General features: G+C 44.4%; 6 protein-coding genes and 4 long non-coding RNA genes across 19 annotated transcripts; 5 read left to right on the top strand and 5 right to left on the bottom strand.

Annotated features, from left to right (window-relative positions):
* The first annotated feature begins 3,083 nt into the window (after positions 1–3,083).
* On the top strand, positions 3,084–24,767 carry MKRN1 (makorin ring finger protein 1). Its single transcript, XM_072777432.1, has 8 exons — positions 3,084–3,420; positions 11,166–11,294; positions 16,893–17,122; positions 17,572–17,798; positions 20,875–21,089; positions 21,882–21,992; positions 22,546–22,684; positions 23,050–24,767. The coding sequence occupies exons 1-8, from the start codon at positions 3,233–3,235 to the stop codon at positions 23,260–23,262; spliced, it is 1,452 nt and encodes a 483-aa protein (XP_072633533.1). The 5' UTR covers positions 3,084–3,232; the 3' UTR covers positions 23,263–24,767.
* Positions 24,768–39,273: 14,506 nt separating this feature from the next.
* Positions 39,274–57,582, bottom strand: RAB19 (RAB19, member RAS oncogene family). 4 transcript variants are annotated; one of them, XM_072777430.1, is made up of 5 exons: positions 57,421–57,582; positions 56,771–57,232; positions 54,475–54,698; positions 51,343–51,526; positions 39,274–40,387 (listed from the first exon to the last, which is right to left on the bottom strand). In XM_072777430.1, the coding sequence occupies exons 3-5, from the start codon at positions 54,673–54,675 to the stop codon at positions 40,119–40,121; spliced, it is 654 nt and encodes a 217-aa protein (XP_072633531.1). In that variant the 5' UTR covers positions 54,676–54,698; positions 56,771–57,232; positions 57,421–57,582; the 3' UTR covers positions 39,274–40,118. The 4 variants fall into 4 exon arrangements, with proteins under 4 accessions (XP_072633531.1, XP_072633529.1, XP_072633530.1 ...); XM_072777428.1 differs by having other exon boundaries at positions 56,754–57,232; positions 57,421–57,579; XM_072777429.1 differs by lacking the exon at positions 57,421–57,582 and having other exon boundaries at positions 56,754–57,265.
* A 3,675-nt stretch (positions 57,583–61,257) lies between these two features.
* Positions 61,258–112,424, top strand: SLC37A3 (solute carrier family 37 member 3). 4 transcript variants are annotated; one of them, XM_072777424.1, is made up of 15 exons: positions 61,258–61,406; positions 71,408–71,569; positions 73,173–73,281; positions 80,475–80,567; positions 84,412–84,495; positions 87,233–87,378; positions 93,760–93,856; positions 96,295–96,379; positions 97,313–97,491; positions 99,762–99,903; positions 101,932–102,033; positions 102,639–102,686; positions 103,679–103,830; positions 109,419–109,484; positions 111,010–112,424. In XM_072777424.1, exons 2-15 carry the CDS (start codon positions 71,481–71,483, stop codon positions 111,100–111,102), a joined length of 1,485 nt encoding a protein of 494 aa, XP_072633525.1. In that variant the 5' UTR covers positions 61,258–61,406; positions 71,408–71,480; the 3' UTR covers positions 111,103–112,424. The 4 variants fall into 4 exon arrangements, with proteins under 4 accessions (XP_072633525.1, XP_072633527.1, XP_072633526.1 ...); XM_072777426.1 differs by lacking the exon at positions 111,010–112,424 and adding an exon at positions 109,711–110,977; XM_072777425.1 differs by having other exon boundaries at positions 61,280–61,371.
* Positions 112,425–163,922: 51,498 nt separating this feature from the next.
* Positions 163,923–186,632, top strand: LOC140605222 (uncharacterized). Its single transcript, XR_012007928.1, has 4 exons — positions 163,923–164,064; positions 165,310–165,416; positions 166,758–166,843; positions 186,346–186,632. It is a non-coding gene; the product is annotated as an uncharacterized lncRNA (long non-coding RNA).
* Positions 185,682–188,271, bottom strand: LOC140605221 (uncharacterized). Its single transcript, XR_012007927.1, has 3 exons — positions 188,155–188,271; positions 186,874–186,949; positions 185,682–186,420 (listed from the first exon to the last, which is right to left on the bottom strand). It is a non-coding gene; the product is annotated as an uncharacterized lncRNA (long non-coding RNA).
* Positions 188,272–234,768: 46,497 nt separating this feature from the next.
* KDM7A (lysine demethylase 7A) lies at positions 234,769–312,050 on the top strand. 2 transcript variants are annotated; one of them, XM_072777421.1, is made up of 20 exons: positions 234,769–234,977; positions 268,060–268,145; positions 273,923–274,040; positions 276,816–276,976; positions 279,211–279,352; positions 279,663–279,849; positions 281,034–281,196; positions 284,790–284,877; positions 286,346–286,452; positions 289,995–290,086; positions 292,257–292,346; positions 299,763–299,972; positions 301,436–301,560; positions 301,773–301,927; positions 303,356–303,453; positions 303,974–304,122; positions 304,254–304,462; positions 305,789–305,874; positions 308,664–308,937; positions 309,520–312,050. In XM_072777421.1, exons 1-20 carry the CDS (start codon positions 234,784–234,786, stop codon positions 309,612–309,614), a joined length of 2,829 nt encoding a protein of 942 aa, XP_072633522.1. In that variant the 5' UTR covers positions 234,769–234,783; the 3' UTR covers positions 309,615–312,050. The 2 variants fall into 2 exon arrangements, with proteins under 2 accessions (XP_072633522.1, XP_072633524.1); XM_072777423.1 differs by lacking the exon at positions 234,769–234,977 and adding an exon at positions 249,109–249,259.
* LOC140605220 (uncharacterized) lies at positions 308,618–322,921 on the bottom strand. Its single transcript, XR_012007926.1, has 4 exons — positions 322,683–322,921; positions 320,764–321,026; positions 317,304–317,394; positions 308,618–309,806 (listed from the first exon to the last, which is right to left on the bottom strand). It is a non-coding gene; the product is annotated as an uncharacterized lncRNA (long non-coding RNA).
* Positions 322,922–323,594: 673 nt separating this feature from the next.
* PARP12 (poly(ADP-ribose) polymerase family member 12) lies at positions 323,595–362,441 on the top strand. The gene is made up of 12 exons (XM_072777417.1): positions 323,595–323,938; positions 327,573–327,708; positions 330,898–331,198; positions 332,811–332,912; positions 340,387–340,510; positions 344,176–344,371; positions 348,145–348,286; positions 351,225–351,321; positions 357,059–357,134; positions 358,961–359,091; positions 359,974–360,125; positions 361,320–362,441. Exons 1-12 carry the CDS (start codon positions 323,610–323,612, stop codon positions 361,643–361,645), a joined length of 2,112 nt encoding a protein of 703 aa, XP_072633518.1. The 5' UTR covers positions 323,595–323,609; the 3' UTR covers positions 361,646–362,441.
* A 2,677-nt stretch (positions 362,442–365,118) lies between these two features.
* On the bottom strand, positions 365,119–526,973 carry TBXAS1 (thromboxane A synthase 1). Of its 3 annotated transcripts, XM_072777419.1 has the most exons (14): positions 526,841–526,973; positions 518,110–518,278; positions 482,996–483,089; positions 480,142–480,194; positions 450,816–450,912; positions 438,216–438,332; positions 421,637–421,725; positions 419,786–419,934; positions 417,925–418,055; positions 413,391–413,705; positions 374,005–374,096; positions 369,546–369,683; positions 367,774–367,936; positions 365,119–365,294 (listed from the first exon to the last, which is right to left on the bottom strand). In XM_072777419.1, exons 2-14 carry the CDS (start codon positions 518,196–518,198, stop codon positions 365,220–365,222), a joined length of 1,602 nt encoding a protein of 533 aa, XP_072633520.1. In that variant the 5' UTR covers positions 518,199–518,278; positions 526,841–526,973; the 3' UTR covers positions 365,119–365,219. The 3 variants fall into 3 exon arrangements, with proteins under 3 accessions (XP_072633520.1, XP_072633521.1, XP_072633519.1); XM_072777420.1 differs by lacking the exon at positions 518,110–518,278 and having other exon boundaries at positions 526,841–526,967; XM_072777418.1 differs by lacking the exon at positions 526,841–526,973 and having other exon boundaries at positions 518,110–518,358.
* LOC140605217 (uncharacterized) lies at positions 390,947–408,857 on the bottom strand. Its single transcript, XR_012007925.1, has 2 exons — positions 391,331–408,857; positions 390,947–391,234 (listed from the first exon to the last, which is right to left on the bottom strand). It is a non-coding gene; the product is annotated as an uncharacterized lncRNA (long non-coding RNA).
* Positions 526,974–538,690: the final 11,717 nt, after the last annotated feature.

Raw genomic sequence — 538,690 nt, 5'->3', positions numbered from 1 at the left:
CCTACCTAGGATGAATAGATTGCTTTTGTTTAGGGTTAGGATGAATAATTTAGAAGGGGAAGGCTGCCCTCCCAGGCACAGGCGGGCTTTTGAGTGTCCCTTACCGGCCCCTTAAGGGAACAGGCCCATACATACTTCAAACCTACTTCAAGTGAGGTTGAGGCTCCCTGGGCAGATAGTTTAGTATTTTTTTATTTTTTATTTTTTATTTTATTTTTTATTTTTTTATTTTTTTATTTTTTAAAGATTTTATTGGACAGCCTGGTGGCTCAGCGGTATAGCGCCGCCTTCAGCCCAGGGCCTGAACCCGGGATCGAGTCCCACATCGGGCTCCCTGCGTGGAGCCGGTTTCTCTCTGCCTGTGTTTCTGCCTCTGTCTCTCATGAATGAGTTAATAAAATCTTAAAAAAAAAAGATAAAGATTTTATTTATTCATGAAGAGTCCGAGAGAGGGAGAAGCAGGCTCCATGCAGGGAGCCCAACGTGGGACTCCTTTGTTCTGTCCCTGATGTCAGTATATATACTCCCTAAACCCTGCTGGCTTACCTCTGATTTCCATGGGGCATGAAGCCAAGGACCCTCATTGGCTATTTCTGGGGGTGGGGAGGTAGGGATGGGGTGGGGTCCCTTCTGGGTCCTCCACACCTGGCCTGCTAGGATCACTTTTGAAAACCATGTGGTTCTAACTTAGGGTTGTCCGGTGAAGTGTAGGAGGCCTCTTTATGCTTAAGTTCAGACAAAGAGTGAACCATTTTTTTAAAGATTTAAAAAACGTATTCATGAGAGACCCAGAGAGGCAGAGACCCAGGCAGAGGGAGAAGCAGGCTCCATGCAGGGAGCACGAGGTGGGACTCCATCCCAGGACTCAAGGATCACGCCCTGGGCCAAAGGCAGGCGCTAAACCGCTGAGCCACCCAGGGATTCCCATAAAGTTCTCATGATTCCTATGTCACCTGGGTTTTCTGCTCAACCCTGACTTAAAGCTTCTGTTTTCCTTTTTTCTTTTAAGATTTTATTTACTCATGAGAGACAGACAGGCAGAGAAGACCGGCTCCATGCAGGGAGTCTGTCGTGGGATTCCATCCCAGGAGCATGGGATCATTCCCTGGGCTGAAGGCAGATGTTCAACCACTGAGCCCACCCAGGTTTCCCTGAGCTTGTTTTCTTGACCAGTTCACTGCATGTCCTTGTCAAGCCACACAAACATTTTTGTTTTAATAAATATGATCAGTATATCAGGAAGTGACGATAGCTTTACACAGAATTGTGAAGATGTCCACCATTCCCTTTCCTGCGTATTCTTACCTTCCTTTGTCAGCCAAGCATTTTTTTTTTTTTCAGCCAAGCATTCTTAAACAGGCCATGATGCCCAGTGGAGGTGGATAGAGTGAGTGCTCCCATGCAAGTCCTTCCCAGGGATCCCTGGCTCCCCAGCCCAGGATCATCCCCATCTGGACGTTGGCATCTAAGACAGCACTTGTAATATGAGCAGGTTCTAGGGACCCTCACCTCAGGGCACACAGGAGGCCTTTGAGCCTTTATTTTTTATTTTTAAAAGATTTTTATTATTCATGAGAGACCCAGAGAGGAGCAGAGACATAGGCAGAGAAAGAAGCAGGCTCCATGCAGGAAGCCTGATGTGGGACACTATCCCAGGACTTTGGGACCGAAGGCAGGCACTAAACCTCTGAGCCACCAGGGATCCCCGCCTTTGAGCCTTTAATGAAGGAATGAGACGCATAACCCACCTGGGATGGGGGTGAATAGATCAAGCAGGGCAGGCTCTAGTGCACCAGCCAGGTGCCCCTCCACCTCCCTTTTTTTTTTCCACCTCCCTTTTTAAAGAATTATTACATGACTGGACACCAGGTGGCTCAGCAATTGATCATCTGCCTTCGGCCCAGGATGCAAATCCTGGAGTCCCAGGATCCAGTCCTACATCGGACTCCCTACATGGAGCCTGCTTCCCTCTGCCTGTGTCTCTGCCTCTGTGTCCCATGAATAGGTAAATAATATCTTTAAAAAAATTATTACATGTAAGACTTGGACAATATACCTGTGGTCCAACTATTAAAATTTATGAACTTGGTGCAGCAGGGGAGGCTGTGCGGCTAAGAAATGGCTGGCAACATGGAAGGATAGTGGGGGGGGGTTGAAGCTGGCTTGGGGTGATTCTGAGGGAGACCAGCACTAGAGGAACCAGCTCTGCATGGGGATCTGTCATGAGTTGGAGTAGGTTAGGGACTGGATATCCCCTGATCTTTTTTGGGAGGTTGGAGGGAGCAATGAAGTGGGACCCGGAAGGCCCTTTTTAAAAAACCTATTCCTAAAAAAAGGGATTGCTTTGCAGCTGTGGCAGCTGTGGCGTGGCCTTGATAGAAACCTTGTTCTCTGTTGTCTTTGTCCCTGTCTTTGTGTTGGTTAGGTGCATCACGGTCTGATTGCCAGTGGGGAGGACTGTATTATTATCACTTTATTTACAGAGAGCAGGAGCACTAAGGTAAATTCACTTGCTCAAAGGCACAGAGCCAGGAATGGGAGAGACAGGAGGACCCCGGAGCCTGTGCTTGGCCACCGTGCTAGTCTCTTGGGCTCACAGATGACACCCTGATGGGAGCAGTAGGGCGAGAGTTGTTTACGGTGTAGCAGGCACGAAGCTCAGTGATGGCTAGGCTTGTCCTATAAGCCTCCTCTTGCCCCGTCAGGGTGGGGAGGACCTAGTCCTCCCATTTGAGAGCTGAAGAACCGGGCTGAGAACGGGTATGCATCCCCGGTTCGTTCAGCTCCCATCTGGTGGAGCCAGGCAATGGCAAAGCCTGCATTCCACCCCAGGTCCCCCATTCCGGCCCTGCGCTGCAGCAGCCTCTGCTAGCAGGTATCCCTCTGGGTTAGCACGCTCGCTCGCGGTGTGGACTGAGATCCCACTGACATCCCGAGACGTGCCTCCGGGGGGAGCGGGCCAGGGGGCGGAGCCCGCCCCTCGCCCCGCCCTCACGGGGCGGAGCTTCCGCGTCGGCCAATCAGAGGGCGCTGGGGGCGGGCCGCGGGCGCTGCGGCTGCAGCCGGCTGTTGCGAGCGCCGAGAGCGCTCGGGAGACGACGCGGAGCCGCGGGGAGCGAGCGGGCGCCCCAGTCTCCCTCCCTCCCCTCGCCTCGCCGCCTTCTCCCGCAGCCGGACCGGAACTATGTGATCCCGGAAGTTCCGGTGCCATTGCTGTGTGGGATAAACAGTAATGGCGGAGGCTGCAGCTCCCGGAACAACAGCCACAACATCAGGAGCAGGAGCGGCAGCGGCGGCGGCGGCGGCCTCCCCCACCCCTATCCCCACAGTCACCTCCCCGTCCTCGGGGGCGGGGGGCGGGGGAGGCGGCGGCGGCGGCGGCGGCGGCGGCGGCGGCTGGACTAAACAGGTCACCTGCAGGTGAGACGCTGCGCAGCCGGGCGCCGGCGCGGGGAGGGGGCCGGGGCCGCGGAGGAAGGGGCGGGCGGGCGGGCGGAGGAGGAGGAGGAGGAGGAGCGCGGCGCCGGCCGCCGCGGCCTCCCCCCGCGCTGCGTCAACCCCCGCCGCCGCCGCCGCCGCCGCCGCCGCCGCCGCCGCCGCGGCCCCGAGCGCGCGCCTCCGCTGCGGAACCCCCTACCCCCCCGCAGGCCCGGCGCCGCGCAGAGCGCAAGGTGGGCTGGCTCCTGGCTCCTCCCCCCTGTTCATTGTCGCGGGTCCCGCATCCCTCGCCTGCGGCGCCGCAGCCTCCCCGCAGCCCTGCGGAGCCCTGCGGAGCCCTGCGGAGCCCTGCGGAGCCCGGGAGCGCGGCCTGGCTGGCGGCCCCGTGGCACCCGTTGGTAACGTCTGCTCCCCCCGCCCCCCCCCCCCCCCCAGAGGAGTAGCTTTTGTTACTACTTCTTTGTATGGTCCCGAGCTTTGTCTTAGAACCGAGTACCGGGCTGGGGGGCGCCTGACCTTGATGGTACTCCCTCCTGCGGCGAAAATGTCCCCTCTTGGAAATAACACGCATCCTCCTCCTGAAGGAGCAGGAAACCCAGCAGCTCGTCTCTCTCCCAGGACAGCGGGTTGGGTTGGATTTGGTAGGTCAGGTGCAAGTTTGAAGAAAAATAGTGGGATGGTGGTTATACTTAGGTGTGGATGTGTGTAAAAAAACAAAAACACAAAAACCAAAACAATGGACCTGTACACACAGGAGTGCATTTTATTGGATGTTCTACTTGGATTTTTTTTTAGAAGTGAGCAATAGCGACTGGCAGCTTTTTCCCCCAAAAAGAAATCCACCGCCAACACCAGTCTTCCCCCCCCCCACCCCGCCACCCCCCTGTGGGATAATTTCCACGCAATAGGAACAACAATAGTCTTGGTATACAGAAGTCCTGGTGTTGACAGCGATATTGAAGGGCATTCTCTGCCTTTAATAAGCACGTAAGGGGTGAATAATAAGCTTAAGTAAGTTATTTTTCAGTAGCTGGGTGGAGAAGCAAAAAAAGCTGTTTTAGGTAGTCTCCCGTTGTTTGGAGATCAGAAGAATGGAATCAAGTGCGGTATCTTAATGAGTATTTAAAAAATGAAACCAGTTAGTTGGCTTCTCTGAAATGGTGCTGTTGATTTATACATGCTAGTTGGGTCTTAAAAAAGTGACCTTCCTATTTCTGAACTTTTAGCCCTTCACACTGCAGTACCTACCAATCTACCTCTGAAAATAGTGTTTCTTGAATATGTGAGTTCCTTTAAGAACTCCATACAAAGACTTTCTTTTTTCCTGAAGCCTACCATCTCCAATCTCCATATAGTATAGCCTTGAATACCCAATCACCAACCTGGCATTACCGCATATATCTCATTTTTATCTTGCAGCTGTAACTTGAACCCAACTTTATATGGCATTGCACAGAGCTCATTGTCACTTTCACACTTTCCTGTTAGCCACTTTTCCCTGTTCTTATTTCCCCTTTTCTAGTTCCTCATCAGTATATAATCGGAATTCAAAATAGTTTACCAGACTAATAATTTCATTGCTTTTTAGGATTTTTGAGTTTGAGTAAATGCAGTATTCTAGACTGTTCTTGGATTGATGGGAATATTTTGCCAATGAGCCAATAGATTTATTTATTTAAAAATTTGCATAGCTCGGTAACCTAATATTTTTAGAAAGGCATTATGTGAAAGATCCAAGCTTAGATGCACTAATTTTTTGGTATAAACCTATCTAGCTTTTGAGGAAGTTACTTTAAAAAGTACAGGTTAGTATGTCTTTCTGACATTTTTAGTTCTGGGTACCAACATGACCTTATTCTTTATAAAAAATTTAATTTGGATAGTGAGTCAAATATCAAATGATCATTTATTGTAGACCTTGAGCTTTCTGAGAGCAGGGACCCTTAGGTATTTCATTGTCTGTACTTAGTAAAACCTTGAGTTGATGTTGGTAAATCCACACTTAAAATTGCCCATTTTAATATCTGCTTTGAAGATTCCTCTGCTATTTAAAAAAAGAACAAATTTCTAAATTAGCAAAGACCAAGGACTGAATAGAGCAAAGACCTAGGACTTAATAGAGCAAAGACAAAGGACTTAATAGAACATGTGTATCTTTTGAGGACTAATGAATTAGTAGTGCTTATGATGAGACTGCACTAGATGTTCAAGGGAATGAAAAAATCCATTGTATTATAAATACTTTCATCGTGTTTGATAGCTAAATCTCCCTGGAGAATTCAAGATAATGCTTACATCTACTTAACTAGTTTGATAAGGCCATTTTCTTTACTTAGGGCATAATCCTCATAGAAGTTAGAAGTTTGGATATTTTTTAGTTGTTGAATCCTTTTCTCATTTACTATTTTATTTCTAAATCCTATCTCATTTTGTTCTGCAGATTAAGAAAAACATAATACATAGGCCTTTCACAAGGAACTGTATTCTGCTGCCCCCACCAGGCCATTTTTCATATATTTTATTGGAGGAATATTATGAAAAATGTTTCTGCAAAATAATACTTAGAACTTGGAAGCTGTATTTTGGATTTAGACTTTTTTTTGAATTTATTTATTCATTCATGAGACAGAGACTGAGGCAGAGACCCAGGCAGAGGGAGAAGCAGGCTCCCCGGCAGGAGCCTGATACGGGACTGGATTCTGGGACTCTCTGCCCTGAGTCCAAGGCAGATTCAGCTGCTGAGCCACCCAGGTGTCCCATAGAGGTTTTTGTTGTTGAAGGGGTAACATTAAAAAAGTGACCAGCCTATTAAATAAGAAACTAATTTGCCGTTGGCATTAGGATTTGCCATGACACCTAGGTGTCTTCTACAGTTTTCATTAAACATATAATTAATTTTAGCTAACCTTAGGTATTGTAGGAGATAAAAACCAGAGTGAACCATGGTCTTCAGCCACCAAGAATTTACAGTTTAGTCTGGGAAATGGTACATGCACTCAGGAGAAATTAAATACTTAAGTAATAAATGTCCTAGCTAACTAAGTGGTAAATGCCAAGTTCTGTAATTTCTGTAAGTCCATAGGCAGGTTACTATGCCTAGAGGTACTTTGAGGGTATTGTTTGGTTCTTTTGTAGTCTTCAAAGCTAAGTGGAATTTTGTAATATTTTGGCAAACATGCTTGGGTTTTCAGGAGGTAGAGCAGTATGAAGATTCTGGTGGTTCTATTTGCCTTATTTATTTATTTATTTATTTATTTATTTATTTTTGCCTTATTTATTTTAAAGATTTTTATTTATTTATTCACGAGAGACCCAGAGAGGCGCAGAGGCAGACGGGAGAAGCAGGCTTCGTGTAGGGAGCCCGACGTGGGACTCCGTCTGGGTTGAAGGCGGCGCTAAACCGTTGAGCCACCTGGGCTGCCCCCTGTATTTGTCTTTATTACTGGATAATGTCTGCTTGGAGTCCTAAGATTTTTCAGTTGAGCTCTCAGTGAGAGCATGAATAGGAAGGAAGGATCAGAGGGAGAGGGAGAGCAGGCTCCAGGCTTGATCTGATGCCCTCAAGATGATGAAGCAAAGGCAGATGCAAAGGCAGATGCTTAACTTGACTGAGCCAACAGGTGAACTGGAGTCCTACCTAGAATCTAGGAGGAAGGAACCTTAGAAATCATATTGCCCAGAGCCACCTGGGGTGGACCACTGATTGTTTTTTTTTTTTTTAAAGATTTTATTTATTTATTCATAGAGACAGAGAGAGAGGCAGAGACACAGGCAGAGGGAGAAGCAGGCTCCATGCAGAGAGCCTGATGTGGGACTCCATCCAGGGTTTCCAGGATCATGCCCTGGGCTGCAGGTGGCGCTAAACCGCTGCGCCACCAGGGCTGCCCTGGACCACTGATTCTTGATTGAGCTCAGGTCATGATCTCAGTGGAGGTGTGGAGTCCCACGTTCAGCTCAAAGCTCAACGAGGAGTCTGCTTGAGATTTGCTGTCCCGCCCCTGTACTTACCTCTAAAATTATTTTGGGCAGCTCAGGTGGCTCAGCAGTTTAGCACCACTTTTGGCCTAGGGTGAGATCCTGGAGACCTGGGATGGGCTTCTTGCAGGGACCCTGCTTCTCCCTCTGCCTATGTCTCTGCCTCTCTGTCTCTGTCTCTCTCATGAAGAAATAAATAAAATCTTAAAAAAATTAAAAAAATCTCATGGCCCAGCCTTTTACCAAAGGAAGCTTTATTTAGGCAGTGGCATCAGGATTTGGATGTGGCTTTTTGGTGGTGGCATTTAAAAACAACATAAAAGCACTTGATTTTTGTTTGGGGAAGAAGTTCTAGGAGAGGTTTGTCTTTTTCCACTTTCTGTTTTATAGCCTTCCCCTATCATGTTATCTCAGAGATGGGTTGACCAGGAGGGATTTTACTGTGAGGATTGTACAGAATTCTGAATATACTAATAGTGTTCTTGTCACTGAGAGATAAAAGGCAAGAAAAACAAACGAAAATCCCAGAACATACATACTAAACACCCTTGTAAAATAATGCTTAGTATTTGGCAGTAACTAGGGCTTGTATTCTAGTGTTTCTGTTGACTCGGCAGTATCAGGTGATTTTGTGTCTGCTTGAATTCCTTCAGTGTTAGTACTGGACCTCAAACTTTAATGGCTGCGTAGTTTTTATTCTGAGTCATCAAGTTGAACCAGATATATGATGTATCTTTCTGCAATATTCACTTTGTCAAGAAGAGTGCCCCAAAAGACCATCCTTTTAGTCTACTAGTAGCGTAGCCTGACTGTGTTGACTGTTCTAGTAGTTGCACTCCCTACTGGCTCATGAAACTTGGGATCAGCCTAAAGTGCCTAGATGCAAATATATCAGTTGGTCAGTACCAGTCACTTGGAAGGCAGTTTAATGTAGTAACTTTGTTTATTTTTTATTTTCTTAGATTTTTAAAATTTATTTATTCATGAGAATACACAGAGAGGAGAGAGTGGCAACGACACAGACAGAGGGAGAAGCAGGCTCCATGCAGGGAGCCCAATGTGGGACTTGAACCTAGGACCCCTGGGATCACGCCCTGAGCGGAAGGCAGATGCCCAACTGCAGAGCCACACAGGGATCCCGATAAATGAAATCTTAAAAGATAACTCTGCTTAGAAGGCCCTGCAGAGTCTGTTCATAACTATTCAGCTCTGTCTCTTTCCCCCTCCCCCCTTTGTCTTTTTTATCATCCCTCTTGGTTATATGCTGTATTGTGCTCTTGACCAGAAAGTGCTAATAGTCCATACATCACGCTCTGAGGAGGGCCAATCAGTGTTCACTTAAATTTTCACTATCCTTTTGGATTCTGAAGAACAGTATTTACCCATCATGCATATCAACAAGTAAGTACTAGAGAAGGTATTGGAGAGGTGCTGAGGAAGTGAATTAAGATGCAGGTATTATGGAGTGGAGATTCTTGAAGCAACTGGTTAAGGTTCTGCAGTTTAAGATCAACTGTCAGGTAGTGATTGGTGGGAGACCTAATCTGACTTTGTGAAGAGCACCATAAACCCAAGTGCAGCCAATAATTGAATGAAGTTTGACAGTGGGATTTAAGCACAAATGTAAAATTACATAACATTTAAAAAAATTACCTAAAATTTTGAGTTGTATTGGAGGTTTAGGTGCTGTCTTCCCAGCTTGGTATTTCTAGGTAGAGATTTTATCAATATATATCTCAGACTTCAAGTTGATCCCAAAGTGAAAGTTCCCACTGGGGAGGACCTGCAACTACTGTATTCAAACATTGACACTGTTTCAAAAGGATGACCTGTTACCAGCTGGATACTTTTATATGTACTTTTTTTTTTATATGTACTTTGAAGCATGGTTTTACTGTAGTGATTACAATGTAATTATTGGCTTGTTATGGGGATGTCTGGGATTTCTTTTATGCAGCCAAGTTAGTTTTTGACCAATTTTGAGAGAGCACAAGCAGGAGGAAGAGCTGAGGAAGAGGGAGAGGGAGAAGCCCACTCCCCATTGAGTGGGTAGCCGGGTTCAGAGCTGGATTCCAGCACTGTGAGATCCAGACTTGAGGCAGTGGCGGGCTCTTAAGTGACAGGGCGACCCAGGCGCATCCCCCTACCCCCAATTACTATTGAAAAACAAGTGGTTTGACTCAGAGTTGTCCTGTAGTTGAGCAAATGTTCAGACCTGAGTTAGATTATGAAACCTAGTAACAGATGAAGTTAGGTTAATTGCAATTATACCTTGATTCTCTATAGTATATTACATTTTGTTATGGGGCCAGTGAATTTAAAAAATAAGCCCTGGGGTACCTGGCTGGCTCAGTGGGTAGAGCATGTGACTCTCAGGCTTTTGGGTTCAAACCCCACATTTGGTATACATTAATCTTCAAGAACCCTGGGGGAAGTCTGTGCTGGGAAGATTGAACATGGAGGTTGGAAATCACTTTACACGATCAGACCCGTATTACTTGGATATGTTGTTAACTTAGAGATTGCTTTCTTGCTCTACTCCTTCTTCCCCCATCCTTAGGTTCTTTAATAGGTATGAGGTAAGTTCTCCACCTTAGCATTTCTAGAAAAATTCCCTGAAGCTGCTGCAAGTCCAGGTCCCCTTAGGAACTAAGTCACACTCTGGTATTTGGTGTTTTGGAAACTGCTAGTTTGGTACACATATAATCCTTTAAGGCACAGGAACAATAGTCTGCTAACCAAAAGGACAAAGTGATTTCCCTTTGCCTCTAAGCTTGAAATTAATTTTGCTTATATTTTAACATGTGGCTTTTTAAAAAATCATGTAAAAAAAGACTGTGTATTCATGAGACACCAAGAGGTAGAGACACCAAGGCAGAGTGAGAAGCAGGCTTCCCACACAGGGAGCCTGATGGTGGGACTCCATCCTAGGAATCTTGGATCAAAACCTGAGCCAGAGGCAGATGCTGAACCGCTGAGCCACCCAGGTGCCCCTGATTTTTTGAAGTAGGCTCCATACCCAGCGTGAAGTCCAGTGTGGGTCTTGAACTCAACCCTGAGGTGGACTCCTGAGCCAAGGAAAGAGTTGCTTAGCCAACTAAGTCATTCACGAGTGACATTTGAGGAATTAAAATGGCTTCTCACAGTAGTGAAACCTATAGTAGTCTGACCCATTCTGGTCTACATTAGTTCTTGCTGCTTTATCTATGATTTTTTTTTTTAAACAGCTATTTCATTATGGCTGAAGTGAGTAAAAAACAAGCTACCTCCCTAGGACTGTAAAAAAGGTGCCTGGGTAGTTCAGTCAGTTAAGTGTCTGCCTTCAGCTCAGGTCATGGTTCCAGGGTCCTGGGATGGAGCCCTGCCTCAGACTCCTCTGTGGAGAGCCTGCTTCCCCCTCTCCTCCCTATTTGTGCTCTTTCCCTATCTGTGTCTCTCTCCCAAATAAAATCTTTAAAAACCTTAACCTGCAGAGATAAATTTATGATGACCTCAGAGTTGAAATCTAATTTGGTGCACATATATGTAGGCAGCCTGCCGATGGTACCATAACAGATAAACTGGTCATAATCTCCTTGCTTTGTGTTCATTTTTCACATTTGCGTAGAATAAGACCTACGCTATATAGTACTAGGTTAAATTACACTGTACAGTATTTATAAGTATGCTACTGTAGAATACATTGACCATGAATTATTTTAGGAATGGCTTTAGTGTTTTTAAATATAACATTGTGGATCTTTTCCTCACAGGTATTTCATGCACGGGGTTTGTAAAGAAGGAGATAACTGTCGCTATTCGCATGACCTCTCTGACAGTCCTTATGGTGTAGTGTGCAAGTATTTTCAGCGAGGATACTGTATTTACGGAGACCGCTGCAGGTAAGGATTGGTTTGCAGATCGGTTTTTAGAGGGGGAGAGGGAGATAGTGACAGGAAAATACAGAATTCCAAGAACTTTATAAATAATCTAAGATAAACGCTTTGAAAAGTACTCCTTAGCAGTATTAATATGCTGCTAAATCTCTAGCTTGGAAGAAATGTGTGTTTCCTGAGGAGCCCCATCTGTAAGCCTAGGGATAAGGTGTGGAGAACGTATGTTTATATCTGGCTTTATTTATTCATGAGAGCCCCCAAGAGAGGCCGAGGCAGGGGCAGGAGGAGATGGTGGCTCCTCAGGGATCCTGATGGGGGACTCAGTCTCTGAACCCTGGGATCGTGGCCTGAGCCAAAGGCAGATGGTCAACCACTGAGCCACCCAGGCATCCCTGGCTTTTCTTTCTTTTTTTATTTTTTAATATTTTATTTATTCATGAGAAACCTAGAGGCAGAGATCCAAGCAGAGGGAAAAGCAGGCTCCATGCGGGGGGCCTGATGTTGGACTTGATTCCAGGACCTCAGGACGTCCTGAGCCAATTCAATGGTAGATGCTCAACCGCTGAGCCACCCAGGTGCTCCAACTGGCATTTCTAAGACCAAGAATGATGTGCATATTTGACCACAAGTCTATTTTTCAGATCTCTATTAATCAGGGAGAGAAAATGGGATCATAGGCATTTGGAATAGTGTATTAGGTTATTAGTTATGAGAACTTCTTATTCCAGGTCTCTACTAAAGCCCTTCAGCTTGTAAGACTAACTACCAGTTTAGATTTAGGGGAAATGTTTCAGGAATGTCTCTAGTAACCATCTCAGAACGTTAAAGAACCAATAGAGATTCATTATCTAAGTAATGTACATTATCTCCTAATTTCTGGGCATGGTTGACCCTGGATAGTTCTAGCTTTGAGATTCCAAGACATTTTGGTTAGAATTTGGGGCTGGGCTGCCACTATCTGACCCCTCCCCATGGACTGGAGAAGGTGGTTCATACACTAAGGTAAGACCTTAGTTCTTACTTCATGGACCTCTCCCCAGGGCTGCTTCAGAGTCCTCATACTTGGTAGTTGTCTTTCCCTGGAGTGATTCAACTGAGCCAGCAAGGACACACAATGCCTTTTTTATTTTTTTAAGTTTTTATTTGTTTATTCATTTGAGACTGAGAGGCAGAGGGAGAAGCAGGCTCCATGCAAGGAGCTGGACCTGGGACTTGATCCCAGGTCTCCAGGTTCACACCCTGGGCTGAAGGCGGTGCTAAACCACTAATCAGCCCAGGCTGCTTCACAATACCTTTTATGACCTAGTACCAGAAGCCCCACATATATGTGCTTCTCCTGTACAATATTAAAAGCAAGTCACTACGTCTAGCCCATGTTCAAGAGGAGAGAGATTGTGCCCCACCTTTCTAAATGAGGACTATCAAAGAATTGATTTAGGGTAAGACATTTGGGGGATGTCAGCCAATTTTAGCATTCTATCAAAGGAATGCTGTCACCTTGTGTTCACATGCTTAGTTCAAAAGACTAAGGAATGATTGGTTGGTGGGATATTAATATTCAGTCATCCATATGCATTTTACTAGGAAATCTAGTAAAGGATAGAGAAAAATGGATTATTTTCATGTGACTGTAAGCTCAGAAATGGAACCACTGATGGCTGAGTTTGTCACTCCTTTTACTCTACTAATTTTTATAAAGATTTTATTTATTTATTCATGAGAGAGAGAGATAAAGAGGCAGAGACCTAGGCAGAGGGAGAAGCAGGCTCCATGCAGAGAGCCTGATGTGGGACTCCTAGGACTCCAGGATCTTGCCCTGAGACAAAGGCAGATACTCAACCACTGAGCCACCCAGGCATCCCCACCCTCTGCTAATTTTTGGTAGTATTACTGGAAAGGGGAGAGATAACACAATAACTCCTTCCCCAAACCCAATGTTAATGTTTTCAGTCTCAGTATGTAGGGGGGGAGGGTTGGAACTAATAATATATTTATATGTATATATATAGAGAGAGAGAGCGCGGGCGAGTGAGCAGTTCTTTTCTAGTAGGATAATGTCTGTGGGTTTTCTAGGCCAACTTAATTGTAGGGGAGCTGGGTTCTTTGCATAGGTAGTCAGTTGAGAATCTTTGTAAACCTGTTCAGGGAGAGGAAATGAATGGTTAAGAGCAGAGATGAGACTCTGGTGTGTCCAGTGGAGGGAAGTGGAGAGTATGCTCTGATAGGAGGAAGGAAAGTATGGCTGGTGAACAGATCAGCCTCTTATTTCTGAAGAGGTTACTCATCTGATTGACCATAAAGGTGGAAAGAAAGAAATAAGGTTAAATTGAAGAAATCCAAGCTAAGACCTAGGCGATACTTGTTAATCAGCTTATTTTTCAGGTAGCTTTGCCAGAACCGAGTGGCATTTCCTGTTCTCCTTGGGAGTAAACATGGAAGCTGCCCGTCTTCAGCACAACCCTATATGTAATAAGTGGGCTTCCTTGTGGGAGACCGAGGTTAAAGACCCAGCAGTGAGGAAAGTGTCCTCTTCTGATGAGGCTCTTGATACACAGGCAGATGGCAAGGTGAACAGCTTTTTTCTTTATAGTTTACAGTGAATATGCAACTCCTTTGGAGATCATCCTGGTTTGAACTGGGTTTAGAGCTCTGGTTGAAGTGAAAGGATTTAGGGAAACCTATGTATTAAAAGTCTGCCTGAAAGGAAGCTACTGTGGTAATTGAGACAGGCTGTTAATAGGTAATCATTCAAAGCTTGATTCTAGATTAGCCAGAGATTTTACGGGGATCTCTGGGTGGCTTAGGGGTTGAGCATCTGCCTTTAGCTGGGGCACGTGACCCCAGTTGAGTCCTGCATCAAGCTTCCTGCAAGGAGCCTGCTTCTCCTCTGCTTGTGTCTCTGCCTCTCTTTCATGAATAAGTTCTTAAAAAAAAAAACATTCATGGTTCATCGAAACCTATTTTTCAAAATGAGTCTTTTTCTTTTGCTTTAGTCCTTTACCTTTTTGTACATTTATGTTTCATAGTGCTTACTTGGAAATCTTCACTTCAGAGACCTTTTATTTATTTATTTTTATTTATTATTTTATTTTTATTTATTATAGTCACACGGCGGGGGGGGGGCGGCAGAGACCCAGGCAGAGGGAGAAGCAGGCTCCATGCACCGGGAGCCCGACATGGGACTCGATCTCAGGTCTCCAGGATCGCGCCCTGGGCCAAAGGCAGGCGCTATACCGCTGCGCCACGCAGGGATCCCTTCAGAGACCTTTTATATAGATTTCTATTTATTTATTTACTTACTTTTTAAAAAAGATTTTATTTATTCATGAGAGACATGGAAAGAGAGAGGCACAGACAAGGCAGAGGGAGAAGCAGGCTCCCTGCAAGGAGACTGACGTGGGACTCGATCCTGGGTCTCCAGGATCCCACCCTGGGCTGAAAGCAGCACTAAACCGCTGAGCCACCCGGGCTGCCCTATTTATTTACTTTCTATACAGATTTCTTAAAATTTTTTTTTAAATTTTTATTTATGATAGTCACGAGAGAGAGCGAGAGAGAGGCAGAGACATAGGCAGAGGGAGAAGCAGGCTCCATGCACCGGGAGCCCGATGTGGGATTCGATCCCGGGTCTCCAGGATCGCGCCCTGGGCCAAAGGCAGGCGCCAAACCGCTGCGCCATCCAGGGATCCCTTATTAATTTTTTAAGATTTATTCATGAAAGAGAGGCAGAGACACAAGCAGGGAGAGAAGCAGGCTCTCCCGCAGGAAGCCAAATGCAGGACCCCAGGATCCCGCCCCAAGCCAAAGGCAGACTCAGCTGCTCAGCCACCCAGGCATCTACGCAGATTATATTTTAAAAGTAAGTTTTCCAGGGGCACCCCGGGTGGCTCTAAGGTTTAGCGCCACCTTTGGCCTAGGGCCTGATCCTGGAGACCAGGATTGAGTCTCATATCCCGCTTCCTGCATGGAGCCTGCTTCTCTCTGCCTGTGTCTCTACCTCTCTCTCTCTGTGTCTCTCATGAATAAATCAATAAAATCTTTAGAAAACAACATAAAGGCTGTGAAAATAATTAAAATGTTTTTCTGAAATTTCTAAACAGAATTAGTCAAAGTGAGAGTTTGGGGCTAGATGTGTAAGGTTCCCCAGGGCTCTAAAATAAACTTGAGAAAAGTGCTATCCAGTAAAACTTTGTACTATGACAGAAGCCCTGTCTGTGTAATACGGTAATTACTAGCTACATGTGCCTGTTAAACACTTGAAAATGGCAAGGAACTTGGTTTCACATTTTATAGAAGTGTGAATAGCTAGATGTGGCCATTGGCTGCCATCATACAGAGCAGTTTAGAGTCCTGTTAGACCTAGAACACCACTTACTTGACAAATTTATATCATCTGGTCCTCTCTAAAATGATGAAGGAGTACTTAGGATAGTTTGACAATGAAGTGAGGTGGTGCAAGCAAATATGGATTGAATTCTCAGTGGTTTCTACTCTAAACTTGCATGATCCAGGATGGCAGTCTGGGTTTTGTAGCTGATAACAAGATACTCCAGTTACTTGTAATACAAAGTTAATTTAAGTAGGTTCCCCAATGCTGTAAGAGTAGGAGTATGAAGGTTTGAGTTGATAGAATTCAATGATAAATATCAGCAAATGTTTGCAGTAAGGAGGATGGTCTCTGTTTAGCCATTATCTTTTAGATGTAAACACAGACCCCAGTAAAACAGCTGGCCCATGGTCAGGATGGCCCAGTTAATTGCAAGAACTAGAAGTAAAAACAGCTAAAGTCCATTCGTGAGGCATAATAGTATCTGAATGTCTGCTTTGGGGATTTTGTTGGACAGAATGTTAGTTCTTTATCTTTTTATTCATGTCCTGAGAGAGAGAGAGAGGAGAAGCTTGGGGGGCTCAATCCTGGAACTCCAGGATCATGCCCTGTGGCAAAGGCAGGCTCCAAACCCCTGAACCACCCAGGGATCCCTGGAAAGTTGATTCTTTTTTTTTTTTTTGAAAGTTGGTTCTTGAAGGGAATAGCGTTTTATAAAAGTAGGTCAAGAGAATGGATATAGGGAAAGAATATATACTGTATGTTTTGTGAATGTTGTGTCTTCCATTTACTATTGTAGATATTCTACTATAGGTGATAAAATGTTTTTCTGGTGTTGAATTTATGGTCAGCTTTGCTTTTATTCAATTTTGGATACACAAATTCTGTATCAGTTGCCATGCAACTATGAGACTGCAGAGTAGAGTGGAATTTAAGGGGTGGTAGATGGTCTGTTGCAGGGGTGGACAAACAGACTCCCAGACCAAACATGACTGAAGGCTCTGAGGTTTCCTGACCACCTTCCCTGGTCTATGACCTTGGTACTCAGTGTAGTCCTTGGGCCAGCAGGATTATCCTGTGGTGGCTTGGTACACATGCAGAATCATGGGCTGTGTCCCAGTCGTAGAAATTACAGAGCTACCTTTAAACAATTGCCCAGGTGATTCATAGGTGTAATTGTTTGAAAAGCACCCAAGGACAGGATCAGGGGATAAATAAATACCCTTTGGGTCTGCTGGCTCTACAGTGACTGCTGACTTTTTATATATATATTTTAGATATGAACATAGCAAGCCATTGAAACAGGAAGAAGTGACTGCTGCAGATCTAACTGCAAAATCATCTCTTGCTGCTTCCTCAAGTCTCTCATCGGGAGTTGGACCAGTTGTTGAAATGAATATGGGTGAAGCAGAGTCCAGAAATTCAAACTTTGCTACTGTCGGTGCAGGTTCAGAAGACTGGGTGAATGCCATTGAGTTTGTTCCCGGGCAGCCCTACTGTGGCCGTAGTGAGTATTCTGAAGACTTAAAAAACATTTAGGGCCGTAGGCCATAGTCCAACTGGTAGCCGGTTTTCACATCTGTCCTGCTTTCACTCTGCATAGCCTGATCTTAATACTCTAAATCAGGTTACCTAATGGGTTACCTAAGAGTTACCGATGGAGTTAAAGAAACTTTTTGAATCCCAATAGTAATTTTAGAATGTTTTGAAAACCCCGAAGCCTCTTTAAGCAGTGCAATTGCACAGAAATACATGAAGAAAAATTTTAGATAAGCCTAATCTTGGAAAGAAAAAGATGATTTCTTTCAAGACTAAAGGGATTAGTTCAGTAGACTGTTTTGGAGTTTTAATTGAAGTTCTCCTTTTTTCTTGTTGAGTTAGGTTCTCCGTTATCTTATGGTTCACATATCTGCCTTACCCATTTTGGACCTTTACTACCCTCTTAAACATTTTCAGCTGCCCCTTCCTGCACTGAAGCACCCCCACAGGGCTCTGTGACCAAGGAAGAATCTGAGAAAGAACAGACAGCAGTGGAAACCAAGAAGCAGCTTTGCCCCTATGCTGCAGTGGGAGAGTGCCGGTATGGGGAGAACTGTGTATATCTCCACGGAGACTCGTGTGACATGTGTGGGCTGCAGGTCCTCCATCCAATGGATGCCGCCCAGAGATCACAACATATAAAAGTAAGTCTTCAGGGAGGTATTATGTTAATTGTGCGAGACCATGTTTTTCCCTCTTGGAGCATTGTCTGTTCATTTCAGAAAAATACTTGGTAGATTGATTGGTTTTCTTTCCTGGGCTTCTTGTATGCTTTATCAAGAAATCATACTTTCAAAACCTCAGACCATGGGCTTTTTTCTTTTTTAAATAACAGGTGTTTAAATATATTAAGACTGCAACCATGCCACGATTTTGTGATTTTAGGACCTTTACATCATTCCTGGAAGAAACCTTATGCCCCTTAGCTGGATTACTCTATTTTGCTCTTTCAACTTCTGGCAACACCTCACCTACATTCCCTCCTGGATTTGCCTGTTCTGGAGATTGGGTATGAATGGAATCCTATGGTCACTGGCTCAAACATTAGCGTAATGTTTTTTAAAGATTTTATTTATTTATTTATTCATGAGAGACACAGAGACCAAGGCAGAGAGAGAAGCAGGGTCCATGCAGGGACCCTGAAGTGGGACTCTATCCCGGGACTCCAGGATCATGCCCTGGGCCAAAGGCAGGCACTCAACCACTGAGCCACAGGTCATCCTAGGATAATGTTTTCAAGGTTTATTTACGTTGCAGTGTGTATCATCAGTGCTTTATTCCTTTTTCTGGGTGAATAATAATTAAATGTAGAGGTATATACCACATTTTGTTTTTTCCACCCATCAGTTGATGGACATTTGGATTGTTTTACCCACTGGCTATTGTGAATAGTGCCATGAGCATTCATGTGTAAGTCTTTTCGGTATGTTTTAATTTATCTTGTAGTGTTGGTCATCTGGTAACTCTGACTAACATTTTGAGCAACTGCTATACTTTACAAGGACTACCATTTTACATTCCAAGTCCCAATGGATGAGGATTTCAGGATTATTTATTTATAATATATATATATATATAATATAAATGAGACCCCTGCAGAGGGAGAAGCAGGCTCCCTGTGGGGAGCCTGACACGGGAGTCCCTGGTCTCCAGGATCACACCCCCGGCTGAAGGCTGAAGTCACCTGGGCTGCCCTTAAAATGATTTTTTAAAAAGATTTTATTTGAAAGAGAGTGAACAGAGGGAGGGTCACAGGAAGAGGAAGAAGCACTGAGCAGGATTTCCAATGCAGGGCTCCATCCCAGGATCATGACCTGAGTGGAAGGCAGGTACCAGCTGAGACACTCAGGTGCTCGCAGATAATAGTTTAAGATTTTGTATATGAGAGAGAGAGAAAGTAGGCAGACACAGAGGGAAAAACCGGATCCTCAGAAGGAGCCAAATTCTGGACTCCTCCCAGGATACGGGATCATGCCCTGAGCCAAAGGCAGACTCTCAACTGGTAGCCACTCAGGTGTCCCAAGATGGACATTTTTCAGTCCTCCCTTCACAATTTATTGGTTGTGTGAATTTAAGCAAGTTAAATCCTTGCAAGTCTTCAGGTATTACGCTGGGTATTGGGAATAGTAGCATCCATTTATCTTTTTAAGTGTCTTTCTGAGGATTTAAAGTGTTGATGTTATGTGGAATTCAGGGATGTTTTTGGTTTTTCCATTCCCTAGAATTAGTATGTTGTGTTGCTATAATGTGTCAGTTACATCTCAATTAAAAAGTATATGGCGGGCAGCCCGGGTGGCTCAGCATTTGGTGCCGCCTTTGGCCCAGGGTGTGATCATGGAGACCCGGGATCGAGTCCCATGTCGGGCTCCCTGCAGGGAGCCTGCTTCTACCTCTGCCTGTGTCTCTGCCCTTCTCTGTGTTTCTCATGAATAAATAAAATCTTAAAAAAAAATCCTTAAAAAAAAGTATATGGCATCCACAATTTGTACATGAATGAATGTTCAGTGGGCCTGCAGTAGCATCCTTTAGGTAGATTCATGCCTAGCAGGGACCCACAACTCCCAGATATCAAGAGCTGCACGCTTCACTAACTGAGCCAGTCAGATAACATTTTTTTTGTTGAGAGGAAGGGATAAGGGGAGAGAAAATCCTACGCAGAATTGAGCCAGACATGGAGCTTAATCCTTTAACCCTGAGAGCTTGAACCTGACCTGAATTCAAGAGTTGGCTGCTCCACTAATTGAGCCACCCAGATGCCCTCCTTTTTAAAATTTAAGTAATCTATACACTCAGCATGGGACTCCTGACTCACAACCCTTAGATCAAGAGTTGATCTCTGTTTCAACTGATCTGGCCAGGTGGCTACATAATTCTTTACCTCCAAAGTGGAAACAACCAAAATATCCATCACCTGATGAATGGATAAATTGTGGTCTGTCCATGTGATGGAATATTACTTAGCAATCAAAAGAATACTGATACCCTTTACATTAGACAACTGTGGAAACGTGGTAAGTGAACAAAACCAGTCCCAAAAGGCACATTAATACGAAATGTCCTGAATAAGCGACAGACCGAGTTTAGTAGTTGCCTAGGACTGGGGTGGCTTCCCGGGAAATAAATGATTGACTGCTGTGGGTTTATCTTGGTAGTGAACACATTCTAGTAATTGTGGTGTGAAGGTTGCACGACTCTGGATCTATCAAAACCATTTAGTTGTAGTCTTTAAATGAAATTGTGTGAAGTATATCTCAAAGCTGTTTTTTATGTGAAAATTAGGTTCCTGGCACATAATTGTCACCTAATGTTGGTTTCCTTCATCCTTAATTGATAGGTATAAATGAGACCTTAATCTCTTTTAAAAATAAGACCTTAATCTTAATTACTTTTCCATCTGGAAACCGGAAGACCAAACAGTATGAAAAACTGTCTTAACATGGAGAGTGAAAAAATAATTGAGAGATTTTTTAAAAAATCTAACCCCATCTCCTCCCCCCACCCCCCCAGTTTCTAGAGTTCCTACAGTTTGACTCTCGTGATGTAAAGACCCAGAGTGTCTGTCCACCTGTATTCACTTTATGATGAAAAGAGCTGCTTTTCATGTCACATTGGGAACTTTTCAGTTGACTATTGATTCTTTGAACACAAGTCATTAACTGTCAAATTGAAGTCTTTCTTTATTCGTGACTTGATAACCCTTAATCTCTCCACTTTTTCTAGTCTTGCATTGAGGCCCATGAGAAGGACATGGAGCTCTCATTTGCTGTCCAACGCAGTAAGGACATGGTGTGTGGGATCTGCATGGAGGTGGTCTATGAGAAAGCCAACCCCAGTGAGCGTCGCTTTGGGATTCTCTCCAACTGCAACCACACTTACTGTCTCAAGTGTATTCGCAAGTGGAGGAGTGCTAAGCAATTTGAGAGCAAGATCATAAAGTGAGACTCCTCCCCAATCTTCGTTTGTGCTTTCTATTTTGGGGAAGAATTTAGTATCTTGTGCCAACTTTCAACCAGATGGACCGCATTTAAATGCATGCATTTTCTCTTGAAACTGGGGTACTTTAATTGGGATTTCTTTGTATTTCAGCTAGCTTCTAGGTTAGTTGGTATATCTACTTTTATTTGAATGAGGAAACCCTATGTATCAGTTAGTAGAATCTTCGTGTTTTTTCTGAGGAGATTGTATTTAATGGATTAGCCAGTTTAGGCTCAGTGAACAAACTTACCTAGCTCTGAATGTATGTTTCCTTGACATTTTACATTTCCACTTTCCTATTCCATCCATTAAGCTAGCCAATAATCCACCATCCTTTAAAGATTGTTCTCATAACTGAACAAAAACTACATAATCTAAACAGAGTAAAGTTACAAGAAATAAATTTATTTAAACGAAAGAAAAAGGAGTCCGTGTGAAATGTCTTCTTTTGTTTTTGTTTTTTTTTTGTTTTTTGTTTTTGTTTTGTTATTTTTTCTTGTTGTTGTTGTTTTTACTGAAGTTAATTTTTTGAGTGAACTGGCTAGCCATTGATTTGAATTTATAAAGGAGTTTGTTTTGCCTCAAAAGAAATGGTCAGTTGTGTGACAGTGTGTGGAGCACTTTCAGGAAATGCCTATTTGGCTTTCAGTTAAAGTCTTTTAAGTATGGAGTTGACACACCAGGGTGTGTCCTTGAAGAAGAGTGGGCCTGTAAAGGGGGATATGCATTGCAGCCTGTTCATTGTTTCCCAGGTCCTGCCCCGAATGCCGGATCACATCTAACTTTGTCATTCCAAGTGAGTACTGGGTGGAGGAGAAAGAAGAGAAGCAGAAACTCATTCAGAAATACAAGGAGGCAATGAGGTATGAGCACTGCAGCCTTTTCTCAAGCTAAGATCCCAACATAGCTTGGGTTCACTTTGAAAAGAACAGTGCTGCATTATATACTCCTACCTCCTTCCTACCCTTTCTGTGAACTTCCAGTACGGTTTATTTTTGTCCCCCCTGATAACACTGAACCCATATGTACCTTGCTATAATGCAGTCCTTGGGGTGCATGCCGAGGGACTGTGTTATAACGAAGTCTGTACTGCTAGCTAATGCCCCATGAGCAGGGTCCTATCTCTTTGAGTCCATGTTCTAGTTGTCCTATGTGCTTGTGTGTGGGCTTCCTAGAAGATTCTCTCTCTGCTGGATCTGCAGTCTGGAGCTGTTAAGCAGCACACCCTTGAACAGAGTCTGTTTCTGTAGTGAATGTTTCATGCAGTAGCACACAACGTTTAAGAACACACCTTGGGGAGGGCTGGAAACAGACATGGTTGTTCTATCCCTACATGTTTTAAAGAAATACCGGATGATAGTCAAATACAGACCTGAAATCCACCGTGAATAAGGGTTGCGATATTTTCCTTTCCAGCAACAAGGCGTGCAGGTATTTTGATGAAGGACGTGGGAGCTGCCCATTTGGAGGGAACTGTTTTTACAAGCATGCGTACCCTGATGGCCGTAGAGAGGAGCCACAGAGACAGAAAGTGGGAACATCAAGCAGATACCGGGTAACTCTCGCTGTTTTTTTAAAGGAGGGGAAATGCCACGTGATGAGTGAAGGCCTTCACAGATTTGGGGTAGGGGAAGGAGCTTAACACTCAGGTCTGGGAGTGAGACTGGCGGATGAAAGGAGGACGGCAACCTCAGGAAACTGGGAGGGATAGGAGAGGAACAGCTAGAGCCCTTACAGCTCTAGCCTAAACGTTTTCCTCAAGTAACCAGACAGAGGGGAGGAGTTGGTAAAGTCGAAACCCTAAATACGAAGTCTTGGTTCGTCATGCCCTCTGGTGTGCTGGACGTTTTGCCTTAGAAACTACAGAATACAAGATCCTACTGGACAGTGCCATCCCTATCATGGCCTTGTTTTTTACAGGCCCAACGAAGGAACCACTTCTGGGAGCTCATTGAGGAAAGAGAGAACAGCAACCCCTTTGACAACGAAGAAGAGGAGGTTGTCACCTTTGAGCTGGGCGAGATGTTGCTTATGCTTTTGGCTGCAGGTGGGGACGACGACCTGACAGACTCTGAAGACGAGTGGGACTTGTTTCATGATGAGCTGGAAGATTTTTATGACTTGGATCTATAGCAGCTTTGCTTGGCGTGTGAACTGGTCTGCTGAGCCTCAGACAGTAGCTGTCCCCTGTGCTGGTGTGGCAGTGCCCGTGTCTCTCCTAGGCAGGCCTATCAACTCCAGGTGCTGTCGTGATTATTTTTACCCAGGGCCTGTCTTCTCAATCCCTCACCTTCCCCCAAGGAGTGTGTCGTTTTTCTGTTTAAAAAAAAGTTACAAAAATAAACCTTAAAGCTAGTTGTTTTTGTAACATGAATTTAACTGTCAGACAGTTAGCATAGTTTTGTTGCGTCATCTGTTTTCAACCAGATTCACACAGTTAGTTCTAGGGTAGTTTATGGACTCTCCACACTCAACTTTGAGGAGTTCAAAATAAATAACAGCAGTGGCCCTACGTTGGGGTCCAAGAATAGAGGTGACCAGTGACGGATCAGAACTGTGGCAAGTAGCATGCTACAGACTCACAAGGTGGATACTCGAGGTTTCTGTTGAAATCTGCACATCTGTGTTTTATCTCTTCCTTCCCCTGTAACCCCCACCTGTGCACTTGTTCTGTGGTTTTGGTCTCTTGTTTAATTGCACAGAAGTAATACTACTGGGTAACCAGAACCAGGTGCGAATGTGTTGAGTTTTACTGTGTTTAGCACGATAGGAAAATTGGTGAAAGAACACATAAAAATAAGACACAGTGGCATAAATGAAATGCTGAGCTGGAAGTGGACTTCTAAGGGCTGATAGACTTGGCGTGTATGAGTGTGAATGTGTGATAAGCTTCTTGTCCCTGCATAGATGCTGTGTTCTTAGCCTTAGTGGAAAAACTCGAGTTAGTGGTTTCAGCCTAGTGTGGCTAATAGATTGTAAAGGACAAAACAGTATATTGGTAGCTGTAAATAGAGCAGTGCTAGCTCTGTCTATATATAGAGAGAAATGGGCTTAGCCACAGAGGTTTAAAACTGTCTGGTTGTCCCATATATTAACAAAAAGCAGGGCTTGGATACACAGTTGTATTTAATGTTTAATGGTCTCCCAGCCTTTCCAGCCCAGGCACTTTTGGACAAATGTTTGTCCTTGTTTGAGGTTTTGTTGTCGGGTTTTTGTGTTTGTTTTTGTGGGTATTTGCCTCATTCCATCCCTGAGCTTCGCAGGTAGACAGATGTGATTCCTAACTTAAGTTTAAGGTGTTTCTTGTAGTGGAGTCATTGGTTGGCAGGAGTTAAGTCATGCTTTTCCAGTAAAGGGGCGGGGGGGCGGGGGTGGTTATCCACGAGATGAGCTAAAGTTAAGTTAGAAGAATTTGATTGGAAATTCTTGATTGGAAATTTTAGCTTTGAGTTTTGTCTCTCTAGTCCTAAAATAAACTTGGAAGATGCTCCTCATTTGTCCATCTTCTGCTTTGATCCTTGGATCCCACCCATTCTTCCACTTTAAGAAAAAACGAGTAATTGTTGCAGAGGTCTCTGTATTTTGCAGCTGCCCTTTTGTAAGAAGCACTTTTCCCAAATAAAAGAATAAAAAAACCATATTGGCTTTCTGTTTTGTGTAATGAGCTGTTGTGAAATGTGCAGATGTCAAGGGATAACCTTTGTTTCTTTTAATTGCTCTGATCAGTACATCAGTTTTGTAGATATGGTTTGATTGAGAAAAGTGGTAGCTTTTCTAAGATACCTGGCCTGCTGAGAAATGTTGGAGCAATAAAAAGGGAAATCTTAACAGCTGGGATCATCCAACTATTTTGTATTTTAGGATTTGTAAGACTTTTTTTTAGGCCGCCTTTAGTGGCCAAAGGCACTGCTGGTTTTCTGCTGACATGTCCCTGTAGTTGAACTTGATTCCTGCTTGCAAGTAACAGGTAGGTTATAACATAGGAATACTATTTTCATTAATATCTGTTCTGTGGTGACATTTTTGCGTTGCATATTTGTAAAAATACTACGTCGTAGTTTAAATATCTGTATTTGGGAATTAGGCTGATGAGAAGGTTTCCATTTCTAGGAATTGTAGGTCTTGTGACTTAACTACAGTCCTAGCAGTAGCCTGAGGTTCAGGAGTAGTCTGTTCCCTAAGTTCAAGTATCTGCTGCTTCCTTCCAGGTTTGTCTTGAGCTGTTACTGATCAGGCCATTCTGGGAAGTAGAAGTATTCTGCACTGAGCGGTGAAGAGACTTAAAAGCCTCTGCCTTTTGGTGTCTGGACTTACGAAGCAGCTCCTCAGTAACTGCCCTGTTCATATCTCAGTGGTTGGTGGGGAGAATGGTGTAGGCAGGTGGTGGCAATCACTTACTTCGGGAAGTTGGGTTTATGTGGGAGCAGTTCTATGAACATCCAGAATTCTATTTTTAAGAAAAGCTTGTGGTGGTGGGGAAAGTGAAGCAAATACTACCCAAGATTTGGGAGAGGGAGGAGGTAGAGGATATGGATCAAGGTCACCTTTTGGTTACCGCATAACGGCCTGTCTCCAGTTGAAAACCATCTGTTTAAAGAACTTAACCATCATTTTAGAAGGAAAACTAAGCCTTCTGATGTTAAAAATAATTGTTAGCTGTATTATTACGGCACCTTTATTCAAGATTATCAAATAAAAGCTGCATTGTAAGATTAGGTAAGCTGTATCCACGAACCAACAAACTATTGTATAAAATTGTATTTGGTATGCAGATACTAGGAAAAACATTACAAACTGCACTTTTTCGAGAAAGATTCTATTATTCATGAGAGACCGACATAGGCAGAGGCAGAAGCAGGCTCCACACAGGGAGCCTGATGTCGGACTCCTGGGACCCCAGAACCTTGCCCTGAGCCAAAGGGAGAAGCTCAACAGCTGAGTCACCCAGGCATCCCAAGAGACCATATTTCAATATGTCAGAAGTATTGAAATTGTTGCAGATTTAATCAACATAACTTGTGACTCTTGATTCAGGCCCCACATGAGCTATAGAGCTCCTTTCAAAATTGTGGGGTGCCTGGGTGGCTCAGGTTGGTTAAGAGTCTGCCTTGGGCTCAGGCCATGATCCCAGGACCCTGGGATCAAGCCCCAGATCTGCTTCCTTACTTAGTGAAGAGGGTGCCTCTCACTCATCTCTTTGCTGCCCCTGCTTGTGCTCTTCAAAAAAACCATAAAAGCAGTTTGAGGGTGTCCATAGCCTTGAGTAGCAAAGGAATCTTGAGATTTTATTTTTATTTGCAGGATGGGGGAGTGAGGCAGAAGCCAACTCCCTGCTGAGCAGGGGACTTCCCACCACGCAACCTTGGGCTCAATCCCAAGGATCCTGACCTGCTGAAGGCTTAACCTACTGAGCCACCCAAGTGCCCCAAACAGGCTTACATTTGTTATTTTTTTATTTTTTTAAAGATTTATTTATTATTTATTCATTCACTCAGAGAGAGAGACAGGCAGAGACCCAGGCAGCGGGAGAAGCAGGCTCCATGCTGGCACCCCGACCCGGGACTTGATCCCAGGGCTCGGATCGCACCCTGGGCCAAAGGCAGGTGAACCACTGAGCCACCCAGGGATCCTCCCAGGTTCTATACTTTAGATAAAAGTGCTTTGTCTTAAGTCACTTAAACAAGGCAGTGCTTATTTCTTTGTATTAAATGACAGGAAGAGCTCCATTGCTGATAATGGAAAATACCAATAATCCTCACAACTAACCAGTTTATTATACCTCTTTACCAGTGCATTGGGGAAGTCTATCATACATTACCTACACAAAGAGCAATTTTCAGATCCATTTTAATCAGAAGCTTAATTTAATCAGAAGCTCCATAAATAAATTCCAGCAGGCTGGTGTGTACTCCAGTCTTTGCCAATCATGAACATAACCAGCATGTAAAACTATTCGTAAAAAATTGTTTAAAACAACTTTCTGGTGATAAATGTACTTGCCTTGGACTTCATCTTTTTTCTCCTCTACTTCCCGGTAGATGCAGGTGGACTCACTTTCTCTCCCAGCACTTTGGATTTGGGTAACATTTTTAGTAAGAGGAAGGGAAGTTTTTCTTTTGTAAATAATGGAGTCCCTGCCAGGTGCTGTGCTAGCCCTGGAATACTGTGAGTACAAGCTGGTTCTCTTGATACCCTCCATATCGCAGGCTCCTTTGTAGTTAAGCTGATGGCATGTAACTCACTCAGACTACTGCTGCATGCCTCCTCCATCCCCCATACCCATCCTGAACCACTGAGGGACATGAGACAGGAGAAACCCACCACTCCAAGTGCAATTTTACAAGTACATAACGGTTTAGGAGACTTTAGGGGTGAGATATTGTTTAAGAGCATGCAAGCAGTGGGAGACAGCAAGCAAGTTTCCTGCCCTGAGCATTGCCCATCACCGCGTTGAGATCATGACCTGAGCAGATATCAAGATGCTTAATCGACAGACCCACTAAGGCATCCCTAAAATGCAAGCTTCTTCAATAGACCTGGCTAACCTGGCCAGGGAAAGCTTCTCCTAGCTGAGATCTGAGGGGAAGAAGGGACTCCCTTCCAAAGGAACACCTGTGCTGAAAGCCAAAGGCCCTGTACACACCGGCTTTTATTGCACACTCCCGTTCATGGCATCTGATGGCCTCTGTGATGTGCCCTGTTTATTGTGGAAGAACTTTATCTTCTGGAAAAGTATGTCCCTGCAGGTGTCAGTCACACACTTGACCTTTAAGTTTTAGTATTCAGTGAATTGTGGCAGGTCCTGACCTGTTGGAACCAGTTTCTTGCAGTGCTTCTCAAACCCCCATGTGCTAACCGAGGAGTGGGAATGGGGGTCTTGTTAAAATGTTAAAATGCAGCTCGGATGCAGTAGTTCCAGAGGGGTGATGCGGATCCAGCTAGTCAAGGGACCATCCGTGGGTGCATAAGGCCCCACGTGCTACTATGAACATGTGCTTATTTTGTTTCCTCACATAAATTTCCTTTTTATTTAATTTTAATTTTGGGATTTTTAAAAAGATTATATTCATGAGAGACAGGGAGAAGCAGGCACCCCATAGGTATCCAGACCCCCAAGATCACACCCCAAGCCAGAAACAGAGGCAGAGGTTGGACCATTTAGCCACCTACGCATCCTGGATTTAACTTTGAAAAAATTTTCCAACTGAAAAGGGAGCATATGGAACCGCAGACACTTAGTAAGGGATATTTTTGAGGATACTATTTAAAGAGCTTCAAATGGCATTTTTACCTTGTAGTAGTCAGTAACCAGTAGTCCAGGAAGTTAGTGATCATGCATGCAACTTGGAAGGCTCAATCCTTTGCTTAGTCTAGTTTAGAGCTTCCAGTATTCTAATATTAGCACCGGTATTTTGGTTCGGTACCTTATTTGAGGGGATGTGTGCAATTAGGAAAGCTCTTGGAACATCATCAGCCCAAATGCTCTTTGTATTAATAGGTTAGAAATTTCTATGCCTCAACCTAGTGTGTGTGTGTGTGTGTGTGTGTGTGTGTGTGTGTGTGTGTGTAGAATACACAACTATGGTTTCCCTAGAGTGCCCCCCACTTTTTTTGGTCAAAAGTTTCAGACTTCGGGGATCCCTGGGTGGCTCAGCGGTTTAGCGCTTGCCTTTGGCCCAAGGCTTGATCCTGTAGTCCCGGGAGTCCCATTTCGGGCTCCTGGCGTGGAGCCTGCTTCTCTCTTCTCCTGTGTCTCTGCCTCTCTCTCTATCAAATAAATAAATCTTTTTTTCAAATAAATAAATCTTTAAAAAAAATTTTCAGACTTCCAGAAAAAACTGTAAGGTAATATACTAATCCTTATTTAATGTTTTTTAAGACTATTTATTCATGAGAGAAGAGAGAGAGAGAGAGACAGGCAGAGGGAGAAGCAGGCTCCATGCAGGGAGCCTGATGCAGGACTCGATCCCAGGACTCCAGGATCATGCCCCGGGCTGAAGGCAGCACTAAACCGCTGAGCCACCCAGGGATCCCCAAAACAAACCTTGAGATTCTTTACATCCTGTCCTCTGCATCAGGTGTCTTTTGTGACTTTAACATCTGTTCTCTTGACCCAATGGAGTGCTAAGCCTCAAGATTTTGGGGCAATGTTATCCCTGTTTTTATTTTATTTTATTTTTTATCTATTTATCTATCTATTTATTTATTTATTAGACCCAGAATGAGAGGCAGAGACACAGGCAGAGGGAGAAGCAGGCTCCCTGCAGGGAGCCCAATGCGGGACTCGATCCTGGGACTCCAGGATCACGCCCTGGGCCAAAGACAGGCAGCTAAACCGCTGAGCCTTCGAGGGATCCCTATCCCTGTTTTTAATTATGAAGTTTATTTCCACCAAAGAGCCTCAAATGTTAGGAAATTTAGTTTCTCCTAGAGTATATTCTTTGTTTAAATCCTGCAGGTTACCGGGCAGCCTGATTGGCTCGCAGTTTGGCGCCTGCCTTCAGCCCGGGGCCTGATCCTGGAGACCCAGGATGCGGTCCCACCTCAGGCTCCCTGTGTGGAGCCTGCTTCTCCCTCTCTGTCTGTGTCTCTCATGAATAAAGTTTAAAAAATCCTGCAGACTACCAAAATAGAACTCTCACCCTCTATTTTAAGTCTGAGACCACCAATGCATTGAAGTGGCTTGTTTGCTAATCATACTGCTAGTATAAGCCAAGGAGTGGTTAGAGACCTGGAACCTCCCTTCTGGAGCAGTGATATTCACTGCAGGTTGTGATTCATTCAGGTATTGGGAAAACATTTTACTTGGCCACAAGCAGCATTTAAGAATGGGTTTCTTATGAATGATAGTCAAATTGTGGGAAAACACTGCTTTAGTGGAGACCTGAAGTCTCCGGACTGCAGCTTGAAAAAGTACATTACAAGTTTTGGTACTGACACAATTATGGAATGCAAGGCAAGCATGGGCACTGAAATTAAGGGCAGTACTCATTTGCATGGTAACCATTCACACTTTTTTTATTCACACATTTTTAATGACATACATTCACAAGAGACCCAGAGAGGCAGAGACACAGAGGGAGAAGCTGGCTCCTCTCGGAGAGCCTGATGGGGGACTTGATCCCAGACCCCGGGGATCACATCCTGAGCCAAAGGCAGGTACTCAACCGCTGAGCCATCCAGGCGTCCCTATCCACATATTTTTCTTAGCACTTTATATTGTATAAATGTAACAATCTTTCTAAGAAAACATAGCCTAAAGAATCCAGTGTGGTAGGCAGAACTCTGGGCGGATCCTCATCCCCGTCATCTGGATACAATATCTTCCCCTTTAGGTATGGGTGGAGCTTGTGAATATGATGCAAGATCTCCTGTGGGCAGCCCTGGCGGCCCAGCGGTTTAGCGCCGCCTTCAGCCCAGGCCGTGATCCTGTGGTCCTGGGATTGAGTCCCACGTCGGGCTCCCTGCATGGAGCCTGTTTCTCCCTGTGCCTGTGTCTCTGCCTCTCTCTGTGTGTGTCTCTCCTGAATAAATAAATAAAATCTTAAAAAAAAAAAAATCTCACTCCTGTGATTGTTTCATTATAACAAAAGTTTTCCCTGGGTGGGCCTGGTCTAATCAGGTGAGCCCTTTCAAAAGCAGGGAGTTTCACTGGCTGGTTGCAGGCCTGCCAGGAGACCTGCTTCCGTTGGCCTGGCTGAAAGCAAAGCTGCATATTGCCTCTGGGAGCCGTGAGGCAAGAGACTGCGGGCAGCCTTTCAGAGCTGACAGGAAAACAAGGACCTCAGCCTTAAAACCACAGGGAAATGAATTCTGCCAAAACCAGTGAGTGTGAAAGAAGAACTGAGCCCCAAGTGAAAACCACAGCCCTGGACGGCACCTTGCTTTCAGCGCAGTGAGACTGGGAATCCACCTAACCTGTGCCAGCTCTTCGGACCTCAGGACACCAAGATAGTAAATGTGTGTTTTAAGCCACTAAGTTTGTAGCAATTTGTTACATGGTGATAGAAAACTAACATAGAAGATCCCTGGGTGGCTCAGCGGTTTAGCGCCTGCCTAATTCTCCCTCTGCCTGTCTCTGCCTCTCTCTCTCTGTCTCTCATGAATAAGTAAATAAAATCTTAAAAAACAAAACAAAACAAAACCCTAACGTACCCAGGAATAACCTTTCGGTTTGTGTTGTAGTGCTAACCTCTATGGGTTTTCCTCCAAGTATGTACGTACTTTGTGTGTGTACAAAGGAACCACACTTTCCCTGTAATCTTTATAGTGAACGTTTTTCACCCCCATTGAACAATTTTATTACACCTTTAAAAGATGTGTAGAATTTGGGGCTCCTGGCTCGTTCATTGGGCAGAGCATGCAGTTCTTGATTTATGGGTCATGAGTTCCAGCCCCACGTTGGGTATAAAAAGATAAGTAGTATAGAGGGCAGCCCGGGTGGCTCAGCGGTTTAGTGCCACCTTCAGCCCAGGATGTGGTCCTGGAGACCCGGGATCGAGTCCCACATCGGGCTCCCTGCGTGGAGCCTGCTTCTTCCTCTGCCTGTATCTCTGCCTCTCTTTCTGTGTCTCTCATGAATAAATAAATAAAATCTCTTAAAAAATAAAAGTTGTATAGAATTTATTTAACAACCCCCTATTGTTCAGGATGATTTTCAGGTTTTCATTATTAGCAATACCATCTTACACATCCCTGAGGGATTCCAGAGCCTAAATACTTAGAAGTAGTATTTCTGGTATTATTTTTAAAGAAATTATTTATTCAGGAGAGACCCAGAGAGAAAGACAGAGTCACAGGCTGAGGGACTCCCTGTGCAGGGATCACAGCTGAGCCAAAGGCAGACACTCCACCACTGGGCCACCCAGATGCCCCTATTCCTGGTATTAAAAAAAGCCTTTGCTTATTGCTAGATACCAACTTTTTCACTGATAAAGTTCTTGTATAAGCAATCTCTACTTGTGATTTTTTTTAAAGATTTTATTTATTCATGAGAGACATAGGCAGAGACCTTTTGTGATATAATAGAAATGGATTTCAGGGACACCTGGGTGGCTCAGCGGTTGAGTGCCTGCCTTTGGCTCAGGATGTGATCCTGGAGTCCCTGGAGTCCTACATCGAGCTTCCTGCATGGGACCTGCTTCTCCCTCTGCCTGTGTCTCTGCCTCTCAAAGAGAAAGAAAAAGAAAGAAAGAAAGAAAGAAAGAAAGAAAGAAAGAAAGAAAGAAAGAAAGAAAGAAAGAAGAAAGAAAAAGAGAAAGAAATGGATTTCAAATATGAAATGGGGGCTCTAGGGTGGCTCATTCGGTTGACCATCTGACTCTTGGTTTCAGCTCAGGTCACGATCTCAGGGTTGTGAGATCGAGTCCCGCCCCCCTCCATTGCTGGGCTCCATGCTTCATGCTCAATGGGAAGTCATTTGACATTCCCTCCCTCTGCTTTCCCTCCCACATGCATGCATGCTCTTGCTCACTTGCTCTCTCAAATAGATCTTTTTTTGAAGATCTTAATTTGAGAGAGAGAGAGAGAGAGCAAGCATGAGTGGGGTGGGGCTGAAGGGGCAGAGTGAGAGGGAGAAGCAGGCTCCCTGCTCAGCAGGGAGCCATATGTGGGCCTCCCATCCCAGGACCCTAGGATCATATCAGACACTTAACTGACTGAGCCACCGGGTGCCCCTAGAATAAATAAATCCTATAAAGAGCCACCAAGGGACACCTGGGTGGTTCAGCGGTTGAGTGTCTGCCTTTGGCTCAGGGCATGATCCTGGTCCCCGGATCGAGTCCCACGTCGGGCTCCCTGCATGGAGCCTGCTTCTCCCTCTGCCTGTGTCTCTTTCTCTCTGTGTGTGTCTCTTATGAATAAATAAATAAAATCTTAAAAAAAAAAAGCCACCAAAAATGAAATGAAAAACATCCTTCCATGTATCATCCCAAAGTTGATACTGGATTGGACAGAGTTGGATGTTGTGGCAATGCCAGATTGATGTAAAGTTCCTAAATGCTCTCAATTTCTGTACTTGCTTGGCCAGGGAGCAGGAACAGTGTGCAGGCCACTCGTGAGCAGCATTCGTTGACACCATCTTGGCTGGGATTTCTTCTTCTTCTTTTTTTAATTATAAGTTTCTACTTTTTTATTTTTATTTTTTATTTTTTTAGATTTTATTTATTTACTCATGAGAGACACAGAAAGAGAGAGAGAGGCAGAGACAGGCAGAGGGAGAAGCAGGCTCCATGCAGGGAGCTCGATGTGGGACTCGATCCCCGGTCTCCAGGATCACACCCCGGGCTGAAAGCAGCGCTAAACTGCTATGCTAGGAGCTGCCCTGGCTGGGATTTCTTCTGAAGTGGTGGCTCCTCCCCCTAGTTATGGGCGTTTCTTAAGGCCCCATCCTGGGCCTTCTCCATCCTCCTTCACTCCTACTCAAAATTCATGCCACCAACAAACCTCCGAAGCACCTTTCCTGGGTAAGTCACAGTGCAGGGGATGCAGTAAAGCCAAGTAGGGCAGCAGTCTTCTGGACCAGCTCGAGGGACAGAACACAGCAGCTGTGGGCAAGGGCATCAGCACCGAAACGGTAGGAAGAATACCCAGTGGCGTCACCTTTTCCCTCCTTCCTGGCCTGTCACCAGGTGCCAGTCAGCATCCAGCCGCTTGCTCGCTATCTTCTCTCACTTCACCCTCCGCTCCTAAAACTGAACACCATCCTTTCCTTGGATCTGACTCAGTCCCCTGGCTTCCTGTATTCCTATCAATGGAATCCTACGATTCCCTTTTCCAGAATCCTTAAGAACTTCTGCTGTCTCTAGGAGCAGGATCAAATCCATCAGCTTTTTCATTCTGGTCTCTCAAAATTGCTTCACATGCACCAGGACATTCCAACACAAACCCCCGTCCTCATCCCCGAAACACTGGGCCTCCTCCCACTTTTATTCTCACAAGGTCCCCTTGTCATCCTATCCTTTCCCTTCTGTCACAGAGCCTGTTGAGGTCCTGAATCCTCCAAGACATTTTCCCACATCACTTTAGCCAGCCCAGGTATTACTGATACCCCCCTCCCTTTCAACTGATACATTACTCTCTGTCACACATTATGTGTGGATAATTTTTAATCCCAGTAAATGAAAACACTAGTTGAATATAATCACCACTCTATGGTCCCTTTTAAACATTGGTCTTTTTTTTTTTTTTTTTTTTAACAATGGTCTGTTAAGTTCTAGGGACATCTTTATACACTATATTAGAGTAAGTAAATTTAAGGGCACCTGTCTGGCTTAGTCGGTAGGGTATGTGACTCTTTTTTTTTTTTTTTTTTTTTTAAAGGAAATGCTCTTTATTTTTTTTTTTTAATTTTTATTTATTTATGATAGTCACACAGAGAGAGAGAGAGAGAGGCAGAGACATAGGCAGAGGGAGAAGCAGGCTCCATGCACCGGGAGCCCGACGTGGGATTCGATCCCGGGTCTCCAGGATCGCGCCCTGGGCCAAAGGCAGGCGCTAAACCACTGCGCCACCCAGGGATCCCGGGTATGTGACTCTTGATCTTGGGGTTGTTTGAGACCCGCATTGGGTTCCATACTGGGTGCAGAGCCTACTTTAAAAATTACTTACTTAATTAATTAAAATAAAAATAAAATCTTTTTTTTTTTATTTTTTATTTTATTTTTTTTTTTATTTATTTATGATAGTCACAGAGAGAGAGAGAGAGAGAGAGAGGCAGAGACACAGGCAGAGGGAGAAGCAGGCTCCATGCACCGGGAGCCTGATGTGGGATTCGATCCCGGGTCTCCAGGATCGCGCCCTGGGCCAAAGGCAGGCACCAAACCGCTGCGCCACCCAGGGATCCCAAATAAAAATAAAATCTTAAAAAAAAAAGAAAAATCTAGGGACACCTGGGTGGCTCAGCAGTTGAGTGTCTGCCATTGGCTCAGGGCGTGATCCTGGAGACCCGGGATCGAGTCCCACATCGAGTTCCCTGCATGGAGCCTCCTTCTCCCTCTGCCTGTGTCTCTGTCTCTCTTTCTTTGTGTGTGTGTCTCTCATGAGTAAATCAATAAAAATCTTTAAGAAAAAGAAAAATCTAAAACAAAGGATAAGTAAAATTAAGTAATAATGATACATAAATACAATTTATATGTCAGATGATGAGCAATCTTTGGGTGATTTTGCAGAATTATCACTCTGTGCTCTCTTATTTTTTATTTTTAGATTTTTAAAAATTTATTTGTTCATGAGAGAGAGAGAGAATGAGGCTGAGACACAGGCAGAGGGAGAAGCAGGCTCCCCACAGGGAGCCCGATGCAGGTCTCAATCCCGGGACTCCAGGATCATGCCCTGGGCCAAAGGCAGGCGCTAAACCGCTGAGCCACACAGGGATCCCCAATCACAGGCTCCTGAACAGATACTGTTATTTTTCAAAATGAAAAATTGAAGCAGGTACTATTCTTGCCTTTGATATGAATCCCAGAACCTCTTCTGCATTACCTGGAGGTTTGCAAGCAACCTGCTGGGAGCATTGATGTGTGGCTTGCTTCTCCATCCTCCCAATCTAACCTTTGTGCTGGGGTAGAACTCAGCCTAGTTGGCCCTGGGTCGCCCAGATAACCTTGCTTATGAGCAAAGTGGAGTTTCTACCTCATCCCTGTTCAAGAGGAGGTGGGCTCAGGCTGGGCCTGTCATAATTCTGTCCCAGCTCCTCCCTAATTCCCCTCTGGTTAGATAGAACTAGCTTAATTCACCTTCCTCCACTCTTGGCCCCTCCCACACTGCCTCCTTCCCCCTCTCTTGCTTCTCTTGCAGAGCTGTATGACTTGACTTTGAAGGATACTGAAATGTATGGTTGAGAGCATATCTTAGGATGAGTGTATTTCTTTTCCTCCTTGTGTGTGTGTGTGTGTGTGTGTGTCTACACAGTGTGATGAGAACCCATGGAGATCCCTGGGTGGCTCGGCGGTTTGATGCTTGACTTTGGCCCGGGATGTGATCCTGGGGTCCTGGAATTGAGTCCCACATCCGGCTCCCTGCATGGAGCCTGCTTCTTCCTCTGCCTGTGTCTCTGTCTCTCTGTGTCTCATGAATAAATAAATAAAATCTTTTAAAAAAATAATAAAAATAAATAAAAAATAAAGATTCTATTGAATAAATAGAATAGATTCACGAATAAATAGAATCTTTTTTTATTTATTTATTTTAAAATATTTTATTTATTTATTCATGAGAGACACAGAGAAAGGGAGACAGAGACATAGGCAGAGGCAGAGGAGAAGCAGGCTTCATGCAGGAGGCCCGATGTAGGACTCGATCCTGGGACTCTGGGATCATGCCCTGAGCCAAAGGCAGATGCTCAACCACTGAGCCATCCAGGCATCCCTAAATAGAATCTTTAAAAAAAAAAAAAAAAAAAAGCCTCTCCCTTAAGAGAAAAAATAGGACGGAACCCAAATCTGATACTGGTCATTATCTGGTGAGGGAGCAGAGTCTTCTTGCTACTAGTGGGCTCTGGAACCAGATAGTTTGGGTTTGAATCCTGCCTTTGCCACTTACTACCAGTCTCTCTGTGTTTTATATCGTCATTGTAAAATAGGAATTATAAATAGTACCTGCTTCAAAAGATAGTAGGCAGGATTCATTGAGTTAGTATCAATAAAGTGGAACTATGTGCTGGGCACATAGTAATTGCTATATGTGTTTGCCTGTTTTTTTTTTTTTAAGATTAAATTTTTTTTTAATTCAACATTTTAAAAAAAGATTTTAATTATTTATTTATGAGAGACACAGAGACACAGAGGGAGAAGCAGGCCCCATGCAGGGAGCCCAACACCGCCTCGATCTGGGTCTCCAGGGTCACGCCCTCGGCTGAAGGCAGGGCTAAACCGCTGGGCCACCGGGGCTGCCCTGTGTTTGCCATTATAATACTATTGTAGTAATATTCCTATTATTACTAATAGGTCTTTTCAGTAACAGAATGGGGAAGAGATTCAGAAATAGTCTACAAACAATGAAATATTAACTGAAAGATTTCCTCACACGTGGAAACGTACTTGACATTGGCAGACAAAATAGAGATGTGTGCAATCTTATTATTCTTCCGAAATGTCCCTTTTGGAGCTTTTTTTTTTTTTTCCTTTTGGAGCTTAATCTCATATAACTCACTTGCTACCAGCTATATAATTTGGGAAAAGTGAGAAAAATGCCAGAATTCAATATAACTCACGGCCTTCCCGGAGTGGGGCTCTAGTGGGGAGCTTCCTGAGCTGGCTTCGGTGCTGGGCATGAGACAGCCCTGAGCCCCAGGAAAGCCTGTGCTTCTCTTTATTTGTTTTATTTTAATTTTTTTTTTAAAGATTTCATTTATTCACTCATGAGAGACACACACACACACACACACACACAGAGAGGCAGAGACACAGGAGGAGGGAGAAGCAGGCTCCACGCAGGAAAGCCTGTGCTTCTCTTTATTTGTTTTATTTTAATTTTTTTTTAAAGATTTCATTTATTCACTCATGAGAGACACACACACACACACACACAGAGAGAGGCAGAGACACAGGAGGAGGGAGAAGCAGGCTCCACGCAGGGAGCCCGACGACGTGGGACTGGATCCTGGGTCTCCAGGATCACGCCCGGGGCTGAAGGCGGCGCTAATGACACCACCCCACACTGGAGAGACTTTCAAGGCCTGTTCAGGGAACTTGAGGGTTTCTGTCCAAGGACTATAATTTCAACAGAATCCCCGGCTGGCTAATGACAGGTTGCTGCTGTTCAGTGGCCTTGTTCTCACACGTGCACCCTGTTGACAGGAATATGTTAAATCCCGCTGCACCTGGGTGGCTCGGTGGTTGAGCGTCTGCCTTCAGCTCAGGACGTGGTCCTGGAGACCTGGGATCGAGTCCCACGTCAGGCTCCCTGCATGGAGCCTGTTTCTCCCTCTGCCTGTGTCTCTGCCTCTCTCTCTCTCTGTGTCTCTCATGAATAAGTAAATAAAATCTTTTTTTTTTTTTAAAAAGGAATATATTAAATCCAACTAATCCCCCAAATGCACAACCCCAGAAGCTGATGAGGTCTTCAGAGTATTGTGATCCATGTACGCAGAAAAGAAGGGAAATTTGTGAGACATTTCAGCCTCTTTCTTCTTTGCTGACTCTCTCCCCTGACCTACTCAATCTTCCTTACCCTTCTTAAGGACTGTCTGCAGCTTGCCTCCTCTGAAAATCTTTTTTTTTTTAAGATTTTATTTATTTATTCATGAGAGACACAGAGGCAGATTAATTAATTCTCTATGATCTCCCTCCTAAGCCCCCAGCCTCTGCACATTAGGCATCTGAAAGTTTCAGTGTGGGGAAGAAGCACCGGGCAGGCTTGGGTGGATGTGGATTTGTGAAAAGATTCTGATTCTGTCCGTCACTGAGGGGCCTCAAGAATCTGTAACAAGTGTCCCCTGGCCACTCTTATATGTCTGGTTGGTGAACTACACTTTGAGGAGCATTGCTTTACTGTACTGTCTGATAGATCTATGGTGTGAGCTGCATATGTATATTTGCAGAATATTTCTAGTAGCCACATTTAAAAAGTACAAAAGAAAACCAAGCAGGTGAAATGTTAATAATATGTTTTTTAACCTAATTTATCCAAAATATCATTTCAGGGACTCCTGGGTGGCTCAGTTGGTTAAGCGCCTGCCTTTAGCTCAGGTCGTGATCCCAGGGTCCTGGGATTGAGCTCCTGGTCAGGCTCCCTGCTCAGCAGAGTCTGCTTCTCCCTCTTCCTCTTTGCTCTCTCTCCTGTCTCTCTCTCTCAAATAAATAAATAAATAAATAGAATCTTTAATAAAATAAGATAACATTATAAAATATAATCAATATAAAATTATTGTAAGACTCCTTAAACTTTTTTTTTTGTACTAAGTGTTCAAAATCTGGTGTGTATTTTACACTAAGAGCTCATCTCCAACTTGAATTAGCCGCATTTCAAGTATTCAAGAGCCACACACATGGTTAGTGGCTACCCGTTTTGTGCTGGTCTCAGCCTATCCATAGTACTGAGAGGTGAGTCCACACAGACCTCTCCTGATTCAGAGCCTTTGCTGCGGTTGGACCTGCCCTTGTGGTTCTTATGATTACAAGATGTGCATTAGCAACAACCATCAGGGAACTTTGAAAAAACAATGTTTATTACTCACAGGTTCTGGAGGATACACAGCACACACACAGGCCACACAGTGAGGTCAATACTGGCTTGATATTCATCTCTGAGCCAACTGAATTTCAATTCAGAAGTGAGTTTTTATCCAGCAGATAATCTGGTATTTTTTTATTATTTTTTTAATCTGGTATTTTAGAAAGAAATCGTAGGCATCTCCCACATTCTAGGAGGGTGGTCACATCAGCCCAACTAGGATAAAGAGAGATCCACCTCTGTCTCCATCACATGGCTCTTGACCATTTGGCAAGACGGTATTTATGGTCTTTATGTGAAACGCTTTGCTCCCCAAACAAAAGACCTGAGGTGTGACCATCAGGAAGCAAAAGGTAACAACAGTTAACAGTTTATCACTGCAGGCTTTTTTCCCATCCCTCCTGCCTGAGCTGGAATGTTCTAAACATCCTCTCCCCTCTCTTGATATTCCTCCTTTATTCTTTCCTTCACTACCCTCTTCTTCCAGTGAGAAGCAAAATTCAGTAGAAAATGGTTGAAGGGTTGGGGAGAACAAATGGAAGGATAACGTGGAGCAGACCTGTCTTCCTACCCCTGCTCCCCGAGTCCTAAGCAGAATCAGCAGAATGGAGAGAAACAGTGGTGTTGCTTCACTGAGTCCGCAGGTCTGGCCTCTGGTGTGAATCGAGGCAAACTGCTCCCTATGGGGCGGGAAGGGTTAAGGACCAGCGCCAAGTCTGGGCTTTGGTCTGAGATGCAAGGTGGTGGACAGCAGGATACCCGGCTGCCTTGGGTGTCAGAGGCGGCACCGGTGGGTGCAACCGGCCTCGTGAACATATTCAGCACATGCAGTGGGTCTTCTCCTTCGGGTCCTGGGCCAGGACGACGGGCCTGGAATCCGGGGCCGGGCTGTCCAGGGTGCGCTCCCCAAGTAAGTGCAGGCTGTTGCGGGCGATCAGCTCCCTGGCCATCAGCGTGAAGACCTCGTCTACATTCTTAGACTCCTTGGCAGATGTCTCTAACACAGCAAGGAGGCCGTATTTCTCAGCCAGGGTGCAGGCATCCTCAAACAGGACGTGCCGCTTTTCCCACAGGTCACATTTGTTCCCTGGGAGGGAGAGAGAAGCAAATATTCCACTGAGAAACTGAATCTGGTCTTTGTTTTGTTTTGCTTGTTATATATTTTTTAAGATTTTATTTATTTATTCATGAGAGACACAGAGAGAGAGGGAGAGAGAGAGAGAGAGAGATTGAGACAGGCAGAGGGAGAAGCAGGCCCCACGCAAGGAGCCCAACGCGGGACTCGATCCCCAGACTCTAGGATCACACCCTGGGCCCAAGGGAGGCGCCAAACCGCTGAGCCACTCAGGGATCCCCTGTTTGTTTTTTTTTTTAATGAACTTTTAAAAGAAATATTTTCAGGTGCCTCGGTGGCTCAGTGGGTTGAGCACCTGCCTTCGGCTCAGGGCGTGATCCTGGGGTCCTCCAGAATCAAGTTCTGTATCGGGCTCCCTGCAGGGAGCCTGCTTCTCCCTCTGCCTGTGTCTCTGCCTCTCTCTCTGTGTTTCTCATGAATAAATAAAATATTTTAAAAAATTTTTAAAAAGAAACATTTTCGTTGGGCAATATTCACATATGATTCCATCATAAACAGCAATTGTGGGCAGATTTACTGAAAATGAAACCGCTGGTGGATGGAAACAGAGCTGCTGTCTTAAATCACTATCAAATGATCAAATGTAAAAAAAAAAAAATCAAATGTGATCTTTAGGAGGCGTGAGAAGGGGGTGGGAGGTGTGTGCTTTACTGGCAGAGACAGGTGGAGCCTCCGTGTTGGAAGGAGGGGCCATCATTCCTTCTAGGTCTAACAAGGTAAAGACTGACCCAGAGGGAGTCTCTTGATCTTCTCTCTTCTTCCTTCCAATCTTGTTTCTCTTTCCGCTCTTTTCCTTTTTTTTTTTTTTTCTTAAATTTTTTTTTTATTTATTTATGATAGTCTCACAGAGAGAGAGAGAGGCAGAGACACAGGCAGAGGGAGAAGCAGGCTCCATGCACCGGGAGCCCGATGTGGGACTCGATCCCGGGTCTCCAGGATCGTGCCCTGGGCCAAAGGCAGGCGCCAAACCGCTGCGCCACCCAGGGATCCCTCCGCTCTTTTCCAAACCACAAAGTGTTGGAAACTGTGGTGGGAGGGGGTCTAGCTGAGGAGATGGTGATAAGGACTTGCTGGATTAAAGACATAGAATGGAAAATGCAGGACTTAGCTAACCCTTACATACAATAGGATGCGGACTGTGAGTGTGCAGTTCATGCTGTAACTATTGCTATTCCCCTCAGAGTTATAGAACATTCCAAGTTACCCCAGAGTTCAGGGAGGGGGGCACCTGGGTGGCTCAGCGGTTGAGCATCTGCCTTTAGCCCAGGGCGTGATCCTGGAGTCCCGGGATCGAGTCCCACCTTGGCTCCCTGCATGGAGCCTGCTTCTCCCTCTGCCTGTGTGTCTCCCTCTCTCTGTGTCTCTCATGAATAAATAAATTAAATATTTAAAAAAGAAAGGAAGAGAAAGAAAAGAAAGCTCAGTGAGGGGTTTTGTGAGCCTGGCCCAGGACTGGTTACAGAAGGAAAAGTGACCCATCTCTCTTGCTTTTCCACTTCAACCCCACATTCATCCAGTCATCGGACTTTGATTCCTCTGAGGCAGGAATCTTTTTTTTTTTTTTTTTATTTACTTATGATAGTCACAGAGAGAGAGAGAGGCAGAGACACAGGCAGAGGGAGAAGCAGGCTCCATGCATCGGGAGCCTGATATGGGATTCGATCCCGGGTCTCCAGGATCGCGCCCTGGGCCAAAGGCAGGCGCCAAACCGCTGCGCCACCCAGGGATCCCGAGGCAGGAATCTCAAGGTAAAATTGTTCTCCTACGGGGTCTGTTCCACTAGACATCAGGATTGATTACAAAGCTACAGTAATTAAGACAGGCCAGACTGGTGTTTCTCAACTTGTTTTTTTCCCCTAAAGGAGCCTTTTTAGATCCCTTTTCCCCATAATTAACCCTCCCCACCATGAAAGCCTTTAAAACGTTTAATTTTGAAACAATTACAGACTCACAGGTGTTTGAAGGAGGTGCTTCAGGGAGATCTCAAGTACCGCTCCCCCTACTTCCCCATGGGTAACCTCTTGGGTAACTATAGTCCGACTTCAAAATCAGGAAATGAACATTGGCACATCCCACAAAGCCTCTGCAGATTTCAGCAGTTACACAGTGCACTCCTGCAAAGGAGTGTGTGTGCACATGTGTGTGCACGTGTAAAATCGTGTGTGATTTTATCACATGTGTACATCCCTCCATCCACCACTGCAGCCAAGATACAGAACAGTTCCATCACACAGAGTGCTCCTTCATGCCATTGCTTTGCAACCTCCCATCACTTCTAACCCCCAACCATGAATCCATTCTCCATCACCACAATTTTGTTATTTCAGGAATGTCACAGAGATGGAGTCATACAGGGTGTCACCTTTTGAGATTGTCTTTTTTCACTCAGGGTAATTCCGCTGAGATCCATCCAAGTATGTGTTGGTAATTTATTCCTCTTACTGCAGGGTGATAGTTCGTGGTATGAGTGGACCAGAGTTTAAGTGTCCATCCATTTGAAGAAATGGAGTTGATTCTAGTTTTCAGCAATTATGATAGAGTGGCTATGAACATTTGTATATAGATCTCATGAAAATTTAGTACCAAAAAAAAAAAAAAAGAAAATTTAGTACCGTAGATACACTATATATCTGGTCCTTTGGAGGACACAAGCCGTGGTGGTGTCCAAAGCACTTTTGCCCCACAGGAGAACAAATGAAATAGATCAGCAGAGTAGACTAAAAGTTCAAAAACAAGTTCACAGATACATGCACCTTTTACAGAAAGATGGTATCACAGAGCAGTGGGAAAGGTTGACTTTTTAGTAAATAGCACTGGTGCAATTAGCTCTTTTTTTTTTTTTAAGATTTTATTTATTTATTCATGAAAGACACAGGGAGAAAGAGAGGGGCAGAGGAAGAAGCAGGCTCCACGCAGGGAGCCCGACGTGGGACTTGATCCTGGGTCTCCAGGATTAGGCCCTGGGCTGAAGGCAGTGCTAAACCGCTGAGCCACCAGGGCTGCCCGCAATTAGCTCTTAATATGAAAAATTACAAGGATGTGGTCCATACACCCCACCGCACATCAAAATCAGTTCTGAGTAGATTGCAGATCTGAAGGTAAAAGTCACAGTAAATTAAAAGAGAGGGAGGAGGAGGAGGGGGAGAAGGAAGAGGAGAAGGAAGAGAGAGAGGGAAGAAAGGAGAAGAAAGAAGAAAGAAGAAGAAAGAAAGAAAGAAAGAAAGAAAGAAAGAAAGAAAGAAAGAAAGAAAGAAAAGAGAAGAAAAAAGAAAAGAAAAGAAAAAAGAAAAGAAAAGAAAAAAAAGAAAAGGAAAGAAAAGAAAAGAAAAGAAAAGAAAAGAAAAGAAAAGAAAAGAAAGAAAAGAAAAGAAAGAGGGGCACCTGGGTGGCTCAGTGGTTGAGCACCTGCCTTTGGTTCAGGGCATGATTCCAGGGTCCTGGGATCAAGTCCCGCATCAGCCTCCCTGCATGGAGCCCGCTTCTCCTTCTGCCTGTGTCTCTGCCTCTCTCTCTGTGTTTCTTATGAATAAATAAATAAAATCTTGAAAGAAAGAAGAAGAAAGAAAGAAAGAAAGAAAGGAAGAAAGAAAGAAAGAAAAAGAAAGAAGGAAAATTTGCTCCAAAATGCAATATTTAAGAGTATCTTGATGACTTTGATTAGGGGAGAACTTCCTTTTTTTAAAAAAATATTTTATTTATTTATTCATAGAGACACAGAGAGAGAGAGATGCAGAGACACAGGCAGAGGGAGAAGCAGGCTCCATGCAGGGAGCTCGATGTGGGACTCGATCCCAGGTCTCCAGGATCACACCCTGGACTGAAGGCGGCGCTAAACCCGCTGAGCCACCAGGGCTGCCCAGGGGAGAACTTCCTAAATAGGATACAGGAAATAATAATCATTAAGGAAAAGATGGATGTATTGAAATACATTGAAATTGAAAATGTCTATTTAGGGGCACCTGGGTGGCTCAGTTGGTTAAGTGGGCAACTCTTGATTTCAGCTCGAGTCATGGTCTTGGGGTTGTGAGATCAAGCCCCATGTCGGGCTCCATGCTCTGTGTGGAGTGCCTTGTCCTTCTGCTCCTCCTTCTGCTCATGCTCTCTCTCTCAAATAAATAGATAAATAAATAAGTAAAGCTCTCTCTCTCAAATAAACAAACAAACAAATAAATAAAATATTTAAAAATATATATTTATGTAGGGGTGCCTGGCTGGCTTAGTCGGTAAAGTATGTGACTCTTGGTCTCCGGATTGTAAATTTGAGCCCCACGGGATCCCTGGGTGGCTCAGCGGTTGGTTGAGCATCTGCCTTTGGCCCAGGGCATGATCCTGGAGTCCCGGGATCGAGTCCCACATCAGGCTTCCTGCATGGAGCCTGCTTCTCCCTCTGCCTCTCTCTCTGTGTCTTTCTGAATAAATAAATAAAATCTTAAAAAAAAATTTTTGAGCCCCATATTGGGTGAAGAGATTACTTAAAAATTAAAAAAAATTTTTTTAAAGATTTTATTTATTTATTCATGAGAGACACAGAGAGAGAGAGAGAGGCAGAGACACAGGCAGAAGGAGAAGCAGGCTCCATGCAAGGAGCCTGATGTAGGACTTGATCCCGGGTCCCCAGGATCACACCCTGGGCTGCAGGTGGCGCTAAACCGCTTCACCACCGGGGCTGCCCCCCCAAAAAAAATTTTTTTTAAGTAGGCTCTGCGCTCAGTGTGGAGTCCAATGAGAACTTGAACTCACGACCCTGAGATCCAGACCTGAGCTGAGATCAAGAGTTAGACACTTAACTGACTGAGCCAACCATATGCCCTAAAACTAAAATCTCAGAAAACAAATACACCATCAGGAGAGTGACACAGCCACCCACAGGATAAAAAACGTGTTTGTAACACACATTGCTGACAAAGGGCTCAGGCCTTGTTGGTGAGAGTGACCGCAGGGAGCACAGCTAACGGCAGTCTGGCTGCTGCCCTCTGTCCCCGCTGGCCAGTGTGGAGGCCCCAGGCCAGAGGGTGGCTCATGCAGACCCAGGCCACAGGCTGCAGGACTCCGTCCCTCTGTCAGGCCACGTTGGCTCAGGGCCAAAGGAATCTTCCTTCCAACTGTGTTCAGTCTGAGACGCTGCCTGCCTGCTTTTACGGTGGTGGGCTGAAAACTGACTCCCAAAGACTAGGTTCTAATCTCTGGTCTTTGCAGATGTTATGAAGAATCTCAAGATGGGGAGAGAAACCCGGATTAACCAGATGGGCCCCAAATACAGCCACATGGATCCTGATGAGCAGGGTGGGGGGAGACTTTACACACACAGAGGAAGTGAGGTGAAGAAGGACGTGCACGCTGGATGTTGCGGCCACAACAAAGAATGGTGGCAGCCGCCAGAAGCTGGAAGAGGCCAAGAGCAGTCTCCCCTAGTGCCCCCAGAGCCTTGATTTGGGCCTAGAGATTCTGAGTTGATTTCTGGCCTCCAGGATTGAGAGAGAACACCTGCCCACGATTTTAAGCTGCTCTGTTTATGGTATTTATGACAGCAGCCACTGCAAACTGACCCAGGTACACATCTTCAAGACGGCTGCATGCATAGTTACAGCCAGGGAGGCTTAAGCTCTGCTTCTGGAAGGAAGATGTGAGAGCCCCTTGGTGGGGGGAGGGATGTAGGAGTGGGAGTCCCTGAGCTGGGAGTCGGGTCTACCCTGGGCATCCCTCACTTTGAGCTGTGGGTTCTGGGCTTGATTGCCCTCGGTCTGCCTTTTATGACCTGCTCCCCTAACCTGCCCCATCACCACAGCAGGTTAGAGCACTGACTGTCCACTGCCCAGCCTCTCCACAGCTGGGGGCCGCACACCTCAGGACGAGCTGGTCACACGGTGGAAGGGAGAGAAACTGTGTGTTTGCCACTTGCAATCTGAGTCCTCGCTTGCTAAGTGCTGCATGTTGGGTGCCCAGTGAGATGGCCCTGCCCTGAACGCAGGAGTTCTTCATCTTGTCAAGGAGACAAGACACACACACAGTTCGGTAACTACCAGGGGACCCCTGGGTGGCTCAGCGGTTGGGCATCTGCCTTCAACTCAGGGTGTGATCCTGGAGTCCTGGGATCAAGTCCCCCATCGAGTCCCCCATCGGGCTCCCTGCAGGGAGCCTGCTTCTCCCTCTGCCTGTGTCTCTAACTCTCTCTGTGTCTCTCATGAATAAAGAAATAAAATCTTAAAAAAAATTACTGTACCAGAATTTTCTTTTTTTTTTTTTTAAGATTTATTTATTTATTTATTTATTCAGAGAGAGCAAAAGAGAGGCAGAGACACAGGCAGAGAGAGAAGCAGTCTCCATGCAGGGAGCCCGACGTGGGGCTCAATCCCGGGTCTCCAGGATCACACCCCAGGCTGCAGGCGGCACTAAACCGCTGCACCACCGGGGCTGCCCTGTACCAGAATTTTCTGATCCAAGATAGGCCATGAAATAATATACGTCAAGGACCAGGTGAATAGTAACAGTTGGTAGAAGTACAGGCATATAATCTCTGGTCCACATTTCCTAAATCCTAAAAGCTCAGAAACTCTGGTTTTCTGGTAATTCCTTTGACAGTAAAGTCTGCCTTAAACTGGCATCTGAAGTTTTCATTCACCCTGCTTTGTATGTCCATTCACACGCTTCAGTGCACTGTATAAACACTCATGCATTTGACCTGGGGGGGGGGGGGTTGGCCCAGACATGCTGAGGGTGTTGTGTAACATAGAACGCCTATATCTTAGGCATAGAGAGCTTTTGCTGAGAGACTGTGGACCTGGAAATACAAGAGCAGTTTAAGGGGAAGGTCTGCCTGAAGTCCTAAGGGGTCACACAGCAGGTGCCCAGGGAAGTTAGGAGAACACCCTGTATAGCCTATAACAGGAAGCTGGCTCCTGAACACCTCACTCTGATGGAGAGTACCAAGAGCCAGGAGGTCACAAACAGCAGAAGGGATGAGAAAAGGGTAAGAGCCAGCCTCCTCTGGGAGGAAAGCAGGGAGGGCACTTGTCTGTTGTGCGCAGGAATTTGTATGCTCTCTTGAGGGCAATGGGGGCCACCGCGGATTTGAAACAGAGGGACCCTAAGTGGGGGGGGAGGGGGCTGATCTTCCTGTAAATGGCCGGAGAGGAGGAGCAGTAGAAATCAGTGCCCAAGCCTCTCTCTGACATTTGTGTAAATGTCTGTGAGGGGCTGCAGTAAACTTGTGAGAGAGAGAGTACCCTTGTGTAAAGAAATAGAGTAAGGGGGCGAGGACACTTCTGTGAGGGAGCAGCACAGCTGACTTTTCTAGACTAAGGGGAGGAGGCCACGGAGAGAAAACAGGAGGACCCAATATGTCAGCCCTTGGGATTGGGCACATCATAAACTGACACATCCTGATCATCTTTGGGGGGATTTCTAGGACCAGTGACAAAGTGAGGCAGAGGTGGTTGTGAGGAGCCACAGACCTGGCTATGAAACCACCATAGCTGTGAGCTTCCGGGAAATCCTGCAACATCCCTCCTGTCCCCATCTGTGTCTGTGGCAGAGGAACTAGTAGTTCAGGAGGGCGCTGGGGGGAGTCAGCAAGGGAGGCCCAGCACCTTGGAGAAAGGGTGTTGTCTTCCAAAGAGAGCTGAGAAGGGAGGGGGCCTGGGGGCCAGCAGCTTCCAGGCCTGGAGGAAGGACTACTTCATTGTGAGAAGCACGGGAATTTAATGGAAAAGAGATCCAGTCCCCCTTCCTGGGAAAACCCCAAGTGTGATTAGTGAGATGCACATTTTTCACCCTTGGGTGCCTCTTCTCTGGGAGCTACGCCTCGTGGGCTGTGGGCCTCGGAGCCCCTCTGGCCAGCACAGAGGAGCTTCACCTGCTCCGCCAGGAAATAACGGCTTCCCCTCACTGGGATCTTAGCACCGCGCTAAGTGCTTCCTGTAGCCACCAACCCAACAACACACCTGCAGCAGGTATCAGTTTAGTAGAGGAGGAAGTGGAAATTTAGAGAGAGTAATGAGTCCAAGTGCAGAGGAGAAGGGCAGAGAGGGAGAGCGAAACCCAAACCTGACTCCAAAGTCCAGTTACATGCAGTGACTCAGGAGAGGGCTCAGAATTGCACCTGGAGCCGGCTGTTTTGTGTCACTTGTCATCAGCATCTTCCTAGCAACCTTCCTGGTCCTCACACCCCAGGGCTGGGGCCCTGCTCCTCAGGAAGCAGCTATCCTGAAGGATGCAGGACCCCTCGGTGAGCATCCTCCTTCGCGCTTCCCAGAAGTGGTTGATGGGGAAGAAATATGGGTCTTTACAGGGTCAGTGTTTATTTCTCTAACTCTGAACTCTGCTTGTAGAAGCATCCTTTATACCAGAAGTCAAATTATGAAAGTTTCTGATTCCAGGGGCAGCCCGGGTGGCTCAGCGGTTTGGTGCTGCCTTCGGCCCAGGGAGTGATCCTGGAGTCCCAGGATCGAGTCCCATGTCAGGCTCCCTGCATGGAGTCTGCTTCTCTCTCTGCCTGTGTCTCTGCCTCTCTGTGTGTCTCTCGTGAATAAATAAATAAAAAAAAAAAAAAAAAAAAGAAAGTTTCTGATCCCAAAGGGAGTCTTGGGGTGAGAAGCTACAGGAGAGAGGCACCTCACTCCTCCCAGAGAGATAAGGTGCCCTCCATGGGGGAAGCCTCGCTAATCCCTCTTCCCTGGTGTCTGCCACGTGGGACAAGCCCCTCTGAGAAAAGGAGGGGACCCAGAGGGAGGGGCATCTACTTGGGCAACAGACTATGGTATCTGGAGGTTTTGATCTGATGCAGCAGGAAGGAGGCAGCCACTCTAGGCTCTTGGAATGACTTTGTTTCTCAAGCTAGGAGGAGCAGCATGAGTTCCAAGGCAGCATTCCCTTCAAGTCTGTGCATAGGACAGGGGCCGAACTATGAAGCAAAACGTCCTTTCTGGAATCCTGATAGTAATAATGAATGGGCTAGATGTGCCAGTAATAATGAATGGGCTATACACGCCAGTGACTTCTAGGGCCCCACCCGAGTCCAGGCTTCGCATCCCGTGACTGATTCTCCACTGGGGCCCAGCTGCTTGGTCTCAGGTAGGCACCTTGCCCCAGGCCCGCCCATCCTTGGTTAGGCCAGCAGCCTGGGTCATGCTTTGCCATGAAAAGAAGGAACGGGGGCAGTGGGATTCCCTTTCTGAGGAATGTGAGCAAGCGGATACTGAGAGAATGAGGTTTGTGGCCAGAGTGAGGGGGGGATGATGTCAGAAACTCCATGAGTGAGGATTCCAGGGTAAATGGGGGCAGCCCCCACTACTCCTGCAGTGAGAAACAGCTCTGAGGGAGGGAGGGAAAACAGGTACACAATACAGTGCAAGGAGGCTGATTCCCAGGGCTCAGGTCCTGAGAGGAGGATGCTTGTCAGAGGGGGGGCTGGCTCCACTGGCTCCTGCTCTGGCTGGGGCTCAACCTCTGGCTTCTCCTGGGTCCTAGGAAGTCGCCCCCTCACCATAAGCCCTGAATTCTTTGGAACAGAGATGAGTCAGATCCTCAAACAAACTTCCTAGAACAAATCCTATAGTTTAGTAAGAATTTACCTGGTTCCAGGCACTGCTAAGCAATTTATGTACAGTATCTCATTACATATTTACAACCCACTAAGTATTAGTCACATCTTATAGATCAGGAACTAAGGCTCAGAGGGTTGCCGGCCGCAGAGCTAGGCCATGCTCGTCAGAGGATGAATAAGCCATTAAACACCATGCGTTTAGCTCTTTGTCAATCTCACAGCCAGCTGTCTAGGCTGGTGCTATGCAAACTTCCATTTGCCTATGAATCTCTTTTCCTCTTAAAATGAAGCTTCTGATTTACTAAGCCTGGGATGGGGCCTGAGAGCTTGCACTTTTTAACAAACCTCAGCTGGTAACTGCTGGTTCGTGGGCCACACTCTGAGTAGCAAGGGCCTAAACGATCATGTCAAAATTTAGCAGCCACTTGGTTAATAGCCGTGTGGACAGGAGGAAGGAAAAGGCAGCTCCGTTTGCAAAACTGAAACTACAGAGAAGGGATGGAAACCTTACACTGTCTGAATGTTCAATAGGACGGCTCACGTCTTAAGCTGGCAGTTTCCTTGGTGCGGTTGAAGTTGCTGCTAATTTTGATGGTGGTTTGTCGTTAAGATTGGCTTAGGGGTGACGGGCACTGAGGGGGGCAGTTGATGGGATGAGCACTGGGTGTTATTCTGTATGTTGGCAAATTGAACACCAATAAAAAATAAACTTACTACAAAAAAAAAAAAAGATTGGCTTAGGGGGCAGCCCTTGCGGCGCAGCGGTTTAACGCCACCTGCAGCCTAGGGCGTGATCTTGGAGACCCTGAATCGAGTCCCACATTTGTCTCCCCGCAGGGAGCCTGCTTCTCCCTCTGCCTGTGTCTCTGCCTCTCTCTGTGTGTGTCTCTCATGAATAAATAAATAAAATCTTTTAAAAAAATTGGCTTAGGGTCCTAGCAGGTGTAGGGAGTCATTCACGGATAGTCAGTCACCCGCCTCGGAGTGGCTCCCTTGGGGATTTGAAGCCCATCTGATACTGTAAGCCTCAGACTGCAGGGTATTTCCCGTGTGGTCTACACACGTTTGCATCAAATCAGTTGGGGATGTCTTCATAGAGAAGCCCGGACCCCATCCCAGGTGTCCGGGAGGAGACACTCTAGGGTGGGCCTTGGAATCTGTATTATCAACAAGTTCGCATCCCTTCCCACCACCCCCCATTCTCAAGTGGATCTGATGGGAATTCTAAGCCAAACGCTTTCCGAGGTCCCGTCCACCGCCTGCACGTTTAGGATTCCCCGTTCCCTTGCCGTCAGAAGCATATAAAAGCTGAGCATCAGCAGAGGGGGACAGGACAGAAAAGCTAAATGCTTCGAAAAGGCCATACCAATCAGCATAATGACCAAGTTTGCCGCTCCGTATTTTTCTATCTCGTGGATCCAGTGAGGAACAGACTCGAAGGTGGACCGTCGGGTGAGGTCGTAGGCGATGATGGCCGCGTGGGCACTGCGGTAGTAGCTTTGAGTGATGGTCCGGAAGCGCTCCTGACCTGCGGTGTCCCACACTTGCATCTGCAAAAGGGCAGGAAAGGGGGTTCGCATCAGGAGTTCCCAGGCCTGCCTGCCGGGAGCTTGCTCACCTAAGCTGTCTGGAAACAGCAGGTTCCTGGGTCTCACTTCGAGATAACCCCAATTCAGTAGGTCTGGAGTGGGGCCCAGGGATCCGTGTTTCCGTGTGGTCCTCAGGATGATTTGGGTGTGCTTTCAGGTTTGGAGCCACCATCTAAGGGATGCTTTAGTTGGAGAGGTGTATCCAATGTCTTGGGTCTGCTGTTATATATATATGTATTTTTTCTTTTTTTAAGATTTTATTGATTTATTCATGAGAGAAACACAGAGAGAGGCAGAGACACAGGCAGAGAGAGAAGCAGGCTCCCTGCGGGGAGCCTGATGTGGGACTCGATCCCAGGACCTCAGGATCAGGCCCTGAGCCAAAGGTAGACGTTCAACCACTGAGCCACCCAGGCATCCCTTTATTTTTTATTTTCATTTTTTAAAGATTTTATTTATTTATGAGTCTGGTGTTCTTGATCTTGTTTTTTAACCTCCAACATCCCTTTGTCTAGATATTGGGATTTACCTTTGAACCTGCTCAAGGTGCTGGTGCTGGCTGAACTGTTCTGATTTTAAAGGACCACTCAGGGATCCCTAGGTGGCTCAGCGGTTGAGCACCTGCCTTCAGCCCAGGGCATGATCCTGGAGTCCTGGGATCGAGTCCCACGTCAGGCTCCCTGCATGGAGCCTGCTTCTCCCTCTGCCTGTATCTCTGCCTCTCTCTATGTTTATCATGAATGGATAAATAAAATCTTAAAAAAAAAAAAAAAAGAAAAAAAAAAAAAGGACCACTCAGCTGTTTATGTCTAGGAGTGTCTTTTTATTTTTTTTTTTTTAGGAGTGTCTTTAATAGTAATCCCTTCTCTCTCTCTCTCTCTTCTTTTTTTAAAGATTTTATTTATTTATTCACGAGACACACACACACACACACACACACACACACACACACACAGAGAGAGAGGCAGAGACACAGGCAGAGGGAGAAGCAGGCTCCATGCACCGGGAGCCCAACGTGGGATTCGATCCCGGGTCTCCAGGATCATGCCCTGGGCTGAAGGCAGGTGCTCAACCACTGAGCCACCCAGGGATCCCAAGTAATGCCTTTTCAATGGCCATCCCACGGGGGCATCCGTTTGTACACCCTCCCACTATATCTGAGGGTACCTGTTTGTTCACTGTCTCACACTGTTTATAAAATGTACTCATTAATAATTGATTAGTTCATCAAGTAAGTTCTGCACCCATTGTGGGGCTTGAACTCATGATCCTGAAATCATGAGTTGCATGCTCCACTGACTGAGCCAGCCAGGCGCCCCTATACAACGTATTTTTTATTTTTTTATTTATTTTTATTTATTTAAAAAAAATTTTAAAGGTATTTATTTATTTATGATAGTCACAGAGAGAGAGAGGCAGAGACACAGGCAGAGGGAGAAGCAGGCTCCATGCACCGGGAGCCTGATGTGGGATTTGATCCCGGGTCTCCAGGATCGCGCCCTGGGCCAAAGGCAGGCGCCAAAGCGCTGTGCCATCCAGGGATCCCACAACGTATTTTTTAAAGAAAGATTGTAAACGTACCCCAAACTAGAGAGAATAAAACAAGGAACCCTCATATATTCATCACCCAGACTCAGTAATTATCAAGATTCCAGCACTCTTGCTTCATCCAGCCTCTTGTGTTTTCTTTGAGGTGTTATTTTAAAGTGAATCCCAGGCTTTATGTCACTTCCTTTGTGTCAAAAGTGCACATTTTCGTACATAAGCACAATGCCACCATCACTGCTAATCAGCTATTCAATAACTTCCTGGTATCATCTAATATGTTAAAATTGTCCTAATTACCTCCAAAATGTCTTTTTACTGTTGTTTTTACTTAGTCAAGATCTGAAGCAAGATTGTGTTTTACATTTTCACCAACACTTTCTGATCTTTTCTAATCAAATAGGTAAAAGTCTCTCACTGTTATTCAAATTTGCACTTTTAAAATTATGAGTAAGGATGGGCACCTTTACAACTTGACATAAATTTCTGAGCTAGTTCTATCGAACTTACTATGAAATAGCAATTTCGTACAATCTGTAGATTGCCTACTTTTTGTGTTTGGTTGTTATTCTTAGATATCTATTGTGGCTCTTTCACATTAAAGAAATAAGCCTTTTGTCAGTTCCATATTTGCAAATATTTTTCTCCAGTTTGTCATTTTTTAAAATTTTGTTTACAGTATTCTTGTGAATGTAGAAATATGACCTTTATAACATTATATAGAGATATATAAATTTGGCCTTTAGATAGTTGTGATTTTCCTTCATGGCATCTGAGTTCTTGTCTTAAAAGGCTGATTTCCTGGGGCACCTGGGTGACTCAGTTAAGTGTCTGATTTCAGCTTGGGTCATGATCTCAGGGTCCTGGGATCGGCCCTGCATTGGGCACCACTCTCATCAGGGAGTCTGCTTGTCCCTCTCCCTCTCTGCGCCCCCAACCCCTGCTTGTGCTCTCTCTCTCTTTCAAATAAATAAATAAAATCTTTTTTTAAAAAGGGTAATTTCTCCATTCCACAATGATAAAGATAAATATTCCAATGATTATTTTTTCTGGTATTCTTATGCTTTCATCTTTTATATTTAAATCCTTTATTCCCCAGGGATGTGTTTTGATGTTAAGAACTCTAGCTAAGGGGCACCTGGGTGACTCGGTTGGGCATCTGCCTTCGACTCAGGTCATGATCCCGGGGTCCTGGGATGGAGTCCTACATAAGGCTCCTTGCCCAGTGGGGAGTCTACTTCTCCCTCTGGCCCTCCCCCTGCTTATGCTCTCTCTCAAATAAATATATAAAATCTTAAAAAAATAAAACAACAACCCAAGCACTCTAGCCAAGAGAAGAGGAACCAACCCTGTGCTTTTCTGACCTTTACTTTCTTGCCATCAATCTCAAGGGAGCGCACAGTGAAGTCCACCCCAATCGTGTTCTGCTGTGTCTCTGTGTAGACCCCAGATTTGAAATGCTGAACCACACACGTCTTCCCCACGTTGGAGTCCCCAATGAGGATAATCTTGAACAAATAGTCAAAATTCTCATCTGCTGCTCTGGATGAGCTGGAGAATTGCATGGCTCCTGCCACCTAGAACAGACCTAGGAAGAAAAAAAGAAATCCAGCATCTCTTTAGTGAATGAGGCACTGTTCTAGGCACTCGGGATGTAGGACAGGATGAGGGAAAGGGAGGTTATTCCTTCAGAGGACTTGCATTCTTGTGGGAGAAAGACACTAATTACTGGCCAGGTGCGAGGGAACCTCCCCCACAGGCACACACCTGCCTACATGAGTTGGCATTCCTTTGAAATGAAGAGTTTAACTGCCATTCTCTGTTGGGCCCAGGACACAAGCAACACTATTGGATGACAGCATTCACTAAAATCTTAGTCACTGAGGCCAAGAGATCCCCCATGTTCTATCAAGTGCCCAGAACCAGAGGATGGCAGAGGCGAGCCTCCGGGCATTCATCAGCTGGAGGTCATGCCTAGGTGTCATCCTGTCTCCGCTTCACACAGGGAGGAAACCACACCCCCCAACTGTGGAAGACAGAACGTCCAGGCAACCAACAACAAGGACCGACAAGATTTGACAGAGAAGTCAGTTTGGGGAAGAGTGACGTGGCCTTTTTCTTCTGGTTTTCTTGACCAGGAAGTTAGGATTTGGAGAATATTTAAGATGAAAACTATGTGGAGCACCTGGCTGGCTCAGTCCGTAGAGCATGTGACTCTTGATCTCATGGTCGTGAGTTCTTCAAGCCCCGTGTTGGCTGTAGAAATTACTTAAAAATAAATACGCTTAAAAAAACCAACCCAGGGATCCCTGGGTGGCGCAGTGGTTTGGCGCCTGCCTTTGGCCCAGGGCGCGATCCTGGAGACCCGGGATCGAATCCACATCGGGCTCCCGGTGCATGGAGCCTGCTTCTCCCTCTGCCTGTGTCTCTGCCTCTCTCTCTCTCTCTGTGACTATCATAAATAAATAAAAATTAAAAAAAAAAACAACCCAAAATGAAAACTATGGTTTTCAAGTGTTTTTTGACATATTTTACTATAGGCTGGGAAATAACGTGTCTAAAGATAGTGTTTTCCAAACTAACTGGTTATGTCAGAACCAACTAGAGGAGATAATTAGAAAGATACATTCCTAGAGCCTATCCCAGATCTACTAAACATATTTAAAGACACACACAGACACGCACACACGCACTCACGCACCACACACACACAGGCACATGCTCCGTGGGTGATTCTGATGACCCTCTGGGTTTGGGGAACAGTGATCAACACAATCTCTTGAAACTTCATTCCCACCTCAGCATTTCTGCTTAAATATCCACCTGTGCTTTGATATCTTTGATTACAAGGAATTCAGTCTCCTGAAAAAAAAATCCATTTGGCATGTCCAACTCTAACTTACATGGGGTTGAACTCTATCTCCCTGGGGTTTCCATCTGTTGCCCCTCGTGCTGTGCCAGCACTTGGCAGATTCCTATTCCACATGACAGCCCATCAGATATTTGAGGCAGCAAGCATATCCGCTCAAGGCAAATATCCCTGGGCCTTTCAACTGTTCTTCACATGATGTTGTGTTGGGTCTCCTCATCCAATGTTTCATAAAAATACATGGAAACTTATCCCTTTGATGATTAAATTTGACATGCTTCACATTGCTCCTGCCTTATGACACCCTTCCCCATTTCTTCCAGTTTCATTTTTTGGTCTTCTCTAAAGTCAGGAAAGGACAAATCTGCATCATCACACAATTTTAAAAAGCACCCAGATTCATAACCGTGTATGAAAACCCTGAGCTTTAAATGGATGAAGAAGTATCCCATACCTCTCTTGGACGCCTCTGAAGTCACCTATGGCAAATGACCCAGCAGACAAAAGACACAACGAAACCACTCTTTCCCTTCTGGCTTTTCAAATAAAGGCCATTCCACTTCCGGTGTCATATCACTGTAACTTGAGCAAGAATCTTCCTTCCACATTCCCCCTCCCCCAAGTAAGTTCTCAGGCTCAGGGTTTGGACAAAAGCCCCTGCTACCTTGGCCTCTGCCCCCCCCCCCCCCACCAGAGAAATGAGCAGTGCCCACCGCAGGTGCCCTCCATCCCGCATCCCGTAGCTTTCACCTTCCTGGTTCACCTGTTGCTTACCTGGCTCGCTCTCTCACCTCTGCTCGCAGGTAATGTTTACTTTATGCTCCTAGTTTTTTCCCTTTCCGTCCTCCGTGTGCCTTTCCTCCTCCCGCCTCACCGGGGCCGCGGTGGAAGCTGTCGCTGGGTCCCCAGGTGTCGGGGGTTGGCGACCTGAGAAAGTGAAAGGAAAGCGCGAGCCCGGGGCGCAGCACAGGTGAGGCGCTGGCCAGCACTCCCCACGCAGCCAGCCTTCCCGCCCCGCGATCGCCACCCAGCAAAGCCGAAGGAACAGGACTAGCCGCCTAGCTCCCCCTTCCTTCTCTCTACTCCCCTTCTTATTTGCATCCTTTGCCCCCAGTTTTTCCTGGGGTCCCTCGTTTGGCTGGGGGTGGGGGAGGCGGCTAGCTGAGAGGGCGGCAAGGTCAAGGAGGTTACAGATCTGGGTCTTGAGTCATTCCATTGTTTCGTGGACTTGAAAAACTCTCTTTGAAGAGCCACTGAGAGAAGGGAGGAGATCCAAGAGAAGATGAAAAACCAAAAACCAAAAACCAAAAACCAAAAAACAAAACAAAACCCCCAAACAATTCTGAACTTGCACAAAAAGAGAGAGCTGGAAAACATTCCTGTTTCCCTCCCTCAAAAAAGTCTACCGCAGAACAAAGGTTAATTTTTAGGTCTGGAAAACCTTGAGTTTATCAGTCTCCTGTTGGCAGCAGAAGCAGAAGGCTGAGGTGAGTTTTCCTTAAGTTTTGCTCTCGCAGAATCTGGAAGAATCACCACTTGTCAGATCTCAGGTACTAGATTTTCTCCGAAATGTAGGATGTAAGTGTAGGCAGTTACGCTACAATGTGCGAAATGGAAATACCAGACTGATAAAATGTTTAGATGGGTATGATGTTTTCAAAGTGTGAGCTGAGACCTATTAAGGAATCATGAAATCAATTTTTGTGGGTGGCAAATTTTTTTAAGACAGTTCCATGCTTAACGTGGGCCTCTAACTCACAACCCTGAAACTGAGAGTCGGTTGGCAATACCGACTGAGACAACCAGGTGCCCCTGCAACCAGCATTTTTACAGAAGAAAGTGGGACAAAATTCCAGAGTATATCTCATGCAGTTGAGGCTAAGTACTGTTTTGTATAATGGTTGGGTCAGTTGTATCCATGCATGAATGTACGCAGGTGATGTAAAATGTATCTCTTACATTTTGGGTTGAGGTCTAGAAAGATTGAGAAGCACTGAAATCGAGGAGGATTTATTCACTCTCCAAGAGCATTTCTTTCTAGGATTCCTTCAGAAAACCTTTAAATTATAACTTCTCTTACCCATATTCCATTTATGCATCACTCTTTAGTGCAAAAATGCAATTACTCTTTTTGAGTAATAAGCCCAATGCTGGCAGGTAGAGCAAGAAAAGAAAAGGCACTGCCAAATGCTGCTCCTGCACATTGTCATTCAGGAAGCCACAGTCATCTGTCTGTGAATTGAAAATGAAATATGGGGCAAGATCCCCCACCCGGTATGGGCAGGAGGCAGGAAATAAAACCTGGTGGATGTTAATGTCAGTGAGGCTAGGTGTCAAAATGGTTTCTTCTTCTGGTAATGGTTACTGGGGAATTAAAAAAAAAGTCAACTGACTCAGCCCTGGTGCTTAGAGAACATCTAGAAGTAGAAGTCAAATAGTACAATGTCTAGGGACGCCTGGGTGGCTCAGCGGTTGAGTGTCCTGCTTCTGGCTCAGGGTGTGATCCCGGGGTCCAGGGATCAAGTCCCATATCGGGCTCCCCGCATGGAGCCTGTTTCTCCCTCTGCCTGTGTCTGGCCTCTCTCTCTCTCTGTGTCTCTCATGAATAAATGAATCACATCTTTTTTTTTTTTTTATCAATTACATCTTTAAAAAAAATACAATGTCTAGATGGTTATGGAAGTTAGGGAGAGAGAGATTCTCCTTCCCCCGTTCTGACCTTTTCCACCGGACCCTCTCCACCAACGCGACTATGAGTGCAAAGAGCATGGCCTGGGCTTCCTGACCTGGGTGGTAGTGACACAGGTTGTGTACTTATTTTATTCACACCCACTCCACACATCCATACACACATATATGTACATGCACACACATATGTTTTACAATATGGACACTTTACACAGTATGTCCTTTTTTTTAGAGAGAGAGAGAGTGTGAGAGAGCAGTGGGGGGCGGGGAGGGGTGGAGGGAGAGGGAGAGAATCTTAAGCAGAGCCCGTGCTGAGTGCAGAGCCCGACTTGGACTCAATCTCATGATCCTGAGATCATGACCTGAGTCCAAATCAGGAGTTGGATGCTCAACTGACTAAGTCACCCAGGTGTCTTCAGTTTAGCCATTTTTAAGGGTTCTGTTTAAAGGCATTAAATATATCCACATTGTTGTGCAATCATCACTCCTATCCATCTCCAGAACTTTTACAGCATTCCCAACTGAAACTCTACCCAGTAAACAATAACTCCCATTTGTCCTCCCATTTCTCTTCCCTCTCAGCCTCTGGTAACCATGATCCTACTCTCTCTCCCTATGAATTTGATCCAGGTATTTCAGGTACTTCATGTAAATGGAATCATACAATATTTATCCTTTTGCGACTGGCTTATTTCATTTAGCATAATGCCCTTGAGGTTCCTCTATGTTGTAGCATGTGCCAGAATTTCATTCCTTTTGAGACGCCTGGTGGCTCAGTGGTTGAGCGTCTGCCTTCTGTTCAGGGTGTGATCCCGGGTCTGGGGATCGAGTCCTGTATCCGGCTCCCTGCGAGGAGCCTGTTTCTCCCTCTCCCTCTGCCTCTGTCTCTGCCTCTTTCTGTGTGTCTCTCATGAATAAATAAATAAATAAAATCCAAAAAATTTTCATTCTTTTTAAAGGCTGAATAATATTCTACTATATATTATATTATGTAATAATATATTTATTGATGTATCAACACCCAACCTCAAGATCAAGAGTTGCACATTCCAGCAACTGAGCCAGCCAGGGGCCCCCTCCACATATTTATATATATGTATACACACACACACACACACACACACACAGAGGCAGAGACACAGGCAGAGGGAGAAGCAGGTTCCATGCACGGAGCCAGATGTGGGACTTGATCCTGGGACCCCAGGATTACACCCTGAGCCAAAGGCAGACGCTGAAACCTCTGAGCCACCCAGGCATCCCATAAGCATCACATTCTACTTTAATGCCTATCTAATAGTAAAACTCTTCCCTTTCCCTGCTGTCTTTATAGAGAGATTTTCTGGGTTGGGAGATTTTATTTTATTTTATTTTATTTTTTAAATTTTTTTAAATTTATTTATGATAGTTACACACACAGAGAGAGAGAGAGAGGCGCAGAGACACAGGCAGAGGGAGAAGCAGGCTCCATGCACCGGGAGCATGACGTGGGATTCGATCCCGGGTCTCCAGGATCGCGCCCTGGGCCAAAGGCAGGCGCTAAACCGCTGCGCCACCCAGGGATCCCAGTTGGGAGATTTTAAAACAAATTCTGTTTCCCCAACAAGTTGAAAGAGGGCCCAAGAGGGCAGCAGACTCTACTTGCAAGTCCCGTGTCTTAAGGCCTTTAATTTTCCGAGAGGCTGTCAGGATCTTAACATTCATCTATTTGGGTGGGTGGAGTGGAGGGCAGAATGGTGAATGATGGTGGCAGATTACTGGCCCGGCCTGCATGGGCCACGTCATTTAATTAACTTAAACAAAAATGTAAAGCATAACCAGGTGTTATGCTATATGTTGGCAAATTAAACTCCAATAAAAAAAATATCTCGGGATCCCTGGTGGGTGGCGCAGCGGTTTGGCGCCTGCCTTTGGCCCAGGGCGCGATCCTGGAGACCCGGGATCGAATCCCACGTCGGGCTCCCGGTGCATGGAGCCTGCTTCTCCCTCTGCCTATGTCTCTGCCTCTCTCTCTCTCTCTCTGTGTGTGACTATCATAAAAAAAAAAAAAATCTATTACTTTTATGGAGGTATGTAATACAAAACACACAACAAAAAAAGCAGTAGAAATAAATATATTCTTTGGGGAAGCAGCATGTTACTTTTTACAAGAAAGCAGAGGGCAGCCCTGGTGGCTTAGCCGTTTAGCGCTGCCTTCAGCCCAGCGCTGGAGACCCGGAATCGAGTCCCACGTCGGGCTCCCTGCGTGGAGCCTGCTTCTCCCTCTGCCTGTCTCTCTCTCTCTGTGTCTTAAATAAATTAAAAAAAAAATAAAATAAAAGGTGGGTTATCTGTTTAAAAAAAAGAAAGAGCAGAATTAAGCTTTTCTGAAAAAAAGATGACCTGTACAGCACTTCTCAAATTGTATTTTCTCTCTCTCTCACTGCTTTTTTCCAGCTTACACCCCTGGCTATCGCCTCCTCCTCCAGCCCAGCAGCCGGGTTCACCGAGGCCTCGCCCCTCCCTCTCCCTCCCACCTTCGTCTCCCTCCACCGCCCCGTGCCGCCCCCTGCGGCCCGCAGGTGATGCCGCGGTCGGACTACAACTCCCAGCATGCTCCGGGGACGGGCGGGTCACGTGAGCGTCCGGAAACCGCGGCCGCGGAGCCGCGGGTGAGGTGGCGGCGCCGGCGAGGGGCTGCGGGCAGCGGAGCCGAGCGGGCCGGACGGTGGGCTGCAGCGAGGCGATTGCGGCGGGTCCCGGGTGCGCGAGCCGCGGCGCGCGGGGTGCGGCCGACAGGGGGCCGGAGCCGGGCTGGGGGCGACGTGTGGGGGCGCCGCCCGCGAGCGCGGTCGGGGGGGCGGGGGGCTCCCCGGGGACGGGAGGGCGGCGCGGGGACGCGGCGGGGGCGGCGGGCGGGCGGGCGCTCGCTCCCCTCCGGCTGGGCTCCCTCCCGCCGCGCGGGGCCGGGTGTGCGGGGCCGGGTGTGCGGGGCCGGGCGGGGCCGGCGGGGCCGGCGGGGACCGCGGGCCCTGGGGCGGGCGTGGGGGGCGGGGGTCGGGGCCGGGCCGCGAGGGCTCCTGCCCGGGAGTGGGAAGGACGGCCTTTGGGAAAGATGCTCTGAGGCCGGAGAGGGAGAGGCGTCGTGATGGAGTAAGTGGGGTTGTGTTCTGGCAACGTATTCGTCACTCCCTCGGTATTCTTTTTCTTTCTTTCTTTTTTTTTTTTTAAGATTTCATTTATTCATGAAAGACAGAGAGAGAGAGAGAGAGAGAGGGGCAGAGACGCAGGCAGAGGGAGAAGCAGGCTCCCTGCGGGCAGCTCGATGCGGGACTTGATCCCGGGTCTCCAGGATCACGCCCTGGGGCAAAGGCAGGCGCCCACCCGCTGGGCCACCCGGGCATCCCTCCTTCCCTCCCTCGGTATTCTTATTTGCCGAATGTCCTCCCGCTGCTCACTCTCCCTTTTGGCGGGGGGTGGGGTGGGGTGGGGTTGGTGGGGTGGGTGGGCGTAATGGGAATGTGTCCACAGGGGTTTTGGTGTTTCCTGAAACGTAAGATTGTAGGTGATCTCATAGTAATTTATTACCGAGTGTTTTTATAGGGAGAAGAGTATGTTCCTGGAGTGAGCGAAAACTGAATCAGGACTGCCAGCTTTCTTCAGTGTCTCGCTGCTGATTTATTTCTTTGCCATTGTTAGGTGTTTACTGTGTGCCAGGCTCTGTACTCGAACGCTCAAAAATGATCTCATTTAATTCTTTTTTTTTTTTTTTGTAAAGATTTTATTTATTCATTCATGACAGACACACACACAGAGAGAGAGAGAGAGAGAGAGAGAGAGACAGAGACACAGGCAGAAGGAGAAGCAGGCTTCATGCAGGGAGCCGGATGGGGAACTCCATCCCGGGACTCTAGGATCACGACCTGGGCTGAAGGCAGATGCTAAACCGTTAAGCCACCCAGGGATCCCCTCATTTAATTCTTAATTTTTTTTTTTTTAATTTTATTTATTTATGATAGTCACACAGAGAGAGAGAGAGAGAGGCAGAGACACAGGCAGAGGGAGAAGCAGGCTCCATGCACCGGGAGCCTGACGTGGGATTCGATCCTGGGTCTCCAGGATCGCGCCGTGGGCCAAAGGCAGACGCCAAACCGCTGCGCCACCCAGGGATCCCCTCATTTAATTCTTAAATGAGAGAATCGAGGCTCAGAGACTTTAAGCTGAGAGTCTGTGGTTCCAACTCGAACTTTAATGCCTTTTTGTGGCCCACATTTGGTTTCACATAACATCATTTTTCTGTTAATCTTTGTTTTTTTGAATTTTATTTATTGGGGTGCTTGGGTGGCTCAGTTGGTGAAGCATCTGCCTTTGGTTCAGGATGTGATCTCAGAGGCTTGGGAACAAGCCCCACGTCGGGCTCTCTGCTTGGCCAAGAGCATGTTTCTCCTTCTCCTTCTGTCTACTACTCTGAGAGATAATAAAATCTTAAAAAGAAACACAGATTTTATTTATTTATTTGAGAGAGAGAGAGCGTGCACACACAAGCAGAGGGAAGGGTAATGAGAGGGGGAGCAGCAGACTCTGCTGAGCAGGGAACCAGACTGGGAGAGGGGAGAGGGAACTTGATCCCACGACCCCAAAATCATGACCTGAGCCACAGGCAGATGCTTAACTGATTGAGCCACCCAGATGCTCCTCTTCCGTTAATCTTTGATTTCCATGTGAAAATTACCCTGAAACAGTACTTTTGTAAAATTAAAGTCAGTGCAATGTCTTGTTTTTCTCTAGCTGTCAGGATTAAGTGTATCATTGAATGTTCTGTTTTGTTCCTCTTCATCCCTGATAAAATGAAATGTCACGGCAATGACCATTAACTGGAGTATAAGCCTTTTGTTTAGGAGAAGGAAAGTTTTTTTTTTTTTTAGATTTCATTCATTCGTGAAAGACACACACAGAGAGAGGCAGAGACACAAGCAGAGGGAGAAGCAGGCTCCACGCAGGGAGCCTGATGTGGGACCTGATCCTGGGACTCCAGGATCACATCTGGAGCTGAAGGCAGGCACTCAACTACTGAGCCACGCAGGCGTCCCAAGATTTTTTTTTTTTAAATACAATCTACCCCATAATTGTGGGGCTCAAACCTGACCCCAGTTTCAGGAGTCACATGCTACTGAACCAGCCAGGTGCCCTGAGAAGGAAAGATTTGTACTGTGAAAACTCCTTGTCTTTGGAATATGTTTAAAATAGGTAGGAAGAATGTAATTTAAGAGCCCTGGAATAAGATAAGAAAATTTTACAGGTAAGTGCTAGATACAATTTAAAAAGAGAAAAATTATAGAAGACGAGTTTTGAGTAAAAGGGTTTTATGTAGTACAGGTAAATGGCTTCAAATGAGATAATATGGGATGAAAAGGAGATTTGTGTGTCAAGCATTGAAGTGCTAAATTACAACATACACAATACTGTCAAAATAGCTCAACTCAACTATGTATTTAAAAAATTTTTTTAAAAGATTTTATTTATTTATTCATGAGAGACACAGAGAGAGAGGCAGAGACACGGTCAGAGGGAGAAGCAGGCTCGATGCAGGGAGCCTGATGTGGGACTCGATCCCGGGACTCCAGGATCAGGACCTGGGCCGAAGGCAGGCACTAAACCACTGAGCCACTCAGGTGTCCCTATTTTTTTTTTTTTTTTTTATTTATTTATGATAGTCACAGAGAGAGAGAGAGAGAGGCGCAGAGACACAGGCAGAGGGAGAAGCAGGCTCCATGCACCGAGAGCCCGACGTGGGATTCGATCCCGGGTCTCCAGGATCGCGCCCTGGGCCAAAGGCAGGCACCAAACCGCTGCGCCACCCAGGGATCCCTCAGGTGTCCCTATTTTTAAATTTTCTTTTTTTGAAGATTTTATTTATTTATTCATGAGAGACAGAGAGAGAGAGAGGCAGAGACACAGGCAGAGGGGGAAGCAGGCTCCATGCAGGGAGCCTGGTGTGGGACTCAATCCTGGGACTCTGGGATCACGCCCTGGGCCAAAGGCAGGCGCTAAACTGCTGAGCCACCCAGGGATCCCCTATTATTTTTTATTTATTTATTTTTATTTTTTTAATTTTTTAAATTTATTTATGATAGTCACAGAGAGAGAGAGAGGCAGAGACAGGCAGAGGGAGAAGCAGGCTCCATGCACCGGGAGTCTGATGTGGGATTCGATCCCGGGTCTCCAGGATCGCGCCCTGGGCCAAAGGCAGGCGCTAAACCGCTGCGCCACCCAGGGATCTCTATTTTTTATTTTTTTTAAAAAAATTTTATTTATTTGTCAGAGAGAGAGAGAGGGAGAGACAGCACAAGCAAGGGGAGTGGCAGGCAGAGGCAGAGGGAGAAGTAGTCTCCCTGCCATGCAAGGAGCAGGATGTGAGGCTGGTTTATGGACCAGGGTCATGACCTGAGCCAAAGGCAGATGCTTAACCTACTGAACCACGCAGGCATCCCTCAGCTATGCATTTAATACTCTTACAGCCACGTTTTTATGTTTCAGTACACATAATCTTTTTACTTTGCAAATGTAAAAACTGAAATCTGAAGAGTAAACTCATTCATTGCTCATCTAATATCCTACTTTTTGGGTCTTTGCATTTGCTGTTCCACTGCTTGAAATGCTTTTCTCCTGTTCTTTGCAAAAGACTTGCTCTTTCCTTTTCTTGGCTCATCCCCAAGTCATCTCCCTCAGTGCATGCCCTGAGGGCCCTACCTACAATGGTTGGGGAAGTCACTCAGTTACCTCTCTCATCTCTGTTTCTTCCCTTGAGAGCACTGCTCCCAATCAAATTATCTGGTTTAACTGTTTACATGTGTATTGTTCTTCTGTAAGCTCCCCAAAAGCAGTGGACTCCTCTGTCTTAAGCCCAAAACGATCTTTGGCACCTAGCAGAGCATTTATTTATTTTTAAAAGATTTTATTTATTTATGAGAGACACACACAGAGAGAGAGGCAGAGACACAGGCAGAGGGAGAAGCAGGCTCTATGCAGGGAGCCTGACGTGGGACTCGATCCCGGGTCTCCAGGGTCAGGCCCTGGGCTGAAGGCGGCGCTAAACCACTGAGCCACCCGGGCTGCTCCTAGGAGAGTATTTAGAACCATCAATAAAGGGTGGCCCAGCTGGCTCAGCAGTTTAGCGCTGCCTTCAGCCCAGGGCGGGATCCTGGAGACTGAGGATCGAGTCCCGTCAGGCTTCCTGCACGGAGCCTGCTTCTCCCTCTGCCTGTGTCTCTGCCTCTGTGTGTGTGTGTGTCTATCATGAATAAATAAATAAATCTTTAAAAAAAAAAAAACCATCAATAAAGATTTTGCCAATGAATGAATTCTTTGACCATAACCAACACCAAATCCTTCCAAAGTACCAGGCACTGTGTTAGGTAATTGCCCTAAATTATTGCATTTAGTTCTCACATCTCATACATGAGAAAACAGATTTTATAAAATAATATCTCTTAACAGATGAAGCGAGCATTTAGACCCAGACCTGACCCTAGTCACTATGCCATACTCTATAAGAAAAAAGGTTAAAATATCCCAAGTTGGGTAAAACATAGTAATTAGAAAGCTTAAAGGTATAAATCCCCTTAAGCTTAAAGGTATAAATCCAGGGGATTTTTTTTTTTAATCCAGGGGATTTGAGGGGAAAAAAATCATACCTTGTTAATAATACACTATTACCACATTTGGTTTCACATAACATCATTTTTCTGTTAATCTTTTTTTTTTTTTATTTTATTTATTGGGGCGTTTGGGTGGCTCAGTTGGTGAAGCATCTGCCTTTGGCTCAGGATGTGATCTCAGAGGCTTGGGAACAAGCCCCACGTCGGGCTCTCTGCTTGGCCAAGAGCATGCTTCTCCTCCTTCATCCCTAACTTCTTTTTGGTGGCCACAGCTGTCAACTCCACTGCTCTTCACCCCTTATTCTTCTTGTTTTACTACAGAGGGCCAGGGTATTCAGGCTTTGAAGGCCATGGCAAAGAGTTTTGTATTTATATCTGAGTCTTGGGAAGCCATCAGTGTATTATAAGCAGAGGAATGAGAGCTGATTTATGTTTTAAGATACATTTCTGGTTGATGTGTGGAGAAGGAGTTGGGGGCAGGGTAGATGAAGAAATGGTGAAAGCCTTCAAAAGGCCGTTGGGGTAGACGTGGTGGTAGTGGGGATGGAGAGAGGAGGATGGATTTGGGATATATTTTGGGGGGTAACTAGTAATGGGTTGGATGCGGAAGTTGAGAGAGAGAAAAGGAAAAGTGAGTAAGTCCTGGTTACCTTGGACAACTTGGAAGCATGGTGGTATTACTTCTAAGGTGGGGGATTCTGGGGAAGAAATAGATTTGGAGGGAGGAAATGAAGATCTTGCTTCAGATCCATGGAGGCATATCAAGTGGATGGTTGGTTGTACTGTTAGGAACTCTGGAAGGTCCATGTTAGAGCCATAGCTGTGGGGGTCATTGGTGGAAAGCCATCGTACTAGGTGAGGAAGAGAGAGAGAGATGCTGGAACTCTATTTTTTTTTTTTTAAAGATTTATTTATTTATTTATGACAGACATAGAGAGAGAGAGCGAGGCAGAGACACAGGAGGAGGGAGAAGCAGGCTCCATGCTGGGAGCCTGACGCGGGACTCGATCCCGGGACTCCAGAATCGTGCCCTGGGCCAAAGGCAGGCGCTAAACTGCTGAGCCACCCAGGGATTCCCGATGCTGGAACTCTAAATAGAGAAGTGTGAAATTGTCTTAGAGGTTGAGGAAGCAAAATAATTGAGGAAGTGTAGACATGCTGGGCAGTGTTGCATGTCCTTTGAGGTTTGTGGTTTTGAATCTAAAAAGTGAAATCGTCCTGCGTGTGTGATTTTTCTCTGGCAAAACTCAACTGCTTGGGTGCAGGGAAGGAAGACAGAGACAAGCAAGAAAAAAGATCCCTAAGGGATTGGTTTGATTCTAAGTTGGTAAAGAAGGCAGTGAGGACAAGAGGAGGGTAATGGGTAACGGGAACGTGGCGAGGTGACTGAGTTGGGAGGCTTGCTGAGGTAAAAGGACTGTTGAGTGGGAAGTGGGAGAGCAAGTGGTTCTCTGGAGGGAAAGAATGTAGGGTCTTTGAAATTTTAGTCTGGGGTAGTGATGTTGGAGGCAAAGACTGGTGGTGAAGGGGGCAGGGGAAGGAGAGTTGAGCCACCTGGCTGTTGCGCTGGGACGGAAGCAGTGGCAGAAGGGAAGTGAGGCAAGGGGCTGTCTACAGTGAGAGCGGAGTGCTGGGAGGTCAGGACGTGACCCTGCTCTGGGGCAGGAGGCACTCGAACCCCCCCCACTCCCACTGCTTGAGTTCAGAGAAGCTGGGGTCTTGCGAGGAGGAAGAGTTATCATGAGAAGAAAGATGACTCTCTCCTTGAAAGACCTCAGAGGATTCAGGGTCATCTGGGGACAGGCCAGAGTCTGAGGCAAAGAACCCTCCAAGGAGGGTGACCATCTGGAGTTTATTCACTGCATATCTAGATTTCCAGAGAGCAAGATAAGAAGGTTGGAGTGGGGTGGAGATGGAGTCAGATGACGTGGGCATGGGGGAGTGAGATGCTTTCCTCCCGTCCACTTCGTAGACTCTGTCTTCCCACAGCATTCCTAATACGAGGCAACCTGAAATCTTATGTTGTGGGGTTGGAATGGTTTCTGAATATCTATAGAAAGCAACGGTTTTGGAATGGTTGCTACTCCAAGGCATTGCTTTACAAAGGGGAGATTGCCTTCTATTTGGATGTGTTACAAGTGAAGCCAACTTTTTTTTTTTTAATTTAAGATTTTATTTATTTGTTCATGAGAGACACACACAGAGAGGCAGAGACACAGGCCGAGGGAGAAGCAGGCTCCCTGCAAGGAGCCCGACATGGGACTCGATCCCAGGACCCTGGCTGGGATCACGACCTGAGCCGAAGGCAGATGCTCAACCACAGAGCCACCCGGGTGCCCCGTGAAGCCATCTTTTTTGTAACATTGATCACACAATGTGGAATGTTCCATTCTAGAAAAATACGTCCTGTGGGTGATCTTCTAGGACTCAAAAAAGCTTCATTACAAATCAGATGAGCTAATGATTATCAACTTGTTTTCAAAAGTAGAACATGGCTCAGTGGTTCTGTATCCTTTTTGATGGCAAGGATCTTATTTTTAATAAGTTTATTTTAAAAAGCTAATTCTTGTTCTCATATAATAGCTGTATATTCAGTATCCATTGATTGAGAAAAGGCTAAATGGTAAGCTACTGTGAATTTAGAAATACTTAAGTGAATTTTTGTTTTATTAATTGTAATAGCATTTACAAACACTTGAAAAATGTTAGAGATTTGTTGTCTGTATTTAGAGCAGGAAAGAAAATGGCCTTCAGAAAGTAGGATGTGCTTGGTGGATTCAGACTTGGCGAAACTGTCAGTACTTCCCCAGGGTCGCCGAGCTCACAGATGATTAGAAATAGCTTCTGTGATGTAGGGAATATAGGTGCAAGATATTATTATTATTATTATTATTATTTACTGTAATTATGTAGGACCAGATGGTATGATAGTATTCATTTTAAGTGCCATTCTGCCAACAGCAGGTGAATATTTGAAACTATTTTCCTGGTATAGTTATTAAGCCCTTTCTCTCCTGTCATTGTAGCTAAGGAAAAAGTGGTTTATTTAGAAATGAAATCCAGATGGTCTCGAACAGCTCTAGTCATGTAAAGTTATTAATGTAACTGCACGGCCTTGAAAGACACAACCATTATTGCCAAAGCAATGTAATCCCAGTCTGTTGGAGCATACATTTTTGGAATTACTATTTTACCTGATAAATTACTTCACAGGTCGCAACCTTCCCTGAAGTATTCAGTACAGTGTTTGGAGGTGCAAATGTGTTCAATTCATAGAACTACAGTTTACATAAAGCTTTGTTGTTCCACTGGGGTTTCATGTTTAATTTAGAGGATGGAGGTAAATTTAGCAGTGACACTAATAGCTCTCAGGTTTGTAACTTTCTGGAATTACAGACAGAAAGTTTGTTACATTTTTGTAAGTGGAATCTTAAAATCCTACTTGGCTCATTATTTTGTGACCATTTTCCAGGTAGAAAGATGAAATGAAATTAGCTACCTTCTACTGATGTGTGATTGATTAATTCTGGGCAGGTCAGTGGCTAAAATTAGTTTCTCAATACCTTACATACACTGTTTAGTCTCATAAGTCTCAGAAGAGATAGGCCGTTTCATAGATGACTGTCTGTGATTCATAAAGATTGACTTGTCCAAGGACTTACAGCCAGTAAATGAAACAGCTATAATGGTTATATAATTTTAACTACCTCAACTTTGTACCTTTTATCTGCAAGTTTCAGGAATGGTCTTTTGTCTGGTTCTGTCAGCATTTAAGGTTTGGCTACATCTACCAAGCTGTGGCTAGTGAAAACATGTGCATAGGGATGCCTGGGTGGCTCAGCAATTGAGCGTCTGCCTTTGGCTCAGGGTGTGGTCCCGGGATCTGGGATCGAGTTCCGCATCGGGCTCCTTACGGGAAGCCTGTTTCTCCCTCTGTCTGTGTCTCTGCCTCTCTCTCTGTCTCTCATGAATAAATAAATAAATAACATCTTTTAAACAAAACAAAAAACATGAGTATAATAGCAGTTACAGTGAAAAGTCAGCAGTTACTGGCTGAGCGCAGTCTTGAAAGCAAAGCCCTGTGATTTGCTAATTTTAGTACTGGAAGTTCTTAAGTTTGTCTCCTACCTTGACTATTGTAGTGTATTGTAGCATACAGGTCATTTTGACAATTTATTTTTCCCTAATACAAGTTACAGGACTTTTCCAATGCTGTGGATATTTTACTTTTTTTTTTTTTTTAAAGATTTTATTTATTTACTTGGTAGATGTAGCCAACCATCCCACATACAAACGGATAAGAAAATCTAATAGATGGCTTTTTTTTTTTTAAAGATTTTATTTATTTATTCATGAGAGACACAGAGAGGCAGAGACACAGGCAGAGGGAGAAACAGGCTCCATGCAGGGAGCCCGATGTGGGACTCGATTCTGGGTCTCCAGGATCACACCCTGGGCTGAAGGTGGCGCTAAACTGCTGAGCCACCAGGTCGGCCCAAGATGGCTTTCTATTAGGATGTAATCTTTTGTCAAGGATTTTTCTTTTTTTTTTTTCTTTTTATTTATTTTTGATAGTCACAGAGAGAGAGAGAGGCAGAGACATAGGCAGAGGGAGAAGCAGGCTCCATGCACCGGGAGCCTGATGTGGGATTTGATCCCGGGTCTCCAGGATTGCGCCTTGGGCCAAAGGCAGGCGCCAAACCGCTGCGCCACCCAGGGATCCCCAGGATTTTTCTTTTTAAGGACTTATTTATTTATTTATTTACTTTAAAAAAGATTTTATTTATTTATTCTTGAGAGGCAGAGAGAGGCAGAGACACAGGCAGTGGGAGAAGCAGGCTCCATGCAGGGAGCCTCATGCGGGGCTTGATCCCAAGACTCCAGGATCATGACCTGAGCCAAAGGCAGATGCTTAACTGACTGAGCCACCCAGGTGCCCCTAAGGGCTTGTTATAAACATAATTATCAATCTAGTTTTCTGGTGTCTGCTAGCCGAGGTGATTTTTTTCAAGGCCTGATCATATGCTGACTGGTTCTAAGTCTAAAGCAGTTTTTGGATAGACTACTTATTTTAAGTAATGTTGGTAATGCATTTTGTCTTTGCAGAAAGAAGAAATGATGTAAATAATTCACTGTCCAAACTTTAAGGTCGGAGCTGAGAAGGAAGGTCAGGAAGACTATGGCCTGGCCAAATATTTTTCAAAGAGGAACTCTGTTCTCCCGGTTCAGTCATCATCATGTTGTTGTATTCCTGCTTACCTTCTTCAGGTATGTTTGTTGCTCAAACTGTTCTCTTGTGTTTTTTGGTTTTGTCTGTGTGAGGGGGCTAGTCGTTGGCACGGCAAGTATTTAGTGCAGTGATTGGCATGGCTTGTGAAATAGGCTAGTTATTCTTTCTGTTGTGCTCTCTGGTACCTCTCAGTAGTTTTCGGGGCCATTTTGCCCAAGTTTGGCAATGTCTGGAGGCATTTTTGGTTGTCACCCTGGGGGAAGGAGTGCCACTTGCAGTGGGTACAGACTAGGGATGCTGCTGTAGCTCCTACAATGCACAGGCTAGCCTCCCACAATAGAGAATTTGGGAGGCCTAAAATGTCAGCAGGGCCATGATTGAGAAACCCTGGCTTAGTATACAGTGTTTTATTTATTAAAACCAGGAGCTTGAGAACAAAGGGCATACATATTCAGGGAATGCCTTGTGCTTCCTTGAACAGTAAGGTATGAGACACTTGTGAGGATGGGACTCCTGGGTGGCTCAGTGGTTGAGCATCTGCCTTCGGCTCAGGTCATGATCTGGGGGTCTTGGGATCGAGTTCCAAATCGGCCTCCCCACAGGGAGCCTGCTTCTCCCACTGCCTCTGTTTCTGTCTCTCTCTGTGTGTCTCTCATGAATAAATAAATAAAATCTTTTTTTTTTTTTTAAGATTTTATTTATTCATGAGAGACACACAGAGAGAGGCAGAGACAAAGGCAGAGACAAAGGGAGAAGCAGGCTCCACGCGGGGAGCCCGATGTGGGACTCGATCCCAGGAGCACGGGATCATGCCCTGGGCTGAAGGCAGATGCTCAACCTGCTGAGCCACCTAGGCGTCCCAATAAAATCTTTTAAAAAAATAAAAAAAGAGACAGTTGTGAGGAGTTCTAGTGACTCCTGTGAGATCCCAAGTGCTAGCTTGACTGAAGGATTATCCATGTTTATGATTCTATAGCCCTCAGTGGCTCTTACTTTAGAGGCCATAGATGCCACAAACCAGGCTGTTTGGTTTTAGGAGCCGTGTTACTTATAACCCTGTGACGCAACTATTTTGATGATTTCTTCTAGGTAGATTTTATTTACTATTAATCTTTATTGAAGGCACCGCAAGTGATGTGATTTGATTGTTTTAAGGCAGAAACTAGGAAATGGTTGGTTCTCTAAGGATGTAAGAGTTGATAGGTAATTTTGGATGCTGGCTTTAGGGATATCCATTCTTGATGCATGAAAGAAGGCATCAATAGGAAAAGACAGGACTCCAGAGAAAGCTACTTAATGGGTAATGCATTGATGGGCCAACCGTTGCTAAAGACTTAAAATTTTTTATAGAACTGCAACCATGATTTAGAGTAGGTTGGGATCAGTCCTGTATCAGTCCTGTGCCTAAGTGGAGGGGTAAGTTATGAGTGGACACAGGGGCTCATGTTGAAGAAGACTGGTTAATTCTTTCTTTTGCTTGGCAGAGACTGTTTCAATTGATCTCATAAAGCAGTACTTTTTCTTTTTTTTTTAAGAGGAGAATTCAAAAATTGAATAAAACACATGGGACTATACCCAGGATTTTATTGAATGCCATTTTCTTTGCTATTCATTCAGCCGTATTTCTTTTCTCTTTTGCAGTTATTCGTTGCTCCATGCATCAAGAAAAACTTTTAGCAATGTCAAAGTCAGTATCTCTAAGCAGTGGACCCCAAGTGCTTTTAACAAGTCAATTAACCTGCCTGTAGAGGTAAGCAGAGCAAAGTGCCAGGAAGGGAGCTGTGCCCACCCCCTAAATTCCTCTTAAGGTCTTCTATTTTGTTTCATTCATCTGCTTAGGACTCTGAGATGGCTGTTTCCTGTGGCATAAAACCCAAACTGTTCTGCTTGATTTCTTAGCTTGCCCCGACTCAGGCCTGTTTTACACTTCATCCAGCTTCTTTTTCACTGTTTTGAAGTGACACATTTCTGGGAAGGTGGTTTTTTGAGTTTCCCAGGTATCTGTACTCATTTCTGCCTTTGAGATTTTGCTCATTTTCTTTTGTATGCTCTTTTGCTTTCTTCCCACTCACGTAAATCTTGCTTTTCCCTTTGTGGCAAGATAAAATATCACTTTTTCTTATTTTTAAGTAATCTCTATATCCATCCTGGGGCTTAGACTCGCGACCCTGAGACCAAGAGGTGTGTGCTCTACTGACTGAGCCAGCCAGATGCCCCTAAAATACCACTTTTTCTGTCGAGTTTTTTCCCCACCTTCCACTGATTTTTTTTCCCCTTCTGAATGGTGTATACCATGTATTACATAGTTTAATGTCTCAGTGTTTACATAGTTGCCATTTGTTTAATTTGTTTGTATCCTGCTTAAGAGTCTAGAAGTCAGAGTGTGTATCCACTTTCTTGGTTTCATTATGGGTCAGGTGAATTCTTTGATGACAGCTTGGAATGGAGATACTGTTCTTTCCAATATGCTATGTTGGGGGCACCTGGGTAGCTCAGTGGTTGAGCATCTGCCTTTGGCTCAGGTCCTGGGATCAAGTCCACATAGGGCTCCCCACAGGGAGCCTGCTTCTCCCTCTGTCTGTGTCTCTGCCTCTCTCTGTATGTCTCTCGTGAATAAATAAATAAAATCTTAAAAAAAAAAAGTCAATACACAAGTCCAGTCCACTCATTCTTTACCACACTCCTTGAGTTCTACTTATGTGGAATTATTCACACATATTAATATTCTTGGCATGTCTTATTTGTTTTTGTTTTTGTTTTCAAAGATTGTATTCATTTGAGACAGAGAGAGAGGACAAGCTGGGGGAGGGACAGAGGCAGAGGGAGAACAGACTCTCTGCTGAGTTGGCAACCCAACATGGAGCATGATCCCAGGATCCTAGGATCATGACCTGATCCGAAGTCAGACCCTTAACCAACTGAGCCACCCAGGTGTCTCAGCATGTCTTATTTCTTAACATATTTTTCCTGTATTTGGATCAATTAAAAGCTCACAGAGATCTGACGGTTATAGGCATATCCCCTCAAAATGTAATTAAGTTATTCAGTCAAGTGCTTATTGGGGCTCTATCTTGCATCAACAGTATTTGAGGCAGTGAGGATACAAAAAAAAAAAAAAAAAAACCTACAGAGACGATTAAAAGAAAAAAAGAGCCTGTCCTCATAGAACTGATGTTCTGTTGAAGATGCTCTTGTATAATTTTTCTTCCCCTCCCCCTATTTTTAAAGTTTATTTATTTATTTTTTTTTAGTAATCTCTACACCCAACGTAGAGCTCAAACTTACGACCCTGAGATCAAGAGTTGCATGCTCTCCTGACTGAGCCAGTTGGGCAGCTTTCTATACAATTTTTCTTGAATTTAAATTATCAGGAACTTTTAAAAGGAAGGATGTTAAGAATGGAAGGCTAGGTTTCACACTGAGTCTTGACTAGTGTTGTGTGCACAGTGAGACATCTTAAATGATCAAACCTTCAAGATGGAGTGGCCTTAAAAGGGATCAGGTGCTCTAATCTCTCAGCCAGAATGGAATTTTGTCACTATTGAAAGATGATCACTCAACTGGTTTAACACTTGGAGGAAGTTCTTTCTTGTATTGAGGGAAAAGTATTCTGCTGTTTAATTTCTATCTTGGGTTTTCTTCTGAGCCACGCATAGTAATTGATTCCTGCTGCATGACAGCCTGCTGAATATTCAAAGCAAACCTATCTCCCTAAGTTTCTCTCATTGAGGCCAAACATCCCAGGCTCCTTCAATTGTAGTGTAGTGACACTGTGCCCTAAATGTGGTACTGCAGGTACAGTCTGACTAGTATACAGAATAGTCGGATTTCTGTTAGGCACTGAGTTTCTGGTTGTATTACCTAAGGCTGCCTTTGTTTTTTAGGTAATTGAGTTGAGGGTTCCCAGGACCACCCCTAGGTTGAGATGATTCACTAAAAGGACTCACAGGACTCAGCTTATAGTCCTACTCACAGCTATGGTTTATTCCAGTGAAAGGATACAGAGTAAAATCAGCAAAGGGGAAAAAAAGCATACAGGCTGAGGTTTGGAGGAAGCCAGGTGCATTTCCAAGAGTGCTTTTTTGGTGGAGTCACACAGGATGGATGTAATTCTTCCAGCAACAAATTGTAACAACATGGGTGGAATCTTGTCTACCAGGGAAAGTTATTAGAGACTCAGTGCCCAGGGTTTTTATTGGGACTTGTTATGTAGGCACTGTGCCTGGCACATAAAAAAATTCCAGACTCCCAGAAGGAAAGCAGGTTTAGCATAAACCACATTGTTTGTACAAATAGTTTAGGTACAGTGAACCACTCTTAGCAGGGAAGGGTGGGAACCCTCCCTAGATCCCGATTCCCAGATGCCAGCTAGGGGCCAACCTTACAAGTAGGCCTTATTAGGGAGAACAGTCTTGGGCCTGCTGTGTTAACTCTTTCCTGCCAGTAACTATGTCACATTAGTAGCTCTTAGGGGACTTGCATTCACTTTTCTGCTTAGATGTTTATTTACTCACTCTAACTGCTGCTAAAATAGGTTTCACATTTTGGTTTTTCAGAACCATGGATTAAGTAGTTTGGATGGATTGGTTATATAGAGGTCAAGTTGAGACTGATCCTGGAGATCTTTGTATTTCTGTCTCTGCCATCACCGACAGCAGTGCTGACCTTCTGTTCCTTTCCTTAGACTTTAAGGTCTGGGTTTCTTCCTGCCTGAAGCCTGCTGCTGGGAGTGGGGCCTCTAGGGCCATGTGTGCCTTTCAGTCTTCCTATGTTTCTCGGTCTGTAACTGTCAACCCTGGCCTCCCTTTGACACTTGCTTTCTTGTCCAAAGTGGGAAGAGTTCTTAGAACCGGAAGTTTGTGTAAAAGTTTCTGAAAGATACTTTGCTCATGTATTGTTAAACATTTCTTCCTTCCCTTTCCTTTCCTTTTCCTTTCTTTCCTTTCCTTTCTTTTCTTTTCTTTTTTTTCTTTTTTCATTTCATTTCATTTCATTTCATTTCATTTCATTTCATTTCATTTCATTTCATTTCATTTCAAAGTGTCCTGAACAACATCTCAAAAATTACTTACGATAGCTTTCTTTTTTATGCATAGATATCTTAGGTATCTTATGAAAAGAATTAAGCGCACCCAGTCTCTTTACCTTGAGAGTTTATAATAAATCCTGGTGATACGCACAAACATTGAAAGCAGTCAGTGAACATACCATGAAATCTCTGTTTAGGGATCCCTGGGTGGCGCAGCGGTTTGGCGCCTGCCTTTGGCCCAGGGCGCGATCCTGGAGACCCCGGATCGAATCCCACGTCAGGCTCCCGGTGCATGGAGCCTGCTTCTCCCTCTGCCTATGTCTCTGCCTCTCTCTCTCTCTCTCTCTCTATGTGACTATCATAAATAAATGAAAAAAAAAAAAAAGAAAAAAAAGAAAAAAAAATCTCTGTTTAGAGATAATAAGGAAGTAACAGTTATGTTTGACAGGTCAGGCAACTTGATTGAAAACTGTAAACAAAACTTTGTTCACTAAACTAAAAAGTCTTTTCTTTACCAGACAGTGTGATCCTTCCGTGAGGATAGTGTAGGGAGCCTACCCTGTCCAGGAGAGGGAAATGGGATTGAGGGTGTCCTCAACATTCTGCTTCAAGCTCATCCACAGCCTGTCTTCCCCCAACGGGACCTCACGGAAACCGATACCACTCCATTCACTGTAGGCAGAGAACAGAGCCCTGGACCATAGGTCAGCATTAGCTCATCCTCTGCTCACCACTTCAGGAAGCTCTCCCCCAAGGTCTCCACCCCATGCCTCGCCCTCACTCTGTGATAAACATTCTCGCTCAGGAAACCCACAGGGTCACTGATGGTCTGTGCACGCAATTTCATGCTTCCAGGAAGTGCCTCATTATGCAGCTGTTCTAGTGGGTTACTGCAGCCCTGCCTTCCACCCGCCCCCCGACACGAGAAAACCCCACACACGTACAAACCTCTGGGTTCTCACCATCATTGCACATACAAGCAGGCCAGCTTAAACCACTGCAGGGTGTGGGGTTTCAGTGTGTTAAGTCATCTTGTCAGTGACTTTTGTCAAACACTGGATCCTTCACTCTGTATACACAGACCATTTCTCACTGTCTAGTGTTCTCATCTTGATCTGACTTCTATTATTGAAGTAGATTTTCTTTTCTAGGCTTTTTCTGTCATCCTATTTTTTGTATCTTTCTGTTAGTCCTACTTTGTTTTTTAAGTTTTTGGGTTTTGTTTTCTACTTGTTAAGCAAGCCATCAAAAGTATATTTCAGCTGAATTCTGGCAGTGAAGCAGAAGAAAGCTGTTTTAAAATCTGTCAGTTCTTATGAAGGCCACACCTGCAGGGAGTTTTGGTGGCTTCTTGAGAGAGTACAGAAAAACTCTAGAAACTTCTGAGGAGCTGCTTAGGGCCACTGTCTCTAGCTCACATTGCTGTGTGCCCGACAGGGCTTAGTTCTGGAGCCTGATGAGCCTCAGGGCCAAAGATTGTGGTCTGAGGGAAAATGTGGCGAAGTAAGTCTAAGTGGAGAACTTTAGGGTCCTACTTGGTGCACTGAAATACTGATCAATCTTAGGTCTGTATACAGGGTCTTATCATGACAGCAGTATCTGAGATGTTAAAGGAGCAAGACTAGTGCTGTAAGCCACACAGAAATGAGTCCCAATCCTTTAGAATCACACTAATATATATTCTTTTATGATTTGGGGATTTTACTTTCTGTTAAAGTTTTTTTTTTTTAATTGCTGACTGTGATTTTCTTCTTAACATTTTTTTTTTTCTTAACATTCTAAAGTCAGAATTTCTTTTCTGTAACAACTCATCTCAGAAATCATTTATTCCAGTAATTCTCTAAATTTTTGCTCTGAGGAGCCCAAAGAGCTTTTGGTTATGTGGGTTTATATTTTTAGATACTTACTGTTTTAGAAATTAAAACTGAGAAACTGAAAAAAATACATCAGTTTTCAACAGTGAAAAGGGGAGGTGTGCCTGGGTGGCTCAGTCGATTAAGTGTCTGATTCTTTTTTTTTTTTTTAATAATTTTTAAAAAAAGATTTTATTTATTTATTCAGAAGAGACACACAGAGAGAGGCAGAGACACAGGCGGAGGGAGAAGGAGGCTCCCTGTGTGCGACTCAATTCCAGGACACCGGGATCACGACCTGAGCCAAAGGCATACGCTCAACCACTGAGCACCCAGTTGCCCAAGTGTCCGACTCTTGATTTCAGCTCAGGTCATGATCTTAGGGTTGTGGGATGGAGCCCCATATCTGCCACCCCACCCAGTGGGGAGTCTGCTTGAGATTTTCTCTCTCCATCTTCTTCTGCCCCTCCCCCTATGCTGTCTCTCAAATAAATAATAAAATCTTTAAAAAATTCATTGGCTTTGTAAATAAATTAAGTAAACAATAATGTGTTTTTTTTTCTTTTTTCTTTCTTTCTTTTTTTTTTTTTTACCAATAATGTGTTAACATAAATAGCATTTTATGAAAAGTGATATTTCTAGACAAAAAAAAATCACTTCATGAGGAGAATGGCATTAATTTACATTTTTGCAAATCTCAAGTCTGGCTTAATAGATGATAGCAGATTTTCATGTCTGCTTCTGAAGTCAATCTCTTGCAACATGATCCTTTGAACTGTATAAAGAGAATTTGACCTTTGACAGATACATAGTAGGAAGGGGAGAAGTATTTTAATAGCCTTTCCAGTTAATTGTGGGCATTCGTCTTTGATACTACACCAGAATTTGACAAATGGCAATTTTTTAAAGGTTAGTTGCGTGTGGAATCTGAAACTGTATCAATTAACTTTTTATACCCTTATATTAAGATCCATTTGTCTGTCTTTACTTTGAATGGATTTTGAAGTGACAGGCTTATTTCATTCTTTTTTGAGGAAATGTGTGCCAGGTACCCCAAACTGAATAACTATAGCTTGTCTGTCAGTCATTCTTTCAAGTAAAAAACAGCATCCTCGCTTGCACCTCACACAGCTTCACTAGTGCTTTCCCTCAAGACAGCTGTGGCTCTTTGGTATGCTGCGTGCGGATGCACATCAGTGTGCTCAGGGGCCAGATTTAATCAAATTAATATTTTTTTTTACTGCTTGGGGCACCTGGGTGGCTCAGTGTTTTGAGTGTCTGCCTTTGGTTTAGGTTGTGATCCCGGGATCCTGGGATCGCGTCCCGCATTGGGCTCATCACAGGGAGCCTGCTTCTCCTTCTGCCTATGTCTCTGCCTCTCTCTCTGTGTCTCTCATGAATAAATAAATAAAAGCTTTTAAAAAACCAAACATTTTACTGCTTGAGAAAAAAATATTTTAAAAATATTTTTATTTAATTTGAGAGAGAGAGGGTTTGTGAGTCGGGGCTGGTAGTGGGTTAGAGGGAGAGGGATAAGCAGACTCCTCACTGAGCATGGAGCATGGGGCTCAATCTCATGACCCTGAGATCATGACCTGAGCTGAACTGAGCCACCCAGGTGCCTCACTACTCAACAAAGATTTATTCAGCATCTAGCATGTATCAAGGATGTTCTTTAAGTGAAATTGGCTTTTTTTTTTTAAACTGTGAGCGTGGCAATAAATACAGTGCTTATTATTTTTAAATACAGTGATTAATAGTATGATTTTGTGTAACTGCTTTGACTCCTGCTGAGTCATAGTTTTACCCACTACTGCTTTTGTCCCATCAATGGAAAAGTTAAAGGGAAAAAACAACATTTTAGCATTGTGCAAATAGCTTTGAGCTTGCAGACCTTTTTGCACGTGTGTTTCCTTATCTAGAGTGCCAATTTCCTCTGTCCAACCTCCCCTGGATTCTGTGAGGGTGGGCAGAGAGGCTCTAGGTAAAGGGGCTTTGAGAAATGGGAAGGACTGACAGGTAGCAGCGGGGACTAACGTGATTCTTACTGTGTTGCTGTAGATCTGGAGCAGCAACCATTTGTTTCCCAGCGCAGAGGAAGCCACACTTTTCCTTGGGACACTGGATACTATTTTCCTCTTCTCTTATGCTGTGGTAAGTTTCAGAATTTGGGGGTTTTAGGTTGAGGAAAGATATAAATGGAAATGACTCCAAACCTTGTGAAGTTCATAAGAGATTTTAGAATTTGTTGACAGAGGAGAGTTCAACATTGCTGAAGTTTATATTCTGTGTCATTTCCATCTATCCATCCGTCCATCCATCCATCCATCCACCCACTTATCCGTCTATTTGACAGATGTTTACTGAATACCTAGCATGTGCCAGGTACTTTTCTAGTCTGTGAGAGTTCATCAACACAGGAAAAATCCGTAGCTTTATAAAACTTATCTTCTTGAAGTGGGATCTAAGGAAGACAGACAGTAATACAATTTTATACAGAAGCAAACAGTACAGTTGAAGGGGGTCAGTTGAACAGTACAGATGCTGGGGAGAAAAAAAAGCAGGAAAGGGGGTCTAAAGAGCGCTGAGTGGTAGTCGTAATTTAGGACTGGGATGGCTGGGAAAGACCTCAAGTAGGAGGCGATATTTGAGCAAAGACCTGAAGTAGGTAAGTGAGGTCAGGGTGACTAGTACAGAGTGATGGGAAATGAGGCTAGAAAAGGTGTGGGGCTCAGACCTTTAGGGTTTTTGGTCCTTTTGTTGGGGCTTTGGCCCCAACAGTGAGATGGGAGTGAGATGGGAGCCCTGAAAGGTTTTGCACAGAGGAGTGCCAGGATCTGCCCTGTGTTTGGACAGGCCCACTTGCTGTCCCAGGAGACTAGACCAAAGGGTAGAGGCAGAAACAGGGACATAGATTAGGCTGTTCCAATTTTGAGGTGAAGGATGATGGTGGTTTAGATCCAGGAGTAACAGAAATGGGAAGAAGTAGATTTTGTGTTTTATTTTTTTTAATTTTTTTAATTTTAAAATATTTTATTTATTTATTGAGACACACACACACACACACACAGAGAGAGAGAGAGAGAGAGGCAGAGAGAGAAGCAGGCTCCATGCAGGGAACCCGACGTAGGACTAGATCCCGGGTCTCCAGGATCACACCCCAGGCTGCAGGCAGCGCTAAACTGCTGCGCCACCGGGGCTGCCCGGTTTTGTGTTTTGAAGGTAGAACCAATCATTATTTTTCCTGTTGAATGTGGAGTATAAGAGAAAGAGAGGCCTTGAGGACAACTCTAGAGTGTTAGTATCATAACAGAGTGGAAGACAACGGGAAGGGTAGGCTTGTGTTTGCTTCAGGAGCACATATATTAAAATTGGGAAGGGTAGGCTTTGGGGAAAATGGCTTTTGGACATGTTACAGGTGAGATACCTATTCTTGCCTAAAGGATGAAGAACAGACACTTAGTTATGTATGGAGTCTGGAGTTCAAGGTAGAGGTTCAGGCTGGTGGTACAAATTTCAGAGTCCTTGGCATAGAAATACTTTTCAGAGTTACAAGACTGATCATCAAGGGAGCAGGTGGGGATAGTATGACAGGTGTGACAGCTGAGCCGTGGGGCTTCCTGTACTTAGAGGCAGGGGACATGAGAAATAGGCAAGCAGTGGAGGGGGACAACTATGGAATAGTGGTGTCCCAGGAACCATGCCAGCATGGGGGGAAAAGAGGTGCTCATTGTCCGAGGTAGTCACCTTGGATAGGGCAGCTGGGATCTCTGTCTGGTGGTAGGGAGCAAGTTCGGTGGCTGCTGAGTTAAGGCTGTGGGAAGTGGTGGCTGCCACTGGACCCCTGCACTGTGAATGGTCCTCCCTTTCTTCCCACTGTTTGATTTCCTCTCGTGAAGATGTCTACAGTTATTAAAAAGCTTTTTTTAAAAAGGTTTATTGATTAGAGAGAGAGAGAGCATGCACACAAGCAAGCAGGGGGAAGGGCAGAGGGAGAGGGAGAGAATGCAGACTCCCTGGGACATGAGATCTCCCAGCACTGAGACCACGACCTGAGCTGAAATCAAGAGACAGACACTTAAGGGACTGAACCACCCAGGTGCTTTGTAAAGAAACCTTTTAATTAGTGATATCCAGGTGATGGGAAATACCTGGTGGAAGTTCCAAAGTGTTCTCTGAATGTTTATTTGGACAGTATTTGGAATATCTTTTCTTCAAAGAGGAAGCTTGTAGAAACAATTGGAGCAGACCTTAGATCATGTAGCCATGCTCCTCACCCTGGGCGTTGTGTTTTTGTTTTTGTTTTTTTAAGATTTTATATACTCATGAGAGACACCGAGAGAGAGAGAGAGAGAGAGAGAGAGAGAGAGAGAGAGGCAGAGACATAGGCAGAGGGAGAAGCAGGCTCCCTGCAGGGAGTCTGATGCGGGACTTGATCCCAGGACTCCAGGATCACGCCCTGAGCTGAAGGCAGATACTTAACCACTTAGCCACCCAGGCACCTGTATCCTGGGCATTTTCTGTATGACATCCCAGTGTACGGTCATTCGACTTTGGCTGGAGCACTGGCAGTGGTGCCTCGCTGCGAGCCTTTTGTGGAATGTTTTAAGAAGCCATGTATAGTCTAGAGCAAAGACCAGCTCTACCACTGTCAACTAGCTGTAGGAAACTTGGTTTTGAAATGAAATTTAACCTTACTTTTCTATAGAGTTGTGATAATACTTATCCCCAGGATTAAGTAGGTTTAGGAGATAAAAAGTGCCATGGAACATCAGTGATCATATTTCTTTGTATTGAGCCACATGTCCTTTTGGAGCTTTCTAGGCATCACGCAGGCATTTGGAACACCACAGGATGAATTGATTCTCTAATCTGAAACACTGAGATTTTCTTCACCTCCTTTACTCTATATAGCATAAGGCACCTGAGTGGCAGCTGTAGAATGAAGAATTGAAAGCTTATAGGTGCTTCTTTTGAGGTAGTGACAGGTTGACCATAATGAGACCTATCAATCTAAATTTTCTCTAATGTAGAGATCGACAGTTTACCAGAAACACTTGTATCTGGATTTAGGTTTTCCGTGAAGACATTTGTTCATTTTACATACTTATGGAAGAAACCTGGTGTATTGCCATGGGCTCTTTAGTGTGCCTTGCTGCCATGACTCAGGTTTTTATTTCCTGCCACTAAGAGGAGAGCAGAAGGCAGAACATTTGTACCGTTCTTCAACTAATTACTGTCTTTGTGTCCTTACTCTCCCTGCCTTGTGAGGTCATGAAACCCAAGGGTCAGATTAAATAGGCAGTGCCTGTGCCCCAGAAACTTCTGTGGTACAGGACATGTTGTAACACATCTTGACTCAGGATGCAAATGGCTAACTAAGGGCAGCCCCCCTGGGAGTGCAGATAACTGATCTTTTTTTTTTTTTTTTAAGATTTTATTTATTTATTCATGAGAGACACAGAGGGAGAGAGAGATAGAGGCAGAGTCACAGGCAGAGGGAGAAGCAGGGTCCATGCAGGGAGCCCGATGTAGGACTTGATTCCGGATCTTGGGATCACACCCTGACCCAAAGGCAGATGCCCAACCACTGAGCTACCCAGGTGTCCCAGATAACTGATTTTTAAGTTAATCTGTTCTAGAAAATGAAATATATTTGTGGGCTTGTTTTATTAATTAATATTCTTGGTTTTATTTGTTTTGATTTTTGCTTTTCCAGGCTCCTTTTAGACAGTGAGGGGGATTTGCTTTTGGTAGACTCAAAGTTTAGCCTAGATTACAGTATTTTGGTGCGTGAGTTTGTTTACAGTATAATGTGCAGAAGTGCACTGTCATTTTATGAAACATTTTTGAAACTGAGACAGCTAGTCTGGGCATAAGAATGAAGTTTAATTTTGAGTCATGTCAGTGTTTTATTTCCCTCACTTGGTTTGCAACGCATCTTCCCTTTTTCAGGCTGTGTTATTCAGAGCTGTGAAATAAAATGCTTTATTTTTAGGGCCTTTTCATCAGTGGAATTGTTGGAGATCGGCTTAATTTACGATGGGTTCTATCTTTTGGCATGTGCTCTTCTGCACTAGTGGTAAGTTGAAAGGTATTATTTTTATCATCATCATCATCATCATCATCATCATCTTGGTTGGGTATTTTAGAATCCAAGTACTCCTCCTGCCCATTTCTATATGTAGAATAGAAAAGTAAAATCAATATTCAATTTTTTAATACCTCGTGTGCCTTTTCAGTTAGGGGAATCTTTTTATATTTATTTATTTATTTAATTTTAAAAAAATTTATAAAAGATTTTATTGACTTATTCATGAGAGACACAGAGAGAGAGAGAGACAGAGACACAAGCAGAGGGAGAAGCAGGCTCCATGCAGGGAGCCCAACGTGGGACTTGATCCCGGGTTTCTAGGATCACGCCCTGGGCCGAAGGTGGTGCTAAACCGTTGAGCCACCCAGGCTGCTCATAGGGGAATCTTTTTTTTTTTTTTTTTTTTTTTAATTTATTTATTTACGATAGTCACACTCAGAGAGAGAGAGAGAGAGGCAGAGACACAGGCAGAGGGAGAAGCAGGCTCCATGCACCGGGAGCCTGACGTGGGATTCGATCCCGGGTCTCCAGGATCGCGCCCTGGGCCAAAGGCAGGCGCCAAACCGCTGTGCCACCCAGGGATCCCCATAGGGGAATCTTTTTAAAGTGAGATTTGGATCATGTCCCTTTTGTGATTCAGTCACCACCAGAGCCATGCATAAATAGTATACATGCTGCCTGAATTGAACACAGAAGCCAAGCATAAATAGCATGGCATTCGGTGCTCTTGAGAACTGGGTTGTGTCCTGCCTTGACAGTCCCGTCTGTCTCTATGCTTTACCAGTTGGCTCTGGCCAAACTGTTTTCCATGGTCCCAACATACCCTGTGCCTTTCTGCCTCACTCTGTTTGTTTTTGCCTTTCCTGCCTTGAATGGCTCTCTTTTCAGCTCTCCATAGTCTAGCTCAATGTCGCCAGCAAGTTATTGGTCAAATGGCACTTCTTTCACGATGTCTTCCTTTACTGACCTCATTCATTCCTGAAAGTAATCATTTCCTCTTCTGTGCTCCCCCGCCTGTATGTCTTTGAAGGCACTGACATCGTTGACTACTTAGTCCACTGATTTCTGTATCACTCTTGTTTTCCCTAGGAGTCAGTGGCATGGTGGTGGAGGTCACAGGTTTCTTAGACCTGGACTCCCTGCGTGTCAGTTCCTCACTTGCCATTTCCTGGGATGATTGCTGTGTGCTTCATCCTCCTTGTTTGAATGCCTCCCCCCAGGTTGGTAGGGAAGGTTATGTGGGTTTCTGTGTGTGAGGCATGTGGAAAAAATGCCCTGGATAATTAAATACTAGAGAGGGCCAGATCCACATTTGATGCATCTTTTTTTGTTTCCTAGGTCCTAGTGAGGAGTTTTTGTTGGTTGAATGAAAGCATGGCATTCAGCTAGTCCCAGTTTTATTATTGTTTTCCAGTATCTGCCATTTGAGAGATTGAAGCACTTTACTTACATTTACAGCCCTCTTACCTACACATATATACGCATTGCTTTAATCTTTTTTTGTTTGTTTGTTTATTTGTTTTTAAGATTTTATTCATTTGATAGATTCAGCACAAGCAGGGGGAGTGGCAGGCTGAGGGAGAAGGAGAAGCAGGTTTCCCACTGAGCAGGGAGCCCATCCCAGGACCCTGGGATCATGATCTGAGCCGAAGGCAGATGCTTAACTGACTGAGCCACTCAGGTGCCCCTATACATATTGTTTTAAAACCTCTATACGTTTTTGCTTTGCTTTTTTTTTTCACATTTTTTGAAAAATTGAAGTATGTGCATAAACTCACCCTTCTTGGTGTGTAGTTCTGAGTTTTGACAAAGGAGTATAGTTCTGTAACCACTGCTCCTCCTCCCCCCTCCCCCAGCCTCTATCAATCACTGACCATTTTTCTGTCCTCCTAATAGTTGTGCTGATTCCAGAATGGAATCATACAGTATGGTACATACTATATTTTTAAAAAATATTTTATTTATTTATTTATGAGAGAGAGAGAGAGAGGCAGAGACACAGGCAGAGGGAGAAGGAGGCTCCATGCAGGGAGCCCGACATGGGACTCAATCCCGGGACCCCAGGATTGCGCCCTGGGCCAAAGGCAGGTGCTAAACTGTTGAGCCACCCAGGGATCCCTGGTACATACTATTTCTAACCCATGCAAAATATTCCAAAAGTAACTTCGACTACCGATAAAATGTCCACTTGAGCAAAATGCCACCCCCCCACAGTGGTGACTTGATGAATGCTTCTGAATTCTTGAGCAGATCACAGGTTACACCGGTTGTCTCGGTAGCTGCAGGAATGATCATAGCTGGCGCTTCCTGGTCCCCACAGTGTGTGGGGCACTGCCCTGACTGAATTTACATACACGACTTCAATCAGCCCCCATAGTAGTCCTCTACACACACACGGGTCTGAGGACGAGATAACAGCAAGAGTTGTCTAATGAAGTTGAACAATGAGCATTTAACTTCTTAGAGCTAAAAATACAAGTCAAATGGGTGTAATCATTAATGAACTTTGTGTTGATTGACATCCCTGCTCAGTGGTGGCACTTGGGTCTTGTCTTATTCACCTTATGCTCAGAGTAGGAGCATCTGAAAAGTCGGCACATGTCTCTTTGGCCCTACACCTTTGGGCATGTTTCTTCATGCACAGACGTCATTGTGGTTGGCATTTTAGTGTCCTAAAAGTGTCTGTGGATGTCACATGTTCCTTTTTCTTCCCTTCGTATCCTAGGTGTTTGTCTTTGGCACTGTCACAGAATGGCTGCATTTCTACAACAAGGGACTCTACTGCTGCCTGTGGATTGTAAATGGCCTGCTCCAGTCTACTGGTTGGCCCTGTGTGGTTGCTGTTATGGGCAACTGGTTTGGAAAAGCTGGGTATGCCACTCTCTTCCTCTTTGATTTCTCTTTTTAAGTGGTTTTATTATTTATTTATTTATTTATTTATTTATTTATTTATTTATTTATTAAAAAAAAGATTTTATTTATTTTTTCAAGAGAGACACAGAGAGAGGCAGAGAAATAGGCAGAGGGAGGAGAAGCAGGCTCCATGCAGGGAGCCCGATGTGGGACTCGATCCTGGAATTCAGGAGGCAAAGGCCTCAACTGCTGAGCCACCCAGGTGTCCCTTTAAGTGTTTTGGTTTTTTTAAAGATTTTATTTATTGATGAGAGACACACACACAGAGAGGCAGAGACACAGGCAGAGAGAGAAGCAGGCTCCATGCAGGGAGCCCGACGTGGGACTCGATCCCAGGTCTCTAGGATCACGCCCTGGGCTGAAGGCAGCACTAAACCTCTGAGCCACTCGGGCTTCCCCCTTTGAAATGGTTTTAATATCAGATGATTCAGACTTGTCATCAGTTAACTCCATCTTTTCAACACTACCCACCTCTTCTATTTTAGAAAGTTGAGAAAAAGCTTCACTTTGGAGAGTATTGGAAAAGGTGTGGACTTGAAGGGTGTAGGCCGGTGATGCATGTTCTTATTTATTTTTATTTACTTTTTTTTTTTTTAGAGAGAGAGTGCATGTGAGCTGGGGGAGGAGAGAGAGAATCTTTTTTTTTTTTTTTTTTTTAAGATTTTTATTTATTCATGAGAGACAGAGAGAGAGAGAGAGAGGCAGAGACACAGGCAGAGGGAGAAGCAGGCTCTAAACCGCTGAGCCACCCAGAGAGAGAGAATCTTAAGCAGGCTCCACATCCAACATGGAGCCTGATGTGGGGCTCAATCTCACCACCTTGAGATCATGACCTGAGATGAAATCAAGAGTCAAGCTTAACTGACTGGGCCACCCAGGTGCCCCAGTGAGGCACATTCCTTTTTTTTTTTTTTTAAGTTTTTATTTTTTCATGAGAGATACAGGGGGGCGGGGGGGGGGCAGAGACACAGGCAGAGGGAGAAGCAGGCTCCATGCAGAGAGCTCGATGTGGGACTCGATCCCGGGACCCCAAGATCACGCCCTGGGCTGAAGGCAGGCGCTAAACCGGTGAGCCACCTGGGGATCCCTAGGCACATTCTTAATACTCTGCTGGTCATGGTCAGATTTTGAGTGTGGCTAAGGCAGTACATCTCAAAAATCTTCCCTTAACAGAACATAAGTCATGTAGCATCCTGTCATGTGTCTTCCTGTGGGTTTTGCCTTCCCTTCCCTTTGTTTGAGACTCAGTGGTCTAATTTTATCTTCTTACATTAAAGATGAAGAAATTGAGGTCAAAAATTATCTATGGGACTTGCCTAAGATCACATAACAAGGATGCCTGGGTGGCTTAGTGGTTAAGCATTTGCCTTTGGCTCAGGTCATGATCCTGAGGTCCTGGGATTGAGTCCCGCATCAGGCTCCCCACAGGGAGTCTGTTTCTCCCTCTGCCTATGTCTCTGCCTCTCTCTGTATGTTCTCATGAATAAATAAGATCACGTAACAAAGACTCTAATACGTTACAGATGAAGAATGCCAAACTTTGGGGCTTGAAAGCTCAAATTGGACATCTTTTCCCCAAACCTTCAAGTAGTTGTCAGATCATATGTGAGTTTATGTGTGATACAGGCCACGGCATGAGAGTGGAACCCGCTACAGCATCTTCTGGGCTGCCAGGAAGAAGAGCCGTACTTCATTTATAGGATGGAAAATAAGTCGAGATTCTCAAAGATTTGGCTTTGCTATTTGCCATTTTTGGTGACATTCTGATTTCAAGAGTATTATTAATTTGGATTTCTTTAATTTGTCCTGGGTAAATATATATTGTGAGATACACATTTATCTCATCTATGGTTCGGTCTTTTTTATCTGTTTACTCTTTTACCATAGACCAGTGTATGAAACAGACATTATCCACCCACTGAGTGATCAGTGCATGCTCTGCCTGGCTTCCCTCAGGTTTCCAGCCTCCTAGGTTTTCACATTGGGAGTCATGATGCCTGCTGGCTAATGATCTGTAACATCATGAAAGTTCACCCATGAAATGTCGTATGGGTAGAATAAGTACGACTTAATGAGCATACTCTAATTGTACTTCAGTGTGCTGTGGTTTCTATTGAACTCTAACTGTAGTGTTACTGGTTTAACAATTGATTTTAAGAGGTGCTTGTTCCCATGTGATACTTTAGGTTTTTTTTGGAGTAGGTGATGCTATCTGCTCATGTGCTGTTTATATTTATCAAGGTTTTCTTTTTTTTAAGATTTTATTTATTTATTCATGAGAGACAGAGAGAGAGAGGCAGAGACATAGGCAGAGGGAGAAGCAGGCTCCCTGTGTGTGAGCTTATGTGTGAGGAGCCCGATGTGGGACTTGATCCTGGGACTCCAGGATCACGCCCTGAGCCAAAGGCAGACGCTCAACCGCTGAGCCACCCAGGCGTCTGTTCCTTTTTTTTTTTTTTTTTTTTAATTTTTTTTTTTTTTTTATTTATTTATGATAGTCACAGAGAGAGAGAGAGAGACAGAGACACAGGCAGAGGGAGAAGCAGGCTCCATGCACCGGGAGCCCGATGTGGGATTCGATCCCGAGTCTCCAGGATCACGCCCTGGGCCAAAGGCAGGCGCCAAACCGCTGCGCCACCCAGGGATCCCGTCTGTTCCTTTATTAAGATTTTTTTTTTTTTTTTTTTTTTTTTTTATTAAGATTTTTAAAGTAATTTTTTTCATTTGTGATTTTGAAAATTATATAAAGGCTTCTTGTTTTTTTGTGGACAAACCAGATAATATAAATGAACAAAGAGAAATAAAGGTAAAAGCATTTGAAATCGTATCACTCAAGGATAATCACTTTGGCACTTTTTTTTTTTTAAACAGATTTTACTAATTTATATGCCAGAGAGATAGCGTGAGAGTGGGGAGAAGCAGAAGGAGAGGGAGAGGGACAAGCAGACTCGCTGCTGAGCATGGAACCAGACATGGGGCTCAATACCAGGACGTCAAGATCAGGATTTGAGCCAAAATCAAGAGTTGCTCAGCCGACTGAGCCACCAGGTGCCCCTCAACTAGTTTCTTCTAAAATCGTGTCTTTGGGCCCCCCTGGGTGGCTTAGTTGGTTAAGCATCTGCCTTTGATCCCAGGGTCCTGGGATTGAGCTCTGTGTTTGGCTCCACGCCCAGCAGGGAGCCTGCTTCTTCCTCTATCTCTGCTGCTCCCTCTGCTGCTCTGCCTGCATGTGCCCTGCTCTCTCTTTCTCTCAAACAAACAAATAAATAAATAAAACTGAAAAAAGAAAAAAAATCAAATCAAATCATGTTTTTGGTCTGCCAGTGTTATTCAGAGCCTGACCTTCTGACTCTTTCCCCAGCACCCTCTTGCTAGGTTTTATGTATTTTAGAGAAAGAGGGCAGGCATTTGAGCCCTGGGGAAAACACAGATTATCTAGTCCAAATGGTTTTCCAAGTAGACAAAATTGGGGCCCCAGGGAATTAAGGGATAGGTTGAAGACATTGCTTAGAAACCTGTTAATCTTGGATGAATCATGCCCCTTTATCAGGGTCATAGTTTTTATTTTTATTTTTTTAAAGGATTTTATTTGTAAGTCATCTCTATGCCTAGTGTAGGGTTCACACTCACAACCCCAAGATCAGGAGTCTCACACTTCACTGACTGAGCGGGCCAGGCGCACCCAGGGTCATAGTTTTTAAAAGCAGGTGTAGACTAGGTAACATTAACAACATTAACATGTACTCTCGTGTAGCACCAAGCCCTTTCGCATGTAGCACTGCGCTCAGTGCTTTGAGGAGCAGAACATGTTCCAATGAGCCTGAGCTGTGACTGGCTTGAGATTGCACAGCTGGAAGTGGCAGAGCTAGGACTTTTAAACTTTTTTCACTTTACTGGGTTGTCTTCCTGTTGGTTTCTCAGACTCCTGTCTCCATGAGGTTATAAAAATGTTTAAGGAGCTAAAAAATCTAGACCTAACACAGTATGTTATTAATAGAGGGGCGCCTGGCTGGCTCAGTCAGAAAAGCGTGTGACTCTTGATCTCAAGGTTGTGAGTTCAAGCCCCATGTTGGGGCTTGTAAAGATTTAAGTAAAGATTTTACTTAAAATCTTAAAAAAAAAATTAGCTTCTCTTTCTTTCACCAGCCCTACTGCCATTGCCTATGTTCAGAGCTAATCATTTTTCTCCAGGACTATTGTAATAGCTAGTTTTCCTTCTACTAGATTATTTACTCATCCTTTTTTTCCTCTCTCTTTTTTTAATGGCTTTATTAAGGTATGTAATGAACTGCGTGCATTTAAGATGTATCATTTGATGAGTTTCAGCCTGCATACACCCTGAAAACCACCATCACAGTTAAGAAAATGTAGACATCTCCATCACCCCTAAGTTTCCTCATGCCCTTTGGTGATTCCTCTCCTCCACCCCTCCTGCTCCCTTCCCCCTCCCTCCCATTGCCATTTCCAGGCAACTGTTCATCTGTTTTCTGTCAGTTTAGATTAGTTTGAATTTTCTAAAATCTTACATAAATAGAATCATACAGTATACACTGTTTCTTGTCTGCTTTCATTCAGTATGATTATTCTGAGATCTAGTATTCATCCCTTTTTATTTTTTATTTATTTAAAATGTTTTTTATTTATTTATTCATGAGAGATGCAGAGAGAGAGAGGCAGGAACACAGGCAGAGGGAGAAGCAGGCTCCTCCCAGGTAGCCCGATGCAGGACTCGATCCCAGGCCCTGGGATTACACCCTGAGCCGAAGGCAGACGCCTAATCGTCCACCCAGTTGTCCCAATTCGTCCTTTTTATTTTTATTTTTATTTTTATTTTTATTTATTTATGATAGTCACACAGAGAGAGAGAGAGAGAGGCAGAGACACAGGCAGAGGGAGAAGCAGGCTCCATGCACCGGGAGCCCGATGTGGGATTCGATCCTGGGTCTCCAGGATCGCGCCCTGGGCCAAAGGCAGGCGCCAAACCGCTGTGCCACCCAGGGATCCTGCAATTCGTCCTTTTTTATAGTTGAGTAGTAATCTATGGTATCACAATTTATCTTTTCACCTGTTGGTGAACATTTGGGTTGTCATCAGTTTTTGGTCATTACAAATAAAGCTCCTGTGAACAGTTTCTGTACAAATCTTTGTATGAACAAGTGCTTTCATTTTCCTTGGATGAATATGTCAAAGTAGAATGGCTGGATCATATGGTAGATGTGTATTTATCTTTTTAAGAAACCAATGGTCTCTTCCAAAGTGGTTTTACCATTTTACATTCCCATCAGCAGAATGTAAGGGTTCTAGCTGCTATGTATTCTTGCCAACACAACACGTATGTGTGGTCTTTTTCACTTCAAGTTATCCTCATAGGTATGTAGTGATAGTGATACATCATCAGTTTTAATTTGCATTTCTCTAATGTCTGATGATGTTGAATATCTTTTTTTGTTGTTGTTGAATATCTTTTTATGTGCTTATTTGCATCATGTTTTTGTGTGCATGAAGCCTCTTTTTCAAAAACTTTTGAGATGGTTGTAGATTCACACTCTTTAACATTATATCGGATTTTTTTTTTTTTTAAGATTTAAAAATTTCTGTAAAGGAATCTCTACACCCGACATGAGGCTTGAACTTACAACCTAGAGATCAAGTGTTGCATGCTCCACCTACTGAGCCAGCTGGGGCCCCTGGAATGCTTGTTTTTGTATTATTGAGGGCTCTTTTTTTTTTTTTTTAAGATTTTATTCATTTGTTTGAGAGAATGAGACAGAGATAGCAAGAGAGAGCAGAAGCAGGAAGGAAAAGGAGAAGCAGGCCCCCCCGCTGAGCAGGGAGCCCAACGTGGGGCTTGATCCCCAGACCCCGGGAGCATGACCTGAGCTGAAGGCAGTTGCTTAACTGACTGAGACACTCAGGCACCCCATGTATTACTGAATTTTGAGAGTTCTTTATATTCCAAATGTGAGACTTTTATTAGATAAGCAATATGCAAATATTTCTTCCTAGTCTGTGGCTTACTTTTAAAATTCTCTTAACAGTGTCTTGTGATGTGCCCGAAATTGAGGTTTAGTTTAATATCTTAAAGTAACCTGATATTTTGTCATTTGAGTTTACTTTAAAAAAAATTTTAATATAGAATGTTTATTCTTTGGAATGTGAACTTTCACTGTTTTGTATTTGTATTTTGTATTTGAACTGCACCTGAATTCCTTCTGATTCTGTTGTTTTTTGTTTTTCACTGTTCTCTGTCTTAGACGAGGAGTTGTATTTTGTATTTGAACTGCACCTGAATTCCTTCTGATTCTGTTGTTTTTTGTTTTTCACTGTTCTCTGTCTTAGACGAGGAGTTGTATTTGGTCTCTGGAGTGCCTGTGCTTCAGTGGGCAATATTTTGGGAGCATGCCTAGCTTCTTCTGTTCTGCAATACGGTTATGAGGTAGGTATGTCCTTCTAGTTCTTTCTTGAGTATATATAATATGTTTTGTCTTTGGAAGCAATACTGTGGCTATCTAAAACTATGTAGGGCTGTGTTTGGTCGGACAAGGCTTATGTTAAAAAAGGACAAACGTTTGATAAATTCAAACACAGAAGTTATTCATGGGAAAAATGCCCAAGTCTGAAGACAGTATAATCAATCGGGAAAAAAGTATCTGTAACTCATGTTACAGATCAAGAGCTAATCTCCCTCATATATAAAGAGTACACGCAAATTAATAAGAAGACCAACAATATATAGAAAGAAAGGTAAGGGATTTGAATGTGTAGTTCATGAAAAAGGAATAGATATGGCTTTGAAATATATGAAGTATATTCCACTTCATTTGTAACTTACCTATTCATTTAGTAAATATGTATCACAGTTCTCTAAGTGCCCCTAGGCAGTAGAGAATAGAGCACTGGCCAAAAAAGAAAAATCTCTGCTCTTATGGAGCTTAGGTGTTAGTTGGTGGACAAATGTGAGTTAAAACTACACTGTAAAAAAAAAAAAATAAATAAAAAATAAAACTACACTGTAAAAAATAAAGAAAAAGACAAGAAAGAAACTGTGCTGTATACTTACATTGGTAAGAATCTATAAATTTTGATAGCATTTTGTGTTTATAAGGATGTGAACAAACAAGCACTGACCCCTCTTGGAGTCACTCTGAAACTATCAAAATTACACCTGCTCTGTCCCAGCTGTTCCACCCACAGGACTTAATCCCAACAGATGAATATACTTCCACATGTACAAAGTGATGTATCTATGTGGTTATTTCAACATTGTTTGTAAGAGCAAAAAATTGATAACAAATGTGAACCAAAAGGGAGATACAGTATGACACATGTGTGAGGAAGGTGGCACAACTTTGAAGTGGAATTTGGAAGCTCTCAGGGTCCTGATAGGGAAAGTTCTCAATGGTTTTTAGGTGAAGAAAGCCAGGGTGTGGAACAGTGTGTACTGAATGATGCCATTTCTGTAGGGAGTAAGAATCAGAGTATAGATTTGTATTGGCCTGTATGTTTCTAAAACAGTCTCTTGGGGAGTAGAAATCAAATAACAACAATGGTTATATGCTGGTAAAATGGGATGAGAGAAGAAGTAGGACGAGAAAAAGGATGAGACAAGTAGGAGGGAGAGCTTTTACTACCCATCAACTTTTTGTTGCTTGGATCATATGAAAGTGTTATTCTAAAACCTAAATAGGGAAGTCGCTCTTTTAAAACGTAGATAAATCTTTAAATAGTTTACCAAGTGTTTGGTCTCAGAAGAATTTTGGTTGAGTAAGGCTCAATGGGAAGGAAATCCTTTCTCTGTTCTTGGTCACCTTTATTCTAGGCTTCCTGGCTTCTCATCTGAATTGTGCCAATTGGCTCAGATGGAAATTTTGGTTCAGCCCGCATGCTGATTTGATTTCTGGAAACACTCATTTTGTCACTGTCTTTCCCAGAAATGTAGACCACCTGTCCACATCAGGCTCCATTCTCTACTAAAAATAATTCAGCTAATGTTGTCTGGCTTTTGAGGTTCTTTCATCTTGATCTCTCATTTTTCCTAGCAGTTTTATTTCCTGCTGCCCCTTAGCAGAGGCCCTCCACTTTGACCATGCAGGAGGCTTTCTCTCTCATTCCCACCCTGTCCCTTTGCTTAGGTCATGCTGGGATTGACCACCAGTTGCCTTTTCAGCTCTTCCTTAAGACATGGTATTGCTCTGCTGACATCATTGCTATTTCTTTCTATATGTGTTTCTTTTTTTTTTTTTTTTTCTATATGTGTTTCTTAATTAGGACTGGGTCTTCTCCTTTATTCGCCTGCTTGGTGCCTTGTACTATTGTTTGGTGTATTATTTAATCTTCTTCACTGGATAGAATATTTTTGAGGGCAGATAGATACTGTCTCTCTCTCTCTCTCTTTTTAAAGATTTTATTTATTTATTCATGAGAGACAGAGGGAGAGAGAGAGAGGCAGAGACACAGGCAGAGGGGGAAGCAGGCTCCATTCAGGGAGCCCGACGTGGGACTTGATCCCAGGTCTCCAGGATCATGCCCTGGACTGACGGCGGAGCTAAACCGCTGAGCCACCTGGGCTGCCCAGATACTGTCTCTTGTGGGAGGATCTGTGGTGCAGAGAATGAGGCTTTGGGAGCCAGTCGTGATTTCACAACTGTAGTGGTATACCATTCAGTGTCCCTGAGACTTGACCTGTCCTCTCTGAGCCTTGTGGGGAAAATGCGTGGAAAAGACAAGTGAAACTCAAGTTCTGAGCCTGGCATGGACTAAGCACTCATGCTCATTCCTTCTTAGTCCCCTCCCTTCCCCACATGTGCTTCTAGTCAATGTGCTCTAACCAATATCGCGGACGTGTAAGAAGCTCCTCTCTCCTCTCTCCTCCAGTATGCCTTTCTGGTGACAGCGGCTGTGCAGTTTGCTGGTGGGATCATCATCTTCTTTGGGCTCCTGGTGTCACCAGAAGAAATCGGTGAGGAAAAGCTATCCTTTCTATTCAACACGTCTTACTGTTATGGGCGAAGAGAAACCTGAGGCCAGCACAACCAATCTCTTGTTCCTTAGGAGAACTGTGAGCTCCTTTCAGTGAGTTGAAGGAGTGGTATTGCTGCTTATGGCCCATAGACCCTGTGGTTGTCTAACCAGACATGGCTGCAAATGTTTGAGGGCAGTGTTTCACCTTTATAGATTCAGGAAAAACTCTTCATTTGCAAATGAGTTTTGCAATTGAGACACTGACTGGAAATTAGCATGATATTTTTCTCATTTCACTTGTTTGAACAGATTTCTTTCCCTTCATAAAAGTAATTTAGTTTGATACTTATCTGTGGTTACATACAGAATATGTACAAGCAAAGCCACAGAAGCAGATATATGTACAATTCTGTCTTCTGAGTGTTATCAAAAAGATGTGTCAGTTCAATAGTACATCATTAACATTTTTTAAAATGTAAGAGAGATAGTGTAATGTCATTGAAAATGCATTGCTTTGGGGGCGCCTGGGTGGCTCAGTCAGTTAAACGTCTGCCTTTGGCTCAGGTCATGATCTTGGGGTTCTGGGATCGGGCCCCACATCAAATTCTCTGCTTGGTGAGGAGTCTGCTTCTCTCTCTCTCCCCCTGTTCTCTTGCTCTCTCAAAGAAAAGAGTAAAATCTTAAAAACAAACAAACCCCAAAACAATATTGCTTTGAAGCCAGATGAAATAGAATTAGAGTCCTGGCTCTATGGCTTATTAGCTGTGTGACTGTAATCAACCTTGATTGACCTTGGCCTTGAACCTTCAATGCTTCTGTAAAATGAGACAAAAATAATCATGAGCCCATGAGTAATGATACATGCAAAGCACCTTGCACAATGCCAGGCATCTAGATGGCACTTAATAAATTGTGGCTATTACTGTTTTAGGTCTCCCAGGCATTGAGGCAGAAGAAAATTTTGAAGAGGACTCACACAGGCCATTGATTAATGATGCTGAAAATGAAGATGAATATGAGCCTAATTATTCCATCCAGGAAGGCAGTACTATTACCCAAGTCAAGGCAATAAGCTTTTATCAGGCCTGTTGTCTTCCTGGAGTTATACCGGTAAGGACGGTTCAGATCTCCTTACCACCACTAGTGAGAAGTTATAGCCTAGGTATTAGCACTGCCTGTGATAAAGCATCTTGAAGTATTTAGCTTCTCTTTGATACTTTATTTTAGGAATATATTCCCCTCAGCTTGTGTCTAGGGTGGCATGACTTGAAATTTTTTCTGCATTCTGATGTAGGGGTTGGTGTACTTTTTCTGCAAAGAGCCAGAGAGTAAATGTGTTCAGCTTTTTGGGGTGGGGTCGGGTAGGGGGGCGGTGGTACAGTCTCTACTACGACTACTCACGTCTGTAGAACACAAGAAACCCTGGATGATATGGAATAAATGGGTGTGGACAGGTTTGGCTGGCGAGCCCTGGTTTGCTGACCCTGACCCTGCATTCAAGTAAGAAGGCAAAATTGATATTTTTAAATATGTTCTTTTTTGGCCTGTTGAAGTATTGTAGAATTATATGTGACCAAGAGGGGTTTTGAAGGATTCATTTAAGTCTGCCTTATTTGCCTGTATTCTTAGCATTCTAGGAAAAAAAATGATTTGCCCTTTTATTAAAAAAGTATAGAACACAGTACTCCACAGTATTTCTTGGTAATGCATTCCAGTGTTTCCAAAACCTTTACAGTCAGGAGAACTTTCTAACATCTGAACTAAATCCCTTCTGCTGCAGTTTTTCTGTCTTGATGTTTCGGGCGCTCTAGCACGGGAGTGGAAGTTAAGAGGCCTAGGTTATGTGTCCAGCTTACCCACTAACTCTCTGTGAGGCCTGGGGTAAGTCACTCAGCCTATCCTTGTGTCTCAGTCCCCTTTCCCATAGAGCAGAAAGTCAACCATTCTACCTCGGGGTCTGTAACATTGGGTTACTGTATTGTGAACAAGCACCTGGTTTTGTTTTGTCGTCTAATGGTGCCTTACTAGTGTAGCCCCTTAGCAAGATTCAGAGTCTGAAGCTTGCAGTACTGCGTACTCATTAGTTCCCTTCTGCCCATGCCCCCAAGCTGAGAGCACCGATATTTGCAAACACATAGTGAAGCGTGAATTACAACAAATGTGTAAGTCTCCACAGTTCTGTAACCCAAAGATGACGTATTAGACAAGAGATATTCAAGTTCCTTGAGGCCTGTTCTTATCCTAAAGATTGGTATTTTTTAAGTAGTTGTTAAAATACTCTGCTGGTAATAGTTTACTTTCTGGGACAGACCTTACGTCTCTTGTGACTAAATATGAAACTCTTGCTCCTCCTCTGTATTTCACAAGCAATTGTTTCCTGACACGGGCAGGGATGCAGAGGAAATCGAGTTAACTTAATCCCTTTGTCTTTGTAGCAGGCTGTCTGGACAGAATGCCCTCATGATTGGGATTTGGCTCTCTAGGGGGTGGCTGTTGCCCTGCCAGGGAAGCTGTTTTAAAACAAGTGATACCTAGGGAATAACTGGCCGCTCCAGGGAAAAGAATATACTAGCCAGACACCCTTTGAAGTCAGCCTCTCTGTTCCTCCCCCTTTTTCCTTTGATGCTAAATGTCAGGATTTCCTGGTAATAATGTGTTGAATATAAGAGTCTTAGCCCCACTGCCATCCTAAGACAGCTGCAACTTTTATTCCTCAGAGTAGAGCCACAAGGCCCAGGATGGTCATGTTCTTTCATTCCTGACTCACCAAAGATACTTTGTGCTTTTCCACTGGATGTTGGAATACAAGGCTTTTAGAAACCGTAATGTGAAAGCAGTTTTAACGTTGATGCTTTCCTTAGACCTTGAAACTATAGTTTCGTCACATTGCTAACCACTGTTCATAACATTAACTCTGCAGCAAGTAGAAGAACCAAAAGTGTTGGGCTGCTTGGAATAAAAGCTGTGATGTTGTTTACTGGAGTTCTCTGCTTACAGTTAATGATAGTGGTATGGATACCTTTTGTCTTCATCTAAAGAAAGGAACACGAGTATATGCCCTGCCTTTGAGGTTCAAAACACTGGTTTGCTTCTACCAGGGAACTGACAGGAGAAGAAACTGAGGACAATTAAGAAATACTCCTATGTATTTTTATTCTAGAGGCCTGCTGTGCATGCCTTTCTGAAAGCTAATGGGGTTAAAGAGAAGAGGGAGACAAGGTAGAGTCAGGCAAATGGGAATTTAGAGAAATGTGTACTTTTAAAATCAGGTACTGTTCTTCCCAAACTCCTGTGTATGGTTTTGCTTCTTAATTACATTAAGAACTGTGGTCCTGCTGTGCTGTCTGTTCCTTATTGATAGTTGCATGTTTTTCTTGTAGTACTCACTGGCCTATGCCTGCTTGAAGTTAGTAAATTACTCCTTCTTCTTCTGGTTACCCTTTTATCTGAGTAACAACTTTGGATGGAAGGAGGCTGAAGCTGACAAGCTGTCCATTTGGTACGATGTTGGAGGAATTATAGGTAATGCCAGATGCATCTCTTTCTATAATGAGAGTTTGTCACTAGTAATATTTTATTGGGTTATGAAATATGACAGCATGAAAAGTTTTATTACTTAGTCCACAGCCATTTTCCCTAACTGTCCTACCAGTAAACAGCTAAACTCTTAAAAAAGAAAAAAGGATCCATAGAAAAGAAGAGCCAGCCCACGGCAGCCCTGCGATTTATAGGGCTCTTTTTTTCTCGGTTCTTTGTTTATGCATCAGTTCTTTTGTGTTGGGAAGCACAGGGATGTTTCCCTCTGCAATCTCTTTAGATGTAACCCTTCAGCACACTCTCAGTGATATCATAGGTTTAAAGCTAATGTGTGCCAGAGATCCAAGCTAGAATGTGAACTTTATCGACTTCCCACCACCCATAGTCAAAGAAAGGAAAATATTAGCTTAGTGTATAGATTTTATCAGATCATAGGGTAGGAATAATCGTGGGGATTAATTTCTGTATTTTGCAACTGCTTCATTGTGCACAGCTGTGCACAGATTTTACTAGTAACTTTTTGCTGTGGCTGGAAGTATAAACAAGTATGCAAGAAATTTTATTTTATTTATTCATTTATTTTTATAAGGGTTTTTTTTATTCATGAGAGACACAGAAAGAGAGAGAGAAAGAGAGAGAGAGGCAGGCAGAGACGTAGGCAGAGAGAGAAGCTGGCTCCACACAGCCTGATGTGGGACTTGATCCTGGAACTCCAGGATCACGCCCTAGGCCAAAGGCAGGCGCTCAATTGGTGAGCCACCTAGGCATCCCACACAAGAAATTTTAAAATAAGACAGTTGTACAGAATGCATTTTACTGGGTATTACTTATATGGCTGCGGCAAAATTGTAACATCCTTTGTGTAATGTTTGGATTTAGAATTGTGGTAAGGCTAAGCTGTCCCGAGAACAAGAGAGCAGTGCATCCTCAGGTGATATGCTGTTACTGTACTTAACTTGTCTGCCCTTATTCTTAGATACAGAGCCAAAGGTGAGGCTGCCACCTTTAGATCTGATCATGCTTCTGGGACCTGTTGTGCGATGAGGATGTACCAGATGTCCCATAGCCCCTATTGCTTGAAATGGGGCTGCACCTACATGTGACCTTGTTGCTTAAAGGATTCACATTACCTTTTTCTAAAAATCCTGACCTGTTCATTATCACCAAACCATAATTGCTACATTTAATTTCAGTGAACATTTATTGGCTGCCACTAATAGCCCACGAAGCATGGTCTTTAATGAATCATCTTTTAAAATAAAAAGCAGAGGGGCATCTGGGTGGCTCAGTTGGTTAGGCATCTGCCTCTTAATTTTGGCTCAGGTCATGATCTCAGGGTCATGAGATCAAGCTGTGTCAGGCTGTATGCTGAGCGTGCAGCCTGCTTAAGATTCTCTCTCTCCTTCTCCCTCTAGCCACACACATGCACACATTCTCTCTCTCTCTAAGAAAAAACATTTTTTTAAAAAAAGATTTTATTTATTTATTCATGAGAGACACAGAGAGAGAGAGAGTGGCAGAGCCACAGGCAGAGGGAGAAGCAGGCTCCATGCAGGGAGCCTAATGTGGGACTTGATCCCGGAACTCCAGGATCATGCCCTGAGCCAAAGGCAGACGTTCAACCACTGAGCCACCCAGGCGTCCCTAAGAAAAAACAAAACAAAAAAATAATAATAAAAGAAAAAGAAAAATCAGGAAAAGCCTTTACTACTGGCTTGAGAAGGGAGAACAGCCAGGGATAGTTGGTGGTTTTGATGATTTTATTTCCTTTTTCCTTATTTTGCTGTCTGATTCATGGTGTCCTGCTCCTATCAGCCATCTTGGCAATTGATGGGTAATCTCCCTTAAAGGAAGCTGTGGGGGAAGCTTTTTTGGGAGAGTCAGCCCTCATTTTGGGTAGACCAGTGTCAGGATCCTGCTAGCAGGGGGACGGTGCATGGGGAACAACAAGCTTTGGATAACTGAGCTAAATCATAAAAGGTTTTGGTTGTGATGCACTCTTAATGCTTGCAGGTGGGACTTTGCAAGGTTTCATCTCTGACGTATTACAGAAGAGAGCACCCGTTTTAGCCCTCAGTCTACTTCTGGCCATTGGGTCCCTCGTTGGATATAGCCGTGAGTATTCCCTGGCAATTAAATTATTTTTCTGATCTCTCGGGACTAAGGCATTTGCCACGAGTCAGCGATCAACCCTGGGGAGATGCTTGAGACCAGCTACAAAGGCTGATACAAGGCCTTTGTATAGTCCTGTAAACGCCTGGATAAAAAGTACCCTCATGTAGTTTTATTTGTGTTGGGGAGGCAACTGGCATCTCTTGTGCTTTGTTGGTTTGTTTAAAAGCTTGCTTGGGAGTGTATATGCTTTGTTTGCGGGTAGGCTCCAGAGGGCCAGCATTAGAGCCAATAAAACAATAAAAGGGAAACGGTTTCAAAAGAGGAAAGATGGTAATTAGTAGGTTTGCACTATGTCCCCCAAGATGCTGCTGAGATGGGAGTAGAGTTTTTCTTTAGCTTCTAGGAGTCTCATTAGCTCGAGCACCAGCAAGAGGCAGACATTACAAATAAAAGTTGAAGTAGGCGGTGAAAGAGTTGTATCCCTTTGTTGTCTCTGGGAGTGATCCGTGAGGTCACTGAGATCCCGATCTTTGCGTGCCTTTCAGTGGGGGCCCATGTAATCTGCTTTCAAAGTCAGCATGCTGTTTCTGCGTCTTTCCTCATAGGTTCTCCAAACGATAAATCCATTAATGCACTTCTGATGGCAGTTACAGGTATGTCGTGTGGCTCCGTTTCACTGTACTGTTACTGTTCCTCTGTAAATAAAAAGGAAGAAAGGGAGACCGTTTGCTCCCTCAGTTTGAATGATACTAAAACCTTCATTACAGAGAACTCTGCCTGCTTCAGATTCAGATTCTGTTTCTCTGCTATGATGTGACCTCCTAAGTCCTAGTGTTATAGAAGCCGTCCCCTCTGACAGAGATTTTCTAAAATGTTTGATTGCTGCCCCGGCTTCCCTTATTACTTCTGGAAGTGACTTAGGAAGATGCCCCATTGGAAACCAATTCACCAGCTTTCAAAAAGGTGTTCCTCTTATGTTGGAATTGGTCAGTATTTTCCCACTTGAGCACCAGATGAAACAGTTGAGTGTAATTAGGGACCATGGTATAGAAAGATTATTTTTAAACCTTAGATCATACTCCAGAGAGTGAGAGCTGCTCATGATACGTGAGGCACATGGAAGTCATTCCAAGCATGTGAACAGATTCACGTGGGCCAACTCAGTCCTTGGAGCCTCATGGAGAGCAGAGGCTGATAGAACCATCTGCACTGTTTAGGGAGCCTTTTCTCTTTTCTCTTTTTGTTCAATATGTGTGCTTGTTTTTGGACAAATACTCAGTTGATACAACTCTGTCATAGTAAAAGTTGACCAGCGAATATAATTAGTTATTAATGAATATAGACTTTACAGGATGAGAAAGGTTGTCTATTCACTGTATTTTCTGTATCTTTGGTTTTTATAAAGTATACCAAAATATCGTGTAATCCAAGTAGGGCTTTCAGAAAAGTGGATGCTAACTAGTTTGAAGAGGACGTTATCTGGGAGAGTTTTCATTTTTACTGTTTTTTTTTTTCCTCCCCCTTTTACTGTTTCCCTCCAACATACTGATTAAAATGTTGGGATAAGAGTTTGTCTTGTCCAGGGGATTTCTAGTGGGGTGATGAATAGGGTTTTAATGAGAACCTGTTTTGTTTACGACTTCAGGGTTTTTTATCGGTGGACCTTCTAATATGATTAGTTCTGCTATTTCTGCGGACCTGGGTCGCCAAGAGCTAATCCAAGGGAGCAGTGAGGCTTTGGCAACTGTCACAGGAATTGTTGATGGAACTGGAAGCATTGGAGCTGCGGTGGGCCAGGTGAGGGAACAAGAGAGGGGTTGAAAATTGAGCGGTGAGTAGTCTCTCATTGGTGAAGAGTTTGCACCTGCCCACTGAGCCACAGTAGGTGGCACTCTTGTGCCATATAGTGTACTTTTCTGTAAGCCTTGGGTTTCTGATCTTCTCTGAGGTCAGCTAATGTGACCTAATATGGAAGGTCCCTCTACATTTTTTAGTTTCTTCCTCCCACTTTTATTTCCAGATTCTTCCTGTCTGGAGAAAAGCTGACACTCCCTCAGTCACAGTTTGCTACTCCCTTCTTCTCAGCCTGAACTTGGCACTCCGAGGAGCCACGAGACACGTGCTTCTCGTTATTCCCCACCTGGCATGCACACCCTACCTCCTCTCTTGTACCAGACACACACGTTCTTCACATGGATCCCTACAGATACTGCCATGGACTCTGCAGCTGCTCTGAGTCACTTTCTCTGCTTCTAATGAATGTCTCAAAGGGAGGTTCATAAATGTCTGTGTCAGAATCATCTGGGTTATTTATTAAAGTATAGAACACCAAGCTTACTGCAGGCTTGCTGAATTAGACCTGGAGATCTATGTTTCAACAAGCCTTCCTGATTATTCTTATGCACTGTAAGCTAGAGATGGTCTAGGCTGAGATTGGCCTATAATAAGTAGTCAGAACCACTCAAAGACTTAAATTTAGCCTTCTCTTCCTTGGGACAGTCGTGAGTCATGCCTCTCCTAGGATATACCTTTCCAGGTCATTGAGTGCTAATTTTGTAAAAATAAGGATCAGAGAATCATCTACATAGATAAAATAATTGAAATTTTGGAAGTCAATGAAATGTTTAATGGGCAAAGAAAATATAGGCAAAACCTTGGGGGATGCTTAGTGGTCAAAGATGTAGGAAGTCAGGAGAGTGCCGTGGAGGCGAGGAGAGGTGTTAGTGAGATCAGAGGTATAGAGGGGCCAGAGAAGGAGAATGGAAGAAAAAAGTCTCTTAGTTTTGACATTTAGGTTATTACCGGCCTTGACTATCGCTTTTGCTTGCTCTGTGGGGGTAGATCACCAATGTGTGATTGCTGATGGCTAATGAGAGAGCAATTATTGAGGAAAATAAGCCATCTTAATGCTTATCACTACCCAGCCATACATTATATCCTTATTCGTTGGTATCTGACTCTCCCACTATGATATAAGTATGACGAAGACAGCATTTTGTTTTGTGTTCTACGGTAGCCTCAGTATGTAGAATGGTGCCTGGCACACAGTAGGCATTCCCACATCTGTTGAATGGCTGTAGAATGAATGATTGATATGACTGATGTGCTTAGCATATATGATTATGAGACTGAAGATGGAAAAAAAAAACTAGCAAAAGTAGGAGAAATGTGCTTTTACTTGATTGTGTGCTGCAGTAGGAGCCAAAAGTGCTATTGGCTACTAGTTCAGAGGTCTTTAAGTAAGGGGTGAAGGATGATTGTATTGGACATCCTTTTCTGATACCACTGTATTTTTGGTTATTGTTTCTCCCTGATATTTTCTTCATTAATCAAATGGGTGGGTTATAATGAGCATTTCAGGGAGTTTATTTGTATTTAGAATGTCTCACCTGCCAGTATTCAGATCCCTAACTGTGAACATGGGTCAGCATTAGGCTCACTTTGGTGATTGGGGAAACGACATCTGGAGGAAATCATTGTTAGCTTCATTCATTCCTCTTCCATATTGGTTTTTGAATAATTTCCCATTGTGTGGAGGTTCTAAACTCTATGACTTAATATTAGAAACTTAATGAGCCTTGTCCCAGTTCTCCTAACTTAACCTGAACAGCTTCCCCACCTGCCTTGACTTCACAAGAAAAATGTTTGTTTCTCTCTGGGTTTCCATAGCAGTTGATGCCTACCTCTAACAGAGTGAATGTCATGGTACATCACATTTACTAATCTGTCTGTGCCAGAGTCTGCATTTCTTTGAGAACAGAAACTGTTTCCTTCACCTCTGTGGTCCCAATGCTTAGTATGTTTTTGACACATAGTAGGGGCTCAGAAAGATTAAATTGTGGTATCTATCCAAGAAAAATGAGAACAGATATCTACATAAACACTTGAACACATACATGTTCATAGCTGGATTACTCATAACAGCTAAAAAGTAGAAAAACCCCAAATGTCCGTTGACTGAGGAATGGGTAAACAGAATGTGGTGTATTCATATGATGGAGTAGTATTTGGCGGTTGAAGAGGGTATCTGACACTTAAAAGTTATATAAATGCACCTAAAAATTAGGAGGCTAAGTGAAAGAAGCCAGTTACAAAAGACCACATACTAAACAAATAAATAAAAAAACCCCACATACTTAATGATTTCATTCATACGGGATATCCCAAATGGGCAAATCTATAGGGAAAGAAAATAGATTAGTGGTTGCCTGGGGTCAGGTGGGTCTGTGGGGTGACTTCTGAAGGTACAGATTTCCTTTGGGGGAAGGGTGATAGAAATGGTCTACAGTTAGATTATGGTAATAGTTGCACAATTCTGTAGATATACTAAAAACCATTGAGTTGTATACTTTAAATGGGTGAAGCTTATGTTATGAAAATTATGTGTCAATGAAACTTTTTAAAAGAAAGATAAAGTGGCAGAAAGACTTGGGAGCACCACTGTGAGCCCCCCTTTTCTTTTTAAAAGATTTTATTTATTTACTCTTGAGAGACACAGAGAAAGAGAGAGAGAGGCAGAGACACAGGTAGAGGGAGAAGCAGGCTCCATGCAGGGAGTCTGATGTGGGACTGGATCCAGGAACCCCAGGATCATGCCCTGGGCCAAAGGCAGGTGCCAAACTGCTGACCCACCCAGGGATTCCCCTTCTGTGAGCCCTTTAATGGGTGACTAGACCTCTGCTTTTTTGCTTTCCATATGTAATCTAGGCTAAATCACTCGTTTTGCTTTAATTATTTTCCACTTATAAATTTTACTGGTAGTATGTGGTGGAAGAACACAGGTAAAACTTTCACATCTGTGGTCAGTTGATTTTTGACAAGAGTGCCAAGACCATTCAATGAGGAAGGAAATGGTGCCGGGGAAGCTGGATATACACACACGCACAAGGATGAAGGTGGACCTTGCCTTACAGTGTAGACAAAAATTAACACAAAATGGATCAATACCTAACTTTAAGAATTAAAACCGTAAAAACTCTTAGATGAAATCATAGGGACAAATCCTCATGACAAATATGTACAAATGGCCAATAAACACATGTAAAGATTCTCAGCATCCTTAGTTATTAGGGAAATGCAAATCAAAACTCAGTGAGACACCACACCTATTAGGACAGCTAACAGGGCAGCCCTGGTGGCTCAGCGGTTTAGCACCGCCTTCAGCCTGGGGTGTGATCCTGGAGACCCGGGATCGGGTCCCACATCAGGCTCCCTGCATGGAGCCTGTGTCTCTGCCTCTCTCTCTGTATCTCTCATGAATAAATAAATAAAAATCTTAAAAAGAAAAAGTCTGTTTAAAAAAAAAAGAACTGAAATAGGACTCATACATGTGTATACCAATGTTCATGGCAGCATCGTTCATAATAGTCAAAAGGTTGAACCCAACCAAATGTTCATCCACTAATAACCGAACAAATGAAAGGTGGTATGTCCATAGCATGGAATATTATTCAGCCATACAAAGAGAGGACATTCCAACATGTGCTGCAACCTCAAAGACAGTACACTGAGCAAAATATGCCAGACACAAAAGGACAAATAGTGTGTGATTCCACTGAACATGAAATCTCTAGGACAGGCAAATTCTTAGAGATGGAAAGTAGATCAGAGGATACCAGAGGCTGGGAAGAGAGGATGGTGGGGAGTTATTGCTTAATGGGTACAGATTTTGTTTTTAGGGTGATGAAAAATTTTGGGAATAGATAGTGGTGATGGTGGTACAACACTGAATGTACATAATGCCTCTGAATTGTACACTTAAAAATGGCTAAAATGACCAATTTTATGTTACATATATTTTGTCATAATAGGAAAAGAAAATGGGTTAAATGCTATTAGATTCTTTTGGGTGATTGAAGTAAAGAATTTGCCATAAAATGTTAAAGCCATATAGAAATCCTCTGAGTAGGGCAGCCCGGGTGGCTCAGTGGTTTAGCACCGCCTTCAGTCCAAGGTGTGATCCAGGAGACCCGGAGTCGAGTCCCACGTTGGGCTCCCTGCGTGGAGCCTGCTTCTTCCTCTGCCTGTGTCTCTGCCTCTCTCCATCTCTCTCTCTGTGTATCTCATGAATAAATAAATAAAATCTTTATTTTATTTATTTAAAAAAAGAAAAAAAAAGAAATCCTCTGAGTAAATAACACAATTGATAAGTGAGTGACAGGGGCGCATGGGTGACTTAGTCAGGTAAGCAGCTGCCTTCACCTCAGGTCATGATCCTGGGGTCATGAGATCGAGCCCTGTGTTGGGCTCTCTGCTCAGTGGGAAGTCTGCTTCTCCCTCTTCGTCTGTGCCTCCCCCTCTGCTTTGTTTCTTGCTTTCTCTCTCTCAAATAAATGGATGAAATCTTAAAAAAAAAAAAAGAAAAATGAGCAACATACTTAAAAAACCAACTATTTTTAAAAACATCAAAGCCTCAATTATAGTACCTTTCATTGGAAGAAAGAATAATTGAACAGAAGTGGCTTGAGGATGTTCATCTTCCTCTTTTATTAGCAAAGTGAATTAAGATAAACCTTTTAGCCCTGTCATCTGTTCTGCAGTTTTTGTGCTTGGACTCTGCCAGCTTATAAGCCACCCAGGTGCCCCTTACAAGGCCATGGGCGCCTAGGTGGCTCAGTTGGTTAAGTGTCGCCTTCGACTCAGGTCATGATCCCAGGGTTTGAGCCCCATATCGGACTCCTTGCTCAGCCAGGAATCTGCTTCTCCCTCTCCCTCTGCCCCAACCTTCTACTTGTGTTCTCTCTCTCTCTAAGTAAATGAATAACATTTTTTTTTTCTTTTAAAGATGAAGGCCAGGGGATCTCTGGGTGGCTCAACAGTTTAGAGCCTGCCTTTGGCCCAGGGCGTGATCCTGGAGAACCGGGATCGAGTCTCATGTTGGGCTCCCTGCATGGAGCCTGCTTCTCCCTCTGCCTTTGTCTCTGCCTCTCTCTCTCTGTCTCTTGTGAATAAATTTTAAAAAAATCTTGGGGATCCCTGGGTGGCTGAGCGGTTTAGCGCCTGCCTTTGGCCCAGGGCCTGATCCTGGAGTCCTGGGATCGAGTCCCACGTCGGGCTCCTGGCATGGAGCCTGCTTCTCCCTCTGCCTGTGTCTCTGCTTCTCTCTCTCTCTCTCTCTCTCTCTGTCTATCATGAATAAATAAATCTTAAAAAAAAAAATAAAAAAAAATAAAAAAAATCTTTAAAAATAAATAAATAAATAAAGATGAGGGCCAGGTATCTTTAAGTAGGAACATGCACATGAAAGCTTTGTAAACCAAAAGACAATCTACGAATCTTAACTCCCTTCTCATTTTCTGGAAGAGCTGTGTTTAATCTACCTTTCAGCTACTTCATTTGATTAATTTATAAAGGATTATATTGTAATTTCTTTTTCTCCCTTGTAGTACTTAGTGTCTTTGATCCAGGACAATCTGGGATGGATATGGGTGTTCTACTTTTTCATTCTCATGGTAAGTGAATGTGTCCCTTTTAACTAGTGGTTTCTCTTACTAATTTAGTTCAAAGCATTGACTTAAGTCACTTAAAGCAGCAGAATTGCTGATTGCTTTTAGTCACCCTTTTGTGAAAAGTAACATTTTATGAGTCTCAAAGATAACATTCTTTTTTTAAGGTGGGAATGGGTCTTTAGTGTGCCCTTGACCTGAGCCTAATGGGTATTGTCATTTATAATTCCAGAAAAGGTGGTGAGAGACTTATCGAAAGTATCGGTGTACTCTTCCGGGGTACTCTCTACCTGCTAAATATAATTTGGGAATTCTGAAGGAAATTACAGTGTACACCAAGCGACATCACACTCAAAAAGAAGCATTACTATAATTAACACTGGTGTGTAGGTTCTAAAATGATGAGAGTCTCTTGAGAAAATATTTGTCATGCCTTAAACATTCTTGGCTGGAATTGTACTTTCTGGGAAAAAGCCAATTGAGAACAAGGTGTTATACTTTAAAAATGTTCTCTGTTGAATAAGTATGTGACCTACCCTCCTCTTACATTATTGGTGAGATGGTGCTCAAGACAGGTCTCCCTGAGAGAGCCTGGTGACAGCTTCATCCACAAGGGGATCCATTTAGTATCCATCCCATCCCTATTTCATACTCCTCCAGCCTTGTCCAAGGAACCCAAGGATAGTTCAGCTCCCAAATTGCTTGGAGCTGCCTTAAGGTTATCACAAAGGATGCTTCTTCTGCCTAACTGCCCGCTAGCTTCTAAAGACTGGGCCATATTTCTTTGTTCCACATCTGACATCTGTGCTAAACAGAGGGAAATGTCTCCTGAGGAACCTGCTCTGTGATCATACAAGAAGTTGTACCAGAAAGAAAACTGGATCTCTGTTATAAGAAGCACTGTTTTTAAGATGAGCTCCAGAGGTGCCTGGCTGGCTCAGTCAGTAGAGCATGCAACTCTTGATCCTAGGGTCATGAGTTTGAGCCCCACACTGGGTGCAGAGATTACTTAAATAAATAAAAAATACATATAGCAAGCTCCAGTACTATTTTTTTTTATTTCTCTACCTATGGCAAATTATTTAATTTTGCGTACCTTAGTTCTTTTTTTCAGGAGACTGTTAAAAAAATATTAACTTTGATTTTCAAAATCATTTTCCAATTCATTAAAAATCAAGTTATATTGGGGCAGCCTGGGTGGCTCAGCAGTGTAGCGCCGCCTTCAGCCCAGGGTGTGATCCTGGAGACCCGGGATCAAGTCCCACGTCGGGCTCCCTGCATGGAGCCTACTTCTCGCTCTGCCTGTGTCTCTGCCTCTCTCTCTCTCTCTGTGTCTCGAATGAATGAATGAATGAATGAATGAATGAATAAATAAATAAATAAATAAAATCTTTAAAAAAAAGATCAAGTTATCTTTGTACGAAGTCAAAATGAATCCAATTGTCCACATTCATTATTACGTTCAAAACATGGTGCTCTAACAGTTAATTAAATTGTCAATGCATATTTAATGCTTTTTTTCTCTTCACAGACAAGTTGTACAATTTTGTTTATCTCGCCATTAATAGTGAGGGAAACCTGCTATCTTATGCAAAGACGACAAGCTCATGTATTGAGTGAGTGAGTGTTGCCCACAGAAGTAAAGAACAATGGGAGACACATCAGGACCATTATTTTTTTAAATTCACCCTATTTGGGGGTTGTCTTAAGAGCTCCAACAAAACCTCAGATTGTCAAGTCTCTTTCAACAGTGTCAGCCACTTGAGATATTGACCAGTGGTGAAGGCCAGGCTGTTTCTCTGCACTACATGAGTTATTGTGGACGATTTTCACTGTTTCATAAATGTACTGATTGGCCCATGAATCTGCCAGCCTCTTTATTTGGCCTGTTGAAATTTATCCTTTTAACCTGAAATACTGTCTTGGACTTGGACCTTAATTCTCCAGCCTGGAAAGTTGAGTGGCCACGAGACAGTTGCACATGGTTTGCATCAATGACGGGCTCCACGAATAGGAAGGAAGCATTGGATTTTGCTTTGATAATGAGTTTGCAAAGAACAGTCGCTCATCTTTGAAGCATCAAATCCTGGTAGTGTGCTCAAGCTGGATCAAGTGTAAGCCTGCCTTGGACAAAGACTCTCTTTGTTAACTGTGGTGGGAAAATCACACTACATGGTGACTGGCTCAGTCACTCTATCTGATCTAAAGTTATTCGCCTCCAGAAGCAGAAATACCTTCAAATTATTGTCACCTCATTCTCTTCTGTCTTCATTCAAAACTCAACTCCTGGAAGTACGCAGTCTTCGTTTCAAGAGCCATAAGGTACATCAGCAGTTATCATGAACATTCCAAGGTGTAGCTCACGACTGAAGTACTCAACTCCAGATTTGCTCTTTGGGGACATTAGGATCCACTAGGACGCTAATCTGCTTAGCCCTGTTTTCAGAGAGTTGATCTTTCTCACAACCAGGTTCCTTGAGTTACCTCAGCAGAAGACTAGAATTAGAGACAGAGGACAGACCTCTTGTCCTAGTATAAGGCATTAAGTATATGACCTTGAATCACAGGAATGGGTTACTAGGGCCTGGGGACTAGGTATCTATCCGTTAGCAGTTTGTAGCACGTATGTCTTCAAGGCTGTGAATTCTGTACTAATTATCAATATTTTTAGGTCATTCTGTATATGTATTTTAAATTATGGACATGAACTTGGGGGAAAATGTGCAATTTGGAGGGCTGCTTGATTTGTGTTGGGTTAGGGAATATTTTTCTTTTTTTTTGGGAATATTTTTCAACTTCTTGCTTTATACTCTAAAATGTGGTGTGTTTATGAACTTGTTCATGTTATTTAATCAAGGAGATTTCCAATCGTTAATTCCTCATTACTGACAAAAAAGGGAAAATATGAAACACAGGAAGGGAAAATAAACTGACTTTTATAGTAAATACTTGTCCATCTGGTTATTTAAATATATACTCTGACTTCCTCCTTCTAGAATATGATTCATGCCTTATAATTTCCTGCTGTTGACCATTTACTGACCCGCTGGTGCTGCCAGATTGTATAACTAGCTTCTCCCTGATAGCCCCTTCTCTGTTATGTTCTGTGAACACCTTCCCTGCCCCTTTGTGTGAGATTGTGCTAAGTTTGGATGAGCTGCCTGGTTGTAATTTAGGAATCGTCTAGAGAGACAAATGCCATTTTTTATTATTTAACCTCCTTCTGACATTTGGCTGAGAGTTTCCTCTCTATGGTAGCATCTTTGTATCCTGACAGCAACATTGTTTTCTTACCCTGTTTATTCTTTTATTTGTATTTTATTTTATTTTTTGGCCTGTTTGAACTTAGCTGGGCGAGTGTCCCCCTGACCTCTTTGTAGCCCTCAAGCTGTATCTAAAACGAAATTCTAAACAGGTAAGTGCTCAGCCCTGACTGAAAGGATTTATTGCATGGATGGATATATTTCCTTATTGTTCTGGTTCTGCCAATCTACATAGGAATCAGCTTTAAAGAACTTGTGACTTGACTTTCTTATTAATTTCTTATCTCTTGAAGAAGAGGCCATCAAAGAAGCTAATTTGGAGATGACAGCTTCTCTGACAGCTACATCTTACGTGCTCATTAGGGTGAAGAAAATCACCCTGGCCTGCCCTTTCTGGTCATACTGTGTTTTCTTCTCTGTCTTCTGTGTAGTTTCAAAGGAAGAAAATCCCCTCCCTGCGCCTGCCTATTCTGTTCCTTCCTTCTTCCTGGAAGCCCAGAGTCCCATAGTAAATGTTCACCCGAGAAATGCCTGAGGGCCTTCTGTGCACTTTGTGAAGTTGATGGAGGATGCAGAATGCTCTCCTGCATTTCCTCCCTCCCTTCTTTAAAACCTCCAGAAGTCTTCCCTGCCTCCCCCATAAGTAACTGATAAAGCCTTTTCTTACCCTACTAGTTCTGCTGACCCCCCAAGCTATTTTTCTTTTCACAGCCAAGCCCTTTGAGTTAATGGATGGCATCTGCTGCCTTTCTGGCTGTCCTAGCTTCCTCCTCAGTGAGGTAACGAACTGCGTATCTGCTTGCCTGGGACAGGCCTGGTTTATTCCTGTTATTCTGACATAATTATCAGTAGCACGTCCCTTCTGTACAAGTGCCCAGTTTGGACACCTTATCCTTGCCCTCTGACCTCTTATTTCATCACCTTACAGAAACTGTACATCTGAAGACCCTTAAATTTGGAGATTTTTTTTTTTTTTTTTTGTCACTCCTTATCTTTATTTCCTTTCTGGTACTTGACACTGGTAACCACTCCATTTTCCCCAGGACTTTTTCTCCTGGCTTCTATAGCTTTTTATTTTTAAATATTTTTAAAATTCATTTATTCATGAGACAGAGACACAGGCAGAAGGAGCAGCAGGCTCCCCATGGGGAGCTCGATGTGGGACTCAATCCCAGGAGCTGGGATCATGCCCTGAGCCGAAGGCAGACACTTAACCACTGAGCCACCCAGGCGTCCCTTCTATAGCATTTTAATTTATTGACTCTCCTGACCTCCTATCCCCTTTACTGAGTTCTCTTTTCTGTTCACTTTCTGGTAGTTTCTTTTCTATAGTAAGTTGTCAGCAACTTTCCCTGATGAGCTGTTCTCATCTACCAAGAGCTCTGGTAAATAGTGAATAAGAAACCACTAAAGAGAGGTATGGTAGCAGTTTGTTAAATACACGCTGGTGTATAGTTAAGAACAATTCTCAAGGGAAATGGACTCAGGTTCTGTAACCTCAACCCCCTGTCCCATCCCCACACATACCGCTCTGCCAATTGCCTACATGAATGGTTTTCAAGGTTTCTTTTTTTTTTTAATTTTTTATTTATTTATGATAGTCACAGAGAGAGAGAGAGAGAGAGACAGAGACATAGGCAGAGGGAGAAGCAGGCTCCATGCACCGGGAGCCCGACGTGTGATTCGATCCCGGGTCTCCAGGATCGCGCCCTGGGCCAAAGGCAGGCGCTAAACTGCTGCGCCACCCAGAGATCCCGTTTTCAAGGTTTCTAAGTCATAAACCCTTTTGAAAATCTGAAAGTCATTTACTGTCTCCCTAGATCAAAATGCACATATGAACGAACATTGAAAATGTCTTACAGGATGTTCATGGGCCAAAACTTGAAGCCTTCCTCGGACCACAAAGTTAGAAACCTTGGTATAGAGAATCAAGTGTCACCTGGCGTGAGGTTTTCCAGTCTGATTTTGAGCTGTTTATCTACTGATTGCCCCTCTAGGCAAACCTTCTACAAAAATCAATTGGGTTGGCTTATCACTTGCTACAAATGGCAATGTGTTTTCATATCTTCTTTTTTTTTTTGAGGAAGCACCTGTTTTTAAATTTTCTTAAAGTTAAAAAAAAAAGCCCACCATGATTAACATATGCATGACCTGGGATGCCTAGGTGGCTCAGCAGTTGAGTGTCTACCTTCGGCTCAGGGCATGATCATGGGGTCCTGGGATTGAGTTCCACATTGGGCTCCCCATGGGGAGCCTGCTTCTCCTTCTGCCTATGTCTGTGCCTCTCTCTCTGTGTCTTTCATAAATAAATAAAATCTTTTTTAATAAATAAATATTTTAATATAATTTTTTAATATTTAATAAATATTTTAAATAAATATTTTAAAAAAGATTTTATTTATTCATGAGAAATGCAGAGAGTGAGGGAGAGAGAGAGAGGCAGAGACACAGGCAGAAGAAGCAGGCTCCTCGCAGGGAGCCCAGTGTGGGACTCGATCCCAGGATCCCAGGATCACGCCCTGAACAGAAGGCAGAGGCTCAACCGCTGAGCCAGCCAGGCGTCCCAAATAAATAAAATCTTAAAAAAAAATACAAATGACATAACATTTACCATCTTAACCATTTTAAGTGTATAGTTCGGTAGTGTTAGGAGTATTCCCGTTGTTGTACATACCTTCTTATCTGCAATACTTCTTTCTAACTCTCAGCATTGTGAATCTTAAGTTTCCTCCAATGCTTGGCTAGCACTGACTAGTCCAAGAAACCTTTCTCAGCCAGCCTGATGAACATCCACTGTCTCGCCTTCCTTGGTTAGGAATAGCAATTATTACTTGGTGCTTAGCTGTTTCTGTCTTAGCTATTTTTATATCTAACTCCCCAAGGAGACTGTTGCTCTTTTTCTTCAGTTTCCTGTGTAGTTGGTGCTGAGTAAATGTTGATCATATTGGAAAAGGTGGAAGGAGAACGACAGAGTGGAGGGCAGGCAAACTGGGGTGTGGGCCCCCAACCTTGCAAATGGCCCTTTCCCTTGCTTTATATACAGTACCGCCTCCTGCAGTAAGTGGGCATGTTATGAGGCTGGCTGGTGGAAAGCACATTATCCCTTCCTCAGGCTCCTTGGGAGACCCATCAGCTCTCCCAGAGGCTCAGCAGCAGTGAACAGTGAGTTTGCTGCTCCAGCACAGATCCCATGCTGTTCAAGCTGCTGCCTCTGTTCTTGCTGCGTGATTTTACCTGGACTGTCCTCCTTCTGCCACTGTCCCAGTGCTGTTCATCCCTCTTAGCCCCTGGTGTCCTGCCCCTGAGAAACTCTTCCTGATGACCCCACTCCTAATGCTTTTTCTCTTCTTTAAACTTCCAGAGCCGTAATTTGTAGACCACACTGTCTGCTCCAGGCTGATTGATTTTACTGCTCTATTTTGTTCTCTGGTTGTTTCTGGTTGTCATTTCCTCAATTGTGAGCATCAAAGAGTCAGCTCCATGTCCAAGGATGTACCCGCCGATGAATCAAGACAGCCGATTTACCTTCCTGTGTGGCCTCTTGCACTTTTAGATTCAGAGTCATCTTCCTTTTGCTTTTCCTTAGATGCCCTGAACGTTTCTGGTGACCAGATTTGTTTCAGCATCTATCTGAATAAATCAGATTAAATAGGAGGTAATATTTATATATGTGAACATAGATAAGATAGATGATACAGATCACTGAAATGGTTAAATGCATGCATTATAGGTTATTAAAGGTAACAATGTTATATGTGAATATATTTACATATATTATACATATATGTATACATTATATGTAACATACATATACATTATACACATGTAAACATATTTACATATATACATGTATTTACATATATACATATATAAATTAAAGGTAACAATATGTTATATGTAAATATATGTATCACACACATACATATGTACATGTATATTTATGTGTCAAGTCTAATACCTGAAAAGAAATTCTGTACGAGTACCTAGTGGTGTGGTCTTTCATCCTGATGTAATAGTTCACATGCACGTACGTCTTTATTTTATTTATTTATTTTTTTAATTTTTATTTATTTATGATAGGCACACAGTGAGAGAGAGAGAGGCAGAGACACAGGCAGAGGGAGAAGCAGGCTCCATGCACCAGGAGCCTGACGTGGGATTCGATCCCGGGTCTCCAGGATCGCGCCCTGGGCCAAAGGCAGGCGCTAAACCGCTGCACCACCCAGGGATCCCTATGTACGTCTTTATAAAGTGCCCACCCACTCACTACTCTCGTATGCCCACCACATCGTTATGAGGTAGGCAGGACCAAGTTCTGTTCCTTAGATGTGAGGGCCGAGGCTCAGAGATGTTCAGTGGTTTGCCCAGGGTCACAAAGCTAGTAAACGACAGAAGCAGAATGAAATAAAAGCCCAGGCCTTTTGACTTCACTCTACCACCTTTGCCTTTATACCATGAGGCCTCTTATTTAATCTTACCCTAGCCTTCCTTGCAAGGTATGTATATTGTGCAGCTGTCCTCATCTTTCCCCAGGGCCAGAGTCCAGGGGCCTGAGCAGAACTTGCATCAGGCTGCCTCTGGCCCTGCACCTGCTGCTCGGCGGAGTCCCCCCACCTCCCCGGCCCCCCTGAGCCCCTCAGAGCTGCTGTCCTTGTTCCAGCCTACGGCTTCCCTCTGCAGTTACCTTCTGCCCCAAGTTTGCCTTTGTAAAGAACACCTCTCACCCTCTTCTTCTCACTCCCTTCTCCCTGAGGCTCCAGGGGATCTTGCCACCTGACTGGCTCTTGGATTGTAATTTTGACCCTCCTTCAGGGCCCCTGGATAGTCAGTGCAGGTGACTGCAGGTCACATGATGATTTCATGTGCTCCCCTTCTCCAGCTCTGCCTCTTGCCTCTTGACCAAGATCCCTGCTTCTTACCTGTCTTTCTTTTTTTTTTTTAATTTTTTATTTATTATAGCCAGAGAGAGAGAGAGAGAGAGAGAGAGAGAGAGAGAGAGAGAGAGAAGCAGAGACACAGGCAGAGGGAGAAGCAGGCTCCATGCACCGGGAGCCCGACGTGGGATTTGATCCCGGGTCTCCAGGATCGCACCCTGGGCCAAAGGCAGGCGCCAAACCGCTGCGCCACTCAGGGATCCCCTTACCTGTCTTTCTAACGAATGCTTAACTAACTTTGAATGTGAGGCTTGCTCCTGAGATGCCAGTGGCCAGCTTTTTTTTTTTTTTTTTAAAGATTTTATTTATTTTTTCAGGAGACAGAGAGAGAGAGAGAGAGAGAGAGGCAGAGACACAGGCAGAGGGAGAAGCAGGCTCCATGCAGGGAGCCTGACGTGGGACCCGATCCCTGGTCTTCAGGATCATACAGTGGCCAGCATTTTAAAGCCTGCTGTTGCCGCCCCCCCCTCCCCCCCCCGCCCATTGAAATAACTTTTTTTCTTTTTGCCTTTCCCCAAATTCAAGAGGTAGCAAAATCATTTGGAACCATTTTGAATCCTCTTTGTCACAGTGGAGTGTTGATAAAAGTGCTGCCCTGTTTGACCAGAATGTTGCAGATTTTAATGGGATCGTTGTATTTAGCTGAAACCTTTCATCTGAGGACTTCAAAGGCCTTCACTTTGTTTAATAGTTATTATCACACCCTAAAGAAGTACATCCAGGATATCTCGGTCCTGGATCTGTGTGCATGTATGTTCAATTGCTTATTAGCGTTTTGTTTGTTTTCTTAGCCTCACCATAGAAAAGTTTCAGAAACCTAACAGTAATGCAGTTGGTTTTCATTAAAATTGACACCTAATGAGTAGCATACATGAATTGCCTTTGTTTTGTGGGATGAAGATGTTAATGGAATTACAAAGTGACTGGAGGGAGGCAAGCGCAACTGTGGGGTGAAGCAGCAGTGCCTGGGGTAGAGTCCGCCAAGACCCTGCCCTAAATGCCCCCAGAGTCAGGAAATAGGTTTCACCATCATTGACATTACTAGTTGGGTTCATGTAAAAGATGATCCTATGAATGAACTCCTGGAGGGAATGCAAGTGTTGCATCATCACCCAGATTTGTCATTTAGCAGAACTTTTGAGAAGCAAACCTGTGTCATGACCAGAGAAAAGATTCCTAATTAAGTTAAAGTAAGACCCAAACCTTCCTAACCCCCCCTCCTTACTGTCCTCACCCTTGGTCTCTGCAATCACTTAGGCTATTGAAACAGCCTCTGGATAAAGGGATGGGTTAGTTACGACAAGAATCTTTTAGGGGCACCTGGGTGGCTCAGCGGTTGAGTGTCTGCTTTTGGCTCAGGTTGTGATCCCGGGGTCCTGGGATCGAGTCCCACATTGGGCTCCCAGCAGGAAGCCTGCTTCTCCCTCTGCCTGTGTCTCTGCCTCTCTCTCTGTGTCTCTCATGAATAAATAAAATCTTAAAAAAAAAAAAAAAAGACAAAAATCTTTTAGAGAAAAGCCTCGCCAAGGGTGACATACAGAAATACAGAAATGACCCAGAACTGTCCCCCTTCCCACACCCACCTCCTGTTTGGCTCTGGCACAGGTGTGCTGCTTTTGGCCAGCTCATTTAGTGCTGCAGGATTGTGGTGCTTCTCATCTGTAAGGAGATTTCATATCAGCATTTCTGTTTTCCTCCTTCCACCCACCCCGAAAGAAGCCTGTCTTTCACGGTCAAGCTCCCTTCCTGTCCCAGGCCGCTCGGACTTCTTGACTCAGCAGGGGGAGACAGAGTCCCAGACACCCTGCCTGCTGTACTTTTCAGCACCAGAAGGTGCCACATGTTCTTTATTTCATGATTACTGTCTATGTGTTTTGAAACCCTCCTGGCTAGTTATTCTCAGTTCCCCGTTCCACGCGCCTGCCCCCGCCCCCAGCCTCCTGCCTCCGCTGAAGGCCGCCCAGCCTGTTTTACTGAAAGATGGAGAATCTCTGGAGTTTCTCTGCTTGGACGGTTCTGTCTCCCAGGGGAAGTGATGCCTTAGCTTCACTGTAAATCCCACCGCTTTTGAAGAGCTTCCTTTCCCCTTTTGTTTCCAGTCATTACGCTCTGCAAGCCTCTCAGCTGAGATCCTCGACCATCCCCTCCACACCTTCGACCATGAGTAGTGGGTCCAAGTCCAAATCCAAATGGACGGCCTCCCCATGCAAACCTCTCTCTCTTCCCCCCTGCCCACTGACTATTCCTTCTCTATTTTTTATTTTTATTTATTTTTTTAAAGATTTTTAAATTTATTCATTCATAGAGACACACACAGAGGGAGAGGCAGAGACACAGGCAGAGGGAGAAGCAGGCACCATGCAGGGAGCCTGACGTGGGACTCGATCCAGGGTCTCCAGGATCACGCCCGGGGCTGCAGGCGGTGCTAAACTGCTGCACCACTGGGGCTGCCCCCCTTCTCTATTTTTTATTAAAGATTTTATTTATTTATTCATGAGACACACACACACACAGAGAGAGAGAGAGAGAGAGAGAGAGAGGCAGAGACACAGGCAGAGGGAGAAGCAGGCTCCATGCAGGGAGCCCGAGGTGGGACTCGATCCTAGGACCCCGGGATCACGCCCTGAGCCGAAGGCAGATGCCCAACCGCTGGGCCACCCAGGCGTCCCTAACTATTCCTTCTCTAATCTGGACACCAGCTCTGAATTCTTGAGGTGAGAACTATCGTGTACTTTACTTCTAGGTCCTCCCTAGTGTCCCCTCATTGCTATTGGACCCACACATGGGAATGTTCTCTTCCCCTGACCCAGCACACCCTCCCTAGGGAGGCCTTTCCATTGTTGGGTAGCTCGAATTGTTAGAAAATTCTTTCTCGGGACACCTGGGTGGCTCAGTGGTTGAGCGTCTGCCTTTGGCTCAGGTTGTGATCCTGGGGTCCTGGGATTGAGTCCCGCATCGGTCTCCCCGAGGGGGCCTACTTCTCCCTCTGCCTGTGTCTCTGCCTCTCTCTCCCCATGTGTCTCTCATGAATAAATAAATACAATCTTTAAAAAAATTTTTGTTCTCCTTCCTTATTAGTTCTTCCTTCGGAAGCAGCACAGATGTATTTTTTCTCTTGGTGTATTTGAGGACAACTTCTCTCTCTCTTCCAGCTTTTTGGGCTTCCAGTTTTAAGTTTCTTTTTTTAAAGATTTTATTTATTTATTCATGAGGGACACAGAGAGAGAGGGAGAGACATAGGCAGAGGGAGAAGCCGGATCCCTGCAGGGAGCCCGATGCGGGACTCGATCCCAGGACCCAGGGTCATGACCTGAGCTAAAGGCAGAGCTCAACCGCTGAGCCACCCAGGTGCCTCTCTGGTTTTAAATTTGTATTGAAGCTCTCCCCCCAGCTATTGATTTCTGATCAAATCTGTCAGTGCAGTTCTTTACTTTTGAAGTCTTTGACTGGCTGCTGCTTTGAGCTCCTCTTCTCTCTCTGATTTGATTCCCCTCTTTCTCCTAATCCTCAACCTCAGGAAAACTCTCTGGACAAAACTGTTTCATCTTCTGTGGTCCAGAGGCTCTTGTTCATACTCTATTTTCAGCCTTGTCTTCATCATTCTACAGAACTCTGGAAACTCAGGATCACTGTCTAATCATTTAGAAAAATCTCCTAATACGATGCCTGGCATGTGGAAGGTAGAACTTGGTGCATGTTCTAGTTTTCTCTGTTCTAGTTCTTTCCTTTAGAAAGCTTCCTTTTTCATATTTTTCTATAATCCACTGATGGCTATTGAGTATTTATCTCTAGCCCCAATTTGTTACTCATTTTTTTTTAATTTTTTTTTTTTTTAAATTTTTATTTATTTATGATAGTCACAGAGAGAGAGAGAGAGGCAGAGACACAGGCAGAGGGAGAAGCAGGCTCCATGCACCGGGAGCCTGACGTGGGATTCGATCCCGGGTCTCCAGGATCGCGCCCTGGGCCAAAGGCAGGCGCCAAACCACTGCGCCACCCAGGGATCCCTGTTACTCATTTTTTAATCTTAAATTGCCTGGAGCTCACTAGGATGTCCTGTTGGCAGGCCAATTTAATATAGCTCGCTTTCTCCACCCAGTCCCTGCGAATCCACTACTCACATAACCTTCCTATTGGTCTTTGTATAATAAGCTGCTTCGAACATTTTTGAGCAGCCTTGATTCTTCGTCATTAAGTAGCTGTCTCTTTCTAGATCATGGGTCCTCAGCTGTGCCATAATCCTTATATTTTCTGATTTATTTTTAACTGTCAGCGGCAATACCATCTTGCAGTCCCCTAGGTTCATAGCCTTAAGAATCATTTTTTATTTTTATTTTTTTATTTTTAAAAAATATTTTATTTATTTATTCATGAGAGACAAAGAGAGAGAGAGGGGCAGAGACACAGGCAGAGGGAGAAGCAGGCTCCATGCAGGGAGCCTAACGTGGGACTCGATCCCGGGTCTCCAGGATCAGGCCCCTGACTGAAGGCGGCGCTAAGCCACTAAGTCACCGGGGCTGCCCAAGGATCATTTTTTAAAAAAATATTTTTAAAATTTGTTGAGAGAGAGAGAGAGAGACAGAGACAGAGAGAAAGAATGTTGGAGGGAGAGGGGCAAAGGGAGAGGGAGAAGCAGACTCCTTGCTGAGCAGGGAGCCCGAGGCAGGGCTCGATCCCAGGACCCCAGGATCATGACCTGAGCTGAAGGCAGATGCTCACCCAACCAAGCTCCCCGGGCGCTCCTGCAATTTTTTTGTGATTGGCTTCTTAGCATAAAGTTTTCAAGATTGTTCTAACTGGTTTTTCTTAGATTCTATGTCTACATAGCATTAATTCATTAGAGGGCCAACTGTATTAACTGTACTTTCTTATTGTCTGCATTCTTGATGCTCTGACATTTGTGGCCTCTATGACTGGGCAAAGATTGCCCCTCCCAGGGTTAGCCAATTCTTAGGGATAGCAAAAGACTCACCCAGGAGCTTTTCATATGCAAACGAACCAGTCTAGAGCCCACTCCCTGAACCAACCATCTACTTTATCAACTGCTCACACACCATGCCAATATTTTTTTGCCCTAAATCACCCCAGGACCAGGTATCAGACAACTAGAGACAGTCCCTATTTCCCAAAGCCTGTCAGAATTATTGAGACAAGCCTGTTGTAAACTATTTACTGTGTCCTGCCTTTCCTGCAGAACACATAATAAAGGCTCTGGCTCCAGTTTTCTCCTATCCTGCCTGCTTCTAGACCCAAACTGGAGCTTCCCCATGTGGCCCAGTGTGGTGGTGTGCCCTCCTCTCAGAAATCGTAAGTAATAAAGCTCTTCTTTCAATAGCATCGACTTTTCTGTCAATAACCTCCATGAATTAAAATCCAGCAGGTAGGGCAGCCCAGCTGGCTCAGCGGTTTAGCGCCACCTTCAGCCCAGGGTGTGATCCTGGAGACCCTGGATTGAGTCCCACGTTGGGCTCCCTGTGTGGAGCCTGCTTCTCCCTCTGCCTGTGTCTCTCTCTCTCCTCTCTGTGTTTCTCATGAATAAATAAATAAAATCTTAAAAAAAAAATCCAGCAGGTAAAATTGAGACAAAGGCTCCTTTATGTTACATGTGTCAGTTCTTCATTCCATTTTTTAAACTGGATTGTATGCATATACCACATTTTGTTTACTTATTTTTTAGTTGATGAACATTTGGGTCATACCCACTTTTGGCTATTGCGAAAAATGCTGTTATGAAATTTGTTTACAAGTTTTGTGTGGATATATGTTTTCAGGTCTCTTGGGTATATCCTAGGTGTGGAATTGCTGACTCATATGGTGACTATATTTAACATATAGAACTGCCAACCATTTATTTTCCAAAGTGACTGCACCATTTTATTATTCCACCAGTAATCCGTGAAAGTTCCAATTTCTTCACGTCTTCATCTGTACTTGTCATTGTCTGACTTTTTATTATTTTTATTATTTTTAAGACTTTTTTTTAGATTTATTCATGAGAGGCACACACACTGAGAAAGAGAGAGGTGGAGACACAGGCAGAGGGAGAAGCAGGCTCCATGCAGGGAGCCCAACGTGGGACTCGATCCCGGGACTCCAGGATTACACCCTGGGCTGAAGGCATGGCGCTAAACCACTGAGCCACCTGGGCTGTCCTGTCTGACTTTTTAAATAGTCATCTTCATAGATTTGAAGTGATGTCTTATTGTGATTTTGATTTGCAGTTATCTAATAACTAATGATGTTGAACAGCTTTTCATGTGTGTATTGGCAGTTTGTATGTCTTTCTGGAAAAATGTTTCTTGGGATCCCTGGGTGGCGCAGCGGTTTAGCGCCTGCCTTTGGCCCAGGGCGCGATCCTGGAAACCTAGGATCGAATCCCACGTCGGGCTCCCGGTGCATGGAGCCTGCTTCTCCCTCTGCCTATGTCTCTGCCTCTCTCTCTCTCTCTCTCTCCCCCATCCTCTCTCTCTGTGTGACTATCATAAATAAATAAAAATTTAATAAATAAAAATTTAATAAATTAAAAAAAAAAAAAGAAAAATGTTTCTTTTACCCGTTTTAGAATTCAGTTATTTGCCTTTTATTGTTGAGTTGTAGGAGATCTTTATGTATTCTGGATAGAAGTCCCTTATTAGATATATGATCTGAACATATTTTCTCTTTTTTTTTTTTAATATTTTGTTTATTTATTCATGAGAGACACACAGAGAGAGGCAGAGACACAGGCAGAGGGAGAAGCAGGCTCCATGAAGGGAGCCTGACATGGGACTCGATCCCAGGTCTCCAGGATCACACCCTGGGCTGAAGGCGGCGCTAAACCACCAAGCCATCCAGGACTGCTCCTGAACATATTTTCTCTTAATCTGTGGATTGTCTTTTTACTTTCTTGTCAGGGTCCTTTGAAACATATTTTAAAAAAGTTTTTGATAAAGTCAGCTGATTTTTTTCTTTTGTTGTTTTTGGTGTTATATGTAAGATATTTTTGCCTAATCCAAGGTCATGAAGATTTAGTCCGAAGTTTTCTCTTAAAAATTTTATTGTTTTAGCTCTTACCTTTAGGTTTTAACTCCATTTTGAGTTAATTTTTATATATGGTATAAGAATGAAGCAGAAGTTTATTCTTTTGCATGTGGACATCCAGTTGTTCCAGCATTATTTGTTGAAAAAAACTATTCTTTCCTCATTGAATTATCTTGGCACCCTTGTCAAAGATCCATTGACCACTAATGTAAGGATTTATTTTCTGGATTCTCAGAATCCATTGACCTGTGCCATTGACCTGTATGTCTAAATGATCTATGTATCTGTCCTTATGTCTGTACCACATAGTATTGATTATTGAAGCTTTGTAGTAAGTTTTGAAAACAGGAAGTGTAGGTCTTCCTATTTTGTTCTTCTTTGTCAGAGTTGGTTTGGTGATTTTGGGTCCCTCCTTATATTTCCACATGAATTTCATGGTTTGTCAATTTATATAAAAAATAGAAAGGCAGCTGGAATTTGGAAAGGGGTTGTGATGACTCTGTAGATCAATTTGGGGAGTATTTCCATCTTAATAGTATTAAATCTTCCAGTTCTTGAATATGGGATATCTTTCCATTTATTTAGGTCTTCTTTAATTTCATTCAATGATATTTTGTATTTTTCAGTGTACAAGTCTTGTACTCCTTTTGTTATGTTTTTTATTCATTTATAAGTATTTATTTGTAAATAATATTTATATTTTTCCTGAATAAATATATTTATTCCTAAGTATTTTTCTTTTTTTAAAAAGATTTATTCATTCATTCATTCGTGATAGACATAGAGAGAGAGAGAGAGGCAGAGACACAGGCAGAGGGAGAAGCAGGCTCCATGCACCGGGAGCCCGATGTGGGATTCGATCCCGGGTCTCCAGGATCGCGCCCTGGGCCAAAGGCAGGCGCCAAACCGCTGCGCCACCCAGGGATCCCATGTTTGCTTAATTTCATTTCATATTGTTCACTGCTGGTATCTAGAGGTAAAACTGATTTTTGCATATCAATCTTGTGTCCTACCACCTAGCTGAATTTAGTCTATGTCCTAATAAATCTTTTCTGAATTCCTTAGGATTTTTTTTTTTTGTATGTAAGATCATATCATCTGGAAATAGAAATAGTTTTACTTCTTCCTTTCTAATATGGATGACCTGTATTTCTTTTTCTTTTTTGTTTCTGGTTAGAACTTCCAGTACTGTGTTGAATAGAAGTGGCAACAGTGGCCATCTTTGTCCTGCTCCTAATCTTAGAAGGAAAACATTCAGTCTTTTACCATTAGGTATGATGTTAGCTATGGGCTTTTCATAGATGGCCTCTTACCTTTTTGTCATCCTACACTATCTTATTTCTCTGTCTACCCTCTGAATTTATGGTATGGTGGAAGAAATGTAGACCTCAAAATCAGACTTGGATTTGGATTTGAATTGTCTTATTAATTCTACCAGGAGATGTTGTTAGACACCAATGTATACAGGAAAATCCCTGCTCCCAAACTGCTCTTAATACAGTGAGAGAGACTGTTACATGGATAAAATATTGTCGTGTGATGAGTGTTGTGATGGGGTTATAGCCAGAGCAGTGAGGAGTACAGAAAATAGGTCCTTGGGAAGATCATCTTGAGGATACAATGCCTAGATTGCTCTTGAACAACTGGAGATAGTCTTGGAAGAGAGGAAACATGTACAGAGATGGGATGCTAGCTGGATTGTGTAGGCCATAGGTAGGTCTGTGAGGCTGGAGCGTGGGATGCATGCAAGTGAGGGGCTTGAGGTGATCCTAGAGAGATAGGCGGGGCCTTGCAAGCTTCTGAAGGCTTTGTGAGAACTGGATGGTGGTAGGGGAGAAGATGGATTGGTGGTGAGTGGGACCATGAATGGGAAGATCTGGAGATAGGATGTTGTGCCTATGCAGGGAAGAATTGAGGGTCCAAAGTAAAGATGGAAGAAGGGAAGAGAGTCAAGGAAGATTCAGAGGTAAAATTATTAAGGCATGTTGCACTTGACTGTGAGAAGTGAAGAACATGGACTTGAAGAGAATGACTCTCAGGTTTCTGATGTGGGATTCCAGATTGTGTGGTGGACTAACCTGAGATTTAGTTTTCTCATCTGTAAAATGGGACAAGTACTTCACAGATCACAGTATATATGAATCTCAGCACAAGCACATAGTTGGAACTCAGTAAGTACTCATTCTTTTTGCTTTCCCTCATTGTTTCTGTTTCTTCTGTTCTTCAAAAGTAGGTCTTCATTAGGTTTGTTCTGTCTTCAGAATGCTTTTCTTTGTGTCCCGCAGTCCCCACGGGCATCTCTGTGTGGGTGACTCCCATATCTCTCTCCACCCTCATCTCTCTCTTAAGTATTTTTGACTGTGTTCTGGGCATCTGCATGGCTTCTTAACCTTCACAAAGGGGAACCATCCCTCCAGCCTCTTCCTCCTCCTTATGTCCATGAGCCTATGAATGCTGCTATCATTTTCCATCATTCCAGCTTAAAATCTATTTTTTTTCAAATGGGGAGTATTTTTATTATTTTTTTTTATTTTAAAAAAGATTTTATTTATTTATTTGACAGAGAGAGAGAGAGAGAGAGAGAGAAACCACAAGCAGAGGGAGTGGCAGGGAGAGAGAGAGAGAGGGGAGAAGCAGACTCCTTGCTGAGTAGGGAGCCCAGTGTGGGGCTTGATCCCAGGACTGTGGGATCATGACCTGAGCCGAAAGGCAGATACCTAACTGACTAAGCCACCCAGGCGCCCCAGGAGTGAGTATGTATGTATGTATGTATGTATGTATGTATTTATTTTTAAAGATTTTTATTTATTTATTCATGAGAGACACAGAGATGGAGAGGCAGAGACACAGGCAGAGAAAGAAAGCAGGCTCCATGTGAGAAGCTCCACGTGGGACTTAATCCCGGGACCCCAGGATCACACCCTGGGCATGAAGGCAAACACTCAACTGCTGAGCCACCCTGGCATCCCAGGAGTGTTTTTTAAAAAAATTTTATTTAAATTCAATTTGCCAACATATAGTATAACACCCAGTGCTCATCTCATCCTGTAAAATCTATCTTTCTAATTGAAAAACACATTTATCTCTTACGGTTTCTAGTTTCCCAGAGTCATTTTGATGTCTTTCTCTCCTCTCATCTCCTCACATTCAGTGAAGTTCGGGCTCTGTTTGATCCCCTCCACAACACTGTACACACCTGTTTCCTTTTCTTTCCCTATAGTACTGCCTTCCTTCAGGCTTTCACTAGTTCCATGTGGAACTAAAACACTAGTTCTCTATCCCTGGTTTTTCTCCCTTTTGGTCCACCCTGTAGGCAACTGCCAGGCTGAGCTTCTAGGGACTGATTCGATCATGACTCTCACCCTGTTGAGTACCTTCAGGGAGTTCTCCACACCCACTGGATTTTGCTTAAGGCACTGCATGTCCAAACCCTCTGTGCTTCTCCAGTTTTATCTCTGCACATCCATGTAGAAAAATGAGAGAATGTTCTACACCTTGAGTATCATTTCTGCCTCTTCCCTCGTGGAAAATGTACTTGTTCTCCAAATCACAGCTCATGGATCCTGCCTGACTTTCATCAAACCAGATAATTCTTTCTTCATATCCTGTAGGGCTTTGTCCTTATTTAAAATGATCTGTGTACATATCTTATCTCTCCCACTAGATTTAATCTCCTTGAGGGTGCCTCCTTCATCTTTGTAACCCCCAAAATGCCCTTCTCATATTCAATAAATATTTGTTAATGGAATGTACTATATTCTCATCTTCCTGAAGCATGAACTTCGCTTTTCCAAATGCCTATCCCCAAGGGTCTGTGACACAGACAATAAGAGGATGAAGGACAGCAGACTTTCCCCTGTGGATATTCTTGTAATTTAATACAGAGTAGTAGGAGGATATTACAAAGACACATTCTTATTTAAATCCTTGGTAGCTAAGTCCAGCAGTGTTTGGTGTGTTTGATATAGTCCATATAACATTTAACTCTTTCTGTGGCTTGCATGGGTGTAAGTCATCATTGACCGTTGGGGAGCTTGATAGATTGGGAAATTAACCCCAAGCACTGTGCAGTTATGTAGAGCTGTAGGTACTAGTCTGCCTTTTCCTTGTAGAATCTAGAACTTTTTTTTTTTAAGATTTTATTTATTCACAGAGAGAGAGGCAGAGATATAGGCAGAGGGAGAAGCAGGCTCCCTGTGGGAATCTGATGTGGAACTTGGTTCCAGGACTCCGAGATCATGACCAAAGGCAGTTGCTCACCCACTGAGCCACCCAGGGGTCCCTAGAAGCTAGAACTTAAGCTTATATAGTTCCTTGGTACTTTTCAGTCCAAATAAATAGTCAGGTGACTCATTTGGGAAATTACCCGAGGTATGCCTCACCCTCCCCTGCCATTCCCTGAAATGACTTCTCACCAACCTCAGCTGGGTTTGGAAGGAGGTAGCTCTCAATCCCAGTTTCCGATTAGTGATTTCCAGGAACTGAGAAGGGAAGCAGGAATAGAAAGAGTTAGATAGTTTCCGCCTTGGTCTAAAAAAACTCAAATATTCAGTTCCTATAGCACTTGTCTCCTGGCAGCCATACAAGGAAGGAAAGAAACTGTGAAGGGTGCCAGGGTGCCAACAGAGCATCCATGTCCTTGGCAGAGCTCAGAATAGTATTCACGGCTCTCAGTGATTCATCGTGTGCAGACCTGCCCACCCATGATCTGAGTGGCTGAGGACAGAGTGAGTCAGGCCTCCAGCAGCTTCCTTTCCTGACTTAAATTCTGTGCCCTTCCCAGGCTTGCTGGACTGTGGGGCAGAGGGGAGGCTGATGATGTAAGAAGTGGTGCCAGCTAGGAGAGGAACTGCTGTGGCCCGTTCTTTTTTGAAGGGGTTCCTGCTTCTGTCTGCACCAAGCCCTAGGGAAATATGGAGAAGAGGAATCCTGATATTTGGAAGGTAGTGGTTGTTTTAGAGACCTATCTACATTTGGGGCCTCCTTAGCCCCACTCGCTGGACATGCTTTTATGTTGATCTTTATGGAATCCTTCAGGGTTATAGTCTGCCTTCTTTTTAAAAAACATATATATTTTAAAGATTTTATTTATTTATTCATGAGAGACACACAGAGAGAGGCAGAGACATAGGCAGAGGGAGAAGCAGGCTCCCTTCAGGGAGCCTGATGTGGGACTCCATCCCGGGACCCCGGGATCATGCCCTGAGCTGAAGGCAGATGCTCAACAGCTGAGCCACCCAGGCGTCCCTAGTCTGCCCCTCTTAAATCTGATCTGTGTTCTGTTCTCTTTGTTCTGTTAATTTCTCTTAATTATTTTCTCTCTCTCCTTTGCTCAGCAAGAATTAACGTTTATGTATGAAATCACAGCTATTGGATTTTTCCTTTTCAGGATAGCATTTCAACCAGGTGTTTTCACATCTCTTGGTTGGTCCTCCCCTACCTATCACTAGCCCTAACTCAGAAGATATTAACAACACCAAATTACCTCAATGCCACATCCCAGTGTTCTCAGCACTAAACCCTCTAGTGTGGGTCCGGGCCCAGAGTTTACCACATTTGTCCCTATTTGGGCTGCAGCAGAATCCCCGGTATAAAAATCATTCTAATGTCATACCATACTTCAAAATGGATCATTGTTCATCTGGTCAACCCAAGACAGGCCACAGGTCTCATGGCCTCCTTTAGCTAAGCTTCTCATTCTCTCATCACTGCACAGCTCTTGCTGTGTATCCCATCTTATGTTTGTAGCAAGGCATTTTTTCTCTCTTGCCACTTTTCCAGCACCGATTTTCTTGGATCCACTCAAGTTCAAACTGTGACATGTCCATGTTCCTCCTTCATAGCGGGGGCTCCTTGCCTTCTGGCTCTGTGTCACCAGAATTGTTCCAGGATGGTTTAGAGAAATACAGGTACAGCTAGGTTGGGTGACTTGTCTAGAGTGACATAGCACTGTCTGAGTGAGAGTGATAATTTACTGCTTTAGAGATTTTCTATTTTCCCTTCATTGTGGCTGCATGGCACACCTGCTCTGAGGAAAATGCAGCTTTACTAATAAAACATCCAAGTGCATTTATTTCCAAAATGAGCTAGACCATTGGAGCTTGCTCCAAAATGAGCTACCAAACACTGGGGTCTGTGTAGATCACACCATGAGTGAGGAGAGAAAACAGGAGGAAGTTGGGTGTAAGGACTATTTCACTTTTGTACAGGGTCAACACTTGTCATAAACGTGACCTGGTCTCTGGATCAAAGCCCATTCTAAGCCCTACTGGATGACGCACTTATTTCATACATGTTACACCATATTTTAAAGCACAAGGGATAGTTATTTAAAATTCACCACAGTGGGATAACTTGGGGGTGCTTCAATGTGAAATGTTTTGAAGTAGCTTTCATTTTTATCATGAGAGCAACCTCATGAAATAGGTAGGACAGAGATTGAGGCCCATTGTAAAGTGAGGACCCCAAGGCAAAGGGAATGAATGAATGAATGAGTGAATGGGGCCATTCAGCATTTATTCCAAAGAGCACAGGCTTGGTTAGCACAGTTGAGATTAGACCCCTGATCTGTATTTGATTTCTCTCACACTGTTCTTTTTTCATGAAAGTTCTTTCACGTAAGTGATGAGACCTAGTCCATCCCCAGAAGGACCTGTGCTCTGAGTGATTTTATTAAAGCCATAATGCATTTCTCTGAATTATTTACACACTCTTCCCAAGAGTGGTGCATGTGGCATCTGGAGTTTATACTAAGTCCTGGGGGCAGGCTCCCTTCTGAAGTCCCTCAAGACTCAACTCCTTTGGCTCTGTCCATACCTTCCCAGGCCCATTCCTGCTAGCATTTACTTGACTTCCTCCTGACCATGCTTCCCATCTATTGGCTCCTTATCTTGTCAGGGGGCAGGAGAAGGGACCACTATGTGACTTGCTCTTTGGAGATGCTTCCCTTCATTCTGCCAGTCACCCCAGGTGCTTCCTCTTATTGCTTCACAGAGCTCTGAAAACCCCATGGTTGACCATTTCAAAGATGTGCCTTTGGTGATCCAAGAATGCCTCACTCTTGGATTTTTATCACACTCATCCTAAACATCTTAGAAGCCAGCTGTTGGCCTAAGCTTTTCCCCTTCTCCTCCACTTAGAGTGCCAAGCACTGATGTCTGGGCCACAGAAGGGGTTGCTATATGTGTGTGCTCTCCAGCCTCACCTAGGCCCCAGTGACACTACACAGTTCTGGAATTCTACTTCTTTTGGCTCCCTGGGTCATATTCTGCAACAGATGTGCCATCACTGAGCCATCAGAGTCTCACTTCTTATCTTATCAATGAGTAGGAAGCCATCTTCTTTCCTCTCCCCCAAAAAATGTTCTCTTGACTTCCGCTCCATCTGTGCCATCCTGACCCTTCGCCAGGTCTTTCCACTCTGCTCCCGCCATGCATCTTCTGCTCTTTTGGTTCACTCTTCTTTTTCTCTTTAGTCTCTAGTCTCCTCCATGCTCCTGGTTCTTCTACTTCAGTCTCTCGTAACTTAAAGTACAGATAAAATGAATCAAAATGATGCCAACCCCTCCCCCTTCATCTTCATTGTTAAAGGAATTGAAAAATCATCTACACCCTAAATGATATAGCCACTACCCTCTGCCCCATTCTGATTCTCCCTCTCCCCCTTGCAGCCATCAGCTTCTGCTACTCCTCTGTAGAGCCCCCTCCCCTTCATTCCCACCCTCCTCTTCATTCCCATCCCATAGCTACTATTCAAGGCCAGACCTTCCTTACTTCTCACCTAGCTGTTCAAAAGCCTCTGTCATCTCTTTCAATCTATTTTATACGTTGATACCTAGCTAATCAATCTCAGGGACAGTTTTGAGGACTTCATTTTGCTCAAGTTTAAGTGGAGAATCCCCAGTTTGGCACTCATGGGCCCCTGTCCTGGTCTCTTCTTACCTTTGCAGCTACTTCTCTACTTGGATTCTTCTCTAGCCAAACTGGACTCTGTACTGAAATATACCCTTTGTTGTTCTTTCTCTCGACATTGACTCATGTTTTCTCTTCAGGAGCAGCCTTGCTTTCTTATCTGTCCTTCAGTATTTGGCTCAAGTTCTCTCGCCTCCAGAAATCTTTTAGTGATTCCCCACAACTGGGTGTGATTTCCTCTCTGAACCTCTTGAAGTACATTTGGGAACCTCTTGAAAGTACTGTCATGTTACTACTATTCGGCGTGTTTCTGGCCATTGATCTCCTTGAGGATAAAGAATATATATATTTGTAATTTTATCTCCCTTCTCAGCCCAGTGTCTTGTGTAGAGCTTTGCATTATTACTGAATCCTTGCTCAGTGCACATGAGGTGTCCAGTGTTAATCACTCTGAGCCCAAGGTGTCAAACCAGTGGCCCACAGCTCACATAGTAGTCCCTAACACATTTTGTGTTGCTGCTCTAGAGTTGTTGTTGTTGTTGTTGTTGTTTTTGGTGGTGGTGAATTATGTAAATGGTTTTTCTGGTGGTGGTAAATTATGTAAAATATAAAATTTGCCATTTTAGCCATTTTTAAGCGTGCAATTCAGTGGCATTAATTACATTCACAGTGTTGTGCAACCATCACTACATCATATCACACCATCTCTTTCTACACCATTTTCATCACCCCAAATAGAAACTCTATAACCTTAAGCAATAATTCCCCAGCCCCTGGTAACCTCCTATCTACTTTCTATGAATCTGCCTCTTCCAGATATTTCATATGGTGGAATCATATAATATTTGTGCTCTGTATCTGGTTTATTCCATTCAGCATAATGTTTTCAGGGTTCACCCATTATGTAGCATGTAGCAATACTTCATTCCTTTTTATTGCTGAATAACATCCCGTCTGTGGTGTGGACAGACCACATTTTGTTTATCCATTCATCTACTTGTGGGCACTTGGCTTGTTCCCACCTTTTGGCTCTTGTGAATAATGCTGCAACAAGCACTGGCATAACAAATATCCGTTTGAGTCCCATTCTTTTTTAAAGATTTTGTTTATTTATTCATGAGAGAGAGAGAGAGAGAGAGAGGCAGAGACATAGGCAGAGGGAGAAGCAGGCTCCATGCAGGGCGCCCGATGTGGGACTCGCTCCTGGGACTCTGGAATCACGCCCTGTGCCAAAGGCAGACGCTCAACCACTGAGCCACCCAGGTGTCCAAATCCTATGTTAAGCTTTTTGAGGAACCCACTGTAGAGTTTTAAAAATTTAAGTCATTAGCAACTTTAAAAAATGAAGGATTACACATAAAAATTAGACTTTTTTTTCAACTTGAAAAAAAAAAAAAGAAGAAAGTCTAGCCCTCCTGGGTCTACCAGGCTCACCTCTGTGGGGTTATAATCTGCTGGGGATGAGTGGGGACCATTCCCTGTAGATGAAGTATCTGTCCTGATAGCATCAGACATGGGCATGCTATGTCTGGCCCTAGTCTAAGCCTTTGTTCTGGTTCCTTCCTTTTATTATGTCTTCTCAGCTCTCCCATACAGCCACTCTCTCCTTCTTGTGTTCATATTCACTCCATGTTATCTGAGTACATACTGTTGTTTTCTCTTTCTAGGCTGTAATTGTCTAAGGGCAGAGTATCTATATTTTTACCTCAGATTTATTAGGACCAATGGGCATGTTTTTGGACCCAAAGTCTTAGTTATATTACATTTTAAAATTGCATATCTGAGTTTTAGGGCCGACCTAATTTGTACAGTTATGACTAACAAGTCAACCAACTGCCACACTGCATTGTGGAAAGTTATAAGAAAAGGGGGAAACGTGTAAAATTGGGGAAATGAATTACAGATGACAGGCAATGAGGGAAGGGCTAACCACTTCCTCATTTAAAATATTTCTTCATAAGGTTTTCTTTTTTTTTTTTAATCACTGTAGGCGGTAGTCTAGTGAAAATCATCTAAAAGATGATTTTCAGAAAACTGAAGTACAGTATCATAGAACAAGTTAATATGAAATAGAATTAAGAGGATGCTTGGGTGGCTCAGTCAGTTAAGTGTCTGCCTTTGGCTCAAGTCATGATCCCAGGGTCCTGGAATCAGCCTGTGTGGGGTTCCCTGCTCAGCGGGGAGCCTGCTTTTACCTTTCCATGTGCCCTTCCCCCCTCTGCTTATGTTCTCTCTCACTCTCTTTCTCTCCAATAAATAAGTAAAATCTTAAAAAAAGAAATAGAATTAAGATGTCATGTCTATAACCACATACAAGAAAAATTGAATCACTATCTCACATCATATATAAAAGATAACTCAAAATGGGTTACCACCTAAATGTAGGAACTAAAACTATAAAATTCTTAAAAAGAAACAGAGGAGTAAATCTTTGTGATGCTGATTCAAGCAGTGGATTCTTAGATATACACCAAAAGAAAAATAAATTGGACTTCATCAAATTGAAAAAAAAATTTTTTTAAAGATTTTATTTACTTATTCATGAGAGACACACAGAGAGAGGCAAAGACATAGGCAGAGGGAGAAGCAGGGAGCCCGTTGTGGGACTTGATCCTGGGACTCCGGGATCACACCCTGAGCTGAAGGCAGACGCTTAATCACTGAACCACCCAGGCATCCCCAAATTGAAAACTTTTGTGTTTCAAAGACCACCATCTAGAAAGTATAAAAGTTCATGGAATGGGAAAAGTATTTGCAAATCATATATCTGATAAGGAACTTGGGTCTAGGATTTATAAGGAGCTCTTACAAATCAACAAATTAGAAAGACAAACCAATTTAAAAATAGGCAGAATCTGAAGAGCTATTTCTCCAAAGAAGTTACGCCAAGAGCCAACAAGCACATGAAAAAAAGCTCAACATCCTTAGTCATTAGAGAAACCCAAATCAAAATCACAAGGAGATACAACTTCATATCCATTAGGATGTTTGTAATAAAAATAAAGTTACAATTACAAGTGGTAGAAAATTTATGGAGAAGTTGGAAACCTCATACATTGCTGGCAGGATTGTAAATGGTAAAGCCACTGTGGAACGTAGTCTGGTGTTTCCCCAAAATGTTAAACACAGAGAAAAAATGTTAAGCATAGAGTGACCATATAACCGAGCTATTCACCGTTAGGCACCGACACAAGAGGATGAAAATATATGTCCATGTAAGTGTTCATCACAGTGTTATTCAGAATAGTCATAAGAATGGAAGCAACACAAATCTCCATCAACTAATGAATGGATAAACAAAACTGGTATATACATGCAGTGGAATATTTTTCAACCATAAAAAAAGGAGTGATATATTGATACATGCCCTAACATAGATGCGTCTTATAAACATCATGCCAAGTATATGTGCTGCCGAAGCAAGCACAAACATTAGGTCAAGTGAAAGAAGTCAGATACAAGAGATTACAGGTTGTAGGATTCCACATATATGAAATGTTTACAGTGGGCAAGCCTATGGAGAAAGAAAGTAGATGAGTGGTTGTCTGGGGCTGGAAGGAGGAGGGAGAAATGAGGACTAACTGCTGATGGGTACAAGGTTTCTTTTGGGAATGATAAAAATGTTCTAAATTTAGATTGAGTGATAGTTACGCAACTCCGAATATATTACAAACCACTGAACTGTGAAGAAGAAAAAAGAATAAGGAAAAGAAACAGAGGACTCAGACATAAAATGTTCTTCATTCCTTTTGCTTAGCTACTAAAATATACAATACTCGAAGATGACCAAAGAAAGTGTGTCTGAAGCAGTTTGAACGAAAGCACTTACAGGTGACCTGGAATGGTGTGTTGAATTTGCTTGAAAACTCAAGGCTTGCTCCAGGCACCCCTCCGTGCAGGATAAACACGGGAGGAGGACAGATGAAATAAAATGGGCAAAATGTTGATAATGGTTGAAGCTGTGGGGTGGGCACATAGGAGTTCATTATACTGCTCTATTTTTGTGAATGTTAACAAATTTGTTCTTAATAAAAATAAAAATAAAAATAAAAATAAAAATAAAAATAAAAATAAAAATAAAGAAAAGACAGCCAAAAAGTCTGCAGTTCAGCAGATGCCCACGAGATTTTCCCAAGTTTGGGGGGAGCTCTGTGTGGAAGGCTATGACTGTGGACTCCTTGTGCTTATCCCAATGCACCTGTATCTATGTGAATAGGGAGGGATGTGGTTACCCGAAGGAGAGGCCGTAGCACTTTGGGGGATGTGTTCACTTTCTCAGGCTTTTGGTCAAAGGACTACAAGCTGGGTGGGCAGAGGGGGTTTATTTTTATTTATTTTATTTTATTTTTATTATTTTTTAAAGATTTTATTTATTTATTCATGAGAGACACAGAGAGAAAGACAGAGACACAGGCAGAGGGAGAAGCAGGCTCCATGCAGGGAGCCCGATGTGGGACTTGATCCCAGGATCTGGGATCACGCCCTGAGCCAAAGGCAGACGCTCAACCGCTGAGCCACCCAGGCGTCCCCCAGAGGGGGTTTAAAACAACAGAAATTGATTCTCTCATAGTTTGGGAGGCTTAGGTGTCGATTGGTCCAGGGCTCTCTCTTAGGCTTTAGGGGAGGATCCTTCCTTGCCTGGCTTATGAAGGCACGGCTCCAGTCTGCCTCCATTGTCACGTGGGGTTCTCTTTGTGTCTCTTCACATTGTCTCCCCTCCATGTGAGTCTTTCTCTGACTCTTTTCTCTACTAAAAAGGACTCCACTTGGGCTGTCTTAGGACCCATCCTCATTGAGTATAATCACATCTTGACTTGATTACATCTGCAAAGACCTTATTTCCAAATAAGGTCACATTCACAGGTGGTGTGGGGGCAGGTTAGGAGTTCAACATATCTTTGGTGAGAGGTGGTGGAGACACAATTTCTGAGCAGTGCACATTGCTACTGTGACTCCTCAGCTCTCCAGCGGGCAGGCTGTGGCAGACACAGTGCTCACAATGATTAGACTTACCCAAAATGCTTCACTCCCTGGCCAACTTTATCTTTTCCAAACCGAGACAAACCTTTTCTGGGACCCATCTTCCCTTTGGCAGCCTTGACTGATGAGTGATCCACCTAGACTCTTCCTTTCACCAGAATGTTCTTGGGGATAATTCTAACCATTGTTCCCTTGAGATATGTTTCAGGAAAGGTCAGTTTCTTACTCTTTGATAGAGACATGTACATCACTTTTACAGTTTATCTTTTGAGCTGACTGCTGAAGTTATTTTAGACTCTACAGTTAAATTGACCCAGAAATCATTCCTCTTTTGAAACTTCCTCTGAAAATGTTACTCACTGTGACTCTGACTCAGGATTACATTGTGCTGTTTCTTGGTCTGGTCTTTAACCAAAAGCAATAGCGTTGGACCTCTATGTTCAGTGGTACTTAAAATCTATATAATTTTAATATTCATAATTTTATTCTAGTAAATGCAGTGAGTGATAATTGCCACGTACTCTCAGATAGTCATCTCAAGAGTTTCATGGAGGAAGTGTGAGCTCCTCCATACTTTGTGAACTGTGTGGGCCTCGGACTGTTGATTACTTTTTGGAAGAGTTTGGAGAAGGGGCTCGTGCCCTTCCTCCACACCTATCTCTCTCTCTCTCTCTTTAACTTTTATTGTTTTTAAAAAAGATCTAATTAATTAATTTGTTTGAGAGAGAAAGAGCACAAGCAAGAGGAGGAGCAGAGGGAGAGGGACAAGCAGACTCTGTGCTGAGCAGGGAGCCCCATGTGGGGGTCAATCCCAGAAACCCAAGATCATAACCTGAGCTGAAATCAAGAGGTGGATTCTTAACCGACTGAGCCACCCAGGTGCCCCTCCACAGCTATCTTTAACCTGTATTTCAATTTCAGTCAATGGGAATGATTATCAACCCATTTGTTTTCCTCTCACCGCTTCCAGGAGAGTGGAATGGGCCAGAGCAGGGAGGAGCTGATGTTTTGTGGAGGAGGAGAGGCTGGCCTGACCAAAGGGCAAGGAGATGAGAACCAGAGCGAACTTGGGTGCTGGTCTGGGGAGCTTGGATTTGGATCACCGTGGTTCCTGAGCTGAGATAAAGAGACTGGTGGGCACAGGATGCAATATTGATCCTTGCTTCCCCCCCCAGCCCCGTGCACATGTGGAAGTTAAGTGAATAGCAGTATCCAAAGAAAGCTGTTAGTGATATTTTAAGAGCTTCTGGGTATTGCCTGCGTCCTAAGGGCCAGGCACTGTGCTAACAGCTTTATATGCACTGGGTCCCTGCCAACTGCCCTCAATTTCTGTCCTGTGTATGACAGTAGTTCATTCTTTACCTTGGGTGGGCTCTTCCATGTTGCTTTTCAAAATCCAGATTTACAAAAGGCTCTCAGTTTTACAGTAAAGCTCATTTCTCCCTCTTCCTATGGTGCAATTAATATACTGTATGCAATTTGTAGGAAGTCTGTTTACAAAGGGCTCTGTTAGAAGATTCCTTTTCTTGAAAGGACAGAAACACAAATAACACAAAGACTCAGAGTGCATTGATAGCTCACTTATCACGAGCAATATTTAATGCAATAGAATTAATTGTACTACTAGAAAGGATTGAGACTGAGGTCCTAGGAGCTTTTTATAACTGGATTGAAAGGATCCATAGACTCACCCCTGACATCCAGTCAGAACCATACCTAACCCACAATAGAGTCAGGGTGATTTTTTTTTTTAAGCTATCCATTAAAAAAGATCTTCTGAGGCAAGCCCATTCTTTCCTTTGTTAGTTTGGATCAGAGTCTAAAACCCTGACAAGTCAAAGTTCCTCCGCGCTCTTGCTATGATTCGAGCCTGTTCCTTTTATGTCATGTTCTCAGTGGAGATGGAAAAGACACTGTCACCTTCCAATGTATATATACCTGTTAAATTCCCAAGAACTGCTGCTAACTGGCCCATTTAAATAATTGCTACCTTCTCTTCTAGTGTATGTTTCTGACTTCCCATTTATTTTGTTTACTGTTAGAGTATTCGGTTTCTCCAAGTTTCTTTTAAAAAGTTGCACCTCAGTGGGTTCACATTCTTATGTCTTTAGCTTGTTTCATATCTCCTTTCTCTCAAATGACAGGGAAGTAGGGGTTCTATGAATTGTTGAAGACTGTGGAGACAGAGGGAACGGGAGTCATAGAGTTCATGTGTAGGCGATCAGAAATCCCCAGGCTTCTTTAGGCCAAGTGGCATCCAGATGAGGGCTGCTGGCTAATTTCAGGTCCACGTTCTAAGCCCACGTTGTGCAAAGTTAGTAAACATAACATTTGTGAGTTACCCGGGATCTTGAGGGGACATCTGCTTGTTACTTCATGATCTTTATCCCAAGTTCCTGCCAGTACCCTTAAAAATTAAGCAGATGCTAGATAAGTGGCCCTGCGAGTGTTTGACCTGCAGTCAACTGCTGCTTTAGCCTGAATAACAACTATTAGAGCACACCTTGTATCCTGCAATGCAGTTTAGAAACATGAGGAAATAGAACCAGGCTTGCACATTTTGTGCCAGCTGGAAGGGACCTTGCTGCACCGCTTGGATGGTCATTCCTCCAGGGCAGATGTCCCAGGTGTGGCCTACGCCACCAGGGACAGCTCACAAACATTTAACAAAGTGTTAACAGCAGCCATGATTCTGTTTTAACATATATTAGAAAAAAGATAACAAGCACCTTGACCCAAGAGTCAATTTTTGGAAACTATTAAATAGGTAAATAGAGGAAGCTGCAGGTATTTGTTTTGATGTTAATTGAATTAATTGTTGTATAGAAACAAGCCAGTTGTTGATTAGTCGATTGCTGTGGAGAGAAGTGTGAAGGTGGGACCCATGTGTCTCAGCTGGGAGCCCCTGCTGGAGAGGGTGCGGGAGACCCTGGGCCCTCACTCTGCCAGCCATCCCTGGCTTGCCCCTGCTCTGCTGGTCTTCTTGGTCTTTCTTCTTCACTCTCTCTCGTCTGCAAGTTTCCCCTCTTCTGGGTTTGTTCCTTCTCCCCTCCCTTCCTCAAGGCATCTCTGGTGGTCCTCTGGGTTTTAAGAGGGAGAAGGAAGGAAGCTCACATTTATCGATCATTAATTATTTGCTGGAAGATCACAGGCATAGGTTAGGTGGCTGCTAGTGAGGCTTTGGGTGATTTCTCATGAGTGCTTCTCAAATTTTAATGTGCCTGTGATTAGGAATCACCTGGAGATCTGGATAAAGTGCAGATTCTGGACAGTAGGTCTGGGGTGGGGCTGAGATTTTGCATTTCTAATAAGCTCCCAGATGCTGTTGCTGCTGCTGGTCCGTGGCCCACACTTAGGGCAGCAAGGGTGGAAGGTGTGGCTCTACTTCTTTAGATAACTAAGAATAGAAAAGGGTATTTATAGGAAGAGGAGGAGTTCTGAAACCACCTCTTTCATCTGCAGTGAAACCAATATAATTATTAAGAACACTGTTTACAAGTCCAGCATGTCTTGTTCTATGTAAGGAATACGAGACAGTTCCTTATACCAACTGAGGCGGTTTGTAATGAAAACTTTTGGTTCAAGTTGTTGCTAGGGCGCTGCCAGGGGAACCAGCCACACACAGGGAGTGTGTAACCTAATATTATTGTGTGTGAAATAATGAGCTCCAACCTACAAGAGGTAGGAGGGGTTGGTTTCACTCCTTTGCTCAGGTGGCAGGCTAGCATCCTGGTCTGCTTAGGCAAACTGAGGTGCCTTCTCCATGTGGGGCTGTCCTTTCTCTGGGGAAAGAAAATCAGTTTGTTGACTTGTTCAGAATATATTGGTATGTTCACATCTGTTTGGTTGTAAGAACCACAACTGCCAGTTTGTTCTGAAGGTTACAGTAGATACAGGATTACAAAACAAGCCACTAAATAAAATAGGACCCGGATTGAGGGCCTATGATTAAAACTAAGGGACTTGCTCCAGGGCCATGCTATTTTGAATGGAATGACCCTTTATATTATCTTAGCTGCAGGGATCAGAGAAATGCTCGTGTGCCACGCTGCAGTTTTATAGTATCCTTTCTGTGAGGGCAGAAAAATCTATCGAAGGAAAAAGGCAAGGCTATCTTTTCTTTCTTTCTTTTTTAAAAAAAGATTTTATTTATTTATTCATGAGAGACAAAGAGAGAGAGAGAGAGAGAGAGGCAGAGACACAGGCAGAGGGAGAAGCAGGCTCCATGCAGGGAGCCCGATGTGGGACTGGATCCTGGGACTCCAGGATCACGCCCTGGGCCTAAGGCAGGTGCTAAACTAATGAGCCACCTAGGCGTCCCGGCCATCTTTTCTTTTAGAGATTCAACTGCAGCCAGACACTAAGCAAAAATCAAGCCCTCCTGTTGCCACAGGGAGCCATGTGATTGCAGAACACTAAGTGCTAAAAAGGTTCCTGGGGGTCCCCTAACATGATCGTGTTTAATTTTCAGGGGGTTGTGGTACTCTGAATTCTCTTCCACCAGAACACACCCCATTCACAATCTTTGGTGTAATTTCCAGGGATTAATGGGTTCCCTCATAAATCATGGATCCCAGGTTAAAAACCTCTGATGCAGTACACTTACTTCTTTTTATAGATGAGAAAATTGGGGCCCAGCAAGAAGCTGACTGACCATTGGTCGCATGGCGATGCTCACATTGAACTAAATTAGACCAGAGGATTTAGGTCCAGAGGTCCATAGGGAAGCCAGTGGTGAGTATCTGTGCATGCCTTACTTCTCAGAAGGCTCTGAGAAGCACACGTGCCGAGAGCTTTTTGAGAAAGTTAGAACTTTTAGCTGGGAGAAGCTGAATATCTAACCGAGTAACGTTTGAAGAAAAGTAGAAATAATTGAGCCAGAAACTTATTGGGACCTAGATTTTATGATGTGTTCAAAAGATGTAAGTGAGAAGCCCTGCTGCTACTCGCTAGCTGTGGGCTAAACTGCAGCTTGGATGTGTTTTAGGGCAGGTAATAAATTCCTTTCCGAGTTTGAATTCACATACCAATGTGAATCTTCCACATCCCCGGAAAACTACTTAGGCAAGATGCCCCATTGAAAGGGCAATCTTGGGCAGCCCCGGTGGCTCAGTGGTTTAGCACTGCCTTTAGCCCAGGACATGATCCTGGAGACTGGGATCGAGTCCCACATCGGGATCCCCGCATGGAGCCTGCTTCTCCCTCTGCCTGTGTCTCTGCCTCTCTCTCTCTCTGTGTCTCTCATGAATAAATAAATAAAATCTTAAAAAAAAAGGGCGATCTCAATGTGGCAACACACTTTGGGGTTCAGCAGTCCATGGCATAGTCTAGATGCTCACTAAAAACTTCTTTATTTGAACAAATGGCTTTATTTAACATGATCCTAGTTTTCAGGAGAAGGGGGAGATAGAAGAAACAGGAGGGAGACCGGTTCAGAGTGTTTAAGTAAATGGGAAAGTTAGTGTTCCTAGTGAGGGATGTAGTCTTGCAACACGTGACCAAAAGAAGCCAGACATAGAAGAATACATACAATATGATTTTATTCATATTCCACAAATATGGACCAAATTAACCTATGCTATTAGAAGCTGGGGTTTTGGTTACCTTTGGAGAGCAGGGGGTTTAGTAATGGAGGGTGTGTGGGAAAAGGGGATTCTAGGGTGCCACCAGTGTTCTGTGGCAAGAACACCTTCACCAAGAAGGTCTGGGGCCTGGGTACACCTGTGGATTCACTTAATTCATCCATAGGCACTCATATGACTTAGCACTTTTCTGAATGTGCATTATACTGTATTCATTTAAAAAGCATACACAGAGGGGTGCCTGGGTGGCTCAGTTGGTAAAGCATCTGCCTTCGGCTCAGGTCCTGATCTCAGGGTCCTGGGATGGAGCCCTGCCTCAGTGTCCCTGCTCAGCAGGGAGCCTGCTTTTCCCTCTCCCTCTGTCTTTTCCTCCTGTTCATGTTCTCTCTCTCTCAAATAAATAAATAAAATCTTGGGAAAAGAAGAGCATGCGCACAAAATGAAGGATCTAGGCCAGTGCTCCTCAAATGTGAACATGCATATAAGTCACCTGGGAATCTTATTAAAATGCAAAATTCTGATTCATTTGGTCTTGGTGGGGCATAAGATTCTGTGTTACCAGAGATGGGTATCGCCCAGGATCTTTTTTTTTTTAAGATTTTTAAAAAGATTTTATTTATTTATTTATTCAGGAGAGATAGAGAGAGAAAGAGAGAAAGAGAGGCAGAGACACAGGATCCCTATGCTGGACTTGATCCCGGACCCCAGGATCACGCCCTGAGCCAAAGACAGACACTCAACCACTGAACCACCCAGGATCTTTTTCAAGAGAGATCCAGGGTCCAGTGAGAATTTCCTGGGCTTATTCTTTACGTGTGAAGGAGACCCTATATAGGGATGCAAACTTGGAAGATATTAAGCAGCAGTGTGGTCACTTTGGACGGGTCTGGGAAATCTGCCTGCTTGCGGCACCTTCACAAGCAGGTGGATGGTAATCAGAGCCCAGAGTTGTGTCATGCCAGTGGAGTGACCAGCCAGTGATCAGTCCCTGTAGCCCACATTAGGGCATCTCTGCCCCACGGAAGCCACAGGAAGCTTGGAGGGCATGATTCCAAAATGTATGACGAGAGCATCGTGAGCCTTGCTTCCCTTTCCATCCACGTGCATGGGCGAGACTGGATTTTTAGCCACAACTGCTACATAAATGAAGTAGACATCTCACTTCCTCTTTGTAATAAGCCTCAGTAGAATATAGATTTCTACACACCAAACTTGTATCAAGAAACACCATTATTTGGGACGCCTGATGCTCAGTGGTTGAGCGTCTGCCTTCGGCTCAGGGTGTGATCCCGGGGTCCTGGGATCAAGTCCCGCATGGGGTTCCTGCAGGGAGCCTGCTTCTCCCTCTGCCTGTGTCTCTGCCTCTCTCTCTCTGTGTCTCTCATGAATGAATAAATAAAAAATCTTAAAAAAAAACCCACACTATTATTTGGAGTGAAAAAAGGGGAAGTCACATACAATATGGTTCCTCTCATGGAAGTAGTAAAACTAGGCAGAACCAATCAATGCCTCGTTCAGGGACAGAGACAAAGGCAGTAAAATATAAAGACAGGACAGGAAACAGATACCACGTACTATAGGAGGTGGCCTGTGGGGGCAGGAGAGGGCGGTGGGGAGCGGCACAGGGGAGATACCTGCAGCGCTCTGTATTTTATGTGTAGGCTGTGTATTTTGTTATTATTCACTAAACTATAGATCCACAAATTGTATGTACTCTTTTACTTTCATGCTGTGCTCATCTAATCACTAAAATACAATTCATTATCTTAAGGCAACATTTTATGTTGGGATTTCTTTGTGCCTTATTTTTATTTATTTTTAATGATTTTATTTATTTATTTGACACAGAGAGAAAGAGAGAGAGCGCACAAGCAGGAGGAGTGGAAGAGGGAGAAGCAGACTCCTTGTTGAGCAGGGAGCCTGATGTAGGTCTCAATCTCAGGACTCTGGGATCATGACCCAAGCTGAAGGTTAATCGACTGAGCCACCCAGGAGCCGGCTCTATTATCTTTTAAAGACTTAATTATTTATTTGAGAGAGTGCAAGAGAGCCCCAAGTGGGACTCCACGTGGGGCTCGATCTCACAGCCCTGAGATCACAACCTGAGCTGAAACCGAGAGTCAGAAGCTGACTGAGCCACCCAGGTGCCCCTTTGTGCTTGATTTTTAAAAGTATAGTCTTTTTAAAAAAGATTTTATTTATTTATTCATAAGAATAAATAAAGAGAGAGGCAGAGACACAGGCAGAGGGAGAAGCAGGCTCCCTCCAGGGAGTCGGATGGGGGACTCGATCCCAGGACCCCGGAATCACGCCCTGAGCTGAAGGCAGACGCTCAACCCCTGAGCCACTCAGGTGTCCCAAAAATAGTTTGCTATTTAAAATTAAAAAAAAAAAATCAGAGTAAGCTGGCAACTCCGATTTTTTGGAAGGACACATTATTTTGAGATTCTGCACACACACCCCCCCCTTTGCTTTTTTGGTGTTAGACTGCTCTTTCCTTTGATGGCATTTTAATGAAATGTTGGTGATAGTAACATTATATTGGGGATTTAAGAAACAAAAAGCTCCTTTACAGGTTAAGTAACAAATCCCTACCCCCACCATCATCATCTTCTTCTTTCTTCTTCCTTCTTCTTCATCTTTTTTTGTTTCTTGAAGTTAACCAGTCTGTGACATTCAAAAGACTGGGAACCACCAGGTGTAGACAACTTTTCTGTGGGAAATGAAGACATGGCCTTAGTATGCAACTCTGAGGAGTTTGCAAGAAAAAAAAGGAAAAGAAAAAGGAAAGGGGATGGGTGCTATGTGGCAGAGTAATGCCTAGAGATGATGAAAAGGATGGACAGAAGCTTCTAAAGTTTTTTCCCAAGAGCTTTTTACATTTGCAGATACATGGTAGGTTCGTTTAGTAATCCTTCTCATGGTCTCAAAAGAAAGAACTGGAGCAGGGGAAACACAGTCACTCTGTGTTGCATTTAGCAGGATACCAGCCAGTACCACTGTGTTGCAACTTTATTTTCCCCCCACACTGGAGCTGTAAATATGCTGCCACCAAGTAGAGATGCTCATAGAATCTGAGGGTTGGAAGAGGACTTAGAGGTAACATAACAATTATTATAACAATCTGCATTTATTGACCTTTCAGCTATGTGCCCTGTGTGAATTGTTCACTGACACCAGTGTGTGCTCAGAGGAGGGACTCAGCTTTAGGAAAGGTTTGATGCACTCTAAAAAAGAATTTTGCAGTAGTGCATTTTTTGCCTCCAGGTGTCGTTCTTAGAATGTGCCCCTTATTGTATAAGCTGCTTGCAGTTGGATACTCTGTTCCTTGCGGGCAAAATCACCCTGACCGATAACCCTACCCACATTCAGTGGACAGCTGCAGTACTATACTTTTTCTGTGGGGAGAATGTCAAGGACAGTGGATGGAGGAAAATCCTCCCAGTGGGCAGAACTTCTGCAGATCACCTGATTACTTGTTTTGCCGAGAAGGAGAGATGGCTAGAGGTGTGGGTTTACCTCGGTTTGTGGGTTGTGGCTGCATGGTCAGGAACTCAGAAGGACCATGACTAGAGCATCGATGACAAGGAGGTCTGGGGAACAGGTGGATGGGCAGATTTCTCTGAATGGAAATGAAAGGGTGACCTCAGCAGAGGAGGATTTTAACCATCAAGTAGACAGAATGATAGAAGAGATGGCAGTCAGCCTCCTTCCCCAGCCACTCTAGCCACTGCCCAGTGTCCGGGGTAAGGGTTAAGCATGGGCCTGCCCTCCACTCACCAGGGCCAGTTTGCGGTAGCCAGTGTTGAGGGCCTCTCTACCAGCATCCGACATAGGCACTGAGGCCCTGATACAGCACTATTTCCCAGAGTGCTTAGCCCGCAACCTGGTGACACACTCATAACCCTGAGAATTTCCACCAAGGAGCAGTATTTTGTTCTTATTAGAACAGATACTTAACTCTGGTTGTGGTTTTGCCTTCTCTGCCCACAGTGCTTCTGCCAAAACTGCCAAATCTGTGGACTTAACAAGCACCTTATCCACCAAGATATTCCAGAAAGCATCCCTTCTGACTAGAAACTCATTTCATTGCAAACGAAGGGAGACAGTTGGTCTGTGCTCATGGAATTCATTGGTCTTAGCATCTTCCCCGTTATCCAGAGGAGCTAGTTTGACAGAATTGTGGAATGGCCTTTCAATGACTTTCAAAAGCTAGGTTGCAACACCTTTTCTGTTTGAGGCCGTGTCCTCCAGGATGCGCTACATGCTCCAGATCAACATCTCACATAGGGTGCTGTTTCCCCCATCACCAGGATTCACCGCTCCAGGAATGAGGGGTAGGAGAGGGAGTAGTCCCTGTCACGATCCCCCCTGGTGATGAACTAGGCCATGCTAGGTGGGGAGGCTCAGTTCCTAAGAAAGAAAGGCTTCCACCAGGAACGCAACAGTGATTCCATTGAACTGGAAATCACTACGATCATCTGGCTACATCGGGTACCTCGTGCCAGTGGACTGACAGGTGCAGGAGTTCTGGTCCTGCCTAAGGCAGCCAGTCCTGACCATCAGGGGAAATCAGGTCGCTACTACACCATGTGGATAAGAAGTGTGTATGCCTGGAAGACAGACAGTCCCTTGCAGACTGTCTCAGTGCCCCATGTCCTGGGATTAAAGTCGATGGAAAATTATAATGACTCAAATCAGGCAAGACTGCTATTGGCCCAGACCCTTCAAAGATAAAGGTTTGGGTCACCCTGCTAGATGAGAAAACACAACCTGCCAAGGTGCTTGCTGAGGGCAAAGGGGATATGGAACAGATAGCGGAAGGTCATTAAAAATGCTATTTATGGACCCTGGGGGGCTCAGTTGGTTGAGTGTCTGACTCGGTTTTGGCTCAGGTTGTAATCTCAGGATCCTGGAGTTGAGCCCTGCATTCGGCTCCATGTTCAGCAAGGGGTCTGCTTGAGATTCTCTCTCCCTCTCTCTCTGCCCCTCTCCTTGCTTGTGCATGTGCATGCTCTCTCTCTCTCAAATAAATTTAAAAATCTTAAAAAAGAATGCCAGCTATGACCATATGACCAGTAGTAGAAAAGAGGACTGGAATCGTTACAGTTGCATATCAATTAACCAAATATTTTTTGTTTATTCCCCTTTTCTATCATCTTAACATCTAATATAAGACATGTTAGGGATGCCTGGATGGCTCAGTGTTTGAACATCTGCCTTCGGCTCAGGGTGTGATCCCAGGGTCCTGGGATCGAGTCCCCCATCAGGCTCCCTATGAGGAGCCTTCTTCTCCTTATGCCTCTGTGTCTCTCTCTGTGTCTCTCATGAATAAATAAATAAAATCTTAAAAAAATAAGACATGTTAATAGTAATTAACGTTGTAGCTCAGTATTTTAGTTAGAATCGCTTACAAAAGAAATACCACCCAAAGACAAAATGGGAGTCATTATCTTTTCTGGGAATGGCTAGTGTGTTTTTGGTGCTGTGTGGGATAGTTGTCTCAAGTCAGGCAAAGTCATTATTTTGTTATTGTCTTTATCTGGTGGTAAAATATGGTTTAAAGAGGCCCCAAGTTTGTAATGTGTCAGTCTGGTGGGCTAAATTGTATTTCCCAAAGTCCCTTCCCTGCATGTTTCCAGGATGAGCTACGAGAGGGAACTGGAAGGTGGGAGTGAAGTCATAGCCATTTTGTAGCTTACCTGTTTTCACTAACCTGCTGGCTCACCCCATTAGCTTAGGGCAACAGCCAGGCGTGCAACTCCCCCACCTTCCCGGGCCCTTTTCAGCTCCTCCAACTCCTGGGCCAGATGCACCGTTAGCTCCATAACAAAGGGTACTGGCTGCATCTGCAGGACACCCAGACCCTCAAGGTGAAGGCAGTGCGAACTGACACAGGTTCCAGTCCATTCTAGTGGATTCCAGCTTCTACTTTACATTGATTTTTTTGTCCTAACTGCCTGCCTTTCAGACTTCAGGCTCCAGCATCTGACCTCATGTATGTGAAGACAACACACACACATGATTGTTAACCAGCTCCCATGACTACTAAGGTCAAATCTCTGCAATGGATCTGCATCAATGATTAAACCTCTATCATCTAAACACCATCTAAACTAGATGTGCAGGGCAGCCCGGGTAGCTCAGTGGTTTAGTGCCGCCTTCAGCCTAGGGAGTGATCCTGGAGACCCGGGATCAAGTCCCATGTCGAACTCCCTGCAGGGAGCCTGCTTCTCCCTCTGCCTGTGTCTCTGCCTCTCTCTTTCCCTCTCTCTGTATCTCGCTCTCTGTGTCTCTCATGAATAAATAAATAAAATCTTAAAAAAGATAAATTAGATGTGCAGGGTTGCCTGGGTGGCTCAGTGATTGAGCTTCTGCCTTCAGCTCAGTTCGTGATCCTGGGGTCCTGGGAACGAGTCCTGCATCAGGCTCCCTCCCTCTGCCTATGTCTCTGCCTCTTTCTGCCACTCATGAATAAATAAATAAAATCTTAAAAAATACAAAAATAAATTGGGCATGCAAATAAGTTAACTTTATATTTCAGTATCCAAGTTACAGGATATCAAAGAGAGATTGAGCTAGAAGAGGAAGGAATATTACCCAAAGATGGATAAAGAGACTATGTAGCTTCATATTCTCTTTTGGAAAGAAAGTTAGTGTTTTGATTGTATAAGGAATAATTATATCAGGCGAATGTATGATTTTGCTGTGTTTTTTGTTTTGGTTTATTTTTTTCTTTTTTTTTTTTGTGGAAGTTAAATGTGATTCAGAGAAGTATGCATGGATGATAAGGGGTGGACTGTTGTGGTTTGCATTATGTCAAGTAGGCCAAGTCAGAACTATACTTCTCGGAATCCTCTTCTCTGTTGAGCTCACCCAAAGAGGAATTTTTATGCGATTTGAAAGGCAGAGCATAACAGTGGCCACCCCAACATCAGTTTGGTGGAGAAACCTATTCTACTTCTTGTGAGAAGAATTTGGAAGTGACAGGTACAGGGCATGGGTGCCGAGAAGGTTGAAGAATTAGAAAACCAATGCCCTCTACCGCATGTGCTGATTTAATCCTAAAGCCTATTTAATTTTATTTGAATATAACAGAAGAAAGTGAAACTGAAGAAATTGCTGAACTTAAGAAAAATGTTTCTTTACCACAGGAGATGTTAGTTCCTAAAATACTCCAAGTCTAAAATAAAAGGATTATGAATTATGAAAAGCATTAGAGGTTGAATTCATTACAGTTTTTGAAATCACACTTCAGTTATAGACAGAACTGATTGGATCCAAACTGTAAGAGCTGAAGTGGCTGATCCTGCTCCATTGCCTTCCTTCCCCCTCTCCCCACTCCCAATTTTGTTCCTGCTATTTTTCCTGAGGCCCCAGCTCTCATTTTAACTGGATTCAAAGCCTACCATCTCTTCCTCTATGCGGCTCCTCCATTCTAGAGTTCTTCATTTTGATTTGTCATTTGGCGAGACTTCATCATCTTTTTTTTTTCTTCTTTTTTTAAAGGAAGGGCTCATCGTGACTATGGTTTCTGAATTATTGCATGGGTGAGAGTGTTTGCTTGTTGCTTCAATGTTGGCTTGACTGGATGTGACATTCTCAGGTCACAGTTTTCCCCCTTAGACTTTGATGAACTCTGTCCTCTGGCATTGACTATTGTTGCTGGAAGGGGAGTCTGAGACCAGCTTGATTTCCCCTCCCCTCCTTTAAAAGTAATCTGTTGGGGCACCCGGGTGGCTCAGTTGGTTGAGCATCTGACTCTTGGTTTTGGCTCAGGTCATTACCTCAGGGTCCTGGGTTGGAGCCCTCTGTTTGCCTCTGCACTTAGCGTGGAGTCTGCTTGAAATGCTCCCTCTCCCCCTGCTCATGCTTTCTCTCTCTAAAATAAATAAATAAATCTTTAAAAAGAAAATGAAAGTGATCTGTTTTAATTTTTCTTTAACCAGTATGTCTAAATGATTCCTTTTTTTTTTTTTAAACCTCAGAAGCTCGAATCTTAAATAGGTATGTCAGTGTTGGTTTTGCTACAGCAATTTTCCTGCCTGTACACTATCTCTTTAGTCTTCAGATTGAATTTTTCACTCAGGTCAGAGAAACTATCCTGTATTATATCTTTGTGTAATTTTAAGTTCCTTTTGTTGAGCCTTGTATACAAGGGACACTGATTATCCTTAATTGATAGAACATCTCTGACTTATGTACCTGTCACATTCTGACTGCTTCCATCTCTGTCTTTTCCCTCTACATCAAGCCTTATCTTGTCTCTTCTCCATGATAGTGTTAATTTGATTTTTAGCCATGATTATTTTATTATTTTCTCTTCTGATTTATTTATTATATCTGGAATCATGGAATTTTGGGTTTTAATTTATTTCCTTAGCTCTGAAGCCTTCCCTTTTCATTCATTCTCTTGTTTTATTATCTCATTTTTGAGTTTATTATTATTATTATTATTATTATCATTATTATTATTTTAAGTAGGCTTCATGCCCAGCGTGAAGCCCAGTGCAGGGCTTGGACTCACAACCCTGAGGTCAAGCCCTTAGCTGAGATCAAGAGTTGGATGCTTGACTGGTTGAGCCTCCTAGCACTCCAAGTTTTCATTTTATTAAATTAAATCCATATTACACTGTTCTAAAATGTAAAACACTTGCATAGAGTCTGCCTCTCTTATTTGGGTTCCAGCCTTAAGAACTGTGAGACAACACATTTCTATTGTCCAAGCCACCACTTTGTGTTCCTCTGTTATGGCCGCCTGAGCAAACCAATACACCCCACCAGCTTATTTAATATCCCAGCCAAACCCCAGCACTACAGAGTCCTTATTTTCTTCTTTGCAACCCATCTGTCCCCTTCTAATATATCCTATGAATGTTAACTTTACTTTGTGTATTGCCTGTCTCCCCCCGCTAAAATGAAGGTAGGGATCCTTGCTTTTGTCCACTGATTTATCTCCAGGGCCTCGTACATAGTAGCAGCTCAATAACCCATTGTTGAGCAAATGAACACAGCCAAACCTGATGCCTCCCATATGCTCAGGAATGACCCAGTGTTAGGCCTGTCGAGAACTAGCAAAGTCACATTGATGATTGCGTCATGATTTGCTTTTTGAAAATGTTTTTGGATTCATTCATCCTTTCAGAGAGTATTTATTGAGAGCCTAGTCCATGCCAGCTGCTGTTCTCAGTGGTAAGTGTACCACAGTAAACCAAACCAAGAGGGAGAAAGAGATGGTAACAAACAGTTGATGATATGATGTCAGGTAGTGATAGTAACTATGCAGGTTCATAAATCAGGGTGAATGTTCCAGGGGACAACTGCTGTGAAACTGAGGGGCCAACAACAACGATTTTGTGTTATTGCTTGTGATCCTTCAATGGACTGGACCTATCAGGGTGGTTCTTGCTGGGGTCTCGCATGCAGTGCCGTCAGTGGTTGGCCAGCCTGGGGGTCATCTGAAGGACTGGCCAGGTTGGACACTGAGGGGGCTCACTCACTTGGCCGCTCTTGATGTTGACCTCCAGCTCAGCTGCGTTGATGACTAGCTTGCCCCCTTGTAGCCTCTCCATGTGTTCTGGGCTTCTCAGCCTATCAGCTCAGGTCTGGGAGGATCTCTCCAAGAGCAAGTGTTCTGAGCAGCAGGAAGCAGAAGCTACCGCCAGTTAAGATCAGTGTCAGTTCCACCGTGTTCTGTTGGTTAAGTCATTAGCCGCAGGGCCCCCACTTTCAAGGGGCTGGTGATGAAAGAACCCATGGGGTGGGACTGTTGGTGCATACCTTTGGAAAACACAATCAGTGCCATTGGGGTCTTGTTGAGTGGTGGGCAAACAGGAGAGAGGTGTTCTATGTGGGGGAGTCCTCTCTGCTGAGGTGACCTTTGAGCACAGGGTGGAAGGGAGTGAGGAAATGAGCCATGTGGGTATCTGGGGAAGAGTGTTCCAGGTCAAAGATGGCAAGTATAAAGGCCCTGAGATAGGAACATGTTTGGCACGGTGAGGAACGGCCCAGGTGAGGTGGAAAAGCAGCCAGGGAATCCTCACTTAGAATCTGTGTGGGTAGGTAAGTGCAGTGTCTTACCCTGGGGCCGGAACAGTGCACAGACGCATGAAGGATTTTCAGTGGGCAGGGAGCCCTTGATGATGACTCTGTCCATGCCTGCTCCATGCTGCTTGCCTTTTCTTTCCCCACCCTGCACCCCCTGGTGCTCTCACCTGCAGGTTTGCCCTTTGCTTCTTGGTCTCCACCGGCCCATGAGGCCTTGTCATTATGTCGGGTCTTCTCTACCCAGAAGCCTGGTGTCTGCCAGTCAGGTCGCCTACATTGCCCTGTTTGCTGCTGTGTGACTTTGGATCAGGGGGCCCAGAGCCAACTTTGGGCACTTATGTCACAGCTCTGGTGTCACAGCACTCCTACACTTTTACTTTTAGGTTAGTACATCAAGGCCCCAGCCCAGAAGTAAGGCAATGGCTCAGAGCCAAGGGGGTCCAGGTATCCCTTTGCTGGGACTGCAGCCTGCCCTGTCCCTTGCTCAGATCTGACCAGGTCCCTCCTGGGAGTCTGAACTCTTAGCCCACCACACTAGCTACTGACTGGCCGAGCCTTGCCTCATACCATGACAACCCTAGTCTGACTCTAGACTCTCCTGACTTCCTCACTTTGGGGCCTTCTGTTTGCTTGTTTGTTTCTTCACCTAAAGACTGGCCCCAGGGGACTAGTTGCATGGTAAGGGTGCTGATTCGGAAGACTGCCTGCCTGGGTTTGGATCTGGCTCTGCCACACACTCATGGTATTACCTTGGACAGGTTGTTTAATCTCCACATGCTTTTTTTCTTCAATAGAGGGCTTTCACTGCATCTTTAAAATAATTATAAATAGGTCTTAAGAATGAGCTGTCATTTTGTTATTTCCATTGCTGGACAACTCTTAGATCATCTTCTTCAGCCTGCTAAACTGTTCCTTTTTAAAGACTTGGATACCATCCAAAAATATCCTGGCATATTTGTTTTTAACTTTTGGGGCTTGCAGAATCGATGTAGCAACCTGAATTTGATACAAGTTCAATGTCTTTTCCTCTAAGAATTAACTCATCTTCCTGGGCTTGAAACTGTGAACAAGCAATACCTGACTTCATTCAAACATACTGATATATTTCTCACCCAAGAAGTTGCAGATTTCAACAAGAGACCCATCCTCCTGAATGACACTGGTGATGAGGAAGTGAGCACACAGACTTCATCTTGGCCCAATAGCCAGGATGACATCCTCCATTGTGTTCTATACACACCAGCAGACAGTGCAACCTGGAGACAGTTCCTTACCATTCTCCCACCATTTTTCATCCGAGAGCCTCTTCTTTTTCTGTCCAAGGAGACAGCTCTACATTGATGTGATTGAAGTCCCTCAGAGCCCTTCACAACACCTGTGCATCCCTTCCCAGTGATGGCTACATTTTCTGGAATGTCAACTGTTTTCTGAGGAATGGTCTTTACGCTCACAGTAGATGTGACACAGGGAACCCCCCTCACCATGCTTTTGTTTCTGCATCTGTAAAGTGGGGTGTGTAACACTACTGCATCCACAGGTTTGCTGTGAGTATTCACTGAGTTCCTGCATGTCATGGGCCTAGAAAGATGACTGGCACACTGCAGGTGCTAAGCACTAGTCACTTTACCATATCAGAGTCTATGACCCCTACATGATGCTCCAGACCTTTCTGTGCTGCTCTCCAGAGCTAGGCCCTGTAGCTGGACCTCATCTTGAGGTCCCACATCCACTGGGCCTCTCAGGTTATTTTCCCAGCTGGCCTTGCCATTCTGATAACCCATCACAGCCCCTACCTGGACTGGTTACTCAGAGAGCCCAGAAGAGTACAAAATTCGTGTTGTGATTAGCAAGAGCCCATTTGAATTTCCAGAGCCTGGACCATGAGACTGAAAATAAGCATTGGTACTTTTGGAGATAAAGTAGATCTTAGCAATTGGCAGGTTTTAGCCATGGCCATACAGTGGGAGCGCTGGCTGACTAGCTGGGGAGGGTGGCAGGATTTCTTTATAAGAGGTGCTGGGCAGGAAGGGGACAGTGTGGTTGCAGGTTGCTAAGGGACTCAGCTTGAGTTTTTACTTAGATTTCTGTCTACCAGCATGGGTATTTGGGGGTACTTATGGATAGGTGGGGGGTGGGAGGGATGCAAAGTCTCTCATGCCCCCCCCCCCCATCAGATCGCAGCTATGAGCAGACATTGTAGCTTTGCCCCTATTTGGGAATGCTGGTCTTGTGCGTCAACGCTAATCACAAAAGGATAAAGAATCAAGGAACATTTGAAGCCTAGAAATAAGGCTCTGGTTTCTGTGTTACTTTTTCGTTTTTGGTAAATTATTCTTTATTGTGGTAAAAAATGCAAAACATAAAATTTGCCACTTTAACTATTTCTAAGTGTTCAGTAATGTTAAGGATATTCCCATTATTGTGCAACCAATCTCCATCACCTTGTCATCTTGCAAAACTGAAACTATAGTCATTAACAACTTCTGCTTTCCCCTTTCCAGCCCCTGGTAGACACCATTCTTTCTGTTTCTACGAATACAACTACTCTAAATACCTTCTGTAAGTGGAATCATACAGGATTGGTTTCTTACTTTTGAAAGCCTAGACTTCTTGAAACCTTTATAAAAGCTGCCAATGCATCTACTACCCTCCTACTTCTGTGGCCGTTCCTTTTCAGTCTTCCTCTGGGGTCTGCTGCTTGTGCCCAGGTACTGCCTTCCTCTCTACCCAGTCTTTGGCCAGCAGATCCCCCTCCACGCTCCCCACCCCCACCCCCTCATCCACTTTTCCTGGGTGGGCTCCCCCAGCTATGGCTCCAACTGCCCCCTAACAGCTAATGCTTCCAAACTCCCTTAAGGCTTTATCCTTTCTGAGCCTCTGCCCTGAAGCCCCTGCTCCATTGACCCCCTTCCCCTGGTTCACTCCTGCAGACACCATGATTTCAGACTTCTGGCCCCTGGAATTGGGAGAGAATTCCAGTTACCCAGTTGTTTTAAATTACCCAGCTTGCAATAATTGGTTAGAGCAGCCTCAGGAAACAAATACAAGGCCCAAAGCTTTCCTAATGTTATACTGCTTGATCTGGGTTATAAGTACACGGGAGTTTATTACTATTTTTAAACTGTACATATAAGTTATATATACAATATTTCAATAACAAAAATAACACAATAACAAAAAGTGTTATTACAATAACAAAACAAAACATATTTCAATAACAATATTTTAATAACAAAAATATTTCAATATCAAAATTCAATATTCAATATTTCAATAACAAAATATTTCAATAACAAAATATTTCAATTTTCAAAAATATTCAATAACAAAAATAACACAATTTCAATAACAAAAATAAAACACAAAAAGAACATCTAAGAGTACCTGGGCTTTGAAGATGCATTCAGGTTGGGCAGCTTTGGCTATGGGTATGCCCAGATAGAGTAGGTCTGTGGGGCATGTGTGGGAGGGGACATTCTATAGTTGAACTTGAACATCATAGATAATGGGATACAGCAATAGTCGAGGGAGCTGTGGAAGTTTTGTGTATTACAAGAGAGAACTTCATGGGATCATGGACAAGATGCCACCCCCCAGCAGGTGCAGTGTCAACAAGAAGATGAGATGGCCTCCTTCTTGGGTGCAGCAAGCTATGCTGCCTCACAGGGAGGGTTCTAGATCCAGAAGCTTAAGAGGAAGGGCCGTTTATGGGGCTGAGTGTACACATGTCCCTCAGAAAGCTCTGTAGGAGTATGGCTGACCTGCAGCACCCATGTGGTATGCAGCCAGAGTTTCTTTCTTTGATCTGATGGGGGATGCTTTGGAACTAGCTAAGAGAGAGCCCTGTCTGCCTCAGAGTGGCCAAGGTCTAAGTAGCCCCAGCAAGTCCAACGCTGGGCACACCTGGTTCTCTGCTGTTGCCCCTGTGGAGCTTCCAGGAGGAGGGCTCCCCCTGATGCAGACACAGCAGCCAGTGGTAGGAGAGCGCAGCCCCCACCCACCCCTGGTGTCCTGGGACCTCCTCTCACTGTGCCTCCTTCAAAATCTTGTTGGCTTTTATGAAGTTGACCTCTGGGGTAGCTTTCCTCTTCCATTTTCTTTTCTTTTTTTTTTTTTTTAAAGATTTTATTTATTTATTCATGATAGTCACAGAGAGAGAGAGAGAGAGAGGGGCAGAGACACAGGCAGAGAGAGAAGCGGGCTCCATGCATCGGAAGCCCGACGTGGGATTCGATCCCGGGTCTCCAGAATCGCGCCCTGGGCCAAAGGCAGGCGCCAAACCGCTGCGCCACCCAGGGATCCCCCTCTTCCATTTTCTCTGCCAGGGGTATCAGAGCTGTGTGATTTTTCTCTCTGTTTGGATCCCCGCCTTGTAGTTATAGGAGATAATAGCCATCCCTGGAATTCTCAATAAATGGATATTCTTTTAGCTGAAGAAATTTTTTTAAAGGATTCAAAAGCAAATATCGAATACCTTATGGAACTATCCTAAACACATGGATGCTGGTTCTGAGTGTAAGACAAAAATGCACTTTGGAAAGTGGGTAGAGATTGGAGAAAATTACTTTATACCACTTTTAAAGCTATGCTAAGTTCTGTTTAATGGATGTTCTGGGAAGAGCTGGGCTGCCCTGCAGCTGCAGCCACATTGTAAAACTGTTTGGGATGGAGAAAGGTTAGTAAAGAGACCAATTGTACGGTCATTTCTAACGATCTGATGTGAAGGGTATTTGGAATGGCTTAAATGCTGGCTGCTGAGGAAACCAATGATCGGAAAAATAACATCATGGGGCTTTTTATAAGGCCCACTGGTATCATGATGCAATGTGATTATTTTTTCTGTTTTTGCCACAGGAAAAGGAAGAAGGGAGAGAATCAGAGGAGTGCTCAGATGCTTAATTACCAGTGCTTTTCTCAGATAAATTATAAACAGGCAGTTAAAGAATTCTCTTGCTATAGCAAAGAAACAAAGCAGCCTTTAAACACTTTGGATGTCAACATGCCCTAATTTCAAAAGCACTAAAGCTATGTTTAACCCCAAAGATAGTATTTTTTCTCCAAGGAATTATTAAGCAGAGTATTAAAAAAAAAAAAAAGGTAACTCAGACTGTCCATTCCTGTGCCTATAGCAGACATCATTAATCAATCAAGGCAGATTTTGGACCTGAGATGGAACTGAGATGCTGCCCCCAAATTCTTCACAACAATATGTGCCTGACAGCTACTATAAATAGATCAGAATTGGCATATGAGCTGAGTCAAGTAAAGAGGCACCTAGTCTGGTGGTTAAAAGTGTTGTCTTTGGAGCCAAATCTCAGTTCAGCCACTTAAACTTTCAGATACATTTCCTGACCTGCAAAATGCAGATAAGAATAGTACCTATCTCATTGGATTGTTGGAAGGATGAAATTAGTTGCCACACCTAAAGAGCTTAGAACAGGACAAAGAGTAAGTAGTCAGTAAAGATTATTTTTTATTTTTTCAGGATGAAAAATTAAAGACCATTTACTATTTAACCCTGGGGGAAGAACTGGATTAAGATACGTTGTAATCTATAAATTAAAGATTTAGTCAACAAAGGTATGTTGAGCAACTGTTATATGCCAGAACATGTATAAAGTGTTGGGAATTCTGTGGCTAGCAAGACAAGTAAGACACCATTTTTACCTAGATGACATAAATGAATCTTGCTCTAAGTTGAGCATCCTTTGAAATGCAATGATACACTAACAAGTTATTGGTTTATATTCAGTTGTTTTACATTAAAATTCTATTTAATAGAAAAAGAATAATTGAGAAGCTAAGTGGCCAATTAAATATGGAAAGCTACTTAACCTCATTAGTAAACAGGGAAACAAATTAATACAACAGTGAGAATGGGGATCAGGGAGAGGAGGGAAGTAGAAAGTCAAATCTAAGCATTCAGCATCCAAATATAAGGAATTCCAGGAAGAGAGAGGAGAGGAATATAAGAGGAACAAATCACCAAAGAAATAATATAAAAATATGCCCAGGCCTGAAGGGCAGGTGTCTCTCTATGTAAATGGTCTGCTGAAGTGCATGGCAACATGAATGCAAAAGACCCTCACCAAAGTATATTATCATGACATTTCTGAATCTCATAGACAAAGAAAAAAAAAAAAACAGGGTTGGGGGAATGTTGGAAAGTAGTTAAATATGCAAAGAAACAGGAGTCAAAAGGGCACTAGCTTTTAATTTAATTTTATTTTATTGGTACTAGGTTTTTAACCCACAATTTTATACCCAATCTATCAATCAAGTATGAAGGTAGAACAAGGGTATTTTTTTTTTAAACAAGGGTTTTTCAGATGTGACTTGAAAAAATACTTCTGTTAAAGGATAATTTTTCTTTTCTCTCTCTTTTTTTTTTTTAGGATTTTTTAATTTACTTATTTGACAGAATGAGACAGAGAAAAAGCACACAAGCAGGGGGAATAGCAGAGAAGGAGAAGCAGGCTCTCCACTGAGCTGGGAGCCTGACATGGGGCTTGATCCCAGGACCCTGAGATCATGACCAGAGCCGAAGGGAGACAGTCCACTGACTGAGCCACCCAGGCACCCCAAGGATAATTTTTCTTAAAGGTAAAATCATCATGACTCTCAGAAATATAAAGTGAACATGTGTTAAATGTTGTACTTACCTTATTATTAATGAGGGAACTAGTAAGATGTTACAACCAGTTTAAATAAGCCAAAGAAGCACAAATTTATATGGAATAAAGGAATTCTTTTGAATAGAGGAATTTTCAAATGAATTTACAAATGGGTATGAAACTGACCTTTTGTATGGGGTAGAGAGAGGGACATGGATTATTTATTTGCATATTTATAGATATGAATTATTTTTCAATTGCTATTATTTATCTACAATTTACAGACTTGTAAAATAGCTCAAAGGCAGCAAAAGGCACAGGGCCCCCATAGAATCAAAATCATGGGGGGTCCGGGTGGCTCAGTGGTTTAGTGCCACCTTTGGCCAGGGCGTGATCCTGGAGAACCGGGATTGAGTCTCATGTCGGGCTCCCTGTGTAGAGCCTGCTTCTCCCTCTGCCTGTGTCTCTGCCTCTCTCTCTGTCTCTCATTAATGAATAAATAAAATCTTAAAAAAATCACATAACTCCAAAGGACGTGCTCCAAACAATACATAGTTTTTCTCTGAAGCACATTTTCCAAGTATGCTCCCAAGTGATTTTTATTAGGATACTATTAGAGAATATGCGTCATCAAAAGGAGGGAGTAAAATTAAAAAGCAGGATGGAGGGGCATCTGGTTAGTGTGGTTGTAACCCTTGATCTTAGGGTCGTGAGTCTGAGCCCCACAGTGGGTGAAAAGATTACTTTAAAAAATTAAATTTTAAAAAAGAGGGAGGCAGAGAGAGAGAGAGAGAGAAGGAGATGGGATCCCTAAAAGAGGGACTAGGTATTCAACACAGGAAGGTGTGAAGAGATGTCCCCGGATATAGTAGAGCATTAGGTCAGAGCCTAGCCAGCTCCAAGTGCAGGACAAAGGAGCACTCCTGAGGGGCTCCAGGAAGATGATGGGACCCATGTACTTGAACATATGGAAAAGATCACAGAAAGGCTCTTGGCAGAGATGTGAAAGCTTTTAGAGAACACTAATGATAGGTAATGGAAGGCAAAGTGAATAAAAAAGAAGCCATCCTTGACTTTAGGGATACCGGAGGGTTGCACAACAATGGAGCTAATTAATGCTTACTTGGCCCATCATAGTCATTATAACGTAAATACTGACTGTTCACCCAAAAAGTGTCCTAGGGCTATGTTGGGGTGATGGGAGAGGGGAAGTGATGGGTGTACCTGTGGGAGAGTTAGGGACTCTGCACCAGAGTCCATGAATACTATCTAAAAATAACAAATAGCAGTAGAAGCAGAGTGTTCATAAATATGGAGATTAATTGCCAGAGAAAACAGAAGGTTGCCAATAGTTGCCTCTGGGAAGTAGATCCTGATGGTAAGATAGCTGAGGGCAGGGAACTGCTGTTTTTCATTAAAAACATATATTAAAAACATATATATATATATATGTATACACACATGCATAAATATATAACTATATATGTTTATTAAAAATAAATTGGAAAAAACCTATTATATATATGCCATAAAAGGCATATATTATTAAGTGCTGGTGAGGTGTGGATAATCTCAAACACTCCTCAGTGAAGTATAAATTGGCACAGCCCTTTTGGAAAGGTCACTCAGCATAATCTAGTCAAATTTGCCACGTCCATACCCATCAACCCAGCAGTCACACGTCCTGGCCTTTATCCTCGGAGAAACACTTGCACATGTGCTCAAGGATGCATGCCTAAGGATGTTCCTGGAGCATTGTTTGTTAGGTAAAAAAAAAAACGATGATGCTATAAATCTCCAATAAAAGGGAATTGGCAGTACAACACCACAAAACAGAAGTCTGGTTTCATACTGAGCTGCTGACATGTACTATATGTACTGTGTACTAATTAGGCAATAGCTCTCTGACACCTCATTTAGTGAAAAACACAAGTTCTAGAACAGCATGAATGTTAAAATTGCAACCACACCCACACAAAATGAAGATATATATATATGAGCAACATTGTTGTGTATATATATTTGTTTGTGCATATATATACACACATATATATGTGGGGGTTTTTTGCAGAGCTGTATGACTTTATGTTTTTAATTCCAGTGTAATATACAGCGCTATATTAGTTTCAGGTGTGCAATATAGTGATTCAGCACTTCCATACATCACCTGGGGCTCGTCACAAGTGCACGCCTTACTCCCCATCACCTATGTCACCCACAAAGCAGTATATTTTTTATATGTTCACATAAGCATGTCTGTGCACAGGAAAAGTTCTGGAAGCATACATATCTAGCGAATAATGGAATCAAGTGGAGAGTTTACTGTCTTTTTGAAGGAGGGACAAAATGGAAATCTATTTTTAAATTAAAAAATGTGAATCATGGTAAAATACACGTGACATAAAGTCGCCATCTTAACCATTTTTAGGTGTACAGTTCAGTAGTATCAAGCACATTCACCCTGTTGTACAACCATCTCTAGAACTCTTCCCATCTTGAACATCTGAAACTCTAATATTTTTTAAACAGCAACTCCCCATTCCCCCTTCCTGCCACCCCTGGCAACCACCATTCTATTCTGTTCCTGTGAATCTGACCACTCTAAGTACCGCATAGAGGTAAATTGCCCCATTTATGCCTTTTTTTGTGTGTGTGTGACTGGGTTATTTCATTTTGCATAATGTCCTCCAGGTTTATCCATGCTGTTGTAACTTGCATCAGATTTCTTCCCCTTGTAAGGCTGGTTTGTGCTTTTTTTCGTGAGAATATATACCTGTATTTGAGTCAAATTAAATACAATTTTCAAAAGGAAAAGCAAATACACACTTAGAAAAATGAACTGGTGGGAAATAACACAACAATGTTGCTCATATATTTTTGGGTCAAGCTGCTCATATATTTTTGTGTCAAGCAATTATGGTCATTTGCATTTTCTTTTTTTTTAAACTTTACACAAAAAGATTTATTTATTTATTTAAGAGAGAGAAAGAAAGAGAGAGAAAGAAAGAGAGAGAGAGAACACAGGAAGAGCTGAGCAGGGAGCCCGGTGTGGGGCTTGATCTGAAGACTGCGGGATCATGACCCAAGCCAAAGGCTGACGCGTAACTGACTAAGCCACACAGGTGCCCCTTTCTTTCATTTTTAAAGATTTTATTTATTTATTTGAGAGAGTGCACGAGAGTGCACGAATGGGGGGAGGGGCAGAAAGAGGGAGAAGCAGACTTTCCAATGGGCAGGGAGCCTGACTTGGGGGGTGGTGTGGGCAGCTTTATCCCAGGACCTTGAGATCCTGAAGCTGAAGGCAGATGCTTAACTGAGAACCCAGGCGCCCCTACATTTTCTTTCATGTTCTTTTTTGTCCAGGGTTGTATGTTGTTTTAGCACTAGAAAAAAATATTAAAACTAGAAACAAGAAAGCATGCTATTTTGGTTTTGGCGCCTCATCCCCGGCAGCCCTGCCATTTGGAAAGAAGCATCTGACTTGGTGCCTTGAGAAGCAGCTCCTACTTTGGAGGTAGAGATGGGGTATTTGTGCCTGAGGCCTGGCCCGAGGGCATGGCTGTCCCCCAGCCTGGGCTCATGACTCCCCAACAGGTAAAAAGATGCTCGATCTAATTCATCACACACAACTGACAAGTTAGAGTACAGTGGAGTTATTTATTTGTTTGCCTATCCGTCTGGCAGAGTCTGACACTATTTTGTTGGTGTGTTGATGAAGCAATAGCAAAACAGGTGGCCTCAAACACTTGGTGGGAGAGCAGATCTGTCCAATCTCTATGGAGAGTAGTAGCCATCAAAATTACAGATGCACATGCCCTTTGACTCAGAAATCCCACTTCTAGTAATTCATCTAACAGATACACGCATGGACAAAATTATATATACACAGTGATATTTGTTGCAGTGTTGTTTATAACAGCAAAAGTTTGGAAACAGCCAGTAGGGGACCAGTTAAATAAATTTCTGTTGTTAAGCCACCCAGTCTCTGTGTGGAGCTATGGTAACAGGGGTGGTGGCAGGGAGGACCAAAGTGGAAGGAGGATTTGCGTGGATGTCACCATATGGCCTTTTGTCCTGTGTTTTGTTTTAGGACAAAATGCCGCACCACGAGGTAAATGAGCTCTGCGCCTCAGTTTCCTAGTCTCTAAAAAGGAAACGATTCTAACCTCGTAGGGTTACTATAAGGATTACAAGAGCTGATCTACATCAAGGGCTTCTATCAAAGCCTGGTGCAGAGTGAGTGCTGTCTAAGCTTATTACTCAGGCAGCCACACCTGCCTCTGAGGGATGGGCTTAGCAGCTTCCGGATGGGAGCTCTAGTGGTCAAAGTTCACGCTGCCTGGAGACAGATTATATTATAGGTTATGTTGGAAAAATCAAGTCAAATAGGAATACATCAGAGATGGTTCTCTAGAGGAGACAACCAAGGATTGTGGGCAGGGCCGGCAGCCTGTTATACTGGTGGCTCTCCAAAGAGCCACACCTGCTGGTCTTCATGTGTGGATCTGATTTAATCCGTAGCAAGTTGCAGCAGAACTCCCTGTTAAGACCTGTACTGCCCACACCAGGGGCAAAAACCCCAACCAGGCCAGCTCTTCCATTAAACCCTTGGAAAAACAGCTGATGTTAAAGGCAGCAGAAGAAAGAAACAGGAGAGACAAAGGTGCCACTTCCTTGTAAGGCCCTTCCCTGGGGGCCCCTTTAGCTTCCGCCCACAGTTCATTGACTAAACCCAGCCACAAAGCACACCTAGCTGCAGCGGGAGTTGAGAAATGAAGTCTTGAAGCTGGCAGCATTGCTGCCCTGAGTAAGATAAATCCTGTGGGTGATGAAAATGTTCTGGAACTGGATATAGTGGTGAGGGTTGTGCAACCTTGCGAGTGTACTAAATATTGAATGGTACGCTCTAAAGGGGTGAATTTTGTTGTTGTGAATGTTATCACAATTTTTAAAAAATTGGACTTCTGTTACTAAGGAATAAGAAGAGAATGAGTATCAGAGGGAAGCAACCATCAGGCTGCCACACCTGCTTTTAAATTGCAACCACTTAGTTGCATTAGGTCTTTCTTGGCTTCTGGGCACCGGGGCAGGGGGATGGGGCACATGATTGGCAACCCAGGTCATGTGCACACTCTATAGCTGGTGGGTTGGGGTCTGGGGCTAGGAGAAGCTGGCTAGACATACAATTGTCCTGACATTGGCAGGTAGGATTTAGCTAGGAAGCTTCTGTAGAGCAAGGCATACCTGTGTTGGCCCTAGAGGGGGATGGGATTACTTCCTGATACCTGAAGCAGCTGATCACCAGTGGGTTTTGGGACAAACCAGTATTGGTAGGTGGTCAGGATACAATCCTGACTTAATGAAGAGAAAAGTGAACTCCTGGCACCCTCCCCAGTTTTCTCGGGGCAGTCATAGATGGAGCTCCACTATTTACCTTCCCCATTTCATGACCACTTCTGCATTGTTCTCTCCACGGTCCAGGCCAAGCCAGGTGTTTGCTTTCAAACTGGATCTGTCCGCTCTTTGTAAACCACACTCCACACCGAGGACGGCTCTGCTCCTGAGATCGCCAGGCACGTTTTGTCTAGGTGGGCCTGCATTTCCTCTGCACTCCAACTTCCATGAAATATTACCCAGGTAGCCTGGTGCAGAGACTACAAGGGGTGTGGCCAGCATGTGGCTTCCTTCGCTGCCTCCCCTGCCCTGTGGGTCCCCGGAGGCCTGAGTCCTGCCCAGGAGCCCCGAGCTTGGAAAGAGCAGGGCAGGGACCAAGGAAGGATGAGGGAAAAGAGAGGGTTAAAGTCTGTACAGGGTTTTCCACTGGATGAAACCAGGGTGGAGGGTCTGCCAAGAGCAGGTCAGGTTCAAAACAGGAAACCCCAGGGTAGTGATAAATGGACACTTCTCTGTAGACTTTACATGGATCCCTAGGGAAAGTGCTGGAACTGATCTCATTCAAGCCTTTTTTTTTTTTTTTTTTTATAAATCACATTGAAGAGGAAGTGCACAATGAGCTCTCCAGGTTTGCCAGTGACACTAATCTTTTCCAGGGGCTGAAATGCTAAGGTGATGGGGGTGGAGGAAGGAGGCTGTAGGAAGCTCCTGCTACATTTTCTGGGAGGGGCAGGAGGGAAGTGTCATTCTGAGAGGGCAGAGCTGGGCTCTACTGCCCTGGGGTCCCTCAAGCTCCACAAATACATTTCCTGGGGGGTACCTGCAGCAACCAGCATCGGGTGTAGGCCGTCAGGGAGAGGTGGGACAGAAGGACCAGCATCCCTGGCCCACCTGCAGGCCCCTGTGACCACCGATTTCCTCCTGGCCTGTACACAGAGGCTGTGCCTCCTGGCTCCCCTGCCTTCATAGAATTCCTTCGAGAACTGCCACCTTTCTCTGCTTCTGCAGTGCTTGGTTCCGGGGTCACCTCCACCGGGGCTCTCTGATTCCTGCCAGTCCCTCCTGCCTGGGGTACGAATTGTTGATCTTCCCTAACTTCTGCCCTTAATCCTTCTCTGCTCCGATGAAGTGTGGTGTGAGCTCAGCCTGTCCCCGACCTGGGTGCCGCATCCTCTGCCCTCAGAGTCTTCCCACTCTGTTCCATAGACCCCCAGCCTGCCCTAGTACTCCCCCCTCTTGCCCACCCACTCCCCTCCCACAGGGGAGCCCCAATGCAAAGCACATTTCCCTCCAATCCTGGCTGATGCTCAGCATCCTGCCGGTTCTCTGACAGGGGCCCTCTGATCTCACCTTCCCTGAGTCCCTCATTCCCACTGGCATCTTCAGTTTAGCCTGCTCTTAATTCAGATATGCCAGCTTTGCTTCACTTCCTGTTGGCACTGCCCCCACCACCAACCTCCACAAATGGTTCTGATTCTTGTTTTCAGGCACCACAACCAAAGATACAAAATGTTCCCCTAATGTTTACTTTCCAGGCACCAGGAAATCAACCAGCCAGGTCTGGTCTGCACGGACTAAGCAGTTATCAGAGGATTCATAGGAAAGAGAAAGCCCTCTAAGGGTAAGAGATTTGGCCCTGCTACATACCTTAATCACAGGAGATTAAGCTGGAGCCTTTTGAGGGGCAAACTTTCTTTTTCCCTCCCTCTTTCTTCTCTCTCTCTCTCTCTCTCTCTCTCTCACAACACAGGCAGAAACACAGGCAGAGGGAGAAGCAGGCTCCATGCAGGGAGTCCGATGTGGTACTCAGTCCCTGGTCTCCAGGATCACCATCTGGGCCGAAGGCAGCGCTAAACCACTGAGCCATTCAGTCTGACCTCTTTTTCTTTTTTCTTTCCCTCCTTCCTTCCCTCCCTCCCTCCTTCCTTTCTTGATTTTATTTATTCATGAGAAACACAGAGAGAGGCAGGGACATGGGCAGAGGGAGAAGCAGACTCCCTCTGGGGAGCCTGATGTGGGTCTGGATCACACCCTGATCCAAAGACAGACACTCAACTACTGAGCCATCCAGGTGGCCTGAGGCGCAAACTTTTTAAAGTTTAAATTGTTGGGAGGGCAACCAATGAAATAACTGGTTCAGGCAGGGATCCTCAATGAGTACCAAAATCATTCAGTAAAAATTAGTTGAGAACAGGATAATTGCATGGTGCCTAACCCCACAGAATCACTTGCTAATCACAAGGGCGGGGGGGGGGGGGAAGCTTTATAAAGTAAAAATCTGTGATCAACAGATTTGTTGCTAATTTGTGACCAAATTTAGCATCATTATTAGAGGGACATATTATGGGGTTCCTGATGTCACATGATGTGAAATGTTCTTGCCCCAAATGTTTAATCTTAATCTATTCATCTAAATTTTTCAACCATGGTTCTGGGAAAGAAATAAGCCCAGTGACCTAAAGGCATCTGTATTAGAGTTCTCTAGAAAAACAGAACCAATAGGGGAGTGTGTGTGTGTGTGTGTGTGTGTGTGTGTGTGTATCAGATTTGTTAGAAAGAACTGACTCCTGCAATTATGGGGACTGAAGTCTAAGGAATTACAGTTGGCAAGCTGAAGACGCAGGAGAGCCGATGGTATAAGTTCCAGTCTGAAAGTCAATAGATTTGAGCCATAAGAAGAGCCAGTGTTTCCTTTCAAGTCTGAAGGCAGGAAAATAATAATGTCCCATCTCTTCAGCAGTCTGGTAGGAGTTTGTTCTTACTCAGTGGAGGGTCAGGTTTTGTTCTCTTCAGGCCTTCAACTGATTGGATGAGACTCACCCACATTAGGGAGAGCAATCTGCTTTACTCAGTCTACCAATTCAAATGTTAATCTCATCCAGAAACACTCTCATGGCAGCATCTAAAATAATGTTTGACCAAAGGTTATGGGCACAGAGGAGGACACTTGATGGGATGAGCACTTAAACTATATATTGGCAAATTGAATTTAAATAAAATATTCTATAAAATAAGGTTTGACCAAAATTCTGGGCACTTTGTGGTCCAGACAAGTTGACATATACAATTAATGATCTCAGCTTCCTTTGTATATAATGAATTAGTTTCTCCTTATGAATCTAGAATTGTTTTAGTACAGATGAACCCCAGTTGAAAAAGCCCAGTTGAGGAAATAAAGGGATAGAGGGACAAGTTAAATGGCATACAAAGAAACAATCAGAAAAATCCAGAATGTGGGTTTTCAAAAACAACTAACTACAAAACAACTAACCCGGTTTCTTTAAAAAGTCAATGTCAAAAATTAAATGGTGAGAGAGATTTTTCTGGGATAAAAGAGACACAGTAACCAAATACAATTTGTGAACCTTGTTTAGATTCTGGTTCTATAAAAAAAGAGCTATAAAATGTATTTTGAGGGAAATCTAAATATGGACTAGATATTGGATGATATTAAGAAATTACTGGAGGTGACTGGGTGATGGACATTAAGGAGGACACATGATATAATGAGCACTGAGTGTTATATAAGACAGATGAACCACTGATCTCGACCTCTGACATCAGTAATGTGTTATATGTCAATTAGTTGAATTTAAATAGAATTAAAAATATCTAAAAAAATTAATATAGGGGCATCTGGGTGGCTCAGTTGGTTAAGTATCCAACTGTTTTTTTTTTTTCTAGATTTTATTTACTTATTTCAAAGAGAGAGTGTGCATGCATGCATAAGCAGGGGAGGGGGAAGGAGCAGAGGGAAAGTGAGAGAGAGAATCCCACAGTCCTGAGATGACCTGAGCTGCAATCAAGAGTAGGATGCTCGGGTATCCCTGGGTGACTCAGCGGTTTGGCACCTGCCTTTGGCCCAGGACGCAATCCTGGAGTCCCCGGATCGGATCAAGTCCCACGTCGGACTCCTGGTATGGAGCCTGCTTCTCCCTCTGCCTGTGTCTCTGCCTCTCTCTTTCTCTCTATATATCTATCATGAATAAATAAATGAATAAATCTTTAAAAAAAAAAAAAGAGTAGGATGCTCAACTGACTGAGCCACCAAGGCACCCTTAAGTGTCCAACTCTTTTTTTTTTTTTTTAAGTGTCCAACTCTTGATCTCAGCTCAGGTCTTGATCTCAAGCCCTGTGTTGGGCTCCACACTGGGCATGGAGCCTATGAAAAAAGAAAGAAAGAAAGAGAGAGAGAAAGAAAGACAAATTACTATAAAATTTCTTAGATGTGAAAATGGCACTATGTTTATTTTTAGGAGGTACATACTGAAACATGTGGAGTGAAATAGTTCTAAAACTTATTTTCAAGCAATTTAGCAACCCTCCCCCACCACGTGTATACAGGTAAAACAAAAGTGGCAAAATGTCAACAATGGTGAAGTTTAGGTGATAAGCATACAGGTGAGCATTATGGTATTCTTTCAACTTTTCTATGTTTGAACATTTTTGTAATGGGGGTACAACTGGGTGGCTCAGTCAGTTGGACATCTGCCTTCGGCTCAGGTCATGTATCCAGGGTCCTGGGATGGAGCTCTGAATTGGGCTCCCTGCTCAGCAGGGAGCCTGCTTCTTCCTCTCCCGTTGCACCAACCCCCCCCACCCCCCCCCCCATTGCTCTGTCTCTCTCTCTCTCTCTCAAATAAGTAAATAAGATCTGAAAGAAAAAAAGAAAAAGAAAATAATAAGCTGCTGGGAGTGAGGCTGAAAGTAGTGGACACCTGGTGAATCTGATCATTCACAGGCGTGAGAGGGGTCAGGAATGTTAGACTTGGAAAAAATCTCTTCATTCCATGAGGCTCAGAGTAGTATTTTGGGCCAAATTGTGTCCCTCCCACCCCCACTCCAAATTCATATGTGGAATCCTAACTCCCAGTAGCTCGCATGTGACTTTCTTTAGGGATGGGGCCTTTTCAGAGGTAATTAAGGTCAAATGAGGTCACTGCGGGGTAGGGTCCTTATAAGGAGAAGAAATTTGCACACTGGAAGGAGAAAAGACAATGTGCTATGAACTAAATATTTATGTCTCCCAACCCTCAAAGTCATGTGTTGGAGCCCTAACCACCCTCCACAAACACTTCACCCCAATGTAATGCTAGTTAGAGGTAGACTTTTGGGAGATAATTAGCTTTCAATAATTAGGTTTAGATGAGGTCATGAGGGTGAGGCCTTGTTATGGACAGGATGTTTGTGTCCTTCAAAATCATCTGCTGAAACTACAGACCCCTCCATGTGATGGTATTAGGAGGTGGAGCTCTTGTGAGGTAATTAGAATTAGATGAGGCAGTGAGGGGAGAGCCTGCATGAATGGGAATAGTGTTCTTATAAGAGACTTTTTTTTTTAAAGATGTTTTTTATTCATGAGAGACAGAGAGGCAGAGACAAAGGCAGAGGGAGAAGCAGGCTTCCTGAAGGGAGCTGATGCAGGACTCGATCACAAGACCTTGGGATCATGACCTGAACCAAAGGCAGATGCTCAACCACTGAGCCACCCAGGTGCCCCCTATAAGAGTCTTGAGATACCTTGTTTCCTCTTCTCTCTACTCTGCCCCGTGAGGATGCCACAAGTTAGCAGGTGCTCTGTGACTTGGAAGAAGGCCTGGTCAGAATGTGCCCAACACTGGCACCTTGTGCATAGCCTCCCAGCCTCCACGACTGTTGTTCATAAGCCCCCCAGTGTGTGGTGTTTTGTGACAGCAGCCTGAGCTAAGACAGACAGTGGTAATCCTCATGATGGGATTACCACTCTTCTAAGGAGAGGAGGAAGCAACAGTAACCCTCTCTACTGCTCAAAGACATTGTGAGAAGCCACCTCTGAGCCAGGAAGAGGGCTGTCACCAGAAACTGACCATGCTGGCACCCTGAATTTGGACTTGCGGCCTCCAGAGCTGTGGGAAAACAGATATGATGGCAGCCCAAGCACACTAGTGCATGCTATGAAGACCACTGTGTATAAGCCAAGGAGAGAGGCCTGAGGAGAAACTATCCCCACCAACACCTTCACCTCAAATATGTAGTCTCCATAACTGTGAGACATTCCTGTCATTTCAGCTACTTCATTCAGCCCTAGCAAACTAATACAAGTATCATGCACCATTGTTTACACTTCCTTTAAAAAAGACACAGCTCTCACACAGGAAAAAGAGTTCGCATGAGGCAAAGTTCATACTCTTCTGTGCTTTCCTGTGGTTAGGACAAGATAAGTTGGCAACTAGAGGCCAGCCACCTGAGAGAGAGCAGAAAGTGGAGTGGAGACACGCCCATGGGAGCCACTTGGGGCTACCACAGTCTTCCACTTTGGAATCTTGACCATGGTCATAGAATTTGCTTTTTAATAATTGTTTCCTCTTATTCTCCCATGATATTAATAGAGTTATATTTGGGGTTATTTTGTTTTTTAAAAGTTTTATTTTTAAATAATCTGTACACCCAATGTAGAGCTTGAACTTATAACTCTGAAATCAAGAGTCACATGCTCTACTGACTGAGCTAGCCCAGGTGCCCCAATGGCGTTGTACTTTGTAACCAGGCTTCAAGGTGAAAAAGTTGCATGCAATATTTGAAAGTAAGTTTTTCCTGTGGGAGTAAAGCCAGGAATGGCCAACATTTAAGAGACAAGGTCTGGGATCCCTGGGTGGCGCAGCGGTTTGGCGCCTGCCTTTGGCCCAGGGCGCCATCCTGGAGACCAGGGATTGAATCCCACATTGGGCTCCCGGTGCATGGAGCCTGCTTCTCCCTCTGCCTGTGTCTCTGCCTCTCTCTCTCTCTCTCTGTGACTATCATAAATAAATAAAATAAAAAAAAATAAACCTCTAAAAAAAACTCTTAAAAAAAAAAAAAGAGACAAGGTCTGTAGAAGCCAGTCACTCTGAGGGCATGCAAGCAAGTCTTTGAGAATGGCATTGTGGGGGGAGCCGTGGCTCTGGCTTGGACAGACAAGAGCACAAATCCTCCCTCTTCCAAATAAGAGTGCGAGACTCTTTAATCAGTGCAATTTGTAGAGCTTGTTGGGGTCACACTCTTATCATCTGTAAAATGCACAGAATGCCACGTAGCTGGCAGGGACACCAGCAGATCAGAGCCATTGGATTCAGAGCCTGGGAACAATGACTGGACATAGCCGACGGTAGCTGTTACCACTGCTGCTATTTATTGGGAACACCTAATAAAAGGTGGCGGAAATGCAGCGTAAGGCAAGTAGAGGCAAATATAAAAGAAAGCTGCCATATACTTAGGGTAGTTAAAATTGTAGAAACGGAAAGTAGAATGGCTCCCAGAGGCAGGGGGAGGGAAGAGATGGGGAGTTATTGTTTAATGGGTATAGAGTTTCAGTTTTGCAAGATGGAAAGAGTTCTGCAGATGGATGGTTGTGACAGTTGCTCAGCAATGTGAATGTACTTAATGCCACTGAACCGTACACTTAAAAATGGTTAAGATGACAAATTTGTTGCGTATGTTTTTTTACAATAAGGAAAAAAAAAAAGGAAAAAAAAAGCTACCTTATTAGGTAGGATAGCCCATTAGATAAAAATAGGGGAATGTTTAAAAGGCCAACAATGATAAGCCATTAAAAAATGGATAGATTTGGGCAGCCCGGGTGGCTCAGCGGTTTAGCGCCGCCTTCAGCCCAGGGCATGACCCTGGGACCTGGGATCAAGTCCCACATCAGGCTCCCTGCATGGGGCTTGCTTCTCCCTCTGCCTGTGTCTCTGCCTCTCTCTCTCTCTTTCTCTCTCTGTGTGTCTCTCACGAATAAATACATAAAATCTTTTTTTAAAAAATGGATAGATTTGAAAATGTATAAAAATGTAAACTCTACAGGGCAATTATTACTCCAAACAAAGTGAGATGACAGAAAACAAACTGGGAGAAATGTTTTAAATGTCTATCAAACAGAGCTCATTTCCCTGCTGAAGAAAAAGAAGTGCCTGCGTTAGGAGAGTGGCCTGCAAGAAATCTAGAAAAGAGGAGGCCTACAGAATATGAATTGTGTAGACTCTCCAGGGGCCTTCCAGGGGCGCCCATGGCCAGGCAGGTTGGTGGGACAGTCAGTTCCTCAGGCTTCATAATGTCCCAGCTCAAATATCTCTCAGCAGCCTTTGGATTTTATGCTGAGATTTGTTCAAACACATAAGTGTTTACTAAATGATAACATATATTAGAGAGTATTAGTTTGCTTGAGCTTCCATAATAAAGTATGGGTGGCTTAGAGCAGTGGACATTCTACGGTTCTAGAGGCCAGACGTTTGAGATCAAGGTGTCAGCATGGCCAGACTCCCTTTACGTGCTCTTGAGAGGATCCTTCCTTGCCTCTTCCTTACTTCTGGTGGCCCCAGGTGCTCCTTGGCCTTGAGCAGCATAACTCCCCCAGCCCCTGGTTCTCCTCATCTTAAAGGGACACCAGTCATTAGATTTGGGGCACATCATCTATCAAGGATGATATCCTCTCAACATTTTTAACTGATTAAATCTTAAAGGACCCAGTTTTCAAATAAGGTTACATTCCGGAGTTCTGGGTAGGTGTGAATTTTTGGTGGACACTATTCAACCTACTACATAGAACTGTTTTAGTTGCAAATTACAGAAAACCCCATCTAAGTAGCTTAAGTAAATAAAAATGATATTGGGACAATTGACAGAGAAGTCTAGTAATATGCAGAATTTCAAAAATGGCATGACCGAGGAGCTCAGTTTCTCTCATTCAGATCTGTCTTTTGCTGTGTTGGCCTCATTCTTAGGTTTCCATCTTGTGGCTTCTGGCAGTTCTATTCTTGTATCATCCTTACTGGTAGCAACCCTAGTAAAAAGTACCTAGTACCTCTGCCTGAATAGTATCAGCAAACATTTCATGGATATCTTTGGCTTTGAAGGTTTCATGCCCATCTTTAAACCAATCACTGTGGTCAGGCGTGAGTCTATACCTCAGCTCTAGAGCTAGGGGCAGATTCAGTCCCAGTGAAAGCACACAGGATGAGGGGGGCAGTTTCCCCAGAGTGAACTTGGGGTACTGTTTCCAGAAGCAGGAGCAGGTGCTAGGTAGTAAGAAGTATAACCATTCACTACTATGTTGGTCTTCCTCCAATGTCAAAGAACTCCTGAGAGACAACTCTGGTTTTCAGGTCTGTGTTCCTGAGCCCTGGATAGTAGCAGGCCCTCAAATATGTAGTTGCTGAGTTGTTTTGAATTTTTGACATAATGTAGTTTCTGAAGGCTTTATCCACTATAAATCTGAGACTCAGTTCCTGAGCCAAGGTGACTCCACACCATTGAGACACTGCCCTTTGTAAAACCCAATCTAGGTATACCAGTTGGCCATCTGTTGTGAAATGATTCTTAAAAACTTCCATGAAAGAGAACTGAGAAGAAAGGCTCATGTTTGGGTCAACACGGCAGCAGAAAAACACAAGTAGTAGGAGAAACTAAGGAAGAAACACATTTCTATTTTCCGTGTTTGTCCCAATACACACACACAAACCTCCATGTCTGCAGGGGTGGTGGAGTATTGCTATTCTCATATACCCTAGAGCCCTGGTGGAGAAAACAAGATTCTGGGTTTAGGCATATGTCATCCAGTGGTTTAGGCTTGAAGTGTTGTACCTTAAACAGCCGCCAAGGGGCCTAGTATCCCAGGCACCAAAAGAGCCGGTGGCCATAGAGTAAAGTCAGACAGCCCTTTAGCTAGATGGAGCTGGACTCTGTAACCACACCATGGGGTTTAATTTGCTGACCTAGATGGAGTTTGCAGCCCACAAAACCTCATACCACAGCAAAGCTTTTCTTGTGCTGAGACAGCTGGCTGGGTGTGATGTTGCAATGACTCAGTTCTTAGTAAAGGGTCTGAAGAAATTAGGGGCAGAGCTATAGCCCTAAGACCACAGCCCCAAGAGACCTTCCTGTTTATTCCAGGGTGAGAGAAGGGGAACCTTCTGTTTGTGGGCACTGGTGTTTCACCAGAAGGGATGAGGCTGGGGCTTTGGCTTTGAGCTGTATATACATGGTCCACACATGACGGTCAGACAATTATACTTAGATGGATCATTCAGACTAAACCACACAGGCCAGTGCATTTTTGGAAAGTGGTCTACAAACTATGTGAATCAAGTCTTATTTCTCCTTGACTTCCATTTTGAAACTGGGATTAGGTTTACAGGAGGAAGCCCATTTCAATAAAATTAGGGTTGAAAACTTTGGGTTCTGAGGATTTCCCATTAAACATAGCAGATTGAACATGTGCATAAGCCCCAGCCTCCTCCCCAAACCTCACTAAAATGTGAGTAAAGAGATTTAAAAAAAGAAAAGCCTATACCTTTAAGAGAGGTAAGAGCAGAGACAGGGAGGAAAAACAAATCCTAGCTGAAGCCTATTGATGTTCAAGAGAAATAAACTTTGGCTATATCTCCCTACTGTGAAGTATGTATCTAATAATAAATTGTTCAACATTGTTACATGGGTCAATGTTCGCTGAAATATTGGTTGGTACACTTTTACATAAATTTATGCTCTAAAAAAGAACACATTTTAGAGTGTGTGGGTAGAAAGAAGGGGCAGGGGATTTAAATACATCCATGTGAGTTTATAATATTTTAGAATTTATTTTTATAGTATTTATAGTAGATATTTATAGTATTTAGTGTTATAAGTATAAAAATAGTATTTAGTGTTTATAGTAGTTAGTATTCATATTTCCTAAAATATATTTAATGTTTTAGTGTTTGTATATATTTATGTTTAGTATTTAGTATTAGTAGTATTTTTAATAATATGGTGTTAGCATTTAGTATTTTTCAACCCTAGTGTTGTGTTAGGATCACCTTATTAAAAATGGGAATGCTTGAGGGGCACGCCTGGGTGGCTCAGTCTGCCTTCAGCTCAGGTCATGATCTCAGGGTCCTGGGACTGAGTTCTGCACCAGGGTCTCTGTTCAGCGGGGAGTCTGCTTCTCCCTCTCCCTCTGCTACACCCCCTGCTTATGCTCTCTTGCACTCTCTGTCAAATAAATAAATAAAATCTTTAAAAAAAAAACAGTGATGCTCGGGGCACTTGGTTGGTTAAGCGTCCAACTCTTGATTTCCGCTCAGGTTGTGATCTCAGAGTCTTGGGATCAATCCCCAAGTTGGGATCCATGCTTAGCTGGAGCTTAAGGAATCACAGTGATCACATTCACTACATTAATTTTTTTTCCTTTCTTGCTCTTTCTATAGCTATATTTTTTTTTCCTGAAAGAGCTGAAAGTAGATTTCAGACATCCTGACATTTCACCCTTGTTGTGGGTTGAGTTACATTCCCCCGAAAAGACAGGCTGAAGTCCTAAAGCCTGGTGCCAGTAAAGGTGACCTGTTCATAAGCAGCACCTTTGCAGGTGTAATCAAGTTAAGATAAGAGCATCCTAGAGTAGGGTAGGCCCTAAATCCAATAACCAGTGTCCTTATAAAGAAAGATTAGAAGCCACAGACACACTACGGAGGACATGTGACTGTGGAGACAGAGAGAGGAGTTAATGCTGTCCTAAGCCAAGAACAGCAAGGATTGCCAGCAATCCCCCCAAAAAATGTAGGAAGAAGCAAGGCAGGATCTTCCTCAAGAAACCTCAGGCAAAGCACAGCCCTGCCATTATCACCTATACAAAAACTGACAATAATTTTATAATATCCGATCTGTAATCAAAAGGATCCAGTTGTCCTCCAAACATCTTATGTAGATTTTTTTTCTTCTTTGAGCAGAATCTGATCACAGTATCTTATATATTCATTTGATTGTTACATCTTTCTAGCTTCTTTTATTCTAAAGTAATCCACCTTTTTTTTTAAAGGACATTGATTTTTGAACTATTAAAGAAAAAATTATGCTTGAACGATAAGGGAGACTTCAAGATTATTGTAATAAGGGAGAGAGATTGGGCTCAACTCTGAAACAGGGACAGGTGGGGATTTATAGCCAAAGAGCAGGAGGAGGGATCCCTGGGTGGCGCAGCGGGTTAGCGCCTGCCTTTGGCCCAGGGCGCAATCCTGGAGACCTGGGATCGAATCCCACGTCGGGCTCCCTGCACTTCTCCCTTGCCTATGTCTCTGCCTCTCTCTCTCTCTCTGTGTGTGACTATCATGAATGAATAAATAAATAAAATCTTAAAAAAAAAAAAGGAGCAGGAGGAGGGGGTCAGTGGATAGACAAAGGGCAGATGTCAAGAGGAGAGGGTAGGGGGATTCTTACTACACTGACCTGATGTGACTCTTGCTGAAGGCAGGTCAACAGTGTAGACATCAACGCTGGGGGATGAGGACCTTGATCAGAAGTCAAGGATGGTCGGATGTCAAGGGTGGGGGATGATTTAGCAAGATTCTTTGCCAAGATTGGCTGGGCAGGCCCAAGACAGAGTGGGGACCAAGGTCAAGACCTCATTAAAAGATGTTTGGAGGAGCCTGACGCGAGTCTGGCCAAGGAGAGAGCCTTTGTCATGGGTCAGTTGTCTTATAGTGTGTTCCACACTGTGAATTGGTAGTCTCGATTCCTCTTGGTATAATTTAACTTGTTCCCCTATGTCCTTCTTTCCTGTACACTGGAATGTAGACACGAGGCTGGGTTAGACTCATGTTAGCTATGTTGGCAGGAATAATCCACAGGTGGTATTGTGTTGTTCATATTCTATTACATCAGCAGGTGCATAACTGTTGCATTGTTGGTGATGCTCAGTTTGATGGCTCAGCTAAGATGGTGAGCCCCAGATCTCCCTATTGTAAAGGGAAATTTCCCCCTTGGTGACACATAAGTCATCTGTGGCAATGTGAACATCTTACTCTCTACAGATTATCTTGGTGTAAATCACTTATTTGATTGGGGGCTGTAAAATAGTGATTTCCAATTCTATTATTCCTTCCATTTTTATTGGCTCTTTCTCTTCCTGTCCCTTATAGTGATTTTGAGTACTCACTATGAACACATGGATTTTGTTTTATTCGCGATGCTACCAAATGTAGTCATTATTAATTCTGATGCTCAAAACTTCCCAAATGTGGCCATCAAGAACCCCTTTAATGTCTCCTATGTTCTTGAACACTTTCTAGTCTTTTGGCACAATTTGATGCCCCAGTTTCATTTTCCCAGCCCCCAAACAAAATCAGCCATTTTTCCAAGGACAGAAAACATGGTCATCCTTCTCAATTATCCCAAAATAAGGTGTCTGTTTCCTTACCTATTTAAAATAAGCTTCAGGGGCACTTGGGTGGCTCAGTTTGTTGGGCGTCTGCCTTCAGCTCAGGTCATGAACTCGGGGTCTGGGATCGAGCCACACATTGGGCTCCTTGCTCTACAGGGAGGCTGCTTCTCCCTCTGCCTCTGCCCATCGGTCCCCCTGCTTGTGTTCTCTCTCTCTCTCTGTCAAATAAATAAAATCTTAAAAAAGAAAAAAAAAACTTCAGAATAGCTAATGGTTCTTAGGTGCTGTGTGCTCTCCACCAAGTGTTTTCCATGCATTGCCTCATTTAATTCATGGGCCAAGTCTTTACGGTAAATACTTTTACTTATCCCCATTGTACAAATGAGCAAACTGGGCTTTGGAGAAGTAAACTGCATAGGGCCACTCAGCTAGCAAGTGGGGGAGTTAAAATTGGAACTTACATAATTCTGACCCCCAAATCAAGCTTGGAACCACCATGCCGTATTGCTAATTTTGCTACCCCAAAAAGAAAGCTAATTAAAAAGAACAGAACCTCATGATATCTACAGTTAAACAAAAACCAAAACCCTGCTTGAAGATGACAGGCATTAGGCAAAATTTGAAGAAGGGAGTCCTTGAGAAATCTAGTACCTTTTCATGCATTCTAAATTGCCAATAATCACAATTTAGGATAACCCAGGTCAGGGCTGGAATGTGATGAGAAAGCTTTCTTACCACTCCACGAGAAGCCTTATCATGGAATGAAATGGAGCAGGGACTTTGGACCAAGTTAGTGTTAAAAGCCTTTCAAGCTTTTCTCACACCTACCAGCGGGTTTTCTCTGCTGGTAGCTTTTCTCACACCACCAGCAGGGTGGTCTATTCAGAGCTTAAGCTGTCCAGGCTGATGGAAGGGAGAGCAAGGGGAGGGAGGGGGGGAGGGCTGCTAGGACTATGTGTCCTGCCTCTCCTGCCCCGGGGTGCTGGGAAGGGAGAGGGGGAACTGCCTGGATGAAGGGGCCCCTTTTTCAAATCTGCACGAAGGTGCCTTAGGCTCCCAGGGGCCCTATCTGAGCAAAGTTCTTCCTGTATGAAGCTGACTGTTCTGGGTTCAAGGGCGAGTGCCTCCCTATTACCACTTCATGGGAGAAAACTTCCTCCTTCCCACAGGAATTGCCAGTTGTAGTTATTAGCCTAGGTGTAACCTGAAATTTAAACATCATTACAGTTCTCTTAGAGCGAAGAGCTAAGGTTGGCCCTAGCAACCTGCCAGTTAGTTTCCTGCTTTCCTTCTCAGGAAGAGAATCTTTGGCCTTTTTTACTCCTCTTGCCCTTTGCCTCTTTGACCTTAGCATCCAATTGAGCCTGGGGTGGTTTTTAGTGAGGAGGCTGCACCCAGGACACCAAGTCTCCAGCTTGTTCTCCTCCCTGCCACCCTGCCCTAACCCCGAGTCTATGCCGGGGCAGCAAGAGGCACCCGAGTGCCCCAGGGGTGCTGAGGGGTAACAGGGAGTGGTAGGTGGGGACCCATTAAGATAAGGAGGAAGAATAAACAGAAGCAGATGTGCCTTCAGCCCAGATCCCCAGCCCACTGAAAAACAAACGGATGGCAGCTGGTCTCCAGGGCAGAGCCTGGCTTCCTTGGAGCTAGGACCTGGGTTGGGTTCCTCAGCCCTTCTCTCTCCACTGGACCTTGTTTTCCTTCCCTGGGGACAGGCCAGAGGAGCTTTCTCCCCACACAAGACAAACCAAATATATTCACACTCGATCTATTACCAATGCCAATGATGTCCAGTCATTCTCCTGCATGTACCCTTCTAGGCTGAGATTAAAAAGGCTGGAGGTGACTTCAATCCCCTGGAGTGATGGTCCCCTAAAGTTATAGGGCCCCCTTCCAGAAGATGGACTCTCCAGCTCTAAAATCCTCTGGCTCCCTGGGCTGTTTTGGGCTACATCCTCCCCCAACAAGGGATCAAAGCAATAGAAAAGTCTGGACGTTAAGGGTGTGCAGGACTGGGGCGGAGGCTAATGATGCCTTGGGGCCCTCCTCCATCATTCTACAGTGATGATTCCCTTTCAAAAGGGACCCTGGACTGACTTGAAATTTTTAGTTTTTAACATTACCTAAATAAGTGCAAATGTAAATAATCCTAAAATCGAAGGAGGAAGGAAGAGAGGAGCCAGACAGATCTGCTGTGACCCACTGTGGTTCTAGCTTCTGCTGGGCGAACCCTGGGCTCAGAGAACACTGCCCCCACTTCTGTCCCTCCAGCCTGGGGGTGGCAGTGGCTTCCTGCTGTTGTTTATCTCTGGTTTGCCTCACCCTCCCTGCTTGGATTCTGGATTCTTCCATCCTGGCAAGCCTGAGGTGGGAGGCAGTGTTTCATAAAGGTGGGAAGTGCAGGGGTCTTAGGTGGGATGCCCCAAAGCCAATTATAAGAGGGAGATTTGCATGCAGAGAGTTTATTGGGGAGCATGCCCCCCAGCAGTAGCTCTAAGAGTGAGGAGAGCAGGATTGGGCTGAGGGAGATGCAGACAACAGCTGTAACAAAAGCTCTGAAGCCAGGATGGCCATTCAGAATTGTCCCACATTGGAGCAGGGGACTGGATTCTTTGTACTCCTTCCCCCAGCCCAGCAGGGCTGAGTTGGATTGGGGTCACCCCAGGAAGGGGCCCGTGTTGGACGGGGTGGCTCCCTTCAGGCAGGGCTGTTCCTGGGGAGGGACTGACTGTGAGCTCTCATCAGCCTCAAAGGGGAACCTGGGCAGAGGCCACAGCGTCTGCTTCAGGCTGCAACTTCCTAGTTATGTGACCTTGACCTACTCCCTTATCCTTCTTGAATGTGTGTTCAGCATCCTGACCTGTGAAAAGGGAAATGGTGAGGATCAAATAAAACCATGTTCCGTAGGGGAGGGAAAGCCTCCAGCCCGCTCCTCTGCTGTCATCTGTTTGGTTGAGATCCAGGACACCGGTCCAGCCACGTTTATGAGGGATGGGGCTCCGGTGCAATAAAGGGTCATGTGCCCGGATGCAGCCTTTTCCCCCACTTCTTGCACTCAGGGGCTGGGTGGACTGTGCTCTCCTCACTGGGGGGTGGAACGAGGAAGCTGAGCAATATCCACTTGGGGGCTGGCCTCCCTGTCCTCCCTCTTGCTCCTCCCAGGAGCCCTGATCTGTGGGGACTGCTTGGGGCGCAGGGGAGTGACAGCTCTGGATCCTGGGCATCCTGAGCTCCGTCCTATCATTGAGCTCCGTCCTATCATTGAGCTCAGAGCCCTGCCCTGCGGTGGTGCATCAGGCTCTGTGCTGTAGCACAGTGCCCCAAATTTCTTCAGGGCCCACCTGGTACCTATGGAGACTTGATATGAATTAGAAAAGGTCCCCCGTGGGCAGACACAGCCTTGAGGGTGCTCCGTTTAGCAAATAGTGCCTTTGTGCAAACTAGAAAAGGCCCCCTGTCTTCCCTGTGCACGTGAAGTGCAGTGCACAACCCAACCTACGGGGTGACCCTGAATGAAGGCTCCACTTGATGCCACAGGCTCCTCACTCTTGCCTTGCCAATTTGCACATTTTGTGTGATTTGTGTGACTATTATGGACAGTCAAGATATGCCACAGAGCTTCTCTTCCCACATGTCAAACACCTTTCTCTGCCTTAGAGCCTTAGATGCTGCTTCCTGTGACGGCATCCGTGGATTCACTGGGTCCTGGAACTGCAAGGGATCACAGATTACTAGTCATCGCTGAGTGACAGGGACACCACATCTGTTCCATCGGGACAGACTCCCAGTCACAGAAGCACCCCAGCCCCATGTCTGTCCTCCTGGTCTCCCCTGCTTTCCTCAGAGCGCGTCTAGTAACTTGGTCGCCCACAGACGTGGACAACAGCATCCTGTAAAACATGTCGCTGGAGAGGTGGTGTGGGTGGAGCAGGAGTCAGGAGCCAGACGACTTCAGGCTGGATTTAGCCCGATTTATTTGATTCAGAACCCAGTGTTGACTCTCATGACTTCTCTTGAAAAAGTGTGCATGGTCACAGGGATTCCTTATGACGGGAGCCGAGCAGTGTCTTCCTCAGCAGAACTGTAGCAGAACTCCTTAACTCCATATTCATGGGGAAATGATGGGTTCCAGAATCAATCAGCCTAAGGTTGAATCCTGGATCACTTATTGGCTGTGGGGCCTTGACAAGTTATTGCTTTGTGCCTCAGTTTCCCCATCTGTCAAATAGGATGGGGAAATAAGAGTACCGACAGGGTTGTTGTAAGGATTAAATGAGTAAGGACTGACAGCCGCACACGGTACATGATGTACGTTAGCTGTTGTAATGACAACAGATGAGTTCCCAGGGAGTAGACACGTAAAGTTTCCGCAAACATCATTTCACTGTCTCGTGAGCCCCAGATTCCCAGCAATAGATTGTAGCTGGCCTAGGAAACCCCACGTCGGCAAGGTCACTCTTTGAGGGGTGAGGGCCTGTACCCCTGAGCAAGGCTATCTTCCACACTGCTCCTGGGGTACGGGGTGGGGGGGCAGCTTTGCCTCCTGGTCTTGTCCTGCCTCGAACTCGGTCCCTGCGGGGGGTATGGAGGGAGGCCCTGTGAACAGCTAGCTACACTCCCCGTCTGCTGCTTCTAAGAGCACATCCTGACATCCCAAGGCATTCCTCATTTCTCTTGTAAGTCGTTAAAATCTGTCAACAGCAGTCTTCCACAGCATCACTGGGCATTTTTATTTCCTGCCTGACTCCTGCTTGGGGTAATGAGTTCCATGAGCTTACTTACCACCCACAGAGTGAAGATTTTTCTTCTGTTCTTCCTGCAAGTAGTTCTCTCCAGCTTTAAGCAGAGCACCCTAGTCTGGTTCAGGATTTGGGGAATGGATTCATGACCACCCTAACCATAGTTTCGTGATCGGACAGGAGTTATCTCCTCCTCCCCCTCCCCCTCCTCTTTTTTTTTTTTTTTTAAAGATATCTTTCTTTTAGACAGCGTGCACCAGAGGGAGAGCATAAGCAGGGGGAGGGGCAGAGTGGGTTTGGGGCTCAATCCCAGGACCCTGAGATCATGACCTGAGCCGAAGGCAGACACTTAACTGACAGAGCCACCCAGGGGCCCCAGATGTAATTCCTTTTTAGCTTTTATCTTCCCAGATAGAAGAACCCTCAACATTATTACTCTGTATTTTTTGGTAGTTTCTCTATTGGCAATGTTGACTGGCCCTTTTTCTGAGTTCCCATGGTATAGCAAGCGTGCGGGACAGAAATTGCTCCCCAACCACGCATTGACCCTGTGCCACATTCTATTATACTTGGATGCGGCTCCAAGTACCAAATGAGAATTTCACTTCAATATATGCAGACGGCAGTCATTTTGTTGAAAACTGGAACAAGAGGGTATTGGGACTTGGTGAAAGAAAAGAGAGTCAAAGCAGCAAGCAGAGCACACACAGAGGATTTTGGCCTAGAGGTGTGGGAACAGCACAAGAACGTGAGATCTCAGAACTCTGACTCAGAACTCCACCCCAGAGCTGCTGTCCACAATCCAGCCCTTGGCCCCTCACCCCAGTGCTGGGGGCTGGGCTACATCAGCCAGAGGGGTTACCTTTTCCTGGTTCACATAATGACGACCCATGGCCCAGCAGCAGTCCTGCTCAGTGTGGGGCAGCTGTGTCCTCTAGACAGCGAGAGCAGAAAAATACAGGCCAGAGCTAGGCACTGGGTCCTGCTACTCTGCCGTAAAGTTTTCATCGTCATCCAACCAGGGAGTATTTATTGAGCATATCTGTGTGCAGCCCCACTTTAAGTGTTGAGAAGGTAGTGGTGAATAAGACAGACACGGTTCCTGCTCTCACGGAGCTTGCACTGTAGTTAGGCCGGGGAACAAGTCAACAAAGTCAATTTAGACATCTCAGGCGTCACAGTGGTCTAGGTCAGAATTGGCAGACTGTGGCCCTCAAGTCAGGTCTGGCCTTGGCCCAGGCCTATGAGCTAAGAACGAGTTATATATTTTAAAGGATTATAAAACGAAATAAAGAGACCCTTAGGAAGCATGCCAACCCTAATTATCTACTATTTTTCTTTTCATTTTACTTTTTTTTGAATATTTTATTTATTTATTCATGAGAGACACAGAGAGAGAGAGAGAGGCAGAGACACAGGCAGAGGGAGAAACAGTCTTCCCTCAAGGAACCCGATGCAAAACTCGATCCCGGGACCCTGGGATCACGCCCTGAGCCAAAGGCAGACGCTTAACCACTGAACCACCCAGGTGTCCCTATCTACTATTTTTCTTGGCAGAAAAGTTTGCCAGGTGCTGGTCTAGCCAGGGACTCGAGGCTGTAAGGTGGTCTGGGGACACATCCGCTGCCTCCCCAGCACCCATCTGAATCTCTCAAATACATGGTAGCCTTGAGATTTGGGTGGCATGGGGCTTTCACGGCCTAAGCCTAATTAGGGTCCTTTGAGCAGGGACTGGTTCAGGATCACACCAATTAGTGTGTGGGATTCTCCTGGGCTAAGGGCGGGACTTAAGTTAGGTGAGTGCAGGATTTCCCTTTTGAGTGTTGAAGTACAAGAAACTCTCTTTCTGGATGAAGTAGGATATGAATGAGAAGCTAGAGATTGCTGCAGCCAGTCTGCTAACATGAGGATAATGGATAAAGGTGACCTATTGAGGGGAGCCCCCAGAGAATCAAAGAGAAAAGGATCTAGGGCCCTGATTATACCCTGCCTGGTGCCTAATTCGCTTCTGAACTTAATCGCTTCACAGCCTACAAATTCCCGTCAATGTTTAAGCCAACTTGGGTTTCTTGTTTCTTTTTAACCAAAAACTGATAGAGATGGTCAGGGAAGAAGGAGAAGATGTTTGAGCTGAGACACGAATGGGAGCAAAGACGATATGGGAGAAAAACCTTCCAAGCAGAGGAAAATGTAAATACAAATACCCCAAGATAAGTACGAGCCAGGCCCATCTGAAAAGTGGCAAGGTCCATGAGCCATGGGGGAAATGATGTCCTATGAGGGAGATGAGTGGGCCAGGTCTTGGGTGCCCATGGAGAGGAGCTTAGCTTTTGCTCTAAATACAACAGAAAGCCACTGTTAGTTTTTTGTTTTTCTTTTAACTATTTTTAATTTATATACAGTATAGTACACAAGGCCCACAGGCACAGTTTGATGAACTTCAACATGTGCACACATACCCATATATCTCCATCACTCAGGTCAAGAACAGTTCCAGCCCCCACAGGCCATATATGTAACTTAAAATTTTCTGGGAGCCACATGTAAAAACATGTACAAAGAAACAGGTGAAATGAATTTCAATAATGTTTATTTGATTTAACTCAGGGGATCCAAAATACACTTTTTTAAAAAAGATTTTATTTATTTATTGATGAGAGAGAGAGAGAGGCAGAGACACAGGCAGAGGGAGAAGTAGGCTCCGTGCAGGGAGCCTGACACGGGACTCGATCCCGGGTCTCCAGGATCACACCCTGGGCTGAAAGCAGCATTAAACCACTGAGTCACCCGGGCTGCCCCCAAAATACGCTTTTAACACATAATCAGTGTTAGAGGTGTCCCTGAGCTCTTACCGTTCCTGAGTCTTTGAAATCCAGTGTTCAGTGGACGTGGACAGAACCTTGAAATGTAGCCACATTCCAAGGGCTCCACACCCACATATGGCCAGTGGCTACCGGGGTGGGGGGGTGGGGGGGTGCCCATCTAGAGAGGAAGGAACTGAAGCCAACGCGGCCCATTGATCAGAACAGAAGTCATGTAAATATAAGCCGCTGACCTTTCTCTATTTAGAGTACTGACTTTCTCACTTTATTTTAGTCCCCACCCATTCTCAGTTCCCCAACCCTATATTCCTCTAGGGTCTTCTTTCTACTCAACACAGCATTTTCCTACCGTGAGCACTTTTAGTTCCGTTCTGGGCTCCCTTATGAATGGAGTTGTCTTTCTGCCCCTTCTCAGGCAATATGAACATCTCAGTGACAGGTTCCTGACCTGGCCGATGATCCACCAATTCAGATGAAAGTCGTGCTACACCTGTGTGTTCCAAACCCGGCCGATCGTCCAAACCATGTCAGGGTATTCAAAACAAAACAAATAGCGCACATCTAGGACCTCCTGAATCCCAACCCAGAGACGTGCTCAGTGATGTGCGTTTTTAAAAAGCTTGACGTGGGAGAAAGATGGTGAGTGCTCAAGTGACAGTCCTCTAGAAGCAAAACTCATTTTAACAACGTTGCCATGGCCATGGGAGGGGTGGGTGTTTCTGTTTCCTCAGGGGTGGGAGTGGAGGAGGTGGAGGCTTCAGAGGTCCCCCTGGGTGTAGCCCAGCCCAGGACAGGAAAAAACATCTGTAGTGGGCAACCAATAGGAGAGGAGATAGAGGACCCCAGATCTCGAGTGGCTCTAACCATAAGTATGGATCAGGAAGCAAGTCACAGTGACCCATCTTCACACACCCCCCCCGCCCCCCCGGCATTCTGTTCTTACCTCCAGTGCTGGCTTTCCTGGCAGTCACTCAATGGAATCCCTTCTTCACACGCAGGTGTGTAATAGCAGAGCCAACCTGTGTTTCAAGGGGACAATTTGAAAGACCCATGACTAAGAAAAAAAAAATGAACCTTGTCTTTCTGGATTTCATTTTAATTGTCGGGTGTGCCCCGGGCACCAGAAATCATAAAGCAGGCCTGTTTTCCTTCCTTGGATGTATTGAAAGAGCCCTGGATTGGTAGCCAGGACCCGAGTTCTGGTCCCACAGCTATCCCTAACAGCTGCATCACTCTGGGTACACAGTTGAACTAATCTGTCACTTCCTCCACTGGTCACATATGAGTAACCTGTTTTATAGGTTATAGGGATTACTGGATAAATTATGGATGTGAAAGCAGTTTGGAAACTAACGCATCACACAAATAGACGCTAAGCTTTAAGGCGTGGAAGAGGAGGCAGGGAGAACAGTGGGAGAAACCCTTCACCAGCTCCTAAGATGGTCAGGTCAGGAGGCACGTTTCTTCCCCTCTGCCCTCCTCTTCTCCTTTGCCCTCACCGTGTATGATGGCGTTTGTCTGGTTGTACAAGCAGCAGGCACCCTCCTCCAAAAGAATGAGTAATCGAATAGGCTCCTGGTATTTTGGCCCTTGGTACAGCCCTGTCCTGGGCTTCTGGAAAGGCAGCCCGCAAGAGAAGCCTCTTGGCCAGGTGTCCCTACATGCTTTCAGTGGCAATTCCTCCGCAGGCCGGTGGGTTTGCCTCGGCTGGGTTGGGGGGTTCCCTGCCTCTGTCTTCCCTCGGCTTGACTGCATTGGCTTGACTGCAGCTGGGAGGAGGAGCCCAGGCCCTGCGCGGTTCACCTGCTGGCACCTTTGCTGCCTCCCGCCCCCAAGGCGCCCGCGCGCTCCCCTGTCCCTCCCAGGCTGCTCTTCCAGTCCTGCGGGTCCCGGGCACCCACAGCCTCCGCTCAGCTCGCCTCCTCTGGGGAGCCCTCCCGGGCTAAGCCCGGCCATCAGCAGTCCCCGAATGGGCACACCGTGGGTCCCTGCTCCGAGCGGGGAACCAGCCCCCAGCCACGCACACGCGCGGTGCCTTTGTCACTGTCAGGCCCCGCCAGCTCTCTTGAAAGGCTCAGGCTCCTTCTCCACGGTTCTCCCGCGAAATTCGGGTCGGAGGGGGCGGGGAGCCCCCCACCCCCGCTCCGCCGCGGCTCCTTCCCAAAGAGCGCGGGCGCCCCAGCCAGACAACCGAATCAAGGGGGCACTTTTTCTCATCACTTACCGAAAGTATTTGCGCTCGGCAGGAACCGCATCTCCCGCTCCTCCGAGCAGGCTCGCTGGGCCCCGCCGAGCCCACACCGCGCGGCGAGGGGCGCTCCCCAAGGACTGCTCCGGCCCCCCCCCCCCCCTGCCCTCCCCCTCCCCGCCCTACGGACCAGCTGCCCGGTGGCGGCCCGGGGCCCGGGACCTCCCTCAGAGCGGGGCCGGGAGCCTGCACCGCAGCTGGGAGGGGGGGCGCGGGGCGCGGGGGGGGGGGGGGGGGGGGGCGGCGGGGGCGCGGCCGCCAATCCCCGCGCGGCGCACGTGCGGCACGTCTGCGCCTCCGCTCGGCAGGGGTGCGGGGGGTGGGTCCGGCACCGCGGGGTGCGCGGGCGGGGCGCTGGAGGGGGCCGCGCGGGGGCAGGAATGTGCTGGGGGGTCCGGGAGGTGCGAGCGGGCAGGGGCTGAGCAGGGTGTGAGGGGTGGGGGTGGGGCTGAAGGGTCTTGGGGGGCGCGGCCGGGCAGGGGGGCGGGGGGAGGGCGCGCTTGCCGAGCGAGTGCCCCGAGTGCCCGGGTCCAGGAGAGGGTGCGCCCACGCCTGCCCACCTCCCTAACCAGTTGTTGTTTTTTGCGGGGGGGAGGAGCGCTGCGAAATTGCCCATCTCGGCCCATCTCTGTCCGCAGGGAGTGGGGCGCACACCGGTGCGGACGCCGCCAGCGCGCGGGGGTCCCGGGAGGGGCTCCAGATGCTGCGCTCAGAGCACCTGCTCAGGGGAAAGCAGAGCATCCGAGGCACCTTCTTCACCCCCTGCCCCCGCCCTCTGCCCCCCAAATAGGGAGTGTTTTATTTCTGGTTGTGATTTTGAAACCCAGCCGTCGGGTGTGTGATCCACGCGGCGGAAGCCCCGGGGTCAGAGCAGCGCGGGTGGACTTGGCGGGGCGCAGAGAGGAAGGGGGGCGCCGCGTGCAGGGCGCTAGACGTCGGCTCCCCCGCCCCCCCCCCCATGGGGCCTCCCGGCGCCCCGGTAAAGTCCCGGGGAGGGGGGAAGTGCGCACCCGGGAGGGTCCAGACGCGGCGTGGCAGCCGACGGCGGGTCCCCGTCCCCGTCCCGTCCCCGTCCCGTCCCCGTCCCGTCCCCGTCCCGTCCCCGTCCCCGTCCCCGTCCCCGTCCCATCCCCGTCCCCGTCCCCGTCCCCGTCCCCAAGCTGTACTGCTTTTAACCCTCCTTGAAAGGCTGTAACAGCTTCCGGAAGAGGAACTGCCTTTGAAGTGTGGGCAGCGTTTCGGTGCCTCTGACTGCCCCATCTCCTTTGATGTGGAATGACACCCGGCGGCAGAGGCTGGCCCTGGGGACCAGGGCATCAAACACCACTCCCAAGTTCACCTCCAGCAGGACCCACAAACCGAAGGGAAGGGCGGACTAAGATCCTCTAGAATCTTACATTTTCCCATTTCCTGCTGCTTTTTTTTTTTTTTTAAATCAATATAGTACATGTTTTTCAAAGGTATCATTCAGTTCTCCATGCCTCTGAAATGACAGTGAAAAACCTTGGATTCACATGCTCTACCTGCATGATTTCATCTAATCCTCACAACCACTGCCTCTGGCTGGTGGTGTCACCCACTTTATAGGTGAGGAATTGAAAAGTCTAGGTTCACATAGCTGCCCCATGGAGAACCTGCCTTCCTTTTTTTTAAGTTATGTATGTATGTATGTATGTATGTATTTCTATGAGAGAGAGTGAGTGAGCATGAGCAGGGGAAGGAGCAGAGGGAGAGGGACAAGCAGACACCACCCTGAGCAAGTAGCCAGACATGGGGCCTGGTCCTGTGACCCACGAGTTCACCACCTGAGCTGAAACCAAGTCAGCCACTCAACAGACTTAGCCACCCAGGCTCCCTGAGAACGTTTCTTCTTAAGCACGTCCTCCACTAACAGTTAACTGGATGAATCAAATGAATCACATCCCACAAAGCACAACAGTGCCTGGCACACAGTAACTGCACAGTGAAAAGTTACTGATTTTTTTTTGGATCACAGTTATTACAAATAATAACCATAAAAGTTCTGTCTATCATGATGGCAAGTTGTACAGGATCATAGGCAGCAGACCTTGATACATTCTTTCAGAAATGTTCAGGGTTTTGTTTTTCCCTGGTTAGAGCTATCTCTAAATGGTATTGGGAGTTGGACTCCAGAGCAAGTTGCTCCAAGACAAACTGTACTCTAGTTTTCCCACAGAGATTTGCTCCCAGACCTGATCCACTATGCTTCCTTCCCAACTGGAGACCTTTAGCAAAAACATGCTGTTCAGACCTCAGCTGGGTGCTTTGATGCCTATGAGTTTAAAATGGAATGGAATGTGTGTGTGTGTGTGTGTGTGTGTGTGTGTGTTAATGACAAGGATAAGGTAACTTGACTTTGTCCTAAAATTTCACAAAACATATCAACATTATTCACCAGATCATTTACTTTTTTGGAAATGGGTTTTCTTTTTTAAAGAGTTTATTTATTCATGAGAGACACAGGGTGAGAGAGAGGCAGAGACATAGCAGAGGGAGAAGCAGACTCCCTGCAGGGAGCCTAATTCGGGACTCAATCCCAGGACCTGGGATCATGACCTGGGCCAAAGGCAGATGCTCAACCACTGAGCCACCCAGGTGCCTGTTCTTCTTCTTGTTGTTTTTACAAACAAATGTCTTAAAAGTGCTTCTGTGGGGGTGGGGAGGTCCTGAAGGCACTAGGAAATCATCTGAGTAAGGCAGTGCAGTGGAGGATGTCCTGGAGACGGATGTGCCCTGGGAGCCCCGGGGATGACAGGTGAGCTGGCCCCGTTGCTTGGCTGTTAGCAGGACAGGACGGGGAGGAGGCAGGAGCCACAGAAACACTGCTAACGGAGCACTGTAAGGCCTGAATGAGGCCTCACTTTAATCAGAGGCTGGGGGGAGGCCTAGCACAGCCAGGCTTTTGCTCTTAAAATGGAAAGATGGAGGAAGGTATCAAGGGGTTAACACATGGTAATAAGAAAAAAAATAATGACAAATGGTATTTACTGAACACCTATCACGCTGTAGACACTGTGCTAGGGGCTTCACATGCTTCTCATCACTTAGCCCTACGAGGTGGGTTACAGTTATTCCCAGTTCCCAGCCAAGGAAGCAGCTACAGGAAGGTTAATTTGCCCACCGTCACCCAGTTGGTAAGTGGCCAAGCAAGGGCTCCCGCTCATGCCCATGTCACTCAGACACATGGGGAAGGAAGTGTTTTGCCCCCCCCCCCCCCCCCGCTTTTTTTTTTTGCTGAGATTGGATTCACAAGTTCTTGTCCTGGGGAAAGTTCAGGATTTCTTGGTCTGAATCTGAGGGGAAACTTTTGAAAAGGGGTTGGCTGAATCAGAGGGAGGGGAAGAAGAGCTAAGGGTCCACCGGCCTAGCAGGGATCAGTGAGAGGAACCAGGACAGACGACGCAGTGGGATGACGCTGGGACTGGCCCCATTGCTGGGGGAGCAGGAGTGCCTTTTAGTGGTGTGTGTTCAGGGGAGGACAAAGAGAGATGGGGCCTTTGCCGAGGCCGGCGGGAGCCTCTAGAGGAAGGCAAGCATGGGAGTCAGGGTCTCATAGGAAGGTGTCCACAGTAAGAGGTGGGACCTGCAGGGTGGCCAATTTGTTTCAAAGTATCACCCTGCCTGGATAACCCAGCTTTATGGGTTGAATTGTATCCTCCCACCCAATTCATAGGTTGAGGTCCTAACCCCTGAGACCTCAGAATGTGACTTTACTTGGAAATAACTTCATTGCAGGTGTAGTTGGCTAAGTTAGAATGAGGTCCTCCCAGAGTAGGGTGGGTCCCAATATGCCTGGTGTCCTTACCAAAAGGGGAGATTTGGACACAGACACACACACACAGGGAGAACGCTGTGTGAGCATGAAGGCAGAGATCAGGGTGGTGTGTCTGCCAGCCAGGGAAGGCCAAAGATTGTTGGCAAACCACCAGAAGCCAGAAGAGAGGCCTGGAACAGATTCCCCATCACAGCCCTCAGGGAAAGCAACACTGCCGCTGCCTTGAGCTCGGGCTTCTGGCCTCCGGAGCTGTGAGACAATACATTTCTGCTTTTAGGCCACTCGGTGTGCGGTACTCGGTGCACAGTACTCTATGGCAGCGGCTTTAGCAAGGTGATACACATGGCCACACATCGGTCAGGTGCCCTGGGGGCTGTAGAGCCCCTCAATTTTTGAAACCTTGCTTTGTAGCAGCTGAGAAGACCTGTTTTGTTTTTAAAGATTGTGTTTATTTACTTGACACAGAGAGAGAGCGAGCACAAGCAGGGGGAGCAGCAGGCAGAGGGAGAGGGAGAAGCAGGCTCCCCACTGAGCAGAGGCTCCATGTAGGGCTCCCATCCCAGGACCCTGGGATCATGACCTGAGCCAAAGGCAGATGATGCTTAACCAACTGAGCCACCCAGGTGCCCCGAGAGGACCTGTTTTATACAAAAGTATCTCCTCTCTCTCTCTCTCACACACACACACACACACACACAGAATGATACATGTACGCAGTTTAAAAGTTAAGTGGAATAAGTACATATTTATTGTAATAAAAAGTAACAACCACCTTGTCTTTTGTCTTGGCCTCTCTCCCCAGGAGGAAATGACTCAACAGGATAGCCTTTTTTTTTTTTTTAACCTCTATTTTCCTAATATTTCCTATTTGTTTATATTACTAGTTTTCTTTTCTTTTCTTTTTTTTTAAGCCTTCCATCTCTACTTTTTGATGTGAGGTTGACATTATTACTGACCAGTGTTTTTTTTTTTTTTTTTTTTTTTAGATTGTATTTATTTATTAGAGAGAGAAAACAAGGAGGGGGAGTGACAGGCAGAGGGAGAAGAAGCAGGCTCTCTGCAGAGCAAGGAGCCCTACATGGGCTCAGTCCCAGGGCCCAGGGATCACCCCCTGGGCCAAAGGCAGACGTTTAACCAACCAAGCCACCCAGGTGCTCCTATATTTCTTGATTCTTCAGGTTTGGACATTACCTGTTGACTCCCACCATGGTAGCTGAGGAGCTAGCCCCCTGCCATCTCCCCCTATTACAACATTTGATGAAATGGGCAGCTCTCCTGCGATCAGGATTAGATAGATACTGTTGGCCTCTGACCACGCTCCCTTCTCCACAACCCTTTTCTCCTGCTGGAATTAATAAGAGCTTTGTTTTCCTCACTCGCCTGATTTCCTTTGCCCCTCTATGTTCCCACATGCTCTCCTGTCTCTGCCGCACCACGAACAACAGTACTCCCTCTGCCTCGCATTTTTCCCTAGGGTCCTCTGGCTTCCTGCTGCGGTGTGGACAGGTGGCATAGGCTGCAGGTGCTGGGAAGGGGGAGGAGCTGTCTTTCAGATGTGGCAGCAGCTTTCTTGTTTTTTGAGGTGGATGTTTCAATCCACCTTTGGGGCAACATCTCTCTTTGTTCATGAAGGCCGCCAGGACAGACAGGTGCATTCTCGTTGTCCTAGGGGAAGCCTCTGGCAAGCCACTGTTCATCTCACACTGCAGAGGTTCACAGTGCTGGTTTGAGCATGTTAATCCTCTGTCAAGATGAGCCAAGTCTGAATCCAGGGGATTGGACTGGAGAGCCCGCGGAGAGCCTAAACTCGCTCTTGGATTGGACTGGAGAGCCCACAAGAGCCTAAACTCGCTCTTGTGGAAATTGGTATTTTTGTCGGTTGGCTTCTTTTCTTGGGTTGGGGGGAGGAGGTGGGTGGAGATTTGCTGAAAGTTGCTTGTGGGAGATGCGGAGTGTACGAGGGTGGAAGGTACGTTTTCTGCACGTATGCACAGAATCAGCCACGGCTGGGTCATGCGGGGTTGGAGTGGGTGGGGCTCGAGGGCATGGAAGCCCCCCTCTCCCCCACCCCGGCCTGGAGCTTGACAGCCTCACCATGGGCAGTGTGCCATTAGCAGCGGTAGCCCTGAGGCTCCTAGTGGTGGTGAGGGGGCCATGGACATCATCCGCAGAAGCCAGGGCAGAAGGACCCAGTCACAACTGGGACAAATTGGGGGACCCTTTTGCTGACTCTCTGAAAGACCCAGGGGAGACATCCAGGGATGGGGTTGAGCTCCTGCCTTCACCTAGGGCCTCAGAATCACTGTGATTTGGAGTAACAATCTAAAAGGGATCTGATGTCACCCTGGGCTGCTGCAAGCTGGGTGCACATGTGTAATTTCTTCCAAGTGATTCAGGGAGATAGGCAGGGTATTTTTCCCCCTATTTTATGGATGGGGATTCAAAGTCTCAAAGAAGCATATGTCTTTTAGCAATGGAAATGGATTTAGACCCCAGGTCCAGTGCTTTTCTATTTCCACTGAATGCAAAATTCAAGTTGCAGGAAGGTACCAGGGGACATACTGGCCCTATTGTACAATTTACTGGTCCTCAGTATGAAGGATTTATTGCATTCAGTGTGGGTATCACATTTTAAAAGGAGCAAGAGTAAACTTGAGAACTCCCTGGACTTAAATAAGCTTCACGAAAACAGATCAAGTCTGTCCTTTTCAATGTTATATCCTGTTGCTCAACAAGACCTGGCACAAAGGGGGTGCACAATAATCCTTTATTGGGTAAGGGAATGAATCCCAGGGATGATGGAAGACCTGGAAACCAAGTCACGTAGGAAGTAGCAGGAGGAGCGGAAAGCAATTCAGGTAGGAGGAAGGCACAGGAGAGCTGTCTTCAAGTAGGAAAAGGCACAGTATGGAGGAGGGATGAGATTGATTTGTGTAAGCCCACAGCAAAGCGGAGACGAGCCCAGGGCGCAGGACGAGAGCCCATGGGCAAAAGTTACAGTGACACCTGCATGGGCTTAAACTAACAAAAAACTCTGCAGCAACTACAACTGTCAAAACTGAAAATGGGATGCTAGGATTGACCCTAGGTGCTAGCATTTCGTGAAGGCAGGGGCTCTGCTTTAGGAAGGAGGTTTTGCGGTGCGGCCTGCAGCCTTGGTGCTGGTGAGCCCCCGGGGACCCAGGTCTCCACTCGCTCCCATGTGAACAGGCTGCTGTGGTCTCCACTGGCCCTTCTGTCTGCCCCCCAGGAGGAGCCAAGGATCTCTGAGCCCCGTGAGGTGAGCCGGAGAGCACTGCAAGTGGTGTAAGCGTTGCCCCACCCCAGGGCGCAGGGCCGGCTAGTGATGGGGTAACTGGTGAGGCCAGCTGTGTCAGGAACTGCAGTACTGGGGCGGGAGGGGTGGTGGTGGTGGTGGTGGTGGTGAGGAAGTGCCAGAGGCCAGGGCCAGGTTGTGGGGAAAGGAGTGAGGACGATAGTAAGAATGTCTCTAGGGGCGCCTGGGTGGCTCAGTTGGTTAAGTGTCTGCCTTCAGCTCAGGTCATGATCTCAAGGTCCTGGGATCCAGCCCCGTGTGGGATCCCCGCTCAGCAGGGAGCCTGCTTCTCCCTCTCCCTCTCCCTCTGCCCCTTCCCCCCACCCCAATAAATAAATAAATAAATAAATAAACAAACAAACAAACAAACAAACAAATAAATAAATAAATTTTTAAAAGAATGTCTAAAGGAACCACAGGACTTGTTGGTTGATTGGAGGGGGGATGTGGGGGGGGAAGGACAGCAGGTTGAAGATGATCCCGAACCTTCAAGTCTGGTAGTTGTACACCCACAGAAGAAATTGGGAAGAAGAGATGTTTCTCTTACAGACAAGTTATCAGGGAGACTCTGTCCGCAAGGTGCCTTGGAATGAGCCCGGGGTCTGGGTGAAAAATGGAACCAGAACTGATGCAGTGTTTGGAACCCATCAGTGTAGACTGGAGACGTGAAACGTTGTGGGCAGAGGAGCTCTGAGACCAGGAGTTGGAGAGAGAGGATGGAGCCCGAAGAGCATGCATGCAAACCACAGTGTCCCGGAGCTCAGCGTCCCGGCTGCGGGCCCTCGGACACATTTCCAGTGACGAGAGTTATTAGCTTCCCATTGAGTACTCTTGTAAATAGCCCACCTACCCCACCGTCACCTCACAAGGCTGGGATCTGCCCATGGTTGTGCACCTGTCTGTTTCCTGCCCTCCGATTCCCCCTGAAAGTGGAGCCTGAGAAGGAGACTTGCAGGCAGGTCATCTATTCTGGGAAGTGATCCCAAGGAATAGGAGAGAGGACCAGGGAGTGTGAAAGAGGAAAGGGAAAGGTCAATCCGATTGGCTTTGGGTGTCCAGGGCTCAGTCTTGCTGGGGGGCCTTCCGAGGAGCCGTGGAGACCATGCCTAAGACTCGTTTGCCCAAGCGAAGGACCAGGAGAATATCCAATATCCACTGGTTCTTGTCTCCTGGTAGTTAGGGGTGTCCCACGGTGAGTGGGTTCCTGCAGGCTGTGGAGAAAGCCCAGGGCAGAGAGCAAGAGATACACGGGGCGACGAACGGCATAGGTGACACCTCGTGCAGCTGCTGGTCACTGCAGCAACAGCTGGAACAGAAAGAGGGCGTAAGGCATGAGGTCCCATCCAACATCACATGGGGGACCCCCCAACCCCACCCTGTGCTGAAAGTGTCAGGGACCAGAGTTCTCTCTAAATTTTCCCCTGAGGATCCCTGTATGCACCATAGGTGCTGGGCTCCTCTCACCTGCCTCTGGACCACCTCCACTGGGGCTGACCTTCTCCAAGGGCAAGTGCCTTTCTGTTGCAGCCTCTGCAGTCGAGATGGGTGCAAATGTGGTGGTTAGTTCAGCTTTGTTAGGAGGTAGACTTCCTTTTGGTTCAGGCTCATGAATCTGGGGACCAGTACAGCTCTCCCTACAACCCATCAGTCTCCCTGACGGCGAGGCTAAGAAGCTGCTTAATGCATTCTTGCTGACAGGTACCATCTCCCCACACCTTCTTCATCCCCGGCCCAGGGACTGGATCAGGAATGACGTGGCTGGAGTGACCACCAAGGGGCTGCTGACCTCCTGACAGAGGCCACGTGGCCTCAGGTGCTCCTCATCAGTGGGAAGAGGAAGGAAATGTCCTGCATTCTGGTCTCTTCAGGCAAGACTGAGTTTGTTGCCTTCATGGGAAACTCTTTAGTGAAGTCTTGAGGATCCCATTCTAGCTATTTCTATCACTATTGGATTCTAACCCCTTTATATTTACAGATTTGTTTTGGCTCACGCACACCACTAAGTGTATTTTTTGTGAGTTTCTGGGAATAAGGTTAAGTAGTTTTTTCCCCCTGACTTCTCGTGATTTTCAGTGATCCCTGTTTGGAGTTCACGATCATACAACCTCAGGGGTTTTCTGACGTTAAGGGAAAACAGCAGCTTGAAGGCTCAGGAAGTGGTTGGACTTTCGAAGTTCTGGAAATAGAACCTAGACATAGATATACAAATCCTCGATGAGCCTGAATTGGCAGCTTGGATGACGTGATCCTCCAAGGATTGAGTAATGCCGCTAGGCTGGCCTCCTGCCCCTGGAAACACAGCACACAAAGGCTTTGGGAATGAATGGAAGGCTGCTGGTCCTACCTTCTCAGGCCCCAGGTATGCATTCCAGGCCATACCAGTGGGGATTGTGCTCATGGCTTAGAGAAAATGATGGAAACTGTTCCTGATTTATATCATCTAGTTTAGATTCAGCTGCCACAATAGCAGCTTAAACCAGATATATTAAATTGCTTCTTGTGTACACAGTCCAGTTGTATTATGTCAGCTTCACCATCATCAGGGACCCAGGCTCTTTCCAGCATTCTGTCTGCCCTCCCTAGACTGTGTGCCTCATCCTTCGTGGTGCAAAATGACTGCTGGGGCTCCAGCCATCACACCTGACTTCTAAGCAGCAGAAAAGAGGAAAGGGAGAATAGCCTATAGCTTCTTTTAAAGAGACTTTCCTGGAATGAACCATACTATATTTTTGCTTACAACTCACCGGCTAGAACTTAATGGCCAGACCCAGCTGAAGGGAGGTGGGAAAATTAGTCCATTAACAGGTGTAATGCTACTCTGAATAAATTTGGGGTTCTGTTACCAAGAGGAAGAAGCAGTGCTCCTGTTGGATTGGGCAGGCATTTCACAGTTTCTATCAGAGAAAGCTGGACTTAAAAAAAAAAAAGCTGGACTTTGTAGCTGTGAAATAAACGGGTTATCAGGATTTGTAAATCACTTAACTCTCTGTGGGATGGGTCTGAGGCAGATCACTTTACTTCTTTGAGCTTCAGTTGCTTCAGTAAAAAAAGGAAAAAAAATTTGGGATGCCTAGAAGCTCAAGCCAGGACCTGTTCCCTTTTTCTCCGCTTTGTTGTGTTACCACGGATCCAGCAGTTCTGAAGCTCCATGGCCCGGGGAGAAACTCCAGGACCAATGGCGAGAAGTTTCTGGGTTTCTAGAGAAGCAAATAGAACAGGTTGTGTGGGCTCAGATTTCCATGGTTCTGGAGATAGAAACACACGTTTCTGTAATTCAGAAAACCCAGAGAGTGTCTGCTAACCAGCTTGGTAACACTATTGATTTTGTAGGTAGCCGGACACAACGAACTTTGGGATAAGGGCCAGGCTTGTCTTCCTCTTCTGCTATTTGCTGCTTGGTCTTCAGCCTCTCTGAGCCTCAATATGCTCATCTATAAAATGGGGATAATAAAGCCTACTTGGGGGGCTGCTGTGAGAAGTAAATATGATCAAGTACATGAAGCTTGGCCATGAGGAAGTGTCAGTCTACTTTGGTGTCATCTGTTGAGTGGAGGGTCCCACACCACCAAACAGAAAAGGTAAAGTGGAACAGCCTGGTCTTAGTGATTCAGCCAATCAGATCCCAAGGCTCAAGGTAAAAATGATGACACTGGACCCTGGAGCATCACCCTGACGGTTTCTGGGCTGAGCCCCTATCCTGTAGGGGTTTGGTATTCTTTCCAATGAGCAAGGCCTTAGAACCAACCAAATCCTATTTGTTGGTTTGTTGGCTATTTGTTGGCTATTGTTTACTTTCTGCCCTAAGCCTTTAATCTTTCCCTCCTTACTGGACTTCCCCCTCACCATCAACTACATATTCAAAGTCGTTCTCATCTTGAAACAAAATTCTGTGTCTAGGCAGCAGACTTTCGCTCCCAACGTCCTTCCTCCTTTTTACAGCCATAAACCTTGAACGAGTTGTCCGTGGGCTGCCTTTCTCCCCACCCGTGCTTTGCCGGCTCTCTGCGGGTCGGTCTGTGCCAAAGCTCTAGGCCAAGTCTGCTCTCGCCAAGGTCATGAGCATCCCCAGTGACCGGTTTTGGTTCTGTGGCCCAAGTGGCCCTAGTTCCTTTGACTTCCTGAGCTCACTCTTTAACAAAGAAGGTTCAGCATGTAGGTGTAAGTAACATGTATAAGTGGGGTGTGATCCCCAATATTTCGAGGCGATGTGGTTTGCCTATGTCTTTAAACTCTTGCAGGTTTCTCTCCAGAGCAGTCCTGTCCTGTTCCAAGTGGAAAAAGACTATTTTTTTTAAAAGATTTTGTTTATTTATTCATGAGAGACATACAGAGAGAGGCAGAGACACAGGTAGAGGGAGAAGCAGGCTCTATGAGGGGAGCCCGACATGGGACTCTGTCCTGGGTTCCCAGGATCAGGCCCTGGGCTGAAGGCAGGCGCTAAACCAATGAGCCACCCAGGCTGCCAAAAAAGACTATTCTTAAAGCCTGTAGATGCTTCCCAGGAATTACGGCATGAGGAACGTGGAGAGCACCAGCTCTGAGACCAGTGGCCCAGCGGAACCTCTTTCCAGCAGCCTCTCTTCTTGGCCGGCCTCCTGCTTTGTTGCTGGAGACCTTCTTGCTCCCCATGTAGAATTTCCTCCACATTCATTAGCTTTCCATGGTGCCAAGGTCCATCCCAAAGTCGCGTCTCTGGGGTCACCAGGGCACCCGGGCCCATGAAAAAACCCTGACCCAGTTCCACACTGGGTAGCTTCAATTCCCTTTGGAGTCAACCCCCCTAGTCAGGTGATGGGAGGCTGCTGGGGGATGAGCCATGGGCCCACAAGACACTTTCCAAACCAAAACACAGGCTACCCCTGGGTCTCTACCTCCAGCCTCATGGAACACTGTCAGAACTCTGGAGCCATTTGCTCTTTTATGGAGTGTGGTTTCATAGAATATTCTAGGCTTCCCTCCCCACCAGTAGCACCTGTGGATGGAGAATGGAGAGCTTTCCTAGAGCAAAACTTGCAGAGTTGAGGTTTGTTTGTCTTGTCTCCCCCTTACATTTATGTGGCCTTTCCTCAGCGTTAATCCCTCGGACCACAAACTTCCACTTGACACGCTCTCCTCCGCAGGCTGTTCCCACCTCACCATCCACTGTCTCTCCTCTGTCTCCTTCTGTGCCTGTTCTTCCTGTCTCCTCCTTGGGTGCCTCTTCGGCCTTTTCTTTTTTTCTTTTTTTTTTAACTTTTCTTTGAAAATATTTTCAGCCTGAGATGCCTGGCTGGCTCTGTCAGTAGAGCAGGCGACTCTTGATCCCAAGGTTGCCAGGTCTCATGTTGGGTGTAGAGATTACTTAAAAATAAAATCTTTAAAAATTATAATTTTATTTTATTTTTAAAGGTTTTATTTATTTATTCATGAGAGACATAGAGGGAGAGGCAGAGACACAGACAGAGGGAGAAGCAGGTTCCCTGCAGGGAGCCCGATGTGGGACTCAATCCCAGGACCCCGGGGATCATGACCTGAGCCAAAGGTAGATGCTCAACCACTGAGCCACCCAGTTTCCCCTAAAAATATATAATTTTAGACTTACAGAGATCTGTTGCACAGCAGTGTAAATATACTTAACACTACTCAATTGTACCCTTAAAAATGGTTAAGATGACAAATTTCATGTTATATATATATATATTTTTTAAACCACAATTTAAAAAAAGAATACTATTTGAAGGAATAGTTACATTGCAAAAGAGAGAGAAGGTAGAGATTGGAGGTTGAAGTTCTTAGGGAAAGAAATCTGTTTTCAATTTTGTTTAAAGAGTATTTAGCACTTAAGACAACCCCAGAATAGTTTCATATTTACAGAAAAGCTGAAACGAATGCCACAATGAATTCCAGTACACTTATACTCAGCTTCCCGAAATGTTACCATTTTCTCACATTTGCTATATCATTATCCATCTATCTGTCTGTTTTACCTTTCTTCCTGGACCACAGAGAGTGAATTACAGACATCATTCTCCTTTACCCCTAGATACTTCTATTGCTTTTATCTTTATCTTTCTTACACCAGTCAATGGTCAAACTCAGAAAAACACTGATGTAGTGCTATTGTCTAATCTATATTTCAAATTTTGCTAATTGCCACAGAGTAAGTAACGTTAGCTGTAAAATTTTTGAAAGACTTTTTTCTTCTGGTCCAGGATTTAGTTCAGAATTATACATTGAATTCTTTAGTTTTTATGTCTGTTCCTTAATATTCTTTAATCCAGAAAAATTTCTCAGCCTTCTTTTAAAAATTTTTTTTCTCTCTCTCTCTTTTTTTTTGTACTCTCTGCATCCAATGTGGGGCTTGAACTCACGTCCTCAAAATCAGTCAGAAGAGTCACATGCTCTTCTGACTGAGCCAGCTGGGTACCCCTCTCTCTGTCTTTCATAATCTTGGCATCTTTGAAGAGCATGGGCCGGTTATTTTGTAGAATGTCCTTCAGTGAGGGTTTGTCTGATGTTCCCTCACCATTAGATTCAGATTCTGCATTTGGGAGGAATATTACAGAAGTGATGTTGTGTCCTTCTCAGTGCTTCATACTCAGAGGCAGGTGACGGCTATTCGTCCCATTAGTGGTGATGGTAATGTTGATCATTTGGTCACAGTGGTCACTGCCAGGTGTCTCCATTGTAAAGTTACTGTTTTCCCATCAGATTAATAAGTATCACTTATGGGAGTTACTTTGGACTATGTGAATTTCTGTCTCCACATGCTGATCTTTCCTTGTCTCCATCATCAGCCTCTGCTCTTCCCATTCAACCATGTTCATGGCTTTGCTTTCTGCTCTCTTGCTGCTAAATCTCAGACCTCTGTCTCTGGCCAAGACAGCTCTTGGAGCTCTCTCCCAGGAGCAGTCCCTAGTGCTGCCCTTCCTGCCTCCCATTTCCCTGACCCCCTCCTCCTCTGTCCCCTGATGACAGTTCATGGCACCACCATGCTCCCATCCTGGACATTATTCTAGATGCCTCTCTTTCCCTCACACCTCGTGCACAATCCTAAGTCCCATTGATCTTATGCTCCCAGTACATTTTATTACTTCCTTGGTTGAGGCCATTATCATCATAGGCTTGGAATCCTGCCAGAATACCTCTTCCTGCCCTGGACCTTGCCTTCCTCTGATTCATTCTCCATCATGATGGTGGAACAAGCTTCCCAAAGTATGGATCTGAGCATGAAGAATAGAGCAACTGAGGTGGGTGTATCTTAGAATCCCTTAGTACCTTTCCATCACCCTCAGGATACCAACCAATTCCTTCTGGATGGTCAGGCTCTTCCTATGTCTCCAACTGCCCCAGTCATGTTGACAGTTTTCATTTCCCATTTTGAGTTGCTCTCTCTCTTTGAGTTTTCACACATGAGATCTGGAGTGCCACCTCCCACTTGGACTCATTCACCAGCTCTCGCTGCCATTCAGGATTCAGCTTAGACTCACCATGGGAGACATCCCCTGCACCCGTGAGCAGGAGTTATGTCCTTCCCAGGTGCTCCCTGTTACCTTGAACTTGCCCCCAACCCTACTGTGATGCAGTTTACATGGCTGAAACAAATTAGATCTACTTTGATGCTTCCTCTGAACTATGAGCTCCTCTAGTCCAGAAACCATGTCTTGCCCATTCCTTATTGGGAGCCTGAACTAACATATTATCTGGCTCCAAACACATGCTTTATCAACTTGTGAATGGATAAGTGGGTGAATGGGGTGGGGCAGGGCAGGGCAAATGAAAGCAAGACTCTGATATAGCAACAGGGTTTTGTTGATCAAGGGAAAGTAACCAAGATTCTGGTGACTCAGAGACTTGGGTTCTAGGAATGGGGTGGCTTGTTCTTGGAGTCCAGCTCTCATGGGCCTGGGACATCCTGGATGAACACCAGGACCAAGATGAGAGATTTCAGAGTACAAAAGACTGAATTAACACAGGACACTCATTGGATGTCCAAGGTGCCTGTGACCCAGAAGCTGGGTTTCCATGTTGCAAATGACTCCAAAGGAACAGGTTTCTAAGGCCCTGGGTGACTCAGATCGGGTTGGGCTTCAGAGCTCACAAAGGGGAAGTGATAGGTAAGAAAGCAATCAGCAAGGTTTCTGCCCAGGTGGCCAACCACATGGCTGAAACCCTCCATTGATTTGGCAGCCAGTTCAGCCTACAGTTGCCCAGGCAACCAGGGGCCAATCTGTGGTGCGGCTCGGCATGGTGCCAGGGACACTGTGAGGGACAGATGGGTGGACTCGGGCGTCGTCAGTGCTGCGGGGTGGCTGGCTGAGGGTCCTGGGGGTAGGACTCAGCACGAGGCTGGAGAGAGCCTGAAGAAGGCTGGAAACTCCCAGCAAGCACACAGGCGGGGGGCACAGGGAACAAGCGGGGGGCACGGGGAACAGACGAGACCAGAGATGTACATCAGCGCTGGCAGTTAGGGAAGCACAGACCAGAGCCAGGTGAGCCACTTGGAGCCAGGGGCCCCTGGTGCTAAAAGTCAAGAGGGGGAGCTAAGTAGAGACCAGGAGTGAGTGCACGGTGGGAATCGAGGTCAAAACATTAATGTCCTCATAAGAGCAGGGATCTCGTCATGACCTGGAACAGAAGCGTCACACAGGTCAGACTGAAGAGCCAGCAGCAGGAAGGTGATGCAAAGGTCAAGGTGATCGTGATCCCTTCGGCCCCGTTGGAGAGAGAATTCAAAGGAGAGGACTGGCCATGCATTTTTTTAGTTTATGTACCAGGATGAATGCCTACCTGGAGCACGAGTGGTGAAAAACTCACAAGGAATAATAAAGAGGTCAACGGTGATGGTAGCAGGCATCGTTGCTGCAGGCTGGCTCCCCAGCACCTCGGCCACCTGCCCTGGGGACGCAGGCAGCTTGCGCCTGGGATGGCCTGCCCAGCGCAGACCCAGGGCAGTGAGGGGCTTCCGTGGGGGGCCCAGGGGCCAGGAACTAACCTCTACCTGACTCGTGCTGAGAAGGCAGGAAGTGACTAAACCTGCCCCTAATCATCAGATATTTTTCTGTCTTGATTTTACTCACTACATATGTCGATGGAAGGCATTCAGAGCATGCGTGCTGGCAGTCTCAATGAGGCTGAGTTATGTAAGAGGGAGGAGAACCCGTTCGTTATATGTGGTTGGAGATGGGTGCAAAATGTTCCATCTGTTGAGTTTCTTTTCTCCCTGATGGCAGCGAGAACTGGGATGTAGGCACATCTGGGCAGTGCTGGCAGACGAGTGGAGAGGCCTGGACTGCTTACAGTCGGGGGCGGGAGCTGGAGAGGCAGGCGGTGAACCCCTACCACCGGCGACAAGGGACTCTGGACTCTGAGCCAAGGTCTGGGCAGGATGCCTCTGACACGTGCAGGATGGGCTGGTTCAGGGCTTAAGGATCGGGGGCAGGGAGACAAGTTAGAGAGCTGAGCAGGCCAGGCACTAGGTAGGAGGCAGGCGTGAGAAGGGAGGCCGTCGGCTTCTGCTACCATCGCACAGCCTGCCCGTGGCTCCTCGCTTGCTGGGGCATCAACCACGGCTCCTCTGTGTGGGTCTCAAGGCTCCTCAGCACCCACCACCCCCACTACCGCCACCATCGTCAACACCATGGTGGTCATCATCACCCAAGTGCCATTTACCGAGCGCTCCCCGTGGATGTAGTCACCCCCCTGACTTCTCACCAAACACTGCAGGGCAGGCACTGTTAATGAGGAGAAGGGGGCTCAGGGAGGGCAAAGGACTCGCCAAAGGTCACCGTCACTAGGTCATTACTAGTAGGTGGCAGAGGCAGATTTTGAATTCAGGTCTGATGGATTCTTAGCTCTATATGGTAGCCTAGAGGCCGGGAGCACCAGCTGTGGAAACAGACGCGCTAGTTGTGCGGCTGCGGGCAACGTAGTTTTCTCGACTGTAAAATGGGGATGATGGTGAGAACAGAACCACCTCCTAAGGTACGACTGAGGGGCGAGAAGCTATAAAATATAAGTACTTGATGAATAGGATCGCCTGAGGTAGCAAATAAAATGACAGGATGCTCACTTCAATTTGAATTTCAGATAAACAGTAGTTAATATTTTATTTATTTTTATTTTTGATTTTTATATTTTATTAAAATTTTTTTTTAATGTTATCTTCTTTTTTTTTTTTTAAGGTTTTATTTATTCATGAGACACACACAGAGAGAGAGAGAAAGAGAGGCAGAGAGAGAAACAGGCTCCATGCAGGGAGTCTGACGTGCGACTCGATCCCGGGACTCCAGGATCATGCCCTGGGCCGAAGGCAGGCGCTTAAACTGCTGAGCCACCCAGGCATCCCCAATTTTTATATTTTAAAATATTTTATTTGTTTGAGAGAGACAGAGAATACAAGCAAGGGGAGTGGCAGAGGCAGAGGGAAAAGCAGGCTCCTTGCTGAGCAGGGAGTCTGACGCGGGGCTCCATCCCAGGACCCCGGCATCATGATCCGAGCCGAAGGCAGATGCTTAACTGACTAGGCCACCCAGGCAGCCCGTGGATACAATTTTAGAACAAAAAGTCTTGCAATATTTGGGACATGCTTATGCTAAAAGTTATTTTTTTGCTTATCTGAAATTCCAGTTGAACTAGGTGCCCTGTGTTTTATCTGACAACCTGGGCTGGCCTTGACCATCCCTTGGCTTGCTTGGCAGGGCCTCCACCCCATGGGACTCCTTTCTCCCCTGGCCTCCCTGGCCTCCCTGCCTCCCAGCTTCTGGTCCTGCACTTACTGGCCCCGCACCTTCTCTCCGCTTCCCCGGCCTCCCGGGCCTGTCCTTGCTCCTCGGGGTCTCCTCCGTCTCGGGGCCTGCTCCTCCCTGACACATCCCGCGTAGATCCGCACCCGGTCTCCGAGCTCCCGGTTACAGGCTGGGTCCGCGTGGCCCTCTCTCGCTAGGCTGCCGGCCCCTGTCAGAGAGGCCTCTGCGGCCGCCACCGGAGTAGCCCATTCCAGTGAATCCCGGCCACGTGGGCAGTTGCAGAGGCGGACCAGTCTCGGAGGTGGTGGTGCTGCAGGTGAAAGCACAAGGCTCGGCACCCCCAGAAGCCCAGGCCACCCCCCTTCCTCCCCAGCCGGCGGCCCGTTTCACTTCTCCTTCCCACAGCCCAGGAGGCAGCACCCAGGGCACCCCCTCCCACCCGGCCCGGAGCCCCTGCAGACGCCCGATGCCAACACAGGCCCCCCACCTCTGTCGCCCCCATCTCGGGGGGCATCAGGCGTGCACCGGGTGCAGGGCCTGCCCGGCTTCCTCGCCCGGCCCAGGAGCCAGGGAAGACACACTTGTGCTCTTGGCCGGACACGCTGGCCCTCGATACCCCGCTGTCCCCTCTCTTGTCTCTTTTGCCTCCCTGGCCAGGTGCGAGCCCCCGCGGGACCTGATCCACAGGCTCCCTTGATTCACAGGCTCTCCTGCGTCCCACACTCCCGAGCCGCGTCACCAGCGCCTGCTTCTGCCACCGGAGAGCCCGAGGCCCAGCGTCCTTGCTCGGCTGCACATCACAGGACTCCTCCTGGGAGTGTCTGATGCAGTGGCTCAGGGCTCGGCCCGAGAATTTGCATTTCTATCAAGTTCCTAGGTGACACGGAGGCTGCTGGGCCTGCAGCCCACGCTGAGACCTGCTGTAGGAGCTTCTAGTGGGCCTGGGGCGCAGATTTCCAGGGTTCTAGGAAGATGAGGCATCGCCAGCCAGGAGGACGGTCCCCCACATGCCCGTGTATTGCGGCCGGCAGCCCTGGAGCATAAAGGACTTTGGTGTGTGTAGGCCTGGTTGGTAGTCCTGTCCAGGGAGCCTTCAAGAGGTGGGGGGACACTCGTGGGGGACACTCAGAGCTGGAAGGACAAGTCTCTCCCACAACATGTTTATCATCCAACAAAGAAACAAAATGAGAAGTACAGGTAAGGATGGACCTTTTGTTACGTGACCATCCCCCTCAGCTGTGGGGTCTGGCTGCTGGCTCTGGGTTGAGTCCCTTTCCAGAAATTGCCATCCTTGCTCAATGTCACCTCCTTCTCCTGGGGCAGCTCACGTCCACTGACTGGACAGTGCTGGGGTATGGCCTCCCTGCCCCAATGCTAGACACTGAAGGGCCATCCCAGGTCCAGAGCTCCCCGCAGGGGGTGCTGAGGCCTTGTTGTCACCGCACCCCAGCTCAATGACTCCCTAACCCAGTCCTGTTTCTCTCACTTCCCGTCAGCCATGGAACCTGAGGGCCAGTAACCTCCGGTCTGATTGCCCCAGAACCTGATTCCTAAACCTGTGTGTCCCTAAATCTGGGGAAGCCAGGACAGGTGATAAATGCTTCTAGAAGTCAAGCTCAGGGATGCCTGGGTGACTCAGGGGTTGAGTGTCTGCTTTTGGCTTAGGTCCTGGGATCGAGTCCCGTATCAGGCTCCCTGCATGGAGCCTGCTTCTCCCTCTGCCTAGGTCTCTGCCTCTCTCTCTGTGTCTCTCATGAATAAATAAATAAAATCTTAAAAAAAAAATAAGTTAAGCTCAGCACCTGGTGTTCCCCCAGAGGAGGAGGTGGGTGGTCCTGGGGAGTCTGACTGCCTCTCCCCATCTGCTCTGTCCGGGTTCCTTGTTCCTGTAACCTTGGCCGCCCGCTCTGATGTTCCATAGCTTGCTCTCTCCAGGACTTTGACCCAGCCTCTCACTCCTTCCATCTGGACTCCTATTCCCTTCACACACTTCCTCAGACATGACCTTTGGTCATCTCCCTAAAAGCCACTCAAGTAGACGCCATCTTCAGGAAGAAATACAAAGAAAAGAACGGGGGAAAAAACCCAAAACTGAAACCCTGCAGTGAATCTTGGTCAGGGTCCCCTAAGAAGTTCTGTGAATGTTTGTGAAAAGCAAAGGGTGCTTTGAAGTGAACACATGAGGTACTGAAGGACTTAGTGTATATAAGGGGGGATCACTATCCTGGGGACGAGTGACTTGGGTTCACCAGGGGGAGCTCCCTGAAGGAAATTAGGATAACTAGTCGCAGGGGCGCGCAGCAGGGAATCGACAAATACTGATTGGGGGGTCGGGGGGAGGATGGGCTGGGCTGTGCATCTCTGTCTGTCCTCTTCTTGACCAATCATGCTGATGATGTCAGCTAATTTTGAGATTGTAAAAATACTCCCACATTTCTGTGAGGCCTTTGCAAAGCAGTGGTTCCTGATGACCCCAGAGGCCCCCAAGTCCTACAGAAAAGGAAAGAAGGAGGTCTATTTGGAAAGCATGTCTGAAGAGGAGTCATCAAATGTGTCCCTCGAGAATGTTCCTGACCCTCCCACGGATGGGCAGACTTAGCTTCCTCTTCCTCTGGATGGGCACTGTTCCCGAGTGTCCCCCGTCCCCCAAGCACCAGGCACTGCTCCCGTAACTCTCCAGTACACTGACTTCCTCACTAGCCTCTCTCCGGCACAGCCCGTGAGCAGCTCAGGGGCAAGGGCTGTGTATGTCTTTGTGCCCTGCACCGAGCAGCTGCCATACTAGGGGGGACTTTATCGAGTGAAGACACAAATGACTTGTATTTGTTCTAGAAATAATATAACTTGTAAATGTTCTAGTGTGGGAAAGATAGAACGATTAATTTTAGTTTGGACAAAATTTCGTTCTTCCAAAAATCCTTGAAGGTGATAAAAAAGAAACGAAAAGGCAGAAATGTGTGTTAGTGGCAGCACACAAAACAAGACTAATTAGAGCTGTGGGAAAAAAAAAAAAAAGATGTTCTCTGTGAATCTGGGTTCATTTTATTCTCAGCTCCTTTTCTGGAAACCAGGGCTTTCTGTATCTTTTTTGAAACAGTGGAGGACACTGAGTGCAGAGAACATAATGACTTTCTTTGTTTTACTGTAAGGCTGACTTTCTCCCCCGGTTCTTAGATTCTGTTTGATTCTCACAAATAGGCACAAACTGACAACTCTGATTCCTTCCACCTCTTGTAGCCCCATTCACAACAAGAATTCAAGACATATAATAATTAAGTCAACTGATAGATTTATAGTTAATGCTGAGATCAAGCTGTGCTTTTACAGTTACTGTGTAAAGCGTTCTAAGAGCAAGCTATACACACAGGATGTTTTAATGTCCCCAAACATCAAAGTAATTTTCATTTTTTAAAGGGCATTTTTGTATCTTTCCTATTTCATATATTTTTCTTTCCCCTAAGTTTCTCTGTTCCCTTCCCCACACCTCAGAAATGTTTGTGTCATCACATCTTCAATCTTTCATAATAATCTACATCTCTACCCTCATAATTTCTTTAAATGAAACCAGGTTAAAAAAAAAAAAAAGAAAAAGAAACCAGGTAATTAAAGGAACGTACAAAGAGAAGGATCTGGGAAATAAAAGGATAGCAGCTCAGATTTCCTGAGATTTACTGAGTACCAGGGACATTCTAAACACCTTACTTCACTGGATTCATAGCAACCTCATGGGGTAGGTGCTATGAAATTCTGCTCCCCTGTGCTCATGAGGGTCTTGCCCAAGGTCACAATGGTGTTAAGTGGTGGGGCCAGCGTGCAAAATCTGGTGTGTAACTTTCTGGGCCTATGCCCTCAGTTACCCTAATATCCTACCTTCTATGAGCCAGATGAGAAAGAGGGAAATGGGAGCTCTTTCTCAAGCCCTGTCAACAAGAGCAGATTTAAGAAAAAAAAAAAAGATTTTAAAATTTATTTGAGATAGAGATAGAGAGAAAGAGAGCACAAGCAAGGGCTGCCAGGAGGGGTAGAGGCAGAGGGAGAAGCAGACTCTCCAATAAGTAGGGAGCCCACCATGGGGCTCCATCCCAGGACTCTGAGATCATGATCCAAGCTGAAAGCAGGTGCTTAACCAACTGAGCCACCCCGGCGCCCCGAGAAATGAGATATTTTTACCATGTAAGATGTTCTGTGTTTGGCTGAGCTTATTTGATCTGAGGCTGCTTGGCTGTCTCCAGTCTCAGGGTCACCGGTGCTCAGTCCAGAAAAAAAGGATCTGGTTCCTTCTCTACCTCTTTCTCCCTCCCCCCCTTTTACCCTCTTTATTCTCTTGCTGTATATTTTAAAGTTTTTTTTTATTGAATTCTTATCAAAGAGAATCTCATCTACTTCTGCATGGTAGACGCTTGAACTACCTCCCCCCTTATCCTCTCCTGCTACTCCTGGAGAGCCACCAAAAGCAACTGAGAAGTCAGAGGTCAATGGCAGGAGTCAAAGGACACCAGGCTGGTCCCCTAAACAGTGGCCGAGTGTCAGACAACTGAAAACTGAAAGTGTTATAAAAACTTGTGCATCTGTGAGCCCATTAATTTTTGGACCTCTGTCCCTGTGCAATGAGCATAAGACACCTCAGATCCCATGTTGGCAGAGCTACGGAAACACTATGCTGAGGTGAAACCATCAGGAAGAGACAAAGCTTTCCAGAAAAAGATCTGGCTTCTCAGGGACCTTCTGTTATGTTTATTTATATATTCTATTCATTAGTCCAACCAATGTTCGTGGTCGGCCTTCGATGAGCAGGGCACAGGAGGAGGGAGTGAGGGCATTCTATCCATGAGGTCAGAAAACTCAGGGTGTCCCTTTCTCCCTGGGATGTGGGGGGGCATTGCCTCTGCAGGACCCAGAACCTTTGACCTCTCAGATCTATTCTCCCCTCCTTCCAATTAGCCATTTCAGACTAGACTCCCTTAGCACGCAACCAGACGTCCTGTTTTCCTTTTCTGGATGGGGAGTAATTTTTGTTTTGGAAAGAGAGGTTTTGGGGCCTGCCAAGTGACAGCAGCTCACACGTCAGAAGCTGATCAGGTTTGGGCTCTCTGTTCTGACTCCGGTTGTCCAAACTCCTTAAGTAACCTCCCACAGAAGGAGCTTCCTTGTCAAGCAGCTGCGTCCACCTGCTTGGTAGCGATTTGCTTCCCACTTAGTTCTCTGAGAACTCGTGCATGTGTGATCCCTAACTATCTTAGCTCCAATTCATACATGTTCATTCAAAACTATTTATCGAGGTAATAATAATCCCAGTAATAGTATAGTCACAAATGTATTCAGAAAGAGAATAATATATTCATAAAGAGAGAAAGATTATGCAGCCAAAGGGTGGGAGGTTTTGTGTAAACTATTTTTTCCTTAGTATTTTTCTGTAGTTTAGACATTTCTATGATAAACAGATTAATTTATTCTTAAAGATTTTTATTTATTCATTCATAAGAGACACAGAGAAAGAAGCAGAGACACAGGCAGAGGGAGAAGCAGGCTCCATGCAGGGAGTCTGATGTGGGACTGGATCCCAGGACCCTGGGGGTCATGACCTGTGCCAAAGGCAGACTCTCAACCACTGAGCCACCAGGTGCCCCTAAACAGATTAATTTTTAAATTAAAAAATGCCATTTTATGAAAATGAGCTTAGATTAACAAAACACTCTTTTTTTTTTTTTTTTTTTTTTTAAGGGAGAGAAACTCTGAAGCCAACTCCAAGCTGAGCACAGAGCTGGACTTGGGGCTCGATCTCATGGTTGTGAGCCAAAACCAGGCGTTGGACACTATACCGACTGAGCTGCCCAGGTACCCCTGAACAAAGCACTCTTCATAGCATGATGTTGAAATAAACTCCTACCTTTAGCTGCAATGGAGCTTCAGTGAATGGATTCACCCTCCCACCTAAAACAATTTTAAAACCAGACAAAATATATGAATATATGAGAGAACAGTTTTCAGACATTGTATGACAGGCAATGCAAAATCGTGATACCTGAAAGAATTGAAACGAAGGAGAAGCACCATTATATTCTCCTAGATTACGACCTGGAGAGAGTTCCTACCTGCTGTGTAAGGAAGTGGAATCCAAAGGGAGCCTAGTGGTGTCTTGAATTGAAGAAGCCAACATCAGACTTTGAAGAGACTGAGAGTCAATTTTATGTGTCAGCTTGGGTAGGCCACAGTACCCAGATATTTGGCCAAGCACCATTCTAGATATTTCTGTGAAAGCATTTGGTATGGACTGAAAATGTGTGTCCTCCTAAAAGTCATACATTGAAGCCTTAATCCCAGTGTGATGGTATCTGGAGGTGGGGCCTTTGTCAGATAATTAAGTCATGAGGACAGAGCTCTCATGATAGGGTTAGTGCCCTTATAAGAGCAGGAGAGAGATAACTTCTCTCTCTCTGCCATGTGAGGACACAGCAATAAGGCATCCATCTGCAAACTAGAAAGTGGGTTCTCACCAGGAATAGAATTGATTGGAACCTCGATCTTGGACTTCCCACCCTCTAGAACTGTAAGAAGTATTTGTTGTTGAAGCTACCCACCCGGTCATGGTATTTATTATAGCAGCACAAGTTGATTAACTCAGTATTTTTTTGGATGGAATTAACATTTAAATCAGTAGACTTTGAGAAAGCAGATGACCTCCATAATGTGGGTTGCCCCAACCCAATCAATTGAAGGCCTGAAGACAAAGACTAACCTCTCCAGAGGAAGAGGGAGCTCTGTCAAAAGACTGGCCTCAAACTCCAGTTGCCACATCAACTATTCCCTGAGTCTCCAGCTTGCCAGCCTACCCAGATTTTTTTGTCAGCCTCCGTGATCTACAATCACATGAGCCAGTTCCTTAGAATAAATCTCCCTCACCCCGTCTCTCTCTCTCTCTCTATATATATGTATATATATTTACATATTTACATATTCAAGGGATGACAGGGACCCACTGAAGTTTCCAGCAGGGCAGTACAGATCAGTGGGGTGTCTTAGGAAGATGCCTCAGGCCGAGCTGGAGGAATGAGAGGCTAAGACTCGCAGGAATCCAGGCATGTGGTAGGAAGGAAGGAAATGGATGGGAGGGAGGCAGGGGTCAGTGAGAAAGACAATTTTAAGGAAAGAACTTATAGGGCCTGGTAAAGACTTCATATGGCCTATTTCTTATGCATGTGACTGGGATGAGGGCACACGGAAGGTGGGGTGGTGAGGCCTGATGGAAACCGAGGAAGACCTGGGGACAGGGGATGTGCATGAACGAGGAAGTAAAGCAGCCCTTTCTGAGCAGAGTTGGAGATGGAGCTTGGCTCTGGGGCTCCAAGGCCAAGTTCTCTGGAGGGACAGGAGGTCTGAGGTGTGCAGAGAGCGGAAAGAAAGAGGAGTTGGCAAAGAAGGCCAGGGCAAAGAGGAGGTGATGCAGCGAAAGGGCCGAGCAGACATTGGCTGGTTGAATTGGGAGGAAAACCAGGGCTGCTGGCACAGACGGGAAGGACACCTCTTGTGGAGAGTGAGTCATCCTCGCTGCCCGGTGTTGCAGACTGAGCAGGAGGAGGACGGGCCAAGGGCCCTCATTTGGCATCAGTGGGTCCTTGGTGCCATTCGGGGAGCCCTCTTGGTAATTCCCTAGTGGTGCCAACCACAAGGCCAGGGATTGGGGGGTGAAGGGTCAGGAGGGGGATGGCTGGGTGGGTTCCTTTAGGAGCGGCAAGCTCAGGAGCAGCTTATTTGATGTTCCTTCCCCCCCTTCTCCTTCTCCTCCTCCTCCTCCTCCTCCTCCTCCTCCTTCTTCTTCCTCCTCCTGCTCTTCCTCTTCTTTTTAAGATTTTATTTATTTATTCAAGAGAGACACACAGAGAGAGGAAGATGCACAGGCAGAGGGAGAAGCAGGCTGATGTGGGACTCGATCCCAGGACCTGGGACCAGAACCTGAGCCAGAGGCAGACGCTCAACCACTGAGCCACCCAGGTGCCCTTGTGGCATTCCTTCTGTTTGTGTTGCCACTGGCCCAGGTCAGATCTCTGTTGAGCAGCTGGTGCCATCAAACACTCCGCTCGGCAGGGGCAGGGAAAGCTGGCCTGGCAGAGAGAGGGTGTGGCGAAAGGGGAGCAGGGAAGGAAGGATACACAAGCATAGGCAGAGCAGGATGGGCAAGTAGAGGGAGAGCAGGGGGGGAATCACGGGGAGAGGACTAGCCTGCTGCTGCCCAGCCTCAAGAAAGACACACAGTCTGGGAGGTGACAGGAATTCAGACCAGGGGTGGCCTCCTTCTGACCCCATGGGTCGTGAGCATCTCTGGGAAGTCTTTCCCACCCTTGTCCCAGGCGACTTGTCCTGGGACACTGGTCCTGATCGCTGCTCACCGAACACGTGGCTGCACTCTGTTCAAGTGCTGTTTGTGGTTCTCACGCAGCGGCAATGTCTGGCCCGAAGGGATCCCAGGACGTGAGAAAACAGAATGTCTGGTGCTGGAAAGAACTCCTCATTACAAAACTTCCCTTGGGACATGGAATTTAAATGTTTTTCACCAAGGGGACTTTGCTCCTCGTTTTCCTGAATGACTCAAATGTTTGCTTCAGACAATGGCAGAGTGTATCTTGCTTGAATCATTGGATTTCTGTTATTTTTGTAAGATGTGGGTGGGCAATATGACTCAGTATTTTTCCAAGAGATGTGAAAATTATATTGCCTATTTTGGATCATTTCATGCTGAGATCTGGAACATTTTTCTTGAATTTCAAATCTTGGAGCTTGGGGAATTTTTGTTTCTATTTTGCCTTTCAATCATTTCAGATCTTTTCCAGATAGAATTTTAAAGGGAATCAATGTAGCAATAGCTTTAGGTTTTGAAGTATACTTTGAAATGATAAATATTCCACATTTTTAAAAAATAAAAGATTTGCTAAATCTAGTGGTGTGGTTGCCATGTCGGCTGAGAAAAAATTGGAGAACGTGCGGGTGGTAGAGTCTTGAAAGGTCATCTAATTTAAAACCTTATCTAGTGCATGAATCCCCTCAGACTGGTTTTCCAGCATCTGCTTGGGCACCTCTCTCTGATGCACAGGTGACAGAGAGCTCTTCGGGTACCAGGCGGTACCACTTCTGCATGGCACTTTCAGACTTTCATAACCTGTCTTCCTGTAGCTCCCAAACACCAGGTCCTCCTTTTCATTCCTATTCTCTACGAATCTCTTGAATAATTCTGTAACAGAATGATAGTTTTTGAAATACTGCTATGTTTTCCTTTCTTTCTTTCTTTCTTTCTTTTTGTTTTCCTTTCTTTAACAAAAGATTTTATTTATTTATTTGAGAGAAAGAGAGAGCATGAACGGGGAGAGGGGAAGGGTGGGGGTGAGAAGCAGACTCTCCACTGAGCAGGGAGCCCAATATGGGGCTCCATCCCAGGGCCCTGAGATCATGACCTGAGCTGAAGGCAGATGCTTAACCGATGGAGCCACCCAGGAACCCCTGCTGTATTTTCCTTTTTGATAAATGAGGTCATTTTCCGGCAGTCTCATCACTATTAATGCGAGGCCAAGAAGCTGAGCTTAGTGTATCTGGAAAGGATAATATTATGAAGTGAATTTTGTTCCCCCCCAAATTCCTATGTTGAAGTCCCAATCACAGTACCTCAGAATATGAGTGTATTTGGACACAAGGTCTTTAAAAAGATGATTAAGTTGAAATGAGGTCTTTAGAGTAGGTTCTAACCCAATCTGACTGGTGTCCTTCTAAGAAGAAGGAATCTGGACACAAAGAGTCACCAGAGGCATGAGATCCCAGAGGGATAACCATGTGAAAGTGCAGCAAGAGGATGGCTGTCTTCAAACCAACAAAAGAAGCCTCAGAAGAAAATAAACCTATCAACATCTTGATCTTAGACTTCGAACTTCTAGAAGTGTAAGAAAATTCAATTCTATTATTTAAGGCTTCCAGTCTATGGTATTTTGTTGTGGCAGCCCCAGCAAGCTAAAGGCTCTTAGGCAACAAAGAATGAGAAAGACACACCCTCAGGGCAGTTGGTTTCAGACAGGAAGGTTGGAGGGGAAGTGCCTCCAGTGTATGCGTGTGTCACGAACTCACCAGAGTAAGCACAAGAGCCAAGCATGCGGAAACATGTCAGGTGCTAGCGCACTCAATGTCCCCTCCCCCGTGCTTCCCCGTCCAGAGTCAACCATGGTGGGAGTCACTCAGGAGGGATGGAAGCATCCATAAAGTTCTGGAGCAGAGGTGGATTTACCATGAGGCCAATGATGAAGCTTTAGCTTCAGAGCCTCCAACTTGCTGGAGCTTCTTCCAATGTCTCAGGAGGGGCCCTGGCAAGATATTCATTCTTGTTTTGAGCAAAATTTGCAAAAAGATACTTTAACTGCGATCGGTTAAAACTAACATCTCTTTCCACTCCAGTTCCTTCCCCATCACATGTATCCTCCTGTTGAGTTGTATAGGAGTGGCTCCCAGATAGAGAACATTTGAGTTGGGGGTCTCCTTTTGTTTGGGTTTGTGGGACATACTTATATGGGTCGTAGTCAGATCTGTGTAGAGTTATGCTATGGCCAGTGGTGCACTGATAGACTAGTAAATGTTCAGAACCAGATTGGTAGTGTTTGCTGATTTCTGTGGTATAAATTACTCCCACCTATTTCAAGCTGTTGGTGTGTCATCACTGTGTGCAGGGTTGGAAAGAGTATACGCCGTCATATAGTATTGACACCACAGGAATACAAGAGATGTAAATAACTTCAAGAGCATAGGAATAGTGAGATGTTTAATTAGGAAATGATGAGTTTTGAGAATTTATTATCTTTGTTTTTAGTATTGCTTATTTCATTGTAAGTTTATGTCATTTAATTTTTAATAATGGCTATGATTAACAATGGCCTCCCAAAATTCCTGAAAAGCTAACAGTTCTTGTGAGCCACAATGAGCCAGCTCTATCACATCGCTGATGTGAATGCTACCAGGAGCACTCCTACCACTATGTTGATTCACCCTGTTTTATGACATGAAGGTTCAGGGCTAGAGTTAGTGATCTGATCTGAAATATGTGGATAAGGGAGAAGAAACTATTTTTTTTTTTAAGTGTATAGAGCCAGAGGCTAGTCAGTGGGAAATTCTTTCAGTCATCAGGTATGTGAGTTTTACACAGATGATTTGGTTCTCATCAAAGCCTATAAGAAATGGAAGTTCTTGGGATGCCTGGGTGGTGCAGCGGTTGAGCATCTGCCTTTGGCTCAGGTCGTGATCCCAGAGTCCTGGGATCTAGTCCCATATCGGGCTCCTTGCAGGGAGCCTGCTTCTCCCTCTGCCTGTTTCTCTGCCTCTCTGTGTGTGTCTCTCATTAATAAATAAATAAAATCCTTAAAAAAAAAAGAATAAGAAAGAAAAAAGAAATGGAAGTTCTTGCCTATCAAGAACATGCTTGATAATGCAGGCTAGAGCCTTATAAATGCCCCATATACTTAAAAGAAAATTGTAATGGTGTATTAGTTATCTATTGCCGTGTAACAAACTAGTCTGAAATTTAGTGGTTTCAACCACAAGCACTTATTATTTCACAGTGTCTGTGGGTCTGGAATCTGAATGTGGCTTAGCTGGGTCTTCTGGCTCAGGGTCTGTCATGGGCTGCGATTGAGGTATTTGATAGGGCTGTAGTCTTGATGAGGCTTAATTCTGGTTCAAGCTCACTCAAGTGGTAGTTGGTAGGATACGGTTCATTGTAGGTTGTTGGCCTGAGGACCTCAGCTCCTTACTGGCTTTTGACTGAAGTCCAGTGAAAGAACCTGCTCATTCTTTAGGTATTATTTACCTGGGGCACATAAGTCTATCCAGCCATATGAATAAAGTCTCTGGCGCTCAGAGGTCTTAAAAGTAGCATGGCCCCCTCTGATGAAAGCTGGTTAGTGAGGCTTATTTCTGCTTGGGTGAGCTATTCTTGCTACTCACAGGCCAATTTTCAGACCAGCGGTGTATAACCAGGGACCATGTAAGAACTGGAGAATCTCAATGCCCACCTCAAGCCTAATGAATCAGATTCTGTGTTCTCACATGCCCCTCAGGTGATGCAAGTGCTCGTTAAAGTTTGAGAAGTTCTGTGCTCTACTCCATCACAGGGCTCTTGGCATCTTGTTTACAAGAAAAACTGAAGTGCTTCAGAGAGCAGATAAGGCCTGTGTGATCTGCCCCTACTCCCTTACGTCTCTCATTTCATCTCCTACAATGCTCCCTTTTGCTTTCTCCACTCCAGCCACTTGGGTTCCTGGAGCTTACTGGGTATATTCCTGCCCCAGGGCCTTTGCACTGGCTATTCTGTCTGGAATACCTCCCCTCAGGTATCCACTTGACCACTGCCTTATCACTTTCTTGTCTTTAGTCATTTAATCCCTTTATCAGTGAGGCCTTCCCTGGTCACCCAGTCCAGAACCACCAAATACCCAGGCATCTATTGACCTTTCCCTCACTGAAGTTTCTTTAGACCTTATCACGTAGATTGTCAACCTCCTACACTTGGATGTAAGTTCCATGAGGGCAATTTTTTGTTTCATTTTTCTTTTCTTTTTCATTTTTCTTTTAAGTTTCACTTACTGCATCCTTAGCTCCTTGAAGAGGATCTGGAACATGGTAATAATTCTCTTGATGTAGCAGGCAAGTAACTGGGAGGAAAGTCAAAGTCATTGAGCCATCCTGTCTCCTATTGGTTCCTATTGCTCTCATTTCCTTTCTTGCTGAACTGATTTTTAATGAGAGAAATAGTGCATGCACATGGCAAAATTAGAATGATACAGAAAAGTATAGAAAGTATAAAATGAAAAATAAACATTATATTTCTTCCCCAAACTGCTCCCTCAGTCTCACTCCTCAGAAGTCCCCATCGTCAAGATTTCCTGTCTAAAATTTTTATGGTAGTTATGATAGAACCTGAAATGATTTGGTTATAGCTTTGTTTCTTGATTTATCAATGTAGAAAGGATCTACTAATTTCTTGCTATGAAATTGAAGAATCTAATACGTTTTATAATGCCACCTACTTTTCCTAACCAGTTTTTATTAGATATTTTAGTTCTTTAGTTTTTCAATGGGGTATTTTACAACTTCAAATAAAATACTCAAACCTTTATTTCTAGATTTATCAAATTCAAGCAAATCCTGTTGACTCTCTGCTTTTCTTATCTACCTCTTATTTCTCTATAGGAATTCTTATTTTACATTACCAAGATTTATAATATTTACATTCTTTAATCATAATGATTTTTCATCTGTTTTGACTATAGATTGATTCTAAGAATAAAAATAATTGAAAAAACCATTACAATATTATAATTATTTAAATATTATTTACCACCAAACCAACAATGATTGGCTCTGTAGAGAAGGAACGTAATCTAGTGTCACTAAACCTTTGAAGCTTAAAGAAAAATCACTTAAGCCTCAATACCTAATGTATCCCCTGCTTTCTTTTCATCTCCCTTTACTTCTAGGTCATCCCCAGCTACCACTGGGTGTCTGGTATTTTAAGCCACTTTATTTCTTGGAGTCCTGATTTATTTTTCTGGTAGCTCTAAGCTTTTTAAAAAGCCACTGAAATACCTTTTTCATGTAGGGTAGGCATCAAGTAAATTTTCTAGATTCATACAAGTCCAAAAACATCTCTATTTGCCCATCTACTTAGTTGACAGTTTGGCTGAGTAGAGAATGTTAGGTTCAAATCTTTGCTTCTCAGAACTTGGAAACAGGACTGTCTCCATTGGCATGGGACCTGCTCTCTCCAAGAAAGAAAATAGCATGAGGTACTGTAGACCTTGGTAGCTGGGAAGGATCAGGAAGTAAAAGAATACAAAGGAAATAAGAGGCCACATGCTTAAAAGCGCCCCCAGCCCAGACCCGATCTGGTTAAAAATTCTGCCATTGCCAGAATCTTAATAATTCTTTTTTTTAAAAAATATTTTATTTATTTATTCATGAGACACACACACACACACACACACAGAGAGAGAGAGAGAGAGAGAGAGAGAGAGAGGCAGAGACTTGGGCAGAAGGAGGAGTTAGCTCCATGCAGGGAGCCTGATGTGGGACTCGATCCCGGGACTCCACGATCACACCCTGGGCTGAAGGCAGGCGCTCAACTGCTGAGCCACCTGGGCTGCCCAATAATTCTTAATCCTTAATCTGCTCTGGTTTGGCATTCTCTGGGCCTCTTTACTCTGAAATCATTCATTCTTCAACTTAGGGCATTTTTTTCTTGTTGTTTCTCTGGTTTTCTTTTCCCCTTCTCTGTTTGCTTCCTTGAAGAGCTTCCATTAGATGACTACAGGCCTTCCTTCCTCTTCTGTCTCATTTCACCTCACATATCTTGTATTTCTCTGCCTCTTATGGCATGTTCTGGGGGATGTCCTTAGGTTTATCTTCCAGGTCACTAGTTCGGCCTTTAGCTTGGTTCATTTGTTATTCTGCTCATTCACTTTTTTTTTTTTCTTTAAGCTTTGGTCATCCTATTTTTTTTAGGTTCCTCAAACTCTGTGAGGAGCGAGGCTCCTTTTTTATAGAGGTTTGCTCCTGTTGCTTAAACTTTTCTCTCAAGTTTATCTCTGAGGCTACTTACTAGAATTCAGAAAAAAAAATACTTCCCTTATGTTCCTGAATTATGTTTCTTTCAGGGTAAGTTGTTTTTTTTTTAAAGATTTTTATTTATTCATGAGAGACACACAGAGAGAGGCAGAGACACAGGCAGACTCCATGTAGGGAGCCCGACGTGGGGCTCAATCCCGAATCCCAGGATCACGCCCTGAGCCAAAGGCAGATGCTCAACCACTGAGCCACCCAGGCACCCCAAGGGTGAGTTGTTTTTGTATGTGTTTTCCACGTTAATCCTTCTCTTGCATCCTGTTGGTTTTCCTCACATACCTTTCTGTCCCTTCACATTTATAATGCATGCTCCTGTTTGTCAGCGTGTGGCTGCTTTGGGCTCTTTCTGCAGTTTATTGACACGGTTCTTTCCCCACATGGGAGTCTTGATTGTGGCTTTGAGGTCAGTGGGTGAGGGGTGTTTACAGGCCTGGCTCCTGGTTGGGTATGTGGGCAGCAGGCCAGCAGGTTGGGGACCTCTTCAATTATCAGAGCAAGAAGGGCCTTATTCTTTGAAAATAGCACTTTAGTGTGTTTCTATCCTTGTCTTTTACTCCTCCTTCTTCTCTTCCTTCTTTTTCCTAGCAGCTGTTGTAGAGGCCTGGACTTATCTTAAGCTCTGCTACATTTCTGGCCTAGCCCTCCATCCCCTTATTCTGTTTTATTTTTTTAAAAAGATTTTATTTATGTATTAGAGAGAGAGAGAGAGAATAAGCCAGAGGAGCAGTAGAGGGAGGGAGAGCAGCAGGGGGGGGGGGAAACAGACTCCCCACTGAGCAAGGAGCTTGGCGCAGGGCTCCATCCCATGACCCCAGGATCATGACCTGAGCTGAAGGCAGACGCTTAACTGGCTGAGACACTCAGGTGCCCAGCCTATTTTCTTTAGGGAGACTTAATAATTTCCGCTGAGGTCCCTGGTTCTGAGCGTGGTCCCAGACCAGCAGCAGCAGCAGCAGCATCACCTGGAAAGTTGTTCAAAATGCAGATTCTTTGCTGAGCCCCACCCTAGCCCTACTGAAACCTGGGGGCGGGGGTGGGGCTCAGCAATCTAGGTTTTAATAAGCTCCAAAACAAGCCCCATGGTTCAACACCTATTGGCCTGGGGCAATGCCACAGCTTCCGGCAGGAGGGGATGGGAGGGTACAGGTGCTCCAGCTGGTTCCCAAGTTCTTTAGTGAGTTACTCTACTGATCATGCCATGGTGCATTCCTTTTCTTTATTTTTTTATTTTTATTTTTTTAATAATAAATCTATTTTTTATTGGTGTTCAATTTGCCAACATACAGAATAACACCCAGTGCTCATCCCGTCAAGTGCCCCCCTCAGTGCCCGCCACCCAGTCACCCCCACCCCCCGCCCTCCTCCCCTTCCACCACCCCTAGTTCGTTTCCCAGAGTTAGGAGTCTTCCATGTTCTGTCTCCCTTTCTGATATTTCCCACACATTTCTTCTCCCTTCCCTTGTATTCCCCTTCACTATTATTTATATTCCCGAAATGAATGAGACCATATAATGTTTGTCCTTCTCCGACTGACTTACTTCACTCAGCATCATACCCTCCAGTTCCATCCACGTTGAAGCAAATGGTGGGTATTTGTCATTTCTAATGGCTGAGGAATATTCCATAGTATACATAAACCTCATTCCTTTTCTTTCTTTCTTTCTTTCTTTCTTTCTTTCTTTCTTTCTTTCTTTCTTTCTTTCTTTCTTTTATTTATTTATTTTTTTCCTTTTCTTTAAATGTATTGACCAGTGACTCACAATTACTGAGTGGTGTGGTTTCCTTTATCTTTTTCTTTTTTTTAAAAAATATTTTATTTATTTATTCATGAGAGATGCACAGAGAGAGAGGCAGAGACACAAGCAGAGGGAGAAGCAGGCTCCATGCAGGGAGCCCCATGTTGGACTCGATCCCAGGTCTCCAGGATCACACCTTGGGCTGAAGGCAGTGCCAAACCGCTGAGCCACCTGGGCTGCTCCTTTTTTCTTTTTCAATCAAATACCATCTGCTTTTAAAAAATTAACAATTTGGGGTGTCTGGGTGGTGCAGTTGGTTGGGCATCTGACCCTTGGTTTTGGCTCAGGGCATGATCTCAGGCTTGTGGGATCAAGCCCCATGTGGGGCTTCATGCTCCGTGTGGAGTCTGCTTGGGATTCTCTCTCCCTCTCCCTCTGTCCCTCCCACTCATACTTTCTCTATCTCTCTTTCTCAAATAAATAAATACAAATTTTTAAAAAATTAGTAATTCCATCATAATGATATAAGTAATAAATCAAATAGTACTCAATGACTTGCAATGAGGAAAGCGATCTTCTGCTGACATCCCTATACCCTGCTCCCCCGACCCAAGCCACCCAGACCCATTCTCTACTGGCAACTGTTTCATACCCTTTCAGCCACTTTGCTCCGTATTTCTAAATAACACACTTATAGGGCTATTTCTCGACTTCTCAACTTCTGGCATTATGTATTGATTTCCTGTTACTGTTATTGAGCATTTTAACTCTTCCACCCTATCTACCCTCCTCTCTCCACCTCTGTCTTCTAAGGACACTTCTATTACTATTTTTTAAAAAAACCAATAGCCAGAGTTTGAATAGGACTCACTACAGAACCCCATAGTGTACCCTGTTTTTCTCTTACAATGTGAGTTTGTCCTAAAGTTAAAATCAACTTATTTTCAAATTAGCTTGCTTTTCTAAATGCTTATTTATTAATCCCCTCTCCCCCATGCTCCAATGTATTTGTCACACTCTCATCAGTCGTATTTTGTTTGTTTGTTTAAAAGGCCATTTCCAGCAATCTGTCAGTTTCATTGTTTTAATCCCTGGTGACCTTCCTCTTGAAGCTTTCTGCCCGCCTCTCCTGTTGGGCAGGTTTGCTCTGCAGGCTTCTGCTCAGCTGGGGTCCTGGGGTTTCCCTTACCATTCTCCCACGTTGCAGGAATCTTAGTAGGAAGTACTTGAGCAGGTCAGCATCAAGTCATCCTTCCTTGAATTGTACATCAAATTCCTGGCTTTCTGGCCTGGTCCATGTGATTAGGTCACTCTTTTGATCCATTGAAGACAACCTAGGCCTAGTACCACACTTTGTTCTTACCAGTCACCTTGCCCAGGGAAGGCCCCTGTACCTTTAAACTCCAGGCCCAAGAAGGGGGCCCTCGCAGCTGCTCACAGTCCTCTATGATGCCAGTGGGGACCTCTGATTCTCAAGTTTCTTACCCTTTAGATTGCACATTATTTTTTTATTTTTTAAAGATTTATTTATTTATTCATGATAGAGAGAGAGAGAGAGAGAGAGAGGCAGAGACACAGGCAGAGGGAGAAGCAGGCTCCATGCAGGGAGCCCGGCGTGGGACTCGATCCCGGGACTCCAGGATCGTGCCCTGGGCCAAAGGCAGGTGCTAAACCGCTGAGCCACCCAGGGATCCCCTAGATTGCACATTAATAGGCCATACCTGGGTCTGTCTCTGGCACCACCTACCTCTGCCTCTCTCATACTCTGATACTTCCTTTTGGTCCACTCAAGAAGCTAAGTCTAGTTTTAAACAGAGAACCTTTCTAGTCTTCCCAATCCTGCTACAAATAAATGGGTCAAATCAGTACTTAATTCCACGTGCCATCTTTTTTGGCAGAGAGTATTTTCTAGCTCAGAGACCTCTTCTGATAAGGCAGATGAAAACGAAATAGATAGTGAGCAATTTGGTTTTATCATCTGTCAATATCACACCATCAGCCCCAAGCATCATGCCTACACCTATCTTGTTCTTCTTCTCACTCTAAATATAGATTAAAGAGTCCTTTTAGTTGTCCTTAACTTATTTTGGCAAGGCCTAGCTCATCCTATGCTTTAATCTTCCTCACACCTTTTATATAAGTCTGTGCTGCAATTCTGTGTTTGTTCTTGGTTGAATGTCCCTTTGTCCAAGTTCTCTGAAAATCTTGGCTTTTCAGGGCTCCTTGTGTATCACATGATTAGCCCTTTGCTCACTATTTTTACTCCTGTAAATTATAAGTTACTTAAAAGCAGGAACCGTTTGTATATTTCTTTCATTTTTCTCCATGACATTCAGCATAATGCCTTACATGAAACAGACCTCAGTAAAATCTTATTAACCCAACTTATTTTTTGCTATTATATGCTAAGGTAATTCTTACTGCATTTGTTAAGAGCATCTTTAAAGCCATTTTTTCTCAAATATATGGAAATGCAAACTTCTTTCCCATAACTGGCCCTAAATATTAAGGCTGGCTATACATTAATTACTGTTTTTATATACTTGGATAAAAGAGAGCTGGGAATTCTGAACTCTGACTCCTGTATTATGAAGAAAGATATTCAGTGGTATTTTACAGCTTTTAAGCAATTAGAAAACAGAACAAAAACTTCAATTTTGGTTTTAACGTTAATTTCTCAATTGGGACCTAGAGAGGAATAAATTCATGGGGTGATAAACTCAAGAGGCAGAACTCACAATTTAACTAAATTCACAGAGTTAATAGAATGTAAGTTAGTTATGCATAGGCCATAGATCATATATGAGGAATTTGAAGACAAGAAACAATATCTGAAGTTATTACATATATATTTAATGCTGCAGTTTTCAGGTCACAAAAGAATTGTCATTTGGTTTGGGTTTGAAAGTGATTCTTCGGGATCCCTGGGTGGCGCAGCGGTTTGGCGCCTGCCTTTGGCCCAGGGCGTGATCCTGGAGACCCGGGATCGAATCCCACGTCGGGCTCCCAGTGCATGGAGCCTGCTTCTCCCTCTGCCTATGTCTCTGCCTCTCTCTCTTTCTCTCTCTGTGACTATCATAGATAAATAAAAAAAAAAAAAAAAAAAAAAAAAAAAAGAAAGTGATTCTTCACATTTTGGAAATATTTATAGGTTATTAGGAGTGACTACTGATTGTTATCAATCAGAAATGGGGATGAATCACCCCTGAACTGAGAATGGAAACAAAATTTATTAAGACTTTGTCCATAATTTTCTGTTACAATATTTATTCAATTTTTCTTTATATCTGCAGTTTTGCTAAACATGCTGCCTTGAGTGCTGAATAAGTGTCTGTGGCTATTGATAACACTACTGGTTTTGCCATTATCTCACATTCAGTCCCTTTATTTATTTTTTTAATTTTAATTTTTAAAAAGATTTTATTTATTTATTTGGGAGAGAGCATGAGAGAGAGTATGAGCAGAGGATAGGGAGGGACAATGGCAGAGACAGAGGCAGACTCCCTGCTGAGCAGGGAGCCCTGGGGCTCGATCCCAGGACCCCAGGATCATTATCTGAGCTGAAGGCAGACACTTAACCCACTCAGCCACCCAGGTACCCCTCATTCAGTCCCCTTTAAAGAAACACACCCCAATTCATTTACTAGTAAACACTACCTTGATTGGTTGGTTTCTTTTAACCTAAAAATTAAAAAAAAAATATATATATATATATATATACTTCAGATATATATATATAGTTGAGATATATGTGTATATATATACACATTATACATATATATACACACATACTAGTAAAGTAGATACATAAATATATATGGATAATATATATCATATGTATGCATAGTATATATCATATATATGTATGGTATATATCAAGTATATGTGTAAGTATATATGTACCTGATATATATACATTTAAAGAATACCTATGAGACACCTGGGTGGTTCAGTGGTTGAGCATCTGCCTTTGGCTCAGGGTGTGATCCCAGGTCCTGGGATTGAGTCCCATGTCAGGCTCCCTGCAGGGAGCCTGCTTCTCCCTCTGCCTATGTCTCTGCCTTTCTGTGTCTTTCATGAATAAATAAATAAAACCTTTAAAAAAGAGTATATTTATACACTTGATATATATGTATATATATCTCTATACATATGTGTATGTCTACTTGATATATATATCTACTTGAGGTGAGAGTAAAACTTCATTATATTGTGTGGAAAGTAAAATTTTCAATATTTCTGAAATAGGGATGGTGAAGGACATAGAACTTTATATGTTTGCCCTTTAGAATTAAACATGCCCTGACCTACTCCAGTCTGGATTAGCTGTCCCTCCTACTTGCTGCCACAACTCTTTGTGTTTTTCTCCACCACAACACTTGTCATATTTTGTTATGGTTTTATGTTTACTTGTTTATCTCTTTTACAGTGAGATCCCATTGAGGATAGAGGATGTGTCTGTTATCCTTGTAATCTTAGCAACTACCAGATAGACGTATGCAGTAGCCACTCAATAATGATGAATAAATGGACGGATAAATAAATTACTTTACTTTTAAATTTAGCCAATCCCTCAGGCTAATGCTACACATATGGACACGGGCCTCCATAATTTCCCAGACTTAATAATTAATAATATGTTGCTCTGGCAGCCCCACTGGCTCAGTGGTTTAGCGCTGTCTTCAGCCCAGAGCCGGATCCCGGAGACCCAGGATCGAGTCCCATGTCAGGCTCCCTGCATGGACCCTGCTTCTCCCTCTGCCTGTGTCTCTGGCTCTCTCTCTCTGTCTCTCAAGAATAAGTAAATCTTTTAAAAAAATAATAATATGTTGCTCATCTCACCAGGTATACTTTCTTAAACTGCATTAAAGTACCACAGAATTCAGAATGGGAAACCATGATCTAGTGCCCTGTATAACTATTTTTAAGCAATTGGGTTGGTATTAGAAACATGGAGGGGATCCCTGGGTGGCTCAGCAGTTTGGCGCCTTCCTTTGGCTCAGGGTGCAATCCTGGAGTCCTGGGATCAAGTCCCGCGTCAGGCTCCCTGCATGGAGCCTGCTTCTCCCTCTGCCTGTGTCTCTGCCTCTCTCTCTCTCTCTTTCTGTATGTCTATCATGAATGAATAAATAAATAAATCTTAAAAAAAAAGAAACATGGAGACTTTATAGATAATGTACACAACAGTGTTTTCATAGACCAAAATAATATATAGATTCAAAGCATTTGCGATTATGGGTTAGCTCAAAGCTCTAGGCTCCTGAAAAATAAAAATTTTTTGTTTAATTTTGAATAAACCTTATTTTTTATTAAAATTTTTTTCTTATTTTGAAAAGATTTTATTTATTTATGAGAGAGAGAGAGAGAGAGAGAGAGAGAGGCAGAGACACAGGCAGAGGGAGAAGCAGGCTCCATGCAGGGAGCCCGATGTGGGACCCGATCCCAGGTCTCCAGGATCAGGCCCTGGGCCGAAGGCAGGTGCTCAACCACTGAGCCACCGGGCTGCCCTAAACCTTATTTCTTAGAAAAGTTTTAGGTTTACAGAAAAACTGAGTAGTACAGAGTTCTCATATGCAAGTACCAAGTTTCATCTATTATTAACATCCTACATTTGTCTGATACAGTTGTTGTAATTAATGAACAGATATTGATACATTATCTTTAACTAAAGTCTATGGTTTATTGTAATTTCTTTAGTTTTTAAAAAGATTTTATGTATTTATTTATTTGAGAGAGACACTAGAGAGAGCACTATTGGGGGAAGAAGCAGAGGGAGAGGAATAAGCAGACTTTATACTGAGCGCAGAGCCTGATGTGGGGCTCGATCCTGGAATCCTAAGATCATGACCCGAGCTGAAACCAAGAGTCGGATGTCCAACCAACCAAGCCACCCAAGCACCTCCAGATTTCTTTAGTTTTAACCTAATGCATTTCCCCCCCTAGCCAGGATCCAATCTAGGATACTGCATTATATTTAATTGTCATGTTTCCTTGGGATCCTCTTGGCTTTGACAGTTTCTCAGGCTGTCCTTGTTTTCTTTTTCTTTTTCTTTCTTTCTTTCTTTCTTTCTTTCTTTCTTTCTTTCTTTCTTTCTTTCGTCCTTGTTTTCATGATCTTGGCCACTTTGGGTATACTGGTCAGGTACTTTGTAGAATGTCCCTCCATAGGAATTTGTTTGATGTTTTTCTTATGGTTAGACTGGGGCACATGTGGAGTTTTTTGTGAGGAGACACAATCTAATACGGTGGTTATCAACTTTTTTTCTGCTTCTACGTTGGGCACATGTGTGGCACACGCCCATGAGTAACATCTCCCATTAGATGACAGATGGTGGGGTGGAGGCACAGTTAGGAGCACTTAGGAAACTTTCTGGATTGTATATAGATGGTCTAAAAATATGCCCCTCTTTGTTCCTGTTTAGAAAGGCCATATTTGGGTTTTAGAGCTTAACAAAATAATGGTCCCAAGGTACTTTGATCTCTGGAAGACAGGTGTAACTCTAGAAGGCATTGTAATAAGAAAATAAACTGTAGAGATATTCAGAATAGGAACATTGATTACATAAATATCATTTAACTTTTGAACAGACTCAAGAAAGAGGCTTTATTTTTAAACTTATAAAAAATTACAAAAATACAGAAAAGCTGAAAGATGAGTACAATGTATCAATGTATACTTATGTACACACCATTATGTGGATTTGACAATTGTTTTTTTTTTAATTTTTATTTATTTATGATAGTCACAGAGAGAGAGAGAGAGAGGCAGAGACACAGGCAGAGGGAGAAGCAGGCTCCATGCACAGGGAACCCGATGTGGGATTCGATCCCGGGTCTCCGGGATCACGCCCTGGGCCAAAGCCAGGCACCAAACCGCTGCGCCACCCAGGGATCCCTGGATTTGACAATTGTTAATGTTATTGTATTGTCTTCATTCACCTCTATCTTTCTCCCCCCCCCCTTTTTTTAGACCCTGGGTCGGGGGAGTGGGCAGAGAGAGAGGGAGAGAAAGAAAGAATCTCAAGCAGGCTCCATGCCTAGCACTGAGCCTGATGTGGGGCTGGATCCCAGGACCCTGAGATCATGACCTGAGCTGAAACCAAGAGTTGGACAGTCAACGAACTGAGCCACCCAGCCCCCCCTTGGTTATTTTCTTAAGATTTTTTATCTATAACAGTGCTCTTTCCCTCATGCCTTTTTTCTTCTCTTTCTTTCTTTTTTAAAGATTTTATTTATTTATTCATGATAGACACACACACAGAGAGAGGCAGAGACACAGGCAGAGGGAGGAGCAGGCTCCATGCAGGGAGTCTGACGTGGGACTCCATCCTGGGACTCCAGGATCACGCCCTGGGCGGAAGGCAGGTGCTTAAACCGCTGAGCCACCCAGGCTGCCCCTTTTTTCTTTTCTTTAAAAATTTTTTTTTAATAACAACTTTTTAAAGAAACTGAGCCAGTTGTCTTGTAGAGTGTTTCACATTTTGGATAGGTCTGAATTCCCTGTGGCATCATGCAACTAACTTGTTACTCTATCTCTTGAATTTCCTGTAAGCTGGAAGTTAAGTCTAAAGGCTAAATTACATTCAAGTTAATATTTTTAGCAAGAATACTTCATAAGTGATGCTGTGTACTTTATACTATATCTCACAGGGTACATTTTTAAATTCACTTTCTTTACCGATGTCACTTATCTGGTTTGTCTTCATCTATACTCTGTTCTCATCACTGTTTTATTCTCAGACATGCATTTTGATCGACTATGTTCAACATGATGACAGTCCTCCTTTATTATTAATCTTATACCCTAATCTTGGGCTGTCAGTTTAGAATTTTCCCCAGCTTCTAGGACAGAAGCAGAGAAAAATCAGGCTGACTATGATAAAGCTGCTGAATTTCATGTGTTGGGGTTCCTTTTTCTCTCCTGGGACTAGGCTCTTGCTCCTGGCACCAGCAATACACTACCTCTTCAAGATCTGTTCTCCCTGAGTGATGTTTTCTATTTAGACTTTTCCTTTCCCCTTCTGCTCTGTAAAATTAAAATTTCTGTCTTCTCACTACAACTTTAGCAGGTTGTTCCTTTCTTACTGTAGTTAATCTGATAAACAGGCAATTGTGAAAATCAAGTAGTACAAACTGCTATCCAAGAGCAGCAAATCACTATCATTTAACACGTGTAAATGGTTCATGTAGCATTCCCCAAATAGGTTTCTTAGGTGGGACTTTAATGGCTGTTATGAATAACAAAACAAAGAACCACAACAACTTAAGAGGTCAAATGACTTTGGGAGATGCGGAGTCAGTTACCCAGGTGTTAGGTTTGTTTATTTGTTTAACTGTAGAAGATGCAGTAGTTTTTAAAAGATTTTATATATTTATTCATGAGAGATACAGAGACAGGCAGAGACATACAGGGAGAAGCACGTTCCCTGTGGGGAGCCTAATGTGGGACTCGATCGATCCCAGGACCCTGGGATCACGCATGACCTGAGCCAATGGCAGACACTCAAGCACTGAGCCACCCAGGTGCCCCAGAAAACACACACAGGACGCAGCCTTGTTCACACTTACTTGACTATGGAAATCCCACAGTCTCCAGAATACCTCTCAGAATCCCCAGAATGGGATACCTCTCACGTTTTATATCTGTATTTGCTAGGGAGGCTTGAGGATAGAAGACCCCACATACACCTACCTTTAAGGGATGACTCTGTATAAGGGACTTTTGAGCACCCTGGCAGGCTGATGAAGAAAACCACCTGGGATAGGTAATTTCTTTCAGGATCCCCAAATAAATTGCATAGGACAAATGGTTTCTAACCTTCATCACCACTGAAGCATCCATAGCTGCCACTAAATGTCCTACTACTATCCCTTCTTTTGTTAAAATTTTTTTCTAATTATTCACGTTTTTCCTTTAAGTATGTAATGCTTTTTGAAAACAGGCTCTTTCAGTTCCTGAATTTGTAAGAAGGAAATCATCCCCTAGGAAAAAAAAGTATAGGCACTGACCAAAAATCTGAGTAATACACACGTAATATGCAAATTAAATTTTATGTGTTTAAAGGTACACAGTATAGTCAGAGGCCTAGGTGTGGGTTTTGAATAGCGTTTTGAAGAAAAAGGAAGAGAATAGCAGACATGGTCATGGAGAGAGACAAGTATCGGTAACAGTAGGAAGCAGAGTTGTTAGGTTGGAGAATACATTTCTTGCCAGGGAAATGAGGGTTTAAGGGCAAGTGTAGTGTTAAAAACAACCAACAAAGCAGCTTAGGTTTGATATGAAAATTGAAGCTCTACTGCAGGTACTAGAGTACTTCCAAAGGAGATAGAGGGAGCCCCACAGTCATTGCCAACGAATGCTGGCATGGAGCTGGGTGTCTTGCTTTGAGATATTTTCTTTCTGAAATTCTCTCCCCCTGGATTTTGGGATATTATCCTAAGCTTCTCTTCTAATTCTCTAGATGTTCTTCACTCCTATTATTGTTAATAAACAAGTAAAATAATTATTCATAATTATAGCTAACAGCTATGTGGGTTATTAGGTACTAAGAATTATGGCCAGCATTTTGTCATTTCCTTTGGTGAACCCAACCCTGTGAAGTAGTTATTCTTATCATCCCCATTAACATGAGAAAAACTAAAACCCAATAGTAAGTTGTCATAGAGATAGTAGATGGTGGAATCCAAGCATATACTCTTAATTCCTAGGCATGGAGCTTGTCACTAAACTTTTGGCATTATTCAGACTTCTAGCCTTCATCCTTTCCTTCTTAAGGTCAAATCTTTGTGTTTACAATTTAATCTTTCCTTACAGATTAGTATGCCTTATCGGGTTCTCATTCTTGCTAATTTCTTGATGTACCTTTAAAACGCTGCATTTCCAAACTAGAGACTCATCTAAGTACTGGGAAGAAATAGAAGTGATGCTAGTATGCTTCTCATTGGATCCTATCTGCCGGTGCATGATTTTGATTTGTCCCATTACCAATGGCACTTGATTAAGATGATGTCTGCCAGATTCTCTCTGCTGTAACATTACTCTAATTCCCTTTATACCGAATAAGAACTTCATGGGGGCGTTATTTTGAAAGCGTGTAAATATTCCAATCTTTTTCAAATTTTCAGTTTATGCTTATTTACATATGTGGGTTTTCCTACGCTATTCAGTGGGTTACAATAGGTTATCACTGTTTATTTTGAAGCTGAATTTGTCAAAGATTTGGCCAGTGGGACACAAGTTGGCCTGTGTCCGTTTGACATGCTCCATTATTCTTTGAGCATGTCCTTATTTTCTGGCACAGCTAGAGGCTCCAGGCTCATCCCGTACTTCTCCAAGTTCTGAAATCAGCCATTTTGCCAAAGAAGAAAACTGAGGAGAATGGTATGGAGAAGCCAAGATCTGGGCTAGATGTACTCATTGTTCAGTTTTGTGACTACTCCCAGACTCTCTCAGTGTACAGAGTATATATGTACTTATACACCTATATTAATATTGATAACCTCCATTATCAGTCCACTACCGAAAAGGTCATTCTAGTCTTCTTTCTATTGTACCTCTCTTCCTCAACAGTAAGAAATTTGATTCTCATTTCCCTTACATATTGGATCAATACTCTTGAACATAACCTACCTCCCACCACTGATATTGGCCCCTCCTCTGCTTGGCTACCCTTCTCATCTACCCATACTGACTTCCTAAGGCCAGATGGCCCCTCCAGCAAGGTGAGGAGAGCACTCTATACCAGGCCACTTCCCTGTGTGGATGCCCCTTTCACCCCAAGTCCAACATGACGGCTTTGGAGGCTGCCTTCCCTTCCGTTACACACTTGCTGTGCTGTCCCCCAACACACATCGTCTACAATGTACGTTTAAAAATACGTCCTCTCTTTTGCTTGTTATAAAACCTCTGTGAGGTAGTTAAGGAGGTATTATTATCCATAATTTTTCCTTGAACAGATCTCCAACGATCTAGTTCAAGAGAAACGGAGTGATTGCCCACGGCTGCACGGCTTGTATAAAGCAGGGTCTGAACGCAGGGCTTTCCACTCCACCAATTTATGATGCCTCTAAACATGATGCCAACATTAGAGTAACTTTTCCTTTTTCTCCAGTAGAAGTATGTCCAAACATATTCACTTCGTGGTCAACTCTGATTTCCAGGTGTTTCTTCCCGCAAAAGATGTACCAGGTAAGGAGAAGGATTGGGTGCATCATCAAAGTTTAGCTCCAGCTCCTATCTGTGAGACTTCAGGCAAGTTCCTCGCTTTCCTCCAGGATTAAAAAGAGGTTAGATCAGCGATTCTCTGCCTGGGGCTGGGTGAGATGGGAGCTCACCAGGGCTTTTCCCCCGGGAACAGAAATGCTTGTGAAATTCATCCTTCACATGCCTTCCGGTTCGCGTAGTTCTGACTCCAAGGCATCCCCGTTAGCCGTTCTTATTCTGATCAATCTCACCCTTCATTCAAAAATATTTATTAATGGCCTACTATGCCGTATTATCCAGCTTTTGTAGTATTCCTTTTCCGAGGTCTCCCTGCCGTTTAGAATTTTGCCCCTTTCTTCCCAACTTGGGAGTCGAGAGCGTCGGCATCCGAGTCGAGTCGTGCCGTTCACGACGCGCCGGGTCCTCCCTGCACCAACCGCGCGCCGCTCGGGCCCCTCTCGGCTGGCGGGCGTCAGGGAGTCCGTCCCGGGAACCGGCGGCTCCGTCGACACGACCTCCCCGCGGCGAGCCGGTGGGAACCGGGGTGGGACGTCTTCGTCCGTCCGCGGGCCTCCCCGGCACGCTCCGGGCCCTCGGGAGGCGCCCGGCGCGGCTCTAACTTCTCGCCTTCCCCCTCAGGGCACAGGCGCAGCGCGAGCCGCTCTCCACTGCGCAGGAACTTCCCCGGCCTCGGCGGCGGCTCACAAACGCCGGAGCCCGCTCCCCGCACGCTCCCGCCGGGCCCCTCCCGGAGCCGCGCTCCCCGCGCCGCGCTCCCCGCGCCGCCGCGCGTGTCCTCAGGGAGCCTCGGCCCGCCTCCGCCTCCCCCGCCCCGCGTGCCCTTCAGCGGGTCCCCCCGCCCGGCCGACGCGAGGGGAGCGGGGCGCGCGCGCCGGCGGCGGGACGACGTGCGCGAGACGCACGGCCCCGCGCGGAGCGCCGGAAGGAGCCGGGCCGCAGCCTCGCGCGTCGTGCGCGCGCCCCCCCTCCGGCCCCGGCCGCGACCTCGCGCGCGCGCACTGAGGCGCCGCCGCCGCCGCCGCCGCCGCCACCGCCGCCGCCGCCGCCGCCGCCGCCGCCGCGGCTGCTGCTCCGGCTGCTGCAGGAGGCGGCGCTGGCTGGCGGCTGCGCTCGCTCCAGTCGGCGAGCGGAGCAGCGAGCGAGCGTGTGTGTGTTTTTTAAAGATGGCCGGAGCGGCGGCGGCGGTGGCCGCGGGAGCAGCAGCTGGAGCCGCCGCGGCAGCCGTGTCGGTGGCGGCTCCGGGCCGGGCCTCGGCGCCCCCGCCGCCCCCGCCGGTGTACTGTGTGTGCCGGCAGCCGTACGACGTGAACCGCTTCATGATCGAGTGCGATATCTGCAAGGACTGGTTCCACGGCAGGTAAATAAACCCCCTCCAGCCCCGCCGCCGCCGCCGCCGCCGCCGCCGCCGGCCGCCCGCGCCCCCCTCCGCCCGCCCGGCCGCCGCGCCGCGCCAGGCGCCGAGCCCCCGGCCCGGGCAGCGGGGCGCGCGGGGCCCCGGGCGGGCGGAGGGGCGCCGGGGGGCTCGCCCGGCCGGGAGAAGAGTCGCCACAACACACGGGAACAAAGGGGGCCGGCCGAGAAGTTGGCAGGCGGAGACCGGGGCGAGGGGACGCGGCCGGGGCAGGCGCCGGCGGAGGCCCGCCGCCCCTCGCCGCGCCCGCAGCCCGGCCGCCGCCCGCCGCCCGGCCGCCCGGCCGCCCGGGGCTCCGGCCCGGAGTCGCCGCCCGGCGGGTCGCCCTGCCCGGCCGGCCGCAGCGCCTTCCTTCCTTCCTTCCTTCCTTCCGGGCGGCGGGCGGCGGGCGGCGGGCGGCGGGCGGCTCGCCCCGGCTCGGGGGCTCCGGGAATCGCCGTCGCCCCCTCCCCCGCCGCGGTCCCGGTCGCGCCCCCGTCCCCGGTCTTCATCAAACTTCCGCGGCCGCGGGGCGCCGGGACGGGGGCGTCGGCAGCGCCAGCCGGCGGGGCCCGGAGGAGTAAACAGAGCAACAGATGAGGCGCGCTCGGGGACTTCAGGATGCCACTGGGAAGTTTGGGGCCGGGGGTCCCGGGCGGGCGGGCGGGCGCGCGGTCGGCTCGGACCCGGCCCCCGGCGCCCCGGTGCTGGCGGGGCTGGGGCGGGGGGCGTGGGCGGCAGGCCCCGGCGGGGGGGGGAGAGGGGGGAGGACACCGCCCCGCCGCTGGTCCCCAGCCCCCCGCGTCGCCCCCGCGGCGCGGCTCAAACTTTACAAAGAGTGAAATCTCCCGTCGCCGGGGGGCCGGCGGCGGCGGGGCGGCCGGGGGGCGCGGGGGCGCGGGGGGGCGCGGGGGGGCGCGGGCCAACTCTGCGGCGGGGGCGGGCACCGCGGGCCCGGGCGGGGGCGGCGAGCGTCGCCCTCCGCCCCCGCCCCCGCGGCCGCCGGCGTTTGGGGTTTGACGTTTGTGAGAGCTCGGGGCCGCCTCCGCCGCCGAGCCGTCGACTCGTGTGTTTTGTAATCAAAGTGTGAGGCTAATAAAGGGCGGCGCCACAGCCTCTTGACTCCGGCGTGGGAGGGATTCGCAGGCATTTAAACAAAGAAACTAGTTGGGGCTGGGCTCCCAAAGTCCTTATTTGGGTGTCGTGGCAAAGCCCGCGGTCACCTTTGGGTGAAGCAGGTTACGCGGGCACCGCGTGGGGTCGTCGGTGGACGAGAGTCCGCTCGGGGCTAATAGCAGATATGGTGACTGTGATTGTAGGAAGTGTCCTTTGATTGACAGCAGGACATTTAAATACAGCCTCCGCTCCCCCCTCCCCTCCCCTCCCCTCCCCTCCCCAATTTTACAGAAACACTACGCGACCAGGCCAGATGTCTGAGTCTCCCTCTACTGGCCCTGGGAGAGAAAACCGCTTACATTACAGCGTTCTTTTCAGGCTTTAGTGCTAGGTACGTTTACTTCTGCTTCATCTTCGAGGAGTTTTATTGAATCAGGTTGCACAGCCCTTGACAGCAACAACAGTGAGAGGGAAAAAAAAAAAAAAAACCAACCATCCCTAAAATTGTCACTGTAAAAAGAGGACAGCGTCCTAATTTTGTCTATCAGGTAATCTTTCACAGTCTGGGTCTCAGCTTGGGGAATAATTATAACAACTTTGTCAACCTGTAATTAAGAATAAGTTATCTAAAATTCTTTTTTTATTACTCCAGATCGATTCCCTCCCCCCCCCCCGTATTTTGATGACATGTAAAACTGAAATTTGAACATATCACATCTTGGCAGTTCTATTTCTATATCCTCTCTTCCCATAACATACCCTAGGCAACTGGAGTAGATTATCCAAAAATCTAGGTTACATATAGGATAAAACCAGAATCCCTGGTGATTATGTAAATACTTACTTTTTCTTTTCCCCAAAGAACTATTTTAGGTGCCTAGGAAACTTGTTCTGTTGTGCAATGTAGAAATGCAATATGTTAATAAATTGTAAACTAGAGTTTTATTTACCTTAATTTAAGGTGATTTAACACTATAACCATGGAGAGCTGCAGGTGGTTTATGAAAAATTTCGTAATGACATGCAAGTATAAATTTGGAAACAGAAGAAGTTTGAGGGGAAAATAAAGAGGGCATGTAAGGAGGAGGAAGACTGAGGCCAAAACAAATCGGCTCTACTTTATCCCATAAATTTGTGTGACTTCATATCTGTGCAAGTGACTCTGAAATGTGTGTTTTTTTGACCAGTGGTCCTTGAGAGTTTAATGTGGTTCAGATGTGAACAGTTAGAAAATTTAGTAATAATGCCCTGTCATGCAAAGACAGTTATCTTCTTAGCAAGTTTCTTAAGGAAGTATGGGTCATTTGGGTAATGTTAGAGAAAATAATGTTTATTGTACCGTAAAATAGGCAATTGCTTAACAAATGGAACACATCAAAATGTTCCTCATGTATTAATTTTTAAACAAATATCATTTGCTTAAGTGAGACTTGGCCCCTAAAGTACTAAGGTACAGTTACTCATGTCCATGCTCCTCTTTTCTTTGGTTTGGGGGGAGGTTAGGGAGGGGGTCCAACTGCAGAAGAGGAAGGGGGAATAGGAGTGCTGATAACAGAGAATTACCATTAATTACCAGGACAGTTTGTTGATGATTTTATTACTTCAAGTAGAAGAATTTTTTTCAAACTCAAGGAATCAGTGAGTTTTGGTATACATTTGAGTTTATTCTGTCTGGAGTTTCAGACATCTGGAAATCTGAAAAGTTTTTGTCTTCATTTAGCCTGACAGGGAAAGAGGGGCTCTTCCTTGACACTTTTCAGCCAGATTGAATAGGACTGGCTTCCTCCGAGTTTGAGGGTGTTGAACTACTGCTTCCTTGGTGTTCAGAATTCCTATCCCCTAGGTCCCCTAAGGCTTTTTTCTAAGTGGGAGGGGAAAAGAATACTTGCCAGGGTACAATGTGTAATTGATATCCTAAGGACAGTGAGCTAAGGAATTAACAGGATTTTCCTGGGAAGGTTACTTCCTAGACATGGAGTTCTTCCTCTCTGGACCCTTGGTGGAAGTAAGACAATGGAGATCTTTCCTGATAATATCCCACCCCCTAATCTCTAGGCTAGAGGTCTTTCTTTAGTACTCTTAATATCGTCCTATACTGCCTTCATTAAATTGTGTATTAGTGTCTTCTGTCTCCCCATTTGAATGTAAAAACCTTTATTAGTCTTTTTTAGTCACGTATTCTCTTTGATTGACAAAATTAACATAGAAAAAATGAGAAGTACAGAAAAGTATTAAGAATATGAAAGTACCCTTGTCTTCCAGGGGTTATCAGTGTTTTAACATTTAAGGTATGTGCATATATTTCAAAAAAACTGGAATTCATTTTGTGCATTCCACTGTTAAAACCTAGGTTCTCTTATTAACATATACGTCTTCTTGTGTCTTTAATATTGTTTGAAAACGTTTTCATTGGTTGCATAATTAATTTCATGGAAGTGTGTTTTAAAATCATTCCCCTTTTGTTAGTTTTTTATGTTGTAAAAGGTATTAAGCTATTACTTCTTGTAATTCCTAGTGATGGATGGTTGACATCCTTCTAAACCATTGTGAGCATCTCTATTATTTCCTCAGAATAAATCACGTGAATTAATACATGTAAAACACTTAGAAGATCTAGCACTTGTGAGTACTCAATAAGAAATTCCCTTGAAGTAGAATTATTGGTCTCAGGGCACAGATAATTTCAAGCTTCTGGTACCTATTGCCAGATTGTCCTCCAGAAAGGTTCTTCCACTTTACACTCTCACCAGCAGTGCTCACTTCTAGTTCCCTGCATCATCCCCGACCTTAAGGTGTTATTAAACCCTCCCCCCCAAAAAACCAGCGAAACGCTTTGCCAGTCTGCAGATAGTGAACATTTATTTCCACCAAAAGACATACCCAAGATTGTTCATAGCAGTGCTATTCATATTATCCCTTAACTGGAACAGTGTAAATGTCATCGGCAGTAGATGGGATAAAATGTGGTATATCATAAGATAGAATGCTACCCGGTGATTAAAAAAAGAATGCCAGACGGAAACATGTCACAACACCGGCAAATGTCACAGACACAGGCTAAACAAAAGGAGTCAGGCATAACAGTGAATGCTGTTGGAGTCTCCTTATATGAAGTTCAGGTGCAGGCCTACTTGGGTGAGTGGAGTCAGACTGATGCTTACCTCTGGAAGGGTGTTTACCAAGGAGGCCCTATCAAGGGAGCTTCTGAAGTGCAGGAAGTGTTCTAGATCTTAATCTTGGGTGGTGGTCACATACGTGTATGCAGATGTAAAAATTCCCTGACATATATATGTGCTGGAGATCTTAAAAAATGATTGTAATGGTTGAAGGGTACTTCAACGCTAAAAAAGAAAAATTAATAATTTACCATTTTGGCAGCTGACGTGTTATTTTGTGACTTTGTTTCTTGGCTCTGTCTTGTCCCTGTCTTTAATGGGATTGCCCCTTGTGTTTTACTGTTAAGTATAATGTTGGCTTTGGCCCAGAGTTTGCAGTATGTGTGGCGCTGTTCTTGGTGCTAGGAATATAGCAATGAACCAAACAGTCTTTGCTCTCTTGTAACTTATATTCTAGTGGGGGAAGAGAGAGAAATATATATGACAAAAAGAGAAGGAAATTGAGTTAGGAGAAAAGAAGGGCCCCGGGGGATAGTAGAAGGCCACTACTATTTAAATGGCGAGGTTATGGAAGGCCTTCAGAAGGAGGCATTTGAACACAAGATATTTTGGATTTTACTCAGAGCAAATGATGGATGTATTTTGAGTAGAAGAGTAAATGATTTGTAACCTTTAAAAGGTTCACTCTGGCTTCTGTGTGGAGAATAGACTGGGGGGAGGCAAAGGTGATAGGCCAACCAGGAAAAAGGCTATTGTAATCATCCAGGTGAGAGATGATTTTAAAAGTTGGAGTCCGTTTTGGTAATTTTCAAATGTGTAATAATTTTTATTTCTGAGGCTTGAATGAATGAGGAGCTTACTTTATGAGAATGGAAACATTTTATCTGAATAGTGCTGTTGGGTAGCAGTTTCTGAGGTAGTCACTCTAGAGTCCTGGAATTCACACAGACACTTACTCACCAAGTGTGAGGTACTGTTCTGATTGTGTTAGATGTATTAATTAGCTCATCTATTTCTCAACTTCTATTTCTTAACCTTGCTGGGTAAGTGTTATTATTGTCCTTATTTTGCAGATGGGATCTGAGGGTTAGAGAGGTCAGTAACTCTCCCAGGGTTACAGAGCTAGAAGGTCATATAGAGCTAGCCGATCTGACTTCATTCAGGTCGCTGACTCCTGAGCTCACTCTCTCGACCAGTAGTAGGTGGTACTGGCTTTCTTCTCCCTTGTCTGTCTTTATCCTGGGGTGTGAAGGGGCATAGGTGGAACAGATGCAGCAGGGTTCCAGAGAGAATGGTACATCTAGAACCAATATACTTTTGTTTTTGTTCTGTATTAGGTTATTGTCTAGCGTGAATATGTTAAAAATGGTCATAACTGCTTTGGGAACAGTATTTATAAAATATTTGAGAAGTTTTATAATTTAACTCTGTTTTCAGATTTGTTCCAATGGATTTCTTATTGGAATGTATTTTTATTTTTTAAATTAGGGTTAAAATATTTTTAAAATTGATTTTATATACATTTCCTTGTAATGATGAAATTACTTTTAGTGTTACGACATAAACTTACTAGGTGAACATATATCTTCCTGTAACAGAACAGGACTAGAATTTCTTAGTATCTTTTTTTTTTTAAGATTTTATTTATTTGACAGCGAGAGAGCGTAAGGCAGGGGAGTGACAGAGGGACAGGGAGAAGGAGGCTCCCCGCTGAGCAGGGAACCCAATGCAAGGGTCCATCCCAGGACCCTGGGATCATGACGTGAGCCAAAACCAATTGAGCCACCCAGGTGCCTCTCGATATCTTTTTTTTTTTTAGTAACAGTTTATCATAAGAAAAAATAGGAGTATTATTTTCATGTGTTTCACTTAATACAAGTATATGTGTATTTTATAGATATATATATACACATATACACATATATGTGTATGTGTGTATATATATATAGACATATGGATCTTACTGGATCTTGTTATTTGAACAAAATTTGATTTGATGTGGGAGTCTTATCTCAAGCTGCTTGGAAGCAGTGACATATAGTTCTCTCATCAAGCTTTTTTAAAATTTTTAACTTCAGTTTGGGGCAGATTTCTGCTTGGTATGCTCTCCTATCCTGTGTTCTTACGTATGAAATTGAGTTTACTGAATATCCAAGGGGAAAGAATGCCTTTATATTTGATGATCTGAAGTGGGAGCTTAAGAATAATGGAACAGGTGTAGGGGAATTTGATTATAAAGCAAACTGGTTGGTTTGAGCAATTCAACTCCACAATAATTTGCACAGGTTTTGAGCAGTTGGCCAGTGGTGATCTTGCAGCTGCTACCAAGTTTCTGATTCTTTTTGGAAGTGATGTTTTATTAATATAGTAATTGTTTACTTACTTTTCCACTAATATTAACACTATAATTTTTCCCATTAATTAAAGTATGATTTAATGGTAACCTGGATGATTTTAGTATGTGTTTCTGTGAGCTCTGGTTCCTTTTATTGGAGAATGGTTTTTAGAAACCGAGGCCTGGCATTAGAGGGTTCATTGCTGCAGGCGTTTTCTGTGGACAGAGCTAAGAAATTTACTCTGCAGACACATCTTTGTTTCTGTTCTATATACTTGTATGTTTTAAAACTTAAGAGTTTTCTAGTGATGACTTTGCTTCTAATCCAATACCACATGGTTCATTTTAGCCTTCCCCCTTTCCTTACTTGTAACTGTTTTGTCCAACACTGAGAAATTTAGCTCTAATTATCTACAATAGAGTTATGTTTTGTTCCATCCTAGTGTATACATAAAGTAGTTCTAGAATTGCTAACTCATACCCTTGTAATAAATTTTTAACTAAATTACAGTATTTCTTTATGGTTCTTTTTGTTTTTAGCCTTATATCTATAATATCTTTAGCCTTACTATATCTAATAAATATCGGTAATATCTAGCCTATAATTTTCAGATAGCTATAACAGCTAGTAAGACACTTTTTCCACACTTAACCTAGGTTCTGTTCTTTTCTTCCCCAGTTTAGGGTATTATATCACTTATTTGTAATAATGTTTGGTTTATTTGTTGCATTTTGGATTCCTCCTACATCCTGATTAGTTTTAATTATTGGTTTATATGTAGAGTATGTAAAATAATACCAGGGTTCTAAGTAGTTAGGGTTATATATGAAAAGGTATATGAAGAAGTGTCATACCCTCTTCATCTCTCCAGTGCCTTTCCATCCCTTTGCCACCCACTTCTCTTTAGTTTCTGGTTTATTCAGTGTGGAGTTTTTGTTTCTTTTCCCACAGATGGGCAGATAAATGTGTATTTTCTTTAATCTACTTCCTTTACAAAAGGGTAGCTTCTGATAAGTACTCTTATTTGCTCCCCCCCCCCAATAATATATACAGGAAAACATTTCATGTCAGCTCATAGAGCTCTTCCTTATTCTTTTTAATAGCTGTATAATACTCCTTCATGTGTACGTTCTCTATTTTATTCATCCATTCTCTTGTGTATGGGCATTTAGGTTGTTTATAATATTTTGCAATTGCAGATAACTACTAAAAAAGTACAACCTTGTGTATGTGTATTTTCATATTGTTGGAGGTGTATTCAGGTTAGATTCCTAGAAGTGGGATTACTTGGTCGAAAGATAAGTGCATCTGTTGTTTTGTTAAGATTATCAGATTTCCCTCCAGAATGCTTGGACCAGTTTGCATTTACACCAACAGGGTACGGATGCATGTTTTTCCCCATATTCTTGCTATCAGACTGTTTTCTTATCTTTTAATCTTTGCCAATCTGATAGGTGAAAAATATTTTATGTTTTAATCTGCATTTTTCTAATTACAAGTGAGTTTGAACATTTCATATATTTGAGAGCCATTTTCTTTCTTTTTTTAAAAAATCTGTTTATAACTTTTTCTTATTTTTTAATTTTATTTATTTATTTATTTATTTATTTATTTATTTTATTATTATTTTTTCTGATTCTTTTTTAAAGAGCTCTCCTGGAGTTCTTTACATTAGGGCTACTGGGCCTTTATGCCATATATAAATATTCTCTCCAAGTTTGTAGTTGTTTTTTTTTTTTTTTTTTCCGTTTTGTCTTGGTGATTTTTTTTTTTCTTTGCCATGCAAATTAAAACATATTTATGTAGTCCTATCTATCAATCTTTTATTGGCTCTGGATTTTGAGTCATGATTAGCAAGCTTTTCTCTACCCCAAGGTTAAAGAGGATTTTTACTTGTATTTTCTTTTAGAACTTGTATGGTTCTGTTTTTCTTTTTTCTTTTCTTTTCTTTTCTTTTCTTTTCTTTTCTTTTCTTTTCTTTCTTTTCTTTCTCTTTTTTTTTCTTTTACATCTAGATCCCTAATCCATTTGGAATTTATTCTTGTGTATGGTATCAAATAGGGATGTAATTTAATTTTTTTCCTAAATAAATTTTCCTGACTGTCCCAGCACTATTTATTACAAAGCTCATATTTAGCGGCTCAGCTGGTTGAGCATCTGACTCGATTTCAGCTCAGGCCATAATTTCAGGATCCTAGGATGGAGCCTGGCCTTGGACTCTGTGCTACGGGTGGATTCTGCTTGGGATTTTCTCCCCTGTCCCTCTCCTCCTCCTCCCCTTCTCTCTCTGGCTCTTCCCCTGCCTATGTGTGCCTTGCTCTAGCTTGCTTGCTCTCTCAAATAAATAAATCTTTTTTTTTTTAACTCATATTTACCCCAGTAATTTGACATGCCACCTTTGTCATAGCTGAAATTCTCTATACTTGGATCAGTTTCTGCACTTTCTGTTCTTTTCCACTGATCTGTTTATTTACTCTTGTATCACTACCACACTTTTAATTATGGAGGCTTTTATTGTATGTTTTGAAGTCTGGTAAAACTTGAAAGTCTCAACCTTGTAGTCTGTTATTTTCAGTGTTTTTCTGGCTGTTCTTGCGGGTTTATTTTTCCATATGAAAAAATAGTAGCAACTTGCCTAATTTCATTAAAAGCTTGTTGATATCTTGGGGTACCTGGGTGGCTCGATTGAGCGTTGGACTCTTGGTTTCAGGTCAGGTCATTATCTCAGGGTCGTGGGATTGAGCCCTCAGTAGAGCTCTGAGCTCAGTGTGGAGTCTCCTTGAGATTTTCTCCCTCTGCCTTATCCTCTGCCCCTCTCCCCGCTCCCGTGCTTGCATCTTCTGTCTCAATTGACTAAAAAAATTTTTAAAAGCTTGTTGATATTTTAAAGCCAGAAATAGACTCTTAATTATAGAGAACAATCCCAGAGGGGAGGGAGGGTCGGGGAATGGATGAAATAGGTGAGGGCACTTGTCCCGGTGAGCACAGGGTGATTTATGGAAGTGTTGAATTACTGCGTTGTACACCTGAAACTACTATAACATTGTATGTTAACTAACTGGAATTAAAATTAAAACTTAAAAAAAAATTTTTATTTATTTATGATAGTCACACAGAGAGAGAGAGAGGCAGAGACATAGGCAGAGGGAGAAGCAGGCTCCATGCACTGGGAGCCCCACGTGGGATTCGATCCCGGGTCTCCAGGATCGCGCCCTAGGCCAAAGGCAGGCACTAAACCGCTGCGCCACCCAGGGATCCCAAAATTAAAACTTTTAAAAAAAGCTTCTCAATATTTTATTGGTATTAAATTGAATTTCTAGATTAATTTAGGGAAAATTGACTTTCTGTGATGTTGAGTCTTTATCCAAGAACAGGGATGCCTCTTTATTTAAATCTAGTGACTTTCAGATATGTTAAAATTTTTTCTATAGATTTTGCAAATGTGTTAGTTTATTCCTATATATTGTTTTCTTTGTTACTATTATAAATGAGCTTTTCTCTATTATTTGCTTGCTAATTGGTTATTGGTCGTATATATGACGATTTGACTTTTCATTGTTACTTTACTTTTCTGCTATTTTACCAAAAGAATTGTTAGTGTTAGCTGTATCATCAGTTCACTGGAGGTTCCTATCATATGCAAATAGGTTTCTTTGCTTCCTTACCAATTCTGCCTCTATTTTTTTTTTCCAATTCTGCCTCTAAATGAATTCTCTTACACTTAATACCCAAGAATTCTCTTACATTTAATTTCACAGGCTTATATCCCTTACAGTATTAAATAGTGGTGGAGATAGCTGCTGTGAACAGCCTCAGGTAAAAATATTTTTCACTACATGCTTCACTTGGATATTTAAGTTGTATTCTGGTGATGCTTTGTGTCTAAGTTTAAAAATGTTATTCTGTATCAAAATTTTAAAATGGCCACTGCTTGAGGAACCTGGGTGGCTCAGTTGGTTAAACGACTGCTCAGGTCTTGATCCCAGGATTGAGCCCTGAGTCCAGCTCAGGGGAGAGTCGGCTTCTCTCTCTCTCCATCTGCCCCCATCTCCCACCTGCACACTCTCTCAAATAAATAAAATCTTTAATAAATAAATAAATTAAAAAAATAATGCTACTTTTGGTCATTTTTAGTGTAAAAAATTGACAAATAGAACTGACATAGAGGAACACATAAACACAGAGCAAGGGATGCCTGGGTGGCTCAGTGGTTGAGCGTCCACTTTTGGCTCAGGGTGTGATCCTGGGGTCCCAGGATCGAGTCCCGCATCGGGCTCCTTGCATGGAGCCTGCTTCTCCTCCCTCTGCCTGTGTCTCTGCCTCTGTGTGTGTGTGTCATGAATAAATAAATAAAATCTTAAAAAAAAAAAACACTGAGCAAGTAATGTGTATATATATGTATGTAAATATAATAGGAATCTTTAATGATCCAGGAATTTTTCTAAAGCAGCATTTTCTAACCTGTGTTTTGTGAACCCCAAGGGTTTGAGGTATCCTGGGAGTTTATTTCTTTTAATTTGTTTTATAAAAAAATGAGGATTTTTTTCTTTTAGTAGATTAGCTTGGGTGCCTCTGTGTGTATAGGAACAAGTATTCATGGTTAGTGGGAATCGGTTGATTGTTATCAAGATTGAATTACTGGTTTGGTTTGTCATTCAGCTGAGTACTGCTAGCTACCATGATGGTTTTGACTTTAATTTTAATGTTTTTCTGAGAAAATTTTAAACATACACAAAAGTAGACTGAATAGTATAATGTACTCCCAGGTTAACCATCACTTTGCTTCAGTGATTGTTGATTCATGAGCAGTCTAGCTTCAGTTGACCCTCCTCCTTCTATTGTATTTAGTTTTTGGTTTTTTGAGATTTTTAATTTTTAAAGAAATCTCTACAGTCAACGTGGGGCTTGAACTTAGAACTCTAAGATCAAGAGTTGCATGCTCTACTGACTGAGCTGGCCAGGCAACCCCACAGTTAGTTATTTTGAAGCAAATTTGTGACAATATCATTATATTTCTGCATATTTGCATATTTCAGCACATATGTCTGTAAGATAAGGCCTCTTTTAGAAAAATATTATTACCACAATCAAAAGTAATTGCCAATTCCTTAAAATCATGAAATATTGTTCAAATTTCCAAATGTCTCAAAATGTCATTACTTTTTCTGCTCCTTGAATCAAGATCCAAATAGTCTACACACTGTGATTAGTTCATATGTTGTAAGTCTTTTAATCTGTAGCAGTAGTTCTCAACTGGATGGGTTTCATCTCCCACCAGAAGATGCTTGGTAATGTCTAGAAACATTTTTTTGAGGGCAGAGGTGTTGCTACCGGAATCCTGTAGGTAAAGGGCAGGGATGCTGCTAAATATCCTCCACAACACAGCCCCCACGAGGAAGGACTGTCCATCTCTAATTCTAATACATCAGAAATCAATGTTAAAGAACATACAATGACATATCTCATTTGTATTTTATTTTGGGGAGGGGGAGTAAAACACTTTGAGAATGTTTTGTGAAAAAGTGGAGAACTTATCTTCTGTAATTTAGAAGTCTAGTTTTCCTTGAGCACAAAACACACAAATTTCAGACCTCTGGTATTGACTCCTGTTTATCAGTTAGTAATCATAACAGTCTGACATCATGTGCGGTTAAATTACGACATTGTTCAAGCTGGGAGATACCATTGTAGATAATTCAGTGTTTTTTTTAATGTGCAAAAGCTTTAATGTCAGATAAGCGGTCACTGTTTGACAAAGAAATTGGAATGATGTCCACTCTGGTTCTTTTGATTTATGTAGTGTCTTATGGATACTTTATATTAATAAATATATTAAAAAAAAAAAAACGAAGATTAAACAGTCCTGGGGATCTGCCTGGAGATCCTGGGGATATTCTCACTGTTCAAGAACTCCACAGACTGAAAAAAACAAAACAAAACAAAACAAAACAAAACAAAAAAAAAACCACCCCACTGTGAACTAAAGTCAGAACAATGATTCAGTTGGATAGAGTCCTAAAGCGGTTTAGTGAGTAACAAAGTATGGGACACAAGGTACCCTGGAAGCAGCGGCTTTCTGGCCACTTCCCATCTGTGATGTCAGAGACTCTCTGGGGTGACCACATTAGAGCCTTCTCCCCCAGAGACTGCTTTGTGGGGTCATGGGTTTTTCCTCTTCTCTGTGAACTCCCGCAATGCCTCACCTATCACACACACTACACTGGAGACATGTGGTCCCTCCTTTTTACTTTTCCGCTTTTTGAAGGAATCTTGGGGTATAAATAGTTTTATCTGCAGATTAGAGGAATTTAAGTCTTTTTACTTAATTTAACTTGTCACGGGTCTGAGTCATATTTCTCTCTTACATTCCTTCTATTTCAGTACTTTTTTTAAAGCTAATTTCTGTGTGCCTCGTTCCTTGAATCATTTTCTTTACTTTTTTGCTAGCCTGTCCTTATTTTCTGTGTATCAAAGGATCAGATCCCATGGTTACTGGAGAGCAGAGTCTCTTCTGTTTGATTCAGGTAATTCTTTCCTTAGACCTGCTTTTCCATCCATCCAAATGCCAGGTAGTCAGTGCTGGACTCTGCTCCCTAATTTTTTTGTTCTTGCCTCTCTCTGGGCAACCAGCTGGAGGTAGGGGAGATCAGAGCCCCTGAGGTGAAACTTTTTTCTCAGTGTCCTCATTCCATGAACCCCTTGTTGGAATTGATTCTCCGGAGCCTTTTGTATATGTCTTTCTCTTGGCATCACCTTGTTGGGGCTGCCCATCTCTTCAGGAGTGTGACCCTACCCAGGGAACTTACTCACTTCCTGCCAGTTGCAGAGTGCTTGTTTGCAGCCTTACTCCTGGCCCCAGGCCTCCTGCATGGGTCATTCACCAGTTCCAGTGCTCTGAGCAGTTCTTTTGTCTCTTTGGACAGAGCATAGGAAGACTGAGACACAAACTTCTGAGGACTTTAAGATCAAGTGATGTTAGGATGTGGGTGACCCTTTCTAGCTCTTCCTCTCCACCACATCAGTGGTTTTTTGTTTCCTCACCACCATCATGGTTTCTAATATATCTCTGTAATGCAATATTTATTTAGCATTTTTCTTTAAAACAACTTTGAATGGATTTTGTTTTTTTTTTAATTTAATTTTGTCCTGAATAAAGGTTATCTGTTAAATCACATGTTTGCGATACTCACATATTTTAATAATTGTGAGAAAAACTGCATTTATTGAGATAAAGAGTCTTTATCATATAAAATGCGTACATGTGAGATGTCAGAAGGCTGGTGGTGATTGATGAAAGGATAGTAACAGACACAGGGAAGAATACACGTTTCTTTCTTTGAGGGAAGTAAGGGATAGAACTAAACCAAATGAGAATGGCTTTATACAGCAGGAAGCCCAGTGGCAGGACAAATTGTCCTGGCCTTCAGTTCTCATACACGTGTCTTGTTGCCAGTACAGTGCCATCTGGGATCTGGATCGCATCAGGTTCAGTGATGGGTGGTGCTGGGGTGCTCGGCTGGCGTTCCTTCCTGTTTCATTGGTGACTGTGCCTGCCCAGCAAGTGTGTGGAACTGCTCTCAACCTTAGCTTATTCTGCACGATGAGGGGACTCGAAGATCACTTTCTCAGATGTATCATCCTCCTAGCGGGCTTTAAGCCTTCTTGACTCCTCTTCCTCCAGGTATGCATAACTCTGTGCTCTGGGAGACCTTGAGCTAGATCAGTAAAAAGTAATTAGAGGGTATATACACACCCTGTGAAAAGGAATCCCTAAATGAGTACAGGTAGCCTATCTGTTTTGCAAAATAGCATGTATTCTTGAAATAAAGGATATTATTTTCTTTTTAGTACTTTTTAGTCTAATCATTGTTTTTGAAGTGTCAGTGCTGCACATCTTGCATTCAGCCATTTATATGTGAGATACAGTTGCCAAAGTTTGCTGTAGTTTGCAGAGATCAGATCTATTTTCAGAGTTAGAAAGTTTCTGGAAATGTAGCTTCAGAAAGAAAAGGAAACTGGCAAGTCATTGGGAATTATCTTTAGATATATTAGAACCCATTCCCTTTTGTTTATTCAGGTACATGGCTTCAATAATTGCACCCTTGCCCCCCATAATTTTTTTTCTCATTAGCAAATAGTATATAACCTTCATTAAAAAAAAAAAAAGAAAACATCCTTGTTCTGACATTCCCCCTTCATCTGCAGTCCCATTTCTTTACTCTCTTTATAGCAAAATTCATCAAAAGAAGTGTCCACGTGTACTGTCTCCAGTTTTGTTTTTGTTCTGTCTCTCTTTTAAGATTTTATCTATCTGGGAGAGAGTGAGAGAGGACAAGCAGGGGGAACAGCAGGCAGAGGGAGAGGGAGAAGCAGGCTCCCCGCCGAGCAGGGAGCCTCATGCAGGGCTGGATCCCAGGACCCTGGGATCATGACCTGAGTGGAAGGCAGGCGCTTAAAATACTGAGCCACCCAGGTGCCCCTCTATCTCTTTTTTTCTAATTAAGGTCCATTCTCTCTGAACCCAGTTGGACGGACTTTCATCTTTACTACCGAGTGGTAGCAGTAGCAGTCTTGGAGTACCAGGGAGTTCCCCTTTGCGGCTTCTGGGGGAATCCCTCTGCTGGTTTTTCTCCAGCTTCACTTCTTCCCTTCTCGCTCCTCATTGCAGTCCCTTCTTATCGCCCTGATCTTTTAACGTGGGAGGACTGCAGGGTTAGTCCTCAGTAGTTCTCTTTTTCTAGCATTTATCTGATCCCATGACTTCAGCTGTCATCTGTATGTGGATGATTCCTAAATTTTTATCTCCTTCAGAGACTCTCTCCTGAGCTCTCCTCTTGAATAGGTAATTGCCAAATTTATGTCTCTGCTCGAATGAGCAGTAGTCATCCTGTCGTCTAGCGCGTCCACAGCGGAAGCCAGAGCTCTCCTCCCTGGCAGCCGCGCTCTTCCCCCTGCAGTCGTCCCTGCCCTGGTTATGGCAGCTCCTCCAAGGCCAGAATCTTCAGCGCCATCCTTATTTCTTCTCTTAGAATCTACATTAAGTTCTTCAGCAAAATCTTGTTGGCTTACCTTTGTAATCTCATCCCTTCACATCCCTCCCCTTGTATCAATTGAGATTATTGCAGGAGCTTTCTCACTGCTCGCCCTCCTGCTAGCACGGAAACCAGAGTGACACTTTAAAACTGTGAGTTAAGTCTGGTGCCTCTTGGGTAGGAAGCCCTGCAGAGAGTCCCATCTCACCCAGAGTAAAAGCCTTCCTGTGGCCCCTAAGGACCTGCAGGTCGTCCGTGCACTCTGATGTCACCTCCCCTGCTTCCCCCCACCCTGCCACCCCACCCCCATGCTTCAGCTGCACCAGCCTGCTTTCTGTTTCCTACACAGTGGTCAGGCTTGCCTTAGGGCCCTTGCATTTGCTTTTACTTTGCTTAGAGCCACTTTCCTCTGATACCCCAGGGCCTGTTCCCGCACTTCTCTAGGTTTTCTCAGCCAGGCCTTCCCTAACTGATAGAAAATAGAAAATCCCTTAGCCTCTGGGACACTTCTTCCTCTGTAGCACTTGTTATTATCAGACATCTATGGTATAGCTACTTGTTTGTTTTTCTGTCTCTTCCAGATAAAGTGTAAGCTTCAAGAGTGTAGACATTTGGTTTTTTGGTTTTGTCACTCTTATATTTCAGGGGTCCTGATAGTGCTTGAATGAGTGAATGGCTGAGTCATAGAAGGCATTTTGGGTTCGTTTACAGTACGAAGTTTATCCCTTGAAGGAAGGAAGATGGTGTTAAGTGTGTCTTTTACCCACATACAGTGTTATGGCTGCTAAATAATAAACCAGTGTTACAGCTGGTACCTCCACCTGCTCATATTTCTTTTTCCTGCTCTCACCCCCCACATTGGACATTGCCCTCTAGGGGTCTCTTTGCGACCTAATCTCTTGTACCCTATCCTTGCTTCTTTTGTTTTCTTCTCTCATTCTCAAAGTCACCTCCCCCCTTCTATATGCTCCCTTTCCTCATCCCCCTTGTTACACACATGCACGCAGATACATAAATGTAATTTAGTGTAGCACTTTCCTCTTAAGCACAAGTCTCTGGAAATTCCCTAGTCATCACTATGATTTCTTCCTTCATTTAAAAATAGTTCCTGAAGTGCTACTTTTCTCTGTGGAACTTTGCTTAAGATAAGATATTTTAATTCCTTTTGTCTAAAAGATTGCCCTCTTTCCATCTGCTCCATGTCTTCGTTCTTCTACACGACGGTCCAGGCTCATAAGCGATTCATGGTAGCTCAGCCCAGAGCTGAGACTGCTCTTGGTAGTGGAACAAAATTTGTCTTGAAAATTCATCATTTTTATGTACATCTCTGGAACTGATATATAACATGTCACTAGGAATGGTTATTTTTCCTTCCGGAGAATGGCTGAGGTCCAGTGATGGTTCTTCCCCCTTACACAATTGCGGATTTCCTCATCAAATTGGACAACTTTAATTTTTGTTCAGGAAATTAATGTTAAATATTGTTTACTAATTAATATTACATGTTACTATTATTTACTTAATCCATACCTGTTTACCCTTATTAACCTCATGATACGTATTTTATGTATATACTTGTTCGGTGTTTATCCCAGAGACAGTGGAGAAGTAATAATGGAGAAGGGTGAACACAATGAGTATTTCTTTTTCATAATGAGTATTAAGATGAGCATATGTAGTGTACAAAGAATGAACAGGTTAAGTAGGTATGCACAGTAGTTTGGCTAGACTGGAATTTTACCTATGTAGCAGGCTCTATAGGAGCACCTCCCTTTTCCTCCTGGCTTCTCTGTTTCTTTTCTTTTTTTGTTTTCTTTTTTAAGGATTTTGTTTATTTACTTGAGAGAGCGCGTGTGTGCGAGCATGCATGCATGAGCGGGGGAAGGGCAGAGGGAGAGGGAGAAGCAGGCTTCCCTTTGAGCACGGAGCCAACGTGCGGCTCTCTGGGACCATGACCTGAGCCAGGCAGCCGCTTAACCAACAGAGCCATCCAGGCGCCCCTCCCTCTCTATTTCTGCCATCCAGGTGCCCCTCCCTCTCTATTTCTATCTGTCTCTATCTCTTGTGGACTTGTTGCTGAAAGCACTTGAGACTTGGCCTGAGGACTTTGTCCAGCTGTAGGAGCTCAGCACCTTGTATTTGAAGCAGGCTGGAGGTGCTGGGAAGGTAATGCCCCTAGGATAGCCATCAACCATTGTCTTTTGGGAAACTGGATAAATAACCTAGCTTCTTCTTCCCTTGGGTCGGACCATGCCCCTTCTCCATAGTCTTCCAGATGTCCCCAAAGGGGTAAATGCTCATTAGGGTACATATGCATTATGGCTTCTTTCTGTCTCACTTTTACACTTCTCTACTAGTGCTACCAGGGATCACTTGCCATGTGAGCATCTGCACTCAGATTTGTGTATCAGGATCTGCTTCTTGGAGACTTCCACCCTAAAGCAGTAGAAAATTATTAATGAGAAGAAGGATCATAAGTGAGAGATACTGGGTTTGAAAGTAGAATGTGGATTCCCTTTATGAAATAGCAGATTTTTTACGTGATGGTCATATATGCATATTAATGACTATAATAAGTGTGCATTCATTTTCTTGTATCTGCGTAGATGCAATCCCTGTAGGTGCACCAGGGACATTACTTGCAGAGTAGACTATGGAGGCTGCTTACTTACCTACCTCACTGAATAGTTTTCTGGTCCTGCTACCTGGAAAAGATATCGTGCCCTAAGTTTATATATGATATGATTTTACTCTGGAACTGTTTGCTGCTGTTTTATTTCTCCCCTTCTTTATTCTTTTCGAATCCCTTCTTTTTCAAAATGCTAGAAACATTCTATGTACTGGAAGTAACCTTTAGCATGGGTACAATTGGGATGAAGTGTTAACATTTTACAGATTAATTAGCATACAAAAAATAGCAATCACGTTGCCATCTTTGAGGAATGATGCGGTCTGCTGGAATAAAATTTTCCTATAACTGAAGATTTTCCTTGTGAAATGTGGTTGAATGTCCTCAGAAAAGTTGCTCAGGAGATATACTTCCTCTTATGTCAGTTATTTGTAGAAGGATATTGGTGGATATATTACGCTTTCACAGAGAATATTGCACTATTTAATTTTGATGACTAAGTGCCGTGCACCTTAGTTTGCTGTAGGTATGGGCTGCTGGCCTGTGTCGGACTGTGTGTGTACTAAATTGCCTCAGACCAGAGGTATTTATTGGTAGTGTTTCATCTCCTTCCTTGCTGTACTTTCTTGCTGTCTCTTACATACTGCTTCTAATTTTCTGTGTTTTCTTAACTGGAGAGAAACTTAAGATTTCAGTGGGGAAACAGACAACAGGTCTTCTTAAATTACTTGCTCTGTCATTTTGATACATTTGTGTGACAGGATGAGCCTAGTCAGGAATGGAGTCAAGCTATGCAAAAGGGATTTAGCAGGTGTCATTTAAATAGATCTGGCAGGCAAGGTTAGAATTTTTAAAGTAAGAGTGCTTGTGAAGCTGGATAGTTGCTTTGACTTCTTATTACCCTGGGACAGAAGCTCTGCATGGTGAATAAGGGTAGTCGTGGCACATAGGTAATTTTACCCAGAAGACCCTCAGGTGGCTAGGCTAGTGAGATGGTGTGTCTTGATTCTTATGCGGTCTTATTTGACTGGAATTGTTGTGTGAGTAACCTTACCTCCTGTGGGACAGTTTAAGAAATGGTCTTTTGGAGAATGCTCTTCAGGCAGTCCTCACTTAGCATGGTTCCGATATGCACAGATTTCAGTTACCATGTAAAGGAAAATTGTTTCTCTGCTTAAAACACTTCTAATACCAAATGTGTGGATTTTCCACACTAAGCAATTACCCAGTTGTCTGCAGATGCCAGCTGGGTGTCTTATAATTTAATTCAATTCTCACACTAACCACCTGGAGTTAGTGCAGAACTCACTTAAGGTTTGGTCCTGAAGGGCTTAGTCCCACAAGACTGTCTCCCTATGTCAGACACCAGTCACAAATAGTGGGTTCCTAGGTAACCTATGCTTCTGTTCGAACCTTTCAGGTTTGATAATTTGCTCTAATGGCTTACAGAACCCAAGGAAACAGTATTATCAGTTTATTATAAAGGATATCATAAAGGTTTCAAATGAATAGCCACATGAAAAGGTACTTAGGGTAAGATCCAGAAGAGTCCCACATGCAGGAGATTCTGTCCTGTTGGGGTTTGGGATGTGCCACTCTTCTGGCACCTGAATGCACTCACCAACCCCAAAGGGCTCCAGACCCATTCATTTTTATAGAGGTTCCATTATGTAGGCATGACTGAACCGTTGGCTCTTAGTGATTAATTCAGTTCCTGGTACTTATCCTGGCCTCCTCTGCAGTTGGGAGTGGGGCTAAAAGTTACAACCCTGTGGTCCCATGGTTGGCTCCTTTGACAACCAGTCCCCATCTTGAAGCCCTCCATTAGCATAAACTCAGGCTCCATAGAAAGCGGCTTGTTATGAATAACAAAAGGCTTTACTTTCACCCTTATCAGGAAATTAACAGGGGTTTTCTGCACTCTGCTAGGAACTAGGGACAAAGACCAAATACATATTTCTTCTTCTATCAAGACAGCACTAGTTAAATAGCACTAGTTCCCCAATAACATAATTCAAATTTTAGTGACCACGATATGTTAACTGCATAAAGCACAAACATTGCTACCAGCTCTCCCATACGTGGTCAACGAATCTGTTTGTAAATAACCAGGTGTGCATCTGTTCTTCAGTTCATACACAGACAGGAAAGCATGTTGTTGTGCTGCTTCATTGTCTCTCAGTGATAAACCCACATGACACATCGCAAAACCGGGTTATCAAAAGAGGAAGTGCTAATAAAGGTGAAAGTGCAGCAGAAACAAAAAGTGATGGTTCTGGAAGTGTAATTTAAATTGTGCATAAATGGAATAATAAATAACTGATAGAAGGAATGTTAACACTGATGCCATTTGAGAGACTTAAGATACACAGCCAGAGAAACTTAGTCAAGGCAAATTTTATGTTTTAAATTACCCTACTTGTATGTTTTGAAATAGAATGGTCCAGTCTTTTACTGTTGAGCTTTTCTAGACAACTCAGGACTACCCATTCCCCCCACCCCCCTTTTTTAGGATTTATTTTGTTTGTTTGAGCAGGGGGAAAAGGGAGAGAGAATCCTCAAGCCAACTCCCTGCTTAGCACAGAGCCCTACAGGGGCCTGATCTCAGGACCTGGGATCATGACCTGAGCTGCAATCAAGAGCCAGATCCTCAATTGACTGAGCCACCCAGGTGCCCCCATTTCACTTTTGATGGATACTTCTGATTTTTAATTGAAGTTCTCCCAGATCTTCTGGGTAATATATGGAATTCCATGTAGGGATATTTCTTCTGAATTATGTCAAGCTTTCCATGGTCCAAAGCCCTATTCCAGTTCATACATCCATCACTGAAAATGAAGAAGCTTACTAAGGATGTTAGTGGTCCCCCTCAGAATGCTACTTTAGACTCTGTCACAAGAAGTTCTCTAATAGTAATCTTTTCTCTTGGCTTAGGGTAGAATGTGGTCTCTGCTGTTAGATGCTGGCACTGAAGACTTTACAGGAGGAGAAGGGTTATGAAGGGAATAGATGTGTTTGCATTGACTCCTGTTTTTTGTAGCTGACTTATCACTAAGTGTCTTCAATGTAAAAGTTTATGACTTGCTGTTATCTTTTATCCTAGGGTGTGATCTCTTAGTCCTGAATATATTAAATCTTCTGTAAGTGTCATTAGACCCTAGGAATATAGCTTTCCTTTTCCCATATTCACAGTGGGAAATAGGACTGTCAACTGGCTTGAAATGTTTCTGATGGCTGTTGGTTCATCTTTAAAAATCTACTTCTATTTATAATTTATTTAATCTGTTCTTTAAATAGATACTCTATTTGGGAAATCAAAATAGGGACACTTAGGAGCTACATGAAAGGAAAACAAAATAAGTGGTCATAATATAAAAATCTGTAACAAATAGGGACCCTTTCCGTACAATGGGATTATACCTGTGACTGAACCTAAATAGGAATACTGCATTCTTTTGCATTGCCATAAACTATGGACATTTCAAAATAAGATCTCAAAAGAAAAATTCATCAATTATTTATTTTTTTCTCCCTCACATCCATTTTTTTTACCCCTATATTTGCAAAATTCATATTTAAACAGGCTTCAGGATAGTAGCCCAAACTAATGCCTCCTAGATGTGCTTGGAATTCCTGCTTTGTGTCCATCAGTAAATATTTCGTGAGCATCTCTTATGTAACCAACTTCAGGTAATTCTGTGGAGGATAGGAAATTCTGAATTATTAAATATTACTCATGTCTTTAAGGAACTTAGAGTCTGGTTGGAATCACAGAGTTCTCATAGGAAACAACTGAGAGTAAGGTATTGTGCTGGCCTCTGTGCCCAAATACCATTTCTTTGCTGAGCTGGCCGCAAAAGAATTACCTGGGGAACTTGTTAAAAATAAAGATTATTGGGTCCCACCCATTAACTTCTCCCTGTAGATCTGAGGTGGGGCTCAATAATGTGTTTTTCTTTTTAGAAATAAGCAATGCATAGGACAAAAGATACAGAAGGTTTTATGGTAAAAAGCAATTCTCCCTCTCCATTCTGCATCCATTCCCGGTTTCTTTCCCTGAGGCACCACTTTCACTAATTTTTTGTGTATTGTTCCAGACTTACGGTCAGCATGGGTTTGCAAACATGCACACGTTCTTGGTTGGGGGTGGGGGCATGTTATACAGACTGTTCTGCACCTGGCTTTCCAGCATATCTTAAAGATCTTTATCTTTTCTTACGGAGCTTCCTCATTCTTTTGAAAAGCTGCTTCCTAGCAGCTTATAAAAGCTCTACAGGGGCTTCTGTTGCACAGCCGGGTTTGGGAGCCACAAATAGTCTAAATGTTAAAAGAGTTCAGAAAAAGTTTTCTTGAAATGTTAATACTTTAAAGTCTTGCAATTCATAGCAAGGAACTAGACTCAGCAAACATTTCATGTACTTCTAGATTCAGGTTGCTTTAGAGCAAATTTTACATAATGATTCTTGTTATGGTTAATAGGTAAAATTTATCAGTCAAAAATACATTAAGGCAGAAGCACATACTAATATGCATACTGATAACATACTTTTAAATTTCTTCCTTTGGTGACTTAAGAACATTGTGGGGCAAACCTCTGTGAAATTGCTACTGTTTATCCTTTATCAACATGGCAAGTATTTTCTCCCCTAAGATAATTTAGAGGGTTCTTAAATTTTCACATAATATTCATTTTGGGGCCAGCATTTGTTTGCTGTTTCACTGGTAAAGATAGAAATATAATCTATCTCCATGAAATAGCATATCCTCTGGGCATCGTTTGCATTACAGTTCCCCTTAGTCTCTACAGACGTACCTCATATGGAGCCAGACAGGTAGAAAGTAGGGTGCCAAAGAGAAGTGAGAGTATTAGCTTAAGAGGTTGAATGGCTGGTGGAATGACCACAGGATAGTGAAAGACAAATATGTTTAGCTCTTTGGGTATTTCAGAAATTTAAAGCACCTTTCCTTACTTTAGAACATTGTAATAGAAAATATTGCCTTCATGAGAGAACAGTTTATTTGTGCTTATTTGTAAAGATCCATTTAATCCATTTACCATATTTACATTGCCTACTCTGTACTTAGATGTCACACAGTGACAAGCAGAAGGGTGTTTTTTGCACTCAAGAAGCAAACAGTGTTGGGATGCCTGCGTGGCTCAGGGCCTGATCCCAGGGTTTGGGGATTGAGTCCTGAATTGGGCTCCTCCTGCAGGGAGCCTGCTTCTTCCTCTGCCTGGGTCTCTGTCCACCGCCCCCCATAAATAAATTAAAATCTTAAAGTGTAATGTATCAGCATTTAAAATGTATTTGTGTGTGTATTTCACAAATTTACCACCTTGAAACAAGTTTTATTAGAAGACTTGTTAACAGAAAGTTTGAATTTTAAGTGGCGAGGTACATTTTGTACCAGTGAGCACACCTTTTGGTTCTTCAACCCCCTATTTTTCTCTCATGTTCTTTGTTCAATTCCTTGGTAACATACGTGTTTCTGTCAGCTGGTCAGAAATAAATTGGGCAACCCTGAAACAGTAGGAAGCATAAGCCAGCTGTTTGAGGTGGAAAAATTGTCTAATTTTCTGATTTTATGAACTGAAGGAATTTGGTTCAGAGTATGCGCTTTACGCAAAACCCTCATTAAAATTGGTTAAGCACATAATATGCCAATAAATAGCCTTAATGTGTGAAAAATAGAATCTTCACAAAAGTTGAAATATGCCACACTCAAAAGCACTTAATTTTATGAAAATAGCTTTATATGTCAGCAAGTCCATATAAGCAAGTCCACAGAAGTTGGACTTTTTCAGAACCACAGAGTTAATTTTATTAATTACCAATTTGATTTTCCTATATGCAAATTATAAATTTTTACTTTAGCTGATATTTGGTAATAAAGTATCATAGGGCTAACACACCCCACAAAACGTAATTTAAAAGTAGAAATGCCTATTGGCATCCTTTTACTTTCAGTAGGAACATGAGCCTATTAAGCTAATACTGGTTAGCAAAATAAGGTTTCTGGGTCAGCAAAACCAATGTTCTGTTTCATTCTAAGCATTTTATGTGTGTTAATTTTATTAACTTTTTGAGGGAGACAAATACCATTATCTCCATCTTTACAGATAAGACAAAAAACAGTTAAGTTGCCCAAACTGACACAACTACTAAGTAGAGTAGGCTGGATTCCAACATAGGCAGACTTGACTCCAGAGAACTCAACCATCAAAATTAATAAAAAATTGAAAACATTTTAAAAAAATTGAAAACAGAGGATCCCTGGGTGGCTCAGCGGTTTAGCGCCTGCCTTCTGATCATGTTAGTGTGGGGCTTTGGAGGTTGCAGTAAGCAGTTTGATGCTTTGGGTAAGAAGGTCGACTTTTGATACCCAGGCAGAACTTTTGTAAGGAATGAAAATTTTAAATGAATAAATTTCATTACTATAGCCTTCTATCATCCAAGGAAGGATGAAAAATCTACTAATTCTTATGTTGAAAGATCTTTTGCTTTTTACCATTTGTTGCCTTTAGTTCTTGTACCAAATTCTTAAAAAAATTTAAGCTGAATGAACTTTAAAAATAAAAGTAGCTTTACCACAATGTATTGCTTTTCAAATAGATTTTCTGCACAGCTAATAATCAGTAGAAATTTACTGGGATCATGATGTGGGCACACTGTACTTGGTACTGAGAGAAGTCTTGAGCTCAGTTCAGGAAAAAGTATATAAAATAGCTCAATATCAATATGTAGAAATGTATATCAATAAAATGTCAAGGACTTTCTGTGGGTGATCCAGTGAAGTTTCACCAAGGATTTGGAATTTGAGTTGGGCTTTGAAGACTCTAGGTAGTGTGGATTGCTTGGTGAAGAATGGGGAGAGAATTTGAAGCCAGAGGAATATCTAATGAAGTCCACAGGACAGTAAGATCTTAAAGAATTTGGCCACCCACTCTTCCAACAACAAGAGTAGAGAATATAAATGGGAGCATTATCCAAGAGGAAAAAAGAGAATGTTTGGCAGATCCTACGGAATTCTGGTTAGTCATTAATTCAATTCTGTTCTTGTCAAGTGTCCAAAAAAAAAAAAAAAAAAAAAAAGCCAGCTAAGCAACAATTTCAGAAGATTAAGACAATAGAAAGTGCTAAAGTTGTCACTGTCCCACTCACCAAATGGCAGTGGGGCTGTTCTTCTACAGATGGAAGCTATTCAGCAAAGGTCAGATTGTCACCCCTGTAGAAAACCACCTCCAACACAGAAAAGTACACGCACTGGTCTAATAAACATTGAACATTTTGTTATTAGGAAAGAGTAGGGTGATTTGTATATGAAGGAAAGTTTTATAAGAGAAATAAAGGTAGTAAGAGAGACTAACGGGTTGAAAGTGATTCTTATAAAATTTGCTTTCAGAATTTTGCATTTTTTGTGTCCTACTATATTTGCTTTTAACATACCTGTTAAAGTTATAGTAATTCTAGAATTCTTTTAATATAGGGTGAGGGGTGGGACAAGTTATTTATTCTTCCCTCTGGGAGAGAAACTGAAATATATTTAGTAGTTCCTTTTGGTGCCCTTCAAAGATCTGAAATAAACTTCTTGGCTTAGGAATATTTAATTTTTAAGTTCAATTTTACTTTCTAAAATTATCTTTTATATGATTAAAGTTTTTAATATTTACTAATTTATCAATTTACTGTTGTAAAAAATTGGTATACTGAATTTACTATTAAATTCAGAAATTTTATTATTTTTAATTAATTAATTTTAAAAGATTTTATTTATTTATTCATGAGAGACTTAGAGAGAGAGAGATAGAGACATAGGCAGAGAGAGAAGCAGGCTCCCTGCAGGGAGCCTGATGTGGGACTTGATCCTGAGACTCCAGGATCAAGCCCTGGACTGAAGGCAGGTGCTCAACTGCTGAAGCCACCAAGCATCCCTAAAGTCAGAAATTTTAAAATAAATATTGTTAAAATGTTTATACTTGTCAAAGCCTGAAGACATCACTGGCATTTTAGTATAAGAGGGGACATTGTTTGCAGGGGTGGGGGAGTAAAGAGTAGACGCTGGGGAGAGGAACCAGGGACCTTTGAGGATTATTAGCTAAGTTTTGCCCAAAGTGTCCTGAATTAATTCGAATGTTCCTATCTTCTCTTTTCTTCCCTAAGCCTTGTGGAAGTCACCTTTCTTTATATATCTTAGATATTGATAGATGAGTTTATGTTACATACTGGTTTAGATTTTCCAGGACGCATCTATCGTTGCTTTCTTACTTAATTTAGCCATCACTTTTTAAGAGTAAGGAATGTGACCATAGTTAAGTTACGATGAAACAAATCTGAGTTTCTGGAAGTGTCCAGTTGGCTCTGTGGCTTTGGGTTTGTGTTCTGGTTGAAGTGCAGCCCCTACTACTCACACTTAATGAACCAAGAGAGGTTTGGTTTGGAGCTCTCATTGAATAAAGATTGCTCTCACACATCTCACTCTTCTCATGACCTTTTGCTCCATCTTAGCCTGCTTTTATTACACTTATAACTTATCACTGTTAAGGAATATACTACATTGGATATTTCATATTCTGCACATTCCACTATTTGAGCATAATTCCCTTACAGATCACTGGCTTAAGGCCTCCACTGAGTCTGTGATAGGAACACCTTGAGACCTCCCCCAACATTTATTTACCTTTTACCTTCCTCTGTCTTCATGCCCCTTCATCCAGCAGCTTGAATTGCCGGAACCATCATTATATTAACTTCCTTGTAAATATCCACAACTCTCTTTCTAGTCTTTGTCCACAAAACCCCAATTCTGGACAGACCCAGCCTCTTCCCTTGGGCCTGTGTTGAGCATTGCTGAAAAAAATACCACACAACTGTGCAGAAGTGATTTCATTTGGAATTTCTGATCACAGACCACAGGTGGACTGTCAACCTTGCCTGGCAATATTTCAGTGTTTCTTGATCTTTTATTCTTCAGATCAATGAGTTTATACTTTTTTTCCTAGCTCCTCACACCTCACACCTTTCTTTTCTCACACTTTGTATACTCAGCTGATTTTCTCACAGCAGACTAAGCTGAGAAAACAAGAACTTCCAGGCTATAGTGTGATGTCCAATTTATCAATTTTTCCTCTTTGTTCCTGTGTTTTTGTGGTTGGATACCAATTTAAGGCCATGAAGATTTACTCCTCTGCTTTATTTTAAGGGTTTTATAGTTTTAGTTTTTATATTTAGATATATGATCCATTTGAGTTAATTTTTGTATATGTGTATGGTGGAGGTCCAGATGCAGTCTTTTGTATGTCTATATGCCTGAGGATATTTGTTGAAAAGACTGTTCTTTACCAATTGAATAGTCTTGGCATTGCCAAAAATCAGTTGATGCTAAACATGGGGGTTTATTTCTGGGTTCTCAATTCTGTTGCATCCTGTATGTCTCTTCTTATGCTAGCACCACACAGTCTTGATTACTGTAGTTTGTATATAAGTTTTGAAATTTGGAAGTTTGGATCCTCTGCCCAATAATTTTTAACCTTTTCTTTGGATTGTAGACACCCTTTTGGGCTTAAGAAACTGTGGGCCTAGGACATGTTATGTAAATGTGCTTTTACATAGGGTTTATTTTATTGATTTGGAAATCGATAGTCTTTCAGTTAAAAAATAAACTTTTTAGGTTTTTTTTTTAATTTTTATTTATTTATGATAGAGAGAGAGAGAGAGAGAGGCGCAGAGACACAGGCAGAGGGAGAAGCAGGCTCCATGCACCAGGAGCCCGACGTGGGATTCGATCCCGGGTCTCCAGGATTGCGCCCTGGGCCAAAGGCAGGCGCCAAACCGCTGCGCCACCCAGGGATCCCAACTTTTTAGGTTTTTAAACAGCATATTCACCTTTTGCTTTCTATGGAAATAAATGAAATACATTTAAATTGGACAAATAAAGCAAGTTTCGGTTCTACTCAAAAGTGAATTGCATTTACTTGATTTCACTAATTGAATATTTGAATGGTAGTGTCATGTTATTTTTGACATTTTTGTCTTAGTTGCAGTGAGCTCTACTCAGCTTCTCAAAGACCTTATGGTAGCAGATGGATGGAGTTCACACATGAAAGTAGACTTGTTTTGGGATATCTGGATATCTCTAAGATTTTTTTTTTATATTTTGTTAAAGTTGTTAGATTGCTACATTTTAAGGATTTTGTTTGCTTAATTTTTTTACATGGTTGTAAAAATAGGTAGGATAGAATTTTATCCTTAAAAGCATTTTAATTTACAGAATAACACAAAAAAGTGTTTGAAACATAAATCTTCCATTTAATGAATAATTACCAAACATAACAACCACTCGGGATGCCAAGACACACCTTTCCAGATTGCAGCTCCCTTGAGGAAACCTTGATCCTACTATTATGATCTGTCTCTTTCTTGCTCTCCTTTATAGTTTAATCCCTAAGCACTGTGGTTCAGCTTTTCCTAATTTTGAACTTTATGAATAGAATACACTGTATATATTCTCTCCCTCTCTCTTCTTTTCCTTTAACACACTGATCACTCATTTACAGAATTTGTTCAGGGACACCTGGGTGGCTCAGCGATTGAGTGTCTGTCTTTGGCTCAGGACGTGATCCTGGCTCTGGGTTCAAGCCCCGCATTGAGCTCCTTGTGGGAAATCTGCATCTCTCTCTGCCTCTCTTTTTGTATGTCTCTTATTAATAAATAAAATCTTTTTTTAAAAAAAGAATTTACTCATATTACTCATATTGCATGGGGCTTTAGTTCTTTCATTTTTGTATCTGTATATACTATAACTGCAAGAATATACTATGATTCATTCCCTTTACTGTTGGGAACTAATAATTCTATAACCATTCCTGTTTAGGTAGATATCCTGGTGCACATGTGCATGAGTTTCTCTAAGATATATTTATCTAAAGAGAAACTGCTTGATCATAGAATACAGTTCTTTAGTTTTGTTTCAAATTTATTTTCCAAAATGACTGTACTAGATTACTCCAGCCAGCAGTATACAAGTTTCCACTCTTCCACATCATCTTCAACATTTGGTGTCATCAGACTTTTTAGTACTAGCCAATCTGGTGGGCATATTGTGGTATTTTATTGCAGTTTTAATTTGTATTTCCCCCAATTGTTAAAGAGGTCACACACCTTATCATGTGTATATTACCCACTTGGGTTTCCTTTTATGATGTGCCTCTTCATGTCTTTCGGCCATTTTTTCTATTGGGTTCTTTTTTTCCCTTATTATTATTATAGTCTAGATATAATTCCTTTGGTGGTGATCTGTACTGAATCATCTTCTTCCATTCTGGTTTATCCTTTCTTTCCTTATAGTTTAATGAACAGAAGTTATTCTGGTATGATTGAAATTAGCTGAGGTTTTTTTTCCCTCTTATGGACATGGCATTTTGATTTGATAGCCCTTACCAGCACAAAGTCATAAAGATATTTTCATATTATCTTTTTTTTTCTTTTTTAAAGTAGGCTCCATGCCTGGCACAGGGTCCAGTTCTAGGCTTGAACTCACAACTGTGAGATCAAGACCTGAGCGGAGATCAAGAGTCAGACGCTCAACTGACTGAGCCACCTAGGCACCCCTATTTTCATATTATCTTATTACAACCTTTATAGTTTGCCTTTCACGTGTATTTAGGTTTTTAATCTACTTTGCAGTAAATTTTATTGTTGTGAATTAGGTGCCTAATTTCATTTTTTTTTCATACAGATGTATAAATTTTTTTTAAAAAGATTGTATTTATTCATGAGAGATACAGAGAGAGACAGAGGCAGACAGAAAGACATAGGCAGAGGTAGAATCAGGCTCCCTGTGGAGAACCCAATGTGGGACTCGATCCCGTGACTCCAGGATCATGCCCTGAGCCAAAGGCAGACCCTCAGCCGCTGAGCCACCCAGGCATCCCTCACTGATTAAGATGTTTAGAGTTAAAACCACCTTGCATTCCTGAGGTAGACCAAACTTGCTCTTTGCATCTTTGCTCATAAATGAAAGTGGTTTGTAATTTTCCTTGCTTGTATCATCCCAAGTTTTAGTATCAGGCTGTGCTATCCTCAAATGAGTTAGGGAGTAAGTCTTTTTGTCCTATTCTCTGGTATAAGTTTTATATCGTATCGGAATTACTTCTTGGGTATTTGATAGAACTTACCTGTGAGGCCATCTGGGACTGGGATATTTGTGTGTGTTGGGGGAACAGTTTTTAAAATTACAAAGTAACTGTTACAGGAGTATTCAAATATTCTATTTCTTTGTGATTCAAGTTTGCCTATCTTATCTATATTTCCTAATCTCTTAGCCTAAAATGGTTCATTTCATAATGAACAAAGGTTGTTTTACCTTTAATGTCTATAGAATTTATAGTTCTGCACCTCTTTTCATTCTCAGTATTGGTTATTCATGTCTTACCTCTTTCTTAGACTCACTAGAGAGGTTTGCCAACTTTGTGTTTTCAAAGAATTTTTGGCTTTGGTGCTCTATTGTATAATTTGTTTTCTATCTCATCAGTTCTGCTTTTTTATTCCTCCTATGTTTTTAAGGTTTATTTTGCTATTCTTTTTATAACTTCAGGTAGATGCTTCTTAGTTTATTTCAGCCTTTTTTTTCTAATACATGCATTTAAAGGTGTACATTTCTGTTTATAAGTTCTACATCCCACAAATGCTGTTATGTAGTATTTTTATTAGTGCTCATTTCAAGATAATTTTCAGCATTTCATTATAATTTATCTGTTGACTCATGGGTTAGTTAGCAGTTTATTCCTTAGTTTCTAAATATATGAAGATTTTCCATTTCATTTTTTGTCATTAATTTCTGGCTTAATTGAACTGTGGCTAGAGAATTTCTGATTTCAGACTTTCACATGCATGTGAGTTGGGGGAGGGGCAGAGAGAGAGAGAAAATCTTCAAGCAGGCCCCTCCTTGCATGTGGAGCCCAGTGCTGGGCTGGAGCCCAACTCAGGGCTGTATTCTACGATCCTGAGATTATGACCTGAGCTGAAATCAAGAGTCAGATGCTCAACTTGACTGAGCCACCTAGGTGTTCCTAGGCCACGTTATTTAATCCTAAAGTTCAAATCTTACATATTTCATACATTTTTGTTTTACTTGCTTATTCTATCAGACACTGAAAGAGTTCTCAAAATCTCCCACTATGATCGTTCCCATTATAGCCTCCTGGGAAATTGAAATTTTTAGACTGAATATATGTATGTCCTATTTTTAATTTAGATTTTATGTTGCTTAATCTTAATATAGCTGTACTTTTTAAATTACTATTTGCTCATCCTATTACTTCAGCCTTTCTGTATTCTTGTTGTACGTGTATCTTTTACAACCAGTGAATTGTAGTGTTTACATCCAGCCAGGTAACCTGTGTCTTTTAACTGGAGTAGGTTAACCAATTTACATATAATTAACAGTACTTATGTATTTAAATTTATAACTTCACCTTATTTTAGTCTCTCCATTTCTTTTTCTCTCCTCCTTTTTTTGAATTGATTTTTAAAATAAATTCTTTGTCCCCATGCTGGTACTGGTATGGAAGTTATACTTTCTATTTCCTTTCAGTTGTCTCCTGAGAGATTCTAATAGGCATTCTTATTACAGAAGTCCAATGTTAACCATCACCTTTCCTCTCCTTCCAGGATAAGTGCCTTAGGACTTTATAACTCCATTTGTTCTCTCCTGATTCAGATGCGCTGGTATCATGTGTTTTAGTTCTTTATGTATTTTAAAATCTCACATGACGTTATTTTATGTAGGGAATATTCATGGGTAAATTTGCCCATATATTTATTATTACTTTTTTAAGCTTTTCACTTTTTTCTTGCATCCAGACCTCTCTGTGATCATCTTCCTTTTGCCAGAGTATGTCCTTTACATGTCTTTTACTGTGGGTTGGCTGGAGGTGAACTCTCAGTTTTTGGTTGACTACAAATACTTCTCTCTTCTTCTTGAAACCTATTTTAACTAAATAATGCTAGGCTGATAGAATGTTAGGATAGGGGTGAGAGGGAGGAGAAAGGAAATGGAGAGAGAATGAGATCATGAGAGCTATGAGAACTCTCTGGTATTTCTTTTTTTTAAAAAAAGATTTATTTTATTATTTACTTGTGAGAGAGGGAGCATGAGTGAGGTGGACAGAGAAAATCTCAGACTCCACACTGAGTATGGAGTCTAACATGGGGGTTGTCTGTGGAGTCTTGATGTGGGACTCTTCTTGGGGCTTGCTCTCATGACTCCCAAGATCACGACACTGAGATCGTGGCCTGAGCCAAAACCAAGAGTTGGATGCTTACCCAGTTGCACCACCCAGGCACCCCTGGTGTCTATTCTTATAAGGACGCTAAACCCATTGCATCAGGACCTCACCCTTATGACCTCAGTTAATCTCAATTACTTCATCAGAGGTCCTATCTCTAAAAATAGCCACACTGAGGGGGTTACAGCTTCAACATGTGAATTTGGGAGGAACACAAACATTGAGTCCACACTAGGTGGCATTTACACTTTGGTTGAGTGTCCTATGGCTTATAAGTAATTACATTACTTCTGATGTTTCTACTGTTGATAATAGTGAATCATTTCCCATGTAGTTGGGCATATTATCCCCCCTAATTATTCAGCAAGTGTACAGGGAAGACAATAAAACTTATTTTTGCATATGTTTCTGTAATCTACAAAATTTGTTGGTGAGGTTGTTGTACACTTCCCAGCTAAATTTTAACCATCTATTATAGTTAAGTAAAGATTTTCAACTTATTTACTTATTAACTCTGTTTTTCTTTATCTTAGCTGTGTTGGTGTAGAAGAACATCATGCTGTTGACATTGACCTTTACCACTGTCCCAACTGTGCAGTTCTACATGGTTCCTCCTTGAGTAAGTACTAGAAACTTAAATAAAAACTGAGGTTTAGAATTTAATATGTACATGATAACATTTTAATAATACTTTGACTAGTTATGTTATACCCACCAAGAACTATAGGGAATATTTTTCTGAGGATACTGAGAATACAATTTCTGTCTGAATTATTGAATAACATTTAATAAGTCAAGAAGATCAAATGAAAAAAATACTATCATTCTTTTTTCCCTTTAAAGATATATTTATTTTAGAGAGAGAGTGTGAGAGAAAATGAGCATGCTTGAATGGCAAGGAGGGGCAGAAGGAGAGGGAGGAGGAGAGAATCTTAAGCAGACTCCCCACTGAGCATGGAGCCCCACAGGGGGCTTGATCCCATAGGACCCTGAGATCACAACCTGAGCTGAAATCAAGAGTTAGACGCTCAACCCACTTAGCCACCCAGGTGCCCCAAGAATACTACCATTCTTAATTGCCAGTGCAAAGCCCCTAAACTTAAGGACGTATATTCAAAGCTTTCAGCCTGAGAAATGTGGAAAAGTGAAGTTTTCTGATTCTGGAAACTGATTTCAAATGTTTTTTTCTCTTTATAAATTAAAAAAACCTTTCCAGTAGTATTTGGGACAGTGTGTAGGATAAGACTTTAATGCACACACATGCATTATATTTTTAGGAAATTCAGGCATCAGTATGCTGAAATGTTACTTCTGTTTTCTGAATTTGGTCATCAGTTTGAGTATGGCCTGGAGTCCTGCCTCAACCTGAAACTGCACCCTGTCCCAGTCCCATTCTGAGGAAGCAGAGGCCAGACCAAGTGCCTGCCTGCTCTCTTCTGCCCGAGAGGCAGGGTACAGGCCAGAATGTTCACACACTCTCTGGGGTGTACCAGTATCACATCAAATGGTATTTATCCTTAGCCTTTTACAGATACTTCAGAAGAATAGATTGGAATGTTAATTGTGCAGACAGAAAGTAGAGATAACATTTAACAAGCTTTGAAGGAAGTTATAACTTTCTTTTTAAAAAAATTCAGACTGCACGTGGCGGGGTGGCTCTTTCGGTTAAGGTCAGGATGTTAGGGTCCTGGGATCGAGCCCCGCATTAGGCTGCCTGCTCAGCGGGGGAGCCTGCTTCACCCTCTCCCTCTTCTCCCTCTGCCCCTCCCCCCTGCTTGTGTATTCTCTCTCTCAAATAAATAAATAAAATTTCTTAAAAAATTTAGACTGCAAACTAGTATTTTTGTGTTTATAAAAATAAAGGGAAAAACTATAGACTTACTCATTTTACAAAGAACCTTTTCTTGAACATACTTTGATACATATTTGGGTGCGATGTAGGTGACCCATACAATCTTTTTTACTTTATTTTATTTAAAAAAATTTTTAAGGGTTAGATGGAGGTGACCTATACAACCTCTTTTGTTTTATTATTATTTTTTTAAACTTTTTTTTTTCTGTGAGGAAGAGAGAGAATCTCAAGCAGGCTCCATGCCCAGTGTGGAGCCCAATGTGGGGCCTGAACTCAGAACCCTGAGATTAAGAGTCAGATGCTTAACTTTATTGGGCCACTGAGACACTTCCCTAGGACTTTTTTTTTTTTAAATAGAAATTTTTATCTGAGGTTGTGGGCAAGTAATTTTGTAAAAGAGACTTACTAGCAACTGACTGTTCATCTGTTAGGAATATTAGCAATTTATCTAGTTTCTTTGTAAGAGATTTAGAAATTCAAGGTATAAGAATACATTAAAATAAGGATGCCTGGGTGACTTGGTGGTAAGTGTCTGCCTTTGGCTCAGGACATGATCCTGCATTGGGCTCCCCACAGGGAGCCTGCTTCTCCTTCTGCCTATGTCTCTGCCTCTGTCTCTGTGTCTTTCATAAATAAGTAAATAAAATCTTTTAAAAAAAGAATACATTAAAATATTTAATTTCATAATACATTAAAATGCAGTTATCCATTTTATTAGTTACACAGTATAAAATTTGAGGTTAGAAGATTGGTAGAATTGTTAGTGTAATTGACTAGTTTATTGTCATAAATGTTTTTAGAGGCTCTTATTTTGTGTAGCAGCAAAGTATATGGTATTATATAACTTAGAATAATTATTGACCAAGTGTAATTCTTGGAGGAAATAAATAATCCTGGGTTGTTATCTCAAGAAAGGAAACAGAAATAAAATTTATAACAGTCTTAGTTTAGAACTTAAGTATATAATCCCCAAATGAAATGATTTGAATTTAATTTCTATGAAATATTAAGTGGGTTGGTATGAGACGGAACAGTGTTGTGTTTAAAATGCTATATTATGTGATGTATTCTGTTTTCTATTTTTCCTCTAGGATTTAATTTTTTAAAAAGCTTGTCACACTCACTGAATTGATTTCATAATCCATAATGGATCACAACCTGCACTTTGAATAACAATCCTTCAGAGAGAAGCTTAATTATTGTGTGACCCTTCATATACCTCTCATGCTTGAATAACATAAGATCAGGCATTGGTTATCATCTGGGCAAAAGTCCAACGCTAAATACCCACAGGGAACATACCCAAGATCCAGTAATTTGTTTTATCTTGCTCTAAGGTTCACCTTCCCTGCCCTTCACCCTCCACTTTCAACTTGGGTCATCCCTTTTGTCCCCTTTCCCTCTGCTCTGAAGCCTCTCTTGCTTGCCACCTAGGGCTTCCTGTTCTCTCAGGATCCCTAAGAACCCTTATTGGAGATACTAGTTAGTGTAATATGGTGAATTTAGATTTGACCCTTCTATGGGAGTTAAGAACTCTTTTGAAGGACAAGTATCAAAAAAGCCCCGTACTTACATATCTCAGGGCTCCTCAGGCACATGGACTCTAAATTCAAATTTTCTCTCCCTAGGACGATTACTAGAATATTTCTTCCTTTAAGAAATTCAATCAGCTTCTTAAAGTGGCTGATTTTATGTGTTAAGCATGTTGGCCTATCAGGACAGTTGTAGCCTTCTGTTAATATTGTGCAAATCTCATTTAAAAGGAAAGAGAAGTAATTGGCAGCTTATTGGATACCCCAGACCCTATGCTAAGAAGTATTTGATCTATGTTATTTCCTTCCATATTTGTAATATGCTTAGGTGAGAAAAATTATCTAACTAGCTCTTTGATAAAGTTATTTGGCAGACCTGGAGTTTGAGCCCATAACTGTCCAATCCCTATTCTATTCTAATTCTAGTCTATTCTGCCAAAATGAAAATCAAAACAATGTAATACTGTAGTTTACTTATCAAGTGGGTAGCTTATCCTTTTTCTTTTTTTTTTTTTTTTTTTTTTTAATTTAAATTTAAATGTTTAAAGAATTATTTGAGGGCAGTCCCGGTGGCTCAGCGGTTTAGCATCGCCTTAGCCCAGGGTGTGATCCTGGAGACCCGGGATCGAGTCCCACGTCGGGCTTCTTGCATGGAGCCTGCTTCTCCCTCTGCCTGTGTCTCTGCTTCTCTCTCTCTCTCTGTGTGTCTCTCATGAATAAATAAATAAATAAAATCTTAAAAAAAAAAAAAAGAATTGAGAGAAAGAGCATGTGCAAGTTAGGGGGGTTGCAGAGGAAGAGGGAGACAAGCAGACTTCCCTGCCAAGTGGAGAGCCTGATGCAGAGCTTGATCTCAAGACCCCTAGATCATGACCTGAGCTGAAATCAAGAGTCAGATGGTCAATTGACTAAGCCACCCCGATGCCTCCACCTCCCTTTTTTAAATGACTGTTGACCCAGGGCTTTGAAATAGGCTGCTTATATATACTGGTAAGAGTGTGAGTTACCTACCACTTTTTTGGAGGCAGTTTTGAAATGTGTAGCAAGTATCTTAAAAATACTGGAGTCTTTCTTCTAGCATTTCTAGGAATTTATCCTGAGGAATTAATGAGGGAAACAGATTTATGTATATGAATATTAATCTCAACTTTGTTTGAAGAAAGATTCAGAATGAGCTAAGTGCATAAGAATCAGGAAAAGGATTTATAAAGTGATGCATCTATATCTACATCTTAAAATTCTAGGCTGCTTTTAAATTGCTTTTGAATATTTAATAAGGAGAAAAGGCTCATGATAGAATAAGAAAGGTAAGCAGATGAACATCATGATCCCAGTTGAAAATAAAATGGGGTGATGTATCTATATATATGTAGAACAGAAGCCTGTAATGAAACACCCTTGAATTTTAAAAGTAATTTTAAATGAGAAAAAATAACACACAAAGGATGCCTTAATGGTATTTTCTAGGAAGGTTGCTTTATGATTCTCAGGTTTTCTCATGAGACTTTAAAAAAATGGGATTTACGCTTTTCCATATTGAGGGTTTGACTGCCATGAATTACTTGAGAATCTTGTTTTAAACTTTTAGAAATGAATAAGCCCAATTTCCTCCCCTTTTGGTTATTTAGTGTGACTTCTCTTTATCTGTTTGAGGATCCAGTATTATTTTATTATTATGATCTTTTAGAGTGATGGTTTGAAATAACTTAGACTCATAGAGTTGCCCTGCCCCATGTTTTTTTATGGAAATGTTCAGACATAGAGGAAGAGTTAAATTTTGCAGGGAATACCTCCATACTCACCACCTAGACTCCACTATTAACATTTTACATTATTTGCTTTACTACACAGTCTTTGTAGCTGTCTCACTTTTTTTTTTTTTTTTTGGTCTCACTGTCTTTTTAAGTATCTATCCATTTTAGTTTTTTGATGGGTTCTAAGCTAGTTGTAGACTTCAGTACATTTCCCAGAATCATGAAGGTTTTAGGCTTAACAGTGATTTTCAAGCTTAAAAAAAGATATAAAACTGACATTTTATTGGTAGCACACAAAAGGGCTGTAGGTGGTGCTGCCCTGGTCGAAAGCAGAAGGAGATCCAGAGTTCATTTTTTGGCCTCTTCCACATCTTCCCCTGTCTTAAGGGTCCCTCAGCATGGTTTGAAACCCAGCACTCCTCCCTTCATTTTCATTTGAGGACTGGACCCATTCACATGACTTGGCCCAAGGTTGCAGAGGAAGTTATGGCTGAACCTAGGAGTCAAATCCAAGTCTCCTGATTTTGACTGCCATAGGACTGTTCAAGATTGTAGCTGCCCAGAGGTGTAGAATCGTACCTGGGCATTAGAACTAATCATAAAGTTATTTCATTCCTCTTGTCTTCCTTTAATTGTGATGCAGCCACCAGCTCTTCTTTTGTGGCAATGTAAGCATGCTTATTTTAGGAATAGATCTTGACATAAAAAAAGAAGGGAACTGTGCTGTTAAAATAGATTTCTGATGTAGGATCAAAGACCCTATGGCATGGATGACATGGATGATCCATAAAAATCATGTTACGACTTAATGGTCTAGTGAAAATCATGATTTAAAATAGTTGTGCCTAAAAAATAAGTAAATAAAATAGTTGTGTTATTTTATAGTATGTGTGACTATTATAATAGGCTCCATCTGCTAATTGAATTTGTTGATTTAAAATTTTTTGGAAATAAAGTAGATTTTTAATTTTTAAAAAATTTTTCATGTGTTTTTTCTTTTCAAATTTTTATTTAAATTCTAGTTAGTTAACATACAAGAGTAGATTTTTTTAAACCCCCAGTTAATTGCCTATAATTGTGGCATTACACAAAGTAAAATTTACCTCTTCATCTTGGAGATGCATTCAAAAGGGAGTGTTTTGATTGTATGTACAGTTGTTATTTCTAATCATAATAGAATATACCTTTTAGAAAGTACATGGTATTACCACTTATCACAACTGTTTTCTTTTTTTTTTTTTATCTTCTAAAAACCCAGTGAAAAAGAGGAGGAACTGGCATAGGCATGACTACACAGAGATTGATGATGGCTCCAAACCAGTGCAAGCCGGAACTAGGACTTTTGTTAAGGAATTACGTTCTCGAGTCTTCCCAAGGTATGGAATCTTGTTCTGACCAAAGAAAATGGAGAATGTTAACTAATAAAGTGGCATTATCTAAAGCAGTGTTTTCAAACTTCAGGTTGCAACCCATTATTATCAGCTTTTTACTATTTTTTTTTTAATGAAATGGAACATATTGACGCATTATGAGCAGTAGGTGTAAAAAAAGTACAGTTTCATGGAACTATTCTGTTACATATGTGTACGGGGTCACCTTGTAAAAATGCATTAACTGTTGCTCTCTGTCCAGAAAATTCGAAACACACTAATCCAAGGTGGTTGTTCCCAGTGCTGGGTTCCTCGTGATGGGCAGCTGCTGCTCTTCTTTGAACCTTTTTCCTCACCTGTTCTGATTTTCCAACTTTTTTTTTCTTATGTTATGTTCCTATCTCTCTTTCTACCCTGGGTCCACTAGAGGTACCCATCACCATTGCTCATTCTCTCTGGTGGCAGCAGGACTGGGCTTTTGATTTCTAAAAAATAATGGAATGTGTTTGACTTATCTGTGGCTCAAAGAGAGTCAAAAGTATGACACTGCATTTAATCATGCTAATTTAGATCATTTCCTGCTCACTGCCTGACATCTATTTAAAGTGATAATGCTTAATAGCCTTTTACACAAGATCATATCCAGGCTTGTTAAAGAGGGGAAGCACAATTTAAATTTAAATCACAACATCACATGCAGCCTATTATGGAATTATTTCAGATCCTGTAACTATAAAACCCTTGCTTATTTCTTCACAGTCTTTAGTATTCCTGTTCTCTTCCCTCTCCCAAGGCCTTAATCCTTAAACAGAAACATATAATTGATAGGCACCTAGTGTTGGCTCACTCAGGTCTGCTGAGCTTTCCACAGTGGTTTCCACATAACTTTTGTGATATTAAAGGCCCTTGTCTCAAATACTCTCTTTTATAAGTTTTAAAGTGGTTGGAGGAATGTTTGTTTTCCTTGATTGGTTTGGAGCTGAGGGCTAGGGTTTTCAGCCTGGGTCTAGGGACTGGCTTCAGAGAGGCTTGTGAGTTTCTTAAAACTGTATAAACAGTTTAGTGTCAATATGTGAAATGTGCATTTTTCAGGAAGAGAAGCCATATAGCTTTTATTTTTTATTTTTTTCAAATAGGCTTGTGACCCAAAAGAACAGTGTTAACAATCCTGGCCTAGTGATGCTTGTGACTTCTCTGCCAAAGTCATCACAAATGAGAGCAGGCTATAGAGATGGTCACAAATGTCTTAACTGTAATTACCATTAATTAAAGGTCTTTGGTTTGATTTTATTTAGCTCCATAAACCTTCATATCATTTAAAACCTTATATAGAGTGACAGTAATTAAGTAAATTACACATACTTGATGTGATTAACACAGAAGTATATAAAATAAAGTGAATAGGTTATCTCACCCACCTCCCCATTTTACAACTTAGTGTGAGCTTTTTTTAAAAAAGATTTTTTTTTAAATTTATTTATTCATGAGAGAGAGAGAGAGAGAGAGAGAGAGAAAGGCAGAGACACAGGCAGAGGGAGAAGCAGGCTCCATGCAGAGAGCCAAAAGTGGCTACCAGTTCCCCAAATTCCCCAATTTTTGGGGAAATGAAAGGCAGTCCAGAACTCAGTGAGTCAGATGAAGGAGATCTAAATCCTCCAAATGCAACACTATCCAGAGAGTGTATCATTTTGGGGAGCCTCAAACTGACCTTGTTGAGAAGGTGGACAGATCAGAGTCCACTGATTCAGAGAACTAGTACCTCCTGTCTTCTGCTTGACACCTGGGCTGCAGGTGACGTTAAAAGACAGTCAAGGTCTGATTGTCTAAATGGAAACTGTTGTGTTTTCACCTATAAAGCAAATGTTGTACTTACTTGAATGTATAATAGCTGCATTCTGCGAGCAATTGGGAGGTAAAATCTAGAACATCCCTGTGTAGAGAGATCTTTGATTTATGGTTAGAGTAGAAGGAAAGGGACAAACCACACTTGAGTATGATGCTTATGACCTGTTACTCATCAGAGCAGGCAGCTGGATTTCAGCATCCCTTTATAGTGGCTTAAGGTGACCACTTACTGAAACTTATGAAATGCTGGCTGTAACAGATAAATCAGGAGTTCATTTTGGACATTTGTCTCAGTGGATAAGGGACCATGGGAACTAGTCATCCTCCATTGTGCAGGACACCAGTGAATTGATTGTTCTATGTCCATGAGACTTTGAAATGCCTAACAAATATTTGTGTAGAATTTTATCGCCGGATAGAATCTGATGTTTTACTTATCCTGACACTAATTTTTATTCTAATATGTCCTCCCCTCCCCCACCTTTTGCTCTTCTGATTTCTTATACAGCTTGTGTTCAGAGGTTTCTGATCTAGTCACTTCTCTTAAATTCAGTCACTCATTACAAGTTGTAATCATGCTATTATTACATTATATCTTCTAGGGAGTTTACCTACATATCAAATATACATTTACATATCAAAAATATATTTTATTATACAGTAATTTTTTCTCATGTTTTGGTGAAGGTATTTAATATAATACATATATATTTTCCAGTTATATGTATTGAAGTAATTATCTATGACTTACTTTAGGATAGTAAAAAGGACTTGATAAAACATTTGTTCTAGAAAGGAGAATCAGATACGATAGGTTAAGAACTGGTAATACAGACAAGAGTATAGTATATGAATTAACGCATTACCAGACTGTTTTTTTTTTTTTAAGTAAACTTAAAAACAAAGATACAACATTTTCTCTTATGTTTTCTTTAGTGCCGATGAAATAATTGTAAAGATGCATGGCAGCCAGCTGACACAAAGATACCTGGAGAAACATGGATTTGAAGTTCCTATTATGGTCCCCAAATTAGATGATCTAGGACTCAGGCTTCCTCCACCTACGTTTTCTGTCATGGATGTGGAACGCTATGTAGGTACGCACTTGATTCCTTTAAGTACTTGGGAAAATGCAGTAAAAGTAGTAGTATTGTTCTAATACCATTAGAAATTGAGTGAAGAGATGTTAATTTAGTTCAGTTTTTTGGGTCAGGAAAAGTGAAATGCAGTATCACCTATGTCAAAAACTATTTATTTCTCTGAGCAAACCTAACGTTGTCAGAAAACCAGAATGAAACAGTTGATCTATGCCACTTTTTTTGCTGTCAACACATTTTCTGGTGCTTGCTTAGGAGCAACAGTTACACCTCAGCATAACTGTAGATCCCAGGAAGGAGCCACCGGGAAATTGGACTGGTTCTAGGACTCTGCAGCATTCAGAAGCAGAATCTCTGGATCCTGCACCATTGACCTCTGGTGCCTAGAGAAAGGCTAGGAAAAAGAGGAGGCCAATTTCAAGCCTGTTTCCAAATTCATGACTTGATGATATTGCCCCTTCATGGTATCTGGACTCAGTGTGTGATCTTGAGGCCCAGAAAGCCATAAAAACAAGGCTGGAAACCATGTATCTGTTGCAATCTTCCTAACATTTCTAGTCATTTTGTTCATTCTCATCATGGTTCTCTAGATAAAACTGACTATATGTAGATCTCGTTCCTTGTCAGCAGTAGATAGAGGTTTTTTGAGGATTAGATCTCAAACAGACCTTGGCTCTGAGCTGTACATTGACTGCAGTGTATTATCTCCTGAGTATGAAATGTCTGAGAACTTGTTCCTTTATTGAGCCATTGGGCGACAGTTTTCATGGATAACTCTTTCAGTGAGGAAACCCAGTTCAAGGTCATGACTTCACATTCAGCTAATTTTGGATTATTTGATAAACTAGGGGATGAGGTTGAGGTTTAACCTGAGCCTGTTTGCATAAGTAGTACTATAAAATAAGTGGCTAGTGTAATAGAAGTATAGGAAGAAATATTCAGACAACTAGATAGTTTACTTTTTAGCACTGTAAATTGCTTAGGTTAACAGAACTGTTTTGCCTCTTAAGTATAAAATAAAGTCTACCAGGCAGTATTTTGATACAAAGTTACACTGAAGTAAGAAAATGGCATTTATTTGATTTCTCTTTCAGATTGATTAAGTATTGCCATATTTTGAATTCCGTTTGTCCTGTAGGACATGGCAGAACTGGTTATGCTTTCTTTGTCCTGGGGTGACAGTACAATGATGGGCAAGCAACACCTCATGGTTTTATTATTTATTTTTTTTTTTTTATTTTTATTTTTATTTTTTTTTAAGATTTTATTTATTTATTCATGAGAGACAGAGAGAGGAAGAGGGAGAAAGCAAGGCTTCATGCAGGGAGCCCGATGTGGGACTTGATCCTGAGTCTCCAGGATCATGCCCTGGGCCAAAGGCAGTGCTAGACCGCTGAGCCACCCGGATGCCCCACCTCATGGTTTTATAGGAAAAACCATTTCACATGCATTAATATGATCTGAGTTTTGCTTCCTAACCACTGATTTTTTTCTTCAAGCAGAATATTAGAAGACACCACTTGTCAAGCAGAAATTATCTGTTGTGGTTACCTTGTTCACTAATTCCACAGCGACTGACTGGTTTCTCTTTCTTTCTTTCTTTTTTTTTTTTAAGTTTTATTTATTCATGAGAGACACACAGAGAGAGAGGCAGAGACACAGGCAGAGGGAGAAACAGGCTCCATGCAGGGAGCCCGATGCGGGACTCGATCCCGGGACTCCAGGATCACGCCCTGGGCCAAACCGCTGAGCCACCCAGGGATACCGACTGGTTTTTCTAAATGATAGAATCTTAGATATTATATAAGTGAAAGGAAGAAGTCACTCTCCTCATTTTATGCATGAGGATATGGAAACTCAGAGCATGCGGCACAGTTCCCATATACCAGTATAATGCATTTTTATCACTGTGAGCTGCACACAAGAAATCAGTGTGTAGAAAACTTTGTAAACATTTAAGTTTTCACACTCAATGTTAATTAGTAACTGTCTTAATTGCTTTGTTCTTTCCCTCAAAAGCAGCTCCCTTTTTCTTTTTCTTTCTTTCTTTTTTTTCCCCCTTTTTCAACAATTCCATTTGGACTTAGAAAGAAGGATACAGGTGGAATCTTTGTCTAGGCTATGTAGTTTTATGGTTGGCTTTAAGTAAATATGGTCTTTAAAACATTTTTGTTTAGGGCATCTATTGATGTAACCTTTAAGCCCAATAATAAGACTATAATTTTTCTCTGCAGGTGGTGACAAAGTGATAGATGTCATTGATGTGGCAAGGCAGGCAGACAGCAAAATGACACTTCACAATTATGTTAAATACTTCATGAATCCTAACAGACCAAAAGTGTTAAATGTGATCAGCCTTGAATTTTCAGATACAAAGTGAGTAGTTTTGGACATTTTGGTTTAGTCTTCTCAGTGTTAGCTAAATGTAGAGTTAAATGATAAATTTATTTTAGTAAGAAACTGAATTATGACTTCTAAAGTGGTCCAGTAAATAGCAATGTTGTACATTTTGCTTTGGCACGCACAGAGAATATTTAGAAATATGATGAATTTTAAACTTTGAAGTAATGTTAACATAGTTTCATTTAATCTCTTGGTTTGGGTTGAGATGGGAGATGAAATTTTAAGAACTTTTAATTTGTATGATGTGGGTATGTGTGTATATGTGTGTTTGTTTTTTTTAAAGGATGTCTGAATTGGTGGAGGTCCCTGATATAGCCAGAAAACTTTCCTGGGTGGAAAATTATTGGCCAGATGATTCAGTTTTTCCTAAGCCATTCGTTCAGAAATATTGCTTAATGGGAGTTCAAGACAGCTACACAGATTTCCACATTGACTTTGGTGGAACTTCAGTTTGGTACCATGTCCTCTGGGTAAGATTGGGGTATTTCTTTGTTCTCTTATTGACAGAAACTTTTAGTCCTGGACATTTTTTCCAGGAATGAATCCATTTGCTGTAAGTGACATTTATAAAGAAGGAAGTTTTTGTACTTTTTAAGTAGGATCTATCATTGTAAACATTATGCTTTTTTTTCCCCCCTCAGGTAATGGAGGGGCCACTATGATTTTTTAGTTTATATTTAGATTCCTTTTTTGTCCCCATCTTTTAAATTGGTCTCTTGGCCTTTTGTCCCTTCATTTCCTCTTTGCCTTAGTTAATTATCAGTTAATCCCTGAATCAAATATTTGATTACAGCAAAATTACAGTAATATTTGCCTCTGACCTTAAGGGTAGGCCAGGACAGCTAGTTGCGTAAGTCAGGCATGCCCATGAAAATACTAATTCTTCTTGGCAACTTGCTTTATCTAGAATCATACTATTCAGCATAGTAGCCCACTGGCCACCTGTGACTAAATTTAAATAATTATAATTAAATATAATTTAAAATTCAATTCCTTATTTGCACTAGCCATATTTCAAGTGCTCAGTAGTGACATGTGACTTATGACCAGTGTATTGTATAGCGCAGATGTAAAACATCTCCATCGTCACACAATGTTCTATTGGACAGTGCTGGCCTAGAACAAGATCTTCATCTGTATGCAGTGCCTGTGTGTCAGTAGTGCTCTGGACTGTATTCGATGCTGTGTCCTGAGCTCCTGTTCCTCTTCTCTATGAGAAAGCAAGGGGTTAGTTGATTAAAGGAAGTTTATTTACAGGTCTTAAAAAAAATAGTCATAGATCTTAGAGGCAAGGGCAAAGTTTGCAGAGATGACTCTGTGACCTGATATATTAACATGTATTTACTTCCATACCTTGAAAATGAGATCAGTAAGATGCTTGTGATTCTTTACCCTCCTCTCTCGTAACTGTTTCTCCAACACTACTTTATTGACCCTGGGTGTATTTTGGAGGGGGAGCTTTAGCTTTTTAAAGATCCTTACTAAGGCAATAGCTATTGATCAGGTTTGTGAAAGGTGTCCTCTTGAGCCTAAAAAATCTTGATATTTACCTAATTTAACTTAGATCATTGTATTGGAAAATTGCATCAGCATAGGCCATCCTAAGAATGGCTTTTTTTTTTTTTTCAAAAATAGTGTGATTACTTCCTTCTAGGGTGAGAAGATTTTCTATTTGATAAAGCCAACAGATGAAAACTTGGCACTCTATGAGTCTTGGAGTTCATCTGTGACCCAGAGTGAGGTGTTCTTTGGAGATAAGGTGGATAAATGCTACAAATGTGTGGTAAAACAGGGACATACCTTATTTGTTCCTACAGGTAAGGCTTTGATCCCATACTGTCTCCCCATAGTTGACACTCAGTCATATGGAGCCAGCTTTTTATTAGATTCTCTGGCTTTAATATGTTTGGAAATAGCTTTGAAAAAGAATTCTGATCTTGGACTTTTCACTGCTTTGTCCTATAGAGGGCTTCTCTTACAATTAGGACCTATTTTGTAATTGTGTTTTATGTAATTTGCCTTCATCGTAATTTTTATTCAGATAAAACTCATATACCATAATATTCATCCTTTCAAAGTGTACAAGTCAGTGGTTTTTGTTGAACAAAGTTGTGTACACATACCACTTCCAGAACATTTCATCACCTCAAAAAGCAAACTCTACCAATTAATAGGCATTCCCCATTCCCCCTCCTCTGAGCCCCTGGCAGCCACTTAATGTTCTTTCTGTCTCTAGGGATTTGCCTGTTCTGGACATTTCATGTGTAATGTGTGGAGTACATGGCCTTTTGTATCCCGCTTCTTTTAGTTAGCTTAATGTTTACTGGGCTTATCCACGTTGTATCATGTATCAGTGCTTCCACTTTTCATGGCCAAGTGATATCCCTCTATGGATAGACCACATTTTGTGTATGCATTCATCATTGATGGACATTCGGTTGTATCTACTTTGAGGCTATTATGAATAGTGATGCTTTGAACATTTGTGTAGAAGTTTTTGTGTGGTGACATTGTTTCCATTTCTCTTGATTATATACCTTGCTAGTAATGGAATTGTGGGGTCATAGAGTTTATGGTGTTAAGTTTTTGAGGAGCTGCTAAACTGTTTTCCAAATGGTTGCACCACTTTACGTTCCTACCAGCAATGTACACACGTTCCAGTTTCTCCACATTTTTACTAGCACTGTAATTATCTTTATTATTATTATTATTATTTTTAAAGATTTTGTTATTTATTCATGAGAGACACAGAGACAGAGAGAGAGAGAGAGAGAGAGAGAGAGAGGGGCAGAGACACAGGCAGAGGGAGAAGCAGGCCCCATGCAGGGGGCCTGACGTGGGACTTGATCCCAGGTCTCCAGGATCAGGCCCTGGGCTGAAGGCGGTGCTAAACTGCTGAGCCACCCGGGCTGCCTGCATCTTTTATTATTTTAACTGTTCTAACAGGCGTGAAGTAATGGTATCTTACTGTGGTTTTAATTTGCATTTCCTTCATGAGTAATGATGCTGAACTTTTTTCTTGTGCTTATGGGCTATTTGTATATCTTTGGAGAAGTGACTATTCAAATCTTTTGCCCATTGTTAAGTTGGGTTATTTGTCTTTTTATTGTTAAGTTGATATATTCTGTATCTTGGATATATGATCTAGATCTAGCCACATATATGATTGGCAAGTAACTTTCCTATTCCGTGGCTTATCTTTTCACTTTCTTTATATGTTCTTTGTAATGCCCTTTGCACAAAAATTTAAAATTTGGTGACATGCTTTCAATTTTAGCTAGTTGACTCTACATTGCTCTCAAAGGTCAAGTCTGCTCTAAGAATCTGGGCTGCTGTCCAGGGACATTGGAGGCAATGGGGATATTTTGAGGGACCCTGGGAAGGGACTGAATACCACCAGCCTTAGCTGTAGCCTTAAGTATAGGTATCAGACGTGTCACTTTGAGATGTGACTGAATGTGGAGTGTGGACTCTCCCAGCCAGTGGTTTTGGGAATTACGTTTTTCTGATTCAGGTGACCTCTTGATGGCTGTAGAGTTCATAGGGATCTGTTGCCACAGGCCTTGCTTTCTTGCCTTGCCTCTGGTGTATTTAATGATAAATATGTATTGAATAAGTGCCCCAAACCACCAGAATTTATAAATCTAGATAAGTATCAATATTTTATTGTGAGTGGGCTCAGTTCCTCCCTTAAATCCTTTCCTAGGGCTCCCTTTTGTAATAAATATTTTGTTATGCCCTCTTCAAAATCTTGAATTCAAATTCATTCATGGTATAACCTCCTATACCATTTATTTCCCCCTGAAATTGATGTAATGATCTAACTAGAATAGAAGGAAGAAATTAAAAGGCAATTTATAATAAAATACTTTCACAAAATGTGCCTGCTCATACAGGTGTATGATTGGCAACTCAAATTCTATAGCATTGGTGTAAATGTCATGGAACATTAGAATCACATGGAGGGTTTATTGAAATAAAGATTGCTGGGCCACATCCCTAGCAGTTCTGATTCAGTTGACCTGAGTGGGGCTGATAATTGCATTTTTAAAGGTTTCCAATTGATGGCTGATGCTGCTGGTCTGGGGACCACACTTAGAGAACCACTCCTATAGGGACTGTTGCTTTTTCCCAGGGTAGCAACTGATAAATTTCCAAACAAACTGTAGTTTCCTTCAATTTACAGAGTAGTTGTATTCCTGGAAAATTCTGCCAAAACTGTGCAAAAAATACTTTATTTTCATATATAATGGGCTTAGAGTTTCTAGATTTAGACCATTAATGACAGATTTTGTAGTTATGTCAATGCCCAGCAGAGAGTCCTGAGTAAAGCACAACTGTTTCTTATTATGTAGAATGGTCTGCTCATTGCATCCTTGGCTCTCGCTCATGAAATGACACTAATGCCTCCTGATCATTGAGACAATCAAAAAAAGTCCTCCAAACTCTCCAAAATGTCCTTTACAGGCAGTGCTGCCTCAGTTGAAAACCACTGATCTGTAGGACTTGTAGCTGACAAAAGTTTCTCATTTGTGATTTGAGAATGAAGCTCAAGGCTCTGTGCCTTTGAGCTTGGGCTCAAAGGGCACCACTTGAAAGTCAGTCTTTAAAGGAATTTTTTTCCTGTTGTGTCACAGCACAATGAGAGATCAAAAAATGAAAAATAGAAAATGGCATCTATTTTAATAGCTAATTTTTACATGCAAACGTATGTGTTCGTATTTATATGAAGGCCTTATGTTCAGTCTATGGATATTTCTTACAAAAGTTAGGCATCATCTCCTGGAAATGTTTCTTACTTTGAAAACATATTTACGGGAAAATAAGACATCATTTTAATTGCCAATGTTCATATCTTAGGACCCATAAGCCTCCATGGTGAAATGTGGGTGATCTACCTTCTTCTTAGAGCCAGCTCTCCAGTTGAGTTTCACTCTTACTCCTCTACTTAATGCCTAAGGGCACTGCTCATTTTAGGATGACTCTAAAGAAGTGAAGTGCTCAGCCAGTCCCATGTTTATTTAGTGGAAATGTGCTCACCTCATTCTTAGCACGGTTGACTCCTCTCAGAGTAACATCTTCCATGTAAAGTTGGATTGTGTTTTTAAACTAAAAAACTAAAACAACAACAACCACAAAAACCATCCCCTATCCTGTACCATGATTTTGTCTGATTGGTTTGATGTGTTTGCTTCCTCAAACTCAGCACAGAGTCTGGCATATAATAGGCATTTAATACATACTTGAATGAATGAGTCTGTAGATTACAATAGGCATTAACTTCTCCAGCTCTGGTGGAGGATGAGCTAAACTGATGTTGGTGTTTTGAGTTTCTTGTTTCACAGGTAGATATCATGTTTGTGTGGTTTAAATATTGAAAAATCACTGACTTATATTTTAACTGTTTCAGGGTGGATTCATGCTGTGCTCACATCTCAGGATTGTATGGCTTTTGGGGGGAACTTTCTGCACAACCTTAACATTGGCATGCAGCTCAGGTCTGTGTCATCAGTATTTAAAGGCTCTTTTGTTTTTCTTTAAATAAGACATTATTTTAAAGTTTCAACAGAATAAATCAGCAATATATTTTGAGATCTCATGGCGATAGGCCCTGAGAAATAATAAATAGGAATAGGACCTTTAAACCAAACGTATTATGGTAAAATTTTGTCAAGAAGACTCCTTGATGCATTTCAACTCTAAAAACAAAGAGAGTCATTTATTCAGTTTGACATTATATCCCTGAATTTCAAAAAAAATTTTTTTTAAGATTTTATTTATTCATTTGAGAGACAGCAAGAGGGAGAGTGAACACAGGCTGAAGGAGGGGGGAGAAGCAGACTCCCCGCTGAGCAGGGACCCGATGCGGGGCTCCATCCCAGGACCCTGAGACCACAACCCGAGCCAAAAGCGGATGCCCAACTGACTGAGCCACCCAGGCATCTCTGAATTTCAAAATTTTATAAAACTGTGTGGGCTCTGTCCTTTGGCTGTTGTTATAATTAGGGAAATGACACAATTGGGTCAGACTCAGGTGTGACGTGGTGCTGGGGAGAGGTAATCCTCAGTTAAGATTGCTGTCAGAACGCCTGCTTTAGTTTTGCCGTGGGGAAAGGATTAGCAGCTATTTCTCCTTCGGTCTGAGAGTTTCACCGTTGGGTGACTGTTCTCCTGGTAGCCTAACGAGAGTAGAATGTTACCAGGCTGTACTGCTTGTGGCAGAATGATTTCTGATTGATTACCTGCATCAGGACTGGCAGGACTAGAGATACCTAGTCAGGGCTTTTCTGAATGTGGTGACTCTTATAATTTGGCATGCTCGCAGGGAACCCTGGAAGCTATGTGTTTGTGGAGGTATTATGAGAAATAGTGGCTCTTACTAGGCATGAAGCTCAAAGCCAGGGGCACCTCCCACAGCTGTCAAATGTGAATCTTGTTTCTTTACCTGAGGTGTCCCTGGGGGAAAGATGGTTGTAGGAACCGCTGCCAGGATTCCCACAGAAGAGTAAGGCTCTGGCAAGCTATGGTTCCTGTCTTCTCACCTTGAGCCGCACCAAGGTGTCCTTGAGCTTGAATGCTTCGTGGAGCCTAAAGAAAACTCCCTGAGTGGATGTTGTGGTGCTGTCCAACACAGGGAGCTGTTTTAAGCATACTGTTATATTTGTTATGGTGGAATCCTTGTAAAATTCCTTCTGCTAAAACTACGATGCAAATTCCAAGGTTCTGATCTCTGGGAAGAGTGTGTAAGCCCTCAGTATGGGGAAGATTTGTTCAGGTTGGACCCAGGTTGGACAGGGTAAGATTACAGTTCATTCTTGGTCAGACGTGGAGGTGGTGGGTAATTCACACTACCCAATTGGTCTCATATGTTGTGGCCTCTGCTTGTTTTATTTTCCTTAAGTTTGTTGCCTCCATTTAACTTTGCAGTGCTAATTTTAATACTTAATTTCTTCAAATTTTCTTTAGGTGTTACGAAATGGAAAAAAGGCTAAAAACACCAGATCTTTTCAAATTCCCTTTCTTTGAAGCCATATGTTGGTTTGTTGCCAAAAATTTGCTGGAAACGTTGAAAGGTAATTAATACTCTGTACTTTATGATGTATGATGCTTGTAAATTCACGAAGAGCCCCCAATAGTAAGAAGGGCCCTTTTTTATTACGATGTAGCTGTTGCCCCTGTTTTGTTTTTTAAATGCATGATTTCCCCTGCTATGAACTGTTTTAGCAAATCAGAATCTCTAGTCCATAGTCTTACAATCAGATCTATGAAGAGCAGCATCAGAACAGCACAGGGAGTACTGAAAATGTTCATTTCCTCTTGGACTCTAGTAGCCTGCGCACGTTGTCAGACGTGTCAAGGTGCCTCTTCACAAAGGTGCAATTTAAGCTACGGGACTATTACTATAAGGTGTGTTCCCAAATGTTTGCTTTACAAAATTGAGGGAATGTTTCATATCCTGAGAGCATCATGTGGTGTGTGTAACATTACTGTTAGGACTGTGCTGCTGGTCTGTCCAAGGCACCTGTGAGCACAGACCACCTGAATGTCAGGCTATGAGCCTGTTGAATAAAATGGTTTTGGTGGGAAAGGACATTCTTTTATTTAAACGTAGAACCTATCCTTTTTATGTGGAACTTCATTTTGATTTTTTTTTTAAGATTTTATTTATTCATGAGAGAGAGAGAGAGACAGAGACACAGAGAGAGAAGCAGGCTCCATGCAGGGATCCCAATGTGGGATTCCATCCCAGGACCTCAGGATCACGCCCTGAGCCGAAGGGAGCCACCCAGGCATTTTGATGTTTTTATCTTTGGTTTACTTCTCTCTGAGCAGTCAAGTTGGAGACTGTCACATCTACTTCTTTCCGCTCTTCCGCTTGTGCCCATGAGAATACAGTTTGTCTGGTTTGTGTTGTCTGACTTTCCTAGTCAGTTCATTTATTGTTTTAAGATTTATTTATTTATTTGACAGAGAAAGCACAAGCAGGGGGAGCAGCAGGCAGAGAAGGAGAGAGAGAAGCAGGCTACCCACTGAGCAGGGAGCCTAATGCGGGGCTCGACCCTGGGTCCCTGGGATCATGACCTGAGCTGAAGGCAGAGGCTTAACCGACTGAGCCACCCAGGCGCCCCCTAGTCAGTTTATATATATATATATATTCCTAGTCAGTTTATAAATAGTGCTACTATTATAATTAACTCTCAGAAGAACAGATATAAGCAGACTAAACAGTAAAGTCTGTTCTAAACATACAGGTTGTTTTTCCATTTAAAAGTTGCACAAGAAGGAAAGGTAAAATGAAAAATAATCAGTAACTTACTTTCCAGGGTAGCATGCATGGAATTAAATGATAAAACTCATTTGTGACTTTTTTCCTCAAACAAACAAACAAACAAAAAACAATAATCTCACTCTCTTTGGAGGGAAAGAAGAATAGGGCTCCATCCCACACCTTGCACCTTGTAGAGATCAGTGTCTTGATATGGTGCAGGTACATATATGTGATGGAGGAAGGGGCCCGTGGATGAAGAGGATTGGGTGCTTTCTCCGCAAGACCAGTCTCTCCAGATGTGCATTTTTATCATGAGTCTCTGACTCACTCAGTGTTTTCAGGTATCGGCGAGGCTGAGCCGCCTCATTCATCTTCAGTTAGTGTGCCTGGGTGTCTTGACTGCAGGAATCTCGCAGTGGACCACACCTAGAGTTGCCATACGTGATTTCCAGTAAAGTACTGGGCAGTAAGGTTTTCAGTCTCCTATCTAAGTAGAAGCCTAGAAAAAATAGGAACACTTACAAATACTTACAGAAACATTTATAAATGTCCTTGTGTTTTGGAAATAAAACCCAGTTACTGAACCCTCCATATAAGAGATTGGCAATTCAGTACTTGGAAAGTTCAGAGCCTTTTTCCATCTTTTCTCTCACTAACATACACCCACCCCTCAAGTGATGCTTTTTCCTAATGTCCAAGAGGGGTTCATCAATCAACTTTTTAGAACAAATTAAGAATTTATCTGAAAGATAAAATTCTTGCAGCCACAAACAAGTTGCTTAGTCTTAGAATAATGATTTAGCCCTTGTTTTAGGCCATTGAGAATTTAGAAATACTGAGGTCTAATTGAAAACATGACCCTATACATTAATGACTTAAAAAATATTACTGTAAAGAGGATATTGGTAGGTTATGTTTTAAAATATTTTTATTTCGTCAGCTGGATCAGTACAGGATAGGATACCTGGCAATACTAGGAGTCAATCCAGTCCCACTAAGACTAGGGCCAAATTGTACTAATTGCTATTATCCTAGGCATTCATCCTGGAAGCAGGGATGGTGGTCTTGTTATCCCATATTAGTTCTTTCATCCCTGATCTTTTTTTTTTTTTAAAGATTTATTTATTTATTCATAGAGACAGAGACAGAGACAGAGAGAGAGAGAGAGAGGCAGAGACACAGGCAGAGGGAGAAGCAGGCTCCATGCAGGGAACCCGACGTGGGACTCCATCCCGGGTCTCCAGGATCCTACCCTGGGCTGAAGGCGGCGCTAAACCCCTGAGCCACCAGGGCTGCCTCATCCCTGATCTTTTAAGTTTCCATTGTAGCCTGTTATTTACCAGCTCTCAGACTGTTACAAGGCTTATATGATGGGTTAAATGAGGATAGATTGTATGAAACTTAACTGTGTGTAGTGTCAGTAATAATAAAACAATGAACTAATTTTGGATCTAAGTAGGTAAATTAGCCATTGGACAGAAGTGAAACCTTTTGCTTTTGCTTCACCATGAATTTAGACTGTGTCTGATATATTTTGTGTGAGTTTCAGATGATTTAAAAAACCCCCAAAAAGGTGTGTGCGTTTACCTTTACAATCATGAAATATGTCTTGCCCATAGCTGACTGTATGGACCACACACTACATACATATACACAGTCCTAACAGTTTAAATATTAATTATCAGGGATCCCTGGGTGGCTGAGCGGTTTAGCGCCTGCCTTCGGCCCAGGGCTGTGATCCTGGGGTTCTGGGATTGAGTCCCACATTGGGCTCCCTACGTGGAGCCTACTTCTCCTTCTGCCTGTGTCTCTGCCTCTCTCTCTGTCTCTCTCTGTGTCTCTCATGAATAAATAAAATCTTAAAAAAATATTAATTATCAGGCTCACTTGAGTCACCTACGCTACTGGCTCAGCCTTGACGGTACCTTTGAAACATCCAGTTATTTTTTTCCCATTTCACCATCTTCCCTACCTTCTAGAGAGAACCACTATTCTGACTTTTGTGATAATCCTTTTCTTCAGTTTTATCACCTGTGTCATAAATGATAAAATAGTTTAATGGTTTCCATTTTTAGAGTTCATGTGAATACATCCATACCCACATTGTTCCATGGTTTATCTCTTGGCACTGTTTGTGAGCTTCCTTTTGCTTGGAATATTCATTACAACCACATTTCATGTCATTCCATTTCTTTTTCTTTTTTGCTTTTTATTTCACTTTTTTCCCTTCTCTGGGAATTTGAATGTTACACAGTTTGATAGTTGGTGGTCGCTCAGCACCTGAGGCTAACCCTGGTACCTGCAGAGAGCTTTAACTCCTTCCCCATTCTATTTCCATTCCCACAGAACTAAGAGAAGATGGTTTCCAGCCTCAAACTTACTTAGTACAGGGAGTGAAAGCACTGCATGCTGCTTTAAAGTTATGGATGAAGAAAGAAGTAAGTAGTTTTCTTTGGAGAAAATCATTGTTGTTTCTATGGCAAGATTGAAAGTAAGAGTCCTTATGCTGCTTTGGCAGCAGTGTGAGTGGCAGCAGTCGAGGGAATGGAAATCACGGTTTTGATAAAACCTGCAGTTTATTGTACAGTGTATACAAATGTGCTGGCTTATGTTTGTATTTATGAGAATAGAGTACCTAAGTATTTCTTTAATCTTTAATCTGGGAAAGAAAGTAACTCAAATATATTTAGCATATTGACTAAAAAATGAACATGTAGATACAGAATAATAATAAATAATTTTGAGCTCACATCTGCTTTCATTATCCCCCTTTTATATATAGAGAAGGTGAGGTTCAAAGAATTTTATGTAACTTGCCCAAGAATACTTGTAGATCTCGTACTAAAGTTAGGTCTCTGTGATTGCAAAACCCATACGTACTCTTATCCATCTGCTAGACTTTCATAAAAATGAAGGAAAAAGGAAGTCAAGGTTCAAGCAGGAGCTTTCATTTTCACTAAAATGTGCTCTGTTTGCTTTTGAATCCTACTGCCTCCAAGAGGTCATCCCAGATCTCCATTTGGAATCAGCATGTCCTTCCCTTATGCTTATGTAGCATATTTTTTTTGTGCCAGTGTACTTTAAAGTCTCTAAAGTAATATATTCCTAGCCCCTTCACTAGGTTTATGAGCTGTTGAAGACCAGGGACTTGATATGTTAATTTCTCTCTCGAACTTTACATGCTACTCTTTAATAAGTGATAAATACGTGAGCTGATGGAAACACATTTCCATGCTAATTTTTTGAATGGCCATTTGAAATAAAAATCCTGCTCTTTAGAGATATTGGAGACAGTTATTAATAGGTTACCCTCCCAATAATTTTTACTTTTTTACTTGTTTCACTTAATTATCATTGCTGTGTACTCACTAGAGCAAGGCAGGCACTGTGGAAGCATTCAGGAAAGTGAAAATCATGTTTTCCAGTGTCAGAGACATCACCTAGATGACAAGTAAAGGCGTAAACAGATTACAAAACTATGTAACAAGATAATAACAAAATATATGTTGCAAAAACTGTGTAATTTGCTACCTGCTGAAGGGTTTAGATAAGTTATGCTCAAACTTGTGTGTTGTCAGAATATTTTAAAAAATAAACTCCCTGGATCCTTCCTGAGAGATACTGGTTTAAAAGATTAGCGGTGGGATCTGAACCTGTTTTTAACACACTTTGTAGGTGATTTTGATGCATAGTAAAATCCATCAGTAATAAATAATGTTAATTCATGACATTTGAAGTGCTCTTTTAAAAGCATGATGTTTGCATTTATCTGTTAACCTTGTGCCATGATGAGAAGCAGCTCAGCATAGTGGTCAAGAGTGTGGATTCAGGAGTCCGATGTTTGGATTCAGATCTCAGCTATGCTACTAATAAACTAGTGAACCTTTGTGCTTTCATTCCCTCAACTATAAAATGAGAATAGTAGACATAGTGTTGTTGAAAGGATTAATAATATGTAAAGCAAAAGTAAAAACTAGTATATTGAATGAAAGTTGTTGAAAGGATTAATAATATGTAAAGCAAAAGTAAAAACTAGTATATTGAATGTGTCTAAAAATATTAAAATGTTCTTCAATACCAAAGTTAATATTTAGAAATAGATATAAGGAATAATGACAGTAGTTTGCAGTTGGATAGATATGGCAACTCACTGATGCCTCTGTCCTATGATAGGATCTTTTTCCCTAGTAAAGAAAAAAAGTTTACAAAAATTTACTCAAATTAGACCTCCCATAGGAAATAGGACCATTTTAGTGCCTGTATTCCCACTTACAAATCCTTATGTATGATGGATTAAATGTTGGACTTAATTAGTTACTTTACTAATTATAGTAGTAAGAATTACAGTAGGCTTTGAGGGATAGAGTACAGGGTTATTTCTCGGTATAAAGCAAAATTCACTGAGAGACAGTCCATTAAAGCTAAGAGGATTTTATAAGTTAATAAGGATCTCCTTAAAGAGTATTGTACCAACTACATGAACTCTGCGACCTGGCTTACTGTATTTTGTTATGTCTATAAAATCTAGAGAATCCAAAATTTGTTTAGTAGATTGTTTTTTACCTACTATAGTGTAAATAACTTTTATCTTTGCTAATCCAAATACAGCTTGTATCTGAACATGCCTTTGAGATCCCAGACAATGTCAGACCTGGACATCTTATTAAAGAACTTTCAAAAGTAATTCGAGCAATAGAGGTAAGAGTGGAAACTATCATCTGAATGTTTGGTTACTGTCTACTTCAAGAAGCAAATAAATCTGCCATCCCATTACATACATTTGAGAGCCCTTACTATGACTTAGCCCTTACTAAGATGATATAGAGTGAGCTGCGTCTTGGAAGGAGCCTTAGGTTTTCAAGCTTCCAAAGTACTATGGAGAAATTTAGAGTATTGTATCCTAATGAAGTAATAAGGAAGCAGTTACTAGTTACTTATTTCTTCAGCTTACTCCAAGAATAAGAAACACAGCATACACAAAATTGCAGATCCCATTTATTTCTGCTCTGCAGAGATGAATACCTGTTAAGTAATTAGAGGGGGAGAGAAAATGTGAGGTGGTGGGTGAGTAGAGCCAGGTGAAGGGTGTTTGGAAAGATGGAATGCTAAAAAAAATTAAAAGAGGGATGCTCTTAGTGGTGTGAGGCAAGGAGACCCCCTTGACTGAAGTAGTAGAACAACTTGGGTAATGCCCTTTGGGTTGGGTAAATGCCCTTTGACAAAATCGCATAAAATCTGAGATTTAGGTGTTTTAATTTATTAATTAGGAACTATTCTGGGTATTAAAGAAAGGATTTTAATTAAAGTAATTCTTCAGGAAGGTGCTTCTGTTAGTGTCTAGCTTGAACTGAAAGGAAATTAAGTGGAAGAGTGGAGGCTAACTGGTAGTTTCATAGTTTAGATAAGGGCTGTGTTTAGAGAATAGATAGAGGTGTACATCAAAGAAATAATGAAATGCTGTGTTTAATGTTCTTGGATAGAATATTTTATATAATCCTCAATGTGTTAAGATACGGTAGAAAAATAGTTCCTATTTTTTTTAATAGTTCCTAATTTTAAAGAGTGGTAGTAATTGCATAGAAGTAGATTTTTATTTATTTTTATTTTTCAAAAGATTGTATTTATTTATTCATGAGAGACACAGAGAGAGAGGGAGAGAGAGAGAGGCAGAGACACAGGCAGAGGGAGAAGCAGGTCCCATGCAGGGAGCCTGTTGTGGGACTTGATCCCGGGACTCCAAGATCACGCCCTGGGCCAAAGGCAGGCTCTAAACCGCTGAGCCACCCAGGGATCCCCCATATGAGTAGATTTTATTTTTAAATCAAAAGTCACAGATATAATCTTAAATATATGTTTAAATATATAAATCTCATATGTGATAACCAAAACTAAGAATATACTCAATAAGAAAGGTCTGGAACTATATGAAAAAAGCTATAAATCTTTACTAAGGGAAATGAAACAATAGTTAAATAAATGTCATTTCTGAAATATGTTAATTCCAAGTTAATATTTAAATTGAAAATGGTAAGATATACCTGTAAGAATAATTGAGCAAAAATAGCCAACAAAGTATTGTTGTTGTTTTTTTTAAATTGGAGGGTTGACAGTACAGAAGGCAGCAAAATGGCTGTAGAAAAATGTGCAAAGAAAATAAACAGGTATATCATTAAAGAAGAAGTAGAAATGCCAAACATATAAAAATATGAAAATGTTCTCAGTGTATGAAAAAGTATTCAGCCACATTCTGCCAGATGATTTCTGATTTCATATGATCCTTTATCTAATTGGCAGAGATAAAATTCTATATTCTTGTCCTGCTGATTAGCAGGTATATATTAGTTTGTGCTTTCTAAATGGCATATCCTTTAATTGGGCATTTTCCCATTAATAAAATAAGATTCTAATTAAATTTGGTAGATTGGGGGATCCCTGGGTGGCTCAGCGGTTTAGCACCTGCCTTTGGCCCAGGGCGTGGTCCTGGAGTCCCAGGATCGAGTCCCACGTCAGGCTCCCTGCATGGAACCTGCTTCTCCCTCTGTCTCTGTCTCTGTCTCTGTCTCTGTCTCTCTCTCTCTCAAATAAATAAATAAATAAATACAAATCTTTAAAAAAAATATTTGGTAGATTGACCATACCTGCTTACTGCTCTCACCTCTTGGAACTAAAATGATAGTAAAAGAATAAAAAAGATATTCCTGAAAACAGAATAACACAGATGAAGTCTAGCACAGTTTTGGAAGCTGGAAGGCAAATGTACAAATGGTCACCAACTTGGCATGCAGAGAGAGGCCCAGAGGTAGGTCTTTCTTATACAGGAGAACATACAAAAAGCTCAGGAATTAGGGATGCTAGGACCCTCTGAATATAAGAGGAGAGGTCGGATTGAGAACAGGATTGATAACAGTTCTGTTTAAGAAATGAATTGGTCTCCAAATCCCTATCTTAACACATGCAGAAAATTTGATGTTTAGGTGTTTGAGAGGTTGAACTTGAGATTGGACTTTGAGACACTGAACCCAGCTGAGAGACATCAAAACAAGTACCATACTGAAAACAAGAGGGTTAAGTGACAGTCTACATAGTGAATGATTCTTTTTCCACTTGACTCTCCAAACACTGGCACCTGGCCTATACCTCCCAGTATAGAAGATCTACTCATAGTGACTGTACCCTTCCGATGGAACAATGCAGGCAGCTTCCTACAGTGAAACCCACCAGTTGCAAAGCCCTATTCACACAGAGCTCCCCATTAGCTTTTTTCTTTTTACATTCAGTGAAATGCAGAGATCATAAAAGGACAATTTGAGTTTTGACAAAAACTGTGTAACCAATAGTGCAGTTGAGACCTATAAATCACTCTTGTCACCCAGAAAGTCTTTTCTCCCCCTTCTAATCAGCCTTACTACCGTGAGCTACCACCATTCAGACCTCAGTGGCTCTCATCATAGATTAGTTTGCCTGTTTTTGAATTTCAAATAAAGGCAGTCTTATAGTATATCCTATTTTTGTGTCTGGCTTCTTTGAACATAATGCTTTTGAGATTCATCCATGTTGTTGCATCTGCCAGTAGTTCTTTTTTGTTGTTGTTGTTGCTGAATGGTATTCCATTGAATGAATTACCATGATGTGTTTTCCATTCTTCGGTTGATGGATATTTGGGTCATATATACAGATGTGGCTGGTATGAATAAAACTGTTATAAACAGCCTATGTCTTGTGGTAAACATGGGGTTTCATTTTTAGGGGATAATAAGTACCTTTGGAATAGAGTTTTCAAGTCATATGGTAACTGAATTTCCACTCTGTAAGAATCTATTTTCCGAAGTGGTTGTGCCACCGTCAGCAGTACTTTGTAGGAATTGTAGTCGTCGTGTATTCTTGCTTGTGTTTGGTGTTTTCTGTCTTTTAATTTTTGCTTTTCTAGAGAGTATGAAATACTATTTCATTGTATTGTTAATTTGCTTTTTCCGGAAGACTAATGATGTTGAGCACCTTTTCTTGTGTGTGGCTATTTGTATATCTTTTCTTATGAGGTACCCGTTTGAAATTTTTGCCCGTTTAAGAAATTATGTTGTTTTTATTGATTTGTAGGAGTTCATTATGTATCTTGGACACAAGTTCTTTGTTGTTTGGTATGCACGCATGCATTCATATATGATGAATATAGTGAATATTTACTCAGTCTATGGCTTGCCTTTTCATTATCTTAATGGTGTCTTTTTATGAGCAGAAATATTTAATTTTGAAGAAGTCCAATTTGTAAATTAGTTTTCTTGCTTATAGTTAGTATTTTTTAGTGACCTCCCTAAGAAACCTTTGCCCACCCCAGGGGTTGAAGGTACTTTTTTTGTTTTGTTTCTTCCTGTAAACTTTTACATTTGGATAAATAGCTAATCTTGAATTTCTGTGTGTAGCATAAGGTAAATTTCAGGCATTATTTTCCTCCCATATGTTTATCTAGTACTACTGTATCTTGACACCATTTAGCTTTTTAATGCTTTTTCTTTTAAAATGCATGGAGAGTGCAGCCCGGATGGCTCAGCGGTTTAGCGCCATAGAGCCTGCTTCTCCCTCTGCCTGTGTGTCTGCCTCTCTCTCTCTCTGTGTCTCTATGAATAAATAAATAAAGTCTTTAAAAAATAAAAATAAAAATAAAATGTATGGAGAGGGCAGCCCAAGTGGCTCAGCGATTTAGTGCTGCCTTCGGCCCAGGGCATGATCCTCGGGACCTGGGATTGAGTCCCATGTCAGGTTCCCTGCATGGAGCCTGCTTCTCCCTCTGCCTGTGTCTCTGCCTCTCTCTCTCTCTCTCTCTCTCTCTCTCTCTCTCACTCTCATAAATAAATGAATAAATCTTTAAAAAAATAAAATGCATGGAAAGCCAAGAAGAATTTTGAAGACAAAGACCGAAAATAAAGAAGGAAAATATTTGAAGGAAATAAATAAGTTCTTTAGACTAAAACCCAAATATAATTGTTATCAAGAGAAAAGAGTACATAAATATTGCCTCCATGAAAAAAGAAAAGGCAGCTATAACAAAGGAACATTGAAAAAAGAAGGAAAAGGGGTTCTTAGAAATTAGAAGTATAATAGAAACAATATTTCGTAAAATCGTTGGAATATAAAATTGGGAAACTCTCCCATAAAGTTTAAAAAAAAAAAGACCAAGATAGGACAGAAAAATTCAAAGGTCATTTTACATAGTCACTATGAAAATAATAGGAGGTCCAGAAAGAGATAACATAGAAAACAAAGAGAAGATTATCAGAGGAATAAAGAAAATGTTTTAGAATTCAAGGGCACATCTTCCCAGATGGAGAACCCTATAGAATGCCGAGTACTGTGGGTGAGAAAAGACCTATGCCCAGGTACATAGTGGTTACATTTTAGAATACATGTAATAGAATATATCCTAAAAGGCATTATGCAAGCATGAGTGGTATACAGAGCATCAGGAATCAGAATAATACTAGATTTCTTAACAATGACATTGTAAACTAGAAGACACTAAAGCAAAGTCTTTAACATTCTGGGGGAAGAGGGTAGTAGGAGGGATATCAGCTTACAAAAGTTTATATTTAGCCACCTATAAATTAAATATGGTGAAATACAGATGTCGGGGGTGGGGGTGCCTGGGTGGTCCAGTTGGTTAAGAGGCTGCCTTCATGGGATCCCTGGGTGGCGCAGCGGTTTGGTGCCTGCCTTTGGCCCAGGGCGCGATCCTGGAGACCCGGGATCGAATCCCACGTCGGGCTCCCGGTGCATGGAGCCTGCTTCTCCCTCTGCCTGTGTCTCTGCCTCATTCTCTCTCTCTCTCTGTGACTATCACAAATAAATTAAAAAAAATAAATAAATAAAAATAAATAAATAAAAAAGAGGCTGCCTTCAGCTCAGGTCATGATCTCAGGGTCCTGGGATGGAGCCCCAAATTGGGCTCCCTGCTCAGTGGGAGTCTGCTTCTCCCTCTCCCACAGCCCTTCCCATCTGTTTGTGCTCCCTGTCTCAAGTAAATAAATAAAATCTTAAAATATGAAAGAGGCAACATCTCAAAAAATTTACTTCCCATGTACTCCTTCTCAAGAAACTCTTGGAGTGCTATTCCAAAAGAGAGGAAATGAACTAGAAAAAAAAGCTCTGAAATTCTTGCAACAAATCTGGATTACCCAGGTGGGCAGAGAGCAGTGAAGAAAACAAAGGCCCCGCCCTCATGGAGCTGAGAAGGAAGAGGCTAGCCATAAATATTTTAATGTGTCTGTAATTGACAAGTGCTATGAAGAACAATACAGAAGGAGGAAAAGATGGGGAGTGACAGCCAGAGATGGTGGTGGAGGTTGCATTTTTAAATGGTAGAGTGAAAGCAGGGCAAGAAAGGTTTTTGATGACCTGTGCAGGCCCAGAAAGAAAAGGGGTTCTTGGAAATTAGAAGTCCAGTCCAGGATAGAACAGGCGAATGAAGGGCTCCATATTTGTTGTTTATCTGAAATTCAGATTTAGCTGGGCATCTTGTACTTCAGCTGGCATTCCTGCCCCGAAGGGATGTCTCCAAAGAAAAGTATAAAATTGGTAGATTACCTAATGTGTTTGAATGTTTGCATTCTTCCAGTGGAGAATTTGGGATCAACTAGTGATAAATACATAGAAACAAAGCAGATAGAGAGTGAGTCAATTATAAATTTAAGGGAAAATCAAAGTATAAAAGACAGGAAATACAGTAATACATTACGTGGCACTGGATTATAAATAGTTTTTACTGAGTTCAATTTACTGAAGGACAGGAAGTATGTGTACACTTAGGAAAAGTGTGAAAAGATTGAGACTTCATCTTGCATAGTAGGAAATCAGTAACCTCTAAAGCTGAAAGGGTGCTTGGCAGGCTCAGTCAGTAGAGCATGAGACTCCTGATCTGAGGGTTGTGGGTTTGAACCCCACATTGGGTACAGACATTACTTAAAAAATAAAATCTTAAAAAATAAAATAAAACTGAAAACCAAGAAATAACAGTTAAAACATTTTATTAGAAATTTAGAGGCAAATAACTGAACAAATAACACCACCAACAAAAACAGCTACAAGAGTTGCAAGTGCTGTGAATATACCCAACGGGACTGAAAGTAGGGTTTTCACAGGTGTTCATAGCAGCAGCATTTACAGCAGCCAAAAGTGGAGGCAGCCTAATTGTCCATAATGGAGGAATGAGTGAACAAAAAGTAGTACACACATAATATATGTACAATGGAATATTATTCAGCCTGAAAAAAGGAAATTCTGACCTATACTACAACATGGATGAAACTTTAAGATACTGTGTTAAGTGAAATAAGCCAGTCACAAAGGTACAACTATTGTGTGGTTCCCCTTATATTAAGCTCCTAGAAGAGTTAAATGCATAGAGAAAGTAGAAGGTGGTTGCCAGGGGCTGGTGGTTAAGGAGGAATGGGAGTTACTGGGTAATGGGCACAGAGTTTAAGTTTAGGAAGATTACAGATTTCTAAAGGTGGATGGTGGTATGTGGTTGCACAATAGTGTGAAATGTCCTTAATGCCACTGTACTGTACACTTAAAAATGTTAAAATGGTAAGTTATGTACGTGCCATAAAATTATGTATATATCACAACAATAAAAAGAACCTTCAAGTAGTTGCTCCTGGAGAATGGGAATCAGGGATGGGGGAGAGTAGACTGCTGCCTTTCGTGATACATTTATAGAGTTAATTTTTAAAACTGCATAGACTGGTGACTTTGATTTAAAAAGCAGTTACTGATTTATGCAAATATATATGTGAAAGAATCTTCATCATAGGAAAGAACTGGAAGCAGCCTCTAATAACTACCAGTATTAGGTCAGTAAATTATGCTCTATCTGTATAGTGGAACACTACCCAGCTTTTACAATGATATTTAAGATCAAAGAAGAAATAAGTGCACAGTATATTTCGTGGGGGAGAGAAGGGATTAAAGGTCTCAGTAAAGCTTATGTTGAATCTTATGAGTGTTACAATTTGGTCTTTGTTATTTATATGGTTTTTGTTTTGAAATATTTTTATGGCTGCTTATTTAGTCAGATATATATGTGGCCTTGTCATAAAAACACTCTGAATTTAATTCTTAAAGGAGGAAAATGGCAAACCAGTTAAATCTCAGGGAATTCCTACTGTGTGTCCAGTTTCACGATCCTCAAATGAAGCAACTTCCCCGTACCATTCCCGAAGAAAGATGAGGAAACTTCGAGATCATAATGTCCGAACTCCTTCTAACTTAGACATTCTAGAGCTCCATACAAGGGAGGTCCTCAGAAGGTTAGAGATGTGTCCATGGGAAGAGGCAAGTATTATGTTTCATGATTACAGAAAAGGAGTTGGCTGTTCCTGAAAGTTCTTTAAAGGGATAATAAAAAGAATAGTCTGGTGATGTTTGTTTTCTAATCTTTGCGCCTCGTATTGTAGGGGCCAAAAGTACTGATGTCCGTGACAGGGAATGTGTTTCAGCTTTCTAGGCATCAGTGTAGTAGGCTGAGTAGATCTCATTTTTTTTGGTGGACATGTTTATGGAGTGTTTACCAAATACCCTATGCTCTTCTAGGCTCTGGGGAAGATACCAGAGTGAGCAAAACTGGTCTCTGCATTGTGTAGCTTCCATCCTAGCTCAAGTTGGAAGAATGGGAGACGAGATATATACTAAAATAATATAATTTCAGGTAATAAATACTATGAAGGAAGCTGGAAGAGTATAGGGAGAGTTTAAAAAAAAGGGCTGGGGTGTGGATGGCTACTTTAGCTCCCCGCCTACCCTCATCAGAGAACCTCTCAGGTTTGAGCTGACAAATACAGGAAGAAGTCAAGTGGATACAAAGATTTGAGGAAACAGAGTGAAGAGCAAGTGCAGAAAGCCTACTCCCGACCCAGCAGTACCAGCATGAGAAACTATTGGACCAGGACACTGTTGGAATAAACACGTTCAAGTTTGGGAAATGCTGGCTTAATGGACAAGAGGGAGGGGGGGCCTTTGTAAAACATGGTAGTGAGTTTATGGTGAGTCATCCATCATTTTACATCTTAAGAACAGGAATAATTTAAAATGAATAAGATAGAACTATTTCTGAATTAAAAGATTTGAAGAAGTTCTTTAGAAATTATAACTTAAACATTTTACATTTTATATAATTGTATTGATACTGTTTTAAGCTTTTGTTGTTCTGAACCTCTTTAACCCATAGCCATCTGGGAGAAGATTTAGCTTGTTATGAAAGTTTCTATTTATTATGAAAGAAAAAAATTACCACAAAAAGAAAATACTCTTTATTAAAAAACCGCTGTCGTTGCACTTTTATGCCCCATGGTGGCCTTTGTCCCCAGCGATAGCAGGGTGGTGATCTGTAAGTTGCTGACAGTGCCTCCCTGGGAAACTGGGGATTAGATCAAGGATAGGATGACTGGGCAGGACCCAGCAACTAGTGCCCCTAGGAGCAAGGAAAAGATAATTAAAACACATGAAGGCACTGCTTCTCCAGTTTTTGAGCTTTCTGCAAGAGTGAAATGTCTTTGCATTCACTTTATGTAAATTTTACATTCTGCTTTATAGAATGTGTTTTATTGTTAGTGGCCCTACAGGAAGATGAACCATATGTATTCATGCTTTGGTTTTAGGAACCAGTTAGTGTTAGTGCTGCACACTGCACGGTTGGGATGTAGGGCCGAGGCGGAAGGTGGTGGTGTACTGTGTTCCTTTGGTCAGGCAGGTATATCCGAGGGCAGACATTAAGTTAAGTTCTGTTTTTATACTTTAAGGACATCTTGAGCTCTAAACTGAATGGAAAATTTAACAAACATCTCCAGCCATCTTCCACAGTACCAGAATGGAGGGCAAAAGACAATGATCTACGGTTACTGCTGACAAATGGAAGGATCATTAAGTACGTCAAGTAGATCAGAGCGTCACACAGATGAGTTTTCAGTGGATTCCCTCTGTTCGTTTAGTCCCTGTACCCACTAGTGCACATCTGACTCAGATATGGGGAAAGTGTCTCAGTTCTCCACTCCAACTGGAGATGAAGGGGGAGGATATACTATGTGGCTGCAGTGTCAGACTGTTTTGTGACTTGATTCTTTTCTCCTCTATGTGCAGAGATGAGAGACACCCCTTCGCAGATCCAAGTCTTTATACAGCAGATAGTGAAAATGAGGAGGACAAGAGAAGGACAAAGAAGGCGAAAATGAAGATGGAAGAGAGTTCAGGAATAGAGGGAGTGGAGAATGAAGAGTCTCAAAAACCACTTAACAGTATGTTTTATTTTTTTAAAAGATTTTATTTATTTATTTGAGAGCGAGAGAGAGAACATGAGCAGGGTGAGGGGCAGAGGGGAGAAACAGACTCCTCTGAGCAGGGATCCCGATGCGGGGCTCCGTCCCAGGACCCCGGGATCATAACCTGAGCTGAAGGCAGATGCTTAACTGACTGAGCCACTCAGGTGCCCCCAGTATGTTTGTTTTAATGGTTGTTTAAAAGGTCTACTTATTACCTATGTGATAATATGTAAAGTCACTTGCTAATTTAAAAATTTTAAGTTTGTAGTAGGATTGAAAATTGTCATGTCCCTAATACTCTAGAGAAATCTGAAGTATTTCTGAGTAGTTTATCCGTCAGGGAAATGTGAATGCAGATGCCAAGTGAGGTGTAGTGACCATGGAAGACGTTTTTAGTGCAAGGGAGGGTATGTGCTAGTCAGTTGGGTGACAGATTTTTACAAGAGTCACATGAAAGCCTATGCATTTTATGGGCCTCTACTCCAAATACTAAAATAGTCACAAGTTTAATACAGTTTCTTATATAATTTTAGCTAACATGTATATATGGTTGTCAGAATTAGGAGACATACAGAATTAGCTCTCTGAAGCTACGAGTAATCCATGTGTTGTTCTGTTTGGTTGCCTGTTGACAGGAAGACCTCTACTTGGTTAGTAATTGGCTATCATCCATGTGACAAAAAATAACACCTCCTCTTCCTTCAGATTATTCTTCTTTGAGTGAAGTCTTAATTTCTTAGCATTTTTCAGGGCCTCCATATACCCTTCTATTTTAAAAAGTACTTAAATAATTTGATAGATTGACAAGAAAAATGAACATTTCATCCATGTTGAATACTTCCATTCTTGCTAATTCTAAATAAATTTGGTGTTGCTGTAGTTGGTGACTCTGCAAGTGTTCACATGCCAGGGAAAGGCAGCTAATCGATGGAATTATTGAACAGTTGTTACTTGGCAGGGCCACATGAGAGAGAAGGGCAGTGGTAAATCTTAGTTTTTAAGTTTGTTGAATTCACCATCTTCTTGAGTGCTTTATAAGTTTAAGAGAATTATCTTTTTGTTTTCTGTTGAGAGAAACAATGCAAAAGAGAAAGGGAAAAGCATCTTGTAGCCAATTTTAGCGTTGGAGGTCTTTTTTTCTGGAAAGAGAAAATTTCCACGCAAATGAGGAATGTATCATCATGCTCAGTAAATGCCACAAACATTTTAAGAGTACATTTCAGTCTGTATCTTGATCAATTAGGGAGAAAGTGTTTGGAGGAAGAAGGAAAGGAAGAAGATGAAAGCAGTGCAGGAGGGTGGAGCCGGGGCAGGCGAGGCCTGTGTGGAAACTGGTCTGACTCAGGTGCCATTCTGTTTGTAAGCCTCCATGGACTGTCTCTCTTACTCTCTTCCTGCTCGCAGGGTTTTTTACAAGTGTGAAATCAGAACTCAGGAATCGATCATCAGAATATTCTGATATTTCTGATTCAGAAGACTCTGGACCTGATTGCACTGCACTGGTATGCCCAAACCCTTGTGACTTGTGCATTATCTAATGGAAAGATGAATATCTACTTTCTTTCACCTGCGGCAGCAGAGGGGGAAGAAATGACAGCTCTTCCCAAAGCCTGTCTCCATGACCTTTGTGGCACAAGGTCTTCCCTGTAACAGCAATTACGTATACACACACACACACACACACACACACACCCTGTGACTGTTTACATTTGTTAAATGTAGCTTTTGTCTCTGGTTTTAGAAAGGGGGGATGGATGGATGCTATTCTTAGGTTTCTCATATTTCTCGTAGATTATATTTCATTTCACTTTAAAGAAAACCTATATTGTCCTTTTTTTTTAAACTAAGGAATTATGAACTGTAATTACTACAGATTTTAACTTTGTCACAGGAAATACAGAAATAATTCCATGATAATTAAGATTCTAACTTTGCCTAGACTGATAAAATGTTTTTGGTTAGTAGAAACTTACTCAGATTTCTTATATAGATTTGCTTCCATTTAATTATTTATTATCTCAGAAAAATAACTTTACCACTGAAGAGTCTGAAAGTTCAGGTGATGAAAAAAAACAAGAAATAACATCAAACTTCAAGGAGGACTCTACTGTGATGAGGAACTTCCTTCAGAAGGGCCAGAAGCCATCTAGAAGTGAAATTCCAATTAAAAGGTAGGCTTACTGGTTAGTGGTCTCATTACATTGTGATTATAAACTCTATGAAAACATTTTTTAATTTTATATTTTACTAAAAATGTCAAAAGAAGAAATAATCTTTGTCCTTTTGCTTACTTTCTCTTTAGGGAATGTCCTACCTCTACGAGCACAGAGGAAGAAGCTATTCAGGGCATGCTGTCTATGGCTGGGTTGCACTATTCCACATGTTTACAGAGGCAAAGACAAAGCACAGACTGCAGTGGTGAAAAAGACTCTCTCCAGGGTCCTGGCGGCTGCCACAGCAGTAACCATGAGGCTAGACAGGTGTATCGCTGTGATAAACCAGTGGACTGTGGTAAGAAACATAAATTATCAGTCTCTAAAAAGTCACATATGACCCCCAACTTCATAGCTGTATTATCCTAGTTGAGGTTAGAGATTATGAGTAAGAACTATAAATTGCACATCTTTAGTTGGAAATGGTATTAAGCATATTGGCCAGAAAATATATAATGTTGACAAATATAAGATGCAAGTATAAGAAGTCAAAATGTAAATTAGTGGCTGGAGAATTGTGTTCACTGGCATAATCTTACCACTGCTTTTGCAAGACAGTTAGTGCTCTTTTATAAGCTATTCAGAATGGAAGGTAGGATGAGGTGTCTTACATGGTCTGCTAGGCTTGAGCCATCAATCCCTCTTTTCTTTCGTGGGAGGGAAAACAAGTTTTGATCTGTTTCTGGGTGAGGACATTCTCTTAGTTGAAAAAGAAATATTGGGAAAGCGAAGACTCAGCGACAGTACCAGTGATGCCATGTAGTGTTTTGTTCTGTGTACCTTTGGGGGAAATCTTGTTGCCTGAAAGTCTGAGGAGGGTGGGGGAAAAGATGGTACTAGTGGTACCACCTTAAAACTAAATGCCTGTTGTAGAAATTGTGTTCACTTCCCAGTTGTGTGAATTGTGTGCCAGCAACCTGACATCCATTTCACTTAATTCTTGAAACCGCATTTTGGTGTATGTAATAAGACTTTTACAAGTAGAGGCAAGAAGACTTAATAAAGCTAATTGAACTTGCCCGTACTTGCATAGCTGTTCTTACCCACTGGTGTTAGAATTGGAACCCAGGGCTGTCTGATCTCAAGATCTTGGCTTATTGTATAAGAGGAAACTGACGCTTAGAGAGGTTAAATAATTAAAGATGCACCAGTAATGGAACATCTCAAATTCAGATCTGGGTTTGTCCACACCTTTCTCTCTCCCTGTCATTTCTTTGGTTCCTTGAAAAGAAGGCTTCTTTGAAAATACTGCAGGATTCAGGCAAACATATGCCTTTTATTCTATATGGAAAAATATACCCGTTTTAGAGAGAGTATATTGCATTTGGCTTTTCCGTCTATAACAGATGGCCATAGAATTTGACTCTGGATCTTCCAGCATCTGGCACAAAACCTGTCATATAAAGACAGTCTTTGAGAGAATTGAAAGAATTAACATGTTAGGTTGTGAGCTGATGACGCTTTTGTTTTTGAGAGGGAAAGCAGCCTGGTGAAAAGTATATGAGTAAACTCATTTTTTAATAAAACGTCAATCTAAATGTACTTTCAGTTTCAAACATTAGGTTAATTTTGTTTGTTATGATTAAGTTTGTGTGGATATAATTTAATTAAAACTTTTGTTTAGGGTACCATGTCAAGACTGAAGATCAAGACTTGAGGAGTTCTTCCTGGATTAAACAATTTGATACAACTTCCAGATTTCATCTTCAGGTATATGCAAGGCTTGAAACATCAAAAGGAGATTTAGGGTCATCATTAACTGTGCTTTTGCTTTCTGTTTTTTTACTGCAACCAGTAATTGGATCTGGAAAGCTAAAAAATAATTTACAATTAAATGCACATTTAATTTGAACAACTATCTGTTTTTAGGAATTCTGATTTAACAACTAATGCAAGGGTCATGGAAGGAATGTGATCTGGAAAAGAATAGTTGATTCAAGGAAAGCTAAAAAGTCCTGGCAGCCAACACTTCTTGGTTATGTCTAGCTAGGAGAAAGGGGAGTGGGGGGGAGTACCATGAAGATCTCTTTTTAATCTCTGACATTGTTTCTTGAACATTTTTAGATAGTAAATTTTAGAGTTTGATGCAGTTATTGACTCTCTTACAAGAAAAATATTCATCATAAATACTGATCTTTGCATGTATTTTCTCATGGTTTGTGAGAAACCCTTACCCAGACTATCCATGGACTCCAGATTAAGAGCCTTTGCTCTAAGAGAAGACACTTGATGTCTTGGGATCCCAGCATATTAATAGTTATACCAAACAAAATGAGCCCCAAAAGCTTTTTGAGAAGCCACAGCTTTCCAGTAGTCCATATGATCTTTTGCTACAAGCTTTGGAAAATGACAACCATAGAAAGAATCAAAATTCTCATATGCTGTAGAGTCGAGTCCCCTAACTTTTCCAACACTAAGCATACAGTGTGTAGTGGAATCACAGGTGTTTGTTTAAGTAGACTCCATGCTGAGATGTAGGCTTCAATGCAGGGCTTGAACTCACCAAATTTAGATCAGGCCAAGATCAAGAGTCAGACACTTAATCAACTGAGCCACCCAGGCACCCCTTCATGCATGGTTTTTATTTTCTTCATTTGGCTTATCTACATTTTCTAAATACTTAGACATTTTACAATAAGCAAAAGAGCCAAGTTATTTTTTTAAGGCAGAGTTTTGTAGTGTAAGTCCTTTTAATAGAATATACTCCAGAATCAAAGGTCAAGGAAGGAATACCTTAACTATTAGTAATTCACTTATTCAGTGTATGATTTTACAGTGCTTCATGGATCATAACGTTTACAACTTAATTAGCATTATAGGATTCAGTATTAAAAGTAAGCTACTACTGGGGACCCTGGCTGGCTCAGTCGGTAGAGCATGCCACTCTTGATCTCAGGGTATAAGTTTGAGCCTCACGTTGAGTGTAGAGATTACTTAAAAATAAACTCTTTTAAAAAAGTAAGCTATTATTTAAATCTAGCTGTTGTTTTTGTCTTTGAAAATAAAGAAGTAGAGGACAGATGATTAGCAAGATCACCTTAGAGAAAATCACATTTCTTTTGCCTATAACCCAGAGAGGTTTTATAGAGAGGCCTGTCAAATCATAACAATTGTTTTCTCATACTCAGGCATATTTGTAAGACTAATTTAAAGCAAGTCTGTGTTTAATGCAGTTTTATTTTTAATGAAGATTTTATTAATTTATTCATGAGAGAGAAGCAGAGACACAGGCAGAGGGAGAAGCAGGCTCCACGCTGGGAGCCCAACGTGGGACTCGATCCTGGGTCTCCAGGACCACGCCTTGCTAAACCGCCACGCCGCCCGGGCTGCCCTATTTAATGCAGTTTTAAAAACTTATTTGACCATTACAGAATCAGGAATTTTACATCACACACACACATACAGCTAGTTTCATGAAACATCACATCTGCAGTATGTTCAAGTCTGTATTTTCTATTTTTTAATTCTGGTCATGCCCCTTCTATTGGTTTCAAGACCTACCCATAAGTAGCATTGTTGTTTCCTGATGGTTCATTCAGTGATCTTTTAAATAAACAGAGGAAAGAATTGTTAGAGAAAAAAACCAGACTTGGCGCTCAGCATCTAGGTGCTTTTTTTTTGGTAAACAATTTAGATACAATGGAGTTGAACCTTAACAGAAGTTAGATTCTAGAAAAAATGGTGCATTACACTGTGACAGATACATGGGAGCTGTGATGTGATGAGGAAATGGTAGGTCCATGTCCCAGCCACAGGTTCTTTCCATAGTGCATGTCATGGCACATGCAGAATACCATATTATAATAATATATGTGGGACCCCTGGGTGTCTCAGGGGTTAAGTGTCTGCCTTTGGCTCAGGGCACGATTCCCTGGTCCGGGGATGGAGTCCCACATTGGGCTTCCTGCGGGGGAGCCTGCTTCTCCCTTTGCCTGTGTCTCTGCCTCTCTCTCTCTCTCTCTCTGTGACTATCATAAATAAATAAAAATTTTAAAAAAGTTATATACATTTATATATATAAATATCCAAATTCATATATATATGTAAATAAAAATGTTTTCTTCTAGACTTAAGTTATGATGCACACTTTAATAATGGAATCCTGGGGATCCCTGGGTGGCTCAGTGGTTTAGCACCTGCCTTTGGCCCAGGGCGTGATCCTGGAGTCCCGGGATTAAGTCCTGCCTCGGGCTTCCGGCATGGAGCCTGCTTCTCCCTCCTCCTGTGTCTCTGCCTCTCTCTCTCTCTCTATCATGAATAAATAAATAAATAAATCTTAAAAAAAATAATTAATAATGGAATCCTTTCGTGCTATTAGGTTTGGGAATGACATGACCACCCTGAAGGTGTAGTCGTCTGTGGCTGCTATATGTTAGGAAAACCAAAGTTCAGTAGTCTGTTCTCTCTCTTGACTTGCTATCGCATAGAGAGGTTAAATAGCTCACGTATCTTAAAGGAACTCTAAAAACCCAGCTTTACTTATTTCCTTCCTTTTCTAGGATCTAAGTAGAGGCCAGAAATGCATCAAAAAGGAAAGTTCATCAGAAATCAGTCAGAAGGTACAAAGTAGGAATTCTGTGGACAGCAGTGGCTCAAGCCCGCAAAATGGAAAGTATACACAGAATTCAAGCTTGATTTCAGGGGTGTGCCAGATAAATAATGGCAGCGTAAGCCCAGAAAGGCCAGTCGGTGAAACTTCCTTTTCAGTGCCCCTTCACCCCACAAAGAGACCTGCATCCAATCCACCACCTATCAGCAACCAGGCAACAAAAGGTAACTTGCACGTTTGTAGGCTGAGTATGTTTTTGACCGTGTATCTTGGTGACGGTGGAAGTTCAGTTAGACGCAGTGGTCCCTGCCCTCAGTGTGCCCTGATGCACACTGGATGGCGCAGTGGTGGCAGTATGCAGCAGTGAGTGTGGAAACAGACCAGGGTACCCAGGTGGAACCTGGAGGAGAGGTGGTGGATCCTGACGAGGATGGTAAGGGGTTAGCCACACAGGCTAGACCACAGTGAAGGTCAAGGAGATAGTGTGGCCAGTGGTACAGGTGAGAAACAGTCCGTGGGCTCTATGAAACTGCAGTCGGTTTGGTGGCTGACGCACAGTTAGATGCCAGATTCGGTCAGGGCTCCTGCTCAGGTGCTAGGCAGGGGTCAGGCTGTGGGCAGCCTGAGGGAGGTTGGCCTTTCTCTCTCAGCTGATGAGCCGGGAGGCTTGAAAGGGCAGAGCTCCATAGTGACTCTGCCCCCTGAACACCCGAAAGGCTTGCTTTCCCTGTCGCTCTCCCTTCACGTCTGCAGGTGTGTCTGCCAAGAATGATCTTCACTCTTAAACTGATGTTGGTGTCTTCTAGGTAAACGTCCAAAAAAAGGAATGGCAACCGCCAAACAGCGTCTTGGGAAGATTCTTAAGTTGAACAGAAATGGCCACGCCCGTTTCTTTGTGTGACGGAGCTGCTGTGGTGGCCTCTCTTCCCTCTGGAGCCGGACTAGTTTCGGAGGCGTGGGAGCCTGGAGCTCCCGCTGAGCCCCCGCCCGAAGCAGTTTGCATGTACAGTAGAGAACACTGCCCGAAGAACAAAATGAACCTGATGCTGCATTTTCACTGTGCCACACCCACTCAGCAATAACCGTTTTGGACCTGGTGGGGGAGAGGAAGAAGGAGGGTAGAACCTTAAAAAGAGACCTTGAACTGGAAAAGGTCTCTTGTCAGGGCTTGAATTTCATTTTGTTGTTGGTAGTGTCTTGATTTATTTTCAGTGGTAGGGTAAAGAATTATCAATAATTTATTTAACAGATTTTTTTTTAAAGTTAACAGCTTTTAAATTCTTTCTTTTTTAAAGCTATTTATTTGGAAGATTTCTGGAGAAATATCTCACTAATTTAGATTTAAGAATGTGAAAGTTTTTAAATTATTTTTGATAGTGTGTATGTTACATGTGGGGAAGAGCCACAGTAACAGTAACTAGTCTGGACTCTTAAATTTGATATTCAGGTTAAAGTCTTAAACAGGGATTTGATGCATTAATTATTTTAAATTAAGATGTATATGAAAATCATTTTATTTTATATATTTCATGTGTTTTTTATAAGCTATTAGCTTCGCTTTTGCTAACATCCAAGGTGCATACTGTTACCCAGGTTGATTACCTTATATCCCACCTTCCCTCTGCACTCCCCATCATTTTGTGACGACGCAACAAGACTCTTTCTCTTTGCAGGGAAACACTTTCATAGCCAATGTGTAAGAATTACATAAAAGATCCCACATTTCTCATTTCGTTTGACATTGCAGTTTTCTTCTAATTATATAAAAATAGGCTTCTTGCATTTTCATTTTTGCTGATGATAACTGGGTCCCAAAGAGAACAGCTTTAATATCTTTTTCCTACTTGTGGGATAAAGATGATAAGTTTGGTTAAATTGTCATGTTTATAGTTTTTCAAATACATTTGTAACTACAGAGGGCCTTCTTCATACTGCTGGTGTTGGAGGGCAGGATGAGCACCTGCCATAGAGGTTATATTTTATGACGCCTTTATTCTGTGTACCTAACTTGTTGGAAAATATGAGATATGGTTTGACTTAGTATATTCAAATCTGCATAATAAGCCGTAATATAATAGGACTATACTGTATTAAGTTGTATAGAAGCAAGCATGTTGGAGTAGATCTTTTGGGTGTATGTGTGTTTAGTTTCTTATTTCTTAACCTTCTAAAGAACTATTTAAGATACAAATTTGGAGTAAAATGGGTGCTTCTTGCAGTTGCTTCCATCTGTCCTAACTTAACCAGTGCATATTGAGATTAAGTGTCCGGTTGAGTTTTAAGGAATCATTTCTCTCCTTTATGCACAGTTCTTACTAAATGCCAGTTTTCAGTTGCTCGTAATAGCTTTTATTTTCCCTTTTCCTCCCCATGGCATCAAATAAGTGATTTCTGGGGCTGAGGTGGAGATATTCCCAATTCTGATGAGAGAACATTTTACAAATTTCTACAAAGAAAACAAGAAAACATAGGCAAATAGGATAAGATTTATTTTTGTGGAGAAGAAATATGGCCATACTATGGATTTGTCTTTTTTTTTTACTCGGCAAGGTAGCAGGACTCTCCCATCTGTATTAAGTATCGCTTGAAGAGCTAAGAAAAATATTGATACCATCATCTTTTATGGTTGCAATCAAATGTGTATTTTCAAAGAGAAATATTTCTTATTCTGTCTCCATTGCAATATCTCATGGAATAAATACAGAATAGCTTATAGGTTAGCCTTTTGGGTCCAAATGACTGGACCGAATTCTGGGTCTTATCTGGGTGTCAGGAAAAATTTTTTTATGGAAATACTAAATGTCTGTAAAGGGCCTACTTACAAACTCTGCCTACACTATCCCAGAACTGGTTAAGAGATGGGTATAATCAGTCATTTGTTTGGTCACTGGATCTCAAGATGTCAAAAGTTGGGGCTTGACTGATTCTCCTACCTCCTGACATATTATGATAATGTTTTGGTTTTCTGTAGACACTGTTTTAGTGTTAGAGTTCACATGATTTTGTTTTGGTTTAAGAAATGATAATTATAATTCCTTCTTCCAGCTACATCACAGTCTGGGTTCTTTTGTTTTCTTTACATTTTTTATAGCTCTAAGTATCTTTATTACCTGACTTCTTTAGCTATAAAAATTAAAATCAATTTATTTTTATGAATTAAAATGATGACTATTATCTACCCTGCGTACTTAGCCCAATAAATCTAATTTTAAATAGCCAGTGTGTGTTAGTAGTAAGTGAAGTTACTGTGGATTAATTTTTGGCAGGTTTTGCCCATGAACTGGCTACGTTAAAAAAAAAAAACAAAACAAAAAACACTTTGAGTAAGATAATCTAACTACTGAAATAGAATTCATGTACCTTTTTCCAAATTGGTGAAAATTCAGCCTATTGGCCCAGTGAGTTGCCAAGTCAAACTTCTAAACTTACTGGCTGTGATGCATCCATTTATCTCATGGAAGTGGCTGGACTTTGAGGCGACTGCAGCCAGTATCTGGACTCGGCTGTAATAGACAACCTTCTGTTTTCCTTAGTCTCATTTATAAACCCTCCTACCACACAAATGCTGCAGCTTAGATAAGGAGACATTGGTGGCATTTAGCTAGTTATGTGCAAATAGATAAAACAGTTGTGACTTAAAATATGCGATTTTAATGGTAGTGGTAGATAATGATTTTTCTGTACTGATTCAAAAAGTGACTTCTGTTAACCTGGGAACCCCTGTACTGTAACTCATAATGTCACATAATACACTTTTCAGGATTGACTAATGATGTAAACAACACAAAGCTGGCAGATTATAGTAATTCAGCATCCTAGAAATACACTGAATTTCATAAGCATCAGTTAATTTTTAAGCACACAATTAAAAATTCTGACCGAAATCACAGAAACTCAGAGAAAACAAGACCATCATTATCACGACTTACTTAGCTTCAATACTGATCTATTTTTTAATAATCCTAATTATTGCCTGTTAAATGAACTCTACTGTATTGATTCATATGATGGCAGCAGGTATTTATCCAATGTCTGTGTGCCCAGCACTGCTTACTACTGTGGTGAGATAGAAGGCTGAAGTTGTGGTCTCTGCTCTTGAAAGTATCTTCTCCAGGAAATAAGCAGTATTACTTTCGTTTCTAAACAAACTTTAAGCAAAAGAGGGCCCATGTGTTAAGAAAGATAGCATAATTTTATTAGTTTCAACTGAAATGTATAACTGTAGAAGTGGAAGTAAATTTTTAAAAATTTTTAAAGTTTAAACATTTCAAAAGTTAATAATTTAATGTTGATAATAGAGGGGTGTGTTACATAGCATGGAAGGGAGCATGAACCTGGGTTTTTGTCCAAGTTCTGTCATTTATGTATCAGCTATGTGACTGTAAATAAGTCACTTACTCTGAGTCTTGGTTTTCTCATTTGTAAGTTTGGATAAAAATGTGGTTAAGAACAACACAGAAAAGCATTATTAACACTTCATGCTTGCAGAGAATTTATCATTATTTAAGTTACAACTGACAAAGCACATTTATATGCCTTTTAAGTGAAAACTGTTACTCATAAAATTTGTTTCATCTCAAGTATATGCCCAGAGCATCATGATACCTAAAAAATCTGAAGAATCTCTAACAAAGTGTTGAATTAAAATCAGAATCCATGCTTGAAGTGAAAGAAAAACAAGTGAGATAGTTTATGGATAAGAGTGAGAAGGCGTATCCCCAAGTAATCATTAAAATAATTTAAAGGAATTCAAAGATGGTTTTAGGTTTTGCTCAAAGAGGAATTAGGACAGTACTGCGCCAGAGATCCTGCCTACCCTTCAGAGGCTAGATAAAGGTAAAATAAGTTATGGAATTAAAATGATGTAGCAATTACCCAAGGAGCTAGGGGGAAAATATAAGGTGGTTAGAAGACGAGAACCAACGAAGACCGCTCAGAGTTGGCTAACAGCAAGCAGCTGGTAGGGGGAAAGCACTATAGAGGTGGAAAGAAGACTTGACCAGACATCTTGAAAGGAGAAGATTCTTTCTGCCCTTTTTGAGAGATGCCCTCCGTAGTGACGGCTACTCCCCAAAGAGAGGAGGAGTAATTGTACAGCCCCCTGGACCATGGCCAGAAGTGACAATTGCAGTATGTAAGCATTTTACAATTTCACATAAGAAATGAGGGCTTAATAGTGTAAATCTGAAACTTTTTCAAAAGCTTATTTTCCCCCCATTAAATACTAAGCTAATTGCTCCTTCTGAAAAGAGAAGCTACAACTCATCAGTCATTTTCAGATGTCCTAGGCCTTTATCTAAAGCAATCTGGAGAAAGTTGACTTTAGGAAAAGAGTATTGCCAGTAAGTAAAGGAGACCAATGAAAGCCAGGAGGGCAGTGACGTGCCCAGGGTCATGGTGGACCCCAGACATCAGGTACCTTGCTTCCTGAGACAGCCCCTATTGTGTGACGTTGTGCAGCCTCTGCTCATCCAGTGGATGATACACTCACTACATGTCAGGTGGAAAGAAAGGGGGAGAGATAATATACTTACTACATTGCTCATGAGACGTAATTTTAATACTGTAGCCTTACTAAAAAACCCTTTTATTTTCCAGGGAACGTCATGCCATAAGTCAAATATTTGATACCCTTACATAAACAAAATTTTTAAAGTAAGGTTGTTAAGTAAATGCCTATTTCCAAAGCAATTAGCTTATGACTGTGGTTTTATTCTTTTATAGTATTTTTCCCCTTTATACTGGGTAGGGGAAAATAATACTCACTCGCCTGCATTCTATCCCTTAGACTCTCCTGCTCACCCTTGGTGCCCTTTCTAGTGTCCTAAAGCTTTGTCTTAACAAGTGCAAGATTAAATTTTTTGTTAAAACCTTTTTGAAACTGTATTCAGTGATTCTTCCAAGTTTATCTGCTCTGCACTATTTCACTAATAAACCCTGGCTACCACGTAGCCCTTGACCTCCAAGTAGTTTACCTATGCAAGACCTGTGACATTCTGAATTCACTTTTATTTTACAAAGCAGTCCTAAAGGGAACTTAAAACCATAAAGATAAACCTTGCCTCCACCCAGTTTTATTTAGGCCATTTCCTTTTCAAAATGTCAGCTCTTTTTCCCAGGATTTTTCACCAAAACAATGATCATAAGTGCTGGAATATATAATATTTTGCAGGAATAAAGTAACCCAGACATACTCTTATATTTCATTGGTGGATCTTGGTTGGTAACAGTTACCAGCATTAAGTGTGATATATAATGAGGAGTTGATTCCTTCCCTGGAATCATTTCTCCCCTCTAAGATTCATAAGTAACCTTTTATTTTTACAAAGCATACATATAGACTTCCACATTATAGTCAGGGACCTGAGGTGTAACTTGCTAAGTGAACCCCAAGGTTATTTTATCTTGCAAAAGAAACTAAACCAAACTAAGGGCCTTACATTTATGGTTAGACTGAATCAAAAGCTATAACCTCAATTTTTTCAAAAACAGCTTCTGACTGCAAAAGCAAGTCATGCAGTTGTTAGGTATGAAATAGCACTGATCAGGAAACACATATGCATCTTTGCAGACTGTATTTCCTTCCGAAAAGACTTTTCTACTTTTAATATAAATTAAGCCATAACAGTTTCATGCTGTGGAAAGAGGGTGAAAAGGTTCATTTTAAGAGATTATATAATATGAATTTTCACATTTACTGTGAAATGTCTAACTTTGCCAGTGCTTCAGCAGGTTGTTGTTTTTTTTGGGGGGTGGGGGTGGGGGTGTAGAGGGTGGCAATGTGGGGGTAGTATTGGTTTTAGGGGTTTTAAATCTGTGAAATTTGAAAAGGGGACAGTTGTTGGCTATAGTATTTACTAGTTTTGTAGTAATGTTTTGCTAGCCTGACTGACTTTCCTTAACTGATTTTTATGCCCATGGTCCAAGGTGACTGTTACCCTTTCTCGTTTGGGGTGTCTGCGGAGTAGTGTCTTGTCTGTTTGTATAGGCAGTCAGTATGTGTGCACATGTGTGTCCTTTGAATACAGAAGCACACGGTGTGACAACAGAGTGGGGTGTGGCTGGGAAATGGGATGCTGAAGCTTTAAGAGCATTTTTTTTTTGATTCATAACAGTATTTCCCATCTTTTGCCTGCAGGCAGGGAAAGTGTACAGTATTTATTTTGTTTCTGTTTTAAATTTGTAAGTCTTTAAGTAGCTTACATTGGTTATTATAGGGGAGGACAAGTGAACTTGTTTAAAGTTGTATTTAGTATTCTTTCCAATTTCTGTATTTTAAAATATTGAAATTAAAATTGTATTACTTCTGTTTTGATTTTTTAGCACTCGGTGTATTTTTTGCTTATTTTGTTTGAAAGTATAAATGTTGAAAGTTGTATAAAATGTGTCTTTGAAAGAAAAAAAAATCTGAATTCTATATCTAATTCTGACTTTCCGTTCCCTTTTTGTGCTTATTGACTCACAGGAGATTTGAGAATGTGAAAAACTGTGTCAAACTTATGCTTCTTACTATTTCTGAAAATTTAAATGTGAAAAGTAAAGTGTCTTATTCTTTTATTAGACGTATTGCTGGGGAAGCAGTTGCTGAGAGAGAGGAAGGAACACAAAAGGGTACTTGGCAAGATACTGCTGTGCCCTGGCCATGATGTGGGTGTTTACTGAGGAACATTTAAGAGCACTCATTGTTCACAACCCGGGCACCCCACAAATATTTATTGAGCACCTGCAGTATACCAAGTGCTTTTCTAGTGCTGGGACTGCAAGAGTGAACGAAACAAAGCCCTAGTCCTCAGGGAGCTTATGGTAGACGTGAAAGTTGGGGAGAGATGTGCCATGGTGACCAGCTGCCTCAGTAAAGGTGGAAGGGAAGTGCTAGTTTAATGAAAAAGACAAATTCTGTGTCAGCCTTGGTGCTTTGAGAGACCCCAAAGCCAAGTCTGGGATGATATGTGGTGAAGTAAGAGGGAGCTACAGACCAAGGAAGGAGTGAGGGGCTGGGGGCAACACTTCAGGGCAGAAGAAGAGCCTGGGATGGGAGGGGGTGGGGGCAGGGAGGGGCTGGGGGCAACACTTCAGGGCAGAAGAAGAGCCTGGGATGGGCGGGGGCAGGGGCAGGAAGTGGCTGAGAGTCCACTCTGGAGGAGGACCCTGATTGGTCATGGAAACCAAGGCTTCAGAAGGAACACAGACTTGTCCTCTTCGTATACCTAATACACCAGAGTTACACCAGAGTTACACACACTTACAAGAGTGTTACCCCAGGCACGTTTACACCTCCTCTTTCTTAACTGGCCTGCTCTGGTCCAAGCTGATTGAGACCTAAATCTGAACTAATTAATCTGTTCTTTTGTAAAAATCCACAGACTGTCTGTATACCTGTGGGATGCTAACCCTTTGTTAGGCTCATTTGTTATTAGTTATCAGGACCTGCTTTCCTCAGACTTCTAGCCTGGTTTTTGTGTTTGCACCAGGCAGTGAGGCGGACCGACCCATCACTGTGTGATATGGTGTGTTACACACCCCTCATTTTAAATAGAGAAGAATCAGGTGCTATGCTGTGGACAGAGTTTTGAACAGAAGCCCTCATTACCTTTATTCCACGTATTTCCTGTAGACAAGGCATATTTTCATTTCTTCCTCCGACTAACCCAAAGAGGTAGGTGCTACATTGTCCATCCATCCTACAGATGAAACCGAGGCCAGAGAGGGTAAATAATATGTCCAGGTTCACACTCTGATAAGTAAAACTGAGTTTTGAATCAAAAGCCTAAATAAAAGCTATGGTATTTTTTTCTGAATTTCTTTCTCTAATTACTTTATACATACTTTCCATTATTAAATAGGACTAGATAGTTCTTAGGAATGGTTTATGTTCTAAACATTTCTTTGTAGGTACCCATTTTGGATTGAAATACATTTTCTTCAGAAGTTTTCTGTTACTTAACTTTGAGTCTAGTTTTCCCAGGGACAGGCACACATGGAAGACTATGGTTTTTCTGCTAGGGTATCATCGTCTAGTGGAGAACAGGCTGTAAACAGTGGGCACAGGATACTGTTAAAATATATGAACCTAATAGCAGTTGCCAAAGCCACACACCAAGGATGTGAGTAGAGGCCGTGCCCGGCACACTGCTTCCACGGGCTTGGCTCCCACGTGAGAGCACAATTGCCTCCCTCGCTGCTTCTGCCACTGCTCTTCCCACGCCGAAGCCTCTCCTGCCATCTTGTGCCCCTCAGCTCTATAAGCAGGCCAGTCCAGATAAGGAAGGAGAAAGAAAAGGCCTTCTGCCTGCCTTCCAGAGCCTGGCTTCTCTCCTACCCCCACCCCCAAAACTCCTTCCCATCCATGTCCTCATCTTCATTTCCCTTCCAGGTTCTCCATTCCCTCTTTCTGGCCTCTTCCCAACCTTGGTCCCAGAAATAATACCCCTTACGCTCTTTTCAAGTGCTAATTCTGAAATGCTGTGGCCCTTCTATGCCACAGGTGGAGAAAAGGAAAAAATGAGGGCCCTAAAAATAGAAAGTAACGTGTACGGTTTAAAAGATAAAACCTGGAACGAAAGATTCTCCACAGTAAGAGTAGTATTTGACCTTCCCCTAAATCCTTCACTCTAGAAGCTGCCCTAAGGAACTTGAGATACATTTGTGTCTGTAATAACCTGCATCAAGTCAGTGGTGGCTGGTGACCTGGGGAGTGAGAATGGGGAGATCACTGAGCCTGGGAACTCGTACACACTTAGGTTTTATGTTTTGTTTTGTTTTGTTTTTTTTCCTAATTCAAATAACTTGTTGAATTTGTAATTAAAAGAGGCAAGTGTGCTCTACCACAGGGTATGGGTTAGCTGCCCAAGAACACACTGCTTACACCCTCGTGCCTATTCACAACCATCAGCACTCAGGCCCTTGTATTCCTGGGGTGCTGTAGTGGCAGCCTAGTGGGGCTGGGGAGTGGGTCACCAGGGAGCTCCTTCTCCCCCCTCGCCTACCCTCTGCCTTGTCTGTGCTTCCATCGCTGTACTTCTCACTCTGCAGTGTGTACTTTCCTTTTTTTGTCTATCTGAACTATCAGCCCGAATGTGTTCCTTTATCCTCGACGTGTTCTAGAGTTTAGCACCAATCTCACCAAAAATACACTGAAAAATACATAAACACAGTTCTTATTGCTGTGATTTCCTCTCTCTCGCTCTCGCTCTCACAGCGGGATGGGATGGGAGGCAGTGGAAGAGGTGTAAAACAGAACAACGAGAAAAGAACCTTCAACCACTGTTGAATTCTGTTTCTGTCAACTCTGGAAAACTGTGGAGGGGCGCAGTTGGTTAAGTGTTAGACTCTTGATTTCAGCTCAGGTCATGATCTGAGACGGTGAGACTGAGCTGGCGGCTGGCTTGGTGCTCAGCTTGAGATTCTCTCCCTGTGGCTCCCTACCACCCCACTCCTGCTAGCACAGTTACGTGTACTCTCTCTCAATAAAGTAAAATAAAAACAAACTGGAAACTCACCAATGCGGTATTATAAAAACAAATGTTTCAAGTTTCTTTACAATAAGAAAAAGGTGATAGTAAAGATTTTTCTTTAATGAAATAAACTGATTATATAGCTCACGTTTAAAACTTAAAATTTTTATTGTGATTGCTTTGTAAACATCAGTTTATATCGGTGTGCCTTGCTTTGAACACACAGCAATAGTTATATAGTAATAGTTAATGTGTAAAACTGCAAAACAAATTAATTGGGTGGTACCTCATCATGAAAGCATTTCTACGTAAAGGAGGGGAAGGGCAGCCCGGGTGGCTCAGCGGTTTAGCGCCGCCTTTGGTCCAGGGCATGATCCTGGAGACCTGGGATCGGGTCCCACATCAGGCTCCCCACATGGAGCCTGCTTCCCCCTCTGCCTGTGTCTCTGCCTCTCTCTCTCTGTCTCTCATGAATACATAAAATCTTTAAAAAAAAATAAAGGAGAGAAAAAGAGCTTGCTGAAAGTTACTTGACTCTGCTGAGCAGTATTTTCAGAGCTTTGGAGCAGGACCCTTCATAGGTGCTGTCGCTCTGCTTTATTCTTGGGCAGCGTGATTGTCAGAAAGGGAGTTGCTCAGGGGCTAGCAGGTCTCGCCTTGGAAGACAAGTCATGATGCCGTTGGCCTGGTCACAAACCAGCATATAAGTATGCTGAGCCCAGTAGAGACTGGGCTCTAAAGATTCCTGGTCAGAGGGAGAAGCTTGGTCAAGAGCAGGACCAAGAGACACAGCTCCAGGCTTGGTTCCTCAACTCCAGATCAACTCCACGTGGTGGACACCTTACCCTTCTGTATCAGATCCCAAATCCCCACAGGTGTCTTGGTGAATGACCTTACCAATATTCAGTTGCCCAAGCCAGATTCCTGGATGCTGTCCTCAAACTGCCCCCTCCCTACCCCAACAAATGATTCAGCCGTCAGCAATCTCCCCACTGGATAAGTTATACAGAATGAAACTATGAAGACCTCATCTTAGAACAACACTTGGACAGAAAGCTTCGTTGACCCCACCTCCCTCTCCTCCCTCCAGTAAGGTCACTTGCTCACCACCACCTCCTGTTTGCCTTTACAGCAAACCTTCCTGCGGATACCATCTCCATTTGCTGTTGCCATGTCCTCACTGCCGGCTCAAGCTTCAGCCCCCTCCAATCATCTTTCTTGCCATTCTGCCGCCCGCTGTCATAAAGCTCAGGACAGACTACTAAGTAGTGAGCAGCCACCTGGAGACCCTGGGGGATGAGGGGCTATCCTAGATGTTCTGTCCCAACTGAGATCCCAGCAGGATGCAGCCCCAGGGATGACTGGTTATATTGTGTAAAGCAGAACCACCCAACTGAGCTCAGTGAACTCACAAAACCATGAAAAAGAAACCACTGGTTTCAGCCACCACGTTCTGGGGTGCTCAGGAATAGAGAACACATCTCTCTGCCCTCTTTCACTCAGTCTCTTGATGGCACTCAATGCGGTTGATCATCCTTTCTTGAGATATTTAAATACTTGCCTTTCACGATTCCCAAATTCTAGTTTTCCTCCTACCTCAGTGGCTGCCCCCTCTCGGTCTTCTCATTCGCCTTCTTCATCAGAGGGGCAGATCCTTGGAATACTCTTCTTCTCAGTGGATATTCTTGCTGACCCATCTCATCAGTCCCGTGGGTTTAACCATCTGCGTGTTCACAGTCCTAGTTCTGCCCTCTTCTGCAAGTGCCAGACTCACAGATCCAAGGGCAGGCCGGGCATTTCCACCTGGATGTCCAGTAGGAATCCTCTAACTCTTCTTCTACCTTACACTCCTTCAGGACCTGCATTTTAAAACACAGGGGTTTTATTTTTAAAGATTTTATTTATTCATGAGAGACAGAGAGAGAGAGAAACAGAGACAGACAGAAGGAGAAGCAGGCTCCACGCAGGGAGCCCGATGCGGGACTCGATCCCAGATCTCCAGGATCATGCCCAGGGCCAAAGGCAGGCGCTAAACCGCTGAGCCACCCAGGGATCCCAAGAGAGGTGTTTAAATCAGGTATGGTAGGACGTGTGCACATGGCAAGGTCTGCTATGAAAGATGTTTTTAATACTCACAGGCCGCTAGTAACTGGAGGCTGGCACACTGCAGGGTCGGTGTGCTGGCCTCCTGTGTTGGGGAGGAGGCAGAGGGAGTGGGGAAAATGTGGGCAAGAACCTTTGTTGTGACTTGCGGGAGACACAATCAGTGAGGCGTGCATGCAGCCTTCTAGATTCCTAGAAATATGTCGAGCTTTTCAAAGCCCCAACGGACATCTCATCCTTCAGCTTTTCCTTTTAAACTTTTGGTTAGTCTTTTGTTTGCCTCAACTATTATCCATTGCGTCAGCCAGTCGTGATATTAAAACACTGAACTACCCCTGGGGAAAAGCCACTGGGACCGGGCTAGTTCCAGTGAGGATGAATAAATACAAGCCTTTTCAGGGGGGCCTTTCACGCAACTAGTAGACAAGCCAAACGATGTTTTTTGAAAAAGCTCCAGCCCTGTTTTGCTGTCTCTGGTACTGGTACCAAGAGTGTGGGCTTTTAGTTTTCGAGGCTGCCACGAAATTCAGGAGATGGGAGCAGGGTAAGTGCAAATGCCACAAAGCTTGATGTTTTCACTTTGACGCAGCTGTTCTTCTTGACTAAATGCTAAATGAGCTGCTGTAAGACTTTAATTTCCAAAGCTCTGAAAAGTATGGATTCTGATCATATTTGCCAGCTTTTCATTGCGGCCACACTGCCACTGACAGGCAAACGTTTTGAGGTTCCTACTCCACCACTTTCACTGATGTCACCCTTCTGAGAAATATTGTACTGCAAATCAATATTAAAATCACAATTAAAAATTTAAATTAAAAAATTAATTTTAAAAAAGGTTTTATTTGACACAGAGTGTGAGTGCACAAGCAGAGGTGGTGGGAGAGGGAGAAGCAGGCTCCTTGAGCACGGAGCCCCATGCAGGAACTGATCCCAGGACCCTGGGATCATGACTTGAGCGGAAGACCGACACTTAACCCACTGAGTCATCCAGGCGCCCCTAAAAATTAAATATCCAACAAAAATTTTTTACACAATTTTATGGGGGCGGGTGGGGCTCTCAGCAGGTTGAGTCTGCTGCTCTCTCTCTCCTTCTGCCCCCCCCATCGTGCGCGCGCTCTCTCTCAAATCTTTAAAAAAAAGCCTTTTACACAATTTTTCAAGAATCCACATTTTTTTAAAAAAAGATTTCATTTGTTTATTCATGAGGGACACAGAAAGAGAGGCAGAGACATTGGCAGAGGGAGGAGAAGCAGGCTCCCTGCAGGGAGGCCAGTGTCCAGGATCACGGCCTGGGCTGAAGGCGGCGCTGGGCCGCCCACCTGCTGGTTTAAAGCTGTCGAACGGCCTGGATAAGGATCCACGACGCCTGCACCAGGGCTCCCCCCACACCAACACTTAACTGGGAAACTTACCTGCTATTGCTTTTACTTCTAGAAGATTCCCAGAGGGCAGACTGCTGGGTCAAAGGTCAGGCACACTTACAACCTTAGGGACTACTTTCCCAAAGGGTTGTAACAGCTCACATCTGGGGGGGGGGGACCCAAGCGTGCGCGCCTGCGCTCCGACTGCTCCGGAACACCTGGTCCCTCCGTGCGGCAGGGCTGGGGAGGAGCGGGGCCGCTTTCTCCAAGGACACGCACGACCCTTTCAAGCTTAAAACGCGAGGTTCCCGGCGAGCCCTGAAGAGAGAGAGAGAGAGGGAGAGAGCGCGCGCGGCCGCGACCCCGCCGGCAATCCCGAGGGATCGCGGTCACGTGGGCGGGGCGGGGGCGGGGGCGGGGCCTGGCCGCGACGCCCCGCCCCCGCCCGCCCCCCGCCCCCCGCCCGCGGCCCCGCGTCGTCCGAGCCGTCGGGGCGGCCGGGCTCCGTCCGCAGGTGGGCTGGCGTCCCGGGCGCTCCGGCAGCGCGCGGGCGGAGACGTAGCGGGCCTGGCGGCCGCGCGCTTCCCGACGGCCCGGGGCCTCAGCCGGAGCTGCGCACGGCCCGGGCGTCGCCGCCCCCGGCCACTAGGTGAAGGCGCCGCGAGAGCCCCGGGGCGCTGCCCCGAACGACGAGCCTGCGTCTGCCTGCGGCCCCCGCCTCCGCCCGTCCGGGCTGCCGACGGAGCCGGGGAGCGGGCCGCGGAGCGCGGCGGCCGCGCGCAGCTGGGCGCCCTGAGGCCGGAAGGCGCCGCGCCCCCTCAGCTGCGGGCCGGTGGGCGTGGTGAGGCGCCGCGGGTTCCGTTTTCCCGGGCCCCGGGGAGCTTTCGCTTTCGCTTCCAGCTGGCGTCTGCACCCCGCGGGAGCCGCCCGCCGCCCGCGTCCCGTCAGCCGCGCCCCGACGGGCAGCCCGCCGCCGCCATGGCCCAGGCCGCCGTCCTCGGCGAGGTGACCCAGGTGCTGTGCGCGGCCGGGGGCGCCCTGGAGCTGGAGGAGCTGCGGCGCCGCTTGCGGGACGGCGTCGGCGCCGAGGCGCTGGAGCGGCTGCTGCGGGAGCGCGGCCGCTTCGCGGTGGCGGCGCGGGCGGGCGCGGGCGGCGCGGCGGCGCCCGGGCGTGTGGTGCTGGCGGTGTCGGCGCTGCGCCTGTGCCGCGCGCACCAGAGCCCCAAGGCGGCCTGCGTGGGGCTGTGCGCGCAGCTGCACCTCTGCAAGTTCTTGGTCTACGGGGCCTGCAAGTTCCTGAGGGCCGGGTAAGCGCCGCGCCCGCAGCCCGACGGCGGCCGGGGACGGGGGGCCCCGCCCGCGGGCCCGCTCTGGGCCCCCTGGGGCGGGCGCCGCCGCGGCCTCCGCCTCCCTTCTCCTCAGCGGGCACCTGACTGCCGGGCGCTGTGGGAGGGCTCGCGCTGGACGGCGGCCCCCAGGCTCCTCCGTCCCGGAGGGCGACTCGGGGCGCGGTCCCCCCCCCCCCGCCCGGGCTCTCGGAGGGGGAGCGGCCGAGCGGCTGCGGGGCTCCTGGGCGCCGCGCTCCCCTCAGCTGCAGGGCCCCGGCGCCCCGGGCTTCCTCCGCCGCCGCAGGACGACTCCCCAGGCCGCCTCAGCTCCAGCTCGCTTCCCGGGGCGCAGGGGGCTTCTGTCCAGAAGCCTGCCCCTTTCTGTGGAGGAGTGGGCTCCTCCTTTGTTCTTTCCTTTTCTCCCTTCCTTCTTTCCTTCCCTTCCTTCCCCCCCTCCTTTCCTTTCTTCCCTCCTCCCTCCCTCCCTTCCCTCCCTGCCTTCCTTCCTTCCTCTCTTCCTTCCCCCCTCCTCTCCTTTCCTCCTCTCCTTTCCTTCCTTCCTTCCTTCCCTCTCTTCCTTCCTTTCCTCTCCTCCCTCTCTCCTTCCCTCCCCTTCTTTCCTTTCTTCCCTCTTTTCCTGCCCTCCTTTCCTCCCCTCCCCTCCTCCTTCCTTCCCTTCCTCCCTCCCCTCCTTCCCTCCTTTCCTCTCCTCTCTTCCTTTTTTCCTTCCTTCCTTCCCTTCTTTCCTTCTTTCCTTCTTTCCTTCATTCCTTCATTCCTTCCTTCCCTCCCTCCCTCCCTCCCTTCCTTCCTTCACTCCCCCCCCCCCCCCTTAACACAAGAGATGTTATTTTTTGCTCACATCAGGTGCACTAGTCAGCAGGAGGTAGGGGTCTGGATCCATGCGGTCATTCAGGGCCCGGGTCTGGCTGACCTCAGCTCAGCCTCCTCAGCCCACGGCTCTTAAGGCCATCCTGGGTATGAGGTTCCAGGGAGCAGGTGGAAAAGATGGACAGTAGAGGCCAGAGGGAAGTTTTTATGGGCGGGGTGTGCAGGTGGTAGATACCTTTCCACACATCCCCTGGATGTCTCCTGCCTGCGCCCCTCATGCCTAGATACAGGAGGGTGGGAGTGGGAAATGCAGCTGCTGCCCCTCTACCCCCTCAGCAGCTGCTGAGAAATATCTAGATGAGACTATTCCCAGACCTAGTTAAGGTCTTAAGAGGAGGGATGTGTGTGTGAGAAATTTGAGAGAGGGGGAGTTGGTGTGATTGTGGTGACAGGATGGCAGAGAGGTGATGGCTGTTTTCTTACTGTTGACAGATGACTCATACCCCCCCCCCCTTATTATTGACTGAGGGATGATTCTTCCTTTTCTTCCTTATTGGCTGAGAGAGCAGGAGAAGTGTGTCCCAGGACAGCTGTCTGTCTGAAGCCTGGGAGCATGGCCAAGGTCCCAGGTGCTGGTTTGGAAGTTATTGGTTGGTGCATGCCAGGGCTGCAGCCCCAGGAGCAGGTCAGATCTGAGGTGGAGCCTGAGGGTGGAACTGTCGGGAAGCTCAGGGACTGTTGGAAAAGTGTCTGACCTTGGGGGAGAATGAGGAGCAGCAGCTGGAGAAGGTGGACACGATAAATGATAAATGGTGGAAGGATGAATTGAGTGATAGGGATAATTGGTGCATCTTGTTAATGTCCATACGCGATAAAAATAGAGCAGCTCTGTTGTGCAGCTAGTTCCCAAAATTTGGGGTTGGATTTTATTTGTCTCGGAAATCTGGAAGTCTGATTATCGACTGGCCTAGATGATACGGAGCTTCCTTTTCGTTCTTCGCTGTTCCATTTCCCTTGTGGTTCACACATGACGGTTTCTTGAACCTTCCTTCTCTGACTGCTTTTGGGTCACATAAGGGAGAGTAGGTGTGGTTGGCTGCACTTTCGATGCTTTTCCTGTGACTTCCTGAACCACAGGGTCACCTGTTTCAGAAACATCATGGCTTCTGCTTTTACTCATTGGTGACAGCTGGGAAGGGTCCCAAGTCCCTGACTTCCATCCTGTGCTTAGGGGCAGTGAGCATGGTGGTTAAGAGCACAGCCCCAAGACAAGCCTACCTTGTTTTAAACCTGGCTCTGCTCCCTGCTAGCTGCGTGATCTTGGGCAAGCGACTTTATATCTGAGCCTCAGTTACCTTATCTGCAAAATGAGGATATCACACACTTCATGGGCTTGTTGAGGACTGAATGACTTATAGAACCTTCAGGTAATCCTGGTTTGTGGTAAATCCTCAACAAGTTTTAGCAGCTGTTGTTACCATCATTGTTGTCATAATCATCTTAGTGGCACCAAGTTTGCCTAGAATGTTCTTCTCATCTCTCCTTGCCTGGTTGTGCTGCCTCAATATTTGGCCTGGGCTTTGCACCATCCCTTGATTGCTTCTCCACTTCTGTCAGGCTCAGATGCCTCTCCTGTCTGCACGGATGTATTCTGAGCATGGCTGACCTTGCGCTTGACCTACTATTTTAGAGTCCTCTCCGTATCTGTCACTTCCACTAGAGGAGATCAGAGGAAGAGGCCAAATGACTCCCAAAGTTGTTGGTCTGTGCAGTGAAAGAGAGAAGTTGTCTTTTACTGAGATGAGGGAGCCTGTGGAAGGTGCTGGTTTAGGGAAGTCAATCAAGGGTTCAGCTTTCTTTTGGAACGCTTAAAATAAACATGACTTTTGAGGTTTGACAGCATCTGAATAAAGCAAATGATATGTGCCTGACTTTTCCGGGTCCTGGTGACCCGGGCGATCATTTGAAGTCTTTGGATCATCAGGGCGTGGTGCCAGTGCCTGGCTCACTATGCATGTTCAACGGGAGCTTGCTTGTTAATGGAAATGATGGAGGAGGGGAGTGGAGAAAAGGGCTGGGCCTCAGGGTGTATACACATACCTTTAACCAAAGATGTCCAGGCTCGTTTATTCAGCCACTGTTTAAGTGTCTGTTAAGTGCCCACTGCCTGGCATACTGGGAGTCTTCTTTGGGAATGGCCCTGTGATTCTTACCAGATACTGATAAGAAGTGCTGTCCTGGGCCCTAGAACTCGCAAGGTGTTCTCTCTTCCTTTGTAAATAAGCATTGCGGTTTTTCATTGTATGTACATGCTGTTTTGTTTTGTTTTGTTTTTTCCTGGTGCTGCTAATAAGCAATGTCAAGAACTGTTCCTGAAAAATTATTTTAAAATCTGATTTTGCTAGTTGTATTAGTTTGCTCGGGCAGCCATACCAAAGTACCACAGAGTGGGGGCTAAACAGAAGTTTCTCACAATTCTCAAGGCCAGAAGTCTAAAACCAAGGTGTTGGCAAGGTTGCTTTCTTTCTGCAGCCTCTCTCGTTGGCTTGCAGATGGCATCTTCTTTCTGTCTTCACATGTACGCATCTGTGTCTTAATTTCCTCCTCTATTATAAAGATAGCAGATTGGATTAGACCCCCCCCCCCCCAGCAACCTCTTTTTAACTTGATTACCTCTGTATAAAAATCATCTCCAAATACAGTCACGGGAGGGTTAGAACTTCAACATAAGAATTTTGGGGAGGCACAGTTGAACTGTGACACCAGCTTTGCTTCTTTGCAGGAAGAACTGTAGAAACAGTCACAGCTTGACGACAGATCACAACCTGAGTGTGCTGAGAACTCATGGTGTTGACCACCTCAGCTTCAGTGAGCTCTGCCTGCTTTTGTTTCAGAATGACCCCTGGCTTTTGCCAGAGGTGAGTTTCAGGAGGGGGTGTGTATGTGTGTAAGTGATGGGGGAGAAGCTAGAAGGTTGGAAGATAAGAAATATGGCAGAAGAGAAGCTGAGGAGGACCTGATAGTGACCATGGGATCTGCTTGGAGGAGACCTGGATTGAATTCCTGGCTCTATTGATTTTTATTTTTTATTTATTTGTTTATTTTTAAAAACTATTTATTTATTCATGAGAAACACAGAGGGGGGAGAGAGAGAGAGAGAGAGAGAGGCAGAGACACAGGCAGAGGGAGAAGCAGGCTCCATGCAGGGAGCCCGACACAGGACTTGATCCCAGGTCTCCAGGATCACACCCTGGGCTGAAGGTGGCACTAGACCGCTGAACCACCCGGGCTGCTCTCTATTGATTTTTAGACTAGTGACCTTGGGCCTGAAACCTTGCCCCTTCTAGAAGCTGCCTTTCCTTCTATGTCATTGGGACTGGTTCCTCTTTTGCAGGGCTTCTTAGAGGTTGGGGGAGTCTGGTTGGTCAGTGGCTGAAGCAAGATGTTCCTTACATGGGGATGAGGAGATGAGAGACTCCAGTTGGCTCCTCCCCATCTAGCAGGACTTGAAACTCTGTGTTATTGCCAGACCCAGGAGGGGCCATCTTTCCCAGGAGGAAACTTCTCAGAGATGCTGACAGGCAGATGATGCCCTCTCTACTAAATCAGTTACACCCAGGGAATTTTGAACTTTAGTTGATGTGGATTCTCATAATGCATAATGCATAATCTCATAATGCACCTCGCTGCAGTGGCTATGTACTAGTTTGGGTCCTCTGAGAAACAGACACCAAGATGGGATTAGAAGTGCAGGAGATTTAGTGGAGAGGGAGCAGAAGAAAGTGGGAAGCTTTTGGGCAGTGATGTGGCAGGACTGGGGGAAGGAAGGGACTGGGTAGGAAGAGACCCTGACTGTAGCCCAGTTCCAAGAGAGCTTCTGCTGGCCAGTGGGAAGTTCTGAGCCAAGGTAGCTCATTGTTGCCTGGGAGCAGCCGGTGGGAGCATGGTCTCTGTGTGAATAAGGTGGTGGCTCCCGAGGGCAGCAGCTGAGCTGAGTTAATTGCACTCTGCAGCAGATCTGAGTGGTGTGTTCCTGTGGCCGGCATAGATTTGTGGGATGCTCTGACACTGTTTCTGGGATAAGATTACAGAGGTCAGATTAACCTGTTTTTATGAAAATGCTACATATTATTCCACTAAAACCACACATTTGAGACAGGTGCTATATATAGCTTAGTGACTGGCACATAATAGGTATTAACTTTTTTCTTTTGCCTTTTGAAAATTAGTATTGATTTAATTCAGCTAGCCTTTATTGACTATCCACTATGAGTGAGGCACTGGTGATACGGAGATAAAAGACCCTGTTCTGCCCTTCCAGGAGGTGCATTTCTTGGGTGAGACAGACAAGTTAGCATGTGATTGCAAGGTGCTTTTCTAGATACTGCAGTAAAAGCACTGTGGTCTCAGGGGCACAGTTTGGACGCCTGGGAAGGTGTCCTAGGGTAGATGGTGTGTGTTCTGAATGCTGAAGGACGTGTGGAGGATGAAGGTCTGGGAAAAATGGGCAGAGAGAAGACAGAACCGGTATGGTCAGGGGACAGCATGTATTTATCCAGGGGACAACTTGGATTTAGAGTGGGAGAGGGGAGAAGGAGAAATGAGTGAGTAGAGACTCATCCATGCAGGCTTCAGTATCACGGGAAGGAGTTGGGGTCGGGGGTTGTGTTTGGAGAGTGGGCATTAATGTTTTGGAGAGATCATCTTGTCAATAGTATGAAAAGTGAATCAGAAGGTGACCAGTCTGGATTGTGTAGCCTCTTGTATACTTGTGTAAGCAGGTTGCTTCAGAACACAGTGCTGGCAACTGGGAGCTGTGACCATAAATTGGGACCTGGTGTAGCTTTCCTGCCCGACCTTCTGCTGTCAGTCTGGTCCTTATCGGATGAATATTGAGGGGCTGCTACCGTGAATCGAGCACCCACTATGACCCCAGACATTTGTATTAGCCATTTTGTGTATTTTCCATTCAATCTTCATGATAGCCTGGTGATGTAGGTGGTATTATTCCCATTTTAGGGATTAAAAAGCTGAAACTCAGAGCTGGCGAGTGGCCTGCCTAAGGTCAGGCATCTCCTAAGTGGCAAAATCAAGGTTAGGGCGTAACCCTGTCTTGGCCTTTCCCCTTGGGGTTTCCATCCCCAGAGTAGAGTCCTTACTGATCTAAGTCTTGGTTCTACAGCCCTCTGTTGCATTTCTACCTCTTGCTCAGTGTAATGCCTCTGAATTGCCTGGGTAGGCCATTGGTGGTCTCTGGCCAGGCTCTCATCTCTAGGAATTTGGAAGGTAGAAAAGGAGCAGTTGATTCAAATTCAAGTCCCAGCTTTACCAACAGTCCAATTCAACAGACATTGAGCATGCCAGATGTAGATAGCTGTGTGACCTAGGGCAAGTAGGTATACTTCTCTGAGTTTCAGTTTGCTCTTGATAAATGAAAGGGCTGTATTTGGCCTTTCTCGAAGATACTTTATACACTCAGAACCTCTTTGACCCTGAATTTCAGAAAAAAAAGAAGATGGGGATATGGGACCTGGCTTAGGGAGAGTTGGTGAGTCAGTGGGGGAAGGTTGTAGGTGGAGGTTGTAGGTGGGCTGTTAGCATGCTGCTGTATGAGTTACATGGAAACATCTCCTGTGAAGGGAGCAGTTCTGATAAGTTGGAATTCTTTGGATTTGCACAGTCTGCTTTCTACCTGGTTTCCATTTTCTCCAAGGGCATATGTTAGCCATCTATCTAGAGTGGGGGGATATTCTCATAGCTGTGTGGCTTGTGAGGATGACAGGATCACAGCTTTGGCTAGGTCTTTTTTTTTTTTTTTTTTTTTAATTTTTATTTATTTATGATAGGCACACAGTGAGAGAGAGAGAGGCAGAGACACAGGCAGAGGGAGAAGCAGGCTCCATGCACCGGGAGCCTGACGTGGGATTTGATCCTGGGTCTCCAGGATCGCGCCCTGGGCCAAAGGCAGGCGCCAAACCGCTGCGCCACCCAGGGATCCCTTGGCTAGGTCTTTAGAGAAACCTCCTCTGACTGTGACTGGTCCGGAGGGGAGGTGGTGTCCTGTGAGGTTTTCCTAAGCTGGTGCTTTTTTCCTTTTCTGTTAACAGATCTGCCTTCATTATAACAAAGGAGATGGACCCTACGGCTCTTGTTCCTTTCAAAAGCAGTGTATCAAACTCCACATCTGCCAGTATTTTTTACAGGGCGAATGCAAGTTTGGCACTAGCTGTAAGAGATCTCATGATCTCTCTAATGCTGAGAATCTGGAAAAACTGGAGAAGTTGGGCATGAACTCAGATCTGGTGAGCAGACTGCCTTCCATTTACAGAAATGCTCATGACATCAAGAACAAGAGCTCCACCCCCAGCAGAGGGCACCCTCCTACCTCGGGCCCACAGGGGACATCTGGTAAGGCTCTGCACTGGGGCCCTTGGATTCTACCTGGCCAATAATAGATTGTGTGACCTGGGGCAAGTCTGTGCTGCTTTTAGAAAAGTGCAGTTGGTGATTCCTTCCCAGCTAGTAGGCATTATAAAGATGACTTGAAATCATGGTCATGAACAAGCAAGATATTGTAGACAAATACCAATTGATGTTTACTATAAATGCATTCCTGACAGATCTGATCTGCAGTGAACAAAGTCTGTTTTAATTTCAGGTCTGTTCTTGACATGAATAAATGGAATCTTGTCTGTTCTTGACATGAATAAATGGAATCTTTTAGACCCTATAAATATCTTTGTTCACTGCTCATCTCTAGCACCTAGCCAGTGCCTGGCCCACACTCAGACATTTATTTGTTGAGTGATCGAGCATGCTAGGATACTTTATTTATTTATTTATTTTTTAAAGGAATGTCAGGTTTAATGACAAGCAGATGGGGGAGTTTTAAGCAGAGATTGCTTCTTAAATAAGCATTTCTTCACTTATTATGTGGGAAATTAATAATGTAGTCCATTGGAGAGGTTATGACACATTGGTGTCCTTTGGATTTCACAGTATTGGCTGTTGGCTGGCCATTCTGGTTATCCACTCATTCATTTAACAAATTTATATGCTTGCCACGTGCTAGCCACTGGCCTGGGCCCTGGTTATATATTGGAGACTAGGACATAGTCCGCCCCCACCCCCACCACCCCGGAATGCACAATCAAACCATTTGTTAGCTGTAGGATTTTAATAGATGTTTAATAGAGGTTATCTAGAATTTTTAATAGACTACTTCCTAAAATATCAGATGAGTGCTAGGACTACCAGCAAACAAACAACACTGTAATCTTACTTGATTTTTATATTTAAAAATAGTCTTTGCCATATATGTTTTTTCTTTACATTATCTTCAGTTATTTTAGGTTAATTTCTTTCAATAGTAGGAAGCTAGGTGTAGACAGGTTTTGCTTTAAATAGATCTTTAATAACAGTGTAAATTGGATTATGGCCCTAGAAAGGGAGGGAAGGATACCTGCCCTTGGGGGTAATCTCAGAGGCCCCCAAGTTGTGGGTTTTGAGGCCCACCCTGTGAGTGTCTGGGGAGCCTATAAAAACTAAAAGGAAAGTGAATAACAAAATAACTGGTGATACTGAATAAGGAGGGTTTGTGAGTGAGTTTTATGTGTTTGTATGGTGGAGGGGCAATGGTAAATGTAATTGTTAGGTAACATCTGATTGAAGCACTACTAGTAAAGATAAACTTTGAAATCACCTCTGTGCCTGTTATATATTAAAATTCTTATAATTCATCTAAAGTTACTTAAGGAGGTTTCATTTTAAGGTTGGTTGCACAGCCAGAGCTGAGGAAAAAAAGAGCCCCTCCATGGCAAGCAGCTGCATGGTGTTGGGCTCCCTGGCTCCTCCCTAAAAAACAGAGGGTCCACTTACATAATGGGGTAATTTCATCCTGAATGTCATAGGATTTTGTGAGATTGCCTTGCCCACTTTTCTCTCCTTGTATCTTGAACTACTCTGACTCTATCAGAAGCTTTGATGGATGCTGATACCTCTTTGTGGTGTTTCTTCATAGAAAGAAGAGATAGTTCAGGTTCTGTGTCCCCAAACACTGCTAACCAAGAGGAGAGTGATGAGATCTGCTTATACCATATCCGGAAAAGTTGTAGCTTTCAAGGTAAGTTCGAGGAATCCCCTTCATCCACTTGTAGGTGGGACAGCTGCTTCTTGTTTTAAGAGTTCTGCCCTGAGGTCATGCCTGAAGGTCCTCTCCCCCATCCAGAGAGGGTTGAGGCCTTCTTAATTGTGAGCTGGGGTGGCACTTTTGCCAAACAGTTCTGAAGCAATTTTGTTGGGGAGTTGAGGATGGTAGGAATTGAATTAATGGAAATTAGACCATAGATGAGTTTTTGGGAACATAACTGGTTCATGCAGCAAGTGTCAAGTGTTGACCCTTGATCAGCCTAGCATGAGGTCACAGATTTGCACAGATGCCCCATTTAGTGGTGACAAATGTGAGCATCCCTCATAAAGGGTGGTTGTAGACTTAGAAATGCCCCAAGAAGCCAGAAGGCCCTCCCTGAGAAAGAGATGCCTGTGTGTGCTCTTGGGGAACAAGAACTTAAGGTGGGGAAGAAGAACTTAAGAACCTCTTGGGGATTTCCATGGTCCCTCTTTTTATCACAAGTAACAATTCTTTTATGTACATGTGTGTCTGTATTTTCACTAAACCTTTGTTTTCTTCTTACTGTTATCCTGGGCTTTGACTGAAGAAAGCTTCCTTCTCAAATTTGATGACTTTTAGAAAAACAACCACCAAACTTCTTGTTTCGTTTTCAGTCTTTAAAAGCCACCCAAGCAATTCAGGACTACTTTCACTTTGTAAAAGAATCCAATAATACAGAATAAAGTCTGAAGTCCTCCTTCAGCCTTCCCCAAAGGTAAACACATGCCGTGTGGTCATGGTGCTTGTTTTGCATATTTTTCAACAGATGGGAATATGTGATAGGTATTCCTTAGTGTGCTTCCTTTACTTAACATTGTGTTTTGGAGTTTTTTTTCCACCATAGTATGTGTAAGTCCACCTTGTTTTTAAAAAACAACTGTAGTGTCCAGTTAGAGTGATACTCCACTGAGCACCTGAGTACTCAAGTGTATTTCTATAGCTCGGTTCCTGAAAATGGAATGCCAGTTCAAGCATATATATGTGTCATATATACATGTATGCTTTTTAAAGCCAACATTATTGAGCTATAATTTACACACAGTGATATTTTAAATATTTAACATTTTTAAGTATACGCTGAGTTCTGATAATAACACCTTAGATATGGTAGCTTCCTAATTCTCAAAGTGTCCCTATGTCCCAATACCATTCATCTTCACCCCCTAATTTCCTGACCCCATGCAGTCCCTGATCTCCTTTTTGTCACTGTAGATTTGCACTCTCTAGAATTTCATGTAAATGGAAACATACAGCATGCATTCTTCTGTCCCTGTCTTCACTCAGCATGCCTTTGTGATTTGTCCAGGTTGGCAAATCAGTAGTTAGCTCTTTTTTTATTGCTGAATAGTATTGTGTTGCATGGATTGACTACAATTTGTTTATCCATTATGTGATGGGTTTTAAGTTTTTAGCTTTTACAAATAGAGTCTTTATACCTATGTACAAGTTTTCTTGCGGATATCTGTTTTCACTTGAGTAAAGACCTAGATGTGGAATTAGTGGAATGTGTAAGTATGTGTTTAACTTTATAAGAAATGGCCACTGTCTTCCAAAGTGGGTATACCTTCCCACTGGCAATGTCTGAGAGTTCATTGCTCTGTGTTCTTGTTAACACTTGGTATTGTCAGTCTTTTAAACTTTGGCTATTGTAATTAATGAGTAGTGATATCTCATGGTGGTTTTAATTTACATTTATTTTATGAAAATGATATTTAATTTTTTTCATGTACTTACTGGCCATTTGTGTATCTTCTGTGAAATATCTGTTTAAGTTTTCTGCTAGTTTTTTATATGACAGTTTGAGGTATTAAGTATAATTCGTATACAATTCACCCATTTAATAATTTTTAGTTTAGTTACAGAATTGTGCAGCTATTATCAAGTCAGTCACCCCCAAAGATATGCTGTGCCCATTAGCAGACTCCACCCATTCTCCCCCTCTTCCCCAGGGCACCTACAGGTTTACATTCTGTATCTATGGATTTGCTTGGATGTTCATGTAAACGGAATCACAATACGTGGTGTTTTGTACTATTTTGCCCATTTATTAATTAGATTGTTTGATCTCTCATTACTGAGGGTTTTGAGTATTATTTATACAATTCATTGTCAGATACAGGTATTGACAGTCTGTCTCTTTCATGTTCATTTTCTTTATGGTGTCTTGAGGAATAAATTACACTATTGATGATTGTTTTAGTATCTTTTTCTTTTGTAGTTTGTTTCTTGTGTCTGAAAAATCTTTACCCCTTCCAAGCCTCTAAAAGTGGCTCTATGCTTTTTTTTTTCCTTAGAAGTTTTATAGCTTTCACTTTTATGTTTAGGTCTAACTGTTACTTGAGCTGTTTACCCTAATAATTATTCCTTGGATATTGATTCTTCTGTGTGAGTTAGCTTCCATTTTTCCTCATGTGTTGGGTGACTCTTGGTGGTCTTCTTGAGAATCCTGGTGTCTGCTGGTCATGCAGATTCTGACCCAGGCTTAATGGAGAAGAGGCAGCATGTTTTGTTTGGTGGTATAGGCTGCTGGCATGTATCCTTGGAGTGGGGTGGGGGCTTTCATGGCTCTCTTACATGCTTCTCTCTCCAGCACATCTGTCCACACTCCTGTGTTCCTTGGGGAAAATAGCAAGGTTGTGGGGCACAAGCAGGGCATGGAGGGAGTGCCTGTTCTAGTGGGTGGGTCTGAATTACTCTCATTGGGACTGACCAGGTGTCTTTCTTGCTTTTTGTTACATGTAACTCTGAGTTTGTTAAGGACCCCTCAATACTTCCCACTTCCAGAAGGTCCACTTCTATGTATTTTACATGTGTTTTTCTGTCTTTAACTCAGTTTGATTCTGTGTGCTTCATATTTTAGGGACTCTCCAATAATTCTAATTATTTTCAATCGATTGAAATTGATAGAATAAATCCATAGGATAGATCAATAGATGAAATCAGTGGAATCAATAATCTTTTGATGGCACTATTTATTGTTTTTTCAGCATTTTTAGATGTGTTCTTCTCTCCAGCCTGTCATTTCAAGTGATGTGGGGAGGAAAGGGATGTGGATGTAGTATTTTTGTCTCTGAAATTAATTTGGTTTTTGCAACTCACCTTCCAGAAAGCCTAGATTCTAGGAAGGAGGGAAAGGAAATTGAGAAAGGGGATAAGAGGATCAGGAAAGGCAGAGAAGTGGCCTCATCATCTGGGACTCTGCTCTCGCCAGCCACCATGGCTCTGGTGGCCTGCATTGCACCCTCTTTTATTGGGCGCCTTCTGGCTGGTGAGTGATATGGGCTCCACATTGAGCTCACATTAAGAACTGGAGCCCCCCCCCCAAAAAAAAACTGGAGCCCCCAGTTCTTGACTACAGTGCCTTCCCTTGGCCCCTGTGTCCTTCCCAAGGAAGTGTTAGCCTGGAAGGCAATGGGTGGTATACTTTCTCTGATGGGGGCCTTCTAAGGGGAGAGTCTTTCTTCAGCCTGTCCAGGACTCACCTGAGCTAGGGTCTATAGGTGCAGTGACTGAACACTGACATTAATCCTGATCATTCCCTTAGTGCCCTTCAGGGAGGGAACAGGAAATCTAATCTGGTTGTGACCTCTGGACCATATCTGTAGCCTTATCTTTCCAGGTTGGACGCTTCATTATCATTCTATTTTATATACCCTGGTAGAGTCCAAGAGGTGTGGCTTGGTGTGAGCCATCCATGCTCTAACTCTGGATAAGTTCAGTCCCAAGAGTGGCTGAACCCAGCCTTCGTGAACTTGGGGATTTTTGTTGTTGTTGTTGTTTGGAGTCTCTCTTATTCCCTGAATCATCTTGGCTGAGTGTTCTTTTTTTTTTTATTTTATTTAAATTCAATTTGCCAACATATAGTATAACACCCAGTGCTCATTTCATCATGTGGCCTCTTTAATGCCCATCATCCAGTTACCCTATTCCCCCACTGACCTCCCCTTCTGCAACCCTTTGTTTCCTAGAGTCAGGAGTCTCTCATGGTATGCCTTTCTCTCTAAATTTTTGCCACTCACTTTCCTTGCTTCCCTTATGGTCCCTTTCACTGTTTCTTAAATTCCGCATATGAGTGAAACCATATGATAATTGTCTTTCTCTGATACACCTATTTCACTCAGCCTAATACCCTCCAGTTCTGTCCATGTCAGTGTAAATTGTAGGTATTCATCCTTTCTGATAGCTGAGTAATATTCCATTGTATATGTATGCCACATCTTCTTTATTGATTCATCTGATGAAGGACATTATGGCTCCTTCCATAGTTTGGCTGTCGTGGACATTGCTGCTATAAACATGTGGGGTGCAGGTGTCCTGTTGTTTCACTACATCTGTATCTTTGGGGTAAATACCCAGTAGTGCAATTGCTGGATAATAGGGTAGCTCTAATTTAACTTCTTGAGGAACCTTCACACTATCTTCCAGATTGGCTGCACCAGCTTGCATTCCCACCAACAGTGCAAGAGGGTTCCCCTTTCTCCATACCCTCACCAACATTTGTTTCGTGTCTTGTTAATTTTAGCCATTTTCATTGGTGTGAGGTGGTATCTCATTGTAGTTTTGACTTAATTTCCCTGATGGCAAGTAATGTGGAACATTTTTTAATATGCTTGGCCATGTGTAGGTCGTCTTTGGAGAAATGTCTGTTCATGTCTTCTGCCCATTTCTTGACTGGATTATTTGTTTCTGGTGTGTTGAGTTTGTTAAGTTCTTTATAGATCTTGGATACTAACCCTTTATCATATATGTCATTTGCAAATATCTTTTCCCATTATGTAGTTTTGTTGACTGTTTCCTTTGCTGTGCAGAACTTTTTATCTTGATGAAGTCCCAGTACTTTATTGCGTTTGTTTCCTTGCCTTTATAGATGTATCTTGCAAGAAGTTGCTGTGGTCAAGTTCAGAAGGGTTGTTGCCTGTGTTCTCTAGGATTTTGATGGATTCTTGTCTCACATTTAGATATTTGAACCATTTTGAGTTTATCTTTGTGTATGGTGTAAGAGAATGGTCTGGTTTTGTTCTTCTGCATGTGGCTGCCCAATTTTCCCAGCACCATTTATTAAAGAGATTGTCTTTTTTTCTGTTGGATAGTCTTTCCTGCTTTGTCGAAAATGAGTTGACCATAGAGCTGAGGGTCCATTTCTGGGTTCTCTATTCTGTTCCATTGATCTGTGTGTCTGTTATTGTGCCAGTACCATACTGTCTGGATGATCCCAGCTTTGTAATACAGCTTGAAGTCAGGCATTGTGATGCCCCTAGTTTAGTTTTTCTTTTTCAACATTCATCTGGCTATTCACGGTCTTTTCTGGTTCCATACAAATCTTAGGATTATTTGTTCCAACCCTGTGAAGAAAGTCCATGGTATTTTGATAGGGATTGCATTAAATGTAAATTGCTCTGGGTAGCATAGACATTTTAATAACATTTATTATTAAACACTTAACAGTATTTATTCCTCCAATCCATGAACTTGGAATGTTTTTCCATCTCTTTGTGTCTTCCTCAATTTCTTCCATAAGTGTTATGTAGTTATTGAGTACAGACCCTTTAACCTCTTTGGTTAGGTTTATTCCTAGGTATCTTATGCTTTTGAGTACAATTGTAAATGGGATTGCTTCCTTAATTTCTCTTTCTTCAGTCTCATTGTTAGTGTAGAGAATTGCAACTGATTTCTATGCATTGATTTTGTATCCTTTGGCTGGGTGTTCTTGTCTGCTCTGCCTAGTCTCAGGCTTGGCCTTTGACAAGCCCAGGCAACCTGCCCACCTTCCTCCATGGTCCAAGGTAGAATCTATGGAAAAGAAATGGCATTGAGATGTGCCTGAAAGGCTGCATATAATTTTATTACTATTTATTTATTTATGCATGCATGCATGCATGCATGCAAGGTCAGGGGAGGGCCAAAGGGAGAGAATCTTTCAAGCCAGCTCTCTGTGGAACCCCACTGGGCTCAATCCCATGACCCCAAGATCATGACCTGAGCTGAAATCAGGGGTCAGATGCTTAACCGACTGAGCCACCCAGATGCCCCTACATACAACCTCAGAAAATTTTAATTTTTTCAAGTGTCAAATTAGCCACTTCATTGTCATTGTTTTGAAAGATGAATTAAAGAAGCACAAAGGACAACCAGTAAGAAATGTCTCCCTCATACCTCTTTTTTCTAGCACCCATCTTCCCCCACCCCCAGAAACAATCATTGTTACTAGTTCCTTGATTGTCCTTCCATGAAGATGTTATACATGTATATATTTCATGTATATATACAAGTATATATTTCTGGTGGGTTTCCTTCTTACATAGGTGCACTATGCACACTATTTTGTATCTTTTTTCACTTACGTAGACATTTATTTTTTTGGGTGTTCTTGTGGTTCAAAATTCAAAAGACATAGAAAACAACAGAAATATTTCCTCATAACTTTGTCCCTGGTGACCCACTTCCTCTCTTCAAGGAATAATATGTGTGTATATATGTGCTCAGTCAGAGTAGCTCTAATTTTCTTCTTCTTCTTTTTTTCTTCTTCTTCTTTCTTTCTTCTTTCTTCTTTCTTTCTTCTTTCTTCTTTTCCACAAATAGAGGCATTCTGCACCTTGTTGTCTGTCTTTTTACCTAATAGCATATACCTTAAAAGTGGGTCTATTTCAGGGTGCAGAGAGCTTCCTCTTGCTTTTTTTTCCAGTCTGCCTTTCCTCTCTGGAGTTTGTACCAGAACCTCGTATAAGATACTGAGAGGTAGAGAGAAAAGTGAGGGGCTGGCATGAGCCAAGGCAAGGCTGGCAGGATGTGTGAGGAGTGACAGAGGTGCTAGGGAGCACAAGGAAGATGTAGGGGGAGCAACTGACAGGGAACTGGAGGGTGGGGCCATTCTGTGTATTTTGGCAGGGGCAGGGCAGTGTGTATAAACACCTCTAGGGATGTGGGGTTGTGCTGAGGTGGTGAGTATGTTAGCCAGAAGATAAAAATGGGCTAGAACTATGCTCCTGACTTACCTGTGGTCAGATGTGTCAGGGTTTGTATGGGTTTCTAGTAGAGATGAATCTGCCTCTGTTTTTGGTATGACCACCACTTGTCCACATGCTGCATGCCCAGCAATAATCAGGAGGCAGTCGGATGACTGCCTCCTGATTGGCCTTTACACGATCAGCTTTTGTACTCATGAGATGAAACTCACACATAATGTAACCTACCAATATATGTTTTTAAAAATTGATGTAATGTCCTGTTAAAGGGGAGATATAAAAGTGTGTATAATAAGACACATGGTATTTCAATATTTACATGTTCAAGATGATTGCCCTAAAAATGACTTCTCCACAGATCTCTAGAGTGTTCCCACGTCAGTGGGCAGCACCACACTCATTGAGAACCACAGAACTAGGTCATGCTATGTAAGGTGTCTTATTTCCTTATATTCTTATTTTAGATAAGTGCAATAAAGTTCATTTCCATTTACCATATCGATGGCAGTTCTTGGACAGAGGCAAGTGGAAGGATTTGGATAAAATGGAGCTTATTGAAGAGGCATATAGTGATCCCAGAAAAGACAGGTATGAAATATATCACTTGTGTCTGCTGTGTGTCAGGGCTTTTGTGTGTAGTGTGGGGAGTTTGGACACAACAGAGTTGAGGTTTGATCACACACACACACACACACACACACACGCCAGTAAACAGCCTGGTCTGGAGGTGAAAGCTCTAGGCTGGAGATTGGAAGTGAGTGTTGATACTCTGGTTTGATGCCTCTATTTTCCCACCTTTCTCTCCTTTAGGGAGGAGCTATGGGGAAAGGCAATGGTGGTACCATGTAAGTTTTGAGTTATTTGCTGCTGGCATTGATCATGTACATATATCTACATTGATTACTGCAGAAAAGCGAGAGGCAGTCATTTGTGAAATTTTAGCTTTTACATGAGAAGTCCTGAGTTGACCTTCTGTTTATTGTTCGGCCTTTAACTTTTCAATTTTTCTAAGTGTGTCCCACTATTTTCACTTAGTCATATTAAATTGGCAAGTCCTGGGAAGCCTTAGTTTCAAATACTTCTCATATTATGGATTGAACTTGCTAAAATATGTTGCCAAGAAGAAAATTTAAGCCTACTTTTTTAAGTGGAAAAAATAAATTTGTGCTTAGAGTGCAATTTTGCACAAATCGCTACTGCTAAAGTATGTGAAACAAATTGTTCCCCTTTGGAAGATGAATTGGCTCACATATTCCCCTATCTCTCTTTTTCTGAGGCAGAATTTACACACAGGGAAGTGCACAGATAGTAATTGTATAGTTCACTGAGTCTTGACAAATGCATGCACTCACGTAGTGGACGTTCTTATCCAAATAGAGATCATCTTCATCACCCCAGAAAGTCCCCTCCTGTCCCCTTCCCATCAGTGCCCACTCCATGGGCTACCATTGGTCTGACATCTGTCACCACAGATTAATCTCGCTTGTTGAACCCCATCTAAATGGAGCCATATACTCTCTACCACCACATCTAGTGCCTTCTGCTCAGCACACTGTTCTCAGGACTCTGTCAAGTTGTGCTGATATCCTGGCACATGTGTGTGGGCTTCTCTAGGCCAGGTGTTCAGGGATGAGACTGCCAGAAGATAGGCTGGGGCCATCCTCAGCTCTGCCAGGTAATGCTCAATTGTTTTCCAAAATGATGGTTGCCTGCTTTCCACCACCATTCACAGTCTGTGGTGACAATCTCCCTAATGTTGGTCTTATTTGCCGTCTGAACTTTTCCCAGCCTGGGGATGTAAAGTGGTAGCTCTACATGCATATCTTTGGGTCCTAATGAGGTAAGATGTCTCCTCACATGTTTATGGGCCATTTGTGCTTCCTTTAAAATGTCTGTCCTTATAGTTTGATTGTTCTTTTGAGGTAAAGGTTGGGTGTTTAGTTATGGGAATTTTTTTTTTTAAAGATTTTATTTATTCATGAGAGACACAGAGAGAGAGAAGCAGAGACATAGGCAGAGGGAGAAGCGGGCTTCTTGCAGGGAGCCTGATGCGGGACTCCATCCCCAGATCCCAGGATCACACCCTGAGCCAAAGGCAGACGGTCAACCGCTGAGCCACCCAGGCATCCCTAGTTTTAGGAATTCTTTAAATTTCTGGATATTAAATGTGCATTGAAAATAAACTCTTCCTGCCAACTTATGGTATATTTTAATATAGAGAAGTATTTATCCATCTTTCCCTTTATGGTTTTATAATTTTTGAGTCCTCAGAAAGCCTTTCTTATCCCAAGACTGTTGGGAAATTTTTCTGAATTTTCTTTAAAAAGTCTTAACGTTTTAAGCACTGTGTTTCATCTTTCACTGCAGGTCACGTGAAGTATGGGTCCCGTTTCATTCTTATGCAGATGAATTAACCAGTTTTACCAAAACTACTTTTTAAATACATGTTTATTTAAAAAAATGTTTATTTAAAAAAATTTTAAATTGTGGTAATGCATACATAACATAAAATTTGCCATCTTACCCATTTTTAAGGGTACATTTCTGTGGCATTAAGCACATTTTACATTGTTGTGTGGCTGTCCCCACCACTCGTTACAAGTGATTATTTTTAAATCCATCAAAATGGAGCCAAATTTGGCAAAATGTTGCCACCTTTTATAGCTTATTTTGAGACTTATTTGACTTATTTGAGTCTTATTTTGAGACTTATTTTGATTTGTGCCAAATATCGCTTGTTTAAGTAGGCCATCCCTCCTCCACCTACTTCTAGTGCCACTCGAGACATGTGCTGAGTTAGCAAACACATCCAAGTGTGTTCCTGGCCTCTTCTCTTTCATTGGTTTGTCTGTCACTGCCACACTGTCACCTGGTGGAGCTTTATTGTAAGTGTTGGCCTCTGGTGAGGCATACCCCTATTTTGTCTGTCTTTGAACTGCCTGAGCCCTTGGTAGTTTGTTCCTCTTTAGAAATTTTTATATCTCACTGGCTTATCTCCATTGTGATTTTTGAAATTAGAATTGAATGGACTCTTGTCAGTCCTGGGAGAACTGACATCATAGTGATGCTCAGACTGTGTCTTCATATACATAATAGCATCTAATTTATTTAAATTTTTAAAAATATCTTTTAGTAGTTCTGTAATTTCTCCATTAAGATCTTGATGTCTTTTGCTAGAGAAATCCTTTTTCCCCCCACTTATATTTAGATATAATTGACACACAATTCTGTAGAAGTTTAAGGTGTGCCGCATAGTGACTTGACTACGTATACATTGCAAAATGACTAGCACAGTAAATTTAGCTAACCTCTCTCACTTCATACAGTTAAAAAAAACATTTTTTTCTTCTATGATGAGACCTTTGAGAATTTATTCTCTTAGCAAAGTTTAAATATGCTATAAAACATTGTTAACTATAGTTGTCATGTTTATACCCCCAGTAAAAGAAATTTGTTTTCTCTCTGCTGATACATAGAAACGCAGTTGACTTTTGTCAACAGTTGTATTCTGCAACTTTGCTAAAATATCTTAACTCAGAAGACTCTACTGATAATTCATTTGAATTTCCTGTATAGTTATCTATATATTCTACTTATCTAGAAATTAATATCTGTGGGTAGCATTTTAATTTTTTTTATTCTTGTTTGTTTTTATTCATTTTACTTCTTGTTACCGTGACTAGGACCTCCCATGCCATGCTGAATAGAAGTAGTGATAGCTGGAATATTATCTTTTTTTCCTTTTCCCCTTGATTTTAGGAGTAATTATTAAGTGTTTCACTTTAAGCATGAGTGAATGTTTGGAATATTTGGCCTTTTTTTTTTTTAAAGATTTTATTTATTAGCACAAGCAGGGGGAGGGGCAGAAGGAGAGGGAGAAGCAGACTCCCTGCTTAATGGGGAATCCAGTGTGGGGCTCGATCCTGGAACTCTAGGATCACACCCTGAGCTGAAGGCAGACGCTCAACCACCGAGTCAACCAGGGGTCCCACCTTCTGTATTTCTAATATTCTCCTTTTTTTCTTGATTCATCTTACAGAGGTTTATTAATTTTATTAATATTTTTCTTGTTTTAGTAAGAACCAGCTTGTCCTCTCCTCCTCCCACTTGGAAGCTTTTTTTTTTTTTTTTTCTTAAGGAGTGTCACATTTATATTCACATCCTCCAGCTGAGCATCTACAAGACTACAGGTGGAACCTGAGTATTGACTTGGCAGGTGGAGATTTCAGTTTACCTCTCATGTTCTTCTGCAGGATCCTGTGTGCTGAGTCAGCCAGCAACTTTCACTTTGATTGTCTAGACTTTGACTCCATGATGTTCGGCGCTGCCCCAGCCCGCCGCCTCTCCACAGCCTCCTCAGTTACTAAACCTCCACACTTCATCCTCACCACTGACTGGGTTTGGTACTGGACCGACGAGTTTGGCTCTTGGCAGGAATATGGAAAACAAGTAAGTGTCACAGAAAGAGGGCAAATGTTTTCTGCTAAGGGTCCATGATGGAGGAGCCATTCCAGACATGAGCACAAGGGTTGTTCTGGAGAGTCCTTGATAGAGCCAAAGATCCCCAGGTCCCACTGTGACTCATTTGCTTTAGGGAAATTAGGGCAAAACTAACTACTAACTATTAACTTGTTTCTTTGTATGAGGTTGTGTCTTTGAATGATTAGGTATCTTGCTGGCTCCATGAGAACTAAATTACTATACATTACAGTGAGATGACATTTCTTCATTGGTTTTATTAAATGGAGTAGAAAGATGCTTCTCTTACTGTTGAATAGGTAACTCCAGACCAAGTGCCTGTGTGTGCAGGAGAGTTTGTGTAGCTGCATAATAAACTTTAAGACTTTCTGAAGCTGGCTTTTCTGCCTTCTGTGTAGCAGCAAGTCCACAGAACATGGGCCAGTGTAAGAAAATGGATTTATTTCAGGTATTGATTTGGAATCTGAATCTAATAACTGCTGCTGTCAATAATTTGATGATGTTGGATAAGATTAAAGGGAGCCCCTTGATCTGTAGAGGTATCGGGAGGTCACCATGTCTATAGGGACAGCTTTCCCAATTGAAAACTGGGATATGTGGTCTGATAGACATTGTAAGAGGCTATATTAAAGCTTTGGTTTCTTACCCTTTTTTTTTTTAAAAATATTTTATTTATTTATTCATGATAGTCACACAGAGAGAGACAGAGAGGCAGAGACACAGGCAGAGGGAGAAGCAGGCTCCATGCACCGGGAGCCCGATATGGGATTCGATCCTGGGTCTCCAGGATCACGCCCCGGGCCAAAGGCAGGCGCCAAACCGCTGCGCCACCTGGGGATCCCTGGTTTCTTACTCTTATCTGCACCTGGAATTTCTTTTTCTCTGGGAACACTGTAATTAGAGCTGCATGAGAGCAGAGAGTTTTGTCTCTTGTGTCACCGATGTGCCCCTGTATGGAGGACAGTGCCTGCGCCTAGCAGGTCCTCAGAGCATAGACTGGCTGGCTGAAGAACAGAGTAATAGCTGCCCTCTGGTTGATTGGACGTGGTCATTCTCAGCAGGGGCCTCACTTCCGCTCTCATCTGCTTCCCCTCCGTGTCCTCCATGGCTAGCCTTTTCTCATTAGCTGTTCTGTCTGTCTTCTTTCCCACCCATCTCCCCCTCTTGAGCATCCTAGGGCTTCTTCCACTTTCCTTGCCATGTGGATTTGTTCAAGGAGACTCCCTGGCGTTGCTCTTGGTTTGATCAGAAGCAGGAGAGGAGAGGCCATGCCTGGTATTGAGCAGGAGTGAATGTGGGGCTGATTATGCTCTGTGAATGGGGCTTACCTGGTGACATCATGAAGGAACCCATGGCAGGCGAGAAGCACTTAGCAAATGTGATGACCTCTCATGTTTTGTTTTCTGATTTGTCCCACTTCTTGGGGAGATGAGTGGGATGACACTTATAGACCCTATAGTCAACTTATGCAAAAGTATGCTTCCCTAGGTGACTTTGCAAAACTGGATTGTCACAGTTTTAGAAGGTGGGGTCCTTTCTCCACCAAACACCCACACTTAGGGCTTTTCCTTTTTCTTGTCTAGGCTGCTACTACTTGCAGTATAGTCAGAGTGTATAACCTCATTTAGAAGAGTGAAAATCTCTGGGAATGACCTGTATTTGGGTATCATTGATGCACCACTTGATGGTGGAGTGCAGGTGCACATGTGTGGTCTCATTTGGTACCATCGACTGGATCTTCTCCTAGGGTGGCCTGTCCATTCTATCTCCTCTTTTCCCACACACTTCTGGTGTCACCCCATATTTGGATTTATCTCTTAGTTTTCTGCTAATTGCCAGTTTAGGACCATGTTCTTTTGATTCAGGGAAGCTAGATTCTTTCCTGTCTGAGCTCAGAATGTACAGCCCAGTTTTAGGTCCAGATTGCCTCTGCCCTATATTAATTTCCTAAGGCTGCCATAACAAAGTACCACAAACTAGGTGGCTTGAAACAACAGTGATTTATTGCCTTACAATTGGATGCAAATCGAAGTCAAGGTGTCAGCAAGGCCACATTCCCTTTGAAATCTGTTAGGAATCCTACTTGCCTCATCCTAGCTTCTGGTGGCCTCGCTGGCGTGTAGGTGCTTCAGTCTAGTCTCTGCCTTGTCATCACCTGGCCTTCTCCCTGTGTCTGCCTTCACGTGGCTGTTCTCTCATAAGGACATGGGTTTTGTGGATGAGGGGTCCATCCTACTCTGGTATGATCACATCTTAACTAATTACATTTGCAGTGACCCTTTTCCTAAATAAGGTCAAGTTTTGAGGTACTAGGATCAAGATCTCAACTTATCTTTTTAGGCAAAGGGGGTGGCACAGCTCAGTCTGTAACCTAAGGTATTACTGTTCTCAGCCACTGAATTTTCCTGTGTTAAACTTGACATCCCTGAGGTATTGGGCTCCAGGATACCTTAACCCTGACCTGTATCCTCTTTGAACCATCCACAACAGGCTTCTTATGTCGATTGGCCTTTTGCATTTTTTTCCCTTTCCTGTGATCTTCTTTGCCTTGATCTAAAACCTCTACAACTGCCCTCACACTTTTGTACCTGAACAACACATCCATCTCTACTTGAAAGGTAAGACCCCTGTGTATTCCTCCACTAGCCAGACCCAAATCTGCCAATCTGCCATCATTGTTACTTGTTTATCTAGTCACTTCTCATAGAGTGCCTGCAGGAGGTGGGATCCTGCCGGGCATAGCCCCCACTGTGCTGTATACCCTGGTGAAGGGTCAAGGGCCCAGGTGTCAAATCTTGTGGCATTTCCAGCCTTTGTGCACTCCCTTCTCACCTGGCTGTCTTGCTCCTCCTCCATCTCTTTCATGGGCTGATGCTTTCTACTTCCCTTCATGAATGTTGGGGTGTCCCAGGGTCCAGCCCATGCCCCCATTCTTCTGATGTTAGCAGCCACCTTAAGTGATCTTTAAGTCTCTGTTTCCAGACTAGATTCCTCTTCGAAGTTCAGACTGGTCTATCTAGATACCCGCCTGGTATTTCTGTGGCATCTTTGCTTTTTGTTCTAGGCACAGTGCTATGTACTCTTATATCATGATAGGGGTATGATGTAAGTTTGTTACTGTTCCTATTACCATTCTGTAGAGATCTTGAGGTTCAGAGAGGTTAAAATAACTTACCATGGTTGTAGAGGAGCCAGAATTCAAACTCAGTCCGTCCTGAAATCTTAGATGTTCTATAGGTAATTGGAGAGAAGGTGTGGGATCAAAATGGGCAATTCAGAAATAGAAGAGCTCTCCACGGGCCCAGGAAAAGGACACAGAGGAGGCCTAAGCTCTGAAGGATGGTGGGTACAAGAATGGATAGGGAAGAGGCAGCTGTGTCAGGCCATCCCTCCATGCGGATTGGAGAATTCAGTGTTGGCATTTACCTTCATTCGAATGATTGTGTCATCCATTATGAATAATTTGAATGCTCTCTCTTCTTTTGCTACCATCTGGCTAGCCGGACCTGCATTTACTATTTTCCTGGGCAGCTTTTAGGAGACATTCGTGTTGGCTTCTATTTCATGCCTCCCTCTCCTGCCACACCCCTGCTCCCTGGCTCTTCTCACTCACTCCCCAGCCTCCCCCCAAACATGGATATCCACCATGGGCATGTCTGCAGTGTGGTGTGGATCGCACCTGGCAGCTTTCTTCATCGTTGTAGGTTCCTGCCTTCACGAAGTATCTGGCTTTTCCCTCACAGGGCATGGAGCACCCTGTGACTGCCGTCAACAGCAGTGATTTGGAGAAGGCCTACCTGGCGTACTGTGCACCAGGCTCTGACGCCCAGGCAGCCATTCTGAAGTTCCAGGCTGGAAAGCACAAATACGAGTTAGACTTCAAAGGTACTTCCTGACACACTGCCCTCACCGAGCAGGACTTGGCCATCTCTTGGCTCTGTCTTTTCTGCCTTCACCCTGTAGAAGCTCCATGTACACATTGAGGGCCAGGATGGAAAAGGACAGGATGATCCCTGCTCCTGAAGAGCTGCTCACCTGGAAAGGGAGACAAACTAAACAGATGATGCCAGCTCAGTGGGATAAAAGAGAAACTGCCCAGGGAGGGGGTTGGTGAGGAGACAGGAGCCTGAGGAGGGTTGGGGGAACAGGTGGGGTCTGCATGTGTGCGGTGGTGGTGGTCCTGTGGGCCATCGATGAGTCCCTGTGGTCCTAGGTTAACCTCAGTCCCTGACCAGTGTCATAACTGTTCTGTGCACCCCGCCTCATCCCCCCAGCATGGTGGCTCCACATCAACTTCTCAGTCAGCACCTGTGGCTTAGGTGGGCTACAGATTGAATGCGTGCTAGACACACACTTTCATTAAAAGTTGCTAGAAGCAGATTACCTGTGCTTGTGGTGTCCTGATACTGGACTTTAAGTGACTTGTCCTGGTTGCCTTTGCAGACAGAAACAGGCCCCATAACCTTTGGGTTCAGTTCATCTAAGAGACTGATTTGGGAGGATTTTTTTTTTAAGTTTTAGTTTTTTCTGTGGCTTCTCTTAAGCCATTTCCTCATGGATATATCAGTCTAGCTGTCTTTAACTCTGAATCCTTCTGAATGTTCAGAACCTTTTGAGGGAATTCACTGGGCATTCCTTAGTAATAGTAAATATGGTTTACTATTTTCTCTATTTTTTGGGACCTTCTTCTATGTGGAGGGCAGAAAACTGTATGTGGTGAATTATCCTAAAACCACTTTACCTGCCTGCTATGGTTTTAGAGTGCTGATCATCTTGCTGAAGGTGGAATCTCTGCCGCCTCAATGTGCCCTTACAGAGTACTTAAAAGTTTCTTCTGCTCTGCAGTGAGACCTGCCTACCTACCTTTAGCATCTGCTCAGGAACACTAGCCGTAGGTCAGGTGGTTTGTAGTCCACAGTGTGATAGGTACAAGTGCATGCAAGGGGACAGCAAGTGACGTGAGGGTCAAGTCTATACACCTAGCACCAATCTGACTGCTGTTGGCAACTGTTTGAAATACTTCTTTTAAGTATCTGGAAAATATCAAAACCAGAATTGTCAGACGCAAGCTTTATCATTCTCAACCTCTAGGCCCCATCCTCAGGGGACATAACAGAGAAACAGAATAAGAGTGGGAGAGAGCAACGTGCGTGCCGTTTTCTGCAAACTGCAAGAAAAAGTGTGTTCACCCCACACTGACCCGGGACCACGTGGATAGGCACAGTTCTTTTTGTTGGTAGTGGATAATAGCAGTCACAGAAGTAGTTTGAGGTGAGTTAGCTTCCTGTCTCACTGTGTGAGGTGTAGTGAAAGCAAATCCAAGCAGACACAGCAAATTTGCCAGACACATTTATGAACCAAATATTAGGAAACAAGTACAGTTAAGAAACACAACAGGTGAAATGGTTGGTTCTGTAGGATTGAGGAAGACTTGGTGCTATCATTTGAGAGACCTTTGTCACAAGCATTGCTCAAAGCCACTGCCAATGCCAAGATTCCAGAGGCAGAACTCTGACATCTGTTAGCTGGCATCAGATGGGCGGAATCCCCAAGGTCAAGGTTGTTTAGGGACTTTAGCCTAATGTGTCTCTGGTAAGGGTAAATTAAGGAAAAGGTCTCACTTTTTCCTGTCCACAGAAGGCTAGGGAGTGGGTCTTACATTTATTTAGCCAATTTGCATATCCTGAAGTTTTACCAGTGAAAGCCCATTTAAGTTCATCATGATGTCACTCAAGAGGCCAGTAAAAACCCCTTGTAAGTATACTAATTATTGATGGGAGTTGAGTGGTGGACCACAGTAGGGCTTTGTAGCCATGTATGTCTGGTGTGTGGGCTCCTAATCAGAATGTGGGGGGACCTCTGGGAGTCCCGATCTTGATGACCATCTGGGCTACAGCATGAGGGACACACACCTAGATGATCACACAGTGTGAGCTGAAATGCAGTAGCATAAGTTACAGACATATACAAATTAATATTAAAATGTTTTATAAATGAAAGAAACTGGTTTTTACTCTCCGTACAGAAAGATAGGGTTTTCCTGGTGACTAGGGACACATAATCTCGCTCACAGGAATTTGTGATTTTTCAACTCGAGGGTCAGTGTCCCCTCCACCTTAAGGATGAACCTGAGGATCTTGGGGGGTGGGCATGGGGCAAGAATTTTTTTTAAAGATTTTATTTATTCATGAGAGACTCAGAGTGAAAGAGAGAGAGGCAGAGACACAGGCAGAAGGAGAAGCAGGCTCCATACAGGGAGCCTGATGTGGGACTCGATCCTGGGTCTCCAGGATCACAACCTGGGCCGAAGGCAGTGCTAAACCGCTGAGCCACCCAGGTTGCCCCAAGAATTTTGTTTATTAAAGATGGTACAGGTTTAAAAGGATTGAGAAATAATGCCACGGAGTCAGTTTAGTCAAATTTCAAAAAGTCATAAGAGTAAAATTATATTAACTCTAAATCCCACTGACTCAAGATGTAATTTGGTCTCAGGCTGAGCTGAAGCTTTTTCATATCCAAGTTGGGAAAAATTGCTAAGCAAAATAATAGTTTAAACAAGATTGGAAGGAACAATTTAAAGGTACTCATGTATAATTGATATGTCAATTACTCATCATTCATGGGTTCATTAAATTCAGTCTCCTAAGGATACCTATTTTCTTTGTGAATATTTGAAATGTGAAAATTGCTTTATTTTTTTTTAACAGACTGAATATAGGCTTTACACATTTTCCAACCATTTAGTTTGTGTTTATGAAACAGTGCTATCCCATGTGTGTATATACATTTGGTGTTTTTGTTGTTTGTTTGTTTGTTTCTCCAGTGTTCGTTCAGAAAAACCTGGTCTATGGTACGGTCAGAAAGGTTTGCCGGAGACCCAAGTATGTGTCTCCTCAGGAGGTGAAGGTGAAGCAAGCCTGGTAAGTGGCATGTGTATTAGATGGGGTGTGCTCTGCTGCAGGTACAGAAAACCTCCTCAGACTGGCTAATGCAGTAAGAGGGTTTGTTGGCTTGTGTCTGAGTGTACCAGTGCTCTGTCTCCAAGTGCCCAGCCCCGCACCAGGTACTTTCAGACTTTCCTTCACTGAATACCATAGTGCTGATGCTAATATCGGTGTTTCAGAAAAGGTCTGAGAATTCATGAACCTGGAACATCAGGGTACACTTAGCACATTTCAGAGACAGAAGTATTAGTACGGATTATAAGATGATAAATACAATGCAGGTTTTAATTAATAAAGCATTAAAGTGCCAAACTAAATGCAACATAAAATAAAGGGTAAAAAAAAAAACAAAGATGCTGAAAAAAAATTGCATAATTAGATTTTAAAAAAAGAATGATTTATTTTGAGAGAGAATGTGCATGTGGTGGGGGGAGAGGCAGAGGGAGAGAATCTCAAGTAGACTCCATGCTCAGCACAGAGTCTGATGTGGGGCTCCATCCTACCACCCTGAGATCATAACCTGATCTGAAATCAAGAGTGGGACTCTTAGCTGACTGAGCCACCCATGCATGCTCCATATAATTAGATATTTTAGCTGTTAAGTGTGCCAGTGATGTTACAGAGTCATAAAGGTATTCTTGTGTAGACTTTTCCAGAAACCAAAAAAGTTCTTCCTGACTTTAGACTAATTTAGAGAATGGTTAGGAAATAATAATCTCACTCCTCATATTTTCTCTCTGTTTCCGTCTTCAAGTGATTATATCTTTTGTTTAATAACATGGAAGGGATATTTTCAGTAACTCTTTGGGTTTTGTTATTGGTAGTGAGCTGCGATCTTGACTTCTAACAAAGCACGTTACTCTTTGCTCTCCACTTGTGTCATGTATGAATGCCAGTTCTTTTTTTTTTTTTTTTTTTTGAATGCCAGTTCTGATGCCGAGTCACCTGTAGCTGTTTGACTACAGTCCTCTATATTCCATGAGTTGGGAAAGGCTTGGGGCCAGAGCATTATCTTCGTAGCTAGAAGGCTTGAGATACACAATTATAAGGCTGCTTATTGTGATCTGCAAGCCAGTCGAGGCTGAAGCTGGCTCAGCAGTTTGTATTTTCAGTTGAATAGTTGAATCATAGACTTGAGTCTTTGAAAATGTTGAAGTGATAGGAAAATAATGGAATTATACCAGTAAAAACCATGTATTTCAGTACTTGAATATCACGGTATGCCACAAACCCAAATATAGATTCTGCAGGTGTCAAGCGGCCAGCTTCATCCTCAAGGTGGATTCCCTGTGGCTGCCAAAAGCCGCTAGGGGAGCGCCTGGCCTTGTAAGCCTTTTTTTTTAAGAGCAGGAGAGGGCCCTCCTGCAGCTGATGGGGCATATTTATGAGCTTTGCTCTGATCAGACCCCTTCTGAACCAGTAGTTTTAGGCTGGATGCCGATGTGCCGAGATTGGAGTGGAGGAAGGGTCCTTTTCTCCATCTGCATGGCCCTCCCAGAGGTCCCCCACATTCTACTGGGGGAGAATGGCCTGCATGGCAAGAGGTACCACAGCACCAGTTACAGTTGGATGTGTCACAGCCTAAGCTGGGACTTCAGACCATGTTGACAGCCAGCTATGGCTTCTGTTAGCTAGAGAAATCAGGCTCATTGCCATTTCACAGCAAACTGATAGCTTCTCTGCTGGTTCTTCTGGGGTCTCACAGATGGACATTAGTGGTTGTATTTGTAGAGCATGATCATTTAAAGAAGAATTTGATAGGAGCTAGACGGAAAAGGTATGATCAGTCCAAGGAGAGGATATACTTGGTAGTCAGTATGCTCCTCCCTCTAGCCTCCAGCATTTCCACAGTGAATAGTTATTTGCATATATTTCTGATTTATCTGTATTATGTTTCTTTTGGAAAAAATGAGCAAACGCATAAATATAAAAGTGTTTTCTGATTTCCTTTTTCTTGCACTAAAGGTAGCATTTTATCTGTACTATTCTTTTCCACTTAGAAATAATTATTCCCTTTTAGTACATTGAAATCTTCTGAAATCTGTCTCATGGCTCTCCATCATCTGTACATACCCTAGTTTATTTAATTTGTCCACTTTGAAGGGATGCTTTGCATTGTTTTAGATCTTTTGTTGTTACAATGGTAATGCCACAGTGGATGATCTGGTGTATGAGCTGTTTCATATTCATGGAGGTTAAAGTTCTAGAAGGTAAATGCAAGTTCCTTTTAATGGGGTTGAACTATTATGCACTTTGCCTCAGGATGCTTGAGGTACCTGTTTCTCTCGGCCTTGCCAACAGGTGAATCATCGATCTCTTGGACTTTTGCTATTCTCATGAGTGGCAAAGGGTGTTTCAGTCTATTTTAATTTGCTTTCTCTTACAAGTGAGGTTTAATATTTTTCCTAACTGTAACAGCCTTTTGCCTTTCTTTTTCCTTGGACAGTTTGTCTTTTTGTTCAATTTTCTGTCAGCCTTTTTATTTTCTTAAATGTTAAGAGCCTTTTATCTACTAGGGAGATGAGCACTCAGTTTCTTTCTTTTTTTTTTTAAGATTTATTTATTTATATATTCATGAGAGAGACAGAGAGAAGCAGAGACACAGGCAGAGGGAGAAGTAGGCTCCACGAAGGGAGCTCAATGCGGGACTCGATCCTGGGACCCCAGGATTACGCCCTGGCTCAAAGGCAGGCACTAAGCTGTGAGCCACCCAGGGATCCCCGAGCACTCAGTTTCTTATAACAAATCACAAACCTTTTCTCTTAGTTTGTTAGTTCTCAGCTTTGTTTATAAAGTGTGTTACCCACAGAATTGCTTATTTTTTAGTGAAATGTATCTATCCCTTCTGCATATTGCTTCTGGATTTACAGTTTAGTTAACTGTGACTACTTCTACTTCTGGAAGTTATTTTTGATTCTTTCCCTACCAGAGTCTACCTTAGATACAGTGTGGAAAAATCTGTTTGTCTCCTTTCTGAGACTGGATGTCTTTTATTATGACTGTAACATAGTCTTCAGGGAGGGCCACAGACACCGCACATCAGAAATGAAAGTGATCATTTTGGTCAAATTCAGAGTAAGATATGACTGATTCAGGATCCTCCCCACTGCATACCCTGAGAATCACAGAGTCAATGTAGTGAGGTTTGTGGCTCTTCTGATAACCCATGTGACAGCAGCCATGTAACTCTAGCAAGCAAGTCCACTGGGGACTCTGAGTGAGCGTGGGTCACTTTCAGAAACAACTTCTCTGTTTACACAAATGACAGGATCCCTAAATATGATCTCCACATTCCCACATTCCAGAGTTCTTTTTTTTACATTCCAGAGTTCTAATATGAGAATTTGATGTAGAGTTTGAAATGGCATTTGTATATCAGCTTTCTGGTTTTAGTTCCTTACTGTCCTTGTATCCTCCAAAAACAATGTTTTATTCATGTGATTGGATCTTATTTTTTCTTTTCTTCCCACTTTATGAAGATATTTTCAGTCATTTCATTTTTCCCCCTTCTACTAGTTTGGAAGTTACAAACTAGGGCAGCCCAGGTGGCTCAGCAGTTTAGTGCCACCTTCAGCCCAGGGCATGATCTTGGAGACCCAGGATTGAGTCCCATGTCAGGCTCCCTGCATGGAGTCTGCTTGTGTCTCTGCCTCTCTCTCTCTCTCTTGAATAAATAAATAAAATTTTTAAAAAAGAAAGGAAGTTACAAATTATATTACCTTTTATTTTAAAGGTCATACTAGAAATTATAACGTGTTTTTAGGTATGAGTTGATCAGTGTCTTTGTCTTCTCATCAGCTGGTAGAAGGGCTTTCATATGCCTTATTCCATTAATTTCCTCTCTTGTTTTTAAACTTCATGAGGTACTGTTACTTTATACTAGGAATGTTGCATTAGATTCACTCGCATTTTACTACTTTGTCTTTTCACATTTTCTTAGATGGAGGTCTGTTGGAAAACTATTTTTGTTTGCCTGAGTATATCTTTACTTTGCTCTCAATCTCAGAAGATATTTTCACTGGCTATAGGATAGCATCTTGTGTTGTGGTTATTTTCTCCTAGAACATTCCACTGTCCCCTGGTTTCCATTGCTGCTTTCACAAAATCAGCTGTTAGTCTAACTGGAGCTTTTCCAGAATCCCTCTTGTCTTCTTTAGCTGCCTTTCAGATTGTGTCAGTCTTGCTGCTAGACACTTTTATTAACCTGGTGTGGGTGGGCATGTGCTTTTATTTATCCTGTTGGAGATTCTTGGGACTTCTTAGACCTTTGTGTCACTCTGAGAGTCTCCTTTGTTCTCTTTAAAATGGCCTCCAGCCTTTCCTCTCTCCTCTTTTTGGAGCTTTGGTTGTGTTCTGACTAGATCTTGGCCTTCTCTATCTCTCCTTTGTGTCCCAGCTTCTCCTCCACATTTACTGTCTCCTCCCTGCTGGGACCACATTCTGGATAACCACACTTGCTGTCTAGTTCGGCTCACTCCTCTGTCCTCAGGTGGTCTCCCCTGCTTGCACAAATGTCTTTGGAACCTCTACTAGCAAGGACTGTATCTTTCACTTCTGGAAGTTCTTCCTGATTCTTTTCCAAACTCTCCACATCTTTTTATAGCTCAGTTTCTTGCATATATTTTTAAAGTTTGTGTTTTACGTCTTCAAACACGGAAAGAATAATTGTTGTGCTATAATCTGCCTTGTAATTTCAGCATCTTAAGTCTTCATGGTCTGTTTCTGGCTGATTCTTGCTTGTGGGGCCTTGATTAGTTATTTTTAAACTGTGCTGTTTTTCTAGGAGAGTTATTTGTGGGAGTTGTTTGAGGCTTAGGATGAAGGTACATGTCTCATGCCCGTAGAAACAGAAGGTAGATCTATTGTAGGAAGAACAGCATTCTGAAACAGAGTCAGAAAGATTTGGAATTATAGTGACACAGTCCCTGTTCCTAGACCTGTTGGGTCATGTGTCTTTTAGAGCTTAGACTTTATTTTATCTTTTGGAAAGATATGGTGCTTGTGTTATGTGAGACCTGTAATTAAGCATGCTAATATTGCAGCAGTATGAAATAACCATAGTCCCTTAGTTCCAGTCAAATTTCTACTGCCAAATGAGGTGTTTTTTTTGTTTGTTTGTTTGTTTGTTTGTTTGTTTGTTTAGGATTGATTTATTTTTTGAGAGAGAGTGTGAGCTTGAGCTTTGGGAGGAGAGGAAAAGGGAGAAAGAGAATCCCAAACAAGGCTCCCTGCTGAGTGCAGAGCCTAACACGGGGCTCTATCTCCTGTCAGACACTTGACTGAACCACCCAGGTGCTCCTGCCAAATGAGTTTTGATGTAAATTTTCTGTTCTTTAAAAATGTTTTGTATGCCAATTATACCTCATTGAGGCTGCTTGAAAGAAGAATTCTTTGAATTTTAAAATTGTGGATAAAAGTTTGTACATGCTGCTTTTATCAGATACTCTTTGCCTTCCATGCAAGAGTTGAGATACAGGTGAGAAATGGATCCCTCATACCTGATTGTTTGGGTTTTGGCCACATGAGCAAAGATAGATGTACTCCTACATGGTGGATAGTGTGCTTATTAGGTGCTTCCTCACCTTCTACCTGCTTTTACAAAATGGTATGCTGAGACCCTAGACTGGTGGTACCAGCTAGTGGAAGCTGCTTAGAGTAGATCTGCTGGAGTCTAAGAACAAAATATTTCAGTGTTTTTGTTTACATTTTGTAGCAGCGTCAAGTTTCAAGGCCCAAAGAGCATCCCAGACCATTGGGACCCCTCAGCCCTGCCAGACCCTGGCTTTAAGGTATGGGACTCGCGCTGCCTTGGGTCATGGAGGAGGGTGTTCTTAGACATAGTTAGTGAGCAGACTCCACCACTGAGGAAGCTGTGTGGTCAGGCTAGAGCAGGAGGGAGGAGCTAGTGGGGTTTTATTTTCAGGTCGTGGGGACTTTAAGGCTGAATGCTCACCATTCAGAAGAAGATGGTTATGGCCCTAAGGGGAGAGAATATATTGTGGATCGAGGATGATGATCTGGAAATCTCTGGAAAGGGCAGAAATAGGAGCTTAACAGCTGCTTAGCCAAATAAGTATTAGTTTTACTAAGCAAGAAAAGAAAAACCAGGGGAGGATTTGAGTATGATGAGGGATATGTAGAGGGGGAGTTGCTGTTGGAAGGTGCCAGATACTAGAAGATAGGGAACATCAATTCAGATGGCTCATGTAGGGCCTGCCAGCTAATGAGACCTATGCTGAGTTCTGTAGAGTACTCAGGCCATTGTCCATTACCACCTCTTGAATGTGGGGCACTCAGATGGCCTTCTGATGCTGGCTCCCTGTCAGGCACTGGGCATACAGGCTCTGTGCCTGTCTGCCGTGAGATGTCGACTCTCATTGGGTTGTACAGAATGTACACAGACTCCAGCAGCACAGACACATGTGAGAAGGGCTGGGCGAGTTTGAACAATAGTAGTCAGTGTCACAGAACGAGGTGACCATATTGAGGGGAATGGAGAAAGCTTCACTGGGTCCACACCTAAGTGATGGCTGATGCTCGTACAGGCAGAAATAGGGGAAGAACATACAAATCAATGGAAATTGCATAGGGAAGGAGCCCAGGTCAGGATGGAGGATGTGCACAGACACTGGGGGAGCAAGAGGGAGGTCAGGGCTGTGTTCTGGAGCCCTTGGTCGTGAGGCCAAGCTGAAGGCCATGGCAGGTATGGGAGCCCTTGACAGTCTGGTCTTGGAGGGGCAGGCTGGTTCCATATTTGAGGAAGAGGAATTTGGTGTCCTCCCATGGGATGGGAGCAGGGAAACCAGAGTCATAATTTCAGTTGCAGGAGACCCATGGACATTCAGACTGAACACAGGGTAGGGGAAGGCCATGGTACAGAGGGATTTCTCAGGAATTCCCAAATGCGCTGTCATGGGGCCAAGCCTGTTTAGCTGGGAACAGGGGGGCTGGTTAGGTGCAGACAGCAAGTGCAGGAATTGGTGGATTGTCACTGTGCAAACGTCAGCTGCCCTTGCTCTGGGCCCCTCCTGGTGCATAGGGAGTGCTATTCCCAGAGCAAGACACTAAGGGAGAGGTAGGCTCACCTGGGAGGATGCGGTAGCACCAGGTGCTGCACATCTCATGGCGCTCCTGCACATCTCATGGCGCTCCTGAGTTGATGTGTGCCCATCTACCAGCCTGCCTCTTCCTTAGCACTTGCAGTGTGGCGTGCTCCCACCACACTGCTGTCTGTGAGCCCAGATCTGCTTTAATTGGGTTTGCCTGCCTCCACCAAACAAGTGTGCTCCACATTTATTGACACCAGCTCTGGTCTTATAGACTATATAGTCTGCCCTGTGTGGGTACAGAGGAGGAGTGGGGACACCCAGGGGGGTGTTGGCATGAGCATCATGTATCTGCCCTTTAGGAGGATTTCACAGTGAACAAAAGGAAAGTGACCACAAACTGCCTACCCCCCCATGACACCTGAAGAGACTACACGTCTGGGCCAAGGGAGAGTAGTGATCACTCTGGTCTTGCCTGCAGTTCTAGCATTTTATGAGCAGACCTGGAAGGGACTGATTTATATTTTACACTTTGATGATAACAGAAAAAAAATGTTTGCTTCTTGTAGAAAATTACCCTCAGTTCTTCATCAGACGAGTATCAAAAGGTCTGGAACCTCTTTAACCGCACGCTGCCTTTCTACTTTGTTCAGAAGATTGAGCGAGTCCAGAATCTGGCTCTCTGGGAAGTCTACCAGTGGTATGTTAGGGGCTCATTGTTAGTGGGCTGGTGACTGTCCCTCCAATCCATACACAGTAGGCTAGCTGCTTGCCAAATGTGTCCAGGGTTTGAGGGACAACCTGAGATAGCAGTCATTGCTTGCCCGGTGTTGGTGGCATCAGGAGCTGTGTCCCTGCTTTCCTCTCCATCTCTCCATCTTTACAGCTTAGTGTCGGCATATTCCTCAGAGCCAAGGGGACTAAAGCTGCCCTAGTAACAGAGCCCGCACTTGCACATGTGCATTCTGCCTCCCTGCGTGGAACTGGTCAGTAGGAGCCACCCGCACCCCAAGGCATATAGAGCTGTTGTCCTGACAGCCAGGGAGCCAGACCTCATTTTCGGGCCTGAGGACTAGCATGTTCTTGGGTGCTCAGCAACTTGTCCTTGTCTGCAGCAGGTCACCAGGGAGGGAGGGCCTGAGGTCCTGCTGACCTGTCCCCAGAAGAGGGGGTTGGAGCAGTGTCATCTGTACTCTGGGCCCAGTGATGAAATCAGGGTAGCTTAGAGCAGGTAGAGGGATGGCCCCTCAACTGACCAGCATCTCCCAGCTTCCCTGGCTAAGCTCCCTTGGGAAGCAAGGTGGTGAGGAAGAAGAGGTGGTGTGTGTGCTTGCCAGTGGCTGGCCTGCTGTGGGAGTGCAAGAAGCTGCCGACATCTAGATCTGTGGAAGGAAAGGCTTCCCTTCTGCTCTTCACCCAGGTCCCGCTGCTCACCCTCTTTCCCATGCCCTGGCGCCTGCCTGGTCTCATGGGCCCGGACTCCTGATGTTTCTAATAAAATGTGTTTTCCTGGGTCGAGTGGCCTATATTTGGCAGCAGGCACTCTCTGCCTCCAACGTACATTCCTCTCCCATGATTCTAGGCAAAAAGGGCAAATGCAGAAGAGAAATGGAGGGAAGATGGTAGATGAGCGGCAGCTCTTCCACGGCACTAGTGCCAGTTTCGTCGATGCCATCTGCCAGCAGAACTTTGACTGGAGGGTCTGTGGTCTTCATGGCACTTCCTACGGCAAGGGTAAGGGCAAAGGTGACCCCACTGGCAGAACCTGGCTTTACTCTTTTAGAGCAAATTGATGGAGGGCATGGGGGAACCAGCATGAGTTGATGAGCTGGGTCAAACTCAGTGAGTGAGGACCCCTGGCCCTCGCGGGGGGGGGGGGGGGGGGCGCCTAGCCGGTGGCCCCCTTACTCCTCTGTGTGCAGCCAGGAGCCTTACCCAAGGTTGGAGAAGGGTTTTGTGTCCCTGTGGAGTAGAGGCCCTGGAGATGGTGAGCATGAGTCAGGGGAGGAGACCAGGTGCCTTCCCAGCCCCGAGCCTGGCCCCAGGCTGTTGCCTGCTTGATCATTAGGATGAGAATCTGAATACTTGAGGGACGCTTGTGTCCATGTCATTCCAGCCATAATGGGAGTTCTCTATTTTCCTGTGTTATTTTTAAACTCTATTTGGAAATAATTTCAAACCCGGGGAAGTCTCCAGAATAATATTTTTAAAACTCCTACATAAATTTTACTTAGATTCATCAGCTTAACATTGTGCCGCATTGGCTTTATTTCTTCTGACTCATTTGCAAGTAAGTAGGTGGCATAGGTCCTGCTCTTTCCCCCTTGAGCACCTCCTAAGAACAAGGACATTCTTTGCCGTAACCATGACATGGTTGCTAAATTGAAGCATCTTGTGGTACTGTCATCAGCAGCCCCCCTCTGACTCTATCACTTGTCCATCAGTCAGCCTGAATCAGGTGTGGCAACAGCTGTGGGGGCGGGATGGACAGAAGCCAGTGGTGGGTCGTATTTCTGCATATGTGTATGTGGCAGTCTCTGATGCAGGTTCCTGTTTGCTGAGCTTCAGAAATCTCTGCTAGGCTGCCAGTGGCTACGGTTCCATGTATGGGATCTTGTTACCTTTCTGCACCAACCCCATGAGGCTGGCATGACAGCCCCATTTTAGAGCTGAGGAGACTGAGGTTTAGGGGCTAAGTAGTGATGTGCCCAGGGGACCCTTAGGATTTGAGAGAGGCAGAACCTGAGTTTTCTGTCTCAGAGTTAGGTGATTCCCCCTAATGCCCTTCGTGAGGGAAGAGACTAGGAAAGAGGGAGGACAGGGAGATAGGAATGTCTCCTGGTTGACAGGACACCTGAGCCTCCCCTGCCAGGCTGCGGGCTGTGCCCCCCAAAACCCCACTGAGCCCACACGTGTCCTTCCTTGCAGGGAGCTACTTCGCCCGAGACGCAGCTTATTCCCACCACTACAGCAAATCCGACACCAAGTCCCACACGATGTTCCTGGCCCGGGTGCTGGTCGGGGAGTTCATCCGAGGCAACGCCTCCTTCGTCCGCCCCCCGGCCAAGGAGGGCCTTGGCAACAACTTCTATGACAGCTGCGTGAACAGCATGTCGGACCCCTCCATCTTCGTGATCTTTGAGAAGCACCAGGTCTACCCGGAGTACGTGATCCAATATGCCAGCTCCAACAAGCCCACGACGGGGACCTCCACCCTCTTCTCCTTGGCGTCTTTCTTTAGCAGCCGGCAGTGAGCACACAAGGGTGTTTTAGGTGCCTTTCAGGCATGTCTTCCTTGGCGTTGCTATTTGGGAAGGGTTTTTTTTTTTTTTTTTTTAACAAAAACTTTTAATGAACTGTTCATTTAACGTTGACTTCCTGATGAAGTTACAGTCTTAATCTCACTAATAATGGTTCGGTTTTAAGCCACTTTTGGGCTCATTAGTAGACTAACCAGAAGTGATTATAGGTGGGCCTGTTACTGCTTTTTACTAGTGGGTTAAAGTTTTATTATTTACACTCTGTCGACTTTGCAGCTGATTGGCACCAGGCACAGAGTTTCCAGGTACTATTTTATGGATTGATTTTAAATTTAACTTTCTGTCTCTGCAGTGAGTAATTTGGTTTTTCAGGGTCTCAGTGGCATCTTGTTTAATTTTTTCTCAAAATGACATAGTAGCCATCATCAGTCCAGGAGGTAGTCACTCTGTTGCTCTGGCTTTAATCCAGGCACCCCTTCTTCTCCTGGGCTCCTGCCCTTGGAACTGGCCCATCTATCGTGGTGTTAGAGCAAGTGGCTACTGTGTGGTATCACTGTGGCCCTGTCAGTTTCCCTTTGTCCTGGAGGGGTCAGCATCACTTAGTGGAAGGTGACATGGATGAGGGGCTGCCCCCAGGGATCCCCAGGGCTCTGCCCACGAATGCCCATTCCCACATCTCCTAAGCACACTGGATACCCTCTAAATATGGGTTTTCTGTTCCTGTGAGATTTGGATACCTGTGCTGCAAATGTCACAATGGAGTATGGAAATAAAAGAATATTTATCTGAAGTGCACGACACCAAAGCTCATTCTTCAGCGTCTATCGAGCACCTGCTGGGTAGAGGCACTTCTCTGGGTGTTGGGCTATAACAGAGCCCCCATTACTGCCCTTGGGGGCTGTGTGTGGACTTATCCTGAAGCTGATGAGCCTGAAGGTTCAGGGCCTCTCACTTGCCGGGGCACCTTCCACAACCCTAGCAGGGGCCCTAACTATATGGCCACATGGTCTTACATCTCTGTTATATTTGCAAAAGTTACATATTTATTTTTTTTCTTCCCCACCCAACCCCTGTAGTTCCAAGTTCCGCAAAACCCAGATTCACTACTGAGCAGAGGGTGTTGTGGACATGGAGGGGTGGGTGCATCCTGTGCGTCTTTCACTCACTCACAGCAGTTGATGGGAGTCTCTCTGGGCACTGGTGGGCTCTGCTCTGGGGGAGGAGGAGCTGGCAGGGCAGCTCTGTGTCTTGAGGTGGCTGTACTGTTTGGTCTCTGGGTTCAGTCCTCAGCAGTGGGCTGTCCCTCCTCCCCTACACCCTTCTTGCCCACCCCCACCTTCCTAATACAGTGTGTCCACTCCACGTGATGCCTCCGCTTCTGTCACTTTATCCTGGAGTTCTCAGATCCAAGGCTGTTGAGTTTTTCCATCTCTGGACCAGGGTTAGGGGGTACCCTGGAACCTTACCCAGGTCAGCTAGTCAAGGCAGAGAGGAACTGAATTATATGACCAAAAAAATGCAGCAACAACAGTACTACCTTAACCACCTGCAGGGCCGGTCACCTCATTGTACATGGTAGGATTTTTCAGAGGCCCCAAGATATTTCCACCATACCCTGACTGATGCTGAAATTTTATTTTCGATTTGAGTCCTGGTCCTACTACAGTGGAGGTGGGGGGCCAGAGGAGTGTCAGGGAGAATCGTTAAGTCAGATGCTTGCCTGCTGAGTCTTACATGGACCTGATCCCCTGCTCATTAACTATCTGGCTGCTGGGAGCTGAGTGGTGGGCAGCAGGGATGGTCCAGTGGGGAGTGTGGGTGGGAAAAATGGTTGGAGAAGCCTGGTGTGGAGGTGATCACATGCTCCAGAAAAGGCAGTTGAGCTAGAAGACTGCAGAGGCGCTGGATTTGCTCACCTTTCAGAAGGCAAGCCAGAAGGAATACCAACTTGGACCTGAAATTTGAGAGGGCCGGGGTCCATGTGGCCAGGCTGTGGCCTGGGAGGGGGTGGGCACTGTGATGGGAAGAAGTCAAAATGACGGTAACTCTCTCGGTGCAAAGAGGCGGTGGGACCCACGGCAAGTGTGTGAATGACTAGTCCTGAGGACCTGATTGGGATCCAGCTAAAGGGTCCTGTGGAGGGCCCAATCCATGCCATTTCCTGCCCCCATGGTAGCTGGTGTTGTGCATCGATGGTGGCATTTTGGGAGAACTGGGGATTGTGGCTTGAAAGAGCAGTGGGGCCAAGCCCAGCAATTCTAGGACAGTAGGAAGCCTCGCTGCTGTGTCTGAAGATGGTAGGCACCTGGACCGGAAAGTGAGGGCAACCAATGGAGCTGACAGGCCGGGGGGTGCTGGGCACAGGCTGTGCTCTGAGGAGGGAGCCAGGTGCTCAACTGGGCCCTTCTGCAGGATGAGGCTCTGCGATGGCCACAGAGGGTCAGGGACGGAGAGACAGGCAGAGCCATCAGGAAGGGCAGATGGCTCACCAGGAATGGGAATGTGTGACTTTCTCACACATTGAGTGTGAGTGTGAGCCCCAGGGTCAGACATCTAGAAAGGGCTGGGTCGCAGAGAGGAGCAGTGGTGACAGCAGGGGTGCAGAGAGAGCTGTGTGATGGGCTGGCCGGGCAGCTAGAGCTGGGACTGTGCTGGAGTCGAGGCTGCCTTCTTGCCTCCAGGGAAGCCCGAAAGTGAGAAGAGGGCTCTCCAGAAGAGGACGTTCGGGGAGCCCGGGGTGTTCCGGGCTGCAATGGGAGAGGGCCCAACGGCAGAGGCAGCATCCACAGCCACGGATACGTGGGACCCTCTTGAGCCAGCTCTCCTGAAACAGCCTAAAGGCAGGTCAGCCTCTGGGAGCCGCGCTCACAAACTCCTGCCCAAGATGCCATCTACAGGACACCTAGCCCTTCCGCGCTGCTCAGGTGGTGCATAGAGGACGGGGCTCTGACCCTGGTCCGCTGCTCTGTTTTCCAGATGAGGACACGGAGGCACAGGGACGTGGGATGACCAGCAGCCCCGACCACACGCAACTCGTGGCAGATGTGGGCTTCAACTTGTGGGCTCTTCGTTGAATTTTAACTTCTCAGCAACACGATAGTTATAATACATTCACTTCTATATTTTGACACTTTGATCAAAATTAAGAGAAGTCACAATGTTAGTATTTCCTACGTAGGAAAATCAAAGCATTAGGAAGCTTCTGAGCCATTGTTGAAGCTGGGCTTCCAATAAATGTCCTTTTTTTAAGTCAAATGCCACAAGTGCACCAGGGGCTGGTGCCATCAGGGCAGCTCACTGAGTGTCCCCGTGTCCCTCTGCCCTGTAGGTTCCTTCTTCCATCCTGAGGCCAGGACTTCCTTCCTTCCTTCCTCATTTTGACAAAATTACATTTTTGCTTATTTACCAGCAATCTCTGATTGAGCGAGGTGGATCAGCGGCTCATATATCATCAGCAGAGTCAAAACTAAGTGCAACAAACATTTATTAAGTATTTGCATGTCAGGCACCCTTTCAATGGTTTCCGTGATATTTTCCCCCAAATCTGAGTTCCCACATGAAGCTTTTGTCAGCGGGAGACAATCTTGATGTAGATGCCATTCTTTGGACCTAGGGCAGATTTGGAGTCTAGCTGCAGTGGTACCTGAAAGAGAGATGAAGAGATGGCTTACGGCTAACCGCACCTATGGGAAAACTCTGGAACTGGGCCTGAAGCAGGGTTTGGAGATGAGGGACAGCAATACTGAGTGAGCAAAGCAGCCTCCCTGGCAGGGCCTTGAGAAGCCAGCAAAATTGTGTCTCGGGGGGACACTGGGTGCTGGGGCCCCAGCAGCACCCTGGTGCTTGACCCTCTTTCCCAAGTTAATAAAATACTGCGGGGACTAAGGTCCTCATTTGTCCTCCCAAGAAGCCTGCGTAGGAGGTAGTAGCAGCTCACTTTGCACGTGAAGGAATGGAGGTTCAGAGAGGCCAAGCAACTTGCCCGAGGTCACATGACTGGAAAGTGAAGGGTAAATCCTCAAACTCTCTCACCTCTTCTCATCTCACTCCCCAGTGCCCTAGCAGTAACTGAGCAGCGCCCCCTTCTTTCCAAGGGGCTTTGGGAGAGTGGCTGTCTCCTTCTCACGTGTGGTGTGGTCTAGCCTCACCGCCATTCAGAAAGCTTTCCTCATGTCCAATTTACAAGGCAGATTGATGGTGGACTGGGGACTTGGAAGAAAAGCCAGAGAAGTACTCAAGAAGCAGGGTGTCCCCTTGCGCCCTGTGTAAAACGATGGTTCAGTGGTTAATGTGAATCCTTTAAGGGGATGAAGAATCACCCTGCCTTAGTGCTGGGGCCTTGGTGGGCTTTTCAGATGTCTTTGAGGGGAGACAAGTTATATGACCAAGAAACAAGATGAACTAAACTTGCGTTATCCCGTGGGGGTAGCCAGCCAGTAACACATGTGGCAACCGAGTACTAGAAATATGGTTAGTGCAAATGAGGGGCTGAATTTTGTATTTTTTATTTTTAAAGATTTTATTTATTCATGAGAGACACAGAGAGAGAGGCAGAGACACAGGCAGAGGGAGAAGCAGGCTCCCCGAAGGGAGCCCGACGCGGGACTCGATCCCGGGACTCCAGGATCACACCCTGGGCCAAATGTAGGTGCTAAACCACTGAGCCACCCAGGGATCCCCTGAATTTTTTATTTGGTTATCAAAATTTACATTGCCACATGTGACTAGCAGCTAATGTATTAACACCGCTCTAGAAAAACTGGAAGCACCACTGGACTTCCAAAAAGGAGATCAAATGGGGCTAACGAAGTCAGGGAGGGCTTCCTGGAGGAGTGGACACCTGAGCTGGGGCTAGGAATAGGAGAAGCCTTGCGGGCAAGACTTCTCAGGGGCCACCTCGGGATTTGAGGGAACACCAAAGGATTTGGAAGATGGGATTAGTCTGGGGACAGGGAAGTGGGAGGGATGGCATTCCAAGTAGGGACGAGTGCACGCGAAACCCTCCCGGAGTGGGAGGATGGGGCCGAGGATACAAAGTGGGCTCAGACAGGCTCTCTCTAGATCCAGCAGGCTCGGGGACGCATGGCTGGTTCTTTTTTCCTTCTTTTTTTTTTTGTATATTTTTGTTTATTGGAGTTCGATTTGAACATGGCTGGTTCTTGAGCTGGGGAATGCCAGGCCTAAGCAGTGTGTTGGGACAATGGTCTGGCTGCTGTCCTGTCTGTCAAGATCAAGGGTAAATGAGACAAACCCAAAAAGAAGTCCTGCACCCGGAGCACCCAAGTCATTTGGGGGCCTGCTCCTCTGTTTGGCTCTGTGGTCCCAACTTGCCCCTGCCTGTCTCCAGCCTTGGACGCCGTCCTGTTTGCAGAGGCAGCGCCACTCTCTGAATCCCACGGTTGACCATTCATTGCTGCGTACTTAGCGCCTGCACCCCGTGCCCTCCCGTCCAGCCGTGGACAGGCACGAAGGGGCACAGTGTTCAGGCCGGAGGGGGAACAGCAGACACTGCCCAGCAGTGGCTGGATGCAGAGGGAGGAGGAAGGCTTGGGGTGCAGAGCGGGCCAGATCGGGTTTGAGCCTGTCTCTTCACTCTCTGGCTAGTCCTGCATTTGCTCCTGAACATTCGCTCAGCGAACGCGTGAGCACCTGCCCCAGAGCCTGGTGCTGGAGGCTCTAGCAGGGAATCCGACAGACGCGTGTTCCTGCCCTCCTCACAGAGCCTGCGGTCCACGTAGGCAAGTGATTTAACCTCTGTGAGCTTTATTTTAGCTCCTCACCCGAAGAATGGGAATAATGAGACCTACCCTGGGGAAATCACCGGCTCGCTTAGCTGAAGAGGGAAGAGCTGTGGCCTTGCAGGCCCAGCTTCGCTGTACAGAGACCGTCAATCGTAGTAACAGGAACACAGCCTTGGGTTACGTGCTGGGCTCACCCCCGAGCACTTGTGCGGACCCATTTAATCCTCACGCAGCAGGAACAGGGAGAAGGGGTTCTTGTTATCAGCCCCCTAAACACTCGTCAAGAAACTGAGTTCAAGAACTCCACCGGGAGAGCCGGGGTGAGCACCCCACCCAGCCCCCCACCCCGCACCCTGGCGCCCGGAGCAGCCAGGGGCTCACCTGCGTCTCCGGGCAGGCCTCGAACCGGAACTGGTGCAGGACCTGCAGCAGCGTCAGCTTGACCTCCAGCAGCCCCAGCCGCACCCCGAGGCAGCTCCGGGGGCCCGCGCCGAACGGCAGGTAGGTGAAGGGTTGCTGTCGTCGCTGCGCCTCGGCCTTGAACCTGCGGGGTCACGCGGTCAGGGTGGGCCGGGGACACCCACCTCCCTTCCCGGGGCCTGGTAAGCCACTGCTGTGGCCCAGGGACCCTTTCATCGGAGGCCACGTTCCTGGCAAGTGGGCCTGAACCCCACTGCGCTCAACAGAATCTGTTGTCCCATGGCCTTGTCCCTGGGGCCCTGGAGCTGGTGGCCGCTGATCCCCGAGCTTCAGTCCTGCCCTCTCCTCTGTGTCCCAAAGCCCTAGGGGCACTGCTGATGCAAAAGAATCACGGCGGGCGGGTGGGGGGCGAGCATGGGTGGCTCCATAGGCTAAGATCTGCCTTCCGCTCAGGTCATGATCTCAGGGGCCCCGGATGGGGTCCCCCGTCAAACTCCCTGCTCAGCCGGGAGCCTGCCTCTCCCTCTGCCCCTCCCCCTGCTCATGCTCTCTCTCAAATGAATAACATCTTAAAAATAATACAAAACTGAATCACCTGGAAGGCCCACTGGGCCCTCCCCTTAAGAACTGATTGCTGGTGAATCTGAAGGCTCCTGAGGATCCACCAGGATGAAAGTCTTCAGAAACCACACCCCTCACCTGGGCCTGTGGCTTCAGTCCCCACGAGCCAGCGGAGGGCAGCAGCCACCACCAGCTTCCTGTGCAGGTTCCCTGGGCACCGGCCCTCCCAGGAGGCCGTGTCCCGTGTCCCGCCGGGTTATCCGCCGTTGCCGCACTGGGCGGCTGTCTCCCCTGCCCACACTTGCCTCCCTGGTCCAAGCGGTGACACTGGGGCCCCTGGGGCTTTCTCTGTTCCAACCGCTGCAGAAAGTCTACCTGCTACCGAATAGCGTGTGCCCCGTGTGTCCTGGGACAGTAGCACTAGGGGTCCGCCACCGTTTCGTAGTGACCAGCTGGCTTCAGCGGCAGCCCTGGCACCTGACAGTCACTGTGCTCCCAGAGCTGCTGCGGGCAGGGTATTATTTATCGAGGTCCAGCTGCCCCGCGATGGGGGGCAGGGCGGGGGGGAGAGTCGTGGCCTCTTTCCTCAGGAAGTTGGAAGGCCCACAAGTGGACACAGTGTCCACTTGCCAGGTCACACCAGGAAGGGGTGTTCATCGTTTGGGTGAGGACGGTGTGGCCTCCTGCTCAGACATTTTCAATCTGGGAGCCTAGAACCAAACCCCAAGTAGGGGGCAGGGGCGTGGGGAGCCAGGCTAGCATGTTAGCACAGCTGGATCCCATGAATTCAGGGAGAAATTTCGTTAATTACTCTTGTTTTGGAACAAGCTCCGATTTTTTTTTTTTTTAAGGACATGATGTTTTGTTATTTTCCAGCGCACGCCTGAAATAGGATCCCGTGTCCTGTTTCTTGGCTGGGACACAGGACGCCCAGCTGAAGTTGCCTTGTTGCTTGCACGCCGGGCTGCCGAAATGCTAAATCTCTGGATTCTCTCTGGGGCCTTAAAGACGGTGCAGTTATTTCCTTTGGCAGTCCTGTCTCTCAGATGTCTGATTGCTAGGACTTTTAACGGTTTGGGGACGACTTTGCTACATCTTTGTCTCCCCTTGGCCACCTCCAAGTGCCTCCCACTCGCGTCCCTCTCGGGCCCACTGTGGGGGACAGAGCTCACCTCTCGGGGTTGAAGGTCTCCGGTTGTGGCCAGTACTCAGGGTCACGGTGCAGGGCGCCCACGGCCACCTCCACCACGGCACCCGCGGGGATGCGCTGTCCCCGCACCTCGCAGTCCCGCGCCGCCTCCCGTGTGAACCTATGGGGACATGTCGGTCACCCCTGCCTTGATGGCCAGCGGCAATGAGGAGAGTGTAGGGGAGACGGGGACAGGAGGCCCGGCCCTCTGGCAGGGGCGACCAGGATGGTTTCCACCCCCTGCCCTTGGCGCCCTACTGCTCCCGACCCTGCAGCCTCTAGGCTCCTTAGGCTCATTCGGCCTTGGATGAAATGCTGTCACGCATGAAGCCCGAAGAGCTTGTCTCAGGCCTGGTTAGGGGGGCACAGGTACCTCCCAAGGGCTTCTTCCTGTGGGGGCACTTGCGGGTCATTCCCCAGCCACGCTTTCCCCTCGTCTGCCATTCGTGGCCAAGCCCCTTCACATTGCCCTGGCCCAGCGGGCGCCTGGGGGCTCTGTCGGTGGAGCGTCGCCTTCAGCTCCCGGCACCATCCTGGAGTCCGGGCATCAAGCCCAGCGCTGGGCTCCCTGCTGAGCAGGGAGTCTGCTTCTCCCTCTCCTTCTGCCTCTCCCTCTGCTTCTCCTTCTCCCTCTCCCTCTGCTCCTTCTCCCTCTGCTTCTCCTTCTCCCTCTGCTTCTCCCTCTCCCTCTGCTTCTCCTTCATTCTCCCTCTGCTTCTCCCTTTCCCTCTCCCTCTGCTTCTCCTTCTCTTTCATTCTCCCTCTGCATCTCCCTCTCTCTCTGCTTCTCCTTCTCTCTCTGCTTCTCCTTCTCCCTCTGCTTCTCTCTCTCCCTCTTCCTCTGCTCCTCTCCCAGCTCGTTCTCTCTCTGTCTCAAATAAATAAAAATATAAAATAAATAAATTGCCTGGCCCCTGATCTCCATTCACTGTCTACACCACCATGGATAACTTCTACTAGAGGGGAAAACTTCTGGTCAGATTGTTTACTAAGTGCCACGGCACAATCCCATTTACATTGTATTTTTAAGAGCTAGACCACAGATGTTTGCATATAAACATAAAATTTCTGGAAGAATACTTGAACTTCAGCCATGATATCTTCCAAGGGACTGGGGTGGAGGATGGCAGGGGGCCAGAAGTGCCAACAGTTCTCTGGATCCTTCTGTATTATTTAGGTTTTTTGGTTTTTGATTTTTTTAAAGTATAAGCATATTATTTTTGTGATACAGATAATTACTTTAAAATGAAAAACTATCTATACTGGCTTTTATTTCAGATTGTAGAACTGGACTTTCCTAAATATTGTAGGGGAGATAAAATTATTATACTAATTATCATTATATTTTACTCTCGGTTATAAAATAAATTAAGAGTAACCCGAGGCTCCTTGAAGCATTCGTCACTTGGTTAGGAGCCTTTAATGTAACAGGAGAGGCCAGGCCTGGGGGACCCCCATTCGGTCTTAAGCTACCAATGCAATTAACATGTGCTTGGAGCTGGTGGCAAAACGCCGGTGCTCAAATCAGAGCAAGCAGGTGGGGGTCTCTGATGTCCACAGCCTCGGTTCTAAAGGGTCAAACTAGGCTATACCGTGACATCCTTTTCTTTTTCATCTTTACTGGGAAAATATCCTGGACCAGGATCCAAGACCCCCTAGAAGCCAGAAAATAAGCTTTCCCTTCTGTATGTAGTGGGGCCTCCTGTCTCGCTAGGCTAGGCCATAGATAAGGATAGAAAAATCTGCTGTATTATACCATTTAGAATCCTGGATTCACACTGATAACACTTCAACAAGAGTTGGGATGTTTTCCACAGGGGCCGTTCTGAGCTTTTGTGTGGATAATGGTTATCTGTCAAGGTGTGTCAGGGCTTGGAAAAAGCCAATGCACTTTTCTGAGATTAAAATAGTAAAGAAAAATAAATACGGTTCGCCATTCTCTCTGTATTCACCCTGAAATCTGTTGCCTGGACCGAAGTGAATTGGCCTCTCATTTGGCTGAGAATAACGATGGCTTGCAGAGAGAAGTCAGCAGAGCTGATATGGCTAAAAATTCTGGTGGAGTAGGTACAGAGGAAGGTGAGGCCCAGGAGATCACGGCTTGCCCAGGATTGGAGCCGGCTGGAAGCTGGCCATTCGCCTGGAAGGCGGGCCTTCCTCTCTGCACCTCACACCTTGCATGACAACCACTTAGAGTGTCCGGCTTTTCAGATGTTCTGTCCACTGTCAGTGCACCCTGGGGGTGGGCCGAGCAGACGCTGGGTGCCCACTGAACACACGGGAAGCAGAAGCACGGAGCAGCTCAGAACATACCCAAGATCACACAGCAAACTAAGGGCATGGATGTGAGGACCGTCATGGCTTTCTGTCAAAATTTGTTCTGTGATGATGGAGGCCTGGCACTGCATGTGATTTTTATGAGGGGATCGACCGGTTCATCCGAATTCCCTAGTTTCTGGCCTGCCTTGGAGTGGGACCAGCAGCCCCTGGCTTCCCAGAGCAATGCCTTCGCCAGCTGCCTTTTACACGGTACTGTTGATAAAGGGTCACGGGGAGAATCGATCAGAGCATTTTGGTGTCGTAGAGCCTATTCATATTCACTTTGTCACTCAACACATCCTCTCGACCAGGTCTCCTGCGATGAGTTCTTGATTGGGTTTAGATCCAGGAAATGACATGTCTTTGATCACTTTATAGACTTTCCTCTTGCTAGAGAACACGACTGTTCAACTCTGCTGGTTTTCCTCTCTGGCAGGAGCCTCTGCAACCGAGTTGGGACCTGACCCCAGTTATCAGCCCTCTCTGGGGTCCTGTAAAGGCTTCTTTCCCCTAGACAGCCTTTGTTCTATCACTGAATGTCTTATTTGGAGCTTCATTTTAATGTGTATAGCAGCTGCCCACAGTTCTCTTGGAAGGAAGCTGGATATAAATCATGAAAAAACAAAGATTGAATGACAGTTTGCTCCATGGCTCCCAAGGAAATCAGAGAAGGCCCGTAGAGTCGGTCTTAATGCCAGGAGAGGCACTAAGAGAGAGCAGCAGCAGCAGGAGAGCAGCAAGGCAGGCTCCGGGGCTGACTGCTCTGAGGGGCAGAAGCCTGTGTACTTGAGGACCACGAGATTTCACACACATCTCCAGAATTCTCTATATTTGTTCTGGGTCTGAACGCTCGCTTTGGACAAGAGCTACAATCACACTCTTGACGATGTTTTTGGCTTGGAATATAATTCTGAGACACCTTCAAAGCATCCACATTTTCTCTTTTTAAAATGGCCAAAGATGGGGCACCTGGGTGGCTCAGTGGTTGAGCATCTGCCTTCAGCCCAAGGGTGATCCTGGGGGTCCTGGGATTGAGTCCCGCATCAGGCTCCCTGCAGGGAGCCAGCTTCTCCCTCTGCCTGTGTCTCTGCCTCTCTCTGTGTGTCTCTCATGAATAAATAAAGTAAAATAAATAAAATAAAATAAAATAAAATAAAATAAAATAAATAAAATAAAATAAAATAAAATAAAATAAATAAAAAATGGCTAAAGGGACCTCCCTCTGGATTATATGGTATATGAATTCATAGGCATGCAGAGTGGAACTTATGATGTACAGGCTAAATGCTATGTGTTGTTTCTGTTTCTAGAAACTGAAATCTGGCCACTGTTTCCCTCCCTAAGGGCCTGGGGCCCCAAGTTAAGACCCTGTGCTCCATGGACTGCCTCGTTTAGGGGGAGTTGGAAGGAAGCAGAAGACCAGATTCCTGCTCTCCAGGCACTCACAGGTTAGTGTGAGTGGGTGTCCCTGGGTGAAACATTGCAGAGGGGTTGAGAAGTGTCCGAGAATATAATTGAAAGTACAGTCTGTGCAAAGATGCTGGGGGAGGACAGACAAAGTGCCTGGAGCTGTGAGTCTCGGGTTGGACCTCGATGGAAGGGGCCGGGGTGAATTGTTGGGAGAATGAGGAGATGCCTTCCAGGCCTTGAAAGGATCCCCCTGGAGCATCACCTCCAAGGGCAGGAGTTTCATCTGCTGATTTTCCAGTGCTTGGAATAGCATCGGCTTGATAAATAGTTGCCAAATGAACAAATGGATGAACAGACAAGCAGGCAGGGGGACTAGCTGAAGCCGTTCAAGGCTGGGAGGCCAAGGAGATGGGCTTGGGTTGGGGAGGAAGGTCATGTTAAGAAAAGACCAGTGACACTTTGAGAAGCTGGTTAAGGTAGAGGAAAATGAGCCAGACATTGACTACTGGGGTTACTCTCTGGAAGCTATTGCGCCCCAGTGGATACGGAGAAACCCAGGGCTCAGGCCTCGCCCTCCAGAGACTCGAGTCTGGCATCACACAAAGGGTGACAGACTGATGTCTAGTGAGGATCCTAGATGGTGATGCCAAAGGGGCTTTGGAGGACTGCGGGCTGGGGTGGGGTTGGGGGTGGGGATGGGGAGTGGGGCGTACCTGAAAGCCGGGGGGTAGATCCTCAAGGTCTCCGCAATCACCATGTCCAGGTAGGGCAGGCCTTCCTGGAGGCTGCAGTAGTCAAGGGCCGTCTGGTGATGGTGGTCATGGTGGTGGGGGGGTGTGACAAAGGAAGAAAGTTGAGTTACAGCGAGTCACACAGCCTTTCTGGCTTCTCCATTAGCATTAGAGTCCCGCTCCCGCTTAGCAGACTCGCACATGGAGACGCCGCAAATGCACAGTGTAGGTCGGTGCTCCCTGTGTCCTGGTGTCCCTGTTCCATGGTGCTGTATGTGACCGAGGACGAGCCGGCCCGGCCTGGGACTTGGGGGGTCTTTGAGTGTCACACAGAGAGGTTTGGTTCTAGGGCAGTGGCAGCAGGTGCAGCTGGGAGCATTTCCGGAGCCTGGTGGCTGCGTGTAGCACAGACACGACCTGGGTCAGTCCCCCCGCACCCCGAGAGGCAGCTGCTCCCCCATCTCTCAGATGAGAAAACCGAGCCTCGGAGGGGCAGCCACGGAGGCGGTAACTGGTATGTCATAAAGTTAAGACACGCAGAGTGACATTGCAGCAAAAGAAAAAGAGTCCTGGTAACATACAGGATGAATAGTGACAAAACCCAAAGAGCTCTTATAAATCCGCAAGAAAAGGAACTAGGAACATGGTCAAAAGCTATGAACAGGCGAAGCAGAGAAGGAGAAATAAAGTTGCCATGATGAAAAATATGAATGAAAAGGAGAGTTCGTTACTCACCAGTCAGAGCAGGAGAGGCCAGGAAATGTGGATTAGGTACTAAAGGGCGAAGGTGTGGAGAGGCCTGACCCAGCACCCTGTGTTGGGGGGACCTCAGTGACCCTTGGACTGTGCCCCGGTGGGAGGGGAAGGGACACATGGGACACTAGCTGGGAGCAGGATGTGGGTGGGAGGGTTGGAATGGGGTCATGGAGGCTTATTCGCTGCTCTGCTGGGTTTCCCCGCATCCTCCCTGTCGCCCCGTGTCCTACAGAGCCTGAGTGGTCCCCTGTTTGGTAGGGGACAGCCTCCTTTCTTAACCCCAGATAGCTGCTGATGCAAGAGCAGGCCTCGGCGGGGCATTGCTTTCTTTGACCTCCCCTCCCCGAGCAGCGCAGAGGGCCCGTCCAGGCTGCAGCCCCCAGCTGTCGGTGGATGGCCCCCGGGGGGCCCTGCTCCACCCCCGGGAGCCACTCGGGCCTGCAGCCGGCCACGGGGCTGCCCCCCAGGGTCTAGTGGCTGGCAGGAGGGGGCAGAGCCCCTAAACACGTGTGAGGGCCTGACTCCCCGGCCCACGCAGCATCCCCGTGTGGGGAGAGCCTCCTTGGGGGAGCCTGGGCACCTCTGTTCTCCTTTCTGTGTTTAGTGGTTTGATTTGTGCTTCTTTCTCCTGGCCTGCGAGTCACAAAATACAAATTGTGTCATTTCAGTGATTCTGCATGTGAGTTAAACACTCCGATATTTACATTTGAGACTGGCATTGCCTGGGTGGCTCAGTCGGTTAAGCATCTGTCTTTGGCTCAGGTCATAATCCCGGGGTCCGGGGTTCGAGCCCTGCGTTGGGCTCCCTGCTCAGCAGGGAGTCTGCTTCTCCCTCTGCCTCTGCCTGCCGCTCCCCCTGCTTGTGTTCTCTCCCTCCCTCTCTCTGTCATTCTCTGTCAAATAAGTAAACACAATCTTTTTTAAAAAAATAATAAAACTGGCATTGCATGATAGAAAGATGAATGGTAAGATTCATGCTAGAGAAGAAGAAAAAGGGAGAACCTTTGTATCTACTGTTGATGGCACTCTCCCCTGCCTTTTGAATGAGGGGCCACATATTTTCATTTTGTATAAAACAATTGCGTGGTTGGCCACGCAGGCCACGGTTGATGTGAGCCTCCGACCCAAGGGCACCTGTCTGGAATTAGGATCGCGTGCAGAGACAGAGAAGCGGGTGGAAAGTGAACACAGGTGAGTCATGAACTGTTGGTGACCATGTTCTGCCTTTGGAGAAGGCTCCCTGGTGTCCCTTAGAGCCTGGTTTCTGCTTGCCACCCTCCGGGATGAGTAGCCTCGTGGGTGGTGGGTGGATCAGTCCTCTCACAGTGTTTTCTCACTTACGGCCTCAGCAACAGCTACCTCTGTCATCTGCAACCCAAGGAGACGTAACAAACGCAGAAAATGCAAAAAAGAAATGGTGGCACTGTGCACCAAAATACAGAACTATATCTCAAAGAGAAACCAGGTCTGGAAGCAGCGTCCCTAACAGTAGATGGTATCGGTTTCCCAAACAGAATTTGTGATTTGGAAGCTCTCAGCATTTATTAGAGAAATAAAACTTTTGAAAGCAGCCTAGGGGAATTGGATATTATAAAGTCAAAGGGTTCGTGTATTCTTTCTCTGGATGAGCTTTCTCCTGTGCTTCTAAGCTTTTGGCTCGAGATCCACATGCAAATATCAGCTTGGTCCAGTGGTTCTCAAGGTGGCTGAACATTAGAGGCAGTGGGGTGGCTTTTAATGTCTAAGGATGGTTGGGCCTTGCCCCCCAGGATTCGACTGTGGGTGTGAAGTGGGGCCTGGGCACCAGCTCTCCCATCCCACTCGGCCACTGGCCACTGTAGTGTGAGCCCCAGGGAGAGACCACTCACTGCATTAGCCCTTCGGTCATCTACCCGTGATCCTCCCGTGGGAGGAGTGGGCAGATGTGGCGGAGGGAGGCTCACGCTTGCACATTTTAATCAAACCCAGGTGAAGCAATGAAATTCAAGTCTCTGTCCCATTGACAGACCAGTCCACCCATCTGGACCTTTGCCTGGACCTAGTTAGTTCTTTCGGGAAAATCAGGGATAAAGGGGTCCTGCACCAGTCCTGCCAGCAGAGGGCAGCAAGTGTATGGCAAATGGGGGACTCCCCGGTGACGCTGGGCCCCTGCTCAGAATCACAAATTAGACCCAAAAAAGACTTGGGAATCATGCATGCATCCAAATTCTTCATTATAGAGATAAGAAAAATGAGACCCAGAGAGGAAAGCCTTCGAAACCAAAAGCACATAGCTAGAACGTGAAGCAGAAAACCCATGTTTTAATTCAGCAATCCCGCCCCGAACCCCTGCTGCCTGGCAGGTGCCCGGCTAGGTGCTGAGGATCCCCAAACGAGCAAGTCTTGGATCTCTGGGGAAGCAGACTTCTAAGCTAATCATTATCCTGAATGCAGAACATGTTCTAGAATGGACTTGGGAGGACCAGGATACAGTTCTGAAAACTCATTCATTCAGGCGCCTGGGTGGCTCAGTGGTTGAGCGTCTGCCTTCGGCTCAGGTTGTGATCCCAGGGTCCTGGGATCGAGTCCCACATCTGGCTCCTTGCAGGGAGCCTGCTTCTCCCTCTGCCTGTGTCTCTGCCTCTCTCTGTGTGTCTCTCATGAATAAATAATTTTTAAAAAAGAATTAATTCATTCATGAATCTTTAGGACACATGCTAAGTTGGTGCCTATGGTGGGCCAGGCCCTGACTAGGCACAGGGCTCATAACATGCAGACCCTTCCCACCCTCCCAGGACCTCATGGTCTGTCTCAGGATGCGAACCAACAGCAAGGATTAGGGAGTGGTGAGCATGAGGCTCTGCGGGAGAACAGAGAAGGCCACACCTCCCAGACATTCGGGATCAAGGAAGCTGCCAGAAGCAAGGGTTGCCCAAACTGAGATCTTTATGATGAATAAGAAGAAGCCAGTTGAAAAGCAGGTGGGCTTGTTTGGATGTTGGCTCCGCCAAACCAGTCTTAAAAAAAAAAAAAAATCCATGAGTCCATCACAGGATCCTGAATCCTGACTGGATATTTGAAACACTTCAGAAATTATGGTTCATTGGTTTTCAGTGTGATGATAGGATGGTGGGCCCGTTTTGGAAAAGAGCCCTTCTGTTTTAAAAAAACAGAATGAAATATTTACAGATGATAGGACATCTGGGATGTTTTTTTTAAAAACGTGGAAGTGGGGAAAGGGACAGAAGCAGAGTGGCCGCAGCAGACTCTTGTGGGTGCTGGGTGAGGGGGACAGAGTTCTCCCAAGTGGCCTTTGAATTTATACAGCTTAAAGTTTTCCTTTGCAAAAAGCTAAAACACCAAATAGAAATGTAAATAACAACAGCGTGTGGAGTCGCCCCATGCACAGACTTGGAGCTGCGCTCAAGAATTAAAAATGGTTCTGCGAGGCTGGCCGAGTGGGAGAGGTGTGGTTTGGAGCCGGATCTTGTAGGACAGTTGGCAGTTTTCCGGGCACAGAAGGCAGAAAGCCCTCCCATGCGGGGCGACCTTTTGGGCTGAGTCAGAAGAAGTGTGGTGAGCGTGGGACCTGGTGGAGGGCTGGCAAGAAATGAAACAGAAAAGGTAGTTATGCTCTACGGGCGCGATGTGTTTTTCTTTGGCATCTAGAAAAAACCCACCCAATGAAAAAATGCTGGTGGTGGGGGGTGTGGGGGGAGTGATATAGAATTCACTCTAAGTGAGAAAGGGAAAGGAAGGGTAGCTTAGTCAAGAAAACGTTTTCCCTTGGAAGAAAAGCCTGGCCGGCTCACCCCAAATGTTTGAAATAGCAGCAGCAGCATCGCAGGCAGGAGGCTGGGAGCTGGGAGCTGGGAGCTGGGAACTGGGAGTTGGGAGCTGGGAACTGGGAGCTGGGAGCTGGGAACTGGGAGTTGGGAGCTGGGAACTGGGAGCTGGGAACTGGGAGCTGGGGGTTGGGAGCTGGAAGCTGGGAGTTGGGAGCTGGGAACTGGGAACTGGGAGTTAGGAGTTGGGAAGTGGGAGCTGGGAAGTGGGAGCTGGGAGCTGGGAGCTGGGAACTGGGAGTTGGGAGCTGGGAGCTGGGAGCTGGGAGCTGGGAGTTGGGAGTTGGGAGCTGGAAGCTGGGAGCTGGGAACTGGGAGTTGGGAGCTGGGAGCTGGGAGCTGGGAGCTGGGAGTTGGGAGTTGGGAGCTGGAAGCTGGGAGCTGGGAACTGGGAGTTGGGAGCTGGGAGCTGGGAGCTGGGAGCTGGGAGCCGGGAGCTGAGGCTTCTGGTCCAGTTCCTCCCTTGCTGTGGCCCTTGGTGCTCAGACCCTTGGTGCCCCAAGGGGCACCGGGATGTCAGGAGAACCCAGTGGGGTCTGAGCAGAGTAGACTCTCATTTCAAGCCAGGAAGCACTTTAAGCTTCTGTGTTTCCAGAAGATAACATTAAAAAGCGATCCCGAGGGCTCTGACTCCATTGCACGGCCCCGTATTACTCAGAATCAACCTGTCCTGCTGTCCCCAATGCTGGCCATGCCTCTGGGTGCCCACTTGGGGTGTCCCGCCAGGGTCTCAGCCCTGGATGCACCCCAGGCGGCTGTGGCCTGGGGCCAGTTGCCAAGGCAACACCAACAGGTCACCAGGTCTGTAAGGTGGGGTCCTGCCCAGCTGGCAGGGCAGGGCAAAGGAGCCGGTAAGGTGACAGGTCTCTGGAAAACATAATGCACCAAATGAGCAGATAATCCTTCCATTTGAATGTATTGGGTGGCAGGGAGCTCACTGTAGCACCGAGCCTTCTGCGGCATGTGTTAAATGACTCTATAAGGATGTGTTAAGGAAGAAAGTGATTTTAAAATCTTATAGAACTTATTTCAGCTGGGACTTATTTCATAAAATAAATAGCTGTGTTCTCAGAAGGTTGAAAATCAATATTAAATATTTATTAATATCCAATAGTGGGAAATGTGGATTAAATAGTAAATATTTGATTACTAACTATTGGGGGAAATATAGAGTAAAACATAAACTGAACCTGTGCCTCATGGGTTACATTTTCAATCCAAATTTTCCAGAAGGTTATTTCCACCTATATTTGATTTTCAGTGGGTAGTAACTTCTCTTTTTCTTTCTTTCTTTTTTTTTTTTTAAAGATTTTTAAATTATTTATTCATGAGAGACACAGAGAGACAGAGAGAGAGGCAGAGACAGAGACAGAGGGAGAAGCAGGCTCCATGCAGGGAGCCCGATGCGGGACTTGATCCGGCACTCCAGGATCACAACCTGGGCCAAAGGCAGGGCCTAAACCAAGGAGCCACTCATGAGTCCCTCTCTTTTTATTTCTAAGGTCCTCGGTCTCTTTGTCTTTTTATCATACCGCTTAGATCTGTAAACCAATATTTAAATGCAATGGAAAAACCTGATGGTTAAGGGAACTTCATGGAAAATCTATGGATAAATCCTTTTAAATAGGAAATAATACTGCCCTGACCTATTCATGTCCTCTGGCTACATTTAGATTCTTGTGTGCCATTTTCTTGAGAGCTACACACACACACACACACACACACACACACATGCACACACACACACGCCCCTCCCCTGAGTCACTCACACCTACACATACATCACATGCTGTATGCGTGTGCAGTTAGGACGTGGTGAATTAAGGAGGAACAGAAAACAAAATGTCACTGCTTTCGAAAAGATTTTTTCCTGGAGATTCAGGGACTTAATAGAAAAATTAACGTTTTCTTATTTTGCTAAAGGAAATAGAAGTGGGGGCGGCTTCAGTTTGGTCTTTCCCACGCAGTAGTAACAGCAGCAGCGAACAGGGCTGGTAATGTGGCATTTGTCACCAGATGCAGTGTTACAGAGAGTGAGCTCCATTGTGCCAGGCTTTGCCCTCCAGAAGCAGGGAACGTGACATCCCCAAAGACCCGGCTCTCCGGCTTGGGGCCAGCCAGGGGCCATACAGCCTGTATGAAGGATAAAGATTTCTATTCGCTCTCATTCTCTGGGGAACATAAGATGAGAATATGAAACCAAACCGTGGAAAATGTGGCAACCTTTGCTTTGCCCTTTTGACCACCAGCCCAGAAGAGCCCTTCCCCTCGTGACCAGCCCCGCAGATGAGCACGCAGTCCTGCGGCGAGGCCCGAGCGGGGACCTGGGCTCCTTGCCAACCAGTTCTCTAAACAGAGACACTAACTTGCTGGCTTGAGAGCCCAGGGATGGGCCCACTTGAGCTGGTCCAGGCTGGGGCGAGAAGCAGTGAGGGTCGGATGGATGGAGTGGGCCACGGGACGGGGAGGGGAGGGGAATCTTCCCATCAATGTCACTGCCTTGCCTAGCCAGTGCCCAGAAAGTTCTGCATCAGAAAGTTCTGCATGCTAATTGAAAGCATTTGGTAGATTTAGATGCAGACATGCGTCCATACCTTAGAGAAAGTAATTAGGAGACTGTGTATGGGATCTATTTACACCCACTTTACAAGAAAGGAGACAGAACCCGTCCACATAAACCTGTGGATTATTCCAGGTGCCCTTGTACTCTGCAGGCCAGGCCATTAAGGGATTAGGTGAGGAGATTGTAATGAAAGAACATAAACCCGCCTACACGTGCGGGCGCGCACACACACACAAACACACACACTAGCCCTCACCACCGAAGGCCCTGGGTTGAGCTTTATTGATGTCCCTGACTTTCAGCAGGAATTCCTGTCTTCAGAGACCTAAGATAACAATAGCGCTCTGCCTCGTGCAATATTTTACTGCGCACAGAGGGACTTTTACATCTGTTGTATCATTTGGTCCTCACAACTGCACCGTGCGGTAGGTAGGGCAGTTTTTGCTGCCTACTTTTGTTAGATGAAGAAAACCAAAGATTCAGAGATTCATGGCTCATCCAAGGTCACACAGCTGGTGAATGGCAGAGTCGGAATGAAATCCAGATCTTCACATTCCAGGACTTGTCCCTCATGCTGTACTGCCTAGGCCTCCCTCCCTCTCCCCTCTCTCCCTCGTCCCCCCCCCCCCCATCTGCTGTCCTTAGGTACATTTTATGGAAGAATACCATGCATACAGAAAAAAATATCACACAAGCTAAAGCGCAGAGTTCAGTGACTTTTAACAAAGCGAGCACACCTGTGTACCCACGGCCAGCTTGAGACACCAGACATTGCCAGCATGCTGCTGTGACTCCATCCGGTCCCAGGCTCCCCACCAAGGGCAACCACTATCCTGCCTTCTATTTTTTTTTTTTGAAATTTTTTTAGATTTTATTTATTTATTCATGAGAAACAGAGAGAGAGAGAGAGAGACAGAGACACAGGCAGAGGGAGAAGCTGGGTCTCCAGGATCACACCCTGGGCTGAAGTCTGTGCTAAACCGCTGAGCCACTGGGGCTGCCCAACTATCCTGCCTTCTAACACAAGAGATTACTCTGCCTTTTAAAAAGCTGTACATAAACAGAATACGCAGGATGTAGGCCTTTGCCCATGCCTGCTTGAGCGTGGTGCTGTGTGTTGGACATCATGATGTGGCGTGGCGCTGAAGGGCGTCCATTCTCGTGGCGTCCATCCTTTCAACTGTGGCTGGACCTCTGAGTTATCCCAGTTTGGGGCCATTATAAATAAAGCTGAAAATTCTTGTATGTGTTTTGTGGTGGACGTGTGTCCACACGTCTGCTGAGTGTATACCTAGGCATGGATTTGCTGGGTCGTAAGGGAAGAGTATGTTCAGCTTTAGTAGATATTTTGGACAGTTTTACAGATTGGTTGTACCTATTGCCTAAAATTTTAGTGGTGAACCAGCTGAAAAGCAGTTTGTTGACACAAATGCCAGGTCCCTCTATTAATCTCCCTGGGGCTCCATCTGCTTCCTTCCACTTGCCTCCCCAACACGCTGAAACCCAACCACTGTCTATTCCAGGAAAGGGTTGAGAGAAGAAATAGTGTATTATTTGGGGAGCAGAGTTATTTATCCCTAGTGGGGGCATATAGAGAAAAGGGGAGGTAGGGACAAACAAGACACATCTAATCCCCTGGTTTTAAAAAATGGTCTCAATTATCAGACATAAGTACATAAGTACTCATAAGCATAAAACACATTCCCAAATCAACTAGAGTCTTTGGATTATCTGCTGTTATATAATACTCCATTAATAGCCGATTGTATATGATGTTTAAAGAAATAAGCCCCTAAATAAATGACAGTTAGATCACCTAGCTCACCATCTCTGCAGTGGGGAGAGCGGGTTTTGCATTTAATTTGCGGAGAAATTCTTTTTGTTCACTCTCTCTCCATATAGATAGTGAGTATGTCTATGACATGGGTGTGACATGCCCCGAGCAGAGTGTGAGGGCATGGCGGGGGCGGGGGTGGGTGCGGCAAGACACAACCCCATACATTCAACTCACTCTGTATTTGGGACACTGTTTACTTGTTTGTTCAGAGATTTGTTACTATGGTAATAGGGAGCCACTGAAGGTTTGATGAGTAGAGGTGACATAATGAAAATGGTATTTTGTGCTCTGACGATGGTATATGAAGACAGTTGGAAGAGCTGGTCAATAGGACAAGAAGATGGGAGATTACTGTAATAGTCCGGGCAGGAGCTCGGAGCTCGGATGACAGTGCAGTGGTCAGAGTGGGCAAGGGGTTGAAAGGGAAGTAGTATGAGCAGTGATTTTCTATCTTGGCTGCTCCCCACTGAGGCTGGAGCCCCACCCCGAAACATTCAGCATCCATTGATGGATTGGTGTGCAGAAGTTGGTAGTATTCCTAAAGCTCCCTGGGAGATTTTCATGTGCAGCCGGATACAGAGTCTTCATAATTTTATTATTTTTTAAAGATTTTGCTTATTTATTCATGAGAGACACACAGAGAGAGGCAGAGACACAGGCCGAGGGAGAAGCAAGCTCCCTGCAGGGAGCCCGATGCGGGACTCGATTCTGGGCCCGGGATCACGCCTTGAGCCCAAGGCTGATGCTCAACTGCTGAGCCACCCAGGCATCCCTGTGTCCCCGTAATTTTAAAGGGAGACTTGCCGGGGGAGGTGAGTCTTCGGATGTAAGGGGGCAGGGAGTGAAGAGATGAAAGTGATCCCTAGGTTTCATTCCCAGGTGGCTGAAAGATAGAAAGAGGTGAGGCTGCCCTTCCAGGAGAGCTCCCCTTTGGCAGGCTTGTGGGGGAGGGACCCCGGGGGATACGGTGTCTAGCTCAGCCACACAGAGGGAGATGAGTCCCCTGAGATTGGGGTTCAGAAAGGAAAGCCGGGTGCAGAGGCCTGAACTGTAGGGCCGCCCAGGAAAGGAGGCTGAGAGCCTGGAAAGGAAGGGACTCTGGACAGTCTCGGATCTCCCAGACACAGCCACAGAGATTAGGGACCAGGAAAGGACATGGCATCAGTCACCTGAGTGGAGGCGGGAGACCAAAGCCAGCAGCAGGGGGGTTCACCGAGGTGCACAGGAGAGGGGATGGAGCGAGAGGGAGCGAGCTGGGCTGGCACGGCACTTCCACAGGCACACTGCAAGAACCAACCACGGGCAGATATGAAGCAATGCCACCGAGCAGCAGCCGTGTGACAAAGGGAAAGCATGTGCTGCTCCTCTAGTTAGTGGGGCGGACCCAGGCCCGATGGTGTAAGGCCTGGGGAGAATGATTTTGAGGCAACACAGGCAAGGATTTTCAAATGACTAGAACTTAATGAAACAGGCAGCCTCTAGGCCCGCTGGAGATTGTCAAAAGTCGCTGAGCATCTGAAAAGGTCGCTGGTGGATATTCATGGATCCCTCATCAGGAGGGGCTGCACGTGGCCCTGTGGGGCCTTCTACATCTAGGATGGTCCAAAGCATCATGACCACCCCCCCACCCCCACCCCCACCCCGGCTCCCCAGGGACAGCCTGTGACGCTAGCGGATCCCGGAGCACTTGCCGGCAGAGGAGATGTCACACAAAGGTGGATCCCCTTGCTCTAGGTACCCCCACCTCCGCCCCCCGCAGCCCCATCGCTCATTCCCTTGTGCGTCTCCATCACGCAGTCCAAGAGTCAGAGCCCAGGTCACGTACTGTTTGGGGAAATGGTAAACAAAGATAAGAGCTTTAAGCACTGGAATTTATTTTTTATCCACTCGGCCTAAAAGCCACTGCGTGTTAAATTTAGAAGGCTGGCTTCCAGCCCCCTCCCTGCCCTCCTGTTCGCGGCCTGCTCTTTCCCGGCCACGCTGACCATGGAATAGGAAATGTGTTTGGAAAGCCCGGGCGTTCTTAGAGGCTGCCTGCCTGGATGTTTATAGAAATGTATCATCCGCGGGCCTGGGAGAGAGGGTCACTTCCTCCGATGGCCGGCTCTGCTCCCCATCCCAGCAGCAGCCTCTCTACCCAAATATTTACCCAAACGTCCTCCAGGCAGGGCCATGGTGCTTCTGCCTCGAATGCACGCACCGTTGGTAGGTGAGATGCTCCCCCGGGGAAGCAGCCGCATTTGCAGACCCCCTTACAATTTATTTACAAAGGTCTGCCTCACGCCTGGGAATCTATAATTGAACAGCTCTCTCTATGTAGGTTAAATCCCTTTGCAACCAAGTCCGAGAACCTGTAGAAATCCTTTTGTCGGCCTGGAATTCTGTTGTATTGAATATTGTTGGAAATAAATGAGCCATTGTCTGGGCTGAGAATTTTCTGGTTAGATAGAGATCTCCACTGCGATGCGATTTATTGTGGCAGGGTTTTTTTTTTTTTTTTCCCCCCCAGCTCATTTTAAATTCCCTGTTGCCTGCTCAGTCCATTTTCCTATCTCAGGATAGAAGTGGGGAGGGTTAGGCCCAAGCTGAAAAAAAAAGGAAAAATAGGCTTCTTTGCCCAAGAATGCCATCCAGAGGCCCACATGGAGTCTGATGCCAGATTTTAACGGGGAAGTGCAGGATGTCTGTTGGCTGGTTTCAGGGAAAAGAGTGACCAACCCTGTTAGCTGATGCATGAGTGGGAGGTTAGTCCCAGGACCGTAAAGAGACTCGGAGACTCTGGAGGTCCATGGGTTCAACTCCCTGTCCCCCATGGTATGGGCGAGGACCCACAGCTCAGAGAGGTGTGTGCTCACGAAGGAATGCTCATTTATGGCTCTTACGAAAAATAATTCCCTTAGCCCCACTAAGCTTTAAAATATATCCAGCCCTAGTTATGAGTAAGTTTTTGAAGTTAAAAATTAAAAAAAAAACCCATCAGGAGCAATTCACTGTCTTTCTCTTCTATAATCAACTCTTGAGATTTTGAATTTCACGGTCCACAGGCAGATTTGTAAGTGGAGAAGCAGAGATGTGGAATTCAACAGATCTGACTGCAAGGCCGGGGGCAAGTTATGAAGCCTCACCAGGATTTCAGTCTGCTTGTCTGTGAAATGGGGGCAGATCACACCAGGAAGGCTGGTAGTGAGGACTCCTCATCAAGTGCCGGTCAGGGTTTCCTGAAGCTCTGTTTGTAATTCTCTCGCTTTGGACAGGAGGTGGCAAGTGCACGTATCAGATTTGCTTGTTTCTAAAAATGCTGGTCAGGGACCAGCTGCAGGTGTGGGGCCGTCCCCACAGACATGGAAATAGTTGTGCCAGTGAGAATTAAGAATTCAGTGGCGCTGCCTTAGGGGAGATGCTGAGAGAGACCCCCATTCCTGTGATCAGAAAAGGAGGAAGGAAGGTACGAGAAGGTAAATCCTAGGACACATGACAGAGGCTCTTAGAGACCTGCCTCAACTCTTCCCTGTGCTAAGAGCCTCGCAGTACACCTCCTGTCCCCTAATAAGATTCCACTCTGCCCAGGAGAAGACAGAAATTTCCAGAGCTTGAGTGGCTTGCCCTAGGCCAGACGTGGGGAGGGCTGGCCTATAGCCAGGGCCTGTTTCCAGGGCCACCTCTTACAGGTGGCCGCAGTGGCTGCCTCGGCACCTCTTGCACCTGATGCGATTTTAGCCCTTGCCCTATTTCTGCAGCTGGCGGCGGTAGTGGAAAGGATTCCTTGCTGAGTGTGGTGGCCTCCACGGTGGCAGAGCCAAGCAAACATGGGCCGCAGAATAACGGCTGACACGAGCTTCCCCATAGTGGGCCTGAGGGCACAACAGAGCGTCCCTCCCTCCCCTTGGAGCAGGAGAACTGGGTTTGGATACAGAAGATGAGGTTCTTGGGGGAACCCCCCCCTTTTTTAAAGATTTTATTTATTTACTCACAAGAGACACAGAGAGAGGCAGAGACACAGGCAGAGGGAGAAGCAGGCTCCATGCAGGGAGCCTGATGTGGGACTTGATCCTGGGACTCCAGGATCACGCCCTGGGCCGAAGGCAGGTGCTCAACTGCTGAGCTGCCCAGGCATCCCCCCCCTTTTTTTGTAATTAAATTTGGGAGTGGGGGGAGACTCACTAAATCACAGACTGCCTGGGCCTCAGAGCCTCGATAGTGGTTTCCATTCGGAGGGGCCCAGATGTTGCATTCATGCCTCCGCCTCTGGTCTGCTGGGTGGGGGCTGGAGTCTCAAGGTGAAGGGGGCTGCCAAGGGCCAGGGGGAAGGTTCAGCCAGCCCGGGGCCTTTGGGAATGGCCTGGCAGGTGCTCCCCTCGTGCCCCACTACGAGATGTGGGGGGCTCACCTCCCTGCTCACTCTGGGCCATCCTTCTGCTGCCATCCCCTCTGCAGGAGGGGAAGGGGGGGTCACAGGAAGACTCCCCTGCAAGTGAGACCCACACACCCCATCTCTCGGAACGGAGAAGGGTCTCATGGAATGGGAGGCTGAGTTCTCCCAGGCAAGACTTACCCGCCCCCCCCGCCGTCCCCCATCTGCTGGACAAGCCAGACCTGCGGGGACCCCTGAGGCATGCCTCAGAGGCATCCCCTGAGGCTTTAGTTAGGGGTGTCCTGTGGACAGAGCTGCAGGGGTGTCCTGTGGACAGAGCTGCCCGCACGAGCCCTGGGGGGCTTCAACACAGTCCCGACTAGGGGCATAATTTTGTTCATTGTTTTGTTTTTGGTTTTATCCAATACTGGACTGCTCCTCTAATGTAGGACAAAATCCCAAAAAGGTGACTGTGGCCCCATGAACGGACATCACCCCCCACCCCCCACCGAAAACGATTCTGTGTACGCGTTCCTATCTTTATGCTTTTATCTTACATGTTTAAATATCTTTCTACTATCTTTGCTAAGAAGAATTCCAGCTGTCCTTCAGGGGTCCCCTTAGCAACGTCTGGGGCTCCCGTGAGGTTTGCAGGCCACCTCTTCCAGGCTACCGCTGCACCGGGAGTGCGTCCCTGCGCCTGCTGTGTGCCAGCCCTGGCAGAGGGAGAGGGTGCCGTCCGGTGGGCGAGTGGGGGCCCCGGAGGGGGAGGAGCCCTGTGCCCCCCCCAACTCTCTGTGGGAGGGATGCACACAGTGGGGACAGCGGATGGGATGTGGGGGGGGATCAGAAACCCTTCCCGGAGAGGGGGAGGCTTATGCCGAAGCAATTTTCAAAAAGCATTTGTGCTCTTTCACACAGAAACAATAAAAGCGCTTAAACCAGGTTTTGGAGCCGAATTGAACCGGGTTCCTTCACAGGCACGTCGTTTATTGCCGTTTTATTGGAGCGCGTGCTCTCTGCGGTTCCTGCCTCTGCCTCCCGGCCGGGCAGCGCGGCACTGGCGCGTGTTAATTATGGCCATTTGTTTGGGCCTCGGATCTTCAGGACTCGTTTCTTTTGTCTTCTGTGTCTGCTGCTCCCTGTGGGTGCCGGGTGCGGGGTGCATCCCCCTGTCCCGCAGCGAGCCTCCTCAGAGGGGCTGGACTTAGGGTGGGGGCACGCTGGGGTCCTCGGAGGTGCCACAGGTGACTGTCACATTGGGAGGCCCGGGGCAGGGGCCTGCAGGCTGAGGGATTTTTGCAGGACCGTAGGTCCAGGCAGCCCGGGGTCAGGTCCACAGCCACGGACCAGGCGGGGGAGGAGTTGTGGGCGGGGAGGGGAGCTGGGGTCCCTGGGGACAGAGATGCAGTCCTGAGGAGGTGGGCATGGCTGAGCTGGGCCGGGCACGGCTGCCAGGTTGTATTTCCTGGCCATAATAGGGTGACAGCAGATGGCCCCCAGGAGCTCATGGGGCAAGGGCCTTGCTGTTCTATGGGGTCCTGGACAGGAGGTGGGATGACCTCCCAGTGGACAGAAGAGGTGGTGGGATGACCTCCCAGTGGACAGAAGGAGGCCGGACTCCCTAGAGGAGGTGAGGGTCACGTCCTGCCACCCAACGGACAGATCTGAGAAGCAAGCTGCCATCGAGCTGCAGGCTCTTGAGCTGCCACGCTCTTCAGGAGCACAGGCTGCTGGTGGCTTTGGTGCCGGAGCTGCCGTAGGCTGCCCATAAGTGCCGGCTCCACGTGTAGGGCTCTGAAAGGGGAGTGGGGTGCTGGGACACGGCACATCCCGGTGCCCCCCTCCAGCTGCCGCCTGCTGCCTGGGTGCTGACCTCCAATGTCTACCCCAGAGCCAAGGCCCTGAGTGAGGGGCAGGAAAGCCAGGCCAGGTGATGTGGGGACCAGAGAAAACAAGCCTGGCCTGGGGGCGGGGCAGACAGTGGAACCAACAGTGTCTTTCGAAGAAGGGCAAGTTCACGGTTACTGAGAGTATTTACTGACCCAAGGCCTGGGGGGCAGGCACAGGGCGAGTTTCACGTGGATCGTTTAGCTGAGTTTCCATTTTACAGATGACAAAACTGAGGCCCGGAGGGCTTTATGTGCAGGGTTGGTAGAAAGAGAGGATGGAGCTTGGTGGAAAGAGGCGGAGTGAGGAAAACCTGAGTCTGCCCAGGTCTAAAGGCGAGGAAGGCAGGCTTGTTCCTCTTCCTCATTCAGGCAGGACACGCAGGGCGGAGCTGCCGAGGGGCGATGGAGGCAGATGCTCCGATGCTTCAGGTGGCCAGGAGCACAGAATCGGGCCTGCTTGGGACTGGGGCCCTCAGGCCAGCGCGGGGGGTGGGGTGGGGGGGCGGGGGGTGCTGCGTGGAAGGGCAAGATGCAGGGGGTCCTGAGTGATCGTGAACCCCGGCGGGGAGACAGGGCATGTGCAGGGGGACCTCGCCCAGCTAAACTGGGAGAAACCCTACGAGGGGCCTCACGGGTCCTCCTGGGTGCCTGGCAAAGTGCTCGGGCTCTCAAGGGCCAGTGTCATCTTGGATGGACGAGGGTGCGTGTGGGTACTCCCTGGGAAAGGAGGTGGGGGGCCTCAGAGAATTCTGCAGCCCTTGCTCTTGGTGTGCTAGATATGGAGACTTTCTGCTTGTCCTGTTCCTGAGCCATGAACCTTTAACCCCCCTGAGCATCTGGAGAGTTCTCTGGCACAGGCCCGTGAGGAGGCCACTGCTCTGCGCTGAAGCCCCTGCCGTGGGCCACCCTGGGGCCCAGGGCTCCTCATCTCAGGTCGCGTGAACCTCTTCTCTCCCTGGCCCCAGCCGGCTCTGGCTTCTTCCCGAAGAGCAGCTGCTCTGAGAATGTCCCTGGGCCAGTGGGGGCTGCCCCCGAGGGTCCTGGCCAGGCCGGTAAGTGTATTTGCAAAGTTTACTGAAAATGGAACAATGCCCAGCTGTTCTCAATTTTTTTTTTCCTAAGGGAAGGGCAGGAGGAAATAGACTCAAATGACAGCAGGAGGAGGGCCCCTGTGGGATTTTCTCAAGGTTCGTTAACCCCACAACGAGCCATCACCTTCCATAGAAATCCTTCTGATATCTGCTCCCTTTGGCCCAGCCCGTGCTATGCTGTGATCTTTCCCCAGTGATCCAAGAAGAGAGAGAGTCTTTTCCAAAAACGGAGACTGGTGGTAGACAGGGTTGAGTCTCTAGTTTGGGAGTGGAGTTTTGTAAAACTGGTCAAATCTCCTTGCTGAGAAAACATTGTTACGGCAGTGCCAGTGCCCCCTGTGCTCCAGGGCGGTCCTGTGGCCCACACCGTCTTCTAGGCCAAGGCCAGGCCGGCCTGGGAAGCCTGTTCTGGTCTTTGGGACCCCACATGACTTAGCTTCCCAATGCAGTTTTTGTTTTTTAAGGTAAATGAAACATAGGGCCATAATCATACGGATTTAGAGCAAGAACGTCTGGGATTCACTTCAGAAGGCTCTTCGTGTTCCTGTGCATCACCTTTCTTTCTGATGAGTACTCTCTGGGAGGATCCCATTATAATCAAACAGGTGCCTTATATAGCTACATGTTACAGGCTCAGAGGCCCCGAAAACCAATTTATGGGGAGTGAAACCAGGAAAGACGGGGTAAGGCTTTACACGTATGTAGCAGGGAAGGAGGCTTTGGTCCCGAACATTCCTGTGCCAGCCAGATGAGTTGGAAACAGCACAACACAGAGCAACGGAAAAGCCATGTGCGGTCTCTGTACCCGCTTGTCGGACTGTCGGGTGGTTTTTGGCCGGAGCACGTTTCCTCTGCCCTGACCCCTTCTGGCCTCTCAGTCGGGGTGTGACTCCAGTCCCTGTTGGGGGGTGGAAGTGAGACTCCAGTTCTGGGGTCCCCCCCCCCGGCCTCTGGGCACTGCTGTGGAAAGTGCAGGGTAGAGCAGCTTCCTCACGAGTTTTGATTCCTACTGGTTCTCAAGCTGAGCTGCACCCTGGAGTCCCCAGGGATCCTGTGATGTCCCTGCAAGAAGCCCTGCAAGCCCTGCCACAGTCAGGGGCTCCATGTCAGCTCTCAGGTGTAACATGAAGCTCCCAGGGCATTGTTTGAGCGCCAGGCTTCTAGAACGTACTAGAAAGTCTAGCTCTGTACAGAGGGCTTGGGGAACTCTTTCAGGTCTGCCCCCTATTTCTTTTTTTTTTTTTAATTTTATTTATTTATGATAGTCATCACAGAGAGAGAGAGGCAGAGACACAGGCAGAGAGAGAAGCAGGCTCCATGCACCGGGAGCCTGACGTGGGATTCGATCCTGGGTCTCCAGGATCGCGCCCTGGGCCAAAGGCAGGCGCTAAACCGCTGCGCCACCCAGGGATCCCTCTGCCCCCTATTTCTACATCACACGTCCACCTTGGGAGCCAGTCTTGTTCAGTGGTTAAAAGCACACAGGTGTCACATTGCCTGAGGATGAATTTGTGTCTCACTGCTTACCAGCCGTGTGACCGTGGTCAGCCTCAGTTTCTCACTCAGTACAATGGAGATAATTCTAAGACTCCAAAAAGTTGTAGTGGGCAAAAAGCCTATTCACAGGCAGCACTTGCCCACGCCTGGCAGGCAGTAAGTCTTGGGTGGGTGCACACTACTGCTTAGAGTTGCAGCTGTGTGTGGCTCACCCACATCCATCCTGCTGTCTTCACCCCGGGGGTCCTCCCCTCTGGCCAGCCTCTTTAGACTGACCAACCTCTAGTAGGCCTGACCAACTCTCTGACTTGGTTTCTCCCTGAAGATGTTCCTAGGATGCCCACTTGGCATCTCACGCCATACCTGAAGACTGGCCCTACCATGATACCATGCTGGGAACAGGCTCTTGGATGCTGCCCCAACCCAGGACCTCAGACCCTCAATTGTCTGGCACATGACAGGAAAGGAGATGGGGTTGGATGAACTAGGGTGAGATCAGAGCCAAAGTAGTCCATCCACTCATTCCTTAGGGCCCCTGGGAGGCCCATGGCCATTGGAGCTACTGTGGTGAGTCCCTCTCTATGGAGCTTCCAGTCCAGTGGGAGAGACAGACTAATCCCATACCCAGGAAACCACCAAAGATCTAAGTGTTTGGAAGAAAAGATCTAAAGAGGATAAAGTATGAAGTTGTTTACCCTGCTTCGGAATGCTTGAAGGAGTTAAGTTTTGGGGAGCAAGTAAGAGGAAGTACCTTTCCTAGCTAGTATATTTTAAACTTGTAGGACTTCTTATTCTACAGGGTTACAATAATTGAGATATATTTCAACACATTCAGGGAAGATGACCAGAGAACGGGTTATTAATGGGGCCACCAGTCATCAGAAACCACTCACAGAAGCAGCTACCGTGCCCTCCTCTGCACCATCTGCCCGCATCCTGGGCCGGCCCGCCGCTCTGGCTGTATCACCCTCTAGAGGGACCCAGTTAGACTGGAAGGGAGACTTGGATGGCCAGGAGACTTGAAACTCTGCCACATGGAGAAAATATACAGAAGTCAGAGAGGTGTAGTCTCCATCTTGTAAAGGGTCATTCTATGGGGGCGGAGAGTTTGAAGCTACTGGGGGAAGGTATAAGGAAATGGATTTGTGGAAAAATGGTTGGGCCCAGTGGGTGAAACATGGAAGACGTAAGCCCCTCATTCCTGGAGTGACCGCTGGATGATGCGTCTTGAGCCAGGGCCTAGGAGAGGGCCTTCGAGATCAACCAGCAATCGCTGAAATCTTTCCAAGGCCTCAGGTCTTGGTAGTTCGACCATTATTTTGTTGGTCCCTAGCAGAAAATAGTGTCCTGGGGAAATGGGATGTGGAAGGAGCAAGGTTTGTTGCAAGGTAAGGAGGTAGGAAAACTGCCAGGCTGGAAGGGGATCCGGAGTGGCAAGGAAGGGACTGCTGGCCGAGGGGCACGGATGCACATGCCAGGACCTGGGTGGACCAGAGGCACGTGAAGGGACATGTGTCTCCTTAAGACTTCTGGGATGATATCTGGAAATAGGAAGAATCAAAACAATAACAGAATAAAACCAAATGCTTCTGGAGAGCATAGGTGCCAGGCTCCAGGCTAAGTGCTTTCCAGACGTCACCTCATTTAATCAGCCCCAACGGAACGGAGCAGATATGTTTATTATACCCTTTTAACAGTGGAAGAAACTGAGGTTTAGGCCCATGTGGCTGGTTCAGGGCTTCAGCCTGGCTTTGAGGCAGGGAATCTAACCTGGAGCCTTAGCCATCAGCCCAGCTCCCCTGAGGGTGGAAGAGGATAAATTGGGGAAAGGGCCATGGGAGCTGCAAAATGCTGTCTGAGTCTTGCTAGGAGCATCTTTGTGCATCCCTGAGGAGGTGGCTTGTGGCTCCCTGTGCCCAGTCCTGTGAGTCCTGGTGGGGCCGAGATGAAGCCAAAGGCAAGGTTATTTCACAGGGTGGAGGGAGAGCGCCAAGTTGACTCCTCTGCATAAATGGACTGACTGTTGAGCTAATAAAAATACCAGAAGGAGCCCTGCATTCGGATTCTACAGGCAGGATGGACTCTTGCAGCGCCACACGAGGGGAGGTGGGAGGGGATCCTGGTGGCTCCGTCGGTGAAGTGTCTGCCTTGGGCTCAGGTCACCATCCCAGGATCCTGGGATCAAGCCCCACATCAGGGAGCCTGCTTCTCCCTCTCCCTCTAGCACTCCCTCTGCTTGTGTTCTCTCTCTCTCTCTCTCCAATAAATAAATAAATCATTAAAAAAAGAAATGGGAAAAGTGCTCTGGGGACCACAGATGGGGACCACAAATTACTTTGGAATTTGTCATCACGACTAGGACTAAAGGATGTGTGGAGTGAATGGACATAGGATCTAGAGGATGGTAAACTGAATGGTTATCAGATTCCAGAAAGTTCTGAAAGTGGTTTGAAAATCTAGACCTAGTATGTGAGAAAAATATAGTGTATACACGATATCTCTGGGAGTGATGTCTTTTTCCTGCCAGCGTACTTGTTTGCGGGCACCTCCGCTCAGCAGACCTCCATGCCCCGATGGCAGAGCCTAGGAGTTGGAGCAAGAAGACTTGAGCTCTTCCAGTCTGCATTTGCTGTGTGATCCTGAGAAAGGGTCTTAGCCTCTCTGAACCTATGTTTTCTCAATTCCAAAAGGGAACATTTGTAAGAGATACTCTATTCAACTTCATAGATTAGGGAGAACCAACGGTAGCAAGTAATAATAACCATTTTGAGGTCTTTCTTACATCTCAGACAATGCCTGTCTCAGGGGAGAGCCCATCGAATATGTACTGTAAAGGTCTCCAGGGACACCAAAATAGTGGGACAAAGTTGGGGTCAGAAGGGAAGTAAGATGCTAAATATCAAAGGGTAAGTGCCAAGATGAATTAATTTAAATGTGGATGTGTCAAATGGATGCCACAAGCAGGAATCTAATCAGTTTGGATCAGCAATGCTATAAATCTTGGGGGTTTTAGAATATAAAGTGATAACAAAATGGTTTAGAAGTACTAAAACTAGGTAAAAAAAAAATGCAGATCCCAGAATGTCTATTCTTACTTGGAGATTGAGAAAGTAAATGCTGGAAAGTGTGATAGAATGAAACCAGGGACGCAGGCTTGAGAGTTGGGAGACCTAAGTTTTATTCCTAGTTTAGCAATTAGTGAAATGGACTTGGAAAGTCAGTTAACCGATCAGACACATTTCCTCATTTGTATAGTGGGTTTTTAAAAAAATCTCTTCGTTTACTTTCCTGAGCTATAAAACCCTCTAACCCAGTGTTTTTCAAAATCTGGGCTATGATGCCTTAGGGAATTGTGAATTCAATTTAGGGGATTAAGGCCAGCATTTTAAAAAAGGAAATAGAATGGAATAGAGCACAGAATATATCACACATATACATATCGTTTCATGCATCCGGACGGGGCTGATTTAGAAAATACGTTTCTTAAGATGCTTTATGATCAAAAAGTTTGAAAACCATCGCTCTAACACTTCTAGTGCTGCCAGGAAAACTCAGATATGCTACCTACCTCAGTTTCCCCCTCTGTACTGGTACCTCCACAATCTGATCCCTTTTTCTTCACATAAAGACACCAAAGGCCCAGATGCCAGCACCCTTCTCTACACAACACCCCTTCTCCCCGCTGGGAGCACATAGCTGGTAGGGGATAAGGTGTTTATGAAGAAGAATACAGTTGCCAGATTTAAAATAAAAATAGAAGCCTTCAGTTAACAGTGAATTTCAGCTATACGATGAATCATTTTTTAGTATAAGTATGTCCCAAATATTGCCCGAGACATGCTCACACTAGGAAACATACAGTGTTTATCAGAGATTTAAATTTAACCAGCCCCCTGTATTTTATGTGGCAACCCTAAGTAAGTAATAAATAAAGAGCAAACAGGAAGGAAAGTTTGCAAAGATTATGACTTTAAGTGCCCAAACTACAAAACTTTGTGCCTTAATATGATCATAAATTAACAGCTGTATTGTATTATGCAAATTTATGTTAAGTTATTCACTATCTGTCATCATGCTCCAATAAAAATTGTATATATGACATTTAGAAAAAAAATGGCATCTTCTGATAAGAGTTTTGTGTTGCATTTTGGTGGTGCTGATTACCTTTGGCTCGCTTGAATATGCCACAGCCACATCAGCGCAGGGCCAGGGGCTTTGTGAGGGGCTCACTGAATTACTTATGGTCTGTCTAGATCCTCGAGAACAATCCCAGGGAGTGGCCAGGGGCTGCTTTCCCTCCTCCATTTTCATGCCTTTCAGATGAAATGCAGGTCAGTGGTGAAATAGCAGGAGAGAACCTTCCTGCCTTTCCTCTAGAAGTTGGCCATTTCCCACCGGTAAGCACTGTGCAGTGTGAAGGTTAGCCTAACTGGACGAGCAGGATTTGGTTTTTCATCTCTGTGCCTTCACATTGCCGGGTGATTATACACAAAGGGAAAAAAGCAATTTCTGTTGTTTTCTTTCTACAGCCTCACTATAGAAATGTCCACCAGTTGAGTAATTTAACATTTAGAGAATTATATGCTTAAACATTAGAGGCTGATTTGCTTAATTTTTTTCACTGATGACCGTCACCCTCTTGGAGACTTCTGGTATGCCACCAGCATTTTTTCTTTCTTTCAGCTTCTATGATTTTTTTTTTAATTGTGGAATATTGTCAATGCAAGAAATGCCAGTGTCTGTTCTGGAAGGGTGGGAGGAGTAAAATCTCGCTAAGGGCATATTACATCCCCAGAGCTGAAGCTTAGCGGACAGGGAGCAGATGGCTTTGAGGAATATTTGAGGAATGCCAGGCCAGGCTTGGAAGACAGGCTGTTTGCAGCAGGAATTACCAGGAGGAAGGCAGGTGAGGGCTGTACAGTTAAAAGGGGACTCTTTGTTCATCCAGAAGAGAAAACACAGACACTGTCATGCCGGAAGCCGTACCAGGCTTGCTCTCCCACCACAAGTGTGGACTCTTGCTGCTCCAAGGATGGAGTGTAGGGGCAAGGGCACCCTGGCTACTCTAGGTCTTAAGAGAGAGGACGACAGGCAGAGATCTGGAGTCAAGAGACCACACCCAGATAGCCTGATCTTGGGTGGTCTCCTAAAGCTCCCTGCCTCAGTTTCCTCATCTGTAAAACAAAGGGATTAGATTGAATCATCTCTAAGATTCTTGCAACTCCAGCTATCATTCATTCATTCATCCAGCACTGAGCCCCTACCATGTACCTGGATGTGATGACAGATCATTGCGCTCATGATGCCAGCAGCTGAGTTTTCTAGGGGTCAACAAGCAGAAGCGTGTCATCCTGCCTAAGAGAAGCACAAGGAGAAGGAAGAAGAGAGGGAGACGGGGGAGAAGGGGATATGATATGAAATTCTTTCTAAGGTTGCTGACTCCCGATTTTCTGAAAATGGCTGAGAAAGACAAATCCCTGGGGGCGGGGGGAGGGAGGAATCTTGCTTTCTCGGTCACTGGCTTTCCCAGCTGAGAAGGCAAAGCTCTCTAATGACCCGACATGGACAATGAGGAGGAGGTGCTCCTTTCTGGAAATGACTCTCCAACATGGAGCACCATCAGGGATGCCTTAAACCGATGGACCACTTCACCTGACTCACATGGAAATGAATGAACCAATCAGAAGAAATGTGCATCGCAGCTTCAAAGGTTGTCAAGTGTGATATAGGAAATCAGATTTGGAGGCATGGGTGGTGTTTTCATCCTTCCTTCCAGTTGTAGAAAAGAAAAGCAGGTATAGACACATAACAGGATACTGTTTAGATGCCGGCAAGGGGACAGGATTTGTTTTGCTGGATTATGGCCTGTCTCACCAGAAATCTCATGAAGCCTGAGAAGGGTGTTTGTCAGGATACCCACAGACCTTATTAAGTGGGCTTTAAGCTAAAATTTGAGGGACAGGGAGAAAAATGCTACCAGATACAATGATAAATGACAGGTTTGACATATGAATTATTCCCGAGGGGAGAAACTGTCTGTCTGAAACCCAAGAAACAGAATGAATAGAGGGATTCTGATATGGTGGATTTTATGTAGAAAAAATTATTTTACATGGAAATATTGATAGAATTTTAGTTTAAGACACCCAAGGGCAGATGAGGAGAATGTAAATTTATTGGATATTAAGTAAAAAGAAACCATATACTTCTTGGCTTAGGGTTTTTTCCTTTCTTTTGCTATAGATTTTTATGTTGTTTGATCTGTTTATTGGTGGTTGAAGTACATTAATTAATTTTTTATAGTGAAGTCTGACATATCGTGATTGAGTAGGATTTCTTCGTTCCTCAAAGCCAAAGATCTAAGCAGAAAATGCCATTTATTCTGATAATGACCTTAAGTACTTGGTGTTAGAAGACAAGGAGAGGATCACCCAAGAGAGGAAGAGAAGTGACTCTGGGAACTTCCTGACATCCTGAGAGAGACCTGGCTATCACAGTGCTAACATAATGGTCCTAAATGTGTCTGACTGTGTGTTAACCCACTTTGGCCAACCATCTGCTCTCATAGAACAATCTACTATGGACCTACTGGTCATTCCCAAGACAGCACCAAGGAACCAGGAGCTAGTAGATCTGAGTTCACAGGCAGGCTCTCTTTCTACCTTGAGCCATTCACTTAATCTCTGAGTTTCAATTCCCTAATCTTTAAGGAAATATTTTCTATACTTGGAAATACTGACTTGGTTGTTGGAATGAGTTGGCCCAGGACCAGGCACAGAATAGGTGTTCAATGAATTGTAATTATTATTATTATTTCCATCATCATTATTATCAATATTATTTGATATTGAATACTTGATCCCAAAGGATCACTCCTTGATAAAAACAAATTAGAAACATGGTGTTTCTTCAGCAGACTTTGTTAAATAACGAAATTCACAAAAACAGCAGTTAGAACTGGCCACAGGTTAGAGATTGAGGTAAGGACGACAGAGAGTACCCCCTGTAATCATGTGAGTGACTCACAATGACTCAAGCCCAGAAAAAAAACTGCCAGATGGTACATGTGACATGGAACTTGAGGCACTTCCACTTGATGTTTCTAAGAGATTTCTAATTTACGTAATAAACTTGGTTCACAGGGCCCATTTCTTTACAGAGTTAGGTCAGATTTATTTAACACATAAAATTATTATGAATAATTATGGCGCTCCATAAATGTTTACTGTTATGATGATGATGGTAGTGACCACATCATTAGTAGCTTTCAGGCCTACAAATCACTGAATTTGCAGCCAGGCTGGGGAATCATTAAATGAGATTTTCAGAGAAAGGTGAGAGGATGAAAAAGAGAGAGAGAGAGGAGAGACATGCTCTGGGCAGCCAGAAACACATTCCCTCCATTCTGAGATAACATATGGCCTGAGTGAACTTCCCTGGGCCTCACTTGTCTTGTCCAGAAGATGGAGAAACAGCCCTTTCCACCCTGGAGGTGGGGCACGGACCAGATGACCTCTGGGTTTGGGATCCTCCAGGTCTACAGATCATAATTTTAAGAGGTGCCTTCAAAGAGGCTGTTCTGCTGAATGTTCCAGAACAATCATCTCGTGGCTCTCACCAGGCAATGCTTTTGTTTCTTGGCTCTCTGGATGGGTTGGATAGATCTAAACCATAACACAATCACAGAAAACCTACTATTTCCTGCTGACCAAATGAGTGACATCTAAAGAAGTGAAAAGCAAGTCCAATAATTATGCAGAGTATTTATAAAGTTAGTCCTGTCCTTAATTATGCAATCCAAGGTCACTGCTAATGCTAAGTTTGCAGATATACCTCATGGGAACACGGCACCGGCCCTTCGGCCTGGCTGCAGCTTAGCATCACCTGGGGACTTTTAAAGAAGCATGATGCCCAGCCTTGCTGCAGCCAACTACATTACAATCACTGGGGGTGGATCCCAAACATCTGTGGTTTCTAGTAAGTTCTCAATGGCAGGGAATAGCCCCCGCTGCTCTTGGGCCTTGATTTGCACATGGCCTTCAGTCCCAGTGGCTGCGTGGATAGTAGAAGGAATTGCTAAGAGGTCTCTGGTTGCCTGAGGAGTCTGCCTACAGGTGGCCTGGGATCTATCTGCTCTATAACCCAGGCCTCGGTCTACTTCATTCAGAGACCCAGGGGATTTGGGGAGCACTCTCTGTAGTCCTCAGAGGGGACCATGGCAGATCAGGGAGGAGTTGGGCAGGAAGAGCATCCTTCTGAGACAGAAGGCAGGCAGCACCCCCATAGTGTCAAGATGAGTAAAATGGCCCTTGGCAGCTGTTAACAACTGCTTCCAGCCAGGCAAGCATCAAGTCTGGTGCCCAAGAGAGACCCAGGGAGAGGGAGGACAGAGCTCCCTTTCTACTGTGGCACAGTCAAGAGCAGAAGAGGGCCAGGTTGGTGATTAGGCTGCAAGACAAATGTCTCAGATGGACATTTCATGCTCTTCACCAAAAAACACAATGAAAATGAATCACAAGGAAATGCAACTAATGGGAAATTCCAGGGTCATGGAACCCAAAGAGAAAGCCTGCGATGGCTAGAGAACTCTACAATACGTGAGACAGGATCAGTGTCCCAGAAAAAGTGAGAAAAGCACTGAGAACAGTGTCTGTGGAGGGAGAAAGCAGCCCTGGGATATGATGTTTGTTTCAGGAACATTCCTGCTTCAGAGGGTAGGCATCTAGGGAGGCAGGTCAGTGAAGAAGCTGCCCAAATACTCTTCATCTTGAACTGTATGGACCGGAGAAAGAGCATTTATAGACTCAGAGAATGGACCTTGAACCTGTCCCAGAAGGGGGGTGGCAGGGGGCGGGGAAGCCACTACAAACCCAAGACCTTCCAGGCAAACTTATCCTTAGAGCAGAGAGCCAGGATGACAGGCCAAAGATGGTGCAGACAAAGGTGACAGACAAGGGTGTGTGCCCCCATCTGCTTGACAACTGACATCTTCTCAGTGCCATGAAAGTGTGGTACAGACATAGCTACAAGCGCCCCCACCCCCAAAGAGGCATCCCAGAAGCCCCCCTTTCTTGAAGTGCTGGAGCCATGACCCACACCATCAGGAGGACGCCCCTTTATTGAGTCACTGAACACAAGAGACAATGCTGAGAACCGAGACTAAGCGGATGGGAGGTGTGAGTTCCGATCCAAGCGAGGCCCCTTCCTAGTGTAGAACCCTTAACGAGTTATCTTCTCAGTGCTTCTGTGTCAACTTGGTTAGACCACAGTACCTATAGTGAATCAAACGCTATCTCAGCGTGGCTGTGAAGATTTTCTGTAGATGTGGACATTGGACAATCAGTTGACTTTGAGTAAAGATGACCTTCGATAATGTGGATGAGCCTCATCCGATCGGTTAAAGGCCCTGAGAGCAAACACTGAGGTTTCCTGGAGAAGAATAAATTCTGTTTCAAGATTGCAGCTTTGAATCCAGACTGAGTTTCCAGACTGCGGGCCTGCCTTCCAGAGTTTGGACATGCCAGCCCCCACAATCAAAGGAGTCCATTCCTTAAGATCTCTCTCTCTCTCTCTCTCTGTCTCCTCTCTGTCTCCCCTCTTCCCCCATTGGTTCTGCTCCTCTGGAGATCGCTGGCTGATATAGCCTCTCTTTCTTCATCGATTAAATGAGAATGGTGGTAGTTCAACTCATCGGGTTGTGAGAGTCGAGTCTAGTATGTAAAGTACCTAGCTTAGGGCCTGCCATATAAACATTCAAGCATCATCATTGTCATCACTGCCAGTGAAGAAGTCTGGTTCAGTCCCTTCCTTTCATAGGTAAGGAAACTGAGGCACAGAAAGGGAGATGAGAGTACAATGTGCCTGTGCAAAGGCCCTGTGACCACAGTCATACCGGGGTTCATTCACTTAATCCTCGAGACAACCTTATAAGCAACATACTGTTGTTATTCCTATTTTACAGACAGGAAGAAGGAGGAACAGAGATTATGATGTCAGTCCTCCATGTCACACTGCGAGGAAGTGGCAGCTCGGTGCCTCCGTGGGCGCCACTGGCACTCAGGTTTTGGGGTTCCCTCTTCTGGGTGGTGGTGCCCCTTGGTCAGAGAAAAGTCTGGAAGTAGTTGGGAGCCCATCCCCCAGTGAGAGCTTCTTGACTGCTCCCAGCAGGTGAACCGGCAAGAGGCGGGGCCTGTCACCAGGCAGGGGGTGAGAACTGCCTTCGAGGGATGGGGGCCCCCAAATAGTGATTGACAAGGCTGGGATACCTCGTTAAGCCATTTTCATGAAAAAGTTTGTGCTTTGCCATGAAGCATCCTCCCCCCCGGATCTCCCTCTCTTCCTCAGCCACTTGAACCAGTTTCTTATCGAGTTGAAGTTCTCGCCTATAGCTAAGGAGGTGAGGAGTTTGTCCTCTGCCTTCCAGTCTTAAATTACTAATTAAAATGTCTTGGAGACTAAGCCCATTGCAAAAAGAGCCTGGGTGGCTTTCTAAAGCTTCTTGTTCATAACCAGAGGGAAGTTGATTCTCTTCTCATCTTTATAATAAGGATTCTTTTCGCGGGGTATCTGTTTTATGCTTCCTACAGCTCTGGCCCCAGTTCAGTCCCAGCAGGGGGAGGCCAGTGGAGTTTAATTACATTCCTCCTATAGGGAACGTTCAAGGAATGAGGCTTTGAAAAACAACTTGTGCCACGAAAAAGAAAAAAAAAATCAAATTAAGCGAGTGAGAAACAGGCATTGCCTTTTGTGTCCTAGAGACCCAATCTAAATATTTAAATTTTAAAGACAGAATTCTAAGTGCTTAACTTTATAAACCTTACACATTGCAATTCATCGGGGAGTCAAACATCCCTTCTGATCTGGAATATTCATATGCTTGGGCTAACAGGCTCGTGTGGTTGCTATCTTCACACATACCATATTCAACTGTAAAACAAAATGCTAAAAAAACCCCAAAACCAAAAAACAAATGCAACACACACAAAACACCCAAAATAAAACATAATGCTGCCTACAGTCCCGAGGCAGCATACACTTAGCAGAAAACAGAGTAAATTGAATGTCTTGGCCACAAGCAAACATTTTAGAAAGGTCCCTATTCTCTGCTGACTTCCCCATTTCCCACCATCCTCTCTCCATCTCTGAGCTGTCCAGTCACTGGCACCTCATGGGGGGGAAGTGCCCCCCACCCCAGGCCGGAGCTACCGATTTGCGGACTCTTGTAGACAAATACCATGAGCCGAGAGAGGAGTAGAAGTAGAACAAGTAGGCAAGTGGGCAGACGATTAACCGAGGCAGATTTCAACTCGGTGTAAGCATAAGGTAGTAAGTTCCTGGGAGTGTTCGAGCAGAGTGGCCCGATCTTGTGTCAGACAGAGGTCTGTCCTGGGTAGGAGGCTGCCCTAGACACCCCATAAGATCCCCTCGGAGGCTAAGAGCCCAGGATCCCTCTGTTCCTGGGCATGAGCTTCTGGGCCCCACGGGAGCCCTGTGGTAGCACAGTCACAGCCCTGTAGACGGCGGGATGCTGCCTTCATCTGCCCACATCTCCCTCGGCAGCGGCCTTGTCTCTCTGACTCCCGTCTACCTCCTTCCTTTCAGGGTGCAGGAACCACGTTTTCTCCCATGCACCCTCTTATACCCTTCCCCCAACTCAAATTTGCTTTCATTTCATCTGCAGTTAGAAAAGAAGGGGCAAACGTGATTCGTTCATTGTCTCACCCCACGCCTATCCATCACGAGCCTGCTACGTGCCAGGCACTGTTGGATGCCCTGGGAGGTACCAGTGTGCCCAGCAGACAAGCCCTCACCCTCATGAGGCTCGAATCCTCGCGGGGACTTGCTTATGCTGCTCCTCCCAAGAGTAAGGGGCATTTTAATAATGTTGGATACCATGTTGGATCAGAGGAAGGACCTCCGAATGCTGAGATTTTAAACCTAGTGATGAGTGGCTGGACAAAGGAGCAGGAGTCTTCATCATGTCTTTTTGTACCAGATGATGCCATTCTGAAGTTTTTGCTCAATTGGGGTCAGAATGGCTTTGGTCAATAGAGTCCAGTGAAGTTAAAAAAAAAAAAAAAAGTGTGTGTGTGTTTCTTCTTTTATTCCAAAAGCGAATTGTTGGGAATACAGCCCATACCTTTGATGTTTTAAGAGCCCATAATGTGAGCAATAGTTAAATAAACGAGCCATTCAGTTGAGAATCTAGCTCAGTGCCAAGAGGACCCACAGAACGAGGAGCTTCACCTGTGCGGTCCACTTTCCCAAGTTTATTTTTAATTCTTGCTTTTCGGGATTGATGTGTACCGACCCCACCAGCTTATTTGCTTAGCAAAGCTTGGCCCCTCTAGAGGCCCAGATATTGAATATAAAATACTCGGAGTTGCCACATGAAAGGCACCAAATATATGCTGACTGGTGTGGCCTGTTCCCCGAGGAGCCTCTCCTTGCAAGTCGCCTCCCCCTCAGCCGAGCCTCAATTGCTCTGTGGGGACTCAGGTTGGGGGGGGGGGGGCAGGTGCTTGGAGCATTAATTGCTAAAAATTCAAAGTGCTGACCTGCTAAGCAAGGAAGCTGAGGAAAAAAGTCTGCAAGTCCTTTCTGCTCTTCAACCTGCCTCTCACTTGATCGCCCCCATTGCCCTAATTTGGGATATCACTGTACAAAATTCAGGTTTCTGGGGTGGCCAGGGGCTCCCCCAAGGGCAGTGGGTCAGGAGGTGGAGCAGGGAAGCTTCTGTGGCTCTCTGATCTGGGGTCTGGAGCCAGAACAAGGGAAAGGGTAAGGAGAGTAAATAGTGTTGTGTACTTTGGGGAGAGAGGAGAAGAGACAGAAAGGGAGCAAGATGGGGCATCTGGGTGGCTCAGTGGTTGAGCGTCTGCCTTTGGCTCAGGTGTGATCTCGGGTCCTGAGATGGAGTCCCGCATTGGGCTCCTCGCAGGGAGTCTGCTTCTTCTTCTGCCTATGTCTCTGTGTTTCTCATGGGTTAATAAATAAAATATTTTTTTAAAAAAAGAAAGGAAGGGAGCAGGGTGAGAAGGAGAGAAAAGACAAGAAACCAATGGAGTTTCTCAGAGTTCCTGGATGGTGCGAGGCCTGGGGATTGGCTGTGACTGCTGAGGCCCATGGGAGTGGCTCAAAATCAGGGAGTGTGGGCATGGGCTCTGGGCATCTCCAAGCAATGGGGAAGGGTTTAGAGCCCTTGGTGGGGGCACATGGAGGTCTTGGCACTGGGCCGCAGTCATGCATAGCACACACGGTCCCTACCTTCCTGCAGGTGTCCCCAAGGAAAGAATGGGCTAGTGACCTAGATCATGAAGATCTTCGTGTGTATGTAGTAACAATCACATGGGCAGTTAAAAACTGGGGCTACCATCTTCTCATCCAGGGTAATGGGTCACCCCGCTTTGGGGACTCTTGAGTTGACTTGTCTTGAGTTGTTTTCCTTCCTGGAGCTGGTACATTCATAGCAGTGGCCACAAAAGATGACTTCCAGGATGGAGTTCTAGGTACACAGAGAGGGCCCAGAGCACAGAGTTCTAGGGCCCAGAGAGGCCCCTCTTGTAGGTTGTCAAGACTTCTCTAATATTAGCTACAGGGATGCCAGGGAGGGGTGAGAGAAACTTGTTCTTTAGGTCAGACACTTCCAGAATGGAGGACAGAAAGTGGACAAGCTGGACACGTTCCAAGGTTCCCCTCATTGCAGCTCCTACATGTGCAGTGAAAATAGTGCAGATTTTGCTCCAGGCCCCAGGGGAAGAGCATCACGGGAGTTCTCTTTGACCACAGTACTTCTACATGGACTCTCAACTGGAGACTCTTAAAACTACCATATACCATCTGATCTAGGGGGAGCTCCCTGCTGAAAAGATCCAGTCCACTGGGTACCTGTTAGAGGTGGTAGGTCTCCAGTCTACACATATATCCTGAGAGGAGGCTCTGGTTGCTTCCTTCATTCGCCTTGAAAATGACTTGGCATCTACCCAGAAGCTCCCCCTAGCTTCCCACCTTGGAGAAAACTATTTAAGGAAGCAAGATTTAGGATTATAGGCAGTACACTCCTAAAGACATACCCAGGATGGGGAGATTCCCACATCACTGTCTCTCTCACTCAGTAAAGTGAGAGTGGCATCGTTCTCTTTGGAATGATTTTGAAACTGTTTTAACAGAAGGTAAATTATTGTGGAGTATCAGAGCTCTATCATTAGGGATAAGCACTTGCTACCTATAGCACAACTGGGGGAGATGCAGGATTTAGGGTTTGGAACAAGGCCGCTGGCAGTGTGGGCTGTGGATTGTGGCATCAGCATCACCTGGGAGCTTGCTGGAGATGTGGAATCTCAGGCACCCCATGAAACTTCCGTGGTCTTTTGCCGTGAATCTGGCCATGCTAGTATCACTGTTCTTGTCTTTGGATTTTTTTAAAAAGATTTTAATTTATTTATGAGAGACACAGAGAGAGAGAGAGAGAGCGAGAGAGAGAGAAACATAGGCAGAGGGAGAAGCAGGCTCCCTGCGGGGAGCCCGATGCAGGACTCAATCCCAGGACCCCGGGATCACACCCTGAGCCAAAGGCAGATACTCAACCATTGAGCCACCCAGGATTTTGGTTTAACTTTAGGGCTGTAGGCTGTTCTGAGTTCCTGCCTCTTTCCTTGTACCTCTCAGCTTTGTGTTCTGTTGTACTGTTACAGGATCTGTGGGGAAGGGCTTAGATGCACCGCCGTGTGAAGGAGTCGATGAGGACACTTGAGCTTATTCCTCCTAAAATGTCAGACAGCAGGACTCAAGCAGACCTGAGCAAAGTGGAGAAACCTGCCCAATGGGAAAAAAAAAAAAAAACCATTTCGAGTTTTTCACTTGAATCTTTTTTTTTTTTTTTTCCATTTGAATCTTAAAGTCAGCTATGCCCTACTCCCAGTGTGAAGATGACAGACCCTGAATATTCACCCTGGGTATGATCCAAACTGGGAGATTTTTTTTTTCATAGTGAGGATGGATTTGTGTTAAGCTACTCACATTTCTTTTACTCAACCCTCCTCCTGTGACAAAGGATGTATATTTATGAAACAGCTGGTTGGGGGCAAAATGGCTTCTTTTTTGTGTGTGGCCACAAAATATGTTTTTTTTTTTTCTTTGAGATCCTCTGGCTGTTTCAAGGAACAAATCCTCAACCTTGCTCACATTAGCAGCGTGAGCTAATCAGCTGAAATACCCAGCATGGAATGCTTTTATCCTTAAGAGAAAAAGAAAGAGCAAGTTGTATTTTAATTAGATATTTATAATGGTTACAAAGCAGCTCTTCAAGAGAAGTTTTAAGAATCTGGCCTTCCTTCTAAGGCGTAACTGTGTTCAAATTATCCTAAAGAGGGGCTGTATATCCATCCAGCCCAATTTGTGATAAATCTACAACTGGGTTCTGCACAGCAGATTTATAACAACAATTAAACAGAAGGAAAATGGGTCATAAATTTTAGCTGGCACAGTCCAGCACCAAAGAGAAGAAAAGAGAATGCTTTGGCCAGATCAAAAGTCAATAATTTCCACATAAAGTGCTAGAGCTATAGCAAAAACAATTTATATGGAAAGAAGCTGTTTGTTTGTTTTTTTTCTCCTGTTTTTTTCAAAATTAGATATTGGAGAACACAATGAAGCATCAACATTACAAAGACCTTATTAAATAATTGGTGTGCTTTCTCAATTTTATGAGTGGTGCAAGCAGTACAAACCTCTCCCAGCTCCTCAGTGCTCGAATTTAGGGAAGGTACCTCCCCTTCAGTCTGACTAAGGAATTATGGGGCAACGGGAGAGTCTTCCAAGAGATTGGGTGACTTTGAAACGTTTTAAGCGCGATTTTGGTGGTGGAATGAGAGGAAGGGAAGCCAGAACAAATTCCAAAGCCAGATGATTTGGAAGAAAACACATGTGTCTCTGGAACGAAGCAACCTAGAGGCACGAATTATAAAGTGGATTATAACCATATTATAAATGGAAACAGAAATCCATGCCCCGAAAGGAGAAAGAGGTCAAGGCCACTTGGCTCAGAACAGGTGGCAGGAGATGGAGTATTACTGGACAGAACGTGTGAGTTTGTAAAACACGTATCAAGATAATCTTCACTGGGGAGGGAAGACCCTCAAGTATTCCTACGCCTGCCAGAAGTTTGGTTCTGCTAAAAGTAGCGCGCATGAAATTATGGACTTTCGCCGCTGACAATTTCACATCTTGACTGGCAAGGGGTACAGGGAGGCCAACTGCCACCCACTGTAGCCGCACCGATAAGGAAGCACTGACTGGCTCTGTGGCAATCACAGGACACTTGGTATGACGTGGCCTCCCCGTTCACAACAAGCACCTAAGAGCGGGCCGGACGCAGGATTTAGAAGTCGGAAGAGCGGGCAGCGCTGGGGGCCGTTGGACTTGCACCCGTGACTCCGGAAAGCTGGGTGTTAAAAATCCAGCGGAAAGGAGTGTGCGGTTGCATGACAAGAAATTTGAAAGTGGACCAGAGATTCTGTGTCCTTGGGTGGACACACTGGTTTCTGCGCCCATTCCCCCCACTTCCTGGAACAGGGCCTCGGGGATCCACGGCTCCCCGCCCTGAGGTCGGAGTGGTCCAGGGGAGGCCGCCCCAGGCGCCCGCTCCAGGGATGGAGCAAGAGACCCAGGGCTCCGCCAATCAGAGCGCCGCGTTCCCCTGGGGCCCGGTGATTGGTTGAGGGGTGGGCGCACGGCCCAATCACCAGCAGGAGAGGCCCGGCCACTTCCGGTGGGGGCTTCGCAGAAGGAGACTCCTTTCCGCTCCGCGCGGGGCGTGAACCCGCTCTGGCTGAGGCGCTCCCGGCCGGCCCCCGTCAGCCCATGGAGAGGTTCGACGGCTTTGAGGGACACTTGTCAGAGCTAGGAGTCATCAGCTCGGAGAACAGTGTTCCCTGGGCGCCAGCCAACCCACCCCCCATAGAGCCTGGGGGCAGCGGGCTGAGCCTGGCATTGCATTCTCCAGCCCGTTCATCTGCTGACGCAGCAGAGTTCCTCATTTGCCCCCCCATCCCCCCCCCCCATCCACCCAAATCTGAGCAGAAGTAGATTAACTGGAGAGCGATGATGTCAGGGCAGAGGGAGGGAACAGATGGAGCAGCCGCTGTTGGTGTGGCCGAAGTGTGTGTCTCCCGTGGGCCACGTGGACACTGCGCAAGGCCTGGAAGCTCAGAGCAAGCCATCTTGGTGGCAGCCTGTTCAAGAGGGCGGCTGGCTGCCTAGAGACCCCAAACCCAGGCCACGAGGCAGCAGCTGGCACCCCTACCCTGCCAGGGAACCGTGCAGTGGGGAGGGCCCAGGAGCAGCTCCTGCAGGGTCCCACGCCAGAGGCCGCTGCAGGGGAGGTGCTGAGAGGAGCCTCAGTTAGGTAGGCTGGGGGATCTGCTAGAAGGCCCCAACCGTGGGAGGAGTGGGGGGCCCAGGAGGGGCAGGGAGGGGATAGGAAGGAGGGTGAAAAAACAGACCGTGGGCCCTCCCCAGGGCAGCTTCCACAGGCCACAGGTCAGCCTGAGCTAAGGAGATGGAAGGGCACTGAATTGGATCTGAGACTGAAGTTTTAAACTGGACTAGACTGGTCTGGACTTTTTAATTGCCTAAAAGTGACCAGAAATCTCTGAGACCTATTGGAGGTATCATCAAGGAGAGGAAAAAGGAGATGCATCAGAACACATTTAAAAGAGGTGATTGGAGAAAACACAAAAAGTTTCCATGTCTGTACCTCACTTAGTCCAGACTGTTCAATATACTGGTTCCACATGTGTCTTAAGACCTCTAGGGGAGATCTTGTCTGGGGATGGAGTATGCCCAGAGTGGATGAAGCTGAAGGATGAGGAGAGAGAACAACCTTGGTTCCAGTGACAGAGTTTGAGCCCCTGCATCAAGCCACACCTGAAGGCAGATCTCCTTTCTGGAGTTTTCTGTTGTGTGGGTCAATAAGCTCCCTAGCTAATCTGGGTTAAGGTTTCTATCACTTATCAACAGAAAGAATCCTGATTGATACCATGCACATACACACTCCTATTCTTGGGGAGAGGGACATAGCTTTCATCACATTCTCATAGGGCATTGCTATAAAAAGATATGGCTCAGAAGATAGAAACTCTGGAGCTCCAACCCAGCGATCTCTTGACAAATATGAGAGAAACCATGAGATGAGTTGTGCAAGGCTCTCCAGGGACATTGTGGAAGAGCTAAGTCAGAGCATCTTTGGGTGTAGGGTCTGGAGCCTGAGTCTGGCATTAATTGGCACTTCAGAAATATTTGTTGCATGGAAAGCAACAGGAAAATTATAACAAGTCATACTTTACATGCAAATTTTCAGGAAAATAACGAATGTGTGAACATCTAATCTGCATTTCCATGTCCTGACAGATGGCCCCTATTAACAGAACTCTGATTATATTGAAGAAGGAAGGAAGGAAGGAAGGAAGGAAGGAAGGAAGGAAGGAAGGAAGGAAGGAAGGAAGGAAGGAAGGAAGGAAAAGGAAGGAAGAAAGGAAGGGAAAAAAAGAAAGAAAAAGAAAAAAGAACCTACAAATATCATTGAATGGTTATCATGTACAACACTTACACGGCTATTAACACAATTGTGATTGCCTAATCAATTAAAGAAAAGACAACCCCTATGTATTCCCATTTCTCAGAGACAGTCCCAGCTGTGACTCAGAGAAAGAAAATGACCTAGCTTGGTAGGGGGGGCTTTCATGGCTGGGGCAGGGCTTTGGCTCCTGTTTCTTCTTAGAAGAGGGGTCTGGGCCCTGAGAGTCTAGGGCTGACTTCTCAAAGGTGGAACCAGAGACCACCCGTATCAAAATCATTTGATACGTTTATTTAAAATTCAGGTTCCTAGGCCTTGGCCCCGACTTACAGAATAAGAACCTATGAGGAAAGAGCCCTGGCATCTGCATTTTAAGCCATCTCCCCCTTTGAAAAACTTTACCTACCAAAATCTGTTTCTTTTCTCATGGAGTCTCAATGCCTGGCCACATTCTGCACAGCCCCCCGGGGAGACAGTTCTCTGGGGAAAGAAGCCCCACCCGGGGGGGTGGAGGGATTGGAAGGAGGCTGCGTTTGGTGATACAGTATCACCCTCCTTGAGGTCATGGTCAGTTGAGGCTATGTCAGAGCTGAGGGGCTGTGTGAGTGAGGGCCTCTGAATGGAAGCCAGTGGAACACTCCTTGTGTCCTCGTGGTAGATGAACATAACGGATATAATTATGGTGTAGCTGGTGGGACAGACTCCTAGAGCCCCATGAGCGCTCTCAATGACACCATACATTCTAGACTTGATTATTTGCTGCCTTCTATTGCCCAGGAAGGTTTCATTTGGGAGGGTGGGTATTGTTTTCATAGACATTATTTTTTTTTCAGTTGGTGATTACATTTCCTGAAGGTGTGGATCATGATTTCTACCTCCCTCTTCAACCCACCACCATGTCTCCCACACTGCTGACCACTCTCTAGATGCTGGCTTCTGGTTTGTTTGAGACCATGGGGCGAATACCCTCTACTGCCTTTACTGCCTTCCCAAGATAGCAGCCAGAGCTTCCTCGGGCATGTGCTCTCCCAAGTTCTCAGTCGTATGACATGGGTATGATCAACTCCGGGGGTGGGATTGACTGGCTTAAGCCCCTCCACGCCGCCATTCCCATGGCTGCAATGGTTGGCTCAAGAATGGGCAGTGACCTAAGGATCCCAACTACGGTGAGCCTGATGACTCCTGCTGAGAATTTAGAGCCACAGATTCTTTTCTCTCTTGGTAACGAGCAAGGAAGCCTACTGTAGTCCTAGACATTCTTGGCTGGCTCCCCAGACTTTGAGAGGAAAGCACATGAGAATGGGGCCAGTACTAAGAATGCACAACCAAGAACTGGGGAGAAACTGGGATCTGCGCACACATTTGAGGCCTGGGTAAAGATTTGCTCAAAGTCACATCTCTTCCTAGGCTGCTCTGTGATCTGTACTAATAAGTAACCCCACCTCCCCACTGCCTCTTTTTTTTTTTTTGGTTTAAATCAGTTTAGATTGGGTTTTGTTAGGTGCCACTAAATGTATCTTGCTAGATATGCCCTTCAGCTTTCTCTTGCAGTCATGTACCCCAGTCATCATGAGTCCCTCTTCAAACAGACAGACAGACAAACATCACAAGTACCCAGGAAACAGGATATGATGGGTGGTGGGAATAGGTAGCAGGGTTATTTGGATGCACAACTTATTGAGACTCCATGCCCAAAGAATGTTGATTAACGGATCAATGTCAACCTGGAGGGAAGCCCTGTCCTGTTCAACATTTTAATCAATGACTTGGGTGGAAGAGGAGGCATGCTTACCAAGTCTCAGATGACTCCAAGCTGAAGAATTGCTAATATGACAGATGGCAGAACCAGGATTCAAAATTATTTTGATTGATGTGAGCAACAGTATGGATAAGTATAAACTCTTGCATCCAGGCTCAAAGAAATCAACGGGATAAGCAGTGCCCTGGGGAGACCTGGCCCAGCAGATGTCAGAACGGTGTGGAACTTAAAGTTGACCGTTGGCTCGTGATGAGCCAAAAGTTGAGGCAATTAGTAACATAGCTAATGAGGTTTTCAAATATTTGAAATAACAAAATATTTGAAAACTGCATTCACAAAGAAAGGCTGACCTCGCACCTACTTCCCTTGTGGGATAAAGAAGTGGATTTTTCTGAAAGCAGTTATCAGCTCAGTATATAAAGAAAAGTTTCTAAGGATTCTAAGAACAGGCCACTGCCCCCAAATTGTGAATGTAATAATTATATCAGAATGTAATGAAGTCTACTAGAGTGTCCTTCCCTTTAAAAGCACAGATTTTTAACAACTTGTGACTCAAAGCAGTGCGCATAAAAGCATCCAGAAAAATATGGGGTGATAAAGTAGCCTCGCTCAGCACCCTTGAAAGTTTGCTTCAACTCCACCAAAGAAGAGGCTCATCTAGAAGGAACATCCCGAATCTGGACTCGGTGCCAACCAGCCCATTTCACCTCACTCCATTTATGGCCTTCCTCCTCGATGCTCACCCAGGTTTCATTCCTGCTTTGGCTTGGTCTATCCTTCGGTCCGCTCCTGTGCCAGGAGGACTGGGTTCCCCTCCAGCCTCACACCTGCCTCCCAGGGAGAGCGCTGACTCCACAGTCAGAGCATTGGGAAACCACACCTCCCCCTTCCTTCCCATCCCTGGCTCTGTGACCCTCCCTCGGAGCTAAGACTTTGCAGCCTCCCGAGCCAGGCCTGGATCCACAGACCACCCCACACGGCAGAGGCATGTGCACGACACACCTTCTTTTCTTTCTTTTCCTTTCTTTTTCCTTTTTTTTTCTGTTGTCCTGAACACTTCCTTTTACTTGCTCACCCAGAGGTATAGAGAAGGTGGGCAACACCCCAGTTTCATCTTATAAACTTAGAATGTGGTTTTAGTGAGGAGATTATCAAAAATAAGTTTCACTTGTACCAACACAAAATCATATGTCCTGCGGATTTCCAATGGACAACGGTACTCACATATTTCTCCTTAAAGCTGTCCACCTCTGCCAGAAGCTTCTCTTGGCAGTCAGGGTTGGTGGCCAGGAGGTAGGTGGCAAAAGAGAGCGTGTTGGTGATGATCTCATAGCCAGCGATGAGGAAGATGAAGGCCTGGCCCACGATCTCATCCAGAGTCAGAGGCTGGGACAGGTGTCTGGGCTGGTGTGGCCGGGAGGGACCCACGGTGCAGTCGGTGGAGGAGAAGACTTGTCTGACCATGTCGAAGCTGTCCACACCCAGAGAGGTGGCCAAATGTCGGGCATCCAGGATCAGTTGGAGGAAATCTCTCCGCCTCTAAGGGACAAACGGAGAAAACGCCCATTCTAGACCTTTGAGTCACATGAATGAGACTTCTTGAAAAAAAAAAAAAAAAGACATGCATATGTAGCGTTTTTTGTTTTTTGTTTTTGTTTTTGTTTTTTAGATATTTTTCATTTCTTTGAGAGACAGAGAGAGTGTGAGCAGTAGGGAGGGGCAGAGGGAGAGGGAGAACCCCAAGCAGACTCTGTGTTGAGCATGGATCCTGACATGGGGCTCCATCCCACGACCCTGAAATCATAACCTGAGCCGAAATCAAGAATTGGAAGCTTAACAGACTGAGCAACCCAGGCACCTCATGTATATGTGTAACTTTTAATGAGATTGATGGGACCAGCACCCTCGCTGCAGGATTATCTGAGATGGTGAGAACCTGGAAGCCTCGAATGTCCTTTATATGGCACTGGGTTCTCAGGCTCTGGTGCAGCAAACAGCAGACGGTGATGCTGCCGTTAAGAAGGATGAGGCCATTCTATCTGGGCTGATTGGGAAACGTGTTAAGCCATTTGGGGAAGTAAAAAAAAAAACAAGCAAGTTGCAGAACAATATGCACAGTGGAACCTCATTTCTATAAAAACGGTACATGTACAATACACATAATTACACGTATTTGTTCACGCATAGAGGATGTTTAGCAACATCTAAACCCGGCAGTTCACAGCGAGCTGGAGGAGTGGGAAAACCGGGGTGTGGTGGAGGCTTTGATTTTTTTTTTTTTTTTTTTTTTTTTTTTTTTTTTTTTTTTACTTTATACATGTTTGTACTGTTGGTTGGCTGGTTGGTTTTCCAACAAGAAAGCGAAGCACCTATAGATTTAAAGCAAAGCACGAGCTCCCTTGTTCACTTACACACCACTCTGGGCTCACTCAGGTGGCCATTCGCTTTCCTCACACAGTAGGAAATTGGCAGAAGCAGGGACAGGAGGGAATGAGCCTTGGGGATCCTGGCCTGCCCATACCTCCCCCACCCTTGGGTCCCTCTTCCCATAAGGATCCCCTGCCTCATTTAAGTGCTTAGAGCTTTCTTACCATTCTCCCCTATCTTCTTAGCTGCAATTTGCATATTCTTCATATTTTTACTAGCACTAATTGTAACAATCGAAGCATTTATGTATTGCTTTCGAGTTGACCAAGTGTATCCCTGGCCTATCCTTTCTTCGAAAAGCTCGTTAATGTGATGAGTGACAACCAATATGTTGGTTGTCTTTTCCAAAGTGTATGGAGCTAAACAGCCAAAGGAGAGAGTCAGAACCACTGGGAGAAACATAATTCCAAAGTACTGTACCTGGTGCAACGTGTGCACAATTCCTTGGCTTCTGAATTTCTATTGCGTTAAATAATCCGTGCCTGCCCCACGTGTCAGTGCTTTAATTCCAACCCATAAGATTGTTGTTACTTCACGTGCTGTTGCTTTTTCTCCTCCACAAGAGTATAAGCGAGTCCAGGGCAGGACCCTGTGGCCCACCCCCATGCCTGGTGTGGTGCTGAGCACGTGTTAGGCCTGCGACAAATAATCCCACAAATAACAGTGCAATGCGGTAAACACATTTTTTGAGAAAGGCTGTGTTGGATTTGCTTACAAGTGCGTGCCCTTGGAGACTGAGGCCTTTGGAGCTCCACTGCTTTCCAGCTTTTGTGTCCTTGCAGGATGTCTGCTGAGATGCCAGCGGGGCTCACAGCTAAGCCTGTGGGCATCGAGTACCTTGAGTCTCAGGAGCCAGGGCCTCGGTGTCCTGCCAGCCTGCTCAGGTGAGCCACAGCTGACTGCCTCTTTCCAGCCTGGCCCTGCTCATACTGATTTCCAGGAGGCATCCTCAAGGGCTGGCTTTCCCCAGATTCCTTCCTGATGCTTGGCCAACATCTGGGTGGCTGCTGTGGTCCCGTGGGGCAGAGTCAGGACGGGGCAGGGCATGATGGCACATGTGGCAGGTGAGTGCTTTCTTTTACCCTGGCTCTTGGATGAGAATCCCCAGGCCTGTCAGCTGGGGAGTGTTAAACTCCTCAGGGTGGGCAGCCCGGGTGGCTCAGCGGTTTAGCGCCCACCTGACCCAGCCCAGGGCCTGACCCTGGAGTCCTGGGATCAAGTCCCGCGTCGGGCTCCCTGCATGGAGCCTGCTTCTCCCTCTGCCTGTGTCTCTGCCTTTCTCTCTCTCTCTCTGTGTGTGTCTCATGAATAAATAAATAAATAAAATCTTAAAAAAAGAAAGAAAGAAAGAAAGAACTCCTCAGGGTGCCACGCAGTTGTCCCTGAGGCTCACCCTTGGCTTTACGGGAGGGGGGTGGAGACGGTGTCGGGCAGGAGAGCACCGGGGGCTCTTCCCAGCACTGCAGCTGGCAACCCTTCCTCTCGTCCCTGCTCTGACAGGCTGCTAGAGGGCCATCGAGCATGGTTAGAACTCTGTTGTCACCTCCAGCTACAAAGGCCAGAGGACAGGGCTGCTCCCTAGGGCCTGGGCGCTGGAGAAGAGCATTAGTGTAGATGGGTTTCTTTTATTTGCACTGCATCACAGAGGCTATTTGAACACTGCCCATTTAGGACTGAAACAGTGCTGCTTTATGGTTATATCCAAGAAAAATACGCACCCTGATAGATGTAGGTGTCTAATCCACCCATCGGCTAGAGCTTAGAAAAATATTTACCTTTTAACATCTGTGCTGCATTTTCCACTGCGCAAACACACATCTGCTTGATGGAATGTCTACAGAGTTTAGATGGGTTTAAAGCAAGTTTTTTTAGTAACCATATAGCTCTGTCTTGACACGGGCAGTCCTGGATTTGTGGTTGGGAGGTTTTTCTCAGATCAACTCATTGTTTGAAACAAATAGCTCTCGAGTTTATAAAAGGAAGAGCTCGAGGCAATCCCAGTAATTGGATCTTTAATAAACCCCTCACCTCATAGTAAGCCATTGGGTGCAACAGTTTTAGAATTTTCAGCCTGATTCCACAGCCTGTGGGGTTCGGGCTGGGGGAAGGGTGTGTGTGTGTGTGTGTGTGTGTGACAAAACTGTCATCAGAAAGCTCTTCAGAGCGATTCTGAGGTTTAGAAACGTGGCTTTCCCCGCCCCTCCTTCCGTAGGCTTCATCCTCATTCTGGAGATGCATGAATCTGGATGAGAATGTTCTGTCCTTTTAGGTGGCAAAGCCAGGCCAGGGACACCAGTGAGCTGATTCTTTTCCAAGGGCATCAAGTGCAGTTCACAGTGGTGTGGGCCAAGGGGTTGTGAGCTTCTGCACACCTTCCCCTGCTTTCTGAACCAGGACACCTTTGCTTCCGAGTCTCCAGCGGGGGGACGCCAGGCGAGACGAGGCTGCTGCTGGTGCATCCAGCCACTGATTGACCCCCGATCTCCTTCTGGGCCCCCCAGCGCAGCAATGGGACCTCACGTTGTCCCTTATTAATCTCTCTGAGCTAGTCTTTGAAGCAACCCTTTTAAAGCTCGCACAAGTCAATTCCAGAGAAGACACTTCAGCCCTTGTTGTTTCCTTTTGAAGCAACTTTCTTGAATGCAACGAGGCCCTTAAAGAATAGCATTAGGCGTGCATGAGTGTATCCAGCAGTGAAATTATTTTCCTAACTGAAAAGTCCCATTTCTGTTCTCAGCCAAATATTCCCTGGATTCCTCCTATGTGCCAAGTGTGGTGCAAGTCTGTAAGGAGGAAAAAGTCTCAGGGTCTCAGATGCAGCAGGAGAGAGCCCTCACCCCCAAATTTCGTAGCCACGTCGTCCATGCTGAAAGCCAGTGTGAGATCAATTACCAGTTGCCCCAGCTCCTCTCTACGGCTGATGCTCTTCATGCTGTAAAATCCATCTTGCCGATTTTCAATAGAAAGGATATGCCGATGAAAAGTCCACGTGGGCACATTTACCTGGAAAATTCTTTGGGGTTGCTATTGTTGGTGCTTGAAATAGAGAGGCTGTGAGTTTCGGGGGGGGGCGCCCATGTCAGAGCCTGGACCGTTTGCTCTGGGCTTCTGTCCACCATCCTTCCCCTCTGTCCTCTCTTTTCTCTTTTGTGATCACCCCTTCTCAGCCCTTCTCCTTTCCTTCTCATGCCCTGGAAAGCTCTAAGTGGTAGGCCTCAGTAAGGGCCAGCGCGGTGTGTGCAGGGCTGGGAGGGAAGAGACAGGACAGAGGGAGGGGTGCCAAATCAGGCCCCACTCCATTTCGACGCCGTGTCCTATTAAGATACGTTACCTCTTCGGCTGCTTGCTGGTCCCGCAAGGCAATCACATTCCTAATGAGTTTGTTAAAAAAGCCATTCAGTTCATCTCGGTTCTTATTGGGCAAAATCCGGGCCAGTGGGACCATTATGGATGGAAATGATACTTGAAAGAGAAAAACAAAAGTGGCACTGAAAACGGGGTGGCAGTAACCCGGGGCTACCCGAAGCTTGTTGCCAGGGAAGCAGACCCCGGCCTTGACTTAGAGTCCTCATCAGAAGGCCGCCCCCCGCCCCCCGCCCGCCCCACCGGGGCCTGCATGCTTTCCAGCAGGTGCTGTGCCTTATTCCACTCGCCACTCAGTAAGCACATGATAAATGTCTGCACAACTGAGTCCACACTCCATCTGGCCCCCAAGAAGTCAATCTCATCCTTAGAATTTAATTTTCCAGGTCCTAGAGAGGGAGGCCCACGGTCTTCATATTCCATCAATGAGGACGGGTTATAGGGTTTGTTTCAAACCTGAGCAAGTGGTGGAAGCTGATCTATTTTCTTAACTTGGGGGCCATTTGCATTTGCTTTCCCACAGGGTCACTGTCCCCAGAGCTACCACCTGAATGGTCCCTACGAGCTGCCACGACAGCCGCTGGCAAGAACACTGGCCCTGTGGGTACGTCCTTGCTGTGCCAGGTACATGCAGCCTATGTCCTTCCTGTCATGGCCTTGGGCAGGGCTCCTTGGGCCAAGGACACTTCTCTTCTCCTAGAGGATGGCTTAGGCCAAGGGGCCGAGCAGCCGCAGGGTTGCTCAGGTCAGGCCTGCCCTGCACAGGTGCTGCTTGGGAGCTGGGGGTGGGGGTGGGGGGCGGGGAGGAGAAGTTCTGGGCCCTCGGAGCTTTCAGAACACTCTGTCCATTTTCAAGAGCCAGAGCCTGAACCAACGTGGGCTCAGAGTGGTCGAGAGAAGAGTGGGAGCAGCAACAGGGACAGGGGGCCACCCACTGCAGGGCGTGTCCGTGGTCAGTGGCAAGGGGAACTGACTCAGGGGAGCAGCTCCTGGAGGTGGCAGGGGTTGGGGGTGGTGGTGGTGAGGGACAAAGGGGCGGCTGATGGGACTCCCTCAGCAACCCCTCCTACAATTTCAGTGTGAGGCTGCTGAAGGGGATAGGGACTTCGTAGAAATGGACTCAGAAATGGGAGTGAGACTGACCAAGGAGTGAATACAATTTAGCAGCCCAGCAAAAAGGTCAGAAGTTGGGGCAATAATCAATAATGGCAATAGCAACACTTCAATACTTCCATAAAAGCAAGAAGATGCTGGAATTGGCCAGAGGGCAAAACCTCAGTTCTAAAATAAAAATAAAATAAATCGACCAGTCTACATGGTATCAGGTAACCTGTCAGGACCTTCATGTGATTTCTAGTTTACTGTGCTTCAAGCAGAGAGGTCCTCTGAAGAGGGTTTTGCTGGGGGTGGGGGGCGGGTGGGCAATATGATGTAGAAAATGAAACGCTTTGGGCTCCAGTTTTGTCTCTGCCTTTCTAAGCTTCAGTTTTCCCATCTGTGAAGTGGGGATGAGAATACTTCCCCACAAGGTGAACGCAGCACTTTCGGAGGCAGCGCAAGCAAAGCGCTCAGCACTGTTCTCTCTGCGGCCGTGGTGAGAGAGGCCCGAGCTACCTGCCTTGGTAATGAGTGGCCCTGGCTGGTGACAAGAGGAGCCTGGGTGGTTCTGAGCATAAGGCCTCTGTGGGGTGGACTCTGTAGGGTGACTCTCAGAGACCCCTCGTGGTCAGGGTGATCCCCAAAAGCTGCCTGGGCCCTCCCAGCTGTCAGGGCATCAGGCCAGCTTGCTGGACCCTGGTCTTCCCACTCTGGGCAAGAGTTGCACTTACAGATTAAAACCAGGATAGGTCTGGGGATGGAGTATGCAAAGAAACGCCTGCAGTGCTTCACAAAGGGGTCCCCGGGAGCCCGTCGGGAGTCCACTTGGGTGCCAAAGGCGACACTGGCAACCACATCTGTGGTGTAGCAGCTGTAGCACCTGCGGGAAGAGGAAGCCATTTGGGTGTGGTAAGGGCCCTGCCTTTGGCCTGGCCATCGTGCACACCCCTAAAGAGGCACCACTTCAGAGCTGAAGTGAGGGGGTGGGAAAGGGCGCTTGAGTTGAGATCCTTTGAGCCTGGCAACAGAATTCGGGAGGAGACACAAGAACCTATCAGATGGCTCATGCAAACAAAGACTGGGGAAGGTAAGAGAGCATCATGTCCTCAACTTTCAGGCTTCGGGCAGCCTTAATCAACCAGCCACAGTCAAATTCCAAGAAGGATGTTTTAAATTTTCCTCCCTGTGGGGGAGGGAACACAGTTGACCCAAAACCCATGCATCTTGCCCCAAAGCTGTGCAGAGTCGGTCCAAAGCCAGGATCGAGCGGTTAACTGATACAGAACAAGTTGGGGGTTGATGAATTAGCAACCTGTTCATCTAGTTTTATTAGCTTGTCCCCCTCTTCCTCCTAGTGATTTTACAGTTTTTCTAAAAGTAACAAACCAAAAACAAGGGCGCTTCACACTCAAATAAATACAAGACAAACTTTGGGACCAGCTTCGTGAACATATGTATATTATTACAGAAAACACACGTTGCACTTTAGAAACAAACAGAAGGAAAAGTGTCTGGCAACAGCTCCAGAAAAATTAACCTCTTAGGCTCTAGGAAACCTGCCCTCAAAGGGCCATTTTAAACCAGAATGATCCTCCGTTGGTATCTTGCAGGAGGAGTCAGGTGCAGTTCTTTCTTTAAAAAAAAAAAAAAAAGGCTAGCACCGGGGTACGCACATCCTTTTATAAAGAAAAGTTCTTATTTTTGTGGCTTGATGCAGGCACACATGGAGTTCCTTTCTATCACCAACAGCTTATCACTAAGGAATAAATGACATCCTTAGATGATTTCTTTTATTTTGACTGCTTTATCGAAAATATTTCCACAATTGATTGCACATGTCCCCGCTACAACGAAGGCCGTCTGCCCACTGAATGCAATTCCCTCTGATCCTCACAGCCAAAGAGTTAAGGGTTTTTAAGTTATTTATTTTGCTTTTGTAGTTGTTCTTTAGCCAACTCATGCATCTCGTGGCCAGAGAGAAAGTGTGTGAGAGGATTTTGTAAACACCACGGCAGAATTTGAATGCTGGTGATGGTTATGTTATTATTTCATTACAAGTGATAATAAGAATGAGTCGGCTTCTGGCTGACCCGAGTCTCTCGCCCTACTACTCTGGTGCCAAAAGCCATAACTTAGCAGAGGACACGTGGAGGGGAAGCCAGATAATCAGTCATTTCAATTTGGTGTCCACTGCTAAGTCCTGGCTCCTAGGCTGGGGTGCATTGCAGTTCTTGCAATTCGGTGAAAATGCATGGACTTCCCCTTCCCCCCGCAGGCCTGTCCTCTCTGCCCACTCCCGCATCTGCAGAGGTCACAAGGCGTGTCCACCCACACGCCACTGCCCACCCAAGGCTTCCTGCCACACGCCACACCTACCCTGGGCTTTGTTCCCATTCTCTGCACATTTTACGTGGGTTTCATTTCTTCTTATTATTCAGTCCACCCATGCTTTTTATGAGCTTCTAGCGTTTCCATAGTTTGCTGGTCCCGAGGTAATTGTCCAGCAATTATGTACAGTTGCAAGAAGCAGCAATTCAAAAGTCCGATTTCTCATTTATCCTGTGGCCACATAGCACCCTTACCTCTGGATGTCGAAGGCGTCCCCGGATTCCGCGTAGTGTTTTAAGTGAGCCAGGAGCAGATCGCAGGCTTGGCTGATTAGGGGAGTCATCTGATAGCAGATAACAAAGGGGTAATTAGGACACCAGGCAGGGAGCACACCTAAATTAGCTGCAGATACAGAGGTTATGTGTGGTGCTTCCTGGGAAAACATTGTTTTCAAGGTAACTTTCATGCAGCAAAGATTCAAGAGGAGGGTCTGAACTTCACAAAAATCGTAAACTACAATAGCTGTAAACGTCTATTTTAGCTTAAGCAATCTGTTCTTTTGGAAGCAAAAAGAAGAAAGGATTTCGAGTAAATACTGTGAAATAATTACAAAAATGATCATTAAATGCTTAGACAGAAATGAGAATCAGTACTTGGTTTCGTGACATTTGGTTAGCATTAGAGAGTAAATAGCCCACAATCCATATGTACTCTCTCTGGAATTAGCCCAAATCCATGTTTGCTTGGTTCCAATTATACTTTAGATCTTCCAATAGAATATAGAATCGTAGTCTCCAAAGGAACGTACGATCGTCCATTTCAACTTTTTACTCAATACGAAAATCATTTTTAGAACATTTCTGATGGATGGCTATTCATATCTGCATCTGCTGCTTAAACCTTTGAATACATATGTGTAAGGGAGCCCTTGACTTCAGGAGACCTTTCATGCCCACCCAGGGAAATTGCTGAGTTTTTTTTAAATATTAAAATATTTTCATTATGGAAAATGTCTAACATATGCACACAGAGAGAATGGTATCGTGAACATTTGTATAATGAGTGTCCAGCTTCGACAAGTTTGGATCTCATTTTTGGCCACTACCACTTTGACCCCAGCCGCCGGCTCGAGGGGGTGGGATTCTCTGTGGAACCTGATGGCCACACATGTGACCTTATATTTTCTCCTGTATATTTGCAAAGCCAAGTCAGAAACGCTGAGGGGAATCCTTCTAACCAGTGTCCATTCTACAGTAACACCATAGCTAAAGCAACATGCCATAAACCATTGTTCTGAGCCTTTCTTCTGGAAAACATTTTTAAAATGTTAAATATGTTATGATTTTCCTATTTTGACACTAGAACATAACTTCCTGAGGGCAGGGAAGATTTTTGTCTTTTTGTTCATTTGTATGTCCCCAGAACCTAGAACAATGCCTAGCACGTAGTAATTATTTTTTGAATGAGGGAATGAATTTGAATGATTACTTAAGACCCAGTCTTGGCTCTTTTTTTTTTTTTTTTAAGATTTTATTTATTTGTTCATGAGAGACACACAGAGAAAGGCAGAGACACAGGCAGAGGGAGAAGCAGGCTCCCTACAGGGAGCCCAATGTGGGACTCGGTCCCAGGACCCCAGGATCACGCCCTGAGCTGAAGGCTCAACCACTGAGCCACCCAGGCATCCCCTAGTCTTGGTTCTTAAAGTCTTGAGGCTTTGGGGAAAGTTATAGGATGTTAATCTACTTGTTAGAAGGTATGTTGTACTGAGGCAAAATCTTCCCTTCTAACAACCTTTCACTGGTTTCAGTTGACTTCTTCCACACAGTAATGCTTCAAATACTCAGACAGCAAATGCTGCTCCTCCTCTGGTTTCAGTTGACTTTCACTGGTTTCAGTTGACTTCTTCCACACAGTAATGCTTCAAATACTCAGACAGCAAATGCTGCTCCTCCTCATCTCCTAGACAATTGTTCCCCATCCCTTCAACCACTCCTTGTGCCACATGGTCTACATGCACTTCTCCTTTGTTATCTCTCTCTCTTTTTCTCTCTCTCCCTCATCAGTGTCACTCTTGGAAGGCAGCTCCATAAATGGAACACAATATTTCAGGTAAGATCCCATAAATCATAAATGGGTCACTGCCAATCACAAGCCCAGGTGTATGTTGACTTTTTTTTTAATTTATTTTTTATTGGTGTTCAATTTACTAACATACAGAATAACCCCCAGTGCCCGTCACCCATTCACTCCCACCCCCCGCCCTCCTCCCCTTCTACCACCCCTAGTTCGTTTCCCAGAGTTAGCAGTCTTTACGTTCTGTCTCCCTTTCTGATATTTCCCACACATTTCTTCTCCCTTCCCTTATATTCCCTTTCACTATTATTTATATTCCCCAAATGAATGAGAACATATAATGTTTGTCCTTCTCCGACTGACTTACTTCACTCAGCATAATACCCTCCAGTTCCATCCACGTTGAAGCAAATGGTGGGTATTTGTCATTTCTAATGGCTGAGTAATATTCCATTGTATACATAAACCATATCTTCTTTATCCATTCATCTTTCGTTGGACACCGAGGCTCCTTCCACAGTTTGGCTATCGTGGCCATTGCTGCTAGAAACATCGGGGTGCAGGTGTCCCTGCGTTTCATTGCATTTGTATCTTTGGGGTAAATCCCCAGCAGTGCAATTGCTGGGTCATAGGGCAGGTATATTTTTAACTCTTTGAGGAACCTCCACACAGTTTTCCAGAGTGGCTGCACCAGTTCACATTCCCACCAACAGTGTAAGAGGGTTCCCTTTTCTCCACATCCTCTCCAACATTTGTTGTTTCCTGCCTTGTTAATTTGCCCCATTCTCACTGGTGTGAGGTGGTATCTCATTGTGGTTTTGGTTTGTATTTCCCTGATGGCAAGTGATGCAGAGCATTTTCTCATGTGCATGTTGGCCACGTCTATGTCTTCCTCTGTGAGATTTCTCTTCATGTCTTTTGCCCATTTCATGATTGGATTGTTTGTTTCTTTGGTGTTGAGTTTAATAAGTTCTTTATAGATCTTGGAAACTAGCCCTTTATCTGATATGTCATTTGCAACTATCTTCTCCCATTCTGTAGGTTGTCTTTGAGTTTTGTTGACTGTATCCTTTGCTGTGCAAAAGCTTCTTATCTTGATGAAGTCCCAATAGTTCATTTTTGCTTTTGTTTCTTTTGCCTTCGTGGATGTATCTTGCAAGAAGTTACTGTGGCCGAGTTCAAATGTATGTTGACTTTTTAAGAAGACATGTATGACAGGACAATATTGAGGTTCGGGTCAACAAAGACCACAAGGTCTTTTTCCATGCATCATCACCACATGCAATTGATTTTTTTGACACTTCAGACTCCATTCATTAGAAAGGCTTTACATTTATATTATATTTGTAGCTGTAAAAAGTCCTGCCGTGTGTTCTGAGCAGAACCATCTTTTAACTCCCCTAAAACATTCAAGTGATTGGAGAAGCCTGGCACAGTGGGACAGCCTGGGTGGCTGTTAGCCAGATGTTGGAGGGACACATGGCTTCATTGGGCCCCTCCATCCTATGGCTCTGCAAGCCAACCCCATGTGCTCTGCAGTGTCACCAAAGAACTGGGACACCAGTTCTTTCCAACAGCTTGCTGTGGGAGAGATGGTCCTGAGAAGCCGAAAGGCACTCCCGGTGAGTCAGAGTGAGCTGTAGGCTGTGTGAGTTCCCAGAGCAGGGACAGTGGCCTGGACAGCACTTATGGGCAGCCACACAGCAGGTCAAGGAGCAGATGTGCAGAGCAGAATACACCCACACCCTCGATGGAGAGACAGCAGAGCAGCGGAGAGTCTCCTTTGTTGCCAAGACTCCTCGGAAGAAGTATCTGGAGAGGAACATTCTGGGGAAAAAGGATTTTCTGCTCATCAAGCTTCAAGGGCTTAGAGTACTAGAGTGCTTGTGCTCAGTGTGGGTGGGCCAAGGGGTACACTCATGCATTCAAATCTCATCTCCTACAACACTGGCTATTCCTGCTTTTTCCATCTGAAATTTGGTGAGTGTGCCTTTTAAGCCTTCATTCAGCCCATCCAGCAATACGTATACAGGAGCAGACACAGAGCCCATGGCCCTCTGCTGGTCTGCTACTTTAGGTAGCCCCAGAATTGGCCAGCAGTCACTGATTCTGGCTCTTTGGCCGGCTGTGCATGAACCTAAGTTCACGAACCAAAGTGCAGCCAGGCAGCAACTGCTCAATAAGTTGGCTGGGGAAGAATTTGTCAAATGATTTGCTGGGATAGAAATGTAATTGACCTCATATGCCTATCCTGAAGTCCACTCAGAACAAGGATGAGAATGGCTACCCTGATTTATTCCTGGGAACTCTGGGTGGGCTCTTCATGACAACTGCATTCTCTTCTAAATGCTCACACACTGTCAATTTAAAAATCCATCAGGACAAAAGTGCGTGTAAATGGGTCACTTTTAATGGCCTCTGGGCCACTGCTCTCGAAAAATCTTAGCCTGCCTTCGTGTTTGGAGAATTCTACTACCTCATCCATATTTCTGTGATTGCCTTCCCGGGCTATATTCTTCCATTATTTTAATAAGCTTAGTGGTACAAGTGAACCTATAAAATATAAAATATTTTGTCAATATATTGACAATGATGGCTTCTGGAGTTCTTTTTGTCCTCATTACTGGAGGGATGGCCCTGTATGAATTACGCCAAAACTCTGAGGAATACACCACTCTGGGACAGGAGGAAAGAGAGGGCTGTCACCCCGCCCGGGGTCAGTCAGACGGTTTCGAAGTAGAAGCAGCCATGGCTAGCACCCGGCTCTAACATTAGATACCTGGATGCCCTGGGGCCTTTTAGCCTCTGAACGTTCCAGGAGTATTGCTTACCTAGAAATAAACTCTGGCTTCAGAAAAAAAAAAAAAAGGAAGCTTACAGCTTATAGCTTCCTTAATGGAACAAAAATGGTATGCAACATAAAATTGGATTTACACTGAACTCTTCAGAAGCATGCCTCGTGCAGAAGGGGTCCACCCGTGCTGAATCCAATCGTATGCTGGACAGTGCAATGGGGGGCTGAACCCACCACCCACCATTGGTTCCTCTACATGCTCGTAACTAGAATGCTTTGCGGCTGACTGGCATGATTGTAATTTTCCACCACGCTCTGCCTGCTGTCTGTTGCACTGAATGGGTAATGACATTTTTATTTGGGTTAATGTGATATGAGATGGGGCATGTAATATGAAAAATGTTTTAAGAAGCAATGCAGAGAAGATATTATAAGACGGTGGAGCATGCTCTGTATGTTGGCCAATAGGCATTGTTTCAGGCTTTCTTCCTTGCATTATACACAAGTAGTTATGGAATATTCACTCTCACACGAGTTGCATACAAACAAAAGCTCTCTTTGATGGGCTTGCAATCATTTTTATACAATCCACAAGCCCAGCAGTTATTCCCCTAGATTTGCAGACAAGCAGGCATAGGTGGCTTGTGCAAACACACAAGCACAGATGAACACACAATACTATCGTCAGATCTTAATAAAAGATTCTCATTTGATGGTTACATTTCATCTTTGTAGGATAATGAGAAATTTTTATTTTTGTTTTTCCCACATTTTTCATAAGGCACATATGTGATACTTATCATCAGATAAAATATTAATGTTATTAGCTTTTAGAAGAATGATTTCTTCTTGGGAATGACAGTCTAGCAGCCAAGCCCAGGGAGAAAGGTTCCCATTTTGCTTCTCTCACCTCTCACATTGATTGGCTTTATTCTAGATGGTGCTGAGTGTATGGTGTTCAGCCATTTGGTAACTAGCAGTCACCATCAAGGGTAAAGTACCCTCCTCAGCCTGGGAAAGAAATTCTTCGAGGAAGGAAGTCCTTGCTTAGCTGGAGTTGGCTGTACTACTAAATTGCCCAGTTGAAAAAAATGGATTTTTTTAAGACTATGTCTAAGGAATTCTGAGTCAAGGTATAGACAGGGGACAATAGAGTTAATTTAACAAGGTGGAAGAGCTTTCTGAGTGGTCAAAAGAGACAGCTCATAGGGAAATGACAAAGAAGGGCTAAGGATTTCTCCTGATCATAGGCGTTCTTCTCTTTTTTTTTAGGTGATTCACAGAATTTCATCAGTGGAGTTTCTTTCTCTGAGACTAAGATGCTGACCTTGTTAAGTACACTTGACCCTGGGAGAGCAAATCCTCAAAGCCACTGCCAGTTATTAGATTTCCTCTCCTTGGTAGTTTTTAGTTGTGTGACCTTGGTTGGGTGAATTGCTCAACTTCAGTGAGTCTATTTCTTCATCCACAAAATGGGAATAATGAGATCTTCTTTGAAGAGTTGTGACAGTGATTAGAAATATATAAAAGGCTTGGCACTAGAAGGCATGACAGCTATCCTCTGGAGGACCCCTGGTTTGGATGCCTGGCACCATTTCCTCTCCTCTTATTCCTTAGAGACAAGACCCCATTGGATCCACCTGTTCTTGCCTCACCATGTTATCATTAGTTCCTTGTCTCTGTCTCTTCATCTTTATCTCCCTGCCAATTACTCTAATTCAGGCTTTGCCACCTGTCTGTCACCTGGAACGTGGCTATCATCCTGCTTCTTGAGAACAAAGCAGCATAAGTAACGTTGTAATCTCAATACTTTGTATAGTGTCTAACACATAGATGGACTAAAAAAGTTTTCTTTTTTTATATAGATTTTTAGAAAGACTTTATTTCAGAGAGAGAGAGAGAAAGAGAGAGATAGAGCACAGGCAGTGGAGAAGGGTAGAGGGAGAATCAGGTTCCCTACTGAGCAGGGAGTCTGATGTGGGACTCGATCCCAGGGCTCTAGGACCATAGCCTGAGGTGAAGGCAGATGCTAAACCATCTGAGCCACCCAGAACCTTAAAAAATAGTTTTCAAAGAGCTTCATAGCCTCCTTTCTTTTCACTTTTCAATCCAGTCTGTACTTAGTCACCAGACCGGTCTAATGAAAGTACTTGTTATCTAAGTATCCCCATTGACTGAAGGACGTAGAACAAGCTTGTTATCCTACCTTCTAAAGCTCACTAAGAATTGAATCCTGCCAATAACCATAAGCTTAGCAGATCTTCCCCTAGTCAAGCCTTCAGATGAGATCATAGCCCAGGCCAACAGCTTGACTGCTGCACACAGAGGCCCACAGAAACCATGAGCTAATAAAGTTTTACTGTTTTAAGCTGCTAAATTTTAGGGTAATTTGTTACACAGCAATTGATAACTAATACATTTGCAATGTCACCTTCTTGTGGCAACTCTTGTGAGTTGTCATACATTACTAAAGTTTTTGATATTTGTTCTATCAGGAATGGGCTTAGTGCAACATATTCAGTTGTGTCTCTAGAACTATCTAGGTGATGACAGATTGAATGTTCTTTGAGGGCTTTGACATAGAAGGAACATGGGTTGATTGAAGAGCTCTTTCTATCTTAGCATGAAGGTGGTGCAGTTTGCAGGGAGCTGGCTCTGTGCCAAAGACCTGGTACTCATGCTTGTTCTACCTCTTAGTTTAGGCAAGTCATTTGAATCTCTCTGAACTGGGATCCTCACCCTCAAACAAGGGGCTAATTGCAGTGCACTATAAAGTCCCTTTCCATTCTAGGATTTGAGTGAGGTCACTAAGCATCAGATTGAGTTACTTAAGAACCATGGAAAGAGCAGGCAACTTCCCAGTTTGGCACAGTAAAGGATTGAATCCATGAGCCTCTCTATTTGCTCCAACACATTCCATCCATGGTAAGAAACTCTATTTGCATCTCTTTGATGCATTGACTTCAGAATTACATAAAGACCTAAATCTGGTTATTTTTATGTTTCAAAAACTTAGTAAAAGTGAGAATTAGAAATTCAGATCCTCTGACTCCTGGCTTGTTGCTCTCTCTTCCAAAATCAGAATCCACATTCTCTTTGTTCCTCAGTCAATTTACTTCTAGGTTATAATTTCACTTAATGCATGATGCCATGAACTTGGAAAACAAAACAAATAAACACCATTAAGCCTTTGGGATCCCTGAAACTTTGGAGAACAGAGTCAGCCCGGGTGCTAGAGATAACACATTTCCTGATTAGGGAGAGAGAAGGAAAGGACCCCTTCTTCATTATCTTCTACTTCTAAACCGAGATGCCCCCCCCCCGCCCCCTTCAATGGTGTGTAGGTGGGCTGACTCATTGGTCTACGTATAAAGGAGATTCAGGAAAGAGCCTGAGCAGAGGGTACCACCCTGAGATCAAAATATGGCCCCTGGGAGCTGACCCCCTGGGGCCATGGAAAGTGGAGACTCCAGAGGTACAGGTATGACTTGCAACTATCCTCACCTCCTCCTTCAGTGTCTGTCACACGGGTCTAGAGGAAGTGTCACATCCTGCAGGCTGAAAGGCTGAAACTCCTCTCCTTACTCCCTCACTTTCAAGTACTTCATAGCTCCTCGCCCTCCAGTGAAGCTTGCACAAAACACTCCCCCTAGCACAGAACCCTCTGTGCCTCAACCTACTTTTCCAGTTTTCTCTCGCTAATCCGTTACATGTACTCTGTGTTCCAGCCAATTTGTACTCCTCTATTCCCTGAACACATCCTGTACTTTTTGTCCAGATGCCTTTGTTCTTGTAGCTCTTTCCACTTGCAATGTACCTTCTCCCTCTGTCAAAACTCAGTAAAATCTTCAGGACTCACTTCCAATGCTATCCCCTGCCCGCCCCCTCCCCCCCAAAGAGGCTTCTTATGCTCGAAAAAGGACGTCAACTCTGTCACTGTTTTCCACTACTTAGTAATAATGTAGGAATTCATGTACTTTGTTACCCTTCTACATTATAAACCCTTTATAGACAGGAACTAATAAATCTTCATTGCATTTTACAAATTTAATGTTTCATTCTATTTGGCATTCTTAGACCTGTGGGCAATGTTGTTTTGGAACTGATGTCAGAGGGGGATTTTCTGAATAAATAAGAGTCAGCTAATGGGGGTGGGAGATGGCATTTAAGCATATTGTTGACTTTAAAAAAATTAGTACCTTAAAGTGCTTTAAACTGGTGGCTAACAAATATAAAATTAATATCAGTTAACCAAACTTACTACCTCCTTCTGCCACCGAGATATTAAACACATCCATGACTTATTTTTATGCAGAATTTCCTGCTGATAAGTATCAGCTCTAGCCATCTAGGTGAATAATCAAGTGTCATTTCTAATAAGTCAGTGGCTCCTGTCAAGAGTTGTGACCAATTAGAACTCATCCCGATGAGGAGGTGGCTGCTGGTGTTGCCAAGCAACAGCCAAGCTGGGAGGCACATTTAGATGCTCGTTTAGATTTAACCAGTGGCAAGTCAGAGTGACATTATGATTCTGGCAAAAGGAAAGCCAAATTATAACCCAGGATGGGGTACCCGTGATGAGGAGTGTGTTTTCTTTTAAATGCAAATGGAAAAGGAACATTTTAACCAGAATTTAAACAGTCCATCATTATACTGATTTTAATTAGGAGATTAGGTGTCAGTGGAATACAACTGTGTCGAAGGATAATGGTCTCTTGCTGCTAGATAAATACCCAGACATTCTGGAAAATGGGCAACTGGTCAGGCAGAGACAATGTATTTTTGGACTCCAAAGTATTTATTACCACAGCCACACTTGGTTATAATGACTTTCATTTTTATTGTTTGGAAGGATTAAGAAATAAAAGCAAATATTAAAAATGGACTGCTGGAGGCTCATGCCGCCAAGAGAAAGCTGCTTGCTGCAACATTACTGGGAGAGTGGGTTCTGTTCTAGAAGCCCTCGTGCATGATCGTCTGAAGCGTGTACGCTGAAAATTTAAAGGCCAAGCCAAACCATGATGAAGACTGTAATCCTGTGAAGACTTTTGCACTGAAATGATCGCAGCTATGCGTTTACTCATAAGCTGGCTATATCAACTTAAATTTTTAAAAATTGTAGTCATTCTGGAGTAATATGTCTTCTCCAAGGCAGGAAAGGCCTAGAGGGAATAATAACCACATCTGCCTCCGCCTTTAAGATTCATACATTATTGACTGTGCCTTCCTGACAGGAAACATCTGGATGAAAGTGAAAAATTAGGCAGAGAGCTGGATTCTCAGCAACTGTGAGAGATACCAGCCTTCCCTGTCGGTCTGGCTTGTCTTTAACTGAGTCCCTATGCACACAGATAGGATTGGCTCGTTTCCTGTTGAGTGACACACCCAGGCTCTCATGTATGACGCTGCCGGCTGTCCGGTATCTGCTCAGCGGGTCACCATCAGCTTATTTTGTGGGCGAATGAGGAAATATTCGTCACTTCTACAGTGCTTTGAGGACTGAGAAGACATGAGCCACCATACTGGGGCAGATCCATGGTCCATCCATTCTGGAGCCTGGTCTCTGCTAGAGGCACTTACAAATGGCATCCTCTATGGACCTTACCACCAAAGTCACAGTGTCCCATGGCCTCATTTCTCCCAGGAGCCAGTCTGGACATTAACCACCCATGTTTTCGCCCTTCAACTTATCTGAGCCCAGAACAAACAATGTTAAACAGATTTCTTCACTGCAGACTCTCCCAACTCATTAACAGGCGAAGGTACATAACAAATCTCTCAGAAGATGGTTGTCAGGGGGCACCTGGGTGGCTCAGTTGGTTTAGTGTCTGACAGCTCAGGTCCTGATCTCAGGGTCCTGGGATTGAGCCTCAAGTCAGTCTCGCTGCTCAGTGGGGAGTCTGCTTGGCCCTTTCTCTCTGCCCCTCTGCTCATGCGCACTCTCTCTCTCTCTTGCTCTCTCTCAAATAAATTTAAAAAAGAAGATGGTTGGCAATATTTTATGGAACTGTATGACCATGGGTCCTTTTCAGTCCTCAACAATTTCAAATCCTTTTCCTTGGTAGTAGTTCATAGCTTGAAAGTTCATTATCATATAAGTATAGTTTTGATACTTTTCTCTTAAAGGTATTATTTTATTCTTGGTTACACTGAAAGTTAGCTGCCACTTTTGTGCTGACTTACACAATCTTAGAAGAGTCTTAGAAACTTATTCTAATTGATTTAATATTTGTAAAATCAGAAGAGCTTAGAGGAATTTACAAATGTGTAGATTTCATAGTATGCCCCCTCTTTCAGATGAATTATAAAATTTAAAAATAAAATTAGAGCTAACCTGGGTCCCCTGGGAATCTCCATTATTTATATTTTTCCCTCAGAGAAGAATTAATTTAGCCCCAGTTTTGTTTCGTAAAATTAAATCTATTTACTTTCTGACCCATAATAAAGTTTTACATAACCCCAGGGCTGCTCATTAATAGTCTTTGGTAGAGAATCTAGTACAAGACACTAAAAATTTCAATAAATCCACTGGTTGCCCTTTTTAAAAAATTAATCTTTTAGGGGACAGAGCGAGAACTCTGGCAGGTCAACTGAGCAAAATGTTCCCTAATAAAAAAAAAATCCATTGTTTTCCCAGCAGTGCTCAGCAATCCTGTAATATAAGCCTCAATAGCTTGGCTGTCACTCGACTATGATTTCTGTGGCCTCTTTTTCTGGAATCAGGAGCACAGCAACCAAATTTTCACCAGTGCCTTATCTTTCTATGTTGTCCCTAACCTGAAGCCAAAAACCACTTTTATTTTAAATAAAAATATGGCTTTGTGATTTAATGCTGATTTTAAAGTAATCTCTGAGCATTGCTGACCCAGGCTACCTAACAGGCACATGGATCAAGATTGTGCTATCTCGGCCCTTTGAATATTAATAACGCTTCCAGACACAGGTAGTAGAGGGCGTAGATTGCCAAGGTGCCAACGGAAACAAGCTGCACAATTCCAAGGGAAAACAAATCTTTGTTTCAAGAATGAATTCTGAAGTTTGATGCTAAAAGTCCCCAAGCTACTTATGAATTCAGCAAGGAATGGAGATATTGGTATTCCAAAGCTATTTCGGGGAAAATGGACTCAGGTGTCCGTGACCAAGTGGAGAGCAGGCTTAGGTCAGTTGTCTGAGCTCCTCTTGTCATCTCTCCCTCCTCCACCCTATGTCCTGTGTGCCTCACTCTCCTCTCTGTCTTTGGGACCTGCTTTTTCTATTTCTGCACGTATATACCTGTGACTCTCCAGAGAGAAAGCCAATGATTTGCCTCATCCCCTTATTTAGTTTTTCCTTGATAAAGCTATTCCCTTTTATTTTTCCTTTGTCTTAGTCTTAACATATATCCTTCAGTAGAAAGCTTCCTGGCTCTTTGATTCTTCATCCATCCATCCATCCATTCATCCAGCAAATCACTATCGAGTGGGCATTATGTGCCTAGTGCTATGCAGTTAACGACAGAGAAAAGAGGAGTAGAGTCAATGGGCTGTTAGCTGGCAGTAGTGCTACAGAGAAAAATAAAGCAGGGAAGGGGTCTGGGGAAGCCCTGGGTCTGAGATGGTCAGGCAAGGGACCAAGAGGGAGACTCATACCAGTGCTTTCCACTCTGGCTCTTATCAGAATTACGGCAGAGAACTTGTAAAACATACAGGTTCTCAGGCACCGTTAGAAATTCTCATTCTGTAGGTCCTAGAGTGGCTAGAATTATGTATTTTAGCAAGGATTCTAGGTGATTCTGGTGCAGCCCTTGGTCACATGGGGTTCCAGAACCAGTGATATAGAGAGCAAAAGCCAATGGGAGGTTAAAGCTCAAAGAAACATCCAGAAACCTAAAGGGTCACCTAGGCTGCTGGAGGAGGAGGCAATCAGGGGCACTAAGGCCTGCACGCTGCCCTCCCTTCCTCCTCCCCTCCACCCATCTTCCACAGGATAGAAGCTACCCCCTGGTGACATCCTCCATCCTCTCTACACTTTAGCATAGACTAATGCTCCATGCTCAGAATCCCAAACCTCGCTCTTCAGATTCCAAGGGGAGCTGCCTTTGGAATTAGGAAAACTATTTTCTCTCCCAAGAAAGCTTAGCTTCTAAAACCACTGTCTCAGTAGGGCTCGAGAAAGCCTGGTGTGCATGCAGGTCAAACCTAAGCCCTGACCTCCTTGTTCTGGAAGGCATCCCCTGCGTACTTCTAAAGCAACATGCACCACTGATTCAGTGCAGGAAGGAAAATCACAGGCAACATGATTTGTGAAGCACAACACACACCGACATGCTTTAATATTTGAAAATATTATTTTTTGCACAATTTTTTTTATGGCGGTGCTCCTTTCTACCTAAGCAGCATTTAACACCTCTGGCTGCTCCTTCATCCTTGAAATGCATCCCTTCCTCACTTTCTGGATTTCTTTTGCAGGCTGATCTTCCTGAGTCTTACTCGCAGGTCTCTCCTCCACCCCTCTCTTGAATATGGCTCTCGCCACCACCCTCTTCTCTTCCTACACAACACACACTCTGGGTGTGACCTCGCCTATTTCTGTGTTTTTGATGATCATCTTTCCTGCTCTTCTCTCCCAAGCTCCAGATCTGCTGTCAACTACTTGCTGATGCATCTATTTAGATAACCCCCCTCCACCAAGAACCTTAACTCACCCAGTCTAAATGCCCCAGAGGCAGGAAGAAAGGTGACTATTGCTTCCACTAGAGTGGCATCCTTTCTAATAGAAACCCAAGAACTTAAAGTTAACTGTGTTGAGCAGAAAGATTTTCTTTCTTTTTTTTTTTTTTAAAGATTTTATTTATTTATTCATGACACAGAGAGAGACACATACACACAGACAGAGGGAGAAGCAGACTCCCTGTAGGGAGCCCGTTGCAAGACTTGATCCCAGGACCCCGGGGTCATGACCTGAGCCAAAGGCAGATGCTCAACCGCTGAGCCACCTAGGCATCCCAGGAAGATTTTCAATAGAGCTAAGTTTACCAATGGTTTATGTTAAGTAATGGGACAAAACTAAAGCAAAACCCAGGGAATCTGGTGTGTGACATTTCTTCTCCCTCCCCATGCCCTCCCCTCTACCCTGCCTCCCTCCTGCCATCTACAACCTCGCCCTTTCCCCTAGGTACCTTTCTGCACTAAACCACTTGAAGGAACTCTATTTTCTGCACACCAGAGGAGAAAATGCTTTGGATCCCAGGGGCACTGAATTTGTTTGGGAAACAACATCATATCAATTTCCCGAGTACACCCTATAAGGTGCTAAAGAAATCTAGACCTTGAAAAAAGATCCAGATTTATTTATTTTTCCCAAAGAAACGTAGCTCAAATCTGTCAAGAAAGCTTTTTTCCCCTTTCTTGCTTACTTTAGAAAAGAATCAGACACCCTTTACCAATTTCTTTTTAACAAGTGATCAGATTCTGCATCTGTAGCACTGCCAAGTCACTGTTTACTCACGAACAGTGAAATTTGATGCAACATGTTTGAGTGAGTGATGTCAACCCATGGTTCACCCACTTCTCTTCCCCTTCCGGGAAGGGAAGGTTCTGGTTAACCTCATTTGGGTGGTCAAAACACGGTTTTGCAGTTTTTTTTTTTTTTTTTTTTTTAAAGATTTTATTTGTTTATCCGTGAGAGACACAAAGAGAGAGAGGCAGAGACACAGGCAGAGGGAGAAGCAGGCTCCATGCAGGGAGCCCGATGTGGGACTCGATCCTGGGACTCCAGGATCACACCCTGGGCTGAAGACAGATGCTCCACCACTGAGCCACCTGGGCTGCCCCTTTGCAGGTTTTCAAGAAGCAGGCCCTTCCTTGAAATAAATCCTCACCTGCAGTCTCAGTGTGTAACAGCGGAACATGGGGCAGGGCGCATTGCTCCAGCTGAAGCCAGACTTCCCCTCCTTGTGTTTCCTTGAGGGGAGCTTCCACGAGGGGTGGCTCCCAGCGCTGGCTTTATGTTAGAATCACCCAGGGAGCCACAAAACCCCTCCAACCTGGGCTGCATTCCAAACCAGACCGATTTCATCAGGACTTCTAGATGCAGGACCCAGACAGCAGTGGTTTCCAAAGCTCCCAGGTGATTCCCATGTGTACCTGCAGCTGAGCAGGGGCTGGGTCTCCTGATCAGAGGGGGGCCTCCCCGATGAAACTGCGGCCCGGAGGCGGGAACTGAGCATTCGTGGGGAGCCCCACGCGCGTCTGGGCCCATTCTCGAATGTGCCTTGCCGCCCTCCTGCCAGTAAGGCTGCAGTGTTCCATCCTGGGTGAAGCATTAGCAGGCCCGCAGGAGCAGACCGCAGAGCTACGTTTTTCTAAGGGCTTTACCGGTAAGAATGGAGAAATCTGTGTTTCCTCTGTGTGAAATGCGTTTCCAAAACTTAGTTGGTTCCAAACTTCGGCAGAAAAGACAGAAGTGTTGCTTCTGATCCCCTTGGGTTTCCACAGAGGCTCCATTTGCTCCCTGTTCCTTCCCCCTGCCCTCCAGACAGCCCCTGGGACCATCCTAAGGAGCCTTAGAACAACGTTGGAAAATTACATGGAGGTAAGAGAAGTGGGCAAACAGAGGCTAAGCACATTCCGGAGCTGGATTCGAATGTTGGCGGTGCCGCTTACAAGCTGTGTGACACGGAGCACGTTACTTAATCTCTCTGTGCCTCAGTTTCCTTATATGTGAAATGAGAGTGATCATAAGAGCATTTACCTCACAGGGATGTGCTGGAGATTAAGTGTGTTAAGGTATTTAGGAAGTCCTCGGAGAGGTGCCTGGCACAGATATGAGCTTGGTGAGTTTTAGCTGGTGCTTAAGCTGAGCTTACCCTCTGCCCTCAAACACTGAAGGCTGTGTGGAGACACAAACCCAAACCTCGCTGAACATGGGCAGGATCCCTGGTTTCTGAGTGAGTTTGATTGGATGGGATTAATTATGAGGTCTGGGACCTCTCCTCTTCTGGGGGACGTCAGAAGATCTATAGGAATTACCCAGGACTGGATGGATGAGCATCTTGGGTTGAAGAGTAGCTTTCATTTATTGACCTGAAGACAGGCCGCTCTGAGCCCAGGCTTTCTGATGGATGGCTCTGGAAGGACACTTGCTCTGGAATTGCACAGGTACTTGGGACTCTGACCGAGATACTTCCCATCAGAAGGGCTCAAGTGCTCGGTCCCAAGTTCTTGCAGAATTGAGAGCAGACACCAAAGCCGGACCAGCAGCTGGTGAAGAACTTGGCCAAGAGGCAGGCCAGACGGCCCAAAGAAGAGGGCGGGTCTCTGGGTGGGGGGCAGAGGGGGCCCAGGGTTTTAAAGAGCTGGCGGTATGTTGTGCTCCTGTCCCACTGACTTCGGCTCTATGGTGACCCTGGGCATGCCTGTGTCCCCCCCACTTCACCCCTCCCCCGTGACCCATGGCCATCCCCTCCCTACTTCAGACTGGATTCACAGCTCACCCTTGTTTCAAGCTGTACCCCGGTTCCTCGCTCTGTAAAAGATGCTTCACCCTTCAGATGCATCCGCATCACCTGGGGGTTTGTTCGGAATAAAGAATCTCAGGCCACACCCCAGACCTGCTGAATCACAATCTGCATTTTAACAAGATCCCCAGGTGATCCATCAGACCTGGAAGTATGAGAGGCACTGCTCCGGTTTTCTCCTGGGCAGAGTCTTGGGACGTGTCCCCACAGACGTGCCCTAAGTGCTTGTAGACTCACAGTTGCTTCCTGGCAACTGGAGGTATGGGGGGCTGGAGATGTGGGACACACTCCATCCAGTACGGCACCCTAGGCTTTTTGGCATCATAGGGGGAGGTTCAAAGGCCCCTGTGCATGGGCCATTTCAATGTGCCAGGCAGACAAGTGATGCCATGTGAACCTGCTCCCCATCGCGCTCTGGAGGGAGGGAGCCGTCCGTCCGCGTGAGTCTGCATTCCCTCTGCCTTACCTCGTTCAGCTTCTCGGGACTGAAAGCCGAAGTCAGGACACTTCTGACCTCTTCCCATCTTTTGTCGCGTAAAAACAGGACACTGTCCATTACTGGTTTGGACTCCAAGCCCGACACCTGAGAGAAATAAGCAGAGGATTAGGACACAAGGGAGCCAAAGCCACCTTGGTGATGATTCGGGTCTATGATAAACACTCTGGTTAAAGTCCACCAATGATCAACGAATTAGCTTGCTCTTGCAAAGATGCAGAGGGAGCCTGCAAAGGCTCGTAGGTAGTGACCTGGAGATTCATGGCCGAGGGCCTGGTGGCAGCAGGTGGGTAGGCTCTGCTGACCCAGTTCCACCCAGTTCCACCAGTTACAATGTGGTCATCACTGTACAATGAACTCGGTGGCCTCTGTGTGTTCTGCAGTCCCCCTGCTGGGCCTCGGGGCCAGGATTCCCCGAGGACCAAACAGCAGGCTTCGTGCAGATGGGCTCGTCTATATTGGCATTGAGTTTCATGTCTGAACTTTGTGGCGAGGGGTTTTGTGTGGCTGGGTTGGTTAGGTTGGGCCGGGAGATGACAGACTGGGTCTTTGGTGACATGTGTTGGGGGAGAGAACATGGGCAGTGTAGGAGGAGGGAAAGGGAAAACAAAAAGAGATCTTTCAGATGTATGTCCCAATGGAACTGCTGCTTTTTTTTTTTTTAAGACTTTATTTATTTATTTATTTGACAGAGAGAGAGAGAGAGAGAGAGAGCATAAGCAGGGGGAGTGGCAGAGGGAGAGAAGCAGGCTTCCCGCTGAGCAGGGACCCCCCCCCCCCCCGCCAATGTGGGGCTCAATCCCAGGACCCCAGATCAGCTCTCAGGACCCCAGGATCATGACCTGAGCTGAAGGTAGATGCTTAAACCAACTGAGCCACTCAGGCACCCTTGAACAGATCTGCTTTGAAGAGAAATCCTGTCATTATGTTTCTGGGTTCTTCTATTCATTCATTTTCCTTATTCAGCAAACATTTGTTGTGTCTCATATGTGGAAGGAGTTGTCGACATAGTGTCGAATAAAGAAAACATAGCACTGGCCCTCACTGGATAGTCTATTGGGGATGCAGACAGTAACCCTCTAAACTAACAAGTACGCGCGTTAGGAGAGAGAAATAGAGCCAGATGAGAGAATGATAGGCCTAACCGGCCAGGAAGGCTGCTCTGAGGGGAGTTATTCAAGCCAAGTCTGAAAACATGCAAAGCATGACATCTCCTCTCCCTTCTTCCTAGGCTATTCTTTTCCATCTTGAAGCCAACTACTCTTACCAGGTCATCAAAACTGGGGTCCCCACACCTGGTTGGAGTGCCCCCAGACTCACAGCTGTGGGGCACAGGAAGGCAGGGGGATTGAAGGACCAGGCACTCTTTGGCACCTCGTGTGATGGACACTTTTGCTATTTCTTTTCACCGTTTCATAGTTGAAATATAAAGCCAGCCATCATAATTCAAAAGCCTGGTAAAAACTCATGTTTAGAGGAAAATTATAATTTTCTGATAAAATATGAACATTCAAAATAAGCTATAAAACATAACTGCAAAGTATCCAGGGGGGATTTAATTATATATTAGAACTAAGTTGCTGAGATATTTTTTCTGCAGAGAAATCCCTCTTCCTATTTAGAATGAATTGCTTTAGGAGTGCCATGGTCCCTATACAGAATCACACTTCTGTGGAATCTAGGGAACATAACCCATGTGTTTGGGTTCCAGAGTCAAAGGAGGAAATGGCACATTATGTAAATTTACATATTGGCAAACACCCAGCCCTGTGCCACGCTGCATGTAATAAAGCATTTCACTCCAAGGAGAGCTGGGTAGTGGTTTATGGGGTTCCAACAGAACAGAATATATTAGAGCCGAGAGTCATGGTTGATTGGATCTTGCATCTGTCCTTCAGACCTAAGGATTGGATCCATGAGATTTTTTTTTATCTTGTACCCAGAGGACAAATCTAGTCTTCCATGCAATATGTCAGCATCGTCCTCAAATATCTCCCTCATCAACCTGCCATGCCAACACACTCCTCTCAGCCTACAACTGCCATTAAAATTCTCCATTTTGTGATGGGAAATTTCAGGGCATTGGTTAGAGTTGAATTTTTGTTTCTAGAGATGACTCTGTAAGAGGGAAGAGCAGATTTTTGAATGTTGTATCTGGAAAGAGAAGACTGGAAGATCAGAGAGTGGTACTTAGGATGCACCAAAAAAAAAAAAAAAAAAAAAACTTACTGAATGCATATTATGTGAGAGAGGAAATTTGGGTTGTTTCAGTGACCCTGAGGGGTGGAAGTGGGTTCCATAGTGGAAGCTTTGAGGAAAATTTCAGCTCACCTAAAGGAGAACTTCTGAACAGTCAAAAGTCAGAATTGTTCCAAGATAAAAATAACCTGCTTTGAGTAATGAGCCTCCATCACTGATGACTGTAAACCATTTTGGGGAAATTCTACATGAGAAGCTTGAGCGTCCAGGGGGGTTAGTCTAAATGACCCTTAACAACTCTTCCAACCCTGGAGTCTTCATCTCCAGGGGACCCCTGCAGGCTTGTTTGTCTGTCTTCATATATATATGTTTTTCAATTGTGGCAAAATACACATAATGTAAAACTTACCATCATAATCACATGTAAGCATACAGTTCTGCAGCATTAAGTACATTCACACCGTGCAACCATTTCCACCATCTATCCACAGATGCTTTTCATCTTGCACAACTGAAATTCTGTGCCTAGCAAACACTAACTCCCCACCCCCCTCCCCCAGCCCTGTTTCCACATAATACTTGACTAGTATTACTGAGTGATGCCTTGAGGGCTCCCTACAGAGGGACCTCCCCTGAAGGAATGAGGTACGGGACTAGTAGATCTGACAGGGCAGAACTGGGAGTGTTGAGACAGGAAGGCACCATGAGTCTCAGGGAAGAAGATCCAGAGAAACAGGGCTTTCTAGACTCCTGTCTGTCCACCCAATTTTGTCTCCTGAGTCTCAGCGAAGGTACCTCCAATCACTATCCAGCCAGGGATTTCCAGACAATGGGCCATAACCAGCCATGAAATCAATGCAGTGGATTGCAAACAGCATTTTAAAAAAGAAAAACTAAGGAAATAAATAGAACAGAGTAGAAGATACTCTGAGAAACATTTCACAAACTATGAATAAGTATTTTGTTTTGAAAACAAAATAGGATGTGTGTGTGTGTGAAAGAGAGAGAAATAAAGTGTGTTTGTGTACTCTATGTCATGATGTGCAATGTGGTTTTTTTTTTATATTGTAGGCCACAGTCAAAAAAATTCCAAAAGCCTACTCTAACCTAAACCCCCAAATTGGAAGTCATCCCCCCTTCCTCAGCTAAAATCCTGTTAGTTAAAAGTTATCAAGGCTGTGAACATTTCTTGAGCACCTATTATGTGCCAGGTGCTATGGAGCACTGAAGCCACCAAGATAAGGAATGGAATCCTTGCCCTCAAAGGAGCTCACAGTTGACTTGGAGGGTGGGAATGGGGTGGTTTCCAACCAGTGTTTGTTGATCTTACAGCTAACAAAGTGCTTTTCACACTCATTAATCTTGGGGTAATTCTCCAGGAATTAGGAAACAGCGCCTTGGCAAGCAGCAGTAGTGGCTTCATGGCTCCCCTGCTAAGTTTCCCTTGGACAGTTGAATGTGTTTGTCTTTTCAATTAAGATCTCTTAAAATAGAGTCTAGCTTCTTATTAGACCAACTAAGCATAAGCTTTAAACTTCAAAGAAGCACATCATTCTGAGGAACAAGTTATCAAAGAAAACCAACAACCTCGGCATTCCGTGTTGATGTGAAGAGAGCACCATGTATTGGGTGGTTAGCACATGCTAAACCCGTGGCTCTCAACTGGCCTGAGAGAGCCCCATGAGAACCACCAGCTCTTCCTAGAAAATGCTGCAAAATGCATGCAGTGCATGTTTGCTATAATTGAGTATGCATGTCAGGATGAAAAATGTGTAAGAAGTATAATAGAATATATTATACTAGCCAAAAAGAAAAAAAAAAGTTCTCTTGCATCCTGGAACATGTAAGAACTTTGACTTAAGATGTGTACGATCTTGGGCAGCCCGGTTGGCTCAGCGGTTTAGCGCCGCCTTCAGCCTAGGGCGTGATCCTGGAGACCTGGGATCGAGTCCTATGTCAGGCTCCCTGCATGGAGCCTGCTTCTCCCTCTGCCTGTGTCTCTGCCTCTCTCTCTCTCTCTCTCTCTCTGTCTCTCATGAATAAATAAATAAAATATTAAAAAAAAAAGATTTGTACGATCTCTATGATGCCCTGGCAGGGCAGTCAACAGTTCTTCAACGGCCTACACAGAACTGTAGGTAAACAGAATGAGATGCTTTTGAAGACTCCAAGATACTGTTATAAATCATCAGTCACGATGCCAGAATTACCAACCCGTTCAGTGTAACGTATGTCAAGTAGGCTGTAAGAATATAAATATCAAAGTATGCCATGATCACAAAAACGCTAGGCCCAGTGTTGCAGACTTTCAAATTCTTTTTTTTTTATAATTTTTTTAATTTTTATTTATTTATGATAGTCACACACACAGAGAGAGAGAGAGAGAGAGAGAGAGGCAGAGACATACGCAGAGGGAGAAGCAGGCTCCACGCACCTGGAGCCCGATGTGGGATTTGATCCCGGGTCTCCAGGATCGCGCCCTGGGCCAAAGGCAGGCACCAAACCGCTGCGCCACCCAGGGATCCCCTCAGACTTTCAAATTCTTGCACAACTTTGCACAGATGAGGAAGCTCCATGGCATGACCTCTCTCCTCACCTGCATACATGAATCCTCTTGCATGGCTCCTTATTATGTTAATCAACAAAAGCTCTAGAATTCTCTCACCTGGATCACCCCAAATTCTACACCTGATGATATGGTATTTGCAACATAAGACAATTGCTATCTGGCTGTACAAAGATTTTAACCAAAAAGGGCTTATATTTGGTGCTTTGAAACAGTGAAAGTGTTCTGTCTCCACTGGACAGTTTTTACCCATTAGTCTTGGCCATAGAAAATGATCCTAAGGCATACACTTTGTTTCCTCTCTCTGCCTTAGACTTTGACTGGTCTGAGAGCCTGGCCTCCAAGTGAGGACCTGGCTTAGGGGGCACAACCCAGATCGGGCTCCGTCTGACAACTCGGTATCAGCTGGTGGAAGGAAAGGGACCTCTTCTAAATTGGACAAAGTCCTGATATGGGCTCTGGTGGTCCTGCCTGATAGAGAGTTCCTAGCATTTTATCCACCAAAGAGGAGGAAACCACAGGCTTGGAACTGTGCTTTTGCAAGCCCCATGCCCCACAGCATGGCCTCTTCCTGACAGGGGCTTGTTAAATCTTCCAAGGAACACCTTCGAAAGTTCTCAGCAGTTTCTTGACAGAAACAGTGTTAAGGAAGGACAAGGTATCTCTGATTTAGTACCTGTTGTGCTTGGCTGGGAAAAGAAACTCTCCTGGTGGGCCCGAAGAGGGACCCTCACATCTGAAGCTCTAAATGGCTCTCTGGGATGCCAGTGGGATGCCATGGTTTACCCAATGGTGCCGACTGCCACCTGCACTGGGAACCAAACACGCCTGGTGGGTACCTCGTCTGACGCTCGTACTCGACGCAGAAGAAATGGGCCCAGAGAAGTTGAAGGACTGGTCCACAAGACTCAGCTAACAAAAGGCAGCAAATCCAGAATCTGATTTCAATTCTTTAAATTCAAGCCGTGTGCCTTTTACCATACTGCTGGGCCGTGGCTTACAGAAGGTGGGGAGGACGGGGGAGAAACAGGGTGTTACTAAAAGAGATCAGGGCAGAGGAGGAGCAGGAGGGGCAGGACTCACAGGCACAGTGACTTGATTTCATGAGACGTTCAGGAATATAACCACCGAGGTGCCGGAATTACTTCTGTGGCTCCTTTACTGTTCTCTCCCCCAAGTTCTAGATCTTAATCTCCTGGTTTATACACTTACTTCTACTTCAGCCACCACAAAAGTTAAAGAAAGGAGGCCTAAATATAAGAACGAGATTGTACTTATCTCTCTTTTTAAAAAATGTAAAGCTGGCTTCCTGTTGAAGCAAGGGTCAGGTGACACATGAGCTGTGAAATCATTTTCAGCAAGATCTTGAAGTTTGAAAAAGTTCTGCAAGACTCTGACAGAAGAGCATTGGAGCATTCAAATCAATACCACTTAGCACTATTCTTCCCTCCGTCAGGCTTCAGGATGCACTCAATGCCTTTAAAAATGTTAGGGTTCACACTTCCCCACCAAGTTGAAAACGTGGAGCTAAGTGTGTTTTACCGATCACGTGTGGTGCCCCGGGCCTGGCTTTTGCATACCAGTCAATGTCCAGACATGAGAAAAGCAGGTGAAAGGGGGAGGCTCTCAGGGTGTGGGGATCTCACTATGGCTATGATGCAGGGGCTTCCAAGGGGCAGCCCATCCCAGGATGAGATGCTCCCAGCTCAGGCTGGAGGGTCTCCTGTGCACAGCACAGTGTGTGAGATCAAAGAGTCCTGGCTCAAAATAGGGCTCAGGCCAATGCGGTTGCACACATCTGTTTCTGGGTTTCGGCAGTCTGGGTTTTAAGTATGAACTTCTGCCCTGCTCGGGGCTGTGGGCCTATCATGTGCACTGACCCTTCTCAAAAGAGACAAAGCTACTAAGTGAAACAGGTTAGTCAGAGAAAGACAAATACCATGTGATTTTAGCCATATGTGGAATTTAAGAAACAAAACAAAGGATCATGGGGAAAAAGAGAGAGAGACCAACCAAGAAACAGACTCTTGACTGTAGAGAACAATCTGATGGTCACCAGATTGAGGTGAGGGGGTTGGGGGGAATAGGTGATGGGGAGTAAGGAGGGCGCTTGTTGTGGGGCGCCTGTGTAACTCAGCAGGTTGGGCATCTGACTCTTGATTTCTGTTCAGGTTGGGGTCTTGGGGTCGTGGGATCAAGCCCCACGTTGGGCTCCATGCTCAGAGAGAAGTCTGCTTTTCCCTCTCTTTCTGTCCCCACCCCCTCTGGCTTGCGCTCTCTCTCTCTCTAAATTAGATAATAAGTCTTTAAAAAAAAAAGAAAGAAAGAAGAAAGAGAAAGAAAGAAAGAAGAAAGAAAGAAGAAAGAAAGAAAGAAGAAAGAAAGAAAGAAAGAAAGAAGAAGAAAAAGAAAGAAAGAAAGAAAGAAAGAAAGAAAGAAAGAAAGAAAGAAAGAAAGAAAGAAAGAAAGAAAGAAAGAAAGAAAGAAAAAGGGATGCACTTGTGATGAGCACCGGATATTGTATGTAAGTGTTGAATCATTGAAACTAATATTATACTGTATGTTAACTACCTGGAATTTAAATAAAAAATTAACCCCACAAAGCTAAAAATAGCATTCAAGGCTTGACTGAGGTGATATAAGCTTCCCTAAGTCAGGTCCAAACACCATTCTCACAGTGTAAGTCTCACGGCTCACATGTGAAAACCGAATGGCTTCATTCACTCAATGTCTTACTTAAGGGAAAGAGGATCAGAAATTCTAGATAAGCCAAGTTTTCAAAAGTTGTCAGTGGAGAGGTACCAGTTGGAGAGGTGTAGGGGGCAATTTTATGGCAAACTCGCGGAGCCTACCTGCCCCTGCCTCAGTGGACACCAATGGGCAGGTCCCTGGGGCCCCACACCTGTGGCCCGCCCCATCTGGAGCCTTGGATGGAGCTTTCTGTGCTCATGAGCTCTGTAACAAGCCCACACGCTCCTGTTCTTTGGAATGGGGTGCTGCTGCTGCAGGGAGTAATAAGGTTTTCAGTGACTCAGTTGCCTTAGAACTTTCGTAATCTTTGCCAGTGCCAAGGGCTTGTGGTTTCACAGGGAAACCAATGATTCCCATGTGTCTGTGGGGAAAGGTAGCACCTGGGGCAACCCAGGCCCTTGGGTCTTTATGGTTCTGGATAAAACCATTCATCAAATCCATTATGTGACTATAGGTGTGACTTTTGTGAGTCGGTGGTGTGGCTGGACTTGTGCCTGGACAGGGGATACCCCGTGTTGCCGGTGAGGACCTGAGGGCTGGAACCACATATCACACACACACATACACCCAACTACCACAGCCTGCCACCTCCACTCCCCATGCCAGTGGCAGAACTGGAGATGGGCATGCCTGCAGCCTGACCTGTGGTCCATGCTGTCATTTTGGAGCAGAACCTAGAGCTCCTGATAGCAGTTTAGTGACTGAATATGCTCTCTCCATGACCCCGTCCAACCAAACCAATCTAACACGGACCACAGACCACCCTACCTCTTATCAACCTTCCCACAGCTTCTCCCACTCCAGGCCCGGAATGGGGAGGCCAGGAATAGGAAGTCCCACTGCTGGTTATGACCATTTCTGTGGAGTCATGTGGGCCCAACTCCAGTTTCCACAGATATTTTTCTTTTAAAAGAGCTGCCCTCATGGCTTCATTGAGTACCTGATAGCAGAGGGGAGCTAATTAAAAATATCTTAAAAAAAAAAAAAAAATCCCAAGGTCCTGAGGCGGGACAACTGAAGTTCTAGGAATGCTGAGAAGATTGATTTGGGTTTAACAGTGAAGTGTGCCTACAGCACCATGGAGGTTCTTCTGGAAGTGCTGAGGGCATGGATTGGAGGCCATCCAGAGAATGGACAAGGAGCGGCCCAGACCTCACACGGAAGTGAGGGCCTTAAGAAACGCCAGTTTGAAAGCTAGATACGAGAACTGCCCTCCAGGTCTGACTCATGGTCTCTTCAGCCCAGGGTTCTCGAGTTTGAAAAAATATTTCATTCAACAAGTTTGAATTCAAATTATTTGCTCTGTACAGATATGTGTTAGTGAGTTCCCCGTGGTGTCACCTCACCTCCAGCCATTGGTCCCTCGTGGGACGCTTACAGCTCACATCAAACGCTAGAGCCAAACCCACCTTCCCACATGACAACCATCCTCCACCAGGCTGCTCTGGGACGTGCCTAAGTCAAGCCTGGATTTATGAGGAGACAAGCTCTCAGTCAAAAAAATGAATCCATGCGTTATTTAAGTTCCTTCAAACTTAATGTATCCAACTAATATGCTGAGGTATTTTCCGTATCACAAGGGACCATTTGGTAGAAGCTTGCATGGAGTAAGCGTTTAATGTTTACTGAATGAATGTATAATAAAGCTGAATTGCTGAACACTTAAGTAAACATGGCTTATTAGAGAGAAGGCAGTGTGGTGTCGGTATGAAGAAAGCACGCCTCACTAATCTCCTTGAGTTCTTTGAGCAGATAAATAAGCATATGGATAAGAGGGAACCACAGAACCCGATTTAATTTGACTTTCAAAAACCTGTGAGAAAATCCCACTCTAAAGATGGTTTTTAAAAAATTGAGTCACTAAGGATTGTTTTGTCATGAATATGGAATTGGCTTAAAGACCATAAACAAAGCTAAAGATAAATGAATACATTCCCAGATGGAAAACTATAAACATTGGGGTTTCCTAGAGATCTCATCTTTGATGGGTCTTTTTCCATGTTTATGAATGGTCGAGAAGAGGAGGTGTAGATCGAATCTCTTCAGCTTCAGGTAGGGGAGAATGGTTCTTCTGGGGAGGATGTTAAGTTGACAGAGACTTAGTTCCATTTGAACAAGAATATATTGGGTACTGAATAGTCATCCTGTGTTTGGGCCATGGGTATTAAAAAGAACACCACCCTGAAGGAGCTAATAATCAAGTTAGCATGGAAGCCATACCTTCATTTAACTGCAAATAGAAGGCACAATGGGTGGGGATCCCTGAGTGGCTCAGCGGTTCAGCACCTGCCTTCAGCCCAGGGTGTGATCCTGGAGACCCGGGATCGAGTCCCATGTCAGGCTCCCTGCGTGGAGCCTGCTTCTCCCTCTGCCTGTGTCTCTGCCTCTCTCTGTCTCTCTCTGTGTATCTCATGAATAAATAAATTAAATAAAATATTTAAAAAAAGAAGGCACAATGGGGTCCATGATGATGTGGTGTACACGACAAATGCTGCGAGGGTTCAGAACAAGGGGAAAGGCAAATGTGGACTGAAGTAGGGAAGGCTTCTTGGAAGAGCCAGAATTTAAGAAGAGCCTTGGGGAAGGGTTGAGTGGCTGTAGAAGGAGTGGAGGGTCTTCCTGTTGAGAGCAGCTAATGCTTGCAGAGTAGAAGGTGGGGTTGTCTGCGCGACCTCAGTTGGCCTCACAGCAGCCCAGGAGGAATGAGAAGCTTAAAAAGGTGAATGATCTACTCCAGCTCAAGTTGCTAGCAAATACAAGACCCACTCTTACGCTGCCTCCAGTAGTAGCTAGTGTGGCAGCCTGAGCAAAGGCACGGGGGCAGGACTCTCTAGAGCAGGACGCAGAGAGAATGAAGGGGTTGGTCCCGCTGGAGCCACAGCCCGCCTTGGGGAGCAGTGAGAGGCCAGGTTGGAGCATATGTCATGGATCTAAATTACAAAGGCCTTTCAGTCTCATCTGGAGAGCTTGAACTTTATCCCAAGGGCATTGTGTGCAGTAGAAGAAGGTAAAAGGAACCATATTCTGGGGAATCGTAGTCTGGGAAGTAGAAAAAAAAATGATCTAGGGGATGGAAAAAGTCAGGACAAACAAATGGTTTGCAGGAGAAACTGGCTGAAGCTGAGGCAACTTTCTTTTGTGCTCCCTGCTTGAACTTGTGTGCTGAGCGTATGTCCCCAGCATGTCAGCGCACAGCCCTCTTCCAGGTCAGCTCTCAGGGGCTCGTGCCCTGGAGACATCCGGGTGTCACATGAAGCAATACAGAGACATGTGGTTGCTAGGTCCCATGTCTCCGCCAGGGGGGCTCAGGGGCGCCTTCCCTGCTTGCTGGGATACAGCTTGGGGGTCCAGGTCCTGGGACTCACTGGCTTCCCCGCTTCTTTAATCGACATTCCTTACTGAATCCGGCAGAGCTGTATGCTACAACTGCACTTGACCATCAGCCTCCGTCCCTAAGATCCCAGCAGCACCCCAGAAGAGAACTTCAGAAGACTTTGAACAGCAGAGTAGCAACATCACATTTGGGGAGGCAGCGGAGAAGTTAAACTTCTGCAATTCTTTTAGCTGCCCTGAGGTGACAGTGTTAACAGGCCAGGCAGTCACCTCCTTCTAGTGGCCATATGATAACTGGAATTGGGCATGACACCCTGGGGCCAGAAGATGAGCTTGCTGGGGGTGAGCACCTAACTACTCAGTGACACCTTGACAATCCTGAAGTGTCACCCAAGGCAGCTGTTGGTAGTGGGGCAGTAAGGACTTGAGTCGGGGGTGTGGCACGAGGTTCCCTGCTCTTCCTCCTGTTAGTCACGTGACCAGGGCTGTCACTTAAGCCCTCTGTGTCTTAGTCTCCCTGTCTAGAAAATAGAGATGATAATTGTACCAATCTCATACGTTCTCATGAAATTTTATGAGGAAAAAAACCCCACTCTGGGTGGCTCAACCAGCACAGAATGCAGGGGAGCTATGCTAATACCTTTAGGACTCAGCCCCAGAGATCTATCTAATAAGCCTTCCCCTGGCCCCATCCTGGATGACACAGTGGTTCCCACTGCAGCACACATAACCAGACCATAGAATACTGGTTTATTCACCTGTCTCCCACTGTCTCTAGACTGTGAGCTCTTTCAGGACAAGCCTGCATCTTCTAGCTCTTTAAAATCAGCACCTAGACAGCACCTGGCATATGGTGGGTATGCAAAAGCTTGCCAAATAACCGAGAAAAGTGCATATATTACCTATTATTCCTCTAAGAATGGTAGTTGAGTTTAATTTGTCCCCTCCCCCAAAAAAGATTGTGATTCCCTCAATTTTCACAAGCAAGTGTTCATTTATTCATGTTAGAATCTTTCCAAGAATCAACATAGAGATCAGTGGTCTTCTCTGCTAGAATTCCTATCCTCTTCATCTTTGGGGAATAGGAACAACACTAACATGTGCCACTATTAGTCAGCTCTTTCATTCTTTAAGAGTCCTCAACAAAGATAAAAAGTAGGAGGATATGTACTTTCTCAAAAAGATGGAATGTACACATTCTTTAGTGGATTGGATTGAACTGACCCTGGGGAGCCCTCTTACAGGCTTCTGCTACAAGGGGACAAATTTCCCTTGTAATGTTGCTTGTCTTCCCTTTCTGGCCTTAAGACTTTTATACGCTCTGGGAAAGATGGAAGCACAAGAGGCTTGAAAAATTGCTTTCCCTCTGATATTTATTAACCTTCCTCTGTCTTCCTCAGTCACTTGACCTGCGCCCTCTGGATTCTTCTAGCTTTTAGCACAAGCTTTAAAAAAACCCTTCTGGTTTTAGCATTTTTATTAGCCAGAACTTCTCTTGAGCTTTAGCTTTCTTGAAGCATTTCTTAAATGCAAATGCCATTCTTTTCTACCAGTCCTGTGCATCTCTTTTGAAAACCTGAATTCTTTGGAGAGCTATTTTGAGTCAAACTGATCTAAACCCGATAAGGGGCCCAATCACATCCCTATTAGATGTGATGTGCAGTCCTTGAATCTTAGAAATGATTCCCCATTCATCCATATGCAGAGAGAAAACTACATACCATTCTGTTGGTAAAGTTATGGAAGTTCTCAACCAACACCTGCTTGATCATGTCTGGCTCAGAGATAACAATAAACATCCGGCGACCAAGATAGTACCTGAGGGAATAAAAAAAAATTACTTTAAAATGTTCTGTATTTATCTACCAATTTCCCCTTTCCAAAAAGAATTCCCCATGCTTAGAATGAAGAATAAAAGACAAATAGGAAAAAAAAAAGACAAATAGGAAGTAAAGGTGTGGAGAAAATGTGGAAATACATGTGCTAATCATGAGGAATAGTATAGCTGTGATGATCTAGCATCAAATTTCATTCCGCAAACATTTCTGGAATCCACCTTGCACCAGGCTTTGGAAACTCTGGGGAGAGTCCCAGAGTCCCCCCCAGAGCATCCTAAGAAGCTCATAGCCCAATAGAAAAGATATATCTGTAAATGCAAACACAATATTAAAGAATTCATAAGACCCAGTAGTAAGTAAAAATGGCAGAGGTCAGTGTAGTCCATATTGTCTAAAAATGGGGAGACAGATATTCTAGCAAAAAAAAAAAAAGGCCAAAACACTTATATATTGATCCTTGGAAAAAATCTAAAGTGAATTAATAAATTCTGTGAAAATTTGGGAAAGATCAAATCTGCTGATGAAGGGCTGAACATCTGGTTGCCACACCTGTGCATGAAGTAGTTCAGCAGATATTTCTGACATTAATGAAGAAATGGAGGAAAGGAGCAGCCAGTCAGCTGGTGTTAGTGAACTCTGAGTGGAATTGGCACTTGAGTACATGTCTGGTTACGTTTATTAAAGTACCAGGGGCATAAAAGCAACAAAGACCCAGTCACAGTTGTCAAGGGTCGCACAGTCTGATGGGAGTGATAGGTAATCAGCACACAGTGTGACATCTGGCAAGCAGGGGTAACATTGGAGGCACATCCAACTTGGTGCTGGGAGAATAAAGGCTTCGCAGAGGTGGTGCGTCTCAAACTGAATTCCAAAAGATAAGCAGGGGTTAGTTTAGGAATGTGAGTGGCAAAGGGGGTGAGGGTACACTAGGTAGAGGGATCTGTGTGTGCAACTGTCCAGGGATGAGTCTGCTTGGAGGAACTAGGAGTGTTTGGCTACCAACCGTATGAAGCAAACTTGAGTGGTGATGATAAATGGATCCACTGCATAATGCCATGTCTTTAGTCTACGAAATTGTACTTTCAGGATATAATGTGACCATTGTCATATTCAGCTCAGAGCAGTAAGGAATAGATTTTAAAGAGTAAAGTCACAAGATATGAAAGCAGCAAAGTTTATTCTGAATTCTTAGTCACTGAGAACTTTTCAAAAGCTAAAAATGGCTTTAATTTTTAAAACTCCTCTTCTCACTGACTGGGGGAAAATGGGGAAAAATTTTGGCTGGCATATATTAGGCACTCAGAAAATATTCACCTGAATGATCATATTTTCCAAAATTGGGGGGGGGGCAATCTTTGGGAAATAGAAATTCAAAAGATATGGTAGAAGGAAAGAAAGTATACCAAGTAGTTTTTATTGTTTCTTAATCAAGAAGACCACAAATGACTCAATATGGCTATAAAACAATCTTTTCATGAAATTTATGGCGAGTTTCATGGACCTCTAGAGAATCTAGTGAAAGCTGCAGACATTCCCTAAGAAACATGGATATTTACAGCATTTTGTATACAATTTGAGGGGTTCCAGGACCCTTGAAATCCACTCTAGAGCAAGGCTTCTCAAATATAAAATATGCTTAAAAGCCACCTGGATTTGAAGAAATAATCACTGAAAATTTCTCCCATTTGGCAAAAAACATAAACAAGATGCTGAGTGAATCCTCTATAGGAGGAACCCATAGAAACCCATGCCAAGACATATCATAGTTAAACTTCTGAAAACTAAGAACAGAAAAATAATCTTGAAAGCAGCTAAGAGAATGGATGGATTATTTATAGGGACACCAATTCAAAGGAAAGCAGATTTATCATCAGAAACCATGGAGGCCAGAAGAAAGTGGCATAGTTCTCAAATGCTGAAAGAAGAGGTCTGTCGATCACAAGTCCTATACCAGGAGAAAATATACTTCAGGAAAGAAGAAATAACAGCGTTTTCAGATGAAGGAATACTAAGAAAATGTGTCACTAACAGATCTACCCTTAAATAACGGTAAAGGAAGTTCTCCAAACAGTAGGGAAATAATAACAGAAGGAAGCTTGAAACTTCAGCAAGGAAAGAATAATATGGAGTGCCTAAAAAATAACAGAATAACCTTCTCATGAGTTTCTCAGATCATACTTGATGGTTGAAAAAAAAAAGATAACACCATCTGATATGGGGTTCTGTATACTTAGAGATAATCCTTAAGATAATTATATTAAGAAATAATGCAGGTAAAGGGACAAAAATGGAAGTAAAATTTCTTCACATCACTCAAAGTGGTATACCAGTAGACTGAAAAATTACATATGTATATTTATGCAACTACTAAGGACACTACACAAAGTGATATAGAAAAAAATTTTTTAATGTCATAAAGGAATTCTAAAAAACATTCAAGTAACCCATAAGAAGGAAAAACAAATGAATCAAGAAATAGAATGAAAGAAAACAAATACATCACTCTATTATAATTAGATAACAAATTGGAATTTATGTCTGTAGCTAAAGTAGTGTTGAGACAGAAATTTGTAGCATTAAGTACTATCTTAGAAAAAAAGAAAAATCATAAGTGAATAATCTAAGTTCCTACCTCAAGCAATTAGAAAAAGAGCAAAAAACCTAAATCAAACGGAAGGAAGGAAATAATAAAGACAAGGGCAGAAATGAATGAAATTGAAAACAGAAAAATATTTAATGAAACAAAAAAAGTTAGCTCTTGGAAAAAACTCAATAAAACTAATAAACAGCTAGCAAGACTGACAAGGATAAAAAGAGTCAAGACACAAGTTAACAAAGATAAAAAAGAGTCAAGACACAAATCACCAATATCAGGAACGAAATGGGACATCACTACAGATTCTACAACCATTAAAATAATATGAGACTACTATAACAACGTCACACTAATAAATTTGACAACTTAGAAGAAATGAACAAATTCCTTGAGAACTACAAGCTACTAAAACTCATCCAAGATGAAATAAACAATGTGAATAATCCCATAACCATAAAAGAAATTGAATCCATAATTTTAAATTTCTTGAAAAAGACGTCTCCCAGCTCAGATGGTTTCAGTGGAGCATTCTACCAAACATTTAAAGAATAATTAACAATTTTACACACTCTTCCAGAAAATAAAAGAGGAAGGAATAATCCCCAACTCCATTTATGAAGCCAGGATTACCCTGATACTAAAGCCAGAAAAAGACAGTACAAAAAAAGAAAACTAGATCAGTATTTCATAGAACCTGGATACAAAAATCTTCAACAAAGTATCAACAGATCAAAGCCTGCAATCTATAGAAAGAATTATACACCACAACCAAGTGGTATTTATTCTAGGTATACATGACTGGTTCAATATTTCTCACAAAGATTTTATTTATTTATTTATTTATTTATTTATTTATTTATTTAAAGAGAGAGAGTGAACATAAGTGGGGGAAAGGGTAGGGGAGGGGGCAAGAATCTCAAGCAGACTCCTCACTGAGCATGGAGCCCAACACCAGGCTCAATCTCATGACCCTGAGATTATGACCTGAGCCAAAATCAAGAGTCAGATGCTTAACTGACTGAGCCACCCAAATACTCCAGGCTGAGGCTGGTTCAATATTTTTTTTTAAAAAAATCAAAATGATCTACATATAAATTGAATAAAAAATAAAATTATGTGGTTATTCAGTTGATGTAGAAAAGAACATTTGACAAAATCTAGCACTTGTTCATAATAAAAATTCTCATGTAGAAAGGGGAAATTTCTCAAATTAAAAAGTATCTACAAGAAATCTACAAAAAAGAGCTAACATCACACTTAACAGTGAAAGAGTGTGTTTTCCTAAGATTGGGAACAAGGCAAGGATGTCCACCCTCACTGCTGTTATTCAGCATAGTTCTAGAACTTGCAATAAGGCAAGAAAAAATAAATAAAAAGCATTTAGATTGGAAAGGAACAAGCATTGTCCTCTACTCTCAGATGACAGCATTGTCCACATAGAAAAATACCAAAGAATTAAAAAAAAAATCCTGAACTAATAAGTGAGTTCAACAAGTTTTCAGTATTCAAGATCAGCACATGAAATCAATAGTATTTCTATATTCCAACAATGAACACGTTGAATCCAAAATTAAAATACAATGCCATATAAAATGTAGAGGAAATAAAAAAGACCTAAATAAATAAATATAGCATGTTCATGGATTGGAAGACTCCACGCTGTCAGTTCTTTCAAAACGGATCCATAGGCTCTGTGCAATTCCTATAAAAAGCACAGCAAACTTTTTGTAGGCATAGATAGGCTTATTCTAAAATATATATGGAAAGGCAAAGGACTTCAAATAACTATATCCATTTTGGAAAAAAAAAAAAAGTGAAGTGGGAGGAATCAGTCTACCAGATTCCAAGACTTGGCTGCAGTAGCCAAGAATGTGTGGTATTGGCAGAGAAATAGACACATAGATGAATGGAACAGAATAGAGAACCTAGAAATAGACCCACACAAATATCCTCAACTGGTTTTTGACAAGGACACAAAACAATTCAATGGAGTAAGCATAGCCTTCCAACAAGTGGAACTGGAATAGTTGGCCATATATTGGCAAAAAAATGAGCCTCACGCCTTCTACAAAAATCAACTCAAAGTAGATCACAGAGTTAAATGTAAAACATAAAGCTTCTAGAAAAAAAGGGGAAAATCTTTGGATCTAGGACAGGCAAAGAGTCCTTAGGCTTAAGAACAAATATACAATCCATAAAAGACAAAGATTGATCAATTGAACTTAATCAAAATAAAAATGTTTTGCTCCTTGTAAACCCTATCAAGATGAAAAGACAATTGACAGACTAGGAGAAAATATTTGTAAACCATATATCTGACAAAGGACTTCCATCTAGAATATATGAAGAACTCTTAAAACTCAATAGTTAAAAAGCAATCCAATAAAAAATGGGCAGGGGTGCTTGGGTGGCTCAGTTGGTTAGCATCTCACTGTTGATTTTGGCTCAGGTCATGATCTCAGGGACAATGAGATGGAGCCTCATGTCAGGCTCCACAGTCAGTGGGGAGTCTGGGATTCTGTCGCGGCCTTTTCCCCTCACCCTGCTTGTGCATGTTCTAAATGAATGAACGAATGAATGAATAAAATCAATCTTACCCCAAAATGGGCAAAAAAGTCAAGAACAAATATTTCACCAAAGATGATATACAGATGCCAAGGAAGCACATGAAAACATGTTCAACATCATTGGTCATGAGGGAAATGCAAATTAAAACCACAATGAAACTTCAATACACATTTATCAGAATGGTTAAAATAAAAAAGAATAGTGACATCAAATGCTGATGAGCATGTGGAGAAACCAGGTCACTCATGCGTTGGTGGTGTGGACATATAATGGTACAGCCTCTTTGGAAAATAGTTTGGAAGTTTCTTATAAAACTAAACATGCACTTACCACATGACCTGGCAATAGCATTCTTGGGCATTTATTTCAGATAAATGAAAATTTATGTCCACACTAAACCATGTTCATGAATGTTCATGGAAGTTTCTCTTATCGTAGACCTAGATCCCAAAACTGCAAACAACCCAAATGTTCTTCAACAGACGAAGGTTAGACAAAGAGTGGCACATCCCCATAGTGGAATACTATGCAACGGTCTAAAAACTCAAACTATTGATACATGAGATGATTTGGATGGATCACAAGGGAATTATGTGAGAAAAGCCAATCTAGATAGGTGACATAGGATTCTGTTTATATCTGAAATAACAAAATTGTAGAGAAGGAGAAGAAATTAGTAGTTGCTAGAAGGCTAGGTATGGGAGTGGTGATGAGTTGGTGTGGCTCTAAAGGATGGCGCCAGAGAGGCTTGTGGTGATGAGACAATTTTGTATCTTGGTTTGCAGTAGTGGTTACACATGTGATAAAATCACCTAGAACTACACACACACACAAGTTTGTGTAAACCTGATAAAATCTAAATAAGCATTGTGGGTTGTACCAGTGTCAGTTTCCTGGTTTGATCATGTACTCTAGTTATGTAAGAGGTCATCCCTGGGGGAAACTGGTCAAAGGCACCCTGGACCTCTCTGTACCTTTTTTTTTTTTTTTTTTTTTTTTTTGGGCAACTTCTTATGAATCTATAATTATCACAAAATAAAGAAATTTTTTAAGCCACCTGGGAGCTTAATGAACTATACAGTCACAGCTCTGCTCCTCACCAACTCAGATCCAGTAGGCCTGGGAGGAGCCAAGAATCTGCATTATCATAGGTTCTCCAGATTCTGATGCCAAGAGGCAACTCCCACACTCTGGGAAATACTGTCTGAAGGGAGTGAATCTCAGCCTTAATGGCTGATCAAAATTCAGAAAATAATACCTGGCCCCACCCAGACCTGTCTGACCAGAGTCTCCATGGTGGAACCCAGACCCTTTAATTTTAACAAGTTCCCAAGGGAGTCCTGAGGTAACTGACATTAACCAGGATGGGGACCCACAAACCCCAAGTTAAAAATCCTGCTCTATGTTTAACCAAAGTTCACACTCACTCTCATTTCCCTATATTCTTAGACCTAAAACAAAAGCATTTACACTAGGGTGCACACACATTTTGATCATGTGTTTGTATTGATTTAGTTTTTTTTTTATTTAGTTATTACTGAAATAATTTTACATATAATCTGGATTTTAAAACAACAACAACAACAAAATAATACTTCTACATCCAAATGGAAGTTGTCCTTTCCAAGTGAGCACCTTGGGAGTCTTTGTGCTTTTTTTCTAGTAATATTGCTAATACTAAAAACAATTTTGTCACAATTCCTTCAGAATTGCTTCAGAGCTGGTTTATGAACCTCGTGAGAAAACTGGCCCCATTTTACATGTAAATTGTGTAATCTTGTGAATTTATATTTACACAAACACTCATCTGTAGTTTGAGGAACTCCTGGAAAGATTTTTGAGCAGAGAAAAACATAATGAAGATTGCTTTTCAGACTTCCCCTTGGGTGCCTGGGAGGGCTCCAGAGCTCCTGTGTGCCCAGCCCTGTTTCAGGAAGACCCTCCCCCATTGTGTGCAGCCCCGGAGGAATGGTCAGTGATAGCACCCTGCCATTCCAGCCCCCAAGTCCATCCCCAGCATCCGACCATGCGGATGGACTCGCCACCCAGCCATACCAATCACGGTGTCTCATCTCCTTGGCAACAGTGAGTGGTTCTGGGGTGGACACGGGCCCCAACCAGGGCCATTCGGAATCCTTCCTGGGATGGACACATGGGGACTGCAGCAGAAAGCTTCGTCTTTCTCCTGGAGCTGCTAAACTTTCAGGAATCTATGAGTATAGGGCTATGGCTGGCCATCTTTCTACCACATGGTAAGAACTGCCTGCAGGAGGGGCTAACAGGGACAAGCAGACATTTCAGACAAACAGGGTGTCGAGGAAGTACAAAGTTGGGTTTGAGGCTCCACCTGCTGCAGCCACCCATGGGTCCTCCACAGTTCAGTTAGCCTGTGTGCTTCAGTTCTCTTGTGTTGGGCATCTACCATCTGTAACCCAGAAGTCCTAACCAATATGGTGCTCCCTTTTCCTCAACTTTGTGAATACCTGATTCCCTTCTGCTGTTCAAAACATTTCCCCGAGGGGGGCTGATCTCAGTCTTGTACATCAGTGTGAATGTATGGGGGCGTCCTACTGCTTCCCAGATGGGGTGGCACACTGCCCAGTGATACACACCAGAGCCCGGGAGGCTGGGTCTAGACTCAGCCAGCACTGCAACTTGCTCAACCACCACAGGCAAACTCTGTAAAGCCTAATTCTGGGCTCCAGCTTCCTCATCTCTGAAATATGGGAGCAAAACAGGACAATCTGCACTCTGGTGTGGCTTCGAATGCTAGTAATCCCACAAATTAAAAAGGAAATCACAGATCTTGGCATTTTAAGTCTACTCTCTATAGAGCGTGGAGGAACTTCCTAGATCCCTGAAATCAGCCAGTGAAGTATTCAGCTGGGTTGGGGACCGTCCTCAGAACCTTGGAGCAAACCACCACTGTTTGCATTTACTGAGTGCTTACTCCCTGCCAGGCCTGGTTCTAGGTGCCCTGCCCACGTCATCTCCTTTCATCCTCCTGGGACATGGAGGCGGTAGTTACTGTACCCACTTTTCAGAAGAGGACCCTGAGACCAAGTGAAAGAAGGTGCCCAAGGTCAGGACAATGGTTGAACCAGAGCCCCTCCCCACTGCCCAACTGACAGTTGGGCATGGGGATGGTTTGGTTCCAGGGGATGCGATTCTGCGAGGCCGCCTGGTCGGTGGAGCAGCCCCAGGGCTGAGCAGGTGTGTGAGACCGAGCCACCACCTGCTCAGGTGGGGTCTTTTATTTATTTATTTTATTTATTCTATTTATTATTATTATTTTTTAGGTGAGGTCTTTTAAAGGAGGAAACTCAGAGCATCTTCTTGTTTCGCGGCCCAGACCGCCTCCCCACCCCCCCGCTCCGCCCCGCCAGCCCAATTACCAAAGGTAAGTTCTAGCTTCACCTTTGAGGTAAAAGCTCCTGGCCAATCATTCATTTAGATTTATTTATGCACAGAAGAATTTGCTTATGGAACTCCAAAGCGACTGGTTGAAGAGAAAATTTCAGCAAATCAGTGAGGTATCGTGCAAACAAGAAAACCCACCTGTTTAATTAGCAGGGTTTTTTGGTTTTGGTTTCCTTTGTTTGTTTGTTTGTTTTAAACTGATCAGTCAGTTCAATCAAGATAGTGGATGATTGCCTTCGAGGCACTGAGGCAGGGTAGCCTGCTAGTACTGGCCTCTGGGCTGCCTGGCCCTGTTCCAGAAGGGCCGGTCAAGCCCTCTGGGCTGTTCATCGGAGGCACCTACAGGAACCAACGCGAGAGGATGCCCAGGCTACACAGCTGAGCAGAAAAGGACATTGTAAAATAGTACATATAGTTGTGTCAGTGAATAATAGCTGAACTGACTATTAGTTCATTCATCAAGCATCTATTGAGCACATACTCTGTGTCAGGCACTATGCTAGGGCACGTTAATAATATCCCTGGAAAAAGTCTAGAAGGAGATATATTTGCAGGAAGTTATGGGGGTATTTACTTCTCACGTTGTGTATTTCTTTAATGTCCCAGTATTTTATAATGAGTGTGTGTGACTTTTGTAATAAGAAAAACACAAAAAGTGGGGGCATGTCTCACTGGATTGGCCCTTCAAGAGTCAGGGTGGGGGTTGGCAGGGGTGCAGCTGCGGAGACTTGGTTCAAGGCTCTGCCCTGTGATTTAACAGCTGTGTCACCTTGAGCAAACCACAGCATTCCCAAGCCAGGGTCTTAAATAAAAGAGGCCTACTATGGGGATCGGATGAGAAACATGAGAATGTTTTGCACCCAGTAAAGTTTAGATAAACCTGCTGCTTGTCTACACATGGATCCTGACTCAGTTATCCACCTAGGACTTTGTAAAACGCAAATCTAATTGTACTGCTCCTTTATTTAAAACCCTTCAGTGGTTGGTCACCATCAAGGCCTCTGGGAGTCTTCAGCATGGACAACAGCATCCCTCACAACCTGGCCCCTGCCTGTTCTTCAGCCTTGTCCCTCCCTATTCTCAGTCACCCCAAGAGCCAGGACAGATGACCACCCTGATTCACCTAAACTCTCCATCATCCCTCACCTTCACACCTTTGCACATGCTGTTCCTTCCACTTTCCTGGAACAGTAGCCCTGCTTCTTGTTTTCCTGCCTGGGTAACTGCTAGTGGTTCTCCACTTTCCACTTGTTTCCCTTTGAACAAAGGGACCTTATTTTATTTATCTTTGGTGTCTAGCCCTGACTATAGTTGTGGGCATGCAGTAGGAGTTCCATAATGGGTATTCCAGTGCCAACCTCTAATGCCTCTCTCATGAGGACCACTGCGGTAGCCCCCAATGGGCTCTACCTCCAAACCAACTCCTCCCTCCAAGCCAAGTCTACCTTTGAAAGCAGAAGTTGCCTATGTTGTCTCTCCATTGTTTGAAGTAACAAGTCCAAGCTTCCTGGCCTGTCACAAGGGGCCCTGCAGGAGCCATAACCTCTTTCTCTGCCTATTTCCTTCCACCAAGGTCCCCAAACTTTCTCAATTCATGGCACCCTTAGTGACTCAGGAGCTTTTCACAGCCCGCCCACCCCCAAAGCCAAAGGAGTACCCAACAGCCCAAACAACTCAATAGTTATTCGTGTTCTAACAACTTAGTTGATATTGGAATAAGGAATCCACATAAATTGGAAGTACTTCTCACAGTGACCAACAGATGTCACTGTGTTCCTCATGAATATTTAAAATGTCCCAGGAAGCCCCAGTTAATTCACCGGGGCACCCTGGGTTGCCTTAGCACATAGTTTGGGAACCACAGCCACATACAGTTGCTATAAAAAGGGTTATCTCTGTTCCCACAAATTTGCAGTGTATCTCCATGCCCCATTCTTTCACACGCAATTTTCCTGGGCTCCATCTTGTTAGTTTGGAAAACCCTTTCTGATAGTTGAGTCACCTGTCCCATCTTCTGTGGAGCCTTGCAGTTTCTATAGCATCTGGTCCACTCCTCCATGGATTTGTATCTCATTCTGTTTTATTGATCAATGAGCTCCTTACTACTATGAATTCTTTGAGCATAAAGCCTTATTCTTTTTTCCCTCGCATCTCTGAGAAGCTAGCAGAGCACCTCATACATAGGAATAAATGGCGGAATGGTTCTGAATCTGCCTCTCTTGTTCTGGGAAATCACTTCGTATCCTCCTGACTTCCCAAACCCTGAGGCCAGCTGATTTGAAGCCAGACTTGAAACCTCAGGATCTTATTTTTCTTTATTCACCTTTATCCTGCATTCCAAAAGACACCTGGTCCCTGTTCCTTCTAAAACCTGTGGCCCACTCTTCCTATTTCTCTTCTACAGCTATGGAAGAGGTGTCCATCTGCAGGGCTGCTCTACTGGCTTCTTCATCTGTGTGTCTACCTTTGTGGCTGTCACCGTGATCTCAGTTCTGGCTCTGCACAGATACCTGGGGGACAGCTGAGGATGCAGAATTCTTAGATCACCTCCCCACTCCAACTCAATGGCTCTGCCAAAGATTGCATTTGAATCAGACATTCTGTAATGTAGTGACACTGAGAAGAGCTTCTCAGATCCCCCTTTAGGGGAAGACTTGTCCAGCCACGGAGAGTGAAGTCAGCAGAGAGCCTCTAATCTCATTTCAGGGTCATAGGTCAATGTGGACGAGGTCACTGCCCCATCTTTGTTCCCATGTCCAGATGGTCAACTTCTCTTACTCCAACCATTTTTGCCCCAAGGTCTTTCTCTAACTGTTCTTATTGGGTAGGACTCTTCCTTCGTCATCCTCATCTCCCTGTTATTGCTCCTCAAGATCAAGCTCAAGTACTGCCTCCTCCAGGAAGCATCTGCCTTCACTGGCCCATGATTCTTACCCAAGTCATGGCTTCAGGTTGTCTGGTTAATCACGTATTCAGTCACTTACTACCTGGCATTCTTGCGTAACTTGGCCCATGGCCACGTTTTTCTTCTGAATTAGATGCCATGTTTCTTTAGGAAACAAGAAATGAGTGATACTGTGTGTGGGGGGGTGTGGGTAGGTGTGGGTGTTGGTGTGTGTGGGCGGGTGAGTGTAAGGGATGGATGGTCTCCCTATTGCCATCAGCTCGGTGCTACACAGATAGCCAAGACCAAAACATCTGTTGGGTGGACAATGCCTGAGGTGGAGTCAGCAGTGAATTCTTCCAGACATGGGAGAAATTGTCCCCTCTGTCTTTGTGCCATCAGAAGAAAGGGACCCAGACCCTGAAAGGAGTGTCGGAAAGGTCACAAAGAAGGGGAGAAGGGAATGCCCCTCCGAGGATGAGCTAAGAACTGGTGGCAGAAAGAGCATTGCATCAGGAGTTAGAATGTTGTGACTTTGAGCTAGTCCCTTGAGTCTTGGAGTCACAGTCCCTAAACCTGGTAGATTTCCCAGGTTATCAAGTAGAAAAGCAGGTTTCACCACCCTTTTTTAGGGACCTTCTTGGCTACTGCCAGGAATATGCTTTGTTGGTCCTAGGGTGGGTTTCTGGTGGTAACAGTAGGGGATGAATGAGGACTCCAGGCTGAGTTCACACAAGCCAGCTTGGAAGAAGCCAGAGAACCACAGTGCTCCCAGGGGAGTCCACGAGTGCCAGGCCTGCCAATGACCCACCCTGCCAGCATGCCATCTCTTGCACATCCCTCACCCAACTCGTGCCAGCCACACCCATGAAAAACATGCAAATGCGTGCTTGTGAGGGGCCCAAGTCCACGGCAATGGCACAGTGTGTGGGTGGTGGCAGGGTCCACCAGGAGGCTTCATGTTGCCTAGGAACAACCCCAGGCCTGGCAGCCAGGAGACTCAGGTTCAGGCTGTACCCTACTTGTCCTGAGTGTCTGGCTCTGGGGCAGGAAGCCTCTGCCCTGACCCTCAGCTTCTTCATCTGTAAGATCAAGTGGCCCTTCCAGTCCTGGTGAGTTGTGACTGTCAAGCTACAGTCAAGCTTTCTCCGGAACAGAGCTATGGCAGAAAAAAGGGAGCTGGGCAGCACAGGGAAAATTATCTGAAACAAACCTATAACGATAAACCTCTCTACTCTATTGAATATACCCGCCCATTTAATTTATTCAGTTAATAAAACTTATTCCCCAGAGGGGGACAGGCAGAGGTAAGCTACAAACCAATCTGCCTATGTGAGCATGGGTATATATGTCTAGCTCATAACAATAAAAAAAGAGTAATTAAGAGATGTATTGAAGTGTATAGAAATCCTGAAGGACACTGAGGAGTCCAATTCAAGTTACTGTCCTTGGTGCAAATTTAATTCAATAGGGAATAGATAAATAAAAATAAAGAAAAAACAAATTCAGAACAGATGTTAGGCAAGCAATTTTTTTCACAGTAAGAATCATAAACGTGAAGAACAGCCTATAAGGCAAAGTTGTTGATGCAAACAGCATCAAGCTACTAAATAAATAGTTAGATGGCACTGCAGGGACAAAGAAACATTAAAATAGTCATTTGGCTGTCCCTGAATATTTGCGCCCACACAGTGATGCCCAGGCATGTAGATTCCTGGGCGCCGGAGGGGACCGTGTGTGTGTGTTCTGGTGGCTGTGTGTCCTGTTGCAGAGAGTACGTGCAGGGCATATATTTGTGTGAGACTCTGTAGCAAAATCTCCTCTCTCCGAATGCCATGTGGACTCCGAATATGAATAGTGGGGCTTCACAAAAGCTAGAGTCAGTTCTAAAAAAGACAATGAGGTCAAGGAGGAGCCCCAGTGTCAGGGAGACACGTGCTCGGTCCTGAGCTAGGTATCAGAGCAGGTGTGTGACTCCAAAGAAAGGAGAATTCAGTGGCAGAAGGATTTCAGACATAGCAGGGGAGAAACAAGGGCAGGAGAAAAAAAATTAAAGTCTAGATCATAATGGTTTAGAGAAAGAAACTCCATTCTACCCCAACATCTACCCTCATTGCTTGGCTACGAAAATAAAGGCCCCAAGAGGTGAGGTGACCAGTGGGCACCACCTGGACACTTGCCAAGGCCAGGAGAAGGGGGGCAGGGGTTCTCCGAGAGGTGCAAAAGGCCAGAGGCGTTCCTGCCCAGCTTTCCTGAGGACGTGCAGCAGGAGGGAGTGACGATCACCCCACACCTGGCTGGGGACGGCTCCTGAAGTTGGCACTCTCCCCGGGGCCCCAGATCGTTTAAGAAGACCTTTCAGAAACTGACCTGAGGAGCAGAGGAATCACCCTTGCTCCTTGGCAGGCTGCATGAATTATCGTGCACCTTTGATTCTCATGTCAGATCTGGGAAGAGGCAGGCACTCACGTGTTTTTAAAGGTTGGGGATGATGGTTAAGTCACTCGGTCTAGTCCGATGGCTGGGAACATCCAAGCTAAGACCAGAACCCAGATCTGGCTTGCAATCCAGTGCTCTCTCTGGCTCCCTAGGTGGACCCCCCAAGGGTTAGTAACCCCATAAGAGACCGATGAATGACCTTAGTGAGGGGAGCCCTGTGAGTGTGTCATGAGAGCACTACCTTCCCCTTATCTGTTTATCCCATGGACCCCAAGATGGCCTGACATGGCAGTGAATCAATTTTGTACTTTTATGGGCTCACAACTGAATTGAAGCATAGTCACTGATGGGGCAGGGTTATAGACCCCTCTACCCAAAACCTTGATTTTAATATGAGAGATTTCCCCCCTAATTCCTTTCATTATGTCCCAAGGAAATAATACTAATTACCCAAATCAGCAAAATAACAAGACTTTCCTGTTGAGGTTTTTGTCCTGAAAGACACATGCTCAGGGGTGATTTCTTTAGTCATTCAATAAATACTTCCTGGGTACCTTTTCTGTGTCAGGCACTGTTGTGGGCACTGGGAATATCCCAGAAAAGCAGAGACAGACTTTGTGTCCTCATAGAGCTGGCATTCTGGCAAGAGAGCAGGGCAGTAAACAAATAATGATGTGACCTGGCATTAGGGCCAATGTCCTAAGGCAGGAGATTTGACAGCCAAGGAACGACAATAGGAGACTGGAACAGAAAAGCCTTTGGATTAATAAGGAGAACCAGGGATCGCCTGGCTGGCTCAGTCTGAGGAGCATACAACTCTTAATCTCAGGGTTGTAAGTTCAAGCCCCACGCTGGGTGTGGAGCCTACTCAAAATTAAAAAAAAAAAAATTTAAAAGGAGAACTTGCACAGCCCTGCACTCACCTCTTGCCAACCACATATATGTTGGTCATATATGTTTCCATATAAATTGTCATATATGTTTCCATATAAATTGAGGATAATGCAGTCAGCCCAGCCAAACTTGCAGGGTTGTTGGGATGGTTACATGAGGTATTGTGATCCAGATACCAGAAAACAGTTATGGATTGGTATTTACTATGTAAGTGGCCCCAGGGAATAAAGATACATGTCTCTTAGAGTCATAAAAGCAAGATATATACCCATAGAATGCACACACAAGTCCATAAAGCATAAAAGGAGTCCCACTGCAGCATTGCTTGCTGGAGGCCATCAGGTGTCCCCTCTGGGGGGAGAGGGGACAGGCAGGATGGATGGAGGCCACACGCTCTATGGGAGCCCAGTGATGTGACAGTCTGCAAAGCATGGCACCAAGTGAAAAAACCAAAGCAGGGAATGAGGACACTGCCATTGATATGAGCTACAGACAATACACACAAACACACAGTTTGCAAGAACGTGTGCCCAAAAAAATACATGTTAAGGACAATGGAATGGTTGTCTGTTGGGGAGAGGAAGGGAATGAAAGAAAGGTATGAGGATAAAAGGGAATGAATAAACATGCAAAACGCATGGCACCGTGTTTCTTGTTCTCCACAGTGTCTCAGAATGAACACAAACACGCACACAGAGAGACAGAGACAGAGAAAATCTTGAAGTGGAGGTAATTAGGAATTACTGGTTGCAACCCTGATAATTCGTCAATGGTGAAGTAAGCTGTTCTCATCAATGGCTCTGTTTCATGTGGAATAGCTGGGAGTAAAAGGCTATTTATTAGATCAGTGTTTTCTCTCAAAGCCAGTTCTCCATATTCTAGTCCCAAGAGACATTCTGGAAAACAACAACAAAGAAAGTTCTGTGGTCAAATAAACCCTGCATACCAAATGTGTCACTTGGAGATGTTCCAAGTACATTATTACACGAAAGCCTCTGAGAAGTCCCACGGTAAAGAGACCTGTGTTCCTTCGACCGACCTGGCGTTTTGCAGCGTTTGACCAAGGAGAACCCCCCCTTTTTTTTATTTTCCACGTGACAATTATTATAGTCCATGGAAATGGTCCAAAGGACTCTCTGTGGGAAACAGCGATGCTAGACTGTGGAAGGAGGGGAGGCCGAAGACTCCAGATTCTGAGCATGTTCTGGGATTCGCACCCTCCCGTGGCCTTCCTAATGCAGCTCCGTGATCCTTAGGGTGCTTTGCCCCTAAAGTCACTGGGGATCCCGTGGCTCATCCGTAGCTGTGACTGATGGCAGCAAACACGGAGCTGCCCTCTGCCATCCTCCCCTCCTCTGACTGTAGGCAATGATCATTTTCCCTCCAGAACTCAAAGCCGGCATTCAGCAGTGAGGGTTGATGCGTGTCTTCTTTCCTGATGATGGGCGAATGTTCGTGTCGGACGCTGCGGGACGTTTCCTGTATAAAATTCTCCTTCTCCTGTAGATCTCACATTTCTGATGGGCCAAATCGTTATCATTCCTCCCCTGGGCCATTAGAAGGATTGTTTGTCTGTTTATAATCTCCCTCCTCCTCTGGCCCCCTCCCACCACTCACCCCTGGCCTTGTGCTTCTCTACGCTGGCATCTGCACAACTTCCTTCCAGTAAGCCACTTCCTTAGCACCACGGCTGGGTCTGACTCCTCCCCTGCATTGCCAAGGTCATGCTCTCTATCACAGCCCCCAAGATCACATTTGTCTAGCACACCCTCGGCTGGTACTCTCTCCCTATCTCTATCTCAGCCAAAATCCCCTGCAACCTCCTCACAGGCCGACGCACCTGAGTGCACTCTTCTCCAGGGGCCACCTGCCATCCCTCCTTGGCATGACTGGCTGTGAAGCCCTCCAGCCTCTCTCTGCAAGTGCACATCAGTGCAGATGCTGTGAGGATGGAGCGGGGGGCTTTCAGTGTGCCTCCTCCAGCCAATCATCACAAAGCTGAATGCATGCCTGTGACATAGCTGAGAAACACAGGGAAGGAAAAGTAACAAGCTACAAATTGCAAGACCACCAAATTGCAAGATCTTGACAAGTTCCTTAAGGTGGGAAGGCCAGATAGTGAAGGGCCAGTGCCCAGGTGAGGAGGAGTGGCCCTATGATGGAGAAAGGAGAAATCAACCAGAGTCCCAGACACAGAGGACTAAATTTATACGAGACATAAAGGCTACAGTGACCTAGCAGGAAGGAGGAAACTTGGAGGGGCTGAAAGCAGAATTGAAAAGCAAACACATAAATTGTAAAGAGTTTGGCAGAGAGTGAGATAAGAGGAGAAGGGGCTCTGGGAGGGGACTACTGGGAATTTATTAAAACGAACTGAATTTATGGTGCAGTTCAAGCATTTGTTGATAACAGGGCTAGTCTGGTAAGGAATGTGCTCGCTGGCCTATAGTCAACAGGAAGTCGGGGCAAGATGACTGAGGCCATGCATTCCAATTAGAAATGTGTGGTTCACATTGAACAGTTGGATTCCGGAGCACAAGGAGAAAGTTTAAGTTTCGCCTGGAGTTCACTCTCAAGGTTTGAAGGCAAGAAGTAATGGTCATGTAGCCAACGGTCAGAGGGAATAGTAAAGCATTGTTACATTCTCCAAATGTAAAATGATGCAGTTGCCATGGAAAAGAGTAGGGCAGTGCCTCAAAAAAGTAAAAAGAGAAGTACCAAATGATCCAGAAGTCCTGCTTCTGGATATATCCCCAAGAGAACTGAAAGTGAGGTCCCGAAGAGCTACTTGTGCACCCATATTCATTGCTGCATTGTTCACAATAGTCAAAAGGCAGAAGCAGCCCAAGTGTCCACAGACAGATGAAGTAGGTGGAATGGGCTCTCCTGCCTCCACAACCCGTGGCTGTGGGACTTAAGGGTCCCCTGATGCCTGGTCAGATCCAGGTGTTGAGGATGACATGGACATTTGGCTGGAGGGCTTTTTTTGTTGTGGTGGCTTTATGATTTTGACTGCTCTAAGAACCTCAGATAAGTGGAATCATACCATATTTGTCCTTTTGTGACAGACTTATTTCACCTAGCATAATGTCCAGGAAGTAAATGATGGTTGCCAGGGGCTAGAGGAAAGGGGGAATGGGAAGTTTTTGTTTAAGGGATATAGAGTTTGTTTTTCAAGATGAAAAGAGTTCTGGAGATGAGTGGTGGAGATATTTGCACAACAGTGTGAATACACTTAATGCTGCTGAACTGTACACTTAAAAAGGATTCAGATGGTGTTTTATGTTGTATTTTACCACCACCCATTCCACCTACTTAGATGAAATCTTTCTTCTGTGGGTATCAGTTGTGGAGTCTCAGACACTGAAGCCCACAGTGCTCAATAACAAGTATGGATTTGGAGGAGGGCAGACCTCAGGATGTTAAGTGTCCACTCAGGAGATAGCATCATAGTGGGTTCCCAGGCTAAGGGGGACAAAGAACTGGGATGGCCTGAGGGACCCAAGCTCTAGCAGAGACATCTAAGACTTTGGGAAAGCAGGTGAGAATCTTTAGGTGGAGTCTTTGGGAAGGATCCAGTGGCCATGTCAGTCAAAAGGCAAAACCATCCCTTGGTCTGCCCATGAATCTAAGAAGAGAACTTGGAGAGTTGGGGATACCCTTTAAAGGAAAGTGGAATGGCCTCTCTGGTGATTAATATGCACCGGACACTGCATTAGCAATGCAAAAGATGGAGGGGGATGACCCTGATGGGACCTGGATATCCTTCCCCAGGGGGGTCCTGTTGGGAGGGCAGAAGTCTTGGTTAATACCTGGATGTCCACTTTCCCTGTAGCCTGAGTAGTATCAAGAGGTGCTGGTAGGTGTTGTAACACAAAAGACCACCCTCACCATGTCCACCATGTCCACCTACCATGTGGTGATGGGTCATCCATCAGCCAAAGGCCTAGGACATAGGTTATGAGTTCCTCTTTAGACAGAGGCCAACATAGCATCATTTGCTAATAGTGCCTCCCTAGTGGTTCATGTGGGGAGCCTGGAGAGCATGTCAGAGAATCAGGCCTTCATCAGTAGGCCAATACACTGAAAGCCTCACTCCAAGTGGAAAATTTCGTATAGTAGGTCACAAAATTCTTGCAGTTTGGGGGTGTGATGGGGGAGAAGTTGTGAGGAGCATGGTCTTGAGATGCAAACAATAATCAAGGAACTTATTTTAGTAATTAAGTTGCCATGATCTGCCCCAGGCATGCAGGCTCGTAAATCCTGGCAGTCCCTTACTAGGAATTACCTCATGTGCACAGCTGCGGAAGTGTCACGCACAAGTCTGACCAGGAGTAATTGGAATGCACAGTAAATAACCCAAAATCTAGAAAATTGAAGGGTCCTGAGGAAGAAAGAGAATATGGCCTATTTTATTTTATTTATTTATTTTATATATATTTTTAAAAGATTCTACTTATTTATTCATGAGAGATACACAGAGAGAGGCAGAGACACAGGCAGAGGGAAAAGCAGCTCCTCACAGGGAGCCTGATGCAGGACTTGATCCCCATACTGGGATCACGCCCTGAGCCAAAGGCAGATACTCAACCGCTGAGCCACCCAGGTGCCCCTATTTTATTTTTCAATAAAGATTTTATGTATTTATCAAAAGAGAGCATGTGAGTGTGAGTGGGGGGAGGGGTAGGAGGGAGGGAATCTTCACGCAGAACTCCCCGCCCCCCCACGCTGAGTATGGAGCCTGACTCGGGGCTCGATCCCACCACCCATGAGATCATCATGGGAGCCAAAATACAGAGTTGGCTGCTTAACCAACTGCGTCAACCAGGTGCCCCTATATGCTTCATTTTAAAGATAAATTTGATAATGCAAAATTTAGTAGAATTTCAAATTTGTGTGATAAGTGATTTTTTTTTTTGTTTGAAAGTTTATACTATATATCTAGAGTTAATTTGGTGTAGACATCTAGATGCCTTTGCCTTCTGCCCTATGTGAGTAACAAAGATTTAAAATGGTTTTCTTTGTTAATCCTTTAAGGGTTCCAAGAACTTGAAAAAAGTTTCTCCGCTCCCAAAATCGGGATGAAGAGGAACTTTAAGCTCTGTGTAAATTGAGAATTAGTTGCTCCTTCGAGTTCAGTAATGGCTTTTTTAAAATCATGAAATCAAAGAGGGTTTGTCATTCTTCTTTTTGGAAAGACTACGAATGCTATTTGCATTCTCAATTAATTAGGGTTGAGAGCCGTAAGAATTGGGTAAGTGTGTGCAATTTTTGAGAGTATCTGAGCAAAAGAGTTCTCGACAAGATGTCTGCGTAATGCCATGTGTTATCTGGACCTGCTTCCAGATGGGAGAATGCCTTGGCAAATGCCACAGTGATTCATGACTAGGTTATATAATTCTCTTTTGCATTTTGGGTTGAACAACTTGGATTTGTTGCAGGTACAATTCAATTAAATATGGAATTTATTATTTGAAAATATTAGCTGGAAATAGAGCTTTTATGCAATTTTAATTTGAGATGTTCTATTGTTCGGGGGCACATTTGTGCAGGGCTGTCACCTTGGGGATATAGAAGTTATTGATGCCATACGTGGTTGTCACTGATGGAGAATGAGCTCCCTTCCACCTTGAACCTGCTCTAGTGGTAGATTTGGGGAACGCATATCGAGGAGTGTAAAACTGAAAATCTGAGGCTGACTTCCCTGCCTCTGAACCCTCCACTCTTCCCAGCCAAGTGCTCATCCCCCACCTGCAGTCCCAGCCTGTCCCCAACGTCCTGTCCTCAGCCTTGATCTGTTGCAGCCAGGATAGATCTCTTGTCCCCAGCTGATAACAAGGATAGGGTCTGGTTTCTGCATTCTGCACCTCACATCATGCTCCCAAGTCTTAGGATTGAGTGCCTGTGTGTGATTTGTTCTCAGGTCTCTCCCCCTACCCCTTTCTCAGGGCCTGGAACACCCTGTTTTGGGGCCCTATTGTCCACTGACGTGCCTTCTTGAGTCCTGCTTTTCTGGATGTCTGATTGTTATCCAGCTGACACCTTCTCTGTGGGCAGCTTTCTCCTGGACCGTTCACATTGGCCAGTGTTTGCCAGAATGGGGAGCTGCCAATTTCTTACCCTTTAAACACTGTGCTTTGCTCACCAGCTGGAAGCTGCTCTGGTCAGCACCCATAGCCTGGTCAGTTTTCCATACCTGGCCACCCCCAGTGAATGGGGCTACTTCCAGTTTCTAGGCCATTCCCTCTGCTGTCCTATCTCCCAGAAGTAAGCAATGAGGGCCAAACCTAGCTGAGACAGGATATTCACATGAATTACTTAGATATTTACACTCACTCAGTGCAAAAATCTTACAGAGAGATGTTTTAAATTGTCAACCCCTATATTTTGTTAAGCTTTTTTAAAAGAAGATTTTATTTATTTATTCATGAGAGACACACACAGAGAGGAAGAGACACAGGAAGAGGGAGAAACAGGCTCCATGCAGGGAGCCTGATATGGGACTTGATCCCAGGACCCCAGGATCACGTCCTGAGCCAAGGCAGATGCTCAACCATTGAGCCACCCAGGCAGCCCTTTGTTAAACTTTTTAGCTTGAAAGATTCTGGGTTAAGATTGGGAAATCATTGTAATAATGCCTGAATTTGCGATTTTTAAAGCAGCAGCAATAAGATGCTGTGTGGCATCGCGTGCTAGCTCTGGTTCTGCAGTCAGGGGCAAAAGCCCCTCCTCTGGAGGAATGGTTTCAGCTTCTATTCTACTTCTGCTAGATTTTGTCAGAGATCTCTCAGAGTCTTAAACCACCATAAAAGCAGGGGCTTATAAAAATTTTCTAGTGCAGACTGTTGGGGTTGAGCCATTGGTTTGTAGCCACCTCATTTAGAGCTGGCAAGGGTTTCAGGTATCATCTGGCCCTTTGCTTTTCAAATTGCTCATCTTGACTTACTAGTGGTTATAAAACCGATTTAGTGAGTCGTGACCAGCTTGTATTTGTTTTGCTTTGTTTTTCATGAAATAATAGAATAGAATAGGTCAATGTGCCTCTTATAGTAAATAAGATGTTCTTTTGTAAGACTTTTATTTCAGGTGTGTGTGTGTCCTGGATCACCATGCAAAATATATTATTCACCAGGGCCCAAAATTAAAGGGTCAGAGTCACTGATATAGTCCACATCCCTCATTTTATTTTGAGAAATCTGGGGCTTCGAGAGTAGAAGAGATTGGCTTAAATCCATCAAACTAACAAGTAGCAGATAAGAGAGTGAGAGCTAGAATTTGATGTTGTTTTTTAAATTTAATTTAATTTTTTAATTTTTGCGGGGGCTGGAAGTTGAAGCCCAGTTTTCTACTGTAAGTTGGCATGCTCTGTTTGATGTTTTGCCACCCAAGGAAGAGGAATTAATATGGACCCTTGATCCTAACTCCTGGACAGTAGTAGTCATTCAACTATGCAGCAACCACCACCTAAGGGTTGTCATTGAATAAGGGGGGGAGGGGGGAAGTGGTGTGAAATAGTGGCTAAAAGAAGAGATTCAAAATCCGGGAAAAAATGGGTAAACGTCAGAAAGGCCTTTGGATAAAGACTAGGGGGAGAAAAGGTGATCTTAAGCCACCAGGAAGAATGGACGCTTTGTGGTATTCACCATTGGGAATAACAAGAGACCATGATTCGGAGAGGAGAGGTGGAAAGTCTATGCAAGGCTGATTCAAGAGAAGTGGAATGCTAATGGAATTCATCCCATTCTTTCCGGTCTAGGTCACCTAAGATAAATCTTAGGACAATTGTTGCTTTGATAATTCTACCTATTGGGCTAAATGTTTCAATTAATGATAATTGTCATGTGTTTTCCTGCTGACAACGTTCTTCCTGCTCTTAAAGGCCTCCTAGAAAAAATATCAGCCAATTATATATATTTTTTTAATAAAACAATGCACCGCCCCCTAAAATGCAATACCAGTGTAATCACTCATCTAAAAATGTACCCTTGCAAGCTGATGGTTCATGATTGATCTCTCTTGACCAGTGAGAATATTGATATTTAACTCACTGAATGATTCTCAATAATTATGGCATATGGACCACCAGGTCTCATACTAATTTCGCTTTCAGATTCATATTATTTGAAAATGGTGAGTCTAAGCTTTGTTTTCCACACTGTCATGAAAGACTCAACTTTTACCAAGTTAGGAGACCCAAATATTACCCCTAGTCAGGCCTCATGACCAGAGATGTTAAAATAATTTAGGATGTCTGTACTTCATGCCATAGTTTCAGGGATATCGTGTCTTCTCTGTGGTGAGAGTAGTTTTCATTTTCATTAATTCCTCTTAAAACTGAGTCACATTTTGGGGTCACACACTTAGTAAAGGACACTCGTTCTGAGGCACACTCTGCAAATCAACCACAGAAACTTACATATTTGATCCTAAGCATCAGCATCTGTGCAACTTTTCTGCAACAGTGGCTTCATTCCCACCTAAGAGTTCTGCCACCCTTCAACACCTATGTATGCTTCTCTTGAACTCAGTCCAGTTTAAAAAGGAGAACCCTCTCCCCATATCAGTTGTCCAGGAGTGAGTCTGAACACTAGTATTTTCTTGAACAAAAAGGCAATAGTTTCCACCCTGCCCTATCCTCGGCCACATTTTCAGGTTCCACCTTGCATCTTCTTAGGGAACAACCAGGGGACACAGGGCTGCAGCAGGCTCAGTCCTTTAGAGCCTTTTCATTCCCAGAGTTCTGGATCTATGGAGGTAGGCCAACAAATGTCCCATACATTGACAACATAGCCATCTGATGGCATTAAAGCAAACCTTGTGGGTGCTGCTCTGCGGCCACACCTACAAAGTACGCAAGTGTGATGGCCAAGAGCGCTTCCTTGAGAAGGTTTCCTATGGTACTCACTCCTGAAGCACACACACTCTCCTAGGTACAACAGAATCTGAGCTTTAAAAAACATTGAAATGACCTTACTGTTTTCGTTGCTTTTCCATATGTATCCCAAAGTTCTCAACTTTCTCACTGTCTGGTGACAAGGTGCTATTAGTTCACGTGTGCTAGTTAATTAAATAAAAATGGTGCTAAAAACCTCTAGGTTGGAAGCATATGAGACACCTCTACCTCCTGTGGGCATGAACCTTGTGTCTAAGTGCCAGGTCTTTTATACCAAAGCCTTATTTGTTTGCTAAATTGATTTTTTTTTTTTTTCAGTTCAGGGACTCAAGGTTCCCTGAGAGATTGCTTCAGATTCCGAAACTTGCAAAAATGTTCTGAGAACATTCTACTGCTGCTAGGTACCAGAAGGTGCTACATGCATGATATCCAAATGAGGTTATTTGGTGCAGCGCTGGCATGTGATTAGGCTGGGGAATGCAGCACAGAAGTCAGAAATATATATGGGAGCTAATAAATAATAAAAATGACACTCATTTCAGTTGGAAAAGGATGAATTTCCAGATGGAACACTACCATCTGAGAAAAAAAAAAGAGTGAATGCCTCCTAACTTTAGCTTCAAATAAATTCCCAATGTATTAAATATATAATTTTTAAATGAAATTTAAAAAACACTAGAAAAATGAAAGTTAAAAATATATTTTTTGAGTAAGATCCAAAATGTAGAAACCATGAAAATTGATTAAACTCAACAATAAAAAGAAAACAAATGTTTTCTGATTGAAAAACTTCACAATAAACCAAGTTAAACAATATACTGGAGAAAATATTTGCAATGTATATGGATGTAATGGGCTATTTTCTTTAATATATATAAAGAGCTTCTACAACTAAATTGGGAAAAGATCACTAATCCAACAGAAAAGTGGCAAAGTGGCAAAGAATTCTTCAGAATGCAAAATGCAATGGATTTCAAGCATATGAAAAGATATCCAAGCTTGCTCATAATTTAAAAAGTACAAATCAAAGCTACCATCAAGTGGTAAAGATTTAAAATCATGACCACCACATTTTAATGGCAATCACATGCTCCTTCAGTCACAGCATGAGTCCCAAGGTGTATTTATATTCCTTCCCAAACCCTAAAAGAACAGTATCAACATAATCATCATACATTTGTGATTGGATATAAACAAGATGGAGATTATTTTCCCTTCCAATTTGTAATTGACTTTATAACCCAGTGGATGACAAGTGGCTAAGGGTCCAAGAAGGGAGTCAGTTTTACTTGTTCCTATATACTGTTTGTACTTTCTGAATTATATACAATATGCATTCTTACCTACTTGCAACTGAATATTCTAATGAGAATATATGAGATCATTGAACAAATCTGGCTTGATAAAGGGATACAGGAATGAGGGGCCACTAATCAAATGGAGGGGCAGAGATGATGAATGCCAAGGGGCATGAAAATCAAATTCAACAAGAGGAAACTACGTTTATACTAGAAATCAAGGTCAAAGTGATGTGAGGGAAAAAGAGGTGGGATGAGACCAAATAAAAGAACAGCTATAGAACTATCACTTAAAAGAGAGAAGGGTAAAGAAGCTTTGGATAGGAGCCTTTAGGAGCCACAAATGAGCTGAACTTAGGTGCCATTAGTATTTATAAGTAATTCATAGTAATATGGGGCACCTGGGTGGCTCAGTCGGTTGAGTGTCTGCCTTCTGCTCAGGTCATGATCTCAGGGTCCTGGGATTGAACCCCACATCAGGCTCCCTGCTCAGCAGGGAGTCTGTTTCTTCCTCTGCACCTCCCCCACCCCCACTCCTGTTTGTTCTCTCTCTCTCAAATAAATAAATAAAATCTTTTTTAAAAAAGTAATTAATAGTAATAGCTTGTCATCCACTGGATTATAAAGTCAATTACAAATTGGAAGGGAAAATAATCTCCATCCTGTTTATACCCAATCACAAATGTATGATGATTATGTTGATACTGTTCTTTTAGGGTTTGGGGAGGAATATAAATCCACCTTGGGGCTCACGCTCAGAGTGAAGGAGCCAACCCGTAATCATTAATTGACGGCATGTTCTCTAAAGCAGTAAAGCCTTGCATTTTTTTCCTATTATGTTGTCAAGGGTACTACTGTGCAATTCAAAAGAGTTCAAATCAAGTATTGTGAATAAAAACTGGATAGGTATGCATGCCAGTCCATCTGCTTTACATTCAAGTTCAAAGGAGGCAGAGACGACATGTGTAGTTTTATCTGCACAGCGCGTGGCAAAGCAGGCTCCATAATTAGATACTTGGTAAAGACATTTTGTTCTCAGTGGCGGTGGTGGTGGTAGTGGTAACAATAAACAGTGATGCTGTCAACCCTTCTTGGCAGAAAGCTTCTCTAGCAGTATCTTCCCCATAGCAGTGAGTGGGAGGGAAAATGGATAAGGAGCTGATCTCCAGTTTGGGGACCCAAACTCTGATTGGGTTGCTAATGATAACAACCAGATAATAAGCATAATGATCCCCATATTTGGCTTTCAGGTCCAGAGCAAAGAGGAGATCCTCTCTGTTTCTCTGTCCATGTTTCTCCCAATGTGCAGTAGTGTCCTGTCACCTAACAACCCAGTGCGTCTCTTTATGGCATCAACAGTGTGGGGCTTCCTTTGCCAAATGGTGAATCAATCAGTCTATCATTTGAATTTTTAAGAGGGCCAATCTGGTCTTGATTATATTTTCTAAGTCTAAAAATTACTATAACTTACATGGAATCACTGTAAAAGAAGGGTCTTTTACCGAATGTAGTTTATCCTTGACATTCCCAACCAGCAAAAAGATTTTGCGAAAATTTAAGTAACAAAATAATTTGGGGGGGCTAAAAAGGACCTTAAATATAAGCTCATCCATCCCTTTCATTTTAAAAGGTGAGCACACTGAGTCACGTCAAGATTACAGAGCCTAGTCAACTCTTTGCCCCACCACCGTTTTGCCTCCAAATTCAGGAATGGACATGTTCAAAAAGAAGTTGGTGTTTTATGGTTCATCTTTTTTTCTAAAGCAGAAAAAAGTTGACAGTTTTGTATGAAGAAATTATGCCATCACCTTTCTTATTCCCCCCTTTTCACCAGAGGTGGGAACAAAAAGTGAAGATGATACTGCAATTTCTATCTCTAAAACCTCATTTGAAATCATTCCCTTTGATTTACGTTTTCTTGAAATGAAAAGAATAAATGGTGTTAACTTAAAGTTGGGGGGAAAAGTTGATTGGACATCTTGTTGTCAAGGAAACTAATTCTCTCTCTTCCTCCTCCCCCCCATACATTCATGCATACCACACCACCCACCAGTTAATACAGTGCCCTTTAAACTCTTCATCTGACATTCTAAAATTATTTTAAAATACCCAAGTGTTTTACTCTGAAAAATCAGTACAAGAAGTACTCAAGGGAACAGATTCCTAGAATTCAAACTTAGCCTTTTTCCTAATTCTAGGGAAGCTACTGTCATTCTGAGTCAGTGCTGTGTCTCAGCAATGTATGGGACAGTCTCCAAGGTCAGTGTCAAGTCAACCACAGAATGAGACCATTGGAAAAAAAGAACTGGAATGAGAACTTTTAAAAAGCAATAGAGCAGCACAAAAGTAAGACAGGTAAATGGGTCAATCCCTTGAGCCTTTATTAAGTATCTATCATGCTCAAAGTAAGAAGCTATGCACTTAAAAAAAAAAAAAAAAAAAAAGCAAAGACCAAGCTGAAAGAAATCTTAGAGGATTAAGTAGAGTTGCTCATTATTGAAAGATATACACCACCTCCCTGCTCTTCCATCAGAGGAATACGCCTCCCTGCCCCATCGATGTCAGGCTTGGCCAATGACTCACTTCGGCCTCACTGTGGGCAGAGTGTGCTTCCTGTCCTGATTTTGAATCTGGGCATATAACTTGGTTTGGCCAATGGGATGTTAGCAGACATGATGCAGCAGAAACTTAAGATGTTGTTGCACTGTTAGGTTTGCTCTCTTGAACATTTGCCTTCACATTGAGAAGAGCCTTTCCTGGTTGCTCGCTATTCCAAGAAGGATGAGAGGTATATGGAGCAGAGCCCTAGTTGAGCCTGCCCTAAATGAGCTACCTGCCCAGAGGACCAATGGATGCACCAGAAAGCACAGCTGAGTTGAGCCAAGTGTAGCTTAGATTAATCAATACCAGCCACCTCTTAGGCACATGATAAATAATAATTTTTTAAGTCCCTGTGTTTTCGATTGGCTTGTTATGCATCAATAAAAACTAATACAGAGATCATCTAGTATGACAATTTATTACTTTTGCAGGATCATATAACTAAACAGCAACGAGAGCAACTAGGCCAAAACTGTGGGACCATTTCCATAGAATACAAGTCAATCTTTTGAAAATCATCACTGGGAGAATAAGTTTAACGGATCCACTGGATAGAAGGGTTCATAGACCACTGGACCCCATTAGCATGTACTTTAGGAACACAACAGAAGTTTATTGCACCTAAAACAGTGAACACAGACCTGGTGGTCTGGAGAAGAGCTGCTAAAAATCTCCCAGTGGCTGAGGAGGAGCGATACAAGAACAGACTAAAACAATTAGGACTCCAGTGGAGAAAGACACATGTTGAGAATCAATATGATTTAAGTCTGTCAAATCTTGAATAGAATAAATGCTCTTAACATATGTTTGTTCACCAGATTCTGAAAAATTTTTTTTAAGAAGGAGCATTCTCGGGTATAAAAAAGAAAAATTCGGGCAGCCCCGGTGGCGCAGCGGTTTGGCGCCGCCTGCGGGCCGGGGTGTGATCCTGGAGACCCGGGATCGAGTCCCACATCGGGCTTCCTGCATGGAGCCTGCTTCTCCCTCTGCCTGTGTCTCTGCTTCTCTCTCGCTCTCTCTGAATGAATAAATAAATAAATCTTAAAAAAAAAAAAAAGAAAAATTCAAGAAAAAAAGAGGGGCTCTATTACTCTACATGGCTGAGAACTAGGGTGACCCTATGTTCCAATATATCCAGGACAGTCTTCACATCCACTGTTGTCCTGGGGTGATTGTTAATAGCACGGTGTATTGTATTGGATGGTAGATTATATGGTCAGATAGCTGACGGGATGTTTTATCCACAGAGTTGGTTTAGGTAAGTTCATGAGAAAAGACCAGTCACATCTTGTTCTCAAGGCAAACTAGACTAGAACTAGACTAGTTCTCAAGTGTCTGATTGCAGTAGTGGTGAGAAATGGTCAAGGCATCTAGGGATTGACCTAACTAGTCGGGGTCTTAAAGGCTGAGAGGTCATGTTATTTCAGCCTCCCATGGGGGCCCCCTTTGAGCAACCCTGAGGCCTCCTCCTGGAGCCTCATCTATACAGCGAGGCTCTCTCTTTATGGATCCTCAAAAGATCTAAACACATGCCACATCCCCATTCTGGTTATTACTTCCTTATCAGAACATGCAGAAATCAAGATAAATGGTAGAAGAGTAGAGTTCACTCTTACCCACACAGAGGTCCATATAGCTTTCTGAGCTCCATTTGGCTTTCCCAGAAACCCTGTGGAAAACATAGCACCATCGTAAGAAAAAGATTAAACAAAATATCAAGTATTCAAATTTATTCAAGAAAAAGTCTGGAACTGTGAGAACACAATTACATAAACAAAAAAGAATTCAAGTTCTATTGCTTTCAAGTATTTTGAACTATTAGAATAAACAAGTAGCTTTAAAAAATATATTGCCAAGGAAAAATCTTGGTCAACTCTGCTTTAATGGATAGAAGGAGATCATCTGTACTTCGAGTATTTGTGTGTAATTGCTGTTAAAATATTTGAAAACTGTTTGCTTTCTCAACTATGTTAACATTCCCCTCTACAATTTGGTTTATATTATTATTAATTTTGGCAAAGCCTCTTTTGACAGTCACTATATGTGTAAATGCCTGCTGAATCTATCCAAATTATCACAAATTCTGAATTATCATGATCCAAGTTAAATTTTTAACTGAAAACAACATAGTCAAAACATAAGAACCTTAGAGTAACTTTATATAGGACAAAACATTAGACACATTTTGTAGTGGGAAACAAGTATACCTAGAGATATGCGTGGGGTGGAAGGTCAGAAAATGCTACACCCTTTGTGCTATAGGGCTGGAGTAATGTAGTGGGGATGGAGTGTGTGTACAGATATAGATGGAGGAAATGTAGGGAGGGATGAAAGGTTGAAGACTGCTAGATCTCTGTGTTGTGGGAATGCAGTACATGGGAGACATCTGAGGGGCAGGAAAGAGGAGAGAGTAGGGGGGCATTGGAAGAGGTGGATGTCCTTAATGGAAATACATCCCATTCTTATTACATCTACTTTCACAGTCTAAGTTTGCCATATATCAAGGAAAGCTTATATGAATATAAAAATAGTCACTGAAATTACTATGTTCTACAAAGAACTTGGCAAGGTTTGTACATACAAGGATGACGAGCTGAAAAGGAGCATATGTGGAAATTAACCAGAGGCAGGAGCACCATGTTCTCTTCATATGGACAGTTCTACTATTTTTCCTCAAAATGTTAATATTGAATTACTCAACTGAATGCAACTGATCATTCCCCCTACCCCAGGACTATGTGAAATCCATTTACTTTAAATTTCCTATCCAGTGTGTTCTCTTTTGACACTTAGAAATTTTCTCACATTTGCCTCGGGAACTCACAGGAAGCCTTGGTGGGGTTGCTGTTTGTGGGCTTAATGTTGTGAACACACCACCCCAGAGATGGAGGTGAGGAAAAGGTATTTAAAACACTAGGAAGACAGCAACAACAACAATGAAGAGGGAAAAGAGTGTTGGACAGAAAGGAAGAGAAAAGAAACTGAGGAAGAAGGAAACGAAACCCCTAACATTGTTATCTGTGTCATGCTGAGGGCCAGCCTTTCTGATGGTGGGGGTGGGGAAATCCTAGAGAGATGTTGACCAGACATGACCAGGAATGGCCCACTTAGCCCTTCTAGTCTCTATTTAGCTCAGTAGTTCTTCACACGCAGGATCTGTTGGCTCCTGATGTTGGGTCTGGTGGCTGCAACACCATGAGTTCACAGAATAAGCCATCTGGCTTCTGAGAAAACCCAATGAAGGAAAACAAAATACTCTTAGAAGATAGAGTGCTGGGCCTCTATCTACAAATGCCTACAGGACCTTTCCACTTGCATGTCCCTCTGGCCAATCAAAGCTATCTCCCCAGACCAGCTGCCCTCTCTACCTTCTATTTCTGTCAACTCATGGCCATTCTCCCTGTGAACCTAGCTCAACATTTTGCGATGCTTTGGCTCATTTGCCTTGAATTCTCTATACTAAATTAGTTTCAGGAGCTACTAAGTTTGCCCCCAATGTCCTCATTTCACCCTCACCCTGGGCCAAGTCCTCACCACTTCCCCTAGACTTCTTTTTTTTTTTTTTTAAGATTTTTATTTATTTATTCATGAAAGACACACAGAGAGAAAGGCAGATACATAGGCAGAGGGAGAAGCAGGCTCCAGGCAGGGAGCCTGATGTGGGGCTCGATCCTGAGACCATGGATCATGCCCTGAGCCAGGGGCAGGTGCTCAACCGCTGAGCCACCCAGGTGTCCCTCACCTAGACTTCTTAAACTAAATCTTCACTCCAACAGGGTACCTTCTACTTCAGGGTCCCTCTCTTGCTCAAAAGGAATAGTAGGCTGGCCTTTCTAGACTGCCAGCTATCCAGCCTGTTGCTCTCTCACATAGGTGCTTGTCCTAGTCCTCCCCCATCCTTGGCTTCCAGTCAGTCCAGGCTGCTCACCAAGCTGTGCCCTATTTCTCATTTAAATGCAGTCATGCACATTGTTGCTCCCCACCTGGTTTGTGTTTATTGCTCCTGCCAGACCTCCTTCTCCAGGAAGTCCTCCAGGGTGATTCTAACCCTGACAAATCTCCCTCTCCTCTGAAGGACATCACAGCTACCATCTCTCTCACCTAATCTAGTGCAGGGCACATCCCATCTGGTGCCGAATATTGTAATTTCATGTGCACACTTGAGGGCATAATAACTTCTACTTCTTCCACATCCCAGGGCCTGGCATGTCTAGATACTCAGCCAGTGGGTTTTGGGGTGAATGGATGGATGGATGGATGGATGGATGGATGGATGGCAGGACTCAACACATGTTGATGGGTGATAAGCGATGGATCATTGTCATCACATGAGAATTCATTGAAGCAGGGGAGGGCTCACCACACAGCGCCCACAGTGTAGGTGACCTACATGGAAGCAGTGCTTCATGGGTTAAGCTGCCATGGGCTCAGTGGATCTTATGCTTGAAGACAATGGAAGACTGTTCTTACCTGGCAAAAAAATGGCAAGTTTCCAATAAAGGGAGAAGGCTTGGGATGTCTGATGCCCAACTTCTCCAACCTTGAAAATGCTGCTGTGGAGTACCTGAGGGGAAAAGCAAACCTTAAAAACCAAAAAATTGGAGTTTTCATTCATACACTGAATTATCGAGTTCACCTCAAGGACAGGTGGAAGTAGTGGTTTCCAGTTGACAGTGTCTAAGGACCAATGAGATACAGGGGCAGAGGTGAGTGAGTGGAATAGACCTCAGGAAATGCCTCCTGATCCAGTGACAGGCTGGAGATTGAGGATTCCTAAAATCCACAGGTGGAAGACACCTTAGTGATGCTGTAGTCTAAATGTCCATTCCCCACCTTAAATTTCCATCAATACACTCATTGTTTTTAAAAAATATACCTCTCCCCAGTTCAGTTCCTTTGCTTCTGCATTGACCATGAACAATAATCAGAAGGCAAGGCAAAAGAAAAAAGTCACAATGGCAAAAATAAGTCCCCTGTGCAATTTGTGTTTTGCTAGTCAAAACTGACCCCTGCACATAATTTGTCCCTCATCACATTCCGTGGCCTAATCGAGAAAAAACAAAATAGGGAGGGAGAGAACACACCATGGAGACAAGACCTCATCACCAACTGCTTATAACCTCTTCATGTCTTTGTTTTCATGGCCTGAAACCATATGGGAAGCATATTTTCTTAACCAAAAACCAGGAAGCGTGGCCCGACAGATTTCTGTGCCACTTTCCAGGAGAAAGCAGCAGTCTGAGAAGTGCAGTGTAGCTGTCAAAACATTGGAATTACTAGGATGTTCCACCAGTTTATGGGAACAGAGGGATAACACAGTTAAAGTCAGAGCTGGCTTAGAAAAACCTGGACATATGGCTGTAATCCCTAATCAGCCAGCCAATTAGGTCAAAAGTTCAGTTAGTTCAGAAAAATTAATGAGTCAAACTGGGTGTTTAGCATCATGCAGAGATCAGCCAAATCTCAATTTAGGAGCAAGGAAAAATATAGAGCATATCATTACAGCCAAGCTTCCTAGGAGTACTAGAATTTAGATGAGCAAAATGCTGCTCTAAAAATCACACACTTATCATTGGAAAGATGGAATGTTCGTCATAGTCTTTGATCTTTCCCTTTCCCACGTATGGTCCAATAAGGAGCACTTCAAATAAGAACTTGTCATCGAATATTCAAATATTCAGGGAAAGGACAACACGACCAAAGTGTTGGTTTGTGTTATTCTGAGCAATGGGTCTACTTTTATAAAGTCGTCACAAGGGAGAACCAAGAATGGGAAGGAAGTTTCCACCATCTGACTGCTTTACTGGGTTTGAATAAAATTCCCAGGACATCACACGTAAGCCCATGTTCAAGTGTGGTTACAAACCGCACTCAAGATCCATGTGTGAATTACACGGATTAGTCTTACCAACATTCCTCTTCATTAGTGTGTGTCCCAAAGGTCAACAGCATAGTGTGTACAAGTTATTCATTCAAGTAGACTGATATTTTAAATAACTCCCCTCACACCTAAGAGGAACCTAGACCAAAGAAGACTTACCAGTCCATTTAAGATTTTCCTCAACATCCTTGAATCTGGGTTTCTGGGTTCATTTCTTCATCAATTTTTTTGTGAATTATTTTCTAAATGTGATCTCTAATGGATGGAAAGAAATATGTAGATCTTGGGCCACATAATTACATCTTAATTTTGTAATTAGATGTCTTGATTGTCTAATTAAAGGACAAGAAGTCTGTGCCTAATTACATGTGCTAATTATTATGCAAGTCCATGCCCTAATTATGTAACTCCACTTACAAAAACACTGCTTGTGTGTGTCTGCACAAAATTCAGACATTTTCAAACATATGGCATCAGCAGAGAATGTTCTGGACACAACCATAAACTTCACTTTGCAACCAGTACTCAAGTATAGAACTCAAGCATCTTCATATGAGAAGTGGCCAAAAGTTGCCATCAGTAACCAGAGTCCTTGCACCAAAATCAACAGGGAAAGATCACTGCCACCAGACTTCCAGGCAAAATTGTAAAATGGGTTCCATTTGTCTTGCTCCCACTTCCTTCTCTGCACTCGTGTTTCGTACTCCCTGGTCCCAATGTTCTCATGCTGCCCTCCGTCTGTCTCAAAAAGGCTCTTTGGATAACCCATGGACTCCGGGTGTTATGGGTTGAATCATGTCACCCCCAAAAAGGATCAGTTGAAGTCCTAACCCCTAGCACCTTAGAATATGATCTTATTTAGAGAGGGTGGTTGCTAATGTGATTAGTTGAGGTCATACTAGAGTGGATTCCTAATCCTTATGACTGGTGTCCTTATAAAAGGATGGCCACATGAAGACCTGGAGACATAGGGAAAATCCCATGTGATAGCAAAGGCAGAGAATGGAGTCACACAGCTGCACCAAAGATGGTCAGCAAACCACCAGAAGCTAGGAAGAAGCCAGGAAGGATTCTCCCCTACGGTTTCAGAAGGCGCACAGCCGTGCAAAAACCATAATTTCAGACTTCTAGCTTCCAGAGCTATGAGACAGCAAATTTCTGGCATTTTAAGCCCAGTTTGTGGTACTTTGTTATGGCAGTCCCTAGGAAACTGATACACCGAGAATACCCGTGGATGAGTTTTAGAGACGCAATGAAAAAAGATTTTTCAAAAATTTCCTCCTGCTTCTTTAAAAATTGTCATTGCAGAAGAAATTTCTTTTTTATGTCAATTTATGCCATTAAGTCTTGTGCCATCAAAAAAAAAATGCAAAAAAGGCAGGCCTCAGATGCTACCACAAAAAGCAGATAATATGCAACCATCACACAGCCACCACTGTATTGTGATATTTAGAATATTCCCATCTCTTTGATGGGAATTAATGGAAATATCCCTTAACTATGATTATGGACATCTATCATTATTTACCTTAGGGATACTTGAGTTGGAAAATGACATCAGAAAATACATGTAGTAGCTTCAGGTAGCCTCCTTTGGTTTCATTTCACAACTAAAGTGGTTGTTTCTTGCTACAACACGCACATTCCTGCAGTAGCCAGTGGTATGCCTTATACTGCCCGTCCTCAAAATAAATTGAACCATATGGATCATTTTCAAAGTAAGATTCAATGTTTAAAGCCTAGAAATTCTCCAATATTTCCTTTTCCCCAAGACAAAGCCCTTTCTTGATAGAGTCAACAAAAGTGGTCAGCCTACTGGTTAGCCAAAGAAGCTACTTGTGATAAGTGGGGAGGATAGTTTGATGAATCATTCATTAAAGAGATAGTCGAGTTGATTGAGGTTTCATGCAAGAGAAGACAGACAAATGATGGTCCACCCTCCAAGATTTCCCTCAATACATATCCTAAGCAGCTATAGAGGAAATGGTTTCTCTGCTATATGCTTCTGGAAACAACCAACTCCTTGGTTCATCCATTGTGTTCTCATCAATGCTATCAAAGAATTTCTCCTTGGTGGGATTCAGAGGCTGTTGATGTTTTTGAAATGCTGAAAGATCCCTTTGGCAAATAGCACATGTCCTGGAATAAAAATCATGATTCTCCAGTGAAGCCAGGTAAACCTCCTGTCCTGCTCTTTGGAGAAGAAAGCCCTTTGTCATGGTTATTCTATGCTTGCAACATGCATGACCATCAATTCCATTAAAAACTGTGGCCACATCGGAAATGTTTTAGAAACAAGGCATTAAATAGTTACCTTCTCAAAAGATTTTAAGACACGGGAGCAGAATGTGAGGTTGGCTAGCTTTGACAAAAATGTGGGCAAAAAACCTACAATTATTGGAGACAACACCTACTTTCATTTTATTCTAATTCTTTCTAGTTTTTTCTCTGAAGATTGTTTCTATTTTTGAGATTACATTCTCTATAATGTGTTTCTATTTCTATTTCTCTGTATTTCTACTATTTTCTTTTAATATAAGGGAAAATCTCCATGTCATTAATCCTTTATGAATATGATTTTAATGGTTGTATAATATTCCTCTTGAGGATGTATCATAATAAACTAAACTATTCCTTTTGTTAAATATTTAGAGTGTTGGGGATCCCTGGGTGGCGAAGCGGTTTGGCACCTGCTTTTGGCCCAGGGCGCGATCCTGGAGACCCGGGATCGAATCCCACGTCGGGCTCCCGGTGCATGGAGCCTGCTTCTCCCTCTGCCTGTGTCTCTGCCTCTCTCTCTCTCTCTCTCTCTCTCTCTCTCTGTGACTATCATAAATAAAAAAATTAAAAAAAATATTTAGAGTGTTCTTATTTTTTAGCTAATTTAAGTTATGTTACTGTAGTGAATATCTCTGTACATCAAGCTTTTCCAGCACTTTATGTATGGAGCTTTCCCAGATCTGAAATCCATGGGTCACTGGATTCAAACATTGGTACACAAGGCTATCCAGAAAGCTTGTCCCAGCAAGTCTCACTGTCAGTGTATCCATTTCACCACAGGCTCTCATAAATTTTTTTCTAATTTTGTAGACACATCAGTGTACTTTGATCTCCTCATTTCTTTCATTATTTGAGAAAGAACATTTTGCCATCTCTTTTTCTCTAATTTAAAAAATATTTCCCAACTTTGAAATTATTCTTTCTTTCCCCCCCTAATTTCTACCATAGCTTATCTAGGTGGCAGGCATAATTTGTGCCACACCGACTGGTTAAATAATTAATCGGAAACTGAACAGTCATTGATAAGTGACTGCAGGCTGACTCCAAGCACACATTTAGGCAGGGAGAGGAAGATAAGCAGACGAATTTTGAATAGTTTTTATTTAGAAAATAACTCACTACAGCCTTGTTAGTTGATTTTAAATTCTATTTCTTTCTCCTTCCTTTGCCCCATTAATACTACAGAAACTGTAAGCCTAGGAATTGCATCGGTTATGCCTCCAGGCAGGAGCTCCTTGGAAATACTGAGTTTCTAGATGAGGTCATCCCAGTTCCCCTCTTAGCACTTCATCTCTGTTTCAGTATCCTTATCCTCAGTCCCCTTTCCTGGAACCCATTCCCTCAAGACCTTGCTCTCAGCTTGCCCTCGGGGCTGGAAGTCATCTGGTGTACTTTCATTCATGTCCCAATTACTAGGAGTTAGATTATCTACTAAGATATAACCTGCAAACCAGAATGTTCATTCACTAATCTATAAGAGTAGGTGTCCTTTTCCAGGAACAAGAATCCAATGTCCCTACTCTGAGCCCCTACTTTCCAAGTACTTGAGAAACCAAATTAATCAGAAGGTCATGTGTTGAGCCAGGGTCTATAATGAGAGGTGGCTCATCGGAGCAAGTATGTCACTGGGACCCTGACAAAATAATCCTGCCCTAAAGCCAAGCATACCCCTATAAAGAGTTGGCAAAGACAGTGTGCTGGCTGCCCCAGTCCCCTTTCCCCACTAAGAGGGGAAGAGGTACCCCACATAGAGGTAGTGCCACCTCTATCATACAACTTTGTGACAGAGGTGCTTGGGTCTATTTTGATCCATGTGTCTGGCTTATGGAAATGCCTCACTACTTTACATATTATAATTCTGTAATACTTTTTAGTATCTTTCTCATATTTTAGAATTAGTCTGATTTGACGAAAAATTCTGTTGAAATATTTTTTATTGGGACTGCATTAAATTTATAAACTAGAGTACCAACATTATCACAACATTGATATGAATGTGTTATATCTCTCCATTGATTCCATTAACTCTGTCCTGCAGAGACATTTTATAATTTTATGTACAGAAGAGTATCTTTTTTTTGCCATATATATATGTATATATATTTTTTGTTATTGGTATTATTCATGTATGGGAGCACCATTTATTTTTTCTTATTCACATATACTGTATTATTAGTTTCAGAGGTGGAATTTCATGATTTATCAGTTGTATATCACACCTGGTGCCCATTACTGCAGGTGCCCTCCTTAATGCCTGTCACCCAGTTACCTATCTCCCCACCCACTCCCCCCCCCCCAGCAACCCTGTTTGTTTCCTAGAGTTAAGAGTCTCTTATGGTTTGTTCCCGTCTCTTTCATCTTATTTTATTTTTCTTTCTCTTCCCCTATATTCATCAGTTTTGTTTCTTAAATCCCACATATGGCAGAGAAAGACAAATATCATATGACTTCATCGTTTGTTTTTTATGCCAATTTTATAATCAATGATCCTTCTAAACTTTCTTTTTAGTTCTACTGATTTACATGTGGAATATCTGATTTCTTATGCTGACAGTCATATTTTATGCAAATAATATCAGTACTGTTTGTTTCTATTCCTTTTGTCTAATTTCTCATTTTCTTTCCTTATTATATTGGCTACGACCTCTAGTACAATATTTAAAAGAAACAACAAAAGAGAGCATCCTTTTCATATTTCTGACTGTGAGAGTCTATCTATTGTTTGAAAATTGAGTGTGAGATTTTGCTGCAGATTTTTTACAGATGTCCTTTATTGGGTTAAGGACATTTCTTCTATTCTTTGTTTTCTTAGAGAAGTTTTTTTTATTAGTCTTGCTATAGGCTTGTCTATTTTATTAATCTTTTCAAAGCACCATGTTTTGCTTTTGTGGATCATTTCTAGTTTATTTTCTAATTCATTATTTTATACCCATTTTTTTATTATGGTCTTCCTTCTACTTTCTTTGGGTTTACTCTTTGTTTCTTTGAGTTTTCTTTGTTTTAATTTCTTAACAATTTAGCTCACTTATTTGCAGCATTTTTAAATTTTTTTAATTTTTATTACTTATTTTTTTAGTATTTTTAAAAAATAAATGAAGGACATAGATCCCCCTCTAAGTGTTTCTTTACCTGCATTCCACACATTTTGAAATGTAGTACTTTCATTGTCTAATAGTTACATTCTATATAAAACTTCTAAATATAACATAAAATGTGCGATAACACAAGCAAAAATCAGAGGGAGATATTTTAGAATTATAAGACCTTCCTATTGTTTTTCAGTTCTGCCCAGCTTTTTCCTTAAGACATAGTAAGTAAAAAAAAAAAAAAAAAAAGACATAGTAAGTAAAATTCATTATCATTTGAATCCAAAGATCCAGAAAGGGGAACTGCTTATAATCTTCAACCCACTACAAGAAAAAAAATGAAGGAGTACTGAATAAATACATAAATATTTGACTGATGTGTATTTCTTTCCCCAATAATGTAAGAACCACAAAAGCCTAGTTATTGTAATCATTAACCTCATGACAGTTTTGTCACAACACAAGAAAAATACATTTATACAGACATACAAAGAGAAGTATATAGTCATTACTATTATTATAATTTATAATAATTTTTAATGTTTCCTACATGGCAGGGACTGTGCTAAGAACTTTGACTTTTGTTTCTGGGACCTTCTAACAATCATATAAAGATATAAATCAATATTATCTTCATATTACTGATTAGGAGATTAAATCTTAAGGAGGCTAAGGAATGTACCCAAGGTGATGATGCTGCTAAGTGATTGAGTCAAAGTAGAAACAAAGTCTGCCACATTTCAAACAGGAGCTGGTAGCCACTAACTCCACTAACCTGTTCCTTCTCACCCTCTAGGCTAGGATGTTGTGGATAAACCACCACATGAGAATATACAGTGAATATGCTGAGAACAAGGGCAGGCTTATTGAAACCAAAGGTATAATAATAACAGATACTAATTAACTGATGATCATGATGAGAGAGCTTTTGTCTGTCTAGCCAACCCCTTCACTTCTGTTTCTTAACCGTCTCTTACTCAGAGATCTCAACTATTTCTTCTTTCTGCTGTGTTGTGTTCTCCTTTTCTATTAGATCATTCCTGTACACATACAGACATGTTGCAGTGTCTTCCATCTTAAAGGAAAAAGGCAAACTCCTTTGACTCCAGTTATTGCCTTATTTTTCTTCCTTCTTTGCTGGTAACATCATTTGAAAGAATAATCTAGACTTGTTCTCTCCCCTTCTATACCTCTAGTATGTTCACCTATCCCAAGTAGGTTTTGTGTACCCATCACTTCAATGGGATTGCCATTGTCAAGGTCATCCATGATTCTGATCTTGTCAATCCAGTGACTTCTTGTCAGTCTTTGCACTTGACCTCTCAGTAGCATTTAACACAGATCAACTTTCTTGTTTCTTTCTGAAATTTTCTTCTTCTGAAACACTCTCCTGCTCATGCTCCCTGGCAGCACTCCTCCTCTCAGAGGCTGCTCCTCTGTGTCTTTGCTGGCTCCTTTCCTTCTAATAGTCTCATCACTTACATACCATCTATACATCAATAACTTCCACATTTCTGTCTCTAGTTTCATTCTCTCCATTGAACTAATCTTACCCAACTGCCAAATTGGCTGCACTCTTTTAATGTCTATTAGGCACTTAAACTTAACATATCTAAATCTGAATTCAATTTTCCCCTTAAATCTTATCCTTCTCAGTCATCTCAATGTCACTGTTACAACCACAATCCACCAATTACTCAAGCCAGAAACATTTGAGACATGGTTGAGTGTGTGATTGCTTAAAATATGACTATCCCATTTAGTTAGAGGATTATACATCTCCAGCCTATTTACAATAGGCTTGGTTATGTGACTTTTTGGCCATCTGAGCATGAACAGACATGATATGTGCCATGTCCAAGCAAAAGTCAAGAGAGTGGTACATGGTGAGACATTTAATATTTTCCCCTCTGCCAGGAGACCTAGTCTCCGAGGTGAGAGCTGTTCCTGAAGTCTGGGTCCTGTAATAAAGATGATGAGGAGCAGAGCTCAAAGTGGTCCATGCTGGACCATTTAGTATGAACAAGAAATAAATAAATAGATGTTGATGTAAATCACTGAGATTGGAGGCAGTTGCTATCCATGTGAAAATTACCTGTACCTGACTGATATTAGACCTGATTTATGCTTCTCTTTCATTTTTCTTACTTTACATACACTCTATATCTTTTAGCTATATCTTCAAATTAGCTCCTTCTCCATATCTGCCCACTTCTCTCCATTTCCACTGCTTCTACCCTGGTACAGGACCATAAAAGCGCTATTTGCTAGTACCTGGCAAATGCATTTCCCTTTGACCTATCAAATTCACTTCTAGGCATTTGTTCTACCCATATACCTGAACATATACATATGTACAGCAGTATTCATTTTAGCATTTTTATAACATCAAAAGATTGGAAGCAAGCTAGATGCCTGTCAGTTGGGGCTGTTTAAGAAAATCATTATGCATCCACTGAATAATATACTACACATCAAAGATGGAAAGTCATCAAGATACAGTATTATACATAGTCGGCATTTAAATTTCTCCAATTGTCTCATAATTTTACAGTATGTTTGTTGAATGAAGATCTAAATAAATTCTATATGTTGTAATTGGGTCAGATGCTTAAAAAGGTATCTCTAAGTCTCTAAATTCCCCTCAACTTTCCCTGCCCACCTTTTTTCTTCTTGCATTTTTAATAAATAGCTTGTGTCTTATAGGGTTTCCCATAGTCTGAATTTCACTGGTTGCATCCTCTGGTGTAGTTCAACTTGTTCTTCAGCCCCAGTCTGGTAGTGAGATCTAAACCATTGGTTCCTGAATTTGTCTGCACACCAAGGGCCTTCAGAATATTCTGATGCTTGTGTCCTACCCCCAGACCTAGATGGTGACTTAATTGTGAGGGTGTGGGTTGGGCTTTAGAATTTTAAAAAGATCCTCAAGTGATTGCAGTGTCCCAAGTTTGGAAACCACTGATCCAGAGGCTCTTTCTGTAAGACTGCTCTATAGGAGATTGATTATGTCTATTTTTCTCTTTTATTATGATCTTAACAGCTGTGAGGATTATCACCTAGATCCATTAATTCATTAGTAGCTGCAAAACGGTGATATTCCTTCTGCACTTATTAGCTGCAATAATTCTGAATTTACCCTCATCTGCTATGATTACCCTAAGGAACAGTTCATATAAAAAAAGTAGGATCAATACTTGGTTCTTTCCGTTTATTGTTAGTTTTCAAAATAATGAGTTGATTCTGTGACATCTTACAGTAGTAACTAATGATATTTTTGTATCCTTATGAATTAATGGATTTAAGTATGTTTGATGTGTTTTGACCCATTGCAATGATAATTTTATTCATCAAATTGTCACATCTTTAGCTAATGGGACCATGTGTAAGTTTGCTCCTGAGTACTTTTAATAGAATGTCTTTATCACTTTCTGAAACAATGAGATGTTCCAGGTTCATCTTGTACATGTCTTACCCCCAAGAAGCCCTGGTTCTATTTAGTGAAAACTGGTATCTAGGGATCATAACAGGAGAAAGACTTTTCACTGTAGTTTTTGGTGATACTTCCTGATACCATTTTGATACTTCAATCACATGGATGCCTATTCCAAAACTTAAATAGATCTTGAAACTTTTTAATTGAATCCTCTGTAGTTCGTATTCTCTTAAATGTATAGTAGTACCTTATATAACAGATCAATACGATGAATCCTATCAGAGAGTGAAGGACTTTTTTAAAGTACGTTTTCCCAGCTCTATTAGCTTCCTCTTGTTGCTATAACAACCCCAAACTTAATGGTTTAAAACAAAACAGTGTATTATCTTAAGGTTCTGAAGGCCAGCAGTCCAAAATCAGAGTTGCTAGCCTAAAGTTAAGATGTCAACAGGGTCAGTTCTTTCTGTCCAGGAGAGTATTGGTTCTTTGCTTCCTTGGCTTATGGCCATGTCACTCCAATCTCTACTTTCAGTAGCCACATTAACTTCTCTGATTCTGACTCCTCCTGCGTCCCTCTTATAAGGGCCCTCGTGATCACATTTAGGGCCCAACTGGGGAATTCAGAACAACCTCACCTTCTCAAGAGCCTTAATTTAATCATATTCTCAAAGTCTCTTTTGCCATAAAAGTGGCATTCCCAGGTTCCAGGGATTAGGACTTGGACATCTTTGAGAGTCATTATTCAGCACCATACCACCTTACATTGTGTATACATCCTGACTTTATTTTGGAGTGTGCCTGAAAAGGGGAAGTGTCTGTGTGGGACTATGAGATCACCAGGGCTTCCTGTTTAGAGAGAACTGGATGGTACAGCTGCTTGGGTGTGGGGTGGAGGCAAGCTCAAACTCAAAGTGACACTGAGCCTCTGTCTCGGGTACCGCTGAACTAGGCTTTGCTGACCCTACTGCCTAAATAGCCAACAGATAAATATTTTAAAGAAAATACTACAATTGTTTTAAACAAAGACTAAGTCATCCAGTTGATGACTGTTACAGCACAGAGACCTAACTTTTCCATTTTTATCCCAACTTTTCAGAGCAGGTGAGTCAGTTGAGTCAACAAATCTCAATTGGTATTAAGACGTTAATCTTCTAAATTCAGTCATTTGAATAACGCCTTTACAGTTTTTGCATATCTGCAAATCTCCTGTGCTATTGCTTGCTTACCATTTTCCTTTAAATAAACTTAAATGCATTTATTTTAAAAGGAAACTTTATGTCATGGCCATAAATGAAAACCGTTACCACTTCCATGAATAAAAAGTAATGGTAAAAATCAACATTTTACCATGGAAAATTCTTTAAGTCTGTGAACCCCCTAAAAATATTGTCCTGCCATGGGCAGTCCATCCTCCACTGCTGGGAAGACCTGGCTCTCGAAGATGGTCCAAGCACATTTTTTAATGTGCTCTGTCTCAGTTGCCCCAACTCAGCTGATAGCTTAACACCACAGCCAGAGAATGATGAAGCACCTTTCTCAGAGTGCACGTGGAGAATTAGAGCAAATGAATCTTATTGTCCTCTATTTCCCTTTCTCAGGACTGGAGAGAGCTGGTCTGCTTCTGCCATTGCATTTATTCTAAACTATGATAGTAGTTTACCCTCCTCCCGAAGGGGAGAGGTCCTGGTAGTGAAGTGCTTTATCACTGTTAGGGCTAATGTTAACTGACATGTTACAAATGAAGAGTATCATTGGGTCGACACATATTCACTGCATGTCTCATACCAGACACAGTGCTGGGTGCCAGGGAGGCTGCAGGGATGTGGCACTTACAGCCTAGTGGACCAGACAGACTTTCAGTGGCTCATGACAAGCAGTGATTAAGCATTTACATTATGATTCTTGCAGTGAAGAAGCATCTCATACCAGTTGAAATGTATGCTTTGTATTTTGATACGAACACTTCCTCTGTCCAACTACTGGATGGTATTTGTTGAAGCTGAAAAAAAAAAAAAAATGACAAGCAGTCCTTATGCTTATTACTTCCCCTCAAGGCTGGTTTTCAAACAATAGGGCTCTCCAAAGAGGACCAACCTCCAGAAAACCATGAAACTGAGGACAGAGATGTCAAAGCTGACACGACTAAAGAGAGCCGGGTCACCCACAGCAGGTGAAGGCACTGAAAGAGAGGGCTGCTTTGGAACGGCTGGTGAACCAGGAGGCCCAAAAATGGGAAGCATGGGGGCACCCTCAGGGGGCCTTGCTTTCTCGGGCTTTCCAATGCCCATCTCATCCCCAAGAAAACAAATGAGCAGGGACTAGTTGGCATCCCTGGGGCTGAGGCAGCAAAGGGCTTGGAGTCGGGGCTGGTGGTCAGGAAGGGACGGGGCTCAGTGAAGCCACCTCAACCTCTGTTCTGTGATTCTCCCCTACATCACAGTTGGCCACAGAGAGATTCTGGGAGCAGGCCTTACCCTTCTGCACCAGCGAGAATTAAAGAGAATGATAGGTAGCGCAGAGAAGTTTCACAAGATGAAAACGCAACCAACTTAGCTTTTTATTTTAAAAATAGAGCAAAGCAGGGGCACCTGGGTGGCTCAGTGGTTGGGCATCTGCCTTTGGCTCAGGTCATGATCCTGGAGTCTTGGGATCGAGTCCCACATCAGGCTCCCTGCATGGAGCCTGCTTCTCCCTCTACCTGTGTCTCTGCCTCTCTCTCTCTCTCATGAATAAATAAATAAAATATTTTTTAAAAATAGAGCAAAGCAATTGAATTATGTCATAAAATCAGTTAAGTGAATGGTCTTTATGAAATACTTCCAGATTTTTGCTTAAGTGTCGGATACTTGACTGAATTTAACTAGTCTGAGTCGCATTCCCAACACACATACACACACTGGAAAAAACAATGACATAAACAAATTCAGGCATAAAACCTTCCCCTCAAACTTCTCTTCCAGCATGGAGGAGGAAAAAAAAAAAGACTAGTGGCTTCATGCATTAAAAGAAAATGTATAGTAAATATTATTAAATAAAATATATTTAAATTTATAAATTTGAAGTGCAGATCAACTTACATCTAATCTTATATGTTTATATATTTAAAAATGAAGTGCTGCCTCCTGTAGTTGGGCCTTGGGAGGCCTAAATGTGTCAGGGGACTGTAGGCCCAGACGTGGCATCCTACAAGAGCCCCTGCCCCATCCTGCTGCACCCAGCAGAAGCTAGAGGATGTATGTGCTCAGGAGAGGAGAAAAGCAAGCCCCCAAATTTCTTACAAACTCCCATCAAGAAAGAATGTTGCTTCTGTGAACTTGGGTCTTTCGAGTTGCCCCACTGCTGAGTCCTACAGCCCTGCCCACAGAGAGAGTTTCTCATCAGAGAGACACAGGCTGCTTCTCGATCTAGAGACACCATCACCCAAGATGTATTTTTTGCAGAGGTGGAAAAAGAACTGGGTTGCCCCAGATGTGCAGGAGCGTCACCATGAGACAAATGAAAGGACTCTTGCTCCTCGTAGACAGGTAAGGGTCCAGGCCAGAGCCCAGAGTTCATTTCTATCTCTCCATCTGCCAATTAGTAGCCTGGGCCTCACTGATAATTGTGCTCTCAAGGTAATGGCTTGTTTAAGTAATTGATGATGTTTGTCCTCGCTGGGGAATCTTAGCACATCAAAAGATGTCAAGAAAGCCAAAATTCACCTACAGTCTGAATTAATCACTTTGTCAAGCACAACAAAGGCTGTCTTGCTTTGCTAATAATCCCAAATGAGGTAGCAACCCTCAGTTAAATAAGGAAACGGTGGTGTCTTTAATTAATATTTCAAAGAGCTCAGACTGGCTTTTTTACTCACTTTATTTTTATGAGAACGAGGCAAAATGCACGCAGAGCAGAAAGAGGAGGCCTGGCTTCACTTGACTTCATAGAAGAGGTTCTGGGGGTTTCGTCAACCACAGAGTCAGTGTGTGGGGCTGAGCCTGTGTCAGAGGAAGTCCTCTGCCTCCCATCGTTGCCCTGTGGCCTCAGCACTTCCTCTTGCCCTGGCTTGGTGTCTGGGGTGCCACGGAACACCTCCCCCTTCCCATCAGCTCAGCTGCTTCAGCCTTTCTGGGCTCACCCCAACCCACTGCCCCTTGGCCTGCTCTCCAAGCGACTTTCTGACCTCAAACTGGCTCTCCTCACCTAACAACTCCAGCTTCCCCAGCCTCCCCACAGGCCCTCACTGCCTTCGCCTCCCCCGCTCCTCTCCCTACCTCCTAGAGCTCCGGGCCAGCCCAGACCCTGCCCTGGCATCCAGTCCCACTGCCCTACAGGTCCAGGATGGGAGGCTGTCCTGACCCCAGCTGCACAGCCATCCTAGAAGAACTGTGACACCCCCAAACCACCGAGCAGGATGAGGGGCTGGGGTCCGGAAGCCACCCAGTTCATTTAAGCGACCCTTAGAGAGTGTGGGTGGCTGCCAACACAAGGGTGAGTAAGGCATCCCAGCCCCCAGAGAGTACATCCTATGGAAAACAAATCGGGGGACAGGGGATGTCCCTCTGACTTGGGGAAGCCCTGGTAACTAACAGTCTTCCAGGTACTTCTTCTCTTGCTTAAGAACTCCAATTAGAAACCTCAGTGTCATCTTTGACTCTTTCCATCAATCTTTGTCAGCAGTCAGCCCTCAAGTACCGTCAGTTCTGCTTTCAAAACATCTCAGGTGTGTTCTTCTCCTTTCTGCTAACTGGCACTGCCCTATTTCAGCCTCCTGTCTCCCTGGGGCATGGAGTCTTCATTAGCATCCTGACCTGGCCTCCCCGCCTCTGCTTTCTCCCTTCATCCGACAATCTGCCATCCATTCTAGTGCCAGAAGAATCTTGCTAACACGCAAGTCTGACCACGCCATGGCCCAGTTCAGAACTCTTTGTTGGCTCCCTGTCACTAAACACTCAACTCCTTTATTTGGCACATATGGCCTTGGATGATCTGGCCCTGGTCTGACTCTTCAGCACCACTCCAAGTGGTCTCCTCCCCCGCCTTTAGACCCCAGCAATTTTGCATGACTTGGAACATTTCTAGTTACGCCAATTTGTTTTACCCTTCCAGGCTTTTACCCATGCTCTTCTCCAGGGCCAGGACTAAGGTGATACAAGTGAGGGAACTAGGGTGCAAGATTTAAGGAGGCACTCACTCTCAGGGATGTGCAAGTGCCAACCTTGCTCTTGCACGACCCTGAGAGTGAGTGCCTCCTTAAATCTTGTGTCCCAGGTGCCTGCTTAACTCGGTTGGTTGGTCCTGGCACACTCTTCCCTGTCTGTGTCTGCCCTCTTTCCCCACCTGGAAAGTCCTGGTCATTCTTCAGGTTTCTGCTACAGGGCTATCTCCCCCAGGAGCCCACCCAGACTGTCCTAGACACATAGGGATGTTCTCTTTGACCACCGGCTCCCTGATGCAGAGGGATTGTAAATGAAGAGCAGGAAAGCTCAGTGTATTGTTTGTAGGAATATAATCCTGTCTAAGTTCATTATTTACTGTACCTGGTTCTGTTTCCATCATGTGGGCTTAGTCATCTGTAGTTAATCCTTTTGTTTTTATGAAGTCCTTAAAGAACCCTTTAGATGTTGTTGTGAGAGAGAGACATCTGCCTTGGGTGAACCCTTACAGACAATTAAATTAGAGCCCAGAGAGGACAGAGGGGGCTACTCCTGTCTCTGTGTCCTGCATAATAATATCGAACTATTACAGAATGTTTCCCACAAGCCAGGAGCTGTTCTAAGTGTTTCACACGTTAACTCATTTATTCCTCTCCACACTCCGTGCTAGTGGTGCTATTATGATCATCTTCATTTTACGGATGTGAAAACTGAGGCTCAGAGAGATTAAGTAACTCACCCAAGGTCACACAGCTCGTAAGTAGCTGAGTTGTCTGGTTCTGGAGTCTGTGCTCTTAGCTAACAGCCTCTACTGTCTTTCATTTTGTTTGCAGAGCAGCAAATTGCCTACAACCCAACCCATCTACTAAACAGGAGATGCAGAGAGGCCTGCCCTGCTCACTTCTGTGGGTTAAGGACTCTGAGACCCCTGTGAAAAGGCAGATGCCATTCATGGGACTCTGTTATCCCCTGGGATCAAATCAATTGATCAGATTAGCCACTGAGTCAGCAGGGCCACGAGGCTTGAAATAAGGACGGGTAAGTTCAAAGTGAAGCCTGGCCTGTGCAGAGTAGAAGAGCTGTTCTTTGGCCAGACGAATTTCAATCTCTAAGTAGCCAAAGTCAGTAGGCTGGGGCATTGGGAACTGGTGCACAGAATGATTCTGTTCTTTTGTATCTTGCCTGGTAGGCATTCAAAAAATATTTGCCAATTGGATGTGAGGTTATGTCTTCATAAACCCAGCCAATATTCCCATCTTTCTATTGAACTATGACCTGCCCAGTAGCCTGGAACAGGCTAGGGAAACCCAATTCTGTCTCCCAGCTTAGCAGATGGCTTAAAATGCTTAGGCAATCGAAATAACAAAAGGATATTGTGAGTGTTTCAAAAACACTAATAATCCCACTGCATCTTGTTTGTTACTATAATCCCCAAATCTTTGCACTGACCTAACTCTTAGCAAGTTGACCCTCTGGCCTTTGTTCATCTCCTAGCTACAGTGATCCACTGCAGGTCTAACTGGAAATTGTATGAAAAAGGTCAGAAAGCAATAGCTCCAGTCTAAGATCACCGAGAGTCTCGATGTCCTTTGCTCATTAGTGGGGTTGGTTCTGGCTCTTATTCTTCTGGGCTCTGGTTCAGATGTGCAGACCTATAGAACCAGCCTGACCTTTCCCATGGTCAACCCATCTGGGTTTGGTCTCTTGCCTGCCTCCTGCACCTTATAATCCCTTATACAATTACTGTCTCCTGCCCTAGTCTTGGCTCATCATTTGTACTGGTCATTTATTGCCGTGTAACAAATTACTCCAAAACCTAGTGGTTTAAAACAACCAATATTTATTATCTCACACAGTCTCTGTGTAACAGTCAAGAATCTGGGCTCAGGTTACCTGAGTGGTGTTGGCTCGGGGTCTTCCATTAGGTTATAGTCAAGCTGTCCTCTGAGGCAGCACTGGTTGAGGGTTGCCTGGGCCTGGAGAATCTGCTTCCATGCTCACTTACGTAGTTGTTGGAAGGCTTCACCATGTGAGTCTCTGTAGGGCTGTTTAATGGGGCATCTGGCTTCCTTCTAAACAAGCAGTCCAGGGGAAGGAGGGAAGGCCCTAAATGGCAGCCTCAGTCTTTTAAAAGCTAAACTTAGAAGATCTCGTTACCTCTGCTGTATTTTTTTGGTCATTTGACTGACTGATACAGCGGGGGAGGGGGCTGTGCAAGGCTGTAAAAATTGGGGGACAGGGATCATTAGGGGCTGTCTTGGGAGCTGGCTGCCACATTGCCCATGCCCCAGTGTGGGCAAATTTAATTAAAATACATCCTTCTTCCAAAGTTTTACCCTGGGTTTTTCAGGCTGGTTACTGAACCTTGTAAGGTCTGTATGATGAGGTATTGAAACAAGATTTGGTCATTCTAAGATGAATGGATAAAGAAGATGTGACGTATGTATACAATGGAATATTACTCAGCTATCAGAAAGAACAAATACCTACCATTTGCTTTGACGTAGATGGAACTGGAGGGTATTAGGCTGAGTGAAATAAGTCAATCAGAGAAAGACAATCATCATATGGTTTCATTCATATGGGGGAATATAAGAAATAGTGAAAGGGACTATCAGAAAAAGCAGGAAAACTGAGTGGAGAAGAATGAGAGAGGAAGACAAACCATAAGAGCCTCCTGATTTTGGGAAATGAAGGGTTGCAGAAGGAGAGGTGGGTGGGGGTATGGGGTAACTGGTGACAGGCACTAAAGAGGGCACTTAATGGGATGAGCACTGGGTGTTATACTATTGTTGGCAAATTGAATTTAAACTTAAAAAAAAAAAAGGATTTGGTCATTCTATTCTTCATTCTATAAAGATGTAGTGAGTGCCTCCTTTGTGCCAGACCCTCTGCCAGGTACTCACCTCACCAAGACAACACACAGGACCTTCTTGGCTTTTGCCAAAGAGTAAAATCAAGGAAATTTCCAACTAAGGAGGATGAAAATGGATGCAGAGCCATCAGAAATCACATGGCTCATGATCGGGAACATTTCCTAAGCACTTGCTATGGGTCAGGCCTTGTACCAAACACTTCGTAATCACTGTGTCCTTTCATCTCTACCCACATCCTCATTGTGTCCATCACATAGATGGGGAAGCTGAGGCTTAGAAGCTGGCCCCAGGGGTGCATCCCAGGCCTGGTCTGACCAATGGAAGGGCCTGACCCTCAGGCTGGGCCCCTAATGGATCTGCTCTGGCTCAGCAAGGTTGATGGAAAAAAGGAGATGATAAGAGTCTTCTAGGACAAAAGAAAAGCACCACAACTGGGGGGGTTATAACCACAGAAATATATTCTCTGGCAGTTCTGAAGGCCAGAGTCTGATATCAACGTGTCAGCAGGGGCATGCTCTCTGAGGCTCTAGAAAAGGACCCCTTCTTGCTCTTCCTAGATTTGACAGTTGCTGGTGATACTTGGAGTTGCTGGCTTGGAGCCACATCCCTCCAACTCTACCTGCACTGTCCCATGGCATCCTCCCTGAGTGTCTGTGCCCTCGTATCATCCTCCCTCTACCTGTGTCTGCATCCAGTGTCCCTCCCTCTTCTTATAAGCATGTCACTCATGGATTAGGGCCCACTCGAATCTATTGTGACCTCATCTGAACTTACATTCATCTGCAAAGACCCTATTTCCAACCAAGGCCACATACTGAGATCCCCAGTGAGCATGAGTTTTGGGGGAACACCTACTCAACCCAGTGCATAGACCATTAGAGCTGTCAGCAGCCCTGAAATGAGCCTGAAGGGAGTAACCTATGTGTGCGTGTTGGTGGGGAGGGGTCTTCCTCGCCACTCTAGGGCAGAAAAGGGGAGAGAGAAAGAAACTGGCTCTAATGAAAGAAGACACTAATTCAAAAATATATTTTTTTCCCCCAGCTTATTCTGAATGTCCTACTTTGTTTTTGCCTGCTGGGGTGTGGGTGATTTTTTTTTTTTTTAAAGATTTATTTATTTATTTATTTATTTGAGAGCAAGAAACCAACAGAGAGTGTGCAAGTGAGGGGAGGGGCAGAGGAAGAGGGGAAGCAGACTCCTCGCTGAATAGAGAGCCCAAAGTAGGCTGGATCCTATGACTCTGAGATCATGACTTGAGCTGAAACCAACAGTCAGATGCTTAACTGACTGAGCCACCGAGGCGCCCTGGCTCTTTTGGTATTTATCATTACATTAACTCATCTATAATTAGTTGTTTTACTCAGCACATACAGTTTATAGGGAAAAAGGAAATGAAATTTTGTGGCTGATTTTGGATTGCAAGAGCAGTCCCCTATTCAAATTTGCCAGCAACTTCATCGAAGACAGTGTACACAAGTGTGTGGCAGAGAGGAGCACGGAAGGGAGTCAAAAGTCTCTTTTTGTCTTTGAAAACCCAAGTGAAATTCACCCCGTGTAACAGGCCTTCTGACTGGGATATGCTCTTTCTTCTTATAACCACTAGCCAGCACCAAGGAGTAGCTTCTTGAAGGGCAAGAGATAATCCTAAAACATATATTTTTTTTAATAACACAGTACGCCTTTACACCCATGAGAATATTTAAAACAATTCTGGAACTATTTATGTTTTCAGCCATAACCATTTCTTGGCATAACAGCATCCATAAATTTACTGCCCAGCGTAGAACAGTAAATTTATCCTAAACAACACAGCTCACAATCTACAAGGATGTCCTCTGGTTGTAATATATTTCAGGATTGGATGGCCACACTAGGTTTTCCACACCCAGTCTTCTTCAGGTCTTCTGGGCTTCAGTGATGCCTCCTTTCCATCCTGCTTTTCCAGACTGGAGCTGGGTCCTCTATGGGTCAGCTACTCCCTTCTCCCACCTCCTCTCCTGAATCAATATTCGTTCTTCTCAGAGTATGCTCCAGTTCTGTCATCAGTCAGCCCCTGGCCTCTATTGCCTATTCAACTAGAAATTCCTGGGCACATCCCCAGGCTCAGTTCGGGTCAACCTGAGCCCTGACCCTGAGTATTCTTGGTACTAGTTCACCATGACCCACCACCGTGACCTGCCATGTCGGTGTCTCAGCTGCCAAATTCCCCATCAATGTCCATTCTTTTTTCAGAGATTATTGTTTTCATTTACAGTAAAAATCCAAGCACCTAATAGCTTTAAGGTTTTGTTTGTTTTTATTTTTGTTTCTTATTTTGTTTTGTCTTGTCACTTATGACGTCTTTCTGCTTTGCCAGAGATCAGAACCCAGATGTGAAATCTTGGAGCATGTGGTAGATTGAATCATTGCTTCCAATTCTTCATGCTCTTCTTGTATCAAAATTCTATATCGTCACCCTTTACTTGATGACTTTCAAGAACCTCCCATTATGGTGGGTGGAGTCTTCTTCCCCCACCCCATTAGTGTTAGGCTTGGGCATGCCACTTGCCTTACCAAAAGAAATATGGGCAGAAGTGACATTAAACCACTTCCAGGATGAGGCCTCAAGAGACATTATTTCCTTTGGCATCTTTGGCATTCCTGTGATCTTTCAGGAATAGAGCTTTTTCCCCAGCATGCTCTTCAGTCTGGGCCTAATTACAAACACATATGAAGCAGATCTGAACCCCACCCACAGCCTAGAACAGAGCTACCCCTACCAACCCACAGACTGTGAGAAAAAGAAATGATGTTGTTTGCCAATGAGTTTAGGGTGGTTTGTTACACAGCATTGCAGCAATAGCTAATACAGGTCAATTCACTTGACTTCTCTGCATATTCATTTCCCCATCTGTAAAATGAGGCCATTGGATTATAAACAAGGTACTTCACCTCTTTTTTACCCCTATTCTACTGAGGTTTCTGGAATATACCCAATAACAACAGAGACTAAACATACTAGAGTCAACTATTACAAATCACTAAAGAAAGACAAGGATGGGGAAATGTTAATCCATTTATGAGTGGCCTTGGAAAGAGTCATTTCAGTGGAGCTGAAGGGCAAATGGGAGATGAGAATGTGAGCAAGTGTGGGATCCTCTTTCTGAAGCCTCTTAGCTGGAAATAGAAAGATGGGTGGAAAGGTTGCTGAGTGGAACACACAGTCAAAGAAGAGGTGGGTAGTTGATTAGTTGGTTGGCTGGCTGGTTTACTTGGATGTTTTAAGATGAGAGGGATTAGAATCTGCAAAGAAACAAAGTGCCATATTTAAGGGATAATGAAGATAAGGGCTTAGATAGGATTGTACAGGAAACAAAAGGTCTGGTCTATGAGAGAGAGTGGAGGAAGACTTACCAGGATCTATGTACTGATTTGATATGCATCATTTACACTTCCAGTTCTCACATTCATGGGCAAGGCATGTGTCAATCAATGAAACAAAGACCAAATGGCAAATAGAATTGTGCCATTACTCTTCAAATCAGAGGACAAATATAAATTTTGTCATAGGAGAGTTATATTTTTCTAGAAAGTGAATTGGGTTTAAAGCTTGATTTATTTTTATTTTTTATTATTTTTTAAAAGATTTTATTTATTTATTCATAAGAGACACACAGACAGAGGCAGAGACATAGGAAGAGGGAGGAGAAGCAGGCTCCATGCAGAGAGCCTGATGTGGGACTCGATCCCAGGACTCCGGGATCATGCCCTGAGCCAAAGGCAGATACTCAACCACTGAGCCACCCAGGCATCCCTAAAACTTGATTTATAAAGCACTTTTCAAGAAATGGATTTTCTTTTCTTTTTAAACACCTACAACTAAGAGATACACAATTGCCATAATAGACTAATAATAATATATGTGGATGTAAGATTTATCAATCACAATGCACTCATACTCCCTTTTAAGGAGATAAGGGAAGGATGACTCTGTCTCCATTTTATCATTGGAAACTGAAGCTTGGAAAGGCCACTGACATCTCAGATCTTCTGCTTGAAAGAAAAGTCCATCTCTCCTCCATGGCCTGCTTTCCCAATCACCTCTAAACCTGCTGCATTCTGGCTCCTGTTCCCACCACCCCATCAGTGGCCATCTCCAACAGCACCTAAAACTTTTTAGCTGCCAAATCCAACAGGTATTTTGAAACTTCATCTTACTTATTCAAGGTCAAAAGCAGCCTGCTGATATAAGGCCAAGATCATTCAAAACAAGACCACTTGTTTAGAGTATAGCTCCCCTCACTTTTCACTTCAGTGCATTCCTGAAGATCATGGGAGAATTCTGAGTGATGTTAAAATTCATTAATAAATTAATTAAAAATAAAATCGTGAGCTATCTACCCAGGAGCTACATAATTATTGTTGACTAAAAGCCTGCAGTAATCAGATAATAAATAGCTATCACTTATTGAATGCTACTGGGCCTGGCAAGTCTACTCCATGTCTTAACTCATTGACTCTTCCAAACATACTATGAGGTAAGCACAGTTACTATCCCTATTTTACAAATGGGGACACTGAGACACAGAGACCTTACAAACTTGCTTAAGTTTACAAGGCTGACCAGGGTTTGAATCCAGGCAATCTGGTTCCAAAGCTCAAGCTCTGGGTCATTGCACAAGTGCAGAAGGGCAGCCAAGAGTGAAGTGGTTTTTAGTGAGTTTTCAAAGACAGTGTTGAAGAACGAATGCACTGCCAAAGTGCTCAAAGGTCCTTTGCTTTCCTAAGAGGTTGCCACAGTCACCTTTATGTTATGATTTTGTTTAGCAACTCTTCCCTTACAGAGATGAACTTCACCCACAGCCCAGGCTAGCTTAAATTAGAAAGACAGAATCTTTTGTTAAGATCCAGAGTTCAAGTCAATGACATTTTGTTATATAACAAATAAAAGAGTGGTAGCTGGTTGCAGTGGTAGGCAGCCAGAAATGAATGGAAATTCTCTGTGATAATATTCAGAGCAGCAAAGAACAACTAGCATGTATTGGGAGTCTATATATGCCAAGTCCATGGTGCCAAATTGTATATATTATCTCTCAGCTTGGTTTGACTCAACAGAAAATTGAGTGAGTGTTTACCCAATAGAAATGTATTAAGTGGCCCAGGCATGATGCTGGGCCCTCGAGGAGGAAGGTGTGTAAGGCCCAGTCCTTTGAGGAGCTCACCTTTGAGGAGCTCACCTTAGATAAGTGGTAAGTGAGAGAAGGGACCAGGTGCAGTGGGCCAGGGGCACAGGGAATGCAGAAGCTCTCACCTGAACAAAGCAGGGGAGGGCACCCCAGTAGAAGGAAGGAAATGGGTGGTAAACAGCATGGTGTCTGGAAGGAACTTTGGGCACCAAAAAGGAGAGTGTTGGGTGAGAGGCAAAAGGAGATGAATAGGCAGGGGGGAAGGAGCCTGGTGGGGTGGTGAGGGTGGGGTGGAGTGGGGTGAGCACAGCAGGCTAGGGAGACTTCATTCCCTGAGTGGGAAGGGCACCATGGACAGGTTTTATGCAGGACAGGGTTTATGTGGTGAGCTCCTGTGGTGTTTATTCTGGCTGTAGAGTTACAGGACAAATTTGAGGGACACAGGCAGGAGACAGGGAAACCAGTTGGGAGGCTATTTCCTGCCAAGGGATATTCTCGAAATCCTGGATTACAGTAGAACAAGAGCAGAGATAGAGGAAAGAACAATTCAAGGACCCCTTAGGAAACAAGACTGGCAAGAATGTGGATTGGCTGACCGTTAAGGGTGAGCAAGAGCTGGCCTGGGTGGCCAGGTGGAAAGGTGCCATATGCCGAGAGGCAGGGACTGTCAGCCCTCTCTTATTAATGAGGAAACTAGCAAGGATGAAATGACTTCTTCTGGTGGAAAAAGTGTATCTGTCCTAAACTAGAAAGGCCTAGCTGATTTGCACGGTGCCATAGTTCTCCTGAGAACTTCCCAATTACCTTCCATTATCATCCCTTTTGTCATGAGATGATGTTCCCAATTTTGGTCACTCTCTGTTACAAATAGAATTCAAACACTTAAACATATAACTGACTATGCTTTACAATGTTTACAGCCTGGGGTTCCCAGCTGCCTATTGATTTGCCAAGACAGGAAGGGGATACATGAGATATTTCCAACATTTCAAAGGGTCTAATGTAAATCGCGCAGTTATTGACAATAAGATTGCGCAGGTTAATGAAAATGCCAAGTTTCTTTGCTTTGGAGCGGAAATATAACTTGGTACACTAATGCTGGTTATCTCATTGATCAGCTATTCTCATTGGCAGAGCTTCTATCATTGTCTTGGAATGATTAAAATGGGAAAATCAATCATTACTTAAATATGCATTGTTATTTAGACAATGGGACCTATGGGGAAATAATATAAACAGTGGATGTTGGTAAAGAGTTTAGATAGCATTGCTTTAAACTGGGGATTAGTGTTCAATAGAACTGTGAATGAGGAAGTGTTTGTCCTTTCATGCCTCTCTTCTGGGGGCTGGATGCCTCCTATCACCCCCTCACCACCACAGGATTGTCAGGGTGCCCGGATCAGACCCCAAGAGCTCTGTGTTCCCCGATATGCCATCTCTAAATGGCCATGTCCTACATTCTGTCCCATTCTCTCCTTTTGCATCCAAGACCTGCTCTTCAATTTCGAATGTGACAATTGCTTTATCTATCTGAATTCATGAGAATGTTATCCGCTGCACATCAATGAGGGAGAACCAGCACGCAGCCTTGAAAACCTTCAGCATTCAATGAGTGTGTGAACAAAGAAGTCATTTATTTACTCTTTCCATGAGCCACGTGCAAGGCATTCTGCTAGGCGTTGGGAACACGGGGCCACTAGTGTGCAAGCAAGTCAGAGGGAGATTGACCCAGCCATCCCCGGCACTCACAGGCCCACATGTGCATCTCAGTGACCTGAGGCATCTCACATGGTCATCTCAGTGACCATCACTGATGTTTACTGAATACCTACTGTGCCCAAGGCACTCACTGGCTTAAGGTTTAGCCCTGCCTTGAGGGGCTTAGAGCCAGGGTAGGAAGGTAGGACACACGCATCCACAATGAAATAACATGGTAGGTACCAAGGTGACTTCTAGAGACCACAGGGCACTATGGAAGTTCCGGGTGGGCAGAGCTCCTCAGGGCTGGCCTGGTCAAGATGACCTTCTAGATGAGTGGCCTTTGGCAAGGTTTGGAAGGATGGCCAGGATGTAAACAGAGAGAGGAGGACATCCAGACAGCAGGGACTGTGATGAGTGAGCAGGAGCAGGGAAGAGAATAGGCATATTGTGTGCCGGCAGGAGGGAAATGCCAGGGGAGGGTCTTAGGGCAACTTGCAGTTGAAATGTGGAGGCAGAGGCTGGTTTTGGTGCACGGTGCTGGCTCTCCCCGGGGTGTCTGTGTGTAGTGCTCAGAAAACAGGGGTTTGGCTGAAGCCACTATGTGTAGAGGTTGGCTTTGCTTTCAGGCCATCCAGGTGCCTTTGAGCAAAGAAAGGGCTGTCCCCTTCCTGGGACACATTCAGGAATTGCTGTCTGCTGAGCTGAAACCTAAAGACACATCTTTGCAAGGACATATGGAAGTTGAGGATGGCCCTGCAGTGTGGCCCAGCGCCAGACTCTGCCAGGAGATGGAAGACAAGGAGACCCAAGGGCGTGGGGATCTCCCCACTCAGCCAACACTCCACCCCTACCCATCCTCAAAGAAGTTGTGCAATGTCACATATTTCCGGCAAACCAGGAACGAGGTGGCTCTTAATAATTGAAACACCGATGCACAGCAATATGAACAACTGTCCCCTGTCCCTTCTCTCTCCAGAGTTCCATCCCCACGTTCAGATACACGTTATATATACAAATCCCTGTAACGCTGCTCAGGTTCCCAAAGACAGGGCACTTATCCTCAGTGGCAAATGACAGCCTAGAAGATGGTTGTTATTATGGTATCCAGGGGTGGAGGGAAGGGTTCAGTCAGTAACTTTATTTCTGGAAGAGCCACTGTTCTCCCAGGGACAGCAGCACCAAGCATATACTCAAGCATCACAGGAAGGCACCAACATAAATCCGATTATTTGCTTTGTTTATAGAACAAATGAGATTCTTCTTTCATCTCTTCCCAAAGAGTAGATGCTAGGAGAAGCCCGAATTCTCACAAGATAAGAGAAAGTATGACCACAAGTATTAAGATTATTGCTGTTAATTTCCTTAAAACAAAATCAAAAGCGAACAACCAATGCATATGCCCCGTGAGTGTGGCTCCTTAACAGCATCCCTGGCTTCCTGATACAAAAACCTCTTGAGTAAACAAGAAGCCTTATTGTTCTAGAATCACCTTTTATTTTGAGTTGAAACTAATATTGCCTGTCTAATCACCAATCTGCCAAAATTTGGACTGGTTAAAAAAAATCGATCTATTCTTAAAACAGAGGACAATTGGTTGCCTTGAGGCTGTCAAAAGATTGCCTCTAGACACCAAGGACCATTCCTAAAGAAAAGTGCTAAGAATGCGTTTTCTGATAGTGGCATATCTGCTGCAAAGGTTTAGCCTATCAGGAAAATGCCTTTGAAGGTCATAAAATTCATTTGGCTGTATAAGTTCTGGTGTGTATGCTAAAATAATCAGTCACGTTACTTTATAGTCACGCCTCGTACTCTCGTTCTGGAAAATCAATAAAGTGAGGGGAAGGCTAGGAATATTGTGTATAACTATTTAAAAGAGAGAAAACAAAAAATAATATTCTGTGAAATGGTCCTCGAGGAAGCACAGACCTAGTTTTCCTAAGCAGGTTCAATTTTATCTCCAAGCTCATCGCTGAGTTATTAAACCAAAGTACCCATCATATCCTAAACAAAAAGTGCAAAAAATTAAAAAATGGAAATAGCATGCATCCCTCTGTAGATGCTCTGGGGCACTGGAAATTATCCATGGCCTTTAAAATGTATTTCTAAAATGCGTCCATTATTCACACCCTTAATGTTTTGTTCTACCAAATGTTACACACCCTGACATGGTGACTCTTCCTTACCTGGAATTTTCTCCCTCCTCTCCTCTGCCATCAATTCTTCCTTATATTTCCAGACCCAGCCTGAGACCCTTCTGCTTCCCAAAGCCACCTCTGATAGGCTGGCTACCCAGAAATTCTGAGGAGTGAGGGCTGGAAGGCAAGAAGAGAGTCCTGCACACAGCCTAATGAAGCCCCCCCCAAACTGCTTTGTGAGAATGTTTCCCAGCTCCCAGGACACTCTCTCCCCTCCATGAGAACTACTGCTGAGGATGAGTGAGGAAGAGGGAGCAGTTCCTAGTGGACCACTTGTGTTTTATCGGACTTGCTTTTCACCAGCAGTAGCTGGTTCGTACAGACCTGCCCATGCGTGGAGTCTAGATCCAGAAGGCATTCGGTGGTCATCTGTGCCAAATGCCCCACACCATGCAAGAAGTGCTTTGGTGGCATTCCTGGTGGGTGTCGAGGGCCACTCCCCACCTCCCAGGGCAGCGTTCCTGCCACTGCCAGACAGCTGTGGTTGTTTGTTTACTTTGATGCTGAACTGGAGCCGGCCCGTGCATTGGCCCTCCTTTGCCCTCTAGACTCCATACCATCTATGGCCTGAAGTAAACATCATCAACCCTAGAGCCTCAAAGCTTGCAAACGGATCATTCTGAGGTTTTATTCCTCTGGTCAGCAGCCGCTCCGTTTCCACCAGGCTATGGGGCTGCCTGACCACCACCAACACACCCTTGTCAAGGAACAGTCTCAGCTAGTTGAGATCGCCCTTGTTGCTATTGCCATACTCAGCGTTTCTTAATCCAATACATTCAGGGGAAACTGGGTCAAGTGAAGTTAAAGAGATTTCTTTACTGCATAACTTTTCAGTCCCTTGGTATGCTATGAATCTCCAAGAAGCCTTACCTTATATTTAATTTCCCAAACATTTTTAGGAACAGAACTTGGGAAATGGTAGCCAAACTGATCTTCAAATACCCTCATTCTGTAGCTAGATACCTCTCCCTCTCCCTCTGATTATACCAGGGAACACTGATGTGGCTTCCTTGCTCGGACAAACTCAAGAGTTCTCAGCTGGGCTCTGTATTCCAGCCCAGGGGCGTTTTGTTTGGTTTCGCTAGCTTATTGAAGTATGATTGACAAATGAAAATTGTATATATTTAAGGTATATAATTTGATGTTTGATATAAGTATACCTTGTATAATGATTACCAAAATTAAGCTAACATTTCCATCACCTCACATAGTTACCATTTGCGTGCGTGTGGTGAGAACACTTAAGATGACCTTCATAGCAAATTTCACATATTCTACATTATTATTATAGTTACTAATGCTGTGCATTAGATCTCTAGAACGTATTCATCTTATAACTGAAAGTTTGTACCCTTTGACCAACATCTCTTCATTTCTCCCATCCTCCAGTCCCTGGCAACCACCATTCTACTCACTGTATCCATGAGTTGACTTTTTAGATTGTGCATATATGTGAGATCATGCCATTTTTGTCTTTCTGTGTCTGGCTTATTTCATGTAGCATAATGTCCTCCAAGTTTATCCACATTGTCACCAATGGCAGATTTCCTTCTTTTTTAAAGCTAAATAATATAGTATTGTCCACATAGACCACAATATATCCATTCATGGGTCAATAACATTTGTTTCCATCTTTTGGCTATTGTGAATCATGCTGAACAAACATGGGAGTGGAGATATCCCTTCAAGATGCTGACTTCATTTCCTTTGGATACTCATGAGTAGGAGCTGGGTCATGTGGTAGTTCTATTTTTAATTTTTTGAGGAACCTCCTACTGTTTTCACAGTGGCTACACCAAAGTATGTTTCCACCAATAGTGCACGAGCGTGTGCACGAGCGTCCCCTTTTCTCCACATCCTCACCAGCGCTTGTTATCTCTTGTCTTCTTGATGATCGTCATTCTAACAAGTGCGAAGTGATTACTCTTGGCTTGGATTTGTATTTCCATGATAATTAGTAATGTTAGTCACTTTTTCCTATACCTGTTAACCATTAGTATGTCTTTCTTGAAAAATGTCTGTTGAGTTCCTTTGCCCATTTTTTGAGTGGGTTATTTTGTTCTGTTTTGTTACTATTGTTACTATATATTTTGGATATTAACCCCATCTCAGATATATGATTTGCAAATATTTTCACCCATTCTGTAGGTTGTCTTTTCACTTTGTTGACTGTTTTCCTTATTGTGCAAAAACTTTCTAGGTTGATGTACTCTTACTTGTTTATTTTTGCTTTTGTTGCTTGTGCTTTTAGTATCATATCAAAAAAAAAAAAACACCTCATTGCCAAGACAAATTATCAAAAAGCTATCCCCTATGTTTTCTTTTAGGAATTTTACAGTGTCAGGTCTACATTTAAGTCTTTAAGCTATTTTGAGCTTTTTTTTTTTTTTTTTTTTTTTTTTTGCATATAGTGAAAGTAAGGGTTCAGTTTCATTCTTTTGCATGTTACTCTCCAATTTTCCCAAAATCATTTATTGAAGAGACTATCCTTTTTCCACTGTGTGTTTTTGGCTCCTTTATCAAAACTTAATTGACCGTATATGCATGAGTTTATTTCTGAATGTCTTAGTCTATTCCATTGGTCTATGTGGCTCTTTTTATGCCAGAACCATACCATTTTGACTTCTATAACTTTGTAATATAGTTGGAAATCCAGAAGTATGATGCTTCTAGCTTTGCTCTTCTTTCTCAACGTTGCTTTTATGGCTCCATAAAATTTTTAGGATTTTTTTCCTATTTCTGTGGAAAATGGTATTGAAATTTTGATAGGGATTGCATTGAATTTATAGATTACTTTGGGTTGTATGGACATTCTAACAATATCTATCTAACTGATCCATGAACACAGGATATCTTTCCATTTAATTGTGTCTTTTTCAGTTTCTTTCATCAGTGTCATAATTTTCAGTGTACAGATCTTTTACCTGCGTGGTTAAATTTATTCCTAAGTATTTTATTCTTTTTGATGCTATTGTAACTGGGATTGTTTTCTTTATTTCTTCTTTCACAGTTTGTTGTTAGTATAAAGCAATGCAACAGATTTTTGTATGTTTGATTTTATATGTTTGATCCTGCAACTTAACAGAATTCATGTGTTAGTTCTAACAGCTTTTGATGGAGTCTTTAGCATTTTCTATACTTAAGATCATGTTATCTATGAACAGAGACAGTTTTACTTCTTCTTTCCAGTTTGGGGTCCTATTATTTCTTTTTCTTGCCTAATTGCTCTGTCTAGGACTTCCAGCTTTCTGTTGAATAGCAGTGGTGAGAATGGGCATCCTTGTTGTTTTATTCTGATCCTAGAGGGAAGGCTTTCATCTTTTCACTGCCAAGTATAAGGTTAGCTGTGGGCTTGTCCTATACAATCTTTATCATATTGAGGTATATTCCTTTTACAGAAATTCATTGAGAATTTCTATCAGGAAAGGAAGTTGACTTCTGTCAAATGCTTTTTCTGCATGTATTGGGATGATTATATGTTTTATTTGCTTCATTCTGTTAGTGTGGTATGTCATGTTGAGTGATTTGTGGATATTAAGCCTTCCTTGCTTCCCAAGGAGCAATGGTTTCTTTTAAATATGGTCTAGGACTCAATTATCTAGATTACTAGATATGGTCTGGGCTTAGTATTAGAATCTAGTCTTAAGTCTTCATAATCACCCATAACATTTTACCTTAACCTGGTTTTAGAATGAGACTTGATCAGAATCCTAAAGCATCCTGATTCCTACTCTAACAACCACTTGATTCATACCTCTGAGTCTCGGGGCTCCTGAGCTTTAAATGCAGCCTGGCATTAAAAGCCCTTGTATCTTTCCAAGACAGCACTTCTCAGCTGCTAGTGTAGTCATATATTTATCTGCTTTTACTATTTAGCTACTTAATGAAACTGCTACAGTTTACCTTTCACACTGCCTCATTAGTCAAGAAGCTCTCCCATTACTACAGATTCCCCTTCTACTCTCCTCTGTTGGTAGAAATAATGAGATTATAGTCCTGAAATCACCCAAAACATCCAATTGGTTTCCTCTTCACTACTAGAGAAGAGCCATTTCCTCTTCTTTTAAATAAAATTTCTCTTTCTTTATTTTTATTTTGTAGTCTTTGCTCAGTAATTCATACTCATTAAAGAAATGTGGCAGATCTAGAAAAACTAAAAAAGAAATAAATATCATCCATAACCCCACCAAGGAAGAAGAAACCACTGTTAATATTTGGGCCACTTCCTTATACTCTTTTAAAGAATAAAGGAATCTTAATCAATGGGAATCCAATTGCCAAGTATTAGATGTGCTTGAAATACGCTAGGAGTTAAGGTTACCTCTAGCCATATTCAGTTGACACAACTTCTTTCTTGTACATCAAATCTCTTCCAGAAGTAAGACTTTCAAACAATTTTACACACAAAAAATGAGCTTTTAAAATGTCTTGTCAGGTGTGTTAATCACCTTTGTATGTGCTTCATGTACTTCTAGCTAATATATTCTATATGCCTGCTCCATCTCAGCCCCAGTGGAACAGCCCTGATCTGATACCCCCCTTCACACTACTCAGCCACCTGTCAATTTAAATAAGCATTGTTGAAATTTGTGTCAAATGCACTTTGAGGAAGACTATTGAAATTTATTTTGCCTATTTTATAATGATCTCTTTTTACATGAAATGGACTCTTTTGTCTTCTTCTTTCCAAATTCACATACACACTTCATAATTAAGAAATCTTTATTAAGTACATAGCATGGTCTCTCTTCTACAAGGTGGGTAGGGATACAAAAACAGTCCACCTGCAACAGCTTAAAAAGGGGTCACCAGGTTGGTATGAACTGAAAATACAAGAGGTTTTCAGGAAAATGGGTGACTCCTGTGGGCAAAACTGTTAAGATCTGTACTGATCTGTGAAGGCTAAGAGAAAAACCAGCAAGAAAAATACCAGCAGAAATCAGAGGCTGGAACTAGCCTTCAGCTAACATTTATTATGCACCAATGCTACCTGCTGGGCTTTGGGGTTGGGGGGACAGGGAAGTGGAGGGTGATGAGAGATATGATAAAAGCAGCACTTGGTAGGGGCTTGGAAGTGCCCTGGACAAACAGAAAAGGCTTCCCTGAGATGTCCCTGAACTTAGCCCTGAAGGAAAGAGAAGAGGAAGGGAATTCCAAGCATGGAGACTTGCAAGGGCAAAGGAAGGACGCATATAGCAACATGATGGCTCTCTGAACAGGATATGGGGGAGGGATGGGGGAGAGGAGGCCCCTGGAAGGAGACGAGCTAAACCCTAAGGCCTGGGTGCTAGGCTGATGAATGTGTACTTCTTAACTCTACCCCCATTGAACCAAATGCTAGAAGAACATCTGTGCCATAACTAGAAATTTCTGGAATTGCAAAGAGATGTGAGACCTCACCCCTCCCTTGTAAGAACTCACAGGCTGGTTGAGGAGGCAAGAAGTAATCCTCATAGTTTTATTCTCTCAGAGTTAAGGCTCCCTGTGACAATCTTACCTGGCCCAATGGCAAAGATGACTCTCAAAGGAAAGACAAAGGAGTCTGAACAGTCATGACATGCCGCCCTCCACAGTCTCTTCTTAGGAGCGAGCTGGCTGTGGGGATCTGTCCACCCCCAGCTTTCTCTGAGCACCCCTCTCTCTCCCACAAGTATCTCTCAAGAGAATGGAGCAGGAGGGAGGCCCCACCACATTCAAGCAGAAGTCCGTTGCTCAGAGGCTACCTAGAGCCTTGCCTGGGAAGAGGAGGGTTGAGAGCCTGAGGATGGTTACCTTGAGCTGGATCAAGGGATAGACCCCAGGATCCAGAGCCACGGCCAGAGCCACCTTCTTCTGTCACCTGCTCTCTTTCAGCATTCTTCTCTCCAGACACCATGCTTACCCCAGAACCTCCATGTATCCCCCTGTCTTGGACATCTGATCCCAACCTCCTGTTTCCTGACCTTGTACCAGAGAGCCTCTGCTCCATGCCTGGCATACATGAACAGATCAACAAATGTTTCTGAGATAACAAATGGAAGTTAGCTTTCACTTCCTATTTACCACCTCTGCTTTGTGCCTTTATCTAATCTCTGTGTCTTTGACCCAGGTTATTAATATGGCCCCGGGAGTAGATTACAAATGCACAGCTGCCTGGCTGAATGGTACAGTGTCATTGTCCGTGACTCCCTGATCTACACTGATTATAAACATCCAGTTACAGCAGCTTATCAGTCAGGACACATGCCCCCTTCCATGACCAGAGCAACATTAACGTATGCAATTCATTCATTCGTTCATCAAACATTTATCAAGGCCATGGTGTAAGTCAGGCATTGAGCTGGGAGCTGAGAACAGAGAAGTGGAAAAAAAAAAACCCACAACAAAAACAGAAATGTGTAAAAGTGTCTAATATGAGCATTAATGCTGTGAGACTACCTGGAAGATCCAGGCGGGACATGCTTTGAGAACCACAGTCAGAGCATAGCTCTTGATGGGAAAATACGTTCATAATCGTATTAAGAAGAAATTTAAAATATACCTGAAGCACTAACAACTTCCTTTCCTCTGCAGTTAGCTGACAGAGATGGTGGTTACTGATGCTGGCTGACACCTACTAAGCACCTACTATGTGTCTGCACTGTGGTGTGTGCAGCCCTGAGCATGGGAGCACTTTGAGATGGGTGAATGGGGCGAGGCAGGGAATGAGAACTGCTCCTTGCTCCTGGATTTGCATGTGGCTGGTTTCAAGGCAAGATAAGCTATACTGAGAAAAGTTCAAAAGATAATTAAACCAGTTAAAAAAGCAAAAACAGCACTGGGACTGAAGCTGGGTTTCAGAGCCAATTTCCAAGAAGTCATTTCATCATCCTAGAACATCAAACGTGAATTCCATTTTCAGCTATGCAAATTCCAAAAGAATAATACCTCACATTTGCATAATGCTTGATGCTTTTCAAAGTGCTTTCCCAGTTATTAATCTAGGGGAGGCTTTATTACCACCGGAAACATAAATTGAAATTCTGTTCAAACTCGAGTTCCCCATTAATTTTTCCACTTTCCCCTCAAAAACCAGAGCCACCTAAATCCAGGTGCTTTGGATCGAGTGGGTAGCTGTAGTAAGTTTAACCCGCCGGGTGAATATGTATTAATGGAGCATATTGCGGGCCCGTCCATCTACAGACGCAGGCCTTTGGCAGGGCCAGACTCCAAGAAGCCTCCTGTGAATTAACCAGAAACAGGGAACTGCCCTCAGTTCAAATCTGAGATCTTTTCAGGGAGTGCAGTGTGGGCACTGTACACACTCCATTCGTCAGAAACCATTCCCTTCTATCAAGTATCAGAAAACTAGGAAATTAGTTCCACCACTTTGTCCTTCCACCTACAGAAAACCCTGTCAGTGGCCTCTTGCAAAGTGGCCCACGATGCCAGACAGCTCCTATGTCCTTTTTGTTTTTAACGTCATGAACCGAGAGGCTGAAGCCGCAGTATATCTGCCACGGGGAGAGGATCTCAGAAAAGTGAAGTGAGAAGATATGACATGTACGAGGAAATACTTCTCCCCAAATCTCTCCAATGTGTTTCTTTTTCCATCTCTTTCAAACTTAATTATGTGTAGCGTTCTCCGTCACTGAATCACCAGCCTTTCCTGACACCTCGATCTCATTGCATTTTAGCAAAAGATTAACCTGGCTGTTTGCTTTTAATTCTGAAGCTGTGTTAATACTCAACTCCCTCTAGATTAGAAAAGAAGAAAAACACACTCCCACATACCCCGCCCTGGCTCCAGTGAGGCTCCAGGGCTGCTGTTGCTGACAGTGTCACAGTCATGGGAACCTGCTGGCTGCACTTACCATTTCAGGAGGGCCAAGAGGACCACGGAGAGGGCCACTGTCACCATGGGGCCATTCACTTCCAGTTTGAGAAAACTCAAGACTTCCATTGTTCCCCAGAGTCCCTAGAAGACTGGTCCTCCAGAGGAAAGAGGGAACCTGGTCCTCCTGCTGTTACAGGGACCACAATCTGCAGAGAGAAGAAGGACTAGGCAACCAAGACCGCATCATATCAAGTGGGTCCCCAAAATGTACTCTCCGTCAGAGCGTCTCCTTATAAAGAGGAAGGAAGAGGAGGGAAAAAACACAGGGTTTCAGTGTAAGGCAATGAATCAGCAACTTTATTTTCTTGAGGACCGCCCTGTCAATAAACATTTATGTTAACTTCCCTGGGAATTAGCAGCAGAACTGGTCCCATGTTTGCCGAGAGATGTGAAATGGTTGCAACCATAGATTTCCTTGAGTCGTCTATGAAGAAAGACTCCTCTTCAAAAACTTAATTCATAATTCACTGAAGACACGGGATCCAGAGACCCTGAATGTCCCAGAGAAATTTGGGGTCAGATATCAGCCTGATGGAAAATGCTGATGGAACTGAGGACATCCATCCCACAAAGTTTATTGGTTCCTGGGACACAGGGGGTCCTTGGTGACTGGCCAATGGAATAGACCAAAGATCTTGCCCTGTGTCAGCACTCTCATCATGAGTTGCAGGATTTCTCACATGTCTAAAAGCATGTCCGTAGGCTCATGCACGTGTCCTTTGTTCTAGCTCTGAGCTTATCTGACTGAAGTAGACTGAATCATTTTTTCGCTTATTAGTCAGTGTACTACACTTTCAGTAATGGGGAGGGTGTCTCAGAGAGTGAGTCATTCGGTCACCATGATATTCATCCATTCATCAATATGTATGGGGGACCAGGCTCTGTGCTAAGTGTACGGTGTTTGAAAACCAGAAGTAGTACCAGACTCCGGGAAAATTTCTCTCGAGAGAGATAGACAACAAACAGGGAGACAAATAAATAAGTAATTGCAAGTTGAGAGCCGTGCTGTGAAGGTCATGAACACAGGGTATGAGTAGGAAGAGCTGGGGGGACCCCGCTAAGAGAGTGTTGCAGGGGAAATCTGTCTGGAAAGGAAAAGCTTGAAGCTGCGATTCTCAGCTGGAGAGGAGTCCACCAGGGAAAGGGCCAAGGGCAAAGCCTTCTGGGCAAAAATGGGTGACACAGATAAAGGGTCTAAGGTGGGAAGGAATTCCTGTGTGTGGGAACTGGAAAGAGGGCAGTCCTGCTGGAGTAGATGGGCCAGCTCGGGGAGACATCGCTTCCCTAAGAGATGGAGACTGTCAACAGAGGCTAGACAGCACAAAGCCACAGTGAGAAGCGTGGGCTCCATTTTATGTGCCACTTAGGGCTTTAACATACTTGTATTTATGTTTGGTGAAAGCATTCTGGCTGCACGTGGAGAACTTGTGGGAAGGAGCAAGAGGAAGAGCGGAGAGGCCACTTAGAAGACTCTTCATTCATCCTAAGATGAGCCTGCAGACAGAGCAGGAGTGGACGTAGAAAGAAGTAGAGGAATTTGAAATATATTTAAGAGTAGACCGCAGAATGTCCTGACGGATTGGATGTGTGAGGGAAGGGGGAGGAAGAAACAAGTCTGACTCCTGGGCTCCTGACTTGAGCTGTGGGTGTATACATAGAGGTGACACTGAGGTGGGGAAGATGGAGTATTGGTGGGAAAAATCAAGAGTTTGGCTTGGGTCCTGTTTAGTCTGAGATGCCTGGGGGCCATCTGAGTGGAGCTTTGAAGTCAGAGAGGAATCTTCGCTGAAAACATAAATAATAATGATTAATAACAAAAATGCCATTTATGGAGCACTAACTATGGGCCAGTTCTTATTCGAAGAGCATTCATTCATATGTGTTAATTCGTTCAATCCTTTTAAACAGCACGATGAAGCCAAGCTTTCTATTAACCCCCTTTTATAAAAGAAACTAAGACATGGGACACATGACTCCAAAGTCCATTCTCCTAATCAAAAGATTATATTCCAATATGGAAGGCATCAATATACAGAGGAACAGATGAGCCACAGCCACAAATATGATACAAACCACACAATACTTCCCTTTTCTCTGGCCATTTGCCCTGCCTCCCTGTTTTGCATTCCTACTGAGGTGCCTCCAACAGCTGCACCCCAAGTGTCTCATGCTCCTGCCCAGCCCTTTTGGATGTCCATGACTCTCCTCATATTCCACATGTCCTTTGTTGCATTTGATCAGGACTGTGCTGAGATGTTAAAGGATCTGTGTATTCCCCCCCTCACAAAACAGAGCTATGCTTCATCAACAGTCATCTGAGATACGACGCTTTCAATCACAGGAGCCATGGGATGGGGCTTGGGAGCAGAGCAAGCGGGTGTGGAGGAAGCAAGTCGTCACGGCCATGGATTCAGAGAGTTGGAAGGACCTCAGATATTACGAAGGCCAGTCAAAGAGATGTTCATGAAAAAAAATTATTTTTAAGACTCCAAGGTGAAATAAATATGAGAAAATGCTGGTGTAAGCATCAGTAAGTTAGCTTATTTCCTGAAAAAGACTTGAACTGGCCAATGTGCATGGTGAAGCTCCAAGAGTGGCATGCAGAGAGCAGCATTGTATTTGACCACAAATTCTTGTTAAGGAGCATTCATGAACACATCCCAGATGTAGTGTTCTTAGGAACGTGCTTTGAGAAATGTTGACCAAACCCAACTCTGATTTACAGAGGAAGGAATAAAAAAGAACCCAGAAAGGGAAAGTGACTGGTACCAAGTCGCACAGCTGCCTAGTTCTAGAACCTGGGTCGCCCAACTTCTCTTCAGACTCATCTAGAATACACTCCTCACATCACCCCATGCACCTGGCACAGGTCCCGCCCTGTTCACAGAGAACCTTTGAGCATTAGCAGCCAGTTCAGAGATGTCTGACTTTGTTGAGGGGTTGCCAGCTCCCCAAGTGACTGAGTTCACTCATTCATTCCTTTGACTAATATGTTTGGAGTCCTTTCTATGTGATTTGTGATTTGGAGGAGCTGTCAATGCTGCGGAGAGATCATCCCATCCTTTCCACGCTAGCCTCATACTCAGTGAGGTATGGATAGTAAATTAACCAAGATGAAGTGGAAGGGTCAGATATGAGAGATATGAAGGATTTTTATCAGAGTAACATGATTAGGAATGTATTAATTTTAAAAATCTATGACACAATGCAGGAACATTTGGGGGTTTTCCCACGATAAAGGACAGTCTGTCGCCATGATGCTCAGCATAATTAAGCATTAGGCCTTTACTCTCAAAATATTTTCTTTTTAATGGTATATATATTAAAAACAATCAACTTTGGGGCACCTGGGTGGCTCAGTGGTTGAGCATCTGCCTTTGGCTCAGGGCGTAATCCCAGGGTCCTGGGGTTGAGTCCCACATCCAGCTCCCTGCAGGGAGCCTGCTTCTCCCTCTGCCTGTGTCTCGGCCTCTCTCTCTGTGTCTCTAATGAATAAATAAATAAAATCTTTATAAAAAATAAAACTAAAAACTAAAAACCATCAACTTCATAGAACTGTATAAAAAGTATTTTATAATTCCAACTCCCAGAGATGAACTCTGTTAACAAATTAGTGTATATCCTTCCATCCTTTTCTATGCATATACGAACGTAGATATATTCATAGTTTTTTAAAAAACAAGATTGCCATACCCATGCTTTTCTGCAACTGGTCTTTTTCACTTACTGTAGCATGCATACCCTTCTACATCATAGCTAGAGATAGATATATGTCATCGGCTCCCTAGGATCCCACTGTACAGATGTGTTGTGACTCATTTAGCCTGTCCTTCACTGAATGGCATTTGAATTGTTTCCAACCACAAATGAGGCTGCAGTGAACATCCTTGTACATATCACCATGGCCTTGGGTAAGGACATCCCAAGCAAAAGTCTTAGAAGTGGTAGTGCCGCCCCCAAAGATGTGCATTCCAAAAAGGTTGGTGGGTTCTTCCACCCTAGAAGCAGTTTCGATTCTCCCTCCCTCGAGCTGTGCGTGGAGTGCCCACCTGGTGGGACACCCCAGTTTTTCTCCTTCTGTCTCAACCCACCCCAAGTCCATCCTTTTTTTCCTCCTACATCCAGGCAGACACCTCCCCCAGAGTTGAGTCAACTGTTTTGACTTAAGTCTTGTGTTTCTTTTTAAAGCTTTCACTCCATAAATTCTGTGGTATTTCCTTCATGTTCTCTGTGTTTAAAAACTGCCTGTGCAGATGTCTAAGTGGTGCCTTCCTTCTCTCTGAAGACTCCCAGCTGGCCTGCCCAAAGCCTGATGTCTCTGGGAGGCTTGAGGCATGGGGCACATTCTCCCTGCCAACTAGGGCCCCCGAGTGAAAGGACAATGGGGCTTAGCCAGCACCACGGAAGTTCAGAGAACATTTGCATGTAACCTCATCTGAGCCGAGAGCAACCCTGAGGAGTAGGTAAGCAGGACCTTTCATGCGTGGGCTCTGAGAGAAATGACTTGAGCTCAGAGATGTAACAGAACTAAAATCATACATTAATAAATTCTGAAGGCCGGGCTTCAGCCCCAGTCTTCTGGCTTGAAACCCAGTGTTTTCCCCACTAAATCTAAAAATGCATAGTTCACCAAGCCAGCCTGTGGATGCGATACCATTTATCTTTATGGTTACCCCCTGGGTTTCCATAAAGTGTTGCTATAGTTAAGGAAGATGGAGGGATGGTGTGGGCCTGTGAGCTGCTTTATCTCCTTGCAGAAGATACTAGGGCCCCTTTTGGAAGGGGAAAACAACAACCTCCCCAACACCATCCAATATCTTAGAGATCCTCTGTCCACTTTCTGAGAACGTGAGGTCAGATTAGGAGGGCTCATCCATTTCTTCAGTCAAGTAACATTTGCTGAGCAATTGCTAAGCCCTAGGCACCGGGAATTGAAGCCCAGTGGATAAGACCAAGGTCTTGCCCCCAGAACTCACCTCCTGGGTTAGGGAAGCAGATATTTAAATACCTAAGTGGCTTCAGTGTAATAGGTACCATGACATAAATATGTACAGGGCACAGAGGGGGCAAAAAACAGGAGGGAGGAGATTGGAAAAAAATTGGGACACATGACACATAAGCTTAGACTGGACAGATGACTTCACTGAGCAGATGGGAACGGGACAGATGTGCTTAGCAGGGGGAGCACAGCTCAGGCTTGTTCCAAGGCTTCAGAAGCTGGCAGTAATAGGGCGAATGGGCAGACACTCAGAGGCCAGGTCACGCACCATTGTGGGCCATGCCAGAAAGTTTACACGTTATTCTAGGATCTGTGGGAAGCCAGAGGAGGACCTAAATTGAGCTGCAACATGATTAGCTTTGCTTTGAGAAGTTTCTCTCAGGAGGCAGATGGCTGGGTCATACCTGAGATGGGCAGACCAGCGAAGAGGCTGCGTGGCCCTCTAGGTACGAGATAAAGCTGTAGGGCTGGAAATGGGGAAGAGGAGACCACATTTGGGGATTACCGGGAAGGCAAAATCAACAGTATTGGGTCACCGATGGAGCATGGGGGGGGAAGAAGAAGGGGTTGTTGAGGAGAGCACCCCCAATTTCTGGCTCCATTGATTGAGCCCATGTGTGCCATGCACCACAGGAAGGACTTGGCAGGAGGACTGGGTAGAGGGGAATTCGCGTGGCTTCCGTGGTGAGCAAGCTGAGCCCCGGGGGGGCCACACAGGTAAAGGTGCTTGGGAGGCGGCCAGGTCAGGAGAGAAATCTGAAGCAGGGAAGTCGTTTTCGTTTCGAGAGCCATTTGCCGACAGGTGGGGTGATGCCATAAGAATAAATTGGCCACAGAGAAGAGGTGGAGTGTTCAAAAGCGGGCAATGGAAGGAATGCCATGAATAGCAGCTTTGGGGAGAAGGTGGGCAAGGGGCTGGGGGATGATGGGGTGCCAGATGGGGCTTTCAAAGAAATTGAGGAGGACCGGTCTGGGAAACCCCGCAGAGGGACCCCTCCGTTAGTGCATGAGGATGTGGCTTTCTGTCTCAAGTGATCTGGGTTCTTTAGCTCTCTCGGTGGGAAAGCTCTGCAGCCCTTCTGAGCCCTGGGTTGTCCTGGTGAGGTGGGGATAATGGTGCGCACTTCGCAAGGCGGTTGTGGGGAAACAAGGTGCCCGTGTGGCCGCTTGAGCAGAGCTCCGGAGCCCAGCCAGCACGTGCACATGCGGTCGGGGATGTTTGCACCAAAGCCACAGGAGAACGGTTGTAGGGAGCAGGAAACGGCCCAGGGTGTGAATGCCGCAGAAAGGTCAAGTGCGGTGGTTACCGAGGCATCTCTGGATTTGGCACGCGGGTCCTTCTACTCCCCCCCTGCCCCCAGGATGGCTGTGGTGCAGCAGGGGGTGCAGAGACCCAGAACCAGGGAGACGGAGGCTTAGAGGGAGCTGAGTCAGCCTCCTCGGTCATTCTGTGGCCCCACGGCTGAGAGGTGGGAGGAGACACACGTTTGCCCTGGCTGGAGGAGAATTTGCAGGTGCCGCTACTGGGGGTCCCAGGTGAGGTGCAAACACCCCCTCTCGGGAGCCGCGTGGGGACAGTGGCCATCTGTGTGTTTCCCCTCCCGCGGGGAGGACAGAACTCGCTCCTCTCTTCAAGGTTGCTATGGAGACATGGATGGGTTTGTGAACAGTTTTAAGGTCTATGTCACATCTTGACTTTGTGTTGGTCGTGAGGGCAGGGAACATATTTTATACATCATTGTGCACCCGCACCGCCCGGCCCACTGCGATCTCATGTACCCGCACAGCTTTTATTAGCATGAGCCAATCACTCCCAAACCTGTTCTCTCCGGCCCAGTTCTCTATCCTGAGGTTCAGATGTATAGCCAGCTGCCCACTGGTCCTCTTCTCACAGATACCCCGCAGATGCTAACAGACTTGAAATGTCTAAAGCCACACTCATTGTCACAGCCCCCTTCCTCCATTAAATGCTTCACCCTCATCCCGTGTTCCCCATGCCAGTGAATCATGCCTCCCCCCCCAAGTCAGAAACTGGGGCTCACCCTCGACTCTTCCTTCTCTCCCAGCTCCCCACCCCTATATCCAGTTAATCACCAAGCCCTGTTGTTTCCACCTGTGAAGTCCCTCTCATTCTGGTCACTACTCCCTTTAGCCATTCTTACTTATTTGAGAGAGAGAGACAGAGAGTTGGGAGGGGCAGAGGGAGAGGGAGAGAGTCCTCAAGCAGACTCCTCGCTGAGTACAGAGTCCGAGGCAGGGCTCGATCCCATGAACCCAAGATCATGACCTGAGCTGAAATCAAGAGTCAGTCACTTAACCAACTGAGCCATCCAGGCACCCCATCTGTTCATTCCTACATTCATTCCACTGGCTTTTTTTTTTCCCACTGGCTTAATGAACATGCCAGCATCTAGCCAGTATTAGGCAATGGGAACTCACTGGTGCGGGAAACAAGCTAGGTGTCCCATCTCACAGAGCTTGTATCTAGAGAAGGAGCTGCCCAGATCCCAGCTCTTTCATGATCATCATCTCTCATTAGGCCGCAGTAGTCTTCTAGGGGCTTCTGTGCCTCTCGTTCATCCATCAATGTTTCTTTGTTGAGCTTATGTGAGATGCCCAGCACCCTAACCAGAGCATAAAGACCAGCATGACTGGGAGGCATGGAGCAAGGGGAAATGTGAGGCTGGGCGATGTAGGAGAACAGCCAGCGGTCAGAACACCTAAAATCTGCTGGGCCCTGTGAAACATGTACTGTTTCCTTCCAAAAGGAGCGGGACGCCATCGAAGGAAAGGCTTCGTGCAGGGAAGTGACATAATGCAATTTAGGCCAACTCTATCCCATCTGCTTTCACTATGAAAATGAGTGTGGAGCTCATCAGATAGCAGTCTAACATCCACATGTCGCCAGGTGCCCCAGCCACACAGCAGGGGCCCCAGAGCCAAGCTACCGTTCAGACCTTGACTGCGCGTGTCATCGGGAGGTGGGAGATGCCCTTGAGTGCAGGCAGCTCTTGATATCGCTAATCAGACACGACCCACCCTATGTCCTTCACATCTCAGCGTCTCTATCAATTTATGTCACCCATGATCTCAGCTTGTCAGATGTTAGCACTTTCTAAATTATCACTGAATCTCTCCTGGCGCTCGGCGTGGCTGAATGTGGCTACATGTTGATGATTACAGAGAGCTCTGTCTGTGAACATGGAGAGTCAGCAGATGGTTCGGCTGCCTTAAGGCAAGTCTTGGAGCTTTCAGGCAAGTGAGAGCCCGGATCAGCCATTTTTCACCTCGAATCACTGGAGCTGGGGCAGGCATTGCAGCGACAGACTGCAGAACGCAGAAATTCTGGTCATTGCATGGCCAGAATGCAGAAATTCAGAATCCAACGTCTGACAGCAGACGGGACTGGTACCCCCAGCAAGTCAGCACCATGAAGTCCCCACGCAGGGGAAAGAGGGCATGGTGACATATGCATGGGGCCTAATAATGCGGATCCCAAAGCAGAAGATAATTGGAAGTTTTGGCAGCAGAGCTTTCAAGGAAATACATACATGAGTGGGTAGCAGGACCCCAGGCCCCAGAACGGCCAACAGAAATGAGAACTGAGTCGTGGTGAGGCGGGGTTGGAAAGAAGATGGATAGAATAGGTACGTAACTAGAAGCCTCCACATCCCAAGGGTTTAACTACAGAATTTTCGTTCTCACTCACCCAACAGTCCAAATGTGGGTGTGCAGTAGGCAGCCTTCCACGCGGTGATCTGGGGACACAGGCTCCACCATCCACTACCACAGATGCCTCTGCTCGATCATCCTGCAACCAGCTGGTGAAGGGGAAAAGGAAAAAGAAAAGGTGTGAGGAAGGTTTTTAATAGGTCAGGCCTGGGAGTGGCATAAACATGCCCATCCTGACGTCGTTGGCCAGAATTCAGACACGGCCACGCCTACCTGCAGAGGAGGCTGGAAATGGAGTGGGCCCAGGAGAAAAAGAAAAACAGCTTGGTGAACACCTAGCATTCCTGCCACAGGTAGTTCCCATCTTGAGTATGTTCTCAGCCAATGATTCCTGCCTAGGAAGCCGGCTGCTAGAACAAGGTGGAAGGTGATTCCATTGAGGTCCCCCCAAAAAAGCCAAAGCCCAATCAGTTCAGGATCAAGGATAAAGAGCAACCAGGGCAGCCCCGGTGGCTCAGCAGTTTAGCACTACCTTCAGCCCAGGGCGTGATCCTGGAGACCCGGGATCGAGTCCCATGTCCGGCTCCCTGCATGGAGCCTGCTTCTCTCTCTGCCTCTCTCTCTGTGTGTCTCTCGTGAATAAATAAATAAATAATATTAAAAAAAAAAAAAGAGCAACCAGCCTGCAAGATGACAGGGTGCTGCCCTCCGACTATGTTCTGGCTCTCTCTGCTGAGTCTATTTCCCATGGTGCTCCTGCTAGCTGGGGTTCTGTTCTAAAGTCACAGCTGGGAGCTTGCCCATAGCTTTGTGAGGCCATTGGAGCCTCCCTGTGTGGTGCTCATCCAGGCCCAACTAGACTAGACTAATCCACCTAACTAGATCCTCTTAGAATGTGGTGCTACTTGAATCAGTTCCCTGCACCCCAATGGACTATGTGAATAAGAAATATTTGCTCTGCCTGCAGAAGAAGTCGACTTTGTACCTTGGATGTTGTTTCAAGCCCTGTCTTAACGAGGCCTAGCTCCCTCCCCGTCTGCACTGGTCCATGTACTACTGAGTGAGGTCCCAGCCTGCCTTTTCCCTGTGCCCATCTGAGTTTTGAAAGGCTTCGTGCCATTCTGTATCCTCACCCACCCCCCACCAACAGGCCAGAATCCTCCTGTGTATTTTCAAAACTCAGATGTCACCTCCTCAAGGAAGCCCTCCAGACTACCCATGATGATGATTGGCAATTTTGTGTCCTGCCATAACACCCCAGGTTTTCTCCACTGAAGTTGCCTGACTAGTTGCCTATCTATCTGTACCCTAGATGTAAGTCTTCTGAGAACAGAGGGTGTGTGTATCTGATTCAAGAGTGCAGCCCCAGTGGCAAGGAGAAAGCCCGCCTGTCACTCAGTAGGTGTTCATGAAATGCTCGCGTGAAGGAATGAATGCCTGTGCTTCAGGTAGCAGCCACCAGATGGCAATAGTACTCTTTGGGTTATGAGGGTAACTGCTCATAGAACCCCTGAAAGAAATTGAGGTCTGTTCCCATAATCCAAACACTTGGTTATTTTACTATAAAATGTATCAGTTAATTGAAATAACCACCAAAGCATTGCTCAAGCTAGCCCTCCTACCAGAGATGTAACAAACGGAATGCCATAATGAAAGGAAGAGGTACAGAGAAAGCACCAAGGAGTCAGTGAGTCCTTAGGACCCCTCTCCCCGTGATCTCATGGTATTATTTAACTGAAGACTCTAGACGATCCATTCAGAGTCCTGAGCGGGTGAGGTCTCCGAAGCTGTCCCAGCCTGACACCCTTGTGGCTGTCTGTACCCATTCTGGGTTCACTGGCTCTAATTTTACCTGCTTATCTTATCAGGGTTTTGCCTGTAGACCAGTTTGGCTGGAGAGGAGGGTTTATGAGGGCTCGTGAGAGATAAGGCTGGAGGCAGGGCAGGGCCAGCGGGAGGAGGTCTCTGGATACCAGCTGAGGAAGGTGGACTCCACCCCACGCACAACGGAGTAGCCGGCAAAGATTCTTGTGCCATGCACACATGTGTGTGTAGGCAGGCCGTGAGCATGAGTGAAAGGGGAGTGGAATGCAGAGGGAGGGATGTGTGCCAAGTGGAGTTGAGGAGGACTGATGATGGGGCACGGGGAGGGGCAAGCAAGGGAGACCCACGGGGTGCAGGTAGGGGGTCACTGTAGCCACCTAAGGTGTAGGGCTGAGGCACCAGACAGCCTGGAGGTGTCAGGGATGGTGGGCCCTGGGTGGATCCAGGTAGGTCCTGCAGGATTGAATGACTGGTTGGGAAGGAGAGGGGGAGACAAGAGCCTAGCAAGGAGCCCCACTATTGGGCCAAACCCTGGCTTTGTGCAAATTAGAAAAAGGCCTGACTTCCCAGGACACTAGACTTTCACCTGCCGGTGAACCGTCTGGTCTGCAGAGCTCCTAGGGGAATAGGGCCCCGGAGTCAGGGAGTCCATGCCCGCCCTGCTCCCCGGCGGGTGGGACCCCGGGTTCCAAGCCTGGATGCAGGAGACAGGGATGGGATGGGGTTTCCAAGTGAAACGGGGACAATGGAAGGTGGCCTCCTTTTAAGAGGAAGAGCATCCCGAGTTTCATACATCCTCAATGTCGTGGTTCTCGAACTTTAAAAGCGGGTGTCAGACGCACAGGGAGGGCTTGCTAAAACACAGGCTGCAGGTGTCTGAGTCCGTAAATCTGGGCCCGGGCCTGAGAACTGGCATTTCTACCAAATTGCCTGGTGATGCTGATGCTGCTGGTTCCAGGACCACTCTCAGAGCCCTACCCAAACCACATGAATCAGGATCCAGGTAGAAGAAACATCTGGACGTCTTCCCTCCACCTACACTGTAGGTTCAAAGACAGCACCCCTGCAGACAGCTCAGGTCTGAGGAGGCCGCTGATTTGAGCCGCAGCGTATCAGCAAACTGCTGGGTTTCTATTTGCGAATTGCCCCCATTTTGTCTCTAACACTCCCTTCTATCCCCCAGGAGAGGATTCAATGTCCCCTCTTTCCCTGACAGGAGTACCAGACTGGCCAGCATCGTCCAGTCCTCCCTAAGAAGCAACATGAACTTTCTCAAACTTGGTTCTCTCACGCTAAGCACTTGCCACTTTGCTTCTAGCTCTTCTAGATATCTTCCAGACATTCCAGAAATATCTATCCTACATCTCCCGTGGGCAGGACGTGCCTGCTTACTGCTTACCTGCCGAACAGGAGCCATCCATCCCCCTGCCTCCCTTCTCTGCTGTGAGCTCATCCTACCCCAACCCTGGTCTCACCCCTGTGCTGTCCAGCCACCCAGTGCCTTGGAGTAGATATCCGTCTCACCTGCCAATTAAATCATTCGAGGTTCTGCAGAGACTAAAAAAAGTGTGTCCTTTTTCTCAATACGTTAGTAGAAAGGAGAGGTAACATAAGGTGTGTGGGGGATAGAAGTAAATATGGGTCTGAAATCCCACATAATTACATAATGGAGAGGTATTGCCAAGGTAAATTAATAAGAAAACAGTTGGGTGATGTTTACCGACAGAATCAGGTTGGGGTGTGTTAGTCTCTGCTTTTGCTTTGTCAAATGAGCCACGAATACATCTCCAAGGAGGCAACCCCCTCATGGAAGTGACCACTATTTTTCTACGAGGGAAATTGCCAAGTTAAGGCCTGATTGCTACCTGGGGCTCCTGTACCACGGGCATCTTTGTGGAACACCCTCCCAATCTGGCTGGCCGGCCGGCTCTCTCGCGTCTGTCCCATCTTTCCATCGGTCCTGCTCCCTTTGCCACCCTCACAGGCCTGGAATGTCTGCCCTAAATTTGTATCCTCTCACATCAGAACGCCTGGATGGTAAAACTGAGATTCAGATCACATTCATTGTCACTGTCATGTAGACACTCCCCCTCCCCCCCTTCTCCCAGCGAGTTCTATAACTTGGTCAAGCCACTTTGGGTTTGAGACAAGACCTAGGCTCACAACCGAGTTCAGAGAAGCCAGCACACTATCACCCTTTTAGAGTACACCCTGGAACATCCTCTAGGTGAGGAACTCAGAACAGGGGCCAGGAGAGGAGGAAGGATAAGAGAAGTACCCTATGCTCGGGGAGCTTGCCACTCGGTGACCCAGGACACCAGACTTGAGCCTCAACCACAGGATGCAGAGTCCAGGTGAGGACTCTAGATCAGTGCCAAGAATCACCATCTTGGGAAACCAATGAAAGACTACAGGCACCGAGTCCAGTCTTCCACCTTCATAGCATCCTGGGCACCTAGTTGACTGGCCTCTGCTTGATTTCCTCCTATTCTTGGGAGCTCAATTCTCTGTGACGTAGCCCTTCTCTTGCTGCAGAGCTTCAGAACCTGCCTCGGATTTCCCCAAGGCTGTTGCCTCTCCCGTACAGTCACTCCCACATCTGCCCTTTCATCAGCTAGTGACCCTGTGATTTAGACAGGGTTGGAGAGTGCCCACTTGACCAAGCAGCTATACTCAGTCTCGGCCAGGTTCCGTGAATCTTGGGAAAGACAAGATCAGCCCTCAGGTTGCTCAACTCCTGGCCCAACAATTATATACCTGCCATTGCATTGAGAGCAGTCCCGACTCCAGGTTTCTGGATTTGAAATCCACCACACTACTAATCTCCCAACAAACCTGGGTGAGAAGGTGAGGGTTAGAACCATGGGCCCTAGAACTTCGAACTTCATGAAGAACAGGCCAATCGCCTGGGCTCTGAGTCGATGCACAAGTGAGGTGAGGGTCAAAGGGAAGGCTGCTCTTCACACTCTAGCTAGAGATATGGAGTCAGAGGCTCTTTCTTTCTGTTTAGGGAAGGGTTGACACTATTCCAACGTCATGGTGCTTCATCCAGGAGAGACAGGGAGCAAAGGTGGTCCTGGAGGAAGGCAGCATCAAAGCCATAGAAACAGTCCGAAAGGAACACCCATCCATAGGGGACCAGACAGACAGACAACAGCCAGATCCGCACCAACAGACTGGTGGCAAAGACTTTGCTTGTCCAGAGTAGAGAGGAGGTAGTAAGTTCCCATTCAGCCTTCACCTCATTCATCCTGGCTGGCTTGGAGTCCGGGTCCCAAATACCACAATTCTGATTTATACCAGCTGTTGGCAGAAAAAGGTGTAACTTTCCATCTGTCATCAATGAACCTAGTATCTGTTAACATTTAACACGGTTGGAAAGATCTAGAAAACCCACAGTCCATGAGTTCTAGGGTTCCCGGAGTACACATGGGGAGAACAAAGGAAATTTTCTTCTGTATGTTGATCTGCACTTCCAAAAATCTAGAATGAACGTGTATTACTTTTGCAAAAGAGGTGGGGGGAAGTTCTGGAAAAATTTTTTATTTGGGCTGCAAGCAACTGATAGGAGGATAACAGCACCCAGAGGTGTTCATTCACTCCATCTCACTTTCTCCAAGAGGATCACCCCAAAGATGTGGGGTCGATATCATCTCCCTGTGCTCATGTCTTTTTGCTCAGTACGAGTTCAGCCTTGGCCACGAAGTGTAGAACATTTCAACCTAATTATCTTTGCCTTGGAAAGAGCTTCCATCTAGCTCTTTACAGTGCCCTGAAAAAGGAAAGCTCTTTTAACATTTCCTCTATGCTGCTGCTTTTCTAGGATGGCAACAAGAAATGAATATAAGATACCGAGCTTCCACCTGTGGAAGACTATTCTATGGCATGAATTCTGGTTGTGCCAAGACTAGCACTGGAGAGCCTTGAATTTGGGAACTAGAAGCCACTGAGCCCCAGATTTATGACTCACCCATCTGCTCCAGGCAAGTTCCTGAAATTTATGAAATGCAATTGCTCTAAAGGATACAGACCAGGAAGTGCACGGTTGAAATAGTCCACCTGGCCAGAGACACTGTTGTGAGGACTAATTTAGGGCCTTGCTCATTTTAAAGGGGAGGATTTCTCATTCACGATAGAGTGTTTTCCATGCCATCTGAAGTATCATAAAGCAGTCAAGTCCTGCTTCAAATGTTCAGAAAATATCCCTCACCAAAGGTCATTTGCTGTTTCCATCTTTAGGGCTAACTGCTCCTGTGGTTCTTGTCTAAGTGAAAAAGTCCTTTTCTTTTTCTTCTTTTTCTTCATTTGTGGCTTTAACAATTAGCTATTGACTCTGTAGTCTGCATCCAGATTTTTCTTACGGAAATAAGTTCCATGGTTTCCCTCTCCAAGAGCCCAGATCATGCCACAGAATCATCTCTAGTCCCGAATCATTAAGAATGAACTGTTAGATCTCCAAAGATGGTGTTTTCAAAGACGTGGGAAGTCTGCTTATGCCTTCCTGTCCTTCTCCAATGGAGGTAATTTGGCTTTCAGACTAGTTGTGAGGCACAGCTCACTCTTTGAAATATCTACTGAGGACAGCTTCACCCCTACCCCTCACACCACACCTCTGTTCATGAGTCTCAGGCTCTTCGGAAACATCTGTTTTTCCCTTCAGGTGTGGCCCATTGTCCACCATAACAGGGTGACTGACTATATGTGCAGAGTGTGTACAGGTTGGTACCCATTAGAGGCAAGAAATAACGTTTCCCTGTAAAAGGAGATTTTTAAGAAGTCTCAATATTTTTAGGTCAAATCCAGTCAAAAACAAGTTCTTTCAGATTCCGCTTACTCGAATTCAAATTGAATTCAAAAATTAAAACCAAAAGGCTGAGGTCACTCAAATGAAATTCGTGTGACCTCAGTCTTTTGATTTTGCTTTTCAGACTGATATGTCTCTGCAGACAGAATCTTAAAGACACCAAGCTTTTCTTTAGAGACAGAGAAAAATTGACATAGGTTTTATAAACACTTAATTCCTACGAGACATGGGCCCAGACTAGCTGGCGTAGTTTGGGTATGTGTGATAGTGTTGGTTTTCACTCTGTTATGATTTGCTTTTAAATATTTATTTGCGAAATATAAATCTTGCTAACATTGAAGTCTGTTCTGAAGAAGTGACTACTGCTTTTGCTGTTGCTTAATGGAACTGCTGAATCTTCTTAGAAAACAAAAAGATTCAGTTATATAAACAAGTCATCCCAGTGAAGCATAAAATAACAATTCTAGAGAATGCACTGCTACCCCTTCCCTGTGCGGCTGGAGCTAAGTTCTGCAGATGTGCGGTAAATTAGGTACCCTCAGATAACAGCCTAGGCGGTTAATCAGCTACCAAAAAATGTGAGCAACTCAAAAAAAAAATGCTGAGAAATTGGAGTCTGTGTCATTCAAACAACGAGCACTCACTTGAAAAATTGCAAAAATATCATCGGTGCCATCAGTACATTCATAGATTCCTGCTCCATTGATCCATTCCCATTGCTAATACACCTGTTACGTAATAGGTGCTTCCTCGCTGTCTTGTTCAGACCATCAGATTGTACTTCCTGGTGGACTGTTCTGATTTTCTGTCAGTCAGCATCATGATCTAGAATGATCATTTCATTCAGTGAAAGAGAGTAGGTCTGAGCAGAAAGGGCTGAAGGACATCAAATGTACAACTGTTTTAAACAATCGTTTTCCACCAGGGATGAATTTGCATCCTATATAGTGTCAGCACGGGCTATGGTAGTCATGGGCATGGGGACTCCACGTCGGAGGACTAGTTGGGAGAACGCACCCTTTCCTTCCTTGACTATATGAGTAAACTATTCATAGCTACCAATGCTCTAGTCCAGTGGATCAGCTAATCCAATCACAAGCATTGTTTTCACTGAGACCTGGCTCGTTGTTCCATAATGCAGCCCATTGCCTTTCCCATAGTGAATCAGAAGGGAGATGGGTGGAGGAAGGAGGAGGCCAACAGCAAAGACATTATCAATTTTTCACACAATAATTCACAGGGTGTACTGCTGTGTACCAGGCACTGTACTGGAATGGATGAAGGGGACACAGCCTCTGCCCTCAAGAGGCCCATGCAGTAGGAGGGGAGACAGGTGTAGAGACAGATCATGGCCATGTGGTAGGAGCAATGATGGAGACAGAAGAGGGGTATATTCCCAGCATGAGCAGAGCTGACCCTTAAAGGAAAAATAAGCCTTGCCCAGATGTTGGTGGAGAGCTGGGGTCTCTGGGAAAGGGGTCAATGGTGTGCTAGAGAGGGTTTGAATGGGCTCACGAGAACCAGTCATTAAATGTTTGGGCATCTTGCAAGCTGGCTATTACACGTGGTCATAAATTATTAAATACTAAATCATCAAAAATACTTCAATTATTGTAATTATTAAAAAGCAAATTATGTAAGTTTGCAATTGAATAAACCATATAAAAACAAAAACAATAAATATGAAAAATGTATCACTCCCTGATTATTTTACATTTTACTAATACCTGTCCTCTTGAGGTTTTTTTCCTGGTTTGTGGTACATGTCTGGTGAAAATACTGTCTAATGGTGGCTACTACCCATCTCTTCTTAACTTCATGTTCAATGACACCATGTAGGTTTGAAATGGGGCGTGGTGGGAGTATTTATACCAGAAAAGCCATACGTGCTACAGATGAGGGATTATTTCATCCCCGGGAGGCCACTTACCAGCAGGTAGGGGCAAGACCATTCAAGATCAAGGCAGGGATCTCCAAGCTGTGCAGAAGGAGGGGGAACACAGGCAACAGGGACCTGGGAGAGAGGATACCAAACCCCACATGAACTTTCAGGCCACATTGAAGAGCTGGAGCCAGAAGCTTCAGAGGACTTGTGTGGTGTCTGGTCTATGAGATCCAGCAGAGACCTGGCCGGGTAAAAGGAGCTTTGGCAGCATCTGGTTGGGGGGCCCTGAAACGGGCACCATGGGCAGGTGGATGGTGGCAAAACCTTGGGTGCACAGGGCCCCCGGAAGAGGGTCTAGAGGAAGAAGTACAAGAGGCTGGGGGGGCAGAGGACCAAAGCAAGCTGCCCGTGGAAATGGAGTCCAGGAAGAGGCTCAGGAGGCATGGCCCAGACTAGCTGGCCATGAGAAGGAAGCATAATGGACAATAAAAGATAAGAGTGTTTCAAGAAGCAGGAGAGAGAGAAAGGGGAGAAGGAGTTGGGGAGAGACCTGGAAAGAGAGGTGCAGAGCATAAATGTTCAACCCCCAGCCCCAGAAACCAGCATGAGGACCCACACCATTTCTTTAAAAAAAAAATAGGGGGATCTCCCGCCCTGTGGCCAAGAAGTATTAAAATATGCTATGTCGATGCTCCCAGATCCACAGTTGGTTCTAGATGTTAGGGCAAGGGGGGAACCAAAGTGAGAAAGAAGATCCAAAATTGGATTTACCAGTAAGTGATGTGTGTCCAGTGATGGAAGTGGACAGAGGGACCCTCCTGGTTCTGTAGGAGAGCAAGGATGACAAGGGAGAGGCTGGCGGAGAAGGAAGCATCCTTCCCCTTCCAGGGTCAGAAACGAGGCACGGCCACCCCAGGAAGCAACTGGCCTCCCTAAAATGTTCTGAGAAACCTGACCTGGTGATTTCAACCAATAGTGTTGGTCATCAAGAGGACTCGAGCTCCGCGTGACCAGTGAGTTGGATGTGGGCAGTCGGAGGCTCCCCACCCCTCCCCTGTCCCTGTCTTTGGAATGCACATTCTACCTGAGGTGGTTCCCAGAGAGGGAGCTGTGTTCAAGGAGGCAGGTAGCCTTGGGAGAGGAAGGTGACCTTGAAGCCCTGGACTAAATATGTGAGTGAGCCTCCTAAAGGCCCCTCTCTCAACTGTCAAGATCCTGGCGGGAGGATGCGGAGTGCTACTCCTCTAAGTTTCTCTGCTGGGTCCACCTGCCACCTGGCAGTCTGTGCACTCTGCTCTGCTCCACCTCTTCCTCCGTTTCTCCCCAGAGGGCCAGTTTGCAACCAGCACACACCAACAGGCGTAATGAAGAAATGGCACAGCAGTGACACAGAATCTAACACACAAGCTCAGACTCTGGATTCCTGAGCCAGACAGGATTTGAATCCTAGTTCTGTGAATTATGCACTTAATTTACTTCAAACTGAGCCTCAGTCTTCTCATCTGCAAAATGGGGATAGTGATAAAATACACCTCATGGAGTTATTGTGGGGGTTAAGAAATACAATACAAAATAGTCACAACAAGGCCTGCTATCCAGCTGGAGCTACTAACGATAATGTCAGGTGTCGTTGGGACACCTCGCCACCCCGGCCTTCTTGCCACACCCGTCGGGCTGTTGGATCTCGGGCCTGACCTGCCTTTCAGACATGGATTCACGATTTTCCAAAAACTAGAATACAGCAACATACACTTAACATTCAAACTGCATTCACTAGTCAAACCATACTCGATATCGTTCGTCTTTCTCTGGAAATTTAGAAGTTTCCTTTAGGTTCCTGTCATGCTTCAGGGTCACTGTTAGGAGCAGGAGTTATGGCTGGCACGAAAGCACCATGGTTTGGGAACAAATGTCCTCTCAGATCCGTGATCTGTGACATGGCCAGACACTCATCTCCCGCCTACAAGGTTTCTAGCCTCACCCTTTTCAAGATCTGCCCAGATCTTTTTCTGTTGTTGTTTTCAGTGTTAGCTGACTCACATTATGTTCTCTGCCTCTCCCCTCTCACGTACCTCGGAAGCCATCTGGTAGGCAGCTAATAATGTGGTTTGTAGAACAGTGTACCTGGTTTTCCAGGCTCTCAGCTCAGTGAGCACGGCCCCACCCATCCAGTCTCCCTGGGCTCTCCCTGGTTCACCTCCACTGCTGACAACCATCCCCCCTCTGCTTCTTCCATGTGCTCTTCCTCTCTCCATGCTTCACCCACTTCCTTCTCTCCCTTCTGGTTCGCCTTCTTTCTCACTTTGCCGGCCTCATCCATTTTCTCCCCCACAGAGCTCATAGATTCAGAACAGCACTTGCTTGAATCTCATTGTCTGAGCAATGACTGCCCTCCCTGACTTCTGTCTGTTAAAAAAAAAATTCTTGTCATCCAAGCTTCATGACTGCCTGGATTCCAGATAAACTAAGATTTATTGTGTGTACACAATGGCGACCCCCAGGCGATGCACTTTGAATGCATATCATGAGCGTGCTGAGGAGAAGAGTTTAAGCAAGCAGCCTCTTTGTTTTTTCTGGAAAACATTATTATTGTAATTATTGAAGAAGGTAAAAAAAAAAAAAAACCAAAAACGACATCAAATGAACGCTTTGTGTGGCCAGATCAGCGATTGAGGTCAAAGGAGTCATCATGAGGGCAGCGTGGCCCTCTATAGGAGGCCTGGGGGCTGTATCATGCTCAGCTGTGAATGGACACAGGGGGCTTCCGAGCAGCCCACTTAGCATCTGTGAGTCTTTGTTGGCCTACCCTTAATATTCTCTCTTCTCTCCTTTCCCCACAAAGCCAAAGAGCAAATAGGAAGGTAAAGAGTTAGGAAGAGTTCAGAGGCTTGCTGGAGACAGGAAAAGATGGAGGGGTAGAGGGAAAGCCTTCCTTTTCCCCATCTCATAACGAAGCACTTTCCTACCCAAGCAGCTGAATTAACCCAACCCTGTTTAACCCAACCTACTTGTTGAGATGGACAGAATAATAGGACTTTGGAAGAGCTCACTCCATCATTTCAGCCTTTTTAATAACCAGACAAGAAGATGCTATGTAAGGATAATGTGGGGTAAATGATTAATCCTATGGCCAAAATCCTTGTCTGCTCTCAGAATAATCAATTCAGGTATCATTTTTTTTTGGGGGGGGGGGGGAGGAGTCACTTGGGTCAGTCATCCCAACTTTGTTTCCTTCAAAGTCGAGTTCAGTTCCATTTGAATTTGACTCCATTACTCACTGAACTGATTTCCTGGGGGCCCCAAATGAATATTTTGTTCCAGATAGATAGGGCTTTTCCTCAGAGCATCTATTAAGCGTGCAAAGACAGAACAAG

Source organism: Canis lupus, chromosome 15 (assembly GCF_048164855.1).
Source record: "Canis lupus baileyi chromosome 15, mCanLup2.hap1, whole genome shotgun sequence".
NCBI lineage: Eukaryota > Metazoa > Chordata > Mammalia > Carnivora > Canidae > Canis > Canis lupus.
This window is presented reverse-complemented; position numbering and strand designations above follow the sequence as displayed.

What these genes read in the sequence shown, in the direction of transcription:
- TBXAS1 (XM_072777419.1), bottom strand. Translation starts at nt 518,198, where the DNA reads ATGGAAGTCTTGAGTTTTCTCAAACTGGAAGTGAATGGCCCCATGGTG. An exon ending in CTCTTGGCCCTCCTGAAATG is followed by an intron (nt 483,090 to 518,109) that starts GTAAGTGCAGCC and finishes TTTTCCCCTCAG; the next exon opens with GTACTCCACAGCAGCATTTT. An exon ending in AGGCCTGCCCGGAGACGCAG is followed by an intron (nt 365,295 to 367,773) that starts GTGAGCCCCTGG and finishes TCTCTCTTTCAG; the next exon opens with GTACCACTGCAGCTAGACTC.
- PARP12 (XM_072777417.1), top strand. Translation starts at nt 323,610, where the DNA reads ATGGCCCAGGCCGCCGTCCTCGGCGAGGTGACCCAGGTGCTGTGCGCG. An exon ending in ATACGAGTTAGACTTCAAAG is followed by an intron (nt 348,287 to 351,224) that starts GTACTTCCTGAC and finishes TTGTTTCTCCAG; the next exon opens with TGTTCGTTCAGAAAAACCTG. An exon ending in CTCTGGGAAGTCTACCAGTG is followed by an intron (nt 359,092 to 359,973) that starts GTATGTTAGGGG and finishes CCATGATTCTAG; the next exon opens with GCAAAAAGGGCAAATGCAGA.
- KDM7A (XM_072777421.1), top strand. Translation starts at nt 234,784, where the DNA reads ATGGCCGGAGCGGCGGCGGCGGTGGCCGCGGGAGCAGCAGCTGGAGCC. An exon ending in TCTACATGGTTCCTCCTTGA is followed by an intron (nt 268,146 to 273,922) that starts GTAAGTACTAGA and finishes CTAAAAACCCAG; the next exon opens with TGAAAAAGAGGAGGAACTGG. An exon ending in CAGCAACCAGGCAACAAAAG is followed by an intron (nt 308,938 to 309,519) that starts GTAACTTGCACG and finishes GGTGTCTTCTAG; the next exon opens with GTAAACGTCCAAAAAAAGGA.
- SLC37A3 (XM_072777424.1), top strand. Translation starts at nt 71,481, where the DNA reads ATGGCCTGGCCAAATATTTTTCAAAGAGGAACTCTGTTCTCCCGGTTC. An exon ending in CAATTAACCTGCCTGTAGAG is followed by an intron (nt 73,282 to 80,474) that starts GTAAGCAGAGCA and finishes GTGTTGCTGTAG; the next exon opens with ATCTGGAGCAGCAACCATTT. An exon ending in AACTGGTTTGGAAAAGCTGG is followed by an intron (nt 87,379 to 93,759) that starts GTATGCCACTCT and finishes TCTCTGTCTTAG; the next exon opens with ACGAGGAGTTGTATTTGGTC.
- MKRN1 (XM_072777432.1), top strand. Translation starts at nt 3,233, where the DNA reads ATGGCGGAGGCTGCAGCTCCCGGAACAACAGCCACAACATCAGGAGCA. An exon ending in AGAGATCACAACATATAAAA is followed by an intron (nt 17,799 to 20,874) that starts GTAAGTCTTCAG and finishes CACTTTTTCTAG; the next exon opens with TCTTGCATTGAGGCCCATGA. An exon ending in TTTGAGAGCAAGATCATAAA is followed by an intron (nt 21,090 to 21,881) that starts GTGAGACTCCTC and finishes ATTGTTTCCCAG; the next exon opens with GTCCTGCCCCGAATGCCGGA.
- RAB19 (XM_072777430.1), bottom strand. Translation starts at nt 54,675, where the DNA reads ATGCAATTCTCCAGCTCATCCAGAGCAGCAGATGAGAATTTTGACTAT. An exon ending in TTGATGGCAAGAAAGTAAAG is followed by an intron (nt 51,527 to 54,474) that starts GTCAGAAAAGCA and finishes GCCCTTTTGCAG; the next exon opens with ATGCAAGTGTGGGACACCGC. An exon ending in CTTGGTCATTATGCTGATTG is followed by an intron (nt 40,388 to 51,342) that starts GTATGGCCTTTT and finishes TCTCCCTCCCAG; the next exon opens with GGAACAAATGTGACCTGTGG.